The sequence below is a fragment of the Schistocerca gregaria genome, chromosome 2 (assembly GCF_023897955.1).
Source record: "Schistocerca gregaria isolate iqSchGreg1 chromosome 2, iqSchGreg1.2, whole genome shotgun sequence".
In the NCBI taxonomy this organism is placed as follows: Eukaryota; Metazoa; Arthropoda; class Insecta; order Orthoptera; family Acrididae; genus Schistocerca; species Schistocerca gregaria.
This window is the reverse complement of record NC_064921.1, coordinates 1,030,752,841-1,031,247,484: the sequence shown is the minus strand read 5'-3', so window position 1 is coordinate 1,031,247,484 and position 494,644 is coordinate 1,030,752,841. Positions and strand designations below refer to the sequence as shown.

The following is a 494,644-nucleotide window of genomic DNA, read 5'->3' as shown; positions in this document are numbered from 1 at the left end:
AACCACCTGACGGTATGTGACGGAGGGTACCCTGAGTACCACTATCGGTCCTCCCTTCTATTCCAGTCTCCTATTGTTCGTGGAAAGAAGGATTGTCGGTATGCTTCTGTGTGGGCTCTAATCTCTCTGATTTTATCCTCATGGTCTCTTCGCGAGATACACATAGGAGGGAGGAATATACTGCTTGACTCCTCGGTGAAGGTATGTTCTCGAAACTTCAACAAAAGCCCGTACCGAGCTACCGAGCGTCTCTCCTGCAGTCTTCCACCGGAGTTTATCTATCATCTCCGTAACGCTTTCTCGATTACTAAATGATCCTGTAACGAAGCGCGCTGCTCTCCGTTGGATCTTCTCTATCTCTTCTATCAACCCTAACTGGTACGGATCCCACACTGTTGAGCAGTATTCAAGCAGTGGGCAAACAAGCTTACTGTAACCTATTTCCTTTGTTTTCGGATTGCATTTCCTTAGGATTCTTCCTATGAATCTCAGTCTGGCATCTGCTTTACCGACGATCAACTTTATATGATCATTTCATTTTAAATCACTCCTAATGCGTACTCCCAGATAATTTATGGAATTAACTGCTTACAGTTGCTGACCTGCTATTTTGTAGCTAAATGATAAGGGATCCATCTTTCTATGTATTCGCTGCACATTACACTTGTCTACATTGAGATTCAATTGCCATTCCCTGCACCATGCGTCAATTCGCTGCAGATCCTTCTGCATTTCAGTACAATTTTCCATTGTTGCAACCTCTCGATACACCACAGCATCATCTGCAAAAAGCCTCAGTGAACTTCCAATTTCATCCACAAGGTCATTTATGTATATTGTGAATAGCAACGGTCCTATGACACTCCCCTGCGGCACACCTGAAATCACTCTCACTTCGGAAGACTTCTCTCCATTGAGAATGACATGCTGCGTTCTGTTATCTAGGAACTCTTCAGTCCAATCACACAATTGGTCTGATAGTCCATATGCTCTTACTTTGTTCATTAAACGACTGTGGAGAACAGTATCGAACGCCTTGCGGAAGTCAAGAAACACGGCATCTACCTATGAACCCGTGTCTATGGCCCTCTGAGCCTCGTGGACGAATAGCGCGAGCTGGGTTTCACACGACCGCTGATTCCTACAGAGTAGGTTTCTAGTCTCCAGAAAAGTCATTATACTCGAATATAATACGTGTTCCAAAATTCTACAATTAGGCTGGCGACCGTTGTTATTATCATTTGTACACTGTGGATAGGTAAATTATTGTTTGTTACTGTTTAAATATTTACGTAATTCTAACTTTTACTTCCGATAAGCCATCTCCGTTGGTATATCACGGTCTACACAATTAAATTCCTTTCATAGGGTAACACTGCTCTGCTTCTTTAGCCTCCAATTTCTTTAACAAAATTACACTCCTGGACATTGAAATAAGAACACCGTGAATTCATTGTCCCAGGAAGGGGAAACTTTATTGACACATTCCTGGGGTCAGATACATCACATGATCACACTGACAGAACCACAGGCACATAGACACAGGCAACAGAGCATGCACAATGTCGGCACTAGTACAGTGTATATCCACATTTCGCAGCAATGCAGCCTGCTATTCTCCCATGGAGACGATCGTAGAGATGCTGGATGTAGTCCTGTGGAACGGCTTGCCATGCCATTTCCACCTGGCGCCTCAGTTGGACCAGCGTTCGTGCTGGACGTGCAGACCGCGTGAGACGACGCTTCATCCAGTCCCAAACATGCTCAATGGGTGACAGATCCGGAGATCTTGCTGGCCAGGGTAGTTGACTTACACCTTCTAGAGCACGTTGGGTGGCACGGGATACATGCGGACGGGCATTGTCCTGTTGGAACAGCAAGTTCCCTTGCCGGTCTAGGAATGGTAGAACGATGGGTTCGATGACGGTTTGGATGTACCGTGCACTATTCAGTGTCCCCTTGACGATCACCAGAGGTGTACGGCCACTGTAGGAGATCGCTCCCCACACCATGATGCCGGGTGTTGGCCCTGTGTGCCTCGGACGTATGCAGTCCTGATTGTGGCACTCACCTGCACGGCGCCAAACACGCATACGACCATCATTGGCACCAAGGCAGAAGCGACTCTCATCGCCGAAGACGACACTTCTCCTTTCGACCCTCCATTCACGCCTGTCGCGACACCACTGGAGGCGGGCTGCACGATGTTGGGGCGTGAGCGGAAGACGGCCTAACGGAGTGCGGGACCGTAGCCCAGCTTCATGGAGACGGTTGCGAATGGTCCTCGCCGATACCCCAGGAGCAACAGTGTCCCTAATTTGCTGGGAAGTGGCGGTGCGGTCCCCTACGGCACTGCGTAGGATCCCACGATCTTGACGTGCATCCGTGCGTCGCTGCGGTCCGGTCCCAGGTCGACGGGCACGTGCACCTTCCGCCGACCACTGGCGATAACATCGATGTACTGTGGAGACCTCACGCCCCACGTGTTGAGCAATTCGGCTGTACGTCCACACGGCCTCCCGCATGCCCACTATACGCCCTCGCTCAAAGTCCGTCAACTACACATACGGTTCACGTCCACGCTGTCGCGGCATGCTACCAGTGTTAAAGACTGCGATGGAGCTCCGTATGCCACGGAAAACTGGCTGACACTGACGGCGGCGGTGCCCAAATGCTGCGCAGCTAGCGCCATTCGACGGCCAACACCGCGGTTCCTGGTGTGTCCGCTGTGCCGTGCGTGTGATCACTGCTTGTACAGTCCTCTCGCAGTGTCCAGAGCAAGTATGGTGGGTCTGACACACCGGTGTCAATGTGTTCTTTTTTCCATTTCCAGGAGTGTAATTTCATTTATACGAACTGCCTCCAGCTTTGAGGTTATGATATAACAATAGCAGACGGTAGTGTTGTAAGGTTCCCGTTACAATTCTCAGTGTTGTAAATGGAACAATACCACCTGATCATTACTGTGTACCTATCAATGAGTAACTTGGTCACATTATGCCAACAATTTTCTCTAATTTCTAAAGATTATCCTAACTCCAATAATCTCTTAAAGAATTCACACTATAGATTTTGTAAAAGAGAAATCGTTACACACCGAAACATTTCTGCAACAATGTTATTTTGTATTTTGCCTTGAGGTTGAAGCTGTTCCGTCCGTGTTTGCCTGCGAATAAATTTGTTTTTGGAAGGTGTCCGCCTTGAACAAAAAACAGTTTTTTCTTTCCTTCTATCATCCCGACATGTTTCGCTGAAATTTCAGCATCATCAGTAGGCTACTATTTTCTGCCTATTAAACAACAGGAAACATGCTCTTTACTACTTTTTCACAGTTAAATTCGAGTTTTTAAGAAAGTATTACTACCACATATTACTTTTTCGCATTTACTACCACATATTGTGCTTTCCTGTGGTTTTCCGGTTTTTTATGTTTTACGGTACAGTTTTCTTTTCACAGCCTGTCATCTGCAGCCATACAGAACTTAAAGCAGAAAAGCTCTTCACGTCCAGATTTTATAACGGGGAATGTTGTGGTCAGACACAGTAGTAATTAATTCGTTGTGGAAGACGATGTGTGCGTGTGTGTTTGTGTGCATGCAGTAACGTAAGGAATATCAGTCCATCGATACTGTAGCCACCACTAACGACGCAGTTAAATATCCAAAAGACTTTATAAATTGGTTTGCCCCAACCTGCATTACGACACCAGATACACCGTTGTGACAAAAAGTCACGGGATAGCGATACGCACATATGCAGATGGAGGTAGTATCGCGTACATAAGACATAAAAGGGCAGTGCATTGGCGGAGATGTCATTTGTATCAGGTGATTCATGTAAAAAGGTTTCCGACGTGATTATGGCCGCACGACGAGAATTAACTGACTTTGAACGAGGAATGGTGGCAGGGGGTAGGCGCAGGGGTCATTCCATTTCTAAAATCATTATGGAATCCAAAACTCCGAGATCCACATTATCAAGGGTGCGTCGAATGTATCAAATTTCAGGCATTACCTCTAACCACAGGCAGCAGGGTGGCCGACAGCCTTCACTTAACGACGGAGAGCAGAGGCGTTTATGTAGAGTTATCAGTGCTAACAAACAAGCAACACTGCGGAGAAATCAATGTGGAATGTATTACGAACGTATTCGTTAGGACAATGTTGTGAAATTTGGCATGAACGTGGTATGGTAGCAGACGACCGAAGCGAGTGCCTCTCCTAGCAGCAAAGGCTTCGTAACCGTGTGGGCTGTGTTTACATGGAATGGATGGCATCCTCTGTTACAACTGAATCGATCATCGACTGCAAATGGTTATGTTCGGCTACTTGTTCCCAAACAGCGAAGTAATTTCTTATGGATGATAATGCGCGCCATGTTACCTTGTCACAAATGTTCGCGATTGGTTTGAAAATCATTCTGGGCGTTTTGAGATAATGATTTGGCCACCCACATCGGCCGACATGAATCCCTTCAAACATTTTTTGGACATAATGGATAGGTCAGTTAGTGCACAAAATCCTGCACCGACAACATTTTCACGATTATGGACATGTTTAGGGACAGCAGGTCTCAGTATACGTGCTGGGGATTTCCAGCGACTTGTTGAGTCCATACTACGCCGGGCAAAAGGAGGTCCGACGCGATATTTGGAGGTATCCCATGGCTTCTGTCACCTTAATGTAAAACATATGCTTTTGGCTGATACAATACCGGAAGTAGAAGATGTTACTCCATAAACACTTTGGCTTAACGCTGTTAAACTGGAGCTCCTTGTACGCCTGTAGGACATTTGGTTTTTAAATTTTCAGAATCATTTCTACAGATGAAGTGAGTACGTCACCGCTTTCGGTCTGTCTGTCGTCACTGAAACTTTTCGTATGGAAGTTGCTATACAGTCTACTCAGAGGACTTACCTGAGTAATTTACAGCCATCTTTTGACCCGTGAGGAAGAGCGAATCATTGGCACGAGGGTCATGGGAGTATCATACCTAGACGGTTGGCTGTAATGCAGTGACTGCAGAATGAGAGACGACAAGATGGACTCACGACAATACAGTGACAAGAAGAGTAAGCATGGGTCCTTCGAGAAGAAATACGCCACCAGAAGGTCTTGGAGAGAATACGACCGGCTGATGCGAATAGGCGATTGCCAACAGCTGAAATCAGTACAGATGTTTACAGGAAGTCATCAAGCACCGTCAGGAACAGATTGCTGGTAGATGGATTTAGATCTCGAACAGTCATACATCGTTTGCCGTTGACACCGAACAAGAGACAACAGAGACTTGCGTAGAGCAGAGCCAGAATCATCTGGGATACTGTGTGTCATTTTGTGGCGTCCAGCAGTGAGTTAGCTTTCCATTTTGTGGCGGGTGGATGGATCCCAACGTGTTAGCGGACTACCTATTGAAACTTCACAGAAAGCAGCGATTCTCGACACCCTTATTTTTCCGACTCCTAGAATTATGGTGTGGGGAACTGTTGGATACAGCAGCTGGACTTATTTGGTAGTTGTTGAACAGAGGCTGAATGTTCGGCACTTTGTTGCAAGAATGATGATGGTGACGTCGAAATAGTTCACCCTTGAACTACTTCGACACGAAGTACGCCAGAAGAAGCTGAAGAATCACATGATGCTGATGATTTGTGGATGAGACCGCTAAACTGCCTGGTCATCAGCACCTTTGTATGAATAACGTGCTCACGGACGTGGCGAGAGTCTATTAAAAAATAATAATAAACCGGAAAACCAAGTTGCATTCACACAAAAGAAAAGACAGCCCTGACAAGGTAAGCATCAGAAATGTCCTCAATAAAAGTGAGACGAAACACAGCTGAATAACTAGATCAAGTTAATGTTAAAATACCAGTACAGACATGGTTTAAATGGGAGGAATTGGCTGTATCTAAATGGCTACTTAGTAACAATGAGTGACCGAGCCACCCCGTGACACATTAAAATTTCACACCCAATATTTTGGGAAACAATTCCAGACATCACACAAAAATCTTGAAACATTAACCGCACTCGCCTCATTAACAGTTAAAATAGCGGGCAGGTACTTGTGGGAGATCCAGATCCGTCCTCAGGTCGTCATATGAAACACATTCAATTAAAGTATGTCATACTGGTAGCTGTGACCCGCGTCTGTCACGTTCAGGGGGCACCTTGCTACGTAAGGGGAAACCGCACGTCAGTGGACAATGTTCCACTCTGAGCGGTATACGGTCTAATTCTTCAGGTCGTTGTGGTCGGAATGAGGTAAGCGACGGTTGCATCGAAGGTTTTACGGAACGTTGCTCATTATTCCTTTCTTCCAGACACTGAGATTCCACCAACACACGATCTTCTTGCTCACAAACGCGGTGACAGCCTGCAGTGGGACAGAACAACGAGCAGTAGCTAGAAGGAAGGAAACCTCCTTGGCAGCCTCATCAGCGAGATCGTTTCCTCGAGTGCCCTGAAACCCAGCTAAATATTACGGATGATGTTCAGAATGTAAAATCGTCGCGAAGTGGAATACATTGAGAAAATCTAAGTATTTTATTTGCAGCAGTCAGCTACACCTTGCAGTAGATTCTCTACATGGCCGGCGCTGCAACTTAAGACATTTGTCGTGGTTATTTACCAGCTTTCCAGTACCCTCGTCATAGAAGGCAGCCGTCTGTGCTTTCCGGGAATTCTCTACGCTGAACTACAGCTCGTTGTCTGTGCCAAAATTTTCTCTTCATACCCAGCGCTTTATGTGACCAGAGATGAAACTCAGGTGAACCCAATTACGGGCTGTATCGTGGGTGATCAAACACTTCACATCGAAAATGGTGCAGGAGCATCTTCATTGGCCCCGCAGAGTGCAGCCGATAACTGTCATGAAGAAAGATACGCATGACAGTTATATTATGTGTGCTGCATGACATCAGGGGAAATCACTCACTAGGCCCTCATACGTGGCAGCGGACACTATTATTCTAGTAGGCACCTTTACGTGCTCGCTGTGCTCTCAGAAATGAAATGAGCGACGTGATGGTACTCTGCCCAACCTATCTGTGCAAAGCTTCAACGGATTTTCACTGTCTACATCTACATCTACATGACTACTCTGCAATTCACATTTAAGTGCTTGGCAGAGGGTTCATCGAACCACAATCATACTATCTCTCTACTATTCCACTCCCGAACAGCGAGCGGGAAAAACGAACATCTAAACCTTTCTGTTCGAGCTCTGATTTCTCTTATTTTATTTTGATGATCATTCCTACCTATGTAGGTTGGGCTCAACAAAATATTTTCGCATTCGGAAGAGAAAGTTGGTGACTGAAATTTCGTAAAAAGGTCTCGCCGCGACGAAAAACGTCTATGCTGTAATGACTTCCATCCCAACTCGTGTATCATATCTGCCACACTCTCTCCCCTATAACGCGATAATACAAAACGAGCTGCCCTTTTTTGCACCCTTTCGATATCCTCCGTCAATCCCACCTGGTAAGGATCCCACACCGCGCAGCAATATTCTAACAGAGGACGAACGAGTGTAGCGTAAGCTGTCTCTTTAGTGGACTTGTTGCATCTTCTAAGTGTCCTGCCAATGAAACGCAACCTTTGGCTCGCCTTCCCGACAATATTATCTATGTGGTCCTTCCAACTGAAGTTGTTCGTAATTTTGACACCCAGGTACTTAGTTGAATTGACAGCCTTGAGAATTGTAGTATTTATCGAGTAATCGAATTCCAACGGATTTCTTTTGGAACTCATGTGGATCATCTCACACTTTTCGTTATTTAGCGTCAACTGCCACCTGACACACCATACAGCAATCTTTTCTAAATCGCTTTGCAGCTGATACTGGTCTTCGGATGACCTCACTAGACGGTAAATTACAGCATCATCTGCGAACAATCTAAGAGAACTGCTCAGATTGTCACCCAGGTCATTTATATAGATCAGGAACAGTAGAGGTCCCAGGACGCTTCCCTGGCGAACACCTGACATCACTTCAGTTTTACTCGATGATTTGCCGTCTATTACTACGAACTGCGACCTTCCTGACAGGAAATCACGAATCCAGTCGCACAACTGAGACGATACCCCATAGCTCCGCAGCTTGATTAGAAGTCGCTTGTGAGGAACGGTGTCAAAAGCTTTCCGGAAATCTAGAAATACGGAATCAACTTGAGATCCCCTGTCGATAGCGGCCATTACTTCGTGCGAATAAAGAGCAAGCTGCGTTGCACAAGAGCGATGTTTTCTGAAGCCATGCTGATTACGTGTCAATAGATCGTTCCCTTCGAGGTGATTCATAATGTTTGAATACAGTATATGCTCCAAAACCCTACTGCAAACCGACGTCAATGATATAGGTCTGTAGTTAAATGGATTACTCCTACTACCCTTCTTGAACACTGGTGCGACCTGCGCAATTTTCCAATCTGTAGGTACAGATCTATCGGTGAGCGAGCGGTTGTATATGAGTGCTAAGTAGGGAGCTATAGTATCAGCGTAATCTGAAAGGAACCTAATCGGTATACAATCTGGACCTGAAGACTTGCCCGTATCAAGAGATTTGAGTTGCTTCGCAACCCCTAAGGTATCTACTTCTAAGAAACTCATGCTAGCAGATGTTCGTGTTTCAAATTCTGGAATATTCCATTCGTCTTCCCTGGTGAAGGAATTTCGGAAAACTGCGTTCAATAACTCGGCTTTAGCGGCACAGTCGTCGATAACAGTACCATCGGCACTGCGCAGCGAAGGTATTGACTGCGTCTTGCCGCTTGTGTACTTTACATACGACCAGAATTTCTTCGGATTTTCTACCAAATTTCGAGACAATGTTTCCTTGTGGAACCTATTAAAGGCATCTCGCATCGAAGTACGTGCCAAATTTCGCGCGTCTGTAAATTTTAGCCCATCTTCGGGATTTCGCGTTCTTCTGAACTTCGCATGCTTTTTCCGTTGCCTCTGCAACAGCGTTCGGACCTTTTTTGTGTACCACGGGGGATCCGTTCCATCTCTTACCAATTTATGAGGTATGAATCTCTCAATTGCTGTTGCTACTATATCTTTGAATTTGAGCCACATCTCGTCTACATTCGCATAGTCAGTTCGGAAGGAATGGAAATTGTCTTTTAGGAAGGCTTCTAGTGGCACTTTATCCGCTTTTTTAAATAAAATTATTTTGCGTTTGTTTCTGATGGATTTGGAAGAAATGGTATTGAGCCTAGCTACAATGACCTTGTTATCACTAATCCCTGTATCAGTCATGATGCTCTCTACCAGCTCTGGATTTTTTGTGGCCAAGAGGTCAAGTGTGTTTTCGCAACCATTTACAATTCGCGTGGGTTCGTGGACTAACTGCTCGAAATAATTTTCGGAGAATGCATTTAGGACAATCTCGGAAGACGTTTTCTGCCTACCACCGGTTTTGAACAAGTATTTTTGCCAACATACCGAGGGTAGGTTGAAGTCCCCACCAACTATAACCGTATGGGTGGGGTATTTATTTGTTACGAGACTCAAACTTTGTTGTTTTCCATTTCGCAACCGATCGGGTCTTTTCTTCCGAATAGCCCTCGTATTTCCTTTATCTACCTTTGCAACATATGGAGAGCGTCCTTCACTTTTTGCAACATCCAGTCTGCTGGGTACATCTGACTAGCACCGAAAAGGACACTGTGGGAATCTGTGTAGAGAAGGAATTTCCTGCCGTGAAGCTGTCTCATCCGCTCCACTGCCCTCAGTATAGCAAACAATTTCGCGCAATAAACCGAAAAGTCCTCTGGAAGCCTTATCCTGAGAACGGTGTCGGAAAAGCCGACGTCGCAAGGATGACAAACCATGTTGCGCTGCCGTTCGTGACCAGGCTATCAAACGTTTCATACCAGCATGAAATTGCGAGATCACACATTGCAGTTCACACCACAAACACCTTGAGAAAAGTACGCATCCTTTACTGACATGCCCAGTCCTCTCATTCCTCAGTCATAGAGCACTTCAGGGAAGCGATGAGAAGACGCACTAGTTTACCAGCCTCAGACCAGTAATCGTCATGAACTGGCACAGCTTGTGTTTCAGGCATGACAAGAAATTCATCAAGAAGACATTGTGAACAATTTGCTTTCATCCTACAGTGAATACACGAGTGTTTTCGACCCCTTTGAGGTCCCACTGTTATTGACGGACATCAGTTCTAAATCGAGTGAAACTTTAATCGTATACGAGTACTGCCGTTATGTTACGTACGTGTCCACAAAGTGTGATAAATATTGGACTGTTACTTTATGACGGGACACTTTATTTGCTAAAATACAGGGTGACAATTATTGAACTATATGAAATAAAATCGTCATAACTTCTGAATGGTTTGTGTTAGGACATTCAAACTGCATGGTTGGCCGTGAGGTATGATGGGAATTAGTATGCGCACCTATGGTTTACTTTACCGACGAAGCTCCCTTTCATTGGGATGGGTTCGACAATAAGCAAAACTGACGCATTTGATGGACTGACAATTGGCATTTCGCGATCGAGGAGTCTCAGCGGGTGACTGTGTGGTGAGCAGTGTTCAGTCACGGAATAATCGGTGCGATATTCGTCCATGTCACGGTGACTACCGAACGGTACGTGAAGGTTCTGGAAAATGATTTCATCCCCATTGTCCAAAGTGACCCTGATTTCGACAAGATGTGGTTCGTGCAAGACGGAGCTCGACCCTATCGAAGCAGGAGAGTGTTTGATGTCCTGGAGGAGCACTTGGGGACAGCATTCCGGCTCTGCGGTACCTAAAGGCTACTGGCATGGGAATCAATTGGCTGCCATATTCTCCGGATATGAAAACATGCATTCCTTTTTGTGGGGCTATATTAAAGACAAAGTGTACAGCAACAGCCACAAAATCAGTGCTGAGCTGAAAACAGCCATTCAGGAGGTCGTCGACAGCATCGATGTTCCGACCTTCAGCAGGTCATATAGAATTTCGTTATTCGTCTGCGCCACAGCATCGTCAAAGATGGCAGGCATATCGAACATGTCATAAGCTAAATGCTTATATATGTTGAATAAAGTGTGTGCACATCGTATTTTGTAACTAATTTATGTTTTTTCCCCATATAGCTCAATAATCGACACCCTATATACTGGGTGGTTCATTGATCGTGACCGGGCCAAATATCTCATGAAATAAGCGTCAAACGAAAAAACTACAAAGAACGAAACTTGTCTAACTTGAAGGGGCAAACCAGATGGCACTATGGTTGGCCCGCTAGATGGCCCTGCCATAGGTCAAACGGATATCAACTGCGTTTTCTTAAAAAGGAACCCCCATTTTTTATCACATATTCGTGTAGTACATAAGAAATATGAATGTTTTAGTTTGACCACTTCTTTCGCTTTGTGATAGATGGCGCTGTAATAGTCACAAACATATGGCTCACAATTTTAAACGAACAGTTGGTAACAGGTAGGTTTTTGTAATTAAAATACAGAACGTAGGATCGTTTGAATATTTTATTCCGGTTGTTCCAATGTGATACATGTACCTTTGTGAACTTGTGAACTTTGAGAACGTATGCTGTTACAGAGTGATTACCTGTAAATACCACTTTAATGCAATAAATGTTCAAAATGATGTCCGTCAACCTCAATGCATTTGGCAACACGTATAATGACAGTCTTCTCAACAGCGAGCAGTTCACTTCCGTAATGTTCGCACATGCATTGACAATGCGCTGAAGCATGTTGTCAGACGTTGTCGGTGGATCACGACAGCAAATATCCTTCAACTTTCCCCACAGAAAGAAATCCGGGGACGTCAGATCAGATGAACGAGCGGGCCATGGTATGGTGCTTCGACGACCAATCCACCTGTCATGAAATATGCTACTCAATACCGCTTCAACCGCACGCGAGCTATGTGCCGGACATTCATCATGTTGGAAGTACATCGCCATTCTGTCATCCAGTGAAACATCTTGTAGTAACATCGGTAGAACATTACTTAGGAAATCAGCATACTTGCACCATTTAGATTGCCATCGATAAAATGGGGGCCAATTATCCTTCCTTCCATAATCCCGCACCATACATTAACGCGCCAAGGTCGCTGATGTTACACTTGTCGCAGCCATCGTGGTTTTTCTGTTGCCCAATAGTGCATATTATACCGGTTTACGTTACCACTGTTTGTGAATGACGCTTCGTCGCTAAATAGAGCGTGTGCAAAAAATCTGTCATCGTCCCGTAATTTCTCTTGTGCCCAGTGGCAGAACTGTTCACGACGTTCAAAGTCGTCGCCATGCAATTCCGGGTGCATAGAAATATGGTATGGGTGCAATCGATGTTGATGTAGCATTCCCAACACCGACGTTTTTGAGATTCCCGATTCTCGCGCAATTTGTCTGCTACTGATTTGCGGATTAGCCGCGACAGCAGCTAAAACATCTACTTGGGCATTATCATTTGTTGCAGGTCGCGGATGACGTTGCACACGTGGCTCAACACTTCCTGTTTCCTTAAATAACGTAACTTTCCGCCGAACGGTCCGGACACTTGGATGATGTCGTCCAGGATACCGAGCAGCATAGCACACGCCTGTTCGGTATTTTGATCACAATAGCCATAAAAAATGGTTCAAATGGCTCTGAGCACTATGGGACTTAACATCTATGGTCATCAGTCCCCTAGAACTTAGAACTACTTAAACCTAACTAACCTAAGGACAGCACGCAACATCCAGCCATCACGAGGCAGAGAAAATCCCTGACCCCGCCGGGAATCGAACCCGGGAACCCGGGCGTGGGAAGCGAGAACGCTACCGCACGACCACGAGATGCGGGCAATAGCCATAAATAAACACGATATCGACCTTTTCCACAATTGGTAAACGGTCCATTTTAACCCGGGGAATAAAAATGCCGTCCGCACTGGCGGAATGTTACGTGATGCCAGATACTTACACGTTTGTGACAATCCAGCGCCATCTATCACAAAGCGAAAAAAGTGGTCCAACTAAAACATTCATATATCTTTACGTACTGCACGACTATATAATAAAAAATGGGGGTTCCTATTTTAAAAAACGCCGTTGATATGCCTTTGACCTATGGCAGCGCCATCTAGCGGGCCAACCATAGCGCCATCTGGTTTCCCCCTTCAAGATAGACGAGTTTCGTTCTTTGTAGTTTTACGTTTGATGCTTACTTCGTGAGATATTTGGCCCGGTCACGATCAATGGACCACCCTGTATATAAGCAATATAGCGTGACAGCTGTTCTATTACGGCTAGTCACGTGACTTGACAAATAACCCGCCCATCGGTTCCCCAGCTGCCACTCTCTCATGCAGTGCACACCTATTCTGGTCAGCGTGAGATGTGCGGTGTCACCGTGACCGTGGCCCGTTGTAACAGCTCAGTCATCAGCTGCTCCGGGAACTCGGGTGTGAAATAACAGGTTTGTCTCCTCACGTCTCATTCCCACAACGCAGTCGCGCTGTGTGGTAGCGGTAAACACACCTTCTATTTCGATGCTGAGACACTGACACATACTACTGCGTCATGCTGACGATACTCGGTCACAAAATTCAAATTATGTTTTACTTTACACAATCTTACCGTTTCCAAGGAAACGTGAAACTGAGGCCAAAACTGAAACGGAAATACAAGGTCGCTTCAGTCACAGGCGCAAAAAAAAAAAAAAAAAAAAAAAAAAAAGAGGGAGAGAGAGAGAAATTCGATAACAAGGGATCCACTTAAAGAGTGAGATTTCTTAATCCGCCTCGAAGTCACGATCTGCAGGCAAAATATTAGTTACAAACAAACACAGAAAAATGAAACCAACCATACAACACTTGCGCTTTTGACAACGTCCACACTCCAGAACACGGAGTGTAGAATACAGAGCATTTCGTAGATGAGAAAAATTCTAATACTTGGATATCCGAGCAGCAATGAGGACTGAGCCGAACCGGCGCTTTTTTATTATATTCCAGCCATGGTACCCAGTAAGGTCAGGGAGGTAGTAAAAATGCTCCCTCTGGTTTATCGGGATAACATCTGAAGTAGTACCCGATTTCCTTGAAGCAGTCGTGTGCTACGTCTCTTATTATATGGTTATCAATGGGACCTTCAACAGCAAACTTCCCTCTTTCCTTTTATAATGGTAGTATATAGAGCACAGTAATTACCATGACGCTCGAATTTATTAATATGACGTGTACTGAGTATTATAATATTATCTGAGTTGTCAGGCAGTAGGCTATAGTTGTTGTTGTTGTGGTCTTCAGTCCAGAGACTGGTTTGATGCAGATCTCCATTCTACTCTATCCTGTGCAAGCTTCTTCGTCTCCCAGTACCTACTGCAACTTACATCCTTCTGAATCTGAATAGTGTATTCATCTCTTGGTCTCCCTCTACGATTTTTACCCTGCACGCTGCCCTCCAATACTAAATTGGAGATCCCTTGATGCCTCACAATATGTCCTACCAAGCAATCCCTTCTTCTAGTCAAGTTGTGCCACAAATTTCCCTTCTCCCCAATTCTATTCAATACCTCCTCATTACATCTACATCTACTTCTGCATCCATACTCCGCAAGCCACCTGACGGTGTGTGGCGGAGGGTACCTTGTGTACCTCTATCGGTTCTCCCTTCTGTTCCAATCTCGTATTGTTCGTGAAAAGAAAGGTTGTCGGTATGCCTCTGTGTGGGCTCTAATCTCTCTGATTTTATCCTCATGGTCTCTTCGCAAGATATACGTAGGAGGGAGGAATATAGTGCTTGACTCCTCGGTGAAGGTATGTTCTCGAAACTTCAACAAAAGCCCGTACCGAGCTACCGAGCGTCTCTCTTCCAGAGTCTTCCACAGGAGTTTATCTATTATCTCCGTAACGCTTTCGCGATTACTAAATGATCTTGTAACGAAGCGCGCTGCTCTCCGTTGGATCTTCTCTATCTCTTCTATCAACCCTATCTGGTACGGATCCCACTCTGCTGAGCAGTATTCAAGCAGTGGGCGAACAAGCGTACTGTAACCGAGTTCCTTTGTTTTCGGATTGCATTTCCTTAGGATTCTTCCAATGAATCTCAGTCTGGCATCTGCTTTACCGACGATCAACTTTATATGATCATCCCATTTTAAATCACTCCTAATGCGTACTCCCAGATAATTTATGGAATTAACTGCTTTCAGTTGCTGACCTGCTATTTTGTAGCTAAATGATAAGGGATCCATCTTTCTATGTATTCGCAGCACATTACACTTGTCTACATTGAGATTCAATTGCCATTCCCTGCACCATGCATCTATTCGCTGCAGATCCTCTTGCATTTTAGTACAATTTTCCATTGTTACAAACTCTCGATATACTACAGCATCATCCGCAAAAGGCCTAAGTGAACTTCCGATGTTATCCATAAGGTAATTTATGTACATTGTGAATAGCAACGCTCCTACGACACTCCCCTCCGGCACACCTGAAATCACTCTTACTTCGGAAGACTTCTCTCCATTGAGAATGACGTGCTGCGTTCTGTTATCTAGGAACACTTTAATCCAATCACACAGTTGGTCTGATAGTCAATATGCTCGTTCATTAAACGACTGTGGGGAACTGCATCGAACGCCTTGCGGAAGTCAAGAAACACGGCATCTACGTGGGAACCCGTGTCTATGGCTCTCTGAGCCTAATGGACGAATAGCGCGAGCTGGGTGTCACACGATCGTCTTTTTCAAAATCCATGCTGATTCCTACAGAGCAGATTTTTAGTCTCCAGAAAAGTCATTATACTCGAACATAATACGTGTTCCAAAATTTTATATAACGCCCATATAGTACTGGGGACAGAAAGTTGGCTGAAACCACATGTAAACAGTAATGAAATCTTAAACTCAGATTGGAATGTATACCGCAGAGATAGGCTGGACAGTGAAGGGGGAGGCGTGTTTATAGCGATAAGAAGTGCAGTAGTATCGAAGGAAATTGACAGAGATTCGAATTGTGAAATGATTTGGGTGAAGGTCACGGTTAAAGCAGGCTCAGACATGGTAATTGGATGTCTCTATAGGCCCCCGGGCTCAGCAGCTGTTGTGGCTCAGCACCTGAAGAATAATTTGGAAAATATTTCGAGTAGATTTCCCTAGCATGTTATAGTTCTGGGTGGAGATTTTAATTTGCCGGATATAGACTGGGAGACTCAAACGTTCATAACGGGTGGCAGGGACAAAGAATCCAGTGAAATATTTTTAAGTGCTTTATCTGAAAACTACTTTGAGCAGTTAAACAGAGAACCGACTCGTGGCGATAACATATTAGACCTTCTGGTGACAAACAGACCCGAACTATTTGAATCAGTTAATGCAGAACAGGGAATCAGCGATCATGAAGCGGTTACTGCATCGATGATTTCAGCCGTAAATAGAAATATTAAAAAAGGTAGGAAGATTTTTCTGTTTAGCAAAAGTGACAAAAAGCAGATTACAGAGTACCTGACGGCTCAACACAAAAGTTTTGTCTCAAGTACAGATAGTGTTGAGGATCAGTGGACAAAGTTCATAACCATCGTACAACATGCGTTAGATGAGTATGTGCCAAGCAAGATCTTAAGAGATGGGAAAGAGCCATAGTGGTACAAATTTTTGTTAAATTGGAAATACATGTCAGCAATAAGTAAAACACAGTGAAGCGCCAAAGAAACTGATATAGGTAGGCGTATTCAAATACAGACATATGTGAACGGCTCTGTAGGACGCCTGTGTCGGACAAGAGTCTGTCGTAGTTGTTATACCGGTTACTCAACGAATTGCATCGAGCGGATGGACGTGTACAGGCATGGAGACAAGCCGGTGGAAGCCCTGTAATGGTGTGGGGCGTGTGCAGTTGGAGTGATATGGGACCCCTGGTACGTCTAGATACGACTCTGACTGGTGACACGTACGTAAGCGTGCTGTCTGATCACGTGCATCCCTTTCTGTCTATTGTACATTCCGAGGACTTGGGCTTTTCCAGCATGACAAAGCGACACCCCACACGTCCATAATTACTACAGAATGACTCCAGGAACACTCTTCTGAGTTTAAACACTTTCGCTGGCCACCAAACTCCCCAGACATAAACATTATTGAGCATATATGGGATGCCTTGCAACTTGTTCAGAAGAGATCTCCATCCCCTCGTACTCTTACGGATTTATGGGCAGCCGTTCAGGATTCATGGTGTCAGTTCCCTCCAGCACCTCTTCAGACATTAGTCGAGTCTATGGCACGTCGTGTTGCGGCACTTCTGCGTGCTCCCAGGGCCCTACACGATACTCGGCAGGTGTATCAGTTTCTTTGGCGCTTCAGTGTATATAAAAGGGAGGATGAAGCAGGTATGTCAGCTGTCTGTAACAACATGATTATCTAACGGACTGCTGCGTCAAAGCTGCTGCTTTTCCTTGATCCTTACTATGATTTACATGAATGAAGTTCTAAAAGAAAGGCAAAGTAAGTATGGAACAGTCGAAAGGCGATACGCAATTACTTTTTTTTGACGTACTTCGATATTTGCGGTTGAGCAGGTGATCTTAGACACTGTTAACTTTGGTATACAATACACGTGTCAAAACCACGTAAATATAAAAGATGGCACTCAGAGAAAATTTGTGAAACAAAATACATCTATATCCATACTCTGCAAACCACTACGAGGTCCCTGCCAGAGGGTACACCCCGTTGCCAGTAATTATTTCCCTAGTATTTACCAAAAAACGAAAGTCTGCCTATTCACTACTGAGTGTATGTGATCGTGCCATTTCATACCCCTATGAAGCGTTTCACCCAAGTATTTGTATGACTTGACCGGTTCCAACTGTGACTCACTGATCTTACAGTCACAGGCTACAATGTATTTCGTTTTGAAACTGCACCATTGTTCACTCCTGAACATTTAAATTAAGTTGTCAATCTTTGCACTACTTTGCAGTCTTATCATTTTCAGGCAGTATTCGTTACAGATAACTGCATCATCTGCGAAACGAAGGTTACCATTAATATTGTCCATAAAGTCACTAATATTCGACATGTTCAGCAAAGGGCCCGACACGCGTCGCTGAGACACGCTCCAAGTTACTTCTACATCTGTCGATGACCCTCTAGCCAAGATAACGTGCGGCGTCTTCCCTACCAAAACGTCATCAACCCACTCAGTCGATAACCTATATGATTGTACCTTTAATAATAACCGTAGGTGTGATATTGCGTCAAATGCTTATCGGGTATCGATAAATACTGCATCTACTTGAATTCCGCGTTCCCTTGCTTGCGAGAAAAATGTTTTCTGATACCCTGCTCATTAGCATGGAGTTGGTCATTCTTTTCGAGTTATCTCATTACGTTTAAGATCAGAATGTGTTCTAAGATTCTAAAACCATATACATCACGAACTCTGAACGTTGATTTGTAGATCACTGCTGCTACGTTCCTTGTAGACGCGTCTGACCTCTGCTTTCTACCAGCTACTGGGCTTTAGTACAAGGGATCTACGAAAGATTGTCATTCACAAAATTGGTAACTCAGCCGCAGATCGTGTATAGAATCTGTTAGAGAGTCTGTAAGGCCCTGAGGTTTGTCCAGTTTCAAGGATTCCAGCTGTTTCGCAATACCACTTACACAAATATGTATTTCTCTCGTCTTTTCAGTGTTACGAGAATTAAATTGGGGCAATACTCCTGGGTTTCCCTCTGTAAAGGAGCATTTCAAAACAGAGTTAAACATTTCTGTTTTTGCTATGGTACTCTCAATTTTTGCCACCATTTGTCTTTACGTACGACTAGAATTTTTTGGGTTTCGTGAAAGATCTTTCGACAATATTCTATTACGGTAGTCACTGAAGGCTTCACTCATTACTAGTCCCTGTTTCTCTGCTTACAAATCTATCCGGTGCATGCTCAACTATTGTTTTAAGCCTGAATCACAGTTCCTGTGCATGCCCCTGTCCTGAGCGAAAAGTTTCAAGTCCCACACTGAGATCTGACATAGCTGAGTGGTCAGCGTGACAGACTGTCAATCCTAAGGTCCCGGGTTCGATTCCCGGCTGGGTCGGCGATTTTCTCCGCTGAGGGACTGGGTGTTGTGCTGTCCTAATCCTCATTTCATCCCCATCGACATGCAGGTCGCCGAAGTGGCGTCAACTCGAAAGACCTGCACCAGGCGAACAGTCTACGCGACGGGAGGCTCTAGCCACACGACGTTTCATGTGACATTGTAGCTACTTTGTATTTTGCTGAACATGTAGATATATCTGCCTGTCTAATTTGTGAAACGTCCCCTTAGAAAAATTTTTACACGACTGTGCTTAAACTGGCACACAATATTTTTAGCGCAACGCAATCTGACTTTCAAAAATCCCTACAAAAAAATGGCCCTGACTAACATTAACCTATACGTTTCACAAATCGCTTACCTCACAAAAATCTTCGTTACTCGAACTACTGCAATACAGCGAGCGCCACTACTGCCAGCTACATAAAAGATTCAAACTACTGAAGGCACTAACTACTGACAGGCATAGTTAGCCAATGAAAGATTTTGATGGAGAACAAACAATGTATTTACCTTAATAGTCATAATACATATAGCAGTTCATGACATCCAGTCTTACAAATTACAAAACTCCGCCATCTCTCTCCCCACATCCACCACTGCTGGCGGCTCACCTCCAACTGCGCAACGCCATGCGCCGCTAACAGCCAACAGCCCAAAGCTATAATGGCACACAACAATGCAAACCACCCACAGACTGCACACGGCACAGCCAGTGATTTTCATACAGAGCGCTACGTGGCGGCGGAGTTACCAATAAAAAATCCTAAACAGCCTACTTACATTTGCCTTTTGCATTTGGATATTCATTGTTGCTAAGACTATATCAAGATCACTGATACTCGTTTCAGACCCGATGTGATCATCCTCAAAGAGTTTAGGTCTGTTTGTCGCCATTAGATCTAATATCTTTGGATAATGAGTGGGGTTCCGAACTACCTGTGGGGTAGTTTTGAGCAAAGACATTTAGTAATGTATCACGGGATATCTTGTCACTAACAAAACTGTAGTTATCCCAGTTGATCGTTGGATTAACGTGTCTTTCAGTGATTAGAATATGATTAGGGAACTTAAATACCAGCGTACTAAGGTTTTCTATAAGGTTTCCTGTTACATCAAAAGGTGAATCTTGTGGTCGGTAGATAAATCCAATCATAATTTCGTACCTACCGTTGATACTGAATCTTGTCCAAAATATCTTGCATGTAGCTTCAGTTTCTACCTCAGTGGATTTGAGTTTCTTGTCTGCCTCGACAAATTACATTCTCCATTCCCAGTGGTTTATCCTTTCGATATATGCTTCAATGTTTTTACCATCTTTCTGTACCCAGTATCAGGTGAGCTTCACTGTTTCTTTTTATTTGTGTGTGCGCGTGTGTCTTCAAACTCTTGGTGAAAGCTTCAGCAGTTAAATACTAGAATCTTGTCTGTGGATGGTGTTCCTTTGGATCTTCCACTGATAACTTTCGAGTTCTGATAGTAAAGAAGCAGCATAAAGAAACTGAGATAAATGGACTATCATGCGTGTGAGGAATATAAGTATTTATGTGTCTTAATTTCCAAACGAAGTTGTAATAAGAAAGTGGTTTCAGCAAGCATATCTCGGACCAGAGAAGCTACCAATAAAATAAATCCTCTGTTGTGATCAGAAAATGGACTAAGCTGACGAAGAAACAACTGTGTGGGACAGTCGTGCAAAGTATAGTATGTAATGGACAAGAAATATGGAAAATGGCAGAGATAGAGCGGCGAAGACTATTAAACGTTGAAATTGATTGTATGAAGAAAATCTGTCAAATACCGAAAATACAACGGTAGAGTAATGAAGAAAAAAAATATGTGGGTGGCAAAGTAAGTACAGCATTATTCTGCTGAAATGTAGGGTTTCGCAGGGATCAAATGAAGGGTAGAGCCACGGGTCGCAACACATCTGAAAAGTATCGTCCACTGTTCAAAGTGCCGTTAATGCGAACAAGAGGTGACCGAGACGTGTAACCAATGGCACCCCATACCATAACCTTGGGTGATACGCCAGTATGGCGATGACGAATACACGCTACCTATGTGCGTTCACCGCGATGTCGCCAAACACGGATGCGACCGTCATGATGCTGTAAACAGAACCTGGATTCATCCGAAAAAATGACGTTTTGCCATTAGTGCACCTAGGTTCGTCGTTGAGTACACCATCGCAGGCGCTCCTGTCTGTGATGCAGCGTCAAGGGTAGCCGCAGCCATGGTCTCCGAGCTGATAGTCCATGCTGCTGCAAACGTCGTCGAACTGTTCGTGCATATGGTTGTAGCCTTGCGAACGTCATCTCGACTTCCAGTGATACGAGGCCATTTATCCAGCACGGCGTTCCGTATTACCCTCCTGACCCACCGATACCATATTGATGTCGCGATACGTTAAACCGCAATCGCGATAGGCTACAATCCCACCTTTATTAAAGTCGGAAACGTTATGGTATGCATTTCTCTTCCTTACACGAGGCATCACAACAACGTTTCACCAGGCAACGCCGGTCAACTGCTGTTTGTGTATGAGAAATCGGTTGGAAACTTCCCTCACGTCAGCACGTTGTAGGTGTCGCCACCTGCGCCAAACTTGTGAGGATGCTCTGAAAAGCTAATCATTTGCATATCACAGCATCTTCTTCCTGTCGTTTAAATTTCGCGTCTGTAGCACGTCATCTTGGTGGTGTAGCAATTTTAATGGCCAATAGTGTAGAAGGGTAAGAGAGAGAGCGGGGTGGGGGAGGGGGACAGCTGTTCAATCGCGCCCTCGTTTGGTGCTCCCTAGGAGCTCATCAGAATAGCATTTCGCCTCTCCACTGGTAGAGGTGTGAAATAGGTGCTATTTCCTAATGAAAGATAGTAAACTATTTAAAAATTTACAGAAATAAGCTCGCCATATCACCTAGCTCCTCTGTACTAGCACTGTAGTTAGCTAGCGTCAAACGACGGACTATGTTTTCGAAACACTACAGAGGTGTCCAACTAAGTTAACCTAATGGTAATGTTGCAACATCATGAACATTACAAACTAATTCGGTATTTTACCTTAGTGACTTTCAAATCAGTGTGGTAATCGTTATCGCTGTATTTCTCTGTGGTGGTCTTCCGACTTGGCGACAGCAATATGGTGACATACGTCTTATTCATGAATAACAACTACCTCGGTCGCTTTCTTTTTGAAGTAGCTTTCATTGTTATCTTATGAACGTTACATAATTAATTTAGCATTTTAAATTCATCCGATAAAATGTTTTGATTCAGCAATGGCCTAAAATGAATAATGTAAGAAATAAAAAATAAAGTACAAATTAGTATTTCACAAAAATGAAGTACTTCGATTTCGCTCATGAGAAGTCTTTCAATTTGCGCATTCACGGTCCTCGTTTATTGGTGGTGATCTCAACTGATGGTTCGCTCTAGCTGGATGTTCCCTGGAAAGCCGACTCCATGTAGAGGGAGGGATGCCTTGGTCGTTCGGATGCTGCAGCTTTCCACCTTTCCAGGTCCTGGCGGTCTGCGTTGCTGCGTCTTGATGATAAGACCAGACGGTTCGGTGTTGTTATTAAACAGTTTGTTGACCAGTGTTGTTACTGACAATCGTCAAGGGTTTTTTAAAGAATGTGTCTAATGCAACGATTAGGAAGTTTATGAAGATTCCTTTTTACTTTGGTGTACTCCTTATTTTTTATGTTGGTCCGATACGTAAGTTAGATATTGCAATTCTTCGTGCCTCGAAGTTGGAAAATGGTGCGTGCTGTCTGAGTGACCATGGAGGCTAATCTCTTGCATTCAGGGAGTGGCTTAATGTCTGGTGCCGTGATTGTTGTTGAGTTAAAATGGTTCTTAGCGATTCTGTTCATCTTGTTCAGTATTTGTTTATTAACATCTTCAACTTTTATAGTCCTGTCTTCCTCAGTTGCGTGTAATATTACGGTGTATTGATAATTTTTACTTATGGACCGTCTGACAGCAACTGAATTTTATTCAGCGTCTGACAGCAACTGAATTTTATTCAGTTGCTGTCAGATGGTCCATAAGTAAAAATTATCAATACACCGTAATATTACACGCAACTGAGGAAGACAGGACTATAAAAGTTGAAGATGTTAATAAACAAATACTGAACAAGATGAACAGAATCTGACAGCAACTGAATAAAATTCAGTTGCTGTCATATATAAGTAAAAATTATCAATATACCGTAATTTGTTTATTAGTTTTCCAAACGGTTGCGACCTTTCAACACAATATCCTGTCCTCCAGAGTGTTTAATTCATTGCAGGTGCCGCAGGGTTCTGTCCGAATCTGGTGCATGCCTGCCAGCTATTCAGGGGTAAGAAGTGTGTCGAGACATTCTCCGTCACGATGTTCCCAGGGCAGTGCGGAAATTTCTTCTCTGTGGTGTTCTTGAACTGGCTACCTTCGACTGCGTATTAGAATTTATTTTTACCTTCTCTCTGGGGATATGAACAGTGACCGTAATGAACCTTCGATTGCTCAACGAACAGCGCAATGTCATCAACCTATTATACAAATTAATATCAGGTACCAAACCAGCTCCGCGCAGCTGCCCCCGTCGGAGGTTCGAGTCCTCCCTCGGGCATGTGTGTGTGTGTGTGTGTGTGTGTGTGTGTGTGTGTGTGTGTGTGTGTGTGTGTTGGTGCGTGTGTTGTCCTCAGCGTAAGTTAGTTTAAGTTAGATTAAGCATTGTGTAAGCTTAGGGACCGATGATCACAGCAGTTTGGTCCCGTAATACCTTACCACAAATTTCCAATTTTTTTTCCAAAATGGCTCTGAGCACTATGGTACTTAACTTCTAAGGTCATCAGACCCCTAGAACTTATAGCTACTTAAACCTAACTAACCTAAGGACATCACACACATCCATGCCCGAGGCAGGATTCGAACCTGCGATTGTAGCGGTCGCGGGGTACCAGGCTGTAGCACCTACAACCGCTCGGCCACCCCGGCCGGCAGTTTTTTTTTTCTTTTCCAAACCGGCTGTGATGTTTGGAAGAGTAGGACGAATCTACTGACAGGATGAAGCATTGAGCCTCATTGGGAGACATGCTTCAGTAGTTCTACCGTTATGACCGCCGTTCCTCTATGGCAAATATTCTGGTTAGACTCTCAATGCGATAAATAGCTTTGATTCTACAGAAACTTTCAACTGTTATCGCGTTTGTAAACCACTCTTGAGATTCGCTTGGCGTTACTAGGTAATCCTGTGCCTTATCTGTTTTCTCTGTGAATGCGTTTATCGAGGTTTCCCACATTAAACACTGCATAAAACGTGTCATTGATGACGTGATCAGAGTGGCAAAGAGAAATTAAAGGAATAGAAGGACTTGAGATGTAAGAAAAACCACTGATGATAGACTAATTAGCATTTGCAGACAACATTGTAATATTGTTGAAATCTTTTCAAGAGGGGACTAATTACAGCACCCAGCTTCAGAGACAGGTGGCTAAGGCAGCATTACTGATCTCCATCGAAAAGACACATTACGTAACCAAAAAACACCAAGACAGCTCGTCGACGTATACATTGTGGAGAGGAAAAATACAGACGCCAATATTTAGGAAATAAAAATAAGCTAATTGAGATCAAGTCAATGATATGAATTCTACATAGAGGCTCATTGTGTGCATGTGCAATAATAAGAATAATTCTATCAAAGTGAAATTAAAACGTTGTCAGACACTGATACGAACCGAATCCTCATACGCAACAGAAAATTTGAACTTTCTAATAATATTTAGGAGGCTAGAGCTTGTGGAACGAAATATTCTGCGGACCTTGAAGAACAGGAAAAGATTGTACCTAGAACTGTGTATCTGGAAAGGAAGGTTCGAATTCCGACATTGCTTCCTTTCTCAAGTTACAGGAAAAGCTTCGCCAGTCTTCGACAGTTAGCACCACTGCAATCAATAACTGAGTTGATCATAAGTCCTAAATATGGGATCGAAGATAAATGTTATTAGGTGGCCATACACAGATGAGCGTGATCCCTGCAGTTTACAAGAATGTCTTGAGCTGGTGTTGGACGGTATTCAATACGTGTTCGATGATATTTCTACACTGTGACACCCAAGTTACTATCTGGATAATATTACAAAGCTCCTCCGAACACTGGATCACGATTATAGCCTTGAGGTTTTGACAAATGTACAACTTGGAAACGCCTTGCCCGACGGGGAAAGCATCAGCTAGATACGCCTTTTCCTTGCCCAGCTGCAATCCTATCTGTCTCCCAATGTTTACCTCCCACCCGTTACTTCTTTCCCATGGACAAATCGAACATATTTTATACAACATCCCTTCCAGGCACACAGCTTTACTCAAACATCTCGCCTAATACCATCGGGAACACACAGTCGCCGTCATGGTGTCCTCAGAACAGAAACAACTATATATATATTTGATTATATCTAATCAAGGCTGAAGGGCAGAATGGTCACTGCCAGGCCTATCCCACCTGGAACTGTCCTCGACATTCATTAACGTGCATCGGAAATAGCATTGTGTTAATTACAAAGGGCGTTCAAAAAGTTTTGCACAGTCGTCTAAACTTTTTTTTTCAGGAGAAGAATGAAATCTTTTGAGAACACACTTGGAACATTTAGCTGCAGTTGGTGTATAAAAGTATTTTCTTTTATTTACAGGTGAGCCATCATGGACCGTGAAGTAGATGTCAGGTTGCGACAACGGTCGGTGACGGAGTTTCTCTTCAAGACCGGCGATGACTCTGCCACATCGATTCACAGGAAGTTGCTCCCTGTTTATGGGGAGGACACAGTGGATCGCGGCAGTACCCAGCGGTGGTTGCAGAGGTTTAAAGAAGGTGATTTCTATCTACTGGGCAATCCACGATGCAGTAGACCATCGACAGCAGTGAGTGATGTGAATAATGAGACCATTGATCGAATCATCCAAAATGACAGACGTACGACGAGACGACAGCTGGCTGAAATGACTCGTTTGTCATTGGGTAATGTGGTATCACTGGTAGCACGTTGGGTGCCCAGATTATTGACAAGAGAAATGAAAACGATGAGGAAGAATGTGTGCGAGTGTCTTATGAAGACCTTTACTGAAGAGTGGCAACAGTGTTTTGAGGGCGTCATTACCCAGGATGAAACATGGTTGGTTTTGTCAGAACCTGAGAACACAACCCAATCCATGGAGTGGCGTCATCCGGGTTCCCCTTGGAAGAAGAAACCAAGACGAACAGCAGGCCGAAAGGTGATGGCCTCCTTCTTCTGGGATCAGTGTGGTGTCATTTTCATTGACTTTTTGGAACCTGGCTCCACTATTAACTGGGACCGTTACTGTTTGTCACTGGGCAAGCTGCGACGTGCCATCAACATCCACAGACCACAGCTTCAGGGTCAGCTCATCAAACTACACCATGACGATGACAAAGCCCATACAGCCCATATGACGCAGGAGAAAATCAGGAAACCGAGTTGGAGAATTGTTCCTCACCCTCCCTAGAGACAGGACTTGGCTCCATATGATTTTTACCTCTTTGGTCGTCTGAAGGCCCACCTGCGCGGTAAAATATTTGATAGTGAAAAAGATCTTATTTCCTGTGTCAAGTGATGGTGTAAAAGTCAATCCTCATAATTTTACCAATGTGCATTTACATCACGGAAGGAACGTTGGGCCAGATACGTCACAGCTAATGAAGGGTACATTGAGTAGGCTAAATGTTCCAAGAATGTTCACAAAAAAATTCATTCTCCTCCTGCAAAAAATACAAAAAAAAATTGGAGGCGACTGTGCAAAACTTTTTGAAAGCCCTTTGTATTTTCGTGCCGGATAACGCGTATTTCACCTGTTACTCCCAGAACATATTGCAAGTAGGCTTTCTAGGTTTTTTATATTGGTAACGCCACGTAACGCTCTGTATGAAAATCACTGGCTGTGCTGTGTGCAGTCTGTGGCTAGTTTGCATTATTGTCTGCCATTGTAATGTTGGGCAGTTGGAGGTGAGCCGCCAGCAGTCGTGGATGTGGGGAGAGAAATGGCGGAGTTTTGAAATTTGTAAGATTGGATGTCATGAACTCCTATATACAGGGTGGTCCAAAAGTTCGGAAACACCCTGATAAAATCCAAATGGAGTAGGAAACAAGGAAACAGAGTCCCTACACACGAGGAACGGGTTGGGGAAACTTTATAGGATATGCCACCAACATGTCGGCCATCTTGAAAGCCGGCATTGTTTTTCTGGTGAAATACTCCATCTGTTTGATATGTCACTTGACCACATTCCCATTTGAAATTTTGATGTTGAATCCAAGATGGCGGCTTTCAAGATGGCCGACATGTTGGTGGAATAGCCTATAAAGTTTCCCCCTCCCCATTCCTCGTGTGTTGGGACTCTGTTTTCTTGTTTCCTACTCCATTTGGATTTTATCAGGGTGTTTCCTGACTTTTGGACCTCCCTGTACATTATGACTTTTGATGATATTAAGGTAAATACATTGTTTGTTCTCTAATAAAATCTTTCATTTGCTAACTAATCCCTATCAGTAGTTAGTGCCTTCCGTAGTTTGAATCTTTTATTTAGCTGGCAGTAGTGGTGCTCGCTGTATTGTACTAGTTTTACTAACCAAGATTTTTGTGAGGTAAGCGATTTGTGAAACATATAGATTAATGTTAGACAGGGCCATTCTTTTGTAGGGATTTTTGAAAGTCAGACTGCGTTGCGCTAAAAATATTGTGTGTCAGTTTAAGCACAGTCATGTACAATTTTTCTAAGGGTACGTTTCATATGGCGACCCTGCCAGGATACCTCATTGGAATCTTCTGATTTTTTCTTGTAGTTTGTGTAATTAGTGTAGCTTTTGTTTATTGCTAGTGTGTAACTGTAGAGAGAATTCCCTTTGTGGTTGTAGTTTTTCATTGCTGTACAGTAAAACAGTTGTGGCATGCATGTAGATTTTCAGCAAGTATTTCGCAGCTGCGCTTGCAATTAACTAGATATTATTTTCAGTGCTATGTTAATGTGTTCTCTTATTTTTGCTCTTCAAATTGTGCTTTTCTGTGTTATCGTGTGAAATACTGTGACAATTGTGGTGTGTGAAAAACGTGGATATTTTAAGTACAATGATACAAAGGTTTTCCGTGATACATTTCATTCCATTGCTGTACTCTATAACATTTATCCTCAGGGGGAGGGGGGGGGTACACACTTACTTTGTGTACCATGTGTATGGCAAGCACAAGGAGCCCTAGCTAATATGGCATTTGCTTATACAACTTTACACATCAGTACCATATTTCTCTAACACAGAATTGCACAGCTATTTGATCATTTAACTGAGAGAGACAAATATTTATTTTACTACATCAGTGACAGATGTTTAGGTAATTACACAGTTGGATAACTTCACACTTATGAAATTGTATTTTGTCTGTACTTTGTGAAATGTTCATATTTTTTCGGAACCATTGTGATAATATGAGAGCTTTGAATGATGTATTTGGTATGGGATCATGATTTTTAAAGTATGTTTGAGGTAGATGACACTTTTGAAATGAGCAGAGAATTTTTTTTAGGTTTTAAAATATTCAGAAAGCTACAACGATTTTGAGATGTGATTGATCTGTTATGATCTTATTATTACGACGATGATGTGTATTATGCCGTTGAGTTATGTTTATGATCAATCAGATGATGCTATATGAGGAATCTGATTATGACATGTATTTATTATGATGAAATATTGAAGATGTGTTGATGAATATGTATATATGTAATAAGGTAAGGAATAACTTGTAGTGGTTAGGGACTATGATTTGTGGAGAAGGATGTTGGAAACCAAGAATTGTACTTTAAGAATTATGAAATGTGTATACATGCGTGAATGTGTTACAATGCTGTCGAAAATTTTTTGCACACTGTTATATTTATAGGATTTTTTTTGCTCAACCTGTGAAAATATTTTTATATGAGACTGTCACTGTAGCAGAAACTGCTGTCGTAAATATTTCAGTAAGAAAGGTAAGTGACCTTGATGTAATGCGTTTTGGGCGCCATCTGAGAGATAGTCGTCTGACAAAAGAAAGCCATTAGGTGGAGAAAAAAAAGGGAGGCCATTATCCTCGCTATTGACATTTCATTGTCGAAAGCATCGCAAATACGACACCCTCAAACTTGAAAACATTGATTACACTTTGGAGCTCGTAATTTATGATATTTACTAAAATGCCTAATGAAATGATGAGAAACATTTTACATCTATTGTCTTTGCAGTTGAGAGACTGCTCATTTTGTTTAATATCTAGTTTCTAGCTGCACTGCAGCAATGGTTAAAATAAAATTTTATAGATGTACTAATATAAATATTTTATGCCTACAGATCCAGTACATAATAACTTTATAATCTACTTAAAAAAACGAGGGAGCACAATAAGACATTTCCCTTCACAAGAATTGCATACAGAATTTTCTTTTCAAGTACTTGGTAATTTCTTTTGTAGCATACATTGTGGTGCACCACTTTAATTACATAGACATTAAGATGTGAATATACATTTTCCTTATCTGCATTGTTGTCTTTAGTGTAATATTTATTTTGCTTGAGCTTTGTCATGTTTAGATATAAGTTATTGCATTTGCTGAGGCTGTCTGCCAGGCATAGTGTTACTGAATTTGACTCTGTATTACTTTGTTAAGCCAGTTTTACTACGGATCTATTTTTCTTGTTTGCTGCACAGTGCCTTATATTAGTTGTAATATTGCAATTGCTTTGCCAATTTCCATTTTTTTTGTCATTGCTGTTTGTGTTAATTGTTTTGTGCTGCTGCATTGCCTCGCCCCTTAGTTTAGCATCTGAGCTCAGTAGATTTAAGTTAGCTTAAGAGGGGTTAGACTATATAAGAAACTAACTGTGATGAATTGGAAAAAAGATGCATTGAAAAGTCATACGAAAAAGTACAGAAAGAAGGTATAGATAGGACTTTTTGGAAATAATGAAGAACAAAGGGAGATCTCGGAGAAGTAAAGAAAGTTTTGTTTGCAAAATACTGCAGTAAAACAAACCCTTTCCTTTCTTTGTGTTATCCCACTATGTGTTTGTGTACCCTTGGGTATTTGTGTCCTTCCTGTCTTCATGTGTTTATCTGATGAGAGTTATGTTGTAGATTTTTTCTGATAAAATGTTATTTACTTTGTAAAGATGTTTAGACATTATTAATTCTGTTTTGTTTTAATGCTCATGTGTGAAGTTGATGTTTCAAAAGTTATTCTGATCTTTTATGTATGTACTTATGTCATAATTCTTGTAACACTGTTGTATCTGTTTATTTCTATTCTTTTGTAAAGCCTGTTTTACTACAAATGTTATCTGTATTGTTATGTTTTTAATGATGTATTTTGTACCTTTGTTATTGTATTCTTATGTTATAAAATTGTAATTGACACCAGTTCATCAAATTAAGTAGTTTGTAAGTTAGATTTCACTGTACACGTTTCTGTTGGGCATAGTATATGGACAATATGTGAGAAGTAGGGGCTAATATTGTTTGCACGTGTGATAATAATTCAGCAAGAAACTGGTTAACAGCATTGCTGGTTCTAAGGACAATTTAAAAAAAACTTTGTGAGTGCACAAAAGTTGGTTTATGGACTTGCTATATTCTTCGCAAGACTCTTCGATGGTGATTGTGCACCTGCACAGTCGCAACAGATGGCTGCTGGCCGTCTCTACATGGACTACAGTGGGTCTGCGTCTTTGATGGCCCACCAATAACTTTATTTCTACAAGGACTACAGTGGGTCTACACCTTTGATGACTCCCCAATACCATTATTTCTACAAGGACTGCAGTAGGTCTGCTCTGTGATGACCTGCCTACCGATATTCTTCAAAACTTCGACTGACTCTGCTGTGGGTTTGCTTTGTTGTGGACCATTAACTGTCTGCATGTCAAGAGTCAGCACTGTCTTTCTTTTGAAAGGACAACACTACTTCTTCAAGACTGCATGGAAATCCATTACTTTCGCGTGCATTTTCTTTTATTGCTCAGACTTTGAGAAAAACTCTGCAATTTTACTGTGGTGAACGATCAGGACTGTCTTTAAGGAATGTGAGAAATTTTAGCTTTCGACCATCATTGTATCAATAAGTGTGTACATTTCATTTCTTTGTTATTGTAATTATGAAAAAATTTTCAGATCTGTATTGGCCACTGCCCAAAACAATTTGTAAAATTTTTTGTGGTGAACATGGCGCTATGTAAGTAGGCTGTTGAGGTTTTTTATATTGGTAACGCCACGTAACGCTCTGTATGAAAATCACTGACTGTGCTGTGTGCAGTCTGTGGCTAGTTTTCATTGTTGTCTGCCATTGTAGTGTTGGGCAGTTGGAGGTGAACCGCTAGCAGTGGTGGATGTGGGTAGAGAAATGGCGGAGTTTTGAAATTTGTAAGACTGGATGTCATGAACTGCTATATACATTATGACTTTTGAACACTATTGAGGTAAATACATTGTTTGCTCTCTATTAAAATCTTTCAGTTGCTAACTATGCCTATCAGTAGTTAGTACCTTCAGTAGTTAGAATCTTTTATTTAGCTGGCAGTAGTGGTGCTCGCTGTATTGCACTAGTTCGAGTAACCAAGATTTTTGTGAGGTAAGCGATTTGTGAAACGTATAGGTTAATGTTAGTCAGGGCCATTCTGTTGTAGGGATTTTTGAAAGTCAGATTGCGTTGCGCTAAAAATATTATGTGTCAGTTTAAGCACAGTATTGTACAATTTTTCTAAGGGGACGTTTCAATACCGGTACACACATTATTAGATAGAGTTGCAGAAAAGTGTTGGTAATGCAGTACATAAATGTTTGTGAAGTGCAGTTGGTAATATACCGCCCCGATATTTCTGGACGCCTATAACGAAACCGAGATTTCGTGCCAAATGACATAAAGCAACAGATAATAATCCTGTACCGCGTGTTAACACAGCACTTTGCACGATTTCGATCCATCACTGAGGATTCAAATCAGTTTTATGAGCGGGAAACTAGCTTTCTTCCGACATAAACGGTTGTTCTACTCGAATTGCGCTGACAAGAGAAATCATTTTATTTCGAAATACAACGGAGATGCCTTATTTTCTTTAAGCTTCAGCGGTTACACAATCACATCCCTTTCGTATATAAGCGTTATGGCATCTTTTGTTGCCGCATCGTCAAGATCCGGGTTGACAACAAAGACTGGGGCAGAAATCGCTTCCGTGTGGTGCAATCTTCGCGCATGCTACCTGACGATAAGAAAAAATTCAGTATATGTATACATAGGCTGCTAAGCTCGAAAACTGATAACGCTTTCCCAGTATCCGGTGGGTACACAGAGCTTTGTGTACACACAAACAACTGACGTAATTCATCCTTTTACTTCCATTTCTGAAGTGTGTCGGTCACAATACAGAAATTTATAATTGTGAAACTACTTGTCACTCTTCGACGTTGCTGTATCAAGTGTACACTCTTCCGTGTTTCTAATTTTTACGAAAAAACCACTATCTTTTATGTTTTCGAAGAAGGGCAAAACGCAATTTGATATTTTAGATGCAATACGTCACTCCAAAAAATTTCAGGGAGTGCCTTTAATGAAAGAAACTTTTAAGACATAGCAGAAAACAAAATTATGCAAACCTAAAAATACACCACATAAAGAAGAATCGCTGTATTTTACTCTCGTTATGAGCGAAACCAGTTGAACTTCAGATTATACTTTTAAGAGTCACTAAGTAACTCATGTCTTGCTTATTAAACTTTTGGCATTTAGGAAATGGTTTCGGTTTGTTTGATCAGCAAGCTGCATCATCAGTTCCCACACATTCCAAACAGCAAAGACAGTAAAACGCATCACGTTTCATAACCACCCGTGCCGTGTCAACAGTTAAGGTAATGTAAAACGCTGACGCCGGTACACGCTAACACAATGATGCCGCAGGTTCATTTGATAAACAAAACCTGCCTCCGTAGCAGTGGTCGCTAACAAACGCCTGTTCAGTGGCGCACGACTCGGAGTACCCGGTTCGAATCGTGGTGGCGGGATAAATTCTCTCTGCCAGTATTTGGGCAGTAAGGGTAGGAGCTGTGGGGGCAAGATTCCTGAACACCAGAAATTGCGCCAAAGTCCTCGATTAAAGTCCAAATCTTTCCGCAGAGTCACATGAAGTGAGAGGACGTGACGCTTTGATGGTGCTTCGTCTGTCTAATTTGGACGCTAACATCTGCTTTTTGAGAAGACGAGGCTATGTGCTGGCAACTAGTTCCAACCTCTCCTATTCTCGCATCACCATAATATACAAAGACGACACTAGAGTATAAAAATACTCAGCCGCGCGGTTTCAGGCGCCATGTCACGGAATGCGCGGCCTCTCCTGCCGGAAGTTCGAGGCCTCCCTCGGGCATGGGTGTGTTTTGTTTTTAGCATACGTTAGTTTAAGTAGTGTTTAAAGCTAGGGACCGATTACCTCAGCAGTTGGGTCCCTTAGGAAGTGACACACATTTGAACATAAAAATATTCATTGCAGACGAGACACCTACACTTAGGGCATTCGACATGCAAAATACTCAGTGACATCATGTAGAAGACTTGCACCAGCCTCTAATAATGCATGTTCTCATTTGGTAGTCAGAGCTACCAGCAATGAATTTATTTGAATTCCATGGGAATACAGGTTGGAGAACTGGATAGTTGATGAAACACACTTTACTGCTATAAGATTTATCTCGCATATGTCATTTGTAACGCTGGAAATGCATATCCTTCTATTTCCATCTGTTGTACTGTAGACTTTTCCTTATTTTGTAACCTGAAGATACGACGTTTCTGTGTCTTTATATATTGTAATTGTTTTACTATTTGTATATACATGCATTTATGTCGATGTATAATTGGTTTGTTTTGTAAATACTATTTGTATCTTTACGCTGGGTCTTGCCTAGGGAAAACTATGCTATCGAACGAATACATCGGTAGGTCGTGTGGAGAACCAAAGTGTGTAGGATCTCTGGTAGTGTTAACTCTGCCGCGTGGAGAGCGGGCAGAGCAGAGGGAGTCTGGCTGGAGTAGGGCAGTGGAGCAGGTGTGTTGTGTAACGATCCCGCGAGTTGCCGCGCGTTCGGGGTTGGACAGCATGTAATTGCGCTCGACTTGCTATGACAGTTTCTGACACGGTGTCGCGGACGGGAAGCATTAGCTGACGAACATCAAGAGAACGTTTCGCCTGGTGACCGTGTCGAGAAGAAGGCGTGCCAACATCCAGCTTCTGCAACAGCGACGGCCAACAATGAGTGACTGTCGCCACCTCCTCGACCGACGACTTCAAACCTTCAATCAACCAACAACGAAGACTGGAAGCACGTAAAGTTTTAGAACTGTATGGCAGACCTCAGCTTTTAAAATTGTTGCATCACAAAATTACAGCAACTTTCCATGAACCTTTGTTGCTCATTGTCCCAACAGCATTACCAAGCAGGGTCCCTTCCTTTTCTGAAATGAACCCGAGTGTCGTTGAAATGCAGACGCCAGCATTAAAGTAATATCATTCCATTTCACTGCTTTAATTCAGTTAAGGTATTCATAGCTGGCTACAATATTTAGATTATACAAGCACAAATTAAGAGTGCGAGTTTTGTTATCATATTTTAGCTTACCTGTGACAGCAGCTCAGCTTGGTACGTACTAAATTTTGCTATTGTTAATAGTTCAGAATCATTTAATTCAAGTTCAAAGTTAAATCTCTTATTTCTAAATTGCGTAGATTCAAGTAGCTTTTGAAATGATTGTTGAGGTAGCCCAACTAACCTTATTTTACTGAATTTCGTAGTGCTTCAGAAACAAATCTCACTATTAATTTCAGTCACCAAATTAACTTTCAATTTTCCTGTATTATTAATTCTTTTGCCAAATTAAGTCAGAGTGTAGCAAAATTTATTACTTCTGACAATATTTCAGTATTCATACAACACGTGTCAACCTTCTGTTGCCACCCTTTTAGTGCTAATTATATGTGCAATAACCTTTCTTTTTCAGTTATTATAGTAGTTATCCATAGGACTGGCGACCGTAATTTTCCCCAAATCTCAAATATCTAATTAACGCCAATTAAGTGTTAACGTGACGACCGCACATTTACTTTCTTTATTAATTTTACCCTTTTCTCAAAATTAATTTCCACCAATTTCATTTGCATTTTTCCTTTCATTTAGATGTAACCTTTTCCTCCCTCTTTACCGACAGATTAACTTGGGTGACGTGTTCGTAGATTTTCCCGGCGAATGAGATGCTTGAAGGTCTCTGGGGCATGCAGCCGGATTGACTGGTCGTTGTTGAACGAATTTTCGACGGCGTAACGTGCCATCATCATCAGGTTACGCCTGTTGACTGACCAACTGGAGTAACCTGATGATGATGGCACGTCACGCCGTCGAAAATTCGTTCAACAACGACCAGTCAACCCGGCTGCATGCCCCACAGACTTTCAAGCAACTTCGGTGACGATTGCTTTTCCTAAATTTCCATTAGGTACACGTGGTTTAAGTTTTCACTGCCATTAGGTGAGGGGGAGATTACACATTGCAGTCCGTATAGAAGGCGAATCACCTATGAAAGAGCAAGCAAAATACACAAGTGTGCAAAACTTAAAGACATAAGTAATTTTCACATGATGTGTTACTGCCAAGTGACGTAGCTGGATGGAACTTTCATGCAACTGAAGGCGACGCGATTCATGAAGCTCCTTGGATATTACAAAAAACGGGACATCATAATTAATATGGTGCAACGTGCTGCAATGCTGACCACAATGTTGCTAAGACGTTCTTGTTGTAGGGCGTTCATTCCTCCAACAGTGCGGTTGGCATATGATGTAGCGTCATTGGTGCATGTGGACGTACTGCAAAACATCTCCCCAACGCATCCCAACGTGCTCGAGGGTATTTAAGTCGGAGGAGAGGGAGGCCAGTTCATTCACCAAACGTTCTCCCGTTCCTAGAGGTCCGCCGCCTGCACTGTCGCGCTTTGTCATCTAAAAAGTGAAGCCAGAGTCGAATTCATCTCTGAAAAGAAGCACTTGGGATAAGAATACAGCGTCACAATAACACTTATCGGTGAGTGTATCGTGTTCAAAGATTTGGGGGTGAGTACGCCCACGCACCCACACCATAACACCTGAACCACCAAAACGATCATATTCAACAACCTTCCCGCATGCATTACGCGAACACACCTGTCACCATGCGAGGGTACGCCAAACTCAGACTGAATCTACAGTGTGGAGCACGAAATGTGTTACCAATTGTTTCTTTCACAATTTACGACGCACATTAGATATCCCTCTGGGACCTCTACAGCAGTACCACAGAGCTTGGAAAAACAAATGAGTTACGAAATGACGTGTAATCCACGATACTGCCGCTAGGAGCCTAGTAAGCAGCAATGGCTGACAATGGAAGACTGACGACACAGCAACGATCGGCAATTGGGTTACTTCTTCACGAAACGAGAAGTCTTGTTGTGACTCAGAGGCGTTTTCGACAACACTTTAATACAAGATGGGTCCCTTGCCTGCCTGTGGTTCAGAACGCACCCACGCACGTGAAACAATACCGAGAGCAGTACTAAACTCCCGGGCTATACTCGCCACACTTGTCCTCCTTCCAGTTTCCCCATGATTCTTCTCCAGGTGCAGTCATCCAAATGTTCTCTCTGGCCCATATCGTAATGAAAGACACCACCAGAGTACACAGTAACTACTCGGTGACTGAAACATAGTTATTTTCCAATACTTTCATCTGCCTCGTGTTACAAGGTGGGCCTCATTTTGGCGCAGTATTCACCATGACGTCATGTCATGTGGCGTTCAGCTATTCGGGCACGGCTGGGGTCTTCCGGCAACATACTCCCGCACATTCATACAATTCCACTGAATATGTTGTGGTACCTTATCTGGTCGTTACGTTTTGCAGAGCAATATACACTGAAGCCAAAGCAACTGGTAAACTTGCCTTATATCGTTTACGGTCCCCGCGAGCACGCAGAAGTGCCGCAACACGACGTGGCATGGACTCGACTAATGTCTGAATAACTGCTGGAGGGAACTGACACCATGAATCCTGCGGGGCTGTCAATAAATCGGTAAGATTACTAGGAGGTGGAGATCTCTTCTAAACAGCACGGTGCAAGACATCCCAGATATTTTCATTAATGTTCATGTCTGGAAAGTGTGGTGGCCAGCGGAAGTGTTTAAACTCAGAAGAGTGTTCCTGGAGCCACTCTATAGAAATTTCGGACGTGTGATGTGTCGCATTGTCCTGTTGGAATTGCCCAACTCCGTCGGAATAAGCCGAACGTTTCTAGGCGCTACAGTCTGGAGCCGCGCTACCGCTACGGTTCGAATCCTGCCTCGTGCATGGATGTGTGTGATGTCCTTAGGTTAGTTAGGTTTAAGTAGTTCTAAGTTCTAGGGGACTGATGACCTCAGAAGTTAAGTCCCATAGTGCTCAGAGCCATTTGAACCGTCGGTATGAACAATGGACATGAATGTATGCAGGTGATCAGACAGGATACTTACGTACGTATCACCTGTCACAGTCGTGTATAGACGTATCATGGGTCCCATATCATTCCAGCTGCACACGCCCCACATCTTTACAGAGCCTCCACCAGCTCAACCAGTTCCCTACTGACAACCAGGGTCCATGGATTCATCAGGTTGTCTGCATACCCGTACACGTCCATCGGCTCGATACAATTTGAAGCGAGACTCGTCCGACCAGGCAACATGTCTCCAGTTATCAACAGGCTGATATCGGTGTTGTCGGTCCCGGGCGAGGCGTAAAGCTTTGTATCAATGGTACACGAGTGGGCCTCCGTCTCCGAAAGCCCATATCGATGACGTTTCGTTGAGTGGTTCGCACGCTGAATCTTGTTCATTGCCCAATATTGAAACCTGCAACAATTTGCGGAAGAGTTGCACTTCTGCCACGTTGAACGATTTTCTACGGTCGTCGTTAGTCCCGTTCTTGCAAGATCTTTTTCTGGCCGCAGCGATGTCAGAGTTTGATGTTTTACGGCATTCCTGACATTAACCGTACCCTCATGGTCATACGAAAAAATCCCCACTTCATCGCTACTTCGGAGATGCAGTATCCCATCATTTGTCCGCCGCCTGTAACACCTTGTTCAAATTCCCTTAAATCTTGATAGCCTCCGTTTGTAGCAGCAGTATCCGATATAACAACTGCGCCAGACACTTGTCTTATACAGAGTGTTACAAAAAGATACGGCCAAACATTCGGGAAACATTTCTCACACACAAAGAAAGAAAATATGTTATGTTGACATGTGTCTGGAAACGCTTACTTTCCATGTTAGAGCTCATTTTATTACTTCTCTTCAAATGTCATTAATCATGGAATGGGAACACGTATCAACAGAACGTACCAGCGTGACTTCAAAAACTTTGTTACAGGAAATGTTCAAAATGTACTCCGTTAGCGAGGATACATGCATCCACCCTCTGTCGCATGGAATCCCTGATGCGCTGATGCAGCCCTGCAGAATGGGGTATTGTATCGCAGCCGTCCACAATACGAGCACGAAGAGTCTCTACATTTGGTACCGGGGTTGCGGAGATAAGAGCTTTCAAATGCCCCCATAAATTAAAGTCAAGAGGGTTGAGGTCAGGAGAGCGTGGAGGCCATGGAATTGGTCCGCCTCTACCAATCCATCGGTCACCGAATCTGTTGTTGTGAACCGTACGAACACTTCGACTGAAATGTGCAGGAGCTCCATCGTGCATGAACCACATGTTGTGTCGTACTTGTAAAGGCACATGTTCTAGCAGCGCAGGTAGAGTATCCCGTATGAAATCATGATAACGTGCTCCATTGAGCGTCGGTGGAAGAACATGGGGCCCAATCAAGACATCACCAACAATGCCTGCCCAAACGTTCACAGAAAATCTGTGTCGATGACGTGATTGCACAACTGCGTCCGGATTCTCGTCAGCCCACACATGTTGATTGTGAAAATTTACAGTTTTATCACGTCGGAATGAAGCCTCATTCGTAAAGAGAACATTTGCACTGAAATGAGGATTGACACATTGGATGGACCATTCGCAGAAGTGTACCCGTGGAGGCCAATCAGCTGCTGATGGTGCCTGCACACGCTGTACATGGTACGGAAACAACTGGTTCTCCCGTAGCACTCTGCATACAGTGACGTGGTCAACGTTACCTTGTAGAGCAGCAACTTCTCTGACGCTGACATTAGGGTTATCATCAACTGCACGAAGAATTGCCTCGTCCATTGCTGGTGTCCTCGTCGTTCTAGGTCTTCCCCAGTCGCGAGTCATAGGCTGGAATATTCCGTGCTCCCTAAGACGCCGATCAATTGCTTCGAAAGTCTTCCTGTCGGGACACCTTCTTTCTGGAAATCTGTCTCGATACAAACGTACAACGCCACGGCTATTGCCCCGTGCTAATCCATACATCAAATGGACATCTGCCAACTCCGCATTTGTAAACATTGCACTGACTGCAAAACCACGTTCGTGATGAACACTAACCTGTTGATGCTACGTACTGATGTGCTTGATGCTAGTACTGTAGAGCAATGAGTCGCATGTCAACACAAGCACCGAAGTTAACATTACCTTCCTTCAATTGGGCCAACTGGCGGTTAATCGAGGAGTACAGTACATACTGACGAAACTAAAATGAGCTCTAACATGGAAATTAAGCGTTTCCGGACACATGTCCACATAATATCTTTTCTTTATTTGTGTGTGAGAAATGTTTCCTGAAAGTTTGGCCGTAACTTTTTGTAACACCCTGTATAGGTGCTGCCGACCGCAGTGCCGTATTCTGTCTGTTTACATATCTCCGTATTTGAATACACATGCGTATGTCAGTATCTTTGGCGCTTCGGTGTATATCCAGAACAAGACACTGAGGTGCGGTTTCATAAGCCACAGCGGACATTGTGACTGATTTTCTGACATGCGCAACTAATTTTTAACATTTATAGCTGCTGAACTATGCCACTAATTCTGTGTTATTTGAAATGTTTTAAATCTTTTTAAACGTTTTACGTGACAGTCAAAGAGTCTTCCGAGAGGGCTCCAAAGAATAACGCGTATGTAACATAACAGCTCCACAATCCACTGTCCCGCCGTCATGAGAAGAGCCCCCCCTCCCCCCCCCCCCCCCCCGCACCCACACATCTGCCCTAGTGCTGTAAATGTATACAAACACGCCTGTCACATTTATCTTGTACACGAGGTGGAATAGTTCATGGCCGGCTCTCCCAAGGACCTCGTAACACTGAGAAAATGTCTCCGATCTCATCTTAATGTACTTCCTCAAACCTTTCTGTAATATTGTCTTCAAGTTCATTTTCCTTGTACAGCCCTCTCGTATATATTCCTTCCACCTTCCCCTACCTTGCTTAGTGCTGGCTTGTCATCTCAGCTTTTGATATTCATACACAGTTGCTTCTCCTCTTTTCTTCAAAGGTTTATTTATTTTTCCTATGGGCAACATCTGCCTTTCCCCTAGATAGTAATTTTAGCTCTAGCTACAAATGATTACAAACTTTGCACTTTCTGTCCTTTTTTATATACTTATTTTCCCCATTGCGTGCTTCATTCGTTGCAGTTTTCTGTTTTCAGTAGCCGGATTTCTAACCTCGTGTGTTACCCAAATTTTTGTACTGGGCCCTGTTTTTCTGCCAGTTTGGTCCTCTGTCGTCTTCGCTATTTTCTTTCACAAAGCTACCTGTTCCTACTCTATCATTTTACTCCATAATTTTCCCGTCTACGAGGCAAAAGTTATCTAATGCTCCCCTCGAATCTCTCAGATACCTTGGTCCTTCCAATTTATTCAGGTCTCATTTCCTTAATTTTCCACTTTCCTATCTTAAGTTTTAACCTGCAGTTCATAGCGAATAAATTATGACAATATCCTAAATTTTCTCCCGGAAACGTTTTGCAGTTTAAAATCTAGTTTCTAAATCTCTATCTGCAAATTTCCAGTATCTCGAGGTCTTCTCCATGCATACATACATGTAGTAGTGTAATAATTGTCAATTTATTCTGGATCTCTTTAGCATCCATGGTGACAAGACAATTCACTCTTTAGTACGTAATGGAACATGATCTGAGCAATATAACCAAGGTATTAGTATGTGCACATTCCAAGCGCCTTTGCTCTTGTGAGTTCTTGTGAGTGCCTTATCGTGGGTTGGCAGTCAAGCAGTCTGAAAGCTGGTATCTGTGGGAAAGCCAAGAACGTGCAAGTCTGACACAACACAAGGAGCTGTCGTCGGAGGAACCGGTGAAGCTCAACAGCTGCAGCATAGAGATTAAGTATGGGACTGGCTCTGGGGGCAGTCTTACCCTATAGGTGTAGAAGGAAGGGCAACACGCCTGGTCATTTTGAATGTTGAAATAAACGTCCTGGTTCATGTTCGCCGTAACCCGAGCAAGTGAACACAAGTCGTGGTATGAAAACGTCATTAGAATATGACGGAATCTCCCTTGTACCGAACTGCCCCCTCCGTACACTAGACGTTAAACACCTAGCTGGGTCGCCAGAGCTGTCGGCGATTTGCATAATTTGGACAAAGGCAAAACTGTGGTTCGCCTAAACACACTAAACGTCTCATGTAACCTGCTACTCACTTAGTGTATTGTTTGGCCCTCTCAAACGCACAGTTTTGCGTGCCGCTGTTACCAATGGCCTACTGCGAGGTGTACTACTCCAGATGCCAATTTCATGCACTTGCCTTCGCAATAGTCACTCCGAAAGCGCTTGAGATTGATCAGCATTCACGGGAAACAGCAACTCAAGCCGGATTTGAAAGCGACTGTCACTGACAAGACGTCACCTCTGGTCCCATTTGGCGCGGGGCTTTTAAAGGCCACTGCCCTTGCACCATCTTATATGGCTGCAAGTGGTACAGCAAGGTACGCATGATGGACAGTCTGCTTTGGTACACCAACAAATCGGGCAGTTACGAGGGTCGTTCAATAAGTAATGTAACACATCTTTTTCTGAGAGTAGGTTGGTTTTATTCAGGATTCCATGACACAATATTATTTCCTACTCTTTTGGCTACAAAACCCTATTTTTCAACATAATCTCCATTCAGTGCGATGCCCTTACGCCACCTTGCTGAGAGGACATGTATGACACCATGATACCATTTTACTGGTCTACGACGGAGCTAACGTGTAACACCTTTAATAGCCTCCCCATCATCCTCATACCGGTTCCCGCAGAGTGCATCCTTCGTTGCTCTTCATGGTCTGTTATAGTTCAATTCTTTTACCTTAGCGGTTCGCGCATGCCCGCCCAGACGCGGGAGATTGCTGCGTTGACAGTTGCAAACGCACGCGCCAATAGAAGCAGCACCGTAGTACAGTATAATTCGCAAACTTACGTTTAGGGTGGGGGAGGGGGGGGGGGGGGGGGAGCGCGCAGTTTATGAAGTAAAGCCACCACGGCCGCATCAACCGTTTCGCTGCTACAGAGACGTGCTCCCCGCATTCCGTACTGTGCACGATTTTGTCTTCAATGCACTGCTCCCCTGTGCAGACACTTGGTGTTCCGACTGCTTTGACACACTTATCATTCGATTTCACAAAAACTATTTGGCCCCAAAATTTGATTTTTACCCATGTTCTTGCCTGATACCTTCCCCCCATAAATGACTGAATTTTGTATCGATGTTCAACGCAATTATTGTGCAGCATTAAATGTAGTAAACCATTGCACGAAATTTTGAAGAGTTTGCAGAGGTAAAAGTCCATAGCGTATACCTTACATATGGCCGATTTTAGTTGCCACAATGTTGAGAATGAAATGTGGACAAGATACCTAAATTTCATATAAAATTTTCTGTATAACAATGTCTCATTTAATTTAAGTACCAAATAAGTGTCGTATGCAATATTGAGAAATATTCCGTCTTTCACGACTGTAGCAAAAGTTTTATTTATACCAGAATCATTTCGCTTTTTCCTAAAAAGTTCTTATTAAAACAAAGTTGGCAAAGTACACAAAACTGAATTGTGGACGTAATAAAACATAGAAACTAAAATATGTAGTCAGTGAGGCGCAGTGGCAGTGCGCAAACAATTTGTGTTTGTCACAACGGACAGCAAATACTTGCCAAAACTTAGATCAGTCTACGAAAACATTAAATATGATGATGTTGCCAAAGCAGCGAAGCAAAGAATTGCGTCAGACAGTCAAGTAGCTCGACAACGTACGCGCCGAAATTCTGCTCTAAATAATACATTTAATACTGTCGAAAAAGTATATATCTCAATATGAATAGTAAAACAGCGACTGCGGAAGAGAAGATATACAAACAAAACAGATAACATGAATATTGTATGTGTGCCTTTTCATTGTTTTTAATTGCTGTGAAAAGAAATATTGGAGAACAAAATTAGAAAAACCGAAAACTTGTTATGATTATAATGAAGAGACAAAGCACTAGAAATTTCAAAAACTTACATTCAAACGAATAAAATTCATGAAGTAAGACACTTCGATATTGTTTTTAAATAAAGAAAATATTAATCAATGAACAAGGTTTGAACTTAGAACCTATCAGTGGGCAGCGAAACACCTTATCCATGACGCTAACACAGCTCGTCACTCAGTAAAACTCCTGGAGAACTCTAAACTATCACGCAAAATACCGACAAACACTGTTCATATGACTATGAACTGATATGACTATGAATTGCTCACGTTTCGTCGTAGTAGAATAGGAAATAAACAGTTACCGCTGTTCTTTATTGCGAAAAAGTGGTTCTTGAGAATGATACAAACACCTTTCCTTGCTATCGCCTGAATTAGGTTTAATTAATTAATTAATAGACTATGAAGCAATTGGTATAAAGAATCCTTTTTCCAACCTTTCTATAAAAGAAACTCTGCTATCAAGACATTGCTTTTGTTCAGTTACTTTATTTATGACTCAAAGTGTCTAAAACTGAAGACAATCGTCTGTTCTCTGCACTGCAGTCGAGCTCTGGCAACGTCGTTCTCTGTTCATTGGCTGACTGTGTTTTGTGACGTCAAATGGTTCAAATGGCTCTGAGCGCTATGGGACTCAACTGCTGTAGTCATCAGTCCCCTAGAACTTAGAACTACTTAAACCTAACTAACCTAAGGACATCACACACATCCAAGCCCGAGGCAGGATTCGAACCTGCGACTGTAGATTTTGTGACGTCAGATGCGCAGAAAGAACCTAAACTCGGCCGCCGTCGTAAATGACGTGCACTATAGGCGACGAGCAATCCAACGGGCGCACACCTCTGAGCAGCCCAACTGGTGGATGAGTGTGTTAGGACAACCAACAGAGATGCCCGGTTGTGCAGCGAGCTGTTTGACTGTGACCGTCGGTCACCTCGAATGGGAGTGTGTGCACACTCCAACGCTGCAGGGCTCACAGCTGTGTCCGGCTGGCCAACATGGAGGTCAGACAGGTTTGCGCGACCTTGTTGCGACGGTAGCAGACGCCTCGCCCAACGACTCACCTCGCCTTTGTTCAATGGCAGGCCTCCGTAGAAATACTGCAAGCACCTCTGAATATCTGCGATGCTCTGGTTTTCCGTCAAAAGTCAGTGACAGCTCTCTGCTTGGAACGCAGCTCCATTACGGACGCCATTTTGAAAGCTTCTGTAGCAGAGCCACCTATCGGAAATTCATGAAACTATAGAGGTTGAAGCGGGAATATTCCACGATCTTCAACAAAAAATTCCTCATTCTGTAAGCCCAAATTGGCCGAGAAAAAATGTGTTGGATTATTTATTGAACGCCCCTGGTACATTCACAGTGCTTTCACGGCGCGTCCAAACACGGTAACTCCTTTCTGCCGTTCTCTCGCGTCCCCTAATCGACCCATGTTAGTCCGCTGATTTCTTCCAACCTACATGTACATCTGCGTCTACATCTACAGCTATACGCTGCGAATCACTTTGAAGTGCACCGCAGAAAGTGCGTCCCATTGTACCAGTTCTTAGTTTTTTCCCATTCCTTTTCACTTACAAGCGCGGGAAAAATGATTGTTTAAATGCCTCTGTTCGTGCAATAATTCATCTGATCCTGTACTCACGACCGCTGCGGGAGTGACAGGTAGGGAGTTGTAGCATATTCCTTATCATCATTTAAAGCCGGTTCTTAAAACTTCGTTCAACAAATGACTCTGAGCACTATAGGACTTAACTTCTGAGGTCATCAGTCCCCTAGCACTTAGAACTAGTTAAACCTAACTAACCTAAGGACATTCTTTGAAAGTAGTGAATGCAGAGTACATTAGTACAGAACATACAATCAGAACAGAAAAATAAAAAAAGACAATTGCATCTCACGTGTGGAAGTAATAATAATAACAACACACATAACAAAACTAACAGTAGTAATAATAATAAACAAAATTATAAGATTAATAATGAGTCCATAAAGTTCAAAAATCAATGCAAATACGCCTGCCCCCCTCCTCTCTCCCTCCCTCTCTCTCTCTCTCTCTCTCCCTCTCTCTCTCTCTCTCTCTCTCTCTCTCTCTCTCTCACACACACACACATACACACACACACACACACACACACACAGAGAGAGAGAGAGAGAGAGAGAGAGAGAGAGAGAGAGACACGCACGGACTCATAGTGTCATTCATTCAGCAGCAAAGGCTTCACAATAATGGCTGCATACGAAGAAGTATGAAGCAAATTAATTTCGTGCACTAAGCACATTAAATGAATTTGCGCATCCACCCTGTATATTGCAGAATGAAAGCTTGTGTCCGAATCAGAACTGATCGAAGTTTCAAAGGGTCTGAGTTCAACAAGGGGTTTAGCCATTATCCACCCGTGACGGTGAGAATTATAGAAACGTGGAGAACACAAGTGATTGTATGTGGGAGACTGCAGCTTAAGATTATTTTGTTCTTGCAGACTAATCTCTTCCGAAGAATCTCGAACAGCATCGGGTATTTTACGAATCATATGCTTGTATGTTCTGAAGAAATGAAGACAAATGGAGGTTTTGTCTGCTCGAATTATGTAAATTGTGATTTTGCCTTCTGGTAGTTATTTTGTGCGTGCAAGACACGAAGAACACTAACGGTTTGGGGGGGGGGGGGGGGCTCGTAAGAATACAATATTAGCAGAAGTTTCTCTACTCTGATTTGTTCCACTACCGCTTCTTGTGGAAATGTCCTGAACAGTTATTTGGTCATTTTGCCGGAGGAGTGAAAGTGGACGATTAAATTTGGTATTGGGAAAATGTCCTGACATGTATGAATACTGAAAGAACGAGGCTCTTGAAGGACAACTAACAGCTTTGGAGCAAGTTTGCCCGTCTGTGTAAACAATGGAATGACTACGTACGGATGCATTGTCGCGTGAACAGACTGTGCAGCCCCTACAATATCTTTAGAACCTCTAGTTGCAAGACTGTGGACTATGTACGTATGGATCGTCGCGTGAACAGACTGTGTAGCCCCTACAATATCTTTAGAACCTCTACTTGCAAGACTGTGGCCCACAGACATTTAGTTGTTTATTCTACACTCGTCGTTGTTGTAGATATTTGCGTCTGTGTAGGCTGTCATGAGCGCACGAATTGCTTGTTCCCGTTCTCAACCGTTTTCTGGATATCGTTTCTGTTGTATATTTTCACTGTAACACAAGATTTGACTTTACGGCTTAAAATATTGCTTTTGGGCTTCCAGTGCAAGACCCAGCTGTCACTGGCGTCAAATCCTGAGAAACTTAACTGTCTCGCTTTTCTTTTTGCCCACAATTTGAGGTCTACATTGTGAACACATCGACCTTCCTGATGGCGGTATTTGATGATCTCCATCACATGCGTTGTAATACGCTTGTTCCTCTCCTCCACTGAAATTAACTCTCCAATGTCCCACTGACGTTAACACTCATACAACAACACAGTGCAGGACATATAGTGCGAAATCTGATTTTCATTGCAGACAGCGTGCGATGTGCAAATGTCTGGATTGGCTTCGGCTGATTTTTGACGTTAAGCCAATAATTGAGCATTTAGATTTTCCCCTTTCTTGAGTAAAACACTATCCTTTTCTCCTTCTGTAGTATTTCATCATTTCCATCGCTTGAGGACCATTCTGGCGACGACATGGAAGACGTTGACTCTAGTCCATTCACTTGGTTACAAACGAATGATTCCGATCCACCTGGTGTCCTCTCGTAGACACCTAATGTTTCCTCTTTGTGACGTTCGACGCATTCCATTGATCGCCGGCCGTTGTGACCGAGCGCTTCAAAGCGCTTCAGTCCGGAACAGCGCTACTGCTACGGTCGCAGTTTCGAATCCTGCCTCGGGATGTCATTAGGTTTATTTGGTTTATGTAGTTCCAAGTTCTAGAGGACTGATGACCTCAGATGTTAAGTACCACAGTGCTCAGAGCCAGTGGAACCCTTTTTGAACCATTGATCAAGTGTGTCCAGTAGGAACGCTGAACACTGTCTCTTATCTTCCGTTGCTATACGTACACAACTGTCGCTTTGCAACAGTTCGAAGAGAGTGTCAACAACGTTCCACGGATTCATGTCGCACAACAGCAGCACGTGTGCACAAACACAAGACTTTTAGCTACAACACGCACATCTAATGTACGCGGCGCTGCCATCTGCAGTCAGTTACTATTATTACTGCTAATATTATTAATATTATTATTACTATTAACACGTGCGCACATGTGATGATATTGTTCCTTCACAACGAATGATGTCTGTTCTGTCGCACATGTCCGACAGAACATCACACCTATCTATACAAATGTACTTATAGGTTTACTACGTTCAAAGAAACAAGGCGGAAGCAGAGAGCCAAAAGAACATTTCTACAAACTTCTAAAAGCCTTTTTACATGTCAGGAAAACGTTCCCCCTTATAACAGCAGTTTCACACGTAAACAGTTGAAAAAAATTGTCGTCATTGGGACCCTCATTACACCAACCGAACGCTCTACCAACTAACCCACAAAAACTAGGCGAAATTTTCTGTTGTTGTTGCGGTCTTCAGTCCTGAGACTGGTTTGATGCAGATCTCCATGCTACCCTGTCCTGTGCAAGTTTCTTCATCTCCCAGTTCCTACTGCAACCTACATCCTTCTGAATCTGCTTAGTTTATTCATCTCTTGGTCTCCCTCTACGATTTTTTCCCTCCACGCTGCCCTCCAATACTAAATTGGTGATCCCTTGATGCCTCAGAACATCTCCTACAAACCGATCCCTTCTTCTAGACAAGTTTTGCCACAAACTTCTCTTCTCCCTAATCCTATTCAATACCTCCTCATTAGTTATGTGATCTACCCATCTAATCTTCAGCATTCTTCTGTAGCAACACATTTCGAAAACTTCTATTCTCTTCTTGTCCAAACTATTTATCGTCCATGTTTCACTTCCATACATGGCTACACTCCATACAAATACTTTCAGAAACGACTTCCTGACACTTAAATCTATACTCGATGTTAACAAATTTCTTTTCTTCAGAAACGCTTTACTTCCCATTGCCAGTCTGCATTTTATATCCTCTCTACTTCGACCATCATCAGTTATTTTGCTCCCCAAATAGCAAAACTCCTTTACTAGTTTAAGTGTCTCATTTCCTAATCTAATTCCCTCAGCATCATCCGACTTAATTCGACTACATTCCATTATCCTCATTTTGCTTTTGTTGATGTTCATCTTATATCATCCTTTCAAGACACTATCCATTCCGTTCAACTGCTCTTCCAAGTCCTTTGCTGTCTCTGACAGAATTACAATGTCATCGGCGAACCTCAAAGTTTTTATTTCTTCTCCATGGATTTTAATACCTACTCCGAATTTTTCTTTTGTTTCCTTCACTGCTTGCTCAATTTAAGGTTGAATAACATCGTGGATAGGCTACAACCCTACCCTGTCTCACTCCCTTCCCAACCGCTGATTCCCTTTCATGTCCCTCGACTCTTATAACTGCCATCTGGTTTCTGTACAAATTGTAAATAGCCTTTCGGTCCCTGTATTTTACCCCAGCCACCTTCAGAATTTGAAAGAGAGTATTCCAATCAGCATTGTCAAAAGTCTTCTCTAAGTCTACAAATGCTAGAAATGTAGGTTTGCCTTTCCTTAATCTTTCTTCTAAAATAAGTCGTAGGGGCAGTATTGTGTCCGCAGCTCGTGGTCGTGCGGTAGCGTTCTCGCTTCGCACGCCCGGGTTCCCGGGTTCCCGGGTTCGATTCCCGGCGGGTGTGGGATTTTCTCTGTCTCGTGGTGACTGGGTGTTGTGTGATGTCCTTAGGTACGTTAGGTTTAAGTAGTTCTATGTTCAAGGGGACTGATGACCATAGATGTTAAGTCCCATAGTGCTCAGAGCCATTTGAACCAGTATTGCCTCACGTGTTCCGATATTTCTACGGAATCCAAACTGATCTTCCCCGAGGTCGACTTCTACTAGTTTTTCCATTCGTCTGTAAAGAATTCGCGTTAGTATTTTGCAGCCGTGACTTATTAAACTGATAGTTCGATAATTTTCGCATCTGTCATCAGCTGCTTTCTTTGGGATTGGAATTATTATATTCGTCTTGAAGTCTGAGGGTATTTCGCCTGCCTCATACATCTTGCTCAAATTTGCTAACTGATTCGATTTTACTGTGCTGTGGTAGTTCTGGTGTTACTTTTAATTAAAGTTAACGCCCGTTCTGCTGGGCGACAGCGCACAGTACCAAGCAAATCGGAGTTATGGTTGATACTCCACCGACATACAACGTTTGGTGCGAATCTGAGTGTCTGACACCCGGAGGTCTGTGTGTCAGTTCCTTCAACATTTCTGTGACATGCTCCAGAGGATCCAACAAACCTGCGACCGTTCGTGCTGCCCTTCTCTGTATATGTTCAATATTACCTTTTAGTCCTATTAGGCACGGATCCCACGCCCTCGAGCAACATTCAAGGATAGATCGCACGAATAATTTGTACGCAGTCTTCTTTGTAGATTGATTATATTTCCCTAGCATTTTACCGATGAACCGAAGCCTGCAACCCGCTTTACTCACCACTGGGAGTATGTGATCGTGCCATGTGACCTCCCTACTAAGTGCTACACATAGATATATTTATGAGTTCAAAAATGGTTTAAATGGCTCTGAGCACTATGGGACTTAACAGCTGAGGTCATCAGTCCCCTAGAACTTACTACTTAAACGTAACTAACCTAAGGACATCACACACATCCATGCCCGAGGCAGGTTCGAGCCTGCGACTGTGGCGGTAGCGCGGTTGCAGACTGAAGCGCCTAGAACCGCTCGGCCACCTCGGCCGGCATTTATGAGTCTAATCGCAGATATTATGTTCAGAGGATACTACGTTTTTCTGTTTTGTGAAGTGCACAATTTTTACATTTCTGAAAATATAAATCAAACTGAATATCTTTGCAGCACTTTGAAATCTTATTAATAGTTGACTGAATATTTGTGCAGCTTCGTTCAAAGTGTGCTACATCTGCATCATCTCCGAAAACTGTGACGTTACTGTTAGTATTGTCCGCAAGGCCATTAATGTACAACATAAACAACAAGGAACCCAACGCACTTGCTGAGGTACACTCGATTTCACTTCTACACCTGTCGAGGACTCTCCTCCGAGATGACGTGCTGTGTCCCCCCTACCAAGAAATCCTCCATCCAGTCACAATTTTTTCCTGTTACCCCACCCCTTCGTACTTTTGATAATTAGTGTAGGTATGGTACTGAGTCATATGCTATTCGTAAATCGACAACACATAAAATCTGACTGTCTTCATCCATGGTTTTCAGGATATCCTGTGAGAATACAGAGAGTTGGGTTTCACATGATCTATATTTTGGAAATCCATTTTGGTTGGCGTAGAGAAGGTAGTTCCATTCGAGATGCCTCATTATAATGCATTTCTAACTGAATCACTCTTTGATGATACAATCATAGCCGGATTCGGCCTTCAGAGCTCATCTTCAGATGCTACGGATGACATTTGATGAACAAGTGTTCATGTCTTGTGAACCACCGTGTCCGGTCCGCAAGGTGAATATCGTTCTTTTCCAAAATACCTCATTATGTTTGAGCTCAATTTATGTTCTAAGATTCTACAGAAAATGGATGTTAAATATACTGAACGTTGGTTCTTGGATTGATTCTACTACGCTTCCTGTAGACAGTTGTGGCTTGCGATTTCTTCCAATCACTCAGCACGGATTTTTTTGTTCCAAGTTGTTATTGGGCTAGCTCAGCGTAAAATCTTGTGTAGAATCTGATAGGAATTCCTTAAGGGTCTAGGGAGTTGTTTACTTTTTATGATTTCCGTTGTTTCTCGACCTCACTGATACAATATCTACTAGACTCATCTTTCCAGTGGTATGAGAATTAAATTGGGGAAAACTCCTGCGTTTTCATTTATAAACGAATATTTTAAAACACAGATAAAAATTTCCGCTTTTGCTCTGATACTCTGAATTTCAGTTTCTGTATTATCTACACTCCTGGAAATTGAAATAAGAACACCGTGAATTCATTGTCCCAGGAAGGGGAAACTTTATTGAAACATTCCTGGGGTCAGATACATCACATGATCACACTGACAGAACCACAGGCACATAGACACAGGCAACAGAGCATGCACAATGTCGGCACTAGTACAGTGTATATCCACCTTTCGCAGCAATGCAGGCTGCTACTCTCCCATGGAGACGATCGTAGATATGCTGGATGTAGTCCTGTGGAACGGCTTGCCATGCCATTTCCACCTGGCGCCTCAGTTGGACCAGCGTTCGTGCTGGACGTGCAGACCGCGTGAGACGACGCTTCATTCAGTCCCAAACATGCTCAATGGGGGACAGATCCGGAGATCTTGCTGGCCAGGGTAGTTGACTTACACCTTCTAGAGCACGTTGGGTGGCACGGGATACATGCGGACGTGCATTGTCCTGTTGGAACAGCAAGTTCCCTTGCCGGTCTAGGAATGGTAGAACGATGGGTTCGATGACGGTTTGGATGTACCGTGCACTATTCAGTGTCCCCTCGACGATCACCAGAGGTGTACGGCCAGTGTAGGAGATCGCTCCCCACACCATGATGCCGGGTGTTGGCCCTGTGTGCCTCGGTCGTATGCAGTCCTGATTGTGGCGCTCACCTGCACGGCGCCAAACACGCATACGACCATCATTGGCACCAAGGCAGAAGCGACTCTCATCGCTGAAGACGACACGTCTCCATTCGTCCCTCCATTCACGCCTGTCGCGACACCACTGGAGGCGGGCTGCACGATGTTGGGGCGTGAGCGGAAGACGGCCTAACGGTGTGTGGGACCGTAGCCCAGCTTCATGGAGACGGTTGCGAATGGTCCTCGCCGATACCCCAGGAGCAACAGTGTCCCTAATTTGCTGGGAAGTGGCGGTGCGGTCCCCTACGGCACTGCGTAGGATCCTACGGTCTTGGCGTGCATCCGTGCGTCGCTGCGGTCCGGTCCCAGGTCGACGGGCACGTGCACCTTACGCCGACCACTGGCGACAACATCGATGTACTGTGGAGACCTCACGCCCCACGTGTTGAGCAATTCGGCGGTACGTCCACCCGGCCTCCCGCATGCCCACTTTACGCCCTCGCTCAAAGTCCGTCAACTGCACATACGGTTCACGTCCACGCTGTCGCGGCATGCTACCAGTGTTAAAGACTGCGATGGAGCTCCGTATGCCACGGCAAACTGGCTGACACTGACGGCGGCGGTGCACAAATGCTGCGCAGCTAGCGCCATTCGACGGCCAACACCGCGGTTCCTGGTGTGTCCGCTGTGCCGTGCGTGTGATCTTGCTTGTACAGCCCTCTCGCAGTGTCCGGAGCAAGTATGGTGGGTCTGACACACCGATGTCAATGTGTTCTTTTTTCCATTTCCAGGAGTGTATAAGCGACTAGGCACTAACTTTGCTGCCAATAACAGCCTTTGCATTGTTGCATTGAATTCTGTGAAACATCTTTCCACAATTTTCTGCTAAGGTAGTCCATTGAAGGCTTCAGGGATTGCTCTCTTTACTGGCAAAAGTATTTCATTCAGTATCGGTCTATATATATAGCCCTAAGCTTTGTTCTACACTACCTGTTACGCAGTCGTTTATGTTTCTTTAAAAGTTTCCTTACAGAGACTGTATACCATGGAGGATCTCTCCCATCGTGAACTGTTCTGCTGGGACATGTCTGTCAAAGGCATGCTCAACTTTTCTTTTAAACTTGAACCATAATTCCTCCTAAAAGTTCTTCTCCTGAGTTAAGAATTCAAAGTTTCTCGTGAGGTGTGACACTACTGCCTCTTTGTCTGGGTTGCTTAACATATGAATATTTCTGCTCGTTTCAGTTGCCCTTGTTCTTGCTGTTGCTATAATTACCTCGTGGTCACTGACATTAGATTCAGTGTGAACATCCTCTAAGAGGACTGGTGTGTTTCTTTCCAATAGATTTATTATGTTTCTATCATGACTGGGGTACCGTACTATCTGTTCTAGGTAGTTCACTGAGAAGGTATTTAGTAATGTTTGTAAGCAGCCTGTTTAGGTTTTTTTATTGGTAACGCCACGTAGCACTCTGTACGAAAATCACTGGCTGTGCTGTGTGCAGTCTGTGGCTGGTTTGCATTGTTGTTTGCTATTGTAGTGTTGGGCAGCTTGATGTGAACAGCGCGTAGCGTTGCGCAGTTGGAAGTGAGCCGTCAGCAGTGGTGGATGTGGGGAGAAAAATGGCGGAGTTTTGAGAGCGGATGATCTGGACGTGTGTCCATCAGAGACAGTAAATTTGTAAGACTGGATGTCGTGAACTGCTATATATATTATGACTTTTGAACACTATTAAGATAAATACATTCTTTGTTCTCTATCAAAATCTTTCATTCGCTAACTATGCCTATCAGTAGTTAGTGCCTTCAGTAGTTTGAATGTTTTATTTAGCTGGCAGTAGTGACGCTCGCTGTATTGCAGTAGTTCGAGTAACGAAGATTTTTGTGAGGTAAGTGATTTGTGAAACGTATAGGTTAATGTTAATCAGGACCATTTTTGCAGGGATTATTGAGTAAGATTGCGTTGCGCTAAAACTACTGTGTGTCAGTTTAGTGTTGATCAGAATAAGTAAAGAGAGTAATGTCTGTGCACGTTCAGTTTTGTTCAGCTGTTTGAAAATCAAATAATGTAAGAGGTTTATCAGCACAGTAATTCATTAATTTTTCTAAGGGGACGTTTCATGTTCCACAGAATGTCTTGTCACGTCCATGTCTAACAATGCTACAATCATTCCATTTGTTTGTTGCATGACTGAAGTCTCCTCCAATGATTACAGTAAAATATAAATGTCGTGTGACTAGGGCCTCCCGTCGGATAGACCGTTCGGCGGGTGCAAGTCTTTCGATATGACGACACTTCGGCGACTTGCGCGTCGATTGGGATGAAATGAAGTTGATTAGGACAACACCCAGTCCCTGAGCGGAGAAAATCTCCGGCCTAGCGGGGAACCGAACCCGGCCGCTTAGGATTGACTTTCTGTCGCGCTGACCGGTCAGCTACCGGGGGCGGACAATGATTATAGTATGATTAGGGAACTTGCGTACAAGCGACCTGAAGTTTTCACGAAAAGTTCTTGGAGGTGAGCCTTTGATAGAAGGATCCTGTTATAATTTTATGCCCACCCTTCATATCGAGTCTTACCCAAACATCTCACACGCAGCCTTCATTTCTATCTCGGTGGATTTGAGTTTCCTGTTTCCTGCAGCACACACTGTCAAATTCACGACAGAAGATCCAACGAAGAGCAGCGCGTTTCGCCACAAGATCGTACAGAGACGCTCAACGAACTCCAGTGGCAGGTGCTGCAAAGTTTCCACTAAACCCAAACCACCGCCGCTTGCGACTTCAGTGGTGTCAAGCGGAAACTCGCTGGAGGGCAGTGTGGATGTTTGTTGTGTTCTGTGATGTGTCCAGTCTCTGTGCCAGTGATAGCCGTGTGTTGGTTACAATGAAGCCAGTTGAGGGCCTGCAACCAACCTATCTTTCTGCTAGACACACCGGACGTACACCTGGAATTATGGTGTGGGGTGCGATTTCACATGACAGCAGGAACACTCTGGTGGTTATTCCACGCCCCCTGACGTTCATCTGGTAATTCGACTCGTGCTGCCATTCATGGATAGCGTTCCAGGGTGTGTTTCCAACATGATAACGCTCGCCAGAAACCTCTGTTGTAACCCAAGATGCTTAACAGAGTGTCAATATGTTGCCATGGCCTGCTCAATCACCAAATCTGTCTCCAATCCAGAACATATGAGATATCATCGGACAACAACTCCAGCGCCAGCACAAATAGCATAAACAGTCCCTGTAGTGACCGACCAAGCGCAACAGCATGGCACTCCATCACACAACGGCACCTATAGAACACAACGCATGCACGTTTGCATGCTTGCATTCAACGCTGTCGGTTACACCGCTTATTAATGTAGCAGCACTTCACATTTGCAATGGCTTTACTTGCGCTTATATTAACCTGTGATTTTCAGAATTAACCACTTAAATATGTCACCTAAGGAAATGTATTCCCGAAATTTCATTACTCTGGATTAACTACTTTTTTGGTGTTATGATATTTTTTCCGTCGGTGTATATGGATGTTATTATCTGGAATGTGTTATGAACAACAGAAGTATCAAGAATCAAGCCGAACATGTTGTTTTCTCTTACGTGCAAAACAGAAAATCCTGTTTGTGGCAATTCAGGCCAATCTTGCCAACTTTTAATGGATACTCATGTCTATGTTCTTTGTGGAAGTAAACTTACCACGATGTAAAGATACGATTTGCGACAATAAAGTAATGAAACTTATTTTTTCTTTGCAAGATGTGACAAACCTGCAGGCCTGCATGGGCACAATATCTTTGACCTTGGTCTATAAGCTGCTTCTAGTCCAAGTGACACATCGATGCAACTGCTCAGTCGTGAGTTGTGCTGTAATAAGTTAACACGCGTTTGTGTCTCTCGTCACGGAAATGGAACCGTATAATATTGCGCAACGGTATGCCATTTCTTTTTTGCGTTAAACAGGGGGGAAAACGCGACGATAACTTACGGTAAGCATCGGAAGGCGTTTGGAGACGAGGTTATGTCAAGAGGTCAAGTTTTTCGTTGATATAAAATGTTTAGTGAAAGCAAAACGAACGTTGAAGATGAAGACCGCAGTGGACGACCATCAACCTCTCCGATGGATGTCAACTTGGCCAGGGTGCGTGCACTCGTACGATCTGATCGAAGATTATCCGTGAAAATGATTGCAGAAGAACTGAACATCAATCGAGAAATGGTTCGTCTAATAATAACTGAAGATCGTGGTATGAGAAAGATTTGTGCAAAAATGATCCCCAAACATCTCGCACCACAACAGCGAGAAACACGGAAAAATGTGGCAGCCGATCTGTTAGAGCAAACGGAAATCAATGCATAATTGTTGTGTCGTGTTATCACTGGAGATAAATTGTTGTTTTCAGTACGATCCAGAGATAAAACGCCAAAGTTCGCAATGGTGCTCAAAGGGATCACCCAGACCAAAAAAAGCTCGCTTGTCAAAGACAAAAGTGAAATGAATGCTTGTGTGCTTCTTTGATTTCAAGGGAATTGTTCATAAACAGTGGGTGCCTCCTAGACTTACAGTTAACCAATATTACTACATAGAAATTTTAGAAACACTTCGTATAAGAATTCTTTGTGTCCGTTCCAACATTGGTGATAATTGGATTCTGCATCACGATAATGCGCCATCCCGTACTGCTCTGTCAGTACAGCAATTTTTGACCTCAAAACAAATTTCAGTGCTACCACAGCCACCTTATTCACCAGATATCGCTGCGTGCGACTTTTTTTCTATTTCCAAGAGTCAAAACAGCGGTCAAGGGACACCATTTTCAAGCAACACAAAATGTCCAAAAATCTGTTGCGAGGGTCTTGGAGTACATAACAGAAGATGAGTTCCAGAAGTGTTAACATTAATGGCAGAAGCGCTGGAAAAACTGTGTGCAATCAGAAGGTAACTACTTTCAAGGAGGCAACACTAAACTTGACTAAAACGGTAAACAACATTTTTTTCACTATAGTCTCATTACTTTATTGTCGCACCTCGTATTTCCTGATGATCAAAAACATTATGATTCCTGCCCACCGTGAGACTGAAAGCCGCCTGGCGCGAATGAGATACGTTAAGGAAACTATGTAAATGGAGCAGAGACCAATGAGTAATTTCTCTAGCGCCGATGTGGACTGAAAACGGGGGATGCACTAACATAAGAGATCTTAGCAAAAGAGCAGAGTGTTACGGCCCTGCTCCTGGGAACGATCACCTCGAACACTGCGAAGCCAGTAGGGTCTTGGCGCGCTACTCTCATGAGCATCTATGGAGAACGGTTAAAAGGCCATGAAACGACGAGTTAGTGACATTGTGTTGGAAGACCACACCTCGCTACAGAAAGTGGAGGTTGGAGGCTGGCCCCTCGCTGAAGCAGGACACCTGGCGATCTGAGGCAATGCCTGTTCAGTGACAAGTGTTTCAGAGCACATCATTCAACCCAAATTGTTGAACACGGGAGTCCACAACACACGATGCTTAGGTTTTCTCATGATTACCCAACTACATCATCAGGTACGATCGCAGTCGGTATGCCATCATCGAGAGAGGGCTCTGGATCAATGAAAATGTTCGTCCTGGTCGGATGAGTTGTATTTCTTGATAAACCAAGTCGGTGATCGTGTCCGGATATGCCGTTATCTAGGTGAATGGCTGCTCGAAATATACACTGCGTCTCTGAGGTAGGCAGATAGGGATATTATGATGCAGTGGAGGGCATTCACCTGAACTTCAATGGGATCTGTGGTAGTAACCGAAAGAACCATGACTGCTACGGACTACGTGAACATTGCTACGGACCACCTATATCTCATCATGCAAGATTTCTTTTCCGGCGGCGACGGCATATTCCAGCAGGATAACAGTTCGTGTCACAAGGTCAAAACCGTGCTACAATAGGTTGAGGAGCATGATAGTGAATATACGTTATGTCTTTAGCAGGAAATTTGCCTGATCTGAACCCGGTGGAACACATCTGGGACGTTATCGAGCATCAGCTCCGCGCCTGCAAATCACAGGCCTGTTATTTACGAGAACGAGACGACCTGTGCGTAGACAGTCCTGCCAGTGACTTGTAGAAACTATGTGAGGCACAATCACTGAAGTACTGCGTTCTGAAGATGGGCCAACACGCTACTGAACATACGGTCACAATTTTTTGGCTACTGGTGTGTGAGAGCGACGTCAGGAGCAAGACGCTTGTGTAGACCCTACCCCATAGAACCACTAGAGCGTTTCAGTTCCCAGTTCATGATTTGAGAGTATGAAAGGGAGGGTGGGAGGTTGAGGAATCTGGCTAACATATGAAATATAATTGCTGAGGATTTTCTATTGTCAAGTAAAATAAAACATCTACTCAACCGCTCTCGCCTCTTCATAATTCAATTCTAGCATTATTATCTGTTTTCTTGTATTAACAATATGAAAAACTCTGACCTTCATGATGTGTCGTCCATATGAACAGTGATTTACCTCGTTATGAACAGAGCGTGTGAATAAACAAGAGGGCTATTGCGGAAGTAACTATCGATCGGTCGCGAAATGGAAACCACTGTGAAAATCCGATGAAGCTTTGCACAGATGTGTTGCACAGTGTCCCTAGCACGTCCATCTATAGCATCACGCGCTCTTTTCAGTTCTGGGCGCAAAGTGATGCCTCCTAGGGCAACTGTTTCTCCCGCCAAGTATGAGGGTCTAGTGAGAAATTTCGCATGATGCCACGCAGCACACGTAACTATCATGGCTTTCTTCCTTCATGACAATTCTCGTTCGCACTATGCAGGTCTATGAAGACATCCTGCAGCATTTTCGATGAGAAGCGTTTGATCACCCACAGTACAGCCCGTAATTGGCTCCCCATGATTGTCATCTGTGCTCACGTGAACCGCTGGCTACAAAGAGAACATATTGGCGCAGCCAACAAGCTGTAGGACAATGTAAAGTATTGGCGCAAAGCACAGGCGGCTGCCTTCTATGACGAGAGTATTGAAATGCTGTCACAATGCTCCGATAAATGTATAAGTGGAAGCGGCGGCTATGTAGAGAATTTGCTGCAAGGTGTAGCTAACGGTTGCAAATAAAACGTTTTGATTTTCTCAGTGGTTTCCATTTTGCGACCGATCGGGAATTACTTTGCTAATAGCCCTTGTACAACAATAATGTTTCAGCACCATGCCTACGAATACAGACTGTTATTCTGTTATATATAGTTTAATACCAGCACAAAAACATTCCGCTGACATCAGTATACATCAGGACAAAACAAAAGCAAAACTGTCTAATGGTTATGACAAAAAATTTTGTGGAGCTCACAGTGTGTAGGTAATATGACAGTCAGATAGTATATGCGCTTTAAATGGCAGAAGGACATGACCGCTCACATCGTAATGCCACAGAAACTTGCAGTTAAGACTCCTCCGCAGGTGCGGCTTCGCCTTCGGGCTCAGCTGGTGCAGGTTCTTCTGCAGGCGAAGATTCTTCTGCGGCCGGAGGTTCTTCTGTGGCCGGAGGTTCTTCCCCTGCCGGAGGTTCTTCTGCGGCCTCAGGTTCCTCTGCACCTGCTGCTTCTCCCTCTGATGGCGCTACTTCTTCAGACGGTGCACTTTCCTCCGTAGGAGCTGCGTCAGCTGCGGACTCTTCTTCTTCCATTACCACTGACGGATACCCTCCACGAATCAGTTCGTGTAGCATCTCTTGTGCCATTTGCGTACCATAGGTGTCAGTTCCCATCTCCAGCGCAGCCTCCGGCACCTCCTGCGCTAGGGCTGCTGCCACCTGCATACAAACACGCACCACTTAAGCACAATAAGAGAATGAGAAATAGAACAATTTATTTCTATTTATGGTAGTCACGCTAGTAACTCTTCGTCGATCATAGAAAGAAGTAATGAGTACATAATGGATCTTGCTCGATATCCTTAATGAGATATATCATGTTTCAGAAATAAAAAAAAAAAAACGAGGAGCGAAATCGACTTACGAGCAAGTAACTTGCAGTGTACCCCAAGGGGGTATTATAGCACGATTAGTGTCAGAAACATAGGCTACACAGTAAGTTTTAAGAAAAGTTCTGCATCTACATCTACATTTATACTCCGCAAGCAACCCAACGGTGTGTGGCGGAGGGCCCTTTACGTGCCACTGACATTACCTCCTCAAGTATAGGTCGAACGAGTGTTTTGTAAGCCACCTCCTTTGTTGATGGACTACATTTTCTAAGGACTCTCCCAATGAATCTCAACCTGGCACCCGCCTTACCAACTATTAATTTTATATGATCACTCCACTTCAAATCGTTCCGCACGCGTACTCCCAGATATTTTACAGAAGTAATTGCTACCAGTGTTTGTCCCGCTATCATATAATCATACAATAAAGGATCCTTCTTTCGATGTATTCGCAATACATTACATTTGTCCATGTTAAGGGTCAGTTGCCACTCCCTGCACCAAGTGCCTATCCGCTGCAAATCTTCCTGCATTTCGCTACAATTTTCTAATGCTGCAACTTCTCTGTATACTATAGCACCATCCGTGAAAAGCCGCATGGAACTTCCGACACTATCTAGTAGGTCATTTATATATATTGTGAAAAGCAATGGTCTCATAACACTCCCTTGTGGCACGCCAGAGGTTACTTTAACGTCTGTAGACGTCTCTCCATTGAGAACAACATGCTGTGTTCTGTTTGCTAAAAACTCTTCAATCCAGCCACACAACTGGTTTGATATTCCGCAGGCTCTTACTTTGTTTATCAGGCGACAGTGCGGAACTGTATTGAACGCTTTTCGGAAGTCAAGGAAAATGGCATCCACATGGGAGCTTGTATCTAGTATTTTATGGGTATCATGAACAAATAAAGCGAATTAGGTCTCAAACGATCGCTGGTTCCGGAATCCATGTTGATTCCTACAGAGTAGATTCTGGGTTTCCAGAAATGACATGATACGCGAGCATCAAACATGTTCTAAAATTCTACAACAGATCGATTGCAGAGATACAGGTCTATAGTTTTGCGCATCTGCTCGACGACCCTTCTGGAAGAATGGGACTACCTGTGCTCTTTTCCAATCATTTGGAACCTTCCGTTCCTCTGGAGGCTTGCGGTACACGGCTGTTAGAAGGGGGGGGGGGGGGGGGGCAAGTTCTTTCGCGTACTCTGTGTAGAATCGAATTGGTATCCCGTCAGGTCCAGTGGACTTTCCTCTGTTCTGTGTTTTTACAGGAAAAACTTGGAAAAATAGAAAAAAATTCTGCTAAAATATATGCGGAAACAAATACACAGACGGAAAACAGTTGCAACAGCAACATAGACGAACTTGCTACGTGTATTTCGGCGCCTGAAAGATGATGCCTATTCTAATTTCACACGAGTCGCATAGTAGATGCAGATCAAGGGTGCCTTAAACACACGCTGTAACAGTCGCGGTCGTTAGTTACACATGGAGAGTACATCTTAGTCAATAATGCCTTTAAAGCGACAAAGAAGTAACTATCAACACTTCACTGAATCTGAGAGAAGTCGTACAATAGGGCTACGAGAATCTGGGTCTTCCTTCAGCGACAATGCAAAAAGACTGGGCAGGAATGCAGTCACTGTAAATGATTGCTGGCAGCGGTTGGTCACGAGAGTACACTGTCTCGAGAAGACCGGGCTCCGGACCACCACGTAGCACTACCAACAGGGAAGACCATCGTGTTCGGTGGTGTGGCTCTGGCGCATCGTACTGCGTGTGCAGCAGCAATTTGAGCAGCAGTTGAACCACAGTGCCACAACGAACTGTTACAAATAGGATACTCCAAGGACAGGTCCGAGCCATACGCCCTGCGGCGTGCGTTCCACTGACCCCAAACCACCACCATTTGCGACTTCAGTGGTGTCTCATTGGAGGGCAGCGAGGAATTGTCTCGTTGCCAGTGATGGTCATGTCTTGATTACAACGAGGCCACTTGAGGGCGTGCAATCACCCTGTTTTTTTGCTAGACACACCAGACCTAGACTGGAGTTACCGTCTGCGATGCGATTTCGCAAGACACCAGAAGCGCTCTCTTGCTTATCCCATGCACCCTCACTGCAAAATTGAACGTCAGTCTGGTGATTAGACATGTCGTGCTGTCATTCATTAACAGCATTCCAAATGATGTTTTCGAACAGCATAAAGCTCGCTCACGTACCGTTGTTGTGACCCATCATGTTCTGCGGAGTGTCTAAATGTTTCCTTGGCCCGCGGAATCACCAGAACTTTCTCCTGTCCAGCATACATGGAGATCATCGGACGAAAACTCCAACGTCATTCATAACCAGCATTAACGTGTCTCTGTATTGACTCACCAAGTGGAACGGGCATAGGACTCCATCCCACAAACTGACATCCGGCACCTGTACAACAGCGTGTATGTACGTCTGTATGCTTGCATCCAACAGTCTGGCGATTACACCCATATTTGGAACGGTTTATCTCGAGCTTACATTAACCTGTGATCTTGCAATGTTAATCATTAACATACATTACTTAAACAAACGTATTCCCGAAATTTCACCCCTCCACATGAATTTTTTTCTTGGTGATGGGTTCTTTTCCGTCTGTCTATTTGTTGAGAATGTATTGCGTCCTAAGATATGTCTGTTGATAGTCTACTAGCTTCTCAGTGTGTTTTGCCACACAGTCTTACACATCGGTTAGCCCTCTTCCTCAGAGAATCATGAACTGGTGCCATAGGATATGGTCACTTGCGTGGAATTCGCCTGCGTACACTTTGTCGATGGGCGTGGACCAAACCAATGCTTTTAAATGTGCTCATAGCCTGATATTTACATGATTAAGGTCAGCAGAAAGAGGAGTCCATGCTGCTTGGTGTCATCGATCAGTCTACCTTTCATTAGACTTTGTGGCAGGTATTAGTCGCAGATACTGGAGTGATATCACATCGGTTGTCTTTCTGCAAGGAAAGCGATCTCCAATAGCGTGGGTAATTTGACGTGCAAAAATTCGTGATAAACAGTGTCTGTTAATTTGTGTGGTAAAGTTTACGGCTCTATGAGTCTGTAATACACAATTCCTTCACACATATTGATACTATGTGAATGTGTTGCCTTGTTTCTATGATCACTTAAGGATTTTTATCTACCAACACATAGTTGGTGTGGTCACTCATTTTCTTTCTCTGTGTGAATCCCAGTTCAACCGCAAATAAAATGCAAGCTGTGAACTGTAGGATTTCAGAGCTCCGTCTTAGAATCCAATGGCTGACCTGTAATCCGACGTGTCAGTCTCGTGGCCAGATAGATTCTAGAGGCTGCAAGCGATTTGGATGAAGTAACTGGGTGTGCAGAACTGATTACGCAAGATCATGATTAATACCTTCAGCAGCTCAAATTCTTCGCACACGTGTTTCAGGATCATCCACTCACTTCTGCATATCTGGCGTGCGAAATGCTCGAGTTCTACCACAATCTCTTTTTCTTGTTTCGAATAATTCTGTGTCTGCAACTCATTGGAACAACCTGCTGTACGTTTTGATATTTTTTACTATTTTTTTCAAATGTAACGTGGAAATATATCTGCTCGAAGTATAGAGCAACAGAAGGTACTAAAAGATGACCGGTTTCTGTCTCGTCGAATAATATGTGTTAATGTTCGGATAGAAAGAATTAATAATAATAAGCTGCAGAAAAATTCTTTGAGGTACAAGGACCAATTGAAAAATAGTCTAGCTTTTAGCAAAAAGTTAGGTAAATTTTCATTGCAAGAGTTTCACCCGATTGGTTTCTTTGGCGTAGTTATGATGGGAAGAACCGGTACGTTTTTACAATATATTCTAAACCAAGAATATCTGTTCCTGGCAATAAAGTTACTAATTGAGCAAATTTAGGAAAGTTATCTGAAGCAAAAACTACATTGTTCCAAGGTAGCAACCTACTTTATTGTGGAATTGAAGCAGTAGGGTCACAGCTATATAAGCTGAAGCCAAATACATAGATTTTATGTGTGTCACACAAGTTTATATGACACTCTGTAACAAAAAAGCAAACGTCACGTATCTAGTACAGGTACTGTATTGCAGCGTATGTCTGTGTTGGCATTTTTCTTATTCCAGGTGGGATCACCAACGTTACTATGCAGCCGATCTAAAGACAGCCTTCCTCGCATCTGGCGAAAAGCGTGTTCAGAGTGACATTTTATGGTAATAGAACAAACTCTTCAGCTGCCAAGCTAGTTTTAGAGGAACTGTGGTATTATAAAATTTATTGCAAGGACCTGCCACGGCTCTTCAGGGAAAGCTATAGAGAATTTGGTTTCATGCCAATTGGCTGTACGTGACTTTGCATATATTCTGACGTACTTGTTGGTTTGTATAGACCATTGTGGTATTAAAACCTCAACAAAACCAGAAAAGTCCTTCTCGGGCACCCCGAAAGCACCCAATGAATTGGTCTCTCGGGTACAGAGTCTCCTTGTCAGTGTAGACAATTAGGCTGTCATTTGGCATGAGAACAGAAAAGCCTAAATTGGCACCCCAATCTGTAACAACGAACGTGATCTAAATGGCAGTTAGATTCCCATTATCCGCAGTGTTCGGCTGTCATCCGACGGAATGCCGTATAAACAGTGATACCTGGAAAACGTCAGTAAAATCAGCAGGTAACATCAATGTTTTCCACCAATGATACTTAAAATAAAATCTGATCAGTGATCACTTATCGAGACTGCGTTTCAAATGAAGAAGGGCTGAGAAGTGATCTGCATAAAATCTTCGCTGAAGCGTCCGGACAGGCCGTACACATGAAAACTGGAAGAATGCCCACTGTTGTGGAAACCAACGAATGGGTACAGAAGAGGAGGAAGACCTCGTAACACCCGGAAGCGAACTTTTGCAAAGCATCTTCAGTGTGTGGACATGAAGAGGGCAGAAGCTAAAAATCTGGCAGATACATCGGCAGACGAACCGTGTTGCTACCTAGCAGTGGAGGAACTGAGTGAGTAGTGCGGCGTAGAGGATATAGTTCGCATTCATGAGGCGTGTTAGTCGATTATCGCAGTTACTAAATCATACCAAAATTCTGTATATGCCATTTACTGGTTGTAGACGTAGGACCCCATCGTAAAGTTTACGTCGTTCACAACACAGGATATCACTAATCTATCAATCCATTTCATAATGATTGACCCTCCAATTTTCAGCTCCTGTTCTCGTTTCATCGCACAACAAACATCGATGTGTCTTACCTTGCCGGAATCGTGGATATGGTTACTTTTATCTGGTGTACGAATATTAATTTTAGTTGAAAAGGAGACGACATACGAAGTAATATTTAAGAGAAAATGTGTTTTTTTCCGAACGTTTTTTGGCGAGTGGTAAGTTTGAAGAGTCATAGAAACCAGACTATAATTAGAAGAAATATTTCTTTTGTACAGTTTAAAGATACGGCTGATTAGTCGTTTCATCAGTGTAATGTGAAAAGCAAAACGCTGCAATTGAGCTTACCATTGTAGGTACTGCGGCGGAGAAAGTGGGAGTAAACCTTGAACTTTCGTTTGTTACATCGTATGTCATCACTAACGAATACTCCGGGTGTTTTTCAGTGAGGAGTTTGTGAAGCAATTGCGCTTGTAGTTGCAATCCATACGAGTGTGTGAAGGAGCGTAGTTGAGATAACAGCGCGCTGCAGTTGTGGTAATGCGCGAAAGGTGCCTATTCACCGGCGAAGAATGGCATCTTAATATTAGCGTTCCAATACAGTACTCCCGAGTGCAGTTGTTATGGCAAGTAGGGGGCAATAAAATGGGAAATTACACGTGCATGCTCGATATACAAGCAGCTGTCAATAAATAAGCAGTGAAAGGTACTGTACATTTTAACAATATACGAAAAATTGATTATCTCTACTTCCTAAAATTTTGGTCCAAAACGTACCTCTTCACCCATTCAATCTTCCTATTACCATCCTCCTCCTCCTCCCCCCCCCCCCCCAAGCCATAAAAATCAGCACTTATGGTTTTTTAAAACTTACAAGAGAGTATCAACGGTGTTCCCCCACAATGAATGACCGACGCCAAAACAGTTCAAGATCATGTCATCAGTAGGCAAAGTCATGATCACGTTCGGAGTTATTCAAGGTGTCGTGCATTTAGAATTCATGCCTAAAAACGCGACTGACTCTGCGAGGTACTGCGAGGCCCTCGGAAAACTGAAACCACGAGTTCGAGGAATTCGTCCACACGTGGACCACATCTGCTTCGGTCATGACAACGCCAGACCACACACGAGCGCTGCGACATCTTCAACAATGCAACACCTTCGGTTCACTGTCATCAATCATCCTTCTTACTGTCCCGACTTGGCCCCATCTCATTTTCATCCGTTTCCAAAACCTAAAGAACACCTTCGAAGACTTAACTTTGATAGTGATGAAACGATGCAAGCAGAGCTGAGGTTGTGGCTCCGTCAGCAAAGTCAAACATTCTACAGCGAAGGTATTAACAAACTGGTCTCTTGTCGGGAGAAATGTATTCGTCGCCAGGGTGACTATGTTGAGAAATAATTTCACTGATTAGCCAGAATATTAGGATCACATTTAGCACGGACAACAGTGGCGATGTGTCGTGGCATGGAAGCAGTGAGGCCTTAGTAGGCCACACTGGGGGAGGGGAGAGAGTTGGCACCACTTCTGCACACACAAATCACTCAGTTCCCGGAAAATCCGGAGAGGGGGCGATGAGCTCTAACGCCACGTCTAGTCACATCCCAGATGTGTTCGATTGGATTCAGATCTGTCGATTTACGGTCCGGAACATCAATTGGAACTCGGTAGTGTGTTCCTCGAACAACTCCAACACACTCCTGGCCTTCTGAGATGTCGCATTGTCTCGAAATATGCCACTGAAGTCGGGAATCGTGATCATCCCTAAGAGGTGTACGTGGTCCGCAGCCAATGTACGATAATCCTTGGCCGTTATGCTGCCCCTGGATGCCCACACGAATGTTCCCCAGAGCATAATGGAGCCGCCGCCATTTTGTTTCTGTCCCGCAGTAAAGGTGTCAAGGGCTGCTTCACTGGAAGACGGCGAATTCGCGCTCTCCCATCGGTATGATTAAAAAGGTATCGGGATTCATCAGGCCACACAACGCTCTGCCACGGCGCCAACGTCCAGTGCCGACGGCCACGTGCCCATTTCAGTCATAGTTGGCGGTATAGTGGTGTTAATATTGGCACATGCATGGGTCGTCGCCTGCGGAGGCCCATCTTTACGAGTATTCCACGCACTGTGTGTTCATACGCACTTGCACTCTGCCCAGCATTAAAGTCTGATGTTAGTTCCGGCTCAGTTTGCCGCCTGTCCTGTTTTACCACTGTGCCCAGCCTACGACGTCCGACATCTGCAATTATGGGTAGTCGCCCAACTGCAAGGCGTCTGGACGTCGTTTCACCTTGGTTTCGACACATGTTTGAGACACTCACCACAGCGCTCCTCGAACACCCGAGAAGTCGTGCCTCTGGACCATCGCAATCTGCTCTCGGTCGAACTCAGATAAACCGCGCGCCTTCTCCATTCTATACAAGGACAGCACACTCACTGGTGATACATTCGCCGTGTGAGCTTCTGACTTGCAGTCATTCCTCACCAGGTGATGCTACTATTGCCTGGACGAGTTTATGTCGAAAGTTGGTCTGTGGTCATAATGATCTGGATGATCAGTGTATGTGGAGATGAAGAATAAATATGTAATGACGGTGGTTTTATTTAAAAAGCTTTAAGAGCTTTGACTTAAAATAAGGAAGTCTTACTTTTCAGCAAGCGCTCATAGCATTATTTTTCTGTACACATTTTTTGTAATGATTGTCCCCTATTGCTTAGGTCTGATTTACTTCCTATCGTTGCAGTTTGCCCCCATCTTCACTGATGAAAGACAACCAAGATGGTTTTTATTAATAATTAACTTTAATGTCTGTTGTGGTGCTCAAGTAAGAAGACGATTCTTCCAATGATTCGCAGTCTGGAATCTGCCTTTCGTATGTTTAGTTTTATGTCGTCGTTATACTTTAAACCGTCCGCCCCGATAGCTGAGTGGTCAGCGAGGCGGTCTGCCACGCCAAGGGGCCCGGCATCGATTCCCGGGTGGGTCGGAGATTTTCCCCGCTCAGGGACTGGGTGTTGTGTTGTTCTCATTATCATTTCATCATCACCAGTGGAAGGCAGCGGGAAACCACCACTGGAATCACTTCCCCAGCGGCTCACGCGGTGGACCGCTCTCACGAGGCTTCCCCCATGACAAAACCTGCTGTAAGGCAGAACACAAAGGCTCTTACTTTAAACCGCTCCATACGCGTACTCACAGATATTTAGGTCTAATGGCTGTGACTGTTGAACAATCGTGTAGTCGTACTAAAAGGGATGTCTCCGCCTACTTACACTCAGTAGGTTACATTTCCTTATGTTGAGGGTCAACTGACAATCCCTGCACAAGCGTTGTTCCTCTCCAGGCGTTCCTGCATTTCTACAGTTTTCTACTTCTGCGATTTCTCTATGTACATCATCGTCATCATCCACGAACATCTTTATGGGACTTCCGAAGCATTTACTAGGTAATTTATATATACTGTAAATAGTTCCTTGACATTTCCTTGAGGTACATCCAAAGTTACGTTTAGGTCTGTAGAGTTCTCTGCGTTAAGCGTTACTAATGAATTGGCGAATTGTTTCGAAGGGTATGACAATTAAATCACAATAGGTCGAGTGGTTCCCCGTTCTAGGTAATGTCTGGTTTGTTCGTTGTTGCCAGAGACGATTCTTGCGCAAGTCGATTTCGCCCCAGCTAATTTTTAAATGTCCCGAAACACATTCCTACACTATGACAAGCTTTTTCCTTCTCCTAGTTACACTCTCTTCAAACACTCCAACCAGCTGATCGTCGATTACGCTTTCGTCCTTCCTATTATTTTCACGTTAATGCGGTGTTTGCTTTTTATCCGCCATTTGAAACTAAGAACAGCACAAACAGTTATGGAAACGAAAAAACGAAAGATAACCTTTTCCTGGAGTGTTCTCCAGTCGCTTGTACAAACGCGTGCAGACAGCTACGGTACTAGACAGACTACTATCTGGTATTCAGAAGTACAGAGGCAACACAGCACTTCCAGTTGAAAGTAAAAAAGAGGCTTATTACAACCGGTCTAGTAAAGGATTTACTTTAGGGATTGTGGTGTCACCGCCAGGCACCACACTTGCTAAGTGGTAGACTTTAAATCGGCCGCGGTCCTATACGTCGGACCCACGTGTCGCCACTATCAGTGATTGCAGACCGAGCGCCGCCACACGGCAGGTCTAGTACAGAGACTCCCTAGCACTCGCCACAGTTGTACAGCCGACTTTGCTAGCGATGGTTCACTGTCTACATACACTCTCAATTGCAGAGATGACAATTTAGCATAGCCTTCAGCTACGTCAATTGCTACGACCTAGCAAGGCGCCATATTAAGTTACTATTGATATTGATATTGTGAATCATGTACCTTCAAGAGCGATGTTCATCATTAATGGATTAAAGTTAAGTATCAAACTAATTACGTCCGCTTTCTGAATTCTAATTCCTTTTCATGTTCCAGATCTCACGTCAGTATAGTCCTTCCCTCCTCACGCCAGCCTGCGTGAGCTGAAGCGCGTGCATTTCGGCCTTCTCTAGTAACACGGTGTTGTCTCTTCTGCCAACACAATAGAGATAAACAAACCAGAGGTGAAAGTGCTGAAGTATAACTATTGGGAGTGTAGCCAATTGTTAAACATCAGTATTGAGCAAGGCAAAGGTATAAAATAAGTGAAAGAATAGTGCTATCTAGAAACAAGATTACGTAAGATGGCTGAACCACGAGAACCATCTCAATCAGATCGGCTCACAGGCGTAAAACTACCTTTGGTAAAAGAGTGGAACACGTTCCTGATTCTGATCACAGCGCTGTCTGGAGGTGTAACGCAGACTGTGGGAAACCTGGAGGGGAATAAACTGAAAGCTTTTTAAGTATTTTGTGGCGTAGTGATGTTAAAACTGAAAGGACTGATAAGAGAAAGAGGTAATGAAGGATTGAAGAAAATAAAGTGGGAAAAGGGCTGTGGGCAATCCTTAACAGAAAAAAGGGGTTGAATGATGTGAGGTTCGTTAAAGCACGCAAGAATAGTTTTTACTTGTTAGTGGCAGGAAGAACAGAGGGGAAGCGAGCGGAAGTACAAGAGGAGGTAGAAACATAGATAAGTAACACAGAAGTCGCGTGTAAATAATACGCAACTCAGAAAGATATCGAGAACGGTATGATACCAGAGGACTGACATAGGCACCAAAAATTCTTGCTGTCAGTTTCACACCAACGGCAACAGGTAAATTGTAGTAAAAACTTCTCAGATAACCCCACAAGAGGAAATCAACTAAGATAAAATCTGATGAGCGAGCTGCTCACGACCTCCCTCTTTCTATCCGTCACCTAGCACATGTTTGCACCAAGCAAGATGTGCATACTGGGCTGCGGATAAAAGCTAGAACCACGTCCTTGCGCGAAAATACAGTGGGAATTATGTGTTTCGGAGACATAAAGAGTGCTCTGGACCGGACTTTTAAATTTTCTTACCCTACGAAGACATCACTTAACCCATTAAGTGCCATGATCCTCATTTCGGGATGTCTCTTTGTAACGGAAATTTTGCAATTTTAATGATGCTGGTAGCGAATGCTACCATTGACCATCGTTGTCCAGACGTTTGTCGAGCGCTTGCATTAAAGTTTCGTCAGGTGTTCTTAAACGAGTGAGTGGTACTCTTTTATTTCTGTGAAGAAGCTACATTTGTCAGCGTTACAGGAGTTGCGCATTTTCAAAACAGCGTAAGTTATATTATTATGTAAATAACTTTTATATACAGGCATGTTCCGTAAAGTTTTGAGAAGATGTTTATCGATTTCTGAATGACACCTGTCTGACCTTCCGTCCCCATTTGGGGCTCATGACAGTTTCCACGTAAAACTTTATTTTGCTTTTATTTGCTCCTCGGGCAAAGTGTGTCGCGATGAATCACTTTCTATGAGGGAAACTGAAGAAACTGTAAATGACCCGAACTTGCTGGCTTCTTTTGGTGGTGATGGTGACGTGAATGAGAACATTGACATTGTCGAGCTCCCTCCAGATCGTGTGGATGAGATGTCTGACTGTGAAGATATCGACAAAAATATATTTGAAAATACTGTTCCATCTGATGTGCCAGGTTCCTTGGAAATTCGTGCCAATGGAGAAAAGGGAAATGGGAACGTGCAGGCCAACGAAAAAAGAAAGTGAAAGCTATTATCACTTCTAACTGGGTAACAGAAGACGAGACTTACTCTAAAACCAATGCTAATACAGCAGAAATTAAACAGCGAAAATCCAATTTGTTAGCAGCACTAAAAGGAAAATCTGCAGTTGAGTGCTTTGAAGAATTCTTTGTTGAACAGGTATTGAACTTGATTGTCAGTGAAAGTGGTTCAAATGGTTCAAATGGCTCTGAGCACAAGGGGACTTAACTTCTGAGGACATCAGTCCCCTAGAACTTAGAACTACTTAAACCCAACTGACCTAGGGACATCACACACATCCATGCCCGAGGGAGGACTCGAACCTGCGACCGTAGCGGTCGCGTGGTTCCAGACTGTAGCGCCTAGAACCGCTCGGCCACCACGGCCGGCGTCAGTGAAAGTGTCCGATATGCTACACAGAACAATAATCACAGCTATGAGTTATCCAATGGATGCATAAAAAAAGTTCATAGGTATACTACTCTTCAAAGTATGCCATGCTCCTCCACAGGAAAAGTTATACTGGAATGAAGATGAGGACTTTGATATAATCTGTGTACGACAGTGTATGAGTCGCAACAGACATCTAGAAATAAAGCGGCACCTTCATTTCAATGATAACGTACGTCTGAACAGAATCCCACCTAACGAAATGGATAAACGTTTTGTTATTGATTGGCGACTCCATGGAGTGCAGTGTGCACAACGATCATGTACGTTAAATTAAAAGGAAGGTCAGCGTTGACCGTAATATTGATGTTTTATTGATAGCAGGTCCGCGACGTCTTAGGGGTGTAAAAAATTTAAGCTTCTAAATGAATGCGATCAAAAGATCCCGCCATTTATGTCACGTATTTTGATACTCGAAAAGTCACTGATCAAAACCTACGGGACAACTATCTATATACACAGTTAAGTTTGTACGGTGCCCTCAGATCGCGAGTCCTAATCACACATGCCCGGTTTTTTGTGAATGACAATAATTAATAATAGAAAGTCTTTATTTTTATTTAAAGAAAGAAAGAATATTCGTTAAATAAAACTGCAATTTCATAATAAAACTTAAATAAAAACAAAAATATGCTAGCGAGAATGGAACCAGTGGTTTCTTAGTTATTAAATTAATACACTGCACACGCATTTACTGACGGTTTTGTATAAGTGCATGCATTCATTGTATTAAACAGCGCTCGAAACTCTTCTAACGTTTTTAGGCGATTATTTTCGAGCCCTTTTTTCCTTTTTAGAGAATTGTGTCGTACTGCTTTGGGATACTAATGTCTAGGAAGCGACAATGATCGTCAGATTCTTTAACTAAGACGTGTATTCCAAAACTGAGGTCTGTTCGTTCATAAAAAATAAACTCATGAGAAACTGTTTTTGTAGGCAGTCATACATTATTACGTCTAATTTGCATTAATTTCACACTTTCTGCAACGCCGCACCGGTTTCTTTAAACCTTCTGCATAGAAGTCGGCCGCCTCGGAATTGAACCAGTTGGTAACGCCAGTCCTGAGTTCATCGTCGTTGTGAAATCGTTGACCACACAGCCACTGTCAAATACGAGAAGAGGAAGTAGTCGCTTGGTGCAAGGTCGGGACTGTACGGAGAGTGATCAAAGGTTCCCAACGAAAATGTTGAATCTGCTCCTTCGTTTTGGCAGCGTTGTGAGGGCGTACGTTTTGTGGAGGAGGATTACGTAAGACTGCAGCTTTCCTCGGCGTCGATTTTGGATCGCACGTCTCGGTTTGGTTAGCGTTTCCCAGTATAGGTCAACAGTAATTGTTGACGCATGGTCCCTGAAACTAATCAAAAGAACGCGCTTTTCATCCAGAAAAACGGTAGTCATCGTTTTTAGATTCGAGAACGGACACTGCTTGAACTTTTTGTTTGTTTGGGTGTACTTGAATGGCGCTACTGCATTGGCTGTTGTTTCGAATCTGCGTTGGTGTGCTATAGCCACGCCTCGTGTCCGTAACAATGTGGGAAAACAAATCGTCTCCATCTTGCTACTGCGCTGCTAAAACAGTAGTGGAGAGTGGCGGCTCATAGGTATTCGTTCTGGGTGTTCACAAATTTTTAAATTCAGGTATATATGAGAGTAGGAAATTAGTAGCATCTGCTGTATAACTGTTATGCTTATCAACAAATTTATACAGCTTCAGCCGCTGTCAATAAGAATATTAATAATAATAACATGCATAACTTGTCTGAAAAAACGATGAATTGTTTTTGTGGAATTTTGTTTTTTGTACATAATTAAGTGCTGTTTATGGCAAGAACGAAATAATGTTTAAGCTTTCGCTACTCTCTGTTTTGCATTTTTGTGTAAGTAGGAGTTTCTGGGATTTTTTATTTTTTGGGACAAATGTATAAGGTCCCTAATTCATGTATTAGTTAACGAATTAACTTCTGGGTTGAAAATCAGGCATTCTTACGTTGCACCCATACAACAACTTACGCTTGTTACATACTTATTTGTTAAATTTTCGCTCGTAGTCACGCTTATTTGATTTATTCACTTTCTCAGAAAATGGATCTGGTCTGAGAGGCCCCAATTCCTTTGCGGCTAACTTGTCCTGGGTATTTTCTTTTGTGTTGGCGCTTAATACAGGTTCAACAGAGTTCATGCTGACACTGCACGGGAAAGCCGCAGTCCGGACAACTAACTCTAAACACAAACTGCAGTTTGCGGAAATTACTAAATTCAATTAGTACTATCTACCAACAAGGTCAGTCGACTAGAATACAAATGACGCACAGATAGCCATAACGGCCAAAACCACACCGCCTTCGATCCCACATCTAAGGGAATATCAGAGCAATGAGTGAGGCAGTTTTTCGGTTATGCTCGTAGGTACAATGTTGGCCTACTGCACAGATCTGTCTGACTCACCATAAGATCAACAGATGTCGGAAACTAGAATAAATGCTACAGCCTTATGGTACTGAGCGCCTCAAATCGATTACTGTATGCTAAAATCCAAAACTTATTTACTATATCTCATTCGGGATCCCACAAAATAGGTTTTTCTATCAGTATAACTATAACACATACTGATGTCCGATTTAATTTAACTATGTATTTCAGGCTCATACACTAGACGTAATTCACGATGGATTTCAGCGGGTGAAGATCCTTTTGCCAGAAAAAATCTAATCACAACGAGCACTTCACAACTGACGCTGTCTAAATTGTTTCTGTCACTGCGATCTGCTCTCACCAACTGGCGAACGGCTACTGAATCAAATCAACATTACGTTCCTAAAGAGCCGATAGACAGCGCTGTATGCGCGAAACTTTATTGAAGTCCACCATCAGTTAAATATTGGTCACCCGCGCTCAGTTTTAGAACACGCCGCATGTTAAGAAAATCGAAGAGGGCCAGTCATGAGGTCCCCTCGTTAACCGTTTCCCAACCAGGGTTGCTTATCTCATTCCGACACACGCACATTTTCCCACCATCGCCGAGTGCATCGCTCATCACGCAGACAGGCTGCAGTGGAGTCCCTCAGTACCTGTACCAGCGGCGCTCACGGGTGGGATCGGAAGGAGGGCCACTCACCTCCTTCGCCCCCGCCTCCGCCTCGGCCTCCAGCGTCACCGCCTGCAGCACTACCTCCTCCAGAGACGCGTGCACGGCGCCGGCGGCGTCCTCGACAGGCAGCTGCAGGCCCCCCTGGGGGAACTTCATCGGCGACGTCGTGACGGACACCATCCTCGGGCTGGCCAGCGGCGAGCCCACCTTGCCGCGCGCCTTGTACATGCGGCCGTCCGTGCCCTTCACGCCACCCTCCAGCAGCTGGATCGCCTCAGGCCCCCACTGCTCCAGGAAGTGACCCACGCGAGACACGCGCTGCTGGGCCGTCGTCACCGTGTGGCTGCCTCCGCAGTAGCGGTTGCAGATGTGTGGCTGTCTGCAGCAGTAAATTACCCCAATTCCGCAATTCCAGAAACCACACAAAAAACAACACTACTGGCCATTAAACTTACTACACCAAGAAGAAATGCAGATGATAAACGTGTTGGACAAACAATATATACTAGAACTGACATATGATTACATTTTCACCCAATTTCGGTGCATAGATCCTGAGAAATCAGTGCCCAGAACCACCACCCCAGACCGTAATAACGGCATTGATACGCCTGGGCACTGAGTCAAACAGAGTTTGGATGGCGTGTACAGGTACAGCTGCTCATGCAGCTTCAACACGACACCACAGTTCATCAAGAGTAGTGACTGACGTATTCTGACGAGCCAGTTGCTCGGCCACCATTGACCAGACGTTTTCAATTGGTGAGACATCTGGAGAATGTCCTGGCCAGGGCAGCAGTCGAACATTTTCTGTATCCAGAAAGGCCCGTACAGGACCTGCAACATGCGGTCGTGCATTATCCTACTGAAATGTAGGGTTTCACAGGGATCGAATGAAGTTTAGATCCACGGGTCGTAATACATCTCAAATGTAACGTCCACTGTAAAAAGTACCGTCAATGCGAACAAGAGGTGACCGAGACGTGTAAACAATGGAACCCCGTACCATGACGCCAGGTGATACGGCAGTATGGCGATGACGAATACACCCTTCCAATGAGCGTTCACCGCGATGTCGCGAAACACGGATGCGACCATCATGATGCTGTAAACAGAACCTGGATTCATCCGAAAAAATGACATTTTGCCATTCGTGCACCCAGGTTCGTCGTCGAGTATCACACCGTAGGCGCTCTTGTGAGTGATGCGGCGTCAAGGGTAACCGCAGCCTCGGAATCCGAGCTGATCATGCTGCTGCAACCGTCGTCGAACTGTTGGTGCAGGTCGTTGTTGTCATGCAAACGTTCCCATCTGTTGACTCAGGGATCGAAACGTGGCTGCACGATCCGTTACAACCATGCGGATAAGATGCCTGTCACCTCGACTGCTATGATACGAGGCCATTGGGATCCAGCACGGCGTTCCGTATTACCCTCCTGAACCCACCGATTCCATATTCTACTAACAGTCATTGGATGTCGAGCAACGCGAGCAGCAATGTCGTTATAAGATAAACCGCAATCGCGATAGGCTGCAACCCGACGTTTATTGAAGTCGCAAACTTGATGGTACGCATTTCTCCTCCTTACACGAGGCATTACAACAACGTTTCACCAGGCAACGCCGGTCAACTGCTGTTTGTGTATGAGAAATCGGTTGGAAACTTTCCTCATGTCCGCACGTTGTAGGTGTCACCACCGGAGCCAACCTTGTGTGAAAGCTCTGAAAAGCTAATCATTTGCATATCACAGCATCTTCTTCCTGTCGGTTAAATTTAGGGTTTGTAGCACGTCATCTTCGTGGTGTAGCAATTTTAATGGCCAGTAGGGTAGTAACTTGGAAATCCCTCAACAATGCTCTAGCAGAATTTCAGATAGACCACGTAGCAATCTCCATGAAAAATGCTAGGAAATAATGAACGCAAGAACTAGGAAAGGTGGTTCTCAGTCTGATCAATACCTTCTCCAAATCAAACAATAATTTTAGCCATCAGACAAATCAAGAGAATCAACAGACCTTTCAGAACAGATCCAGAGTACATGCAACCAAACAAAAAAAGTAGTAACAGAAGAAATTACGAAAATCAACTGCAAGAACTCGACAGAGCTGTCAGAAAAAATGAGAGCACTGATAAAATTGGGGCAATCACCGAGAAAAAGGAAACATCGATGGTGGAACATAACATGCGACAGAGCCATGGAAGACAGAACACAAGCCTGCAAAACATTTAACAGCCATAGAACACAAGAAAAATGGGAATAATTCAAAAGGATACAGAAAAACACTTCAAAAATAATCCGCAGAGAAAAAAGAGGTTACGCAGCAAATCAGTATCAGCGAGAATGGTGGGCAGATCTCTATCGGAACTGAGGGCTGCTCTGATACCAGTGTGTAAGACAAAAGTCGCCATGCCATGGATGGCTCTCACGCTTTCCAGTACCGTCTCCATTGAGATACGCCGGTCTTGTGGCGTCCGGACTCCATTTCTCTTACGACTGGTGGCCCTTCACAGGGAATAGGTGTGTCACTTCGTTCTTCGCCATCCGCACTACTTGCACGGCATGGAAGTATGTGCACCACCCACCCTTTGTCATACGATGGCGCACTGTTGGCGTACACTTTAAAACATCCCAGCTTCCTCAACCAAATTATAACGTCCCAGGACTTTCTGCACCAAATTATAACATTTCAGCTCCTCAACACCAAATTAAAACGTTGCATTAGGAGGTGTCTGCTTCGTGCAAAAGGTCTTGAGTTCATATTGACGACAACAAGTAATTCTTCATTACAAACGTTTATTTACAAACAGAACTGACAGACTTAACAGACTCAACAACTGACTCTCCGAGCTAACCGCACTGCATATCCGAACTGGCAACTGACAACTCCTAGGTGTACTAATATCCTTCCAAACAATGAGAGTCTTTAACAATGTTTTGTTTACAATACGATAGCAATTCACGACCCAAAACTAAATTAGACATTACAGAATTTTAGTACAGATTAAAGTAAGTAAAAGGATCAGTACATATAAATTCTTACAAGCATAATTTCCAAATAGATTTTATAACATTTTTCTACCAGCTTCTGGATAACCTTCACCAGATTTGTACCGATGTTTCCAGAAATATCTTGACATTTGATTCTGGATATTTCTTGAGTGATTTAGAACAACTATTTATATGTAAAATGATTTAAATCGTGTTTCAAAACGTAAATAAATCTTTTTAGCAATATTTCTTGATACAAATCGTCTTTCGAAATTAGGTTATGAAACAGTTTTCACAAGTTTTCGTATTTTTGCGATCATAATATAGAATTTCTCCATAGAAAGTTCCAGAAGTGTGCATTAAACGTTCATTTATAGACTTTCTCTTTAGCTGGTGAGTTTTTAAAAGTATCCTGTCCATATTATACGAAATAATTTAGCTCAAAACTGATAATTTATACAATTAATCAGAGCTACAGCAAACAGTGAGTCTTTCTTTCACAAAATGAAATATAATTACAAAATTGAATGAAAATAGGTTACTAATACTAATATATATTTACATTAATTCTATTTTTGTTCTTTCTGTGCAAAATGTCCTAATATTGACACAGTACAATATTTAAACATCACCAAAGTTTCCCTTTACATTTTGCATATCTGTATCGACATCCCCTAAAAGTCTACAGTATCGAATACTTCAATATGTCCCAATATGTCCTGTAATGTTACAACTTCCACCGAGTCGAAGAAAAAAATCTTCGACGGCACATCTCTTGGCGAAATTTACAAACAAGAATCCGGTTTAGCCATACAGTATTACTGGGGAATATCCGTACTTACGTGTCAGTGCTTCGCTGAGGTATATTATATGAGAACTTTCAACGACGGACAGACTGTATTGCCGACACGTCAGTTATGTGGCTTGATAGTGGTGAGTTCGATTATACAGAGCGTTATCAACACACCTGTACGTTGCTCGTTTGTTTCTGACTGTTACTGCTTGTAGCAAATTTAACTAGGTATTACACTTTGTATTACTGTACTAGTTTTAAGTGCGACCATATGTGGTTAGGATTTACCGTAACTGTTGCTAATACCGAATGAAACAACATGTTTATCGTTACCACACGCTGTTCATTTATGTCCACAATGCGTTTCGAAGGTTTAGATCTCTATCGTCATGAGGACTGAATGTCTTTCGGGTGTAGCCTGCGACACTATATAGACAAGTGGTGGGCAGTCACCCTCGTCCCTACCGGCCACTAGGGGGCGCTCCAGCTTTCATGGCGGGCGGTAACCGGCAAGGGTTTGAAAAAATTCACCAGGTTTTCAAAAGATTTTGACATAACGTGTTTGGTAAGTAATTATTATTATATGCTTTAACTTGTTGTTAATCTACTGTATAATTTTCATAAAGTAAAGCCACCTCCCTATTGTATAAATCACTACTGCTGTGGAACTGGTGGGCGGTTAGAAAATTCTGCTACTAACACATTTACAGAAGTGGGCAGTAGGTAAAAAAGTTTGACTACCCTCTGGTCTAGAAACTGTCTACTGTACAGCGCCTGAAGAAGGCAAGTAAAAAACGTGTTGAAACGTTGCTGGAGAACAACGCATTGACTCGGCTGTCAACTAGAGAAGATTTTATCAGAACCAAAGATTACTCCAAAGTCTTAACACAACACGTATGTGATATATAAATCCACATAAATTCAGCTGATGATAAAGGTTTAAACATTCGAAATGCTTTCTGGAGGTAAATAAATAGTGCCTACTAACAGCAGACTAATTGTTTTCACTCGACATTGTACTAGCTATTTACTGATTTGTTTTTAGAACTTCAGTTACATAACTGTCAGTAACAGCCACCTCGTTTTGGGATTCATTACAAGGACTGTAGCAACAGACTATTGGCGGTCAAATGTTAGAATGCATGCCGCTGGAAAAAGCATGACAAGTACAATGATTTGCCTGCTGGAAAGCAGACAAACCCAGGAAGATTTTAAGGTTTTTTTTTTAAATTTAAATTGCTAACTTCCGCAAACAAATCACACAATAAAAGTATCGATGAATGACAAGTGAAGTTAAAGAAAGAGTACTGATACAGAAAAAAACAAGCCTCATCTTTCAACTGTGATTTTAAGACATGTCTGTCTAGAAGATACGACTCCTGATGCATTGATACAGTTATTAAAAAAATCTCTTTTCAAGCCCATTTGTTAACCTTTCGACAGGCATAACGTCTTGTAGCTACTTCTTCGATGTTAAGGCTCAAAATATCCCACAAAAAGAAACCATAGCGTTCATAATTTCTGGGCATTGAAATGCAAAAGGTAATAACAGTGATAATTTTAATTGGAAAATCGCCATCCACTTGAATACAAAATTGTAAATTTTTGTATCTTTACTGCTTAACCCTGTAATCCCGAAAGCACACTATACAGCACACCTTGCACAACGATGTCTTTAATTGTACAGCCTTCATTCTTAAGTTAAGTCCTTAATTGTAATCTTTTCAGCAAATCAGGTGCATCGTCTCCAAAAAACACAAAAGGTTCAGTTAGACATGACAGAAGGTACACGAGGTGTTAGCACCTCATACTGTTTGTTTACAGGTGACCGGCTCTGATCTGCCCTCTCCTATGATGCACCGCATTCGTTTCAGTGTTTGCAGCAACGCAGAGGCGAAGACAGACCAATGAAAGTGAAGTAAACAGGTGTTAACGATATCTCAAAAACACGCGACTGCTCCGCACACGTTGGAGAGATCCACAGCAATTTAAAGTCCACTGTTATTTGCCTGTGCGAACTTGCCAGTGCGGCTTGGTGGTTGTGTGGAGAAAAATCATATCATAAATCTAAACGTTCTGGGTTCAATTTTCGGTCAGTCCTACGAATTTTTCCATCACATATTGTTCTTTCATTTCTGTAAATAACATTTATATGTGAAGAATGCGAACTGCAACGTGGTTTGGATTCCAGGTACTAAATGCGTACTCCAACAAAACACTCGATATGATGTCTGGTGAGAACAGCAGAATCTGTGTCTCAAGATGGCATGCGATTCTGTATCGATATTCACTTGATTCCGTCTTCTACCAGCCGTATCTCTTTGGTATCTCGTAACTATGTTGTCTCCGCTATGCTGAGTTTTCTTTTGTGTGTGTTGCGTCTGATTTCATATACAAAAGCAGACAACATGCTCAACTCAACGCTGTCTGCTAGCGAAGTCGCACTAACTTTGAAGCGAGGAAAAGTTGTTACTGCCGTTCGGCCGTCTTTTCGTGTGGCCTCCATCAGCCAGACTTTACAGAATGCTTGAAAGCGCTCTCCAACAACAAGCTGGTACCACCTCCTTTAGGTCCACGCCTAGTACAGCAACGGTGGTGCATACCACTTCTTCAACTTAAGTACAGCTTTATCTATACAACTTGTAAAAAAAAAGCCCTCTGTTAGCTGTTATCCACATGACATTATTAATTATCATATAACAAGTGGCTTACGAGTCAAAATCCTACAACAGTCATAAGTAATCTCTTAACTACCTGACATCTAAAACACTTTTTCTATTGCATATCACACTGGAAACACAAAATTTACTAATCACATCAAATAATCGGCAGGATAAAGCAAGTTTTGTGGTTTAACTGGGTTTTGCTAGTAATCTCACGCCTACATCTACATGAGTGCTCTGCTATTCACAATAAAGTGCCTGGCAGAGGCTTAAGTGAACCACCTTCAAGCTGTCTCTCTACCGTTCCACTCTCGAACGGCGCGCGGGTAAAACGAGCACTTAAATTTTTCTGTGCGTGCACTGATTTCTCTTGTTTTAACGTGATTATCATTTCTCCCTATGTAGGTGGGTACCAACAGAATGTTTTCGCAATCGGAGGAGAAAACTGGTGATTGAAATTTCATGAGAAGAAACCGTCGCAACAAAAAACGCCTTTGTTTTAATGATCGCCACTCCAATTGACGTATCATGTCTGTGACACTATCTCCCCTATTTCGCGATAATACAAAACGAGCTGCCCTTCTTTGTACTTTTTCGATGTCATCCGTCAGTCCCACGTGATGCGGACCCCACACCGCACAGCAATACTCCAGAATAGGGCGGACAAGCGTGGTGTAAGCAGTCTCTTTAGTAGATCTGTTGCACCTTCTAAGTGTTTTACCAATGAAACGCAGTCTTTGGTTTGCTCTACCCACAACATTATCTATGTGATCGTTACAACTTGGGTTATTTGTAACTGTAAACCCTAAGTATTTAGTTGACTTTACGGCCTTCAGATTTGTGTGACTTATCGCGCAATCGAAATTTGGCGCATTTCTTTTAGTACTCAAGTGAATAACTTCACATTTTTCCTTATTCAGGGTCAATTGACACTTTTCGCACCATACAGATATCGCATCTAAATCATTTTGCAATTAGTTTTATCAACTGATGACTTTACAAGGTGGTAAATGACAGCATCATCTGCAAACAATCTAAGAGTGCTACTCAGATTGTCTCTAATGTCGTTGATATAGATAAGGAACAACAGAGGGCCTATAACACTTCCTTGGGGAACTCCAGATATAACTTACGTTTTACTCGATGACTTTCCGTCTATTACTACGAACTTTCTGACAGGAAATCACGAATCCAGTCGCACAACTGAGGCGATATTCCATAGGCAGGCAGTTTGATTAGAAGACGGTTGTGAGGAACTGGGTCGAAAGCCCTGTGGAAATCTAAAAATTTGGAATCAATTTGACATCCCCTGTCGATAGCACTCATTACTTTACGAGTATAAAGAGCTAGTTGTGTTTCACAAGAACGATATATTCTGAATCCGTCCTATGTGTCAATAAATCGTTTTATTTGGGGTACTTGATAATGTTCGAGCACAGTATATGTTCCAAAACCCTACTGCAAATCGAAGTTAATGATATGGGTCTGTAATTCAGCGTATTACTCCTACTTCCCTTTTTGCACGTTGGTGTGACTTGAGCAATTTTCCAGTCTTTAGATACAGATCTTTCTATGAGCGAGCAGTTGTATATAATTGCTAAAGTATCAACATACTCTGAAAGGAACCTGACAGGTATATAATCTAGAACGGAGGCTTTGCCTTTATTAATCGATTTAAGCTGCTTTGCTAAACCGAAAATATCTACTTCTATGTTCCTCGTCTTGGCAGTTGTTCTTGATAGGAATATTTACCTCGTCTTCTTTGGTGAAGGGGTTTCGGAAAATCGTGTTTAATAACTCTGCTTTAGAGGCACTGTCATTAGTGACTTCACCGTTGTTATCGCGCAGTGAAGGTATTGATTGTGTCTTACCACTGATGTGCTTTATGTATGACCAGAATCACAGAGGAGACCTTCCTTATTCTTTTTTTCTTATTTGGGCTGTGAATGCAACATCTAAAACAAGGACACATTATGGTACTACATACGGAACTGACCAGTATTCCTTCACATTCGGCACCCATTTGAGGAAGATAGCAGTAAGTTCAAGAAAAGGAGAACACGCTGTTGAATATAAATGTTACTTCCTACGCTCCAACATTATAAAATTAATTGTTGGTAAGGCGTGTGCCAGGTTGAGATTCATTGGGAGAGTCCTTAGAAAATGTAGTCCATTAATAAAGGAGGTAGCTTACAGAACACTCGTTCGACCTATACTTGAGTGTTCCTCATCAGTGTGAGGTCCGTACCAGGTCGGGTTGACGGAGGAGATAGAGAAGATCCAAACAAGAGCGCCGCGTTTGGTCACAGGGTTATTTGGTAAGCCTGATAGCGTTACGGAAATGTTTAGCGAACTCAAGTGGCACACTCTGCAAGAGAGGCGCTCTGCATCACGGTGTAGCTTGCTGTCCAGGTTTCGAGAGGGTGCATTTCTGGATGAGGTGTCGAATATATTGCTCCCCTCCCGGGGAGATCACGAATGTAATATTAGGGAGATTCGAGAGCGCACGGAGGCTTTCCGGCAGTCGTTCTTCCCGCGAACCATACGCGACTGAACAGGAAAGGGAGGTAATGACAGTGGCACGTAAAGTGCCCTCCGCCACACATCGTTGGGTGGCTTGCAGAGTATAAATGTAAATGTAGATGTAAATGAACATGAATTTGTCTGAGTATGCAGTGACGATTCAAAGCAGTATAATTAGTGCGTGATGTGATGCATTGGTTAGACGGTGACAGTCTTTTGTAAGAGTTCAAAATAGCATCAAGCCATTGAAATTTAAGTTTTCGTTTTTTCCTTTAACCATTTAAAGCAAATTTTTAGGATGATTCCTTTGAAAAGATCAGAATCAATTAACTTCTATATCCTAGCCCTAAACAAGCTTTTGCTAATACACTGGTCATTGACCGGACGTTAAATCCCACTTTTCTTCCTCTTTTACTTCAACAGTATTTAAATACTGGCTGACATTACTTTATTTCACAATAACACCTTTAAATTTCTGTCAGGTTTTCTATCCTGCAAGTTACATACCACTTTGAAAATGCCATATTGCAAATGTCTTCGAGGCGTTTCAGATGGCTGTTCAATTACTGACTCTGAAAAACACTCTCAGCCTAATAAATTAAGTTTTTATAACAGTTATTGAGAGTTCTACAGTGCACCAAATAGTGGAAGTAGAGCTACTGAGAAACTTAAAGGAAGTTTTGTTAGAACTCAAGCACTCCACAATTGTATGTGTAAATATAGTGACAGAATATGATGTCTATGACAATAGATGTTTAAAACAATTATTCATCTACTGTTTTGGAAACATAAAATGGAACTTACATCTCACCAGCCTTGGTTTGTAATTTGCCTTTCATCTTGCGTTCTGCTTCCTGCACCGCTTCTTCGTAATGTATCATGCTTCTGCCTGGAGGTAACCTGGGACCAACATTGAAATAGATATATATTACATATTTATGTTAAGTTTTTAAGGAGAACTGAGAATTTATTACAAGCTTTAGAAAATGTTTCATACGCAGCAAGCAAACAGTTTTACCACAAATTAAATATGAGGGGCGCCCATTTAAGTTTATTCTTACATGGTACCATTAACTTTTATACCGGTCTATATATTAAATTATGTTCAACCTCTCACAAAACATTATGGTGTAAGTCTGATACTACATACTCACTAAAACTTCCCTACTGAAATAGTGAAAAAAGGCTTCACAATATACATGTTTTCCGCCCTGTTGTTTCATTCCATACCATAGAAAAGTAATGATGCAGGATTTGTCTGGAAGTTATGAAAGAACAGTGTCAAGATTTAGTAAACTAAGCGTGAACCAAAGGCTACAGTTGCTTGATTGAAGTGGAGGAAGAGGGGGAGGGAAAGATTACCATTGGGATTGAAACATTTATTTTCCTCGTTTCTCACGTCTTAAATTTAGTCTCTTCCTGCCGCTTTATTGGCGAATCTTGATAGTCCGCTCCCGGTAGCTGAATGGTCAGCGTGACGGATTGTCAATCCTCTGGGCCGGGGTGCGATTTCCAGTTGGGTCGGGGAATTTTCTCCGCCCAGGGACTGGGTGTTATGCTGTTGTCATCTTCATCCTTTCATCCTCATCGACTGCAGGTCGCCGAAGTGGCCTCAAATTGAAAGACCGGCACCCGGCGAAAGGTCTGCCCGGCGGAGGGCCCTAGCCATACCATCAAATAAATAAATACACTCCTGGAAATTGAAATAAGAACACCGTGAATTCATTGTCCCAGGAAGGGGAAACTTTATTGAAACATTCCTGGGGTCAGATACATCACATGATCACACTGACAGAACCACAGGCACATAGACACAGGCAACCGAGCATGCACAATGTCGGCACTAGGACAGGGGTATATCCACCTTTCGCAGCAATGCAGGCTGCTACTCTCCCATGGAGACGATCGTAGATATGCTGGATGTAGTCCTGTGGAACGGCTTGCCATGCCATTTCCACCTGGCGCCTCAGTTGGACCAGCGTTCGTGCTGGACGTGCAGACCGCGTGAGATGACGCTTCATCCAGTCCCAAACATGCTCAATGGGGGACAGATCCGGAGATCTTGCTGGCCAGGGTAGTTGACTTACACCTTCTAGAGCACGTTGGGTGGCACGGGATACATGCGGACGTGCATTGTCCTGTTGGAACAGCAAGTTCCCTTGCCGGTCTAGGAATGGTAGAACGATGGGTTCGATGACGGTTTGGATGTACTGTGCACTATTCAGTGTCCCCTCGACGATCACCAGAGGTGTACGGCCCGTGTAGGAGATCGCTCCCCACACCATGATGCCGGGTGTTGGCCCTGTGTGCCTCGGTCGTATGCAGTCCTGATTGTGGCGCTCACCTGCACGGCGCCAAACACGCATACGACCATCATTGGCACCAAGTCAGAAGCGACTCTCATCGCTGAAGACGACACGTCTCCATTCGTCCCTCCATTCACGCCTGTCGCGACACCACTGGAGGCGGGCTGCACGATGTTGGGGCGTGAGCGGAAGGCGGCCTAACGGTGTGCGGGACCGTAGCCCAGCTTCATGGAGACGGTTGCGAATGGTCCTCGCCGATACCCCAGGAGCAACAGTGTCCCTAATTTGCTGGGAAGTGGCGGTGCGGTCCCCTACGGCACTGCATAGGATCCTACGGTCTTGGCGTGCATCCGTGCGTCGCTGCGGTCCGGTCACAGGTCGACGGGCACGTGCATCTTCCGCCGACCACTGGCGACAACATCGATGTACTGTGGAGACCTCACGCCCCACGTGTTCAGCAATTCGGCGGTATGTCCACCCGGCCTCCCGCATGCCCACTATACGCCCTCGCTCAAAGTCCGTCAACTGCACATACGGTTCACGTCCACGCTGTCGCGGCATGCTACCAGTGTTAAAGACTGCGATGGAGCTCCGTATGCCACGGCAAACTGGCTGACACTGACGGCGGCGGTGCACAAATGCTGCGCAGCTAGCGCCATTCGACGGCCAACACCGCGGTTCCTGGTGTGTCCGCTGTGCCGTGCGTGTGATCATTGCTTGTACAGCCCTCTCGCAGTGTCCGGAGCAAGTATGGTGGGTCTGACACACCGGTGTCAATGTTTTCTTTTTTCCATTTCCAGGAGTGTAATACTAAATTATGATTCTTCATACTATTTTGCTTAGTCAGCGAAGATAAAATTCTGACCATTTACAAGTTTATTAGTTTCGGCAAACAACTACCTATTGAGTCAACATTTGCATCATGTCCAGACATTAAGTGTAATCACGAATAGAGGAAAGTGAGCAACGATAATGTGAGCAGTTACTGTAAGCGATCACCAAGATTTGAAGATAATGAAACGTTACGCAATTAAATTACTTAGTCACAATTGTACTATCATTATGTGTAGATAATAGGTCAGATATAGGTTGCAGTCTCAACACTATTTATGATGTTGTGGTCTTCAGTCCTGAGACTGGTTTGATGCAGCTCTCCATGCTACTCTATCCTGTGCAAGCTTCTTCATCTCCCAGTACCTACTGCAACCTATATCCTTCTGAATCTGCTTAGTGTATTCTTCTCTTGGTCTCCCTCCACGATTTTTACTCTCCACGCTGCCCTCCAATACTAAATTGGTGATCCCTTGATGCCTCAGAACATGTCCTACCAACCGATCCCTTCTTCTAACCAAGTTGTGCCACAAACTCCTCTTCTCCCCAATTCTGTTTAATACCTCCTCATTACTAATACGATCTACCCATCTAATCTTCAGCATTCTGCTGTAGCACCACATTTCGAAAACTTCTATTCTCTTCTTGCCCAAACTAGTTATCGTCCATGTTTCACTTCCATACATGGCTACACTCCATACAAATACTTTCAGAAACGGCTTCCTGACACTTAAATCTATACTCGATGTTAACAAATTTCTCTTCTTCAGAAACGATTTCCTTTCCATTGCCAGTCTACATTTTATATCCTCTCTACTCCGACCATCATCAGTTATACACCATTTATAAGTACCCTGTATCCTTAAGCAAGGATACCTTTCAACTGACTTCAGTCTAAGAAAGGTGCAGCTTTAACATTAGCTACTATAGGAATTTTTTTTCTATTAGTGATTCCACTACTGACCACTACACTGTCACCTATAAGCTTTGCCAGCCTCCCCTTTTGCATACATATTGATGTACAGGCCATGTCTAGTGAAAGCCGATCTACTGATAGACTCAACTGGCACCACGGGAATGTGAGCCACGACCTCCACCATCAGTGCATTCTCCAGCTCCTTGTTAACAAGCCTAACAGCGGCGCTGAGATGACGCCAATCATGAAGCTAAATAGTTGCACTTAGTGCACGTAAGTGCCACCAATTTGAGTAGGTATCTTTGCCAGATCACCACCTATATCGTACGCCCATCCCTATCAAGACTACTCCCTGCTCCACCTACAAACACTACCTGATCCTCTTTCGTAAAGTGCCTGCCTAACTCCCCTGCATTAACATTCACCTGAGCCAATCTTGCACTAGGTTTCACATATGCTGGTGGCCTGGTACTCACTCCCCAATACCTCCTGCAACTGCTGGCCCACACTTCTGCCATGCGAACTACCAAGCAGCAGAACCTTATTCCTTCTGTTAAAATTTATAACTGACAGGCTCCTTAACTGATGAGGAGTGTTGCATCTTTCCTACACCTACAGTTACACGAGGCTCCTCTCTACTCAACTCTGACAGTTGGTTATATCTATTGGTTATACGCAAAGTACAACTGTCTAAATATCTCCTACTCCCAGCTGCCTTCTTACCAACAGCCAGTTCCCATTCCTCAGCGCCCTCCACCCTCCTTAATTTATCTCCTTCCTCCTTTTAGTCTTGTAACTGCACCTGAGGGGCACAGATCTTACGCTCCTGCTCCTCTATCAACTTATTTCTGATACAAATTCTGCATTTCCAGGAGAGAATCTCGCTAGAATGCCCACTGATTTCCCCACTGCATTCCCCCTAATCAAAATACTATGAACAAATCTCACACCGTAACCCACTACTCACAAATCTACGACAAAGCCCACACTTCTCACTATAGGTAAAATTTTAATAATTATCGCAAAAACTAAATGTCTACGTTACGTAAGTGCAATTTACTAAGAAAGCAACAACTTTTATTAATACTTCCAAACAACAACTCATACCAATACGACCAAAACTTCACACGATTTCTTATCTAAAACAAAAAAATCAACTGACCACTGGAAAACTCAATGAAATTAAACACAGTGAAAAATATCGGCTGCACATTTTAAATGTACCACTGGTTTTAGAGCATTATATTTAATTATTGATTTATTATTAGATATTCTTTACATGAACTAGTTAGCAGCCCGCTTATCCACCTGAGAGCAAGGATTGAAAGGAAAACGATACACGTTGAAGCTTGGCGATAACCATTGTGTTAGCAATTGTTACTGCATGTAAGTGGCACAATAAAAAGTGTCTGATGGGCCCGTAGTTCGATTTCGTCACATATCGGATTTGTCCAAAGCATTTCATGTCGACTTCCCCCCCCCCCCTTTTTTTAGCTCCAGTGACCTAGCAATTGTAGTGTCAAAATTGCATCTTGAAGTTAAACATTTCAGTTTCTGTTGGTAGGACCGAGCGCCAATTACGTCAGCATTTCTCCAAACATGCCTCCGCCCTGTAATGGTACTTGAATTACGTAACCATTACGGCAGCTCACCTGAACCCCTCGATACCAGTAATATTCTACTGTGTTTCTGTAGAGTAGTTGACATATTTCTGAGACAACATTCAGATTTGATTTCATTAATGTAGAATGTACTTTGATTCATCGATATGTTTATATTGCAATGATATTATTCTTATGTGTATTCTTTCTTTTGACACTATGATCTTTGACGTACTCGTAACTCTTGATTTCTGGGCGCGTAAGCGTAAGAGAGTCGGATCTTGAGAAGGTCAAGTCTTGGACGTCACGTTGGAAAGACGCATATTGTAGTCAGCTTATAAAATGTGAACTTTAACAGTGAGGAAGATGTTTCCAAGTGTGTTTTGTATTGTGAAGTGATGTTTTGTGTGTTACGCGATATTGCAACGAAAGCAATAAAAAAGAAGTGTAACTTAAGTTCGGAGTGCTGATTATTTTTTACATCGCCATTGTGCTAACTTTCAAAGGTTTAATCTTCAAGAATGGTTTGTGAGACACATCTATAAAACTTTTGAATACAGCAGAATAGAACCTAGGCCTCTTTGCATCCGAGCTTGGAATCATCAACACCTAGATTTTCGACGATTGAGCCATGATTTTAAAACGAGACCACCGTGGGAAACATGAAAAGATGAGTGCCTAGTTTATTCATTATTACAAGAAATGACTTTATTAACTGTGCTCTAATGACACCTGTCATATAATAACTATGTTGTTGCCCAAAAATGCAGTATTTAGCAGTGTGAGCAACACCACAATCATTATTAAATTTTGACCTTTGTTGTGGTAGGGTTGTTAGAGCCCACAGCTAACAACAATCTTGTCATACAGATTTTTGTTAATTTTTTTAACAACTGTTTTTGAAGAATGCCCAAGTGAAGAAATAGCACACAAGTACCGTCTGGGTCTAGTACACAGTACCACCACTAGAGACCGCTGTCGTCAGTTACATGATGTAATACACGATGGCGGTCTGGATTAGGGGAAAATGGCGAGAAAAGGACTCTGCCCGTCTTTATTTTGCAGGCAGTGTCTTCACCATGAGGTCTAGAGTCCAACTGACCTAGTACACAGTAATGCCACCAGAGGGTGCTGTCATCCCTCTTGTGATGTAGTCCAAGATGGTGGTCTGGAGGGGGAAAATAGCGTGAAAATGACTCCGCCTGTGCTGGGCTGCTGGAGAGAGTAAGGAAGGAGTGGACTTTATTTATTTTGGAACAATTTATTTAGGGATGGAGTATATTTATCACACTGATACGGAACACATGCTCTGACATGCTTGGGCTCACGCCACACAGCCCACAGACCTGTAAACTACTCCTCAATAACGCTGTGCAGACACGCAAACAACTCCTAAATTACCGAAATAATTTCAGTACAGACATGCAGTCTCCTCCTAAATAATGCAGTACACAGATGTGCAGACACAAATTCAACCAACGAACTGTCCAAATAGCGCATGGCACAGCCTACAGACCTGCTCGTAGAATAACGCAACAGACACACAATCACCATGCACAAGCACCGTCCAGTGGACCACACAGGAGGCTACCTGCAGCCCTGCGAAGTGACAGAGACATCAGCTGTCAAACCACACAGGTGCCCGTACAGGTCCTGCAAGCATGAGGTGGTGACATCCCTATCGTACTTGGTACCCAAGAAATTTTCTAGTCTATATCTTTGGAATTATGTTGCGCGAGCGATCGGTAGGCTACTGCTGCATGCAGACCATGCAAAAATACATGTGTTCTTGTAATCCCAGAGTCTGGAGGAAGCAAGCAAGCAAGCGAGCAAGTCCGGACCAGAAACAGTAACGCGTTTGTGTCGAGGGGAAAGAGCCCGAATTTGTAGAACAGTTCTGAGAGTGACTTCGATCCACTGAGGGCACTCTGGTCACCTGGTGGGCATGGTTGACCGCTGATCTTGCAGGGGGACACCTAGTGCTGGGAGGAGTATATACAGTGCTCTCTGTCTTCACGGTATATGTACAAATGATGTAAAAGGGGCGATTTTGTATGTTTACTACATCGATATGATACGCGGTGATATATTGCTGGGTTGGAGCTCAGATTCACGTTCTAATATTCAAGCTCCTGTCCTCAGTGGGAGTGCAGTGTAATTGAATAAGAGTCTTTCCATATTTGACGATATGTAGGGGCACTTTGCAGGTATAATTGTCGATGCAATATGCCTATCTGTGTAAAATATCCGCTGAAAGTCTGGGCTGCAGAAAGAAAAAGAAAGTGGATGGTGCTTCCACACCTGTGGCATCAGTAATTCAGGGGGTAAATTCGATAAGAGCCAATCATAATGCTCGATTCATTTACATCCTTTGTGCTGGGATATAGGAGTCTCTACTTAGCGGTGAGAACGTTTGTGTGTGTTGAAAGCAGGAAGGTTAAGACATGATGAACAGAGTGCCACGTTAGGCTGGCAAGGAAGATTGCATTCGATGTTATTCTGCGTTATTTTCGTAAACAGGTTCTGTTAGGGCAAGAATTTCCGTGCATACAAGCCGAGACATCAAGAAAGGGAGTGTTAGCTATTTCTGGGACACTATACAATTTCCGAGAGGTCGACTTGGTTCTTATTTTTTAGATAGTCATGTGACATCAGTATAAGATGTGCTTGAAATGGTTTGTAGCTACACGCGCACACTTCGTGGGGTTGCATCAGTCACGCTGGGCAGTTAACCACAGTTACACACGTCTCTCATATCGCACTTGAAACAATGTGCCCTGTGCTATTCGGTGACATCAGTATCCCCTGGTATCACATCAGCAATGGTAAAACACTTGTGCTGCCCAGAGGTGTCTCACATATGCGACTGGGTTGAGAGCGTTTTTGAGTTCTGTGACGTTAGTATAACAGTCGGAGAACTCTAACTGTATACTCGCAAATAGAAACAACTTTCACCAGATCGCTGTAGGCAGCAGCAGTGTGAGAGCGATGGATCGCACTGGTTTGCGTCTGGTGGTGGCTGACGCTCTGCAACTATGTCTTCCCTCCCGCCCACTCACATCAGCGATGGTGCCTAGGTAAACACATATTTCGAGAGGAATTTCTCAGGTACCAAGTATGACAGGGATGTCGCCGCCTCATGCTTGCGGGACCTGAACAGGCTTCTGGGCGTAGTTTGACAGCTGACGGCTGCATCTCTTTGTGGGGTAGCAGGTAAACTCCTGTACAGTCTACTGGACATGGGGTGGCGGAAGGTGCTTATGCATGTTGATTGTGTGTCTGTTTCATTATCCTGCAAGCAGGTTTGTAAGCTGTGCTATGTGCTATTTGGACAGTTTACAAGTTAATTTCGTGTCTGCACATCTGTGTACTGCATTATTTAGGAGGAGATTGCATGTCTGTACTGAAATTATTTCGGTAATATAGGAGTAATTTGCGTGTCTGCAGAGCATTATTTAGGAGTAGTTTACAGGTCTGTGGGCTGTGTGGCGTGAGCCCAAGCATGTCAGAGCATGTGTTCTGTGTATCAGTGTGATAAATATACTCTGTCCCTAAATAAATTGATCCAAAATAACTAAAGTCCACCCCTTCCTTACTCTCCCCAGCACGAGCGGTCTAAGGCGCTGCAGTCATGGACTGTGCGGCTGATCCCGGCAGAGGTTCCATTCCTCCCTCGGGCATGGGTGTGTGTGTTTGTCCTTAGGATAATTTAGGCTAAGTAGTGTGTAAGCTTACGGACCGATGACCTTAGCAGTTAAGTCCCATAAGATTTCACACATTTGCACACATTTCTCCCCAGCAGCACAGAGCAGGCTGAGTCATTTTCGCACCGTTTTGCCTCTCCAGACCAACAGTTTGGATTACATCACAGGAGGGATAAACAGCACCCTCTGGTGGCAGTACTGAGTATTAGGTCAGTTGGACTCTAGATCTTGTGGTGGGGGGCACTGCCTGCAAAATGAAGACTTATGTCCAGCACAGGCAGAGTCCTTTTCCCGCCATTTTCCCCTAACGCAGACCGCCATCTTGGATTATGTCATGGAACTGATGGCAGCGCTCTCTGGTGGTGGTACTGCGTACTAGACCCAGACCTTGTGGTGAGCACACTGTTTCCCGCCATCTTGGATAATGGTACTTGTATCATCAGCTGACATCATGGCAGCTATCTTGGATTACGTCACGGATGAGAGTGCCCTCGTGGGCCAATTCTAGTGTCCGATACCACCCGTCGTCTTTGACCAATGACATAATTTGTGATGTTATTTTGTTTGTACCGCAGATTGCTGTCAATGAAGTTACTCTGGATTTCCTTGTCACTCGCGTATGTTAAAAATTCTATGTAGATTGTTTTGTTTTCATCTAGTAATTTGTTTTCGGCATCTTTTGTTAATGAAAGTAGTCGTGATTTATGAGTAGTCGTGATTTATAAGGTCTTGATTTCTGACGCTGTTCGTTATGAATCAGTCAGTTGTTTTTACTGCTAAAATTCTGCTTCAGAAAAATGAGTGACGGTATATCAACTACAAAATTTTTGCAATAATTGGGCGTCATTGCTGAATTTTGCAAGTGCAATTCTGGAAATTATATGCTTTTGACGAAGGTTGTGTCATCACGAACTGCCGACGAATTCATGTGGAGGTGCAGAAAAAATAACATATGGAGATCCACACGCAGGGGGACGTGGTTCGAAAGATCGAGGCTGAATTTAGAAATAATTGTCATGCTAACCTACTATCTTTGCTATCAGTATTCTTGCAGTTCTGTCATGCACGAATCAGGGGTTTCGTGTGGCACAGTAGTCGACTGGTTCTCGTTTTGAAGAGAAGTCTGCGGAAAACTTATAAAGTATAGGGGGTCATTGGGGGCGGCGGGGAGGGCGGGGGCAGAGGTTATAGTTGAATTACGGGGGCAGAGGTTATAGTTGAATTACGGGGGCAGAGGTTATAGTTGAATTACGGGGGCAGAGGTTATAGTTGAATTACGGGGGCAGAGGTTATAGTTGAATTACGGGGGCAGAGGTTATAGTTGAATTACGGGGGCAGAGGTTATAGTTGAATTACGGGGGCAGAGGTTATAGTTGAATTACGGGGGCAGAGGTTATAGTTGAATTAAATGAGTCACACTTTGGGAAGAGAAAGTACGAAAGGGGCCACGAGGTTGTTGGGCTTTGGGTTTTTGAAGTAGTACTTTCTGGAGGAGATTGTGCTGATGTTTCATTTAGGGCTGTACCAAATCGGACAAAGGAAGTCTTGACATCTTTTATTGAAGAATATATGGAAGAAGGTTCTGTAGTCATGTCAAATGGGTTTGCTTCGTACAAGGGGTGGGTGAAAGGGGTTATCATCATTTGGTCGTGAATCACAATATTGAGTTTAAAGATTATAAGACAGGGGCATGTCCTAATACTGTCGCTGCGCGGGATTAGCCGAGCGGTCAGAGGCGCTGCAGTCGTGGACTGTGCGGCTAGTCCCGGCGGAGGTTCGAGTCCTGCCTCGGGCATGGGTGTGTGTATTTGTCCTTAGGATAATTTAGGTTAAGTAGTGTGTAAGCTTAGGGACTGATGACCTTAGCTGTTCAGTCCCATAAGATTTCATACACACACACACACACACACACACACACACACACACACATACATACACACACTAATACTATCGGGGGGTATGGGGGGGGGGGCTGTAAAATCTGTTGTCTGGTGGGGATAGACAAGGATTTTTGTGTTGCAAGGCCATTTAGATGAATACTGTTGGAGGAAGAGTATTCCTAAAGGTTATTGTTTATTTCTTGCATTTATGAAAGTAGTCAGCAAAATGTACAAGCCTCGTTTTGTCAGTTAGGTGTTGGTGCGTCTGATACTTTTTTCTTGTTTTACGTTGCGTCTTTTTTTAGGTTACTGCATTGTGTCAGTGCTACTATTTTGGTTTCTCTGGAGGGAGGTTTTTCTGTCGTTTTAATATTTTCTGGTTACAGTGGTGGGCCGAGGGGTATTGCTGTGTCTTTGCCGGAGGGTTTATGTTATTGACTCGTGGTTTCATTTTTTTTTTTTTTTACTATTTTAAAATTTTGCTTCTGATTGAGGGTGGGTGGTAGGGAAGAACTGATTTGGGTGGTACCTCATTCTTGCCTGGCAGTTTGTGTTTTTTATTATAATTTTCATTAGTTATTCTGGATTTTGTTTCTTTCGTTGCAGTTTGACCTTCTAACATTATTATTTCTTGTTATGTCCTTATTTCGTTCTTGTCTGTCTCGATCTTTGACTCATTTGGAAGTTCATATGCGGTAAGTTTCTTTTTATGTACCCACTTTTATGTTTTCCTTTTCGATGTTTCTGCTACATTTCTCTTATTTTTACTGTCACTCCTGGTTATCGATTTTACTATTATTTGGAGCAACTGTAGCTGGTATGGCTTTTGTGTAGTATAGTTATCGGTTGCAAGGTTCGGGTCATTTTTGCGTTTTATTTCTTTGCGAGTGCAGTAATGTGTGTAAAGATTTTCATTTTTTGTAAGTCTAGTCGTATTCTGTAGTTCACTAGCAAGATCGTTTTTAATCACGTTTCTGATATGTTATAAGATTTTTGCGCAACAAACAGTAATAATGGAATCGGTAGCTAGAAATGACCTCCTACATAGGTTGCTTCTAGTTACCGATTCCAACTCTTCGACGGTTCATTATTTGGATCGATTTTGCAGTACATGTGGAAAATATAATATATGCACTCGTAATTGCTCTCGTGTTCTTATTTATTTCAGTCATCTTCAACTAGTTTAAATGAAATTCGCGCATAAATAATATTCACGTTAAGTGTATTATTTTATGGCATGTTACATTCGTTTGTTTAAGAGTATGATCCGTTCAATTCATAGATTGTCCATTACAGCATCTTTGCCTTACGTATGACGTCATTGGTCAAAGTCGACCGGTGGTATCAACACCTTCTGTGTATCAGAAGGTGTTGGTGGTATCGGACACTGGAATTTATCCCTGATTGCAACGTTGCGGTGGGCAGCAGTTGAAAACGTTTACTCATCAGGGCTGCTAACCATAGAACTTTTTTTCCTCGTACATAAACAACTAAAAATCTCCGTACATTTATCACGCATTAGAAATTGTTATATAACCAAACATTAGCCATATTAAATGAGTGTGAATAGAGCAGCCATTTGTTAATTTAAAAATTTTGAAGTAAACAAATAAAATGTTACAGTGGGCCATTCTGGAGACATTACTCGTCTCGGCTGTTTGGGCCGTGGGGATGAGAGGTGGGGGAGGAGGGGAAGGCTATGAGGCGGTGAGATGAGACGTACTGGAATGCGTGAATGCTTAATATCGATTAACAACTATGATATAGTTTTATTTCACTCTAGGAAGTAACAAGGATTCGCAAAATCGCATTATACATTGAGGTTAAATGAGAATGTACATTAATTTAATCATTTCACCACGAGATGTAACAATTAGGTGATAATTTATTAGTTTATAAAATTACATAGGTACATGATATTATATTATTATTTAGACGGTCTTCAAGGCTGTTTAGTTAACTGTGTTGTTAGCTGACTAGAATATATTCCCCTCTCATTGGCGGGAAAAACCTCTTCTTTGCTTTGGCAAATGTTACTGACGTTGAAGCGTTTTTCGTTCCTACCTGCCATTAGGGGTGCGACTTAGGCCACGACACCGCCACAGATACTCAACCGTGGCGCCGTCTAACCTACATTTGCATGCAACTATGAAATTTTTGTGGTATTTTCTAGTCTTAGTTTATGACTCCAAATATATGAGGTACACCCGCAACTTCAGTGACATCTTTCTTATTTATGTTGCTGTATAATTTTTCCCTAGTCATACGGCTATATGTGTCTTTTGTCGGTTCTAAAATTGACGCAATTTCCAGTGCGTGTTTGTCCTTTTACGCTCCATGCACAAACAAGTGTCCCGTTCACACTTTCCACTGTTAGCCGGTCTCTTATGCCTGTTTTTATCAAATTAACCTTACTGAAAACTCTCTCGCCGTCAGCATTTGTATGAAGTACGGACAGTGCAGTTGGAGCAAAAATAGCCAGCTCAGAAATAGCATCAGTTTTCAGTAAAAGATCCCAAAACTTGTCTGGCTCCCTAATTTTATTCAATCCTTCAGGATACCGAGCTTGTGCGTTTGGTAGCCGTCTCCATTGATCGTCTATTATTTGTTTTTTTTTTGCGTGATCATATTGCGCACTTATAAGCGGACCCACTTCCATAAGAGGCTGTTGGGAAACGGCTCCTGAAATTGTGAGAGCTATGATTCTGGTTTGAAAACTTGTAACTTTGAGAAGACAGGGTCGTCCATGTTGTATTGTTATTTATTTCTGTGGTAACAACTTTGTAGAAATTATTGAAACATGAGACGAATTGTTCAATATCTTCAGGCTGTCTGACCACCCTGGATGTTTTAAGAGCTCGTAGACTTTGACGCCAAGATAAGTTCAGTGTTATGTCGCTGACTTTCAAGGTCTAATTTCACCTAAGTTTGTCCTCATGACTGGACCTATTCGAGTTGTAAATAACGCAATAGGATTTCCTGGTAGAGTTCACGTATTTTCTCATGTAGATTGTGAATAACTACTTTCCCGCTTTGAAATTCCAGATTGGGTTTATTAAATAAAAGGAACGACCATTGAAGGAAACAAAACAAAAGTTTGTAGAATGGGTTGTTGAGTTTTTCAGAAATAAATTCTGACCGATTTCGTACTTCGGCTTTGGCTTTAGGTGCACGATTTGTCGTGAAATCGATAAAAAAATGGACGTAAGGCTTCCCACTGCTCTAATATTCTTTCAGCCACTACTGACAATGCCAACAAATGACGGGAAGTTATGAAAATCAAACTGGCGTTTATCACTGTGTTTAAAAAAGTTACAAATGTCACGAGCTAAAAAAAATGTTCAAATGTGTGTGAAATCTTATGGGACTTAACTGCTAGGGTCATCAGTCCCTAAATTATCCTAAGGACAAACACACACACCCATGCCCGAGGGAGGATTCGAACTTCCGCCGGGAACAGCCGCTCAGTCCACGACTACAGCGCCCTAGACCGCTTTTTTTTTTTTTAATCTCATTTTGTTCGCTTTTGTTCGTTGCGTCTGTTCGGGGCGGACGTCGTAAGACATCCCTTTAAGTTCGCTGATGATCAATTAACTTAGTTTTTTTATTAGATAGGTTGCGTAACCCTCTGACCGAACACGCTGAGCTACCGTGCCGGTTGACCACTCGGCTAAACCCACGTGTCACGAGCTAGTTGCTCTACACTTTCAAGTTAATGTTTACATGCTTCGCTGGCACACAAATGGGCTGAGTGACAAACACATTTCACTATTGTGATTCCTCTAAAATCTAGTTTTTACGGAAAAGCTTTCACTCATCATGACGTTACACCCATCTGAGCCAAAGCTTATAACATGTTTCAGTGGGACTCTATGGCTGGTGAATGAATCTATAAGATAGCTGTAGGAATATTATCAGCATCGGATTTTTCCTTGAAAACTTTGTGCAACTCCAGAAATTTGCAAAATAATTTTTGAACTTCTTGATCAAAATAGCGTATCACAACACAAGCAGTTTTGACCGTTGAAATGCCGGTTCTCTTGTCCGTCATCACCGACAATTTATTTTTTGTAGGTTTTGGGCTAATTCTGCTTTATGACCATCTCCAAGAACGTTCTTTACCACTGCTGTTACTTTAGTTCGTTTGAGCTCTATTTCCTTAATTAATTTAGAATCGCTCACAACTTCTTTTAATAATGGCATCAAACGGTCATCAACCGAAAATTCTGTGTTATCCCGTGCAAAAAAGCAACAAGTTTAATTTCTATACGTGCTTTTTCTCTGTTTTGTGAAGTTACACTTTTTTGGAATCCAAGCGATGTTTGCGTTTTTACACTAGAACCAGGTTTGTCATTTATATGTTTTTTGGTAGTGGCGTGAGTTTTCAAATCAGACATTTCAGCTACCATCGGTAGTCCTGGGAAAAATGCACATTTAGCTTAGTTGAATCATTGGTGTTTGGCAAAAGCAGGTACTTAAAACCCAGATCCTTTAACCATTGACGACTAAACTTTTGTGAGCGATGCGGCGAAGATGTTTCCTTTCTTTTTTCCTGTCCAGCCGTTTTTTGTTTGTTTTTTTTTTTTTAAATTTTTCTTGGTGGAGTAAGCGTACACGGACTTCCTGACAATCACTCATAATTAGAGGTAAAAAGGTAGCACAAACAACTGCACTAGACACACAATACTACACGTATGGAACAGTGAAAAGTGGATACTACATACGGCGAGGCGAGCTATCGTCAGTGGCGGAAACACACCTGCGCTGAAATGTAGATGCACTTTGAGCTCAGAGCGCCGTAACGATCGCCTGATTTCGTTAATGAGCTTTGCATATGTGTTCATGTTCAAATGTGTGGCTACTTCATTGTGCAATACCTGCTGAAATAATATCGCAAAACACATTGTTAGGCTGCATATGTTGGCAGCGCAACGTTTTCACTTCGGTAATTATATCTTTCAAATTCTGAACGTGGCAGAGATAAAATACAAGTAGTGAAAGGCTATTTACAATTTGTACAGAAACCAGGTGGCAGTTATAGGAGTCGAGGGACAAGAAAGAGAAGCAGTGGTTGGGAAAGGAGTGAGACAGGGTTGTAGCCTCTCCCCGATGCTATTCAATCTGTATATTGAGCAAGCAGTCAAGAAAACAAAAGAAAAATTCGGAGGAGGTATTAAAATCCATAGAGGAGAAATAAAAACTTTGAGGTTCACCGATGACATTGTAATTCTGTCAGAGACAGCAAAGTACTTAAAAGAGCACTTGAACGGAATGGACAGTGTCTTGAAAGGAGGGTATAAAATGAACATCAACAAAAGCAAAACGAGGATAATGGAATGTAGTCGATTTAAATGGGGTGATGCTGCGCGAATTAAATTAGGAAATCAGACACTTAAAGTAGTAAAGGAGTTTTGCTATTTGGGGAGCAAAATAACTGATGATGGTCGAAGTAGAGAGGATATAAAATGTAGACTGGCAACGGCAAGGAAAGCTTTTCGGAAGAAGAGAAATTTGTTAGCATCGAGTATAGATATAACTGTCAGGAAGCCGTTTCTGAAAGTATTTGTATGGAGTGTAGCCATGTATGGAAGGGAAACATGGACGATAAATAGTTTGGACAAGAAGAGAATAGAAGCTTTCGAAAAGTGGTGCTACAGAAGAATGCTGAAGATTATATGGGTAGATCACATAACTAATGAGGAGGTATTGAATAGAATTGGGGAGAAGAGGAGTTTGTGGCACAACTTGACTAGAAAAAGGGATTGGTTGGTAGGACATGTTCTGAGGCATCAAGGGATCACCAATTTAGTACTGGAGAGCAGCGTGGGGGGTAAAACACGTAGAGGGAGACCAAGAGATGAATACACTACGCAGATTAGGAAGGATGTAGGCTGCAGTAGGTACTGGGAGATGAAGAAGCTTGCACAGGGTAGAGTACCATGGAGAGCTGCAACAGACCAGTCTCAGGACTGAAGACCAAAACAAAAACAACAACAATTGTCGGTAAGCGTCGGAGAAAAGGGCTATCTATTTTTGGCTGAGTAGTACTTTCGCTTTTGTGGTAGTCAGAGATAATAAATACGAAGAACGGAATTTGTTCCTCGCGGTTCCCGGCTAACTAACCACAGAGTAGACTGTTTTTTTCTTTTAAATGATGACATGTTTATGTACACTGAGGGCGGTTCTTTTTTTGTGTCGTCAGTCTACTGACTGGTTTGATGCGGCCCGCCACGAATTCCTTTTCTGTGCCAACCTCTTCATCTCAGAGTAGCACTTGCAACCTACGTCCTCAATTATTTGCTTGACTTATTCCAATCTCTGTCTTCCTCTACAGTTTTTACCCTCTACAGCTCCCTCTAGTACCATTGAAGTCATTCCCTCATGTCTTAGCAGATGTCCTATCATCCTGTCCCTTTTCCTTATCAGTGTTTTCCACATATTCCTTTCCTCTCCGATTCTGCGTAGAACCTCTTCATTCCTTACCTTATCAGTCCACCTAATTTTCAACATTCGTCTATAGCACCACATTTCAAATGCTTCGATTCTCTTCGGTTCCGGTTTTCCCACTGTTCATGTTTCACTACCATACAATGCTCTACTCCAGACGTACATCCTCAGAAATTTCTTCCTCAAATTAAGGCCGGTATTTGATAATAGTAGACTTCTCTTGGCCAGAAATGCCTTTTTTGCCATAGCGAGTCTGCTTTTGATGTCCTCCTTGCTCCGTCCGTCATTGGTTATTTTACTGCCTAGGTAGCAGAATTCCTTAACTTCATTGACTTCGTGACCATCAATCCTGATGTTAAGTTTCTCGCTGTTCTCATTTCTACTACTTCTCATTACCTTCGTCTTTCTCCGATTTACTCTCAAACCATACTGTGTACTCATTAGACTGTTCATTCCGTTCAGCAGATCATTTAATTCTTCTTCACTTTCTCTCAGGATAGCAATGTCATCAGCGAATCGTATCACTGATATCCTTTCACCTTGTATTTGAATTCCACTCCTGTACCTTTCTTTTATTTCCATCATTGCTACCTCGATGTACAGACTGAAGAGTAGGGGCGAAAGGCTACAGCCTTGTCTTACTCCCTTCTTAATACGATCACTTCGTTCTTGATCGTCCACTCTTATTATTCCCTCTTGGTTGTTGTACATATTGTATATGACCCGTCTCTCCCTATAGCTTACCCCTACTTTTTTCAGAATCTTGAACAGCTTGTTGCACCATTTTATATTGTCGAACGCTTTATCCAGGTCGACAAATCCTATGAACGTGTCTTGATTTTTCTGTAGCCTTGCCTCCATTATTAGCCGTAACGTCAGAATTGCCTCTCTCGTGCCTTTACTTTTCCTAAAGCCAAACTGATCGTCAGCTAGCGCATTCTCAATTTTCTTTTCCATTCTTCTGTATATTATTCTTGTAAGCAGCTTCGATGCATGAGCTGTTAAGCTGATTGTGCGATAATTCTCGCACTTGTTAGCTCTTGCCGTCTTCGGAATTGTGTGGATGATGCTTTTCCGAAAGTCAGATGGTATGTCGCCAGGCTCATATATTCTACACACCAACGTGTATATTCTACACACCAACGTCGTTTTGTTGCCACTTCCCCTAATGATTTTAGATATTCTGATGGAATGTTATCTATCCCTTCTGCCTTATTTGACCTTAAGTCCTCCAAAGCTCTTTTAAATTCCGATTCTAATACTGGATCCCATATCTCTTCTAAATCGACTCCTGTTTCTTCCTCTATCACATCAGACAAATCTTCACCCTCATGAGGCTTTCAATGTATTCTTTCCACCTATCTGCTCTCTCCTCTGCATTTAACAGTGAAATCCCCGTTTCACTCTTAATGTTACCACCGTTGCTTTTAATGTCGCCAAAGGTTGTTTTGACTTTCCTGTATGCTGAGTCTGTCCTTCCGACAATCATATCTTTTTCGATGTCTTCACATTTTTCCTGCAGCCATTTCGTCTTAGCTTCCCAGCACTTTCTATTTATTTCATTCCTCAGCGACTTGTATTTCTGTATTCCTGATTTTCCCGGAACATGTTTGTACTTCCTCCTTTCATCAATCACTGAAGTATTTCTTCTATTACCCATGGTTTCTTCGCAGCTACCTTCTTTGTACCTATGTTTCCCTTCCCAACTTCTGTGATGGCCCTGTTTAGGGACGTCCATTCCTCTTCAACTGTGTTGGCTACTGCGCTATTGCTGTATCTATAGCTGTAGAGAACTTCAAACGTATCTCGTCATTCCTTAGAACTTCCGTATCCCACTTCTTTGGGTATTGATTGTTCCTGACTAATGTCTTGAACTTCAGCCTGCTCTTCATCACTACAATATTGTGATCTGAGTCTATATCTGCTCCTGGGTACGCCTTGCAATCCAGTATCTGATTTCGGAATCTCTGACCATGATGTAATCTAATTGAAATATTCCCGTATCTCCCAGCCTTTTCCAAGTATACCTTCTCCTCTTGTGATTCTTGAACAGGGTATTCGCTATTACTAGCTGAAACTTGTTACAGAACTCAATTAGCTTCCTCCTCTTTCATTCCTTGTCCCATGCCCATATTCTCCTGTAATCTTTTCTTCTACTCCTTCCCCTACAACTGCATTCCAGTCGCCCATGACTATTAGATTTTCGTCCCCCTTTACATACTGCATTACCCTTCCAATATCCGCATACACTTTCTCTATCTGTTCATCTTCAGCTTGCGACGTCGGCATGTATACCTGAAGTATGGTTGTCGGTGTTGGTCTGCTGTCGATTCTTATTAGAACAACCTGGTCACTGAACTGTTCACAGTAACAGACCCTCTGCCCTACCTTCCTGTTCATAACGAATCCTACACCTGTTAAACCATTTTCTGCTGCTGTTGATATTACCAAATACTCATCTGACCAGAAATCCTTGTCTTCCTTCCACTTCACTTCACTGACCCCTACTATATCTAGATTGAGCCTTAGCATTTCCCTTTTCAGGTTTTCTAGTTTCCCTACCACATTCAAGCTTCTGACATTCCACGCCCCGACTCGTAGAATATTATCCTTTCGTTGATTATTCAATCTTTTTCTAATGGTAACCTCCCCCTTGGCAGTTCCCTCCCGGAGATCCGAATGGGGGACTATTCCGGAATCTTTTGCCAATGGAGAGATAATCATGACACTTCTTCAACTACAGGCCACATGTCCTGTGGATACACGTTACGTGCCTTTAATGCAATGGTTTCCATTGCCATCGTCATGTCGTTGATCATTGCTGATTCTTCCGCCTTTAGGGGCAATTTCTCACCCCTAGGGCAAGAGAGTGCCCTGAACCTCTATCCGCTCCTCCGCTCTCTTTGACAAGGCCTTTGGCAGAATGAGGCTGACTTCTTATGCCGGAAGTCTTCTGCCGCCAGTGCTGGCTATTTATCAAAATTTAGGCAGTGGCGGGGATCGAATCCGGGACCGAAGACGTTTTGATTATGAATCAAAGACGCTACACCTAGACCACGGGTATCAATACTGAATGGATTTGTTAGTATAAAGTTTGATTTTTATTTTTTCACTTGATGTTCGTCAGTGCCTTCTGCCTGGCGGTATGCTGCAAGGTCTCAGTCAACATCAGCAGCTAAACTCATATGTTTCTGAGGAGGTAACGCTACCGAACTATGCGTCTTACGACCTGACCGACCAATAGGGAGGCTCGGAGGTGGTCAAGTGAGGATGGAACAGTGGCCGCCTGCCGAGAGCGGGCACGGCGTTCGCTCTCAGAAGAGAGAGCTGGCAGCTTACAAACCGTTCAGACGCCCTCCTCACCTCTTCTTGGGCGGCTGCCCATTCAGTCTCGGCGGCTTCTCCAGGCCTGACTTTCTTTATGGCATTAAAACTTCATACAGTTTAAACTATGTTTTGTTCTTCACCTCAACGGGTATCTACTGCTTTCCCCTCCTGGCCAATCCTGACACATTGACATTTATTTAGGGATAGCTTAGACAAGACTTTCAATATACGATTGCAAGTGTTACGTCAACTTTTGTATAACTGAAGGCCACTGAAACGAAAACTGATAATAATGAAAAAAAAATTTATTTCCATTGGACTTTCTTGTGCTCATTGTCACGTACTCTAGTGTGCAAAATTCGAAACTTAGTTAAAATGAATTGCAGAGATAGGCTTTATCAACTTTTATGAATTGAAAATAAATATAAATTGATCAATGTCATTATTACAATAAAACACTTAATTTCTTTAGTAATAGGAAAGTCACAGCCACATTGCGTTTATGTCAGAATTTTATAAATTTAAATTGCGACTAAAAAGTACAAAAATCTACCAACAGAAGCGCTAATTTTAGATAACATTTCGCCAAATGAAAGAGTCTAATGTATTGCCATGGAGAACAGATCTATTCTCGAGTAAGTGATAGATATCCCTGGGGTTGTGAAGCAGCTGAAAGGGTTGAAAATAAATAAATCGCCAGGTCCTGATGGGACTCCAATTCGGTTTTACAGAGAGTACTCTAGTGCATTAGCTTCTTACTTAGCTTGCATTTATCGCGAATCTCTTGCCCAACGTAAAGTCCCGAGCGACTGGAAAAAAGCGCAGGTGACGGCGGTATATAAGAAGGGCAGAAGGACGGATCCTCAAAATTACAGACCAATATCCTTAACATCAGTTTGTTGCAGGATTCTTGAACATATTCTCAGTTCGAATATAATGAATTTCCTTGAGACAGAGAAGCTGCTGTCCATGCATCAGCACGGCTTTAGAAAGCATCGCTCCTGCGAAACGCAGCTCGCCCTTTTTTCACATGATATCTTGCGAATCATGGATGAAGGGTATCAGACGGATGCCATATTCCTTGACTTCCGGAAAGCGTTTGACTCGGTACACCACTGCAGACTCGTAACTAAGGTACTAGCACATGGAATTGGTTCCCAAGTATGTGAATGGCTCGAAGACTTCTTAAGTAATAGAACCCATTGCGTTGTCCTCGATGGTGAGTGTTCATCGGAGGTGAGGGTATCATCTGGAGTGCCCCAGGGAAGTGTGGTAGGTCTGCTGTTGTTTTCTATCTACATAAATGATCTTTTGGATAGGGTGGATAGCAATGTGTGGCTGTTTGCTGATGATGCTGTGGTGTACGGGAAGGTGTCGTCGTTGAGTGACTTTAGGAGCATACAAGATGACTTGGACAGGATTTGTGAATGGTGTAAAGAATGGCAGCTAACTCTAAATATAGATTAATATAAATTAATGCACATGAATAGTAAAAAGAATCCGGTAATGTTTGAATACTCCATTAGTAGTGTAGCGCTTGCCAGTCACATCGATTAACTATTTGGGCGTAACATTGCAGAGCGATATGAAGTGGGACAAGCATGTAATGGCAGTTGTGGGGAAGACAGATAGTCGTCTTCGGTTCACTGGTAGAATTTTGGGAAGATGTGGCTCATCTGTAAAGGAGACCGCTTATAAAACACTAATACGACCTATTCTTGAGTGCTGCTCAAGCGTTTGGGATCCCTATCAGGTCGGATTGAGGGAGGACATAGAACCAATTCAGAGGCTGGCTGCTAGATTTGTTACTGTTAGGTTTGATCATCGCGCGAGTGTTTTGGAAATGCTTCAGGAACTCGAGTGGGATTCTCTGGTGGAAAGGAGGCGTTCTTTTCGTGAATCGTTACTGAGGGAATTTAGAGAACCAGCATTTGAGGCTGACTGCAGTACAATTTTACTGCAGCCAACTTACATTTCGCGGAAAGATTACCAAGAAAAGATAAGAGAGATTAGGGCTCGTACAGAGGCATACAGGCAGTCATTTTTCCCTCGTTCTGTTTGGGAGTGGAACGCGGAGAGAAGATGCTAGTTGTGGTACGAGGTACCCTCGGCCACGCACCGTATGGTGGATTGCGGACTATGTATGTAGATGGTTCAACTGGCTCTGAGCACTGTGGGACTTAACTTCTGAGGTCATCAGCCCTCTAGAACTTAGAAGTACCTAAACCTAACTAACCTAAGGACATCACACACACCCATGCCCGAGGCAGGATTCGAACCTGCGAGCGTAGCGGTCGCGCGGTACCAGACTGTAGCGCCTAGAACCGCTCGGCCACCCTGGCCGGCTATTCTCGTTGAGTATTACATTTCACAGCTTTTGAATTGCTGAGTGACAATCTGTTGCGCATGTGTCATTTCCACGCAAAGGAGAAGTATAACTTATTATACGCATGGGCATGGGCCACTATTCCTTTTTACGTTTTTGTAGTTTCCTGGGATGAGGGGGAAGCGCGGCAAGGAGGAACGACAGGAGAAGCCGACACGTAACAACGGAATGGCTTCTTCGCAGCATTGCCAACGGGCACGCATCCTCGCTTATTGTGGTGAAAGCAGCATGAAAGTAAACACATTTGCTGAAACAACATATCTGTGCAAGTTTATATTAAGTTACGATACTTTTTATAACAATGAATATGAAATATAGAAAAAAGTAAATCATGATGTGTTACAGTTATTCAATGAGTGAGACATGAATTACATTCAAAACCATGTAAAAATAAATTTTAATACTCAGAACGGATATAATCATTAACAAGTCAGTCGCAGGCACTGCATTCTTCTGGACTCTAGATTTCAGTGTCGTCACATCGTATCATCATCATGAACAATATCGCGTCCACTGCACACTGAACTTCTGTTCATTGTAGTCCGGCACACTGCAGATATCATTCGTTGGCAGCAGGGTGTAAAACTACTGAATGTTCCGGGCTCTGCCGACGAGCTCCGAGGAAAACTGAGGGAGCTAAGGAAACTAGGAAAACTTTAAAAGGTGCTTTAAAATGAAAAAAAATCTGCGAACATACCCAATGCATCTACTTTTCATCTAGCACACCCAATGTAGCCAAAGTGTGAAGACCCATTTACGCTGTAAATTGTGGCCCACAATAACAAATCATGTTATAAAATTTCCTTTGTCGGAATCCGGTACATAGCTGTACGAGCCTGACGTCCTCGTGAACTCGTACAGCAGACCACAAATTTCGTGTTTGTACGAGGAACCTCGTACGTTTGGCAACACTGTTACTGTCACGAGGACTACCGACTTGGGCCGATATATTGCTCAGGCGCAGGGAGCCAAGTGAGGCTGCTTTCGAGGAAGCTTGCAGGGTCGTTTATGGTGCCAGCACTGGAGGTGTTAACTCACAGTTAACAAGCTTTAAGGCCACTGACATGTTCACTGGTTGACAACAATCCGTTTACTGGCAATGTTAAAAACGTTTAAAATAACGTCAACGCAATACTGCGCGTTCGCCTTTGCAATCACTGACGAGTGTCTGTCTAAGTCGACATGGCTTACTGAGGTTACGTTTGTGAAATTTTATTTGCATTTTGTTTTTCACATATAAATAAATAAAGAGGTTATGCGTTCAAAAAAAGACTTAGATTTTTTTGGGACACCCTAGTGGCCATTTAAAAAAATGTTGGTTTCTGGGTCGTTACTATAACCCCAATTTCAATATTTGTTTCAGGGCGATGGAACCAAAGCGCTTTGCAAATTGTGCAAATGCACACTACAACACATAAAAAAGATTTTTCTAACCAAGAAGCATTTACAGACCCAAATTTTCTTCAGTTACAATACACAATTATATGGCAAGTAAAATTCTGTATAGCTTTGAAACTAGTCATACATGTGTGGATGGTAAAGCCGAACTTCGTTGGTTGTGAACCGTCTTGGATTTAGAAACAGGAGAAGGTTTTTAACCGAAGAGCGTGGGGTATTTGCAAATTAACTGAGTTTTGTTACTTTCTTAACAGATTTACTTGTCTTGACAATGAAAATGTGTGAGCTTCAATTTCAAAATGAATTTAAGTTGTAATGGCGTTCGCAATAATTTGATTCTACTTAGTTATTATTGGTATGTAGAGCAAGGTTTTTGTCAAAGTGGGGGCCCGATTTCTTAAAGAGGACCTTAAAAAAGCTCATGATTTTCATTTATTATGTAAATATATTTATTTATGTGTTTTTGAAAAATACGGAAGTGCACAATTAAATATTTATTTATGTGGCAAAATGATAAATTCACTCCATTGCCAAATGAATTGTAATTCTAATATAACCTATTGCCTGTTTGCTAATTAAACACAGCCTTTTTTCTAATGTAAGGTTAACTATTGCAGAGCAGAAGAATCGTAACACTGGGTTGAATAACTAATAAAGTCAGACAGGTTCAAATCTCTTTCGACAGCAGTTATCTTTCTCCTACAACAATACTGCTTTTATATCTGAAACCAAGCCAGAATTTCTTCAGTATAACAAAGCATCCCAATTTCTCATTTAGTCTCAGATTATATGAAGTGTCTTTCCTTTAATTAAAATTGTTCAATTTCCTGAAGTGATGAAGTTTCTTAAAATTATTATTTCAACAGTCAACTCGTTTGCATGATGTTTAGTTACAAATATGTTAGGGTTGTGATGGTTAGACTCACTGCACAGATACATACTATTAAATGAGAACAAAATGACAATTCCTGGCTGCCTTCTACTGTAAATGACATTGATCCTCACATACTGCCGAAATATTATGCAAACCAACACTAAAATTAATTACTGTCTGCCCAAGAAATAAATAGGCATTCCTCAAATCAAGGTAAGTGTAGTTACAAAAGTAATGAAGAACTTGTGTTTTATGTCACTGTTTCTACAACGTACAAACATTGCAGTTTCAAAATATTAATAGAACATCTGAAAAATGAAACCTAGTAAACAAAAGAATATGATTAAAAATATTTAATTTAAATAATTTTAAAAGATCAATACAATGTTTAATCCATAGTTCAGCCACAACAATTGTTACACGAATGCCTTTATATCAGTTATCTTTACATGGTAGCTACAGGCAAATCATAAACTGAGTTAAAGAATCTAACTAAAAATATTATTTCTTTACACTATCAATATCATATAAAATTAGAGTACTGACTGAATAGCATATGGCTCAATCAAGTAGACAGATGTTTGTTATTCATGAAAGATAGACTTCTTACACAGTTAATTATTTAAAACTATGTGTGCTGTAAGTGAAATTTGCCATTAATTTTCTTAAATAGCATTAAATTTCTTTACAAATATTTCAAACAATGGAATATCCAGGATGGAATGTAAGAATATTATGAGAAGGAAAAGTTGTTACTCACTATATAGCAGAGATGCTGAGTCGCAGATAGGCACAACAAAAACACTCTCACAATTATAGCTTTCGGCCATTAAGGCCTTCGTCAACAATAGACACACATACAGGTGCACATACACACACACACAAACAAACTTGCAACACACACACACAACTGCAGTTTGCATTCACATGTGTGCGTGTGTGTGTGTGCGTGAGTGCATGTGTGCCTGTCTATTGTTCACAAGGCCTTAATGGCCAAAAGCTGTAATTGTGAGAGTCTTTTTGTTGTGTCTATCTGTGACTCAGCATCTCTGCTATATTGTGAGTACCAAATTTCCTTCTCATAATACTGTATAATCATGGTAAAAGTCTATGTTTCCTTTCTCTTGCCAAGACATTTCAGACATCATCTGCTGTAAAAGGAAGGGGATAGTGTACTGACATTAATGCTACTGAACTCAGGTAAACCCAACAATTTACAGTAATTGGCCTTGGCTAAAGTAGGGATGGGTATTAGGTAGTAATGATATTGATATATTGAATCTATCTATGGCCTTGTTGACTGCTGACAGTTCATATCCTTTTGTTGTCATGTGAGTTAAGATCAAAATATCTTTTAATTTCACTACGTGGCAGCTTGGTCAAGCATAACTTCCTGTAGAGGATTGGGGGAGTGGGCACATTCTTGCCCCCCCCCTCCCCCCACACACACAGGGCCCCCCCTTTGGCTACATCCTTGTGTAGTAGAATAAAAATGTAAAAAATAGACAACTAAATACACCGAAGGACTAAAAATCACAACACCAAAAAATAACTGATGTAGAGAATGAAATTTGTGGAATACATTTGTATAGGTAACGTATTTAAGTGATGAGCATTGCAAGATATGCCACTGCAAATGTGAAATACTGGAACATTAGTAACAGGTGTAACTGTCAGACTGTTGAATGCAAGCATGCAACTGTGCATGTATTGTGATGTACTGGTGCCGGATGTCAGGCTGTGAAGTGGAGTTCCATCCCTGTTGCACTCAGTCAGTCAATCCAAGGATGGTTAATGCTGTTTGTGGATGATGTTGGAGTTGTTGTCTGATGATGGCCATATGTGCTCGATTGGTGACAGATCTGGTGATTGAGCTAGCAAAGGCCACTTGTTGACACTCTGTAGAGCTTGCTGGGTTACAACAAAAGTATGTAAGCGAGCATTATCCTATTGGAAAACACACTCTGGAATTCTGTTCATGAATGGCAGCACAACAGGTTGAATCACTGAACTGACATAAAAATTTACAGTCAGTATGCATGGGATAACTGTGACAGAGCTCAAAACTCCAGGTGTAGGTTCAGTGCATCTAGTACACAGACAGATTGGTTGCAGCCCTCAACCGGCCTTCTTCTAACCAACTTACAGCCATTGCTGGCACTGAGGCAGAACCAGCTTTCATTAGAAAACGCAACAGACCTCCACTCTGCCCTCCAATTATCTCTCACTTGACACCAATGAAGTCACAGATGTCAGTGGTTTTGGAGTCAGTGGAACGCATACTACAGGGTATTTGGCTCTCCCTACTTCACAAAATTAATTTTGTGTTTCTTATGTCATAAAACCAAAACTAATATGCTCAACTTAAACCTGTTTCCATACCTCCTTTGTTGTTTTCGTACCATGTCAAGTTCATATGTAAGATATGGACGAACACTTCTTGAAGGTGGCATAGCCCCCTTAGTTGGAGATGAGGGTGGTTCATTATCTATTTTCATCACTACATCTTTATCGCATGATATGCATTTCACATCCCTGTAGAAAAGATCAAATTTAAATTTCTGTTTCTCAAATGCAACATTATATAATTTTTAAAACACCAAAATAGGAACCACAGGACAGAGAGTTTCATATACAGCTGAAAATAGAACTATTTGTGTTGGTAAGTGTATTAATGATCTGTATTTATTACCTGAGGATTTTCCTCTTGATGCCTGCAGCTTCGATATCTTTTCGAATCGCTGCCAACGCTTGTAGTCTTTCATGAAGGTTCTTCAGTTTTGAATTCACAAAGTCAACAAGAGATGAAATTTCAGTTCTGTCAAGTTTATTCTCTATTTCATGTTGCACATCATTCAAAGCTTCCTCCCACAATTTTTTCTGAAATGTATGTATATAAAATTGAAAATTTTGATAATTGTGATTTTATAAAAATAACAAATTAAAAGTAAATCATTTTTTTCTCATCCTGTGCAGTAAGTGTCCCCTGATGCATGGTTCTGGGTGACTTTCCCAAAATCTTCTCCTTTCCCTAGACCTCTCCAGTCATTTTTCTTCACCCCTCTTCCTTCCCTTTCAACCCTTCTGTCAGAAGAACGAGCCACTGGCTCTGAAAGCTTGCCTAATTACAACCTTCTTGTATGTGTGTGATGCCACTTGGTGAGTAGATTTTTTATCTAAATTATTCTGTCAAAAATTGTTTAAAATAAAATATTTTGGTAAGAAGTGTACAAAATTTTAAGAAATATTGCGGCAAGTCTTTTAGTAACTTCCTTCTTTCCTGTCTTTTGTTTTTTTAATTAACTTGATGTCATCTTCCATTTACTCCCCCTTCTGCACCAGTCATTTCATCTTATAATGCTTACTACAGTCGACATCACTACTGATTTGTGTTACGTATTCTAGTTTCAGTGTTCTCTTAGAGTTCTTACCAATAACTGCTTAGGGACTACTAAATTATCAAAACCAACTAATTGTGGACGCCTTGTACTCGACCCTACTCCACCACCATGCCACTGCTTCTAGTAAAACTACTTTGAAACTTCTTTCCTCTTGTAACTTATTCACTAATGTAATCATGCATTGATTTTTAAAACATATCCATAGAATCACATTTTATACAATTATCTTTTGTTTCAGTTTTATTTACAGGGGATGTGATCCAAGTGTAAAATCTTAGAATCCCAACAATTTCTTATCAACTTGTGAACTTCAGTATTACTTTTTTCCAGGATATCAAATATGTTTTCCCTTGACATTATTGAAAGTTTTCTTCTGGTCAGATATTCCAAGTAAGCCTATTTCTTAATTCTGTTCCATCACCAAGCGTGCGAATAGGGATTCTCTTGATCTTCCTAACTATTCCTAAAACCAAACTAAACATCATACAATAATGGTATATTTTCCTCTCTTTATTTTTTCTTATTCTGGTCAGTATCTTAGACCATGTTTTTTGACTGATTATGTGGCACTTCTAGCATTTATCTGCTTGTATTTTAAACATAAATGATTGTGTTACGGTATGTTTGCTTTTCTCTTCAGTTTTAAATGCTAGATTAAAAATCTTTTAGTCCACATCATTCTATTTATGTTAACAATTCTGTATAGATGTAAATTACTCTTACTATCTCATATTATTACTCACAGATGATAATACTAAAATTTTAGTGTTTAACCATCAAAGCCTTCACAGAGTTTGAAGCACTCACAGAAGAAGTGTAGCTCACTTGATACTAGGCACAAAAAGATGGTTATAACCCAAAATCAACAGTAGCGACATTCTGGAGAAGATTTGAGTGTATACTGGAAGAACAGGCTAATGGAAAATGGAATAGGTGTATTTGTCACAACAGACAACAAACTCAAAATTCACTTCTAAATTCCTTTTCACATTGTTATCATCAGATGAGACTTTAATCATTCAACGATCATTTGGGATGACTACAGTTCTTTGTGGTAGGTGTGACAAGGTATCTTGCAAATCATTACTAAATGGCTTTTCTGCAAACTCCCTGAAGCAGATAGTTCAGAGCTCCACTTATGGTGGAGATATGTAGGATCTATTGACAACAAATGAACCTGACATCTTCGAGGAATTGAAATAGCTGTTCATGAAAATGAGATAGCTGTAGCAACAGTCCTTATAAAGTACATAAGGTCAACTAAAACAAGCAGAAAGTTACATATATTCAGGAAGCTAGACAGAGAAGCAGCAGTGTCATACTTCAGTGAGGAAATTGAAACTTTTATTTCAGGACAGGGGCATGTAGAGGAACTATGGCTCAAGCTTAAAAAGAATAATTTACCATGCACTGGTTAGAACTGTACCTAGTGGAACAGCTCATGATAGGAGACACCCTACATGGTATACAGTCACTGTAAAGAAATTTCTAAGGAAATAAGACTAGTGCATAATACGAGGGCAGTTTGAAAAGTTCTCGGAACGGAATAGAAAAAAAAGTACTTATATCACTGAAGCTTTTTTATTTTTCAATGTAGTCACTTTGTAAATTAATGCACTTCATCCAACGATATTCCAGTGCCAAAATCCCATCTCGAAAATGAGTTTCCTCCAGGCCTGCAAAATAGTTGTCAATCAGGCTATCAATTATTCGTTTGAAGTGAATCTTCATTTTGAAGTGATGGAAGTCTGATGGACCCATATCAGATGAAGAAGGTGGGTGTGGCAACAATTCATACTTTAGTTTGTGTAATTTTGCCCACGGCGATGGAATGCGTTTTTGATCCAGCATTAAGAGTTGCGGCACCCATCAGATATTATTTTCATTTCTAATTCTTCAGTTAAAATATGATATACCCTTTCAGGTGACATCTGGCAAGCATGAGCAATTTCACGCACTTTCAATCGGCAATCTTCCATGACCATTTTGTGCGCTTTTGCAATGATTTCTGCAGTAGTGACACATCTTGGCCGACCACTGCATAGATCATCACCTAAACTCTTCCAACCAAATTTAAATTCATTTGTCCATTTGGCAACAGTTGAGTATGAGGGAGCAGAGCCCCCAGTGTATTCTGTAAATCAGCATGAATGTAATTTGCTTTCATACCCATCTTTATGAAGTACTTAATCACTGCCTGAATCTAGATTTCTTCCATCTTCGCAAATCATTATGCAGGAACAACAATAGAGCCACATCACCGCCACAGCTCTCTTCCAAGAGCACTGATGTGGCATGTGTTTACAGGCAACAGTCCAATGAATATCACCTGAACAACTTGTTGCGCTAGCACTGACCTCTCGTGGTGATTCCAAGAACTTTTCAGGCCACACTTGTAGGTGTAAAACAAAGCATAAGGCTTTAGATGGAGAAATGTTGAATGAAATACAGTTTGCTGTCAAGAGGGCAATCCATGAGGCATTCAGTGACTACTATAGCTGAATTTTGTTGAAAGATATTTCACAAAACCCTAATAAATTCTCGTCATGTTTAAAGATGTTACTGGCACCCAAAGTTAGCGTCCAGGCACTCAAGGAGGAGATTGGGAACTAAAACTGGGCGTAGCAATTTAAAAGTGCAAATGCTGAACTCAGTTTTCAAATGTTTCTTCAAAAAGGAAAATCTAATACCCCAATTTAATTCATGTACCACCACAAAGATAAGTGAAATAAATGTTAGTGTCAGTGGCACTGAGAAACAGCTGAAACCATTAAAAATGAAGAAAGTTCCAAGGCCTCTACATCTACATCTACATTTATACTCCACAAGCCACCCAATGGTGTGTGGCAGAGGGCACTTTACCTGCCACTGTCATTATCTCCCTTTTCTGTTTCAGTCGCGTATGGTTCGCGAGAAGAACGACTGTCTGAAAGCCTCCGTGCGTGCTTGAATCTGTCTAATTTTACATTTGTGATCTCCTCGGGAGGTATATGTAGGGGGAAGCAATATATTTGATACCTCATCCAGAAACAGACCCTCTCGAAAACTGGTGAGCAAGCTACACCGCGATGCAGAGTGCCTCTCTTTCAGAGTCTGCCACTTGAGTTTGCTAAACATCTCCGTAACGTATCACGGTTACCAAATAATCCTGTGATGAAACGCGCCGCTCAAGGAATTCCTATAAGATTTTATACAGAATTTGCAGCTGGGGAAGCCTCTCTTTTAATTATAAGTTACCATTGATCCCTCAAACAAAAAACTGTCCCACAATAGTTGGAAGGAAGCACAGGTAACATCTATCTACAAGAATGGCAACAGAAGTGATCCAGAAAACTACCATCAAATTTACTTGGCATCCAGTTGTTGTAGAATCTTAGACCATATTCTGAGCTCAATTGCAATGAGGTATCTTGAACAGAATGATCTCTTCCATGCTAGCCAGCAAGTATTCTGAAAACATTAACCATCAGAAACCCAGCTCACAATTTTTTCACATGACATCCTGAAAGCTGTGGATCAAGGCACTGAGATAGATGCAGTGTTTCTGGACTTCCTAAAGGCATTTGACTCAGTACCACATATCTATACTCATTATTGAAAGTTCCTTCATAAGGGGTATCAAATGAGATTTGTGATTGGACAGAAGGTTTCTCAGTGGGGAGGACGCAGCATGTTATCTTGGATGGAGAGTCAACAACAGATGTAGAAGTAACTACACATGTTCCAGGCAAGTATGTTGGGAGCCTTACTATCAGCTGTATATTAATGGTCCTGAGGACAATATCCTTAGTAAGGACTGAATTTGAAGATGCTTGAAGGTAGACTCAAAAGTAACCCATGAAAGCATACATACAAAGTTTCTAGAATCAAGAGATTGAGAAGACAAGATTAGACTAATCACAGCATGCAGACATTTAATCAGTCATTCTTCTCATGATCCAAATGTGAATGGAATGGGATAAAGCCCTAATAACTGGTACAATGGGGTGTACCCCCTGCTGCGCACTTCACAGTGATTTGCAGAGATGTAGCTGTAGATTTGGGGACTAATATTTCAAAGGGCCGGTAAGCTCATACTACATCACATCATCATCTATTTATGCTATGTCAGTGAATATATGGCATCTTAACATTTAATACTGCTAGACTCGCTTTGATACATAGCATATGGTAAGTTTGGTTCTAACACCTGACTTGGCCAAGAGACTTTTGAAGAGATGGTCAAATTTTGCTATCTCAGAAGTAGTATAGATGAGGAACAAAGACACTAGAAAGTAGCAAGGTTTAAATGGCTACTAACACAAAAAATATACATCTTGAGACCTGAAAGAAATTCACAAAAATCCTGTGTTATGAGCACAGCTCTCCATGGAGAAGCATTTAAAATTTGTTGTTACAGGAGTCACTTGATACTTAGATTAACTGATTAAGAACGAACAAGTCCTATTGTGAGTCAACAAGCAAAATTGCCTAATAAATAGCATAACGAACCAAAGCTGTAGAATGATTGGGCGACTATTATATGGCATGAGTCATTGCTGGAAAGTGTAGTTGAATCAGGCTCTGGGGGAGAGGTTGGGTTTCTGTGGGTCAAGATCTGCCTCCCCCCTCCCCCCACCTGCACCCCTCCCTTCCACTCCAAGAACATTTTACTGGATATTTTTACATGAATTCCTTTCTAAATTTCCCAGATATTTTCTGAGAATAAAGTAGCATAAACACTAAGAGTCTTGAAAATGCCCAGAAATATTAGACAATTACAAGCTATACACAGGATGGCTATAATTAAAGTGCAACTACTCACTACTCACAGAGGTCCTGTGTGGGCCACAGTTATCATATGGCATTGAAACTTGTTAGATATTTAATGTTTTAATGTGGAACTGATTTACATTGGAAAAACACTAGTTCCAAGTTTGACCACCAGGTGCAAATATGGCATTATTGATGCAAGAAAGAGGTACAGAAATGTTTCCATATCTAATGAACATAGGCACAATCAGTTCCACAATGGCACATTAGAATATCTACCAAGTTTCAGAGCCATATGATAATTACAACCCATACTGGATCTCTGTGAGTAGCTGCACTTTAATTGTAACCACCTGATATTACACAGAGTTCTTTCCAGTGCCTGTTCATGTGTATTACTTTGGGGTCAAATCGGAAGCAAAAAACTTCCCTGTCCATTTGCAGACTGACAATCCCCGCTGCTAACAACAAATGTGACACAGTTTGTGTGTCATCTGACAGAACGGGAAAAACCACAGGAATTTGATTTAGGCAAAACAGAATGTTGAAGGAAAAAATAACAAACTATCCCAAAAATAGATGGCAGCAATTGAAAGTAACAGCATTCACCTAATTTACTTGCTCATTTAGCTATAGTTTGCCGATACATGTTCACAGTCTTAGTACTAAATGAAATACTGATTGTGATGAAAGCACACTTTGATACTCATATCCTGTAATTTATAATGCTGTTAAAATTGTGTGAGTTTGTTGCTATTATAGCTCTTAAATCAATTGCATGTGCATGTAATTTTCAGTTTTTTCCATATGTGCTTTTCAAATTATGTACTGCTCTTAATTTTAATTTCTTGGGAGCTACACAAAAGTGACAAACTAATCACTGAGATAGGAACAAAATGTTGTTGTTATATTAAGACATATAGATATTTTATTGTTAATATTATTAAAATTCTAGGCAACTGTGGTATATTAAATGCAGGGGTGACAGCAAGTTTTACTCAAGGAGGACCGTAACCCACTCCTGGAACTAAACCTTAGTTGAATGAATAGTGGAAGGAAACAATCATAGGGACAAACCTGCAGATGCATACATCATGAAGACCATCCATTATTTGGGATGCTAGTATTATAATGAAATGAAGAGAATCGCCAACAAGTATGAGTAGTAAAAAAACAGCATAAAATGAAACTTAACGTTGACTATCAACACAGACAAAAACAGCACAATTATCCTGTACCAATGCTTTCCTTCAGTGTTAATCACACTTCTGTGACTACTTTTTCATCAGTTGGTCACATTTCTTGGCTCTCCTTATTTCTGTTCCTGATTTGTTAAATTGCTCATGTAGATGTGCCTCAAAGTATTATACTTACTCCCTCATTTATTGACCTGTGGAGTTCAAGCATTCAAACATCTCAAAATTTTTCCATGAATAATTTTATATCTGCCATAACTATTATTTCAGTATGTATACCATTGTATTTGCTATTTTAGGAAGAAATGCATGTTGAATTACTCTTTTCTCTCTTACCTGCTCATTTAGCTTAAAAAGTGCATCTTCAAGTCCACTTGCAAGATCATTACATGCAGCATCAAACTGATCATGTGAAACCTTCCTGTTCACAGCAGCATGATCTGCCTTCTCAGCAAGTGCATCTTCCAGATCTTCTTTGTCTGCTTTCACTGTCTTTAGAAGCTCTATTTGCTCCAGCAATGCCTATAGAAAACTAATCACTTTTAAATATAAACACAGTAATTGAAATCCACCTTAGAAAGTAAATAATTTAGGGGCAAAGGTAAAAACTCTCCAAAAAGTAGAGACATTGGGTCACCAACAGGTACATAAACACGACTGAGAGCAGGAGGAAGTGCTTGGACAGAATGGCTGATTGCTGTCATCATCGTTTCACATCTAATTTTTTCCACATGCACAATAACAAATACGCTATTGCAGCATGAGCTTGTTGCCATAATTTGCTGCTTACTGTGATCATGTTGCAAAGAATTTTGCCACCCTGCCTGTCTCAATACAGAGCCATGACAGTTTATTCGATGACCAATGCTATTACCTTAATCCTGAATGCTTCGGTGGCATAGCAGCAAGAGGTTTGTGTAACACCAGGAGAGTCTGCTCAACAACATGCTTACTCTGATGTATATAAATACTGTCTGTCTTAGTTTAGTTTAGTTACTTATTCATCCAGTAAATCTCTACAGACTGTCAGATGTCATTTGCATCTCACACACACACACACACACACACACACACACACACACACACACACAGGTTACATACAACTTCACCATTTATTTTAATAGTACAATAAATTCATTATATTTGATCTTGCTTTAGCAGCAGTAGTAGTTTTTGCATATTCTTGCTTCATGTCTCTCGTACTTCACATGGTTTAAGAATTCTGCCACTGAATAGAAGCAGTGATCTAATAAGAATGCCCTTAGAGATTTGTGAAACAGAGAAAATGAAGAAATAACTTTAATTTTATGTTGCAGACTATTGTACATTTGTATTGCTACATTTGTACATGAGATTTTATGGGCTATTTTCCTTACTGAATGAACATGAAGTTTGTCTTTTTGCCTGGTATTATGTTCACGTACATTATAGTTTTTATTTATCTCTTCAATATTTTTCCTCACATATCTACAATATTATAGAGTAAAAAGACAGGGGAGAGGGAGGATGGAAGGCTTTTGAAAAAGGGGCCTACATGAGTCAGTCTGTTTTGCATGGTGCATTGCTCTTACAGTCCTTTTTTGAGTCTGGAAGATTACTGACCTAGCAGCTGTGCTACCCCAGAAAATAATTCCATACTGTAGAATACTGTGGAATTGGGCAAAGTATGCAATTCTAACAGTGTGGAAGCTTGCTTCATGTGCAAGTAAGTGTAGGTTGTAGCATGCTTTTTTCAGTGTCGTATTCATTTTTGTTATATGTGTCTGCCATTTAAAATCGTTTTGAAGCCACATGCCTAAAAATTTTGTTTCAATTGAGGGTGTAATTCCACTGTCATTTATTTTCACAGAAGTGTTGCAGGGCTCCCCCTTAAAGTAGAAATTGAGCCCAGTTGTTTTGAAAGTGTTTATTATTTGTGTATAATCAGACTTGGCCATCAAATTGGTTAGTGACTGACTTACCACCTGCTGTTAGTTAGTTTAGTTATATTACTTGTTCCATGGATCATGAACACGATTCTTTCGTAATGATGTGGAAAGTGTCAAAGTACAAAAGATTCATTTATCCCAAATAATCTTTGTTAGTCTTATATACGGTACAATTGTTAATACTTACTGTATTTCTTTAGCCTATGTCTAAAAATTCATCTATGGAGTAGAAGGAGTTGTCATTCAGCAATTCCCTTAACTTACTTTTGAATGCCGATTGGTTGTCTGTCAGACTTTTGATATTGTTTGGCAAGTGACCAAAAATCTTTGTGGCAGTATAATTCACCCCCTTTTGTGCCAATGTCAAATTCAATGAACGGTAGTGAAGGTCACCCTGTCTCCTAGTATTGTAGCTGTGGACTGTGCTATTAATTCTGAAGTGATCTGGGTTACTAACAACAAATTTCATTAGGCTGTATATATATTGTGAAGCTACTGGCAATATCCCTAATTCTTTAAATAATTGTCTACAAGATGATCTTGGATGAGCCCCAGACATTATTCTGATAACACGTTTTTGTGCAATAAATACATTCTTTCTTAGTGATGAATTGCCCCAAAAGATGATTCCGTAAGAAAGCAACGAATGAAAATATGCATGGTAAGCTAACTTACTGATATGCTTGTCTCCAAAATTTGCAATTATGTGGGCTTCTGCCATGAGATCACCATCATTCAACCAACATTCTAACAGGATTGTCAGCCAGGGGCGGCTAGTCACAGCACTGATGGGATGAGGGTTAAACTGAGGTTCTCTCTTCAGCTACCATCAGGCTCCACCATACATTAAAGCAATCTACCAGTCTGCCTTGGCTGCAGCCTAGCCTAGCCAAGCCAAGCCATCTCACCAGCAGCTGGCACAGCATAGCACACCCACCCATGAATGCTAGCCTTGTAAGAGTGCCCCAATGTTAAGCCAAGATAAATAAGGGACTGAACCGTGTGTCAGTTGCCTCTTGAATTTTGCTACTCACCCATTCCCACCAGATAACTGCCACCCCTGCTATTGTTGTAGTAACAACAAGGATGTGAAGCCTACAATAGATGTTTGATATCCACATTGATGTAGTGCAACAATGGCATCAGCATTTCAGCAGTGTGTTCATTAGAATGAGACAAGTAAGTGGTGACTTTAACTATTGGATGGACCTGTATGGTCGTTTATTTCATCCCTTCTTCAAAACGTGGTAATATTTTGCATTTGTTTTTGCTTTTGGTAGTTCAGCACTTGCTCGATCAAGTTCTCAAAAGTGAGCTGATAACATAGAATTACATAGGTAACTATAAAGGTTACAGGAGGACAGAAGGGAACAGTTCCCTCCTAGTATGTCCCTGCCTGTTCTAGATGCTACCACTGCATTGTTTGCTACTCCGTTTTTCAACGAATTATGAGAAAATATTTTGATCCCAAGCTAGTATGTCCCTGCCTGTCCTAGATGCCACCACTACATTATTTGCTACTACTTTTTTGGACAAATCAGGAGAAAAATTTTGATTTCTGTAGATAAATTAACTATTACTGCAAAGTTAGGGAGATGGAGTGATGAACAATTATTGTGTATCACTCAGCTGTGGGATGCCAACTCACACTTTTCTCATGTGACATTCTATAGGCCATCAAGCAAAGCAGTCAGGTAGATGCAGAATCCCTCTATTTCTGAAGAACATTAGACTCAGTACCATAGATACACTTATTATCAGAAGTATGATTGTATAGGGTATCAAGTGAAATCTGAGACTGGATTCAGGATTTATTGGGAGGGAGGCTGTAGCACGTTATCTTGGAGAGAGAGTCATTGACTGTGGTAAAAGTATCTTCAGATGTCTCCAAGGGAAGTGTGTTGCGGTTGGGACCCTTGCTGTTCACACTGTATATTAATGACACTGCAGACAATACTAAGGGTAACAGCAGGCTTTTTGCAGATGATGGAGTTATCTGTGATGAAGTACTGCCTGAAAGAAGCTGCATAAATATTCAGACAGATCTTGATGAGATTTCAAAGTGGTGCAAAAATTGGCAACTTGCTGTAAATGTTCAGAAATGTAAAATTTTGCACTTCACAAAACGAAGTGTAATATCCATGAATCACTGTTGGAATCAACCAACTTATACAAATACCTGCATGTAACACTTTGTTGGAGTATGAAATGGAATGATCACATAGGTTTGATCAAGGGTAAAGCAGGTGGTATCCCTTTGATTGCAATGCACAACACCGGCAGTTGCGCCTCATGTGGTGCATTGTCGTACCACTCGCTGTGTGCTGAATGTTTCTGGCACGCTCGCCACGTGCAATGCTTCCAACATGCTCACTTTCTATTTTGTTCTGGTCTTTGGACTGGCTTTGGAAGAATTGAGGGTATTTATTTACAATATTTACCCTTCATTTTCATGTAGTGATATCCTAATACATTCTCTCAAAACAAGGTTTAACAGCTTTTTATTTCTGAAAGTGTGTGTGATAAGGTTTGAAGCACAGATAAGTGCAAAGAGTTACACTGCATTCCTTACAGCACAACTTAGTTTGTTTCCTAACATCATTTTGAGCACAGACTTTGCATGTCGTGTACTTTTCCCACTGAGCTGGTAAATGTGATGACACGTTTAGTCTTGTTGGGTACTCTTTAAGTTTAGTGCCACCTGCTCTCTTGCGATTGATGTAAAAAATTGCAAACCTTTCTCCAATTACATTGAGATGAAACTTTACTTACTTCATTTTCATCCCATATTTCCGGTTTAAGCAAAAGGCATTGAACATGCCATGAAAATACGTAAGTTCACTAGGCAAACACAAGCAAATAATAGGCCACTGATGTCTTAACCAAGAATATATCTCACAGAAAGGTGCAAAAATACAGTTCGACAGAAATCACAGTAGGGTCACCTGTTGTGTGTAAAGCAAATTATTCATACAGGTGCTGTGAGGATCCACCAAAAGTACTGACAATGACTTATGTGGTTGCGTTCTGCATATTGAAATGCCATCTGTTGCCAGTTTGAGCAAACAATGAGGTGTGGTGAGAGTCCACCAGTGGTGCAGCAAACAAACAGACATCTTATTCAAACAATAGACGAGCGGACGTCTCAGAACTTCTACAGCAGTCGGCAGCACCTGGGGCATGGTAGCACTGAAATGCTGTGGCAATCAGCCACACCCAGGACGTGGCGTGCTCGGACTGCTGTAGCAGTCAGCAGCAGTTGAAGGGTTAGTTTACTGAATATAACAGAAAGATGAAAGAGAAAAATAGTAATCATATTTCCAGTCTCTCTGTTAACTAAAACATTCTGATGATGCTCAGGCAGTTGTTGGACTCCACACCTAGAGAAAGCTGTGAGTTAAGAAATAAGGATATAAATCCAAATTTAAAGTGCATTTTCACCCAAGAAGAAATTTTATGGATGGCTGTTTGATGAGGACTGTGTGACAAAGCAAGCTGAGCTATTTTTACTTCTCCTCTTGTTATACCATCTGCCTAGTTATTTTTTTTTAAATTTTAACTATCATTAACATAGGGGAGTGTAATCTGTATTTTCTTAAAAGAGAAAGGTTGGCCTTCAGTTTTAAAAATTATAACACCAGATCTAATTTTTGTGCTAAGTTTGATGTATGTAATTGATTTATTTGGCTCTATTCAAAAACATGTTAGCAAAACCAGCCCTTAATTAATTCAAAAGTAATTTCCAGTTTCGTCAAAAGTATTGTTTGCATAACTATATATGTTCATTTCATCATTTAAAGAAATAATTTGGCTTAAGCCTCGTATCAGAAGGAACTGTTAAAAAGAACGAATTTTTCACTGTATTCAATTCATTTAATGAGTTGTATTAATTGTAATTTCTGTAAATTTTACTTTGAACAATGTGCAGTGTCAGTACCTATTATTGTGTGGGTATATAAGGGCCCAATTTGTGGTCCTGAGACAGTCAGTCGACAGCAAAGTTTAAGACGAGAAACCTGTGTTGGTTAGATCAATAACAATTCATACGTGAAATAAGTGTAACCCAATTAGGGCATTGTTGGTGTTGTTGTCTTCAGTCCTGAGACTGGTTTGATGCAGCTCTCCATGCCAATCTATCCTGTGCAAGCTCGTTCATCTCCCAGTACCTACTGCAACCTACATCCTTCTGAATCTGCTTAGTGTATTCATCTCTTGGTCTCCTTCTACGATTTTTACCCTCCACACTGCCCTCCAATGCTAAATTTGTGATCCCTTGAAGCCTCAGGACATGTCCTACCAACCGATCCCTTCTTCTAGCAAGTTGTGCCACAAACTTCTCTTCTCCCAAATCCTATTCAATATCTCCTCATTAGTTACGTGAGCTACCCACCTACTCTTCAACATTCTTCTGTAGCACCACATTTCAAAAGCTTCTATTCTCTTCTTGTCCAAACTAGTTATTGTCCATGTTTCACTTCCATACATGGCTACACTCCATACAAATACTTTCAGAAACGACTTCCTGACACTTAAATCTATACTTGATGTTAAAAAATTTCTCTTCTTCAAAAACGCTTTCCTTCCCATTGCCAGTCTACATTGTATATCTTCTCTACTTCGACCATCATCAGTTATTTTGCTCCCCAAATAGCAAAACTCATTTACTACTTTAAGTGTCTCATTTCCTAATCTAATTCCCTCGACATCACCTGACTTAATTCGACTACATTCCATTATCCTCGTTTTGCTTTTGTTGATGTACATCTTCTTTCCTCCTTTCGAGACACTGTCCATTTCGTTCAACTGCTCTTCCAAGCCCTTTGCTGTCTCTGACAGAGTTACGATGTCATTGGCGAACCTCAAGGTTTTTATTTCTTCCCCCTTCAAAGTTAATATTCCTTCTTCATGGATTTTAATACCTACTCCGAATTTTTCTTTTGTTTCCGTCACTGCATGCTCAATATATAGATTGAATAACATCAGGGAGAGGCTACAACCCTGTCTCACTCTCTTCCCAACCACTGCTTCCCTTTTATGTCCCTGCACTCTTATAACTGCCATCTCATTTCTGTACAAATTGTAAATAGCCTTTCGCTCCCTGTATTTTACCATTGCCACCTTCAGAATTTGAAAAAGAGTATTCCAGTCAACATTGTCAAAAGCTTTCTCTATGTCTACAAATGCTAGAAATATAGGTTTCCCTTTCCTTAACCTATTTTTCTAGGGTAAGTTGTAGGGTCAGTATTGCCTCACATGTTCCCACATTTCTACGGAATCCACACTGATCTACCCTGAGGTCTGCTTCAAATAGTTTTTCCATTCGTCTGTAAAGAATTCGCGTTAGTATTTTGCAGCTGTGACTTATTAAACTGATACTTCAGTAATTTTCACATCTGTCAACACCTGCTTTCTTTGGGATTGGAATTATTATATTCTTCTTGAAGTCTGAGGGTATTTCGCCTGCCTCATACATCTTGCTCACCAGATGGTAGAGTTTTGTCAGGACTGGCTCTCCCAAGGCTGTCAGTAGTTCTAATGGAATTTTCTCTACTCCTGGGGCCTTGCTTTGACTTTGGTCTTTCAGTGCTCTGTCAAACTCTTCACGCAGTATCATATCTCCTATTTCATCTTCATTTACATTCTCTTCCAGTTCTATAATATTGTCCTTAAGAACATTGCCCATGTATAGACCCTCTATATGCTCCTTCCATCTTTCTGCTTTCACTTCTTTGCTTAGAACTGGATTTCCATCCAAGCTCTTGATATTCGCACAAGTGGTTCTCTTTTCTTCAAAGGTCTCTTTAATTTTTTTGTAGGCAATATCTATCTTACCCCTAGTGAGATAGGCCTCCACATCCTTACATTTATCCTCTAGCCATCCCTGCTTAGCCATTTTGCACTTCCTGTCACTCTCATTTGTGAGATGTTTGTATTCGTTTTTGCTTGCTTCATTTACTGCATTTTTATATTTTCTCCTTTCATCAATTAAATTCAATATTTCTTCTGTTTCCCAAGGATTACTACTAGCCCTCGTCTTTTTACCTACTTAATCCTCTGCCGCCTTCACTACTTCATCCCTCAGAGCTACCCATTCTTCTTCTACTGCAGTTTCTTCAGTTTTAATCTACAATCATCATTACTGCTGTATTTCTCTCTAGTGTTACCAACATTTATCATATTATCCTTATCTTCAATCTATGTAGTGGGAATTACCAAAGTTCAGTGGCAGGATGCACAAGACTTCTGGACAGGTGACTAAAGGGTTATAACCACAAAATCAAATAGGGGTAATGCAGGAGTAGGTTTAATATTGAATGTGAAAATAGGAATGTAGGTAAGCTACTACAATCAGCATAGTGAACGCATTATTATGGCCAAGATAGATACAAAGCCCATGCCTACCATAGTTTTACAAGTTTATATGCCAACTAGCTCCCCATATGACGAAGAGATTGATGAAATGTATGATGAGATAAAAGAAATTATTCAGATAGTGAAGGGAATTGAAAATTTATTTGCCTTGGGTGACTGGAACTCGGTCATAGGAAAAGGAAGAGAAGGAAATGTAGTAGGTGAATATGGAATGGGATTAAGGAATGAAAGAGGATGCTGCCTGGCAGAATATTGTACAGAGCATAACTAAATCATAGCTAACACTTGGTTCAAGAATCATAAAAGAAGGTTGTATACATGGAAGAATCCTGGAGATACTAAAAGGTATCAGATAGATTATATAATGGTAAGACAGAGATTTAGGAACCAGGTTTTAATGGTTATGAACTGTAGATTAAAACTGAAGAAATTGCAAAACGGTGGGAATTTAAGGAGATGGGACCTGGAGAAACTGACTAAACCAGAGATTGTACAGAGTTTCAGGGAGAGCATAAGGGAACAATTGACAGGAATGGGGCAAAGAAATACAGTAGAAGAAGAATGGGTAGCTTGAGGGATGAAGTAGTGAAGGCAGCAGAGGACCAAGTAAGTAAAAAGACGACGGCTTGTAGAAATCCTTGGGTAACAGAAGAAATATTGAATTTAATTGATATAAAAATGCAGTAAATGAAGCAGGCAAAAAGGAATACAAACATCTCAAAAACGTCGACAGGAAGTGCAAAATGGCTAAGCAGGGATGGCTAGAGGACAAATGTAAGGATGTAGAGGCTTATCTCACAAGGGGTAAGATAGATACAGCCTACAGGAAAATAAAAGATACCTTTGGAGAAAAGAGAGCCACTTGTATGAATATCAAGAGCTCAGATGGAAACACAGTTCTAAGCAAAGGGGGGTAAGTCGAAAGGTGGAAGGAGTATATAGAGGGTCTATACAAGGGGAATGTACTTGAGGACAATATTATGGAAATGGAAGAGGATGTAGATGAAGATGAAATGGGAGATACGATACTGCATGAAGAGTTTGACAGAGCCTTAAAGACCTGAGTCGAAACAAGGTCACAGGTGTAGACAACATTCCATTGGAACTACTGACATCCTTCGGAGAGCCAGTCCTGACAAAACTCTACAATCTGGTGAACAAGATGTATGAGACAGGCGAAATACCCTCAGATGTCAAGAAGAATATAATAATTCCAATCCCAAAGAAAGCAGGTGTTGACAGATGTGAAAATTACCGAAGTATCAGTTTAATAAGTCACAGCTGCAAAATAGTAACACAAATTCTTTACAGACGAATGGAAAAACTGGTAGAAGCCGACCTCGGGGAAAATCAGTGTTGATTCCGTAGAAATGTGGGAACATGTGAGGCAATACTGACCCTATGACTTACCCTAGAAAATAGGTTAAGGAAAGGGAAACCTATATTTCTAGCACTTGTAGACTTCGAGAAAGCTTTTGACAATGTTGACTGGAATACTCTCTTTCAAATTCTAAAGGTGGCAATGGTAAAATACAGGGAGCGAAAGGCTATTTACAATTTGTACAGAAACGAGATGGCAGTTATAAGAGTCGAGGGGCATGAAAGGGAGGCAGTGGTTGGAAAGGGAATGAGACAGGGTTGTAGCCTCTCCCCGATGTCATTCAATCTATATATTGAGCATGCAGTGACGGAAACAAAAGAAAAATTCGGAGTAGGTATTAAAATCCATGAAGAAGGAATATAACTTTGAGGTTCGCTGATGACATTGTAATTTTGTCAGAGACAGCAAAGCACTTGAAAGAGCAGTTGAACAGAATGGATAGTGTCTTGAAAGGAGGATATAAGATGAACATCAACAAAAGAAAAACGAGGATAATGGAATGTAGTCGAATTAAGTTAGGTGATGTTGAGGGAATTAGATTAGGAAATGAGACACTTAAAGTAGTAAAGGAGTTTTGCTATTTGGGGAGCAAAATAACTGATGATGGTCGAAGTAGAGAGGATATAAAATGTAGACTGGCAATGGTAAGGAAAGGATTTCTGAAGAAGAGAAATTTTTTAACGTCGAGTATAGATTTAAGTGTCAGAAAGCCATTTCTAAAAGCTTTTGTATGGAGTGTAGCCATGTATGGAAGTGAAACATGGACGATAACTAGTTTGGACAAGAAGAGAATAGAAGCTTTCGAAAAGTGGTGCTACAGAAGAATGCTGAAGATTAGATGGGTAGATCACATAACTAATGAGGAGGTATTGAACAAGATTGGAGAGAAGAAAAATTTGTGGCACAACTTGACTAGGAGAAGGGATCAGTTGGTGGGGCATATTCTGAGACATCAAGGTATCACCAATTTAGTATTGGAGGGCGGCATGGAGGGTAAAAATCATACAGGGAGACCAAAAGATGAATACACTAAACAGATTCAGAAGGATGTAGGTTGCAGTAGGTACTGGGAGATGAAGAAGCTTGCACAGGATAGAGTTGCATGGAGAGCTGCATCAAACCAGTCTCTGGACTGAAGACCAAAACAACGACAACATCTTTAATCTGGTCATCCAGTGTGAATCTGGGCAAACTTGTCAGTCTTGGCCCTTCTTTGCTACCTCCAAAAAAAGAGTTTTCCCTAAATCTAGGTGGTATTAACTCGTAGCTACCGATTTGTGCTATGCCTAACTCATTGGTTACTTTTATGACTTCATTACTGACATACTTCTTTCTGAGTTGATTCAGATGGAGACCATGAGCAGTTTGGAATCTTGTCCGTAAGTTAGTTATGTTTACAAAACAGACATTTTTAAAGTATTTACAAATTTTCTTCATTTCTTCATTTACTCTTCTCACTTCAACAGTCATACAAGACCAGGATGGAAGATCATGCCAACATGGTATTGAAAAGATGAGGATTTTCGTATTTTGTAGTTCCTGCAGTTTCTTCTTTAATGATAACAAGAAGTCTTTTCCTTCATTTCTTGCTAAGTCATTTGATCCAGCCAGTTCCATAGATTCTGCTGATGAAGAACCTGCTACAACATCTTTGTGGCTGAAATATGGTGGCTTGAATTGTTCTCAACTATATCCCTTAATTTCCTTTCTTGACTTAATTTCCTTTCTTGCATATAAATGTATTTTTACAGGCCTAGGTCTGCAATTGCAGCTTGCTTTCATGGTTTTCAGTTTCATTACTACTATTGACAGTTGAAGTAATATTTTTATTGCACCCATTATTCACTTCACTTCTATTGACAGTTGATGTAATATTGTTGCTACACCTACTACTCACTTCACTTTCATTAACCTTACTTGTGTTGAGTACCTTGACTTGTGAGTCTACTTTAATGTTTTTTCATGTAGCATCAACATGCTCAAGGGCACTAAATCTGTTTTCCAAGGGTGGAAAGTTTGCATAGTCTCTACCGCATTTTGTGACAGGAACAGCCCACCATTGTCTTTCAAGGCAGTCTGCTGGACTACATTGATTGCTTGGTTCTGTGTACAGGAAGCTAACCTCTTTTTGGGAAATTTGTTTAATGGTTTTCGGAACAGGGACAGCAGCATCACACGGAATTTGAAGATCTCCTTGTTGAAGTTCAGAAGCGGTAGTGCTTTCAGGAAGAGTTACTGTAGCATTCGATGATTCAGAATGTCCTGTATGAGCTTCAAGGGCATCATTGAGCACTTCAAATCTGTTTGTTAGTGTGATATTTGCGGCCCTTCTTAGGCCTACACATGTTACACTTCCACGTTTTTGTAAATTTCTCATTTCAATGACCAGTCCACCTTTGTGCATTGAAAGTGAAATTTTGTCTCACATTTTACTCCTGCTATACCACTTTTAGCAGTTTTCCCGAATTTTTTACACCTGGTAACATACTTGCTACTGCTGGTTCTAGTATCATTATCAATTACAAGATCACTGTTTGTTTTATACTCACATTGATTGTTATTGGTATATTTGTATTTCAATGCATGTACCTCTTCTAACAGCATAGCAATAATTTCGACTTTGCAATCGCTCTTCTGTAGTGCTTTGTCTAGGCCATATTCATTACACCTTCTGCAACACCATAGTTTTTGTCTTGGATCTGCTTTTACACACGTGAAATGGTATTCAGTTTTACAGTTTATGCACATTATGCCCTTCAAGGTGCGTGATTTGCAGTAGCAAAGTCTTTGTATTGGCTCTTGCGATTCATAAGACGAGGTACTAGCTCCATGTGTGATTGCAGTTTCGTAGTTTTTGGTCTACCCCATGTCTTTCCTCCAAAACTTTTTAAATAACAAAACACGTGATACACATCTCATCGTGATATACATCAAAGTTTTTACATGTTAAACACTTTTTAACGTTTATGTTGAGTTTATTCTGGTAATTAACACAACCACAATTTACACTTGGTGCCATCTTGTTTCTTTGTCATATCAGTTCAATACCACAAATAAAGAAAAATTTTACATTAGCAGCCACAGAACTGTACTCTATGATAAGGGTCCACAATTTGCAGGTTTAAAGACAGCCTATCCACTTGCCGCATTGGATACACCGGTTCCCGTCAGATCACCAAAGTTAAGCACTGTCGGGCATGGTCGGCACTTGGATGGGTGTCCACCCAGGGCGCCATGCGCTGTTGCCACTTTTCGGGGTGCACTCAGCCTCATGATGCCAATTGAGGAGCTACTCGACCGAATAGTAGCGGCTCTGGTCAAAGAAAGCCATCGTAACGACCGGGAGAGCAGTGCGCTGACCACGCGCCACTCCTATCCACATCCTCTGTGAGGATGAAACGGCGGTCGGATGGTCCCAGTGGGCCACCTGTGGCCTGATGACGGACTGCTTTTTATTCACTGCCCAGTAATGTTGTAACCCTACCCACAATGAAGCATAAATTTCAGCTAAAGAAATTCCTGTTACAAAAGCCATTTACACATTACAAAAAGACCATACTTACATGCCGAATAAGAAGTGCTTCAAAAAATATGTGAATAGTGTTAAGCAAACCATTTTAATTGTAATTTATTCATTTTGTTAATCAATGACATATTCAGAAGACTGTATTATTGTGCTTTGTATCAAGAATTGTAACCTGTTTTTATACATATGCAATGACTCATTCGATGTTGGATAAAGTATTATTATTATTATTATTATTATTATTATTATTATTATTGTTATTATTATTATACTAAATGAGGCATCTACAATGATTGCGGCAATGGGATTCATCAAACCAGGTGCAGGTTTAACTGAAATGGGCAAAACTGCAAACTCGGCAGAAGTCAGTAAGTTATCCACAAATGATTGTGTTGTGCTAATTAAAGGATCAAATGATATCTTTCAAAACAAAACATCAAATGCCTGTCAGGAACTAAAGGCATGTTTGAATCACTTAACTCATACTAATGTTATTGTTCTTGACATCCCACATTGTCTTGATCTATCACAATTGTCATGCATGATTTATGAAATAAGTGCAGCTAATGAGCAATGTGAATCAATTGCTAAATACTTCAGAAATGTTACTATAGTGAATGTAAATAATATTGGCCACTGATTTCACACAACTCATGGACTGCATCTAAATTGCCCAGGAAAATGATTTGTAGTGAATAAAGTGCTGAGTGAAATAGGGAATATGCCTCAAGAGGTAATCATGTGGATAATATTGTGAGACAAACATCAGCAATCTGTTCCTAAGGTTTTTTTAGGCCAAGTGTTAACACTAGCAGTAATCTGAGACATAATATGTTGCCTCACAGTCCGAATTTATGGGGAGAAGCTAAACTATCAAAGAGTAGGAAAGAATTAAGAAATACCAGTAGCAGTAAACTCTGTTGTTCCATTAAAACATCAATGGTCTCATAAGCAAACTAGAGTTTCTAGTAAACCATGCACAAGTAATATGTCTTATAGAACACCATGTGACAAGTGGAACTGAAATGCCTCAAATTGATGAATTGATGAATAGTCATTAGCAGCCAGCTATTGTTGAAATACAAAGTAGAAAGGAGGGACCACAATCTATGTTAAAACAAATGTAAAATATAAATCCATAGACATAAGTACTTGTGTAGATTCTCACTCTGAAGCCTGTGGAGAGTAAATTACTGCAAACAGTAATTCACTTATAATTATGGCAGTTTACAGGGCTCCTGCAGGGAAAATACGTATCTTTCTAAACCATATGGAACAACTTTTGAACCAAAAAATATTCAATACTTAATTATCATGGGTGATTTTAATATTAACGTCTTAACTACAAATGAGAGCAGAAGAGAACTACAGCACCAGATTGAATCATTTAACCTCACTTCACTAGTTAACTTTCCAACTAGAGTAACTAGTACCCGTAAGAGCCTAATTGACAATATATTCCTGGACAGATACAGAAGCAGCAGTCTTATTGGAAATTGAATTCTTGGTGGTCTGTCAGATCATGATGGTCAGCTTACAGTAAATGATATCAAACTGTGTTATGAAACAAAACACTCCTTTAAAACTGTCAGGCCAACCAATAAGGGTATCCTAGAAGTGTTAAACCTTCTCTTACAGCAGATCAACTGGAGCCCTATATTTATGGAGAGGGATATTAATGAAAAAATTAATCAATATACTTATGAGTTTGTGTCATTGTACTTCCAAATATAATACTGAGAAACAACCCTCAGGCCATAAAACGCACTCCTGGATTACTAAAGGGATCAGAATTTCCTGTAGAACAAAAAGAAATTTATATGAATCCCTAAGGCTATCTAATGATCGCATCAGAAAGCAGGACTATAGACTGTACAGTAATATTTTAAAAAGGGTAATAAAAATCCAAAGCTATGTACATAACACCTGAAACTGATAACTCAAATAACAAATTAAAAAAATATATTAAATTATAAAAAAGGAGAGTGGTTAAAAAGTAGAGTACATGAAGGACATAGAATTAATTCACAATGGAAATACTGTAAAAAATACTGAGGAAGTTGGTGCTAATATCTTCAATAAACATTTTTTAACAGCTACTGAAAAATTGGCTGTGAAGGCTCAGTGAGTGATGCAACAGCCCTTCTTCAAGCTAACAATGCCAGAGTTTGCCAGATGCAGATAACCCCCATAACAATTAGTGAGATCAATAAGACAATAGGAGAGATGAAGTCAAAAAACTCTTATAGGGGTTGATGATATTTCAGCTAAGATACTTAAGTACTGTCATGGCTATATAAATGCAGTCTTGTGTCACATTTTTAATGAATTCCTAAAACAAGGTGTTGTTCACTAAGATCAAATTATGCCTGTGTGATACCACTTTTCAAGAAAGGTGAAAAAAATCAATGTAACAAACTGCTGCCCAATATCCCTGCTGGCCGCCCAATATCCCTGCTAACAAGTTTTTCGAAGGTCCTTGAGAAGTGGGTATTCAGAAGAATTGTTAATCACCTTAACAGCCATTACATTCACAGACAATGGCAGTTTTGTTTCCGCCAATGTCTATCAGTTAATGATGCTATTTTTCACTTTCACCGGTCAAATACTCGAGTCAGCCCCAATTGGAATTCTATGTAAGCTATCCAAGAATTTTGACTGTGTCAACCATGTAATTCTGCTAAATAAAACAGACTACTATATGTTAAGTGAAATAGTGGGCATATGGATTAAATCCTACCTTACAGATAGAAAACAACTGGTAATAATTACTGACAGTAATGGAATCCCAGCTTTACCCAAGTGAGGCACAGTCAACACTGTAGTGTCTCAAGGCTCAGTGTTGGGACCCTTACTGTTTCTTCTATTTATAAATGACCTCCCACACTGCACCACGTCAGTCAGGAAGTTCAACCTACTTGCTGACAATACTTCTCTTCTAGTTGATAAAGCAACAAGGAACGACTAGGAAGCATCTGCAAACAATGCATTTGATGACATTCTGAAATTGTTTAACTGTAATGGACTATATAAAAAAAACCTCATTATGTACAGTTTCATATGGCACACAAAAAACCGGGGGATATAAATATAGAATGTAATGGACAACAAATGAAGCATATTGACTCAGCTAAATTCCTGGGTGTGTACAAAGATTGCCAACTAAAAAACTAAATTGATCCAACCATATCTTAGATCTAGAAAAAAGTCTACATTTTACACCATTTGCCTTATACATAACTGCATCAACCAGACATAGGGGTGCCATAACAGCTGATTATTTTGGATATATCCATGCATTTTTGTGTTACAGAATCATCTTTTGGAACAACCAGCCCATGGCAAAAAATGTTTCTATTGCTCAGAAGAGAGTTAAATGCATCATGAATGGTGTGCAACCAAGACACTCATACTGGAATCTGTTTAGGAAACTACAGATATTTGCAATGCTATCTCAGTACATATACTCCTTACATGTTTCATTAATAAAAACCACTCTCTCTTCAAAACCAACAGTGAATATGATAGTCACAACACAAGGTCAAAAGAGGCCTTTCATAGTATCCAGTCGAACCTTACCCTTATACAGAAGGGAGTAAATTATGCAGGCATCAAAATTTGCAATATTGTACCAAGTGTCATCAAAAGCCTTGCTCCTGAAACACCAGAGTTCAAGAGCAAACTAAAGGAATACCTAATAAAAAAAAGTTATTCTATCCAATTAGTGAATTTTTTTGTGCATAGGAGGAAGTTTTTATTATACAACTGAATTATCAATTCAATGTAAGCATAAAAGTAAACTATTTATTGCTGCAGTGTTATATAAAATAAAATAAAATATTCCTTCAATTTCCATGCTGCTTTACCGATATCTATCTCAATGGCATACTCATATTCTCCAACACTTACAATGAATTGTAGGTTATGTCTTCTGCCATTTTGCAATTTTTTTTTTAATTTTATTTTATTTTATTTTTTTTTTAACCCTAACGTCTTTCAGCACTTCTGTGCCATCATCAGAAATGGAAAACTGTAAAAAGTGGACGTATTTTTAGGTTGTATCTGATCTAACAAACCTAAATTATGTTCATTTTTACAATATTCAATAAAGAGAAACCCACTGATGATCTCAGAAAGGTGCTGAAGCATGTCTGAATAAAAAGATAGAACAGTGTATTTGGAAAAAGGCGGAACCAATAAACTATAACTTAGCTACAACTGCAAAAAGAAAGGACAAGAGCTACAGACCCATAAACATGAACTTAACAACGAACATTTGAACCACCTAGAATGAGTTCTAGTCATGCTATAACAAGGTAGTATTGTGACAAATGAAGCAAAGTTGCAACTTTGATGAATGGTGGTATTCTTAGTAGGCCAAACACTCAAGACATCAAGTGTCAAACTGACAGTGGGAAATGTGAAGATGGTGAAAAAGCCTCCACACCCAGATTGCTTGGAATCCTAAACTTCTTATGGCAATGCCTCCCTCATGCAGCTTCACTTGTGAACGCCTTAGGAGGCAAAGATAAAAATGGCAAAAAGAAAGTCATGTGGTTTACGGGGATGACAGAGCATTACATCAGGTGAAGAACTGTCTAACACAAGCCACTACTTTGACACACCCTAAACCTGACGTACAGCTCACCCTCATGACTGACGTAAGCAAACTGCGATGGGGGCTGTGCTTCAGCGGGTGGTGGATTGGGTGCCCCAAATGCTTCAGTCCTTCTTGGGGAAACTACCCCCTCACAGTCAAAGTGGTAATTTTTGACCCAGAGGTCCTATGGGTGTACACAGTGGTCAAGGATCTCTGTGACAATATTGAGGACTGCCAAGAAATCGTGTACATAGATCACAAACCTCTGGCAGATGCAATCAGGAACCTGTCTCAGGATGCCAGTCCACAATCACTTTGACATTGACTGTGCAAAGTGGAACAGTGTTTAGCATAATGGACTTGCATTCGGGAATACGGTTCAGACCCACGCCCGGCCATCCAGATTTAGGTTTTCTGTGTTTTCCCTAAATCGCTCCTGGCAAATGCCAGGACACTTCCTTTGAAAGGGCGTGGCTAATTTCTTTTGTCATTCTTGACATAATCTTAGCTTTTTCTCCATCTCTAATGACCTTGATGTTGACAATACATTATACCCAATATTCCTTCCATCCTTCAATTCTGACATTTAGACCTTATAGCACAGTGTACCACTAATATATGCCATGCCCACGGCACAGACAATATCATTGCTGACTACCTTTTTAAGCATCAGTGCAATTTCTCTCCAATGTGACTATGAACATATGGCAGCCAAACAACTGAACAACCTGAGCATCGACAACCTACTCGACGACTATGACACAAACCTTTGTATCAAATGTTGACATTTTGCAGAACAGGCAATGCTCACTCGTGCCTCATGCGATGTGCCACAAAATACTCGAGAAGCTCCACAATGTAAGTCATCATGGCAGAAAGGCAATGGTACACCTAGTGATGGACAGACTCATATGGGCAAACATCACAATACTGTTGCCTCTGGACTCAAAAGATGTCTTGCGTGCCACTGTAGTAAGACAGACCATCACACCTGGCCTCAGTTTGGTTACTTTCCCACCCAAAAAACTTGGATCTGGTATGTGCACCTCAACATCATTGGATCCCTGTTGGCATCGGATGCTTCCTGCACTGAGGCACTCTCATGGGTGCTACTCAGCATACAAACACACTCTGTGGGCGTCTCTGGCAGAGCTGGTCTATGGTGAACCACTTGTCCTGCCTGTAGTATTCACTCAGCCTACAAATCACAAAATAGGTGGACTTACCTGCACTAGTGCATCATGTTCAAGAACATATTAGGGACATGCACATTCTGCCCCTTTCAACTCATTCAACCCAAAAAGTGTTTATACATAAAGACTCTCATTTATGACTTTGTGATTTTGTGAGGCAATGCCACATGATTAGCTCTACAATGTTCCACAGATATTTGACGTTCTAATGTGAAGAAAACCTGTAACCATCTCACTTACTCAACTTAAATCTAAATGGATGCTCCACGATGACTCAGCTCCAACACATCTAGACACTGAGGCACCAGACACTGAAGCTGACAACCGACATAGAACACCTACATCACCCCCATGCTTGGATTTGATGCTAGCTGGGCAGGACTGTGATGAGCTTCCATCACCACCTCCTCCATCCGTTCCACCATCTGAGTCATGCTATGGCTGCGTCAGACACCTTCTGCAATATCTGGCACAGTACCACATGTTCAGCATCAGCACATCACAACACATCAAGAGAAATGGGCCAGTCATTCCCTGCATAGCACCAGACATGGCACGACCCATCACATGCATCTACTCGTGCACATCCACCAACCACCACATCCCATAGTACTCTGCACTCCCGGCAGACAGCTCTGTGGGGGTATCAACCTCTACACAACACCTGGATGTCTCTGCCTTGAGAGAGTGGAGGATATTTGGAGAGAGAGAGAGAGAGAGAGAGAGAGAGAGAGAGAGAGAGAGAAGTCAGTGCATTCTTGACCACCATCATGTGTAGACCTGTTGTATTGTCACTCTTCCATATAAAGTGTGATATATTAAGCATGTAGCATATCATTGGGAACTGTTCCTACCGCTCTGTGATCATCGTTTCCTATGTATGGTTGACGTTCATCCACACAGTTTTTTCATCATTAAGAATTAGACAATTACCTTTTTCTACTACCAGTACTTTCACTGTTTTGTCAATATTCTTCTGCAATTCTTAATCATTCTTACCTTTCATAAAAAAATCAAGAACAGCATTTGACCCTAACTGAATCCAGATGTATGCCATAGTTAACTTTTTGTTATGCAGGATACGCAGAATAGTACAATCTACCTTCATGACAATCCCTGTTTGCTGTTAGATAAAGATGACTTGAACCACTTTGAACCACTCATAGGAAATACAATGGACACTTTTTTTTTTGTCATCAGTCTACTGACTGGTTTGATGCGGCCTGCCACTAATTCCTTTTCTGTGCTAACCTCTTCATCTCAGAGTAGCACTTGCAACATACGTCCTCAATTATTTACTTGACGTATTCCAATCTCTGTCTTCCTCTACAGTTTTTGCCCTCTACAGCTCCCTCTAGTACCATGGAAGTCATTCCCTCATGTCTTAGCAGATGTCAAATCATCCTGTCCCTTCTTCTTATCTGTGTTTTCCACATATTCCTTACCTCTCTGATTCTGCATAGAACCTCCTCATTCCTTACCTTATCAGTCCACCTAATTTTCAACATTCGTCTATAGCACCACATCTCAAATGCTTCGATTCTCTTCTGTTCCGGTTTTTCCACAGTCCATGTTTCACTACCATACAATGCTCTACTCCAGACGTACATCCTCAGAAATTTCTTCCTCAAATTAAGGCCGGTATTTGATATTAGTAGACTTCTCTTGGCCAGAAATGCCTTTTTGCCATAGCGAGTCTGCTTTTGATGTCCTCCTTGCTCCGTCCGTCATTGGTTATTTTACTGCCTAGGTAGCAGAATTCCTTAACTTCATTGACATCATGACCATCAATCCTGATGTTAAGTTTCTCGCTGTTCTCATTTCTACTACTTCTCATTACCTTCGTCTTTCTCCGATTTACTCTCAAACCATACTGTGTACTCATTAGACTGTTCATTCCATTCAGCAGATCATTTAATTCTTCTTCACTTTCACTCAGGATAGCAATGTCATCAGCGAATCGTATCATTGATATCCTTTCACCTTGTATTTTAATTCCACTCCTGAACCTTTCTTTTATTTCCATCATTGCTTCCTCGATGTACAGATTGAAGAGTAGGGGCGAAAGGCTACAGCCTTGTCTTACTCCCTTCTTAATACGAGCACTTCATTCTTGATCGTCCACTCTTATTATTCCCTCTTGGTTGTTGTACGTATTGTATATGACCCGTCTCTCCCTATAGCTTACCCCTACTTTTTTCAGAATCTTGAACAGCTTGCACCATTTTATATTGTCAAACGCTTTTTCCAGGTCGACAAATACTATGAATGTGTCTTGATTTTTCTTTAGCCTTGCTTCCATTATAAGCCATAACGTCAGAATTGCCTCTCTCGTGCCTTTACTTTTCCTAAAGCCAAACTGATCGTCACCTAGCGCATTCTCAATTTTCTTTTCCATTCTTCTGTATATTATTCATGTAAGCAGCTTCGGTGCATGAGCTGTTAAGCTGATTCTACGATAATTCTCGCACTCGTCAACTCTTGCCGTCTTTGGAATTGTGTGGATGATGCTTTTCCGAAAGTCAGATGGTATGTTGCCAGACTCATATATTCAACACACCAACGTGAATAGTCTTTTTTGATGCCACTTCCCCTAATGATTTTAGAAATTCTGATGGAATGTTATCTATCCCTTCTGCCTTATTTGACCTTAAGTCCTCCAAAGCTCTTTTAAATTCTGATTCTAATACTGGATCCCCTATCTCTTCTAAATCGACTCCTGTTTCTTGTTCTATCACATCAGACAAATCTTCACACTCATAGAGGCTTTCAATGTATTCTTTCCGCCTATCTGCTCTCTCCTATGCATTTAACAGTTGAATACCCGTTGCACTCTTAATGTTACCATCGTTGCTTTTAATGTCACCAAAGGTTGTTTTGACTTTCCTGTATGCTGAGTCTGTCCTTCCGACAATCATATCTTTTTCGATGTCTTCACATTTTTCCTGCAGCCATTTTGCCATAGCTTCCCTGCACTTCCTATTTATTTCATTCCTCAGCGACTTGTATTTCTGTATTTCTGTATTCCTGATTTTCCTGGAACATGTTTGTACTTCCTCCTTTCTTCAATCAACTGAAGTATTTTCTCTGTTACCCATGGTTTCTTCGCCGCTACCTTCCCTTCTTTGTACCTATGTTTTCCTTCCCAACTTCTGTGATGGCCCTTTTTAGAGGCGCCCATTCCTCTTCAACTGTGTTGCCTACTGCACTATTCCTTATTGCTGTATCTATAGCATTAGAGAACTTTAAACGTATCTCGTCATTCCTTAGAACTTCCGTATCCCACTCCTTAGCATATTGCTTCTTCCTGACTAATGTCTTGAACTTCAGCCTACTCTTCATCACTACAATATTGTGATCTGAGTCTATATCTGCTCCTGGGTACGCCTTACAATCCAGTATCTGATTTCAGAATCTCTGACCATGATGTAATTTAATTGAAATCTTCCCTTATCTCCCGGCCTTTTCCAAGTGTACCTCCTCCTCTTGTGATTCTTGAACAGGGTCTTCGCTATTACTAGCTGAAACTTGTTACAGAACTCAATTAGTCTTTCTCCTCTTTCATTCCTTGTCCCAAGCCCATATTCTCCTTTAACCTTTTCTTCTGCTCCTTCCGCTACAACTGTATTCCAGATTTTCGTCCCCCTTCACATACTGCATTACCCTTTCAATATCCTCATACACTTTCTCTATCTGTTCATCTTCAGCTTGCGACGTCGGCATGTATACCTGAAGTATGGTTGTCGGTGTTGGTCTGCTGTCGATTCTGATTAGAACAACCCGGTCACTGAACTGTTCACAGTAACACACCCTCTGCCCTACCTTCCTATTCATAACGAATCCTACACCTGTTATACCATTTTATGCTGCTGTTGATATTACCCGATACTCATCTGACCAGAAATCCTTGTCTTCCTTCCACTTCACTTCACTGACCCCAACTATATCTAGATTGAGCCTTTGCATTTCCCTTTTCAGATTTTCTAGTTTCCCTACCACGTTCAATCTTCTGACATTCCATGCCCCGACTCGTAGAACATTATCCTTTCGTTTATTATTCAATCTTTTTCTAATGGTAACCTCCCCCTTCACAGTCCCCTCCCAGAGATCCGAATGGGGAACTATTCCGGAATCTTTTGCCAATGGAGAGATCATCATGACACTTCTTCAACTACAGGCCACATGTCCTATGGATACACGTTACGTGTCTTTAATGCAGTGGTTTCCACTGCCTTCTGCATCCTCATGTCGTTGATCATTGCTGATTCTTCCGCCTTTAGGGGCAATTTCCCACCCCTAGAACAAGAGAGTGTCCTGAACCTCTATCTGCTCCTCCGCCCTCTTTGACAAGGCCATTGGCAGAATGAGGCTGACTTCTTATGCCGGAAGTCTTCTGCCGCCAATGCTGGCTATTTATCAAAATTTAGGCAGTTGCGGGGATCGAATCCGGGACCGAAGACGTTTTGATTATGAATCAAAGACGCTACCCCTAGACCACGGGTCCACCACACTATAATTATAGAGTTTTAAAGTATTAGATCATGATTTTTAAGGTCAAAAGTTTTTGAAAGGTACAAAACTAATCCACAATTTAGTTCATTGCCTTGTCTAGCTTCGCAAATGAGTTTTAGGAAACTAAAGAGAGCTGTTCCCATTGATTTGCCTTTTTTGAAACCTTTCTGTGCATTTACAAGAACTCTGTTCTTTTTAATTAAGTCTAGTGATCTACCATTCATTATTGTGCATTTGTATATCGTTCTTTTATGTTTCGGAATTTCTACACCTTCCTTTGGACTGTTTTACTTTCTACCACAAGTGGATCATCAAGTATTTCATTTCATTTTATGCTGAATTTATTACTTACTTTATTATGTTTGCTTGCAGCATTATTTATGTTTCATATTGATTTCATTTTGTTGTTCCCTTTTCTGATGTGTGGATCATATTATATTACTTTTTTTGCTGCAGCTATAGCTTCCCTTTTTTTACGTATGGAACTTCACATATGGTTTCAAAGTAGCATTCTGTTTTGCATATTTATATGCAGTTGGTGACCTATTGATTACTTTTTGATTCTGCTTCTTATCCATGCATTTGATTTCTTTGTTAATTTTAATTCTCTTTGGAGGGAATGAAATATCATAACAATATTTGTAATTATGCAAGACAATGTCAAATTTTACATCTACAGAACTTTTGGTTTCCTTTTCCCGGTTTACATTTTTCAACATGAAGATAAAGATCCAAATGGCATCTTAATTAATTAATCTCCTTTCAATATATTTGTCAGTCTTACTTTTCTTATGAGTTTTCAGTTTCATTGCTTGATGACCAGTGAAACCTGTATCCACGGCCTTAGCTTCATAGCCACACTTTTATTTATTAATGAATATTTGGTCAATACTAGTTTCACTTTTGCTGCGGTACCTGGTGGTATTTTCTACACATATATTCATACTACATTTTCTTTGCATATTAAGCAGTTGCTGTCCTTTGTACAGTTATCTCTGAAATTAACGTTAAAGTCCTGAAGCATAACTCTGTATTCTGACTGTTTAGGCAGTTCAAAAGGGTTTTCTAAATTAAAATTGCCAGATGATGACTTATATATACGCACACAACTATAATTTTACTTTCTTTTAGCTCATATAAATGATAGATACTCAAAAAATCTTTTACAATATGGTCAACAATTGTAATCAAAACTTCCCGGCAGATTAAAACTGTGTGCCGGACCGAGACTCGAACCCGGGACCTCTGCCTTTCGTGGGTAAGTGCTCTACCAACTTTTTTTTTATTATCAGATTGACTTGGTATATTTCACGAGAATTCAGACAACCATAGTCAAGTCATCATTTAATATTAGCTGCAAAAAGAAAATCAACAAATTAGGTGAAACACAAATAAAACATTTCTTCTGAAGGGGAAGACCAACCCGTTACCCCACCCGTATGAATTTTGGGTGTATATATATACATGCAAAAGAGAGAGAGAAAAAAAAATTACGAAAAAATACAACAAGGGAGGGGACTCGAGCTCAGGGAAGAAACAGGAATCACAGGGGAACTTAACCAACCCCTTGACGGTTAAACACAAGAAAAAGCATATTCGCAAAAAGCGTTCGGTATTGTGGTAACCGCTGCCATTTCCAATGCGCAGTTGACAAATAATGGTGAAAAACGCGGGGATCTGGGTCATTACCGCCTTCAATGACGTAATGGACATAGTAACCCAAGAGCCAAACAATCGTGTTCGTTTTCGTCTGAGGAAAATAAGAGATGTCCGGATGTAAGAAGATGTCGTCTGGGAATGCGGTTTCAGGCCCTCTAGTAAGAAAAGCTAATTGACGGCGGACCCAGAGCCAATGATCCCGTCCGCAAGCAACTAGCCTGTGAAGTAAGGTGTCAGTTTGATGACATTCCTCACACTGATCAGTCGGACGAAGGCCAATACGAAAAAGACGATCACCAGTAGGTATCAGACGGTAAATGACCTTATACCACGTTGAAACAATCTCCATCGGCAAAATGGGAAGACTAAGATGAGACCAGACAGTTTTCCATGACGTTGACGGGGAAGCAAGTTCAACAGAAGAAGGGAAACATGCTGTACCCCAACGGATTTGTAGCATGTTGGTAGTTATATGCGTCATAGAAAGTATATCAGCACCCAGAATACCGACAAGTACAAAGTATTCACGAATGTGCCGCAATTTAGGATTAATCCGTCCAACATCAACAGGAGGGGTCAGACTGGCCGGCCGGAGGCGGGAAAGTAAACGAGAGGTGACTGAATGCGGAGCCCGCGTACAGGTTAAAACATTGCGGCGGGCAAATAAGATGGACGTCTTCACTTTGATATCTGAAAGACCCAATCCTCCAAGCTTCCGAGGCCTGGCCACAACTTCATACCGGACACGGAAGACATGGCGGCGCCACAGAAATCGACTAGACAGCTGTTTCAGCCTGCGGGCCATCATCGCGGGAAGCGGGAAGACCTGCGCAACGTAGTATATTTTACTGAAGACATAGGTCTCTAAAACCCGTGCCTTGTGAAGGAGGCTAAGGGAACGGCGGTCATGTTCAAGGATCGCCCCGTGAACACGACTCGTAACCTCACGCCAATTTAGTGCCGCCATTTTGATCGGATTACGATCCACTATGATCCCCAAGGTCTTATGGCGATCGACAACCGTCGCCCAAGGAATGACGACATGATCAAAGCCTCTCAACGGCAGGAACGTGCATTTGCGATCATTAATGCGAGCACCAGCAAGACCACAAAATGAATCCAAGGTATCCTTAAGCCGCGGTATATCCTCGGCATGTCGTACTAAAACCATGACGTCATCGGCGTATGCACGGACTGTAAAAATTTCCCCCAATATATTCCAGCCACGTAAGTGCATGGTGAGATGGCGAAGTAAGGGCTCTAAGGATAGAACAAAGAGTGACATGGATAAGGGGCTTCCCTGGGGTAACCCCCGTCTGATCGATATCCGGGGGGTAGGGTGACCGTTCACAATCACCGAGACACTGATACCGGTAAAAAGATTAGTTAAGACTTGTCGAGCATCATTATTAAAGCCAACAGCGGTGAGCACTCTCGATAAAAAATCATGGCTGACGCGATCGAACGCTTTTTGGAAATCAAGAAAAAGCAAAGCCCCTGGGATATTAGCGGCAGCCGCCACCGAGATTACATCGCGACATTCGAGAACTGAAGTCAGTATCGTGCGTCCAGGCACACAGCTTTGGTGGGCGGCAATAATGGTATCGAGCAGCTTAGAGAGACGGATATTAATTGCTCGAGCGACAAGTTTATAATCAAAGTTAAGGAGAGTAATAGGACGGAGGGAATCAATTGCAGGTCGACCTGTGGATTTCGGGAGGAGGACCATTCTGCCTTCCTGAAAAGGAGCAGGAAGTGAGACTCCCCGCATCACTTCATTTACCATTGACGTTAAGGTGTCACCAATGAGCGGCCAAAATTGAACATAGAACTCCTTAGGAATACCATCTAATCCAGGCGACTTGCGGGACTGCGATCCTGCAACAACATCATATATGTCATCCTTCTGAAAGGGACGCAGAAAGGCGTCGTTTAATTGAGGAGTGACGACGCGAGGCAGCAAGGAGGTAAAGTCGTCAAGAGAGGTTTCCGCCGGGACATGAGTATCGTACAGATCAGTAAAATAGGTGTAAACTAAGTCAGAAATGTCACGGTGAGAGGTGAACACGCGGCCGTCAGCGGTTGTGAGGGAGGCAAGGCACCCACGTTTCCGGCGCGACCGTAAACGGACTAGATGGTAGAGTGACGTCAGTTCCTCTTGTAGAAGGGAACGTGGTTGAGACCTCGTCCACAGGCCCTCCATTTGAATGCGTTTGAGCTGCAGCAATTTGGCTTTGATGCGCTGTATATCAGTAACCCGGAGGGGAGCATGCGTAGCACTATCGTACAGTTGACGTAAGACAGAATAGTAAAATTCTTGCGTTCGTCGATCTTCTGCCACCTTCGCAGCCCCAAAACGCATGAGAGCCCTACGGATGTGAGGTTTTGCATACAGTGTCCACCATGCCACGATAGACGGGTACCGGTCCATAGTACGAGAACAACGAGTCCAAATGTCCTCCAGGACGATACCAAGGGAGGTATCTTGCAAATACGCGATATTGAGCATCCAAGGAGGACGAAACAATTTTACCGGTTGTCGCTCGTAATTAAACGTAACGGCTACAGCGCAATGATCAGTAAAACAGGCTGGTATCACATCAACAGCCAGAAGTTGCCCACACAAGGAATCGGAAAGGTAAAAGCGATCGAGGCGACTGCTAGACGTGGGAGTAAAGTAGGTATGTCGCACAAGTGTAGGATAGCGAGAAACCCACACGTCACGCAGGTGCAAGGAGCGCACAACGTCGTCGAGTTCTTTACTGAAATTAAAATTAGGAGACTGATCTACCGGCCGTAGAACACAATTGAAGTCCCCACCTAAAATTATCTTTGTCGGGGATTTACGAAGCAGGTAAATGACTTCTTCTTTATAGAAACTCGAGCGTGCGGTAGTACAACCCGAACCAGAAGGGGCATAAAGAAGGAGTAAACTGAGATCATAAAACGTGCACCCGATCCCCCTTCCACTGTCAAGTACTTCGAAATTCATCAACGGAATGCCTTCTCTATAAAACAAGGCAGTGCCCGTAGAAAGTTCGGATGCGACATTAAAAAACGTCGAGAACCCAGGAATGGGAAACTGGTCGAATAGGACTTCCTGTAAAAAACAACATCTGCCCCAGACTGATAGATAAACTGTCGCAAAGCGGCGAGCCGAAGCTCAGAACATATTCTGTTAATATTCAGAGTAAGAAATGTATATGCTTGCATGGAACTTCAACCTAGAAAGAAAAACAAAGATCGGTAGAGAGCCGTCAGCTGACGGAGCAGCATACAAGTAATCATACCAGAAACAAGCGCTGAACCACAGAGAGAAAAACTACGAAACAGAACCCTCATCTTCCCACTGCTTTTTCTTCGGCCGTGACGCGGCTCTCCGTGGCTGTTTACGGATTCGACTGCGGCTCCGCGGTGCCGACGCTGCAGCGTTCGGCTGCGTAGGAGCATCATGTAGACATTCCGTGTCAGATTGCGAGAGAGAGGCCTCTACATCCCACTCGTCCGCAGACATGGGTTCACGGTGGGACAGTTGGTGAATAACAACGGGATCCACTGGCTCTGGAGAATCAATCAGTTGTTTGATGGGAGGAGGCTGTGACCCAGAGGGGGCGACAGAAATTCCAGAAGGGGGATGCGAAACAGAGTCAATAGGAGAAGTGTCAGAGAGCACCGGAGAAGACACGTGGCAACCAGAAGCAGGTTCCGTCACGGGCGTCTCCGAAGAGGCTGCCGCGGTAGCAGGAACAACGTCAGATAAGGTGTCAGGGAGCTTCTGCAAAGGCGTGATAGCACCTGTGGCTTCCTCATCCACGATTTCCGACTGAGAAAGAGAGTCCTTTACCGGAGGCCCATCGGAAGGGCGAGCCAATAAGGAAGATTCATCAGCCGCATCATCCTGTGTTCGCCGACGCTTGTTGTGAGAAATCAGCGCGGGAACATCGGAATTATGGGCAGCAACATCCCTACTCAAGGACAACGGGGGAAAATCACGGCCGTTGTCGGGCAACGGATCACTGCGTCCCTCAGTAACAGTGAGCGATTCAGTCCGAGATTCTTGCGGGAGAAGATCAGCTAAAGTCAATTTTTTACGCTGTTCGTATGTAGGTTTTAATACCACCACACGCCGCGGACAATTAGTACGGAAATGACCAGTTTCATTACAATAATAACATGTTCCTTCCTGGCCACTGTACGTGATATGGACCCTATAACCACATACCTGTAGGTGAGAAGGAATAGGTTTTTTGACCACCATTTCCACCGACCGAATACCACTATATACCTGTAAGCGGTGCTGAGCAGACCAGCGTTCCTTTCGAATATGGCGTACGTCCCCATAAGGAAGCAAAACGGACTTCAGAAAAGAGTCGTCAACCTCGGGCGGAAGGTTAAATACCCGAACATTCGTATATACCACTTCTGCATTTGCCAAGAGAACCATACTAGTGGAACCATCACGGTGCGTAAAGGGTACCTGAGAACCATGACGAGAAAGTAGCCTATCAACCTGGAGCGGGTCAAGAAACTTAACAAAAAACACATATAATTCGCTGTCGAAATATGCGGTATGCACCTGATCAGTAGTGACCTTAACTGTATCGACTAACCAGTCATGTATCTCCAAAGAACCGGGCTGGACGTGACGCGTGGATTTGTCAAAGGTAAAACTGACTGTACCTGTACGCGGAACTTTCGTGGGAACCATGGTGGACATCACGGCGAGAGACGACGCCGCGACAGGAAGGGCCGCACGAACACCAAACACCAGCCGACAACCAGCGATGCGACGCGCACGGAGACCAACACGGCACTAAACTGACAGGAGGAAAACACGCTGCGCTACGGTAGAGGCGGAACTAAGAGCACGACCTAGTCGCCCGACGCGCGAAGCGAGAAATGAATCAACTGAGCTACCCAAGCACGACTCACGCCCCGTCCTCACAGCTTTAGTTCTGCCAGTACCTCGCCTCCTACCTTCTGTGAAGTTTGGAAGGTAGGAGGTGAGGTACTGGCGGAATTAAAGCTGTGAGAACAGGACATGAGTCGTGCTTGGGTAGCTCAGATGGTAGAGCACATGCCCACGAAAGGCAAAGTTCCCGAGTTCCAGTCTCGGTCCGGCGCACAATTTTAATCTGCCAGGAAGTTTCATATCAGCACACACTCCGCTGTAGAGTGAAAATCTCATTCTAGAAACAATTGTAAACCTTTGAAGGCCAGAGCTGTAAACTAATCCATGGTACTGCCATGGGTATTTGCATAGCACCACCCTATGCCAACTTGTTTATGGGTCATCTGAAGGAATCCTTGCTGTCCAGTTGACACATAAAACCTCTTGTCGGGTTAAGATTTACTGATGACATTTTCATGGTCTGGACTCAAGGCAAGATCAACTTTTGTTCTTTCTTCCATAACCTCAACACCTACTTGCAAAACCACTTCAACTGGTCCTTCTCAGCTCAACAAGTCATGTTCCATGATGTTGATTTCCACTCCTCATGTGACTCCATAAAGGTGACTGCCAATATGAAGCACACCAACCACCAACAGTAACTCCAATTTGACAGCTATCACCCATTCCATATCAAAAAGTCTCTTCCTTACAGCCTTGTCATCCATGGACACTGCATATGCAGTGGAAAGTATGATCTGTCAGAATATATTGATAACCTTATCCTAGAGCCTTTACTGTCTGACAATATCCTGTCCAGCTCATCTATAAACAACGTCTCCCATGCCATCTGCTCCTCTGACACCAGTAATTCTGTTAACCAGTCACCAACCAGCACTCCTATGATCACCCTGGCCTTGAAAAGCTCAACCACATCCTCCACCAGGGCTTCAAATACCTCATGTCACGTGCTGCAATGAGAGATCCTGACATAAGAGGTATCCTGCCCAAAATCCTACCCACATCCCCCAAAGTAGTCTTCTGCCTCCCACCCAATCTACAAAATGTCCCCTATTCCTTTACTACTCCCTGTCCTGCACCTGATGGGTCACTCCCTTGTGATTGGCCCAGGTGCAAGACCTGTCCACTACCTCCTACAGCAGTCCAATCACAGGTGTTTCCTACCCAATTAAAGGCGCAGCCTTGTGTGAAAGCCACCATGACACAAATCAGTTTGCTGCAATTACTGTACAACATTCTGTGTGGGTGTGACAAGCAACCATGTAAATGGAAACCATCTCTCCAACAAATTCTGTTCTCTTGCAATCCCCTGGCCTAAGCCTCCACTGACCTGTTCCCACTGCCTAACCTTGCCTCTTCCCTTCTAACTTCTGTCTATATCATTCCTTCTCCACTCAAATCGAGTACTGCCATCTCCCTCCATTCCTGCTCAACCCCACCACGCAAGCATTCTCCATCTCCCTCTCTCTTTCTCCTTCTCTTCTCCCTCCTTTTCAATGCCTCTCCCTTCTCTCTCCCCTCCCTTTCTCCCTCTTCATATTCACCTTTCTTTACTCCCCCCCCCCCCCCCCCAATCAGTTCCCTGTCACTCTTCCTATGTCTCCTGTTATACCCTCTGCACTTCTCTCATCTTGTGGGGTAATGTACATCAGGCCATGACAGTTTTCAGGAAAGAAAAGGCAATTATAAGAATAATGAAACAAGTGAGCAACAGAAAATCATGCAAACCTTTCTTTAAAGTGCTAAAGACCTTACCCCTTCGCTGGATTTATATACTGGAAGTAGTCATGCATGTCAAAAAAAGTATACTCTGAAGAGAAAATCTTTTTTTCTCAAAGTAAAAGAGTCCACGACTGCAACACCAGGTCAGACAGTGACATAAATGTTAATCATTGTAACACTACACTATGCCAAAAAGGTGTATATCATGCAGTAACAAAATTATACAACCAATTACCAAAAAATATAAAATCTCTTCCTGAAAGTCTGCGACAGCCTATCTTCTGAAAAACTGCTACTATTCAATCTCTCAGTATCTCAAGCAGGAAATAATGTAATCTGTATCTTTAATTGAGTAATAAGTAAAAAATATACAGTTTTTATAACATTGTAATTATAAACTGTGTAGATCCAATTTGTTATAAAAAATTTAAATAATGTATTTTTGATGTTTGAAAAACTAATAGATAAAAAGGTTTTCTGTCCAATAACCTGTGTATGATATATGTACTGAAAAAGAGATTTATATGGACAAATAAATAAATAAAACTTTAATCTTGTTGAGTGGATGTGAAGTAATCTGTCCAAAGACCTGCCTCTTTCCCATTACAACTTCCTTGCATCCTTCCCTACACCCTCCCCACTTTCATCAGCTCAGGCAACTACTTTCATTAACTGAGTATCAATAATTAATCTTGCTGTGGTCACAGGAAGATGCATTTGATTGTTTTTATGGTTGCATGTGTGAATGTGTGTACATAAGAGCTGATGCTTCAAAACTAGTGTGAATGCTATTTTCTGTTGTGTGTTACAGCACTCCATTTGATTTAGTATAGTTTTTTGGAAGCTGTCCTCTGCTTGGTAGTCCACTGTTATCTTTTTTTATGTATAAAATCTTATTTCCTTAGATTTAATAGCCCCCTCTGTATGTTTCCCTGCAAAATCTGCTAATCATATGGAAGTCTGAAATTGTTGTATTTCTTGCAGCCAGTGTTTAGTTATGTGCAAGATAGAAATCACCTTCACTGTATCATTCAGAAGGCTCTTTAGTACATGTAACTTACTGTTCGTGCCCTGTACATTATGATATAATAGAGAGAGAGAATTACTCAGTTCTATATGAGGTGCATCTCTTGCTTCATTAATTCCTTGAAGTGAATAGTTTTCTTTCCATCTCTGGCTTGATCATCACACCTTGGGAGTGCTAGACTTCACCTTTGTTTTACTTTTCTGCAGTGGACTGGGTCATAAATTTCTTCCTTGTGTTTTCTGGAAGCTGTCCTCTGCCTGGTTGTCCACTGTTATCTGCTGTTTTTGTCTTACGTTGTCTTCTCTTGTCTTACGTTGTCTTCTCTGGTACTGATGCTTCCCCAGTGTCCCCCCCCCCCCTCCCCCTTGGGAATATAGTTTCCTGTCCAGGCTCTTTACCAGCTATTTGTACTATGTACTATAGAAGGTATATTTATTGATATCTTGTGGCTTCCAGTATTTTGCCACACTATGACCACTCATTTTCAGTGGCAGTCAGTTCTTCCTGTTGCAAGCAACTAACTGATGGGCTGCAGCATAGCTGAATGATGTAGGTACCCGCATAGTTTTTCCTTTTCTTTCATAACCAGATCAAGTACAGGTCCTGTGTAGTCACTCCTCCTTAAAAACAAATTAACATCGAGTTCGTTTAACTGCTCTGTATAGCACTTTCCACCAAGAACTTGCTTATTTTACATATTCTATCATTACAGTTTGACCTGTCAAATGTGCAGGGCACTGTGCACAGAATCACATTTGTGTTAGTTGTTTTGCTTGCTAACAGGACTTTGGATGTCTCTGAAATCTCTTTCTATCTCATTTTCTCCAGCCAGAATGATCCAATAATAATTTTTATTAAACTTCTTTGCCTTTCCTTCAATATTGCTTACAAAATACAGTTGTGTACTCAGTTTGATAATGGATTATGCAGAATATCAGTTTATGATACATTCAAAGTACTGTACCTTCCTGATACACTGTAACATTTTGTGGAAATATTACTCACAAAACGATGAACTAGTTTCTTCGAAAGAAGATATTCATTAAAGAATGGAGTACAACACAAACTTTCACACGCCACTTATAACATGCTCGGACTCACAGCTGTATACATTTAGAAGCTACTGGAGACATGGAAATGCACTTCATACTTAGCAAGAAGTGTCACTACAATCTACCCAACAGGTGCAAAAAAACTCAGAGATAAATGTAAACTTTTCCTACACTTTCACTCATCCTCCTGTCTGTCATCATCAGTTATTTCTGTGTAGAAAGAACATAATATTTTTGTGTTTTTAACTGCATTCAGAGCCATTACCATAAACTGATTTTTGTCACTAAAAGAAATGCTGGATTCTTGAAGATAAAAGTGTAGAGCATACATTCATAAAAACCATTTCGAAAACATATTTATGATTCATTTGTTCGGTCACGCATAAAGTTTTGTAAATCCCATAATGGACAGCCTTCAGAGACGTGGAATAACTTTAGTTATATATTAACAGGCTGAAACTGTTATTGAAGCTACTTCTCCAAATTTATACTGACAAGCAGCTAAAACTTGTAATAATCTTCTCGCACTATGTAAAAACTTTTAGACTACTCTTTTTTTTAATGGATATATTAATTGAACTGTAGGTTGTGATGTCCGGAATTTAAAAAAAAGGGTTGTATGGTAATTTTTTGTTTTTTTGTTTTGTTGAAAGGAGAGAAAGAAAAAAGGGTGAATAAAGGTGAAGGGAAGTGGTTCTATTTTTACTGGAATGAACTTATTGATGGACATCACAAAAATTTATTTTACCTATATTTTTTTTTACTCATTGAAGAAGACAACACAACACATATAAAAGAAATCATCACACTAATATTATCCACAGAATGATCGTTTCACAAGACACTTTCTAGCTCGACTGACTCTTAAGACTGAACAAGACTCGACTGACTCTACTCTCTCTCTGGACCACAGCCTCTTCACGTCCCTCTGGACCAGAGATTTCAACTGTGATTAGCACGCCGATTATTTAATTAATCGTACAGCCGCTGGGCGCGCTTGGCGCGTCATTTAAATGGGGTTAAACGCACACTGCGAGAGGCGTGGGCTAGCGGTGTCTTACAGGTATCGCCACACGGCCCCCTCTACTGGTGCGTAAGTTTTTCAAACTTCGCGGCAGTACCAGATTTGAGTTGACGAACAAGGTTGTGCAGTGTTTGCACCAGCATTATACAACATTTTCAAACATATGACAAGTACATACATATATAAAGAATTATAGCCTAAAGTACAAAGTTTAAGTAAATATACATAAATTGTTGCACATTACAAAATAGCCACTTTGAAATTGATCAATGGATGATTCATTTTTTTTTTAGAGAGATGCCTGCACCGTTGGCAGTCCTGTTATTAAAACAATAGCTGCTACCCTGTATTCACAGTTCTTATTGTGTCGACCAGTGAGCACTATGCTTTGCCTCAGTTAAGTGTGGTGCGTCGTGCGAAGTACAGTAGAAGTCACAGCACCACAACTTTGTTTACTTTACATTTTGCACATCAGGACAATAGGTAATGAATCTGCTTACGACAAAAAAACACAAAAGGTCATACAATTTGGTTTTAAGTTGTCGATGACAACAAAGTTCATGTCAGTATTGTTGGTGTTTAAGAGTGGCTGGGCGTGCACGAGTGCAGTAATTTTGATAAAGTGGTCCATCCACCACGCACCGCGGCACTGCGTACAGCCTCGCGCTCGGGTCCGCTGTTGAGGTATAATAGGCGGTGACACGTCTGGCGGCGCCACCCCTTAACGACGGACGCGACAGTACTGGTAGCCGCATCCGAAGACCGTACAACGCAGACTTCCAAGCACTTTCCAAGGTAGGGATCACTGTGATACACATCATTGCACTTTATCGTAGAATTTGAGATTAAACTATATCACTTTGTACGGAAAACACTTTTCTATCATATTTTTACTCTTGACTGGTTGATTTCTCTTTATCAACACTATTTGATTTTTTTTTTACACTGTTGAGAAGGGAGGTTCGACGTCCTGTTCCTTCTGAGAACACATTTTCACAGACACTTCACTTTTGAGCAAAATTACACTTTGCATCTTTTCTCCTTTTATATTAGGTGCACATAGTAAGACTGTTTTGTGTGTAGCCTTCACAAGAGGACATTTAAGTTTTGAATAGGCAAGTTCAAAATTACATAGAAAAAAGGGACATGTACATATACATAAAATGATTACCTACTATAGACATGAAATTCAATATACATAATACAAATGAACTTCTTCGTAGCTAAGTTGCTACATAGCCATTGAAATACTTTGCTAGTCGTGACCTGCGAAACTCTCCCAAAATTCATATTTATATAGAGAATACTAGTTGTTTACATCTTCAAAAAATTACAATTATACATGTTTTGCTAGTCGTGTCCTGTGAAACTTTACAAAATTCAGATTTATATTGAGATTGCTAGTTGTTTACATTTACAAAATTTTACAATTAGACATGACATGACATTTATGTACACGAAATTCAGGTTGTGCCATCTATTTCTTGCTGTGCATGAGCACTAACGGAGTACTATCTCCTTCTTTACAGAATATTGAAATCTATGGCATCTGCCATCAAGAATTCTGCAAAACTCGACGGAGACCCTAAGTGCTGCAAATTATGAATGGACAAAATATACAAAAGAATAGTGCAAAAACCTCACTACCCCACTATCCATCGTCCAGCAGTTGGCAAGGAGGTGGGAGTAGGATCAAGATAGAAGGATTGGGTTATATTCATATTTACAAAATCTTCATCAATACAGTAGTGTTTTCACACATGTGTGCAACGAATAGTGTATCTGTTTGCGTAACGTATGCATCATAAACTTTGCCATTGCGCAAGTGTCACTGACTTTAAGCCAATTCATGTTGTATTCAGTTTCATCCTTTAAAGTTGATCCGAATTGCTGTTTAAGCAAAAAGAAATTCAATGATCATTGTCAATCACTTCCTGTAAATCAGTCAAAGATTTTTGCAAGAATCAATGTGAGTACCGTATATGGTTTAATTCACTCGTTGAATCAGTCATGTTTAGGTAAATACGCGCTTAATGACACGGTAGTTTATATTCCTGAAAAAAATTCGGTCAGTAAACGTACTAATAAATGACTATAGGATCCTTCCATAAGAGGTGTACTTTAGTGAGTATCACGTAGTAAAATAAATATATGAATTTCCTGTAGGTAAAGGAAAATGAATGCGCTTTAGTTTCCATAAAGATAAGAAAATCCCTGTGTCCACGAAGACAGCTGCGTCGTACTGCTTCACACACAAATCTTCAAAAACTTATCCACTTTGCTGAAAGAGAAAGAAAAATCTCATACACTAAAGTATGTTTTCTTGTAATCGTGAATTGTACGTCGTACCGGTAGTCGTGTAGTTTTTGTTTCCTGGTCGAGAACATGAGCAGAGAGCGGGAGACTTCGTATCCTATCAATTGTTTTATGAGAGTCGCATTTTCTTAACTCTGGTCCAGACAGAACGACATAAAATTGCATAACTTATATACTATCCCACTTACACAAATACATATGTCCATGTCCTCACAGTATCAAGTAATGAGTGCTAGATTTCACCTAAATTACTTCACAGGATAAAAACATTTTTTTTTAATATAGTGTTAATGTTAGTGAGTTCATAAGTTCGTAACCATTAAACACGACCTTCGTAAATGTAGAATACGAATCTTACGAAGGCAGCCTGCATGCATGGTACTACACAATTAGCCTGTGTAAAGAATGAGATTCTATAACGACAGCAATTTTTATTCGCTACGTAAGCAGATTATTTATTTCGCTGTGGCTGATAAACATTTTTCCTCCACAATGACCTATGTACAAAATTTACGTTTGTTACGATGGAGAGCACACAAACTCTTTATGCCAAGCGTGAGATAATGGTTTTTTTTAAATAGGGCACATACCAAATAAGTTTTTCTTTCTCCTTTTTTATTGCCTACACGGCGAATCATTTCTCATTAACATCTATCAGTATTCATACACACGTATCGTTTTCATTCATACAGCTTCATATAGTTAATATTCACCTTTCTTCTTATAGAACAGCTTCAATATAAATCGCAAATCATCAAATAATACTACGTGGTGGCATCATTGGCTCACACACAATGAAATCCTCATCATCATCATAAAAACTACCTTATAAACTAAAATTCACATTCATTCTTTCACACTCATTTCAGCACAATCATTCACTCATGCTGGCGTATAGTATAGCATTCTGGTGGCTCTCAAATTCATCACAGTTATTAACATAATAAAATCTTTTTTCTTGTACATAGTTTCCTGTTCTAGAAAATGCCTGTTTAAGGAGTAAGTTTGGTCGCTAACTTCGTTGTCCTTGGCTAGTAGTCAAATTAGTCGTAGCATAGTAAATATAACGTAGATTAAATAGTTCTTGGATTGCATGTAATGTTTAACGTAGATTTGCTATAGTTTAATGCGTTATGATTCTTTGCATTGACTAACAATTAACACTAACATTTTAGCTGTAACTAGCACATCCTTCCTCTTTCTCTTACTTTACATACTGCTTTAAGTGGTGGTGGGCGTAAAGTCCTTTAACTTTCTGTGTTGTAGGGTATGCTAATAAATAACATCCAGGGTGAGGAATATCGACGATCCGGTATGGACCTGAGTAAACTAATTGCCATTTCTTAAGCAAACGTTTTAGCCTCGTAGATTTGGGATGGGTTGTGAGCAATACCAAATCATCAATTTCGAACACACGTGTCGGTCTGACCCGTTTATCAAATTTTTTCTTCCGGAGCTCCGCAGTGTGTGCCAGGGTAATGGCAGCTTGCCTTACCTTTTCCTGCAAAGAAATATCGTTCGAAGACAACTTAGGCAGGGGACTTGATCATGAGTTTTTTTCTGGTTCGTCTGATAATAACTCGGCAGGTGAGAATCCGGTTGAACTATGTGGCAAATTGTTCACAATGTACTCGAACGGAGCGAGGTATTCTATCCATTTGGAATGTTTTGTAGATGAATGGATGCGCATAAATTGATTAAATTCTTTAAAAATTCGCTCAACGGGGTTACCCTGTGGGTGAAATCGGGAAGTAAGAACATGTTTAATATCGGAATCTTGCAGAAATGATTTCCACTTTGCACTCGTAAAGTACGATGCATTGTCCGTTAGGACAGCGACAGGTTTTCCGACGCGGGCTAGGTAGTCGGCCGAAAAGCGTCGAATGATAGCCGCAACAGTGACTGTGCGCAAGGCGTACAATTTCACATACTTAGTAAAAAACGTCCAATATAGCCAAAATGTATTTAGCACCACCGCGGGATTGTGGATAGGGTCCGCCAATGTCTACGGAAATCAAATCATGCGGTTGCTTTGGAAGAATGGGATGCAATTCAATTGATGCATGTTTGTTCAAATATTTTGCCTTCTGGCAAATGATACATTTGCGAATGACCTGCAGGACTTTACGTCGCATGTTAGGAAAATAGCAGAAGCGTAGGATCTTGGCGGCACATTTATTAATGCCATAATGTCCCCAGGTTTTGTGGGTGAACAAAATGAAGTCGTCAACATAAGCTTCCGGTAAACATACCAACCAACGCTCTGACACTAGATGGGAACGATGGAACAGTACACCATTGTTGATCTTGTAGTAATTTTGAAGATTAGAATTTGAATTCTGACATAATTTTGTTTTTACTGTAGACCACCTAGGATCGGCATCTTGTAACTGTGCAAAATCCCTGCAGATTCGGTGATAGTAGCGGTTGTAGGATTCGTCATACATTAACATGACCTGAAAGTCGGAAGTTTGCTCATGCAAATCTGAAAGATTTTTCGCATCGTGCGGAAGACGAGAAAGAGCGTCCGCAACAATATTGGTTTCGCCGGAGATGTAAATAATTTCGAAATCGTATTCTTGTAACGACAAACACAACGAGTGAGCCGGGAATGAAGTAATTTGCAAGACAGTAAAAATGATAAAGCTTGGTGGTCTGTATAGATGCGTGTATGTTTTCCCCAGAGAAAATATTGAAATTTTCGCATAGACCAAATAATTGCAAGGGTCTCGCGTTCCGTAACTGAATACGATCTCTCGCATTCAGTTAAGGTGCGACTGGCAAAACTGATAGGTTTTACTATTGTTCGATCATGTTCAACAGACAGTTGAAACAAAAAGGCCCCAAGTCCATAAGATGACGCATCGGTCGATAGGCAGAAGTCTTTTGACATGTCCGGATGACAGAGGAGTGGTGCGTGGATTAATGATTGTTTAATTTTTTCAAAATCGGCTTGACATTCTGTAGTCCATCGCCAAAGGGAATTTTTCTTTAGAAGATTTAGAAGATGTGGGCTGTTAAGAGCTTGCTGTGTCACGAACTTTCTGAAAAATGACGAAAGACCCAAAAATGCTTTAAGTTGTTTTTTGGTTCGGGGTGCAGGAAAGTTGCGAATTGCTTCAGTCTTTTTAGAGTCCGGCCTGATGCCTTCCGGCGTGATGATGTGGCCAAGGAACTTAATCTGTTGTCGGGCGAACCTTGATTTTTCCAAATTGATTGTCACGCCTGCATCGGCGAATTTAATCAAAATTTGTCTTAGAAGATCGACATGTTCTTCCCAGGTGGCAGTCGCCACAACTAAATCATCCACATAGGGAGTGATTTGTGAAAGTAAATCTGGCCCGAGGACGTCGTCAAGCGCCTCGATAAAGATTCCTGCACTTATTCGTAACCCGAATGGCAAAACACGGAATTGGTATGATCGTCCTTCGCACAAAAATGCGGTATATTTACGTGATTCAGGATGTAGAAGAACCTGGTAGTAGGACGATCGTAGGTCGATATTAGTCAGAAATTTGGCGTTGTGAAATTTCAGTAGTTGTTCGTCCAGATTTACAGGGCGACTATTTACCGGTATAATAATTTTGTTGATTTCGCGTGCATCGAGAACAAGACGCACGCTTCCATCGGGTTTCGAAACTGACAACAAAGGGTTGCAATACGGCGAGTGCGAATTTTCTATGATTTTCCAACGTAGCATTCTGTTAATTTCCTGCATAACCGCTGGTTTTTTAGACCACGGTATATTGTAGTGTGTACGACAAAATGTTAGGTGGGGTTTGACATCCATCTTGTACACATACCCACGTATGATACCAGGTTTATCTTGAAAGACTACTGAAAATTGTTGAAGAAGGTGAAACAGATTCTGTTTTTGCAAATCAGTTAGATGGTAGGCTTCGGCACACTTTTCCCACAGAGTTTTACTATCAGCATTGTAAGAAGAATTGCAATTGTTTGTCATAGAAAAATTAGTGATGGGCACAGATCGTACTTTCAAGTGACGTACGTCCCGATAAGAATTGTTGTTATTAATTGTTTTAGATAAAGGTATCAAAATTCTTTGCTTTTCAACCGTCAATTGACAGATACCATTCCCTAAGTCAATCACTGCTCGATACTGATTTAAGAAATCGATGCCGAAAAGACATGGAACTGTTAAATTATCCACAACAAGGAAATGATAACGAACATGCACGTTGGAAACAACAAAAGTTAGAAGAGCTTGTAATTTGACATTTTTTGATTTGTTTCCAGTGGCACCGATGATTCGGCAGTTCTGCACTGGAAACGTCGGAAGTTTAGAACCTTATCTAGATCCAAGTACAGGGAACTAGAAACCACGCTTGCTGATGCTCCAGTGTCGAATAATACTTCTACAATGGATTTCTCTAACGATAAAACAGCAGTTGCCTGAACCGTTACCTTTACTTTGTCGTTATTACTAGACTTATTATTCTCGGCAAGAAGGTCATGTTCCATAGTGTGTCCGTCTTGGAATCTCAAAAAACAATGTGCAAGATTATTTGCGCCCGTGCTCACGTTCTCGACCGGGGGTTGAGCGCTTACGCCGGTCTGCTCATGTTTTCCGTCGCGTTATTAGGCGACGCATTTTGGTCATCACTTACATCAATAATATTTATCCTTTGTTCATGGACATGTTTGGTATTCAGTTTGATTACCACAGTCCTGATTATTAGCATTGTTTGTTGGTACAAAGTGTCGTGCAGTCGGAAACATATAATTGTACTTGTGTGGTGTATAGTTCGGGTTTCCCCACTGCGGGGGTGGATAACTGACTCTACAATTTTGACAATTTGAATTATTCTGCTGATATGGCGAATTTCTCTCAAAATAACCAGGGTTGTATCTTCCATCCTGACGTCTGTTTTGATTGTTGTTGTTTCGGTTACGGTTGTTGTTGCCTCTGGAGTACTGATTGTTGTTGAAACTACCATTGCGTCTGTTGCCATTACTATTACTTTTTCGGTAAAATTGACCATTACCAAAACTGTTGTAATTGTTGGAATTTTGGAATTGGGGATCGCAAGATTGCTGCGAATATTGTGTGAAGTTGGGCTGTTGTGATTTTTGCCCCTGATTTTGAGGAAGCGGGTTTGCATACCACATGTTACCGCTGTTGTTATTTTGATTGAAATTATGGCAATTGTTTTGGCGAGAGTTGGAATTAGCATTATAAATATGTGGAGTGTTCCCTGAATCTCCTCTAAACACAAGGTAACAGGGATGGCTAGAGGACAAATGTAAGGATGTAGAAGCTTATCTCACTAGGGGTAAGATAGATACTGCCTACAGGAAAATCAAAGAGACCTTTGGAGAGAAGAGAACCAAGTGTATGAATATCAAGAGCTCAGATGGCAGCCCAGTTCTAAGCAAAGAAGGGAAGGCAGAAAGGTGGAAGGAGTATATAGAAGGTTTATACAAGGGTGATGTACTTGAGGACAATATTATGGAAATGGAAGAGGATGTAGATGGAGACGAAATGGGAGATACGATACTGCGTGAAGAGTTTGACAGAGCACTGAAAGACCTGAGTCGAAACAAGGCCCCCGGAGTAGACAACATTCCATTAGAACTACTGACGGCCTTGGGACAACCAGTCCTGAGAAAACTCTACCAGCTGGTGAGCAAGATGTATGAGACAGGCGAAATACCCTCAGACTTCAAGAAGAATATAATAATTCCAATCCCAAAGAAAGCAGGTGCTGACAGATGTGAAAATTACCGAACTATCAGTTTAATAAGCCACAGCTGCAAAATACTAACGCGAATTCTTTACAGACGAATGGAAAAACTGGTAGATGCAGACCTCGGGGAGGATCAGTTTGGATTCCGTCGAAATGTTGGAACACGTGAGGCAATACTGACCTTACGACTTATCTTAGAAGAAAGATTAAGAAAAGGCAAACCTACGTTTCTAGCATTTGTAGACTTAGAGAAAGCTTTTGACAATGTTGACTGGAATACTCTTTTTCAAATTCTAAAGGGGGCAGGGGTAAAATACAGGGAGCGAAAGGCTATTTATAATTTGTACAGAAACCAGATGGCAGTCATAAGAGTCGAGGGGCATGAAAGGGAAGCAGTGGTTGGGAAAGGAGTGAGACAGGGTTGTAGCCTCTCCCCGATGTTATTCAATCTGTATATTGAGCAAGCAGTAAAGGAAACAAAAGAAAAATTTGGAGTAGGTATTAAAATTCATGGAGACGAAGTAAAAACTTTGAGGTTCGCCGATGACATTGTAGTTCTGTCAGAGACGGCAAAGGACTTGGAAGAGCAGTTGAACGGAATGGACAGTGTCTTGAAAGGAGGATATAAGATGAACATTAACAAAAGCAAAACGAGGATAATGGAATGTAGTCAAATTAAATCGGGTGATGCTGAGGGAATTAGATTAGGAAATGAGACACTTAAAGTAGTAAAGGAGTTTTGCTATTTAGGAAGTAAAATAACTGATGATGGCCGAAGTAGAGAGGATATAAAATGTAGACTGGCAATGGCAAGGAAAGCGTTTCTGAAGAAGAGAAATTTGTTAACATCGAATATAGATTTATGTATCAGGAAGTCGTTTCTGAAAGTATTTGTTTGGAGTGTAGCCATGTATGGAAGTGAAACATGGACGATAACTAGTTTGGACAAGAAGAGAATAGAAGCTTTCGAAATGTGGTGCTACAGAAGAATACTGAAGATAAGGTGGATAGATCACGTAACTAATGAGGAGGTATTGAATAGGATTGGGGAGAAGAGAAGTTTGTGGCACAACTTGACTAGAAGAAGGGATCGGTTGGTAGGACATGTTTTGAGGCATCAAGGGATCACAAATTTAGCATTGGAGGGCAGCGTGGAGGGTAAAAATCGTAGAGGGAGACCGAGAGATGAGTACACTAAGCAGATTCAGAAGGATGTAGGTTGCAGTAGGTACTGGGAGATGAAGCAGCTTGCACAGGATAGAGTAGCATGGAGAGCTGCATCAAACCAGTCTCAGGACTGAAGACAACAACAACAACAACAACATTTCAGCTCCCCATCTGGATGCTCGCCCCTCAACAGATTACTTACAAAAAAAAATCTTTTCCGCATCTGACCAGTTGTGCGGAAACATTCCGTCAAAAGACCTAATAAAAACAATCGGGTGCACCGCTTGGGTATCATCGGAACTGAACGTTGGAAAATAGGCATGTTTAATCATGTTACCGTCAACAATACCGGCAGGCACTATAGGGCCTGAACTATTGTTCCCTGGTGAAACTTCATGGCACAAGGGTGGTTGAGAATTACTGTTTTGTGCGATCACTGAGAGCGGCTCTGTTTGATGTTTTTCGCTCGCAAGTGATTCGCTGTTAGACTGTGGAACAAACTGCACAGTGAAATTAGGCGGTGAACTCGTTGTGAGTGGGGTTGTAGGCAGAACAGTAACTACGTTAGAATCGGGAGTTAATAACTGAGAAATTTGGTTTTTTAAAGTGTTGGTCTCGGTTTGCACCTGCGACATGGCCTGGTGTAAAATCTCTTTTGTAGCGGTTTCTACCCTTTGCTCAATGAGCTTGTTGCAAATACCACATTCGTGCACTAATTTTTCTGCAATGTTTGCGTTACACTCTAAAGAAAGCGATTCTGTTTTTTCCTCCAAATGGGAAATTTTTTCTTTCATTTCTAATTGTTGTAAGCATACTACGCTAACTTGTTGAGTAATACCTTCGATATCCATCGAAATTTTATTTTGTGAGGTGGTTTCATTTTGCATGAAATTCTGAACTAGATCATTGACCTGAGCCTGAGCGTTCGTGACCTGATCCAACTTGATTTCACATGACTGCATTTCGGAATTTGTCACTGTTTGATATTTAACAAAGGAATTTTCGTGAGTGTTTACACGACATGACAATTCGTTGAAACTTTCGGTCAATTGTGTCGTTTTTGAATTAAGTTCTGAGATTTGGTTAGCCTGTTTTTCCAGAGTAGATGTTACCTCAGAAGACAATTGATCGATTTTGCTGTTTAATTCTTTTGTACTCTGCTCCTGTTTATCAAATCTAGTGTCTAGTTTATCAAACCTTTCATTAAGGATGCTATCCATACTTCGCGTAAGAAGTTGTATTAAAATTCCGTACTGATTCGGATCAATGTTTGGATCATTGTTCCTTTCACTAGAGTTGTGCAAATTAGGATCGGAGTGGGAAATCCCTAGTTGGACACGTCTACTATCGTTTTCCATAGGGTCAGGATTATTGGGTGTGTCACCTGATGAATTACTTTCGTTACTTAGTATTATTTGATGTGATACACCTGCAGTAAATTCCATAGATTCTGGGCTGGAAAAGCCTAGGAAAGGGGATGCTGATGATACAGTAGCATCACCGTTATCAGTTTGCTGTTGCTGTTGTTCCATTTTTGCCAATAATTAACAAACGTGAAATATACAAATAGTACACCCAGAATGGCGATGGCTTGCAAAGTACAAAAGATAAATAAAATTTAAATAGTTAGATGGTAATAACTATTACTTGATAGAATTTCCAAAAATGTCCGAATTATTATTGTGGTTGTAACCGTATTCGCGTAGCTAATCTGAAAGTGGTGACATGACGTAACAAACAGGATTGACTCATAACAATGACTTCTGCATATCTTACTGTTGAATTTCAATGTTACAATAATAGAAATTCCATTGACAAAGGGCTCTTGTTTAGGGAAAGGCATGGGAAATGGGAATAAAAGTTAGCATAGGCGGGAGGCGCACGCTGGACAATGGCATAGCAGAACAAATGCTTTTGCACTACTCACTGCGCTGCGTTGAAGCTTGCAGAAATCTTGTTAATCTTGAAACAACGTTAGCTCTCGTTTTCATATTGGGCATGAAAGAGAAAATTACAGTTTTTTAGGCAATGTACAAGACAATAAATATTACTACACGTATGATTTTACTTTAATTTGCCCTTGTTAAGTTCATTCCAGTAAAATCCGAAGATTGGCGTCCTGTAAACGGTCGGCAGTGTGATGTCCGGAATTAAAAAAAAAAAAAAAAAAAAAAAGAGGGAGGGTGGTAATTTTTTTGTTTTTGTTTTTGTTGAAAGGAAAGAAAGAAAAAAGGGTGAATAAAGGTGAAGGGAAGTGGTTCTATTTTTACTGGAATGAACTTATTGATGGACATCACAAAAATTTATTTTACCTATATTTTTTTTTTACTCATCGAAGAAGACAACACAACACATATAAAAGAAATCATCACACTAATATTATCCACAGAATGATCGTTTCACAAGACACTTTCTAGCTCGACTGACTAGTAGACTGAACAAGACTCGACTGACTCTACTCTCTCTCTGGACCACAGCCTCTTCACGTCCCTCTGGACCAGAGATTTCAACTGTGATTAGCACGCCGATTATTTAATTAATCGTACAGCCGCTGGGCGCGCGCTTGGCGCGTCATTTAAATGGGGTTAAACGCACACCGCGAGAGGCGTGGGCTAGCGGTGTCTTACAGGTATCGCCACAAGGTACAGTGGAAGAAAGAAAAGACTGGCAGATCTCGTTCAAGACTCAGCTGCTGCTTTTCTTATTACTACAACATAGAAATCATTTATGTAACTTCACTGATTTGAGAGAACATCAGCTTTCTATATACTGGAAATGTTGAAACCTGCTTAATATGCATAGGTCTACATGAAAATTATTGCTACTTCAGGTATTATGCTTGTGACTTTCACAGTTCATCCTAAATTCACTCTTACTATTAACTGCAAATACCATTAGGGGGTAAATGTATTAAAATGTGAGTGTAAGAAGCCCCAGTTTCATAAAAAGGCTTTTGCATAACCTTCCATTTTCAGTTTCAAACAATATTTTTACTGCACACTCCTGTATAATACCTACAACAGAGCAAGTAGCTGCATTTGTTTATCTCCTGAAGTGCACACAAAATACAGTTTATTGTGATGAGGACATGGGTGTCCACAGAAATTTATACTGAGCATGAGGAGAGAGAGAATTTTCAAATTAGATTTTTTATAAATATGTCAGTTACTTTGTAGGATGTTATGACTGTAAAACATAAATTTACAGGAATGAAAAATTCTTGAATGGAACAATACACAAAATAAAGGAAAAACCTATAGCTGACTGATGAGTGGTGCACAGAAACAAGCAATAGAAAATGGTATTCACTCAAGATTTTGAGTTCTTGCTGCTTCTCTAGCAAAAGTACACACATTCACACACAAATCACACAAACACTATAACACACATACTCACAGCCACAGAGAGACTGACTTGCTTACTGAGAGCAATAATGGTAGCCTGAGGGGACAAAGATGGGGAGGGGGTAGGGAAGGACACTCAGCAGCTGCATAACAAGACAAATCAGTTCAGAGGGTAGGTTGTATAAGAGATAGAGAAAGGGAGGGATAGGGAGGGGCTGAGGAAGGGGAGGAAAGGAGAGAAAGGTGTATATGAAGGGGGAGACAGGGAGGAAAGAGAAAAAGGGAGAATGGTGGAGACGAAGGAAAGGAAGGGAGAGAGAAGGAGAGAAAATGATTGCATGGGAAGAGCAGTAGGAGATGGAAGTGCACTGTCTGGCAGGGGAAGAAGTGGTCTGGACAGCAGACTGAAGGGAAAAGATGAGGTGAAGCTCTAGGAAACACAGGTTAGCAGAGGATTAGATCAGGAGGAGTGCAAGAGTGCAGGATATGCTGGAGAGACAATTCCCACCTGCATGGTTCAGAGAATCTAGTGCTGGAAGGTAGTATCCAAATGGCTCACCTATTGAAGCAGATGTTGAATTCATTTGTGTTGAGGTGTGCAGCATTTTCAGGAAATCGATGGTCAAGTTTGTGGTTTGCCATGGTTTGGCAGTAGCCACTATGGGAGTAGACGGTTGGTCACTTGTCATTCTCACATAGAATACTGCACAGTAGTCCCAGCATAGCTGATTTTTTTTTTTTTACATTTGAGTTCACTGTTTCACGATGAAGCTGTTCATTAGACTTACTTGTACACTTAAAAATATTACCTGGCATTGTACTTATGAGTTGACTTTTGGAAACAACTGTTTATTACCACACTATTGATATTCAACAATGATATTATTTTATTACTGGGAGGGGATGCCACTGAAATCTTACGTTAATGTGCATTTGTCGTTCTTCACGGTCATCCATAAGCTGTGTTGTTGTGGTGGTCACATTGTCCATCTCAATTTGTAATGTTTGTATCTTGTTGTATAGTTCAGTCAAGCCTGAGAGATCCTGGAAAACAAATTTAAAAATTCTCATAAAAAATTGGAGCTATATGGAAGAGAAACACTGAAAACTACAAACTAATAATAAGTATTGCTCTCTCTCTCTCTCTCTCTCTCTCTCTGTGTGTGTGTGTGTGTGTGTGTGTGTGTGTGTGTGTTCCATGGGAACATGTAACATATGATTCAAACCAATTTAATTTTACATGTTACAGAATACTTCCTAAAAAACTAAAATCGAAAAAAATTTGAATAAATACACAGAAACAAAATATTAGCTGACGTATGTATAAGAGGTAATGCGTAATTCTGAAAGACACAACAGAGGGGAACTTCTGCACAGAACAGAAGGAATTTGTGACAAGGAAACCTCTATCTTGGACTTGAAAACCAGAGGAAAATCTGCCTTTTTCTCAGATCTTCTGGGTGTCTATTGAACAGGAAACTCTGCGACAGTGAAAATCAGTTTAGTGTCAACTGTTCACTGAATCAAAAAATGAGGTTGCTTCAGAGGAGACCAGTACCTTCATATCAAAATAAACTTTAGAACTTGTAGTCTCTGTCACATATTAGTTTGTTTGAACACAACTGGATTTTGACTTTGTAGCCATCACCACACCATAAACTGAGACAACACAGAGAACCTGTGGTTGTAAACTTTATTACTATGTGTACCCTTTTTTCCAATATTTGATGGTGGATGTAAAATGTAATTAAAACTGTCAATTCTGAAATATATTCACTGAATGAATGCTGCAGTGTTTTCTGAATTAGTCTATTGTATTAAACACAAGTTCTACAAGGAAGTGTTTGTTCAGGAATGGCAGAGTTAACATTCTGATCATAAATAAACATTCCAAGATGCATGAACAACACACTGCAAAAAGGTTTGCAAACTAACACCACAGACTATTCTCACAGCACTTTTCTGTGGTAAAAAATATTATTTCTGAATTAACAAAGTTTCTCCAAATAGGATACCAAAGAAGGAACCTAACAGAATAAAAGCATGTGGTGACAGTCGACCACCAGTTACTTCACCAGCGAAGTGCAGAGTAAACGGTCTTTGAAGACTTGAGATTCTTTGTCGTTCCGTCTACTACTTATTTGACTGAGCGATATGCATGTCGTGAATTTCTGGAGTGTTTTTCTTGTTTTTTCTGTAATTATACGAACTTTAATAAAAGTGTCTTATCATAATACATTGGAGTTTTCTGTGTGTGGTCCATTGCTACCCTAAAACCCACACTGGTGACCCCGAGTCACGAAAATACATTGTATTCGCTTGCTGTGTATCACTGGTTTCGCACCAATAGACAATGTTGCAGCCTTCAGTTTTTCCAGCAGCGCAGGATGCCACAACTGCAGAATGAACAACCAACTGTGAAGCGCAACGCTTTGCCCCATGTGCTACTAATACATCAGGGATGTTCATATCTCCCGCGTTTGCCTCACCTGGCCGGACGACTCTAACCTCTGCCAGTATACCACATCAGACGCTGTACACATCATTGCGGACACCTTCTACAGCATTCTACGCTTGACAGAATGATCCTCCAGCACAAGATCCCAGAAACCCCTCACCCAAGTTTCTACCGCACAACATGGACCATGCGGCAGTCCAGTTTCGGGGTCCACACACACGGCCACCCCCTCCTCAGAGTGGTCTGCCATTTAACGTGTCCCCCTTCATGCTGGTTGGAGGGGCACTCGTGCCAACCGTGCTGGGATGTGCCTACCAGTCCTGCCACCCTGCGCACACCTCGGGCAAAGCACCTGCCGTGGTTCCGCCCCGTCACTCGGCACTCAGTCACGATCTTGCACCTCTGCTCAAGATTTCGGCTGCATTGGGAGTTGATCCTTCTGTGCCTGGTGCGCCATGCTCATCGTGTGGCCATACAGATTCCCTGCCAACAAGGACTGCATACCACGTCTCGCCTACACAGCTAACGGACGTTCAATGCAACACATCGCCCATCACTGAGGAACAGTTCACATCAGTGAACACCATGCACAATGCCTGTAAGTTTCGTGCCTTTCCTACAGCCCTGCAAGCACTGGCCCCCCCAGTCATTTTCTGAAGCTGCTGCCATTACAAGCAGACAACCCAGTGACGTGGTTTATCTTGGTGGACAACATGGTACATTGAACGACAGCACTCGTTTTGTGTGTTTAGTGAACCACCTGCAACGACCACCCTCATCTCATCAGTGACTTATTGCTGAACCCACCCAAGAGCAACAAATATGCCTCTGCTCATGCATTACTCATTGAATGCCTCTCTCGTCCACTAGCCGATACGATTCACAACATAATTTACAACGAGATTTTAGGCCACAGAACACCCACACAGCTGTGGCGACACTTGCGTGCGCAGGTCAGTACTGAGATCTTGCCAAACTTTGCACTCTGGGCATTGTGGTTGATGAAGCTGCCGCAAGAAGTACAGTTACATTTGCTTCCACATACCGTAGCATCACTCGAGGATAAACTACGGCTGGCAGACCAGGCATATGCCATTATTCAGTACAGCCACCTCCCTCCACACAGCACAGTGCCCAATACCGCCGAGATTGGTAATCCTGTGATTATACTTCCACCATCTGGCAGTAGAGGCTGGGCACGTACGTATTGCGGACAGCACACGGAACAGCAGCCATCTAGTGGCCAAGACCTGGAACCGCCAGTCGGTCAGCAACAGCCTCCCCCCACCCCAACCGGGCTAGCGCCTGCCCGCCCCGCCTTCCCCTCACCTGACACTTTGGCTGGTGGGACGAGTACAGCTGACTCACACATATGCTGGTTCCACTCCACTTTCAGGGACACCGCTCGCAACTGCTGTATGCTCTGCGCGTCCCCAAATGCCGCACGCGGCCGCCCACAGACATTGCCTTCTGTCAGATCCCCCACCTAACGAGGATGTCTGTACGCCTTGGATTTAGGTTTGCGCCACTATTTTCATGTTGATACATGAGCAAACGTTAGTGTCATACCTCCCACATTTTCTGTAAAGGACATAACACCAACCAAACTGTCCCTTCGAGCAGCAAATAAGTCGCCACTTTGTGTCAATGGTTTGGCCAAGTTACCTATTGAACTCAGACCTGGCAAACAGTTCACTTGGTCCTTCTACATGGCTGACATCGAAGATCCAGTATTAGGCATTGACTTCCTTTTCCACTTCAGACTGTCTCCAGATCTTCAGTCAGCTGCATTACTGCACCATGCCTCCCCGCCCCCCCTCAGCTTCCCGGCGACTTCGACACAGCTCCCATCGAATGTTCTTCACTGGCGGACAGCCTCACAACTTCCATTGCCCAGCTCCAGCCCCACAGTCGACGATCTCCGTGCTCACAACGCCAAACTGAACTGTGCCCCTCATCGAGGCACGATGCCTCATAAAATGCCTGTCAATGCAGCCACCATCCGACACTGGAGACGCACCTCGTGGAACTTTGTCACCATCGATGTAGAGAGCTTCCTCGGCACATCAGGTTAGTGACTCCTGTGTGCTGCCAATTCTCGTTCACGACGGCCCCTGAGCGAGTTCACCAGCCAAGCTGAACGCTATCACGAATGGCACGACACCCAAAATTGTCATGACAGATGGGCCACCAGTTCATCATAAAGCATGCCGACTGCCGACTGCCACCACATAAACTACGCGTTGCTAAAGCCGCAGTGGAGGAACTTCTACGGGCAGGTATTGTTCGCCCATCAGACAATAACTGGTCCTCGTCCATACATTTGGGCCCCAAAAAGGACGGCATAGTGCCCCTCTGTGGCGACTATCATCGCCTCAACGCACAGACAGTATTAGACAATTATCCGGTACCTCACATACAAGACTTTGCGCAAGTACTTAGCGGAGCACGCATCTTCAGTGTCTTGGACCACCACAAGGCATATTTACAGATACCAATGGAACAGAGTGACATACCAAAGACAGCAGTGATCACACCTTTTGGCCTTTACGAGTTTTGTTACATGCTTTATGGTCTCAAAAACGTGGCCCAAACTTGACAGCGTTTTATAGACTCACTTATGTTTAACTGCACATATTGCTATGCATACCTCGACGACATACTAATTTTTTCCCCCTTCGACAAGGAACATGAACTCCACCAGCCCATGATACAGGACTCATTGACACATAACAGAGTCAAGATCAATAATGACAAATCATAACTCCGCTGCACCGCTGTCACTTTTCTGTGGTACACTGTCTCCTCGGAAGTTATATGCCTCTCACAGGAGCGGGTTGACTGCATTCACGATCTACCTCTCCCAGTGCCATTTTTTGGAACTGTCAATTTCTACTGTCGCAACCTGCCAATGGCGGCAGCAATTCAAGCCCCTTTTACTGACGCATTGGCTGAGAAACAAACCTCAGGCAGTTGCTGAGGACAGTGGTCTGACAACATGGTGACAGCTTTTAAAGACCTTAAATCAGTGTTAGCACGTGGTGTCACCCTCACCCGCCCTTTGTCAGATGCCTGCATTTCTATTACAGCGGATGCAAGTGATTTTGGAATTGGTGCAGTCCTACAACAGCATGTCAATGACACGACACAACCACTCAGGTTTTTTTTTCCAAAAACCTATCTACAGCTCAATGTAAATGGTCAGCATTTGACAGAGAATTGCTTGCAGTTTATGAAGCTGTAAAATATTTCTGCACAGACACCGAAGGAAGGAATATCACAATTTTCACAGACCATCGCCCCCTCGCAGAGGCTATCCGTAACCCCCTGCTGACCTTCCCTCACGTAGGTTTCGGCAAATTGGCTTAATTTGCCAATACACAACAGACATCAATTACATTCAAGGTTCAGAAAATGTGGTGGCTGACTACCTATCACACATCACTGCAATTCTGTCCCCCATTAATTTCGACAAATGGCCTATTTCCAGGATAGTGACAATGAATTGCGCAACCTCCAACAGTACCCTGATACTTCCCTTCAGATCGTTTTGTGCAACCAAGTGGGCTCGGCCACTGTGGTGTGATACATCCATGGGTACCGCCTGGCCTATTGTTTCCCCTGTGCTGCGTCGCCAAGTGTTCACTGGCACATCCTGGTGCTAAGGCTACTATGCGCCATCATCACCAACCAGGGAAGACAGTTTGAATCCCTGCTGTTTAACAAACTCTGCGTCCTCTGTGGGGTGGATAGATACTGCACTACAGCTTCCACCCTCAGAGCAATGGACTGGTTGAGTGGTGGCACAGGACTCTGAAAGAGGCACTCATGTGCCACCATGGTGAGTCGTGTGATGCCCTTCCCTGGGTTATGTTAGGAATACGCACGGCTTACAAGGCAGACTTACAAAGCAGGCTTCACTCTCAGAGCTCCTGTATGACAAGACCCTAGTTCTCGCCGCAGAGTTCATCAATGACGAAGCAATCGCCGACCTATCTGACCTCCCCACGCTAGTTGAACGTGTCCGCACACACATAGCCACGATCTGCAAGCCTCCTCCATGACCACATAACCATCCTTCAGTATTCCTGCATTTGGCACTGGAGTCTTGTGAGTTCGTTATGCTATGGGATGACACAGTCAAACCGGCATTACAGCCACCTTACTCTGCCCCGCATCGAGTAGTGGCTTGCACGGACAATACTATGGACATCCTCGTCAGAGGCCGTCAGCAGACAGTTTCACTCCAACGCGTGAAACCAGCCTGGACAATCGAGGAACCTGTACCACACACCCTCGAGTCGAGTGTTCTTCCATCAGGTGATGAGCCCGATCTCACACAGACCACCTACTCCCCTGCGCCCTACCATGATCGTATGTGCACCAAGCCTACACCTGTGGGCAACTCAGTGGTTGCATATGATGATATTCTACCCTCGTTTCACACAGGCACTGCGTGTGACAATCCACAACCTCCGGCTCAACCACAAGACATTACGCCATACCAAGTGTTGGCACCCAGTACCCCCACAGAGTGTTCCAGTGGTTTCTCCTGAACTACATTACTTCCCCCCCCCCCCTACTGCCCCCTACATACACTGTCAAGGAAATTTGCATCTTAATCAACGCCTCTGAGTGCCCAAGTGATGAGCTTTCCTTGCAGCTCCATAAGGGATCCATCTTCGTCCTCCGCATAGGAGACACTTCATGTGGGTCCACACCCGTGTCACATATCACCATCCTGAGCACAGTCCCTATCCCAAATGGGGTGGATACGGCTGCCATAGCTGCAACGTTCAGCACCGACGGGATGTTTAAAATTCAAAACCCCCTCTCCGCCGGTACTGGAAGGACAAAATCTTCTGTGCCAGTCCAGTTCACGCATGCAGTCCGCCACCCACCCCGTCCCCCCCTGCACAGACAGTATGGACTCTTAGCACACGGAGTTATCAACCAGCGAGCATCCCACAACGCCACTACACAGGAAGACACCCATGCCCTTCCCCCAGTGTTCTGCACTCCCTGGGGGTGTGGAGAGGGGGGGGGGGGGTGCTGGAGTGGTGGGGTGGGACTCTGTGGTAACAGTCGTCCACCATCAGTAACTTCACCAGCGAAGTGCTGAGTAAATGGTCTTTGGAGACTCATGATTCTTTGGCGTTCTGTCTACTACTTGACTGAGTGATATGCGTGTTGTGAATTTCTGGAGTGTTTTTCTTGTGTTTTCCGTAATAATACACACCTTAATAAAAATTTCTTTTCGTAATAAGTTGGAGTTTTCTGTGCGTGGTCCTTCGCTATAGCCAAAAAACCCACAAGCACATAAAGTAGACAAGCTTTCATTTGTGTCAGTGGCAAATGAGATAATTTTTACAGTGAAGACAAGCACAGAATTTCATGTTTTCAAGGAATTGATCCACCTATTTACAGTCCTAAGAATGTAAAAAGTTGAACTTCAGTAAATATTTGATTACTGAGTGGTATAAAATTTTACTCTTGTGAAAGTTCAGCTACTGTATGCACAGTGTTTGGTTGCAATTAAGTGACAATATGTACTTTGTTTGCTATCCCTATTGTTAAATCTAGTATCATTGTTGCTAAATCATTTATATGATTCATATGATATGAATGTCTTGCACAGTGGTCATTTGTAAATAGAAAAGAAACTAATAAATAACATTATGTGGCAGAAAACTATATAACATTATGTGGCAGGTCACTGATATTAAAAATTAAGTGCTAAAGTAATTTTAATTTTTTCAGTTTATTATTTTCCACTATTTTGTTAAGTTGATACAGGAATTACAGTCTTTCAAATTTCTAATAAATAAATAAATCAATCAATCAATAAAAAAATAAAAAAATAGCTGAATAACCTACCTGTAATGATGACTCTTGCATTGTTTCATCAGCATTAAACTTTTCCATTAACACTCCCAGCTCTTTCTCCAGATCCCCTATTTGGAGCTGCAAGTTCTCTACTTGAGATGAAAAGTTAAGTTCCATGTTTTGTAACATATTCGCATAGGTTGCCATTCGCTCTTCAATATCTTTCACTCTTGCGCATGGTTGGAAAGCATCTTGATCACGTGCCTCAATCTGTGGAATGTAGAGACACAATAAAATTCACATACAAAATATATACAGAGACAGTTTTTAACTAAAACTTTAAGTCAATGCCTGATTGCTAAAAAAGAACTCCATTTTGAATCTGTGAAGCTTTTCTGGGATTATTTGCAGTTACTGTATCAAAATTAAACTAAAAAAAAATTTAAAAAAATGGAATTATTGGGAAGGAACTATCCATCACGTCAAACTTTCTCAGTTATTCCAAAAATCCATTTAGAATAATTGTAGTGCTAACATCTTATCCCACAGCTTTGCAAGAAGTTTCCTCTGGCTACTCAGTAATATAATTCATGGTGGTATCTGTTTTAACATGATAAGTTTCTTAATACAAACCTTTCATGGTACATTTTTGGGAGATTTGATGTTATTAGTACATTCACATAAGTTAAAATTTTTTATGTGCTTCCATTCTCAGAAAGATGCAACACATCTCTTTATCACTACTCATTCTGACGAAACCTGTATTAGTAAACCTGTATTAGTAAAGAGGGATAATTTACCTTGTACTCTTTCATGAACTTAAATGACTCTATTTATAGCTGGATGTAAGTTAGATATTGTTTTGGCATAAAATTGCTGTTATTATTGAGTTGTGTGTAGTTACTGTGATCCATCATGCAAAAATTTACCTTTAATCTAGTTGCTTTATATTCAATTTTCACTGCAACCACAAATTATTTTCTGTAACGATTAATTACAATGAATGAGTGGGTGATGGGAACAAAAGAGATTGTAGTGGGCTACCTGAATATAATTGTGTCTATTTCTGTACATATTACAGATAATTATAAATTAAATTTGCCTGTGAATAACATACTGGTACACAATGGACTTAATTACATGTTCATCAGGATGACTTTGGTGAAATATGCGCTTTCGGTTTTTATTTGCCCAAGATTTCAAACACTGGATTCTAAGAAGAATGACTATGCAAAAGCAAATTTAAGAGAAATAAAATTACTGTTAGTTTAAATATTGACACACACTAAAAAGAATTTTCACGTTCATAGACAAGAGGTAGGCCTGTACACAGTGTTCCTCCCCTGTGATATGACATTAGGTGGGACATCCAACCACCTATGCATGTGTGAGATCAATAATATGCTAAGACTAAATCGCTCAAGACTTTGCAGAATCAAAATAATTCAAGGAAGAAAACTGTAAACATGAATGTTGAAATTGCAACTGCAATTAGTATACACATAGGATTCAAATTTTGCTGTTTTTAGAAGTACATGCTATGCAATAAACTGTACAATGATTGTAGCTGAACAAGCCAAGAACAGCTCCAAAGGAATTACAACGTGGAAAATACAAAAAATGACAAAGTTTGATGTTAACAGACATGTGGAGGGACTCAAAAAATGAAGGAAGTTTTCCCTACTATGAGATACTACTAGGCTGTTGTATGTTTATCTATCATTTCTTGAATACATGAGAACTTGATGGGAATTCCAGCATAACCAAAGACAAGACTTTATTGAAATTTATGCTGACACAATCCACAAATTTCATTTAATTTTTTTCTGTAATGGGATCAACCATATCATTTTGACCTATTGATAATGAATTGGTCGCATTTGTGTGACAAAGCTAAACATAACCACAAGTGTTGCACTTGACATGTGCTGTTTGTAGTTGCACAGCCTCCTTTTTAGCAACATACTTACAGTTTTGCTCTGAATAAGGACTTGCTCTAGTTTGCTTTTGTTCTACAGTATAACTTTTATTGTGTTAATCGGTTTTTGACTTACAAGGCCATCTTCAGAAATTTACTGAATACTGGTACCAAAGAAGTTACTATGTTAATACTAATGTGAAACATAAATCCCTAGACATAAGTACTTACATCGTAGATTCTCATTTTGAAGCCTGTGGAATGAAAATTACTACAAATAATAAGTCAGTTATAATTTTGGTAGTTTACAGGGCTTCTGCATGGAAAATATGTATCTTTCTAAACCATATGGAACAACTTTTGAGCAAATTATCTTCAAAACACAAGGATTTAATTATCATGGGTGATTTAATATTAACTTATTAACTACAAGTAACAGCAGATGAGAATTGGAGCACGTAATGGAATTGTTTAAACAAGTTTCAGTTGTTAAATTTCCCACTAGAGTACTTAGTACTTATTATTATAAGTCAAATTCTCAAAGGTCTGTCAGACCATGATGGTCAGCAGCTTACAGTAAATGATATCAAACTGTGTGATAAACTGAAACACTCCTTTAAAAGTGCCACACAAGTCAAATATGATAAGTTAGAAATGTTCAACCTTCTCTTATAGCATATTGACTGGACCCCTGTATTTAAGGAGAGGAGTATTAATGAAAAATTTTATCTATTCTCTAATGAGTTTGTGTCATTGTTTGAAGCTATATTTCCAAAAATAATCTTGAGACACAATCCTCAGGTTGCAAAATGGAAACCTTGGATTACTAAAAGGATCAGAATTTCCTGTAGAACAAAAAGAATTGTGTATGAATCCTTAAAACTACCTAATGATCCCATCAAAAATGAGGACTAAAGATGGTACAATATTTTAAAAAGAGTAATAAAAAATACAAAACTATTTACACAACATCTGAAATTGATAGCTCAAATAGCAAATCAAAAACAATCTGGCAAGTTATGAAAATGGAGAATGGAACTATTGTAAAAAATACTGAGGAAGTTGCTAATATCTTCAGTAAACATTTTTTAACAGCTACTGAAAAAATTGGCTGTGAAGGCTCAGTGAGTGATATGATAGCCCCTCTGGAAGCTAACAATACTAGAGTTTGCCAGATACAGATAACCCCCAAACTCTTTGCCTGTACAAATGTCTGCTTGTGTCTGTGTATGTGCAGATGGATATGTGTGTGTGTGCGAGTGTATACCTGTCCTTTTTTCTCCCTAAGGTAAGTGTTTTCTGCTCCCGGGATTGGAATGACTCCTTACCCTCTCCCTTAAAACCCACATCCTTTCGTCTTTCCCTCTTCTTCCCTCTTTCCTGATGAAGCAACCATTGGTTGAATTTTGTGTGTATGTTTGTGTTTGTTTGTGTGTCTATCAACCTGCCAGCGCTTTCAGACAAATCCAATGATGTGGTAAGAGTAAGGTCTTTGAAGCTCAAAAAGGTGGCATGAACATCCATTTACAGAAGGTGTTCGAAGTGATGACCACTGGTATCAATACAGTGCTGCAATATTCTTATCATGGATTGAGTGGTATTCCTAATCACTTCGGCACTTATTGGAGCACATACTCTGACAATTCTCTCTTGTATATCATCCAAAATCCAAATAGTAAATATTCACCGAATATGGTGTATCCTTCTAACCTGCCACTGACACGTAAACACAATTCGACAGTTTTGCAATACAACAATAATAGGTATGGTAAGACTAGTATCATCAAGTCAAGGGAATGTGAATGCTGTATTCCTTCAAAGAAAAAGTCAATATGCTTCTCATTTACAAAGGATGCCAACAAAAGTCAGTGAGAGCTAGAGACTTATATGCTGAAAGATATCCTCAATGTACTCATCCTACATGTCGTACATTTAAATGTGTGTATGATGAATTGAGAACAATTGGATCTTTAATGCATCGGAAACATATCTGACAAAGGAAAGTTACTAATGAGAAAACGGAAATCGATACTCTTGCCACTGTGGTTTGAGATCCTTGTGTTTGTCCTTGTCAAATCGCAAGGGAATCTGGCATGAGCCAGATTAGTGTTGGGATTCTGGAGGACAATCATAGGCCCCTATTTTATTAAAGGAAATTGTGAAGGTAGGAAGAACACCACATTCCTGCAAGAAAGATTAGGTCTGTTATTGGAAGAAATACCTTTAGGAACAGAGAAGAGAATGTGGTATCAGCACGATGGGTGTCCAGCACATTTTTTGCTAATGGCTAGAAATGAGTTGCAGAGACAATTCCCAAATCATTGGATTGGACACAGAGGAGATGTGTCACGGCCGGCTTGTTCACCAGACTGCATTTTTACTTGTGGGGATTCGTAAAAGACATTGTTTATAACAACATTCTAACTACACCTGAAGATATGTGTGGGAGAATTGTCAGAGCATGTGCCTCAATAAGTACTGATGCGATAAGAAATACCACTCAATCCATAATAAGAAGATTGCAGTACTGCATTGATACCAACGGTCATCATTTCAAACACCTTTTGTAAATGGATGTTCATGCCAACTTTGTGACTGTCATTGACCTTCAAAGACCTTGCTGTTATACACCATTGGATACGTCTCAATAGCAGCTATCAGAAAACAAGTACCAAACTATAGCAATATTTAGTGACTCACCCTGTATACCTCTCAGGATTGTCAACCATCAAAAAAGCAAAGAACTACAGCCCATTTATGGTTATGCACACATACAACTACCTAAATCTACATCTACATGGATACTCTGCAAATCACACTTAATTGTCTGGCAGAGGGCTCATCGAACCACCTTTACAATAATTCTCTATTATTCCACTTTCAAACAGTGTGCATAAAAAATGAACACCTATACCTTTCTGTGTGAGTTCTGGCTTCCCTTATTTTATTACGAAGACTGTTTCTCTCTATGTAAGCTGACGTCATCAAAACATTTTTGCATTTGGAGAAGAAAGTTGGTGACTGAAATTTCTTGAGAAGCTTCTATGTTTGGCCAATAAAACACCGTCTCTCATTTGCCTTCCCCACAACATTTTCTACGTGTTCTTTCCAATTTAAATTGTTTGTAATTGTAATTCCTTCATATCAATTTATGGGCTTGTCACACCATTCAGATATCTTTACTAAATAGTTTCACAATTTGTATTGACCTTTTGATGACTTTACTAGACAATAAATAACGGCATCACCTGCAAACAACCTAAGACAGCTGCTCAGATTGTCTTCTAAATAGTTTATATAGATAAGGAACAGCAGAGGGCCTATTACATTACCTCGTGGAATGCCAGAAATCACTTCTGTTTTACTCAATGGCTTTCCATCAATTACTACCAAATGTGACCTCTCTGACAGTAAATCACAAATCCAGTCACATAACTAAGACTTTATTCCACAAGCACTCAATATCACTACAAGCTGCTTGTGTGGTACAGTGTCAAAAGCCTTCTGGAAATCTAGAAATACGGAACCAATTGGAAATCCCTTGTCAATAGCACTCAACACTGTGTAGAGCTAGTTGTGTCTCACAAGAATGTTTTCTAAATCTGTGTTGACTGTCTGTCAATAGACTGTTCTCTTTGAGGTAATTCATGATGTTCAAACACAATATATGTTCCAAAATCCTGCTGCATATCAACGTTAATGATATGGGCCTATAATTTAATGGATTACTCCTACCACCTTTCTTGAATATTGGTGTGGTCTGTGCAATTTTCCAGTCTTTGGGCATGGATCTTTAGTCAAGCGGGTGGTTGTATATGATTGTTAAGTATGGAACTATTGCATCAGGAGCCTGATTGGTATACAAGCTGGACCAGAAGACTTGCTTTTATTAAGTGGTTTAAGTTGTTTCACTACTCCGAGGATATCTACTTATACATTACTTGCGTTTGCATCTGTTCTTGATTTGAATTTTGTAATATTTAGTTCATCTTCTTTGGTGAAGGAATTTTGAAAGGCTGTGCTTAGTAACTCTGCTTTTGCAGCACCGTTGTCAATAGTGTTTCCGATACTACCGCACAGCGAAGACACTGTCTGTGTCTTGCCGCTAGCATACTTTACATATGACAAGAATCTCTTTGGATTCTCTGCCAGGTTTTGACATAAAGCTTCTTTGCAGAGACTATTATAAGCATCTCACATCGGTGTCCACACTAAATTATGAACTTCTGTTAAAGATCACCAGCCTTTGAGATTTTGCATTCGTTTGAATTTGGCATGGTTTTGTTGTTGTTTCTGCAACAGTGTTCTAACTCGTTTTGTGTACAAAGGGGGGATCAGCTCCATCACCTGTTAATTTATTTGGTATAAATCTCTAAATTGCTGTCAATACTATTTCTTTGAATTCAAGTCACATTTCCTCTACACTAATATTGTTAATTTGGAAGGAGTGGAGATTGTCTCTAAGGAAGATGTCAAATGAATTTTTATCTGGTTTTTTTTTCTTTTTTAATGGGTATATTTTTTGTTTATATTTGGAGGATTTGGGGGTCACAGTATTAAATCTCGCTATGACAACCCTGTGTGCACTAATGCCTGTATCTGTTTTGATGCCTGTTATTAGCTCAGAATTACTTATTGCTAAGAGGTCAAGTGTGTTTTTACAACCATTTACTATTCGCATTGGCTCATGTACCAACTGCTCAAAATGAGTTTTAGGGAATGCATTTAGCACAGTTTTGGAGGATGTTTGATGCATACCTCCAGATTTAAACATGTATTTTTGCCAAAATATCGAGGATAAATTAAAGTCGTCACCAATTATAATTGTATGACTTGTGTATATGTTTGAAATTAAACTCAGATTGTATTTAACCTTTCAGTAATTGTACCATCTGAGTAGAGAGGTTGGTAAAAGGATCCAGCTATTATTTTATTCTGGTTGCCAAGAATGACCTCTGCCTGCACTAACTTACAGGAACTAACAGCTTCAGTTTCTTTACAAGATAAACTACTTCTAACAGGAACAAAGACGCCACCACCAAATGTGTTTAGCTTATCCTTTCACAACACCGTTAGGTTCTTCACAAAAGCTTCATCTGAACTTATCTCTGGTTTTAACCAGATTTCAGTACCTATCATTCTAAAGGTGGCAGGGGTAAAATACAGGGAGCGAAAAGCTATTTACAATTTGTACAGAAACCAGATAGCAGTTATAAGAGTCGAGGGACGTGAAAGGGAAGCAGTGGTTGGGAAGGGAGTGAGACAGGGTTGTACCCTCTCCCCGATGTTATTCAATCTGTGTATTGAGCAAGCAGTAAAGGAAATGAAAAAAATTGGAGTAGGTATTAAAATCCATGGAGAAGAAATCAAAACTTTGGGGTTCGCCGATGACATTGTAATTCTGTCAGAGACATCAAAGGACTTGGAAGAGCAGTTGAACGGAATGGACAGTGTCTTAAAAAGGAGGATATAAGATGAACATCAACAAAAGCAAAATGAGGATAATGGAATGTAGTCGGATTAAGCTGGGTGATGCTGAGGGAATTAGATTAGGAAATGAGACACTTAAAGTAGTAAAGGAGTTTTGCTATTTGGGGAGCAAAATAACTGATGATAGCCGAAGTAGACTGGCAATGGGAAGGAAAGCATTTCTGAAGAAGAGAAATTTGTTAACATCGAGTATAGATTTAATTGCCAGGAAGTAGTTTGTGAAAGTATTTGTATGGAGTGTAGCCATGTATGGAAGTGAAACATGGACGATAAATAGTTTGGACAAGAAGAGAATAGAAGCTTTCGAAATGTGGTGTTACAGAAGAATGCTGAAGATTATATGGGTAGATCACATAACTAATGAGGAGGTATTGAATAGAATTGGGGAGAAGAGGAGCTTCTGGCACAACTTGACTAGAAGAAGGGATCAGTTGGTAGGACATGTTCTGAGGCATCAAGGGATCACCAATTTAGTATTGGAGGGCAGCGTGGAGGGTAAAAATTGTAGAGGGAGGCCAAGAGATGAATATACTTTGCAGATTCAGAAGGATGTGGGTTGCAGTAAGTACTGGGAAACGAAGAAGCTTGCACAGGATAGTGTAGCATGGAGAGCTGCATCAAATCAGTCTCAGGACTGAAGACCACAACAACAATAACAATGGTTTGAGCATCAGTGGTTTCTATTAGTGCTTGGAGCTACTACAATTTAAAACTGTTATATTGATGATTCTTCCTATGTTTGACTTGCACCCTTTGAGAGTGAAGCCCTTTTTGTATTTCCCTGAGTCCCTCTAACCTACAAAACTGCTCAGTCCATGCCACACAGCCTCTGCTGCATGTGTAGTCACCTCCTGTGTATAGTGGACACCTGACCTATTCAGCGAAACCCAAACCCCACCCCTATTTGATGCAAGTTCAGGAATCTGCAGCCTACACAGTCACAGAACTGTATGAGCCTCTGATTCAAACCCTCCACTCAGCTCTGTACCAAAGGTCCACAAACGGTCTTGTTGACTATGCTTTCGTCTTGCAAGCAAGTCTGTCAGCCCTTACCACTTCTGTTAGCAGTTTGAAACCAGAGAGAATCTTTTCCAATCCAAAGTGACACACATCATTGGTACCAGTGTGAGCCACCACCTGCAGTTGGCTGCACGCTGTGCTCTTCATGGCATCTGTGAGAATCCTTTTCATGTTTGGAATGACTCCACCCGGTATGCACCTGGAGTGCACATTGGCTTTCTTCCCGTCCTTGGCAGTCACATCCCTAAAGGACCCCATAGCAAGCCCAACATTCGAGCTCCCAACTACCAAGAAGCCCACCCTCTGTGATTGCCTGGATCTTTCAGGTTGAGAGGTTCTCACTAAAATGAGGCAAGCGATTGCATCTGGCTGAGGGTCAGTGTCAGCCACAGACAGAACCTGTTTGTCAGACCAACAGGGGAGGCCTTATGTGCGGCCCCCTGATAAGCCTTTTGCAGCCTGCCATGGCCTGAGGTGATCCCCCACTCAATCACAAGTTAGTGGTCAACTTCAGTGTCAGCAGTAACTGGACTAGTCACCAGTGCAGGCCATTCGGTGGATTCAGACGTGCTGGTTGGTTGTTGGATCTGCATGGCCAGACCACGAAGTGATGCTCATCCACTGCAGCTTCAAATTGTGTAACTAAAGCCATTTCAGCCTGTAGCTGAGGGCAAAGTGTCACCAACTCAGCTCACATCCACACACAGCCATCACAGTCCCTATTCATACTGAAGACCGTCGAAAACTACACTACGCAGACAGACGAGGACAATCAAAACATGCTGTGGAACTCTACTGTAGACATGAAGGAAATTGCAAGGACTGTGTCTAATACATTGGATTACCACACAGAGACTCAAAAACTGAACTAACAGAGTGTACAGATGAGATTAAATAACGTGCTGATTAGGAACTTGAATATTTAACAAAATCAGTTTACTTTCCGATGCAAACAAAACCACAAGAACTGTGTCAATTAAATATTAAATTAACACACAGAAACTCCAGAAACTTAACTAGCAAAGCACACAGATCAAATTCCTGGTTAGTAACTCGTAAAATGTCACAAAATTGGTTACTTCCCTGTGATTGCTTGTTCTTGCCCAGCTGCTGCTAACTGATATACGTTCTGAACATGCCTCGTACTTCTGCCAGTATACACCTAAAGATGCAAGAAGGCTCTGCACAGAAGTATTGTAGCAACAAGTTATTGTCACCTGGAAGTTTGCCTCAAATTTCATGGAACAATCTAATGACTTGCTGTTCTATGTGTTGGCTGTTTATAGGTTTGTGATTAATTATTTTCTTTCTGTGCTAAAGTTACTAAAGGGAAGTGCAGACTCTTCCTTCTAGTATCATATTGGTGAATATGATTATTTACTTTTAAACTGGGATTGGTTATTGACAACAAATTTCATTAGAGAATAAATTGGTATGCAATCAGGCTGTGGTAAATATTCTCACATACTTAAATAGATGCCTGCAAGATGTGCATATGTGAATACCACATATAATTCTAACTTCTTTCTTTTGTGCAATTAACATTTTTTGCGTAAGTAAGAAGTTACCCAGAATATTATCCTACAGCACCATCAGTGAATGACAATGTACTGAATATGTTAACTTATTGAAATATATGAACCAAAAGTTGTAAATTATTCTTAAGACAAAAACAGACAAAGCTAAACATTTTAAAAGGTCTACTATATGATTTTTCTAGTTTACATTTTATCAGTTGGCATACCCAAGAACTTTCTTCTTTGTTTGTTATTTCTCCTTGGTAAACTACATTCATAGCAGATGGGGTATTTCTAACAGTACAAAACTGGATGCATTACAGTTTTTCAAAATCTAAAGCTGAAATTTATGCACACTCAGTTAATAATTTTAATGGAGACACCATTTCTTATTTTCCCTATTCATGCTTCTTTAATAGGGTTTACACAAATTCACATAAAAAGGTATATAATGAACATAGAAGCAGAATGCTGGTTTGCCCTGGTCCAACCCTGTGGAATGTCCATTATAATGAATATATGATGTTGCTGTTTGTATTACTCAGACATCCTAGTGCAACTTTCTACATCTTGTTTCTTAAACAAAAACTAAACAGACATGCACTCAACCTGGTACCCCATAAAAAATTAATTTATCTAGTAGAATATTATGACTAACACAATCAGACACCTTTGATAAGGTACAGTAGATTCCACCTGCTGACAGGTTATAATTAAAAGATTTTACTATGTACTCAGAGATATTATAAACAGTTTCTGCGGTAGAGGAGCCCATTGGAAATTCAAAGTGTAGTTGACTAAGTATCATATTACATGCCACCATAATCTGCCAGGACTGTGCCACTTGTTCAATACCGTACAGTGTAATTTTCAGGTTTAAAGTGCAGTCTGCTAAAGTCCAGTTTTCTCCCAGCTTTCTTTATTTGCGTCAGAGGTAGACTAAAATGAACACATATACAATACGTACAAAGAAAACTATACAGTATTCACCCAGAATTGGGCAACTTTGATAGCATTGGATGCTGCAGACATTAAGTCCTTCACGCTACCGCTGACTGGGCATGAGTTACATTTGAAGAGATGCCGGGTGGTCTGCAATTCACCACATTCACACAGTGTTGTGTTGGCAGTTGGCAGTTCCATTTAACGAGATTGTCCCTCGATCTTGCGACTTCGGTCTGTAGTCTGTTCAAGGACTTCCGGATGACCCACTTCTCCATGTGTCCAGGTGACAGGGATTTTTGTGGCATCATTCAGTTCAACAGGTGTTGGCACCTTCCTTTCCACTTGGTGAGTCACTAGCTGCATCTGATCCTTCTAAGGGCTGTGAAGATGTTAGGAAACTCTTCCTGGACTTCATTCTTGGCTTGGAAAATTGATGTCCAAAGAGTGGATGTGAGGTCAGTGTATTTGATTTATGCCTCTCGATGTTAGCAGTGATCTCTCTTCTGATATCATGTGGAGCAATCCCAGTGAGACACTGAACTGTGTCCATGGGGGTTGGCCTTAGGCAGCCTGTAACAATCCTACAGCTGTCATTTAAGGCTACATCAACCAACTCCATTCCAGAATATCTCCAGTTTCCTGTCAGCTTGTTTATGTTTTCGCAGCTGAACACAGAATATTTTGGTTTCCTCTTGAGGAAAGACAAGATAATTCCTTCCTTCCAGCATCTAAAGGCCATAAATAAATTTTTGTGGCCCACATATTTCATAGAGTTACAGTTCTTTTTAGGTCCTGTGAATTTTTATGAGTGGTTTATCCTATTTTTGTTTGTAATTATCTAACCGCCCAACCAACTGCCTAAGAAAGGACCAAAATTACTGTGCCCCACACCATTACCCTTGTTTGAGATCATCTTAATGTAGTACTGCAAACAGCACAATGCCTAGTCACCTAATTTTCTCATAGAGATCAGAAAATAGACACATTTTGTCCCACAGTTCCATAATGAGATCATCAAGGATGTAGAACATGTTGTAAAACTGTAGTACAAAAAATAGCAATAGTACAAAAAAACTATTTATAACAACAAGGAGAGACGTTAACCACCCTTTCGCAGATTCTAACTAAAATTGCTCACTGTGACTATGGAATAAGTAAAAAAATCTTAAACATATTTTCATTTTATAGGTAATCACAAACTTGTAACAAAACATGAAAATGTACATTTCAGTGTGGTGCATATAATAATTCTTAAGACTGTTGTAGCCATGCATCATCAAACAGAAAATATGCTTGCACTTATTTGTTGTAATCAGATTATTGCAGGTTTTACAAACTCTCACATTATTTGATATTATCAGTAATATATAGTAAAATTAAGTTAACTGAACCACTCTATTAAAGTGAAAGAATATGGAAATTTTAGTCTTCAGAAAATTTAGTATGTTCACAAGCCTTTATCACCTCATCTAAACTTTTGATCACTACAAATATAACTGCTGTGTCATTAACCATTGTTGAGTTAACAAGATTCAAAGCAAATCTTTCGCTGTTCTTTTGTTCTATGCTTAGTCACTGCTGTATCAATTATGTTTCTGATGATGTCATTTAAAAATATGTTTCTAAACATTTCTTTGTATATCTAATTTTCAAACGTTCTTTTAGTTTAGATTATGCTGTTGCAAAATATCTTCATAAATGCATATGGGGTTAAGAGAATCACACATTTTCGGGTTTACATATCAGTGTTTCAGTTAACCCCACTAAAAACTAGCCTTTGACCTACTCTGGTTTGTATTATTACATACCAGTATAAGCAATACTAAGAATAATAATAAAATGTACTGTAAATTACAATGTTCATAATGCCAAGAATAAGAGAGTGAGGCCTCAATCAATGAGGTTATCCAACAGACTTGCTGAAAGGTGCCGTCACTCAACAATGCCATGAAAAAATTTCATTGTAGGAATTAGAAAGAAGTATGGGCATTCCTATATCAATCCATAAATCTACACAGAAGAGGTGCTTGTTCTATGATTTGACAATATCAGTTTCAGTGCATTAAATGAACACTTAAAAAGTGAAAGTAAACAGTTTCTGACTGTATAGCTTCTGCATGCAATATTAATTATGGTTTGACCACAAAACTGCAAAAAGTTTGTGATATGAATTTCATAAGGGGAATCGAAAATCTCGACAAATTAAGTGGGAAAGAGAAGACGTAGTAGGACTGGAATGGTTCAGGGCATTCAGTAAACAAAACAGACTTTCATAATGAAAACCAGAACAGGCAAGAGTATCAAAACATGCCACTAACTTTACAGAGGCAAAAGCTAAATTGTTATTTGGCATTCTGGCTTTCCTTAAAGGAAAATGAAAGCTTGAAGCACAAGATATACACAATCTGGATGAGACAGCACAAACCACTGTGCAGAAAGAACTAAAAGTATTGGCTCAAACTAGCTGCAGATCATTTGGCAAAAGGTACATCTGCTGACAGAGGTTCACAAGTGACAATGGCTACAATAATAAATGCTATGCCCACATTGCTTATGTTTCCAGTGTACTTTAAAGGTAATGTTCTGTGCCATGTCCAACCATGCTTTGGGGGTAGTACTAAAATCTCAGCTTGGATGAACAGTGAATTATTTTTCCAGTTCTGCAGCATTTGATCAAACATGAAAGACCCACAAATGATTCTCAACAATCCTGAAAGACACACAAGTGTAGCAGCAGTAACTTATGCAAAGAACAATGGTATTATTTTGCACACAAGCCAAGAATTACATTCTCTTATTTTGGGATTTTTCCTTCATTCAAGAAATTTCATAATACAGCACACTGTGACCTACGGCAACACAGAAGTATGAATCACAACATATAGTGTTACTAATTTTCAGAATGTTTCCCCTTGCTGTCATCAGCTGAGATATATGCCACAATTTTAGGGCAATAGTGAACCACTGAACACAGATATTTTTGGGACTGATGATTATCAGCCATCTTATTTGACTAAGGTACTTTTGACAATTGAATCTACCCAAATTATTTATTTGCCATCTTATTCCACTGTTGATGTTCCTGGGATGATTGCAGCTGCAGAGCTAAACATGCCTCAGTTTTATGTAGAAGTGAAGTCATGGCAAAAGACATGAACCAGTATCTTCAGAAAACATCTGATTATTCTGAAACCACTATTCCAAGAAGGAAACAAACTAATAAAACTAAATCAATGATTCTGACATACGTTGTTGTTGTTGTTGTTGTTGTTGTTGTGGTCTTCAGTCCTGAGACTGGTTTGATGCAGCTCTCCATGCTACTCTATCCTGTGCAAGCTGCTTCATCTCCCAGTACCTGCTGCAGCCTACATCCTTCTGAATCTGTTTAGTGTATTCATCTTTTGGACTCCCTGTATGATTTTTACCCTCCACGCCGCCCTCCAATACTAAATTGGTGATACCTTGATGTCTCAGAGTATGCCCCACCAACTGATCCCTTCTCCTAGTCAAGTTGTGCCACAAATTTTTCTTCTCTCCAATCTTGTTCAATACCTCCTCATTAGTTATGTGATCTACCCATCTAATCTTCAGCATTCTTCTGTAGCACCACATTTCGAAAGCTTCTATTTTCTTCTTGTCTAAACTATTTATTGTCCATGTTTCACTTCCATACATGGCTACACTCCATACAAATACTTTCAGAAACGACTTCCTACCACTTAAATCAATACTCAATGTTAACAAATTTCTCGTCTTCAGAAACGCTTTCCTTCCCATTGCCAGTCGACATTTTATATCCTCTCTACTTCAACCATCATCAGTTATTTTGCTCCCCAAATAGTAAATCTTCTTTGCTACTTTAAGTGTCTCATTTCCTAATCTAATACCCTCAACATTACCTGACTTAATTCGACTACATTCCATTACCCTTGTTTTGCTTTTGTTGATGTTCATCTTATATCCTCCCTTCAAGACACTATCCATTCCGTTCAACTGTTCTTCCAAGTCCTTTGCTGTCTCTGACAGAATTACAATATCATTGGCGAACCTCATTCCATCGAAAACACTCTTGAAGAAGAAGCTAGATTAGGCATATGATGTAATAGGCATAAAGGAAACTTTTTTTTCAACACTTTATTGACCCAGTGCAGCAAAATTTTTAATATTTCATGAAGCATTTGATAGTCTGTCAAAGTCGCAGTACATGTGTTTGGCTACTAGTTTCCAACTACCAAGTTCATTCTCAAGCCTGGCCTACTGAGGCTGCACTGAAAGTGCCAGACCTTAATAACAAACATTTGCCATTTTGATGGTTGTTATTAAGATCAGACACTTTCACTGCAGCTTAAGAATGAACCAGCTGCTTAGAAACTAGTTGCCAAGCATATGTACTACAACTGTGACAACTTGCTAATAAACATTTCATTTCATGAAATATAGAAAAAGGTTCTATAAATAAAAAGAATAAAGACTTAAAGGGAAAAGTATTTGAATCGCCAAATCTGATGGATTTGTTACCTATGACAACTACCCCCAGCAGTGAATATTTCACCAAACAATAATAGAATCATTATTCTTCAGGAACTTTCAATGCTGTGAAACTCTATGGCAAAGATTCTATGACTTTCAGACATCATGTTGTTAAGGTATTGCAAGTCCTTAAAGCTGGAGCTCAGAAACAGATCTCCTGTGCCTTATCTCTCCAGTCACCTACTACCTTCCAAAGTCCCGCTGTCTGGCGACAGAGGAGCATACCCTTCATGACTCAGTACCAGCCAGAACTGGAGCAACTGAATCACATTCTCTGCCTGGGTTTTGACTACCTCTCATGACCTGAAATGAGGGATGTCCTACCCATTATCCTCCCCACCCCTACCACAGTGGTATTCCACTGCCCTCCAAACCTACACAATATCTTGTCTATTTCTTCACAGCTCCTGCTCCCAACACATTGTCTTGTGACTCATATCCCTGTAGCAGACCTAGATGGAAGACCTTTCCCATTCATCCTCCCACTACCACCTATTGCAGTCCAATCACCTATTCCATCAAAGGAGAGTACCTGTGTAACCAGTCATGTGCTCTAGAAATTAAGCTGCAACCACTGTGCTGTATTCTAAATGGGCATAACAACCAACAAGGTGTCTCAGGGTGTATATGTGGACAAGGAGAAAAAAATCCCGGATTTTTCCTGGCTTTCCCGGTTAAAAATACACTTTCTCCTGGGTGATGATACACTTTTTCTGTGTTAAGTGGCAGGATACTCTTATTCGGCACTGTAAAACTCATCAATCCTTTGAATGTTTATAGTTTTATATACCAGAATAGAATTTCCCGGCACTTTAGAAAACCTGCATGTCACTTTCAGAAGCACTCAAATCGAGTTTGCGATGCGCTTTTGTAAGCCCATCACAGCTAATGTCACATGATCTCGCCAGCTGATGACAGCATAGGATACGTGATGTCTTCAGCAAATAGCAAGATCACTCTTAAGTAGTGCGAACACACACATATGAGAAGTTAATGGTTTCAATTAATATATATAGCATTCACTTATAATATTGGTCTCGAAGATTAATGAGCTGGAAGAGAAGCTAAGCTTCTACATATAATGTTGATCTTTTTTGTGCTTGTTACACTTTAAGATACATCACACAAATGTGCCAGTAAATTTTTTTAATAACGACCTAAATGTCTGATATTCTGGGCTCAAAATTCTTCTAAATGGTGGTCCTCAAAAGAGTTGATTTTTAAATGAGAGTCAAACGCTTTGTGATTTATGAAATTCATCGTACATTCTAGCACAAAGCTCATCTTAAATAAAAGGAAATCTGCTTTGAATGTAACGCTTTTCAAACCACCATTTGTAATATTTTTCCGCGTCCTGTTAGAAATAGGTTCATTTCTTCAGTTGCATGAGAGCGCCAGATAACAAGCGTCACCACGCTTGCGCAGCTATGATGACACAGCAAGTCCATATGTTCGTACGTGTAAAACACTAAAAGATCTTACATTATGTCATAAAAGAAACAAGACACCAGAGGATACTTCAAGAGCGTCGGAATTTCGTGAACCATACTAAAACAGATAATTCTGCTTAAAATGCACATTCGTGTTCTTGCAGTACTGTATTATCTCATGTTTGGTTCTTTATTATGGCGTAATCCCATACATGCACTTGACATGCAGTGATCAGTTGAAACTAGCAACAGTGTGAAATTGAACACTTAGTTTCAAATAAATTGACTGCCTCAACAGAAAATATTAATAAAAGCCAAATCTCTTTAGCAAACCGGCAAAAATAAATTCATGGTTCTGTAAGGCGATTAATGTTTGACTGACAGAAAGGTGGAAATAAAATCTAAAACTAATGACATATTTTAGCCTTCCATAATAATGTGAACGTATTTTAATGTATTGTAATTCATTTGCTAGCTCCCGGCCACAGAAATCCATTTTGTTATCATTTAACATGAGAGCAATAAACAAAGAGAAAACAACAAAATCACTAAACGTACACACAGGTCACGTGGAGATGACCCACCTCCCCACCACACGTCAGACTGCTCTGTGCATCATCCCCAGATTTACTAATTTCCGAACCGCGGCAATATTAAGTAGTGGTGCCCAGCCACACTTCTGTAACCAGAAGCAGGAGAAGGTACTACTCGTACACGACTCAACTGCGCCTGCGCAAGAGCCCGCCCGCAACTGCTCAAATTAATCTAATTTAAACAGTTGTCACGCCAGGCTCATTGGAGGCAATTTGTTGTTACACAAACATTGCATAGTCTTCCTAAAGCCTTTTGCCACACTTTGCTGTTAGCAGACGCTTGTATAAGCACTGTTTTGTTGTTGTATATGACGCATTTCCTTTGAAACTTAAGTTTTTATTTATTTTTTTTTCTATCGTCCAATGTTTGTTGCTGCAGTATTATTCTGTAGTAGCGGGAATCGGTAATATCCTTTGTTAGCGTATTGGTTTTTACCAATCAAAATCACAAAAATTTAACTGAAAACTAAAACAATGAAAACTTCCCAGAATTCCAAACAATTCCTGGGTTTTTCCCGGTTTTCTCCTGAATGAAAAAATTCCCAGGTTTTTCCGGGATCTCCCAGCCACCAACAGAATGTGTCCAAGAAACAGCTGGACCACCCAGTTGATGAGCATGCTTCCTGACACCACATACTTAATTTTAATGACTCCTTCACTGCCTGTGCCTTCTGGATCCTTCCTGACAACACCAGCTTTTCTGAATTGCAACATCTTCTACATTTCCATTACCCTCCAGGCCTCAACCTTCATTAATTATTATCCTTCACCCACCCATCCTCTTCCCTTTCCCACTCAACAGCCTTCCATTCCACAAGCCACAAGCCTTTTCCACTCCCTCAGCCCCCACCTATGCCCTCTTTTTAACTACCTGATTGTACATAGCTGCCCTACCCTCCTCCACCTCATCCCTGTATGCTCCCACAAACAGCACTTTATCAACCCTCAACAGTATATTGCCCTCACTCCCATTCCTTGTCCCAGCGCCTCCTCACCCCCATCAGCCAGGCTGCTTCTCCTGTATGAGAAGTTGCTCACAGTCTGGCCTCTGCAGCCGGAGACAATCATCATGCACGAGTGAGCTGCATTTGTATGAATGTGTTTGTTTACGTTGTGTATTTCAGAGGAAGGTCTTCTGGCTGAAAGCTTATGTGTTAAGCAGTCTTTTTGTTTTGCATCTCTGTGACTCAACACCTCTGCTATATGATGAGTAGCACTCTATCATTTCCATTATTCTGTTCTGCATTTTCCATTGTTTGCATCAACATAAGAGCTCTCTCTGACTGACAGCCACACAGTTTCCTTTTTGTACTGAAAAATATCTTTATTCCAAGCAATCCATGTTTCTTTTCCTTGTAGATTTTGATACAACCTGGGTTACTTTAGGGAGAAAACAGTTTTCAAATAAGATGAGCACTTAAATAATATCAGTGTTAATTTTCTTTCATGTCATGAGAACTATATGTATCTCAGTTCATGTTGTTCAGGAATTTCCTAAAATAATCAAGTTTTGGCTTGTTGATTACCTTATGTAATACAGACTGAGTAGAGTTTGTATTCTGATTGGTAGTAATTTTACATGAGAAATTGTATGTCATAATCTGAGAGGTCATTGACTATTTGTTTTCTAATGTATCACTAATTTTGGTCAGTGAAGCTTTCTATAAAGATATTATCACTGAAAGTTTATTTTAAAATCACCACCAACCCCTATTTCTGTCGTAGGTTTCAGTTACTGAACTCCACAGAGACAGGCACAGGAGTCCAACTAGTTGATTAAACTATCTCAAACACACTACAAGCAAGCAAGCATGCATATAGAAATGATCCAAAGCGAACTAAAGTCAAAATTCTTCACTTACTTCATTAAAGTTGTTAGGTTTGCTGTTGAAAATCATCACAGTCCTTTTCTTATTGCTAAATATGTCAGTGGAGCTTCTAGGTAATTTATGAATAGACAACAATTAAGTACAGGTACTTTGTATACACTTACTATTATAATAGATTAATTATGAAATTCTATGTTTGTCACACATGATTCCATATGCTACACCAATCAAAATTTATGAATGTCTTCATTCTTAAATTTATGACTGTTCCTGATAAATGTAGTAACTCTGGTAATTCTGTAACAGTTAACATATCTAGAAAATTTCTAATGACTGCCACAAATGTTTAACTAACAGGTGTTTGTACTGATGCAGTATACTAGCATTGTAATATTTCATTTCTTTCAACTGAATCTTTGTTTCAGGTCTGGCCTCTCTTAAAACTTTATTTCTTTCTGTCTTTCCTACCCTAAAATGGCGCTGTTCTCAAAACTTAAACTAATGGCATTTTACCATTCAAGGTAATGCCACAACTCCTTACCCCTTACAATTTATGCTATTAGCCCTGCCATTTTAGCCTTCCCTTTCTCATTGAGGTGACACCCATGCCTAATAGTGTCCCTTCTACTGACAGAATCAACAGGAAACACACCAATGTGTCACACCTAGATCGTGCTCTATATTGCACTCAGGATCTCTGTCAATACCACTGCCCAGCCCATTCACTATAGCCACGGTGACTTCCTTGATGAAATCTTTACAAAGTAACCCAAAAACATTTGTCACTTGACCTGGACTAGCACTGGGTTACAAATATTGGCTGACTTGGTACTGTAATCCTAGTTCATCCTCCATCAGTTGGTCTATATCTCTGCTATATGAACTACTTAATAAGAAAACTTTCTTTCTTTTTACACTTTTCTTTAAAATTTCTTTCAGAAAATTTATTGTGGTCTACCAATACCTACATCTGCCTGAGGCTCATCTGTTTCTAACTGAAACAATAGGTCAAACTTATTTTTCACATTCTCCACTGAGATGTCAGAAGAATTTATTCTCTGTTATTACTTCCCACCTCTCTTTATCTTTCTCACTCCTTCTTCTATCTTACTGCATATCCTACAAAATAACTGAATGGTCTCATTTACTCCCCAAATTCCTAAGCCACTGCAGTCACGTCAATGGAAAAAACTGTGGCATCTGGTTACTGACAACTTCCAAAATGACTTTGAAATCATTTCACATAGCCAATCTGTTAGAATACTCCATAGCATGTGTGTCAAATGCATCATTGTCAAATCACAGAATTACTCTCAAGTCGATAAATAAACCCTGCTAATAATTTAGGCAATTAAGAAGTTTCTTTTCTATGTTTATTGGAAAAATTGATCATAGTGATCAGCCATGAACAGCTCTAGTGCTTTTTGATTCGACAGCTTGACTGCTGGCAGGTACATCACAATACTAACAGTCATGGATGCTGTTTATTAGCAAGTATCATCACCCTTTTTTTACAGGGCAAAAAGCCTGTATGCAAATCCCAATACACTCTCATTGTTCTCAGAGTACCTAGATCTAGGACTAGCTCACACAATTGAACATTTACAGCTACGCAAAGAGTTGGCCCCGTCTACTGAAACTTTTCTGGTGACTGCTAAGATTATAGCCCGAGATCAATTTAGCTATGGGGCCTTTTTTACATTATTCTACAGTTTAAAGCAAAGAAGCATAGTATGTATTACAATGTTTTCTTCTGTACTGGATCAGAAAAGTATAATAGTGAGCCCATGCCAATTCATTACAAATTATATCACATTACGATCAATACTGATGTTCACAATTTTAAATGACCTATCAGTTACAATTTACATTATTTGCATCTTTGTCCTATGACATTTTCCTTCTAAGAAGTACACAAAGTTCACAGAATGTATTAGCACATTCATATACATATTTTACCTTTTGTCGTAGTTCCTCTAGTATTTTCATACTATCAGCCAGTGTGTCAAATGGTATGTTTTCTACAAAAAGAAAAGGAAAATAGGAAAATTTATTGAGGAATATAAATATCTTATACTGATAACTTATGAGTTTATGAATATATGAAATTGAATAATTGAGAATAAACACACAATATCTAGAAAACTCAAGAAAAATGTTTACTACACAGACACAAAGAGAAAACGCAGATAGAAATTGAGAACCTATTTACCATTTGCTGTAACAAGAACTATTGAAAATACTTCGAGCACTACTCAAAAAGGAAATATAAAAAAGATCTTGACTTTTTCTTTTTAAATTTAAAAATATATTTCTCTCTGCTAAGTACAACAAATAAGTTGTAGACAGAATATTCTGTTCTACTCTGCATAGGTAGAACACAGTTAATGATAAATTAGACTGGAGGTAACACATAACTGGTGGGAAAAAAGGTGGTTCTAAAAATACAAGACAATAAAGTTCATGAAGCGAACAGATGACCAAAAGAGAGCATAGTAAAGTCATCTTAAGTTTATTCAACAATCCAGGGAGCAATCCAAATCACAAACGTAAATTGGCCAAGATCAAAACTATTCTGTTGAATGTTGCAAAACTAAAGACTTCAGAGACTAGTGAGAGACTGATTAGCAACAGCTGGGCTGCAGTATTTAGCAGTAAACACTCATAAGAGAGCTGTGCCACCTTTTGGGCTTGCTGTGGGTGTCATCTATATCCCAAGTAACTCTGGTGTGTCCTACCTACTGATACTGAGGTTAGGCAAGGAATCCAAATGACCATCAGATACTATTAAGGTTGGCCCATAAGTCTGGGTGTTGTTTTTTTAAGTTAAAATGTTCCATGAAAAATAAAGTACTACAGTAATGCATTTTTTATTCAGTAGAGAATTGTGTGCTAACAGAATAGTATGTATAGTTATTTATGCTGATATAGTTTCTGTTCTTTTCAACTCTTTCGAACTGAGTGTTAAGTTAACAAAAAAAGAGGTTTTTCAATACTTTCTGTTTTTTGGGTTTAATCAAGGTGGCAAAGCCAGAGAAGGTCTTCAAGAGATTTTTGTAGTGCATGGCAAAGAAGCGGTGTGACTTAGGATGGCTCATAAATGGTATAACACATTCATCACTATGTCTGTATGCCATACGTGTTCATGTATCGGTCATGCAGACAGTGCCCCTAACTCACATGGGCACAGCTCCTCCATTCATTGAAATTTGTTCGCCAACATGCTACATGAATGTCGGCTGTAGGGTAACTGTAGCACTTCATATTTTGTCCAACAGATGTGGCAGGAGTCGATTTACAAGTGTGCCTTTACTGAGGATGTAAGAACATCAGACACTAGCTGCCAGAACTGTCATGAAGAACAGAAAGTGCCCACCAACAAACTTCAAAACAAGAAAGCTGCTGAAAAATGAAACTTTGAGGAAGTATCCTATTCTAGTGTTCAAATGGAAAATATTGCCACTCCACAAACCACCAGGTGATCACCAATATCCTATAACAAGAACAAGACAAGTGTAAAGCTTGTCAGTCAGTTTTGCAGCTACTACTCATTTGCAAGTAAAACAATGAAGTGGTGGAAAAAACTTTTCTTTCACAATTTCTAATGTTTACTGTGAATGGTTTTATTTTGTACAAGAATGTCAGCAAACAAAAGATATCTGTAGTGTAATTTATACAAAAAAGTTAGCATGGACTTGGTAGGTGCAGGAGGAGACATTTGATCATCGAAACTGACACCGACCATTAGTCTAGACAGAAATTTTGATCATAATTTTCCAGAAAAGGTACCGCCAACTGCCAACAAAGTAAACACTGTGTGCTACTGTAAAATTTATTCTGATAAAGGAAAGAAAGAGGTTGATAAGTGTACAAGGAAAAAGAAAAGCAGAGGGCGGTGGAAGGACTGCAATTCTGGACCTTGTGTACCACATGTTTTCGAGACTACCATTTAGATGTAAATTATGTATATATTACATGTAATCATTTTTTGCCATAAAATAAGAAATATATGTGCTCTTGTGAAGTAATTTTTCCTTTGTTTCTCCTTGCTGTCTTTCTGAGCAAATGTGTAAAACTTTTGCTGAGGGGAGGGAGGGAGGGGGGGGGGAGTTTTTTTTCTTTCTGTTGTTGGCGGAGTTTGAAATGATGTGGGTGGGTGCCTCAAAGAGGCTTCACTATTGTGAAATTATTTTTTAAATTTGCTAGAAAATCACTACTTCATCCATGCTGACGAAGATAAGAGATAGCAATGTTGAATGATGCAATGACGAGTCTGTTAACTGATTCAAAGATGGCAATTTTGACCTCTGAGACATACATTGCATCAGGTGTCTCATTCAGTTCTATGAGGGATGGCTGAAACAGTGACAGAACTGGCAGATATAAGCGAATGCTCACGCAGAATGCCACCTTCATTGAATGGTAAAGTTTCAAAAGTTGGGCACATGGATTCCACTTGCTTTGACCAACAATAGCAAAAATCAAGAAGCTTCAATATCTGCCTGTTTTATAGCCGATAGTAGAAATTCCTTTACCAAATTGTTACTGGTGATGAAAAGCGGTGCCTGTACATGAATATGAAGCAGAGCAGAGAATGGCTGTGCATAAGGTGGCAAGATCCACCATGAACTGCTTGATCATAGCCGAACAGTGAACATGGAACTTTATTTCCAATAAATGCAATGACTCAACAATACTATCCAGCAAACCGGTTCGGCAACATGGTGATCTTCTGCAATATGATAACACACACCCTCACACCAATAATATGGCCAAGGAAGCATTCAAATGCTTGGCTGGAAAGTGCTGCCACATCCTCCGCATTCTCCCAACGTGTCGTTATCAGATTTGCATCTGTTCAAATCCTTCTTGAATGCACTGCATTGCATTTTCTTCAGTAACGAAGTGGTGTTGAAGACTTGGCTGGACACTTTCTTTGAGTGGAAACAAGATGATTTCTCCCAATGAGGCACTGAACAGCTTGTTGAACACTGGGGAGAAATTGTAAACAATAATAGAGAATACATTGTTTATTTTTGTGGAAACCTTAACATTAAAAGAACACATCAGAACTTATGGACCAAGCCAATAAATAATACTAAGATACACAGAAAATGTACAGAGAAAAGAGAAGGAAGACCCAATGCAAACTCTGGATTAGCAGACACAAAAGCAGCCTGTAAGGTAATTGTACTTTAATAATGGAAAGAGTGAAGACAACAACTCACTTTATAGAAGAATTTTCAATAGGCATATGAATAAGTCTAAAATGTGTGGATAAAAATCCTAGGTCAAGATTACTATAACTGATACTAGTTTCAGCTTGTTTATGAGCAATCTTCAGATCAATAAAAATTATTTCTTAATTCAGTGTGTATCAGCCATGAGGTATTAATGTTCATCTGAAGATGACTAATCAGTCAGCTGAAATTAGTAACCAATAAAGGAGTTTTAGCAATCTTGACCTAGGACTTTTATCCATACATTTTAACATAACAGATTCTGATATCTGATTTGACAGTGTCAAATAACAATGTAAATAAGACTGAAAATGATGCTAAACTTTCATACTCTCCCTGATAACGTCATTCTTTGGATCTAACTAGCGCAGAATAAACAAACACACACATTCATACACACTCACAAACATCTGAACAGCTATTTTGTATCTGCTGACTATATTGTACCAGCACTGCAGCTTCACTACTAAGGTGATGGGTTTTATTGGGCGGAGAGTACAAGGAGAGAAAAAAGGTGGGAAGGGGAATGGAGGACTGGAGGGAAGGGTGGTTGATAGCTATGAACGAGAGGCAGCAAGTACACAGGATGGGAGTCTGGCACTGGCAAGCTTGCTCTGGATCAGGTAGGCAGAGTTTCATGTGGTTACAATAATATGGAGAAGTGCACAGGGATGGGGACACAGAAAGGAGAAGAGAGAGGCTGCATTCAAGGAAGGTTTTAAAGAAGATGAATGTTTAATGCTCCATTGACAATGATGCCGTTAGAGATGGAGCACAAGCTCAAATTGGAGAAGCATGGGTAAGGAAATCAGCCATGCTGTTATCAAAGGAACCATTTTGGAATTTGTTTGGAGTGATTTAGGAAAATAATGGAAATCTAAATCTTAGACTGAATGGGGATTCAACGCTCACCCTCCCAAATGCAAGTACAGTGATAACCATTGACCACCACACTCAATAGGATCATTTGGGTGCCTGAATGTTATATGATTCTGAGGAGGAATAGGGATGTGGAACGTGTATGGTAGGGGTTAACAAATACTGACCAAGGTGATTGCAACATCAAATGAGGTATTATGAGGACAAACTCCACCAATGTAATTCAGAGAAGCTATTTTTTTTTTTTTCTCTTTGCTGGGAGGAGTTGGGAGATGAGGGGGGACTTTAGGATGCAGATGAAATTGAGCATGTTGTCCTCAGCAGTGAGTTCTGCCACTGTGTGATAACTCTTTGTCATAGTTTGGTGGTGGCCATTCATTATTCCGGTGGAGAGCTGGTTGGCAATCAAGTCCGTGAAAGGTTGTGCAAAAATTGTAGCAGAGTGGGTGTATCTGTGGCAACTTTCACAGGTGGTTCTGCCTCCTAGAGCATATATTATGCTCTGACAAGGACTTCGAATAACTTCCAGCAAAACGTGCTGTCTTATACAAGAAGTAGACCCGACCACTAGCTGACTACAGTTACAATATACAGGACTCCAGGTCCAATTTACAAGCACTGCACATGTTGTGAAAGTAGATAGGGCTGCATGAATTACACCACAGTTTGAAGATGTGGAAACAGTCAAACACTCTCCAGGGAAATCAGAATATCATACCACCTACAATCTGTTCAGTGACTTAGAGAGGTGCATTTTGATCCTAGACTAATGTTCTGTCAGTGGGTGCAAAAAGAAAAGCTGTAGGCAGCCCAACATTTGAGAATAATATTTTATTAACAGATGAAGCAGGGTTCACTCATTATGGCATGTTTAATTACAGTTCTCATATTTGGAGACATGGAGGCTCCAACCCACAGATGTCTGAGTCTCCACATCAGTGATGTTTCTCATGGAATGTGTGATCAGGCTTACTAGATAATCATCTCATTGGGCCATACATTTTATAAAAGAAACTCAGTTGGCAGAATAATCTTCAGTTACTGTGACATCATTTTGCAGGATTACTTAAGGATATCCCCTTAGAGCAAGGCTAGAGGATGTGGTACATTCTTGATGGAGCACCTGCACATTTTGCTGCTATCATGAGATGACATCTAATGCACTGATTTGGCCCAAGATAGACTGAGTGAGAAGAACCTGTATTGTAGCCTCAAAGATCACCTGCTCTGAACCCTATGGGTTTCAGTGTTATGTGTAGTGCATGCCACTCTAGTTAACATGGTTGAAGAACTAGTGAATTGACTTGTCAATGCTTGTGAAGAATTTCAAAAGCATCCTGGCATGTTTGAAATGATTTTAAACTCATTGCGGAGATAGATACAAGCCTGTATCCAGGTACAAATATGACACTTTGAACACCTCCTTTAACTATGAGTACAGTCATGTAACTGTTATTGTGACTATTCAAAACATCTGTATTATGACCAAAGTATGTCTAATATATTTTATTAATGTTGTACAGTATTGCTCCCTTTCCCTAAATGGGATAAATTCACACAGAGTGAAGTCAGTGGTGGCTAATAACCATAAAGTCACAATTCTCTCACAAAGAGTTCATTTTTGGACCTATGTTTACTGAGATGCTTCTGCATCTAGTATTGTGTACTTTCAACTGTATACATTTACACTATTAATATTTTAAACCCTGTGATATGACTGACACAGGATGTGCGGGGCAGGTGGATAGGGCAGGTGTTGCACCTGCATCTCTTCCAGAGCTGTGACTCCTGTTCCATGTCAACACATGCCTCTAATCCTCCAACAATCCCACTGTAAAGGAACAATCCCTTCATAACTCAGTATCTCCCCAGACTAGATTTCCTTCATCAAGGCTTTAATTACTTATCACCGTACTCATAAATGAGGAACATCATACCCACAATTCATACAACTCCCAGTGTCTTATTCAATCACTCGCCCAATATAACTGGTTCATCCTTATGTCATGCCTACTCCCAACCTCCGTTCCCCCTGGATCCCTCGCCCCAATAATATCTTTTCTTAACTACACTAGACTCTCACTAATCCGGCCATTCCTGGCACATATGGGTGCCAGATTAGTGAAAGTGCCAGATTACTGAGTGTCTGAAATTTATTTTATTCACTAATTTTATTTTTCATTTATTTTGAAAATATAAGGGATATAGTGTACAGTACTTTATTAAAACAAACTAAAACAAAGGATACAATTTTAAAACATAGATGATATACTTTATTAAATCCAAAAATACATTTATTTTCAAAGAAAACTTAGTCCTTGAGTGATACTGTACATAATTATACAGTCATATCACTCACTATGAAACATGTCCCTAATTTTTAATTGCTGCAATGATGCTATGCGATGGTGGCATGCTTTATCATCAACCACTTTACAAGCATTACATCGGTACTGCATGTATCTGGTTGTTGCGTAATGAACTCCAGGAAGACCTTGGCAGCTTCAGCACCAGTAGTGTGAGAAATCTTCATGCTCTCTCCTCCTGTGTCTTCTTTTTCATCACTTTCATCATTACTTCCTTGCACACTTTTGATTATTTCTTCATCTGTTTATGTTTGGTCCATATCACAGTTTTCTTCCTTCAGCCACAGAGTTACATATGTTCATCATCAATTTCCTCTCCTCTTGGAAGGTTGTGGAACTTGTCAGTGTACAAAGTAATGATAATCCTGAATTGACTGGCTCATCACTGTCACCCACTACTGGATCCAACTCATCATCAATGGATGGCCTCAGTTTTCTCCAGCTCTTCATTATGGTAGCACTCTCCACTTTATCCCATGCTTCAGCTGCATGGAACACAACATCACGTATGTTAATTGCTTTCCATGCCTTCAGCATAGTCTCGATACAGTCATTTTCACTTTCATTCAACAAGGAGACGAGAAGTGAATGTTGATAATAACGTTTAATTGATTCCAAAATTCCCTGGTCATTGGCTGAATCAGGCCTGTCACATTGGGTGGGAGAAAGGATAGTTGTACATGTACACCATCGGACTTTAGAGGAATACCTGCAGGATGACTGGGAGCATTACAATTATAAGGGTAGTTTTAAGTGGAAGCTTTTTCCTCTTTAGCTCTTGTCTCATTGCTGGTACAAATGTTTCAAGGAACCACTGAGAGAATATTTGTCTGCCCATACATGCTTTCTTCTGAGTGCAATACTGCACTGGTAGAATATTTATGTCAGTGTGTTGAAAACAATGTGGATGTTGGGATTCTCCAATCACCATAAGCGGTGGTTTATGACTTGCATTTGCATTGCAACATGCCATTAATGTTATGCAGTTTCTGTTGCTTATAACCACGAGCTTCCTTCTCATTCTTGGCAGCTAATGTTTTTGAACGAAGCATCATTACGAGTCCTGTTTCATCAGCATTATACAAGACATCAGCAGTTAAATCTTCTTCCTCTGTTATCTTCCGTGTCTTGCTCACAAACTCATAAGCATCTCTATTGTTAGCTGAGTGACCTTTCCCAGTTACTGTCAACAGTTGAATGCCATGTCGTTTTTCCAGTTGGTTAGCCAACCTTCGCTTGCTACAAACAAGTTACTACCACCAAGTTGTTTGTCAAATGTAGCTGCTTTTCCTTTATAATTGGGCCACATACTGGAATGCCTTTATTGCATTGTTGTTTTTAACCATCTACAAACAGCTATTTCCGGTACTTCATTCTCTCTCATTCGCATAACCTTCCGTTTTCCCAACTCACTATCCATTTGTGTTGAGTACTATGCAATCCCCAACGAACAATACACATTGAAACTCTTGCCCTCTGAGAACTAGAGCAACATGCACAATGCCACCTCATAAAGCTCTCCACCCTGCTCACTTCCTACTCTTACCTTGGAGTATCTCTGTCCACCACCTCTACAACATCCTTCAAATCTCATCCATGTCCCCTCATAGCTGGCAAACCATGTCTCACAAACCTACTACATTTACCCCGCCCTCCAAAACTCCCTCCCACCACCACATATAATCCAGAACCTAAACAAACCCGAAACACAGTCATAAACATTTCCTCCTGAAGCCTAAGCCCCCCAGAAATACCAGTCCTTTCCAAAAGCCTCACCTTTTGTCCCACTCCCAAATTCAATCATGCAGGACATTTTAAAGACCTACTCTCCTTCTCCCGGTACCTACTGCTGCGCTAGTATTAGTCTTAGTCATAGGAAAGGGGAATTTTGATAAAATTCAGTAAAAAGGCGTGGTTGGGCAATGACGTCTGGGGCTGCTGGTGGTCTGTGGTAATAGTCGGCAGCCAGTAGGCCAGACAGGGTAAATACAGCGTGGAGCTATAGTGGCGTATTGCATGTACGATTTGCTTCGAGTGGTGAAATAGCGAGGCAGGGATCTGCAGCATTGCTTTAAGTTATTGCGACGTATGAGGTGAGGCAGTAGGCCAGAGGCAGGAGTGGCAATGTGTAAGTGGCTGATGTATGGGAATTTACCCCTGACGTAGTTTCTGTCTCTCTCTGACACTACGTCAGAAATGAGAGGAAAAGCAGTACAGATAGTCAGGTACTTTTAGCTTGAGGGGCTGTGCCAGGTCAGTCGAGAGTTGGGATGGACCTGTGCTGATCTATGCTTATAGGGGCCAGTCAGGCAGCAATGTTGTAAATACTCTGTGTAAACCTGTGCTTTATTTCTATGTATTTGTTCGGACTGTATTCTGCCTCCAGAGCCGCAACAAGGGGCGCGACAGAACGACAGCCGCGTACTTGGAAATTTCAAGGTCTGCCTGAAGAAGGGTAGTGCCAGCAGTCTGCAGTGGTTCCAGGATGGGCCACATTTGCTTCCCACCTGGCGTACCAGAGTCCAAGCAAAGGCGTACGCTGCGGGGGACATGGCAGTGCTCCAGTGGCAACAGGGACAGCAGCAGGTGTCGCCATCCGGCAAATATCACTAGCGGCAAGTTGTGGCTTGAACTCCAGGAGGGTGCGGGTTCGAGTCCAGTCTCGTCCTGGGAACAGCAGCAACCAAGGGCCACGAGTGACCAGTACAACCACCTTTGTCCCATTGTCGGACAGAGCAGGCCAAACAGGGCTGAGGGCAGCAGGGACCAGGTTCTGTAACAGTCTCTGGAATCGCAGGCAGCTACACAATGCAAGATGCAATGCCTCAGTGGGCGATGACCAGGCAGAGTGTGGCCGACTCCCAGCTGAGTGACCTTGATGAAGGACCAGCGGCGTCGGCATACCAGGAGTTGCTGAGCTGGTTGGAGTCGCAAAACAGTGCTGCGAGCAGCACGCCGACACTACGCTGTGCCCATTGTAGTACTGTAAATTATGTGAATAAAGGAATATTCTGAATACCACTGTATCACACTGCACTGTCCCCTGATGCTATTGAACTTGCTCGGCCTCCTGATGAATTAAGGCGCAGTGGGTCCTGGCTTCGGCTTGGCCATCTCGAGTCCCAGGTTTGACCATCGACAACCAGCAAACACTGTAGTGGAAACAGTTTTTCGCCAAAAACTCTACCAATCAGACTCAACCAAAGACCAATATTGATGCCTGTCTAACTCTGTTCACACTTCCAGCCAACCGTGATCCATCTCCACTGCTTCCAAATCTCCACATGTTAAGTTTCCAGAATTTCTTAATCTCAAACCTTACCTCACTATCATTCCCCAAGTCCCTCAACATGCAAACTAACCTTACATCCACAGAAAGAGCTTTATGATCCTACCTGCAGACAAAGACTCCACCACTGTTGTTTTGAATCACGAGGTATACCTGGCAAAAGGACTCCACCAGCTGTCAGATACATCCACCTATAAACCTTGCCAGAGTGACCCCATTCCAAAAATGCAGTAGGATCTCCAGTCACTCCTCAAATCCTTAGGCCCATCCCAGAACCTCACCCTAGAGTCCATCTCTCTGCTTACCCCTACCACTCCCCACACTCCTACCTTCCATGAACCCAACCACCTAGGATGCCCCATTGTGGCTAGTTACTGTGCCTCCACTGAGAGAATCATTGTTCTTGTAGACCAACACCTTCAACCTATGACCCAGAACCTATCCTCCTATAAAAGATACCATTTCCTCACTTGACTCTTCACAGTTCCTGTCCCTTTACCACACTGTGACCTGCTCATCACTATTGATGCCACCTCCCTTTACACTAACACCCTCATGTCCATGGCCTCACCAGTACTGAACACTACCTTTCCCAATGCCTGATGGATTCCAAACCAACAACCTTCTTCCTAGTCACAATGACCAACTACATCCTCACTGACAATGACTTCTCCTTTGAAGGCACTATCTACAAACAAATCCAAGGTATGGTTATGGGCATCTGCATGGCACCATCCTATGCCAACCTGTTCATGGGCCATCTAGGGGAATCCTTCCTAAACACTCAGAATCCTAAACCCCTCACCTAGTTCAGATTCACTGATGACATCTTTGCAATCTGGGTTGAGGGTGAGGGCATCCTACCCACTTTATTCCAGAACCTCAGCAACTTTTCATCCATTTGCTTCACCTGGTCCTACTCAACCCAACAAGCCACCTTCCCAGATGTTGACCTCCACCTCAAAGATGGCTACATCAGTACCTCTATCCATATCAAATCTAGTAATCACCAGCAATACCTCCGCTTCGACAGTTGCCACGAGCTCCATACCAAGAAGTCCTTCCATACAGCCTAGTCACCCATGCCCATCACATCTGCAGCGACAAGTGTTCCCTCTCGAAATATACTGAGGGTCTCACTGAAGCCTTCACAGACAGTCATGTATATGTGAGTTGCATTTGCATAAGTGTGTGTGAGTTGCATTTGTATGAATGTGTGTGTGTGTGTGTGTGTGTGTGTGTGTGTGTGTGTGTGTGTGTGTGTGTGTGTGTGCGTGTGAATTATTTTTGACAAAGGCCTTACTGGCTGGAAGCTTTATTTGTGACAGTCTTTTTGTTGTGCCTATCTGTGACTCAGCATCTCTGCTATATGGTGAGTAGCAACTTCCCTTTTCATAATACTGTTTTTCATTCCATCCTGGATTTTCCACTGTTTGAAAATACCCAAAAAATTATTTGCAGCATTATTACTACCACTAGCACAAAAACACTAACATTTTACTTGATTCTAATTGCCAACTGTGTTCATAATTGAAAAAAAAAATGCCTTACAAGCATCTCCTTACATAAAGAAGAAATACTTAGTTAAGCTATTCACCTGTAGCTGTTATGTGTTGACGAAGCTCTTGCATAAGTGCATCCATTTCTGCCTGAACAGTAGTCAACTCTCCTTTCATGACAGATACCGCTTCATCTGTTGATAGTCCCTCATAGTCAACGGCTGTGCCACGTTTCTCACCAGTGGCACGTCTCTCATCTGATCTGGAATCAGATATGTCATCTGATGTGAAGTAGATTAAGTACTGAAATTACACATATGCTTGTTGTTTCAGTGGATATTTATCTTAATAGTTTCTTTTAACCATTCTTGTAAATAATGTATGAGATGGTGGAGAGTCTTATGTTATTTCTCATGATAACAGATATCAGAAGACAATATTTGTTGTTTTACATAATGAAACACTTTGTATCCATTTACAAAAGTTCTGTATTTGTTGAAGCATTTCAATTCTAATATAACGAGGACTGCATTGGTGAAGAAATCCAGGGCATTTGAACTAACATGGTCAGAGTATAACTTAATTTCAGGTGCAGGCTTTCAGAGCTACAAGACGTCAAAAAACTCTGATCTGAACACACATATATTTTAAAAGAGGAATATAACATGCTATACCATTTAACTCTGTGTTAAATTTATTTAACTGTCAATATTAGCTTCAAAAAGCAATTGAAATTAACAGGAAAAAAAAAAACAAGGCTGCTGCAGAGATTTCAGTTATGTCTTGTAGTGAATTCTTACTCAATCATTTTTAATATTATCTGGAAACCGTCACATGATATATGCTAAGCTTTACAAATAAAGGAAAAGAAGCACCATAGATATTTTTGGGAAAGACTGTATATAAACAGCAATATTTTATGGTTGAAGTAAGTCTATTATGTCCAACATTCTCCAAAATATATATACAGATCACCTTGCTGAACTCAAAAAATAAATGCAGTAATTTGAATACAGCTAGAAGAACTTTTTGTGATTACCCTTTTAATCACAGATGACCAGATGGTGGTTACAACCCATGAAGAAGGTATCTTTTATATGGTGAGAAAATTAATACACAGATATGGCAAATGGGGACTAAAATTGAACATCAAAAGGCAGGAAATGCAGTCATTCGATCTTGAAGTATCAGTCATATTTGCTGATGACATCAGAATTTCAATACACACATCAAATAAAGTTTTGCATTACCATGGAGAGAGACAGGAACTGTCAATGATATGCCTTGCTCAGGCTGCCCAAGGGCTACGACTGCAATGGATGACCACTACCTACAGATGATGGCTTGGAGGAACCCTGACAGCAATGCCACTTTGTTAAATAATGCTTTTTGTGCAGCAACAGGACATTGTGTTATGACTCAAACTATGCGCAATATGGCTGCATGATGCACAACTTCACTCCCGACGTCCATGGCGAGGTCCGTCTTTGCAACCATGACACCATGCAGTGGCAGTGCAGTACAGATGGGCCCAACAACATGCCAAATGGACCGCTCAGGATTGGCAACACATTCTCTCAATCAGAGAATCATCAGAGACCTGTTTGGAGGCAACCCAGTCAGGCTGAATGCCTTAGACACACAGTCCAGTGAGTGCAGCAAGATGGAGGTTCTGTGCTGTTTTCGGGTGGCATTTACATGGGGCCAATGTACGCCGCCGGTGGTCATGGAAGGCGCTGCAACAGCTATATGATATGTGAATGCCACCCTCCTACCAATAGTGCAACCATATCAGCAGCATGTTGGCAAGGCATTCATCTTCATGGATGACAATTCACTCCCCTATGGAGCACATCTTGTGAATGACTTGCTTCAGGATAATGACATCGCTCAACTAGAGTGGCCAGCATGTTCTCCAGACATGAACCCTGTTGAACGTGCCTGGGATAGATTGAAAAGGGCTGTTCATGGATAACATGACCCACCAACCACTCTGAGGGATGTATGTCAAATATCCATTGAAGAGAGACCAATAGTGCCTTGATGAACTTGTGGATAGTATGCCACAATGAACACAGGTATGCATCAATGCAAGAGGATGTGCTACTGGGTATTAGAGGTACCAGTGTGTATGGCAGTCTGGACCACCACTTCTGAAGGTATTGCTGTATGGTGGTACAACATGCAATGTGTGGTTTTCATGAGCAATAAAAAGGGCAGAAATGATGTTTATGTTGATCTCTACTCCAATTTTCTGTACAGGTTCCAGAACTCACAGAGCTGAGGTGATGCAAAACTTTTTTTCGTGTATGTAGTAGCTGCTGACAAAGCCTCAATGAAAGTAACAACAGATACTTCGATGTCCCTAGTTACTAGCTGGTTTCAAAAAAATAAGATAATAATAAGTAAAGAAAAAACGGTCTTTATAGATTTCCACTATTACAAGAATTTAATAAAATACTATATCCTGACAACACATTAGTGAAATCAGTCACTTACACTAAAGTTCTAGGGATATGTATTCAAAACAGTTTAAAATTGAATTGTCATGTAAAAGAAGCCAAAGTGCAAGCAGGTAAACAGTCATTCAGGAATATTATGCATACTTCCATTTATTACTCTGGTATGGGCTGATCTTCTGGTGAAACTCTGCCATCAGCATAAAAATCTTTAGGATGCAGAAAAGAGTAGTCAGGGCAATTGGCAAACTAAGAAACTGGGAACACATAGACCACATTTCCTACAGCTGAAAACAATGAGCCTAATAAGCCCTTACATATATGAGTGTATCCTGTTTGCAAACGAGTATCTTTTAAGCAGTACTGGATGCCTATGACAAAATAAGCTTCTCCATAGCCACAACAAAAGAAACATCAGTAGTATCCACATGTCCCAGTATAGAACAGTATTGTATCAAGAAAGTATTTCACAGATAACAGTTAAATTCTCAACAGCCTACCTAGTGATTTAAAACTTCAGTAATGCATTTAAATATAACCTTAAGTCATTTATGATGGAATAGTGTTTTTATTCAGGAAAAGAATTTTAAAATTATAAAAAAAATGCATTGTAAGCTGAATAAGTAATTATGACTAAATTCAAATTGTGTTGTTTTTGTTAGTAGAGTAGAAATAAAAAATTTGATGTTCACCGATTTATGACCATTATTTGTAAACTGAATTTTTCTTGTTTTCTCTCTCTCTCTGTCTTCTTCATTCTCATATTTGACTTGTTCTATATTCATATATTAGTAATTAAGTATGTAATGAATCTAAATGGACCAAATAAGTCTAATGAAATTTAACAATGAGTAATTGTGAAAGTATAAATATCTAGGGAATGTAATTAATGACCTCCCCCCATGAACCATGGACCTTGCCGTTGGTGGGGAGGCTTGTGTGCCTCAGCGATACAGATAGCCGTACCGTAGGTGCAACCACAATGGAGGGGTATCTGTTAAGAGGCCAGACAAACGTGTGGTTCCTATGGTTGCTGTGCTGGTACTGTGAACGGCTGAAAGCAAGGGGAAACTACAGCCGTAATTTTTCCTGAGGGCATGCAGCTTTACTGTATGATTAAATGATGATGACGTCCTCTTGGGTAAAATATTCCGGAGGTAAAATAGTCCCCCATTCGGATCTCCGGGCGGGGACTACTCAAGAGGATGTCGTTATCAGGAGAAAGAAAACTGGCGTTCTGCGGATCGGAGCGTGGAATGTCAGATCCCTTAATCGGGCAGGTAGGTTAGAAAATTTAAAAAGGGAAATGGGTAGGTTAAAGTTAGATATAGTAGGAATTAGTGAAGTCCGGTGGCAGGAGGAACAAGACCTCTGGTCAGGTGACTACAGGGTTATAAATACAAAATCAAATAGGGGTAATGCAGGAGTAGGTTTAATAATGAATAGGAAAATAGGAATGCGGGTAAGCTACTACAAACAGCATAGTGAACGCATTATTGTGGCCAAGATAGATACGAAGCCGACACCTACTACAGTAGTACAAGTTTATATGCCAACTAGCTCTGCAGATGACGAAGAAATTGAAGAAATGTATGATGAAATAAAAGAAATTATTCAGATAGTGAAGGGAGATGAAAATTTAATAGTCATGGGTGACTGGAATTCGAGTGTAGGAAAATGGAGAGAGGTGGATATGGATTGGGGCTAAGAAATGAAAGAGGCAGCCGCCTGGTAGAATTTTGCACAGAGCACAACTTAATCATAGCTAACACTTGGTTTAAGAATCATGAAAGAAGGTTCTATACATGGAAGAACCCTGGAGATACTAAAAGGTATCAGATTATATAATGCTAAGGCAGAGATTTAGGAACCAGGTTTTAAATTGTAAGACATTTCCAGGGGCAGATGTGATCTCTGACCACAATCTATTGGTTATGACCTGTAGACTAAAACTGAAGAAACTGCAAAAAGGTGGGAATTTAAGGAGATGGGACCTGGATAAACTGAAAGAACCAGAGGTTGTACAGAGTTTCAGGGAGAGCATAACGGAACAATTGTTAGGAATGGGGGAAATAAATACAGTAGAAGAAGAATGGGTAGCTTTGAGGGATGAGGTACTGAAGGCAGCAGAGGATCAAGTAGGTAAAAAGACGAGGGCTAGTAGAAATCCTTGGGTAACAGAAGAAATATTGAATTTAATTGATGAAGGAGAAAATATAAAAATGTAGTAAATGAAGCAGGCAAAAAGGAATACAAACGTCTCAAAAATGAGATCAACAGGAAGTGCAAAATGGCTAAGCAGGGATGGCTAGAGGACAAATGTAAGGATGTAGATGGTTATCTCACTAGAGGTAAGATAGATACTGCCTACAGAAAAACTAAAGAGACCTTTGGAGATAAGATAACCACTTGTATGAACATCAAGAGCTCAGATGGAAACCCAGTTCTAAGTAAACAAGGGAAAGCAGAAAGGTGGAAGGAGTATATAGAGGGTCTATACAAGGGCGATGTACTTGAGGACAATATTATGGAAATGGAAGAGGATTTAGATGAAGATGAAATGGGAGATACGATACTGCGTGAAGAGTTTGACAGAGCACTGAAAGACCTGAGTCGAAACTAGGCCCCCGGAGTAGACAACATTCCATTGGAACTACTGACGGCCTTGGGAGAGCCAGTCCTGACAAAACTCTACCATCTGGTGAGCAAGATGTATGAAACAGGCGAAATACCCTCAGATGTCAAGAAGAATGTAATAATTCCAATCCCAAAGAAAGCAGGTGTTGACAGATGTGAAAATGATCGAACTATCAGTTTAATAAGTCATAGCTGCAAAACACTAAAGTGAATTCTTTACAGATGAATGGAAAAACTAGTAGAAGTCAAGCTCGAGGAGGATCAGTTTGGATTCCGTAGAAATGTTGGAACACGTGAGGCAATACTGACACTATGACTTATCTTAGAAGCTAGATTATGGAAGGGCAAACTTACGTTTCTAGCATTTGTAGACTTAGAGAAAGCTTTTGAAAATGTTGACTGGAATACTCTCTTTCTAATTCTAAAGGTGGCAGGGGTAAAATACAGGGAGCGAAAGGCTATTTACAATTTGTACAGAAATGAGATGGCAGTTATAAGAGTCTAGGGACATGAAAGGGATGCAGTGGTTGGGAAGGGAGTGAGACAGGGTTATAGTCTCTCCCCGATGTTATTCAATCTGTATATTGAGCAAGCAGTGAAGGAAACAAAAGAAAACTTTGGAGTAGGTATTAAAATCCATGGAGTAGAAATAAAAAATTTGATGTTCACCGATGACAATGTAATTCTGTCAGAGACAGCAAAGGACTTGCAAGAGCAGTTGAACGGAATGGACAGTGTCTTGAAAGGAGGATATAAGATGAACATCAACAAAAGCAAAACGAGGATAATGGAATGTAGTTGAATTAAGTCGGGTGATTCTGAGGGAATTAGATTAGGAAATGAGACACTTAAAGTAGTAAAGGAGTTTTGCTATTTGGGGAGCAAAATAACTGATGATAGCCGAAGTGAGAGGATATAAAATGTAGATTGGCAATGGCAAGGAAAGCGTTTCTGAAGAAGAGAAATTTGTATGGAGTGTAGCCATGTATGGAAGTGAAACATGGCCGATAAATAGTTTGGACAAGAAGAGAATAGAAGCTTTCGAAATGTGGTGCTACAGAAGAATGCTGAAGATTAGATGGGTAGATCACATAACTAATGAGGAAGTATTGAATAGGATTGGGGAGAAGAGAAGTTTGTGGCACAACTTGACCAGAAGAAGGGATCGGTTGGTAGGACATGTTCTGATGTATCAAGGGATCACCAATTTAGTATTGGAGGGATAGCGTGGAGGGTAAAAATCGTAGAGGGAGACCAAGAGATGAATACACTAAGCAGATTGAGAAGGATGTAGGTTGCAGTAGGTACTGGGAGATGAAGAAGCTTGCACAGGAGAGAGTAGCATGGAAAGCTGCATCAAACCAGTCTCAGGACTGAAGACCACAACAACAACAACATAATTAATGAAGATGGAACATATGAAGATGTCTTGAGAAACACACTGAGCCCAGGAAGGAAAGCAATTCCAAAACTGAACTCCGTTTTATGGTGCACAAAATACAGGTTGAAAACAAAAGTTAATATACAGGGTGATTCAAAAAGAATACCACAACTTTAGGAATTTAAAACTCTGCAATGACAAATGGCAGAGCTAAGCACTATCTGTCGGCGAATTAAGGGAGCTATAAAGTTTCATTTAGGTGTACATTTGTTCGCTTGAGGCGCTGTTGACTAAGCATCAGTGTCAGTTGATGCTAAGATGGCGACCGCTCAACAGAAAGCTTTTTGTGTTATTGAGTACGGCAGAATTGAATTGACGACAGTTGTTCAGTGTGCATTTCGAATTAAGTATGGTGTTAAACCTCCTGATAGGTGGTGTATTAAACGTTGGTATAAACAGTTTACAGAGAATGGGTGTTTGTGCAAAGGGAAAAGTTCTGGACGGCCAAGAACGAGTGATGAAAATGTAACATGCATCCAGCAAGCATTTGTTCGCAGCCCAGGAAAATCAACTCGCGGAGCTAGCAGAGAGCTGCAAATTCCACAATCAACTGTATGGAGAGTCCTACAAAAAAGTTTAGTTATGAAACCTTATCATCTGAAATTGATTCAAGCACTGTCTGCAGCTGATAAGATTAAAAGAATCGATTTCTGTGATTTTATCCTTGCTCAAATGGAAACAGGTGAATCTTTCATTTCAAAGATTGTGTTTAGTGATGAAGCAACTTTCCACACTAATGGGAGAGTCAACTGTCACAATGTCTGTATATGGAGCACTGAGAATCCACGGGAAACAACTCAGTATGAACGTGACTTGCCTAAGGTGAACGTTTTCTGTGCCATTTTAGCCAATAAAATTTTTGGTCCATTTTCTTCGAAGGTGCTACTGTAACTGGACTACAGTATCTGGAGATGTTAGAGAATTGGCTGTTCCCTCAGCTCGAACAAGAAGCACAACAATTCTTATTTCAGCAGGATGGAGCGCCACCACATTGGCACTTATCTGTCCGTAACTACCTGAACGTCAACTACCCGAGGCGATGGATCGGCCGCCAGGCAGCCCGTGACAGATCACTTCATCACTGGCCTCCAAGAAGCCCTGATCTTACCCCCTGTGATTTTTTCTTATGGTGTTTTGGCCACCTCTCCCAGCCACCATTGATGATTTGAAACGAGAAATAACAGCAGCTATCCAAACAGTTACGCCTGATATGCTACAGAGAGTGTGGAACGAGTTGGAGTATCGGGTTGATATTGCTCGAGTGTCTGGAGGGGGCCATATTGAACATCTCTGAACTTGTTTTTGAGTGAAAGAAAAAAAAAACTTTTTAAATACTCTTTGTAATGATGTATAACAGAAGGTTATATTATGTTTCTTTCATTAAATACACATTTTTAAAGTTGTGGTATTCTTTTTGAATCACCCTGTATAAAACACAATTATTGAGCCAATTACCTTTGATGGCTTTCAGTGCTAGATGACTATGGAGAAGAACCTCAAGAAGATCAAATCTGTAGAAATTGACTTTGTAAGATGAGAATCAAGGATCTCCTGTTTGAAACATAGAACAAATGAGGATGTATGGGAAATAACACACAGGAAAGTAACATAATAGATTAAATAAAATATAGACAATTTTTCTAATTTTTGGACACTTAATGAGAATGGGAAAATAAAGAAAACCCAAGAATATATTTGAATGCAGACTGAAAAACAGAAGGCACAGAGGTAGACCACAACTTAAATGGATTCAAGGGATAGAAAGGAGTAGGACCAATAGAAACTTGACCATTGGCCTGTCTACATCATTTTCTATGTACCAAGTGTAATATCTGAAAGATATTTTGTCATGCATTTTGTAATACCATTTCTTAATTGTCATAAATTTTGTAAATATTTATTATAAGAAAATTGTCTTGGTTGTTATGATGAAAGAGATATATACACATGGAATTTTTGACCAATGTGTTGTTATTTTTGTATTTAATAATCTATGGACTATGAGTGGGGTAAAGCAGATTAAGTGCTGTGGAGTAGTTTGCCAACAGAAGAAGTATGTGGCCAAATGTTATCAAGGTTGGGCAAGTGTAGCACATGTCTAAATAACAGTTCCCAAAATTATCTTTTTGTATTTGTGAACCACAAAGAAAAAGTGTTGTTTAAAATTTGTGAAATGATCTCAAGAATATATAAAGAAAGTGAAAACTGAAACATGTTCATTATTTTGATTAGAATTAATACAACAATATCAAAGCCATGAACTCCTGCAAATCCAAATATTTTACCAATATTCTACAGGTAAGTGAGAAAGAAGACCCCCTACAAGTGAACCATGAGAAACAGTGAAAAAGAATTTTACCAGCTGAGTACCAATTATTTTGATCAATCAACATTTCTGAACTTTCCAACGTTTGCTCAGTGTGCTGTTACAAAGGACAAAGTATATGTCCTGAAAATCAGCAGAGACAGAGTTTAAGTAATTAATTTGTCTCAGTAATTAGAGGGGGGGGGAGGAGGGTCAGAAGATGCACTAAATAGATTATTATGGAGGCTGAGATGCAGGATGTAGCAGGAGCCCTAGGACACACATCAATACAATTTACATCAGAGAACACTGACCCCAGCTTTTGGAACTCCTATGTCATCTCTTTAGTAGGGAAAGGGATTCATTGGGGATGGCTTAAAAGCCAGAAAGGACTCAAGGGACATGAGTGCTTGCTACATCACACAAGTTGTTTGGATCCTGCAGTGGAACAGATCAATTGTACAAACTAGTACATAATCTGATCCCATAACTTTAATATAGAATGTGATACATATGTCGTAGGAGTAACTGTATTTATAATTACTGTTAACATTCTGAGATTCATAATTCAATGTTTCGCCAGGAGGCAAATGTAATTATACTAAGGAGGAAGTTCGGGTCGGTTACGCCAAACAATACTCCCCTTTTGCAATAGTTTGTTTATTCACCTCTTTACACAAACAAGGCTTACACAGAACTGCCATGGCAGCACTCTACAAACATAATGTTTAGCTTAGTTCAAAGATGATACTCAGATCGATTCTGGTGTCAACCTCATTGGCGCCACATCTACATCTACATCTACATCTACATCTACATCTACATGACTACCCTGCAATTCACATTTAAGTGCTTGGCAGAGGGTTCATCGAACCACAATCATACTATCTCTCTACTATTCCACTCCCGAACAGCGCGCGGGAAAAATGAACACCTAAACATTTCTGTTCGAACTCTGATTTCTCTTATTTTATTTTGATGATCATTCCTACCTATGTAGGTTGGGCTCAACAAAATATCTTCGCATTCGGAAGAGAAAGTTGGTGACTGAAATTTCGTAAAAAGGTCTCGCTCCCCCCCCCCCCCCCCCCCCCCTCCCACCTGCAGTAAGAAGTACTCTTGAGAGGCTCGGGGGGAGGGGGGTGACTATGGCGTCGGCAGGGGTGATCTGCGGGAGCCAGACCACGGTCAGCTCGACAGCATCGTTGAGGAGCTGTGCCGGTAGATGTCGTGATGGAAGGTTCAGCCACCGAACCTGGAAGTTGTTGAATTGCTGCCGGGTGGCGTACTGGGCATGCTGGTCATGCGGTGACAGGTGGGACAGCAGTTTGCTGGTGGAACGGAGCATCTCCAGAGGGCGTGGCGAACACACAAAGCATGTCCAGGTCGACGTCGGGCGAGAGGGGATCATATTTCACCGGGTGGCAGGGAATGGCAGAGGTAGTGTCATGAGAACCGGATAAAGGGAAACACACGACGAACAGTATGTCATCACGTAGTATTATAGAGATGTCATGGATAATGTCTAGGGGAACAGGCACAAACAGCTCGAGTGAGGGCATGTTCAAGATAGGGGGGTGTGAGAAACCTCAACAGGGTGAGGCAGGCAATGGGGGAGAGGTCAAAGGGACCGGCGAAGGGCCCGGCGGTGAGGGCGTGATCGTAGGTAAGCTCGACGTGGGGAACATGTGGTCACTAGACGGAGTGCATGAGACCGAAGTAGAGGGCGAGGTTGGAGAAGAGCTCGATGATTGGAGCTGGAAGTCACTCGACCGAGTGTGTAAGTCCAACGTGGAGGGAGTTGTCGGAGCGCCGTGAGCCACGACAGCGAGTGGCGTGGTCGTGGCCTGAAGGGGGGTAGAAGCACGCTCGAGATGAGAAGACTCAAGTCTGTTGAGAGAGACTGTAATAGCTGAATCTTTTATCTGGATGTCATTAGTGTTGGCTGAGTGCCAGAGAACTCGGTATGGGTCTTTATATGGAGGTTGGAGGGGAGCACGGACAGTGTCATCTCGGAGAATGATGTACTTGCAATTGTCCAGAGGTTTCAGGACGTGAACCTTAGGGTAGGAATGGCTGGTGGGCAGAGGGATGTGGGGGTTGATGAAGTGGCATCTGAAGTGGTCCACGAAGGAAGGTAAGTCAGACTGAGGGAGAGAAGTGGAAGGGCTCACAAGTTCGCCAGGGAGAACAATGTTCTGGCCATATATGAACTCGGCTATTGTGCCTTTGAGGTCTTCCTTGTAGATCGCACGAATGCCGAGTAGCACAAGGGGAAGGACCTCTGTCCATAGAGAGTCGTGGCATTGAAGAACCACCTAGAAAGTGCAGTGCCATCGCTCAACTAGTCCGTTACTTTGCGGGTGATATGCTGTGGTATGGATGCGGCGGATGCCGCAAATGTTACAAATCTTGTTGAACAGCGCTGACTCAAATTGTCTGCCCTGGTCAATCGATATGGTAGCTGGACATCTGAAGCACTATACCCATGACTTCATGAAAGCTCCAGCAACAGTTTCTGCCGTGATATTGGGGAGGGGGACAGCCTCGACCCAGCGAGTTGTTCGGTCAATAGACGAGAGAACATAACAAAAGCTGTTAGAGGGGGGAAGAGGGCCGGCAATGTCATTATGAATATGCTGGAAACACCCAGGAGAGATCGATAAGGCGCCAAGGGGAGATGAAGTGTGCTTGTGTACTTTGCAGCATTGGCACGTGATGCAGGAGCATGCCCATTGCTGGCAGTCCTTGTTGACATTTCTCCACACAAAGTGCCCAGCTACGTGGTGGGCGGACGCACGAACACAGGTGGGCTAAATTATGCAGTGTGTTGAAGACAGCTCGACGGAGCGTGGTTGGGATGAGGGGGCATAACATACCCGTACTGTCGTCACACCAGATCTCACCAGAAATGCCAGGGAAGGTGGTGCGGATGAAGTGTAGTGAAGAGGTAGACTCAGAAATCAGGTTTAGTGTGTCCTCGTCGGCGGGTTGGAGGTTAGGCAGTTCAGAGAGGTCCAACAGTGAATGAATGGCGTCGACTCGTGAAAGGAAATCAGCAACAATACTGTCAGCAGCCTTTATGTGTCTGACATCGGTAGTGAACTGAGATATGAAGTCCATGTATCTGAAGCGGCGAGGAGGTGGGTCAGCTGGCGGGTTTGTAATGGCCGCAGCCAAGGGTTTGTGGTCTGTTAAAACATAGAAAGGGTGTCCCTCAACGTCAGTCTTAAAATACTTGATCGCTTCATAGACCGTGAGCAACTCCCTGTCAAACGTGGAATATTTCCGTTGTGCATTGGTGAGCTTGTGCAAGAAGAACTGCAGAGGCGAAGTTTGGCTGTCGACTGTCTTGCTAAGGATAGTGCCGACGGCAGTATTGCTCTCATCTGTGGTGATGAAAAGCTGCACATTGGGATGAGGATGCGTGATGGTGCAGGCCTTGGCAATAAGATTTCTGACGACAGTGAAAGACGCAGTCATAGCAGTGATCCAGAAGTGTTGGTGCCTGCCAAGGCATCTGTCAATGGAGCCTGAATCTCTGCAGCCTGAAGTAGATGTCAGCAATAATAATTAACCATCCCCAGAAAGTGCTGGAGCTCTTTGAATGACGAAGGTCTGGGTAGGTTTAGTATTGTTTGTACTTTGTCAGGGGGCAGTGAAATACCTTCGGCAGAGACCCGAAAACCAATAAAAGTGACAGCGGGTTGATGTAGCTGCAATTTGCCCTGGTTGGTCTCGATGCCTGCTGCCGCAAGAGTGTTCATGTCGAATATTGTCCTGGACGGTGGAGCTGAACACAAGAATGTCATCAAGATATGCAAAGCAGAATTTTAGTTCGAATATCACTTTGTTGATGAAGCGTTGCCAAGTCTGGGTTGCCTTTTTCAGACTGAAGGGCATAAATCGAAACTGAAATAACCCGATTGGGATGGTGATTGCTGTCTTCTCGATGTCTTCAGGAGCCATGAGGATCTGGTGGTAGGCCCGTTTGTATTCAATAACAGGGAACGTGGTCACACCAGCAACGGAAGTGGTAAATTCGGCAATGTTGGGTATGGGATAGGTGTCCATAATTGTTCGTGCGTTTAGTCAACGGTAGTCTCCGCACATGTGCCAGGACCTGTCTTTCTTGGGTGTCATATGAATGGGCATAGACCAGCTACTGGCAGAGGGTTCAATGACATCGGAGCTTAGAAGTTCAGAAATCTGCTTTTTAAGGTTGGACAGGCGCTTGGGACAAAGTCGACATGGTTTACTGGAGATTGGGAGTCCTGGCATGAGGCAAAGCTTGTGAACTGGGCCATTGACAGAAATGTTGCCGGCGGCACGGGAGGCAGTTTGTTTACAATGTGTGGCGGGCAGGGGTGGCGAGGCGTGGTCATGGTGTTCAGAGCCACTTGGCGGATCCGATGGGAGACGAGGCAGCAAAGTGTCCCAGGAGTCAATGTGACAAGATGGCTGGCGGACCAAAGCAGTGGCACTGTCGTCAGGTGAGCTCGGTAGAGCTCGTGAAGCGTTACTGAGTCCATTGTCTGAGGGCGTGGCATGTGGCAGAACGGTCATCGGCAAAACGCTTCACGCGAGTGCACCATTTGTGTTGTCAGTAGCGGTCACATGTCAGCGCACGGGAGCTGAAGTTGCATTGTTTGAGGTACTGTCCACAAGGGGTAGGAGCTGTCAGTTCGGGCACATGTGATGCTCGTCGTGCATGCACACTTGTGTCCGGCCGAGTGTCAAACGCTGCCATTTTAGGAGGGTGCGGCCCTGTGGAACTGTCAGTACACGTTATGGCAGTCTTGATAGCACAGTTGCGAGGGGTAGTGGGAGGTACACACACGGAAGCTCGATTGCTGGCATTGCAAGCAGATTCGGCGCACTTACTGACTTTGCTTTGTCCTTGCTGTAGTGTCTGTAATTCCTTTGCTGTATCGGAGAGCTGAAGCTGTGTTTCATGGAGCCGGAGGGAGAGCTCGAAGTTTTCCTTGCGTAGGCGAGTGACGTGTTCAACCTCAACAAGGCACTTATGTGTGGTTTCTTGTAACGTTGTCGACAGAGACAAGCATGTTTGGATGAGATGAACCCAGACCAATGTGTCACGTGGTGGGTTACTCGACGGAGCACAGGGGAAGTGAGTCTTGGACGGATGGTGAAACACATTGTTTCGCATTACGTCCGATGAAAGTTTGTGGTGTCACAAGAAGTCAATGCCTAGTATTGGTTCATCAATATTGCACACTACAAAAGTCCACTTGAGTTTGCAGTTTGCGGAGAGTGAGACGATGTGTGAGGTTGAACCCGAGCATTGTAGTTTAGTGGAATTCACTGCTTGCAGTGAAGTATGGTGAGGGTGGATTTCCAATGACGCTAAGGAAAAGGTATCCTGATGAAATGTCTTTAATGTAAAGTCGTCCACAATTATCCTGCGCAGGAGGTGTCACCCGAACCTACCTGCGATTGGCGTTTGGGAAGTAGCAGGGTGGTCTGCAGTTCCGTGCCGCCACACCAAACCGTGTGTGGAAGTAACAGTGTGGGTAGTGCGGTTGCATTTCCTGTGGAAAGTACGTTGCCAGTGGCAGTGGCCGAAGTTTGGTGGCTGCAACAGGTTCGGTCACAGGTGGGGGTGTGACCAGGGAAGAGCCGTTGATGTCCCAGTTACTTGTTTACTGCTTCCCGAGATGAGCGGAACAATCGGCATGGTACGGCCCCAGCCGTGTCCGGCCACAGGGCAATGAGGCTGAACCTGAGACTTGTCAGGTATGCAGTGTCTGGTGAACTGGAGCAGTGATGCATCATGTAACTTGTCAGCAATCGTCATTCTTTGCTCAACAAGTTCAAGAGGCCTTTGAGCCAGAGCAAAGCGTATGCAAGGAGATAGTTTATCTGACCAGATGGCAAGGAGAGCTGTGTCAGAGAATAGATTGGCGCTGACCAGGACACGTACTCGTCTCCAGAGCTGGGAAGGTTTGTCATTGCCTGGTTGCTCGACTTGGAGCACTTGCCTTATTGCTGCCTCAGTTGAGTGTGCAAGCCGACATAGAACTGTCTCCTTGGCTAGAGTGTACCGGTTAGATGACTCCTGGGCATTGGCCAGGTCAGCAATCAAGTCCTCTTGGTCGTGCAGGTGGGTGATGAGGCACACAAACCTGGTTGACTCGTTGAGTTTGTAATGGTCAAACACTTCATCCACAATTTTGAACCAGGTTGTCGCTTTGTCGGGATGAAACAGCATTGATAAGCGTTATGGAATGTTCTGAAGAACACATTGAGTTGAGTTTGTCAGGAAACTGCCTGAATTGAGCTGTTGTTGCTGTAGTATTCCAGGAGAGTGTGCCTCTAGGGGATGTGGCAATGACGGCTTTTTGGGTGACAGAGTGAAGGTGACACGTTGTGGTTGAGTGCGATCTGTCATGTCGCGGAATACCAATGCAGGTGAGATACCATAATGTGTCAATTGCGGTTTCAGAAGCTCAACACCTTGCGGATATGCTCGAATTGACGTGTCGTGGAAGACCGATGTGGATGACACACTGAGATGTGCCAAGAACGGTAGCGGATGCTCGACTGGAGCCGGCGCATGGGCGACAGGTGAGAAAAGTTCAAAGTTTTAGTCCACGGAATGTTCGACATTTGACCACAGTCAGGGCCACCTGTGTTTCAGGGAGGCTGCAGAGGTGCAGGCTGTCCAGAAGCACAGTGTGGAAAATATGTCAAACGTAGGACAGAATGTGCAAATGTTCACTGTTCGTAGCCACTCCACACAAAACGGTGTGCAGATTAGGTGAATGTCATGGCACAAAACACTGAGGCATAGCAGTGGGATGGAGGTGGAGGTCAGGCACAGATAACAAGTTCTTGTTTGTGTCACAGTCCGAGGTGTCAAAGTAGGAAGGCATGTGATGATGCTGAACCGAGGCGGGCACGGGCATGGTCGGATGCTGAAAAGGTTGACATGTGAACAAAGCAGTTCCGGCCATGTGGCAGGTATCCACATGGTATGGCATGGATTGCGGCGTAGAAAATCGTTGTTCTGGTGGTGGTTGGTTGTCCAACGAAGCATTTGCAGAAATTGGCATTGGTCCCGCACTGCACAGAGATCCGTAAGAGGTAACTGCACAGTTGATGAGGAAGGGCACATGTGGGGGGAACACAGGCATTTGAAAGCCGGAGTCATTCACATTCCTAACCTCACTTATTGTTGCAGGCTCGAAAATGTCCGGTGAAATCGGTGTAATCGTTGAGTGAGAGGCATCGTGTTGCAGTCCTGGCTGGTGTACATCACCCGAATAATGATGCATGTCAATCACAAAATCTGGCGTTAGGCGTGGGGCCGAAGTCATTGTTTGAATGTTATGTTGACGTAATACACACGAAAATAACTGACACGGAGGTCACGGACACAGTAAAACAGATGACATTACAACTCGGGGTCACCACTGAGGAGGAAGTTCGGGTTGGTTACACCAAACAATACTCCCCTTTTGCAATAGTTAGTTTATTCACCTCTTTACACAAGTAAGGCTTACACAGAACTGCCATGGCGGCACTCTATGAAGATAATGTTTAGCTTAGTTCAAAGACGATACTCAGATTGATTCTGGTGTCGACCTCACCAGCGCCACAATACTGAACTATATTACAGAAAAGTGGTTTTTATAAAGTTCTAGAAGGTACTGTAACTACTCAAAATTAGCTTAAAAATACTTAAAAAATTTCTGCAAAACTACTACTCAAAATTAGCTTAAAAATACTTAAAAAATTTCTGCAAAACTACTGATTGTATAAATTTGTTCATATTGTGTCAAAGAGCCAGGGAGAGTGTTAGGAGGAAAAACAGCTGTATAATTACAAGTAGCATTTTTCTATATGGGTTGACTATGAAATGGGGTGGCAGGATATTGGACAGTGTGGTTTATTTGCTCTTTCCCACTGCATGGTAAAAATTGCTGCTAATTTTCAGTCACCCAACAATTATTTTAGGAGTGAGATTGTATTTCCTGCATTCCATGACTTTATTTTGTATTGGATGTTTACCTAGGTAAATATCTAATGAACAGTCTCATTGTTGAAAGTTCACTCAGTATCATCAAGTGGAAACTTTTCATTGTTGTGGCTGGTGGAAAAGTATTAAAACTGCAGTCTTCTGAAGTACTTTAGAACCAGTTCAGCAGCCACATGTAATGGAAGTATCTTGGACATTGTAGCCACAAACAAGATGGACCTTATTGATGGGGTATAGAGTTGACAATTACTGCTTATGATGTCATCATATTGACTATGGTTACAAAAGTTCATAAGTCAGTCAAAAGGCCTAGGAGAGTGTTTCCACTAGATAGAGCAGATAAGCACTTGTTAGCATCTCACTCAGACAATGAACCGCATTCATCTAGTTCCCGAATGATGGTCACAGAGGAATTATGGGCAAAGTTTAAACATACTGTAAATGATACTCTGGACAAGTATGTGCCTAGTAAGTGGATTAAGGACAGGGAAGACACTCCGTGGGTTAAAAACAAAATTCAAAAAATTCCGAGGAAGCAAAGGCTGTTGCACTCTTGGTTCAAAAGAGGACACACAAATGATGACAGGCAAAGGTTAGCCGAGATTCTTGCATTGTGAAAAGATCTATGCATGAAGCATAAAACAGCTGCCACCATCATACCTTGGCTAAAGATCTGGCAGAGAACTCAAAAAAATTCTGGTCCTATGTCAAATCTCTAAGCAATCTAAGGCTTCCAAAAAGTTACTTGTTGACCAGTCTGGTTTGGCAGTAGAAGACAGGAAAACGAAAACCAAGGTTTTAAAATCTACATTTAAGAAATAATTCACATAAAAGAATCATACAAATGTACCATCATTTGACCATTGTACAGAGTCCCATATGGATAACATGATAGTAAGCATCCTTGGCATAAAGAAACAACTGAAATAACTGAAAACAAATAAGTTGCCAGCTTCTGATGGAATCTCAATCCAGTTTTACAAAGATACTGTGTGTCACTGGTCCCTTACTTCGTTTGTGTTTATTGCAAATCTCTCAACCAATGCAAAGTGCCAAATGATTGGAAAAAAGTGCAGGTGACTCCTGTATATAAGAAACATGAAAGAACACACTCACAAAATTACACAAGTATCCTTTACATCAGTTTGCTGCAGAATTGCAGAGCATCTTCTGAGTCTGAATATAATAAATTTCCAAGAGACAAAAAAGCTCATGTCCCTGAATCATCAAGGCTTTCAAAAGCTTTGTTCATGCAAAATCCAGCTTGCTCTTTTCTGACGTGATATAGTGTCAACTATGAACAAAGGGCAACAGGTAGGTTCCAGATTTCTAGATTTCAAAAAGCATTCAACATGTTACACACTGCAGACTGTTAACAAAGGTACATGCATCTGGAATAGGCTCCAGGTAAGTGACTGGCTCAAAGATTTCTTCAATAATGGAACCCAGTATGTTGTCCTTGATGGTGAGTGTTCATTGGAGACAGGGGTAACACCAGAAGTGGCCCAAGTAAGTGTGACAGGACTGTTTTTATTTTCTGTATACATAAATGATCTGGCTGACAGGGTGGGCAGCAATCTGCAGTTGTTTGCTCATGATGCTGTGGTGTACAGGAAGATGAAGATAAGTGACTGTAGGTAGATACAAGATGACCTAGACAAAATTTCTAGTTGGTGTGATGAATTTCGGCTGGTTCTTAATGTAGCAAGACAAGTAGGGAAAACAAAACTGTAATGTTTAAATACAGCATTAGTAGTAGCCTGCTTGACACAATCACATCGTTCAAATATCTGGGTCTAACATTGCAAAGTGATATGAAATGCAACTAGCATGTTGGATTGTGGTAAGGAAGGCAAATGGTTGACTTTCATTTATTGAGAGAATTCTAGGGAAGTGTGATTCATCTGCATGTAGGACAATAGTGCGACCTATTCTAGAGTACTGCTCAAGTGTTTGGGACCTGCACCAGGTTGGATTGAAAGAAGACATCAAAGCAATTCAGAGGTGAGCTGCTAGATCTGTTACCGGTAGGTTCTATCAGCATGCAATTGTTACAGATATGCTTTGAGAGCTCAAGTGGGAATTCCAAGACAGAAGAAGACATTCATTTCAAAGAACTCTACTGGGAAAGTTTAGAGAACTGGCATCTGAAGATGGCTGCAGAATGCTCCTACTGCCCCCCAACATATGTTTCACGTATGGACCACAAATATCAGATATGAGTAATCAGGGCTCATACTGAGGTATATAGACAGTCGTTTTTCCCTCACCCTATCTGCGAGTGGAACAGTGAAGAAAAGGACTAGTTGTGGTAAGAGGTACCTTTCACCATGCACCGTATAGTGGCTTGCAGAGTATGTATGTAGATGTAAATGAGATCAGTAGCATATGGAATTGAGACAACTGCTGTATAAGTTTGTTGAGTTTTTCAAGTAAAGTTATAAAATAATGATGGTTTTGCAAAATTGTGTATTGTGAGGCATTATTCTGGACAATGTCATGAATGTATGATAGCAAGAAAGGTACTGAAGTACAGTGTAATTATGACTCAAAACTTTTAGATACAGCAGTAAATGATATTCAATGTGGCAAATAATTGTATAGAAAAGTGTGTGAATTGTATGGTATACTGAGATTGATACTACAAAACAAAGTGTGGGAAATACATTTTAAAAAGTTGGAAGGACAACCAGTAATAAATGAAGAATAAATAATGAAACAAGGTAACATGAGGCCTGCACATTGGAGATTTCCTTTCACTAAATTGGATACTAGATAGTGAAAAGCTACATCAATAAATCTCACTAAAAAGAGAAGAAATTTTCTGACAATTTACCAGGAGAAGAATGGGTGCATTTATGCCTCAAGAAGGTCTCTGTGTTCACATAAGCAAAACTATTAAAAGCACTCATGTGGAAGGGAACAAAGTGACTGTTAAAATGTATTGCTTCAATACAAAGCCAATGCTATGCTGGAAAATCTCTTGCCTAGCACCACAACTATGATGAAAATTTGGAATGAAAAATGGAATGCACACATTTTGTATCTTTCACAAGAAAATTGTACTGACTTTTTTGTAGATTTTATATCAGACCACCCAACTTGACTTAAAAAAGGCATTTTGTTGTCAGTCAGTCCTTTGTCAAAAGATGAACATGATGATGAAATAGCAATGATAAGACATGCTGCAAAAATGAATAACTATCCACGTGAGTTTATAGGTAACATATATTAGAACATAGTAATAAATACAAAAATAAGCTGGCTCCTGACAACAATATTGTCTCAAACGAAAACACTAAGTTTATTACTTTCCTTACTATGCAAAAATGAGTGTGTGGCAACACTGACATGCCATAACATCTCTGGTGCACAAAAAAGTCCTGGGGCCAAGGCAGCCAGCCATTATGTTCTGTATATGTAATACTTTCGATGTGTAATGATGTATGTCTGAAGTGTGACAATAAATGTGCTCATTGTTTTAACAAGTGGATCAATGGGTTGTTATTTATAACGATAAGGACCCAAAATTCCACATTGGTGACCCCAACAACAGTTTGTGACGCTCTTGCCATGTTCTACGTGACTTCAATAACAATAACAATCGTGTATGAGTGAACCGCCTGTATCGTCATGTGGCCTACGCAACAAGGTGTACCACCGTACGTTTTCTACGGTCAGAATCCGACCATGCCACCCACCTGCACTACGCATGGACTCTATATATCGAACATTTTGAGGCCCTCTGACCTGCGAGAGGATTGCAGTACCACAACACTCACAGACAATGCGTACGTACCGCCTGCCATCTTTCCTCAAGATCGTTCTTTCGAACATACAGGACAAAGTGTGAAAAGAGATCTGGACATTCCACTGCTAACATCTCATGCTCAGGGCTGCGCAACCCCCTCAGAACTTTGTACCAACTCTCGGAGCAGTGCCACTACACGGCTGCTACATCATCCGCACCATGAATCAGTTCCATGCCTGGCTACACAAAGCCTCAATTTTCTGATCGAACTGAACAATGTATAGTGAATGTGACCTCTCCTAGTACCTCACCCACTTTTGCTATACGTCAGACAGCAATAACGACTGATCTGAGGGGTGTTAACAGTTTACAGGCCCCCAGGCCTATCTCCCCCCTCCCTTCCCCCCGCCCCCCGGCAGACGCCATATTGATGGCTCCCACACCTGTGGCTCTTACACACCCAGTGGTCATGGATTCCAAACCAACTAAGTTACGTAAACTGCCAACTTTTGCAAAAATGCAGCCCAACACATGGTTCACGGTAGTCGACTCTATTTTCACCGCCACAGGCATTGACTCAGAAGAATCACGCTTCGTGTGTTTGGTGGGACATTTGCATGACCATTTGGATTTGATTAGCAACATTGTGATCAGCTTGCCACCTTCACTCCAATAAATGGACTCAAAAAGACTCATTTGTGAAAGACTTTCTCATGCTCAGGACGAGATTACTCATCATATCATTCACGAGGAACACATGCACGAGCTCACCCCATCGGGACCATGGCAACGACTCCGTGCCCTCGCACCTGTTCATTTGCTACCCGATACAGCGTTATGGTTGATGTGGCTCATCAAAATGCCAGAAGCATTACAACTACAGCTCCTGCCACTCACCAACAGCACCTTGCATGAGAAGCTTTCAGTCGCAGACTGAGCTTTCAGGATTATTAACACGCAAGCACATAGCATGGAGAGTGGGGGTAGCGATCTCAACAGCACGCCACCCTCCCCTTCCCCCTCCAGGATCCGGGAGAGTGTGCTTCTTCAGCACTCACACTACAACAGTGGTAACATCTGCCCACCATCGCGGGGAACCAGATACAGCTTCCATGACATCCGCCATGACAACCGACACCGCACTGCAGTGCTCCACAACGGACACAGCCAACACCAGGAGCTCTACATCACCCCCACCTAAGGCAGCCTGGCGCCGTGGCCAGGAAATGTTGCAGCCCTTGCACGGCGGGGAAACAAGGCGCCATAGGCACAGCGTCTCGCACACAGGAAAAAAGACGCCTTACAGCAGCAACAGCATCTAACATGGTAAGCACCGACGGTTGACTATCCGCTCTTGATCTCGTCTCAGGAACTAAATTCCTCATTGACAGTGGTGCTGATAAGAGTGTAATACTCCCAGCTCTCGCACCTACCATGTTAACTTCCTAGACCAGACTGTTACACGTGGCTAATGACTCTCATATCAAAGTGTTAGGTACGATGCCATTAATGCTCAAACTGTCAAAAGACTTGAAGTTTTCATGGACTTTTCATGTGGCACAGGTGACTGGTCTCAGGCATTGACTTTCTGTGACACCACAATTTTTCTTTAGACATTCCGCGAAGTACATTATCCCACCAACCTTCGCAAAAGACTATCGCCCTTATGGCCACTGCATCTGTATGACCCATTAGGTCAACAAACATTGACATTTCACTATTGCAGACTGAATGTGCTCTTCTTGTGGCCAAGTTAATTAGTAAAAGTTGCGACGTGCTACTACAATGACAAGAAATCAGTGTAAACAAGCAAACGCAGACCAAGCTCACCTCCCTTGTCGAGCATACTGAACAGACATTACAGAGCACTAAATCCAAACTCACCTGACTTCAAAGTATTCGCTCTTCGCACAAACCGGCGTGCGCTCAAATCATTGACTCAATTCATGAGTGTTCGAAAGCTAACAATGCACCCCGCACACGTAGCATTATATCAGTCATGAGCGGCGCCTGTCACAAACTCAATATGACTGAGGGTCCTCTGGTCAGAAACTGACCACGATGCATGAATCCACACAAACTCAAAGTGGCGAAAGCAAACATCTATTAAAAGCATTGTATGCCCATCCTCCAGTGACTGGGCATCACTGATTCATCTCACACCAACAAATGATGGTTCCTACAGAATCTGTGGCGACTATAGACGTCTCAATGACCACACAATCACAGACAATTATCCAGTACCAAACATGCAGGACTTTCGCTTCTCAGTTGGCAGGCACTAAAATTTTCAGTGTGGTAGACTGTGAGAAAGCATATCACCAGATACCAATGTACGAACAAGATATCCACAAAACGGCCATCACCACACCCTTCGGCCTCTTCAAATTCATATACATGCCTTACCGATTGAAAAACACCACCCAAACCTGGCAGAGGTTCTTAGATACAGTGTTACTACCCTACCTTTCTGCTACGTGTACCTGGATGACATTTTGATCTTTTCTTCCTCTCAGGAGGAACACAAGCTTCGCATCTGGGTGCTGTTTGACACATTATAATCCCACAGTGAGATCGTCAACAAAGACAAATGCAAACTGAGACAGGATTCTGTTGTTTTTCTAGGACATATAGTTTCAGCCGAGAGTATCCGGTCCACACAAGAGAAAATAGATATTATTAAACAGCTGCCAATACCAGAAACATACCAAGAACTCCGCTGGTTCTTAGGAATCATCAATTTTTTCTGCCGCCAAATTCCAAGAGCAGTCGAACTACAGGTCCCCCTCACAGACGCACTGCGCGGGCCACAAACATCAGGAGAAAGGCACGTGTCATGGACAGAGGTCATGCACGCATATTTCAAAAACTCAAAACAGCACCCAGATGGAACACTTTTGCTCACCACAGACACTAGCGAAATAACTATCGGCGCAGCACTTCAACAACACAGAGGAGAGGTGGTGCAACCTCTTAAGTTCTTTTCAAAAAAACTTTCTCCCTCTCAGTGCAAATGGTCCGCTTTTGACAGAGAGTTCTTAGCTGTCTACGAAGCCATTACATATTTCTGCGAAGACGTCGAGGGATGCTCCCTCACGATCTTTACAGACCACAAACCTCTCACCCAAGCACTCAAAAACCCTGCAGCTGACCCACCTCCTAGGAGGTTCCGTTACTTCGACCTCATTTCACAATGCACAACTAATGTACAATACGTTCGAGGATCCGACAGCATAGCCGCTGATTATTTCTCCTGGATCTCGGGCATATCTTCCTGAATCGACTTTGACGCTCTTGCTCGAGTGCAAACAAATGATGACTCCTTGGCAAGGCTTTTATCTGAAAATAATCACTCTCTGCGCCTGGCGTGCAAGACGATCCGCGGCACATGCTCGGAGCTATGGTGTGACACTTCCACTGGCGTGCCACGTCCCCTCGTCCCCTCCTCTTTGCGTCACTCAGTGTTTGACACACTGCACAGTCTCCCCCACCCGAGTATTCGCACAACCATGCACATCATCGCAGAGTGTTTCGTATGGCCTTCGATTCGCAAAGACTGTCGCGACTGGTGTCACACTTGTATTTTGTGCCTGCGGTCCAAAGTCAGATGCCATTCCACGACCCCCTTAGGCGTCTTCCGCTCTCCTTCTGGCAGAGTCTGCCACGTCCATTGTCGGCCCCCTTCCCCAGGTGGATGGTTACCAATACTTGCTTACTTTTATTGACAGAACAACTAAATGGGTCGAGGCAACCCCTCTAGCCAATATTTCGGCCGAAACAGTCGCCAACACTGTCCTCTTCACATGGGTCACATGTTTCGGCTGCCCCGAAACCATTACTACAGACCAAGGCCGTCAATTCAAGGCTGTCCTCTTCACAAAAATGTGAGAGCTCTTCGGCATTGGCTGCATTTGCACGACAGCCTACCACCCCCAATCAAATGGCTTAGTGGAACGATGGCACCGCCGATTAAAGACACCACTAATGTGCCATGAGGAACAGAGGTTACACGCACTCCCGTGGGTACTGCTAGGCCTCCATTCTGCATATAAAGATGACTTGCAGCGCTCGGTGGCTGAACTGCTCTATGGCAAGCTGTTGACCCTACCAGCCGAGTTTGTCGAGCCTTCACTGCTCCAAGATACCATCGAATACCACGTACTAATCAAGAACATATGACAGGCAATACGAGCGCAAAGAGCGCCCACTCCGGAAGCACACACTCCACCTAAAACATTCGTCCACCACGGTTAGACACGTATGTAGCTATGGTGCTTAGAGACGATACAGTGCATGCCGCCCTGCAACCCCCATACACAGGCCCTTACAGGGTGCTTAGGTGCTCGTCGTATACATTCGACATCTGTATCAAATGCAAATGCTCGACAGTTCAATGTCTCCACTCAGGCCTCCGTGGGTCACTGCAGACAACACCACCTCCAGCGACCTGACGCCACTGACCACGAAGGACGACGACCTCCACACTGCTGCCTCCTCAAGGGACAATGCGCCAGCCACGCCCCCTTCCCCAATGCCCAGGAACCCTCACTGGGCAGGTCCGTGGTCCACGCCCTTCACCCCACCCTCTCCTGCTACGCCCATCACACACTTCTCACCTGACATTCAACAACCCACTACCATCTCCATCGATGTCTCACACTTTTCACCGTATGACATCTGTATAACTACCACAGATGATTCTCTCTTAGTCATCCATGCTCCCCCCTGCTCCACCGACAATGACACCTTCCAACTTTCTGTTCTCCACTCCTCACTGATCCCCAATTCGTTAGATCCTTCCCTCATTCAATCTTTCATTGATGCCATGGGGACACTGTATGTGTTGTGCCCCGTGTCTTTGTCTATTCCACCCACCCCCTCTGTCACCTCACGAACTGGTCGCCACATACTCCCACTGGTGTGGCACCGTGATTACATTTTTCCATGCAAAAGGGCTCGAACTCCGCCTCCGCCCCACCCCATTCCCCTCCGGACGAAGCGTCACACCTGCACCCTCCCCCCACAACAGCCAGAGCCTCGTGCTCCGCACTGCAGGGGGGGGGGGGGGCGGCTCTGTAGCAACACTGACATGCCATAACATCTCTGGTGTGCAAAAACTCTTTGGGCCAAGGCAGCCAGCCATTATGTTCTGTCTATGCGATATTTTCAATGTGTAATGATGTATATCTGAAGTGTGACAATAAAATGTGCCCATTGTTTTAACAAGTGGATCAACGGGTTGTTATTTATAATGATAAGGACCCAAAATTTCACAAGTGCAAGGATTGAATCTGTCTTTAGAAAGAATAATTTGAGAGTATATTTTGGAACCACAAATAACTGAGGTTGTATTTTGGAACATATGTAGACACAAAGAATGTATTTCATGCTTCTGGAGTTTATAAAATTGATTGCCCAGACTGTGAGTGCTGTTACATTGGCCAAACAGGAAGGAGGCTGAAAACTAGGTCTGGGGAACACACTGCATTGGAAAGGAAGGATGCCAGGGAAAGACTGAGTGCAGTTCCTCATTTTCTTACAACAAAACATAGGTTGCCACCTTTAATGTCTGATGTGAAGTTGCTGCATAAGGGTGAGAAGTCCAGGTTGAGAAACCTTGTAGAAGAGCTGGAGAACTTTTTTCATTAGGAAAACATTAGCAGCAACCTGATTAATGATCAAGTCATTATGAAAAATACCTATTTTTGAGAGTTATTTGAAAACTGCTTGCTTGGAAGCTATGAAATAGACCCTCACTTCTTGCCAAACCTGTATGAAGTGACACAGTGATCAATATTCTCTACATCCATTACAGATTGGCAAATGGCACCAACAATGTATCTTGGCAATATCTGGTGCCATCTATAAATTATTCAAAAAGTAATATGAGTCACATGCCTTGTCAAGATGATTAAAATATAAAGGAAAAAATATGCAAATAAATTCCAATAGTCACAGAATACATCATGTGGCTCTTAGCTGTTTGTAAATTTTATGAAACTAATTTTACCTATGCTTTTAAAGATCAAAAAAATAATTGGCTCACAAGGAGTGAATCTGGCATTTTTATATCTTCTAATGTTACCAGTTAAAAGTGTCAGTCAGTACAGTAATGTTAATATTTTACTTGTATTTTATTTTATTCCTATGTAATGTTTAAATTTCATTAGAGAACATAATTGCTTTACTATGAAAGTTATGTATTATGTAGTCTATATGGAAGAGGCCACAAAGCCTACCTCCATTACACAGCACTCTTTAATGAACAGTGACAAGAACCTGAACAACAGGTGTAGGTGTACTAGGTCATGTATAACAACTCCCAAATACTGGCATGTAATTTAATGTACAAGTCACGAGCTGTAATTTTTTTACACTAAGCTGTGGCTATGCACTTCTAGTATTTTGGCATTGACAATGGTTAGTTACTAGCCGGAATCTGTAACTGCTCTAATAAAGCTAGAACAGAGACAATGACTGATTGCTGCTCTTTAGAATTTTGAAAGTTAAATAGTTGGGTAGAATGTGCTTCAGAAGATGAACTTAACTTGGATGATCTTCAGCTCACACAAATTAAGTCATAAATGTGTGACCTTTTAATTACTATCAAATCAGACATATAGTTTTCTTCCCACAGGTCAAATTTTAAAACAATGTTAGACATATCATGTTGCCAGTTTTACGCAGAATATACACATTTCTCAGAAATTTTTCATTGTAGCCATGAAGCAGAGTTACTTTCCTCCATCTCTGAAAAAAAAAGATTCAATCCTGATTAGCACCTATTCTAATGAGCATTTTGGGACAGTTTGATTCTGTCCAACAGTTGATAGTTTCTACTAGATCATTTATTTGAGTTTTTCTGCCACTTGCTATCTTGGATATTTCCTGTCAAACAAATCTATACTACAATATTTTTGAGGTATTCTTGTCACATGCAGAAGGCATCACATTGGCACCAAGCTGCAGAGGTGGCATCTTTACATGGTGTCACATGTGGGCAACATCACATCAGCCCCAAGGAGCAGAGACAGCGGCTTCACATCGAGTCACATGAGGCCAATGAAATAAATAGTTCACAAAGTGATTGTGGGTCAGAGGGTGCAAGAGGTGATGTTAGTAGTGACAGCATGCCAGGGAGAAGGAAACAAATAGATTAGGTGTCAGGAAGTGATCTGAATGCATGATTTGAAATACTGAGTAACAAATTAGAAAAGATAGATTTACAGATGGGGAGCATAAGATCTGAGATAGTTGGAGATATAGGTTCAAAAATGGAAGGTAAAATTGGGAGTATAAAAACTGAAATAATGGGAATACAGATTCAAAATTGGACAAAATGGAATTGAAGCTTGATGAGAAGTGGAGTAAATGGAAAGTTTGATCAGCTAGATAATAAATTCACTGAGTTTACAAACAAAGTTGAGAATACAGTTAAAATGATCAATGAATTATTCTGAGAGTTTATGAGGTGGAATGGGGATTGATAGTCAAAGTGGAATCAGTGGAAGATTATCTTGTGAAATGAACTGAGCCACAAGAAAAGAAATGTGTAAATTTTGAAATACAATAAATGCAGAGTTTAAACCAGTGAATGTAGGCATTGCTGATTGTAATGAAATTATAGGTGAAAAGCTGCAAGGGAAAGTTAGCAAAAGAGAGAATCAGATAAAACAATTGAAGAAATCAACAAGTAATGTAGCAGTTGGGCAACAGTATTTAATGATGGAGCATCTCATGGAACAAAGATTGTGTACAAAACCATTCAGAGGAGAGGGTAAATATCGTGCAGTGGACTTCTTGACTGCATATAAAGATAACTTTTTTGCTGGCATGAATGAAAAGGCTAAAATTAAATTTCTAAATAAGCCTTTAGAAGGGGGACTCAGAGAGGGGGTAACTAGCATGCGGAGCAATTTGTTGATTTCAGTGCTTTTGAAATGATGTTCTCAAATAAATACTGAGGGCAAGCAAAACCAGTAAGATTACAAAATTAATTTTTGAATGGAACACAATATAAGAGAGGTAAAGAGAGTTTGAGGGAATTTGGCACTAGAGAATTAAATAAATTAATACATTTGGATAGGCCATTAGCGGTGCTTATACAAATCTCTACATTGAAGGGGAGACTTCCAGAATCACTCCAGTGGGAACTCATCCACAGCCTTACTGAGTCTATAAAAGAGTTTCTGGATTTTATATAAAAAAAGAAATAGGGCTCTGTTTTACAGACCAAACTTTATTGAGGAGAGTGATAAGAAACTGTGACAGATGTAATTACAATAATAATTACAATGGGAATCATAGGAATGCAGGGAGAGATCATAGGAGTGGACATAATAATCACAATAGGAATTGGGGAGACAGACAGCAGGGAGATAATTGGATTTATAATGAAAGAAGGGAGAATTTTGGACAGAGGAGAGAGGGAGTAAGGCAAGGGGCAAGACACGAGAATGCACAAGGTGCTAGGTTTCAGAGCAGACCATCGGAAAACTAATGGGAACCTCACGCAAGGTTCACTAATGGATATATAAAGAACAGAACAGACAAGGGAAGAGAACTGCAGTAGGAAACAAAGAAGAGAAATTGCTATATGAAACATGGGTGCAATAATAGGTAATGAAAATATGTGGGAAGGGTTCAATAACTACAATAATTGGAACAGGACGAACAATATTAATAATAAATTCAATATGAATGAATGGAACATTGATGAATCTAGCTATTATGTTGGGGAACTGTCTGCCAGAAATGAAATGGTTGAACTAAACATAATAAAGGAAACAGAATGGGATTAGCTTCAATGAAGATTAGAGAGAAGAAACGAGAATTTTGAAACACAGGCAGTCGATCTGCCAGAAGCTGAAAGAGGCGTTGATGTGGAAGTGAGGGGCAAAGCAAATAATAATGACATTATTCATATTCAGGCTATGTATATGGACGTGGAGATCACTAATGAGGAAAGTTCTTCAGTTATTAGTGTGTGTGAGCCTGCTCAAAGTGGAGCATGTGCGGTTAGTGACAATATTGATATTGTGTCTGTACTAGTGGGTGCACATGGTGTAGCAGTAGGTAATTATGTATATTATAAAGCTGTGACTGTACCAGTGAGTGCACCTGACAATTTTGCATGTGGTAATGATGAATTAGTGAGTGAAGGTTTATTGCTGTAATGAAAATGTTGTTGAGTATAGTCCTGGGGAAGAGGTTGAGACACATGTTTTTATGGTTCTGAATAAGAATATTAGTAGTGATTGGATGTGAAAAGAGGAAGCTGAGCATGATGTTAATGAGTGACAGGGCACCTTATGGTAAAATCCATTAGATTAGATTAGATTAGATTAGATTAATACTTGTTCCACAGATCATGAATACGACACTTCGTAATGATGTGGAACGTGTCAGGTTAATAAAAGATGTCTGTACAAGAAATTACATTACACAAAATATTGCATGACACTAATGATTAAGTTTTTTTTGTTTTTTTTTTTACTTAGTTTATATCTAAAAATTCAGCCAATGAGTAGAAGGAGTTGTCATCTAGAAATTCTTTTAATTTATTTTTAAATGTTAGTTGGCTATCTGTCAGGATTTTGATGCTGTTTGGTAGGTGCCCAAAGACTTTTGTGGCAGCATAATTTACCCCTTTCTGTGCCAAAGTCAGATTTAACCCTGCATAGTGAAGATCATCCTTTCTCCTGGTGTTATAGGTATGCACACTGCTATTACTTTTGAATTGGGTTGGATTATTATCAACAAATTTCATAAGGGAATATATATACTGTGAGGTTACTGTGAGGATCCCTAGATCCTTAAATAGATGTCTGCAGGATGACCGTGGGTGGGCTCCAGCAATTATTCTGATTACACGTTTTTGTGCAATGAATACTTTTCTACTCAACGATGAATTACCCCAGAATATGATGCCATACGAAAGCAGTGAATGAAAGTAGGCATAGTAAGCTAATTTACTGAGATTCTTATCACCAAAATTTGCAATAACCCTAATAGCATATGTAGCTGAACTCAGACGTTTCAGCAGACCATCAATGTGTTGCTTCCAGTTTAACCTCTCATGAATGGACACACCTAAAAATTTTGAAAATTCTACCTTAGCTACAGACTTCTGTTCAAATTCTATATTTATTACTGGAGTTGTGCCATTTACTGTACGGAACTGTATATACTGTGTTTTATCAAAATTTAAAGAGAGTCCGTTTGCTGAGAACCACTTAATAATTTTGTGAAAAACATCATTTACAATTACATCACTTAGTTCTTGCTTTTCGGATGTTATTACTATACTTGTATCATCAGCAAAAAGAACTAACTTTGCATCTTCATCAATGTGGAATGGTAAGTCATTAATGTATATCAAGAACAGTAAAGGACCTAAGACCAAACCCTGTGGGACCCCGTGCTTGATAGCACCCCAGTTTGAGGAATCAGCTGTTGTTTTAACATTACACGAACCACTTATTTCAACTTTCTGCATTCTTCCAGTTAAGTATGAATTAAACCATTTGTGCACTGCCCCACTCAAACCATAATGATTTAGCTTATCTAAAAGAATTCCATGATTTACACAATCAAAGGCCTTTGAGAGATCACAAAAAATACCAATGGGTGATGTCTGGTTATTCAGAGCATTTAATATTTGATCAGTGAAAGCATATATAGCATTATCTGTTGAAAAGCCTTTCTGAAAACCAAACTGACATTTTGTTAGTACTTTATTTTTACAAATATGGGAGGCTACTCTTGAATACATTACTTTCTCAAAAATGTTTGATAGAGCTGTCAGAAGAGAGATTGGGCGGTAGTTGTTGACATAAAATGTTCATTCCTTAGGAAGGGATAATTTAAAATTTAAAGTGGCAAGGAAATCTGAATAACTGAGAGGTGAACAGGATATAAGGGAAGTGGTTAAGGATTTGTTTAAGAAAGATGCAGATACAGAATATAGAGGTATGTATAAGAGTGTTCATATGAGGGTTGGAACTTAAATAGTGGCAACTATTTATTCACAACCGATACAAAAGAGTTACATATTTGCACCTGTTACTGTCCTTCAAAGTAATCACCGGTGTTGTGTAGAACCTATTGCCACTGATGTGAAAGGTGTAGTATACCATGAATGGAGAGGTCTACTGCCTGTCAAATCTCTGGGACAGTTCTGAAGCAAATACCATGAGATGGTTCATTCATCTTTGGAATCAAATTAAAGTCACAAGAACTCAAATCTGGGGAGTATGGTGGATAGTACAGTACTTCCCAATCACATTGACTGAATGGAACAGCCACAGCTTGTGCTGTATGCATTTGTGCACTGTCGTGCAAAATGATGGGTGGGTTGCACAGAAAGTGTTGCCACTTCTTTCACAAAGCTGGTCACAGGTGATGATGACTTTGATTTGATTCCAAAGATGAAGGAACCACTTCGTGGCAATTCGCTTCAGAACTGTTCCAGAGATTCGACAGGAAGTAGACCTCTCCTTTCACGTCATCAACACAACAGGCTCTGCTAACGGTATACTACGCCTTTCATATTGCTGGCAATGGGTTCTACACAATGCTGGTGACTACTTTGAAGGACAGTAACAGGTGCAAACATGTAACTCTTTTGTATCAGTTGTGAATAAATAGTTGTCATTATTTAAGTTCCAACCCTCGTATAATGGATGACAGAGAGCAGGGAAGACATTGAAGCACATCTCTCAGAAGATACTGAATTAAAGAGGATAATTATTGAAAAAGTTCAACCAATTATTAATGTCAAAGTGGACTATGTAGAAAATATTGCAGTACTAGAATCTGAGTCAAGTGTGTCAGCTGTATCTGAATCACTCTGGCAACAGAAAGAAGCAGAGATTTGGTGGAGTTGACTGTAACTGAAAAAAAAAAAAACCTGCAGTTGGAGGATGTAGAAAAACAGGAAAGATGGGGATTCTATTAGATTTTAAGTCTGAGGATCACTGTTTTGATACAGATTGCTTTCTTGTGCCTGAACATTATCCTTGGGATGAATTTTGTTAGCAAGTGTGGTTGCAATATTATTATAACAGAGTTCTGGAATTTAATGATGTAGGTAGCAGAAAAAGAGTTAAATTTAGATGACTTGTCAGGAAGTTAAGTGATGGCTCACCTAAAAACCAAGAATTTGTGTAGTGGGAAGGCATGTTCTCTAGAACAAACAAATAATAAAAAAGAGATTGAACATTTGTCAAAGGGTCAAAGGTCACAGGTCAAGGTACTGTTGAGTATAAATATGTGTTCTCAGATAAGCATGGGGAAGTAGTTGATTTTAAATCTCATTTAAAGGTAATGCCCCATGAAGTATTAAGGTTAAGCCTTTCACTATTGCTGTGGTGGACAAAGAAGTGGTAAGGACCAGAATAAAGAAAATGATACAGTGAAACATTATTGAGTTGGACAGGAATGAGTACAGTAACCCAACTATATTAGTCAAAAAGAAAGATGGTTCTGTGAGGATTGTGTTAGGTGTGAGGAGATTAAACAAAATAACTTTAAAAGAGAATGACCAAACAGAAATCATGAATGAACTCCTGCAAAATTTTAACAATATGCGGCTCGTGTCTAGTGTAGATTTAACTTCTGGTTCCTGACAAATGAGGTTAGCTGAAGACAGACATTGGGAAGAATATTGCTTTCTTCTCTGAAGGGAGAAGTTTTCTGTTTAATGTCTCCATTTGGATTTTGTATATTAGTGGCTCTGTTATCAGGGCACTGAATCATGTCCTTGGATATGATTTGTTGAGAAAACTTATTGTGTATGTTGATGATATACTGATAACCAGCAGCTCGTGGCAAAATCATCATCAAATATTGTAGGAGGTGTTCAAAACTATACATAAAAAATGGATGACTCTCGAGTTGAATAAATGTGAATTTCACAGGCAGAATGGTCATTTGGAGGTCATCTGCAACTTCTGAAATCACCTAACAAAGAGAAGGTAAAGGCTATTGCTGAGAGCAAGAGACCAACAAATAGGAAGCAACTGAAGTCATTTATTGAACTATATAATGTACATGCTGCGAGTTAGTGCTAAATATAACGCCCTCACAGCTAACAGTAGAAGCTGACACAATTTTAATCAATTGTACAACATGATACGCCTTTTGTTTGCCCTTTTGACATTTTGTAACATTCATAATGCATATTTTCCCAACGTGAATTTATCAGTTTATTTTGATGTTTGGGGAAGCACAATTTTTATGTAATGTTTATTTATCTTCCTTTACTATGAAAGACTATTCAGAAGAAAATGATTATTGAAATGCAATTAAAGGCAGTTAGTTGTGTTGTTGTTGTTGTTGTTATTGTTGTTGTTGTATTCAGTTCAGAGACTGGTTTGATGCAGCTCTCCATGCTAGTCTATTCTATACAAGACTCTTCATCTTTGAATAACTACTGCAACCTACATGCTTCAGAATCTGCTTAGTGTATTCATCTCTTGGTCTCCCTCTACGATTTTTACAATCCATGTTTTCCTCCAATAATAAAATGGTGATCCCATGATGCCTCAGAACATTTTATACCAACTGATCCCTTTCTCTAATCAAGTTGTGCCACAATATTCCTCTTCTCCCCAATTCTATTCAGTATCTCCTCATTAGTTATATGACCTACCCATCTAATCTTTAGCATTCTTCTGTAACACCACATTTCTAAAGCTTCTGTTCTCTTCTTGTCTAAACTTGTTACCATCCATGTTTCACTTCTGTACATGGCTATACTCCATTCTAATATTTTCAGAAAAGACATCCTTATAATTAAACCCATACTCTATGTTAACAACTTTCTCTTCTTCAGAAACACCTTCATTGCCATGGCCAGTCTACATTTTATATCCTCCCTACTTCGACAGTCATCACCTATTTCACTTCCCAAATAGAAAAACTCATTTATTACTTTAAGTGTCTCATTTCCTAATCTAATTCCTTCAACATCACCTGATTTAATTCAACTACATTCCATTATCCTCATTTTGCTTTTGTTGATGTTCATCTTATATCCTCCTTTCAAGACACTGTCCATTTCATTCAGCTGCTCCTACAGAACCTTTGCTGCCTCTGACAGAATTACAATGTCATCAGCAAACCTCAAAGTTTTTATTTCTTCTCCATGGATTTTAATCCTATTCCAAATTTTTCTTCTGTTTCCTTTTTTGCTTGCTCAATACACAGATTGAACAACCTGTATAATTCTATTCTCAACGACTGCTTCCCTTTCATGCTCCTCGACTCTTATAACAGCCATCTGTTTTCTGTACAAATTCGAAATAGCCTAAATGCCCTACAATTAATCTTGATAAGTTATAGGTCTGGAAGCTAACAACGGTATTGTATCTGAAATTTGTTTCACCAGTTAATTAATAATATGTCAATTACAGGTATGGCAGGGTTCCCTTAGACCTTCAACATATCCTCCCATCCTGACATCCTCTTAAAATTGACAAACCCAACCTCTTACAACCCCCTCGCTCCATTTCTGACACTGGTGGAATCTGATTATTTACCCAATTACTATATATTTTTAATTTCATTTTTTCTTCTTTCCAATAATTTTCCTTTTTTCTTTTCAACTTTCCTCCAATTTTCTTATTCATCCCACCTTTTTATTTCTCTTTTTAATACACCCTTACTGCACACACAATCGTCACATTTTATTTCATTTAATTATGGCAGTTTCCACTGTTAATTGAAAACAGATATCTGGTATAAAGTTGTGAAACAATTACTAACAAAGAGATAGAGGGGCTGGCCAGTACTTACCTCAGCTCAGTACAGCCGATAGAAACACAAAAAACAACCGAAAATTGAAGTTCCTAGCTTTCGGAGTAAATGTTCCTTCATCAGGGAGGAGAGAGGGGAAAGAAAGGGAAGAAGGGAAAGTGGATTTAGTTACTCACAACCCAGGTTATGAAGCAACAGGGAAAGGAAAACAGGGAGGGTAGCTATGAGACTTGAGGGATGCCAATAAATTCCACACTATTTCTTACCATCTCTCAGAATATTTGATTGGTTGGGTGCTGTCATTGAACCCTTAAGTCAGTGCTAATGTGTCATGCTACTTTCTGGTCTGATGTCCTCCCTGGGTTCTGCTCAGAAATCGCATGGCACTTAAGGAAGACTGATAGGCTTACCTAGCTGGCACACTTTATGGCAAAGTCCTGATCTTTCTTCCTGACTTCATCAACAAATCTGAGTCTCTGCCCCCCTCTGAGCTCTCAACTTCAGTTGCGCATGTCAACACTCACATTGCTCACATCCACAACCCACTCTCTTGCACCCACACTGCACAACATGCCTGTATTCTTAAAAGCTTAGAGCACTGTGACTATGAAATGCTCTGTGATGACACTGAGTGGTCCACTCTCCAACAGTCTTACTTGGGCACCCACAAAGTGCTCTGTTACTCTGCCCACACTTTCAACATCCTCTTACATGGTAAGTCACAAACCATCTCCATCAGCAGACTCAAGTTAGCGCCCCCTCCCCCCCCCCCCCCCCCCCCCCGCCCCCACTGATACCTTAGTATCTCCTCTGGCTGATGAGTTAGCTCCTCCCCTCTCCTTGCTGTCAATTTCTCCCAGTGCTGATCTGTGTGTTCTGAGTGATTCGGGTAGTGCACAATGTTCCTCCCTCTGACACCACCTCCATGAATGCTCATTTTGAGCTTTCAGCGTTGCATACTCCCTCCTGTGTTGTACATCGACATTTCTTCTCTTTTGGTCGATGACTTCCCCTTGCTGTTATGTGATGACATGCTCTTCATGCTTCACTCACCTCCTCACATGCTCAACAACTCAAAGCATCATGTCACACTACTGTGTACCTTCAATATTCTTTCTCATGTGGAAGAAGACAGCATCACTTCCCCAATTGATGCCCTTGGCCACTTTATCATCCTAATGCCTCTTGCCACCCACATAGCTGCCACAACGTGGGAGCAACTGATTCCCATCTCCCACACCAGCCACCCTCTCCCCCTCCGGCATGCCATGAAGACTATGTCATGTTGACTCAATGCTGCCCGTGCCTTCCCACACTTTAAGAAATGGTCCAGTCCCCCTTACAGGCTTGACACAGTGCCACATATAAATAAATAACATATATAAATTACAAAACATTAAAATATTACATTATTATGGTTTGCTTATTAACAGAAAAGGTATACATTACTAAAGTAAACATGATTCAGTTTAACTAAGGCAAATATATCTTTAAATTGGTATAATCGTTGACGCTATTTTATGTGGCATAAGTTCTTATTGCACTGAAACACTGGAACAAACATCCACCACTGAGATATATGTATTTCTGTAAGAGTGTGACGATTTCTTAATGTTTTTTTCAGTGCAGATGCACTAATATCATCTGAACTACCACACAAATCAGTAATTTGAAAGTAGGGACTTAATGGAACACTGCATTGCAACACGTGATAAGATGAGAATTTCGGTTGCACAGGAAGTGAGTCCAGATGACTGATTTGATTAAGACAACCATTCTAGAGAAATGGAGCATCCAGGTTCAAGCCCTGGTCCAGTACAAATTTTCAATCATTGCACTGCCAGAATGCCCCTTGCAGCTGGAAGTTGCAAGTTCCCACCCATCCTTTCTCTTCCGTTTCCCATCCTCTATTTAATATTAAAACAGTGTAATAGGTATGTTGTGAAGAGAAGTTAGAGTCAAGAACTAGGAGAGGGAGGGACAGTATGGTATGGGAAGAGAGCACAGCCTGTGCAGGTGAAGATATTAGCATGTTAGTGCAAATTCATATGACACAAATGGCTCGGAGACCTCAAAGGGCAGATTGAACCACGTATTTGGTAAGGTTTTTCCTATCCTTTATGCCTACAGGCATTTTTCTTCTTGAAGTTTGAGAACTGTGCGAGCAAGTGTATCTGTAAGTATAGATGACTGTATGGTGTGTGTGTGTGTGTGTGTGTGTGTGTGTGTGTGTGAAGGGAGAGAGTGACACACTGTGTCAGCATACAACCTACTCCTCTGGAAGAATGCCAATAGACCTATCGAGATTAATGTCGCCCTCCGATGGACGGGTCACCATCAGCAGTGTCACATGCCCCTACTTCACGATACATGTGGAGAGGTTTGGAATTAAATCTGGGACATATGCAGAAAGACTGGTGATCAGGTACTTTACATCAACACCCATCCTGGCCCTACACTGTAGAATCAAAAGAAAATTGGCAACAGTACGTTGCATTGTCAGTCACCAACGCAAGTACTGGCCATGCTCGACTGTGCTTGATTTAGGTAACTGACAGTGACCAATATATCTACTTTGGCACAACCATCAACTATTAGCTTGTATATGTATGCTCTGAAGAGGCTGCACTTCTTGTTTATGTATCCATCTACAGCTCAGTGTCTCCACTAGACTCTTTGTGACTACAGTTAATATTGGAATCTCATCACTTCTTGACACTAAAGTCTTTCCATAACATATTGTAGTCAAGGTCTTTAATTCGACAAATTTTACCATTATGCTCTTAATCCTATGACTATGTTTACTTTGAAATTCAGTGCTAATGTTTTGCTGTTGGCTATTTGCATATTGATCAGTTGTCAAGAACATACCCAGAATCTCACTATGAGGGCAGAAGGTGGGGGGAAAGCCTCCGTTGCTTGTCAGCTGTGTACTTTTTTCAGCTTTGTGGTTATGATTTAAGGCCTATTTTCTTAGTTTGCAATATTCTGTAGTGAACTTTCTGTATTACTGTATCTCTTTTCATCTACTACTTATAAAACACATAGAAAATATTTTTATTCTTTCAACAGTTCACTGCATTTCCAGGAACCATTCTAGAAACTACTTCAAAATGGTTGTCTTTCACCAGATTTACATTAATTTATTGTTTCTTCTTATGTTGAATGATGTAACTGCGTTTCATTTTTGTTGGTCTTTTAGATTTCAGGATCATTTCACCTTCTCTTCATAACTTCTGTTAAATTCTCTTCTCATCCACTGCTTATAAAATGCACCTTCTCTTCATAACTTCTGTTAAATTCTCTTCTCATCCACTGCTTATAAAATGCACCTTCTCTTCATAACTTCTGTTAAATTCTCTTCTCATCCACTGCTTATAAAATGCATAAAAAATATGTTTATTCTTTCAACTTCATAATTCAGATGCATTTATTTTTAAGTGCACAATTATAGTTTTCCTCCTGTGTCTGAGGACAAAATTCTCTTCCTCGCCAAATCTCAAAAAATTAATGGTATGAAACAAGTTGACATACATACCCTTAAAAAAAATGGAACTGAGGAGGGGGGCAAATGCTACAGATTGGTTCTGATTGCCACATCATTGTAATGTCTTCATTTCTGACATGTTACAGTGATGAGACTCTATATGCATGACAGAGTGAGTTTACTTCCAGGCCTTCTGAAATATTCTTGGTTTTATTTATAATGTGCAACATTTGACTCATATGTTGTAATTGGTTCACTAAAAACCCTGTCATCTCTCTACATTTTTGCTCTTCCATCCTTTGAATGACCATAACAGAGACTTCTAATTCCCATCTTCCAATGTTTCACTCATGTTGTAATTGGTTCAATCAACATACTTACTTATCTATACTTAGAAACTAATGTGCTTTTACTTTTAGTAACTGGAAACTGCATGTGTGCTAAAATGTCTCACCAGCAATTTGAAATCAAGTACTTTTAAATTCTGATTACAATGTCTGATCTTCAAAAACTTTTTTTGCCCTACTTTTAAACATGAACATAATTCTGAAAATTGCTTTTCATGTATGTGATATTAACTAAACTAAACTGCATCTGACTATCAGTAAATGAATGAATAATAATTATCCATAATACTCAACATGTCTTTCTTATGGAACAATTATGTACGGTCGCTAACTGTTGCTTAATGAAAACCATGCCCTGTTAGAAAAATGCATTTGCTGAATTAGATTAAATTTTGATAAACAAAAACTACTTTTATTATTTTCTCAAAGGCTCACTTAGACCCTATAACAGATAACTTGGCAACAGATAACTCCAATCTGCTCTGTCTACATTGCAAAAGTGGTGAGCTGAAATAAATAAATGCATGGCAGTTTGCATTAGCAAAGTCAACTTTTTTGTCCTTTTTTGAAAAATGATAATCATTCTTCACCGAATGGTCAAAGGCATGATAGTGCTACTATTTACCAAATAAATATATTTTTTAATTCAGCAGTGATGGTATGCTTTCTGTGTGGCACCTATGCCATTCAAGCTTCTCACTTCACCATGATACAACACTTTCTCTCAGTGACTAGTTGACAACTGCTTTTGACTCCTTCACTTGCCTAAGTTCTACTTAATAATACTACAACTTCTGGTGGTAAAAAGAATATGTCATTCATATGTTCAGTCATGCAAAGATTGTACTAGTAGCAAACATTCACACTTTTACAACTACTTCTCCTAATATAGATACATATACTTTGTCTTCTTCCATAACTTGAATGACTGTAACAGAGAACTGAGACTTTTCTTACTGCTCTACGCACCAATGCAATGCTTTGCCATAAGTCACTTTTCCATTTTACATTATCCAAAAAAGAGGGGTCGGGGGGGGGGGGGGGGGGGGAGACAGAGATAGAGAGAGAGAGAGAGAGAGAGAGAGAGAGAGAGAGAGAGAGAGAATGTTATATTTTAACATGCATACTACAAATGAAATATCTACATTGTAATTTATCTGAATAGTAAAAGTGTGAAGTTAATTATTCAATACATACTTAAATACTTGAGGTACTGAGTGGTCTACATACACATAAACAAGACTGAAAATGTTGCAAAGCTTTTGGAGAATGTACTTTGCAGAACTAATACAAAAAAACCTGCATACACATTGTTACATTGTCACAACACATGATCAGCAGGAAACAATACTGTCTTCAAGGTAACCTTCCCCTAATTTTATTCCCATTTGTGAACAATGTCTCATCTAGTTTCTTAATATTTTCTAAACTTAGATCTTGAAGAGCAGGGAAGAGATGCAATATTCCTGTTACGATTTACCAATTGGGGGGGGGAGATCAGAAGTATTAATCAATGTTTCAGCTTATCTTTGCTTACTACATGTATCATATAGATTGTTCTGACATATGTCTTACTTTAAAGCTAGGATGCAATATCTAACAGCATATGAAGGGGCACTATACTATACACCTTTCTGAGATCAATAAAGACCAAGTGAATATTAAGGTTTCCGCCCATAAGCTTCTATTGCAAACATTTTAGTATTAGAATATTTCGTAGTCACATTCTTTGTGCTTGTGTCTTCCACAACAAAAGTATACATTAGTTTCATGCAGTGTTCATGCTCCACTCTGTGTACCGAACTATAGTCTCAGGACACATTTAGCTTTCTATGTGGTGACTTTTTAAGGTTTCCACAATTGTCCAGCTCAGAATAAGCATAGTTTGCTCTTGCCAAAAATTAATTCTATAAGTAATAATTAAGGGAGAAATTCATAAGGAGAATAATTTTTTTCTCACCTTTTCAAGTCAGTACTCTCAAAGTTCTACCTTAACTATCCTAATCCATTAAGAAGCAAGCCATAGTATATTTGCTTGAAATTGCAGTCTCCACATTACTGAATGACAGTACTCATTTCAGATGAATTTTAGTCATCTGCAATGTATCTTACACTTAAACTGTATATGTACAAGATGCAATCAAAAAGTAATGGGAAATTTTTCATATTGCAGGCTTCATGGATCTGAGTTCCAATTTCTTTTTAAATCTTGTTGGTACACATGTTCCTGATGAAAGTTTGTATTTTCAGCTATTTTGAGTATTTAGTTTATAGTTTACAGTCAAAAAGACATGTGTTTTCAATAACACTGTAAATGTTTACTTCTGAAAAAAAGGGATCAAAGAATTTGCATTAAATTTTGCTTGAAAATGGAGCAAATTGCAGTACCACATTTGAAATGTTGACTGCGTCTTTTGGCAAATCAACTGAAAGACAAGTGGTATAAACATTTCAAAGTGGGTTGAGAAGACACTGAAGATAATGAGTGCCCTGGATGCCCAAGTATATCAATTGCTGATGGCAATGTGGAAGAAGTAAGGAAAATGGTTCTGGAAAATCACCGAATCACCATCAGAGAGGTTAGTGATGATGTTTACACATCCTTTGGCTCATGTCAAGCAATTTTTTGGGATATTTTGGGCATGAAACATGTAGCAGGAAAGTTGTTCCAAAATTGTTGAATTTCAACCACAAATGACATAATTTAAATATCACTCAGGAATTGCTGAATGAAGTCAACAATTATCCAGAACTTCTAAATAAGGTTGAGCAAGTGATGAAACACGGTTACGAAACCAATGACCAATTGTCCCAAAGGGAGCTGCATTAAGAGAGAAGACTGAAGAAATTTGGCCAAGTTCAATTACATGTGAAGATTCTTCTCACTATTTTTTCTTCAATTACAATAGGATGGTGCATTATGAGTTCCTGTCTCATGGTTGTGTGGTCAATAAGGAGCGCTACCTGGAAGTTTTGTGTATGAAGAAATCCAAAGAAAATGATCAGAATTGTGATACATTTTTTTCCCAAAACACAAAACTGTTATGTTACCTGAGCCACTGTTTTCACTCAGCACGGCCCCCTGTGACTTCTTTCTTTTCCCAAGGCTGAAGAGAACTATGAAAGGCTGTCATTTTGCCACCATTTATGAGATAAAAACAGAATCATTGAAGGAGCTGAACACCATAACAAAAAGTAGGTTCCAAAAGCACTTCCAAGATTGGAAAACATGCTGGCACAAATGTATTGTAACTGAGGGGGATTATTCTGACAGGGAAAATGTTGATGCTAGTTAATAATAAATATTCTTTAAGAAAAACAAAAATTTCTTTTACTTTTTGATCACACCTCATATGTTGTACAAACATGCTCTAAAAACTAATGGATTTTATCATTTAATATAGTGTGATGCATTTCTCTTGTATGATAAATGGTAACTAAAAAGTGTGGTTTCACGGTGTCTTACCGAGAAGCACGGATACGCAAATCTGAACTATTCATACGATGTTCCACTTCCCAAAGTCTCTTTTCAATATGAATCAGTCGTTCTCTAAGTTCACCTTCATCTTTTATCTCCAATGGATTTGTAACAGCGCTTCCACTTCGGGATCCCTCTGATTCTACTTCTCCAAAAATAGTTGAAAGGCCAATCTGCTTTGCTATATCTTGTAACACAGAAGTGAGCTGAAAAATAAATTGAATATTGTTAAGAAATTAAAGGTAATGGCTTACTGAAATGCACAACAATACTTGTAGAACATCTACAGCTACATTCATACTCAGAAAATCCGTTCCACTTACAAATGGAGTGTGGAAAGAAAGACTGCTTCAATGCTTCCTGTGTGCATCATAATTACCGGTAGTCTAATTTTGTCCTTTTTGTGTCTACAGGAGCAATACATAGGGGGATATGGTACATTCATGGATTCCTTACATAATTCAGATTCTCAAAATTTTGTAAATAGGCTCTTGTGGAATAGTGGATATCTATCTTCAACTATCTGCCATTTCAAGCTTACCACATCACAGAATTCTTAGTAATGACAGTATCGTAACGGATAGTGTGCCATGTTCTGCCTGACTGTCATAGTCTACTATGTGTTTGCCCATAAGTTTAATTTCTTGTATTTGCTAGATATGGAATCACATTTATGATGCAATACTTGGCACTCACTGCAGCCTTCAGTTCTTTAAGGCTGCTGTGAGCTATAAGAATTATTCCACTTTGTCCTTTTGTTTTGCTACATAATTTTATTGTGTTAATGTATCCCCATTAACTGTTATGCAATTGTGTCCCGTTTCAACAAAGGAATGAAAAAAATCCTTGAACTGTTCACTTTTCTTTTCCACTAACACTTTTATGTACTAGTGCACCATAGGGCTATGTGTGCATGGTTAGTGAGTTAAGTATTTCCCACATTGGTAACCTTCAACTGAACCACACCTACCATCCAACTAATGCAATTTGCACTACCATGGCATGAGCATCGCAAGGTCACATTGTGTATTTATCCTCCAACCCCCACCCACTCCTCTCCCCCTGCTTGCCTCTACTACTGAGGAGAGCAGTGCACCATGATACAGACAGATCCGACTACAGTGCCACCAGCAGGTCCTGCCGACACTGATAATCAAACCTCCCCCCCCCCCCCCCCCAGGCCCCCCGGATTCATAGGCACAGATGGATGAATTCCAAGGATTCCTAATCCACTTCATACAGCTTGTAGAATATGCAACTGCACAGGCACACACACACATCTCTCCCTCCACCTATTCGTGCTGCCATGCACTTGCCACCATTCAATTCACACGACCCACACATGTGGCTGGCTTCTATAGAGGTGATATTCCCAGTCTCACCCATTAGAAATGATGCAATGTAGTTTGCACTTTCTGTGACTCAACTCAGACTATTGGTCATTTTGGAGGGATGTGACATCATTGCAGACCTGCCACAATCTGGAATCTTCAATGCTCTATGTGCCCATCTTACCGAGTGAATCACCATATCAGAATTGCAGTGCAAGCACACACTGTTCTCATCGGAGGAGTACACTGACATGTGGCCCTCGCAGCTCCTCCAGCAGCTCCACATGCTGGCTGAGCCAGCAGTGGTTTCTAACACACTGCTAATAGCAACTTGCTGTTAGCTGTGCATGAGTTTCAGAGTGCAGGATTTTCGAAACGCTGAACCCACGCACCATCATTGCCATAATGCAATGCCACGACAACCGTGTACATGACCACATACTTGCACAACCTACTCCACCCTATGCTCTGCCAGCCCTAGACCTTCTCAGAAACAGTGTAGCTAATAGTCAAGATAACTAGTGGGATGGGTAAGCTCACTGCTGCCTTGGAGCACATGCATCCACCCTGAACCACACATTGCTTACCTCTACCCAGTGGCGCTTATGACCACCAGCATGCATAAACATGCAGACCCCCTCCCCTGCCCCCTCCCAACCAGTTAATTATGGCCACGGCATACATTGGACCAGCGAATATCACTGATACCATGAAAATTTCAAGAGCTGCAGCAAACTGTCATGTGTGTGGACCCCAAACATTGACAGAAACTGGCAGCACTGTGCCTGGCTGCTTTGTAATTTTGCAGAACCTATTTGTATGTGATCACGGTAACCTTCACTCCTCACCATCCTACCTGCTTGACAAAGGTTCAGAACTCTCCACCTATCCACAGTGTTGACTACCCTGTAGTGGCCTCTGTCCATCTTCCTCCATATCCATCACTGCATCAAATGGCTCAGCCATCTAAACTGCTGCTACCACACCCAATACTTCTACCTAGGACTCAGTAGAGATTTCCTGTGGACCTATATGTGGCTGGCATTATGGACACCATCCATGTCAACAACTGTGTTTCTCATTGTGGCCTCCTCCTTGACCAGGCAACCTCCATATTGTCAACACCACCTCCCAGTGTCCCACACCATGTCAGTCCCTCCCCATCACCTCTTGTTCTATCAAACTGCTCTCCTACTACGGCCCTTTTGTTGACGTCCTTGCCATATTCTCCCTTCTCAAACACTGCTTCAGTGCTGCCCATGAGGTTCAGCACAACACCTGGTCATGATACCTGGGCCAGTGGTTTTCTGCTGGCCCCACCCCCTTCCACCCAATAAATTGAGAACTGCTCAGGCCAAGATTGAGGTTAATGATCACCACAGAAGAGCTCTACTCTGTCAAGACCATGTGAGCCTCCAACCTACATCTTGTGCCAATGAAAGATGGCACACGGTGCCTGGTCAGATTTCCAGGTAGTTAACTCCAGAAGGGTGCCCAAGTGTAACGCCATTCCACTTTTGCACAGTTATAGTGATTACTTGTGTGGCACAACCATTTTCAGCAAAGTGACTATGTAAAAGCAAAGATTCCAAGACTTACCAAGCGGGAAAGGGCCGGTAGATAGGCACAATGAATAAAACACACAAACACACACACAGAATTTTGAGCTTTCGCAACTGCCGGCTGCTTCATCAGGAAAGAGGGAAGGAAAAGGAAAGATGAAAGGATGTGGGTTTTAAGGGAAAGGGAAAGGAGTCATTCCAATCCCGGGAGTGGAAAGACTTACCTTAGGGGGAAAGGATAGGTATATACTCGCGCACACACACACACACACACACACACACACACACACACATATCCATCCATACATACACAGACACAAGCAGACATATTTAAAGGCAAAGAGTAAGGGCAGAGATGTAAGTCGAGGCGGAAGTGTGGAGGCAAAGATGTTGTTGAAAGACAGGTGAGGTATGAGTGACGGTAACTTTAGTGGAAATTGAGGCCTGGTGGATAACGAGAAGAGAGGATATATTGAAGGGCAAGTTCCCATCTCCGGAGTTCGGATAGGTTGGTGTTGGTAGGAAGTATCCAGATAACTCGGATGGTGTAACACTGTGCCAAGATGTGCTGGCCATGCACCAAGGCATGTTTAGCCACAGGGTGATCCTCATTACCAACAAACACTGTCTGCCTGTGTCCATTCATGTGAATGGACAGTTTGTTGCTGGTCATTTCCCACATAGAAAGCGTCACAGTGTAGGCAGGTCAGTTGGTAAATCACATGGGTGCTTTCACACGTGGCTCTGCCTTTGATCGTGTACACCTTTCGGGTTACAGGACTGGAGTAGGTGGTGGTGGGAGGGTGCATAGGACAGGTTTTACACCGGGGGCGGTTGCAAGGGTAGGAGCCAGAGGGTAGGGAAGGTGGTTTGGGGATTTCATAGGGATGAACCAAGAGGTTACAAAGGTTAGGTGGACAGCGGAAAGACACTCTTGGTGGAGTGGGGAGGATTTCATGAAGGATGGATCTCATTTCGGGGCAGGATTTAGGAAGTTGTATCCCTGCTGGAGAGCCACATTCAGAGTCTGATCCAGTCCTGGGAAGTATCCTGTCACAAGTGGGGCACTTTTGGGGTTCTTCTGTGAGAGGTTCTGGGTTTGAGGGGATGAGGAAGTGGCTCTGGTTATCTGCTTCTGTACGAGGTCGGGAGGGTAGTTGCGGGATGCGAAAGCTGTTTTCAGGTTGTTGGTGTAATGGTCCAGGGATTCAGGACTGGAGCACATTCTTTTGCCACGAAGGCCTAGGCTGTAGGGAAGGGACTGTTTGATATGGAATGGGTGGCAGCTGTCATAATGGAGGTACTTGATCGTCGGGAGTATGTGGCTGAGGGACTGCGTCAGACGACTTTACATACAAAGTTTGCCAAGGTAATCCCATTCCTGATGTCCAGGCGAAGCTTCAAGGAATCCTCAGAACCTTAGGCCCCCTACAAAACCTTTCACCTTACTCCATCAAACTCCTGACCCCACCAACACCTCGCACTCCTACCTTCTACCTACTTCCTAAAATTCACAAACCCAAACATCCTGGCTGCCCCATTGTAGCTGGTTACCAAGCCCCCACAGAAGGTATCTCTGCCTACGTAGATCAACACCTTCAACCCATTACATGCAGTCTCCCATCCTTCATCAAAGACACCAACCACTTTCTTGAACACCTGGAATCCGTACCCTTTCTGTTACCCCCGGAAACCATCCTAGTAACCATTGATGCCACTTCCCTATACACAAATATCCCGCACGTGCAGGGCCTTGCTGCAATGGAGCACTTCCTTTCACGCCGATCACCTGCCACCCTACCTAAAACCTCTTTCCTCGTCACCTTAGCCAGCTTCATCCTGACCCACAACTTCTTCATGGCCAGACATACCAACAATTAAAGGGAACAGCCATGGGCACCAGGATGGCCCCCTCGTATGCCAACCTATTTATGGGTCGCTTAGAGGAAGCCTTCTTGGTTACCCAAGACTGCCAACCCAAAGTTTGGTACAGATTTATTGATGACATCTTCATGATCTGGACTCACAGTGAAGAACAACTCCAGAATATCCTCTCCAACCTCAACTCCTTTGGTTCCATCAGATTCACCTGGTCCTACTCCAAATCCCATGCCACTTTCCTTGACGTTGACCACCATCTGTCCAATGGCCAGCTTCACACATCTGTCCACATCAAACCCACCAACAAGCAACAGTACCTCCATTATGACAGCTGCCACCCATTCCATATCAAACGGTCCCTTCCCTACAACCTGCTCCAGTCCTGAATCCCTGGACCATTACACCAACAACCTGAAAACAGCTTTCGCATCCCGCAACTACCCTCCCGACCTCGTACAGAAGTAGATAACCAGAGCCACTTCCTCATCCCCTCAAACCCAGAACCTCTCACAGAAGAACCCCAAAAGTGCCCCACTTGTGACAGGATACTTCCCGGGACTGGATCAGACTCTGAATGTGGCTCTCCAGCAGGGATACAACTTCCTAAATCCTGCCCCGAAATGAGATCCATCCTTCATGAAATCCTCCCCACTCCACCAAGAATGTCTTTCTGCCGTCCACCTAACCTTCGTAACCTCTTGGTTCATCCCTATGAAATCCCCAAACCACCTTCCCTACACTCTGGCTCCTACCCTTGCAACCGCCCCTGGTGTAAAACCTGTCCTATGCACCCTCCCACCACCACCTACTCCAGTCCTGTAACCTGGAAGGTGTACACAATCAAAGGCAGAGCCACGTGTGAAAGCACCCACGTGATTTACCAACTGACCTGCCTACACTGTGACGCTTTCTATGTGGGAAATGACCAGCAACAAACTGTCCATTCACATGAATGGACACAGGCAAACAGTGTTTGTTGGTAATGAGGATCACCCTGTGCCTAAACGTGCCTTGGTGCACAGCCAGCACATCTTGGCACAGTGTTACACCATCCGAGTTATCTGGATACTTCCTACCAACACCAACCTATCCGAACTCCGGAGATGGGAACTTGCCCTTCAATATATCCTCTCTTCTCGTTATCCACCAGGCCTCAATCTCCACTAAAGTTACCGCCACTCATACCTCACCTGTCTTTCAACAACATCTTTGCCTCCACACTTCCGCCTCGACTTACATCTCTGCCCTTACTCTTTGCCTTTAAATATGTCTGCTTGTGTCTGTGTATGTATGGATGGATATGTGTGTGTGTGTGTGTGTGTGTGTGTGTGTGTGTGTGTGCGCGCGAGTATATACCTATCCTTTCCCCCTAAGGTAAGTCTTTCCACTCCCGGGATTGGAATGACTCCTTTCCCTTTCCCTTAAAACCCACATCCTTTCATCTTTCCTTTTCCTTCCCTCTTTCCTGATGAAGCAGCCGGCAGTTGCGAAAGCTCGAAATTCTGTGTGTGTGTTTGTGTGTTTTATTCATTGTGCCTATCTACCGGCCCTTTCCCGCTTGGTAAGTCTTGAAATCTTTGTTTTTAATATATTTTTCCCATGTGGAATTTCTTTCTATTTTATTTACATCATTACTATGTAAAAGCATTCACGCAGGTACAAATTGCCCCTGAGGATGTAGAGATGATGACCACCATTACAATATTACACTATCTGGCTTCTTCGAGAGTGCCTTCATGCCATTTGGCCTCCAAAATGCTGTTCAGACATGGCAATGTATCCTATGCAATGTACTATGCAAGTTTTCGCCTACTGATTTATTCATGCTGTCTAGCAGAGCTCTGCCACTGTCTCCACAGAGTGAGTGGAACTAAAGGCAATCTGCTCTGCCTCCAGGAGCCTAGTGTTGTTGTCAACCTGGAGAAGTGCATTTTGGTGTTGCAGAGATCGACTTCCTGGGGCACAGTATACTGTCCGCAGGCTCCGCTGCCTTGAAGAGAAGGTCCAGACTGTGCCCAAGTTTGCATGCCCTGTTACAAATAAGGAACTCCACAGGTTCCTGGGGATGGTGAATCTTTACAGACACCACCTAAAGAATGCCACAAGCGTGCAAGCACCACTCATGGTTGCGCTTCATGGCAATCACACAAAAGGCAACAGGACTGTTCCCTGGACAACAGAAATGTCAAGCAATTTTCAATGAACAAAGCATGTCATCTTGCAAGTTGCCCTCCTAGTGCATTCCAACCTGATTGCTCTGCTTGCAATTATCACCAATGCGAGCCAGTCTGCCATGGGCACAGCCCTGCAACAATGAACTGAAGGGAATTGGCAGCCCCCCACCTTTCCTTCAGCAAAGCTTATGGAGCCACAGCAGTGTGGGGCTGTGTATGATCATGAGCTAATTACTGTGTATGAGGCAGTTAGGTATTTCTGCCCTCAGTGGAGAGACCCCAATTCATGATTTTTACTGGCCATTGCCCCTTGACTACAGGTTTCTGCCACAATAAGGGCACGTACATCTCGCCCGGTGAATTCTGACAGAAGGAGTACATTGTGCAGTGCACCATTAATGTTCGACAAATGGCTAGAATGGACAACATAGTGATTGCCTTAGCCAATCTTGTGCCCTTACAGCTCCAATTGACTACATGGCCCTAGCCACTGTAATGGATCTGGGAGATGTGTTATTTTCTACCGGAATTATCGATACCAAATTGTAAATGTTTTCTTATATTTCTTCTCAGAAGTTTTTTTATTGTAATTTGCCTTATTTTTTGTTAATTTACTTCTATTTCTGACTACACAAATAATGATGACACATGTATAACTCCTAGCCTAAGTGAAATTTTTTACAGATACTAATGACACACACACATTTCTTATGAATCTATGGCTGAATAGTGAAACTATTTCTTTTGGCAAGAACTTCAGATAGATGCTTATTCATGTTTGTGAAACTATATGTCCTGAGTGGTGGAAAAAGATGAGATTTGTTATTTTTGAAAAGCTGAAGGATAAATACTTCAATAGTATACAATGTGATTTGGATTAAAATTCTTGGCTATTTGAGATAATAGAGAGTACTAATAACAATTTTGTACCTTGTGCAAATTTTATAACTGTGGCAAATAATACATGTAATGATATACCATATGATTCTGATAAGTATAGGTTTGGGGAAATTGAAAGTGATTTATTACATGAGGATACAGGTTCTGAGAAAAGTGAGCAATTTTGCAGTCCTTATATAAAAGTTCAAATTGGGTCATGGATTGGTAAATGTTTAATTGATACAGGAAGTGAGATCTCAGGAATATCTGAAAGGTTAAGCAAGAAATTGAAAGTGGGGAAAGATTATGTTGAAATGCCAGTTATTGGGGTAAAGATAAAAGGTGCTACTGGGAAGAGCAGTAAATTAGTAAAAAGCCAGGCTTTAGTGACATTTTTAATTGAAGGCAAGTTGTTCACACATGGATGTTTTGTAATTCAGGAATTTAATGAAGATTTTCTTTTGGGTATGGATTGGATAGTAAAAGTAAATACAACATTTGATTGGGTTGGAAGAAAACTTTTGATAGAAACTAGTGAAAGGGAATACGTTCAGACAAATTTTGTAAATACACTTGGTGATCAGAGAAATGGAAATTTTGACAGTATCAATTTATTAAAAGAAAATAGATTGGAGAATATTGAAATTCATAGATTTGATGCTGATGATGTTGAATTTGGGAATTTAGTAAATTTAAAAATTTCAGAAACACAAAATTTATCTGGGAAGCAAAAACAACAGTTAGAAAATCTGCTGTGGGAATACAGTGATGTTTTCAGTGACATACCTGGGAGGGTAAAGGGCTATCAGTGTGAGCTTCAGGTGAAACTTCATGAACCATTTTTCATAAAACCATACAGTATTGCAATATCAAAAAGACCTGCTGTTGAGAAAGAACTGAAAAAGATGGAAGGATTTAATATAATAGAAAGGAGTATCAGTGCATATAATAACCCTCTAGTAGTAGTTTCGAAAAAAGATGGTGGAGTAAGATTGGTTTTGGACTCTAGACACTTAAATAAAATTTTGTTCAGACAGACAGACCATCCTGAAAATATTGATGTGTTACTCTATAAATTTACAGATATAAAATATATGTCAAGTTTGGATCTAACTTTGGGTTTTCATCAGGTACCACTTTCGGTTAATTCTAGAAAATATACTGCTTTCTTGTACAATGGTAAGAGTTACCAGTATTTAAAGGCCTTTAAATATGTCTGCTTGTGTCTGTATATGTATGGAAGGATATGTGTGTGTGTGTGTGTGTGTGTGTGTGTGTGTGTGTGTGTGTGTGTGTGTGTGTGTGTGTGTGTGTGTGTGCGCGCGCGCGCGAGTATATACCTATCCTTTTTTCCCCCTAACGTAAGTCTTTCCGCTCCCGGGATTGGAATGACTCCTTAACCTCTCCCTTAAAACCCACATCATTTCATCTTTCCTTCTCCTTCCCTCTTTCCTGACGAAGCAACTGCCGGTTGCGAAAGCTCGAAATTTTGTGTGTGTGTGTTTGTGTGTTTTTTTATTGTGCCTGTCTACCGGCACTTTCCTACTTGGTAAGTCTTGGAATCCATGTTTAAGTCAGTTACTTAAGAAAAATACTGTCTGGGTTTGGGATAAAAGTTGTCAGGAAGAGTTTGATAAAATTAAGTAAGAGTTGAGGAAGCAACACTTATTACACAGACCTGATTTTAATTTACCATTTTGTTTGAATGCTGATAGCAGTAATTATGGGCTTAGAGCAGAGTTATTTCAAGAAAGAGTAGAGAATGGAGTTAAGATACATTGTACCATAGCATTTGCAAGCAGAATGTTGCTTAAGCATGAGAAAAATTATACAGTCACAGAGAAGGAACTTTTGGAAATTCACTGGGCTTTTACAAAATTTAGAATTTACATTTTGGACATAAAACCATAGTATTTTCGGATCACAAAGCTTTGAGTTATTTACAAGAGTGCAAATTATACCACAGTAGATTCACCAGATGGGCAATATTTCTGCAACAGTTTGACTTTGAAATCAAGCACATAAAAGGTTCTGAGAATGTAGTAGCTGATTCACTTACAAGGTTACCAGTTGGGGGAGAAAAGGAGATTTTTGAAAAAAAGGAGGAAAAGCAATTTAAAGTTAGATACCTGAAAGTGGTGGAAAATGAGAAAACAATTAGAGCTATGTGTAACAAAATTAAGAAAAATCAAAATTTAGATCAAAATTGGAAATTAATCAAAGAATGTTTATTCAAGAAGGGGTATGAGAAACTTGATAAATTTTACAAATTACAAAGGGGATTTTATTTCGGAGAACAGGTGTAGATTCTGATGATTGGAAACTGTGTTGGCCAGAGGCAGATGCTGAAAAGCTGATCATTTACATACATCAAAATGTTGGTCATTGTGGGATACAGAAGTGCATTCAAAAGATACAAGAAAACATTTATTTTTACAATATTGGAAAGAAGGTAAGAAAAGAATTGGCAACCTGTGACAAATGTCAGAGAGTTAAAGTGAGCAATCAAAGATGTGGTGGAGAGATGCAAAACATTATTCTGGAAAAACCTTTAGATCTTATTGCTGTGGACTTATATAGAATGTTACCAAAGAGTAAAGGTGGTCACTGTTACTTATTTTTTATGGTAGATGTATTTTCAAAATTAATTAAACTACATCCAGTGAAAAAAGCTACTAGCCATGAAATTATAATAAAAATTGAAAGAGATTATTTCACACAGGTGGGTAAATCAAAAGCTATATTATCAGATAATGGTTCACAATTCATCTCTAAAATTTGGAAAAAGTTTATTGAAAGATCAAAATTGAAGCATATACTTATATCTGTTTATTCTCCATCCACCAATCCTGCTCAACGATATATGAGGGAAATTGGGAGACTTGTAGAACCTATTGTAGCCATAAACATCCAACCTGATTTGAGCACATTCGAAATTTTGAAGATATTATGAATAGCCTACAACATAGTTCCACAGGATTTTCACTGTATGAGAGAATGTTTAATATCAGATCTTATATCAGAACTTATTGAATTTCCTAAATGTACACCTTTAACCATGAAAGAGAGAGAAGATATTGTCAGGGAAACTATGAGGAAACAAGGAGAAAAGAGGAATAAAAGACATAACAGTAGGGTAAAATTAACCACTTTCATTATTGTGGATCTTGTTCTGGTCAAGTCTCATGAAAAATAAAAAATGTTAACTTCAGAAATTAAAAAATTCTTTGATATCTATATTGGGCCTTTTGAAGTCATAGAAAATCCACACCCTAATGCTTATCGTTTGGAGTACCCTAAGTCAAAGAAATTATTTGGTCTCAGGAATGTTATCTCTTTGAAACTATATAAACAGAAATCATAATTTCAAAATTTAAATAACCTATTATCATCTAAAACAAAAGTCCTCCACTGGAATATTCTTGTTAGAACAAAACTACCTGTACAACCAAGTATGTACATTTGCATGTATAAATTAATAATTTGAAGTCACATGTTAATTTAAACTGATGAAAAAACACTGTTGTAACAAAGAATGAGAGAAAGATTTACTTTTACTTTTTTAACAAAAAAAGACTCCATACTGAGCATTTCTGAATTTTTCTAATTTTTGGAAGGTAAGTCTTCCCTGTGGGTGAAGGCATGCATGTGAGGACATGAATGCAAAGGTATAAGTTTCAAAACAAATTTTAGATAAAGCCTCATGATATATGAGCAATTTATAGTTCTTTATACTGATGTGGTGGGGAGCGAAAGTACTCTTCACAAGAATGTGACTTGTAGTAATATTGTAGTAGAGAGGCAAGTGTACATAAATAATTGTAAAAAAAATAGATAATACTGATGCCTCCCCCCATGAACCATGGACCTTGCCGTTGGTGGGGAGGCTTGCGTGCTTCAGCGATACAGATGGCCGTACCGTAGGTGCAACCACAACGGAGGGGTATCTGTTGAGAGGCCAGACAAACGTGTGGTTCCTGAAGAGGGGCAGCAGCCTTTTCAGTAGTTGCAGGGGCAACAGTCTGGATGATTGACTGATCTGGCCTTGCAACATTAACCAAAACGGCCTTGCTGTGCTGGTACTGCTAACGGCTGAAAGCAAGGGGAAACTACAGCCGTAATTTTTCCCGAGGACATGCAGCTTTACTGTATGATTAAATGATGATGGCATCCTCTTGGGTAAAATATCCCGGAGGTAAAATAGTCCCCCATTCGGATCTCCGGGCGGGGACTACTCAGGAGGATGTCGTTATCAGGAGAAAGAAAACTGGCGTTCTACGGATCGGAGCGTGGAATGTCAGATCCCTTAATCGGGCAGGTAGGTTAGAAAATTTAAAAAGGGAAATGGATAGGTTAAAGTTAGATATAGTGGGAATTAGTGAAGTTCGGTGGCAGGAGGAACAAGACTTCTGGTCAGGTGACTACAGGGTTATAAACACAAAATCAAATAGGGGTAATGCAGGAGTAGGTTTAATAATGAATAGGAAAATAGGAATGAGGGTAAGCTACTACAAACAGCATAGTGAACGCATTATTGTGGCCAAGATAGATACGAAGCCCACACCTACTACAGTAGTACAAGTTTATATGCCAACTAGCTCTGCAGATGATGAAGAAATTGAAGAAATGTACGATGAAATAAAAGAAATTATTCAGGTTGTGAAGGGAGACGAAAATTTAATAGTAATGGGTGACTGGAATTCGAGTGTAGGAAAAGGGAGAGAAGGGAACATAGTAGGTGAATATGGATTGGGGCTAAGAAATGAAAGAGGAAGCCGCCTAGTAGAATTTTGCACAGAGCACAACTTAATCATAGCTAACACTTGGTTTAAGAATCATGAAAGAAGGTTGTATACGTGGAAGAACCCTGGAGAAACTAAAAGGTATCAGATAGATTATATAATGGTGAGACAGAGATTTAGGAACCAGGTTTTAAGTTGTAAGACATTTCCAGGGGCTGATGTGGACTCTGACCACAATCTATTGGTTATGACCTGTAGATTAAAACTGAAGAAACTGCAAAAATGTGGGAAATTAAGGAGATGGGACCTGGATAAACTGAAAGAACCAGAGGTTGTACAGAGTTTCAGGGAGAGCATAAGGGAACAATTGACAGGAATAGGGGAAAGAAATACAGTAGAAGAAGAATGGGTAGCTCTGAGGGATGTAGTAGTGAAGGCAGCAGAGGATAAAGTAGGTACAAAGACGAGGGCTGCTAGAAATCCTTGGGTAACAGAAGAAATATTGAAATTAATTGATGAAAGGAGAAAATATAAAAATGCAGTAAACGAAGCAGGCAAAAAGGAATACAAACGTCTCAAAAATGAGATCGACAGGAAGTGCAAAATGGCTAAACAGGGATGGCTAGAGGACAAATGTAAGGATGTAGAAGCTTATCTCACTAGGGGTAAGATAGATACTGCCTACAGGAAAATTAAAGAGACCTTTGGAGAGAAGAGAACCACGTGTATGAATATCAAGAGCTCAGATGGCAGACCAGTTCTAAGCAAAGAAGGGAAGGCAGAAAGGTGGAAGGAGTATATAGAAGGTTTATACAAGGGTGATGTACTTGAGGACAATATTATGGAAATGGAAGAGGATGTAGATGAAGACAAAATGGGAGATACGATACTGTGTGAAGAGTTTGACAGAGCACTGAAAGACCTGAGTCGAAACAAGGCCCCCGGAGTAGACAACATTCCATTAGAACTACTGACGGCCTTGGGACAACCAGTCCTGACAAAACTCTACCAGCTGGTGAGCAAGATGTATGAGACAGGCGAAATACCCTCAGACTTCAAGAAGAATATAATAATTCCAATCCCAAAGAAAGCAGGTGCTGACAGATGTGAAAATTACCGAACTATCAGTTTAATAAGCCACGGCTGCAAAATACTAACGCGAATTCTTTACAGACGAATGGAAAAACTGGTAGATGCAGACCTCGGGGAGGATCAGTTTGGATTCCGTAGAAATACTGCAACACATGAGGCAATACTGACCTTACGACTTATCTTAGAAGAAAGATTAAGAAAAGGCAAACCTACGTTTCTAGCATTTGTAGACTTAGAGAAAGCTTTTGACAATGTTGACTGGAATACACTCTTTCAAATTCTAAAGGTGGCAGGGGTAAAATACAGGGAGCGAAAGGCTATTTATAATTTGTACAGAAACCAGATGGCAGTCATAAGAGTCGAGGGGCATGAAAGGGAAGCAGTGGTTGGGAAAGGAGTGAGACAGGGTTGTAGCCTCTCCCCGATGTTATTCAATCTGTATATTGAGCAAGCAGTAAAGGAAACAAAAGAAAAATTTGGAGTAGGTATTAAAATTCATGGAGACGAAGTAAAAACTTTGAGGTTCGCCGATGACATTGTAATTCTGTCAGAGACGGCAAAGGATTTGGAAGAGCAGTTGAACGGAATGGACAGTGTCTTGAAAGGAGGATATAAGATGAACATTAACAAAAGCAAAACGAGGATAATGGAATGTAGTCAAATTAAATCGGGTGATGCTGAGGGAATTAGATTAGGAAATGAGACACTTAAAGTAGTAAAGGAGTTTTGTTATTTAGGAAGTAAAATAACTGATGATGGTCGAAGTAGAGAGGATATAAAATGTAGACTGTCAATGGCAAGGAAAGCGTTTCTGAAGAAGAGAAATTTGTTAACATCGAATATAGATTTATGTATCAGGAAGTCGTTTCTGAAAGTATTTGTTTGGAGTGTAGCCATGTATGGAAGTGAAACATGGACGATAACTAGTTCGGACAAGAAGAGAATAGAAGCTTTCGAAATGTGGTGCTACAGAAGAATACTGAAGATAAGGTGGATAGATCACGTAACTAATGAGGAGGTATTGAATAGGATTGGGGAGAAGAGAAGTTTGTGGCACAACTTGACTAGAAGAAGGGATCGGTTGGTAGGACATGTTTTGAGGCATCAAGGGATCACAAATTTAGCATTGGAGGGCAGCGTGGAGGGTAAAAATCGTAGAGGGAGACCGAGAGATGAGTACACTAAGCAGATTCAGAAGGATGTAGGTTGCAGTAGGTACTGGGAGATGAAGCAGCTTGCACAGGATAGAGTATCATGGAGAGCTGCATCAAAACAGTCTCAGGACTGAAGACAACAACAACAACAATACTGATGTATCTTTAGGTGTACTAAAAGAAGAAAATCATAAGGAAAAAATCCATGAGTAAAAAAATATAACAATTTAAAAAAGAAAAAAGCATAAGCAGAAAAAATACAAAAAAGCCATGAGTAAAAAAAATCATAAACAAAAATCAGAATTAAAAATAAAATATGTAAAAGGTAAATGTATACGTAAAAAACACTACACTATATACGTCCAGTATCATTTTTATTGTACAATATGTAAGGAAACTGAAATTAACATTAATAAGGAAAAAAATTTAATTATGAGAACCAGTTGGTACAGTGTGACCAAAGAAGTGGTTGTAGATATCTTATTCTAGCAAATGAGTTTTATCTTACTATTATTTTCAGTTTGTATGCTGTATTTTAGAATATTTCTCATGTATGTTTTATGCCATGTATATTTGTCATGTTAATTTCTTTACCTGAATTTTTTTGTGTACGAGATTGATGGGGAAGGATGATTGCAACAACAGCCAGTAATAAGTCCACAGATTCAAAGAGTCCAAATTTGGAAGAGGTTATCAGACTGCATTATTAATGTACTAATTGTGTAATACAGATCCATTACTGAATGTGGTCGGGATTTTGCTGTTCATAACAACAAAAGCTCTGGGGAGCAGTTGTAATGGATCTGGGAGATGTGTTATTTTCTACCAGAATTATCGATACCAAATTGTAAATGTGTTCTTATATTTTTTGTCAGAAATTTTTTTAATTGTAATTTGCCTTATTTTTTGTTAATTTATTTATATTTCTGAGAGTGAAAGCATATTGATTACTATTAGTAAATGTGACGAAGAATATCAAAGAGACTGATTACAAGTGGAAGCTTGTGTGTTGTGTAAAATGTCTTTGGCACTGGAGACGTCTTTGATTGTAGTCAGTCGACAGTTGGCAGTCGGCAGTGAACTCGTGGTATGTGTTGACGGTTGAAAAATGTGCAGGTTGCCGTTATAATAATTTGGAAGTTAATAAAAAAAAATGAATTATGTTACTATTTTTTCTATATAAGCTTTAAGAAGAAACCACATTTGAAGAAATGGTATTTGAAGCACCAAAAAAAGAGGCAAACACATTGAACCAGGACATTTCTGCAGCCAACAAAACTGCATAGTGGAATCATACTTCCACTAGACAAATGAAGCCAAGACAAATATTGCCTTGTAAACATTTTATGGAAAAAGTACTGTCACGAAATATGCCAAATTTAAGTAAATAAAAATAGTGACCATATTTCAACTGTGGTCTTCAGCCGGGATAGCATATTTCACCACCAACCAGGTTGCTGACACTGAGCTCCTACAGCTATGAAATGATACCAGGCACCCATAAATCCATCTACTGCAATGTCTGTGCCAATATCAACCACCCAGGTCCTTTCCAAAGCTCACCTGCTCATACCTTTCTCCTTCAAGCACTCACATTGCCTGTCCCAGCACGGCATCCGTGTGCCTACTGTGTTTGCTCATGAATGTTTTGTTTTCCCCAATATCCAATGTAACTGCATCAGCTGGGCCTGAAACCAGTGTCCCATCCCAGCATTTTAAAGTATACAGGCAAGTGCCCCTGTCACGTCCTTGTCCTGTTGGACCACCACTTCTCCCACAGATGTCATCAAACGGCCACCAGTATCTGCTTACTACCATCAATAGGTAGCACCCATGGTCTAGGGGTAGCATCTCTCCATTAGTTATCGACTCACTGCTGCTTAAATTTTGAATAAAAATCATCAGAAATGGCAGTAATGACTTCCTGCATAGGAAGTCTCACTCACTCTGCCAATGAATTCGTCAAAGAGGGCGGAGGAGCAGACAGAGGCTCATGGCACTCTCTTACCCTCGGGGTGGGTAACTACTCCTGAAGGTTGAATAATCAGCAGTAATCACTGGCATGAGGGTGCAGGAGGCAGTGGAAACCACAGTATTAGGGACACATAATGTGTACCCACAGGACATGTTATTTGTAATTAAAAAGTGTCATGATGGTCTCTTCACAGGCAAAAGATTCTGGAGTAGTCCCCCATTCAGAATGCTGGGAAGGGACTGCCAAGGGGGAGGTGACCATGAAAAAAGGACTAAATACTGAAATAAAGGATAGCATTCTGTGAATCAGGGTATGGAATGCCAGAAGATTGAACATGGTAGGAAAGCTATAAAATCTGAAAAGGGAAAGATCAAATAAGGCAGAAGGGATGGATAACACCCCATCAGAATTTCTAAAATCAGTGGGAGGTATGACAACAAGATGACTATTCAGTTTGGTGTGTAGAATGTATGGGACTGGCATATACCATTTGACTTTTGGAAAAAAACATCATCCACACAATTCTGAAGACTTCAAGAGCTGAGAAGTTCAAGAATTACTGCACAATCAGCTTAATGGCTTATGCATCCAAGCTCCTAACAAGAATAATATTCAGAAGAATGAAAAATATAATTTAGGATGTGTTAGCTGATGATTAGTTTGGCTTCAGGAAAGTTAAAGATACCAGAGTCAGTCCTGACATTGATAATGGAAGGAAAACTAAAGAAAAATCTAGACATGTTCATAGGATTTGTCAGCCTGAAAAAAGGGTTCAACAGTGTCAAATGGTGCATGATGTTCGAAATTCTGGGAAAAATAGGGGTAAGCTACAGGGAGATGGGTCATATACAATATCTACAAAAGCCAAAAGGGAATAATAAGAATGAAATGCTCAGATTAAAAAAGGTTTAAGAGAGGGATGTAGTCTGTTGCCCTTACTGTTTGATCTGTACATCAAAGAAGCAATGATGGAAGTAAAAGAAAGGTTCAAGAGTGGAATTTAAATTCAAGGTGTCAGGAACAGAATCTGTTGAATAGAATGAACTGTCTAATGTGTATAGAATACGTTTTGAGAGTAAATCAAAGAAAGATGAAAGTAATGAGAAGTAGCAGAAACAAGAACAGCAAGAAACTTAACATTAGGATTGGTGATCATGAATTAATATTAAATTAAGGAATTCTGCAACCAAGGCAGTAAAATAATCCACAATGGATGGAGCAAGAAGGACATAAAAAGCAGAAGAGCACTGGCAAGAATGGCATCTTGGCCAAAAGAAGTCTACTAGTATCAAACACTCGCCCTAATTTGAAGAAGAAATTTCTAAGAATGTAGGTTTGGAGCACAGCATTGTATGGTAATGAAACATGGACAATGGGAAAACCAGAGAAGAAGAGACTTGAGGCATTTGAGATGTGGTGATGCAGAGGAATGTTGAAAATTAGGTGGACTGATAAGGTAAATAGTGAGGAGATTCTCCAGAGAATCGGCAAGGAAAGGAATATATGGAAAACACTGACAAGAAGAAGGGACAGGATGGCAGGACATCTATTAAAGCATCGCGGAATAACTCCCATGGTACTAGAGGAGCTGTAGAAAGTAAAAATTGTAGAGGAAGACAGAGATTGGAATACACGCAGTAAATAATTGAGGGCATAGGTTGCAGATGCTGCTCTGAGATGAAAGGGATGGCACAGGAGAGGAATTCATGGGATTACACATCAAGCCAGTCAGAAGAATGGTGCCTCAAAAAAAAAAAAAAAAAAAAAAAAAAAAAAAAAAAAAAAAAGATTGATCTATAGCAAAAATATAAATAGTCGATAAAATACTTGTTATTTTATTTTTAAAAATCCGCTTTGTGTTTTTTAGGGATAATACTGTGTGCATAAAAAAGAATCATCCAATTAAAAAAATCATAGCTATTATGTTATTTGAGATATGCGCGTGAACACTGTACTGTTGGAAAGAGCAAACTCTCAAGTTTTACGTGGTTTCTGCTAGGTTTTCTGCAGTTTCATGGGAAAAGTGTAGGGTCCATTTTTCTTTGCCGAGAACACTATTACTGGAATCACATAGCTTGGTAGAGAACTTTCTTTTCCCACAGTTGGAGATTGTTTCGAACGACTTCATTTACCAACAGGATGGTGTGTAGAAAGTATGATACTGGCGATTTACCATTATTTGCCTTGCGAAAAAACAATTCCGAAGATTGCAAGAGCTGAAAAGTGTGAGAATTATAGTAAAATCACCTTAACAGTTCACGTATCCATGTTCCTAAGAAGAAGAATTTTGAGGAGAATGGAAAATAAATTTGAGGATGTGTTAGATTACGATCGGTTTGGCTTTAGGAAAGGCAAAGACACAAGAGAGGCAGTCCTGACGTCGATGATGGAAAGAAGACAAAAGAAAAATCTAGACATGTTCATAGGATTTGTCAACCTGGAAAAAGTGTTTGACAGTGTCATATGGTGCAAGACATTCAAAGTTCTAAGAAAAATAGGGGTAAGCTACAGGGAGCTGGGTAATATACAATTCCTACAAGAGCCAAGAGGGAACAATAAGAGTGTAACACAAGAAAGAAGTGCTCGGATTAAAAAGGATGTAAGAGAGGGATGTAGCCTTTGCCCCTACTGTTCAATCTATACATCTAAGGAGCAATGACAGCAATATAAGATTCGCTAGTGACATTGCTGTTCTCAGTAAAAGTGAAGAAGAATTACTGAATCTATTGAATGGAATGAACTGTCTCATGAGTACAGAATATGGACTGAGAATAAACAAAGAGAGATGAAAATAATGAGAAGTAGCAGAAATGAGAAACTTTACATTAGGACTTGTGATCATGAAGTAGATGAAATTAAGGAATTCTGTTACCTGGGCAGCAAGATAATCCGTCACGGGTGGAGCAAGGAAGACATATGAAACTAAATAGTACTGGCAGAAAGGGCATCCTAGCCTACTAGTATAGAACATAGGCCCTGTTTTATGAAATAAATTTCTATGAATGTACATTTCGAGTTCAGTATTTATGTGGACTGTGGGAAAACTGGAAAAGAAGAGAATTGAAGCATTTGAGATGTGGTGCTACAGATGAATGTTGAAAATTAGGTGGACTGCTAAGATAAGGGATGAGGAGGTTCTCTGGACAGTCAGCAAGGAAAGGAATATATAAAAGACACTGACAAGAAGAAGGAACAGGACTTCTGTTAATGTATCACAGAATAACTTCCATGATAGTAGAGGGTAAAAATTGTAGAGGAAGACGGAGATTGGAAAACATCCAATAAATAATTGAGGACATAGGTTGCAAGCACTGCTCTGAGATGGAGAGGTTGGCACAGGAGAGGAATTTGTGGTGGGCTCTATCAAACCAGTCAGGAGAATGATGAATAAAAAAAAAGTCATTGATATGTTCACCCGGTGGCTGGAATCAGTGCCTCTACCTAACATAACCATGGATACAGTGAAAATGCCTTTATAGACATGTGGGTCTTGCATTTGGGTTATCGCCACCACATTATCACTGACTGCAGGTGGCAGTTCACATCTTGTTTATTTATGACTCTTGCAGCAACTTGTATTGCTCAGGCACTTAATGACAAACTACCATCCTGTCACTAGTGGCATGGTGGAGCGATTACACAGTTCTCTAAAAACTGCCATCATATGCCACTTTGCAACTTGGTCTAACACTCTGCCTCTAGTCTTCTTTGGTTTGAGGGTGCTCCACAAGGCAGATTTGGGCACATCCTCCACTGATTTCATATACAGACAACTGCTCACCCTTTCAAGTGATCTCATTGAGCCACACCCCTTGCCACTCACGACCTACATCCCAGCCTTCACACAGTAGCTCCATGACTCAATGGCCCAGCTCCACCCAGTGACTCCCAGGCAAGACATCAAACACCAGCCCTTCATGTTCCATTGTTTCAGGACATGAATGCATGCGATGCTCTAGGTGGACAACTCCCAGCTGCTGCTCTGCCCACATTACTCAGACTCCCATCTCATCCCCTCATGTGGCTTGAGGACATTCTCCTTGTGGCACCACCACCGAGGTCTCAATCAATTGCATGAAGCCAGCATGCACACTCAACATTCCAAGCCTGTGCAAACTGCGACCATAGAGATCAAGGTGGCACCAAGCAGTGGTGATGCTGCCTTGCCCAGTGCTGCTGATCCAAGTGGTGGCCGGTGGGATCCCAGGGCAGAGGCTGCCTTACTGTTTGCCCCGCCAACCAAATTGAAAGAGCTGCCAAAGACATCAAACAGCCCACCACCACTACTGGACCTTTCCCTGACTGCCACACCCAAGTCACCTGGCACCAAGGGGCCATTCACCACCGCCACAGCATCAGTCATGCCTCCTAATTAATGTGTGATCCAACTTACCAGCATGGGGTGCACACAGTGGATGCCCACGGTATCAACACAGGACGGCATGTAGTATACCATCCACACAATGCACACTGTGTGCCACCCACCATGTGTCACCTAACCTATCACTGGCACATTACTGCCTCTCTTGTCAAACACTGCCCCCATGCCAAACCATGTCCTACCACACCAATAAACTGGTTGAAGGGCTACCTCCCACCTTGATTGGTGGTGCACTGTTGTGTCACCCATGTACTTGGGGATACCGGCACAGTAGCTCAGTGTGTTATTTACCCTATTAAATTAAAAAAAAAAATACCGGAGTGAATGGATCAGCAAAGAACCTGAATGTGTGTCATCAGACGTTCACCGTGAACAAATTCAACAAACAATATAGAACAAAAGGAGAAGAAACATAAGAAAAAAGGGAGGCAATGCAATTCCCATGGTAGATGCATGTAAGTACATGATGAAAGGCCCCCAGGGTGCCATAAAATTAAGATTTATTAAAAAACAAAATTTGAAATACTGAGTAACCAGAGGGTTGGCAAAGCCATTAATTATGAATTCGCAGTAAGGTGCAGACAAACAAAAACATTTTTCATTATGTAGAAGGATGATGAGGATGTGCGATTTTAGAGATGAAGTATTGTGATCTCGATGAATTATGTGTGTGAGCGAATAATATAATTTCAAAGAACCGTATCAAGAATTTTATTTGTTGAAGTAAGTGAAGAGGAAAATTACAGGAAGAGGATTTTTGTGATTACGACAAGTGCCGGTGTCCCCAGAGTCTTCCTCCGCCTGCAGCTTCAACAAAAATAAAAGGAAGTCCAATGCCCAAGAAAATACAAATAAGAACTGAACATTATAACAATGCAATCATATACAATTATAATTTATTAAAAAAATCCCTTTTTTTTTATTACAACTGTCGACTTGTCTGCCATGACTTCTGGGCACTGGTCATGATTAATGTTTGTTAACTATTGTTACAGTAAGAAATTTCTATGACTTTGTTATAAATTATAAAAACTAATTGCCTGTATTTTCTGTTTGCATGAATCACAATGGGGAGCTAGCAAAAACGCAAAAGTTTGGGAGAAAAATTTTGAAAGGAATAAGAATTGGACGCAAGTTATTGTAAAAGTTTTTCCGCAGTAAGCTGTTTTATTCAGCGAGGCAAAGGTAGGATGGCCACGCAAGTTGCTTACATGGTTACACTTGGTAGCGCCTCTTTTGATGTAGATAGAAACCTTTTCCTCATTGCTTCCTTCCTTGGATTTTATTGGTGAAAAATTTACAGAAATTTTGCAGTGTGATACACATTGTCAGTAAACCTAAAGATTTGTGACACATAGTTTGATCATCATAATAACATAAAACAGGCTTTGACATTACATCAATTACATTTATCAAGTATAATAATTAGTGTATGAAAATGTTATCATTGTTGTGAAATTTCCATTTTTTGAAAATTCATATAACATGGCCAAAAAATATATGCCCATTGTTAGTAGCGATAGCAAAAACACAACGAGCCAAGTTGGCACAGAATTGCATGCAGAAGGTTTAAGTAGATCAGAGATGAGTGTCGCAGGAGTGACAAATGATAGTGATGCTCCACAACAGAATAACCTTGACAACACAATGTTTACAATTGATGAGACGACAATGTCATGCATCTCCCTGAGTGACATACCACTCATGCATGAAACTTGGGAAGTACAGCAGACAGCAACCACAGTAGTACAACTGAAGCACTACTATAGCGGCTACTATCTAACATAAAGGTGAAATTTGATTATAGCAGACACAATATAAACACAAAATTCAGTAATTTGACACAAGATATAAACATGGTAAAACAGCAGTAAAACATTGTTACACAAGATATGAACACGGAAAAACAACAACAAAAAAAACACTGTTGCACAAAATCTAAATCAATAAAGCAAGAACAAAAACAAGTGTTCAAGGATTTACAAGATACGGTCTCACAGAAATTCAATGACTCAGCCAAAAATTTTCGCATTGAAATCAACAAAAAATCGAATGATATGAAGACACAGGTAAATCATGAAGTACTTTCTGAAGTTAACAGTAACATTATGGAGGTAAAACAGAAGGTAGATTCTTTTAATGAGCATTGCAATCTAGTAGAACAACAGATAAAGAAAATCATACATGCAAACACAAACATTGAAGCCACACAAAACCAGTTGTTTTCGACAGTAGAAAAGGTAACCATTGTCATTAACAAGCTAAATAAAGCCTATGAAGGTGTACCTCTAACTGCAGAAGAGCTTACTTTAAGGGTAGCAACATTAGAAATTGACTTAGCATGTGCAAAGAAGCAGAGAGAGAAGAGTAATGAAAAATCTAAGTGATATCATTAATCAAGCTGAAGCAGATATGTTAAATAAGGGTAACACCACTGCAGAGAAGTTAGTAACCGATTGTAAGTTATTCACAGATGTAGTAGAATAGGCCATTCAGAATAAAGAAAATGAAATCATGAACAAAGTAAGCATTAATCTACAAGCTGTGGAAAATAGGATAAGCAATCTTTTAGAAGAAAATATTAACAGATCTCGAAATATGCATGCAAATAATACACAGACTACAGTGAACAAACCATAACCTGCTGGTATCTATTCACGAATTGTCATGAGTCACGCAGCAGGTACCAGTAACAGTTGCAGATTGCAAAATGTAGACATACCCACAATTCCAATACCTGAGCAATTAACAGCTGGAATTATAGGTAACTACAATAACAACATAAATATGATTGAAAATGCCATGAGTCTAGCAACTATTTTTGCAGATGAAGGTTTTCTGAGACATTGACAATTTCCTACATTTACTACCACTGGAAAAAGAATGCATCCTGTAGTATTTATTAGTGCTTTTTGTCATGTATTCCCATGCAACTGGATGGAAGCACAGAAAATCATATATGCTGTGGGATATATGCAAGGCAATGTGCTCTTATGAGCAACTGAAGTGGCTGAACGTCGCAGCACTTATACCCAATTCGAACGAGCTTACCTCAATAAATACTGGTCTGAGGCAGTGCAAGAAAGACTCAGATATGAGGTTTTCAACCCTGCACCATGCAATGGCAAATATGGTAGTCTACATGGGTCCTTTTAAAAATACCTGAACAAGACACACTACTGGATGAATCGCCAATATCACAGATACACATGTTAAAAATTTTGAAAAGCCGTTTACCATTGCACACTAGAGAAAAATTAGCCACAACACCTGAGCACGACACTGAATATCTTCCGTCAGTGCTCGATTCTATCAACTTAATCTATGAGGAAAGAAGGGTACCCGATAGAGCAACAAAAAATCAGGCACAACAACAACATAATTATGTAAATCAGTCAGTCAAGGTTGGTACACACAACAGCAAAGTGACATACACAAAGGTAATGAGTATGGTAACGGGAATGGCATGACACTGGAAAAGGAAGAGAAGTGGTGGCGGTGGTGGCTAGTGTTTAACGTCCAGTCGACAACGAGGTCATTAGAGACGGAGCACAAGCTCGGGTCAGGGAAGGATTGGGAAGGAAATCGGCCGTGCCCTTTTAACGGAACCATCCCAGCATTTGCCTGAAATGATTTAGTGAAATCACGGAAAACCTAAATCAGGATGGCCGGAGACGGAATTGAACAGTCGTCCTCCCGAATGCAAGTCCAGTGTGCTAAAAACTGCGCCACCTCGCTCGGTCAAAGGGAGAGAAGGAAACATAGTAGGAGAATATGGATTGGGGGAAAGAAATGAAAGAGGAAGCCGTCTGGTAGAATTTTGCACAGAGCATAACTTAATCATAGCAAACACTTGGTTCAAGAATCATAAAAGAAGGTTGTACACATGGAAGAATCCTGGAGATAGTAGAAGGTTTCAGATAGATTACATAATGGTAAGACAGAGATTTAGAAACCAGGTATTAAATTGTAAGATATTTCCAGGAGCAGATGTGGACTCTGACCACAAACTATTGGTTATGAGCTGTAGATTAAAACTGAAGAAACTGCATAAAGGTGGGAATTTAAGGGGATGGGATCTGGACAAACTGTTTAAACTAAAGGTTGTACAGAGTTTCAGGGAGAGCATAAGGGAACAATTGTCACAAATGGGGGAAAGAAATACAGTAGAAGAAGAATGGGTAGCTCTGAGGGATGAAGTAGTGAAGGCAGCAGAGGATCAAGTAGGTAAAAACACAAGGGCTAGTAGAAATCCTTGGGTAACCAAAGAACTATTGAATTTAATTGATGAAAGGAGAAAATATAAAAATGCAGTAAATGAAGCAGGCAAAAAGGAATACAAAAATGAGATCGACAGGAAGTGCAAATTGGCTAAGCAGGAATGGTTAGAGGACAAATGTAAGGATGTAGAGGCTTATCTCACTAGAGGTAAGATAGATACTGCCTACAGGAAAATTAAAGAGACCTTTGGAGAAAAGAGAAACACTTGTATGAATATCAAGAGCTCAGATGGAAACTCAGTTCTAAGCAAAGAAGGGAAAGCAGAAAGGTGGAAGGAGTAAATAGAGGGACTACAAGGGAGACATACTTGAGGACAATATTCTGGAAATGGAAGAGAATGTAGATGAAGACGAAATGGGAGATACAATACTGTGTGAAGAGTTTGACAGAGCACTGAAAGACCTGAGTTGAAAGAAGGCCCCAGGAGTAGACAACATTCCATTAGAACTACTGACAGCCTTGGGAGAGCCAGTCCTGACAAAACTCTACCATCTGGTGAGTAATATGTATGAGACAAGCAAAATACCCTCAGACTTTACGAAGAATATAATAATTCCAACCCCAAAGAAAGCAGATGTTGACAGATGAGAAAATTTCCAAACAATCAGTTTAATAAGCCACAGCTAAAAAAATACTAACGCGAATTCTTTACAGATGAATGGAAAAACTAGTAGAAGCCAACCTTGGGGAAGATCAGTTTGGATTCTGTAGAAATATTGGAACACGTGAGGCAATACTGACCTTACGACTTATCTTAGAAGAAAGATTAAGGAAAGGCAAACCTACATTTCTAGCATTTGTAGACCTAAAGAAAGCTTTTGACAATGTTGACTGGAATACTCTCTTTCAAATTCTAAAGTGTCAGGGTTAAAATACAGGGAGCGAAAGGCTATTAACAATTTGTACAGAAACCAGATGTCAGTTATAAGAGTCGAGGGACATGAAAGGGAAGCAGCAGTTTGGAAGGGAGTGAGACAGGTTTGTAGCCTCTCCCCAATGCTATTCAATCTGTATATTGAGCAAGCACTAAAGGAAACAAAAGAAAAATTTGGAGTAGGTATTAAAATCCATGGAGAAGAAATAAAAACTTTGTGGTTCGCTGATGACATTGTAATTCTGTCAGAGACAGCAAAGGACTTGGAAGAGCAGTTGAACGGAATGGATAGTGTCTTGAAAGGAGGATATAAGATGAACATCAACAAAAGCAAAACGAGGATAATGCAATGTAGTCAAATTAAGTCGGGTGATGCTGAGGGAATTAGATCAGGAAATTAGACACTTAAAGTAGAAAAAACGTTTGCTATTTGGGGAGCAAAAGTAGAGAAGTAGAGAAGATATAAAATGTAGACTGGCAATCGCAAAAAAAGCGTTTCTGAAGAAGAGAAATTTGTTAACATTGAGTATAGATTTAAGTGACAGGAAGTCGTTTCTGAAAGTATTTGTATGGAGTGTAGCCATGCATGGAAGTGAAACATGGACGACAAATAGTTTGTACAAGAAGAGTACAGAAGCTTTCGAAATGTGGTGCTACAGAAGAATGCTGAAGATTAGATGGGTAGATCACATAACTAATGAGGAGGTATTGAATAGAATTGGGGAGAAGAGGAGTTTGTGGCACAACTTGACACGAAGAAGGGACCTGTTGGTAGGACATGTTCTGAGGCACCAAGGGATCACAAATTTAGCATTGGAGGGCAGTGTGGAGGGTAAAAATCATAGAGTGAGACCAAGAGATGACTACACTAAGCAGATTCAGAAGGATGTAGGTTGCAGTAAGTACTGGGAGATGAAGAAGCTTGCACAGGTTAGAGTAGCATGGAGAGCTGCATCAAACCAGTCTCAGGACTGAAGACCACAACAAACAAACAACAACGGGAATGGAAAAAAACAAACAATTTAAAAGGAAATTTCCAAAACAACAGGGGTAATTTCAGTGCATGAGCAAATTACAATTCACCAACGCAAGGCCCTATGCCGAACATGAACAGATACAGGCAGCCACAGAAATGGCCGATGCGTGGCAATAATGCTATGCCTTATGATGTACCACAGCCAACTTTTGGGCAGCAATATGACCGCACAGCAGCTAATGACACAAAATGGTGAAGTACACACACAGTACAACTCACTGAAATTCCTCCAGGTAATGAACTAAGTCACACAGGGCCATCGGAAATCATCAACCGGTTGTAGTTAAGCCCCAGGCTATTGACCTCTCAGGGAGTGTGGCAAGGTAGAACTACAAACAATGTTTCATAAGATTTGACAAGCAAGGTGACATCAAGGATGATTTGTTTCAGCATGAGTTAGATATAGTAGATAAAGTGAAGGAAGAACAAGTAAAGTGAAAATATTTAACATTGACATACAGTTAATTTTAGATACAGGTTCAACTACCAACCTAATGTAAAATGCAAGATCCCAACATTTACTGTACAAAATTGCAAGGTGCAAACTGCTACAGGCAGTGAGATTAAATTGGTTAAGCACCAAGCACTTATTTCAATACAAATTGAACATTTTACAGTGAAGTACAACTTTCTTATAATTGACAAACTTATAGTCTTATTGGCCTGGATACGTTTAGAAGGTACAAAACACAGATTGAAACAAATACTAACAAAGAGATAGCGGGGCTGGCCAGTATTTACCTCAGCTCAGTACAGCCGATAGATACACAAAACAGAACAGAAAATTTACGTTCCTAGCTTTCGGAACTTTGTTCCTTCATCAGGGTGGAGAGAGAGGAAAAAAGGGGAAGAAAGGAAAGTGGATTTAGTTACTCACAACCCAGATTATGAAGCAACAGGGAAAGGTAAACAGGGAGGGCAGCAAGGATAGGCATGGTTGTCAGGGGGAAGCCAAAGACATTCTGCTGTAAGTACTGTGCCAGCTTCAAACCAAAGAGGATGCATACAGAAGTAAAGAGTTATATAGTATAAAGGTAAACACAACTATGTAGGATGAAAAGATGCGTGAATGGCTAAAGATGAAAGGGAAAGAGGAGAAGACTGAAAAGTAAATGGGAGTGAGGTTGTTTAACGTAGGTTCAGTCCAGGGGGATGGCGGGATGAAAGGATGTGCTGGAGTGCAAGTTCCCATCTCCGCAGTTGCGAGGGACTGGTGTTGGGTGGGAGAAGCCAAATGGCATGTACATTGTAGCAGGTTCCTAGGTCCCTAGAATTATGCTGGAGGGCATGCTCTGCTACTGGGTATTGGACATCTCCTAGGCTGACCGTTCGTCTGTGCCCGTTCATGCACTTAGCCAGTTGGGTTGTCGTCATACTGATGTAAAAGGCTGTACAGCTTGGGCATGTCAGCTGATAAATGACAGGTGTTGTTTCACATGTGGCCCTGCCTTGAATTGTGTATGTTTTACCAGTAGCGGCGCTCGAGTAGGTGGTTGTGGGGGTATGCATGGGGCAGATTTTGCAGCAGGGCCGGTTAAAGGGGTAGGTACCGCTGGGTAGAGGAGGTGGTCTGGGAATATTGTAGGGTTTGACAAGGATGTTACTCTGGTTAGGGGGGGCATCGAAAGGCAACACTGTGTGGTGTGGGGAGAATATTGCCTTTCATCATCCCCCTAACCACAGTAACATCTTTGTCAATCCCTACAATATTCCGAGACCACCATCTCTACCCAGTGGCTCCTACCCCTGTAACCAACCCCACTGCAGAACCTGCTCCGTGCATCCCCCCACAACCATCTACTCCAGCCCCGCTACTGGTAAAACATACACAATTCAAGGCAGGGCCACATGTGAAACAACACATGTCATTTATCAGCTGACATGCCTGCACTGCACAGCCTTTTACATTGGTATGACGACAACTAAACTGGCTGAGCGCATAAATGGCCACAGACGAACTGTCAGCCTAGAAGATGTCCAATACCCAGTAGCAGAGCATGCCCTCCAGCATAATTCTAGGTACCTAGGAACCTGCTACAATGTACATGCCATTTGGCTTTTCCCACCCAACACCAGTCCCTCGGAACAGTGGTGATGGGAACTTGCACTCCAACACATCCTTTCATCCCGCAATCCCCCTATACTGAACCTATGTTAACCAACCTCACTCCCATTTACTCTTCAGTCTTCTCCTTTTTCCCTCTCCTCTTTAGCCATTCACGCATCTTTTCATCCTACATAGTTGTGTTTACCTTTATACTACATAACTCTTTACTTCTGTATGCATCCTCTTTGGTTTGAAGCTGGCACAGTACTTACAGCAGAAAATCTTTGGCTTCCCCCTGACAACCATGCCTCCATCCTTGCTACCCTCCCTGTTTACCTTTCCCTGTTGCTTCATAACCTGGGTTGTGAGTAACTGAATCCACTTTCCCTTCTTCCCCTTTTTTCCTCTTTCTCCTCCCTAATGAAGGAAAAAAGTTCCGAAAGCTAGGAACGTAAATTTTCTGTTCTGTTTTGTGTATCTATCGGCTGTACTGAGCTCAGGTAAGTACTGGCCAGCCCCTCTACTCTTTGTTAGTATTTGTTTCACATCTTTATATGAGATTTTCCATTAATCATTTAAAACACAGATTGACATAGGTAAATGCCACTTTCATGTGAAGAGTCAGACCTTTTCTATTGATTTAGTCAAACTACCTAATGAAAGCAAGAAAAACAAACCAGGATTAAATAATGTAGTACAATATTCCTTTCCAGCTGTGTATTTCACAAACAAATTTGATACTGAATAAGAAGCGAACACTGAAGTTAGTTACGAAATGGTAGAGCAGAAACTAAGTAAATCACAAGTACTAAATGATATCCAATCACAAGAACTTTCTAACTTATTTAAAGTATGCCAATATTTTCAGTAAGGAGCCAGCAATAATCGAAGACTATGAATATAAATTTGAAGTCTATCCACAATAAACATTTTGTGTAATGTCATATCCTATTCCATGGGCAAAACAAGAGGCAGTAAGGGAAGAGATCAATCATATGATTAAATGGGGAATTATATGATCTTCATTTTCTCCTTATTGTAGTCCAACATTACCAGTAAGCAAACCAGATGGCTGTGTAAGGTTAGTTCTCGATGCTTGAAGTACCAATAAGATTATAATACCAATACACTTAAGGCCAGACAATTTTAATGAACAGCGTCTAAAGTTTTATAATACAAAATATTTCAGTGTACTCAATCTCAAAATGTCCTGCTGGCAAATAAAACTCCACAAAGAAAGTCGAAAACATACGGCATTTGTTTGTGGAGGTAGAAGTTACGAATTCTGTGATCCACCTTTCGGACTGAACATTAGCGCAGGAGTGTTTATATGTGCACTGGACAAGGTTTTAGGACCAGAACTGCTTAGCGAAGTCACTGTCTACATAGATGACTTGCTAATAGCCACACCTTCTCGGTTAGAACATATCAGGCTCACTGAACAGGTGTTTCAACGATTTGCAGATTACGGAGGTGGTGGTGGTGGTTAGTGTTTAACGTCTCGTCGACAACGAGGTCATTAGAGACGGAGCGCAAGCTCGGGATAGGGAAGGATTGGGAAGGAAATCGGCCGTGCCATTTCAAAGGAACCATCCCGGCATTTGCCTGAAACGATTTAGGGAAATCACGGAAAACCTAAATCAGAATGGCTGGAGACGGGATTGAACCGTCGTCCTCCCGAATGCAAGTCCAGTGTGCTAACCACTGCGCCACCTTGCTCGGTGCAGATTACGGAGTCACAGGCAATTTAAAAAAAAAAAAAAAAAAAAGTCTAGTTTTGGTAAGGAGCAAGACAAATTTTTAGGATATGTTGTGTCAGAACACAGTATACTACCTGATCTAAAAAACCTTGATGCCATACACAATTGTCCAGCTCTAGGAAATAAAAAACAACTAAAAGCCTTTTTAGGTCTAGCTTCGTTTTTTTCATAAATTTGTACCACAACAACTGATGAACAGTGCTGCATTGTTCACCTTCTTATGAAAAAATAGGCTTTGGTTATGGAATGAGAAGTGTCAAGAGGACTTTAATAACATTAAGCAGGCATTAGTCAATGCAAACACTCTCAGCCACCCTGACATGTCAAAGGATTTTTGTCCATGCACAGACGCCTCATCTCAAGGGCTGGGGGCATGCTTATTCCAGATGCTAGAGGAAGAAGGTAAGGAAGTACCCAAGGTCATCAGTTTTGCTAGTCACACATTATCAGAGCAGAAAGATCTTACTCTGTGTCAGAATTGGAAAGTTTAGCGGTAATATTGACATTTAAAAGGTTTGAATATTTTTTGTGGGGCAAGAATACAAAAGTTTACTGTGACCACCAGTCACTGTCATTTCTTTTAACATATAAACTATTGCACCTTAGATTAGTTAGGTGGTGTCTATATTTACAAGAATGATTTATATTGTTGCAGGAGAAGCTCAGTAGCACAGTCACCGTGGCATATTAGTTATGATACTATATTGTTGAATAGAGGGTCGTGAGTTCAAAACTCACCTGCACTGTGAAATTTTAATTTATGTATTCGGTTGGAGTACATTCTAGAAGTATCCACAAATGTCAAGAATCATTGTCCTGTAATGTTCTGTAACTGTATATAGGCAGTATGTGTTCTGGCTGGAGGCAGTTCTCTCCGTGCTCTTGTATGTGCAAGTGCTGAATAAACCTTCATTAAGTGAAGTTAGTGTTCATCATTTAACTAATTACACCTTCTTCTAAATGACATTATTCTCATGGAGGCACCATGTATTGGAACTTGTGATAGCACACATTATCAATGACACAGTGGCTCCCATCAGTCCAAGAAAGAGCCGCCGTTTACGTGGCGAGAAATGCAAGTTTGGGCCATATTCAACAGATCACAATCTATCAGAGACAGAAGAAGAAGAAGACATCACAATGACAGCAACTGTGTGCCACCACATGAGACACCCTTCTGGTTTCCCTGGTGATGATGGCCAAAATCCAAACGAATGGCTGAAGGTATATGATCATATAGCCAAATTTAATAAATGCGATGACACCGTGTGTTTGGCTAACGTATTTTTCTACATGGAGGGCAATGCCAAGCAATGGTATGAGAACAACGAGGAGAATTTCACAAGCTGGGAAGTATTCCAGGTGGAACTGCGCACATATTTCGGTGACACACAACGACAGAAGTGCAAGGCTGAAGATAAATTAAAGTGCAGGGCACAGCGTCCAGGAGAAACTACAACATCCTACATTCAAGACGTCTTGGAGCTGTGTAAAATAGTTGATCATAGAATGAAGGAGGAAGATAAGGTTGTGCATCTCATGAAGGGTGTTGCTGAGGATATGTTTCAATCCCTACTCCTGAAGCAGGTTTTGACAGCAGACAACTTCATATAATGGTGCCAGTATATCGAGACAATGCATCAAAAAAGAATTACATGCAAGAATTTTGAATGGCATCCAAACATTGTATTGATGTCTGTGATGGAGGAAGGAACTGATTTCACAAGTGTTCTTTGCCAGATAGTGAGAGAGGAAGTTCAGAAGGCACTTGGATTGCACGGAGAGAAAAAAACTGAGATTCTTCAAGAGGTCGTATGGGAGGAAGTGGAACAGACATTGAACCCAATCTCTCGTCCTTCATTTCCTTTTAAAATGGTGAAAAAGCCGAGACACAGGTGAAGTTACATTGCTACAATGGCGCATAAGGAACCTGTTTGGCCACCAAGAAAGACTGACATCTGGAGAACCCAGGATAACCAACCAGTATGTTCCCACTGTGGACGACTGGGAGATGCGGTGCACTACTGTCGATAAAGGTGGTGGATATTTGATGAAGTCTGTGCCAGAAGACAGCAGACTGATCTTAGCCAATGCCACCTCCGGCACGATGAAGATGAACAAGAAGATGTGGGTGCAGGACAACGTATGTCACCATCGCCGCAAGGTAGCCACTGGAGAGGACTCTCCCCAACACACTGATCAAGGTCTCCATCAAGGTTTAGAAGCTCCAGTCAATCACCTAGTTGCCCCAACCTGGAAAACTAAAGGGTGCAAGCTTCCTTGGAGGTGAGGCCGCCGAAGAGAAAAACCCTCTGCCGTCGATCACTACAAAAATGGTAGTAAACTATGTTGATATTCTCATGAGTGGCCAACCAGCCCTAGCTCTTGTGGAGCATCATATTCAGTTATTTCAGAGAAGTAGCGTCACCAGTTGCAGAAAACTATATTCATCGACAACAAAACATCTCTGCTGAAGGTGGCTAATGGGAAGTATGTAAAACCTACAGGAAGATGTGTCATTTGTGTGGGTATAAGTGGCCATACACAGCCCTTAGAATTCATCATCTTACAAGAGCATAGTCATGACATCATTCTCAGATGGGACTTTTTGAAAGCTTCTCAGGCAATTATTGATTGTGGTCGCTTGAGGATTATGCTAGACAAGATGAGATATTGTGCACAGGAAGATGCGCAATCCGAGTGTGTGGAGACTATGTGTGCTGGATGAAGTGATCATTCCTGCAGCCAGCACTAGAAAGGTAATTGTCATATGTCATGCCATACATCATCCCATGGATCTCGTAGTGGAATGCAAGAGAAGCATACCACTAAAGAATAACTTGGTCATCCTAGCATCTGTCATCTCGTTTAAGAATGGATTAGGTGAATTGTGGATAGTTAACTGTCGCCGAGAACCACAGATCCTTCCAAGACGCATTTGCTTAGCAAATGATGAGCCATTAATTGCAGAACAGCTGAGCATCATAGAAACTTCCGATGTCAAGTCTGTGTTCGAAATTGGGGCTACCACTATAAGACAAGATCTTCTAGCTCGACTATCACCAGATCTCACTAAGGAACACAGAAGAAGCTACTTGCCATTCTTCAAGAGTTCTCTGAATGCTTCTATCCACAGGTGAAGAACAAATTAGATGAACTGACAGTGAAGCACAGGATTAGCAATGGAAACCATCAACCAATAAGCCAGAGAGCATACAGAGTGTCAGCAACAGAAAATCGAATAATTCGTGGCGAGGTAGAGAAAATGATGAAGAATGACGTCATTCAGCCTTCGCAGATCCCATGGTCATCATCAGTGGCTCTTGTCAGGAAGAAGGATGGCAGTTGGCACTTTTGTGTTGATTACAGGAAGCTTAATAAGATAACTAGAAAGGTCGTTTACCCCCTTCCACAATTGGCAATACACTAAATCGTCTGAAGGAGGCTAACTTTTTCTCAACCATGGACATATACTCGGGATACTGGCAAATCGAAGTAGATGAGGCTGATCGTGAGAAAACTGCATTCATCACCCCTGAGGGCCTGTATGAGTTTAAGGTAAATCCATTTGGTTTGTGTAATACACCAGCAACGGATTACGGATAATCTTCTAAGTCACCTGAAGTGGACGATGAGTCTGTTATTTAGATGACTATATAGTGTTCTCAGAGACATCTGATGAACACGTAAAAAGACTGAGGACCATTCTTAAGTGTCTCCAACAAGGCAGACTGAAACTTAATCCAAGAAAGTGTCTCTTTGGAGCAAAAGAAATCAAAACACTTGGAAACCTCGTGTCAAACGAAGAGGTGCGGCCAGACCCAGAAAAGGTGAGATCTATAACAGAATTCTCTGTTCCTAAAAGTATTAGAGATGTGAGGAACTTCCTCAGATTATGTTCTTATTACTGTCATTTTATCAGACTTTTGTATCAAAGCCAGGCCTCTCCAAGAGTTGTTAAAAGCTGATGCTAAATTTATCTGGGGTGGTGCTCAACAAGATTCTTTTGATGTGCTGTGAAAAGCTCAGATGACTGAGCCTGTACTTGGTCTGTATGATGACAGAGCACTTACAGAACTACACCCAGATGCCAGTGGGTATGGGATCAGTGTTGTTCTGGTGTAGATTTTGGATGAAAAAGGGAAGGTTATAGCCTATGCTTCTAGGACCTTACAAAAGCCGAGAGGAACTACTCACCTACAGAACGAGAAAGTCTTCCTGTGATCTGGGCAATGTGCAAATTTTGACAGTATCTCTATGGAAGAGCATTCACAGTTGTTACAGACCATCATTCACTTTGTTGGTTGACAGGTCTTAAGGATCTAACAGGACGGCTCACCAAGTGGGCACTATATCTTGAAGGGTATGACATTTCCATAGTTTACAAAAGTGCAAGAAAACACCAAGATACCAACTGTCTCTCAAGGAACCCTGAGCAAGACCATCAAGACTTTTATGAAGACAGTGACTGTGCTGCTGCACTCCAGGATCTCTCTGCTGAGCAGAAGAAGGCCACCACGATATCTCAAATTATGCTTCTCTTAAATCAGTCAGAGGATGTGAAAGGACAATTTAAGGTAGTTAATGGATTACTTTGCAAGACAAATTTTGACTGTTTGGAAAGAGGTGGCTACCAGTGATTCCTAAACACATGTGCTTAGGTGTTCTACAGAAATTTCATGACACACCTGAGGCTGGACATTTAGGATTTACTAAGACATATGTTAGGATCGGCAAGAGGAGAAAGGCAGTTCCACAGAAACCACCTGGCTGATTCATACCAATTCCACCAACCGAAATGCCTTCCCAGTGTGTTGGGATTGACCTCCTCAGACGATTTCCAACGACTGCTAGTGGCAATAGATGGATTATTGTTTGCACTTATTATCTGACACACTATGCCATTACAAAGACCATGTAAACAGACAAAGCATTCGAGGTAGAAAAATTCATTGTGGAAGACATTGTATTAAAACACAGTGCCCCAAGGTCATTAATTACGGATCGAGGGAAAGTTTTTCAATCGAATCTTGTGACAAAGATATACCATGAGTGCAACATTACTCACCACATAATGACTGCCTACCATCCGAAAACTAACGGGCTTACTGAATGTCTGTATAAGACCTTGGCCGACATGCTATCAGTGTTTGTCAATGTTGAGAAGAGCAACTGGGATGAGGTTGTGAGGTTACAAGGGATACTGTAGTAGTATAATAGTATAACTAATTTGCTGGATATGGTAATGTTTACTGTGGAAGAACAGTTGGGGTGTAGCAAGCATAAGTCAATATATTTATGGAGTCACCTTCTTGATAAAGAGAGGAGGCAGCATATAACAGTTTCACATTGAATTACTTAGTTACAAAACTGCCTATGTCTCAGTGGATAACTTGGTACATATTTTAATAATGAAAGGTGTGCTTGTCTCGCTAATCATAGTATCACATGGCCATTAGTTTGTTTTGTGGATGTGATTTAGTAAAATAAAACCCTTTTTATGCTAAACTGTTGTTGGTGTAAATCATTTGTGACTGATCGTGATTTAAACAAATACTTGAATTCACACACTTCTGTACTTAGGCTGGCTATTTACTCAATATAGGGCGCGAATACAACTGTGCACAACCAAACCCCTTTTGCAGACAAGTCATGATTAAAGGTTGTGTACAAGCCCGAGTGATGTTGCAATTGGGGGCTCGTCCGGGATAGGACTGTTCTGTTTCATATTATTTTGTGATCGAGTGTTCCAGTGAGATTTTAGGCCTATGTATAGTCAGTGTGGGGGCTCAGAGCTACAGGCAGTGCAATAGTAGCAGCAGTTGCTGTGTACCATAATTGATGTGCATAAGTGGACTACGGAAAAGACTATAGTACAGACAGTCCCTGAATGTGTGCTTAATGTCGGAGCCGCTGCGTGTCTCATAAGATTTGAGAACTGCCATGTTTTCGTGTTAATGCCACCACAAGACCATGCTCAATAGTAGTGGGAAGTTGCTAAAGACACCGCTGCCCACCTGTGTTTAATATTTTCATCGCAGTGCCATGGAATTGACATGCTACACTGCTGTTCGTTTCTGTGTCGCTGTTTTCACGTGACGTATCAAGACAGTAGTAGCGGGTCCCTGTTAACTACACCACTGCCCGCCTGTGTTGCTGTTTTCATTGCGGTGCCACAGCATTCACGTGATACACCACTGTCCGAGCGTCGCTGCTTGTTTCCTGTGTCGCTGGCTTCATGTGTTGTGGCCCAACCATCTCTATCGTGACACAAACAACCACATCTTTGTCACCCTCATGTGTCATGGTCAAAGCACGCTGCCGTGTCCCAGCCGCCTCCATCTCGACGCAGCCGTCACATCATCGTTGTAGCATCACCATAGCATCTCCTTACCACAGTCGGCGATTACTGACGTCGCATCTGGAGTATATCGTGCAGCAGCATCAAGCTAGCAAGATAAGTGACACCAGCAGTTGCATAATTTTATTAGTGTTTCAAATCGTCAGCCATGGGCAAGGAAACTGAAAAGGCGCAAAGCGAATGTGAGTCAGAAGTAGGGTGTGATATTAGTAATCGTGGGATACAGGAAGAAATCAGTTGAATGCCAGGAAGTAATCTTTCTGAATTTTTTGATAAATTCAATAAAAAACTAGAAAATATGGATTCCAAGATAGGGAGCATCGAGTAAAAATAAAGAGTATGAAATCTGAGTTAGTTGAGGAGTTGGAATCCAAGCCTAGCAATAAATTTGAAAGTAGTATGAACACAAAATTTCAGGAATGAAATAAAAACTGTATCTGACAAAGTTGATCAATTACAGGCCAAATTTCTAGATACTGAGAGTAGACTTGACAGTAATGTTAAATTGGTAGAGGGAGTTAGTGACAAGGTTAAGGAAGTAAAAAACGGGCTAGCTGACAAAATTGAAGCTGTGCAGAGTGATCTGGTGAGGCAAGTTCAGGTACAGGAACAAGGGTCTCGTTTATATGGAAAGCAAACAGATGCATAGTTCAAGTTAATTAAAACTGATATATATGAGTGCAACAAATGGATTAGAGATAACAATAAAAAAAAATTGGAAGGGGAGGTGAATAATTTAAAAGAAACCATAAACAGTGTAGCTGCTGGACAAGGAAGTGTATTGTTAGGGTCACCTATGGGCCAAGGATTCCCTACTAAACCCCTTAGTGGAGAGGGCAGATAACATGCAATGGATTTCATGGTTGCCTGCAAAGACTGTTTTATACCTGATATGACTGAGTGTGTTAAAATAAAATATAAAAAAAGACACTTAGAAGGAAGAGCTCAAACCAGGGCTAATAAACATGCTGAGCAATTTGTAGATTTTAAGACATTTGAGACAATGTTTTTGAATAAGTTCTGGGGACAAGCAAAGCAGTTGAGGCTACAAAATGATTTTTTGATCAGGTCAGAATACAAATTTGGGAAGGAAAGCATGAGGGAGTTTTGTGTGAAAGAATTAAACAAATTGATTCATTTGGACTGGCCGTTAGGTGTGTTGACTGAGATTTCAACTTCGAAGAGAAGGCTGCCTCAGTTTTTACACCGGGAGCTGATTCATAGTCCAAATGATTCTATGCAAGAATTTCTCAATTTCATTGAAAATATGGATAGAGCTCTCTGTATGCCCTTGTATGTTGCACAGGAGGAGAGAAATAAGGATAAGGGAAACTATAATAGCTTTAAAGGAATCTGTGGTAATCGATTGAGGGATGACAGAAATGGTCACAGTAATCATGATAGAAATTGGAGGAATAGACAGCCTGGAGGGAATATGAATTTTGTAGAAAGGAGGGATAGCCTTGAGCAGAGAAGGAGTAATGATGAACAGGGGGAAAGACATGAGGGACCACCAGATGCTAATTTCGAGAAAAAACAGTTGGAAAACTAACGGAAGCCTCACTCAAGGTCCGCAGGGGGGCTGGGGACAATGCAGGAAAAAGGACCAATAAAACAAAGAATCAGTATCACAGAGACATGTAGAAATGGGTATGTCACATGGGTGCTATTATAGAAAGTGAAAGGTTTTTTTTGGGGGGGGGGGGGGGGGGGGCATACAATAAATACAGAAATTCGCAAAGAAGTGAGCAAGATGGGCAATGGAATAAAAGCAGATTTTATAATCAATCCAATTTACACATCAAGGAAATGTTTGATAGATATGAAAGGGAGCAGCCAATAAATGTTGAAGATAATGTAGGTGTATGCTCAGAAAAATCCGTTAAAACAATGGAAGAAAATACAGTATTGGTTGTGGGTGCAAACAACAAAAATATAAATAGAAATGAAGACAGTTGCAAGGAGGTAGTAGACATGAGTCTCAGTGCATTATTTAATGATGAGAGAATTCATGCAACAAATGAGGGTAAGCTGATTCAAAGTAGAGTGAGTGATACTTCTGATGTTTCTAGCAATGGTGTTGCACATGATGAAATATCGGTTGAAGTTAAGAATGTGCCAATAAATGTTCATGAAATTTTATGTGGTGACGAAATGGTTAATGAAGCTGGATTAAATGGTCAGATAGAGGATGGTGATATTGTTTGTTGCCCTGACCAGAAAATTGAAAGTCATGTTTTCTGGAATGATGAATATTTGGTTCTGAATGGGGGTTTTAATTGTAACTGGTTGGGAAAGGAGGAGGCTGAGTAGAATGTTAATGACTGGATATCTTATGCTAAGGTTCATAAAGCTTTGCTACTAGATGAGTGGGATAATTTAAAATTCAAAGTAGCCAGAAGATTGGAGGAATTGGGATGAGGACAGTGTACTGTGGATGCATTTTATGACTTATTTGCAGGAGATACAGAAAAAGAATATAGTGGAAAAGGTCAGAAAGAAACTTCCACATGGGAAAAATATATTAAAAACAAAGATTCCAAGACTTACCAAGCGGGAAAGCGCCGGCAGACAGGCACATGAACAAAACACACAAACACACACACAGAATTACGAGCTTTCGCAACTGGCAGTTGCTTCGTCAGGAAGGAAGGAAGCTCGTAATTCTGTGTGTGTGTTTGTGTGTTTTGTTCATGTGCCTGTCTGCCGGCGCTTTCCCGCTTGGTAAGTCTTGGAATCTTTGTTATATATATATATATATATATATATATATATATATATATATATATATATATATATATATATATATATATATATATATATATAATAGAAAGAAACTTCCACATGGGAAAAATATATTAAAAACAAAGATTCCAAGACTTACCAAGCGGGAAAGCGCCGGCAGACAGGCACATGAACAAAACACACAAACACACACACAGAATTACGAGCTTTCGCAACTGGCAGTTGCTTCGTCAGGAAAGAGGGAAGGAGAGGGAAAAATGAAAGGATGTGGGTTTTAAGGGAGAGGGTAAGGAGTCATTCCAATCCCGGGAGCGGAAAGACTTCCCTTAGGGGAAAAAAAGGACAGGTGTACACTCGCACACACACACACACACATATCCATCCGCACATACACAGACACAAGTTGGCAGGTGTGTTTCTACATCTCAAAGATGATGTCTATTCAAATTTCACACCAGTTGCTCAGGAGTGGCACAAGTAAACCACTATGAGGATGCAAATCAGCTTTGCTTTAAATGCTCACTGTAACAGTCATGAGTATTGTTTACCTTTGAGACTGTATGTGGTGAGTTGACTGATAGTGAAGAATGCCTTTACGGCAACAAAGATGCCATCGTCAACACCTCATTGAGTTCGAATGAGGCTGCATAATGGAGCTACGAGAAGTTGGACATTCCTTTCGCAATACTGTAGAAAGAGTCAGCAGGAATGTACCAGTGCACATGATTACTGGCAGTGGTGGTCATGAGAGTGTACAGTCACAAGAAGACAGGACTCCCTCTACCAAGAGGGACAACCATTGTGTTCAGCTTGGAGCTCTGACCATCATACTGCATCTGTAGCAGCTGCCTGGAAAGCAGTTGGCACCACTGTGACACAATGAACTGCTATATATTGGTTATTTCAAGGACAGCTCAGAGCCAAATGCCCTGTAGCATATAGTCTACTGACCCCAAACTGTGGCTATTTGCCACTTGAATTGTGTCATGTGAGAGCTCATTTGAGGGCAAGGTGGAGGTTTGTTGTTTTTTCTGATAAAAACTGGTTCTGCCTTGGTCCCACTGTTGGCTGTGTGTTGTTTAGGAGACCATTTGAGGGCCTGCAACCAACCCACCTGTGTGATAGACACACTGGTCCTACACCTGGAGTTATAGACCAGGGTGCGATTTCGTATGACAGCAGGAGCACTCTCGTGGTTATCCCGTGCACCCTGACTGCAAATTTGTATGTGAATCTAGTGAGTTGACCTGTTGTGCTGCCATGCATGAACATCAGTCCAAAGGGTGTTTTCCAACCAGATAATTCTTGCCACCTACTAATGTTTTAACCCAGCATGACCCACAGGATGTTGACATTTTTCCTTGGCACCGTGTCTGTCTCCAGTTGAGTGCATATGGGATGTCCTTGGATGACAACTCCAGTTGTCCTCCACAAACAGTATTAACCATCCCTGTACTGTCTGACCAAGTGCAGCAGGTAAGGAAGTCCATTCCACAAACTAAGATTTGACACCAGCGCAACACAATCTATGCACGTTTGCATGCTTGTGTTCAACATTCTAGCAGTTACAGAAATTGTTACCAGCATTTCACATTTGCACTAGCTTATCTCACACTTACATTAACCTTGATCTTGCAATGTTAACGCTTAAATATGTCACCTAGACAAACGTATTCCCAAAATTTCATTCCTCTACATTAATTATTTTTGGTGTTCTGATTTTTTTCTGTCGGCGTGTAATTGCATGAATAAAAAAAATATCTACTCACCAAATGACAGCAGGAGAAAACACATGTAAAAGTTAAGGAAATGTGCAAGCTTCTGGAGCTGAAGGCTCCTTCCTCTGGTAGAAACATTGAAGGGAAGAGAAGATAGATGAAGGGAAAGGACTGACAAGGTTTAGAAAATGGGGACTGTTACTGTGCCCAGTGCCCTTGAGCAGGGGAGACTTACCAAACAGGATGAGAAGGAAAGGTGGTTACTGGGGACTGCAACGGATGTAATTTGAATACCCGAAACCTTAAAGGCAGGGATTACAGGAAAAACATCATGAAAGAGTTAATAACAACAGAAAGCCAAGTGCAGTGTGTGTACTAGACAGTAGTGGCAGTAGCAGGGGAGGGAGCAGGGGGGCAGGCATTCAATAGACAGATCAGAAAATAAAGGATATAGAAAACTATTATAAGGGAGTGCAGAAAAGGCACAGTTATCGAAAAGAAATGCTGAGAGCAAAGAAATTAATGTAAATTGAAGCCAGATGGATACCAAGATGCAAGCACATGTTGTAATCCCAGTTCGCACCAGCAGAGTACTGAGAATCCGATGTCAGGAGACAGAATTCAGATGGCATGTGTGATGAAACAGGCATAGCATAAGCCTTAGCATGGGTGATAATAGTAGTGGGAGCCACAGGTGCAGAAGGAGCATAAGTTCTGACCATGATATTGTGGTGATTGAAAGGGGGAGAGAGGGAGAGTGGAAGTTATTCTAGTTGTGGTAGGCAAAATAATACATTCAAGACCAGGATAATAATATGTGACAAGAGATGTACTCTTAAATTGTTTTTTGAAGGGATCAGCAGTACCATTATTGGATTGATGGTCTGGAAAACTGCTTTTGAACTAGTCTGATAAGGTAATTATGTCTGGTGAAGGCTGAGGTGAGAATGGTGTTGTATTGCTGTAAAGAGTCTGCATCTGCTCGAATATATTTGCCTTGAATGCCACAGCTGTATGGGAGGGAATGTTTGACATGGAAGGGATGGGAACTATGAAAAATGTAAATGCTATTGTTCATTTGGGGGTTTAATGTGCACTGAAGTGTGTAGCTGAACCTCAGCAAGAATGAGGTCAACACCAAGGAAAACAGGCATGGGATTCCGCCATACACCATTGGGTGGCTTGCGGAGTATGAATGTAAATGTAAATGCAGTACCACGAAAAACTTACTTCAGATATGTATTTAAAGATTGGCCTCGCCATGAGTCCAGTTGCTGAAGATATCATCAGTGTATCTACACCTAGGCAGGGGCTGAATTCTACAAGCAAACCACTAAAATGTTGACATAGGGATGAGCCATCCTGGTCCCCATGGCCATGCCACTTATCTGTTTGTGTGTCTGCATCAATGGTGGGAATGGCACAGACTTCATACGCTATAGGTAATGGTTGATGTCTACAATGTAGGAGGGAGTCACTGTACTTTAGGATGTTAGTGTTGATCAGCATAGGCAGATACACGTTCAGTGGATGCTTTCAAGAGAGCAACTATATGATAGCCACTGTGATTCGGTTTTTCGATCTTAAGAAGAAGGTAAAAGGTGGAAGTGTGTATTTTGGGTGGGGTAAGAAGTTCTGTGAATTGAGGAAATAGTCCTTGTGAGAGGCTTTGATTTTAAGGAGAGGCTGTAGTTAGGTTTGTGGGTTTGTGTCATAGGGGTAGGGTCCTAATGGCAGATGCCAATCCCTCAGCCCCACCACCCCCTCATTCCCTACCCTATGGCTCCTACCCCTTCTGTCAACACTTGCTCTATACTACTTGCTACTACCAACTATACCAGCCCTGTAACTAGCAAAACATACTATTAAAGGAAGACCCAACTGTGAAATGATACAGGTCTTGTATCTAACTAATTAATGGAAAATCTCATATAAAGATGTGAAACAATTACTACAAAGAGATAGAGGGGCTGGCCAGTACTTACCTCAGCTCAGTACAGCCGATAGAGACACAAAAAACAACCGAAAATTTAAGCTCCTAGCTTTCGGAATGAATGTTCCTTCATCAGGGAGGAGAGAGGGGAAAGAAAGGGAAGAAGGGAAAGTGGATTTAGTTACTCACAACCCAGGTTATGAAGCAACAGGGAAAGGAAAACAGGGAAGGTAGCAAGGATGGAGGCATGGTTGTCAGAGGGAAGCCAAAGATCTTTGGCTTCCCTCTGACAACCATGCCTCCATCCTTGCTACCTTCCCTGTTTTCCTTTCCCTGTTGCTTCATAACCTGGGTTGTGAGTAACTAAATCCACTTTCCCTTCTTCCCTTTCTTTCCCCTCTCTCCTCCCTGATGAAGGAACATTTATTCCGAAAGCTAGGAGCTTAAATTTTCGGTTGTTTTTTGTGTCTCTATCGGCTGTACTGAGCTGAGGTAAGTACTGGCCAGCCCCTCTATCTCTTTGTAGTAATTGTTACAGGTCTTGTATCCACAGTTATGTAAACACTATTCCACCTTCTGCATTCATATGACTACCACCAAGAACCACCAAGTTATCTATTAGGATGAATGGGCCCCCGGCCGGAGTGGCCGAGTGGTTCTAGGCACTAGTCTGGAACCGCTACGGTCGCAGGTTCGAATCCTGCCTCGGGCATGGATGTGTGTGATATCCTTAGGTTAGTTAGGTTTAAGTAGTTCTAAGTTCTAGGGCACTAATGACCTCAGCAGTTAAGTCCCATAGTGCTCAGAGCCATTTGAACCATTTGATGAATGGGCAAAAATAGAAGATGTATACTGACAACAAATAATATTCTGTTTGCAAAGCATGCTGTATAACATGATAGTCATGACCTTGGTGCATGATTAACCACATGTGTCATCTGGATGCTCCCTCTTGACAGCAGTTTCTCAGAATCTGATAGGTGGGAACTGGAATTACAGCATGTGCTTGCTTCTCACTATCCCCCTGGCCTAAGTTTACATAAATTTCATTGGTCTCAGCGTTTCTTTTCAGTGACTATTCCTTCTCATCACTCCCTTTTAGTTTTTTATGTCTCTTATTTTCTGATCTGTGTATTACTGTTCCTCTCCCCCCCCCCCCCCCCCTCCCTCACCATTTATAGGAACCTAGTGTCCCACTCTTATAAACTCTTGCAAAATGTTTTTCAGTAGTCTTTATCTTGCTTATCTTCCACCTTTAAACTGTCAGGTTTTCAAATCTCATCTGGTGCAGTTCTCAACAATCAGTCTTTCCTTCTCATACTGTTCCTGTCCAATAAGTTTCCTGACTCAAGACTCTTGGTGACTTTTCCATAACCCTCACATTTCCTAATCCTTGCAGTTCTTTTTGTACATTCCCTTCAACCCACCTACTACTGGAAGGAGCCACTGGCTCCAAAAGTTTCATGTTTCCATAACTTCTATATGCATTACTCCTGCAACACCTTGGTAAGTACTTTTTGTTATCTATTCTATTATACTACATTTTCAAAAATTACTTATTTAGCTTTCTTTGTGTGTTTTTATAGTTTAATTCATAAGTTACTAGTGCTAGGATGAAGAGGGTGTGTGTAAGCTGTGTATGGGTGCAGGAGGAGCTAGCTGCAATTATGAACCACTGAAGACACTTTTGGCTGTGATAAGCCATTGGGGACTGCTGTAGCAGGGTCTAGTGGCAGAACAAAAGACACTCAGCATAACATGCTACATCACTTGGGCAAGTATCTCAATTGTTTGGCATCGGCACAGAAAGTGCCTGTCAGGTAGCTCTTCCCATCACATGCTTCTTTCCGGAAAAAATCCCAAGGCAGTGCAAAAACAGAGAGAGAGAGAGATTCCACCCCACCACTTCGGTTTGCCTTATTCACAGTCAATTCATATTGATGCTGTTGACAAGCCTCACCTCTCTTGCCAAACACTGCCCCTGTGCCCCTCCCCCCCCACCCCCCCCCACACCAGCAAACTGAGGTGCAGTTCCACCCCTGCCTCAGCTGGCAGCGTGGTGTCATGTCATCCACGTGCCAGGCTCACCGTGGTACAACACAATTCCCACCATATATATTGTCACATTTGGGGCATATGCCAGTCCTGCATGGCATTTCATAAGCATGACTGGCAGAAATAGTGAAGACTGCTGGCCTCAATCACAGGGTTACAAGCAGAGATCACAATCTGCATCATCATAACCAGAGCTGATTGGGCCCACTGGTTTGGAGCCCAGTGGAAAGATTCAAAGGGCTTCGTCCTTCTGTGATGGTCTTGGCTGAAGATATCTTGACTTGTATTATAGGATGGAGAATTGTAGGTCTCCCACTGATATGTCAGTGGTGCACTACACAAAGGAAGTAGATTCTCAGCAGCGTACTCGTGGAGCACACATAAGTTTTTTTAGGCCAGGCGGTAGTATGAGATCCAGTGATGAATGCTCACCAGGAAATATATAGAGAGCAAAATCAAACCATGTACAAAGTAAAGACACTTTGATTGCCGAAATTGTAACAGTAAATTGTGTAATAAAATTCACATTAAAGAGAAACTTTGGAAGATCCATACACAGTCTGAGAAGACTGAAAGGCTGAATCCAATTATGTAATCAGAGTCCCGATAGCAAATTCAAGTGAACCAACCATATCAGAATGAGAGTGAATGCTCTCAGATTACTGCAGCTCAGTTGCCAGTCAGTCTCTTGAGTTCGTGTGTCCATTGGTTGCATGTACCAGTTGTGATGCAATTTTGTGATTGCTGCTTCACTGTGACACTGTCTGGTAGCTGGAACTGTGTCACCTGGCACCAGTGCAGGCGAAATGAGTCACAACAATGTGAGCTGACACATTTGTCCCATTATAGTAACAGATGGGACACTATGCATGTCCCAGGAAGCAACATCCATGTCCTCATGAGCACTACCAACAGGTGCCCTCAGTGTGGCCAAAACCTCCAAGGCAGCTGTCACGGAAGAGTAGGGCTGAAAGTAGCCCTGGTGGTGGTGGCTGCATCACAGGTGCCAGCTGCGGTGGTTCCTGATGCTGGACCTGGGTCCATGAGGATGTCCAGGGCCTTGGAGGAGGGAGCCAGAACTGCTTGGAACAGTGCCTGCTGACCATCCAGTGCCACCATTTGCCACTGAAGTTTGTCCGTACATGGTCTGGATGCTCATGCAAAGGGCTGGAAAAATATCAGAAGTGGGTGAAACCAGTGCACATGGCAACCAAAAGTATGAGCCCAGACATCTACTTTCATGCATACCATCATGACGGAGGCACCTGAGGTAGACACAGGTTAGGCAGCATGACGTTCTGCACCATGCACAGATGGTGCTCATGCAGCAGTTGCACTGGGCTCTTTTCCCCAATCAGGATGGATATGTACTTTATTGAGATAACTTGTGAGCATTTCTTCTGCTGGGGTGTCCTCTGTGAACTTCTTCGTCTGTGTCTTGAAAGTCCATATGAGGCATTCTGCCTCCCCATTTGACTGAGTGTGGAAATGGTGTGCCTTGATGCAGTGGGTACCACATTGTACACAAAAATCTTCTAGAATCTGTTAAATAAACTGTGGGCTATTGCCCCTTACCAACGTGCATGGAACACCTTCAATATAGAAGATCTGGGTAAGGGCCTGCACTATTGAGTCCATAATTGAGGGATGGCGGTTTATGATGTATGGTAGCTGGGAGAGACATCTATGACAACAAACGAATAAGCATTCAAAAAGGAACCCACATCTAGATGGACATATTCCCGTGGCAGTGAAGTCTCTGGTCACAATTAGTAACATTGCCGAGGGTTGCCTGCTGACATGCACACTTAGCATAAGCAGCGATTAAAATATTCAATCTCATGGACTGGGTTCCGAGCCAATAGCCGTGGTGCCAGGCCAGCATCTTTGTTCTTTATGGCCCACAGTGACCATGGTGCAGGAGACAATGGACGTCCCACCTGTGGGACACAGCGTGTTCCATGGACTACAAAATGATACTGTTAGTGAGAGCCAATCTATATCATAACACAAATAAATATTGATGGGGTCCAATGCTCCAGCCACCTCTGTTGAATGTAATGCCACACCTGATGTAGAACAGTATCTAATATATTAAAAACAAAGATTCCAAGACTTACCAAGCGGGAAAGCACCGGCAGACAGGCACATGAACAAAACACACAAACACACACACAGAATTACGAGCTTTCGCAACTGGCAGTTGCTTCGTCAGGAAAGAGGGAAGGAGAGGGAAAAATGAAAGGATGTGGGTTTTAAGGGAGAGGGTAAGGAGTCATTCCAATCCCGGGAGCGGAAAGACTTCCCTTAGGGGAAAAAAAGGACAGGTGTACACTCGCACACACACACACACACATATCCATCCGCACATAGTGTAATTCTGTGTGTGTGTTTGTGTGTTTTGTTCATGTGCCTGTCTGCCGGCGCTTTCCCGCTTGGTAAGTCTTGGAATCTTTGTTTTTAATATATTTTTCCCATGTGGAAGTTTCTTTCTGTTTTATTTACATCGTCATTAATTAGAACAGTATCTAATTTTGATTGCATGGGTGATGTAGGACCCTGTACCAGGGAACCTGTCCATTGTCTGTTGAGCTCCATTGCCGAGGTAAAAACAAAGGACTTCATTTTGGTCAAAGCAGGGGTTGGGACCCATAGGCAGGCAAGAGAGTGCTTCAGCTTTACAGTGCTGAGCCAATGGGTGTAAATACATCTTCTAGTGATAACAACTGAGGAACAGCAACACAACTGAAGTCTATGTGCTATCTTGTCTGACAAATGTGTTGCGGAGCTAAAGAGGGAGAGTAAAAGTTTGTGAACCATAATGAGGTGAAACTTGAGATCACTTAAAAGCTCATGAAACTTAATTGCATAAATGATAGTGATGGCCCCCTTCTTGATTTGAGAGTAGTTTTTCTGTGCCACATTGAGCATCTTTGAGTCAAAGGTAATCAGCTGTTTAGTACCGCTGGTACTGCACTGGGGCAGTTCATCCCCCAAGCCATACTAAGATGCATCTGTAGCCACAACAACCTGTTGATGCAGTTGATATGTGGTGATGCAAATCAAGATAGTCTTCCAAATTCTAGACCACTGCTTCACAAACTGATGTCTGTACTAACAACACACTTTGTTTGAGCGGCTGATTTAAAGGATAAGCCACGACAGCTGCCCTTGGGATGAATTTTTGGTAATACACAACTTCTCCTAAAGGTGCTTGGAGCTTGTTCATGATTACCTGACATGGGAGGGCCTCAATAGCTGCAATATTGCTGTTTGTTGGATACCCCTATGGGGAAATGGTGTGCTCCAGGTATTAAATAGAGGGTTGAAAAAAATGCAGCTTATCTAGATTGCACCTGAGGCCTGTGTCCTCCAGGATCTGAAACAGAAGTCAAAAGTTGTAGAGATAGAGCTCACTGCTGGGACCTGTGATGATAATGACACTGGGGTAGTTGGCACAACAAGGAAAAACTGTGCGAGGTGCTCCAAGAAAAGTTGAGAAATGGCCGGAGCACTTGTGATCCTAAAAATGAGCCGATTATACCTACAGAGACCATATAGTGTGTCAACTACAAGGAACTGTCAAGACTCTTTGACCAGTGGCAGTTGTAAATATGGTGCTGACAAATCCAGCTTAGAAAAATACTGTCCCCCTCTTCCCTGCCAATTCTTTTATGAGTTCCTCTGGGCAGAGGATGAGGTATGTGTTAACCAGAGTCTGTGTCTACTGTCACTTTGAAATTGCCTCAAGGAGATTGCCTGACAGTTTCTTGATTGCTACTGATGGTGTACCCCATCAGCTAGATGACATACACTCAATGAGATCTAAAGCAATCAACCAATCAAATTCTTCCTTGACCTGATCACAAAGCATCGGCAGCCTGGCCCAGAAAATTAAGTTTGCACTCTGGGTGTATGTGTATTATGCTTCGTGAAACCTGCAACCTCACCTAACCCAGTTGGAAAAAGAACTGTAAATTCCTTGCACAGTTCATCCAACACCTGATATGGCACAAGGCTGAATCAGTAACAGTGAATCAAAGGCTGTAAAAGTATTCAGGCCAAAGAAATTTTCTCTAATAGGTCTGTCCACCACAAGGAAGGTCAACAGGTGCACCACTTCCTCATATGCTGTCTCTGCCATAAACTGTCCAAGAACAGTGATTTGTTGTCTGTTATATCCGACAAGATGACATTAATGACCATGGCTTGAGAGTGTGGAGCCAAAGCCGGGGCTAATTAAGTCTGACACACTGTCACAACATATCCTTTTTTCATACAGTGGTGACAAGAAGCCCAATAGAGCTTCTGTAAAGTTTGGAAGGTAGGAGACGAGGTACTGGCAGAAGTAAAGCTGCGAGGACGGGGCGTAAGTCAAGCTTGGGTATCTCAGTTGGTAGAACACTTGCCCGCAAAAGGCAAAGGTCCTGAGTTCGAGTCTTGGTCCAGCACACAGTTTTAATCTGCCAGGAAGTTTCAAGAAGCCCAATGCTGAGGGCAGGCCAGCCAGTCAGGTGGAACAAAATAAATGGGGTAGGAAGGCAGGAGCTTGCAGAACTTGTCTGCCGCAGAGGTGTTTGTATGGAGCATGAGGCTGGGCATGCTGTATCATGACAACTTCCACCTTCAAAGATGTGGTGGAATCTGAGGACCAACTACTGTCTAAGTAGACAGTGGCCACATTGGCCCAGAAATCCAACTGATGACCCAATGCCCAAGAAACTTCAAATGATTGTGTAATAGGAAGGATTTTTTCTAAGGTGGGATATTCAAATTGCAGTGCCCATTGGTGAACCTATTTATTGGCAGCCAACTGGATGACAGTACTGGTGTCTGAAACCATAAATTCAGCATGAGACCCCTCAGACTCGACAGTAATTAAATGACACTTTTGACTTAACACTTGCAATTCTGCAGCCCATGTCCTGATATGTTTGATAGGGTTGCTTCCTGCACTGATAAAACTCTACCCTTGCAGAAATTACATGAGTATGCTGGTAATAGTATGATATTAATAGGTGACACATTTTGTCAAATGAAAGGGATGCAGGATCCTTAAGAGAGGCTAACTACCCTAACCAGGGGTACATTTGGTGAGAAATCCACAACAAAAACAGGGCTTTAATGGAATTGACATCCATTAGCATGAACGTGGTGAAGTGTTGTCAGGGTGCCAGGTAAGCTGGCAAATGTCAAGGTTATGCTAACAAGTCAGTCAACATGCTGTCTAACTTGGTCATGTGCTCCTGCTACAGCATTGTGAAACATTTCTTGCTGTCTAGTTGTCGCTGCAGTAAGTTCTAAGCCACTATCTTCAGTGCATCACCTGTCACCTGCACTTAGCAAAACTAAAAATATGAGATATAAAATTCATTGTGATTGCCATAGTTACCTTGGTCTATTTTTAATGTAGAATTAATTGAATACTGCACATGAAACCTCAAATGGTTTATGTTTATTTATAGCTCCAGCTGTTTTATTTATTAAAAACACAAAGTTGAAAATTGGCAAAGCTTAACCCAATCTGGATTGATGTTGGTAGGTGGTTCACTAATTTTCAGTGCGTACACTGTGTGGCAAGTAATGCTATCCTAGCTAGGTGCATCATTTCTTTGCTTTCTGGTTCACTCATTCCTTCTAATTCCCAGTCACTACTTATAAGAAAATGTTGCAGTCATCCTCTCCAATACATTGATCTAACTCCAAAATATAACAGTCTATTCCCTTGCTTTTATATATACACTATGTGGTCAAAAGTATCCAGACACCTGGCTGAAAATGACTTACAAGTTTGTGGCGCCCTCCATCGGTAATGTTGGAATTCAGTATGGTATTGGTCCAACCTTAGCCTTGATGACAGCTTCCACTCTCACAGGCATACATTCAATCAGGTGCTGGAAGATTTCTTGAGAAATAGCGGCCCATTCTTCATGAAGTGCTGCACTGAGGAGAAGTATCAATGTCAGACGGTGAGGCCTGGTGCGAAGCCGTCATTCCAAAACATCCCAAAGGTCTTCTATAGGATTCAGGTCAGGAATCTGAGCAGGCCAGTCCATTATAGGGAAGTTATTGTCATGTAACAACTCTGCTACAGACGATGCATTATGAACAGGTGCTCGTCCATGTTGAAAGATGCAATCTCCTCTCTGAATTGCTCTTCAATAATGAGAAGGAAGAAGGTGCTTAAAACAACAATGTGGGCCTTTGCTGTAACAGTACCATGCAAAGCAACAAGGGATGCAAGCCCCCTCCATGAAAAACATGACCACACCATAACACCAGTGCCTCCAAATTTTACTGTTGGCACTACACAAGCTGGCAGATGACGTTCACCGGGCATTCGCCATACCGACACTTTGCCATCTAATCGCCACATTGTGTACCGTGATTTGTCACTCCACACAACGTTTTTCCACTATTCAATTGTCCAATGTTCATGCTCCTTACACCAAGTGAGGCATCTTTTGGCATTTACTGGCATGATGTGTAGGTTATGAGCAGCCACGTTACTATTAAATCCACGTTTTCTCACCTCCCACATAACAGTCATAGTATTTGCAGTAGATACTGATGATGCTTGGAATTCCTGTGTGATGGTCTGGATAGATATCTGCCTATTACACATTACAACCCTCTTCAACTGTCAGCAGTTACTGTCAGTCAACAGACGACATGGCCTGTATGCTTTTGGGCTGTACATGTCCCTTCACATTTTCACTTCCCTGTCACATTGGAAACAGTGGAACTAGGGATGTTTAGGAGTGTGGAACTCTTGTGTCCAGACATATGACACAAGTGAGATCCAATCACCTGACCACATTCGAAGTCCGTGAGTTCCACAGAGCTCCCCATTCTGCTCTCTCACAATGTCTAATGACTACTGAGGTTGCTGATATGGAGTACCTGGCAGTAGAAGTGTACCACCACTCTATGTACCTGTGACTGCCTCAGTCTCCCAAGTGCCTGTGTGCATTGCTTTAATTCAGCTGTCATCCCATAATGCTGTTGTTGCTGGAGGCCACCTTGGCTGTCAGCAAAGAGGAGGAAGATTAGAGAGAGAATAGAAATAGCCAAGTAACCTGTTAAAAATGGACAGAGAAGACTGTTACTGACTTCTGGTGTCTTGGCTGCCACTAATAACAGTATTACGGGACAACAGCTCATGTGAAGCAATATGCACAAATGTGCAGGTTATTAGCGTGCTTCAGCCAGCATTGGACAGCAGGAAAACAATGCCACATCACAACTGCCACCTGGTTTTCCATTTGCCGATTTCCACCAATCACAAGCAATAATGTAAACACTAATCAAAACATCAGGTTTCCATCAATGAAAATAAATAATAAAAACACCAATAAAAATCCTCTAACATTCCTCCGCTTCATCCTTAACAGCCTGTCAGATTTAGATAACAGCCATGTCTACAGGTATATAGGAAACAAAGTTTTCTCTTTTAGCAGTAAACAAAAATACCCTGAAGAAGGTCACTTAAACAGTGACCGAAACGTCAGTAGTTTTACATATTGACAATGCAGTCACAAAACAAGAAATTTTTTTTTTACTTTATTATATTTGTCAAGTAACACATTTCCCTGTCACATTTCATGCTTATAAAGTAAACTATTGGGGAGCTACAAACTGACTGCTTTGATTTTTTCCTTTTTTTACAAAAATATGGACAACTAAGTTTTTACGGGGTTGTATATTACATATGTTCACAAAATATCATGCATCTACAATGCATGAAATTCTTTGAGTGGTGTTGTAATGAAGCAGGGTTTAGGTTAATTAGACAATATGAATTTTACAATACCATTTTCACTTGTGGAGGGTTTGGTGCCTTCTCAGTCTTTCAAAATTTTATACTTAATTTTTATCAAATTTCATGATTCTTTGGCGCATTATTGGGCTTTACATTTTCCTTGTTGGTTTACAAGCTGCAAGAATATTTTTGTGAGTTACGATTTGTAAACTGAAATCTCTGAAAGATAGTCATCCTATGATTTCACTTTAAAAATAGACAGAAACATAATTCTGAAGGTAATTAGTGTCTTTAAGCGACATTATTTGCTGTAATTGAAGTCAATAAAGTAATAATAAATACCATATGCACATAAAAAATCTCCAAACATTATTTAAGTTTGAATCAGACTGTAATTTATTATTAACTAGGTAAATAGCAAACTTTGTAATACATAATGGAGATAACTGCACTAAAAACAATTTTGTTCTGTAAAGAAACACACTACTCAATACACCAGTAGTAACAGAGAAACTTTTTCATGTGTCATATTCTCGAAACATATATTCTTTTTTTTATTTCTGGTTATTTCACATACATTTTATAACTGTTTTGGTTCTTAGAGTTTTCTATTCACAAATTAAATTTAGATATAGATTTAGATATAGTGGGAATTAGTGAAGTTCGGTGGCAGGAGGAACAAGACTTTTGGTCAGGCGAATACAGGGTTATAAAAACAAACTCAAGTAGGGGTAATGCAGGAGTAGGTTTAATAATGAATAAAAAAAATAGGAATGTGGGTAAGCTACTACAAACAGCATAGTGAACACATTATTGTGGCCAAGATAGACACGAAGCCCACACCTACTACAGTAATACAAGTTTATATGCCAACTAGCACTGCAGATGACGAAGAAATTGAAGAAATGTATGATGAAATAAAAGAAATTATTCAGATAGTGAAGGGAGACGATAATTTAATAGTCATGGGTGACTGGAATTCGGTAGTAGGAAAAGGAAGAGAAGGAAACGTAGTAGGTGAGTGTGGATTGGGGGTAAGAAATGAAAGAGGAAGCCGCCTGGTAGAATTTTGCACAGACTACAACTTAATCATAGGTAACACTTGGTTCAAGAATCATTAAAGAAGGTTGTATATGTGGAAGAAGCCTGGAGATACTAAAATGTATCAGATAGATTATATAATGGTAAGACAGAGATTTAGAAACCAGGTATTAAATTGTAAGACATTTCCAGGGGCAGATGTGGACTCTGACCCCAATCTACTGGTTGTGACCTGTAGATTAAAACTGAAGAAACTGCAAAAAGGTGGGACCTGGATAAGCTGACTAAACCAGAGGTTGTACAGAGTTTCAGGGAGAGCATAAGGGAACAATTGACAGGAATGGGGGAAAGAAATACAGTAGAAGAAGAATGGGTATCTTTGAGGGATGAAGTAGTGAAGGCAGCAGAGGATCAAGTAGGTAAAAACACAAGGGCTAGTAGAAATCCTTGGGTAACAGAAGAATTATTGAATTTAATTGATGAAAGGAGAAAATATAAAAATGCAGTAAATGAAGCAGGCAAACAGGAAGACAAAAATGAAATCGACAGGAAGTGCAAAATGGCTAAACAGGGATGGCTAGAGGACAGATGTAAGGAAGTAGAGGCTTATCTCACTAGGGGTAAGATAGATACTGCCTACAGAAAAATTAAAGAGACCTTTGGAGAAAAGAGAACCACTTGTATGAATATCAAGAGCTCAGATGGAAACACAGTTCTAAGCAAAGAAGGGAAAGCAGAAAGGTGGAAGGAATATATAGAGGGTCTACATAAGGACGATGTACTTGAGGAAAATATTATGGAAATGGAAGAGGATGTAGATGAAGATGAAATGGGATATATGATACTGTGTGAAGAGTTTGACAGAGCACTGAAAGACCTGAATCGAAAAAAGGCCCCGGGAGTAGATAACATTCCATTAGAACTACTGACAACCTTGGGATAGCCAGTCCTGACAAAACTCTACCAATTGGTGGGCAAGATGTATGAGACATCAAGAAGAAAATAATAATTTCAATCCCAAAGAAATCAAGTGTTGACAGATGTGAAAATTACTGAACTATCAGTATAAATAAGTCACGGCTGCAAAATACTAACATGAATTCTTTACAGACGAATGGGAAAACTAGTAGAAGCTGACCTCGGGGAAGATCAGTTTGGATTCTGTAGAAATATTGGAACACGTGAGACAATACTGACCCTACGACTTATCTTGGAAGCTAGATTAAGGAAAGGCAAACCTACATTTCTAGCATTTGTAGACCTAAAGAAAGCTTTTGACAATGTTGACTGGAATACTCTCTTTCAAATTCTAAAGTGTCAGGGTTAAAATACAGGGAGCGAAAGGCTATTAACAATTTGTACAGAATCCAGATGTCAGTTATAAGAGTCGAGGGACATGAAAGGGAAGCAGCAGTTGGGAAGGGAGTGAGACAGGTTTGTAGCCTCTCCCCGATGCTATTCAATCTGTATATTGAGCAAGCACTAAAGGAAACAAAAGAAAAATTTGGAGTAGGTATTAAAATCCATGGAGAAGAAATAAAAACTTTGTGGTTCGCTGATGACATTGTAATTCTGTCAGAGACAGCAAAGGACTTGGAAGTGCAGTTGAACGGAATGGATAGTGTCTTGAAAGGAGGATATAAGATGAACATCAAAAAAAGCAAAACGAGGATAATGCAATGTAGTCAAATTAAGTCGGGTGATGCTGAGGGAATTAGATTAGGAAATTAGACACTTAAAGTAGTAAAGGACTTTTGCTTTTTGGGGAGCAAAAGTAGAGAAGTAGAGAAGATATAAAATGTAGACTGGCAATGGCAAAAAAAGCGTTTCTGAAGAAGAGAAATTTGTTAACATTGAGTATAGATTTAAGTGTCAGGAAGTCGTTTCTGAAAGTATTTGTATGGAGTGTAGCCATGTATGGAAGTGCAACATGGACGACAAATAGTTTGTACAAGAAGAGTACAGAAGCTTTTGAAATGTGGTGCTACAGAAGAATGCTGAAGATTAGATGGGTAGATCACATAACTAATGAGGAGGTATTGAATAGAATTGGGGAAAGAGGAACTTGTGGCACAACTTGACTAGAAGAAGGGATTGGTTGGTAGGACATGTTCTGAGGCGCCAAGGGATCACCAATTTAGCATTGGAGGCCAGCGTGGGGGGTAAAAATCGTAGAGGGAGACCAAGAGATGAATACACCAAGCAGTTTCAGAAGGATGTAGGTTGCAGTAAGTACTGGGAGATGAAGAAGCTTGCACAGTATACAGTAGCATGGAGAGCTGCATCAAACCAGTCTCAGGACTGAAGACCACAACAACAACAAACAACATGAGGCTCATGAAATGCATACAACTGAATTTACCTTGGTACAAGTGTATCTGCTTTATTTCAAACCTGTCATGGTGTGAATTTGAAACATTTTTAATGGAAAAATGTAAAAATTATATTTGTAAATATGACATTTTATTGTGACATTACATCGTTATTCAAATTAATGTGAAATTGTGCAACCAGCCATTAATGAGTCATGAAGCAAATAAATTGAAAGGTAAATTCATAGCAACATGTTGTGCCCTTCTGCTACGAAGACCAATACTACCACATAGCAAAATCAGCAACTATTCAACATAAGTGAAATATACTGTTCAAATAATAATTCTTTCAAACCATATGTCTTACCTGTGTATATCAGGTGCACTAAATTAGCATGCAAATATGTAGAAGCGTGCTTAGGGAATCACACAAACTTTTCAACTTTCATGTGTCAATAGAAGATTATTCATCATATTTATGATTAATTGGAAAGAGGGTAGTTAGAATAATGTGACAGTAACACATTGACACATTTTCTACTGTGGGAATTGATACAAACAGAATGTTGTCATCTCTGAATATTGTCACCTTGATATGGAATTTAATGTTGATTTACTGTTTTCTAGACAAAAAAGCACCACACCTAGTGACATGATTATTCACATTTTATAGATGTACAGCAACAAAACACAGATTATCACTTATTCAGGAGTGTGTACTAACCCCTAGAAGATCAGTTAGCATGCCCACTAACCCATACATTCTGAGTTCATCAAATAAATGATGCATTCTTGGAAAAGTATCCTGCTATTGGACTGTGACAAATGGAGTTATTTGCATTTATAGAGGTATTTAGTACTTATGTATGGTTAATTTTTGTCCACACTCACAGTTACTCACAAACGATACTAAGAAGCTAAACTCAAATTTTAGGCATCCCAAAACATTTAAAAAGAGCTTGTCTTTTGTTATGATAAACAGAATATGGAATGACAAACCAGCCATTACACTAATGCCTTTCATCATCAACACAAGAATTAGACATTTCCAATACTTCCATATTAAGTTGATGCCTGTGATACATATTTTATTAATTATTTTAATTATTAGTATCTGTTGAAATGCTGTAGGTACTCCAGTGATTCGCCCTCTTCTTACTTACGTTTTTCAAAACTTTTATATTCCTATTGCCAAACATTTGGGTTATTATCTCATTCTTTTAGTAAAGGGTTAACACCTAACCTAGCTCAAACAAAAATTGTTTCAGTTGTTCCCATATATTTATAAATGAAATTCTCTGTTGTTACTCTACACGCAGATTCTATATTGTGTGGTAGCTGAATAATCTCTTACCCTCTCAATACCCTCCTCAACAGCATCCAACCTCTTTGTGAGATTTAGGAACTGCCACATATCCTTTACTGGTGTAGAGTCACTTGATACACGTGAACGTCTGATGAGGTCTTCATTGGTGGGAAGTGCATCCAGTTTTTTAAGTTCTGCTTGAATCTTGGAGACCTAAAATTTTTGTGATGTTCTATTATAATATAATCTTAATAGCAAACTTTCATTTTTTTTCTATGACTGTAATTCTATTGTTTTTTCACATAAATAATCATCAAAAGGAGAAACAAAAAATTAATGTTTAGTAAAAGCAAATTATTTTATCCTTATTCCATTTTCTTACTATAAAAGTTAATGTCAATTCTAAATTAAGTGCATCAACACAAATTAGCAAATGTCAAGCATACCTAAATAAGATCTCCTACACTATATTTGTATTAAACTACTGTACAGCAGTTTTGTAATTAAATCAAAAAATTAACTCCTAATCATCAGAATCCATGGTCACATTTGTATTAAATTCAAGATTTTTCTGACCATGTTTGAAATTATTCTACAGTATGTGGTGTTTGTAGCTTGCAGTCTCATGTGGAAAATCAAATTTTAAAAGGGAATAGGTATTAGTAACTTATTTATAGTCTCATTTTTCCAATACAAATTAATAAAATCTTAGCAGTGGTAACTACTTCACAGCGTCTAGGGAGTACTCAGCTTGAATTTCACCCATTTTATCTGAAATGTGAAATGTGTTTTATTCATCTCATAATGTACAAAACTTCAGAACATGTCTGATGTACAGGAGACATGTCAAGGTTATAATTTGCTTATTTAAAATTTTGTCACACTTACAATAATACTTTGTGGAGTGATTACTTACTTGCAGTTTGTCAAACTCACAGTATTTACATCTACTATAACCATCATAAATTTTTATTCCATTTTAGGGATCCAGCTCAAAGTATCACTTTGTCCTTCATAAAATCTTCCACAGAGTAGTAGCATTGTCCAATTAGAAAATCATGTAACTTTCTTTTTAAAATATTTGTCTTCATATTCATTATGTCACACCATTTTATTGTGTTGTGAATTTTCATGACTATATACTGAGGAATATGAGCACAGATTTTAAGCGATGAAAGGTTAACATATAGTTCACTTTATGTCTTGTGTTATATGAGTGTTCAAAATTATTATTTTTTAATAGATCAGTTCTGCTGCTTAGGAAAAGAACCACCTCAAAGATGTACAAAGAGGGGACAGTAAATACTTTTAGGCCTTTAAATAATGGTCGACATGATGCCCTCAGCTGTAAAGAGCATATGTTATGAATGATTCTTTTTTGCAACTTTAAAATTCGAATAACTGATTCAAAGTAACTATAAAATGCTATTTTCCTGTGGCCATGTCAGTGGCAATGGCTAAAATTTCCATTGCATATGCAAGGCTGTTTAATTTATTTGCTAGATGTTCTATTTGGGAATCTTACTTGAAGTTCTTTCCAAGTTAATTCCCAGGAACCTGACTGGGTCAAGTTCTTCCATTTTTTATTGATGTTAGTGACACAGATATCTTCAGTTTTTGAATGTTTGGTTTTAAAACTCATCATGTGGGTTTTTGAGTTTTTAGCCTTAAGCCGTTTTGACTGAACCATGTTTCCAGGTTACTTAAAGTATTCGTGACACTCTGTGGTACATTGTCAGAATTTTCATTTTCAGTTAGAGCAGAAGTATTATCTGCAAACAAAGTTGAATGAGTTTTTATACTGAGAGGTAAGTCATTTACATAGAACAGGAATAAAACGGGTCTGATTGAGCCTTACGGAACACCATGTGACACAGTTTTTCACTTTGAAAAGTGATCTGCTCCATTTGATGTGACTACTACACTGTGTTTCCTCTCCAAGGGATATGATTCAAACCATTTCAAAGCAACATCCATTATTCCATACCTGTTGAGTTTGAAAAGCATCAGGGCATGGCTTACAGAGTCAAATGCTTTTGTAAGATCACAATATATTCCTGTGACCTGCGGGGAACTTCCCAGGCATCCTAAAACATTGCACTTCATCCACTCGTCCTCTCGGCTGAGCGGTCATTTATACGAGAACAACATTTTGTCGCGGCTTGTTTTCCTAGTCGAGACAGGCTGTGACGTGTTCATCATTCCTACATCGTTGGCTCATCCCATTTTTTCACCGATGAAGTCACTTCTAAGCATTGTCAATCAATCAACATTATAAATTGTCAGCTGTGCTAAAATTATGGTGCATCTGTCTCCTTCTCTACGTTTCCTGTGGACTTTTTACATCACTAACTTTGACGAACCAATTCTCAGTATGAATTTCTTGTCCAATTACAAACTCTCTCCAGACATAGTCTAAGGTTCAGTGTTTCACCACCCCTCTGACACCCAGATACCATGCTCATGCACTTATGCTCGTAGTTCTGTTTCCATTGCAACATGTGATTTGGTTCGCGAGTGCTCCACCCTCGTGGACAAAATTGTGACGTGCGTCACTAATCTACTGTCAGAGTATGATGCAGTGGCGCAACTCCATCGGTAAAACGATGAGTTGAAGCAATGCATTGCTCACACTTTTGACGAGCTCACCGCAGCTCAAACCTTGCTGCTGCAACTGCAATCCACAGTTCCTTCACCTGATCGACCTTCATCAACAGACACCAGCACAAACACTCATCAGGGTAGTTCAAAAACATTCATTGCATGTGACGATTTGCGTTCAGTGATCTCTGCACCCACCACAGGCCTCTACGTGCAGTGCCATGTGTTTCAAACAGTGCTTCTAATGACAAATTGTGCATGTGATGCGAACACGCTCACCACACAGGCAGCCACCCCATGTGCTGGTAAATATTCCCCCTCTCTCATGCACCAACCACGTGATTTGGTAGCCACCGCCATTCCCCGTGTGATGCCAACACGTCTCTCACCTGTGCTGGTTACTCAAGGGAAAGCTAACAACAGACAGTCGCTGCACCCTCCGATCCGATCCATGCTGTAAGCACAGCCAACCTCTCCAAATAAGGGCACGCCGCACTCATGTAATAGGCATGTGAGTTTTGTGCTGTCTTTTCCCACTGGCACTAACAGCTACAACACATCGCGATCCATTCGTCCCAAAACTTCATGTCAGGACGTTGCTCAGCCTGGTGTGCAGTTCTCAGTCTCTTCCATCACTGACAGAATGACACACAGTACTGAACATAAACAATTTCACCCATATGTCATCAGGTGCCACAATCTTCAGTGTGATTGATTGTAAACGTGCCTATCACCAGATTCCCATAGTGCCGGAAGACATTCCAAAGACTGCTATCATCACGCAGCTCAGTTTGTTCCAATACAACTCCATGCCATTTGGCTTCAAGAATGCAGCACTAATGTGGCAACGTTTCATTGACTCAATCTTATGACAGTTGAAGTTCTGCTTTGCATAACTGGATGACACCCTCATATTCAGTAAGTTGATTGAGGACCATGAAGATCATTTATCCCTGGTCCTCCAGACCTTGAATTCCAATGGTGTCGAGGTCAACAAAGATAAAGTACAATTGCGCCGGTCTTCTGTGACATTTTTGGGTTACACCATCTTGGCAGACGGAATAAAGCCTCCCAAATCCTGCATGCAGGCTATCACGTCATTGCCACCCCCGGCTATGTACAAAGAACTCTGAGGTTTTCTGGGTACCATAAATTACTACCGCCGACATCTACCTTCTGCCACCGCTGTGCAGGCCCCTCTGACGGAATTGCTGTCCAGCTGTCCAGCTGAACCTGTGCTACAGGCCATTGTACTCACTCACCCTGATCCGTCTGCTGAGTTGTTCATCACTACGGTCACCAGTGACATGGCTGTCAGAGCAGTATTACAGTGACATCATGGCCGGGGCAGTATTACAGAAAGGCAAAGACAACATACTTTCACCCCTTCATTTCTTTTCTAAAAAACTGTCTATAGCACAGAAGAAATATTCCGCTTTTGATAAGGAACTTCTGGTGATCTATGAAGCCGTCACACACTTTCATCATGACATCAGTGTTTCCACCACTTCAACCTGGTCTCTGAATTTACTACAGACGTATGCTACATCAAAGACATGGGTAACATTCCCACTGATTTCTTTTTGTGGATCAATACTGTCTCACACATTGTTGATTTATCCAACCTTGCCGCTCTCCAGGCCTCTGATGAGGAATCTAAAGCTCTCCTCACGGATCCTCAGACATCTTTTGTGTTTATCAAAGCCAAGTTCCCCGGCATTTCGGATGAAGTATGGTGCGACTCTTCTGCCAGCACTCTGTGCTCGTTGCTCCCTCCTACGTTGCACTGACAAGACTTCGACACCTTGCATAACCTCGCTCACCCTGGCATCCGTAAAACCTCATGCCTCATTATCTGGTGTTTTGTTCAGAAAAATGTTAAGCAGGACTGTCAAACATGGGCATGCAGCTACATTTCCTGCCAACGTAACAACATTGGATGCCTCATCTCTCCCCCCCCTTGGCAAGTTTGACATTCCGCAAGGAAGTTTTTGTCATGTACATAATGATCTTATCAGCACTCTGCCACCATCAGAGGGCCACGGATATATCCTCTCCACAACTGACTGCATGTCTCATTGGGTCGAAACTGTTTCTTTACCCAACATCACAGCAGAAACTATGGCCAAAGGATTCATCTCATCATAGATCGCTAGGTTTGGTTGCCCGTCAACCATCACCACCAACCTGGGTCGACAGTTCGAGTCTGCACTTTTCATGATTCTACGTAACCTTTGCGGTATTAAAAAAATTATACAACAGCCTACCAGCCGCAAAGCAATGGGTCGGTGGAACGATGACATCGCACCCTCAAAACAGCACTCAGGTGCGATGACTGCCTCTGGTCTGAGGCTCTTCCTTGGGTGTTACTTGGTCTCTGTTCGACCTTTAAACCTGACTTACAGTCAACCATCACTGAATTCGTTTTTGGTGAGAATCGAGTTTTACCTGGGGAACTTATCCTGCCCCAAGCACCCAAGGATTTCCCCACCTCGCCAGGCTTTATTAATAGAATGCACACCCACTTTAGACATGCACACCCGCCTGTCAGTCATTCTCCACTGGACACTTACATGCCAACCACACTCAACACATGCTCCCATGTTATGCTCAGTGACAATTCCATTAGACAACCCCTGCAACCCCCATACCTCGGCCCGTTCAAAGTGCTGCAGAGGGGAGAGACGATGTTTGACATTAGGGTTAAAGATCATCCACCACGCTACACAGGCTCAAGCCTGCTTTTGTAGACTCAGACACCCCTCTGCTGTACCAGTCTGACCATCCGGACGAATTTTCCATTGCCAAGCCCAATAATGAGTTAGCTAATCCCATGGTAGGGTCTTCTCCTTCTGATGATTCATCACCACAGTTTGCGGGTTTCCCAAGAATGTCGTCATCAACCCCATGCACAGGTTTTGATGACGTTTCATCTACTGGAGAGACTTGCTCCCCGACTTTCAACTTGTGCTGCAATGTATCACCTAACTGTTTCAATGACATGTCAATTGTCGCTTTCGACGTCTGTGTGCTCTTACACCTTAACAGACACTGCAGAGTCGACACTCAGCAAGGAACTAGATGTCAAGATAGTGCATAGCTTGTCCCTCCACCAAGAGTGCAATCCATCAAGAGTTTGTGCATTCATCTCCTCGGATGGCTCAGTCTACATTAGGGGCAGGCACGTTTGCACACCACACCCCTCCCCACACCTCTACTACCGGGCCAGCCGACGCATTTCCGCCACCACTGGCTGTCCAGCCCGTCACCATGCCTTCGCACGCCGCCCTTACTGAGATGGAGCTTGCAGTCATGCACCTATCACCTCGCACTACTCACTCAGACACCGATGCCCACACGACCTCCTCTCAGGCCTCACAGGCCATACTCCATACTGCAGGGGGGGCTGTGTGGAGTCAATAGGTCACATCGATCACATAAAGCACGATATTTGAACTCTAACTGCTCTTACGAGCCACCATCTTAATGTTCCAGTCAGTTTTTGTATCTTGTACAGTGTACACGTGTATCTTTCTTTGTACTGAAATATATGTATGTATAGACATTTATGGGAACACATTCTGGAATATGTTAGCTGTGGTTACTCAAAATTGGCGGAATAAAGTAGGAAATATAATTTTGACAGAAATATATTTTTTGTTCCTTCTGTAATAAATTATGTTAGTTAAACTATAGAATCCATTCAGTGTGTTCAACCTCTACATGACAACTTGAGAAATCAAAGTAATGCTGTGATAGCAGTAAAGTTGGAAAAAACCTGCAAAAACAGTGTGGATGTAGCATTTGATGAAATTGAAAGTGATCTTTTACATGAAGTGTCTAATAACAGAGATGTTCATTCAGATTTTGGATGCCCTTACATTAAGATTAAGACTGATCAGTGGGAAGGGAGCTGTTTTATTGATACAGGTAGCCCGATTTGTAGTATATCTGAACAATTTAGAGACAAGATCCAGTATAGTAAGAATTTTGTGGAAATGTCCATCGCACGTGTAAAGACAAGAGGAGCTACTGGTAAGCAAAGTAAGTATGTAAAAAGCCAGTTATAGTTAATGTTTAATATAGAAGACCTATGAACATGCATGCTCAATGATCACAGTCTAGAAGAAAATATTCACTACGTTTGTAGATTTCTACATAATTGTGTTTTGTTTGTCATGAATGTAGTATGTAATATCAAGTAAATTCTACAGTTGTATCTTATTCATTGACTGAGTGTAAGTCTATTTGCAGATTCATACTATATAATTTTGTTTTCTTTCTCAGGAATGGAGTATGTAAGATGTGATTTTTAGAGTTTTGTCTTATCTATTGACTGAGTTAAAATCTATGATACACTATATAATTATGTTCTGTAATAGATTTGTGCTTTAGAATTTCATACATATATGCATTGAGACTAAATGAGTACATCCTTTTGTAATTCTGAAATGGGACAATGTTCATAATTTGCATTGTAAAAATTAGGAATAGTATCTTAGTATAGCTGTGTGTTTCACCTTGTTAGTTCATTTTTTTTATTATTGCATTTAATTCCGTTTGTTAATGTCTCGTATGTGAATGCTTTAATTTCAGCTGACGTAAAGCCCATACAATTGATTTTGGAAAATGAATAGGGAGAGCATATCTTGTGTGATGGGAAGAAGGTATTGAACAGCATGTTTAGTGCGCAAAACAATGTTTCGGGATTCAATATGAGTCCTAGACAGGAAGTTACTTATTTGTTGGAGTGTGTGATGAGAACTCTAAGCAGGAAACTGAAAGATGTGGGTGGATCCACTCCCCACACTGCTGTATGGCTGTACCCTGTGGACCAGTCGACTTACAAGAGATCGTAGGTGCTGGCTAATGTACTCAAGCATATGTCAACTACATCAGTGTTGTGACTGAGATTTTAAAATTGTTAGCAAAGACTGCTAAGGACAGTGTTATTTCACATAAATGTATGCTTTTTCAAGTAGGGGGAATGACTTTCCAATACATCATGTAACTTTAAATCAGTATGCACTTTTTTATCAATTGTAAATGAATTGTCTAAGCTTCTACATATGCAGGTTAGTTTGTATGGACAGTTAGCAAGTAACGTGGAAGACATTTACTAGTATAGGCAATATAACAAGATGTATACATGTCTGCTTTCATACACCGATTTTGGTCCTCATGCTACCCGATTATGTCATCATTCAAAGCTAACTATGACTCTGCTAACCTGTATTTATCCTGAGTATTACAACACTGTATTTGATTGGAACTTGTGGGCAGTCTCATACTTAACTCTATTTTGGGTACCCCTGGTCATCATCATGACTGTGTGTGTGTGTGTGTGTGTGTGTGTGTGTGTGTGTGTGTGCTCAAGGAGTGATTAAGGCTAAATGCTTCGTATAATTACTCTTTGCATATAATTGAATTTATTGATAAGATTATAAGCTTTATTCATTTTGTAGTGTTGAAATATATTTTCTGGTTTGGATTTATGGGTCGGTCACCACATAGTAAACTTTGGTCCTAATATTTTTTTTTTTCATTTTGTCCTCTCATGAATCAACGTATCCTTAAATGCTCTGGTTTATGTAGCTGATTGATTTTGTATTATATTCCTACTCATGATGAGTATATTCTTCTGGTCTGTACCCGTCATGAGTTTTTCTATTCGGCTCACTCATCGTACACTTAGGCTTTGAAAATTTTCTCTTCTCTTTTGAAGATTTTGAAGGCTTGATTTTATGGATGTAAATTTTCAATTTGTAATTCTAGTAATTTACCTTGTCTCTATTTCTATATTTTAATGGTGTAAAGCTATAGTTTTGACTTTGTATTATTTGTCTTGTGACAGTATGTTCCACAGATCTGAAAATCTGAGTACCATATCTGGATATATGTATAGATTATGACTTGTATAGCATAAATATGTAAATAAAATAGAAAGAAACTTCCACATGGGAAAAATATATTAAAACAAAGAACTCTTTGCCTTTAAATATGTCTGCTTGTGTCTGTATATATATGGATGGATGTGTGTGTGTGTGTGTGTGTGTGTGTGTGTGTTTGTGTGTGTGTGTGTGTGCGAGTATATACCTGTCCTTTTTTCTCCCTAAGGTAAGTCTTTCTGCTCCCGGGATTGGAATGGCCCCTTACCCTCTCCCTTAAAACCCACATCCTTTCATCTTTCCTTCTCCTTCCCTCTTTCCTGACGAAGCAACTGCCGGTTGCGAAAGCTCGTAATTTTGTGTGTGTGTTTGTGTGTCATTTTATTGTGCCTGTCTACCGGCACTTTCCCCTTGGTAAGTCTTGGAATCTTAATATAAGATATTTTTCTTATGTTTTCTGTAACATATTATGTATCAGATACTTCTATATGTCTGTATTCCATCCTTTGGCATCATTTTGTATACCGATTGTCAAATCTTATAGTCTGTCACAAAATATTGTGAACACACTGTTTCCAAATTTTGTGAAGGGGATATTGTAAAGGGACACCATCCTCTAACATTACCTTTCTTTAATACAAATAACAGATACCAAAAATATTTTTGAACCTTGTATAGGTTAAAATTATCTCAGCTGTTTCACGAAAAAAATTTCATATGCATTATATTTCAGGCTTAAATGTACAAAACTAAATTATCTTATTACAATTGATATGTACTAAGTCTGTATGTCAGCTAAAATTACTCTTTGTTTAGAAATATTTAAAATTATGTAATATCTGGCACACTTAAAATTCCTATTATTAATTATGCAATTTGATGCTAATTATTAAATTTATTTCTGTATTCATTTACAAAATAATGATATGACTTAATGAAGATTCTTCTTTTGTCAAGAAAGTTTGTGAACTCTTTTGTTTTGTAAACACTTTGGAATATTGTTAGGAGCACAGAATAAGTGAGGGTAGTAGTGAGCATGTCTCTGATGGAATTGGGCATGTTTTTATGTTCGGCAATAACAATGTAAATTTCTGTTTTAAAGTGGAGATTATAAAGACAGTGTGACATAGAAAAATGGGATAAAATAAAAAAAGTTATAGAAACAGAAATTACACAGCAGACTTATTTAACAGTTACCAAGTCATCTGGAACGCACAAAGTCAAAAATTACAGCCTGAAGACTCTACCCCTATATGTGACGAACTCCAACCAACAATGATAAAACAAAGATAAATAAAAAAGTTTATTGGATATTCTTACTCCTCTCAAAGCTTATTAAAAGAAATCAATTATTATTAAGAGACTGAAAATCTACTGTGATGTGTAAGATTACAGGTGAACTAATGTGTTACTGACTTGCTTAATTTGTAAAGCTTGTTCTCTTGAGTATATCATCAAATTTTTCTGAATCTTTTGTTTGTATTTACATAAACATTCACATCTACAAATTTTCACTTAATTCGGACAATTCCTTTATGGCGAATCTCTCTCTCTCTCTCCTTTTTCTTTTTTTGACCAGAATTCATCATGCAAAGCAGAAAGTGAAATTGAAAACAGATCTCTAGGATAATGTAGTACGTCCTCTTAGCAGACACAAGACACTGTCAGAAGTTAGCAGTATTTACAACACAGCTTGGCCTTTTAAAACTGTCACTTGCCTAAGAGAAGGATACTAGAATGCATATGGGAAGTGGGGTTCTGTAGTTCCCAAGGTACATCATGTTAAATAAAAGTAGATCTCATTAGGAAATGAATAATTAGGTACAATAACGAAATTATAAGGGTAAGAGAAACAATAGCATTATAATGGGAAACATGTAAGATATCACATGTTTGGCAGAAAATATCTGAAATAAGAAGTTCAGTAAGTAAGTGACAATTATTGCTGCAGCCACACCAATGTGAATGTAGACAGTAATTTACCACTCCCTTTATTTCTGTACTAAGTATTAAAGTTTTTTATATATTTATGTTCCCATCTTTCACTAATCTTTCAGCAAAGACCTCTCAGGCATCAAGAAATCATCATTTGTCACTTGTAACTTTTTTATATAGTTGGTCACCCAAATTGTTCCATTTTGGCAGCCAACAAAAACATACTTCTTGTCTGCATGAATACCATTCATAATGTTATTATTTCCATTTCTCACACAGGTGTAACAGGTAATAGGAGACTGTAAATAAATATATATTACCTTCCTCTCAAGTCTCTCGAAACTCCCCTTTCTAATAATGACACCTTGTTCACTAGTTCTTGCAGCTGTTGAAGGTCTTGGAGCTTTGTGGGATGCTGTTTTTGAGGGTCTAGGCCCTTGTTCCTCTGTTTCTGGAGATTCTTCAGCCCCAAATGATTCCACTAATACCACTGTCTGAAGTTCAGTTTCTGAATGTTGCTCATCAACTTACATGTAACAACAAAAACAATGCTTGATGAGGTATTAGAAATAAATTTTCAACACATAATTCTAATTTTAATGTTTCATGGAGTTTGACTATTGAAAATAATTAATTGTGTGGTATTGGGTATTCAGATGGGTAGTTGACTGCGTTTTTTAGTTCATTGTCTGAATGTAGCAAAAACATGACTCCTCACAAATTACACAATGTGTTTTTGTTCCACTTTTCATAGCCAAATGAAGAGTGGGAAGTGGATAAATGAGGTATCAAATTGACCAGCATGATGTCCAGTTTTCCAGAAAAAGGTTTAAATGGTAGAAAGAAATCAGGTTGGTTAAGAAGGACTTCATTAGTGATTTGAGGGAAAATTGAAAAATTTCATGAATAGCTACTGCTATCTATGTAAATGAGGTGTCGAACAGTTCATTCCTTCAAGACCTAAACATTTTGCTCACCAATAGTGGCACCGATATGATATTCAATAGTCAAACCAGCTCCTTTTGAACTGAGTACCAAATTCGGGACTTTTGAGAATAGAAGACATTAGGAAAACAGTCTTGTAATTGCCTCTAATAATTGTACATACTGTTGGCATTCTGAAGATGACTATTGTTACTACTGTAGTCATAAGTGTTTCACATCTGAAAGCTGGCAACAGTGCCGGTAGCTGCTTTCTGAACAAAGCTTGAAAATAAATATAAGATTAAAGAAACATTCAAATATTTTGTGAAATCATTTTTCTAAGCTAAAACAGATCAGAGAAGCATTTGACATGTCTTTTAATGATGCTCAAAATCATGAAAAACAAATGGGAGCTGTTTGAGAATTTTTTCAGCCTTAGAATGTTAAAGAATGCTATAAAGAATGCTAGGGTAAATATTTCTGTTGGACTACATAGACCATGCAGTCTGCTCTTGTGTTGCCTTGACATATTTCTGTCATTTATGCACAGACATGTACAAAAGTTCCAACAATGTTTCAGTTTCAAGAATGTTTCAATAGAGAATCCTTCAAATATCATAAAAGGGAAGGTGTGTGGTGTAAGAAGTATTGTCCTCTTACAAGTGCTGTCATTATCATTGTTCCTGCTCAATCACTTTTCCAATAAAATGAAGTACATAATTTTGAGCATAATCCAGATGCATGCATATTTTTCTTTAATTTATTTTATTTATATTTATAGATGATGATTTGACAAAACAGTTGACTTTTCTTTCCCTGCAATATATGTAGACGATCACACAAGTTGTCTTCTTTATGTCTGTGAGCAATTTTTGATGCACCATCTCTGCCTGGGTTCAATCAAATTACGAAGTATTATTGATGTCACTATGACAAATTCGGCTTCCATCATTTTACGAGCTCATTGAGGCTTGTTATATATTAGAGTGTGGCGTTGATAGTTCGTATCGACCACAAAACTTAATACCCGTGAATTCTAAGTGTTTTGTTGAGCCTCAATCTTAACTTTACTTTAGTCAGTTCTTTGTTCTTCATTCTGTATGGACACAGTGTCATGAGTAAATATATACGAGCTACGACATGTATGGGAATTAAGTTTTCTATATCCCGATTACCAATCCCATTCCCAAAGCAGTGCCCCACAGTTTGTTCATGTTTCGCGTCTTCCGCACCGGAGTTTATGCAACAGGTTATATGCACTATGCAATGACCACGCCAAACAATGCCTTGTTCAAAGATGTAGACGCACAACTCCACTCACCAAGTTTCGTCGTTTCTTCACCAATGGTGTATTCATCATTTATGCACAGTCATTCGCGTTCTCAACCGATGTCGCGTGCTAACCTCATTAATTTGCAATGGTCAACAACTATACCATTAGAGTGAACAATGGACTCAGGCTTCATGTCACCAAATTATGCCCATCCAACAGTGAAATGTGAACTGAACAATATTTCGAATTGTCTCTCTTCAAATCAACTGTTTCAACAACAAAATGATCTCCATTCGAACACGTGTTTAGCCACCCACAAACATACTACATCAGTTACTGCTGGGCCATGTGTAATGCTGCCATTACTACAAACCACACCAGATCCGTTTCACGCATGTGATGTTCCAGTTGTGTCCAATTTACATGCACAATTCAGTGTTTCTCATAGCATGGACCCCTTACCTCGCCTCAGTAGCCCGCCACATGCACTACAGGCATGTTGTGCATCAGATAGTTTCCATGTGGGTGGCTTTCTCAACCCCCCCCCCCCCCCCTGCCCCTTCCTTGAAGGGACACCATTTCTGGTTGCTCAACCGGCTGCAGCTCCCACAGCACCGCCTGTGTTTGCTGCGCTGGTCTCTCACCCTGTTCTGGAAGTGGGTCGTTTCCATCCAACACTCATCACTCACAGTCCAGTTTCTGGACCTCCCTCATGTGCTGTTCATCCGCCCGTTTCCACGGTACCGTCCGTGTCTGCTGCGCCATGTTTTCGTGACACGCAGTCAACTATGCCAGCTGCCGCTAGTACGGATTCACCTGCCTGGTTTAAATCCGGGCCTACCACGCCGGCCTCTGACTTAACCTCAGTTCAGCTGCTACCCCAGGAGAAACCAAAGCTGCTGTCGACACCTCATCCCGGCCACCTGTCGAAGCTACTGCCCTTATATGAGGACAACCTGGAATTGTGGTTCGTGCTCATTGAGCATATGTTCGAGTTACATCATGTGTCTGACGACAACTCAAAGTTTCTCTGCCTCGTCACACACCTCCTCGACCACTCGGATTTGATTTGTGACCTGCTCCTTTCACCACCGCCTGCACCAAAATATGAGTTTGCAAAGAAGACTATAACTGCACGACTTGCCTGCGTACCACAAGAGTTAATAATCTAGATTCTCTATGGGGAGCACCTGGGGGAACGCACCCCCTCACAACTCTGGCACCGCCTTCGATTGCTTGTGAATGAGCATACCGTGCCTGACAGTACGCTATGGACTGTGTGGTCTGCCAAACTACCTACCGATCTACAGATCCATCTGTTACCACACTCGTTCAAGTCCGTCTGCTCCCACCCATGCATCGCTGACAAGCTGTATCCATTGCTGTGGCAACATCAGCAGGCTAATTCCATACTGTTCATTGGCACAGCCGCCTCCGCATACCGACCCTTGGCCAGCAGAGGCAGGGCTCACGCCACCATCACCTTGTCGGTTTCTCTTGGCAGCATCGGCTCACTCTCTACACTGTCCGAGCACTCCAGGATTGCCCACGCACGTTACATACCAGTCTATTTACCAGAACAAATCAACGAGGACAAGCCACCCCCACTGTCGCAGTCTCCACCTCCTCCTCACCCTTTCTGCTGGTACCACAAAGTGTTCGGCAATGACGTCAAGAAGTGCAGATTGCCATGCCAACACCCAAATGCCGACCACGGGAACTAAGAGACACTGAGTCCTGAGGGGAACCTAACAGGCTTCATCTTACATGACACTCTGTTCAGTCGACCGCCCGGCGGAGTGGTCATCTCTATGTGACTGACATTGCATCAGGTCTAGCTTTTCTGGTCGACACTGGTGCTGACATGTCGATCATACCTACTTTGATGGCTCCACCTGCTTCTTCACAGATGAAGTACCTTCTACAAGCTGTCAACGCAACGCGATGCCAGCACTGCTCTCGCTCTCACTGGTTGTCCAGTGCAAGGTTAACAACAGACCGTCGCCGCCCATTACCCATCACTCGGTGCTGTGCGTGCACACACCCCCTCCACGCAAGCACAAGCCCGCCCCCACGAGGCATGTGACTTTCATGCTACCTTTCCCCACTTGCACTAATGGCTATGCCTTGTTGTGCCCTACTCGTCCAAATACTCGGCGCCAGGATGTTAACCAATCTTATGCGCGGTTCAAAGTTTCTTCCACCAATGATGAAATGACACACAAGATAGTTACCACAGCCAGCCCTACTATTAGGCATAAGGTCCGACACCTCAAGTTGAGTGCAGCCCTGTGGCAGATTAATGAACTTTTGGTGGTAGGTGTTCTGCAACCTTCAGACAGCAACCTTCACCAATCCACCTTGTCCCCAAACACAATGTATCATTTCGAATGTGCGGGGATTACAGAAGCTTAAATGCTTGTACCATCATGGACAATTACCCAATGCTGAACATCAATGACTTCACTCATACTTTATCGGGCGCCACAATTTTCAGTGTTATTGACTGTATACGCACCTACCAACAGATTTCTGTGGCGCCGGAAGACATTCCTAAGGCAGCTATTATCACACCGCTCGGTTTATTTCAATACCACTTCATTCTGTTAGGCCTAAAAAACATGGCGCAAATGTGGCAATGTTTCATTGACTCTACCTTGCGACAGTTCAAGTTTTGCTTTGCTTATCTGGACAACATTCTCATTTTCAGCAGCTCAGTGGAAGAACATGAAAATCATCTGTCTACAGTCCTCCACACCTTGAACTCCAATGGTGTTGAGGTCAAGAAATACAAGTTTCAGTTGTGCCAGGTGTCAGTCTCCTTCCTATGTTACACTGTTTCCACTGACGGAATACAGACTCCCAAATTTCAGGTGCAGGCTATCACGTCTCTGCCGCCCCTGGCTTCTTAGAAAGAGCTACGCCCATTTCCTTGGCACCATCAATTACTATCATCACCACCTGCCTTCCGCTGCCACTGTTCAGGCACCCCTGACAGACATGCTATCAAGCAAACAAACTTCCAGTATCAAACCCGTCTCTTGGACTGCTCCGATGATAGAGGTCTTCAAGGCTCTGAAGACTTCTTAGCTCACACTGTGACACTCGTCCGTTCTGACCCCTCGGTCGAGTTATTCATCACTACAGACGCCAGCGACATTGTGGTGGGGGCAGTGTTGTAACAACGGAAGGGTGACACAGTTTCTCCCCTTCATTTCTTCTCCAAGAAACTATGTACGGCTCAGAGAAAATATTCTGCATTCGTAAGAGAGCTCCTTGTTGTTTACAAGGCAATCAAACATTTCTGCCCCGACATCGAGGGACGTTCGTTTTTCGTCCTCACCGATCACAAACCATTGGCAGAAGCATTCTGCAACCCACCTGAATACCCACCCCCTCCAACGGACGTCTGTTAAATCAAGGATGCAGATAACATTGCCGTGGATTTCTTCTCGCGGATCGGTGCTGTTTCTTGCATCATTGATCTTTCCGATCTGGTCTCCCTCCAAGCTTCTGACGAAGATTCTCAGGCTCTCCTACGAGACTCACAAACATCACTCGTTTTCACAAAGGCTAAATTTCCTGGCATTTCCAATGAGGTGTGGTGTGATTCTCTGACCGGCACCATACGCCCTTTTCTCCCACCCTAGCTGTGCCAACAGGTTTTTGACGCCCTGGGCGTTCAAGACACCACACGTCTCGTTCAGAATATTTTGTTTGGAAAAATATGAAACGGGACTGTCAAGCCTGGCCACAAAGCTAGATCGCTTGCCAGCACAGCAAGATCAGCTGCCACACCTCCCCACGTCTGGGCTGGTTTCCCAACCTCGCCCCGTTTCACCCCGTGCAGCTTTCGTGCCCTCACCTCCAACGTTGGGTTGAAAACAAATAAATTGCCAGGTCCTCATGGGATTCCAATTCGGTTTTACAGAGAGTACTCTATTGCATTAGCTCCTCACTTAGCTTGCATTTATTGTGAATCTCTTGCCCAAAGTAAAGTCCCGAGCGACTGGAAAAAAGCGCAGGTGACGCCTGTACATAAGAAGGGTGGAAGCATGCATCCTCAAAATTACAGACCAATATCCTTAAAATCGGTTTCTTGCAGAATTCTCGAACATATTCTCAGTTTGAATATAATGAATATCCTGGAGACAGAGAAGTTGCTGTCCATGCATCAGCATGGCTCTAGAAAGCATCACTCCTGTGAAATGCAACTCACCCTTTTTTCACATGATATCTTGCAAACTATGGATGAAGGGTATCAGATGGATGCCATATTCCTTGAGTTCCATAAATCATTTGACTCGGAGCACCACTGCAGACTCCTGACTAAGGTATGATCATATGGGATTGGTTCCCAAGTATGTGAGTGGCTCAAAAATGTGTTAAGTAATAGAACCCAGTACGTTGTCCTCAATGGAGAGTGTTCATCGGAGGTGAGGGTATCATCTGGAGTGCCCCAGGGAAGTGTGGTAGGTCCGCTGTTGTTCTCTATCTACATAAATGATCTTTTGGATAAGGTGGATGGTAATGTGCAGCTGTTTGATGATAATGCTGTGGTGTACGGGAAGGTGTCGTTGTTGAGTGACTGTAGGAGGATACAAGATGACTTGGACAGGATTTGTGATTGGTGTAAAGAATGGCAGCTAACTCTAAATATAGATAAATGTAAATTAATGCAGGTGAATAGGAAAAAGAATCTGATAATGTTTGAATACGTCATTAGTAGTGTAGCACTTGACACAGTCAAGTCGAATAAATATTTGTGCGTAACATTGCAGAGCGATATCAAGTGGGACAAGCATGAAAAGGCAGTTGTGGGGAAGGTGGATAGTCGTCTTCGGTTCATTGGTAGAATTTAGGGCAGATGTGGTTCATCTGTAAAGGAGACCACTTATAAAACACTAATACGACCTATTCTTGAGAACTGCTCGAGTGTTTGGGATCCCTATCAGGTCGGATTGAGGGAGGGCATAGAAGCAATTCAGAGGCTGCTAGATTTGTTACTGGTAGGTTTGATCATCACATGAGTGTTACGTAAATGCTTCAGGAACTCGGGTGGGAGACTCTAGAAGAAAGGAGGCGTTCTACAGAGGAAATTTAGAGAACCAGCATTTGAGGCTGACTGCAGTACAATTTTACTGCCACCAACTTACATTTCATGGAAAGACCTTAAAGATAAGACAAGATAGATTAGGGCTCATACAGAGGCATATAGGCAGTCATTTTTACCTCATTCTGTTTGGGAGTGGAACAGGGAGAGATGATGCTAGTTGTGGTATGAGGTACCCTCTGCCACGCACCATATGGTGGATTGCGGAGTATGTCTGTAGATGTAGATGTAGACATCAATGCCCACACTCCCTTATCCTTGGACATCTGTAGTACCCCATACTGCAGTGATGGGGAGGGGGGGGGGGAGAGGGGGGTTGATATACAACATTCTGTAAGTACACGGTGTCAAACGTAAATATATACGAGCTACGACATGTATAGGAATTACATTTTCTGTATCCTGATTACCGATCTCATTTCCATAAAAGAACTGATGAGGTATTAGGCAGAGGTGTCATGTCTTATTATTATGGAGAAGAGTAAATATAGCTTAAGAGCAAACTTAAAATTGTTCTCAACAGAACTTGAAAAAAAGGCTTTTAATTTTCTATGTGGGATTCATATGAAGACGTGAGATTAGAGTATGTTCTTATCAAACTGCTTTTTTGCAGGATTTTTAGTGTTGGCAGAATGTGACTTAGATAATAAATATAAATAAACTTTATAATCTGGTAAAAGTGAATAGATCATGAGTGATTTGCCTTTGGATAACATGAGAGCAGGCTGTGTGTTGCACAACACTGAAGACCGTACATGAGTTAAGGTCGGTATTACAAAATGGTTCTAATGGCTGTGAGCACTAGAACTTAGAACTACTTAAACCTAACTAACCTAAGGACATCACACACATTCATGTCCGATGCAGGATTCGAACCTGCGACCGTAGCGGTCGCGCAGTTCCCGACTAAAGCGCCTAGGCCAGTATTTCACTGTCAAATTTCTCTGTCAAAGATTTGATCAAAGATGTGATCAAATATTCGTCAAACATATTTGACAAAGATCTTTGAGATGTGCTTATAAGAGATATTATACTGCGTGCACATGTGGAAGAGAAGTGGGGGGAAAAAAGGAAACATACCTGGGTGAAGCTGTGGGTTTTATGATGACATGATAAAAGCATTCAACAAAATTTGTTTTGTGAGCTTATAGTGGAGGATGTCAAGTCATACATCAATTACTTATGAATGGATGAGGATAAATTTCTGTATGTGCTCAGTGAAGTGTATCCTCATAACACAAAGCACAATACTCACTTAAGAACTCCTATATCTGCAGAAGAGAGGCTCACTGTAACACTCCGATTCCTCGTTACAGGAGAGAGTTAGGTTAGTTTAGGTTAGGTTAGGTCAGGTCTCCAATCTTGTAAATCTATTTTTACATTCAGGGTGCCTCATCAGCTTCATACATCTCTATTAATTTTGTAGTTGTCAGTACACACCAATTGTATTTACGGGCAATGTTTATAAAAACACTACAGATGACAGAATGCTGCAGCAATGCTAGTGCTCCATGTGGTAACATGTGACTTTGCAGTGAACAGAAGACAAGTGAATTCTTTGATCAAATCTACAGTGAGGCCCTAGATTTGATCAAATATTTGAGGACATTTGACAAAGTTCTCTATTACACCATCAAATTTCTTTGACAAAGATATTGGACAAAGAAATTTGATAGTGTTTTACCAGCCTAAGGCACTGCAAAACATTCAAAAAGAAGGAGTTAAGGAACACATTCTTGAAATAGTGATGTGAAAACAATAGTATACAGAGAAACTTCCTAATTGGAAGATGTAAAGGTAAGGGTTTCAAGCAGTGCATAAAATTTCGAATTAAGATGGGGTGAACCCATTTTTATGTAGATATGGGAGCACCAACAGTTCTCCTTCAAAAGGCTAGGAAGTCACACTCTAGTTTGCCACACAACTTTCAAAATCTCTAATCCAAGCCTTCCACTTGTCTCAGAACCATATGGCCATGATCAGTTCTGGGGACAATGCTGCAGATGGTCTGTTTTATTGAAATAGTGCGAGGAAGGCTAGTCTTCTTAACCCTCTCTGCCAGTTGCTTCAATGACCCAAGTATGATCTCAGAGCCTATTTTCTCAATGGCTGCTACAAAAGGCTCTTGGACACATTGAATGATGCCTCTAGGCATATGTACTGGGTACACAAGGTGATCCTTCCTGTCTCTTCCTGTCATTTCCCTAAGGGGTACCATTATTCAATGTAGGTTTGAACTGCTGATGATTCAGTAGTCGGTACTCTTTTGTCTTTTGTGCCTGCCTCCAACTGACATTAGAGGAGACAGTATCCACAGGAGCAGGTAGTACTTGAAGTACCTATGGTATCCCCCAATACTTCTGTTAACAACAGCTTCCAAATACTCAACAGCAGTGATAATTATTTTCAACCACTTATGAACAGTAGCCGCTCCATGAAACATGGACCTTGCCGTTGGTAAGGAGGCTTGTGTGCCTCAGCAATAGAGATGGCTGTACCGTAGGTGCAACCACAACGGAGGGGGATCTGTTGAGAGACCAGACAAACATGTGGTTCCTGAAGAGGGGCAGCAGCCTTTTCAGTAGTTGCACGGGCAACAGTCTGGATGATTGACTGTTCTGACCTTGTAACACTAACCAAAATGGCCTTGCCGTGCTGGTACTGCGAAAGGCTGAAAACAAGGGGAAACTACAGCCATAATTTTTCCCGAGGGCATGCAGCTTTACTGTATGGTTAAATGATGACGGCGTCCTCTTGGGTAAAATATTCCGGAGGTAAAATAGTCCCCCATTTGGATCTCTGGGCAGGGACTACTCAAGAGGATGTCGTTATCAGGAGAAAGAAAACTGGTGTTCTACGGATTGGAGCGTGGCATGTCAGATCCCTTAATCATGCAGGTAGGTTAGAAAATTTAAAGGGAAATGGTTAGGATAAAGTTAGATATAGTGGGAATTAGTGAAGTTCGGTGGCAGGAGGAACAAGACTTTTGGTCATGTGAATACAGGGTTATAAATACAAAATCAAATAGGGGTAATGCAGGAGTAGGTTTAATAATGAATAAAAAAATAGGAGTGTGGGTAAGCTACTACAAACAGCATAGTGAACGTATTATTGTGGCCAAGCTAGACATGAAGCCCATGCCTGCTACAGTAGTACAAGTTTATATGCCAACAAGCTCTGCAGATGATGAAGAAATTGATGAAATGTATGATGAGATAAAAGAAATTATTTAGGTAATGAAGGGAGATGAAAATTTAATAGTCATGGGTGACTGGAATTCGGTAGTAGGAAAAGGGAGAGAAGGAAACATAGTAGGTGAATACGGATTGGGGATAAGAAATGAAAGAGGAAGCCATCTGGTAGAATTTTGCACAGATCATAACTTAATCATAGCTAACACTTGGTTCAAAAATCATGAAAGAAAGTTGTATACATGGAAGAATCCTGGAGATACTAGAAGGTATCAGATAGGTTATATAATGGTAAGACAGAGTTCTAGGAAACAGGTTTTAAACTGTGAGACAGTTCCAGGGGCAGATGTGGGCTCTGACCACAATCTATTGGTTATGAACTGTAGATTAAAACTGAAAAAACTGCAAAAAGGTGGGAATTTAAGGAGATGGGACCTGGATAAATTGAAAGAACCAGAGGTTGTACAGAGTTTCAGGGAGAGCATAAGGGAGCAATTGACAGGAATGGGGGAAAGAAATACAGTAGAAGAAGAATGGGTAGCTCTGAGAGATGAAGTAGTGAAGGCAGCAGAGGATTAAGTAGGTAAAAAGACTATGGCTAGTAGAAATCCTTGGATAACAGAATAAATATTGAATTTAATTGATGAAAGGAGAAAATGTAAAAATGCAGTAAATGAAGCAGACAAAAAGGAATACAAACGTCTCAAAAATGAGATCGACAGGAAGTGCAAAATGGCTAAGCAGTAATGGCTAGAGGACAAATGTAAGGATGTACAGGCTGATCTCACAAGGGGTAAGATAGATACTGCCTACAGGAAAATTAAAGAGACCTTTGGAGGAAAGAGAACTACTTGTATGAATATCAGGATCTCAGATGGAAACCAGTTCTAGCAAAGAAGGGAAAGCAGAAAGGTGGAAGGAGTAAATAGAGGGACTATACAAGGGCGATGTACTTTAGGACTATATTATGGAAATGGAAGAGGATGTAGATGAAGATGAAATGGGAGATACGATACTGTGTGAAGAGTTTGACACAGCACTGAAAGACCTGAGTCGAAACAAGGCCCCAGAAGTAGACAACATTCCATTAGAACTACTGACAGCCTTGGGAGAGCCAGTCCTGACAACACTCTACCATCTGTTGAGCAAGATGGATGAGACAGTCGAAATACCCTCAGATTTCATGAACATAATAATTCGAATCCCAGAGAAAGCAGGTGTTGACAGAAGTGAAAATTACCGAACTATCAGTTTAATAAGTCACAGCTGCAAAATACTAACGCGAATTCTTTACAGATGAGTGGAAAAACTGGTATAAGTCGACCTCGGTGAAGATCAGTTTGGATTCCGTAGAAATGTTGGAACACTTGAGGCAATACTTATCTTAGAAGAAAGATTAAGAAAAGGCAAACCTATGTTTCTAGCATTTGTCGACTTAGAGAAAGCTTTTGACAATGTTGACTGGAATACTCTCTTTCAAATTCTAAAGGTGGCAGGGGTAAAAGACAGGGAGCGAAAGGCTATTTACAATTTGTACAGAAACCAGATGGCTTTTATAACAGTCTAAGGGCATGAAAGGAAAGCAGTGGTTGGGAAGGGAGTGAGACAGGGTTGTAGCCTCTTCCCGATGTTATTCAATCTGTATATTGAGCAAGCAGTGAAGGAAACAAAAGAAAAATTTGGAGTAGGTATTAAAATCCATGGAGAAGAAATAAAAACTTTGAGGTTCGCCAATGACATTGTAATTCTGTCAGAGACGGCAAAGGACTTGCAAGAGCAATTGAACGGAATGGACAGTGTCTTGAAAGGAGGATATAAGATGAACATCAACAAAAGCAAAACAAGGATAATGGAATGTAGTCGAATTAAGTCAGGTGATGCTGAGGGAATTAGATTAGGAAATGAGACACTTAAAGTAGTAAAGGAGTTTTTCTATTTGGGGAGCAAAATAACTGATGATGGTGGAAGTAGAGAGGATATAAAAAGTAGACTGGCAATGGCAAGGAAACCGTTTCTGAAGAAGAGAAATTTGTTAACATCGAGTGCAGATTTAAGTGTCAGGAAGTAGTTTCTGAAAGTATTTGTATGGAGTGTAGCCATGTATGAAAACGATAAATAGTTTGGACAAGAAGAGAATAGAAGCTTTCTAAATGTGGTGCTACAGAAGAATGCTGAAGATTAGATGGGTAGATCACATAACTAACGAGGAGGTATTGAACAGAATTGAGGAGAAGAGGAGTTTGTGGCACAACTTGACAAGAAGAAGGGACCAGTTGGTAAGACATGTCCTGAGGCATCAAGGGATCACAAATTTAGCATTGGAGGGCAGCGTGGAGGGTAAAAATCAGAGAGGAAGACCAAGAGATGAATACACGAAGCAGATTCAGAAGGATGTAGGTTGCAGTAAGTACTGGGAGATGAAGAAGCTTGCACAGGATAGAGTAGCATGGAGAGCTGCATCAAACCATTCTCAGGACTGAAGACCATAACAACAACAATATCATGAACAGTAGCTAACTCATCCTGTTACTGAGATAGTGTTTGCACGGAGGTTACATTGTACCCAGTTTAATGACTTTTTTCGAGGACAGTAAATGACATAACTTGTACATAACACTAGTGTTTTGAGTTTTGCTACACTAAAGAAAAGTTCCCTTTAAGAACTGAAATGATTAACATCCATCCAAGTGATTTCTGTTATGACCAGAGAAAAACCTGAAGATAAATTCACTGATTCCCTGCCGGAACTTGGGACTTTGATTCTCTGTTGAAAGGTGAAACTAAATGTAACACTATGATATTTATAGTAGCAGTCTACCCAGTTCATCCTTGCCTGAGGGTCACTGCTGGACAATGGTGGTGGTGGGGATCTTTATGCTGAAGGCGTATGAGGGTTCTGGCCTACACTTACCATCATGCCATTCAGCAACTGAAATTAGGTGTCACACATTGCGGAAATATGACTGATCCAGTATGAATAACCTCACCAATGATGACAGTTGCGAAAGGTAAATAGCACTTATATCAGGAAGGAAGTTTATTATGGACTTGCTGTGTTTTTCAGGGGTCTAATTTAAGACGTGGAGGACAGCCTGTCAGCTGCAATTACATGTACTGGATGCAACCAGCAGCAGATTTTGGTTCATATGAGCACCAATGATACCTGTTGTCTGCATTCATTGGTGATCCTTCGTTCCTTTCACAGGTGGTCCTTTGTTCCTTTCAATAACTGGCTGAAATGGTGAAAACTGCTGATTGCTGGGCTTAAAGCACTGACTGAGTATATCCCCTGGTTTGACATTGGATGGAAGGCTGAAATGAAAGACGCTTTCACTTTTGTGACATCTCAATGCAAAATTCGTGACGTGCAGAGTGAAATGGAGAACTGTATACTATTCCTTAATAACTCAGGCATCCACTAAGCTCTAGAACCAGTTACTCAGCTAACAGAGTATCTGAGGCAAGCACAGGAATATTTTGTAAGTTTGAGAAACCACTTTGTATACAGAATTTGTTTATAAGTGTACTACAATATCAGTCCTTGACAATAAGACTTCTGCTCACCTTATAGAGGAGATGTTGAGTTGGAAATAGGCACAACAAAAAGGCTGCTAAACGTGTGAACTTCTGGCCAGAAGGCCTTCCTCTAAAGTTGACAACACACACACATTCATGCAAGCACACACACACACACACACACACACACACACACACACACACACACACACACACACACACACATGACCATGCCTTGGTGGCCAGAGATAGTGGTCATATGTGTGTGCTAGTGTGAATGTGTGTGTGTTGTCTACTTTAGAAGGAGGCCTCTTACCCAAAGGTCAGTTGTTTATCAGTCTCTTTGTTGTGCCTGTCTGTGACTCAACATCTTATCTATATGGTAAGTAGCAATCTATCCTTTTTATAATACTGTCATTATTCCATCCTGAATTTTCCATTCTATAGTATGGGACCTTGTATGATTTACCTGCACTTGTTATGAAAGGGAATAAGAATCATCGCAGGTCATAAAAAGAAACTTTAAATTTAATGTTGGTTAACTGTTGAAGCATTCAAAGTAAGGCCCTAGAGTTTCTACAGCTCATTAATGGTAACAACACACATATTATGCTAGGAACCAAAATTTGGTTGAAACCAGCAGCAAATGGAAATGAAATGTTAAACTCAAAATGGAATACTTACTGAAAGTAAAAGTTGAATGAAATCATGAGTGTATGAGCAATTATGTGGAAAGCATGTGATTTCTAAAACAAGTTCTTATCTACTGAGCTGTTAAAAAATCCTATGAAGTTTTAGTCCTACATAAAACCAGTCAATGGAACATAATCAGATGTCCAAATGCTCACTGATACAGGGATATAGAAACAGAAGATGATAAAATGGTGGCTAAACAATTAAAGTCTGTCTTCGGAAATTGCTTAACCCAAATATGACAGTAGATTTTTTTTGTGTTTGACTGTTGGACATATTTCATGACAGGTGTAGAAATAAGTGAATAAGAAACTTAAAAGCATCTCAAATTACTCAATGCAGGAAAATCTTCTGGATCTGATGAGATAAGACATTATACTCTGTACTGAAGACAGACAGAAACTGGTCCCTATTCTAGCATCAGTTTATTACAATGTGACACTACCATTTGGTTATGTTCATACTGCATTTCTATTTAAAAAATGATGTCCAAGCCAGCTACTTCTTTTTTCAATTCTCTGGCTATACCAAGCATAAAATATCACAAAAACTGTGATCATATTATGGTGACAACAATATTTTGGCATTTGACCTTCTATTTGTTATGGTATTGTACCAGTTTAAATAACTTAACACTTCCACACTCACAATAATTACTGATGAGAGAAACATACATCTCCACAATCAACTTGTGCTCTCAATTTCCTGCTACTGCCAGCTAACATAAAGTTATCACCTACATGAAAAACATTCTGTCCCTGGCCACAGATTGGCTCAATCCTCTTCACTTTGGCTTTCTGCAGGATGCACAACCACTCCAGCCTTTGCATGTAGCTATAGCTTATAACATTGATTCACAACAAAGTAAAACTTGAAATATTCATCTGTCTACAAGTTAACTTAGGCACTAATGGTGATACTGAAAGATGAATCTCAGGTTTGTAGAAAAAGTTGAGCACCACTTGGTATCAAGATGCAGTAAACGTTACGGTACCTGTTAAGTTTAGTATATGTTTACTCAAAATATATACCCAAATGATCATCTGTGTTTCAGCAGGACTTTAAATAGCATTGTTATTTAAGCAAAAAGAAAGTAAGGCAGTTGATGATACAGTATTACTATGGTCCTTTTGCTGTCTTTGCCATTCATAGTTCAGGATTGCTTTTGTATCCATTTACTTTTCAACATCTTCTTGTTATTGTGTTAATTAAGTAGACACCAACAGACTCCCTCCCCACTCAGTAACTGCTCCCAGCTAACCTTTTAAAAAAAACATTCCTAAATGAGTAGGATATATGAGATTAATAATGGCACTGAGGAATAACTCCTTAATTAAAAATTCCATGCTTTTTGTGCAAGGCTATTTATATTTAGCAACCATTGCATGATACTGAAATTTAATTATGTACCTTCATGTGAAGGCTATGAGTAGTTAAAAATACCTTCCTACAATGTTTATGACTTTACTTGGGCAGTATTTAAAGATGGTAATGGAAGAACTTGTGAAGCACCAATCTTTTTTTTTTTTTGTTTTGTAGTCTCCGTCACCTCCTGAATAGCACTTGTGTCTGTTCTCTTGAGAAGCGGAAATTCCTACTCACTACTTAATGGCGTTTTCTCAAGAAAACTGTACAAATTGTCACAGTTCAGACTGCAAGTTTACACATATTTTATTAGTCTCAAAGTTATATTGTTTGGATGCTAGCTAGTTTTCCTCCTCCATGAAATTATTACCGTTTACTGTCAGATCAGCACTCACAAACAACTGAAAGTAATGTGGCAGAATTACAAAGTTATAAACATACAGATTAATGAAGCACAGTGCATTACTCTGTGACAATACTAACCAGTCACTAAACCAAGTACTTAATTATGGCACAAGACACTGTCCATATTTACATAAAAGTCACAGTTCACATATTGTATTGTCTTGTAGTAATCTTTCTAAGTAAAGTATACTACAGTAGTGCACTTAGTTCACTCATTAAAGTCACAGCACTAAATAATAACTTACCCATGTGACAATGACAGCTCAAAACTTCTACGAACCACAACACAGTTCAGTCAAAATATTTATTAACTTTACAGAATTCACTTGTAAATTTTTAGTTAATGATTTTCTGCAAGTGCAGGTATATGCATTTCTGTGAACAAACTGTGTGTATCTACAATGTGACCAAATATCAAAAGCATAGGTGTTTCATAGATCAACCAGGACTAAGTGCAGTCTGCTGACTATGAGTGAAATTTGCCTATTTAAAGCCTACTATATGAACAAATTGTTATTTTGGGAGTTATTCATTTAAAAATAGTTAGGTAAGATATTGCTATTTAGGATGGACTATATGTACTGCCAGTTTTTTGGTTCACTAAAAATGTGGTAATCCAGGAATTTAGAAAAGCTTATGGAACAATTTTATGCCTCTGCATTGGGCATAACTTACTTATGAGTACAGGCACCATTTTGAAAATTATGTTACATAATGGTAAATTATTCAAAATCTTAATTACCAGCTTAACTAATTAATGAGGGGTATCATCTGATTTTTAAAAAATAACAAAAGTAGAGTGTCTAAGTTGAGAATCTGACAATCCTAAAAGGCAAAACTAGCAATAGAAATTATGAAAGCATGCAACTTCCAATGTTAATTACCTCCTAAGTTAATTAGTTTCATATAAAATAAAATGTTGTTGGTGTGGTCTTCAGCTCAAAGACAGGTTTGATACAACTCTCCACACTTACTGTACTCATTTCTTGGTCTCCCTCCGCAATTTTTAACCACCCACACTTCCCTCAGGTACTAAATTAACAGTTCCTTGTGTCTCAGTATGTGTCCTATCAACTGAACTCTTCTTTTAGTCAAGTTATGCCACTAACTTCTTTTCTCTCATTCAGTCTTTCCTCATTGGTAATGTGATCTACTCATCTAATCATCAGCATCCTTCTGTAGCACCCTATTTCTCTTCTTGTCAAAGCTGTTTCTTGTCATGTTTCACTTCCATACAAGGCTACCTTCAGAAAAGACTTCCTAACACTTATATTTCTACTGGATGTTAACACATTTCTCTTCTTCAGAAACATATTTCTTGCCATTGACAGGCTACATTTTATTTACTCTCTACTTTGGCCTTCGTCAGTTACGTTACTGCCTGAATACCATGATTTATCTACTACTTTTAGTGACTCATTTCCTTATCTAATTCCTTCAGAGTTGCCTGATTTAATTCGACTACATACCTTTACCCTGGTTTTTCTTTTGCCAATGTTCATCTTATATCCTCATTTAACACACCATCCATTCCACTGAGTTGCTCAGCCCTTTGTCATCTCAAACAGAATTAAAGTGAAACCAATAAACCTCAAAGTTTTTATTTCTTCTCCCTAAGCTTTAGTTTCCATTCCAAATTTGTTCTTGCTTTCCTTCACTGCTTGCTCATTGTACAGACTGAATACCATCAGGTCAGGCTACAATCCTGTTTTACTCCATTCTCAACCACTGCTTTCCTTTCATGCCTTTTGACCCCTGTAACTGCCGTTTGGCTTCTGTACATCATGTATACAACTTTTTGCTCCCTGCTTTTTACCCCTAATACCTCACGAATTTCAAAGAGTGAATTTCAGTCAGCATTAGCAGAATCTTCCTTTAAATCTGTAAATGCTATTAGTGTAGATTTGCCTTTCTTTATCTTATATTTTTAGGTAAGTCGTAGAGTCAGTACTACCTCATGTGTTGCTGTATTTCTCTGCAATCCATACTGATCTACCCCAAGGTGAGCTTCTAGCAGTTTTTCCACTTTTCTGTAAATAATTCATGTTAGTATTTTGCAACAGTGACTTATTAAACTGACTGCCAGTTTTCAACCAAGATGGCCACCGAGTGAGATCACAGGTGTTTTCTTCGTCCACTAAAAGAACTTATTTAAGAGGAAATAGTGTCAAATTTAAATTTTCTTCGTTGTGTATACTTGCAAAGAACTTATTTAAGAGGAAATAGTGTCAAATTTAAATTTTCTTCGTTGTGTATACTTGCTGTAGTGTCCGTTCTTGTCACAAAATTTAATATTAGTGTCCCAATAACGCTTGTTCTTAAAAAAACTTATCCTTTAACAGAAGACCCGATAACCACGACAAAACCTGAAATTTTGATGGACATAAACACAAAAAATTCTATTCACATTTTCTTGATAGTGCAAAATTCATTTAAAAAGACAGCTACTAGTTTCACCAGCGTCTATTATCGCAATAAAATTGTAATTAAACGTTTCTAAATCATATTTAACTTACACATTTCGTACTATTTACTAGTAAGATAAACATGATCAAGGCCTGAATTTTCTGAGTTATAAACATTTAAAAACCTGACCAAACACACCTGATAACATAAATTCTCTAAAGGCAAATTAATTACAATCTATCATTATATTTCTAAATCAGTACAAGAACAACAACCACCGCACATGAGAACTTTGTATCGTTTTTTGTTTACACAGCCAATCTCTCATCCTTGACAAATTTAAAACATCCTTTAAACGTAATTATTCTTTTGAAACTGGCCATAAGTGAGAAATGTCGGAGCTGTTATAGAGTAGTGAGTAGAGGGATTCATTGCCAATCTCGTACAAAATGTCCTTCACATCAGGGACATTTCCAGAGCAGCTAAAACAGGCAAGAGTTGTACCTTTGCTTAAGAAAGGTAATGCAGAAGACATAGAAAATTACCGGCCCATTTCCCTGCTGTCAGCATTCTCAAAAATAATAGAAGCAATTATGAAAGACAGATTAATGAATTATCTGAATAAATACAATCTTTTAAGCAAATCACAGTTTGGTTTTCGAAGTGGCAAAAATACGGAGTCAGCCATAGTAGAATTCACAAAAGTTGTACTTAATGCTCTTGATAAAGATGAGTGTGTCACAGGCATATTTTTGGATCTTTCTAAGGCTTTTGATACAGTCGACCACAAGATTCTATTAAATAAATTAGAAGCATTAGGAATAAGAGGGGTAGCTAATGACTGGTTTCGATCATACCTAACAGATAGGGTACAAAGAGTAGAGATAACACATACTTCAAATAGATCTAAACATTTAGTAAAATACTTATCAGAACCAAAACATATTAATATAGGGGTTCCACAAGGTAGCATATTAGGACCAATACTATTCCTGATATACATCAATGACTTTCCCAGTAGTGTTACTCATGGTGAGAAAATTCTCTTCTCTGATGACAGCAATATTATAGTCACTGAGAGAACAAGAGAACTCCTTACCGAGAAAGCAAATGAAACTCTCAAGGAAGTTTACGATTGGTCAATAAGCAACAAATTGACATTAAACATAAAGAAAACTAATGCCATGAACTTCAGTTTGAAGAGGAAAAATGACAATGTTAAACTAAATGTAGATGGCACCTCTATAGACTGTGTAACAAATGCAAAATTTCTAGGAATGAATATTGACTCTCAGCTGAAGTGGTGCGAACACACAAAGGTACTTGCAAACAGAATGTCATCAGCATGTTATGCCCTTAGAATTCTATCATCTGTGTGTAACATGCAGTGTCTTTTAGTTACATATTATTCATATGTACACTCAATTCTTAGCTATGGCATTCTTTTTTGGGGAACAAATCCACAAAATATGAACACAATTTTCAAACTCCAGAAAAGAGCCATAAGAATAATAACCAGAAATAGTAGTCGAGCTCATTGTAAAGATCTGTTCAAAACACTGGGAATTTTAACTGCTCCATGTGAACACATTTACCAGTCAGTTGTACACATCAAAAGTAACATTGGCAATTACTGCACAAACAGCTCTGTCCATGACCATGCAACAAGAGATAGACTCAACTTACATTTACCAAGAAAAAATAAACATAAAACTCAAAACAGCATTTTCTACCAAGGAATAAAACTGTACAATAAATTACCAAAAGAGATTAAAGAAATTTCAAAAATACACTTATTTAAGAAGGCAGCTAAAAAGTACCTGTTATGCAATACATTTTATACATTGAAGGATTACTTAGATAAAGCAGAGTAGGGGTTTGATAAAAAAATGTTATACAAACAAATAATAATAATAATGATGATTATAAAACATCCAATATTCCACATAACACCTTCACTTTATTATTTTTCTTCTTTTTTCCTTTCTAGAGACACTCTCCCCTCAAGCTATGCATAGCACAATACTAACACCTCTTCCTCTTTCTGAGCTCAACATCTCACTCATTATGAAGGGATGCTGACTCAGTTTTTCAGGATAGCAAATGGGAACTTGCAGTACAGAAAATGGCCCAAGGATCACCTGTGTGTGTGTGTGTGTGTGTGTGTGTGTGTGTGTGTGTGTGTGTGTGTGTGTGTGTATGTAGTGAGTGAAGTGTTATGAAACAATGTGTGTATAGTGTGTGCAGTGACTGATAGTGAAATATGAGTGAATAGTGTGGCATTACATTATTTAATGAGTTATTTGTAAATAAATTATTGTATACCAGGAGTAAAATCTAATGATTGTCTCTAACTAGAAGTCTGTAAATATATGTGTATACAAATTAGCTTATTGTAAATTGATCTAAGCTTGTAAATACTTTGACATGTCCTATATCCTTGTAAAAAGAGATCTACGGATGAATAAAACTACTACTACTACTACTACTACTACTACTACTACTACTACTACTTTCACTGGGGGGATGCAGTGGGGAGGATTTTGGCAGAACAGAAGAGGCTCTCTCCTGGAACTACAGAGTATGCAGTACAAAACATTTTGATTGGGAAACAAGAAAGGAAAATCTGTGCCCTTCAGACACAGTTGGAGGAAGCAAGCAAGGAAGGAAATCATAAGGATCAAGGGAGATAGGGGTGAGCATTCAGTCTGGAGCATAGTCCCCTTATAAAATTCCTCCATGATCCCTTATTCAGAGCTAACATTGGTGCCTCTTCTGATGTTAAGCCTATTACATCAAAATCGTTCTTAACCGAATCCAGGTACCTTCTCCTTGGTCTACCCTGACTACTCCTAGCCTCTACCGTTGAACCCATGAGTCTCTTGGGTAACCTTGCTTCTCCCATGTGTGTAACATGACCCCACCATCTAAGCCTGTTCATCCTGACTGCTACATCTATAGAGTTCATTCCCAGTTTTTCTTTGATTTCCCCATTGTGGACACCCTCCTGCCATTGTTAGCACCTAGTAGTACTTGCAATCATCCTAGCTACTATCATATATTTAACCTCAACCTTATTGATAAGGTAACCTGAATCCACCCAGCTTTCGCTCCCATACAACAAAGCTGGTCGAAAGACTGAATGGTGCACCAAAAACTTAGTCTTGATACTGACTTCCTTCTTGCAGAAGAGAGTAGATCATAGCTGAGTGCTCACTGCATTAGCTTTGCTACACCTCTCTTCCAGTTCTTTCACTATGTTGCCATCCTGTGAGAATATGCATCCTAAGTACTTGAAACCGTCCACTTGTTCTAACTTTGTTCCTCCTATTTGGCACTCAATCCGTTTATATTTCTTTCCCACTGACATTACTTTCGTTTTGGAGATGCTAATCTTCATACCATAGTCCTTACATTTCTGATCTAACTCTGAAATATTACTTTGTAAACTTTCAATCGAATCTGCCATCACAACTAAGTCATCCGCATAAGCGAGACTGCTTATTTTGTGTTTACATATCTTAATCTCACCCAGCCAGTCTATTGTTTTCAACATATTCTCCATAAGTAATATGAACAACAGTGGAGGCAGGCTGCAGCCTTGTCTTACCCCTGAAACTACTCTGAACCATTAACTCAATTTACTGTCAACTCTAACTGCTGCCTGACTATCTATGTAAAGACCTTTAATTGCTTGCAAAAGTTTGCCTCCTATTCCATAATCTCATAGAACAGACAATAACTTCCTCCTAGGAACCTGGTCATATGCCTTTTCTAGATTTATAAAGCATAGATGCAATTCCCTGTTCCACTCGTAACACTTCTCCATTATTTGCCGTAAGCTAAAGATCTGGTCCTGACAACATCTAAGAGGCCTAAACCCACACTGATTTTCATCCAATTTATCCTCAACTAATACTCGCCACTTTCCTTTCAACAATACCTGATAAGTTTTTACCCCCAATGCTGATTAAAAAGTGTAATGTAACGGACTACTGAAGAGTGCAATACCACCCTTATAGTCGCATCTGCTCTTGCAGGGTCAGTGCTCCAATTTCATTTCTATGATTTTTTTATTTAATATTATTGTATGTGGTATTTAATTTTGCCCAAATCTTTTTTATTATATTATTCTATAATGTGAACTTTATTTGTTTATTTCTGGAGAATATGTTGGCACCAGTGTGAGCCAAAGACATTCGTGTGTGAAAGGTAGAGAGTCGGACATTGTCAAGGTGACTGTTGGAGTGAGTTAGTTGGACGGTTGTGGGGAGAGCGTTTTTTTTGTGAGGTGGACTGTTGATAGGAGTACGGAAGGAAGTCTGTCGTCTTATATAGAGAGTATCTATAAATAGTATGTGATATGATGATGGAAATTATTGTGAAAAAGTTAAATTAATAAAAATGAAGACTCAATAGTAAAAAACAAAAAGCGAGTACCAATTTTTATTAGCGCACAAAGACCCGGACCTAATATTAACAATGTTAGATGAATGGAACGCACCATGGCGATAATCAAGAGAATGAGACGAAATTCTGCATCTAAAGGTAAGGAATTTTAATTAGTTTTAGTATTCTGTGATGTATCATTCTTTTGTCTAAATATTAAGCTTAACATCGTCTGTTGTAGATGCAGACCAACCAAGCTGGTGGGGTGTCATCAATTGATCACCATAATCTCAGGGTTTGAAATAGCATTTAAATGAATTGAAAGTTTGTCGCTTGATATTTGATTTTCACCCCGGACGAAAGAGGGTACATTACAATTGGGGGCTCTTGTCCGGGATCCATTGCATTATTGGACTGATACTCATTTTATGTTAACAGGTATGGACTAATAATGTATTAGAAAGAAGAGGAGAACGATCTAAATGAAAGGAAATATAATCTACTGACAAATGGAAGTAACAACCCAACAAGAATAAGAAAAGTAACTAATAACGAACGTGGGACCACGCGGAAAAACGAGATAAGTACACCTATTAAGTTATTTGTATTGTTGACATTTTGGGCGTTTTGTCGGAGCAAGAGTTTCTTAATTCGATTAAAAATGTCCGTGACAGACGAGTTGGAACAAAATCAGCAGGGGGATAAAAAGTCTATCGAAAGTGTTCAAGCAAGTGCTAGTACAGAAATGGCAGGTAAAAAATCGGAAGGAAAGGTTGAAGAATTAGATATGTCCACTATGTTGCAATTACTGTTAACACAGAATGCTGAACAATTCGATACTTTGAACAAACAGTTGAGTTGTTTGAATAAGCAATGTTCTGAACAATTTAGTTTCTTGAATAATGTAATTACAGAAAACGCGAAAAGTATAGAAAAGAAAGTGTCTGATTTAGAAGAGAAACTTTTAAAAGAAAATAGCCAATTGGCTAAGGAATTCTTTAATGAATGTTCAACTATCAGATCGGAAATGAAAGAGACGAAAACCAGTTTGGAGGAACGAACAGATGAAATTGAAGATAGGGTAGACAATGTGGAAGATAAACCCAATAAAGTCGAATTAACAATAAAACGGGAAGTGGAAGAAACCGCGAAGTATTTTTAATCATTTTCGAGTGAGAGAAAAATTAAAGATAGGGAAATGATTACCAGAATTGACTTACATATGAAAAATGTCGATGACAAATTGTCATTGTTCAAAAACAAGGTAACAGAAAAAGTGAAAATTATTTAACATAATGTAGATTCTTGTAACAATGTAATTAAAGACAATGAGCATGAGGTAGCTCGACTACAGAAACAATTAAATGAAATTCGGGATGATTTAGCTATGAAATTGGTAGTGACTTCATTTAACGGATTTTGGCCAGGTACAAACATGCGTAATTTTCCAGGAGATGGAAAATTACACCCAGTTGATTTCTTCTTCTTCTTCTTTCATTTCACCCTCTTTGGGGTACGCTGGATCAATCATTTCTTTGTGCGTTGTTCTTTTTTTAGGGCCCAGTATTTCTTCATTCTTTCTGATCTTCTTCTCCTTTCTTCTTCCGAGATGAAGGGTTTGGACTTTTGTGTTGATTTGTCTTGGAACCTTATGTTTTCATCTTTAGTAATTAATTTAGCAGTTCGATCAATAAGTGAATTTTCTGAAATCTTTAATTCCACTAGGTCTTTCTCAGTTTCTTTAAACCAGTTGGGCTTCATTTTTCGGTTATGGAAGAAGTCAAAAATTTGTTTAGTTAATCTGTTGGAATTCATTCTGAGAAGATGACCATAAAAATTTATTCTCCTTTTTCACATAGAATCTGAAAGTTTTTCAATTTTCGTGTAGAGAGTTTCATTTTTTATGTATATAATCTTATTGTCTTGAAATTTTGGCCCAATGATTTTTCTTAAAATTTTTCTTTCCTTTACCTCAATTTTCTCCATTTGGCCTTTGAAATTCATGTTAAGTGTTTCTGCTGCATACAGTGCTTCTGGCTTAATCACTGTCTTGTAATGTGTCATTTTGGACCCCCACGAAAGGGATTTTTTGTTGTATGTATTTTTTGTTAGTTGGAAGGCCAATTCAAGTTTATTTTTTCTGGATTCCATTGCTTTGCTTTCCCCAGCATTCCAACTAATCCATTCTCGGAGATATTTGAATTCTTTTACTATTTCAATCTTCTGTTCTTGAACGTTGAGGTATTTACATGAGTGTTTGATATTTGTCAATATCTTAGTTTTTTCAGAGGAGATGTGAAGACCAATTTTAGCTGCTTGTTTCTTTAGTTCAAGGATTTGCTCCCGTGCTTCTTCCATTGTTCCAGCAAACAGGGCCATATTATCTGCAAAAGCAATGCAATTTACTTTAAGGTTTTTCTTTTTGCAACCCAGTCTTATACCACTCTTAATATTTGTGTTCCATTCTCTGACTACTTTCTCAAGTGCACAATTGAACAGCAACAGTGAGAGCCCATCACCCTGTCGCCCAGTTGATTTCATTATGAACTGTCGTGACAATTTTTCGTTCGAAATGAGTGACACTGTAAAGATCAAAATTGTTAAAAAATTCTTAGATGGAGAAGCATTGCCGTGAGCTAATCTAACCGCCAGTTCTGATTTAACCTATAGTCAATTCGAAAAAAGTTTTTTGAACAAATTTTTCTCAGCGTCTGTTCAGGCCAAAATCAAAAGCGATTTTCTTAATGGGGCTAATTATAAAAAATGTGATGGTACAATGAGGGAATTTTGCCAGAAACAGCTAAGAAAGTTGGCGCATTTAAACAGACCTTTTGATGAACTAATGCAAATAGACGCTCTAAAAAGGAGGTTACCAAATAGTGTTCAGTGGGACTTGGCATATGGGCCAGATCATTCAGTTGAACAATTTTCGAATTACGTGGAGAAATTGGGTCGTGCATTAGAAAGAAGCAAAAGATTTAATGGGCATCATTATGAACAAAATCATGGAGGGTGGAACCAAAATTCTAATAATGGGAATAATGGTAGGCGAAATAATCATAATGGGAATAATCAGCAGGATCATCAAGGTGATTTTCAGGGAGATTTCAATAGAGGAGAGAATAGCAACTGGAGTCAACATGAGAATAAGGGAGGTAATTATTATGGTGGGAACAGAAATAGGCAATGGGAAAATCCAGATAGAAGACAAGATGGGAATGGGCAAGGCCAGTTAAACTAAGAGCCGTCCCAATGAGGGCCTGTCAGTTTGGGACGAACAGATATAATGCTAGAAATCAGGCTAAGTGGAATCAGAATAGGTATAGGCAAAATGATTACAGAAAAATACATAGTAATAACATGACAAGAGCATCGGAAATTGATAAGAGACCATTTGATAAACAGTTTTGGCAGCAAGTCAGTGAGAAGGCTATGAGCACAGATAATTCTAGACACATTAGTAATGAAGATTCAGAGGTTAGTGGGGAGATAATGAATAATTTGTTTAGGCAGGAAGAAAGTGATGTGAGGGGGGATGTAGGTGGGTGTTCCTATGTTAATAATAGTTATGATACCTTCGGAATAAATGCATTAATGTATTCTGATGAAATTGCAGTAAATCGAGATCTGAGTGATGTAAAAACTTCTGTGGGTGAGAATGTCAATCAAGTACTGAATAATAAGGTTGTAGAATTAGAAGAAGTAGAGTGTGATGTTGATGTGAGAAGTCGTGCTGAAGTAGCTAAGGTTAGGGAATTTGAGTCAAATGGTGAGATGTTAAATGATGCTGAGGAAGAGGCAGTTGATGATAGCGATGATATGGAATATAGAAGTGAGATAAGAGTATTTGTTGTGATTAAGAATGATGCAGATGTAGTTATGAAAGAGGAGGGTAATAGTGTTAGAGAAAATAATCATTCAGTACAAGAGGATCAGGCTGCAGTCACGTGGGTTAATACATCACCAGTAATCGAGGGGATAGACAGGGATGACATTAATATTGCGAATGGAAAGAAGGTAATTATTAACTTAGGAAACCAGGGACAAGGAGTTCATTTGTAGATTGTGGGACAGCCTTAGATTGTGGGACAGCCTTAATGAGGCTAATAAACATAATATGTTTTGGATACAATTGTTATCCATCTGCGAGAAGGTATATCCTATTTGGTGGGAAAAAGCAAAAACAGGTATAAAATGTAAAGAATTACCTATGATTACTGATAATAATAATGTGTCTAATTATGTTTGTGTTGAGAATCCTAGTTGGCTTCTGCACAATGTGCAGCCTGAAAATAGTTTACCTTATGTCAAACAAAATGAAGATCTGAATTTTAAAAGTGTAGAAGATGACTTGATGCATGAAGATGTTGGTGAGCAGTAGAGTGAAATTGTAGGAAGCCCATACATGCAAATTTGTATTAATGATTGGACAGGTTATTGTTTGATTGATACTGGAAGCCCGATATCAGGAATCAGTGAAAAATTGAGGGATAGGATAAATAAAAACCATGAATTTGCAGAATTACCAGTAGTTGGGGTTAAAATTAGGGGAGCAACAGGAAGATTCAGTAAAACAGTAAAATGTCAAATTCTTTTGTCTTTCAAAGTTGGAGATGTGGTCTTTGACCAGGTTGTCTTGTCATTCCGGACCTGAATGAGGACATAATTCTAGGTATGGATTGGATAGTAAAAGTGGATATGGGATTTAATTGGAAAAACAAAACTGTCAAATTTAGGGAACCAACAGATAAAAATAAGTTGTATACAAAGAGCTTCATTGAGAAGAATAGTAATAGTCATAATCAGATCAGGGGGATGGATTATTTAGATGATGGGAGATGCACTGATCCTTTTGAAAAACAGACTTCTATTGATGACAAAGATTATCAAAGCATAGTAGAAAATAAGATTGCTGAAGCAGAGAGTTTAACTAGGGAACAACAATCTGATCTCATGGAACTTTTATGGGAATATTCTGACGTATTTAGTGACAGACCAGGCAGAGTGAAAGGGTATGAATGTAAACTTGTACTCAAACCGCATGATCCATTTTGCATTAAACCTTATGGGATTCCATTTAGCAGGAGGAAAGTTGAAGAAAGGGAGTTGGAAAAGATGCAGACTTGGGGGGGGGGGGGGTTATTCAGAGGTGTAATAGCGAATATAATAATCCTATCATAGCCATTGCCAAGAAGGATAATAGTGTAAGACTTGTCCTAGATTCTAGGTTCCTCAATAAATTATTATGTAGGGAAACTGATCATCCTGAAAACATTGATGAATTACTACACAAGTTTGAACATGTAAAGTTTATGTCTAGCCTCGATCTGACCTCTGGATTTCATCAAATACCATTAGCAAGGGAATCTCAGAAATACACAGCATTCTTATATAATGGAAAATGTTATACCTTTAGTGTAGTACCATTTGGGCTGAATGTATATGTTGCAGAGTTTATCAGAGCCTTAGATTATGTGTTGGGGAAGGAATTGTTACATAAATTAACTATATATGCAGATGATATTTTGGTATCCAGTAAAAGTTGGGAAGAACACATAGGGTTACTTACAGAAATTTTTGAGGACTTTAGAAAAGGAGGAATGTCACTGAAGTTATTGAAATGTAAATTTGCAGTGAAACAATTAAAATTTTTGGGGCACATTATATCTGACAATGGAATTATGCCAGATGATGAGAAAATTGAAGCAATTGCAAAGTTTCCACCACCTAGGAATAAGAAACAGCTAAAGTCATTTCTCCGACTGTGTGGATTCTATAGGAAGTATTGTGCTACTCAGGCTCTTAATGCACCTTGTTTAGGGAATTTGCTTAAAAAGAATACTATATGGGATTGGAATAAAGATTGTTAGATTGCTTTTGAAGAGATTAAACACCAATTGGTAAATAGTAAAATCTTATGTAGGCCAGATTTTGGGTTGCCTTTTTGTATTATGACTGACAGTAATAACTATGGTTTAGGGGCACACCTTTTCCAAGTGAGAAGTCAGAATGGGGTGGAAGAACATAGATCTATTGCTTTTGCTAGCAAGACATTGCAGAAACACGAGAGGCAGTACACCATTACAGAAAAGGAACTATTAGCCGTTCATTGGGCTTTCTCCAAATTTAAGAATTATTTATTGGGTCACGAGGTGATAGTCTTTTCAGATCATAAAGCACTATCCTACTTACAAGAATGTAAATTATACCATAGTAGAATCACGAGATGGGCACTTTTCCTTCAGCAGTTTAACTACACTATCAAATACACTTCTGGAAATGGAAAAAAGAACACATTGACACCGGTGTGTCAGACCCACCATACTTGCTCCGGACACTGCGAGAGGGCTGTACAAGCAATGATCACATGCACGGCACAGCGGACACACCAGGACCCGCGGTGTTGGCCGTCGAATGGCGCTAGCTGCGCAGCATTTGTGCACCGCCGCCATCAGTGTCAGCCAGTTTGCCGTGGCATACGGAGCTCCATCGCAGTCTTTAACACTGGTAGCATGCTGCGACAGCGTGGACGTGAACCGTATGTGCAGTTGACGGACTTTGAGCGAGGGCGTATAGTGGGCATGCGGGAGGCCGGATGGACATACTGCCGAATTGCTCAACACGTGGGGCATGAGGTCTCCACAGTACATCGATGTTGTCGCCAGTGGTCGGCGGAAGGTGCACGTGCCCGTCGACCTGGGACCGGACCGCAGCGACACACGGATGCACGCCAAGACCGTAGGATCCTACGCAGAGCCGTAGGGGACCGCACCGCCACTTCCCAGCAAATTAGGGACACTGTTGCTCCTGGGGTATCGGCGAGGACCATTCGCAACCGTCTCCATGAAGCTGGGCTACGGTCCCGCACACCGTTAGGCCATCTTCCGCTCACGCCCCAACATCGTGCAGCACGCCTCCAGTGGTGTCGCGACAGGGGTGAATGGAGGGACGAATGGAGACGTGTCATCTTCAGCGATGAGAGTCGCTTCTGCCTTGGTGCCAATGATGGTCGTATCGTGTTTGGCGCCATGCAGGTGAGCGCCACAATCAGGACTGCTTACGGTCGAGGCACACAGGGCCAACACCCGGCATCATGGTGTGGGGAGCGATCTCCTACACTGGCCGTACACCTCTGGTGATTGTCGAGGGGACACTGAATAGTGCACGGTACATCCAAACCGTCATCGAACCCATCGTTCTACCATTCCTAGACCGGCAAGGGAACTTGCTGTTCCAACAGGACAATGCACGTCCGTATGTATCCCGTGCCACCCAACGTGCTCTAGAAGATGTAAGTCAACTACCCTGGCCAGCAAGATCTCCGGATCTGTCCCCCACTGAGCATGTTTGGGACTGGATGAAGCGTCGTCTCACGTGGTCTGCACGTCCAGCACGAACGCTGGTCCAACTGAGGCGCAAGGTGGAAATGGCATGGCAAGCCGTTCCACAGGACTACATCCAGCATCTCTACGATCGTCTCCATGGGAGAATAGCAGCCTGCATTGCTGCGAAAGGTGGATATACACTGTACTAGTGCCGACATTGTGCATGCTCTGTTGCCTCTGTCTATGTGCCTGTGGTTCTGTCAGTGTGATCATGTGATGTATCTGACCCCAGGAATGTGTCAATAAAGTTTCCCCTTCCTGGGACAATGAATTCACGGTGTTCTTATTTCAATTTCCAGGAGTGTATATTAAAGGTGATGAAAATTGCATAGCAGATGCTCTTTCGAGGCATCCTTTGGGAGAATCTATTGGTGACAATGGTGATGAAGGAGGGAATGAATTTAAAATTATGTATTTAAAAGGGATGAATGAGGAGAAAGATGTCGTGAAAATCTGCAGTGACATTAGACGGTTTCAGAATCATGATGAAGAGTGGAAACTGGTGAAAAGTTATATTGGAGAGAAGGGAAAAGAAAAAGTAGGGCAGTATTACAAAGTTCATAGTGGAATATTATTTCAGAGGATGAAGGAAGATAGTGAGGTATGGAAGTTATGTTGGCCATATGAATTTGTCAAATTACTTGTAAAATATACCCATTAAAGTTATGGTCATTGTGGGGCAGCAAAATGTATACAAAAGATTCAAGAAAACATTAACTTTTACAATATGGCGAGGACTGTGAGGAAAATCTTGTCCACTTGTGACTTGTGTCAGAGAGTCAAGGCAACCAATCAAACGAGTAGAGGTCAGATGCAAAATATACTTCCAAAACAGCAGCTTGATGTTATAGCAATTGACTTGTATGGGCAACTGCCAACCACTAGAGGACGGTTTATGTATGTTTTTGTAGTGGTGGACTTATTTTCCAAATTTATTATGTTGTACCCATTGAGGAATGCTACTAGCAAAAACATTATTTCATGTTTTACCCGTGACTATTTTAAATGTGTAGGTGTACCCAAGGCAATTCTTAGTGACAACGGATCACAGTTTACATCCAAAAGTTGGGAAACATTTATATATAGAGAGGAGATCAACCACATACTTATTTCAGCTTATCACCCATCCAGCAACCCAGCCGAAAGATACATGCGTGAAATTGGGAGATTATTTAGGACTTACTGTCATACTGACCACAACACTTGGATACATTACATTAGCAAACTTGAAGATGTGATGAATAGCTTACAGCACAGTTCAACAGGATTCTCTCCACATGAGATACTTTATGATAAAAAGCCACCAAATCTTATTAGTGAATTGATTGAGTTTCCAGCATGTAACAGCTTGTCAAAAGAAGAAAGAGAGGAGATTGTAAGGAACAATATGAAAAAGCAAGGGGAAATTAGGAAAAGTAGACATGATAAGAGGGGGAAAATGTGCGAGTTTAATGTGGGAGATTTAGTCCTAGTGAAAACAGTAGAAAAGTCAAAATCATTGTGTAGGGAACTTAAGAAATTCTTTGATATTTATATAGGACCATTTGTGATATCTGAGAACCCACATCCAAATGCCTATAGGTTGATCTATCTTGAATCTAGAAAACTTTTTGGTCTACGTAACATCTCGAAGTTGAAGCATTATAAAAGTCCAAGCTAAGTTTACAGTGTCACAATTTTGAAAACTTGGGACTCTGTCTTGATCTGTATCTTTGCTGTTTAATCTTGCATTTTGCTTTGTATATATTTATGGTTATTACAATGAATATCTTATGCTCTTGCCTTGCACAATGAGTGCAAAACTTAAATGTTTCTTTATACTCATGTGATTTGAAAATATAGATTTTTAATCTTAGTATCATTGTGTTAGTGTAAGTTGATGAGGCCATACTTCATCTGTTTGAATATGGCTATGTTGTGCTCAAAAGAGCTTATTCATTTAGACATTATGCTTAATATCTTTGTTATTGATATTTATTATACACAGTGTAAACTGTTTGTAACATTTTGCTACTGAAGATCCTTTATGAACCAGACTTTATGAGTAAAAACTGACCAACACACTCTTATGCTAAGTATTTGTGTAGGGGAGAGAAGTTTTCATGTTTCTATTCTTGTTTATGCTTATGGAGTTTTAACTTTTGTATTATCATTTTTATTGCATAACTTTGTCTTGTCCAATAACTATGGACTTTTAATGCAGTATTGGGCCATGTTGCTTCAAGACAGATCACTAGTCTTATCTTGTTTGAAAACATGTGCACTGTGCACATAAGTAGATACCTGGACAGGCATTTAGTCTTGAACCAGTGAAACAATTAGCATTTGTGTGAGAAACTTACCTGAACTATAGTTTTAGAACACTTATATATGCTATACATTGTTTTTCTTGTTGAGGCATAACTCACAAAATAATAATTTGTACCATTGCCTGTTGTGAGGCTTATCTACTATTACCTCAAGTATATATGGATTTAATAGGATACCATACCCTTTAGAAATGTACATTTTGATTTACTGATACCTAACATAAAAACACAATGATAGGACTGGAGAGAAATAACAGTAGATGAGATTTTTCAGTAGTAAACTTTTATTCGTGAATCCTTTTTAGGTAATATTTAAATTTCTTTATGCCTTGTGTTATTACTTAGTCAAAATTCCGGAGGTGTGACGTTTGTTCTATACCACTGAGGCATCTCGTTCGAAACTTACCTTGCCACTGACAATGTTGTGTCTGTAATACACAAACACTTAGGTAATTCTGTCAAGATTTGATTCTGAGATCTATGAAAAGCAGTCTATATATGATAAAACTGTACACTCTAAATGACATTAGAAATCTGGAATTAATCACTTACTGAAGATATACATTGAAACTGCAGATATCAAAATGCTGACTATTTCACTTACTTATGCACAAAGCTATGAAACTTTGGTTTTGTTGTGTGGTCAGCTCAGTAGGGGTTAATGAAATGGGGAGTAGACGTCATGTCTTATGACATAGGCAACTACACCAACCACAAATTTACACTTGTGAAGTGACTTATATGCTACGATATGGATATGTGACTGCGAGAAGTTATGACCAGAGTAACCTGTCTTTACTACAAACTATGTGAGTTGAAGTATGAGGATGAAAAACTGCAATTAATCTTGAGTGAAACAGCATTCATACTCTAATAGTGATGGTGATCCTGTTTTGCCACAGTTGTGTATACTATGTGGTTCTCATGGAGACACCCAGACACCGTGCGCGCCTTGGTACTGGTTGGACTTCTGCATACTGTTTAGTCTTGTGTCCTGTGCATATGGCCAAGATTGATTGAAGGCTGAGTATTGGTGGCAGAAGGTGGATGATTCTGCAATATAATTAGCTAATCTACATGTTTTATGTGACAAAGGAACTGGGTATGGAGAGAGGACTACACACTGTAATAGATGTACACTTTACATGATTACACATTGCCTATGCCATGAGTAGAGGGAATTTTCATATATATGTATTTATATTTTCTTTGAATTTTAGGATTAGAAGTGTGTTTGCTATTTTATCATCTTATATTGAAAAACTGACCTGACCAAGCAATTGCTAGCTTCTGTTCTGATCAGTTGAGAAAACAACAACACTTTTATGCGGATGGAGCTCTGTATCTTCGCAGATTTATGTTTTACTGACTAACTCTGAAAGAAATTGATCTTGTATAGACACAGAATATGAGATAAGGGTAGGTTGGATGAGTGTCAGCATGGAGTGGATTAGGATTAGAGGATAAAGTACATGCAGGAACTGACAAACACAAAACTTTGTGTAGTATTTACATGTATTCACTTTATTACTATTTAATTTATATTTGTGAGAAAAGTATTTTCCCACTACATTTGATGGGGTTTACAGATTCCCTTTGCAATGCCACCTCTGAATTTGTACATTTGAATTATTTTATACATATGTACAAGTGAAGCACGATACCACTGATGACGGCTGGGTTAACATGATCCCATTGCACTGCCATTTCTAAACTCTCACTTCTTAGCTATTTTACATTACATTATGGAAAACTTATTGATATGAGGATGCTGAGATGCTTATTTAACTGAGATTGTTCAAATGATACTCTTTACATAAAAAAAAATATTAGCCACATATTTCTCAGTAGATGTCTGAACTAAAATGAAAATAACCTTTTTAGCTGATGTTAAAACCAAGTCGATATAAGACCACATTTATCTCTTTTATGTCTTACTTTTAGTGTCTAATATATTTGTACAATCATTATATAAATATGAAAGTGAACTCTGGTAATCAAACCCAGTGTGGTAGGGAAGAGGCATCCTGGGTGAGATACCAATGTATTTATATGTGACGACTAATTAAGTGTTGTATGATTTCAGAAAAATTGTCATGATATAATTTGACAGATGAGGCTATTAAGGGGCCAAATTCAAGAGGAGAAGACCAGCAGAAAGAGACGAGAAGACAACTATTGAAGATTACATTAATTAAAAAATAAAAAAAACAGTGGTTCGTTGCTTTGCGTATCTGTCGAGATCTCTTGCAAAATACTTTTGCATGAAATCTCGAGGGGTGTGTGTAACGTAACGGACTACTGAAGAGTGCAATACCACCCTTATAGTCGCATCTGCCCTTGCAGGGTCAGTGATCCAATTTCATTTCTATGATTTTTTTTAAATTTAATATTATTGTATGTAGTATTTAATTTTGCCCAAATCTTTTTTATTATATTATTCTATAATGTGAACTTTATTTGTTTATTTCTGGAGAATATGTTGGCACCAGTGTGAGCCAAAGACATTCGTGTGTGAAAGGTAGAGAGTCGGATATTGTTAAGGTGACTGTTGGAGTGAGTTAGTTGCACGGTTGTGGGGTTAGCGTGTTTTTTGTGAGGTGGACTGTTGATAGGAGTATGGAAGGAAGTCTGTCGTCTTATATAGAGAGTATCTATAAATAGTATGTGATATGATGATGGAAATTATTGTGAAAAAGTTAAATTAATAAAAATGAAGAATCAATAGTAAAAAACAAAAAGTGAGTACCAGTTTTCATTAGCACACAAAGACCCGGACCTAATATTAACAATGTTAGATGGATGGAACGCACCATGGTGAGAATCAAGACAATGAGACCAAATTCTGCATCTAAAGGTAAGGTATTTTAATTAGTTTTAGTATTCTGTGGTGTATCATTCTTTTGTCTAAATATTAAGCTTAACATCGTCTGTTGTAGATACAGACCACCCAAGCTGGCGGGGTGTCGTCAATTGATTATCATAATCTCAGGGTTTGAAATAACATTTAAATGAATTGAAAGTTTGTCGCTTGATATTTGATTTTCACCCCGGATGAAAGAGGGTACATTACAAGAGATACCTCTGTAGTCGTTACAATCTTTTCTGTTTTCATTTTTAAAGATTGGTGTGATTACTGCTTTCATCCAGTCTGATGGAACCTGTCCTGACTCCCAAGCCACTTCAAGACCTGACATTCCTCTGTATTTGATGAGTTCCGACTTAATTTCATCCACCGCAGCCGCTTTATTGCTCTGCAATCTATTGACCATTTTCTCCACTTCCTTAAATGTGATCCTATTTCCATCATCATTCCTATCCCATTGTTCATCAAAATCTGAAACATTACTGGTTGTGTTCTCACCTACATTGAGCAACTCTTCAAAATATTCCCTCCATCTGCCCAAGGCATCAACAGGATTCACCAGCAGTTTCCCTGACCTGTCCAAAATACTTGTCATTTCCTTCTTACCTCCTTTTCGAAGACTTCTAATTACACTCCAGAATGGTTTTCCAGCAGCTTGACCCATAGTCTCCAACCTGTTTCCAAATTCTTCCCAAGATTTCTTCTTGGATGCTGCAATTATCTGTTTGGCTCTGTTTCTTTCTTCAACATAAATTTCTCTGTCTACCTGAGTTCTAGTATGTAGCCATTTCTGATACGCCTTCTTTTTCCTTTTACGGGCTGCCTTGACTGTGTCATTCCACCAAGCTGTTTGCTTCATCCTACCTTTACACACTACTGTTCCAAGACATTCTTCAGCCACTTCTAGTACAGTGTCCCTGTACCTTGTCCATTCCTTTTCCAATGACTGTAAATGACTACATTCAACTAACTGGTACCTTTCTGAGATCACTGTTGTGTACTTGCACCTGATTTCCTTATCCTGCAGTTTCTCCACCCTTATCCTCCTACATATGGACCTGATCTGCACTTTCGGCCTGACAATACCAATTTCACTGAAGATTAAATAGAGATCAGTGTCATCAAAGAATCACTTCAATACACATGTGTCCCTCACAGACTTCCTTAACTTCCTGATCTGTTACTATATAGTCAATGACAGATCTGGTTCCCCTGCCTTCCCAAGTATACCAGTGAATGTTCTTACATTTAAAAAATGAGTTTAGGATTACTAAGCCCATACTGGCACAGAAATCCAAGAGTTGTTGGCCTCCATATCCTCTCCAAATTTACCCATAACCTTTTCATACCCTTCTGTTCAATTTCCAATTCTGGCATTAAAATCACCCATGAGCAGAACACTGTCCTTGCCCTTTACTCTAACAACTACATTACTGAGTGTGTCATAAAAACTATCCATCTTATCTTGATCTGTCCCTTCACAAAGCGAATATACTGACACAATAATAATTTTCTTGCTAGAAACTGTCAAATCTATCCACATCAGTCATTGGTTTACATACCGTATTGCAACTACGCTGGGTTCCATTTCTTTCCTGATGTAAAGCCCTACACCCCATTGTGACATTCCTGCTCTGACTCCTGACAGGTAGACCTTGTATTCTCCCACTTCCTCTGCTTTCTCACCCCTTACCCGAATGTCATTAAGCTGCAGCCTCTGCCAGCTCTACCTTCTTCTCAGAGTAGCCCCATTGATATTAATAGCTCCCCATGTCGTTACCATTCATTTGCTGAGTCGGATCTTAGGAGTCCCTGGTTTGTCAATTAGAGGTGGGACTCAGTCACCTCCAAAGGTCCAAGGTATTTTGCTCTGATTGTTGCCAGCATCATATTTAAAGTACCAGGGAAGCAGGTTTCTAGCCTTACTTGCCCCTGGTCCCATTGAGTTTTACTCCTAATGGTTGAGGGACTAACCAGTGGATTTGGTAGTCTTTGCTGTCTAAGCACAAAGGTGACCATGACTCACAATATGTCCGAAATGCCCAGCCTTATTCCAAAGTAACTTGTATCCCGACTGTCAGGACCACTTACTTGGCCACTCATACATTGCCCATGGTTCATGAACTAGGACATGACAACAGGAACCCACACCATAAACCACAGTTTTATCATCAACACCAAAAACAGGTATCTGCTACTGCCAAGTTAAGTGAAGAAGAGCCTCAGGTAGAACGAGGAGCAATAAATGTGCAGCAACTTCAACTAAGTCCAAGAAGCCTAGGAATGTACAAAGTATTAGGAAGAAGAAGGTGCTGCTGCTAGGTAGCAGCCATGTGCGAGGTGTAGGCCCTCAGTTACAGGAAATTTTAGGGGCAGCGTACCAGGCCCCCAGTATCTTCAAGCCAAATGCAGGGCAAAGTCATTTTATAGAGGACCTAGGGTCTTTATGTAAGGACTTTACAAAAGAGGACCTTGTACTGATAGTGGATGGGGTGGCAAACAGTTTAGACAAGGATGGGTCATACGACATAGGTGATGACCTGAACAAGATAGCTTACCGGACTCATGGCACCAACGTACACTTTGTTGAACTGTGCTGGCACCACACCTTGATGTAGCTGTGAGTTGAATCACTGTGGGGTTAGGGATGGCTCCGAGGACAGCCAACTTTTCTTATGTTTCTCTGGTGCCCGTCAGGACTATCACATACGGGGTTTCACTAGGCATGGCCTACACCAAAACAGGACTGGGAAGGGAAGATTGGTACAGCTGATTTATGAAAGTATAGGGGGTGGATCTCAGACCACACATGGTCAAATACCTGTTGTCATAGGTAGGAAAAGTAGGTCTACTTACAAGAAATCCAGACAACAGGTTCCCCTGCCTAAAGAGTACCTCCAGGACTTTAAAACATGCTGAAGCAATCACTCACAAGACAGATTTTAACACCTCAAATATCACATATAGCAGATGTCACAAAGAAAAACAAACCACTGGAAAGAGTAACATGGTGCATTTCACAGACTTAACAATCATCCATCAAAACATGCAATCAATAAAAAATAAAATACACTCCTGGAAATGGAAAAAAAGAACACATTGACACCGGTGTGTCAGACCCACCATACTTGCTCCGGACACTGCGAGAGGGCTGTACAAGCAATGATCGCACGCACGGCACAGCGGACACACCAGGAACCGCGGTGTTGGCCGTCGAATGGCGCTAGCTGCGCAGCATTTGTGCACCGCCGCCATCAGTGTCAGCCAGTTTGCCGTGGCATACGGAGCTCCATCGCAGTCTTTAACACTGGTAGCATGCCGCGACAGTGTGGACATGAACCGTATGTGCAGTTGACAGACTTTGAGCGAGGGCGTATAGTGGGCATGCAGCCGAATTGCTCAACACGTGGGCCGTGAGGTCTCCACAGTACATCGATGTTGTCGCCAGTGGTCGGCGGATGGTGCACGTGCCCGTCAACCTGGGACCGGACCGCAGCGACACACGGATGCACGCCAAGACTGTAGGATCCTACGCAGTGCCGTGGGGGACCGCACCGCCACTTCCCAGCAAATTAGGGACACTGTTGCTCCTGGGGTATCGGCGAGGACCATTCGCAACCATCTCCATGAAGCTGGGCTACGGTCCCGCACAGCGTTAGGCCGTCTTCCGCTCACCCCCCAACATCGTGCAGCCCGCCTCCAGTGGTGTCGCGACAGGGGTGAATGGAGGGACGAATGGAGACGTGTCGTCTTCAGCGATGAGAGTCGCTTCTGCCTTGGTGCCAATGATGGTCGTATGCGTGTTTGGCGCCGTGCAGGTGAGCGCCACAATCAGGACTGCTTACGGCCGAGGCACACAGGGCCAACACCCGGCATCATGGTGTGGGGAGCGATCTCCTACACTGGCCGTACACCTCTGGTGATCGTCGAGGGGACACTGAATAGTGCACGGTACATCCAAACCGTCATCGAACCCATTGTTCTACCATTCCTAGACCGGCAAGGGAACTTGCTGTTCCAACAGAACAATGCACGTCCGCATGTATCCCGTGCCACCCAACGTGCTCTAGAATGTGTAAGTCAACTACCCTGACCAGCAAGATCTCTGGATCTGTCCCCCATTGAGCATGTTTGGGACTGGATGAAGCGTCGTCTCACGCGGTCTGCACGTCCAGCACGAACGCTGGTCCAACTGAGGCGCCAGGTGGAAATGGCATGGCAAGCCATTCCACAGGACTACATCCAGCATCTCTACGATCGTCTCCATGGGAGAATAGCAGCCTGCATTGCTGCGAAAGGTGGATATACACTGTGCATGCTCTGTTGCCTGTGTCTATGTGCCTGTGGTTCTGGCAGTGTGATCATATGATGTATCTGACCCCAGGAATGTGTCAATAAAGTTTCCCCTTCCTGGGACAATGAATTCACAGTGTTCTTATTTCAATTTCCAGGAGTGTACAACTATTAGAAGTTTAGCTCAAATCTTTGAACTGTACAGTAGGTTGTATTACTGAGCACTGGTGTAGAGACACAGAAATCCAACATGTAGTATTATCATTGTATGAAAAGGCAAACTCTTACTGCAGAACTACTTCAAGGGGTGGAGGATCATGCATTTATACCAGAAAAGGAATGCAGTTCAAATCGAGGCATGACCTTAGTACAGTAAGTGAAGACAAACATTTTGAAATATCAGCTATTTAATTAACAGGGCTTGATATCACCAAGAAATTAATCATTTGTGTGTGTATAGATCTCCCAGTGGTAGTGCAGACACTTTTTCAATAAGTTAACAGAAGTTTTAGATAAAGTCTCAAGTACAAAGGTCAACATAATTCTGTGTGGGGACATTAACATCAACACTACTAGCATAAATGAATCCAGCAGCACCTTCATAAACATCCTTCAAAGTTTTGGCATATCCCTATTGGCCAATAGTGCAACAAGGGTTACTACGACGACTGCATCAGTAATTGACCATGTGGCCACAAATATGGACAGGGGAAAAATGTGATGTAGCTGTAAAAGATCTCGGACTATCAGATCATCTCTGTCAAATAAGTAAAATCAGGCATTGAATCATTCCCTAACTATTTGCCTACAAACAACATCCATCAGAAAAAAAAAAAAAAAAAAAAAATAATTTTCAAAAGAACTTGATAAACGAAGCTGGGATGAAATGCATAAGGAAACCAATGTGAATATGAAATTCTCTAAATTCTCCACATTGTTTAACCATACTTTCCAAAAGTATGCATTTCTGTATCAACATCTCAAAAAAACAGAGCGATAACAGCAGGTAATAAGAAGTCCTCCCAAACACTTAAACACATCAGTTCCATGAAAAAGATTCACAATGATCCAGAATTCTTAAATTTCTATCATAGATACAAAAAGATCTATAGGAATAAAAGCAAAGCAGCCTGAGATGTTACAAAAAGGAAACAGGGAGAGGCAAACAATCTCAGAATTACACATTGCTAAGGGAGAAGGATAAGGTAATAAATGATCCACAACACTTAGCAACCTATGTACGTAAGAATTTTCCAAGTATTTCAGAGAAGTTAAAAGCAAAAATTCCCCCAAACAAATATAACACATGTAAATAATGTTCCACTAAATACATTGATGTTACTTCCAACCACAGAGAATGAAGTCAATAAAACTGTTCAAAAACTAAAAAATAAAAAGTCAGTAGGCTTAATGAAGTACCAGTGTGTGTACTGAAACAATGCATAGGGATTATAGAAGGCCCCTTAACAAATATAATAAATGAATCATTCACATCAGGGACATTTACAGAACAGTTCAAATAGGCAAAAGTTGTACCTTTGCTTAAGAAAGGTAATGCAGAAGACATAGAAAATTACCAAACCATTTCCCTGCTGTCAGCATTCTCAAAAATAATAGAACAAATTATGAAAGACAGATTAATTAATTACATGAATAAATATAATCTTTTAAGCGAATCACAGTTTGGTTTCTGAAGTGGCAAAATTATGGAGTCAGCCATAGTAGAATTCACAAAAGTTGTACTTGATGCTCTTCATAAAGATGAGTGTGTCACAGGCATATTTTTGGATCTATCTAAGGCCTTTGATACAGTTGGCCCCAAGATTCTATTAAATAAATTAGAAGCATTAAGAATAAGTGGGCTAGCTAATGACTGGTTACGATCATACCTAACAGATAGGGGACCAGGAGTAGAGATAACACATACTTCAAATAGATCTAAACATTTAGTAAAACACTTATCAGAAACAAAATACATTAATATAGGGGTTCCACAAGATAGCATATTAGGCCTAATACTGTTCCTGATATACATAAATGACTTTCCCAGTAGTGTTACTCATGGTGAAAACATTCTCTTCGCTGATGACAGCAATATTACAGTCACTTAGAAAACAAGAGAACTCCTTGCTGAGAAGGCAAATGAAACTCTCAGGGAAGTTTATGATTGGTCAATAAGGAATAAAGTGACATTGAACATAAAGAAAACTAATGCCATTAATTTTAGTTTGAAGAGGAAAAATTGCAGTGTTAAATCAAATGTAGTTGGCACCTCTACAGACTGTGTAACAAATGCTAAATTTCTAGGAATGAATATTGATTCTCAGTTGAAGTAGTATGAACACACAAAGGTACTTGTAAACAGACTGTCTTCAGCATGTTATGCCCTTAGAATCCTATCATCAGTGTGTAACATCCAGTGTCGTTCAGTTACATATTATTCATATCTACACTCAATTCTTAGCTATGGCATTCTTTTTTGGGGGAACAAATGCACAAAATATGAACACAATTTCCAGACTCCAGATAAGGTCCATAAGAATAATAACCAGAAATACTAGGGATGCTCATTGTAAAGATCTATTCAAAACACTGGAGATTTTAACTGCTCCATGTGAATACATTTACAGTTGTACACATCAAAAATAACATAGGTAATTACTGCACAAACACCTCTGTCCATGACCATGCAACAAGAGATAGACTCAACTTACATTTACCAAGAAAAAATAAACACAAAACTCAAAACAGCATTTTCTACCAAGGAATAAAACTGTACAATAAATTACCAAACGAGATTAAAGAAATTGCAAAAATACACTTATTTAAAAAGGCAGCTAAAAAGTACCTGTTATGCAATACATTTTATACAATGAATGATTACTTAGCTAAAACAGAGTAGGGGTTTGATAAAAACTGTTGTACAAACAAATAATAATAATAATAATAATAATAATAATAATAATAATAATAATAATAATGATTGTGAAATATCCAACATTCCACGTAAAACCTTCACTTTATGTTTTTTTCCTTCTTTTCTTCCTTTCTAGGAATACTTACCGCCAAGCTATGCATAGCAGAATACTAACACCTCTCCCTCTTTCTGAGCTCAACATCTCACTCACTATGGAGGGATGCTGACTCAGTTCTTCAGGATAGCAAATGGGAAGTTGTACAGAAAATGGCCCAGAGATTACCAGTGCGTGTGTGTTAGTGAGATATTTGTGAACAATGTGACATTACATTATTTAATAAGTTATTTGTAAAAAAAGTATTGTATACCAGGAGTAAATCTAATGATTGTCTCTAAATAGAAGTCTGTAAATATATGTGTATACAAATTAGCTTATTTTAAATTGATCTAAATTTGTAAATACTTTGACATGTCATATATCCTTGTAAAAAGAGATCTACGGATGAATAAAGCTGCTGCTGCTGCTGCTACTACTACTACTACTACTACTACTACTAGTAGTAGTAGTAGTAGTAGTTCAGTAGTATTTATATCTTTCAGGATCTGCTTTCTTTGGAAATATTACACTCTTCTTCAAGTTTGGGGATATTTTGTATGTTTTATATGTCCTGCATATAAGGTGGATTGTCATGATTCAAACTCCCAAGTGTATCTGTAGTTCAGACAGAATGTCACTTAGTCCAAGGGCCTTGTTTCGACTTAGATATTTCAGTGTTCTGTCACATTCTTCTTGCAGAGTCCTATCTCCTAACCCATTTCCATCGACACTTTGTTCCCATAGTATAGTATTGTGATTCAAGTCCATTTCCATTGCATAGCTCCTCTATATATTCCTTCCACCTTTCAGCTTTCCTTCTTTGCTTAATACTGGTTTTCCATCTGCACTGTTGACATTCACAAAGCTATTTCTCTTCCCTCCAAAGGCCTCTTTAATTTTCTTACAGGTGGTATCTTCTTTCCCATTGTTATATATGCTTCTATATCCTTACATTTCTCCTCTACCCATTCCTGCTTTGCCATTTTGCACTTCTTATCACCTTTCAGTCGTTTGTTTTTATATTTTTCTCCTTTGGTCAATTGAATTCAATGTCCCTTGTATTTTCTAAGTATTTCTACTAGACCTTGTCTTTTTACCTATTTGGTCCTCCATTGCCTTCATTATTTCACCCTCTCAAAGCTACCCATTTGTCTTCTACTGTATTTCTTTACCTATTTCCGTCAACTGTTACCTAATGCATGCTCTGAAACTCTTAACAATATCTGACTCTTTCAACTTGTCCAGCTCTCGGCTCCTTAATTTCCTATCTTTTTGCAATTTTAATCTGCAGCTTGTAACCAATAAATTGTGGTCAGAGTCCACATCCACCCCTGGAAATGTCTTAAAGTTTAAAACCTGATTCCAAAATCTCTGTGTTGCCCTTTCAGTGTCTCAAATGGTTCAAATGGCTCTGAGCACTATGGGACTCAACATCTGAGGTCATCTGTCCCCTAGAACTTAAAACTACTTAAACCTAACTAACGTAAGGACATCACACATATCCATGCCCAAGGCAGGATTCGAACCTGCGACCATAGCAGTCACGCGGTTCCGGACTGAAGTGCCTAGAACTGCATGGTCACCGCAGGCAGCTCCAGTGTCTCCCATCTGTTTAATATTCTTAACCCAACTGTTAGCAATGATTCAATTACACTCTGTACAAAATTCTAACACACAGCTTCCTCTGTCATTCCTTTCCCTCAGTCCAATCCACCTACTATTTTTCATTATCTTCCTTTTCCTACTGTTGAATTTGAACTCACCATAACAATTAAATTTTCACCTCCCTTAACAATCTGAGTGATTTATTTGTATTTTATCTCACCACACATTCCTTCAATCTCTCTATCATCCATGGAGCTATTGGCATTCAAACCTGTACTACTGTGGTGTGTGTTGGCTTCATCTCTATCTTGGCTGCATTTTAGTGCTGTTCGCAGTAGCTTACCCACATCTCTAGTTTCTTATTGTGTATTCAACTGCAGAGCTAGATGAGATACCAACCTGTACTACTGTGGTGGTTGTTGGCTTCGTGTCCATCTTAACTTTGACAATGCATGCACTATGCTGTTCATAGTATCTTACCCACATTCCTATTTTCTTACTCCTTATTAGACCTACTCTCGCATTATCCCTACATGAATTTGTATTTATAATCCTGTACTAACATAACCTTAAGTCATGTTCATCCTCCCACAGAATGTCACTAATCCTGACTATATCTAACCTCAACCTACCCTACCTGCCTATTCTATCTTATCTGCCCAATTAAGGGATCTATCATTCAAGGTATGTACATGTCCGTCCAGGTCTATTTTCCCAGAAAGTGTTGGTATTTAATTCTGTTTTCACTGCACCAGGGCTTGCTACAGCATGGAGTCGGGTGTTTATACACAAGTGGCCTGACCCAGCTCGGGGAAATGAGCATGGGGAGAGTTGTTTGGCAACCGTTTCATGCTTTAAGTATTACCATATTTTCTCCTTGTGTGTGAACTGGTTATCTGTCAGCTATCTCATTTGGAGCAAGCTTTCCGAATGTTGGGACCTTGTTCTTCATAATTTGCCTTTCTTTGTTATAGAGACTTGTGGGTCAAGGTGCTGCGGAAGACCAGTTTTGGACGTGAGTATGATGGTATACTAACTAGGTCATCATATTTTTGTTGAACATGCACTCACACTGCCCATTGTTCTACCATTAGCAGAATGCTCATTCATTATATCCACCACTTTGTGTGGCTGAGCCATGCGGGGTAGCGGAGCAGTCTCAGGCGTCTTGTCACAGTTCGCGTGGCTCCCCCTGTAGAAGGTTTGAGTCCTCTCTCGAGCATGGGTGTGTGTGTTGTCCTTAGCATAAGTTAGTTTAAATTACATTAAGTAATATGTAAGCTTAGAGACTGATGACCTAAGCAGTTTGGTCCCATAGGATCTTACCACAAATTTCCAAATTTGGTGTGGCTGATAGTGCAGTGAACTGTAAGTTGTGTGTTCGTGTTGTAATAAGATGTTGCAGCCTAAGGATCCTCAGGACATGAAAAATATGTTTATTGTAACTTGCATTTACTATAAATTAGTTGTTCAGTACGGAGACTGTCACTAACTGATTTATCATCACTGTTTAAAAAGAAAAAAAAATGTTATTTCAGTTTGTTAAGATTTAGTAGGCTAGTGCCCTTGGTCTGATCATCTGTTTAGAAAAAAAAACAGGCTAAAGTTACCTGTCAGATTGCTTCGACTAGTGGTGAATGTCTACATGCACTACTATCTTAATTAGATGTTACTCTTTAAAAATTGCCCTTTGTATTGTTTAATTATCATGAGCTAGTGGTCTTCATAGAGACTTAAGGTTACTTGCTTTTTTAAAAAAAGTTATTTTCAATTGTTACTCTAAGGGGGCCATCAGCTTTAGCATGAGCAGCTGTTTAAATATTTTGATAGTGCCTGAAGCTTTCTTTTAGTGGCACCAAATCTAGTTGATGTTTCTTATTAAACTTACCTAATTAACTGCAGTGTACATGGTCCATGAATTTGTTAATTAAAATTTTCTGCTTTAAAAACTGTCTTCTGAATTTGTTAATTCATGTGAGCAAGCACTCTTCACTGACTTTCAATTGATAACTTTAGTGGGCCAGTACTCTTAGATCGAGTACCCATCTGTATTTTTCTAGCACAATGTGTTTGCTGCCTGTTTGGTCTGATTAGTTGTGGTTACTATTTCCACCATTTCATTGATTAATGGTTGATGTTTAAAAACTGTCTATTGGCTGCTAAATTATGTCTGAGGTAGTGTTCAATGTTATGTACAAGTGCAAAACTAGTTGCGCCACCGTAGATGTCGTTTGCTAAGTACTCTTGCCTTTCTAAAGAGATGTCGTTCCGAGAATGTTGTTCCAAATTTTGCTAAGGTTATGCATCACATCGCCTCATAAACCGTGACTGTGGCTATAATCTTAGCAAGGCCTGGGAACCAGCGATTGGGTTAATCAAGAGTAAATTGAGCAAATGCATAGTTGTGACGACCATGGCGGACAGAGCCATCACACCGACGTCATCTCAGACGCCGTCACAATCTGTTCCACCGCGCTACCGTGGCGCGGAGTGCAGACGGTGGAGGGAGCGCGCCGCGGGCGGAGGGTATTTAAATCGGCCGCCGCCGCGACTGAACCCAGTTCCCCCTGAGCAGCCATAGCGTACGGATCTCCGTGCCGGCGCGTTCACAGGAGCTCAGTCCGTCAGTTCACCTGATGATGGCGACATGTTTGATCGCTGAAATATTGTGCCCGTTGGACACTATAGACCGGCAGTACACCCGTGGATATTTTGATTATCAAATACGCCGGGAGAAACTCAAGAATCACAAGTTGTAAGGATGTTTGAGAACCTCTGCATAATAAGTTATTGTCTTTTATTGTGAAGGTAATGTTCAGTTTTCGATCTATGTAGAGCAAAATGAGTATTTCGTATGCCACACCTTTTAGGCAAAGATGTGATTAAACAAAAGAAGAGGGGTAAAACTGCCAAAAAGTGGAGTGCTCTTGGAGTGCTCTTAAATATTTAAATAATCTGACAATTGTCTACAAAATAATATAAGGTATTTAGTTTTACATATTTTAATATTGTAAGATTGTAAATGCATGATGGCCATGTTAGAAATAATATATTTGATTGATGTAGTGTCACACGACTGGACATAGGACAGAGGATAGGGGACAAAGGTTGGGGTCTTTTGATGGTGGTCCGTTGGTGCAGTAAGGTTGGTGCAGCTAAGAGCCGCTGACATAGTATCACGTGGCCATTAGTTTGTTTTTTGGATGTGATTTAGTAAAATAAAAACATTTTCATTCTAAACTGTTGTCAGTGTAAATCATTTGTGAATGATCATAATTTAGACAAATACTTGAATTCATTCACTGCTGTACTTAGGCTGGCTATTTACTCAATATAGGGCATGAATGCAACTGTGCACAACCAAACCCCTTTTGTAGATGAGTCATGATAAAAGGTTGTGTACAAGACCGAGTGAAGTTGCAAGCTGTATGCCCTTGGGAAAAAGAACCACTATAGTCTTTTCCCCCTTGCATTCAGTTATTTGCAGTTCCAGAATAGCAGGGCTGTGTTAGTTGATGTTACAAGACCAGATCAATCAATCAAGTAAACTGTTGTCCCTGCAAAACTGAAAAGGCTGTTGCCCTTCTTCAGGAACTACATGTTTGTCTGGCCTCCAAACAGACACCACTCAATTGTGATAGAATCTACAGTGAGACTATCAATGATGTTGAGGGATGAAAGCCACTTCATCATAGCAAGGTCAACTGCCCCCAGCAGCTGAGTGGTCAGCACGACAGAATGTCAATCCTACAGGCCAGGATTCGATTCCCGGCTGGGTCAGAGATTTTCTCCACTCAGGAACTGGGTGTTGTGTGGTCCTAATCATCTTCATTTCATCCCCATCAATGTGCAAGTTGCCAAAGTGGCGTTAAATCGAAAGACTTGCACCAGGCGAACGATCTACCTGACAAGGTCCATGATTTGTAGGGCTGGTAAAATATATTACTGTAAATTTGAACTCCCATTCTTTATAATAAATGGTGATACTTATTTTACAAATAGATATTAGCTCACATGATGTTGGCAAAATCATATGAGAGTAAGAAATTCAACTCTCAACATTTTTGTGATTAACATGCTGTAATTGATTACTAATCATACTGCTGGACTCAGTGCAATTAAATTAAATAAATGAGTAATGGGTTTAGGGGTAACATAGTCTAATACACAATTTCAAGTGTTTAGGTACATGTCGCATACATACAAAATACATAACTGTGTAACAATTACTATAACAAGTAGCATAACTACTGGGAAGAAAAGTTATTAGTCATCAATGGTGCAAATCACAACAGATGGAATAGTTCCAAAACGCTATTTCACAGCCTCCTCTCTGCAGTGTAGCAAACATCAACCGTCTTTATCACCAAGATTGACTCTCATATAACTATTGAAGCCCCAGGTGTGAGCAGCTAGAATAAATGAGAGTTTATGTTGGAGTCTTGAAGAAGACAGTGGAGAAGCTGATGTCTGTGTGTGCTCTCACCCGCTGCTGTACTCAGTTTCCCCCAAATGCTCACACAGATTCAATGCCCCACTGATGGTCTCCACAGCCTTCAGCAGCATCAGTTCCCCTTTGCTGCCCCCTGAAAAACTTTCTCATTGTTGGATTTTCATATAACACTTTTCCTTTCATTACATATCTAGCAACATTCACATTCTTACAAAATCTCTAGTAGTTTTATACTTTAACAAAAAGAAATCAAAACAGTGTTTCTCTGTAGATAACTACCAGTAGTGTAAAGGTTTACTACAATAACAAAATACTCACACTGAAGATTTGCCCTGTAGAGCCGCCACCATCGGCTTTTCTTGTTGGTTTAAGTGAAGCTCACCCCACTATTTCTACAGATGTTTCATGAAAGACTCAAATCAAAGGAGAACAGCACTGGGTTAGGATCGAAGAAAAGCCATCAGACAAAAAACAAATCTCCCATGCCTTATCTTTCCAGTCTCCCACCACCTCCCAGAGCCCCACCGTCCAGCCACAGAGTAGCATTCTCCTCATAACTCAGTACCACACAGGACTGGAGCAACTGAATTACATTCTCCGCCAGGGATTTGAATACCTCTCGTCATGCCCTGAAATGAGAATTTCTCTTCCCACCCCTCCCACAGTGGCGTTCTGCCATCCACTAAACCTACACAATATCCATCCTTACACAACCCCTGCTCCCATTGCCTTACCTCATGCCTCATACCTCTGTAATAGACCTAGATGCAAGACCTGTCCCATGCATCCTCCCACTACCACCTACTACAGTCTGGTCACAAACATCACCTATCCCATCAAAGCCAACACTACATGTGAAACCATTCATGTGATCTACAAGCTAAGCTGTAACCACTGTGCTGCATTCTATGTGGGCATGACAACCAACAAGCTATCTGTCCACATGAATGGCCACTGACAAACTGACCAAGAAACAAGTGCACCACCCTGTTGCTCAACACGCTGCATATCCTTCATTTCAATTACTGCTTCACAGACTGTGCCATATGGATCCTTCCCACCAACACCAGCTTTTCTGAAATGCGCAGATGGGAACTTTGCCTGCAATACATCCTACATTCCCATAATCCTCCTGGCCTCAACCTTCATTAGTTGCTGTTCTCTCCCATCCAGCCCCTTCCCTGCTCCCATTTCGACACTTTGCAGCCGTCATTCCATCAACACACCCAGTCTTTTTATTTCTCTCCTTTTCCACCCCTCCCCCCCTTCCCACCCCTCCCCTGCCCACTGGCTAACCTGCAACACTTCACTGTCCTTCACCCTCACCATACTATACCTCCCCTTCCCCATCACAGCCTCCTCATTACCCCCACCCAGCCACCACTCTCATCATGCATTGGTGCTGCTGCTCGCAATGTGGTTTCAGTTTCCTGAGACTGCAGTCATGTGTGTGAGTTGCATTTGTGTGTGTGTGTGTGTGTGTGTGTGTGTGTGTGTGTGTATTGAAGAAGGCCTTAATGGATGAAAGCTATAATTGTGATAGTCTTTTTGTTGTGCCTATCGATGACTCAGCATCTCCTCTATATGGTGAGTAGCAACTTCCCTTCTTATAATATAGTGTTCATAGATTTATCTTAAAAAATACTTTAGTAGTTCTTCAGTAATGATTTAGTTTCAAAATAGCTTTCCACCCACCATTTCACCCCCATAGTTATTAAAATTTCCAATAACTCTGAAACACATGTTTCTTTTTTGGAGGTATGTACCATCTGTGCAACTAAATGAAGGCAGTTTGATTGTTGCCATATGCGCTTTGCTTCATTCATTTGGGGAGCATCATCAGTGGCAATTTCCAGCACTGTTAACACATGTGTGTTTTCCTGGAGATGTGTTTGTTTTTCTTCACACTCCAGCTGGCCGATTTCTGGCATTGTTTCATACACACTTGTCACATCACATGTTTCACTTTCACTTCCACTTGGTGATCAACATATGTTGAATACCAAATGGAAGTGAAAGTGAAAAATGCAATGTGAAAAGATGCAGCTGGATGGGTTCATCCTGTCACCCTTTCGTCTCCATACTATCGCTCAGTCACTTTCATCAAACAGTTCACCCAACTCTATATTTCTTCCTTCTGATGTCCCTTCACTCTGCAGTAGTAGATACATGCTAGGCAGTGTAAAGCAGTGTTGATGAAACCACTACCTAATACCTACCACACAGAGGCTGTGTAACTCAAGTTGCAGATCAGTTCCTCTAAGTTCATATTCAAAAAAATCCGGGCGTTCGGAGGATGAAGTTTAATTACAGTAACCATTTAAAAATTCTATTGAAACGGCTTTTTATTCTTAATAAAGTACATGATATGGCTACCAAGTCCATATTTAATAAGGCAAAGGCTCAATCATTCCAAGTTCAGTCTATACAACATATTTTCAAACGAAAAAGCAGCCAGAAATTCTGCAAGTCTGACCCGATTAAATTTGCTATCTAACAGTCACTGACCCACCACTATTAGTGAGTAGAACATTCAGTCATTTCAGAGGTCTTCTATGTCAGAAGTGCCCGCCAAAGTATTTCATGCCATGCGGAATTGTCTCTACGACCAAAAGATCACACGCTTATAATACTTCAACTAACTAATTCAGAGACATCACACTTTCCTCAAAACGTTCATAACTTAAACTACTTTAGTCATGATACATTCTATCTGAAATGATCTCTCTAGTTCTTCATTTTACATACTATTTTCACTGAGTCATCTAGCATGGTGTTACTCGGAAGTAGTTAGCGAGCGACTATCTCTATGCTCCTCTACTCTTTGCCTATCTAACTACCTGCACGAGGGAACTGCTTAGTTCTGATTGGCTACTGATCTGAACGACCAATCAGAGTGATCCTTCCAGATCATTCTTGCTGCAAAACTTGCCTTAGCCAACCACTAATCACATACTCATTTACGTAATTACAATTTCAATTCCTAATATATTTTTTAATAAAATAGAACAAAGTGCACAAATTAATATAGAAATATTTTCTGCTTCAGTCTTTTGTCCTGGATGCTCTCTTACAAAAGCAAGCAAACATCGACATACGTCATCAGCCTCATGGTTGCAACACAATATTCTCATGGTTCAATTTTATAATGTTTTACATAAAATGACATTAAGTTTTAATGTATGTCCCACATACAGTCTCTCGTGCATTCCCATTTATTCACACAAAAACATTAAGCAAATAATAATTTTGAATGATTTTTATACTACATAATGTAGAGTAATTAAAGTTTTGAAAAGAAAATTCCAATTACGTGATTTTATATACTGTGAGCTTTGTTATGACTTTAGATAATAATAAAAGACATTGAGTAATTGTTCCTAGCTGAGTTTTGAAACATAAGTGTTAGTTTTAGGACATTAAGTAATTTTCTCAATCTCTGTAACTATAATAGATAAAAATCTGAAATTTTAATAGGATCCCTTCCTTAATAACAAAAGATTGCGCACCAAGTTTGAACAAAATTGGATGATAATTACTACGGTTTATTTAGATTCGCAGGGTGTATGAATTTGTGTACCAACTGAATGTTACTTGAGACCATTCTCATGGCTGGTAACTTCAGCTGCGCTGTGAGTCAGAACGAAGAAAAAAATGTATCCATCCTGAAGCCACTATGCTACATGGCAGTGTGCCTTATTGCATTGAATGTTATTTCATAATAACTTACTATGTTACATAGTATGTATGAAACAGCACCAGAAATTGGCCAGCTGGAGTGTGAAGAACAGCAAATACACCTCCAGGAGCATACACATGTGTTAACAGCGCTGTAAATTGCCACTGATGATGTTTCCCAAATAAATGAAGTGAAACGCACATGGCAACAAACAAACTGACTTCATTTAGTTGCACAGATGGTACACACCTCCATGACTTTAAAGAAACTAAGGTAAAGACGGAAAACATAAAAATGACATGTTTCTTTATTTCTGACTGAGGATCACAAACCAGCTTTCATAGGTCTAGCTTTAAAATTGCCATAATAGTGATATATTTTCAATAAAACATTTCATCCCCTATTTCACCTTATTAGGGGCAGAATTTTGAAAAATCCCTTCTAAACAATGCCTACTGTATAAGATGAACACATACTGCAAATTTCAAAGTTTCTGTCCTTAGTGGTTTGTGCTGGGCAACTATGAATCAGAGAGTGCATGAGCGAATTAGTCAGTTGGGACATTGCTTTTTGTATATAGAAATGAAGTGAAAGTGTGCAAGCTGAGATCTGTAGTTATTGGGCATGTGATGGACAGTAAAGCACTGATAAATGCAGGGAAACAACATCCACTACCATCATGCAAAACAGTTCCATGAGACAAAATTGGGCAAAGAAATGAAAATCCCTTAGAAAGTCAGCCCCTAATAATGGTATGCTGACACCAGTGATGAAAAATATCCAAGAAGCCTTCTCTGCTAACCCAAAGTGCCTAAATGTTTATTGTAGATAAGTTGATATAGTTGCTATTCCACTGTTCTGGCGAAAAACTGAATGATGCTGACTTCACTGCATCACATTTGTTCATGGCTGGGGAACAATATAACATCACTGATAAGTTTTGCATGCTCTTTGAGGTGGCACAGTAAACTGATGGACTTTTAACTGTCATCAGAAATGCCGTGATTATGCAAAATGCACTTGGTGACAGCAAACAACATGTTTGTTGTCCATGGTGGAAGGGTGGTAGCTTGTGGGATGAATTGAGTTGCATCGGGTTGCCACGAAATTTCTGAGGTCCAAGTAGCACTGTATTTGGTTGGAAAGTGGTGACAGATGAGCAATCGTGTGGAGGCCACAGCTTGTCTGTAAAATCTGGGAATATGTCCATGCACAGCCCAACTGGATTGGCTGCATATTATGATGCACCATCTGGTTGTAAGAAACTTGTGCAATAATGTTCTATCTTAACGTGAGGTATGTAAAGTGTTAGTTATACAAGCAATGCATGCTGACAATGTAGGACTTTTCCATGTTGGTTTTACACATGCTTCATAATGACAAGTAGTTGAAATTAACTAATCGCATGATTAAATAAAAATCATGTTACAGCTACTACAGACCATGTTTACGTTTATGATTCAAGCATGTTCACCAACATAGTATATGATGTAGAGGTGCGACAAGATTGAAGATAATCAGTCCCTGTGTCTAGGGTTAAGTTGTTGATAAGCATCTTGTTTGGTTGTGACAGGGTGGCATCCATATCCAAAGTTACACAGAAGGTACGTAATTGGTACATATTGAACATAATTGCTGATACCACCAGCAATGCACAAGAGAATGACACTTTCACATTTAACCAAAGGCAAGAGTTGTTGCTGTCATTGTAAAGCAATGAACTCAACACTGAATAGCTCACTGTCTTGTAATTGCTAGTATTTAGTTGTAGGGTTGCATGGTGGCTTCAATGTTGTTGTAAGCAAGATGAGTCAACTAACCTACAATAGCTGTAGCTGGTAGCGTCACTAGATTCAGAGTAAGTAATAACATCCAAAAACCAAGAACTAAGTGATGTAATGGTAAATGATGTTTTTCACATAATTATTAAGTGGTTCTCAGCAAACGGACTCTCTTTAAATTTTGATAAAACACAGTATATACAGTTCCGTACAGTAAATGGCACAACTCCAGTAATAAATATAGACTTTGAACAGAAGTCTGTAGCTAAGGTAGAATTTTCATAATTTTTAGGTGTGTCCATTGATGAGAGGTTAAACTGGAAGCAACACACTGATGGTCTGCTGAAACGTCTGAGTTCGGCTACATATGCTATTAGGGTTATTGCAAATTTTGGTGATAAGAATCTCAGTAAATTAGTTTACTATGCCTACTTTCATTCACTGCTTTCGTATGGTATCATATTCTGGGGTAATTCAGAGTCACCAGTGTAGTGTAGGCACACATAGTGATACTCCAGATGGAATGAAGTAGATCATAAATACCAAATATCTACATTGTATTAACTGATGGAGGCTCATACAAAACACATGTTGACAGAACACCAGGCTACAGCCGAGTGAGTCAGAGATTTGCCGTAGCACTTGACTGTTGCAAAATCGCCACAGTCTTAATTTACAAATGGGGACACGAATCCATATTGTAAGTGATGTTACAAAGTATTATACAGAGCTTGTACTGTTAAAGGTTCCACATTGCTTTACTTGAAAAGAGGAATCAATTACTTTTTGCTGTTCAGGCAGAACATATCACTGTTGCCAATGCAAGCCAGAATCAGGAGGGGAAACAGGAGGGGAAAATTGCTGCCCTTCAGGCTGAGTTAGATGAGGCTAGACGAGAACTGTGTAGGTTAAGGGAGGAGAAGGGTAAACAGCGTTGGGAAGAGGCAACAGGCATAAGGAACAGGCCAAGAAATTCTTCTGACAGCTTTGCTATTAATGTACAAAATAGGTTTGATGTGTTGCCTCAGTCGGAAACTGATGAGCCTCTCACAGAAGTAGATGTAGACAGGGCTCAACAAGCTTTCAGCATCAAATTGAATAAGAAGGTAGGGAAGTGTGCAAAGAGAAAGAAAGTCTTGTTGCTAGGTAGTTCGCATGCTAGGGGTGTGGGCCAACTTCTGCAGGATGAATTAGGGTTGGATTACCAGGTCACAAGTTTTTTCAAACCTAGTGCTGAACTTGGGCAGGTTACAGAGGATTTAGGTTCACTATGTAAAGGTTTTACTAAGGAAGACACCGTGGTTATTGTGGGTGGGCCGGGCAACAGTATTGACAGAGATCCGGGGTACAGCATAAAGTGTGACCTGGCAAAGATTGCATCGGCATCGAATCATACCAGCGTTGGGTTTGTGTCGGTTCTGGAGCGCCACGACCGACCTCATTTGACCTCTTCTGTCAGGAGAGTTAATTTGGAGTTGGAACGGCTACTTGGATCTGGTGCAGGGTCACACATTTGTGTGGTTCCTGTTGATTCACTCTGTAGGTGGGACTATACTAGACATGGCCTACACCTTAACAGGAAAGGGAAGGGTAAACTGGCTGGGCTGATAGCAGGAAATTTAAAGGGGGGAGGAACTACATCTCATGGTGGAAACTCTTTTTTAGTGTAAGATCAGTGTCCAGTGGGAAACTCAGCCAGGCAAGTACTAAAGATGTTAAAAAAGTTCAAGATATTCACAAAAGTGAAAAATAATGTTAGTATATTTCATCAAAATATTGGGGGATTGAAGAATAAAATTGATGAGCTTCTGCTTTGTTTAGAAGATATAGAAACTGAGAATGTAACAGATGTACTATGCCTGTCTGAGCATCACATTGTCACTGATATGCAAAAGGTTAGCATCAATGGGTACAAATTAGCTGCACATGTAAGTAGAGATAATATGATGAGAGGAGGAGTTGCCATATATGTCAAAAGCTTCCACAGCACAAAACATTTAGAAACTAAAAAATTTTGTGTAGAGCAACATATGGAAGCATGTGCCACTGAACTAAAACTAAATGATGGCACTTTCATAATTGTAACAGTGTATAGGTCCCCCTCAGGGAATTTCCAGCTATTTCTAGAAAACTTGGATGCTTTGTTGTGCTATCTGTCAGACAGGGGGAAGCAAATTATCATTTGTGGGGATTTCAATGTTGATTCCCTGAAAGAGTGTGATAGGAAGAATGACCTTGTAATATTACTCAGTTCTTTCAATTTGAGCTCCGTCATTGATTTTCCTACTCGGAAAACAAAAAACAGCAGGACATTGATAGATAACTTTTTTATAGACCAAGATAAGTTTAAGGACATTAATGCTTATCCTGTTGAGAATGGTCTTTCAGATCATAGTGCACAGCTGGTTACAGTACATGGCATAGCTCCATGCAGTATATAAAATCAGAATTTCAAAGCAGTGCGTTCAATTAACAATATAAATAAAATAGAAAGAAACTTCCACATGGGAAAAATATATTAAAAACAAAGATTCCAAGACTTACCAAGCGGGAAAGCGCCGGCAGACAGGCACATGAACAAAACACACAAACACACACACAGAATTACGAGCTTTCGCAACTGGCAGTTGCTTCGTCAGGAAAGAGGGAAGGAGAGGGAAAAATGAAAGGATGTGGGTTTTAAGGCAGAGGGTAAGGAGTCATTCCAATCCCGGGAGCGGAAAGACTTCCCTTAGGGGAAAAAAAGGACAGGTGTACACTCGCACACACACACACACACACACACACATATCCATCCGCACATACACAGACACAAGCTTGTGTCTGTGTATGTGCGGATGGATATGTGTGTGTGTGTGTGTGTGTGCGAGTGTACACCTGTCCTTTTTTTCCCCTAAGGGAAGTCTTTCCGCTCCCGGGATTGGAATGACTCCTTACCCTCTGCCTTAAAACCCACATCCTTTCATTTTTCCCTCTCCTTCCCTCTTTCCTGACGAAGCAACTGCCAGTTGCGAAAGCTCGTAATTCTGTGTGTGTGTTTGTGTGTTTTGTTCATGTGCCTGTCTGCCGGCGCTTTCCCGCTTGGCAATTAACAATATAAATACTGCAAACTTTAGGGAAAGACTAAAGGAGCTAGACTGGGATGAAGTGTATATGGAACCCAATGCAAACTTGAAATATAACTTATTTCACGATACATTTTAAAGGGTATTTGAAAATTGTTTTCCCAAGAAAACAGTGAAACATAATTCCAAGAAAACATATTAAAAACCTTGGCTAACTACAAGAATAAGAATATCTTGCAACCATAAAAGAGAACTGTATCTAACAGCAAGAGGGAGTACTGACCCTGAAATTGTTCAATATTATAAAAACTATTGTGCGGTACTAAGAAATGTTATTAAAAAGTCCAAAAGCATGTGTATCACGTCTGAGATCAGTAACTCTGATAATAAAATTAAAGCAATTTGGAATATTATTGAAAGGGAAACAGGGCAACCAAGAGCCCAGGAAGACTTTAGTGCCATAAAACTAAGTGACAAGTGTACTAACAAACAATCTGAAATTGGAAATATTTACAATAAACATTTTTTAAATGTTGTGGAGAAAGTAGGATCTAGATCTTCACTAGAAGAGGCAAGGCTTCTAATAGAAGAGGCCATACCTATGCAGTTTGAAACAACTGTATTTCTACGAACCTCTCCCTCTGAAATCAGTAAAATAATAAACTCACTGAAAATTAAAAGCTCTTACGGAATTGATGGCATTTCCAGCAAGATACTTAAAGCTTGTTCCCCACAGATAAGTAGGATTCTCAGCCACGCATGTAATACCTCTTTGGAGCAGGGTGTTTTCCCCGATAGGCTGAAATATGCCATTGTAAAACCATTGCATAAAAAGGGGGATACATCAGATGTCAACAACTATCACCCAATCTCTCTTCTGACAACTCTATCAAAAATTTTTGAGAAAGGAATTTATTCAAGAGTAGCCTCCCATATATGTAAAAATAAAGTACTAACAAAATGTCAGTTTGGTTTTTAGAAAGGCTTTTCAACAGATAATGCTATATATGCTTTCACTGATCAAATATTAAATGCTCTGAATAACCGGACATCACCCATTGGTATTTTTTGTGATCTCTCAAAGGCCTTTGACTGTGTAAATCATGGAATTCTTTTAGATAAGCTAAATCATTATGGTTTGAGGGGGGCAGTGCACAAATGGTTTAATTCATACTTAACTGGAAGAATGCAGAAAGTTGAAATAAGTGGTTCATGTAATGTTAATACAACAGCTGATTCCTCAAACTGGGGGGCTATCAAGCATGGGGTCCCACAGGGTTTGGTCTTCGGTCCTTTACTGTTCTTGATATACATTAATGACTTACCATTCCATATTGATGAGGATGCAAAGTTAGTTCTTTTTGCTGATGATACAAGTATAGTAATAATATCCAAAAACCAAGAACTAAGTGATGTTGTGGGGCGGCGAAGAAGTCGTCGAATGAGTTGTTTGAATGTTCATTTCACGTAACAGACTATTGCCGATGCAACATATGTGGGATGGCGAAGAAGTCGTTGTTTAATGTTGAATGAAAGTTGAACATTGCCACCTTAAATCACGCGAGCCTGGCAACTAATTTGGTGGCCAGTCAGAAAGCGAAGGGAAACTTACTGACCTTAGTTCGCAGTCTGCACGGCCACATTCCTGTACAGCCCAGCTAAACGAAAAATATCCATAGTTCTTCACGGGATTAGGGCTGCTTCAATAAAATTTAAAGTTCCAAACAAGATTTTATTATCTTAAAGGCTCACACAAATTACTCGAAACTTCTGAAAATGCTAAAGACATTAAATATTGTTAATACAGCCAATCGTTTAATAGTTCAGAGGCGACTTCTACAGCAAGTTCCTCCCGAATAGTTCATTACTCTAACTAACGGTGCTCTATTAATAGTTCGCAATAATGTTAAAAAAAAAAGATTAATGCTCGCCTTAAAAGTGGAGTTAGTCACCACTTGCCACGCGGAATTATACTTCACACGGACGGCACAATAACAGTTTGTTACCGAAGTCTAAACGATCCAGGACGGTGTACAGTCCTCGCGATTTTCAATGTCCGTTTACATTGCTAAGTACGCGCATGACACAGCCCGCTATGACGTCACCCGAGGCGAGGCGCGATCGGACGTTAAGCTCGCGTGGACTAGGCATTGGTCTAATGCAGAGTGAGCTTCTACTGCCTCTGCCGCTCTTTTTATATAGCTCCGGCGCGTACCGCCAAGAGAGCATCTGTTCTTTCCGTTCCTATGCAGATGCCTGCAGCCTCCAAATGATCGCTATCTCAGGCACATAATCTTAAATATCACATTTAATAATAGCTTTACAAACTTCTCAATTTTTGTATACATACATCTGAGCAGTACAGAAGCACGTAGAAAATCTCAGCCCGCTAAAATTAAAACTTTACTCTCTAGAATTTTTACAATGGAACTAACGGTAGATTGTTACCTCTGAACCATAGCTTTATCAAGACTTGTATCAGCTGTTAATTATGCTACAAGACTAAAACTTGGTGTAGCTTTGTTAATTGTCCTATCTGATCATTGGTCTTAAAGAATTTGTTTTATCATTAAAATTTAAAGTACTTAATCTATAATGCTTATGTACATTTTACTCACAAAAGTAGTTTTTACTAAATTACTAAAAAAAACTAGACGAGGTAACTGATTGTGGTATTTCCATTATTATTATTAGGGTGAACTGAAGCATCCTACCAATTTTCAATATTGTAGCTCTATTATTTCGCGCCTCTGATTTTTCCGAAAAACGCGGATTCTGGAGTCAATTTTAGTTTTATGGTTTTGGAAACCAGCACCACTCATTAATGACTTCTTACTGCACCTTCTCACCAAATTTTGGCTTCCTAGCGTCATTATTTAGCGCCTCCTATTTTTCTTTCAAAACGTGAATTTTACGTAAACTACTAATTTTATAACATTAAGATTTGTTACCTGAAACATTATTACATAGAACTATACTTTAACAAAGTTTTACACACAAATCTTAATTTTTACTTTTATGTTAAATGTGGTGCAATACTATATGCAGGCGCGTTACGATGACGTGACGCTACTAGCAGTGAACTAGGGTAAGTCCCGTGCACTCGCTCGCCTCTGTATCTTATACATGATACAGCGCTTGCTTTGCTTCAATGTAATGGTAAATGATGTTTTTCACAAAATTATTAAGTGGTTCTCAGCAAACGGACTCTCTTTAAATTTTGATAAAACACAGTATATACAGTTCCGTACAGCAAATGGCACAACTCCAGTAATAAATATAGACTTTGAACAGAAGTCTGTAGCTAAAGTAGAATTTTCATAATTTTTAGGTGTGTCCATTGATGAGAGGCTAAATTGGAAGCAACACATTGATGGTCTGCTGAAACGTCTGAGTTCAGCTACATATGCTATTAGGGTTATTGCAAATTTTGGTGATAAGAATCTCAGTAAATTAGCTTACTATGCCTACTTTCATTCACTGCTTTTGTATGGCATCATATTCTGGGGTAATTCATCGTTGAGTAGAAAAGTATTCATTGCTCAAAAACGTGTAATCAGAATAATTGCAGGAGCCCACCCACGGTCATCTCGCAGACATCTATTTAAGGATCTAGGGATCCTCACAGTATATATATTCACTTATGAAATTTGTTGTTAATAATTCAGCCCAGTTCAAAAGTAATAGCAGTGTGCATAGCTATAACACCAGGAGAAAGGATGATCTTCACTATGCAGGGTTAAATCTGACTTTGGCACAGAAGGGGGTAAATTATGCTGCCACAAAAGTCTTTTGTCACCTACCAAACAGCATCAAAAGCCTGACAGATAGTCAACCAACATTTAAAAATAAATTAAAAGAATTTCTAGATGACAACTCCTTCTACTCATTGGCTGAATTTTTAGATATAAATCAAGGGAGGGAAAAAAACTTAATTAAGCATTAGTGTCATGCAATATTTTGTGTAATGTAATATCTTGTACAGACATCTTTCATTAACCTGACACGTTCCACATCATTACGAAGTGTCTTATTCATGATCTATGGAACAAGTATTAATCTAATCTAATCTAATCTCTAATCTAATCTATTGTTAACAGTATTTCTCTTTTCATTAGCATTAAATTCACAATTGTGAGAGATTATCACTTCTCAAAATTTGCAAAGCTAAAATTCAGCTGTACTGAAGTAGCTGGGGATAGCTGAATTATATGTGCAGTACAATGCTGGATTGCTAACAATATGTCCCCAAACTAGACTTCTTATCAAAAATAGTATACAAACATGTAATGGCAATAATGAACCAGATTGATATTATCTTTGGAAGCAAGTACCTTGTGTCTCTTCTTTTGCCCCAGAAATATCTTCTTTTGATGTAGTTTCTTCTTTTACCTTGGGAATACCTTCTTTTGACTTCTTGAAAGAAACAACAGGTAACTGGTACTCCTGAAGCCTTACAGATGGTCTGGGAGATGACTGTTTAACTAACGTCTGAAACAAATTATTTATATAATTAATGTATACGAGACTTCAATGAAATGATCAAATAAATACAGAAAACTTAAAACTACAATGTAATACCCTTCTCTAGAATATTACTGTTAAGAAAAATAAGGCAATATGTCTTTTTTCTTAATAATACTATTCAAGTAAGCAGTTCAGTGTTCAGGTAGGAACAGAGAAATCCTCTATGTGTGCAAGATCTGAGCATTCACAGAGGGTGGGATTACTGATAGTTGGGAGCTCCAATGTTAGGCACGTAATGAGGCCCCTCAGAGATATGCCTGCTAAGGAGGGGAAGGAATTCCAAGTGCACTCTGTGTGCATACTAGAAGTGGTCATTCCAAGTGAGGAACAGGTGCTTTCAGATGCCACGACAAGCAGAGGGTGCAGCAAGCTGTAGGTGGTGGCTCATATTGGTATTAACTATGTGTGTCACTTTGGGTCAGAATGGATTCTCTCTGGTTTCAGGCAGCTACCTGAAGTAGTAGGGACTGCCAGTCTTGCTTGCAAAGATGAAGGTAAATGGAGGGTCTGAATCAGAGATTTGGATGGTTCTGCGATGGCTTAGGTTGCAGACTACTTGACTTGCGCCATTTGATAGCTGTTTTCTAGGTTCCGCTAAATAGGGCAGGAGTCCACAAAGAACTGGGCTATTTTTTGAGGTTAGAGAGTCTCAGACTAGTGCAGAAAGGGCTTCAGTTTCAAAGGGCACAGAACAAACACAGGAAGAGGGTAGACATAGGAACAATCAATATTGTAGTTGTAAACTGTTGTAGCTGTGCTGGAAAAGAATCAGAGCTCTGAGCACTAAAAGAAAACACTGAATCTCACATTGTTATAAGTATGGAAAGCTGGGTAAAGCCAGAAAGTTCAGCCAAAATTTTTACACAGGACCTAACTGTTTTCAGAAATAATAGATTAAATACAGTTGGTGGTGGAGGGTTTATTGCTGTCAGAAGTACTTTACCTGTTATTGAAATTGAAGTCGATAGCTCTCATGATCAGTTTGGGTAGAGGTTATAGCTGACAACTGGAATAAATTAATAACTTGTTCCTTTTACCGACATCCCGGACTCAGATGATACGTTGCTGACAGTTCGAAGAAAACTTAAGTGTCATTCCAAATAGATACCTAACTTATACAATTTTAGTTGGTCAATTCAACCTACCCTCAATATGGTGGTGAAAATACATGTTTAAAGTCGCTGGTAGGCATAAAACATTGTCCAAAATTGTTCTGAATACCATCTTAGAAAATAATTTTGAATGAAAAGTTCAAGCACCCACTCAAAAAGTAAATGATTTTGAAAACATATTTGACCTCTTAGCAACAAATAATCCTAATGAAATAGGGGGCATCATGACAGATACAGGGATTAGTGACCACAAGATTGTTTTACCTACACTGAATAGTGTAACATTCATACCCACCAAAAATAAACACAAAATACATCTATTTAAAAAAAGCTGATAAAAAAATTCCCTTCCTAAGAGACAGCCTCCACTCTTTCCAGTCTGACTATGTGGTGTATATGTCCACATGTGGTTTAAGTACACAAACCAGGTCAGAACACTATTGCAGAAGCAACGACAAAAGCGTACCAAATCCCCAAGATTGGTGGAGTTTTACAGAAGCTCAAAATTTAGCATGAACTTCAGTGTGAGATGCATCTGATAGTTTCTATAGTGGAACTCTGTCACGAAATCTGGCAGAAAACCCAAAGATATTCTGGTAGTAAGTACAAACATCAGCAGCAAGACGCAATCAATACCTTCACTGCATGATAACAATGGTTATGTTATTGATGACAGTGCAAATAAAGCAGAGTTTTTAAATATGGTTTTCCAAAATTCCTTCACAAAAGAAGATGAAGTAAATATTCCAGAGTTTGAATCAAGAACAACTGCCAACATGAGTAACTTAGTGATATGAGGGCATTTCAAAAAGTAAAGATACAATGGCTCCCAGTCCTTAAATAGAACAATTATTTAGAAAACAACAGTTACATATTATTAATTGGATAATTGGTTGTTTTTTGACATAATCACCCCTGTTATCCAAACATTTGTTAAGTCGGTGCACAAGCTTTTGTATCCCACAGTCATAGAAGGTTGCCGCCTGTTGTTGGAACCACATTTCAACTTCATCTTTGATCTCTTCATCGTTGTGGAATGATTTTCCACCAATATGTGACTTCAGGTAATGGAAGACATGGGAGTCGGTGGGCGGAAGATCTGGGCTGTATGGCAGATGGTCGAATACATTCCATTTGAAGTGTTTGAGTACTGCTTTGGTTACGAGCACTGTGTGAGGCTGAGCATTGTCATGAAGCAAGCGGACTCCACTTGTCAGTATTCCCCTGTGTTTGTTTTGAATTGCTGTTCGAAGACGTTTCAAAGTCTGGCAATATGCAGCATCATTAATTGTCATTCCAGGAGGCATAAATTCCAACAGAAGAATGCCTTGTCTGTCCCAAAAAACAGAAGCCATGATTTTCTTTGCTGAAATTGACATTCTGCATTTCTTGGCTTTTGGTGAATTCGAAAGGCACCATTACATTGATTGTTGCTTGGATTCAGGTGTATGGTGATAAACCCACGCCTCATCACAATGTTATCAAGGAACTCATCACCTGCTTCAGCATAGCATGTGAGGAAGTCAATTGCAATGCCCACCCTTTTCTTTTTGTGTTCTTCTGTTAACAGTTTTGGAACCCAGCGCACAAACAATTTCATGTACCTTAACTTGACAGTCACAACGTCATAAAGAGTTGTGTTTGACACGTCCGGTATGATCTGATGCAATTCTTTCAATGTGAGACGTATATTTGCACGAATTGCTTCCTCCGTTCTCTGAAGAAGGGCATCAAAGATCACAGATGGCCAACCTGTTCTTTGTTCATCATGAACATCGGCCCTACCTTCAGAGAAATGACAACACCATTTGATTACATTTTGTCGATTCATAATGTTCCCATAAACAGAAACAATTTCTTTGTGAATATCCACTGGTCGCTGACCTTTTGCATGAAGAAAACTTATGACAGAGCGCACATCAAAATCTGGAGGGATTCTGAATCAGTGCAGCCATTTTAAACACAACCTACTCCAACCAGAAGCAATGTTCAACTGCCAAACGACCACGAGGAGAAAGCTAACGGTTCAAGTTTAACACCAGTGTTGCCAACTTGCTCACCACAACTCTTCTGTTCCTCTGGTGTACAGTGTATCTTTACTTTCCGAAATACTCTCCTAGATATTCTCAATGTAGCAAAGCAGCTTAAAGCACTTCAGAAGGGTAAGGCTTCTGGCTCAGATTCTATACCATCAGGTTTCTTTCAGAGTATGCTGATACAATGACCCTGTACTTAGCAGTCATATGCATTCACTTGCTTCTAACAAGTTCAATTCCTAAAGACTAGAAAGTAGCACAGCTCACATCAATACCAAAGGAAGGAAAGAAGAGTAATCCACTGAATTACAGATTCATATCTCTAATGCTGATTTGCATCAAAGTTCTGGAACATATATTGTTCTCAAACGTTATGGATCGTCTCAAAGAAAATGATTTATTGACAAATAACCAACATGGATTGAGAAAATATCATTCTTGTGAAACACAACTAGCTCTTTATTCTCACGAAGTAATGAGTGCTATCAACAGGGGACGTCAACTTGATTCCATATTTTTAGATTTCCAGAAGGCTTTGGGCACCATTCCTCAAAAGTGACTTCTAATCAAATTGGGTGCCTATGGAGTATCATCTGAATAGTGCAAATGGAACCATGATTTTCTCTTAGAACTGTTACAGTTCATAGTAACTGACAGAGAGTCATTGAGTAAAACAGAAGTAATATCTGGCATTCCCTAAGGAAATGCTGTAGGCACTCTGTTGTTCTTGATCTACATAAACAATTTAGGAGACAGTCTCAGCAGCCCACTTAGATTATTTACAGATGATGCTGAAACATTTACCATCATGTAAAATCATCAGATGATCAAAACAAATTTCAAAATGATTTGGACAAGATATCTGTATGGCAACTGATGCAGAATCATGAAACATGTGAACAAATCCACATCAGCGCTAAAAATAATCTTCTAAATTTTGTCACATGATAAACCACATAAATCTAAAGGCTATAAACTCAATTAAATACTTATGGGTTATAGTTATGAGTACTTAAAGTGAATGATCACATAGGTAATGTTGTTGGGAAACCAAGCCATGATTGGGATTTGTTGGCAGAATTCTTAGAAAATGTATCAGATCCACTGAAGAGGCTGCTTACACTATGCTTGGTCACGCTCTTCTGGAGTATTATTGTGCAGTGTGGTATCCACATCAGGTAAGATTGGCGGAAGATGTCAAAAATTTCAGAGAAGAGCAGCTCATTTTGTATTTTCATGAAATAAGGGAAAGATTACCATGGATATGATACATGAATTTGGGTGGCAGTCAATAAAAAAAGGGAGTTTTTCAAAGCAGCAGAACCTCCTCATGAATTTTCAATTGCCAACTTTCTCCTCAGGGTTTGATAATATTTTGTTGGTGCCCACTTACATGGGGAGAAATAATCATCATAATAAAATACGAGAGATCAGAATTTGCTCTGAAAGATTTAAGTTGTTGTTTTTTGAGCTCTTTTCAGGTTCAGAATGGTAAAGAAGTAGCTTAAAGATGGTTTGATGAACCCTCTGCCAGGCACTTAATTGTGAACTGCAAAGTAATCATGTATGTGCAGATGTAGAAAAGCTTGCCAGATTGTTGCAGGATAGGTTATTCTATGGCTGCCAGGAAAAAAAATTTGATATGCATCATTTCTGAATTAATTAGCACTGAAGTTGCCAATCAGGCCACTGTATGTGCAGATTCAAGTGGTTCACCATATACAATTACTATCAGTTATACTCACAGCATACATGATAACATGTGAGACTGCTCTCGCTCGGCTTAGGGAAAGCAAACAAAGAGCCTGTTTGGTGCCACTGTCTCTGGCATTCCCCTGGAATTTGCATGTGCAGTGGTTTAATTGGCTAACTTCAATGCTAATTAACTCAGAAATGGTGTACCATATCGAGTATTTTTCTTACGAAGTACTTGTCAGCACAACCTATCTTGCAACACCCTTACAAGCTTTTCACATAGATAAAAAAAATCTACTCACCAAGTGGCGGCAGAACACACACATAAAAGAGTGTTGTGATTGGCAAGCTTTCGGAGCCAGTGGCTACTTCTTCAGGCAGAAGGGTTGAAGGGGAAGGAAGAAGGGTGAAGTCTTGTGGTCTGTCTAGGAAAAGGAGTTGATTTTGGGGAAGTCAGCCAGAATCACACATCAGGGGAGACTTACTATACAGGATGAGAAGGAAAGACCTGAAAGCTACTGCAATTTTCTTAATCATTACGCGTCTGTGTGACAGCTATCCATCAGTTACTATTAAGTGATTATATTTCCTTATTTTTGTTTCTTCTTCCTTTCCCAGGATTTACATTAACATAATACATAGAGCAATGTATTTGTGGTAATGTACTTTAATGCTGCTAATTCATCACTGTAATACAGTAATAGATATCTACCTATAGATGTTTTATCCAGAAAAAAAGTCTCACAATTTTCATATAAATTATGTACCTGGACCTGACACTGGCAAAACCAGGCTTTCCTGTCACAACAAAACAAAAACTATATGGGATATAGTGAAGACAGAGACAGGTGGGGCCAAGAATGAAGAGGAACAGATAGCTCTAAAAATGACGGAGACATTGGTAACAAGTGCAGGTGGTGTTGCAAACTACAAGTACTTTGTGTCTGTTATTGCCAGCTTTGGGTTATCAGGTTCAGTAAACAGTTCAATGATATATCTCAGAGCAGTCTCTATAAATAACTTCAGTAAAATGGAAATGACAGTCACTTCTCCCAAAGAAGTTGCATCCATCTTGAAATCCCCAAAAATATTTGAAAAGATTCAAATACCTTCTTAAGCATCTGACTGTAGGTAATATATTGTTCAAGTCACAGTTTGGGTTCATAAAAAGAGTTTTAATATGTAGAAGACTATTTACATGTACAGTGAGAATGTACTTAATTCATTAGATAACAAAGTAGAGGCAACTGGCATTTTCTGTGACTTGTCACAGGCGTTTGATTATGGGAATCACAACATCCTCTTAAGTAAATTAGAAAGTTATGGCATCATGACAGTACTGTAAAATGGTCAAGTCTTGCCTAACTAAAAGGAAACAAAGGATTCACTGCAAAATACCTGTGGAGTAAGCAGTCATCTTCATCTTATTGGACTCTCATCTGTTACATACAGGGTGTTTCAAAAATGACCGGTATATTTGAAACGGCAATAAAAACTAAACGAGCAGCCATAGAAATACACCGTTTGTTGCAATATGCTTGGGACAACAGTACATTTTCAGGCAGACAAACTTTCGAAATTACAGTAGTTACAATTTTCAACAACAGATGGTGCTGCAAGGGATGTGAAAGATATAGAAGACAACGCAGTCTGTGGGTGCGCCATTCTGTACGTCGTCCTTCTGCTGTAGGCGTGTGCTGTTCTCAACGTGCAATTGTGCTGTGGACAACATGGTTTATTCCTTAGAACAGAGGATTTTTCTGGTGTTGGAATTCCACCGCCTAGAACACAGTGTTGTTGCAACAAGACGAAGTTTTCAACGGAGGTTTAATGTAACCAAAGGACCGAAAAGTGATACAATAAAGGATCTGTTTGAAAAATTTCAACGGACTGGGAACGTGACGGATGAATGTGCTGGAAAGGTAGGGCGACCGCGTACGGCAACCACAGAGGGCAATGCACAGCTAGTGCAGCAGGTGATCCAACAGCGGCCTCGGGTTTCCGTTCGCCGTGTTGCAGCTGCGGTCCAAATGACGCCAATGTCCATGTATCATCTCATGCGCCAGAGTTTACACCTCTATCCATACAAAATTCAAACGCGGCAACCCCTCAGCGCTGCTACCATTGCTGCATGAGAGACATTCGCTAACGATATAGTGCACAGGATTGATGTCGGCGATATGCATGTGGGCAGCATTTGGTTTACTGACGAAGCTTATTTTTACCTGGATGGCTTCGTCAATAAACAGAACTGGCGCATATGGGGAACCGAAAAGCCCCATGTTGCAGTCCCATCGTCCCTGCATCCTCAAAAAGTACTGGTGTGGGCAGCCATTCCTTCCAAAGGAATCATTGGCCCATTTTTCAGATCGGAAACGATTACTGCGTCACGCTATCTCGACATTCTTCGTGAATTTGTGGTGGTACAAACTGCCTTAGACGACACTGCGAACACCTCATGGTTTATGCAAGATGGTGCCCGGCCACATCGCACGGACAACGTCTTTAATTTCCTGAATGAATATTTCGATGATCGTGTGATTGCTTTGGGACATACAGGAGGTGGCGTGGATTGGCCTCCCTATTCGCCAGACATGAACCCCTGTGACTTCTTTCTGTGGGAACGCTTGAAAGACTCAGGTGTACCGCCAGAATCCAGAAACAATTGAACAGCTGAAGCAGTACGTCTCATCTGCATGTGAAGCCATTCCGCCAGACACGTTGTCAAAGGTTTCGGGTAATTTCATTCAGAGACTACGCCATATTATTGCTACGCATGGTGGATATGTGGAAAATATCGTACTATAGAGTTTCCCAGACTGCAGCGCCATCTGTTGTTGACAATTGTAACTACTGTAATTTCGAAAGTTTGTCTGCCTGAAAATGTATTGTTGTCCCAAGCATATTGCAACAAACGGTGTATTTCTATAGCTGCTCGTTTAGTTTGTATTGCCGTTTCAAATATATCAGTCATTTTTGAAACACCCTGTAGGTAGATGCTATGTTTGCTTTGTTTGTTGATGATGTAACATTGCTATAAATAGCAAGTCAAATACACATTTAGAAATGGCTGCTAATAAAATTTTCACTGACATAAATTAATGGTTTGAAACTGATTCACAGTCATTAAACTTTGAAAAGACCCACTACATGCAGTTCAGAACCTGTAAGCTACTTCCGTCCAGCATGTGCATAACATATGAAGACTTGCAGATAGAAGAGGTCGACAGTGTTAAATTTCTGGGACTACAACTCAATAATAAATTCAATTGGGAAGGGCACACCAAAGAATTGCTGCAGTTCCAAAACAAGTTTGTATTTGTTATATGAATGATGTCAGATGTAAGAGAAACAAATATATAAAAAAAACTTGCATATTTTGCTTACTTTCATTCTATTATGTCATATGGGATAATATTTGTGGTTACTTGTCAAACCAAGAAAAAATTTTTAGAGTGCAAAAGCACATAATGAGACTCATTTGTGGTGTCAGTTCAAGAACATCATGTAGAAAACTATTCAAGGAACTGGTATTCTAACCACTGCTTCTCAGTCTATTTATTCCTTAAAGAAATTTTTTGCAAATAATATGTCTCTATTTCCAACCAATAGCTCAATACATAGTATCAGCACTAAGAACAAGAACAGCCTACATGAAGACCTAGAGTCACTTACCTTGGTCCAAAAATGGGTTCAATATTCAGGAACACACATTTTCAATAAATTGATACCAACTATTAAATTCACATAAAACACAGTTTAAGCAGAGTTTGAAAGACTTTTGGGTGGGCAACTCCATATACTCTATGAATGCATATCTTAATAGGGACTGCTGGACCAACTTAGGTGAAGATGTATATTAGATTTCAGTTTTAACAGCATTTGGTCATAACAGCCAAGATTAGGTGCTTTGTGTATGATAAATTTATTAAAAGTGGGTAACTATTTTCATTCTGACAGTGTATTAGTTCTGTAAATATTAGTAGTTCCAGCTTACTGTAATGTATTCACATATTTTTACAATCTTCTGACAAATAATCAGGAAAGTGAGTATTATATTCATTTTTTTTTTTTTTTTTTTTTTTTTTTTTTTTTTTTTTAAACGTCATATGAAGGTAGTATCTGGTCCTGAAAAAACGGATACCACTGATCACATTGCACCTTCTGTAGAAAGAAATGATAATTAAATTGACACCCTAGCTGCAAACAGGCATTGATATACATCATTGGGGACATGTTGAAAATGTGTGCCCCGACCGGGACTCGAACCCAAGACCTGCTTACATGGCAGACGCTCTACCCATCTGAGCCACCGTGGTCACAGAGGATAGTGCGCCTGAAGGCACTTATCCCTTACATGCTCCCCGTGAGACACACATTCCCAACATGTCCACACCACTACATTTGTAGTGTGCCTAATAGATGTTTGTCCAGAACACTCATTACTCATGGCAGATTAATCTAACAAGTGCTGTACGAGTTGGGACATAGTGTGTGCATTCGTACAAGAAGGTCAATGGCTGGGTAGCCATATTTTAACTATATATGAAGGTAGTATCTGTTCCCAAAATGACAGATACCACTGATGACGATGCAGCTACTCTAGAATGAAATGATAATTAATCAACACCCTAGCTGCAAACAGGCGTTGATATACACCATTGTGGACATGTTGAAAATGTGTGCCCCAACTGGAACTCAAACCCGGGATCTCCTGCGGACATGGCAAATGCTCTATCCATCTGAGCCACTGAGGGTACAGAGGATACCTCGCCTGCAGGGACTTATCCCTTGCACACTCTCCGTGAGACCCACATTCCAAATGTGTCCACATCACTACATTTGTAGTGCCCCAAATAGATGTTTGCCATTACTCATGGCAGATTAATCTACCAAGTCCAATACAAGTTGGGGCATAGTGTGTGCATTTGACCAAGAAGGTCAATGGCCATATAGCCATATTTTAACTATATATGACAGTAGGGATAAGTCCCTGCAGGCACATTATCCTCTGTGCCCTCAGTGGCTCAAACGGATATAGCGTCTGTCATGTAAGCAGGATATCCTGGGTTCAAGTCCCAGTTGGGGCACACATTTTCAACATGTCCCCAATGATTTATGTAACTCCTATCTGCAGTTAGGGTGTCGATTTAATTATCATTTCATTCTAGAGAAGCTGCACAGTCATCAACGATATCTGTTCTTTCGGGAACAGATACTATCATCCTATATAGTTAAAATATAGCTACCTGGCCATTGACATTCTCGTGCAAATGCACACACTATGCCCCAACTCATACAGGACTTGGTAGATTAATGTGCCGTGAGTAATGAGTGTGATGGGCAAACATCTATTAGGTGCACTACAAATGTAGTGGTGTGGACATGTTGGGAATGTGCCGTGAGTAATGAGTGTGATGGGCAAACATCTATTAGGTGCACTACAAATGTAGTGGTGTGGACATGTTGGGAATGTGGGTCTCATGGGGAGCATCCAAGGGATAAGTCCCTGCAGGTGCACTATCGTCTGTGCCCTCGGTGGCTCAGATGAACAGAGCATCTGCCATGTAAGCAGGTCCTGGGTTTGAGTCCGGGTTTGGGCACACATTTACAACATGTCTCCAATGATGTATATCAATGCCTGTTTGCAGCTAGGGTGTCGATTTAATTATCATTTCATTTTATGTTATACTTACAAGCTCGATTCCACTATCATGTAGGAGCAAACTGGTTCCCCAATCATGTAGGAGCTAACTGACCCCTATCCCTCTAAAAAATGAAACATAATGGAATGTTGTCAAAAAGAAGCTACCACCCAAGATGGCAACTAACTCTCTGCACGAATCTACCACTCTTAGGAAAGCACATAGGTCTTTGGATTCTAGGAAGCCCACACCCAAATGCTTAAGCAAGCCAGAGACACTTGCAAATTCTGTGTGTAGAAAACAGAAACAGAAATATTACTTCAGTACAATGAACGTCAACTCATTATTCAAAGTTGGTAAACACAAAATATGATGGATGACCACAACATAATCCTGACATTGAAAGAAATGGTATCAGGGTGAAGATGCAATGTACATTGAGAGGTGTAGGATGTATAAAGGAAAGTGAGAAACGAAAATAGACAAGAACATATCACTATTTGGGACAGCTTTCACTGTTAGTAAGAATCAGTCTTTCACTTTTCACTGCAGTAACAAAGGCTGCCTCCTGAGCAATGTATGTGCACATAATAATGGTGGCAACAGCCATAACCCAGAGAAAGTTGAACAATTTTGGAACTTTTTAGAGGAAAATATGGAGAAAATACTGATGAAGATCATTAATATTTCACTGTTTGACTGCTTTGCTGGAAATAAAAGCACAATATAGAAAATAATGTACCAAGATTTGACTCTTTAAACAAAATGACTGTTTTGATGCAAATTTTTCTATGAGGATTTTGATGCCTTCATAGTCTTTTGAAAATATGCAATATTTGGTTTGATACACTGTAGTACTTTTAAGTTTCCTTATCTGTCTGAAGTTAACAAGAACATTTTCTAGGGTTGTAATTCAAAAACATCCTGAGAATTTGATGTCATGAGCAGAGAAAGCTAAATAGGAACTTAATTTTGGAAAAATATAGTTTTGAAAAAATATTGTAGTAGTATATCATTTATGTCAGTGGGAAATTTCCTATAGAAGTACTCATTTCATAGTTGGCACTTAATGTCCTTTGCAAGCAGTTTGTAATTTAGTTGTTTTGTACATATGCCTTTGGTTATGAAGAAAATCAAAAATGGGCAAGATGGGAGTCAAGTTTCTTACACCAGACTCACAAGGAACCCCTAGACTGCAAGGTCAGAAGTTCAGCTTTAAGTAAGGCTCATTTGCAAGCAGATGAATATTAGCTGTAATGATTCACCATGTGCATAAAGTAGGGTGAAGGACGATTATTGTTTGTGAGATGCAGAGATTAACCCTCTATGGCATGTATTTTCACAAAATGGACATCATCAACAATCAAGAAATAGATAGAAGCTGAAGCAATGAATTGAAATTTGTGTCACAGCCAGGACTTGAACCCAGGTCTCCTGTTTATTGGGCAGATGTGCTAATCACTACCTCACCACAACTTCGAGGCTGTCACAGCTGCATGAACTACCAAAATCCAATGCCCTCCCTAACACAAATTTCAGTTCACAATTTCAGCTCTTTTCCCCTCCTTTTCCTTTTTTGTTAGGGAAGGCATTGGATTAGGGCACTTCATGCAGGTATGGTAGCTGTAATGTTATGGTGTTGTAGTGGTTAGTGCGCCTACATAGTAAACATGAGACCTCAGTGTAAGTCCCAACAACGCCACACATTTTAATTCAGCTGGGACATGTATGTCTCCAAGAAAATGTAACACCCATGTATGTCTCCAAGAAAATGTAACACCATCAGATTCAAGAAATGTTCAAAACAAATCTTTAGTTATGTAATTTGAAGGTGGATGGGACAGGAAGGAAAGGAAAGGGAAGGAACTATTGACATAAAGGAAGGAACTATTGACATCAGCTGCATCAGGACTTTTTGTGGAATGAGCAGCGACAAGTGGAAATGTTTGTTAGATGGGAATTCAAACCCAAGATCTTCTGCTGACAAGGCAGTTGCATTAACCATGCCCAGACACAGTGTTTATCACAATTACAGGGGCTCTCTCTGCACATCTGATTGCTGACCCTTATTCCCACCTAGTGTCATCTAGCTGCAGCCATGTCCATGTCCTCCAAAATGCTACTTTGCAATTCCCCCAGGAGATCGAATGTACTTTTGCACCCACACTGAAGGTGGTGGATACATTGCCCTGTGAGGTGAATCAATTATATGAATGCATTTAAACAAACCATTAGCTTGCACCATGAACACTGAACAGAAAATGCCATTCCAATGTGATCAAAAACACTCACACCATCAAGATTGAAGGTGAACTTCTTGAGAATTACAAACCATGCAGGACATTCAGCAAAGTATCCACTGTTAAAGAATGCACATGGAATCATATTGTGTAACAGGGTAATGAGAACACAAGGGTAATGAGAACTGATGGCAGGTGATGGCATGCAACCAAATGTGAAACAGTGTGTTGCAGACTTTATAGTGAAGCTGGCTATTCTTTAAGTTATTACTCAGATTGTGCAATATGTTTTATAGGCACAGAAAATACAAACATACAGAGGTTGACAGTCAATACAATTTTTCTGAGTTTGTGACTGCATTGTCAATATATAAAACTACTGACAGTTTGGTCTGCAAATGACTTTCTTCGGGGTGTTTTTTTTTACTGCTGAATGATAAAACTTTGCTTATTATATACCTGCAGATGTGGCTGTTATCTAAATCTGATAGGCTGTTAAGGATGAAGGGGACGTATGTTAGAAGTTTCTATTATTTATTTTCATTGCTGGAAACCCAACGTTTTGATTTGTGTTCTCACTACTGTTTGTGATTGGTGGAAATCGGCGAATGGAAAACCAGGTGGTAATTGTGATGTCATGCTGTTTTCCTGCTATCTAGTGTCGGCTGTGTACCTGTGTATTGCTTCACATGCACTGTCATCCAGTAATGCTGTTACTGCTGGCAGCCAAAACGTCAGAAGTCAGTACCCATCTCCTCTGTTCATGTTGGCAGGTCACTTGGCTATTTCTATTGCCTCTCTAATCTTCCTCCTGAAGGTAAGAGGCTGTTTCACCAGTACACGAGCTTCACCAAAATCAATCTGTTTGCCGGACTCATCCTGGTGTTCTGCACCGCTGACTTGGTGTGTTGTCTTGGTCGGATATATCTTTTGTATTCAGATATCTGTGTGCTTATGGGTCACCTCGTCTCACGTACATACACTAATCCACATTCCCATCTGTTTTCGTAAACTCCAGTAGCATGTAGTTTGTCAATTGCACCTTTTATTGTGTGAAGAACATCTTTATTTCTGTTGCTGTTCCGAAAATTGGCTTGACGCCTGCTCGACAAAGAATTTTGCCCACCTGGTAAGTGACACATTGAACATATGGTAATAGGGTGATATTTTGTGCTTCCTTCTGCTCTCCTCTATTGCCTTCATTCTTTGTCACCATAGTTTTATCTTTAGTTTCACCCAATAACAACTGGCAGCAAAAATTGACTTGAGATATTTTAGTTCACTCTTAACATGTTCCTTATCACTGATTCTATGAAACCTCTTGGTTAAAGTGTGCAGGGCAGATTTCTTCAGGTTAGATGATGATGAGAGGAGGTATATAGGCACCTGTCAGTACTGGTTGGGCTTCCATATATTCTATGGACCAGTTTACTGATCAAAATGTCTGGTTTCCACCAATGAAAAGAAATAATAAAAACACCAAAAAGAAACATCCCTCCCCTTCATCCTTAACAGCCTACCAGAGTTAGATAATAGCCACATCTGCAGGTATATAAGAAACAAAGTTTTCTCATTCAGCAGTAAACAAAAACACCCTGACGAAGGTGTTTTATATATTGACAATGTGATCACAAACCCAGAAAAATTTTACTGACTGTGACAATGGTCATGGAAGCCTAAGTTTATATTTATTCAGAGATTGAATTTCTCCAGTGGTTACAGTTGGTAAAAACTGCAATGTCACACACTTTTCAGAAGGGATAGCTTGCCTCAAGGGAATATGATTTTTTTACGCTGACCAGGAATCAAGCCAAAGCAAGTTATTTTGTCCAGGTACAGGTCAAATGCAGTGCTCATACCATAGTTGTAGTTCTCTTATGCCCATTTTTCTACTGTTGTTTGCTGTAATATAAATATTCCCTACTGATCTTACAATATCATTAACACGAAAGAGGATCATAGGGGGCACAGCACCTCCAACTTCTTGCAACGCAGTAAATAACTTTACATCCAACTTACCATTCAGATTAACAGTAGGCATACTTGTATGAACCATGAACCATGGACCTTGCCGTAGGTGGGGTGTCTTGCATGCCTCAGCGATACAGATAGCCATACCGTAGGTGCAACCACAACGGAGGGGTATCTGTTGAGAGGCCAGACAAACGTGTGGTTCCTGAAGAGGGGCAGCAGCCTTTTCAGTAGTTGCAGGGGCAACAGTCTGGATGATTGACTGATCTGGCCTAGTAACAATAACCAAAACGGCCTTGCTGTGCTGGTACTGCAAACAGCTGAAAGCAAGGGGAAACTACGGCCGTAATTTTTCGCGAGGGCATGCAGCTTTACTGTATGATTAAATGATGATGGCGTCCTCTTGGGTAAAATATTCCAGAGGTAAAATAGTCCCCCATTCGGATCTCCGAGCGGGGACTACTCAAGAGGATGTCGTTAACAGGAGAAAGAAAACTGGAGTTCTACAGATCGGAGCGTGGAATGTCAGTTCCATTAATCGGGCAGGTAGGTTAGAAAATTTAAAAACGGAAATGGATAGGTTAAAGTTAGATATAGTGGGAATTAGTGAAGTTCGGTGGCAGAAGGAACAAGACTTCTGGTCAGGTGACTAAAGGATTATAAACACAAAATTAAATAGGGGTAATGCAGGAGTAGGTTTAATAATGAATAGGAAAAAGGAATGCGGGTAAGCTACTACAAAACAACATAGTGAATGCATTATTGTGGCCAAGATAGATACGAAGCCCACACCTACTACAGTAGTACAAGTTTATATGCCAACTAGCTCTGCAGATGACGAAGAAATTGAAGAAATGTGTGATCAAATAAAAGAAATTATTCAGATAGTGAAGGGTGATGAAAATTTAATAGTCATGGGTGACTGGAATTCAGTAGTAGGAAAAGGGAGAGAAGGAAACGTAGTAGGTGAATATGGACTGGAGCAAAGAAATGAAAGAGGAAGCTAACACTTTGTTCAAGAATCATAAAAGAAGACTGTATACATGGATGAAGCCTGGAGATACTGACATGTTTCAGGTAGATTATATAATGGTAAGTCAGAGATTTAGGAACCAGGTTTTAAATTGTAAGACATTTCCAGGGGCAGATGTGGACTCTGACCACAAACTATTGGTTATGACCTGTAGATTACAACTGAAGAAACTGCAAAAAGGTGGGAATTTAAGGAGATGGGACCTGGATAAACTAAAAGAACCAGAGGTTGTACATAGCTTCAGGGAGAGTATAAGGGAGCAATTGACAGGAATGGGGGAAAGAAATACAGTAGAAAAAGTATAGGTAGCTTTGAGGGATGAAGTAGTGAAGGCAGCAGAGGACCAAGTAGGTAAAAAGACGAGGGCTAGTAGAAATCCTTGGGTAACAGAAGAAATATTGAATTTGATTGACGAAAGGAGAAAATATAAGAATGCAGTAAATGAAGCAGGCAAAAAGGAATACAAACATCTCAAAAATGAGATCAACAGGAAGTGCAAAATGGCTAAGCAGGGATGGCTAGAGGACAAATGTAAGGATGTAGAGGATTATCTCACTAGGAGTAAGATAGATACTGCCAACAGGAAAATTAAAGAGACCTTTGGAGATAAGAGAACCACTTGTATGAACAGCAAGAGCTCAAATGGAAACCCAGTTCTAAGCAAAGAAGGGAAAGCAGAAAGGTGGAAGGAGTATACAGAGGGTCTATACAAGAGCGATGTACTTGAGGACAATATTATGGAAATGGAAGAGGATGTAGATGAAGATGAAATGGGAGATACAATACTGCGTGAAGAGTTTGACAGAGCACTGAAAGACCTGAGTCGAAACAAGGCCCCCGGAGTAGACAACATTCCATTGGAACTACTGACGGCCTTGGGAGAGCCAGTCCTGACAAAACTCTACCATCTGGTGAGCAAGATGTATGAGACAGGTGACATACCCTCAGACTTCAAGAAGAATATAATAATTCCAATCCCAAAGAAAGCAGGTGTTGACAGATGTGAAAATTACCGAACTATCAGTTTAATAAGTCACAGCTGCAAAATACTAACGTGAATTCTTTACAGACGAACGGAAAAACTAGTAGAAGCTGACCTCGGGGAAGATCAGTTTGGATTCCGTAGAAATGTTGGAACACATGAGGCAATACTGACCCTACGACTTATGTTAGAAGCTAGATTAAGGAAGGGCAAACCTACGTTTCTAGCATTTGTAGACTTAGAGAAAGCTTTTGACAATATTGACTGGAATACTCTCCTTCAAATTCTGAAGGTGGCAGGGGTAAAATACAGGGAACAAAAAGCTATTTACAATTTGTACAGAAACCAAAGCTTTTGACAATGTTGACTGGAATACTCTCTTTCTAATTCTGAAGGTGGCGGGGGTAAAATACAGGGAGCGAAAGCCTATTTACATTTTGTACAGAAACCAGATGGCAGTTATAAGAGTCGAGGGATAGGAAAGGGAAGCATTGGGTTGGGAATGGAGTGAGACAGACTTGTAGTCTCTCCCCATTGTTATTCAATCTGTATATTGAGCAAGCAGTGAAGGAAACAAAAGACAAATTTGGAGTAGGTATTAAAATCCATGGGGAAGAAGTAAAAACTTTGAGGTTTGCTGATGACATCGTAATTCTGTCAGAGACAGCAAAGGACTTGGAAGAGCAGTTGAACGGAATGAACAGTGTTTTTAAAGGAGGGTATAAGATGAACATCAACAAAAGCAAAACGAGGATAATGGAATGTAGTCAAATTAAGTCGGGTGATGCTGAGGGAATTAGATTAGGAAATGAGACACTTAAAGTAGTAAAGGAGTTTTTCTATTTGGGGAGCAAAATAACTGATGATGGTCAAAGTAGAGAGGATATAAAATGTAGACTGGCAATGGCAAGAGAAATTTGTTAACATCAAGTATAGATTTAAGTGTCAGGAAGTCATTTCTGAAAGTATTTGTATGGAGTGTAGCCATGTATGGAAGTGAAACATGGACGACAAATAGTTTGGACAAGAAGAAAATAGAAGTTTTTGAAATGTGGTGCTACAGAAGAATGCTGAAGATTAGATGGGTAGATCACATAACTAATGAGGAATTATTGAATACGATTGGGGAGAAGATAAGTTTGTGGCACAACTTGACCAGAAGAAGGGATCGGTTGGTAGGACATGTTCTGAGGCATCAAGGGATCTCCAATTTAGTATTGGAGGGCAGCGTGGAGGGTAAAAATCATAGAGGCCGACCATGAGATGACTACACTAAGCAGATTCAGAAGGATGTAGGTTGCAGTAGGTACTGGGAGATGAAGAAGCTTGCACAGAATAGTGTAGCATGGAGAGCTGCATCAAACCAGCCTCAGGACTGAAGACCACAACAACAACAACAACAACAACTTGTATATGAAAGCATTGAGGCAATGATGTTAGTTGATCTTGATACAACTCCTTTGCTACCTCTTTCAGGGTTCCTTTCAGATGCATTTCCTCTTCTGACCCCGATTGCCCACAGCTGAAAACAAATTCCTTACTGATGATAGGAACAGTTTGTTTATCTCATCTACACATTTTTGGGCATATTTCACAGTTCGCTGTGCATCAAAAGGTTGAAGCTTTGTTTGAAATTTCATTATCTTACATCTACCAATTCTGTAGCACTGTTTGAAGTTATGTAACCATCCACTGCTTCCCTTGAAACCACTGTAACCTACGTTGCATGCAATTTGATGTGTGTAATATATTAGGTATCTATCACTCAAATCCTGTAAATGCTATAGTGCATCCCTGCAACATGCAAACACCAGTTTTTGTAACAATTGTGCCTTGTCCTCACTTGAATATCCATGGTTTTTCTTATGAAATGCATGGTCAAAGAGCTGCAGATTTATTCAAAATCTGTTCCTAATAGTTTTTTTTTACTATGCTGCATATGATCTTCCATCTATATAATTATATTTAGTACCTGCTTCTTGGACAAAAACTGTCCTTTATTAAATTTCACTTGAGATGGGGTTTGTGGCTTCCTGTCTGATAAGCATTCATCTTGCAGAAATGCTAATATTTCATCCAACACTTCTTTCTCTATGAAATTACTTGGGTTCCTTTATCATGAAATGTCAACTTTAGCAACTGTTTTTGTAGATAATGTCACATTTAGTTTGTTTATAGTTGCCATTACTCTGTTTTGTAAGAACACCATCAACGCTGTTGTGAGTTATTTATCGACAAAACGTTCAACTACACTCCATAGCCTCGTGCTGTGCTCATGATTGGGTACCTCCAGTTCCGCTCCCTGTTGCCAATACTGTGGTTGATGGTACACGATATGTGGGGTGTTGAAAGACATCAACATAATTGGCCTTTCACAACCTCGCCCTCAAGGGGTTCCTTGTCACACAGTTGTTGCATTCTGCCATGTTGTGCAGTAAAAGCAGTTCCAATGATTTTGTTCATCTACATCTACATCCATACTCTGCAAGCCACCTGACGGTGTGTGGTGGAGGGTACCCTGAGTACGTGGAAAGAAGGATTGTCGGTATGCTTCTGTGTGGGCTCTAATCTCTCTGATTTTATCCTCATGGTCTCTTCGCGAGACATACGTAGAAGGGAGCAATATACTGTTTGACCCTTCGGTGAAGGTATGTTCTCGAAACTTTAACAAAATCCCGTACCGAGCTACTGAGCATCTCTCCTGCAGAGTCTTCCACTGGAGTTTATCTATCATCTGCGTAATGCTTTCACGATTACTAAATGATCCTGTAATGAAGCACGCTGCTCTCCATTGGATCTTCTCTATCTCTTCTATCAACCCTATCTGGTACGGATCCCACACTGTTGAGCAGTATTCAAGAAGTGGGTGAACAAGCGTACTGTAACCTACTTCCTTTGTTTTCAGATTGCATTTCCTTAGGATTCTTCCAATGAATCTCAGTCTGGCATCTGCTTTACCGACGATCATCTGAAAAATGCTTATTTATTGACGCAATTCTCTAATAATATATTTGACTGCCCTTAAAAATATGATGGACTGAAGTTCAGTTCTGTTTGTGATGCAGTGTGAAGCCTTGTAATTGTGACATTTTATTTTGACAAGGAAACATACTTCCATGTTTATGTGAAAATATACAGCGTGTCATGAATGTACAACTCATACATACTTTTAAGGAAATAAATCAAGGGATGTATAAATGTCTACATACCACATTCATTTCTAGAATATCAGCTGTGCATACACTGTAGACAAATGAGAGTACATATTAATTTCCTCTGTACCATGTTTCACACCCATGCATGTTAGTTACACTAAAATACTGATCAGCCAAATGAGTGCTCGGGAATCCATCATTTCATAAATTGACAATGTATATTCATGTATTATCAGAGAGAGAGAAGTTACAATATTGCTGGCTACATCCAAGGATCTTTGGAGGGGAAAAAAAAAAAAAAAAAAAAAAAGAAGGCAGAAATTACATACAACGTCTATGTTAACCCTTAACTTACGAGGTGTGGCCTCTCAGACCGCGCAAAAATTTTCGAACTTGCTCTCTGCAAAAATTTTCGATCTTGCTCTCCAAGGCCAGTTGTGGTGGGATGCTTCTATACTCCCCCTACCCTACTTAAATTGCCAAGCCTATGATGTTTCATTGTTGGTTGCATGATTGTCTTCTGTTTTTATTGTTGACGTGTGTTATTGACAGGTGTTGGAGTCTCCTAGACCGTGCCTCACGAACTACATACCTGTTTTCTTCAGCACGGTACTGTATAGCTCAAAGTGTGTTTCCCGAGTTTGATGAAATTGGTCAGTCTATGGAGGAAGGTGTCAGTGATGCAGATCATGAAATAAATGAAAAAGATGACAATTTTACATCAGCCAGTGATCACAGTGCTGCTCTTGAACAAGAGAATCATTCATAGGAAGAACTTCAGGAAAGCTGTGATGGTTATCCGCCTGTTTCTTCAATGAAATACTTAATCTTCTTCCTGTAGGTTAAATTTATCGTCTGTAGCACGTAATCTTCGTGGTATATCAATTTTAATGGCCAGTAGTATAGTTAACTCCACCGCACGGAGGCTCGATTTCACCACTACAAACACTCAGTGTTGCTCAGAGGAAAATCTCCCCAACAGCAAAACACCGATACGAACGACACAAAATGAAAGGGCGTGGCTTGGGTACTTAAGTGTCTGTTAAAATCGAATGTATTCTTTCTGAGTGGTGATAAAAATGTAGTTTCCAGCAATGAATGTCAATTTGACAGACTTTGTTTTTGTACCTATCAGGTGGAATTTTTATGAGCAAATTTAAACCCTATAATTGAGTTTTATTTGGAAATTTATTTGCAACAGAGATTGTATAATTTTTCAGATTGTAAAATTCAATACTCTAATAGTCTATTTATGTGTTCTATTTTAAAGAACCACACAAAATTATGAGATTTTGTGTGATTAATAGTAAGATACTGCAGGCTTTGTTTAGTGCAGTAAAATAAACTAGAAGCATTTAAACAACACTTAATTGTAAAAATAAATGTTATATTGACTAAATTAAAAATTTCAAGTTATTTTGCCTTAAATCTTGGTTTAAACATAGGTGTCCCAGAGATCCCACCTCATGGTATACAGAAAAGCCACCTCACGAGTTAAGGGTTAAAGGCAGCATCAGAAAAGTTAGTTTCAAAAATGAGAAAAACTGTAATAACAAAAGAATTAGATGATAGTGGGGTTGCAGGAGATGTGCTAGTTCAATCTGTAGGTGGTTGAGAAGAAATAAGGAATCCATACATGGCAGGTATGTTGAGGACACTTTCCATTTAAATGAACAGTTTGAGTTAAAACCTAAAAGAAAATAGTACACAGCTGGAATGAAGATTAGAACTAAAGTGAGATAAAACTAATAAACAACTTCAAAACAATATGAGCTGTTTCAGGTTTTCTGAGCCGAAAACAGTGATTAGTTTCAGGATTTCAAAATAGAAAATAGTAACCAGTCTCAAGATTTCAAAATGGAAATTCATCATCAGTTAAAAAATAGTGAGAAACTTTGTAAAACTGAAAGATAGCTTGAAGTTAATAGTGAGAAAATTTCAGAACTGAAAATGTGTACAGAAACTGAATTTAGTAACACAACAGATAAGAAAAGTAAAAGTGACAACATCAAAGGTAGTTTTGTTGTTGAAGGAGAAAATTCAATTGAGGAAATCAGCAATATCCTAATTACACAAGATGAGGTTTCAAACAGTAATGAGTCATTAATAACATATAGTAACACCTTTGACATGATTTTACTTACTAGAGAATTAGTCAGTGCCCAGAAGAATGAAGTGCTGAATGAAAATTGTAAAGCAGTGGCTAAATGTGAAAAACTTAGCAAGCAAATTTTGAAGAAGTTTCTGAAGACAGTGGTGGAAAGATTATAATGTTTATTTTCTGTTATGTTAAACTTGTGCCAATCTTAACTGACTTTGGAACATTCAATTTTTATAATGATTTGAAAATGGTAGACATTTCAGTAAGGAAAAGGGTAAGCAAAGATGCACTTATGTACCAGTACACATTTTGAATACTTCAAGGCAGTTTATTAAGTGGCACCCATTTTGAGTGTCAGTGGTGTACACTGCCTGAAATTTGTGTATCAGAAAACTAAAACAAACTTATGTAAGTGGAAAAATGAGTGTTGGTGAAATGGTAGGACTGGTTCAAACACATTTTTCCAAACAATTGAATTTTCTTTTACCCCTCCCCTTCCCTCAAACATTTTCAGATGTGTAAGTTTTCAGTATTAATTGCAGTACACACTTCAAACAAACCTTGCACTTGGGCACTCCTCTCAGCTTGGCACACCAAGCTGCCATTACTAATTGTGATCTGTCCTGTATGTGGTACTCTGGAGCCTCTCTCAGCTAGGTACCTTACGTGGTGGTTTGTGTCACCTATGCCTTAAAATGGCCCTGTGAAGTGCATGTACTATGAAATTGCGATAATGATAAAAAAATATTAATATTCGAGTCCAAAGATGGTCATAAATTCTCTTCGTAATTTGTGCACACCAGACACGGCATTGAGCACATGCAGCACTATTACTGAAAGTTACATTCTTCATTGGTGGGTGTTTTCTCCAACTTATCTCTCCATATTTAGTTGTTTTCTCTCATCATCAACCTGTCTTCTCTCCATTAAATAGGAAACATTTTTGTTAGATCATAAGCATGGTTAGAGCTAAAGTGTAATCACATAGTATTGGAAGAAATCATCTACATTTTATGTCTTTGTAAGAAAGGAATGTGTTCCTTATTATTTATGTATGAAAATATTGCTGAATGAAGTAAGAATTTCTGTGTATTTCTTTATCTTTAGTGTGTGTGAAGCCAAGGAAGTTCATATGATGGAACATTTAAAAAAAGTTGACATGTTCCTCATCCACGAGGATCTCCTCAGCATGGATCTACGGAACGAAAAACTAATCTAATGTAACATTGATTGTATCTGGAAATTACTAAGCTATATTCATTAAATATTAGCAATGTTAAGGGACATGCATCATTTATTGTTGAAATGTAACTAGCTTTAAAGAAATATTTTACTTTTTTGAGACTATTTTGGGTCTTTTCTGAATTATTTACATGAAAAGTGGACGTCTTGAATTTTAAATCTTTTTGACTACATAGTGCAAAGATACATTAATTTTGATGTGCATAGGAAACTACTGTAAATTTTTTAAAAAATATGGATTTTTGCTGAGTTATTTGCTGAATTATGGGAATTCAGACTTTTTAAAACTTTACTATAATATTGTGGGTGTAGTCATCTGTTGAATATGGTTATTGCATTCAACTGAGGCATTTATGAGAAATCTTGTTAAGAATGGAGAGCTTAGAATTGTATTTTCTAAATTGTGTCAGCTCTGTTTATTATGCCTATGACAGATTGGGATGAATCTTCTCATTAGTGGAAAGGATTTTGTTATGAAGCCACATGACTGAGAAGATTTTGAGAATATATATATTGCAAACTTTAAGGAAAGCCTACAGCAGCCAGACTGGGATGAAGTGTGTAAGGAACCCGATGCAAACTTGAAATATAACTTATTTCACAATACATTTTTAAGGGTATTTGAAAATTGTTTTCCCAAGAAAATAATTAAACATAATTCGAAGAAAACATATAAAAAAATCTTGGCTTACTAAAGGAATAAGAATATCTTGCAACTGTAAAAGAGAACTGTATTAACAGCAAGAGGGAGTACTGACCCCGAAATTGTTCAATATTATAAAAACTGTTGTGCGGTACTAATAAAAGTTATTAAAAAGTCCAAAAGCATGTGTATCATGTCTGAGATCAGTAACTCTGATAATAAAATTAAAGCAATTTGGAATGTTATTGAAAGGGAAACAGGGAAACCAGGAGCACAGGAAGACTTTAGTGCCATAAAACTGAATGACAAGTGTACTAACAAACAATAAAAAATTGAAAATATTTTCAATAATCATTTTTTAAATGTTGTGGAGAAAATAGGATCTAGATCTTCACTGGAAGAGGCAAGGCTACTAATAGAAGAGGCCATACCTGTGCAGTTTGAAACAACTGTAATTCCACCAACCTCTCCCTCTGAAATCAGTAAAATAATAAACTCACTGAAAAGTAAAAGCTCTTATGGAATTGATGACATTTCCAGCAAGGTACTTAAAGCTTGTTCCCCACAGATAAGTAGGATTCTCAGCCACATATATAATAGCTCTTTGGAGCAGGGTGTTTTCCCCGATAGACTGAAATATGCCATTATAAAACCATTGCATAAAAAGGGGGATACATCGGATGTCAACTACTGCCACCCAATCTCTCTTCTGACAGCTCTATCAAAATTTTACAGAAAGTAATGTATTCAAGAGTAGCCTCCCATATTTGTAAAAATAAAGTACTAACAAAATGTCAGTTTGGTTTTCAGGAAGGCTTTACAACAGAAAATGCTATATACGCTTTCACTGATCAAATATTAAATGCTCTGAATAACCAGACATCACCCATTGGTACTTTTTGTAATCTCTCAAAGGCCTTTGATTGTGTAAATCATGGAATTCTTTTAGATAAGCTAAATCATTATGGTTTGAGTGGGGCAGTGCACAAATGGTTTAATTCATAATTAACTGAAAGAACGCAGAAAGTTGAAATAAGTGGTTCAAGTAATGTTAAAACAACAGTTGATTCCTCAAACTGGGGGGCTATCAAGAATGGGGTCCCACAGGGTTCGGTCTTAGGTCCTTTACTGTTCTTGATATACATTAATGGCTTACCATTCCACATTGATGAAGTGCAAAGTTAGTTCTTTTTGCTGATGATACAAGTATAGTAATAACATCCAAAAACCAAGAACTAAGTGATGTAATAGTAAATGATGTTTTTCACAAAATTATTAAGTTTTTCTCAGCAAACGGATTCCCCCTAAGGGAAGTCTTTCCACTCCCGGGATTGGAATGACTCCTTACCCCCTCCCTTAAAACCCACATCCTTTTGTCTTTCCCTTTCCTTCCCTCTTTCCTGAATAAGCAACCATCGGTTGTGAAAGCTAGTAATTCTGTGTGTGTTAGTGTGTTTTGTTCATTGTGCCTGTCTGCCGGCGCATTCCCGCTTGGTAAGTCTTGGAATCTTTGTTTTTAATATACAGTATATACAGTTCCGTACAGTAAATGGCACAACTCCAGTAATAAATATAGACTTTGAATAGACGTCTGTAGCTAAGGTAGAATTCTCAAAATTTTTCGGTATGTCCATTTATGAGAGGTTAAACTGGAAGCAACACACTGATGGTCTGCTGAAACGTCTGAGTTCAGCTACGTATGCTATTAGGGTTATTGCAAATTTTGGTGATAAGAATCTCAGTAAATTAGCTTACTATGCCTACTTTCATTCACTTCTTTCGTATGGCATCATATTCTGGGGTAATTCATTGTTGAGTAGTAAAGTATTCATTGCTCAAAAACGTGTAACCAGAATAATTGATGGAGCCCACGCACGGTCATCCTGCAGACATCTATTTAAGGATCTAGGGATCCTCACAGTAACCTCACAGTATATATATTCACTTATGAAATTTGTTGTTAATAATCCAGCCCAGTTCAAAAGTAATAGCCGTGTGCATAGCTATAACACCAGGAGAAAGGATGATCTTCATTATGCAGGGTTAAATCTGACTTTGGCACAGAAAGGGGTAAATTATGCTGCTACAAAAGTCAATGGGCGCCTACCAAACAGAATCAAAAGCCTGACAGATAGCCAACTAACATTTAAAAATAAATTAAAAGAATTTCTAGATGACAACTCCTTCTGCTCATTGGCTGAATTTTTAGATATAAATTAACGGGAAAAACTTAAACATTAGTGTCATGCAATATTTGTGTAATGTAATATCTTGTACAGACATCTTTTATTAACCTGACATGTTCCACATCATTACGAAGTGTCGTATTCATGATCTATGGAACAAGTATTAATCTAATCTAATCCAATCTGAGAACTATGTGTCATGAACGTTTATCACATAAATTTGAAGAAAAGGTAAAATGGCAATAGGAAGCAACTTTTTTGAAGATGTAGTGTAGGTCATACATTAGTTATGAATACTACAGTCAGAGCAGTTATGTAACTGAAATATAATGTTCAAGTTTATGAATTACTTTGGAAATTATGTTAAAGCATTTTGTGGATTTTGTCAATATTTGTCAGGAGATTAGAAGTAAGAGATGTATTTGAGGTAATGAAGAAGTTATAGTGATGATTTTGAGGAGGATGATGATGATAATGATGATGATGTGAAACTGATGGTGTGTTGGGGATTTCTCATGCTCTGAACTGTACTGTTTTGCATTCATTGTATCAATATAGTATGTGTTTGGAACAAAAAGTAAGTTCATTTTGGGCTATCTATTGTGGTATTTTTGTCGGTCAATGCTATGGTGACTTTGTGAAGTGGCAGCTGTGGGTGTGATGGTTATGAAGCAGGGAGATTTGAGTTAAGAGCTCTGTAATGATACCATGTAGGTGGGATAGTGAAATCAACTTGGATAACTGCTAGATATGTTGAATAAAGTAGTATTGATCTGATTATGGAAAACTATGGCAGTATGATGATAAATAATCACTTGCACTCCTGTCACTTACTGGAATACTATAATTCGTACAATATACACACTATGCGTATATCACAGGCAGGGCAGCAATATTATTGAGGGGGGGGGGGGTTGAGCCAGTGGTTCTATGTTCTCTCTCCCCCCCCCAATGATGCGTTGTCTTGCTGGTGATGGCAATGTCCTCGGCTGCCGTAAAGGGTGCCAGCCCATGACATCAGTGGCAGTGTAAATGGGGTGGTACTAGTGTCCATTGAGTTATTGGTGGCAGGTGATGCATAGTCCGGTGTTGGTGAGGCTGTCAGTCCACCAGTGGCAATGTCCAGTGTGGCTGTCGTCATTATGAAATGCTCCAAGACTGACACGAGCAGGTAGTCATCCGAAAGAGGGGATTTCAGACCTGCTGTGTTGATCATAGATGCACGGAATGCTGTAATGGCCTCAAGACCTTGCTGTATCCTGACTGTCTATTGTTGAATTTGGATATGACCCCAAGTAGTGAGTCCTGCAATGTAACGCAAATGTCTTCTAGAAGGTAGTCTCACAGGCCTAGGCCAACTGTAAATTGGTTTGAGAGACCTGGAGCTGGGGCCAGTGGAGGGAAAACACCGGGTGTGTCTGCTAAAGTCCACACTAGTTTTAGCCAGTTCAGTGATGCTGTTGTTCTTTCTCCAGCTTGCAAGATATTAAAAGAGTTTGGCCCTCATTTCAACATCTTGTACAGGCTACTGTATGCATGGTGGAGGGTGAGTTTGACAGCAACAGTTGTGAGCAAGACATGTGTATACAATTGGAGGTCCTTGTGCACAAAGATGGTTGGTTTGGCGTGGGATGCGGACATGGTGGATGTGGGTCCCAGCACGTTTTACTAGGTCTGGCGGGTTGATGTCCATGGGGTCAGTGGTTTGTGGTATAAACTCTACTGGGAGGGTGATACGTTCCCCATGGAGCACCTCTGCCAGCAAGGTGTCCAGATCTTCTTTGTAAGCAGCTCATATGTCCAGCTGCACCCATGGGCATATGAGTGATGTCTTAAGGGTGCAGTGCCACCATTCCAAAAGTCCGTTGGATTGAGGATGGTAGCCCATGGAATGTGCGGCACCCACAGAGGTGGCAGAGCTTGGAGAACAGAGCCGACTCAAACTGCCAGCCTTGGTCAGTTGTCAAGGATTCTGTGCAGCAGCAGCATGTAATCCATAGTGTGATGAAAGCTCAGGCAACGGTGTCGGCTGAGATATCAGTCAAAGGTGAGGCCTCCACCTATTGTGTTGTCCTGTCTATAGCTGACAAGATGTACTTATATCCATTTGAGTCTGGGAGTGGCCCCACCAGGTCTATGTGGACATGTTGGAAACAGCCCTTTGGGATGGAGTATTTCCCAAAAGGCGTTTGGGTGTTATGTCCTGTGTTAGCCCATTGGCATTGGATGCAGGCTCTCGTCCACACAGCACAGTCCAGTTTAATGTTAATCCAAATGAAAGGTTACGTTATGAGTTTCAGTGTCGGGCATACTCCGAGGTGAGACAAGAAGGTCGAAATCTGCCTTCTTGAAGTTCTGTGGGATGACTGGTCATTGCCTACCATGGGATACGTTGCATCAAACTAGTTTGCTTGTGGCTGCAATGGTGCAATGTTTGAGCTGGAGGCCCGTTGTGTGTGCAGATGGCAAGTTTTGAAGTTCAGTGTCCATAGCTTGTGGCTCCACTAGTTAGTCGAAGTCAGGGTATGCCAGTGTGGTGGCAAGTTGTAAGAGGTTGTCATCTACCAAGTTTTCTGCGCCCCATACATAGTGGACATCCATAGTAAATTGTTAAATCAAGTCCAGGTGGCAGAATCATCCAGGGGAGGTATCAGCTGGCAGGTTTTTAGTAGCATCAGCCAGAGGCTGGTGGTCTGTGTAGATAGTAAGCAGCCAGCCGTTGATTTCATCCCTGAAGTACTGAACTGTGCCGTATATCACCAAAAACTCATGATTGAAGGTTGACCACATTTTCTAGGAGTTGGTAAGTTTCTGTGAGAAAAATCATAGGGGTTGGGTTGCACCAGGGACTACCTGTTGTAGCACCACCCCAATAACCCGGTCGCTGGCATCGGCCATTATAACCATATGAGCATCCGGTGGTGGGAATGGTGGAAGTGCCAGAGTGGTGGTCTGAACAAGCTTGGTTTTGATGTCCTCGAAAGCTGCTTGCATATCAGAAGTCCAAGTGAGCTTATGTTCATCCAATGTGTTCTTGCTGCAGAGTGACTCTGTGAGCGGTAGAAGTGTTTCTGCAGCATGGAGGAGGTGTTGTTGGTGAAAATTAATTACTCCTAAGAAATGACACAACTCTTGATAGTCTGTTGGGGGTGGTAGGTTATGGATTTGGTCTATCTTTCCCGGGGTGGGGCTGAAGCCCAAAGCATCAACGAGGGGGCCTATGACTGTAACACATTTTTGACGGAGTTGGCATTTTTCCTTGTTGCCCACAACACCATGCTCTGCTAGTTTGTAAAATATCACTTTGAGATATTTCTCATGATTTTGAGCTGTTTGTGAGAAGATAATTACATCATCCAAGTAACAATAGCAAAAGGACATAGTAACAAACAAGTTGTCAATAAACTGTTGTCAGATCTGGGCTGCTTTCTTTAGTCTGAAGGGCATAAAGAGGAATTCAAATAGACCAAATGGTTTAATTATTGCCTCTTTGGGATGTTCTCCATGGCCTCTGGGATATGCAAATAAGCTCTTTTGCAGACACTAATGCTAAAGATGATTGCCCCAGCAAGTTCCTGGGAGAAGTCCTGAATATTGGGCACGGGGTAACAGTAAATGATGGTGCGCGCATTCAAATGTCTATAGTCTCCACACAGGCATCACATTTTATCTTTCTTCATTCTCACAGTAACCGTTGAGCATCACACACTGTCTGATGGCCTCATGATGCCTTCGCATAACAGTTCCTCGATCACGGCCTTGGCCGCCTTTGGTTTGTGACAGGCGAGACGGTGGGATAGGTGTCAGACTGCTGGACCAGGGGTAGTATTAATTTTGTTTAAAGTACCATCACGTATGATGTTAAACTTTTTATGGGGCTGATGTGGCGTAGCACATGATGCACATGATCTGCTCACAGAGACAATATCACTGTTTACACTCGACCTGAGCAATATCACTGTTTTACTGCGGCCCACTCGCACGAGCATTGTCATCAGAAGTAAGAGGCACTGGACTGACCTGTAGTTTTGAAGAGCCTGATGGCATCTCTGGAAGGTGGCTCTCATTGTTGTTGGTGCGATAACAGTTGTTGCTTTGTGATGTGCAGCTGTGCCATGAGCTCACAGCAGTGGTCACGGAGTTGGTTGTTAGCTGCTCATGAGCTGACATTGGTGTAGCAGAGGTTGGTGTACTCAGTAGTCACAGTTTTAAGCTCCTTGAACAATGCCTGGGACTTAAGCATGAGGTCCAGTATTGTTTCAGAGGTAGGAGGAGCAGGCAGCGGAGTCTCATCCATCGATAGTTGGTCACTGTTTACTCCACTGATTGGTGTGCGGCCAGTGTGATGTAGTACTAAGACCCTACCCAGGTCCAGCAGAAGATAATAATGCCTCAAAACATCTGCGTCTAACACTGGGTCTAAGGTGCCGGCCACGAAAAATGTCCACAGGTGAGGGGTGCGGTTGTCCAGTTGCACTATGATAGTGACTGTGCCTATCACAGGAATCACTGAACAGTTCATGGCACATAGTTGTACAGCAGATGGTGTACATTTTCCAGATGCCAGCTAAGGTGGCAGTGTGCTAATGTTGGTGCCCGTGTCGACTAGCTAGTGTGATCTAAGATGGTTGTCATAGAGAAAGAGGTGCATGCCTTTAGAATGCTGACACGGGATATGATGAGTGTTGTCATGTTTCGTAGCGAGGCAGCTTGAAGCAGGGGAGTGACCTGATGCACCTGTGTCAGGCCAAGGTACTAGTTTGGGTAGCTGCAGGGTGGATGACAGCAGCGAGCATTGGCACTGAACCAGCAGGAGTGATGCAGCCAAGCAGGCACAGCGTCCTGGCTGGGTGAGTTGTTGTGATGGTTAGGCATGGGTCAATGGCCAGGTATGAATGTGACAGGTGGTTATTTAAATTCCACTACAAATGTGGCACCTGGGTCTGTCATGGTATCTGATTGCTGGTGCCTTGCTGCAGCGGAGTATTACGAGGCTGCTGCAGACATGGCATTGAAGGGCTCGTTGTAGGTTGGAGCAGTTTGGCGACTGTCAGTTGGCCGGATGCTATACAGTGAGTGCTGCATGGTGGTCTCTATGCGTGCAGCCTGTGTGCAGGTTGCCTGGACTGGCTGTAGATGCAGCTGGTGTTGACGTCAGTGCCGGAACCGATGTGAATGTTTATCAAGATGTGATGTTGCGCAAGGGCTAGCATCCAGTAGGCAAGGTATAACTGGGTTTGTTCTTGTGTATTAGCATGGCTGTCTGTATATTTTCTGGTAGCTTGAGAATCCATAGTGATGAGAGAGCCTGATCTCGCAAAAGGTTTCTGTTGATTTGGAGGTGTAACAGGTGCCAGAGTGTTGAAGGGGTATTGTGGGCCAGCGACGTCTCAGTGATGGCTAGGTGGAGTTGTTGTTCAGTAAACACAACAGGCACTGTAGTATGAGTGTCTTTGTTGTCTTGTACCTGTCAGTGGTTGGTGTGTGCAACAGGAGGTCACTGATAAGATCGGTATTGGTGTGGAGGTGGTTTAAAAGCACCAGAAACTTGTTATGGTCATCTATGATCCCGGCCGACTGCATCATGCACTCACAGAGTGCAAACAATACTTGTGGAGAATCAACTTGTAGCAATGGCAGATGTAACTTGATGTATGGCCAGTGATAATCCGGCTGGTGATGAGGGATCAGGAGCAGTATGAGGTTGTTGTAATTGTGCGACGTACATTGAGCGGGTTTGTGAACATCATCTGGTGGTGCTGATAGAGGCGACAGCTGGTGTCATGGCATGGTAGTCATGGTAGGTGTGTCGGTAATGTGGGTGTCATGAGTGATTATCATAGGATGTGAAACAATGGGAACATTGTTGACGATTCGAGAACCACAGTTACACTGGTTATATTGTCTGGGAAGTGGCAAGAACACCAAACAGATGCACAAATAAATTGTCTGTAGTGATGACAGGTGATGAACCACCATTGTGGAATGTATTCTTCATGGCATGAATTCTGTATCCCATGCTGATCGGCAGTGTGCTGGTGTGGGTATAACTTGCTATTTTGTGGTGCAGCTGAAAAGAAAATAATAGGGTTGGCACTGTAGGTTGGTGGAAAGTGGGCATGGTAATTATGATAATGATAATTATGATAAATAATCACTCCCACTTCCATCACTTACTATGAATGCTTTTATTCTCACAGTGTATACACTATGCGTGTAGTGTGGAGAGTGTACTATGCATAACTCATGTGGCAAAGATACAGCTGTTCTTGCTGCAGTAGGGCAGTGATGTTATTGGGGGCTAGAGCCAGTGGTTCTATGTCTCCACAAGTGCCACCAGAAAACAAAATGTCCAACACATTTACTGCATAATTAAAGTAAAATTAACAATAAATGGAAATAGAACCAAAAAACTAGAACATTCATAAAAAAAGGTATTGGAAGGAAGGGGTGTGTAGCTATTAGAAATCTTGCTGTTTAACTGAAATGGAGATAGCATGCTTTTGTGAAACTTGGCTGTTGGTTAACATATTTTGAAGCAATCTCTGGAAAATAGCTGTGGAATTATATTTGAGAATTTATGTACAGATTAATGAAGATAGGATGATTCTTTATGATTTCCTAAGATGCTATGTGAAATGTGCCTCTAGACTGCAAAGTTCAATGGGAGGCACCTACTCAATTTTTAAAAAAATGAGCAAACATGATTTTGAACTGAGAGTGGAAATACTCCTCTATCAACAAAAATAATCAATTTTTGAAAATATAATGTAATTGGATACATAAAAAATTTACACACCAAGCAGCAGCAGGAGAAAACACATATAACATTATATAACATCACTGAAACTTTCAAGCTTTCAGAGCCAATGGCTCCTTTTTCTGGTAAAAAGGTTGAAGGGAAAGGAAGAGGGGTGAATGGAAAGGATTAGTGGGATTTAGAAATGGGGAGAATTCAGAAAAGTGACCCAGAACCCCGGCACAACAGATTTAATGGACAGGATGAGAAGGAAAGACTGGTTGTTGGGAACTGCAAGAGATGATAGTTGGAAACCTGAGAACTTAAAACTGGAAGATAGAGTAATTCCCAATACAGAGATTACTGACAAAACTTCACGTATGAGGTAATAAGAGCAGAAAGTCAAGGCAGAAATGTAAGTGCATTGCATGTGGAAGAGCTGGGGCTGGAGAAAAATAGACAGGTCAGAAAATAAAAAATACAGAAAACCAAAATGGAATGAAGGAAGGAGTACTTATTGACAAAGAATGCTGAAACCAAATGCATTAACATAGATTACGGTCAGGTAGGTGAGCAGAACCAAGAGCACTGAGAAAGTCAAATTTTTGAAAACCATTCAATTTTAATCTGCACTTTTGTGACATATGATAAAAGTGGTGTGCTCCTTTGTGAGAATTTATTACCACCTTTGAAGAATGCAAGAATTAACTGAATTTTGTTAGTACTAATTTTTGCCATATATGCTCAGTAGTGCTTCTGAAGAAAGCAAATACTTTTGTGCCATTTTGGGATAAATTACTTCTGTTAAGATAAGATGAGATATTACTTGATGTGCTGCAAAATCTTTGGCAACAAGTTTCAAGCTCTCACTTTAAAAGCATATTTGTACAACTTGTATGATTTAATATTTGTATATCATTCAATTTTTTTTAACCTGCATGATAAATAGTTAACTTTGACATTTTCCAAATCATGGGGAGCAGAAAACTTTCTGTAAATTGTATCTAATTGGACTAATTATTCATCATATTTGTCACTTTTCTTTATTGTAGAGGATAGAGATACTTTGTGATTTTTTTTCTATTAGACTTAATAAGCTGTTTTTAAAAGTGTTCATGTTATGCTGTGAATCAGGCAGAATAAATTTTCTAACTTTTATCTTTTGTAGCTGTTTTACTATAAATTTATCAAGGCTATTTGACAGTTTATTTAATGCAGATGTAAAAATAAGATTGATCTTAAATTCTTGAATTACTAAGTAGCCACATTGCATAACAATATTTTCAGTAAATTAGAATTGTGATTATTTAATGAAATGTCCTTATGAATATGTATTATTTTGCTATACATTTGTTAGAATATGCTTGAACATCCTCTGATTTGCTATAAATTTTTCGCACAGGTATAAATATGTACAGTTAATTACTTGTCCATTTTTCTTTAGATGTAAGTCATTCTTGAGATTTTTCTTGTCTATGTCATACACGATCTTGATGACAATTTACAAATAATTTGAAAAGTATTTTATCTTTGAATCTATTGCAATCACTGACATATAGTGTTTATTATTACAATTTCATAATTTTCTCTAAAAGTTTTTAGTAATTCAGCTCTTGTAATTATTTATTCAAGTTTTTCCTAATACAAGGCTGTTTTATGATTTCCTTTTTCATGAAAGGTATTTTGGATAAATTGTGTAAACTTTTGTTAAATAAAAAGCATATGCATTCTGCTGTTTTCGAATGTTTCATTTGAGGATAATTCTTTTTGCCATTTCTTACATATTTTTAGATCTTTGTCTTTTGTATCTTGACCACCCATACAGCACTAACAAATGGTTGTGTACAGTTAATGACTTTGTAATTTGCTTTCACTTTTAATGCCACACTCATTCCATTGAAAATATTTCAAAAATCGGGTTTAAATTAATAAGTTTGTATTGCTCCATAATATTATTGCTAGATGTTTTTATGTATTTATGAACACAGTTTTCACTCCATTTAATATTAGTGGACAGCTTGATTTGAACAAATCTGATCTCTATTTTTTTTCTTTGCATAAAATTCTTAATATCGCAAAATTTGAGATGACTTTTACAGTGAAAAAAAATCTATTTTTTTCAGGTTTATGTGAAAATGTGCTACTGATCATGAACACAGCAAGAAAGAAAGAAATTCAAGGATGTATAAATGTCTACATATTGTGTACATTTCTAAACTATTGGCCCGGCATACCCTGTGGTGATGCTCTTATTTGAATGTTAAGACCACGACAAAAGTGTGGAATATCTTATGTTTTTCTTACTGATTAGATCTTTGGTGTATTCTGTTTGTTTTTTCACAATTTTCTTCTTGCTTTATGACATAAGGTGTATCCTGTGTTGTGTGTCACTTGTTTTATTCTGAGAAATTAATAACGTGTAATTAATACTATTCGCACGTACAAAGAAAGAAAGACTCACAGAAATACATCTCTACAATGTTTAATTAAGATTCACAGCTATATGCAACAAATTTGGAAACTCATAGCAATGCACAGCCCCAGTGTGACAAAACACAAAAAAGTAACATAAAGTTTATTGTCCTTGCTGACAGTCATGGTCATGGGATTGCTACACCGATCAGTGACAGAATAGCTGAAAAAGCAATAGCATTTGTTAAGCCTGATGCTCCCATGTCTAAAATAGGAAATCTCGTCCATCTGCCTGAAGTCGACAAATTAACTCATAATGATTTTATCGTGTTGTTTGGAGAAGCAAGTGACATATTTAAAAATGACACTCCAAAAGCTACTGATGAATTAAAGAAGAGTTAGGACACTTGACTCACACAAATGTCCTGTTAATGACTATTCCATATCAATATGACCTACCACCGTGCTCATGTGTAAACAGAGAGACAGAGAGATAAGTGCTGCAAATGTGTTACTGTCACAGTGTTACGCACAAAATATGAAAACATACAAGCCACTGATCTGAGTGGTATAGGACATAGATTCCATACTAGACATGGACTACACCCAAATGGGCTACAAAAGCAGCTTGTTGTGGAAAAAATAAACATATGTGTTGACAAGAAATCGGAGATAAGACATACAGCATCAAAGAAAACAGATACATCACCACATATTCTCTGTTCGCCAAAACAGCAGTCATCTCCCTGTTATGCAGAAGTGGTGCACAGCACATTGGAAGAAAAGAAGCAGACTCCATCAATGAAAAAGAAGACTCCAGACTCCCTTACAGATAGTTTTTTAGGGCAGATCCTTACCAAGCAAGAATGAGGTCAGTGATAAAAAAAAATGCCCTTAGGAATCTCAACTGTAAAAGTAAATCCTGGTACTGGTAATCAAATAAATTACAGAAACAAACATCTTTCTGTTTGCCATCAAAATATTCACTCAATAACAAACAAAGTTTTAGATGTACAGATCTTACTAAATACAGAACTTAACCTTAGTAATGTTCTGTGCATCTACATCTACATCTACATCCATACTCCGCAAGCCACCTGACGGTGTGTGGCGGAGGGTACCCTGAGTACCTCTATCGGTTCTCCCTTCTATTCCAGTCTCATATTGTTCGTGGAAAGAAGGATTGTTGGTATGCTTCTGTGTGTGCTCTAATCTCTCTGATTTTATCCTCATGGTCTCTTCGCGAGATATACGTAGAAGGGAGCAATATACTGTTTGACCCTTCGGTGAAGGTATGTTCTCGAAACTTTAACAAAAGCCCATACCGAGCTACTGAGCGTCTCTCCTGCAGAGTCTTCCACTGGAGTTTATCTATCATCTCTGTAACGCAATTGCGATTACTAAATGATCCTGTAACGAAGCACGCTGCTCTCCGTTGGATCTTCTCTATCTCTTCTATCAACCCTATCTGGTGCGGATCCCACACTGTTGAGCAGTATTCAAGCAGTGGGCGAACAAGCATACTGTAACCTACTTCCTTTGTTTTTGGATTGCATTTGCTTAGGATTCTTCCAATGAATCTCAGTCTGGCATCTGCTTTACCAACGATCAACTTTATATGATCATTCCATTTTAAATCACTCCTAATGCGTACTCCCAGAGAATTTTTGGAATTAACTGCTTCCAGTTGCTGACCTGCTATTTTGTAGCTAAATGATAAGGGATGAATTTTTGGAATTAACTGCTTCCAGTTGCTGACCTGCTATTTTGTAGCTAAATGATAAGGAATCTATCTTTCTATGTATTCGCAGCACATTACACTTGTCTACAATGAGATTCAATTCACATTCCATGCACCATGCGTCAATTCGCTGCAGATCCTCCTGCATTTCAGTACAATTTTCCCTTGTTGCAACCTCTTGATACACCACAGCATCATCTGCAAAAAGCCTTAGTGAACTTCCGATGTCATCCACCAGTTCATTTATGTATATTGTGAATAGCAAAGGTCCTATGACACTCCCCTGCAGCACACCTATAATCACCCTTACTTCGGAAGACTTCTCTCCATTGAGAATGACATCCTGCATTCTATTATCTAGGAACTCCTCAATCCAATCACACAATTGGTCTGATAGTACTTATGCTCTTACTTTGTTCATTAAACGACTGTGGGGAACTGTGTCAAACACATTGAGGAAGTCAAGAAACACGGCATCTACCTGTGAACCCATGTCTATGGCCCTCTGAGTCTCGTGGACGAATAGCGTGAGCTGGGTTTCACACGACCGTCTTTTTCGAAACCCATGCTGATTCCTACAGAGTAGATTTCTAGTCTCCAGAAAAGACATTATACTTGAACATAATACGTGTTCCAAAATTCTACAACTGATCGACGTTAGAGATATAGGTCTATAGTTCTGCACATCTGTTCGACGTCCCTTCTTGAAAACGGGGATGACCTGTGCCCTTTTCCAATCCTTTGGAACGCTTCACTCTTCTAGAGACCTATGGTACACCGCTGCAAGAAGGGGGGCAAGTTCCTTCACGTACTCTGTGTAAAATCCAACTGGTATCCCATCAGGACCAGCGGCCTTTCCTCTTTTGTGTGATTTTAATTGTTTGTCTATCCCTCTGTCGTCTATTTTGATATCTACCATTTTGTCATCTATGCGACAATCTAGAGAAGGAACTACAGTGCAGTCTTCCTCTGTGAAACAGCTTTGGAAAAAGACATTTAGTATTTCGGCCTTTAGTCTGTCATCCTCTGTTTCAGTACCATTTTGGTCACAGAGTGTCTGGACATTTTGTTTTGATCCACTGGAACACTGGCTAAATAATGACCAAATTGGCTCTTTTCCTATATCAGGATTTTTCTGAAGGCACTAGGGAAAACAGCAGATCAGTGACCTGCATTGATAATATTATTACTAACTACAAATTTGACAGTGGAAATAATTACAAATACTGCCTAGACTTGGGTATTTCAGATCACTCAGCTCTGTTTATTGAGCTCCAAAAGGAAAAAAAACCTAAAGCCTCCTGAAGTGTGTATAAAAAGGGATCTCAGTAAAAGTAAAATGGATTTATTCCGCAGTAAATTAAGTATAATAAGCTGGCCTATAGACTACAATAGTTCAAGCTCGGTAAACTATGACAAATTCTTAAACTGTTTCTTAGAGGTATTTAATGAATCATTTCCTCGTAGATATAAGGAAAAGAAAGTTAATGGTAAACTCAAATGGATTACAACAGGAATAAAAACCTCTAGTGCCAGAAAGAGAGAGCTCCACAATCAGTTAAAATCAAACAGAAATCCAGATTTTGTTATTTATGTCAAACAGTATAAAGCTGTATTTAGGAAAGTTGTAGTGGCAGCTAAAAAATTGCCAAATAATAAATTCATATGAGAACACAGAAATAAGACAAAAGCAGTGTGGTCAGTTGAAGACTGAACTAGGAGCCAAAGTAAAAATTCATGAGTTTTTGAAAATTAGACATGAAAATGAAATTATAGTAAACCCTGTTCAGATGTCATGTTGTTTCAATGAAGTCTTCCTAAATGTAGTAAGATTGGATGTGGATATGACATTCTATCAGGGCATCACAAATTTGGAAAACAGCCAGAACACATCTTTTAAACAATTTGAAAAAAATCTCCCAAAGGGATGTGGAAAAGGAAACATTGTCTCTAAAAACAAAACCTTACATGGGTGGGATGAAATAACATCTGTAATCAAGTATGTGTACGATATTATTTCCCAACCACTGTCAACTATTATAAATCAATCTTTTGATCAGGGATGCTTTCCAGAGATATTGAAATATGGTGAGATCAAACATCTATTCGAGAAAGGATCGACCGAAGATATGGGGAATTACTGCCCTGTCTCTCTCTTGCCGGTCTTCTCTAAAGTGTTTGAAAAGATTGCAGCAAAACAAATTAATAACTTTCTTACTGTAAATGATATAATTTTTAAAAACCAGTTTGGATTCCAAAGGGTAAAAGCACTGTGAATGCTATAAATGAGTTTATCCAAAAAAATATGCTCCATGTTAAATAAAGGTAAAAAGGTCACAGGTTTATTCCGTGATCTGACTAAAGCTTTTGATTCAGTGAACCATGCATTACTCCTCCACAAATTATAGATGTATGGAATCAGAGACACTGCTTTAAAATGGTTTAGCTCTTACCTGTCAGGCAGGAAACAAAGAGTAATTTTAACTTCAAATGGAATCAATTATTCATCACACTGGAAAACAGTTCCCCAAGGAGTCCCAAAAGGTTCGATATTGGGTCCCTATCTGTTTCTTTTTTACGTAAATGACCTACCAGTTGCTATTGATACTCATTGAGTCTTATTTGCTGATGATACATCAGTTCTAATTGAAAATGAGGTATCTGAAAATATTTCAGAAAAAGCCAAAAATACTTTAGAAACACTTGAATCTTGGTTCTATCAAAATGGACTAAAACCAAATGTAACTAAAACCAAAATGATGCAATTTGAAGCTAAATCAGTAGAAAGGAGTGAAAAAAAGATAACTTGCAATGATCAGAATGTCACAGAAGCAAACCATGTGAAGTTCTTATGCCTAAATCTTGACAAAAATTTAAATTGGAAGGTACACATAGAGTACTCAGCAAATAAACTGAATAACTTAGCATTTGCAATGTGTATTTTGTCAGGTGCCACAAACATGGATACCAGAAAGATAGTTTATCACTGCTACTTTGAGTCAGTTATTTGTTATGGCATAATCTTCTGGAGAAATTCAGCAAATGTCACTAGGCTCCTAGTATTACAAAAGAAAGTAATTAGAAACATGTGTGTTGCAAAAAAATGGGAATCCTGTCGACCACTGTTAAAAAATTTAAAAATACTATCTATCCCCTCACTTTACATATATGAGATGGTGGTGTTCCTATATAGAAATCAACATACACTAGACACTTTCCGTTTTGACCACAACTACAGCTCTCGCCACAGAGATAACTTCAAACTACCAACACATCGTTTAAAACTTTATGCCCAAACGCCAGAGTATATGGGGTTAAAAATTTTCAATAAAATATAAGGCAGTAATATATTTAAAATGGAGATGGGTTCACTGAAAAGATTGCTTTTTCCTCTTCTGGTGGAAAAGTGTTAATATTCTCTCAATGAATTCATTGAGGACACCTTCACAATCTGAACACAGGGATTGTATTACATTTATTATTTTATGTACATGTAACTTAGAAATGTAAAATATAATGTAAACTTTTGTATTTCTCTTAAAAAAGTGAAAAAAGTTTCTTTTGTAAACCTTGCCATGTCTCCTATACATCAAATCAAATGATTTGAAAATTGTATGTAATGAGAGAATAAACCACACATCACATAACACATATCACACCAGCAAATTATTTGTGTAGAAACAGCTATAAAAATTGAGGTACCGCAATTTTCATCAAGCATGGGTTGAAATGTAAATCAATCAGTAAGTACAGAGAGAGACTTTGAGCTGACACTCATTGAAGTCAGCCAGGCAAATACATTTGTAGCATGTATTTATCACTCCCCAAATGGAAATTTTGACTCATATCTAAATAAGCTTGAATATGTACTAAACAGGCTTCATCTAGACAAAAAATCAATAGTGCTTTGAGGAGGCTTCAACATTGATTTTCTTGGAACCAGTAAAAGAAAAGAACTATTGCTCAACCTCAAGGATACCTTCAACTTAAAACAGACTATAACAATCCCAACAAGAATAACAAAAACTACTGGTACTGCTTGCCTCAGATATTTGTGAATATAAGTTGTACTGCAAAATGTATAAGAAGAAGCATTAGTGATCACGGAGCTCAAGTTGTCACCATCCAAAGCCACTTACTGCCCAACCAGAACTATAACAGCAAGACAGTCTAATATATAAAATATAGAAACATTCAACTCCCTGTTATCAGGAGAAAGGTGGGAAGAAGTTTTGCAAATAGATGACACCAGCAAAAAAGTGTGAGAAATTCTCTAGCATCTTCATTGATTACTTTGAAATTGCATTCCATTTCAAAACAATAAATAAGAGGCACAACAAAAAAGCAAAGCTATGGATAACAACAGGGATCAAAATATCAAGTGCGAGGAAAAAAGAATTACTCAGATACAGGAAAAACGATAACATATCTTCTCTTCTTAACAGTTACATACAGGAATAAATTCAAATCTACAGAAGAGTGATACGACAGGCAAAAAAGAGGCCAATGATAAGTACATAACAAAATCAGCAAATAAAAACCAAGCCGTATGGAAAGTCATAAAGATGGAAGCAAACAAAGTGTCCCATAAAATGGAAAATATCTCTCTTACCCATGAGAACAAGAGTATAGCTGATGCCTAACACACTGCAAATCTTTTTAAATGGTACTCTGCAGGGATCACAAATAATTTAATAGACAGTGACAAAACAGAAACTAGAAAGAAACAGAAAAACAATGTGCACTCATGTTCCTTTTCAATCTACATTGATGGAACAACCCCAGATGAAATCATCAGTGCTGCATCAGCTCGTAAGAAAATGTCATCAGGGATTGATGGTATTCTTGATTACATCATAAAGCAATGAATGAAAAATATTTCACTTCCTCTTGCAGATACAGTAAATTCATCTTTTCTGACAGGCACATTTCCAGACAGTTTAAAATTTGCTTAAGTGGTCTATATCCATAAGAAAGGAGACAAAACAAATATAGAACATTTGAGACCAGTTTCATTATTATCAGGCTTCAGTAAAATCATAGAAAAAGTAATGTATAATAGGCTAATGAAATTCTTACAGAGAAACAAAATTCTCACTGAGTCTCTGCATGGATTTAGGAAAAATAAATCAACAACCAGTGCAATCTATGATTTTATAGAAAATGCCCTGCAAGGAATAGATTTAAATAAAACCTTTGACATACTGGACCACAACATACTGTTTGAGAAGCTCCAAGTATATGGCATTAGAGGGACTGCACTAAAATGGTTCACTTCGTACTTCACGAACAGGAAACAAAAAATACAAATAAAACATGAACTAAAGGAAAACACCAGGACATGCTTCTCAGATACAGAAGTTCTAAATAAAGGAGTCCCTCAGGGATCCATTCTTGAGCCAATTCTCTTTCTCCTGTATATAAATTATCTCGACCTGAACATGAGTCACAAACAAACACTTTTTTTGCAGATAACACAAACATCCTAGTTACAGGAAATACCCCATAAGTCAGCTTCAAACAGCTGTTAATAAGACTACAGAACAGCTAAATAGATGGTTTGAGGGGAATAAACTTATGATAAAAACAAAAAAAACAATAACAACATTCCTAAACTGCTGTTTAAAAGGTGATGCATGATGCATCAGTGTGACAATACAAACAGACCCAATATCAAAGGAATGTGCTTGGCAGTAGAAGCACCTCACAGAAGGTATGGGAGCACAATATTTACCAGACCCGAGATGCTGCTCTGTTCCACGAGTAAGACAACCACCAACAACATTGAAGTGATAGCGATAGTGAGTGGATCATTTATAATATGCTCAGTATATAAACCCCCCGGCTAGAACTTACACACTTCAATGCCAGAAAGCTTCAACAACCAAAGGACACACTTCGTTGTGGGCGACTTTAACAGCCACAGCACCACCTGGGGCTACGACGTGACAGACGCCAATGGTCAGCTGCTAGAACAATGGGCTGAGGCAAATAACCTCTCACTTTTCCACGAACCCAAGCTCCCCAGCACCTTCGACAGCAAAATTTGGAAGCAAGGTTACAATCCTGATATTTGCTTCATCAGCCGGAACATCTATGACACCTGCTGCAAAAGAGTATATGATGCAATCCCAAAGACACAACATCGACCTATTGGAATCCAAGTCTACTCAACAATCAAAACAACCAAAATACCTTCCCGTCGGAGATTCAACTTTAAAAAAGCTAGGTGGTCAGAATATTCCCAAGAGCTGGATGAGGTCTGACCCCAACACCAAATAATTATCTTATCTTTGTTGAGACTTTGCGAAAGGTATCTAGATGCTATATTCCTGGGGGCTGCAGACAACACTATATCCCAGGGCTCTCAAATGCCTCAAAGGACATCCTGGACAAGTATCAAGTATTGTTCGCGGGAGACCCATTCAGCGACGAAACCATCACCTGCGGCACAACTTTAATGTCAGCCCTCAGCGAGGCATACGAGAAGAAGTGGATAGCAACCCTAGAAAGAATGGATATGTCCCACAGTAGCAAAATAGCCTGGAACCTGATTAAAAAACTGGATGGTGACCCAAGGCTAAGCAAGGCCCGGCCAACGTAACTCCAAACCAGGTGGCCAACCAACTCCTTCTAAATGGCAAGTTCAACTCTAAACGTCAGAAAACTAAAATCACATGCCTACCGCCAATGGAAAACACCAACTTCCAGAAACCATTTAGCATGAGAGAGTTGAACAATGGCATAAATACCATGAAGAATGGGAAAGCCGCTGGGTTTGATGATATTTGCGTGGAACAGATTAAGAACTTCCGCCTTGGCGCCAGGGACTGGACACTTGGACTTTTTAATGTGTGCTATGAAACCTTTCAAATCCCGAAACTGTGGAGGAAGTCAAAAGTGGTGGCTCTCCTTAAACCCGGGAAGGACCCAGAGTCTCCGAAGAGCTATCAACCCATAACCTTTCTCTGCCACCTGGTGAAGCTCTATGAAAGATTGATCCTCAACAGAATAGAAAAGATTGTTGACTCGAAGCTAATTCCACACCAAGCAGGTTTTAGACCTGGAAAGTCCTGTACTAGTCAAATTCTGGCATTGACGGAACATATCGAGGATGGATTTGAGAATAAACTAATCACTGGGCTGGCACTAGTTGACATAAGTTCCGCCTATGATACAGCAGATCATCGAACACTACTGCATAAAATCTACAAGACCCTGAAAGACTACCGCCTAGTCAAGATAATCGAATTCTGTCTCCAAAATAGACAATTCTTCGTAATGCTTGAGGGGAAAAAGAGTCGATGTCGGAATCAGAAAAATGGGCTCGCCCAAGGGAGCGTGTTGGTGCCAATCCTATTCAACATATATACAAATGACCAACCAACTCCAGACGACCTGGCAAAAACAGTTCAAGGCAACAGGTTTGAAGCCATCGAGGAGAAACTAGAAAGCGCCCTTTCTATAATGTCAACCTACTACAAAAAGAATTCTCTAAAACCCAATCCCTCCAAAACTCAAGTGAGTGCATTCCATCTGAACTCAAGGCAGGCATAGTACAGGCTCTGTGTTACCTGGGATGGGACATTACTAGAACACAAAAATCTTCACAGGGCTGCAGGTTTCACAAACCCTGACTCATGTAGGAAATCCCATGAACATACCGAGAAGCTAAAACAAACCTTTGATGCCCGTCACTCAATATTTCGCCTAGAGTGTGGCCCCAGCAGACTCAAATCCAGATGCCGTTTCCTACGTTGCGCCTTAGATGAGCCCCCCATCTACTATCCACTAAGAGAGGACCCAGCAAGGAGGGTTTCTGGTGATTGGAAAACCTGGAGAATGCTTAACTGCATCAGAACTGGGGTGGCTCCTGTGAAATCTAATCTGATCAAATGGGGTTTGTTGGATGAAAATGACAACAAATGCGACTGCGGCACTTGACAGGACATGGAACATCTCCTACAATGCCCTGCCTGCCCACACAGATGCACCCTCGATGATCTATGGCTGGTTAAAGAAGAAGCACTGGTCATTGCCCAATATTGGGCAAACAAATTGTAGTTTCCAGACACGAAAAAGTAAAAGTAAGTGTGACAATAAACTCTAACAAAATTTCATCTTCTCCGGAAACAAAGTTCTTAGGCTTATGGCTTCAAAATTTTTCAAATGGCACACTCATATAAACAAAATTAATGGAACACTAAAGAAAATATGTTACAGTCTGTGTTTACTCTCTGTCAAAGCAAGTTATAGCATTGTCCAAACTGCCTAGTTTGCCCAATTCCACAGCATCCTACAGTATGGAATTATTTTTGGGGTAATGCACCACCTAGTTTAGTCATCTTCTTAACTCAAAAAAGAACTGTAAGAGCAATGCAACATGCTCAACAAACAGATTCTTGCTACCCCCCCCCCCCTTTCAAAACTCATCAATTCTTCATCTTCCCTGTCTGTATATATTAGAATTTAAAAGATGCAAATGAGAATTTCAATATTCATGAACATCATACAAGACAAAAGTAAAAGTTTCACATCCAGTCAATAAGGACATCAGCCTATAAAACCTCCACAGTAAACAGTGCTATACATATTTACAATAGTCTTCCGCATAAAGTAAAAAACATATCATCTTTCTTACTCTTTGTAAAATCCTAAGGGCATTCTTATTGGATCATTGCTTCTATTCAGTAGCAGAATTTCTAGATCATTTAAGATACAAAAGACTTGAAACAAGACAGTGTAGCTACTGGAAGAGCCTTTGTGGATATGTAGATAAAGCTAAAATTCATGTATCTGCTGAAATAATTACTATACATATATATTAAAAACAAAGATTCTGTGACTTACCAAACGGGAAAGCACTGGTAGATAGACACAATTAAAAAAAACACACACAAAATTTCTAGCTTTCGCAACACACAGTTGCTTCATCAGGAAAGAGGGAAGTGCAAATAAGCACATCTTAAGAACAACGTGCTTCGTCAAGGGCATAAACCAACAGATCAAATGCTAAAAGGTTTGACAAGTGAAGTTATGGATGAAAAATTGCCTTACGTACTGATCATCTCTGGCCACTAGTTCTCACATCTGAAGTGACAGAGGAACACTGAAACAAGTGCAAGTTAACAGCTTGCCTTTCCCAGTGGGAAGTGTTGTTTCACAGCAGAATAGCAATTAAGTACAGGAATAAAATTTTGTTGGGACCAGCTGCGATGAGGGTAAGTGGAGCATGCCTGTTGAGTATGCAACAATGGCATAATTGTGTCAACACTCAGAAGAACCACAGTACAAACAAGCTCACTACCTCAGACTTTGTGAATGAGAACATCAGGAACACCTGATGCAGCATTTATGTGACAGTGTGGAGCAGATAAAAATCTTCAGTAATGGAGCTACATATAGTAACTTCGTCTAGGATGCCACAAGAATGCCTCTCAGGCTGAAAACTTTGCATAACAGGAAGCTCTAAGGCTCTGAAATTAAACATTATGCTAGCCAAGAGCACTGGCAGGCTCAGAGAATGGGAGCACTTTCAGTCTTCAATACAGGAGTATCAGATCATCAACTATTATGAAACCCTTGGCTTCCTTCCACTCATTCTCAGAGTCTGGCCACTCCATCTGAATTACTGATACCAACAGAATGCCAGCTCTAGTAGTTGTAGGATGATTTGGTGAATAAGGTGAAATGTAAACAGCCAGCTCCAGCTTGGAGTCTACTGCTCAGAACTAGTAACCATTCAGTTGTGAAGGGAACTTCAACCCTGCAAGCAGCAGTCATTCTGAAGATGAGGGCTTCGCCAATCTTCCGTCAATGAGGAATGGGAACACCTCTTGGGCCATCCTCTGTGTCACTGTTATGTCTCCTACATACATGCCAGCTTGACAACCGACAACAGGGACACGCACATGTTTGGGGATGAGCCAGGGTGCAGCTTCCCTCAGCAATAGTTCTGAGGCTCCAACAGACCCCACAGTCATTCCAGGCTGCAGTTGCCTGCTGGCCACCATACCCTTCTACAGCTGGACCATGTCACTGATCTCAGACAATGCAAGGATCGCGCCAGCAAATTCCTCACAGGGTGCTGATGTGTTACCTGACACCTCTGTGCAATGCAAACATAGCCTGGCCTCCACTAGGCTGCACTGGGAAGAAGAGAGACTGATTGTAAAACTCTTGTAAATAAATAACTGTTAATTAAATTATGTCTTGTTAGCAACCTGTGCACCACTGGACCACACCTCCGTTTGTTATCCTACACTTGTATAGGAGGTCATATGTGGCAGGCTCCTACAAATCGGTTGTGAGAGGCTGTGATTTCTGATGTCCTAAAAATAAGGCATCACGTGTGCTGACTTCAGCTGGTGGCATCATTAAGGAGCCATGACTGCAAATTAGCAGCCTTCAACATCTGTCCATATGCAGTTCAGTGGGTAACTAGTTCCTGTTGGCCTTTTTTTTCTTTTTTCTTTAGTTTTGGGGCACTATTGAGTCAGAAGGATCAGCATATGAACTTGAAAGTGACATTTTTAGACTACATGAACCTGAAGACCAGTAATGGTTCTGAGGTAACTAGAGATGAGTACTTATGGATGACTAGGTGCCAGTGATGTAATTTATCAGGGCACAAATCACCATGTCGTAAGGAAATACCAGTAATGTGTGGAACATGTAGAAGTCTGACCATGAAGCAATGATCCCCACTGAGCCATGATATGCAAGAAAGATAAATACAACTGATTTTGCTTATTGATATTGTGTCAGTATTCTAAGTTTCCATTTGTTCTGTAGTATAGTTCAAAATGGAAGATACACAACAACTAGAAATGTGTGCAGCAACTTTTTAAATGGGGATATTTAAGTTTTGAAGGGTCAGGTAGCCACATTATTCAAGTGTAGGAGTAATTTCACTACATAAAGGAAAACACTTGTGTGGATTTTATACTGTGAATGACCACTTTTATTGTGCCACACAAACACAATAGATACATATGTTAAAGCGGGAAACGAACAATAATTGTTGCCTCCAAAGAATTGGTGAATTGTGGATGGAGTGCCTGACACTTTCATGCATTGTGAGGAGTTCCCTGTCATATGCACTCCAATGCGTTTGACTCATCTGTAGTTTCTGTGAGAAAGAACTTAGTGGCTGCCAATGGCCCTTCACTCTCTGGTGCAGTGCTGCGCCGATTACAACTTGGCCTGCGCCCACTACTAGGGCTAGCTGAGCTCCTGGTGCTGGGTGTGCAAGCCCCTCTGCGTTGTAAAGGCTGTTTTGCAGTGCTTTGCAAGCAGACTCCATCTTGGGTGTACCATGGGAGTGGGCGCTTGCCAATTTTGTTGTGTCCGGCCAAGGCATTGTTCAGTGGCGTCTGGATTTCTGCTGTTCCGGGGAGGTGGCGCCGATAGAAATTTATCATCCCTAGGAACCATCAGACACTGTGGTAGGTTTGAGGCCGTGGAAGGGTGCGCAACAACTCCAGCTTCTCTGGCAGTGGGAAAATGCCCTGAGCTGACACTTTATAACCCAGGAAGGTTACCACGGGTTCCCCAAACACGCACTTGTCCTTGTTAAGTGTTATTCCATGAGCACTAAGCCTGCCTTGCACCTCGCTTACGTGTTTTTGATGGTCAGAAACATTCCCTGAAAACACCAGAATATCATCTAAATAGCCGAAACAATATGGCAGCCCTCTTAGCATGCTGTCTAGAAACCGTTGCCATGTTTGGGCAGCATTTTTCAGCCCGAATGACATCACCAAAAATTCAAACAGTTTGAATGGGCTTGTCATGGCAGTTTTTGGTATGTCCTGCTCTGCCATTGGGATCTGATTACAAGCCTTGCGGCAATCCAAAACACTGAATATGGTTGCCCCGGCCAGTGAATGGGTGAAATCCTGTAAATATGGCACAGGGTATCTGTCTGGAACAGTTCAGGCATTCAAAGTTCAAAAATCACCGCAGGGGCGCCATGACCCATTCTTTTTACGGGTGAGGTGCAGAGGAGAGGACCATGGACTGTTGGATGGCTGTATAGTTACTTCCTGTAGCATCTCATTGAAAATGGCCTTGGTTTCCCACAAGCGATCAGGTGCAAGCCTGCGAACATGTGAGGAGACTGGTGGGCCTGGAGTTGTACGGATGTGGTGCACCGTCTCATGCTTTGCCCTGCTCTTTCTTGTTCCATGTTGTGGATTGGGTGTCGCCTTTGCAGTCGAAACAGCAGGAGCCTTTTGTTGTGTTGTCAACTGTTTTGATGTCATTTGAGCCATCTGCAGGTCAGATTCCTTCATCGCTATGGTGTCCTCCCAGGTGGGTGCACTGAGGTTATCTACCCTTTGGCATGCATGAGAGGCTGGGCATCCTTGTATTCCTGGAATAACCCATCCATTGGCAGAATGGACGAGTTGTGACTTGAGTAAATCCACAGACAATGCATGTTTTGCCAGGAAATCAGCACCTAGTATAGGTTGGTCGATATTGGCCATAACGAAGGTCCAGTTGCATTTTTCTGGTAGTCCAATGTCCACTGCCAGTGTTTTCTGTCCATATGTGTGGATGACTGAATCATTGACTGCTTTCAAAGTGGTCTCTTCAGTGCGTTTGTCTGCAGGGAAGAAATTTACAGGCAGAGTGCTGACATCTAAGCCAGTGTCAACCAAGAACATCCATCCTGTAGAGCGATCAGGAACGAAAAGTCTTTGTGAAGCTGCGTACCTTACAGCTGTGGGAGAAGTCGATCCGCATAACGTAGGCTCGTGCTGAAATGGGCGTGTTCTCCTTCCATGCATCTGTGAGTTTATGCACAGTTGCTTGTTGTCACAGTCAGCTGAGCCTAAAGCAGGCCATGGGACATGTTTGGGTGCAAGCACAGTGCCTTACACTTCATTGCTTGTGCACCTAAACGCTGGTGGAACCGGTGCCGTTGTTTGCGTAACACGGCGGGCGTGTTGGCTAGCGACGACGCGTGTGTGTGTCAGCCGCCGCAATGTCGCGTGGCTCTAGCCACTGCAGCTGGGCGGTCAGCTGATTGAGGGCAGTGCAGAGAGATTGGAAATCTTCAGTTGTGTGCGGTCATGGCAGCACAAGCTGGAGGCGCCACGTCAATCGGCTATGGCCGTGCTTGACTGGTGTCGTCGGCAAAGGTGGTTGCGGCGGCAGCCACTGTAGCACACGAGTCAAGCAGAGAGTGCGCTCTATCGGCCACTTGCAGCAACTCACTTAATGGCCAGCCCTCGTAAGCAATTAAGGTTAAGCACACCTATGGAAGTAACTGTTGTTGCCATATGTGCACAAGTAATGTGTCTGAGAACACGGACGGGTCCACCATAGCACCTAAATGCTGGTAAAAGTCTGAAGGTGACCTGTCACCGCATTTCTTGTGGCACAAGAGCTGTGTTATCTGCTGGTCCACAGGTTTTGTACAATGCGAAATTAAAGCCGTCTTGAGAGTGGCATAGGCTTGTTGTGGTGGAGGTTGCATAATTATATCCGATACCACTGACGACGCACGTTGGTCCAGGTTGCATTTCACTAGCATGAACTGTTCAAAATCGTTGACTATTTGTTGCTTCATAAAAATGTTCTCCATAATAGCAAACCAAATTTCCGGACATTCGGGAACGAAAGGTGGGGGCCGAATTTGTAACCGCGACGTGGGTGGGCCACGATAACCAGCGACCGGAAAGTGTGAAACTCGTGGGAGCGGTACCGACATGGGCGATGAAAACGTGAGCACATTTGGTTTGATATCGGCATGTCCTGCGGACTGGTTGTGCGAGGCAATATCCTGTGGTGGCGGCACGGGACCCACCGGCACACGCGGTGCGGTTGGAAATGGTAACGTCATGGACGAAATCGGTTTGAGATGTAGGCGTTCATGGCACTGTGAACTGAGGGTTTTGCTGCATCATGTTGAGCTCCTTCTTGATATTCTGGATGATGCTGTTGATGTCGCAGAAGAGGTTCTGTGCAGACAACATGTCAATACGAGACATCGCGGAAAATATCTAAAGAAACTTGTCTACTGTCACACCGCTTAGTTACGGAGTCACCACTTATGTAGGAGTTAATTTCACTACATAAAGGAAAACACTTGGGTGGATTTTATACTGTGAATGACCACTTTTATTGTACCGCACAAACACAATAGATACATATGTTAAAGCAGGAAACAAACACTAATTGTTGCCTCCAAAGAACCTCGCTCGCAAAGACAATCTTTCAGTGTCCTGTCGACTATTGACTTGTCACTCCAACACAAGGATAAAGCAGAATGAAGTAAGGTTAGTGAAGGGATGAGGAGGGAACTACAAGCTTTACATGTTGTGATTGGGTTGACCTAATTGCAGGGAGGGGATACCAAGACAGGAGTGAAAGTTCCTGTCCCACCCACTGGTCTTATGGTGGATAGTCTCATCATGCAGTTCTCTGGGAAAACATCTGAGGATGTAATGTGCCTTACTAGATGATGCGAGGAAAGCAACTCAATTAGGGAATTGATCTGAAGTGACATATCTGTCTGCTTAATTTATGGTTTATTCCTCGATGCTAAAATGTATGTCACATATCTTGAAACCCTTAGTAGAACATAGATGTTTGAACAGGTGGCTGAAGTGCTTAACCAACAATAGATTGTGTTGGCTAAATTTCTCAGGGAAAAGCTCGTGGAATTAACCCAAAAGCACAATGAACCAGTAGGGGCATCATCTGATAAGAGTTCATAAAGTAAACTCATTGACGTATAGTTTGATGTACACTGCAGTGGCAGAGGGAATCCTCTAGTGGGAAGCAGAGGTTTTTTATGAACAAAATTAGGATTTCTTTAAAACACCTAGATTTAACACATGTAAGCATGAAAGTCAAAACACATCAGAGTACTAAAATTTACCTTGTGATATTCCTGCTTGCTTCTCAACCTCACTTGAAGAAGCAATTTCACCAACCACAGTGCTTTGAATATGGTGATACTGGGCTTAGTGCACAATACACCAAAAATATAAAGCAGGATAAGCAGAATAAAAAGAAGTATTTGTTATATCAAATGAGAGTGCTTTCACTGCCAAATGTCTTCCCAATAAAATGGTACACTGCAAGGATGTGTGCAGAGCCAGATTGTTGGACATGTGCAGAGATGGATTGTTGATTGACTGGTACAGTTAACAATGAGGAACATAAATTCTTGTTGACATGGATGCACGTGTGTCAGTTGTTGGTCTGGACATATTAGGTGGGAAGAGATTTCAGTCTGTAAGGTATTGGTTAGGTTGTGGTTATAGTGGAGTACTGCAGCATGGTCATAGCACTGTTGGGTGATAAGCACAGCAGCTCTGGCAAAACAAACCACTACTGCTCAATGTTCATGATTGTAGTGGTGCTGCAAGCAGATTGGCATTGAGCAGAGCGGCATTGAGCAGAGTGGCACAGGGTGGTGATAAGCAATCAAACATGTTTGTTTTTGAGAGCAGCAACCAGAGTGCCCTAGTGAGTCTGGCTGCATTTGGGCAATGCCAGGAGCATTCAGCTGTTGTTGCTGGTACCAGAGAGAATAGTGTTGCTGGTGGTTGTGTTTCTTTTGTTGTACTGTTGAGAAGCCTTGATAGTAGCTGTTTTTACTCAGCATACTTTATGGAACCAGCAAAACAAGCAACATCACAACTGATTCATTTTAGACGAGTTATCTGATGTGGTGGCAGCAGTACTACAAACTACAAGTACAGAATACATTTCCTTCATCTCTTATTCCTTTTATTGTCTTAAAGTGATAGGTGATAATAAAGCTGAAGTAGCATAGCATTTTATAAGAATATCTGAAATGGTAAGTGTCTCGTAGTTATTCTAATTTATGTAACATGCACGTCATTGTGCAGGTGTCACACACAGAGTCACAGGTGGTGGTGGTGGTTAGTGTTTAATGTCCCGTCGACAACGAGGTCATTAGAGACGGAGCGCAAGCTCTGGTTAGGGAAGGATTGGGAAGGAAATTGGCCATGCCCTTTCAAAGGAACCATCCTGGCATTTGCCTTAAACGATTTAGGGAAATCACGGAAAACATAAATCAGGATGGCTGGAGAAGGGATTGAACCGTCGTCCTTCCGAATGCGAGTCCAGTGTGCTAACCACTGCGTCACCTCGCTCGGTCACAAAGTCACAGCCATTTCACACCAGATAGTTTAGAAGTAAACTCCTTAGTCATCTTCAACTAGCAATGTCACTATGTTACAATATTGTGAAAAGGAATGTTGCTACTCACCATATAGTGGAGATGCTGAATTTCAAATGGGCACAACTAAAAGACCTTCACAATATAAGCTTTCAGCCAACAAGACCTTTGTCTCTGGCTGCAGCTGCTGGTTGCTAATGCCAGAGGCTGCAGTCATGTGTGTGAGTTGCATCTGCTTGTGTGTGTGTGTGTGTGTGTGTGTGTGTGTGTGTGTGTGTGTAACTTTCCTTTTCATAATATTGTTACATTCCATCCTAGATTTTTCATTAAGCTGTTAGTCAGTCAGCATTTTGTGTCTGTCAGTCTGTGTCCAGAAGTAAATATTTAAGTTTTACTTGTGTTGCTACTTACTTATGTTCACTAGACTAATAACAGCCTTTGTAGCTTACTGACCTGGGACACAAAACTGAAGCTATTCATGACAAACAAGCTGATAATACAAAGTGCTTATGAACAATAGACATGAAAAAGTGGAAGCTAATGTCAATTGTGTCATGTACATCATTTTATAATGATTCAAAGTTACTAATAATCATGTAAAAAAGGTGAAGTGAATAAAAAAAATGAGGCTCAAAAGATATATGCAACAAGACAGTAAGTTAAAAGTTGTGGCCATCTCTGAATGCCTGAATGATCTTTCATTTTCAAAATAATTTATTTCAAAACCTGAGTTTGTTGAACATAAGAAAGATCAGTTTCATGTGATTCTTAAAGGCACTGAAAATAACTTTAAAGCCATAAAAAGTTTGACAGTGGAAAATGTCAATTTCAATTGATTGCTATAAGAGAAAGACAATGGTTGTGATACCCTGCTTAAGAGTGAAACTTTCTTGAAACCTGAAACAGTAAAATGCAGAGACTGTGGATATTCCTTGGGAGTGTAATGAAGTAACAGAATCAATTCTATCTCAAAACTTTCGAAATGACTCTCATATTAATTACATTAATTGTATAATGTAATACCTCGAGACGGTCAGCATCATGTCCCTTAAATTCAACTTGTGTTTCATAGAGGTTTGTTTGTTGTACTATAACATGCAACACAGAATGTAAAATGTTGAAATTAACAGCACCAATCTGAAACACAAAGAATGAAATTATTAGTTCTTGCCATGTCTCTTCACCATCACAAATGAAAAGTATATTGTTATTTAACTGACATCTTAAAAAATACCTACCAAAAGTAGGCTACATCAATTAATGTAGGTTAATTCTTACAGAGAAGAAAACAGCAACCAGTCACTATTAATACTGCTATTTATTTAGGTAAATAGCGTCATTACCGGTTTCGAACTGGCAAGTTCATCATCAGACGGCTGTTCACATGATTTTCAAGACACACTTTACATTATCATCTGTTTTTTATTTTTATTGTTATTATTCCACTGTGGCGAAGTATTTTTCAACAGCAATAATACACCAAAAATACTTTGCCACAGTGGAATAATGGAAATCGAAAACGGACGATAATGTAAAGTGTGTCTTGAAAATCATGTGAACAGCCATCTGATGATGAATTTGCCAGTTCGAAACCAGTACTGCGCTATTTACCTAAATAAATAGCAATATTAATAGTGGCTGGTTGGTGTTTTCTTCTCTGTAAGAATTAACCTACATTAATTGTACACAGCCACGGTCTCACCATATCAGTTTTAGACAAAATAGCATTAGGCTACATCATTTTTTACTTGAAAAGAGCTCTGCTAAGTAGACAGTATGTTTATAACTTTCATTGACCAAGAGACAAGAAGAATTTTTCAAGTAGCAAGAGGAACTAATTCCTGAAGGAATAAGTGATGATAAAAAATAAATACATTGTACTTAGAAACTGAAAGAAATGTAAATCTCCACATCACATCAATGGTAGAAAAAGAAATTACGGGTACATGAATAAAGTTTCATAATTAAAAAAGTGGTTTAGGTGATAATCAAACATGAATATGTTGCACAGTACATTACAATTAAGTGAGCAATGTTTTAAAATCACTGGCTGATACACAAGCATACTGAGATCTGTTCTCTGTTCATTAAAAATATATAACATCAAAACAATTTAAAGTCTGCTTGATTCATTTATCATAAAGCTATAACAGTAGTGCAATTAAACTTATCAAAGGTTAGCTCAAGAGTAAGAGCTGAAAATCTCAAAACAAAGGAGACTGACAATTTACTGTGTTTCATAGCAGTATAAGTACTTTTGTGAAAAAGTTTGAGATAGAAATACTTTCATCATTATTATCATCATGAGAAGCAGCAGCAGTAGTAAGTTCATGTTTGAAATTCATGTTGTCTTTTCCAGTCAACTTACTTATGATACTTAAACAACTCATAAAGACATCTGATGAATTTACCACAACAGCACAGCTTCTTCATTCACATAAATGTTAGTAATACTCTGTTATAACTAGAGAAATTAAAATTCGTTACACATATATCAAATTATTTAATACCAATCATGCTCAAAGGAAAACCTTAGGAGGAAAGAGTAGTAGATGTATGAACATGAAGAGACCGGATGGTGAAGAGACTGGATGGCAAGACAGTACTAACTGTCAAAAATATGTTTTATCTGGTATTCACTACTTAAGGAGTTCTGTATTCATTCAGACATTCTCCCCCTCATAAAAGGACCTTCTCAGTCCTATTAATCCTCTCAAAACTACTGACCTTACACTGCAGCATTTTTCCTGTGCTCTCAGAATGTTTCTGAACTCATTGGTTCCTGAACTCATGGGGTTGTCTGAACACTTTTTTCCACAGTCTTCAGAACAGATGTCTATACTAAAGCTAGCAGACTGGTACCTTCTGTTGAGCCTCTAGCCTGATCTCATGATTCTATGCAAATGTACATTTCCCTTATTAGCTAAACCTGACTGAAAAGGATGATTTATTGCTGCCATTTGACTATCAGATTAAGACAAACCTTTTATTTCTTGAGAAGCATTCCAAACATATCTCAGCCAGCATCAGTTTGTGACTGAATAAATTTCTGGATCTGTTTTACTAAGGAGTCATACATATACACTGCACAGGGGCCCTGGGGAGCACTGAGGGAACCAAAGCTACAATAGATTTAGATTCCAAATCTGCTCAGTACAAACAGCTCTGTAGTAGAAATCAAGCATTGGTCTAAAAGGTGATATCTAAAAACATCTTCACTGACAACAAAGATGCATTGTATCACGGTCATCCATAGAGCCATTGATATATATGAAGGTTCTTTCCCCAAAATGCATAGGAATCTCCAGAAATGCTGAATGAATGGTGGAATCCAGAGTATTATTTTTTGGAAGTGAAGTAACACCAACATGGGATTGGAATCAAGGGGGGTGGAGGGGTATTCAGTCTTTGGAACTGTAGCAGGTAATGCAAGATGCACCTTTTGTAGTAGTATTAAAGCATACACTGGGAGGCAACAAGGAAGTAGAGCAGTGGCGATTCACAGATATACATTCTGGGTGTTCACAAATTTTAAAATTCAGACAAATATGAGAGTGCAAAATTTATAGTATCTGTTGTATAACAGTCATGCTCATCAAAATATTTATACAACTTCATTCACTGTCAATGGTAATAATAATAATAATAATAATAATAATAATAATAATAATAATAATAATAATAATATGCATAATAAAAGGAAGAATTGTTTGGGGGGAATTTTGTTGTTTTGTAGATAATTAAGTACAGTTTATGGCAAGAATGAAATAATGTTAAAGCTTTCGCTGCTCTCTGTTTTACATTTTTGTGTAAGTGGGAGTTTACACACTTTTTTTATCCCTAATTCATGTATTAGTTAATGAATTAACTTCTGGGCTGAAAATCAGGCATTATTACATTGTACCCAAATAATGACTATTCTTATTATACACTTCTTTGTTTAATGTTCACTTGTAGTCACACTCATTTGATTTCATTACTTTCTCAGACACTGAATCTGGTCTGGAATGCCTCAGATCCTTGCAACTAACTGTTCCTAGTAATTTTCTTTACTGTTAGCATTTAATTCAGGTTCAACAGAATTCATGTTGACACTCTACAGGAAAGCCAATTCCTGCACAGAAGACAACCAACTCTCACAAACTGCCATTTGTGGAAATGATTAAATTCAAGTAGTACTATCTACCAACAAGGTCACCTGACTAGAATACAAATGAGGCACTGAGAGGCATAAGGACCAAAAGCACAACATCTTTCAACCCCCCCCCCCCCCCTATTTAAAGTAAAGACCAGTGAGACAGCTTTTTGTGCCTGTTCAAATATTTGTACAGTGTGGGCCTATGGTAAAGATAAAGCTTAAGATCAACAGATGTCAGAAGCACGAATAAATGCTACAGTCTCACAAACAACGATGATGTGCTTTAAGGTACCTTAAATTGATTACTCTATGATAAAATACATTTCTCTCAGTGTAACTATATCATACAATGATGTCTGATCTAATTTTAGTCTACAATGTGTGCATTTACATATCTTACATATCTGTGGAGTTTGCTACCACCTAGCAGGATTTAGGGTGAACATAAATAGAAGTCTGCTGCAGTGTGCCACCACCTGGTGACACTGACGTAAATGAGTAGCTGATTGGTATGGGTTAGCAGTGCATGCCATGAACCATGAACATGGATGATCAAATCCATAAGTATTTTACCCATAAGGCAATTACGTCATGCCAGTTGTGCATGTGTAGAAGCTCCTTTAAATGGGCACAAGTGAAGGTATGCTCATGACCTTGATGCCAAGTTTCACTGAGTCTAGTGGAGTAGCACAGAACGGTAGATTTAGTACCATGTATTTCAGATTACCGCACCTACATTACACTTAGCAGTATTCAAAGAAAAATAAACACTAAATCTGTAATGTGTCAAAAGTTATAGTGTTCATGTGCTCTTGTGCTCTTATACAGCAGCCGCTACTGAAGCTGAGTATGCCTCATATTGGGGGTCAAGGGAGTTACCAAAAAAGGAACCATAAAATGGGTGTAAGGACAAACAGAACAGTTCAAAATGGTTCAAATGGCTCTGAGCACTATGGGACTTAACATCTGAGGTCATCAGTCCCCCAGAACTTAGAACTACTTAAACCTAACTAGCCTAAGGACATCACACACATCCATGCCTGAGGCAGGATTTGAACCTGCGACTGTTGCGGTCGTGCGGTTCCAGACTGAAGTGCCTAGAACCACTCAGCCACAGCAGCCGGCCACAAACAGAACAGTAAGGAAGGAACACATTACACTGGAATGATAGTAATAATTCAGCAGCTTCAGCATGAAGGCACCAGTACTAAAACAGACTCAACACTGTGAATTGTGTTGGATGGAAGATGAATGGTCATACGGATGACTACACATATCATTCACGGTCCAGCTTCAACAGTCTGTGCAATGATATAAATGAAGAAGGGCAGTTTGGTCCTCTCCTTGTGAGATAAATACATATGGGCTGATTCTTCTAGGAATCTGTGCTCTCACAACTTCACAGTAAACAACATTATTATGAAGACCTCTCTTGCAATGTCTGCCACTGGAACTGGTTGAGCATCTCTGAGATACTTTTGTGATTGCTAAATAAATCTGTAGATAAATGCACTCTTCTTCTTTGGAACTGGTATGAATCCCAGACAGATGAGCAATATTCAGGCATATGTCAAACAATGATTCTGAAGCTATCTCCATTGTTGGTGAACTACACTTCTCGTGGATTCTTCCAATAAATCTCACTCTGGCATCTGCCCCACCTTTGATTAGTTTCATGTGGTTGTTCCACTTTAAATCACTCTGTGCAACTTTCCCTCAATATTTTACAGGCATGAATGCTTCCAGCACTTGCTCTGCAATTGTGTAATAACAATATAATGGATCTTTCTGTCTACTAATGCAAAATATGTTAACCAAACTTATGTTGAAGATCAGATTCTAATCTCTACAACAATTGCCAATATTCTGCAGCTTTTTCTGAATTTCACTGCAGTTTTCTAGCATTGTGACTTAATGTGTAATAGGATCATCCACAGAAAGTCTCTTTAAACTTCCTACATTATCCACTTGATCATTTATTTATATTGTGAAAAGAAATGGCACTATAACAGGCCCTTGGGGTACACCAAAGTTACTTTTAAATCTGAATATTTCTCTCCAATGAGGATGACATGCTGTATTCTGTTTGCTAGAAACTCTTTAGTCCAATGGCATAGCTGGTATGATAATCCATACGCTTATATTTTGAACTGTATCAAAGCCTTCCAGAAGTCAAGAAACATGGTATCAATCTGGACAGCAGTATTGATGCTTTCAGGTTGTTGTTAATGGATTTCACACAATCATCATTTTTGGAACCCATGTTGATCCATACAGAGGAGATTTTCTGCCTCCAGAAATGTCATAATATGCAAGCATAAAACATGCTCCACAATCCTACAATAGACCAGCATCAGAGTTATAGTCCTATAGATTTGTGCCTCTGTTCAAAAATGCAAATAACTGCACTTTCTTCCAATAAACAGGAGCACTTCACTTATTCCATGACCTATGACACAATGCTGCTAGAAGACAATCAAATTTTTTCACTTACGCAGTCTAGAATCACAGCAGTTTTCAATCAGATCCAGTGGCCTTTCTTCTGTTGAATGATTTCAGTTGCTTATCTATCCTGTGGTCACTTATTTTTATATCTGTCATTTTGATGTTCATGCAATGATTTAAAGGACATACCACAGTGCAATCTTCCTCAGAGAAACGGTTTTGGAAAAGGAGATCCAGTATTTTGGCCTTTTCTCTGTCATCATCCATTTCAGTGCCATTATTGTCACAGAATGTCTGGACAAATGGCTTCAATCCTGATTTAACATAAGACCAAAACATCTTAGGACATTTTGTTAAGTCATTGGACAAAATTTTGCTTTTAAAATCATTGAATAGTTCATGCACAGCCTGGTTTTTGCCTCATTCAATTTTCATATGTCCATCAGGTTTTGGCTACCTTTAAATCTGCAGTGAAGCTCTCTTTGCTTTGGTATCAGCTTGCAATATGACATCCAAAGGATGGTGAGTGTTTTCCCTTTGCTCAGCATATGCCTGTCCAAAACATGTTATACAATACTCTTGAAACCTGTCATTGGCACTCAACATTTTCAGCGCTGGAGATGAAATTTTCATGTTGACCACTCAGATAATTTAAAACCTGTTTTTTATCTCTCCTGTTAAGCAGAAACACTTTCCTATCTTGCTTTATATTCCTGTTTACTTCCATATGTATCAGTGCTGTAAAACCTTTATGATCACTGATTCCCTGATCTATGCTGAGTTGGAAATTTTGTGCTTTTTGGCAAGCAGGAAATCTAAGATGCTACCTTCATGAGCCTGTTCTCTGATAAGCTACCCATGATAATTTTGGGTAATATATTTACTACAATTTCACATGAATCCCTGTCCCTACTGTCTCTCTTACTAGCTTGACTCTTCCAGTCCACAGCTGGGAATTTGAGATCTCCACCAAATAGTGTAACATGACCGGAAAATTTACATGAAATTTTTTTAAAGTTTTAACTCAAATGTTACCCCGCTACTGTTCCTGTGGCAGTACGTTTATAAAAGCATACAAGGACCATGTTTGAGCCACCTTTAACATTTATCTTTACTCAACTTATTTTGCATTTAGAATCTGTACTGATCTCACTAGATATTGTATTTTTTCCTGCTATAAACATACCTTCACCACTGGTCTTACACCTACCTTTGTGATATGTGTTTCAATCAGAATTTAGAATTTGAGTACTATAAACACTTTGTTTCAGCCAAATATCTGTCCCTAGTACTAAGTGGGTATTGTTATTGTTTATAAGTGATACACATTCTGGGACCTTTCCATAGATGCTAATGCAGCTACCTAATACAGTATTAACATTTTCTTTCTTTGCTGTGTGACAATGAATGCTACTCTCTTCAGGTAATGGGGATAGTATTCTTCTCTGTTCGAAATCAGAACATATCCTGTCAAGCATGTGGAGGGATTCCTCTATCGCCAAAAAAGAAAAGAAAAAAAAAGCAATGCTTGCCACATGTATTTCGATACATTAGTAGCTGCTTCCTGCATATAGTGCAAACCTGATCCTTTAAGAGCAAGTGGGGTTTCCCCAATTGATAGTGGAGTTTGAGAAATCTGCATCCAGTATCATCACAGAATCATCTGAGCCTCTGGTTTAAGCTTCCCACTCAGCTCAAAACTAGAGGACTGCAATTGGTTCTGGAAATGATGCTACAAAATGCTATCTCCACTTATATGCCACAAATAAAGCTAGCTATTTTCACCAAAGCTGCCAGCCACCTGCAGAAATCAAGGACAGCCTCTGAACCCAGATGGCAGGCACCATATATTCCAACACGGACCACAATTTGCAATTGGGTGGACTCAGTTTGCTCACTCACTGCTGACAAAGACTCCTCCACATCACCGACAATCTTAAATATATTGACATTGAAGGTCTGTTGATATTAGTACCAGTTACAGTTCACGAATGATATGTATACAAATTTATAAATTACCTTCCAATTTCTTTCAATTATTATTTACAATCAATTTTTTTAATTATTCAAACAGCAATTATTAATCAGGTTCTATTAGTTTGCACGCCTACTCATATGACACTATCCAATCCAAAGTACCCTCCACCACACACCACTAGGTGGCTTGCAGAGTATGATGTAGATGTAGATTTCTGTGTTTTCACTTGTTTTTTCTATAAGTGGTAGTGGGCAGATGTATGACTAGCTCCATCATACCAGTATTGTTAAAAAATGTGTAATCCAACAGTATATTAAAAGATGTTATAAAAGTTTCATCATATATACATTTACATCAATCACACCCATCTGTTCATCATTTTATCCGTGCCAAGAATACTGCATCAAGAGGTTCGAAGCAGACAAGAGAAATTTGCATGTGTAGTGGAGGGGCGATCCTGCACTGGTATTGTTATAATCAGCACTACACACAATGGTACTAATGTGAAGCACTGCATAACACAAAAATCTGAAAATTGATCTTAAAGATATTGACACTGAAGGTCTGCTGATATTAGTAACAGTTAAAGTTCATCCACGATATGTATACAAATTTATAAATTACCTTCCAATTTCTTTCAATTATTCTTTCCAATCTTTTTTTTTAATTATTCAAACAGCAATTATAAATCAGTTTCTACTAGTTTTTCCTCCCATAAAGTGACACTATTCAAGCTGAGGATTTTGAATGTAGTAGCAGTTGAAGTTCTGATGCTGTGAACATTCTACTGAGGGATAGCAACAGTTAAGAATCAGAAATGATGACTGCATTAGCTGCAATTACTTTGGCAGCTTCAGGAAACCTGGTTTCATATGTTTTGGCCTACAGCATTTAGAAATAGGAGAATCTTGGACCATTATTTCTTCACAGGTAGGGTTTCCTTCCCTGGGTCAGTCATGTATCCCTAAGGTAGAGGGTCAGTTGATGATTCATGCTGCTGAAGTACAGGTTGGTTGAGTGATGATTTTCCACAGAATTGTCATTGAGGACAATCTCAAAGCTGGTTAATAAGAAGAAAGTTAGAAAGTTTCTTTATTTTTCTTCTTTGCTCGTTTTTATTTGTTGGATGAGGACCCATAATTTTGCAGATCAGAGATAAACAAGAAATCTTCTTGGAAGTAGTTCCTCTTAAATTTCTAGTCTTCTGTTTGAGTCACAAGAGACTTCCCATGTGTGGATGAGAATTTGATAGATTCCAAGACTTACCAAGCGGGAAAGCGCCGGCAGACAGGCACATGAACAAAACACACAAACACACACACAGAATTACGAGCTTTCGCAACTGGCAGTTGCTTCGTGAGGAAGGAAGGAAGGAGAGGGAAAAATGAAAGGATGTGGGTTTTAAGGGAGAGGGTAAGGAGTCATTCCAATCCCGGGAGCGGAAAGACTTCCCTTAGGGGAAAAAAAAGGACAGGTGTACACTCGCACACACACACACACACACACGTGTGTGTGTGTGCGAGTGTACACCTGTGCGTGTGTGTGCGAGTGTACACCTGTCCTTTTTTTCCCCTAAGGGAAGTCTTTCCGCTCCCGGGATTGGAATGACTCCTTACCCTCTCCCTTAAAACCCACATCCTTTCATTTTTCCCTCTCCTTCCTTCCTTCCTCACGAAGCAACTGCCAGTTGCGAAAGCTCGTAATTCTGTGTGTGTGTTTGTGTGTTTTGTTCATGTGCCTGTCTGCCGGCGCTTTCCCGCTTGGTAAGTCTTGGAATCTTTGTTTTTAATATATTTTTCCCATGTGGAAGTTTCTTTCTGTTTTATTTACATCATGAGAATTTGATAGTAAATTCTGCATGTACAATAGTGGTAGATAAGGAAGCTACTTTAGTACTTGGGAAGCTTATACTTGTGGCACAGAATTGGAAGTCACAGGTATGTGCCAATATCCTTTTTATGTTGTGCTTCATCCACAGTTGTGGTGTAACAGCCAGTTGATGGTATAGAAGACTTCCAGATGTCAGATATTTTCCAAGCTAAAGTAGAGGAACCCTTTCTTCAGCTAGATCTGCTGTGTAGCCCATTCGTTAAGGTACACAGGGCACTGCAGAACAAAGCTGCATGGCCTCCTGAGCAGCATGTGCTATCTTCCTCATGTGCACCTCTGTTCACATATTTGGCTGCATTTTTACAGGACATGCAAGTGTAACTGAAATGTGACACTAGTAGGAATGTACCAAGTTTGATCTATGAGTTCGACACTGATGATGTTACAAATAGCCTTGCTCTGTCATCAGGGCTCCATTTAACTGAATGTAAAAAATAGGGTACAGGCAGGCACCAATTCATTGCCTATACTCTCCATAACTTGATGAACTGCTCTTACATCCTGATCAGAAAGATAAACTTGAATTTCTCCCTCAGGCAGACTGTCAATCAGCTGGACAGTAACAGATCCATGCAAATAATTCAGTGTGCAATGAGCCTGCAAATTAATAGGGTATTCAGGGACGAGTACAGACCTCAATGGGTTTTTGTTTGAAATGAAACTACAGTCAGTCCTTGCTGACTGAGGAACAGAGTTACACTAATGAAACTCTGACCCACTACTAACATGGTGAGGTGCAGCCTGTGGTCATCATAGCCGTAGTGAAGAACATTCCATCTACAAATATTCCAAGGGTCTCACTAAGACTTTCATCAACCAAAATTACCCTCCCAGAAACAGACCTCCCATGATTAGTCTCTCCAGTCAGCTACCACCCCCTAAATACCAACTGTCCAGCATCAAATGAGCACTCCACCTGTGACTCACTACCAACCAGGACTGGAACAAATGAATTGTATTCTCTGTCAGGGATTTGATTACCTCTCATCTTGCCTTGAAATGAGAAATATCCTCCCCACTCCTGCCACAGTAATAGTTCATTGCCCACTGGACCTATACAACATCCTTGTCCATCCATACTCCAGCATTCCTCCTAACACTTTGCCTCATGGCCCATATACCTGGAATAGACCTAGATGCAAGACCTGTCCCATACATCCTCCCATTACTACCTACTCCATTCCTGTTACAGGCTTATCCTATCCCATCAAAGGCAGAGATACCTGATAAGCAGCCATGCAGTCTACAAACTAAGCTGCAACTAGTGCACCATGGTCTACATTGGTATGACAACTAACAAACTGTCTGTCCACATGAATGGCCACTGCCAAATTGTAGCCAAGAGACAGCTGAACATTCTGTACAACATTATGTGCGGTCTGGATTCTTCCTGCCAACAACAGCTTTTCTGAACTGAACAGGTGGGAACATTCACATAGGGGTCACATGTCTTCGCACAGCCCTCTCTGCTCTGTTGTTCCTGACTGAAGTGGTGGCATTTGACTTTACACCATAACAATCCTGTCATTGGTTATTCAATATTTTTCTTATGATCACCTCCCCCTTGGCAGTCCCCTCCCAGAGATCTGAATGTGAGACTAGTCTGGAATCCTTTGCCAATGGAGAGATCATCATGACTTTTCCAGTTATAGGTGGTATGTCCTGTGGGTACACATTAAGTATCTTTAATGCAGAGGTTTCCATTTCTTCTGCATCCTCATGCCATTTATCATTGCTGATTATTCTGCCCTTAGGAGCAGTTTTCCACCCTAAGGGCAAGGGAGTGCCCTGAACTTCTGTCTACTTGTCTGCCCGCTATGACAAGGCCGTTCCTATTCGAAATCTAAGTAGTGCAGGAGTTCAGATCCTGGACCAAAGATAGTCTGATTACAAAAGAAAGACAGTACTCTTAGACTACGCGCTACATGGATGAGCTAGGTAGGGCATTATACACTCCTGGAAATGGAAAAAAGAACACATTGACACCGGTGTGTCAGACCCACCATACTTGCTCCGGACACTGCGAGAGGGCTGTACAAGCAATGATCACACGCACGGCACAGCGGACACACCAGGAACGCGGTGTTGGCCGTCGAATGGCGCTAGCTGCGCAGCATTTGTGCACTGCCGCTGTCAGTGTCAGCCAGTTTGCCGTGGCATATGGAGCTCCATCGCAGTCTTTAACACTGGTAGCATGCCGCGACAGCGTGGACGTGAACCGTATGTGCAGTTGACGGACTTTGAGCGAGGGCGTATAGTGGGCATGCAGGGGGCCGGGTGGACGTACTGCCGAATTGCTCAACACGTGGGGCGTGAGGTCTCCAGAGAACATCGATGTTGTCGCCAGTGGTCGGCGGAAGGTGCACGTCCCCGTCGACCTGGGACCGGACCACAGCGACGCACGGATTCACGCCAAGACCGTAGGATCCTACGCAGTGCCGTAGGGGACCGCACCGCCACTTCCCAGCAAATTAGGGACACTGTTGCTCCTGGGGTATCGGCGAGGACCATTCGCAACCGTCTCCATGAAGCTGGGCTACGGTCCCGCACACCGTTATGCCGTCTTCCGCTCACCCCCCAACATCGTGCAGCCCGCCTCCAGTGGTGTCGCGACAGGCGTGAATGGAGGGACGAATGGAGACGTGTCGTCTTCAGCGATGAGAGTCGCTTCTGCCTTGGTGCCAATGATGGTCGTATGCGTGTTTGGCGCCATGCAGATGAGCGCCACAATCAGGACTGCATACGACCGAGGCACACAGGGCCAACACCCGGCATCATGGTGTGGGGAGCGATCTCCTACACTGGCCGTACACCTCTGGTGATCGTCGAGGAGACACTGAATAGTGCACGGTACATCCAAACCGTCATCGAACCCATCGTTCTACCATTCCTAGACCGGCAAGGGAACTTGCTATTCCAACAGGACAATGCACGTCCGCATGTATCCCGTGCCACCCAACGTGCTCTAGAAGGTGTAAGTCAACTACCCTGGCCAGCAAGATCTCCGGATCTGTCCCCCATTGAGCATGTTTGGGACTGGATGAAGCGTCGTCTCACGCGGTCTGCACGTCCAGCACGAACGCTGGTCCAACTGAGGCGCCAGTTGGAAATGGCATGGCAAGCCGTTCCACAGGACTACATCCAGCATCTCTACGATCGTCTCCATGGGAGAATAGCAGCCTGCATTACTGCGAAAGGTGGATATACACTGTGCATGCTCTGTTGCCTGTGTCTATGTGCCTGTGGTTCTGTCAGTGTGATCATGTGATGTATCTGACCCCAGGAATGTGTCAATAAAGTTTCCCCTTCCTGGGACAATGAATTCACGGTGTTCTTATTTCAATTTCCAGGAGTGTATGTCAATAAAGATACTGGTAAATTTATCCCAGTATTCTTTGACTTCCTTGTTATACACTACAGATGTGGTGTCCACAGGTGGTTTTGGCATGGGCGACAGCTGTCAAAGGGAGGTATTGTTGGTAGTTGGTGCACTTCCTCATTTCTGACCTGGCCTCACCTTCCTTTCCTAAGTCCATCCCCAGTGATTGCAACATCATCACACCTATGAGATACAGCGCTGTACCTAACCTGAAAACCAATCCAGACCTTACCATTGATAGTGACCAGGCCAAATATCTCACGAAATAAGCATCAAGCGAAAAAATTACAAAGAACGAAACTCGTCTAGCTTGAAGGAGGAAACCAGATGGCGCTATGGTTGGCCTGCTAGATGATGCTGCCACAGGTCAAACGGATATCAACTGCATTTTTTAAAAATAGGAACCCCCCCTTTTTATTACATATCCGTGTAGTACGTAAAGAAATATGAATGTTTTAGTTGGACCACTTTTTTCACTTTGTGATAGATGGCACTCTAATAGCAACAAACATATTAGTATGTGGTATCATGTAACATTCCACCAGTGCGGAAGGTATTTGCATTATGATACATTACCATGTTAAAATGGACCGTTTACCAATTGCGGAAAAAGTCAATATTATGTTGATGTATGGCTATTGCGATCAAAATACCCAACGGGCTTGTGCTATATATGCTGCTCGGTATCCTGGACGACATCATCCAAGTGTCCGGATTGTTCACCGCATAGTTACGTTATTTAAGGAAACAGGAAATGTTCAGTCACATGTGAAATGTCAACCATGACCTGCAACAAATGATGATGCCCAATTAGGTGTTTTAGCAGCTGTCACGGCTAATCTGCACATCAGTAGCAGACAAATTGCACAAGAATCGGGACTCTCAAAAGCGTCGGTGTTGAGAATGCTACATCAACATCGATGACTTCGAACGTCATGTACAGTTCTGCCACTGGGCACAGGAGAAATTATGGGATGATGACAGATTTTTTGCACACGTTCTATTTAGCGACAAAGCGTCATTCACCAAATGGCAAATCAGCATAATATACACTATTGGGCAACAGAAAATCCATGATGGCTGCAACAAGTGGAACATCAGAGACCTTGGCGGGTTAATGTATGGTGCGGCATTATGAGAGGAAGGATAATTAGCCCCCATTTTCTCAATGGCAATGTGAATGGTGCAATGTATGCTGATTTCCTACGTAATGTTCTACCGATGTTACTACAAGATGTTTCACTGCATGACAGAATGGCAATGTACTTCCAACATGACGGATGTCTGGCACATAGCTCACGTGCGGTTGAAGCGGTATTGAATAGCATATTTCATGACAGGTGGATTGGTTGTCGAAGCATGGTCCGCACATTCACCGGATCTGACATCCCCGGATTTCTTTCTATGGGGAAAGTTGAAAGATATTTGCTATTGTCATCCACCGACAATGCCTGACAACATGCGTCAGCTCATTGTCAATGCATCTGCGAACATTACAGAAGGCAAACTACTTGCTGTTGAGAGGAATGTCGTTACACATACTGCCAAATGCATTGAGGTTGATGGACATAATTTTGAGCTTGTATTGCATTAATGTGGTTTTACAGGTAATCACACTGTAACAGCATGCGTTCTCAGAAATGATAAGTTCACAAAGGTACATCTATCACATTGGAACAACTGAAACAAAATGTAGCCAACATGCCTACATTCTGTATTTTAATTTTAAAAAACCTACCTTTTACCAACTGTTTGACTAAAATTGTGAGTCATATGTTTGCGACTATTACAGCACCATCTACCACAAAGCGAAAAAAGTGGTCCAACTAAAACATTCATATTTCTTTACATACTACACGAATATGTGATAAAAAATGGGGGTTTCTATTTTAAAAAATGCAGCTGATATCCATTTGACCTATGCCTGCGCCATCTAGCGGGCCAACCATAGCGCCATCTTGTTTCCCCCTTCAAGCTGGACAAGTTTCGTTCTTTGTAGTTTTTTAGTTTCACGCTTATTTTGTGAGATATTTGGCCCGGTTCATGATCAATGGACCATCCTGTATACAACCACTTGCTCACAGAAAGATCTGTACTTAAAGACTGGAAAATTGCTCAAGTCACACCAATACCCAAAAAGGGAAGTAGGATCAATCTGTTGAATTGCAGACCCATACTAAGGTCACAGTTCATAGTAATAGATAGAAAGTCATCGAGTAAAACAGAAATAATATCTGGCATTCCACAAGGCAGGGTTATAGGTCCACTATTGTTTCTGATCTTTATTAACAACATAGGAGACAATCTGAGTATCTGCCTTAGATTGTTTGCAGAGGATGCTGTCATTTACTGTCTTGAAAAGTCATCAGATGATCAAAACAATTTAGATAAGAAATGTGTATGGTGCGAAAAGTGGCAATTGACCCTGAATAAAGAAAAGTGTGAAGCTATTCACATGAGTACTCAAAGAAATCTGTTAAATTTCGATAACACGATAAGTCACACAAATCTGAAGGCTGTAAATTCAACTAAATACTTAGGGATTACAATTACAGATACTCTAAATTGGAACAATCACATAGATAATGTTGTGGGTAGAGCCAACCAAAGATGGCAATTCACTGGCAGAAGGTGTAACAGGTCTACTAAAGAGACGGCTTACACCACACGTGTCCTCCCTATTCTGGAGTATTACTGTGCGGTGTGGGATTCGTATTAGTTGTGACTGACATATGACATCGAAAAAGTACAAAGAAGGACAGCTCATTTTGTATTATCGCAAAGTAGGGGAGATAGTGCCACAGACATGTGAATTGCAGTGTAAATCATTGCAACAAAGGCATTTTTTGTTGTGACGGGATCCTCTCGCGGAATTTCAATCACCAGTTTTCTCTTCTGATTCCAAAAACATTCTGTTGGCATCCACCTACATAAGAAGAAATGATCATCATAATAAAATAAGAGAAATCATGGCTCGCACAGAAAAATTTAAGTGGTCGTTTCCCCGCGCACTCTTCGAGAGGGGAACGGTAGAGAGACAGCTTGAAGGTGGTTCATTGAACCCCCTGCCAGGCAGTTTATTGTGAATAGCAGAGCAATTACATAGATGTAGACCATTATCCCATCCCAGAAGTCCAACAGGACCTCAAGCAGCTCCTCAGTGCCTTAGGTCCACCCCAAAATCTGACCCCTAAATCCATTGCTCTCCTCCACATCCTACCTTTTACCTACTCTACAAACCCAAACTAACATATCTTCCCATTGATCATTCCATTGTGACTGGGTACAGCTCTCCCACAGAATTAAATTCTCCCTTTGTATGCTAACACCTCCAAAAAATTGTCCTTAACCTCCCATACTACAGTCAAGAGAGTGATAACTTTCTTCACTGCCTTTCCATAGTTCCTGCCCATTACCTACACTTCTACCAGCATACTGTGCACATTATGTCCTTGTAAATCAGTATTGCACATGCCATGGACTTGTGGCCTAGGAACACTGTATCCGCAAATGTCCTCCTAATTACAAGACCACCACATCTTTCCTAATCCTCCTCCCCAACCACACCCTGATGCACAATAACTTCACTTTCAAAGACTAAATCCACAAACAAATTTGTGGCACTACCATGAGTACTCACATCATACCATCCTTTGACAACTTATTTATGGATCATCTGGAGGAATCCTTTCAATCCAGTCAGCACTTAAAACTAGATGATTTACTGAAGACATTTTGATGATATGGACTCATGGCATGCACAACCTTTGCTCTTTCCTGCATAACCTTTACATCTGTTCCCAAATCTGCTTCACCTGGTCCTTCATAAATGTAAGTCTCCAGCTCTTTGATGGCTGCATAAATGAGTTTCTTCAAAGCAAGCACACCAATCACCCGCAGTACTTCCACTTGGACAACTGTCACCTGTTGCATGTCATGTTCAGTGTTGTCTTCAAAGGTTTCATTGGTGCTTCTAGTAAATAAGATCCTAGTGTCATTTGCATATTGATATTTTTTTCTGTTTCCAGATATAGTTTTCTGTTTCCACTGTTGATATATGCATCATTTACGTATATGGAGACATGATTAGAACCAGTAAGAAACCTAAGGGGACTCTGTGTTTGAAGTATAATTAAATCCAGTTATGCACTGCTTCACTAATACCCTAGTTCTGAATCTAACTAATTTATCATGACTGATAGTATCAAAGGCTTTTGATGAGTCCAGAAGAATGCTCAAGGTATGTTCCTACCTATCTAGATCCTGCAGAATTTCATATAGAAAATAAGATCAGTGTTTCAGTTGAGCAACTTTTTTTCTAAAACCATGTTGTGATTCTATCAGTATTTTACATTTATTTAAGAAATTTGTCATTCTTTTCTCAAAAAGTTTTCCAAGAAATTTTGAAAGTACGAACAGTAGAGAAACAGGTCTACAGTTATGCATCTCTTCTTGGCTTCCTTTTTTGTGAAGTGGTTTCATTTTAGCAATTTTTAAGCATGTTGAGAATTTGCCATTTGAGAAAGACAAGTTTACGAGATAATTCAGTGGTTCAGAGTAGAGATCAGAAATGGAGTGAGCATGAACCCTATGTTGAGGATTGTTTACATTAGAAGTCAAGACCCCACTGATATGTCAGTGGTGTACTGGCTTCATTACAGATGTAGTTCCACAAGTATGATGAGTCTTAGAATGGTGGAAGTGCATTCACTTCCTATTCACCGACTCATTCCCTCTTACTCCAGCATACAAGAGTTTAAAAGTGTGACATAGCACGGAAATTGAGTGAACAATCTTGCTGTTATAGTGTAGCAGTTACAGGACAAAAATGACCAACTTTCAGGATCAGATGGCTTCTAACGAAGCTGTGTTTGGTAAATCTGTAGAAGTTTTAAGACAAAAATTAATTGATGCAGTGTACATAATTGTAAATTGCTCCATAAGATGAAAGGTGATACCTGGAAAAAAGTTTGATGCTATTAGCCACCCTTCAGATGGAAAACATACAATGTCCATCCAATGCAAAAGATAATAAATTTAGAGCAGAACTGAATTTTTTTATATCGAAATGTATATAAATACATACATACATACAGACAGACACATATACAAACAGCATATACAACAGACTCTCGACTATGTGGCCTCATGTGGCAAAAGGTCAAGCCAGATACCAAATAGCTGGATAGACATGAGTTCTATAAATTCTCACTTCCAGCCCCAGTCATACCATTCAAAACACCCATTTTCATACCAAAACCCAGTTTTATTAAACCTTGAGTGGTTGTGTCGTTTTTCATACCATGATTGTGTGTGCAGCACGCTTTGTACACATGTAAAGAATAGTTGTCCTAATATTGCCAAGGTAAACATGTATGAACAAAATTACAGATTAATCTTAGTTTAATTAAACAAAGACAAAATAAACTGATATTATATGAGCTAAATCATCATTTGCCATCCATTCTGTGACATCCTCTGGATCAACAGCTTCCTAGCTCAGTACACTTTTAGGCACTGAAATGATATCATCATTTTCATCTTTGACTTTATTTCATACATGGATTCAAAATTAAAATGTCCACCTTCATGGTCTAAAAACTTTTGAAGAGCTTACAAGTGATGTGTTTGGAATCTCTTCCCAAACTTTGAAAACATGTAAAATGTTTTTAATGTTTAGAAGTGTACAACAAGTTGTGTGTGATGTTTAACGTGTGAGACTCTGCACAAAAGTCAACAAAATGAAGCAGACTCTCACACAACAACATCACCACATTGAAATGGCATAACAAACACAAATGGTAGCAGATGAGTTATTTATAAACAAACCTATTGTATTCACAGTGACAGGCTTTCAGAACCATTTATAATAGATCAAATCAGAGTTTTCAGTTAAATGGCCAGTGAAGTCTCTGAGCTTACAGAAAAGATGAGTTCAGAGATGATGTCATAGGACCTATTGGTGATTTTCAAGTGAGTATATGGACCAAATTTCTGTTCTGTAATTCAGAAATTATGTCTGCATGTTTTTTTACATTAAAATCAGGTATTTTATTTACTGTAGGTGAGTTTTATTTTTTTATTTTAGTAGCTTGAACAGCAATGAACTCCTTTCATATTGGAGAACATCATTCCCACTTGGGCTTCAATGCATTGTTATGAAGAGATTGGTTTGACAGAATCAGCAAAATTATTCTTCTAGCATGAATTCTGAACCAGTTAAGATTATATGTGAGTAGTTTTTGTGGTGGTACAAATGAACTACTCTAGCAATATAGTTCACAATTTCCTGCAGATCATTTTCATCATATGGCAATGTACAGTGTGTCTAAGAAGTCCCCATACCCCAGGTCAAAACAGGTTATTGAATATTGGAGATTAGATCAGATTTACTTTCATTTCAATTGATCAACAGTGAGGAGGTCCTCCAGGATGTAGAAAAGGAACACTATATGAAAGGATCATTTTACAACATTCATTTATTAAGATTGCATTAATTCACTGAATTTAAAATAAAAAAAATGCTCTTTTATTTATGAGGTATTAAACATATAATAGAATTACTACACACACACACACACACACACACACACACACACAAATCAGTTTGTTCTACTGAGAAATTCATCAATGGAGTAGAAGGAGTTGGCCACCAATAAATCCTTTAGTCTTCTCTTAAATTGGATTTCATTGGTTGTTCTTTGTATAAAAACTATGACTGCAGCAGGTCTGTACAGTCACCATGATGCATTACATATAAATCTGTGCAACTCTAGGTCCTCCTTGCTATATTATGGAGCATCTCATCTCAGTAGTTATGCTTTGAAAGGCTTCCTCAGCACTTTTGTGCAATTCTTGATTTGTCTTGTACTGATGCTGAGCCACATGGGACTCAATTATTCCCCCTAAAGAGTTGTGTGGTGTGGTAAGTCCTGGCTTCATGGAGGCCATTTCAATGAGGCTGAAGGTATTGCAGAACTATGTCCAATCCACTGGCCTTGGATTTTTTTATCCATGAATTCAGTCACTGGAATAGCAAAGTATACTGAAGCTCTGTCCTGTTGTAACCACACATGATCCATGATTCCCTTGTCTTTGAGGTGCGGGATTAACCACATCTGCAGCATGTCCAAACAAGAATTTCCGTTCCCACCCTATCAAAAAACATGATCTGAACAGGCATCATGATGATATCGTGGCCCATATTGTAATAAAAATCAGGTTCCATTCATCTAACAAGGATTTCTCTCAGATCATAAAGCCATATTCCTCCTATCTGTACTGCAATATATTTCATCAGAAAATAACACTGGTGAATGAAACATGATATTTGGGAATTGCGCCTACAATCACAGCACACTGCAATTCAGAGAACAATGTTGTTGTCAGATAATTCACTGACAAACATTGGGCTACATCCTTTCATTTTCAAATCTTTTTCAATGGAGTCTTGCATTGTGGGCTATAGAATAGAATAGAATAGAATAGAATATTTTTTATTCGCCTTTCAGTATTTTTCATACAATTGGCTTCGTCAAAGTTTACAATGGAGTACAGTTAGGTCAATAAACACTTATATACACAGAATTATTTAGCTTATTTAAGAATTGAAAACGCTTATCACTTATCAAAAGCTTATATTATAATGAGTATTTCCTAGGAATTCTTCAATTGTATAGAATTCACTGCATTTTAACCAATTTTGCAATACACTCTTGAATTTATTAAATGGGGCTGTACGAGCTGAGTATGGTAACTTATTGAAAAATTTTATGCCCAAATGTTTATAGTTATTATGTACAGCAGCTAGCCTCGAGAAAGGAAAATCCAACAAGTGACTATTTCTAGTATTGTGTGTATGTACATCACATCTCATGCTAAATTTGTCCAGATTTTCTTTAGCATACATTAAACAGTTATATATGTACATGCTAGGTACTGTCATTACATTGAGATATTTAAAGTGGTTTCTGCAGGAATCTCTGGGTGCTAATCCTAGTATACATCTGATGGCCTTCTTTTGCCATCTGAAAATACATTTAGCCCCCGAGGAATTACCCCAGAGCAAAATTCCATACTCCAGATGGGAATGGAAGAAAGCAAAATATGACTGGAGTAACAGCTGTTTGCTCACACTGTTTCTCAATTTGTACAGTAAAAAAAGTACACGGGCTAGTTTGCTGCACAGGTGATTGGTGTGTTCTTCCCAGGAGAGTTTTTGGTCTATGTGCAATCCAAGTAGTTTCACTGCTTTATTTTTACTTTTTGTAGCTTTTAGGTTAAAAATTATTTCTCCTGTTGTTGTATTGTTTATGCACAGTTGATTGGCCTGACACCAGTGACTAGTCATTTGCATTATTTCTCTGTTGTTATCCAGCATAGATTGTAAATTGTCACCTGAGGTTATTAGTGTTATATCGTCAGCGTACAGTATATTCTTACATGGAATATAATTTGAGAAATCGTTAATATAGACAATGAACAGGAAAGGCCCAAGAACCGAGCCTTGGGGTATTCCTCTTTTTATAGGGAGTATTGCTGATCTCTGTTTATTTGCATATACAAGCTGTAACCTATTGCTTAAATAAGATTTGAATAAGGTGAGTGGTATATCTTCAACACCATAGTATTCTAATTTTTTAATGATTATGTCATGAGACACTGAATCAAATGCTTTGCTTAAATCAATAAGTGTTCCAGATATATGCAGCCTCTTTTCATATGCTTCATATACGTTGTTCACCAAAGCTTCAATTGCTTTTACAGTTGATAGGTGAGACCTGAATCCGAATTGCTGTTCATTTAGTAGTTTGTTGCTTTCAAAATAGCTTTATAGCTGCATATGCATACAATTTTCTATTATTTTGGATATGATTGGTACTATTGATATGGGTCTGTAGTTGTTTGGGAGGTTTTTATCACCTTTTTTATACATAGGTAGTGTAACTGTGAGCTTAAGACATTCTGGAAAAATTCCTTCATCTAGTACTCTGTTTGACAGTGAGAGAAGTGGCATTTTGATTTCCTTTGCTATACGCTTTATAATGAAATTACTGAGTCCATAATAGTCTTCTGTTTTGGAATTGCTTAGTTTGTTTATCGATTTGCAAATGTCATTTAGGGTGATAGGGGTCCAAGTAAATTTCTCACTAGTCTGTTTTGTATGAATGAGTAGTGTTTCTGCATCTGTGGTAGAATTATTGAGTGGAGTGGTAGTGGCACTATTTACAAAATAATCATTGAGTGTATCGCAGTCTATAGGGATGTTGTTTTCTTTATTGATGTTATTAATTTCCTGTTTTATGACTTTCCAAGCTGCTTTACATTTATTTTTGGAATTCAAAATATATTCATCATTTGCGTTTTGTTAGGTTTTGGAGTGTACCACTTGTTAGTAGGCCACTGCTTATGTGTATTATTAGGATGTTGTCTTTTTGTTACAGTGGGGCACGTCTTTTCTACAATGTGCTTAATTTCTTAGGAAAACAGTAAAGCATTTGTCAGTTGTTTTATTATTATTAATTTTATGAGACCAATCAATTTCCTGTAATTCATTAATCATGTTATTTACATTGGATTCTCCTAGAAGTCTATATGTTACTTGTCTTTCTTTAGGGTTGAATTTTGTATTTTCTATTCGAAGCCATAGTCCTGCATGATCTGATATTCCTAATTCTATTACATCACATTCAAGAGTATCTTTATCTACATTACCAATTATGTTATCAAGACATGCATACTGTCTGGTGGGCTTTTCATTAAGACAATAATAGTTCAGTGATTTCAGAGAATTAACCATATAGATAACATTTTTCTTCTTTGCCCTTATATCTATGTTAATATCCCCTACAATTATAATTTTATGTTGTTTATATTTGGACAACTGCAAAATTAGAGTGTTAATTTTTTCTATAAATATTATTTCATCAGATCTTGGAGTTCGATACACTGACACAATTACAATTTTTTGTGTGTGCATTACCATAACAGCTACTTCAAATATGCCTTCAAGGCACATTTTGCTAAGGTCTACTACTGAATAATCTAAATCTAGTTTGCTTTTAACATAGATTGACACTCCACCATGTGAAATGCTTCTTCTGCAATAGCTAGTAACTAGCAAATATCCTGGAGGAACACACAAGCCTATTTCAGACTCTTTCATCCAGTGTTCATTGATACACAATATACTGCAGTTAATTTTATCAAGCCAGTACTGCAGTTCATTGATTTTACCACGAAGTGATTGTACATTTATATGTAAAAGGAGAACATTGTTATCTGCACAGAAAGGTATTTTGATGTCACAAGGTCTTGTATGTTCATTTATTTTCACCGATTGATCTAAAACAACACAGTTATCTGAATTAATTACTTTTCTGCATTTTTCCCTCATCGTGGTTTCTACCCTTCCTTCCCCTGTAACGCTGTATTGCCTAAAAAAGGAGGTCCATAAGTGTCCATAGAAATAGTGTCTTTTAAAACTAGACAGTTGCGTTCGTGAATTTCGTTTATAATTTTGCTTATCTTGTGACAGAGTAATTTTTTACCCTGGTAAATCAGATGCTCACCGTGTTCAGTGTGCAGATTTTTCGCCAGTATGTTAATATCTACTACATTGCATTTTGCGTAAGTAGAGCATAATTGTTTTATTCTAGCATTGGTTTTACGAATTTCTTTATTCACACACGCATTATACACGAGGTCGTGTCTATGAGGTATTGTCACAACAACAGTGTTTTTCATCATATTTACATTTAAAAAATCCCTCAAACCTGTTATGCACTTTCCGGCTTCATTATGAGCTATAGTATTTGAAGCTCAACTCCTCTTTTGGAAATGGTATCAAGTCAAGAGGAGTACACAAACTTCTCAGATGTGCTGTACAAGCTCCATTACTACTGTAATAGGACATGGAGCAATGAAATCATTTATTTACGATCTATTTACTAAGTATTTAATGTGTGATAGGTCACACACTGTTTCTGTATCCCTACTGCCCACACCAGCCAAGATCTCTACACTCCGCAGTGGCCGTGTGTGTGTGTGGGGGGGGGGGGGGCGGAGGGGGGGAGTTTTCTTCCTTTGTGGCCGTGCGTGTGTGGGGGGGGGGGGAGTGGGGGGGGGGGTTCTTCCTTTATCTAATGGATGACCTTGTCCAGTAGCTGAATAATATTGAATAGTATATTTTTAATGGACCTGTCAGCCCCTCAATGCCTCTTCTATATAGTGAGTAGCAATCTATCTAAATTCATATTATCATATCATTTGCATATTAGATTGCAGATGTTAAATCCAATCTTCATTACTTATATTGCAGAATGAGTAACGTGGCTTCACACACACTTCTCCCATGAGACAAGCAACAAACTAGGTACTACAATTACCTTGTGACTACTGATTAGTATTAAAGCTGATGATAAATAAAATGGGTGTGTCACAAGTACTCATACATTTTTATCAGTTACATTGACACTACAATATGACACGCATGGAGCAAAATTCAATTTGTATTACCTCAGGAGTCCCCAGTGCAAAATCAATAAGGGCTGGTAATGGAACAAGTGTATCTGATGGCATTTTTGTTGATAAACTTTTCTGTACAGCTTGAAGAAATGTATATCAAAGTTTTCATGTCTGTAAAGAGTGAAAAATATTAGAAGCATTTAAAATTGCAATTAAGTAATAATTAAGATCTTCCATTATTTCTCTCTAAAATCTAATCATACTGCAGAAGATTGTGTAAACTCTTAAGGCCAAGAAGAAAATGCAATCAACTTAAATCAAAATAAATAACTTGAATAAGAACATTAAAACGAATAAGGAATACCTTATTACAAATGAATGAACATAGTTTTGCTTTTTATTTTGCTAAAAGGCTGAAGTCTCGGTCATCAATGAGAGTCATGTACTACACTAGTTTTCTAATAGTAGTTGAAAAAAGACCTACAAACTATTTTAAATGTGTGGCTGGTATTGCTGTATTCATTATAAATAAAACTGAGATCAAAACAGATCTGTATTATTCCAAACCAAAACGACTTTTCAAGGCATAATTACCTTCAGCTACTGCTGCTAAAGAGTAATTCATTTCATCAAAAACATCTTTGAGCGTTTTTTGTCTTTAAATTTAATACATTTGCTCCAGTGTTGCAACCCCCCCCCCCTCCACACACACACACACACACACACACACACACACACACACACACACACACACACACAACACACATACACAACACACATACACACAGTGACTGGTTGCTCTCTCTCTCTCTCTCTCTCTTTCTTTGTCTCGTTGTGTGTGTGTTTTGTTTACTTCAGATAAATATGAAGATGGTATTCATTCTTTTGGACACGTCCAAAAGAACAGATACCATTGGTGATCTTGCAGCTCTCAAAGAAAGAAATTACACTGAAATCCATACCTTTAGCAGCTTACAGGCACTGATAAATATCAATGGGGACAGTTGAAAATGTGTGCCCCAACCAGGACTCAAACACAGGATCTCCTGCTTGCATGCCAAACACTCTACCTGTCTGGTCCACCAAGGACACAGATGATAGTGCGACTGCAGGAACTTATCTGGTATGCTCTCCATGAGAGCCACATTTCCAACTTACTGTCCACACTACATTTGCTGTGTCCCTGCCCACTATACTCATTACTCACAGCAGTCAATCTGCCAATTCCTGTAAGAGTTTGGGCAATGTGAATGCATCCACACTGAAGAGCATTGGCCAGTAAGCCTTATCTATATGAAGATGGTACCTGTTCTTTCAGACATGTCCAAACGGTAGACTGACTGCCGCAAAATATAGTGTGTGGACAGTAAGTTGGAAATGTGGGTCTCATGGTGAGCATACCAGAGATACATCCCTGCAGTCGCACTAATCCCTGCAGTGGCTCAAATGGATAGGTCATCTGCCGTGTAAACAGAAGATCCCGGGTTCGAGCCCCGGTCGGGACTTACATTTTCAACTGTCCCCACTGATATTTATCTATGCCTGTAAGCAGCTAAATGTCTGGATTCCAGTGTAATTTCATACTTCAGATGAAGGTCTTTTTGCCACAAGCTTATTTATTTAGCGGCTTTTTGCTTTGTCTGTCTGGGTCTCAACATCCCCACTATATGGTTTGTAGCAATCTTTTTTTCATAATATTGTCATTATTCCATATCTGATTTTGCATAGTTTAATATTCAACTTCTTCTACTTGTTCCTGAATACTTCTTAACACCTCCTCCACATGGTGATGGGTCACTTCCACTCATTTCGTTGTTGTGATCCATTATAGTGTTTAGTGCAATTCAGACTGTTCACCATAAGATCTTGGTATAGAAGGAAATATAGTTATTAGGATAGAGGAGGGCAGAGAAAACAAGAGTGAATGCTACCTACTTTTGAAATAATGAGTGCCAAAGAACATTTCTAAGACTGTGCTGTCCCATCTAAATTGGTATAGAAAAAGACCAATGTAGGGGTCCTAATGTTGTCAGCAGTATTTTTAGAGAATATTATGTTGAAGTCATGGGAAAACTCAAAAAGAAAACAATATCTCACAAAAATCAAGAAATTTAAATAACGTATCCAATGTATATAATATATTTTTCTGCCACCAACAAGTGAATCGGAGGTAGCACATATAATACACATCCCAAATCCCAAAAAAAAAAGAACATATTGATGGAATACAAACATGTGTAATATAGTACTGCACTCATTGGCTAATGAGACAGCTGTGAGAAATGTATTATAGGGTGTATATGTGGACAAGTGAAAACAATTCCCGGATATCCCACTTAAAAATACACTTTCTCCCAGATTAAAACAGACTTTTTCCATGTTATTAAGTGATAGTATATTTTCCCTTGGAACTGTAAAACTTATCAATCCTTTGAATGGTTATGTTTTTATACACGGGCATCGAATTTCCTTGCACTTTATAGTATATTTTCCCTTGGAACTGTAAAACTTATCAATCCTTTGAATGGTTATGTTTTTATACACGGGCATCGAATTTCCTTGCACTTTAGAAAATGAAACTCAGGGAAGAAAATGCCTTTTGGAAAGATTTTTGATGTGCAGCACCATGTCCACTGCATATTTTCTTATTACGAAACTATAAATTTGAATTCCACCAAACACTGCTTCTTACTTTCCGAAACATTGAAATCGAGATTGCAATGCACTTTTGTAAGCCAGTCATAGCTCATGTCACGTGATCCCGCCAGCCGATGATAGTGGATATTCAGAACACAGGACACGTTTTGCAGTCAGTCAGCTAATAGCAACATCACTGTTAAGTAGCATGCATACACAAACAGGAACAGTTAATGTTTTAAATTAATATATAGAGTTTTGTTACAAGAAAATCAAAGCTTTCACATATAGTATTGGTCTCTAAGGTTAATAAGCTGACAGAGAAGCTAAGCTTTCACATATAATGTTGATATTTTTTGCGCATGTTACACTTTAAGATATATCACACAAATGTGCCAGTAAAATTTTTAGCCAAGTCCAGTGACTTGTCCTCAAAGTTTTCCACAACTAAATTGGCTACCGCAGATGAGAGAGAGCTTCCCGTAGCACTAGATCAATTTGCTCATAGTAATGACATGAATGTCTGATCTTCTGGGCTCAAAATACTTCTAAATGGCTCATCATCAAAAACTCTGTGATTTAAGAAATTCATCATACATTCTCACACATAGTTCAACATGCATAAAAGGAAATTTACTTTGAAAGTAACGCTTTTCAAACCACCATACGCAATATCTTCCCATGACCAGTTAGAAATAGGTTCGTTTCAGCAGTAGTCAGAGAGTGCCAGATAACAGGAGCCACCGCACTTTGGCTGCTCCTATGACACAGGAAGCCCGAATGTTCATACGCGTAAAACATTAAAAGATCTTACATTACGTGATAAAGGAAAAATACATCAGAGGATACTCCAAGAGCATCGGAATTTTGTGAACCATTCTAAAATGGCACATTGAAAGTGCATCTTAAAGAGCACATTCGTATGTCCAGATTCCCAATGAAGTAGGCCTCAACCTGAAGTAAATTTTCTGGTGGAAGAGGGAACAGTGCTGTTTGGTGGAGCATGCAGGGCCTAGAGGTAGCAGACAAGCTACCTGGTAAAGGGTCATGAGGCTGTGAGGGTGGGAAAGATGGGAAAAAAGGGGGTGGAAAGGAGAGTAACAGAGAAAAGGAAAAGATTCATGGGCACTTTGGCAGAGAGCTGTGCACAATGAGGGTGAAGGGACATGAGTAGGGAGGAGGTGATAGGATGGAAGGCGCAAAAACTGTTGGGTGGAGGGTGTCATGTCAATAGGTTACCGCAGGTTAAGGCCATGATGATTTCAGAAGTTTAGAATGTGTTGTAAGGGTAACTCCCACCTGCTCAGGTCAGAAAAGCTGGAAGTGAAAGGGAGGATCCAGACGCCCCTGGTTGTGAAGCTGCCACTGAAATCAAGTACGCGATGTTCAGCTGCATGTTGTGTTACAGGGTGATCCACTTGGCTCTTGGCAACAGTTTGGCAGTGGCCATTCATCCTTGTGGATAGATGGTTGGTAGTCATCCCAACATATAAAGCTGAGTAATGATCACAGCAGAGCTGGTAAACGACATGATTGCTTCATCAGGTGGCCCGGTCTCTGATGGGGCAGAATAAGCATGTGACAGGACTGGAATAGAAACTGGTGGGTGGGTGGATTGGGCGTGTCTTGCACCTGGATCTTCCAGGCAAAAGATTGGGGATGGGAGGGGCATAGGCATGGACTAGGCTGTTGGTGAGGTAGAATAAATGATGGAACACCACTTTAGGAAGAGTGGGAAGGATTGTGAGTGGGATGCCCCTCATATTAAACCACGGTGATAAATAATCAAAGTACTAACTACGTAAAAATGCAGCTACTGTTGAAGATGGTTGGTGAGATTAATTTGGATGTAGGTCTGGATGGAGCCCTCATAGGGGAGGAGATTGGAACACTAGGTTGAGGAGGACCAAGTTAAGGGGGTGGAAGAGAAGGTATTGAGTTTTTGAAGGTATAAGGATAGGGTGTCTTGGCCATAAATTCAGATCATCAAGATATCATCAATGAATCTGGAACAAATCAGAGTTTGGGGCTTTGGGAGGCTAGGAAGATTTCCCCTAGAAAGCCCATAAATAGGTTGCCATAGGAGGGTGCTACATTGGTGCCCATGGCTGTACCACATATTTGCAGTGTTCCTAATTGCCAGCCCCCCATGGCACCCAGATGTAGCATAGCCAATATTTTCAACTTGCCACATCCCTGAAAAATCCCTGGCAGTACTACACTAAATTCAGAGCCAAAACAATCCCAGAACACTTTCCAATAAAATCCTCCACCCCACAGAAAATTCAGTTCTATCCAAAGGGCTCATCTTCAGCCATTGCCCAAATTCAGCCATGTAGGTTGTGGGGCGGCGAAGAAGTTGTCGAATGAGTTGTTTGAATGTTCATTTCACGTAACAGACTATTGCCGATGCAACATATGTGGGACGGCGAAGAAGTCGTTGTTTAATGTTGAATGAAAGTTGAACATTGCCACCTTAAATCACGCGAGCCTGGCAACTAATTTGGTGGCCAGTCAGAAAGCGAAGGGAAACTTACTGACCTTAGTTCCCAGTCTGCACGGCCACATTCCTGTACAGCCCAGCTAAACGAAAAATATCCATAGTTCTTCACGGGATTAGGGCTGCTTCAATAAAATTTAAAGTTCCAAACAAGATTTTATTATCTTAAAGGCTCACACAAATTACTCGAAACTTCTGAAAATGCTAAAGACATTAAATATTGTTAATTCAGCCAATCGTTTAATAGTTCAGAGGCGACTTCTACAGCAAGTTCCTCCCGAATAGTTCATTACTCTAACTAACGGTGCTCTATTAATAGTTCGCAATAATGTTAAAAAAAAAAATTAATTAATGCTCGCCTTAAAAGTGGAGTTAGTCACCACTTGCCACGCGGAATTATACTTCACACGGACGGCACAATAACAGTTTGTTACCGAAGTCTAAACGATCCAGGACGGTGTACAGTCCTCGCGATTTTCAATGTCCGTTTACATTGCTAAGTACGCGCATGTCACAGCCCGCTATGACGTCACCCGAGGCGAGGCGCGATCGGACGTTAAGCTCGCGTGGACTAGGCGTTGGTCTAATGCGGAGTGAGCTTACTACTGCCTCTGCCGCTCTTTTTATATAGCTCCGGCGCGTACCGCCAAGAGAGCATCTGTTCTTTCCGTTCCTAGGCAGATGCCTGCAGCCTCCAAATGATCGCTATCTCAGGCACATAATCTTAAATATCACATTTAATAATAGCTTTACAAACTTCTCAATTTTTGTATACATACATCTGAGCAGTACAGAAGCACGTAGAAAATCTCAGCCCGCTAAAATTAAAACTTTACTCTCTAGAATTTTTACAATGGAACTAACGGTAGATTGTTACCTCTGAACCATAGCTTTATCAAGACTTGTATCAGCTGTTAATTATGCTACAAGACTAAAACTTGGTGTAGCTTTGTTAATTGTCCTATCTGATCATTGGTCTTAAAGAATTTGTTTTATCATTAAAATTTAAAGTACTTAATCTATAATGCTTATGTACATTTTACTCACAAAAGTAGTTTTTACTAAATTACTAAAAAACTAGAAGAGGTAACTGATTGTGGTATTTCCATTATTATTATTAGGGTGAACTGAAGCATCCTACCAATTTTCAATATTGTAGCTCTATTATTTCGCGCCTCTGATTTTTCCGAAAAACGCGGATTCTGGAGTCAATTTTAGTTTTATGGTTTTGGAAACCAGCACCACTCATTAATGACTTCTTACTGCACCTTCTCACCAAATTTTGGCTTCCTAGCGTCATTATTTAGCGCCTCCTATTTTTCTTTCAAAACGTGAATTTTACGTAAACTACTAATTTTATAACATTAAGATTTGTTACCTGAAACATTATTACATAGAACTATACTTTAACAAAGTTTTACACACAAATCTTCATTTTTACTTTTATGTTAAATGTGGTGCAATACTATATGCAGGCGCGTTACGATGACGTGACGCTACTAGCAGTGAACTAGGGTAAGTCCCGTGCACTCGCTCGCCTCTGTATCTTATACATGATACAGCGCTTGCTTTGCTTCATCACCCCCTTTTTAATTTTCGTGAAAATCTATTTTTGAACAAAATTAAATTTCTAAAAGAACAAACAAGCGATGGATTACTTTAGTATACCTCTTTCAACTTAAGTTGCTTCTTCTTAGGAAATTCCTTATTACTACATACACAAAATAACCATACTCATATACACATAGAAAACCTAGTACAGAAGACATTCACAAATTATTTACATACATTTACATGGAAATATAAATTTTTCAATGGTTACAAAATAGTTATTTTTTTTTTTCTTTAAAATCAGTCTCTTCCTGAAAAAGAAAATACACACGACTTTTATCACTGCAACGCACTCACATTTTTCTTTTACTATAATACTCGGCACTGTGGTGGGTGTCCTATTGTAACACTCATTTAATTTCACTGATTGACAAAATTGTGGGAGGAAATTGTATTCACTGTGGTTTGCGTCTCTACTTCCAATCTCCCTACCGCTTGTTGTCAGTCATTCATGCAGCCTGCATGTCCCTGAGAAACAGACAATACAGTCTAAGTTTCTGTTTTCAACTTATATCTAAGGTAGGACAAAGTACATTTTATAGTTTATATTCTGGCACTATTTTACTAATTGTGAAGTTGTCAGAAAGACATTTAGCACTAAGTCGTATCTGATACAATAGCTCCTACTTTCTTCTTTCATAAATAATCTTTTAGGTTCCTAAATAGTGAAAATTCTTTTAGCAAATTAATATATTAAGATCTTGCTTCAACTTAGAAAATTGAGTAACCTTTTAGTTTTAATGTACTCTGGCTTAATTATCGTATGGATTAGTTCATCAAAGAAGTCATTTGCTGACCAGCACTTTGCTTTATTGTATGAATTACTAAAGAAATTAGTTATTTTCAGTATACCGATTCCAAATTTCTGCATTTTCCAATATTTGTGTGTTTCTGTTGTCTGTTTAACTATTTATTTGCCTCAAGCAAGATTTAGCGTTTTTCACCATTTCACGAGACGTGAGGGAATTATTCTTTAATCCTACATCATTTACTTCAATTTACTTACTTCACTTCTTCACCTTATTCATTTTCTCCCTTTTCTTCCAGATTCAAAATACTTCATTTCTCCACTTCTTTCTCCCTTTTCCTTTTGTCAGCCTATTGACGTCCTGTTTCTATATATTTGGTGCGATCCTCACACCACTTCCACACATCTCCATTTATTTAATTCTAAAACGCCATTGCTTGCCTCTATGAGCATTACCTTCTTACGCTGTTTTCCTTCAGACAACCTTATTTCTAGCAACATACTACCTTCTGCATAATCTCATGGATTATTCATATTCATACCGTACTTCGTATACTGCAAAGTGTCTCTCTTAGTTGTAGTTTCTAACCCTTTACAATTACATGAAATATTTTAATTTATTTATTTTAGCCATGTTTGCCTCTTATTGGTACTCAGACTTTTGTTTTGCCATTCACTAGGTAGATCCTTACTAAGGATACTTAAAACCTAATAGCATATATACAACATGAAGACATATGTGATTCTTACCTGTTATGATAGACCAGAAGAAGGGAATGAAACTTGAAAAGGAAATAAAGTTTCACCCAGCTGGGACTGCACGGTACACCAAACCGTGTATCCGCCAAAGAGTGGCAGACTCCCTACAGTAATTAATTACTGTTAATTTTAAATTCCTTTAGATTGATATTCACATGGCATTCATAATCTTTAACTTCACCAGGTGCGTTTGAGAATACATTACTATGCTTAGTTAACACACTCTTTAACTCTGATCTTTGTTCGTCAGCAATTTGCTTTGTTGATTGTACCTTTTCCTCTATTTCCTTTAGGATGTGTCTCTCTTCAACCTTAGCACTTTCCTCATTCTCACTGAAAACCAAATTTTCCTGCAAGTATCCTTTATTCTTTATTACTCTAATAGGCAGTTCCCAAGTTTCATTACTACCGCCTATATGATTTCCTATAAAAGACTCTCTTATCACTTTAGAGTCAGGTAAACTTAAAATTAAGTTGTTCTGATCAAAATTGATCTTTCCCTGGTACTTTGATAAGAAATCAGTACCAATCAACATATCAACACTTAAGCCTAGCACAATCAAACAAGGATGATCTATTACTACGTCATTTATACCAATGGGTATCAAAGCTTCGTGTTTAACTGGTCTAGAGACTTTTCCAGTAGCACCTATAATCTTTAAGCCACTTACTTTCATAACTGTTAACTTCTCTTTATTGGGTATGGTGTCAAAAAATGTTTGTGATAAAGCACTTGCTTCACTGCCACTGTCAAGCAGACAACGCACAGTGACTCCTGATATGTTTACTTTGATAACAGGGTGAGTTATTTTACATTGAACAGGTTGCTCACACACCTCGTCTAATAAATCTCGTTCTATGTTCTTCCAGCTAAAGTAATTCTGATCAGTTGCAATTACATTTACATCCTGGGGCTCATCATGCTCTATAATCTTAGCTGCTTTCTCTAATCTGTCCACTAACTTTAAATCGAAGCATCTGACGACTTTTTCTACTTTTGTTTGCTGCACATCAGCCAAACTATCCTCTACCTCTGAGCAACTGCGTCCCTGCGCAATATTGCTGTTCATAAGAATGTCGTCACCTTCAACCATTTGTGGCACGTTTACACAGCTACTAGATTCTTTCACCTCGTTACTATTTCTACCCCCTTCATTCATCATTTCCTCCTCTCTAAAGTTTTGCAGTACTGATTCTACTTCTGCTACTTCTACTTCAGCTTTTAGATTGCCATTTTCATCGAAGATGTAAGCTTTTACTTCATCATTATTCCCATCAGACTCAAACCCATTATCTATTTCTTCCCCATTATCTACCTTGAGTTCCTGTTCTTCCTTGACCCATTTTTCTAGTGTATCCAAAATACTATCCACTATTTTGTGAGAGTGGCTTAACACATCACTGGTATTATCTGTATTTATTTCGTCATCCATGTTGTCTGTCTGTGTATGTTGGCTGATTGTCTGTGTTTCCGTTACTGGCTGTGTTACTGTTACCGCCTGGTGAGCGCCAGTTTCCTCATAGACGGGATTTAGTTTCCCACACGCGGCCTGTTGTGTTCATCTGTGACACCACTAGATATAGTAGCATCATGACTCCCTTCTTGTCTTAATGGCATAGTATTTACTTCTCCACTTTCGTCATAGTAGTTGTTACGAAAGCGTGGTGAGTATCTACCCCCTCTTCCTCTGCCACGGCTTTGGTTTCGATATTTTGTTTTGGTGTGCCTAACTTCCATATTTCTAACGTTCACGTTTCCATTATTTTGTACGTGATTGTTAGAAGATTTGTTATTCTGCTGCACCTGCTCCTCAGCAGCAGCTACTCTTTCCACTCTTTCCAGATATTCAATAAATTTGTCTATATTATCTCTAGGGGCGGAAATGATCCTCTTCTGCCAGTACCACGGCAGCTTACCTTCTAAACCCATAATGATCATATCTGGCTTCATCTTTTCTGTCAAATGTGACAGTCTTGAAACCCACTTCCTAGCGAAATCCTTTACTGATTCACGCCCTGGGAAAAACTTCTTACCACTCCAGAATTCCCTTAACACATCATTTTGTTTGTTATGTGACCAGTATTCGTTGAGAAATGCAGACTTAAATTCAGATAAAGTTTTGCATTTGATCATTACATCCGCTGACCATCGCAAAGCATCACCTGACAAATGACTTCTTATAAATGAAATTTTTTCTCTTTCTGACCAAGTGTTGGGGAGAACATCCTCAAAGTCATTCCAAAATTCAAGAGGGTGAATGTACTTATCAGGATCAAAGCGCAAAAACTGTCGACACCCTATAAAAGCGGCGTCAACTGAAGTCACATGCTGTACAGTAGAATGATTAGAATTAACAGAGGTTACTCTATTTTCTAGGTTAGCAATGTTAGTATTTAATTCCTCTACTTGTGACTCTACTGCTTCTATCCTGGCAGAACATCTTTGTTCCACTGCACCACGAATTTCGGTACAGGTTTCTTTTACTTTCTCAATGTTTTTCTGACAAGTATCTACTTTAATTTGTACCTCTTTAACTTTGTCAGAGCAAAGTTTGGACTCGTTGCTCAATCTTTCGGACAACCTCACTTCCAAAAGTTCATCTGCCTCTTGATAATTTTTTTGAATTTGATCTATTTCACATTTGAAAGTACTATGCATTCTAGTTAACTGTTGCCCTACTTTTACTTGAATGTCATGATGAATAGCATCTATCTTATAATTCGAACTATTCCATTTTGATTGCAGTTCTTCTTTTAGTTCTTTATTACTATTTTCAATTTTAGCCTCAATTTTATTTTGGTTTGATTCGAGTTTGGCAAACAGTATTTGCATCCAATCCGGAGCTTCTACCTTGATACTTTGTATCTCTTGACTTGACTGAGCTGGAGATATATTGAGCTCAGTTTCACTACCTGACAAAGTTAGCAACTCTACTGGCTCCCTTTTGACTTCTATTTCACTTATTGATTGCATCCCTGCACTCTCATTTAAATTAAAGTCATAATTTACTGGTGACAAATTACGTTCTAGTTCAATATTTGAGGGATTAATGGAACCATCCTCATTAAACTCAATTCCTGATCCTGAGGATTCTTGGTCAGAGACCGGTTCCCTTCTGAAATGTACACTACTTTCCATATCTTTTAGTTTGTTAGCAGCAGTTAATAAATATTTTAAAAGTCTTTGACTTAACTTAAATGCTCGATTTCGACGAATGATGTCGTCGCGGTGTACCAGCAATCGTGATGCGACGCGTCGCGACGCATTGAAGGCAGCAGCAGCAGCTGTAGCGTCGAGTACCGCCACAGGAATCGCCTACTGCAATAGCTCCAGGGGGGGGGCAGCAAGGCACCGTTGACCGCTCGGCGCAGCCGGCAGCTGTCTCGCAGATCAGCGCAGCTCCGCGATGACGCACCGTCTTCCTTTAGTCTCAGCGCCGTCGGCAGCCGCGATCCAGCATCGTCGCCTTCCTCACCATCGTCACTAACCAACGTACAGCGGTAGACACTTATTGTTTATACACTACACCCGCCTTTACTGGTAACACTGTTCCCACACTAGTTCAATTCAGTGTCCTGTTATTGCCTACCGAGTTCGTTAATTTATACCAATCGCTTTCACACATCGAGCACTTTTATTTGCTTTTAATTCAGTTTTCCCGGCCGATAAGCACCATATGTGGGGCGGCGAAGAAGTTGTCGAATGAGTTGTTTGAATGTTCATTTCACGTAACAGACTATTGCCGATGCAACATATGTGGGACGGCGAAGAAGTCGTTGTTTAATGTTGAATGAAAGTTGAACATTGCCACCTTAAATCACGCGAGCCTGGCAACTAATTTGGTGGCCAGTCAGAAAGCGAAGGGAAACTTACTGACCTTAGTTCCCAGTCTGCACGGCCACATTCCTGTACAGCCCAGCTAAACGAAAAATATCCATAGTTCTTCACGGGATTAGGGCTGCTTCAATAAAATTTAAAGTTCCAAACAAGATTTTATTATCTTAAAGGCTCACACAAATTACTCGAAACTTCTGAAAATGCTAAAGACATTAAATATTGTTAATTCAGCCAATCGTTTAATAGTTCAGAGGCGACTTCTACAGCAAGTTCCTCCCGAATAGTTCATTACTCTAACTAACGGTGCTCTATTAATAGTTCGCAATAATGTTAAAAAAAAAATTAATTAATGCTCGCCTTAAAAGTGGAGTTAGTCACCACTTGCCACGCGGAATTATACTTCACACGGACGGCACAATAACAGTTTGTTACCGAAGTCTAAACGATCCAGGACGGTGTACAGTCCTCGCGATTTTCAATGTCCGTTTACATTGCTAAGTACGCGCATGTCACAGCCCGCTATGACGTCACCCGAGGCGAGGCGCGATCGGACGTTAAGCTCGCGTGGACTAGGCGTTGGTCTAATGCGGAGTGAGCTTACTACTGCCTCTGCCGCTCTTTTTATATAGCTCCGGCGCGTACCGCCAAGAGAGCATCTGTTCTTTCCGTTCCTAGGCAGATGCCTGCAGCCTCCAAATGATCGCTATCTCAGGCACATAATCTTAAATATCACATTTAATAATAGCTTTACAAACTTCTCAATTTTTGTATACATACATCTGAGCAGTACAGAAGCACGTAGAAAATCTCAGCCCGCTAAAATTAAAACTTTACTCTCTAGAATTTTTACAATGGAACTAACGGTAGATTGTTACCTCTGAACCATAGCTTTATCAAGACTTGTATCAGCTGTTAATTATGCTACAAGACTAAAACTTGGTGTAGCTTTGTTAATTGTCCTATCTGATCATTGGTCTTAAAGAATTTGTTTTATCATTAAAATTTAAAGTACTTAATCTATAATGCTTATGTACATTTTACTCACAAAAGTAGTTTTTACTAAATTACTAAAAAACTAGAAGAGGTAACTGATTGTGGTATTTCCATTATTATTATTAGGGTGAACTGAAGCATCCTACCAATTTTCAATATTGTAGCTCTATTATTTCGCGCCTCTGATTTTTCCGAAAAACGCGGATTCTGGAGTCAATTTTAGTTTTATGGTTTTGGAAACCAGCACCACTCATTAATGACTTCTTACTGCACCTTCTCACCAAATTTTGGCTTCCTAGCGTCATTATTTAGCGCCTCCTATTTTTCTTTCAAAACGTGAATTTTACGTAAACTACTAATTTTATAACATTAAGATTTGTTACCTGAAACATTATTACATAGAACTATACTTTAACAAAGTTTTACACACAAATCTTCATTTTTACTTTTATGTTAAATGTGGTGCAATACTATATGCAGGCGCGTTACGATGATGTGACGCTACTAGCAGTGAACTAGGGTAAGTCCCGTGCACTCGCTCGCCTCTGTATCTTATACATGATACAGCGCTTGCTTTGCTTCAAGGTCTTGTCAAAGCTCTACTCTCCTTTTCGCAGTTCCTGCAATGGAAACACTTCTTTGAAGCCAATCCTTCCAACTAAAGCCAACCTAACTGCAATGTTGAACCTTGCCTCTCCCAGTTCATACCACCATCTAACTGTTATTCTACATCCTCCCTTCCACACCACCCCCTGGCTACCTTTCAGGAATTCTTTACTCCTACTTGACTCTACCATACCTCCTCAGGTTCCTTCCTAAGAACACCAACCTTTGAGCAGAAGAGAGGACAGCCATACACAGCCTCAAAACAAATCCTGACCTGTTGTTGTGGTCTTCAGTCCAGAGACTAGTTTGATGCAACTCTCCATGCTACTCTATCCTGTGCAAGTGTCTTCATCTCCCAGTACTTACTGCAACCTACATCCTTCTGAATCTACTTGGTGTATTCATCTCTTGGTCTCCCTCTACAATTTCTACCCTCCACGCTGCCCTCCAATGCTAAATTTGTGATCCCTTGATGACATATCCTACCAACCGGTCCCTTCTTCTTGTCAAGTTGTGCCACAAACTCCTCTTCTCCCCTATTCTATTCAATGCTTCCTCATTAGTTATGTGATTTACCCATCTAATCTTCAGCATTCTTCTGTACACCACATTTCGAAAGCTTCTACTCTCTTCTTGTCCAAACTATTTATCGTCCATGTTTCACTTCCACACTTTCAGAAATGACTTCCTGTCACTTAAATCTACACTCGATGTTAACAAATTTCTCTTCTTCAGAAACGCTTTCCTTGCCATTGCCAGTCTATATTTTATGTCCTCTCTACTTCAACCATCATCAATTATTTTGCTCCCCAAATAGCAAAACTCCTTTACTACTTTAATTGTCTCATTTTCTAATCTAATTCCCGCAGCATCACCCGATTTAATTCGACTACATTCCATTATCCTTGTTTTGCTTCTGTTGATGTTCCTCTTATATCCTCCTTTCAACACACTGTCCATTCCGTTCAACTGCTCTTCCAAGTTATTTGCTGTCTCTGACAGAATTACAATGTCATCGGCAAACCTCAAAGTTTTTATTTCTTCTCCATGGATTTTAATACCTACTGCGAATCCTGACCTAATGAACCCATTTTCAGACAAAGGTCCCACCACTGTCATAATGAACTGCAGTGACTACCAGGTGGAATGCGCCTAACAATTGTCTAACCCCCTACACCTATCAAATGTGCCAGAAGTCTGACATAATTTCTAGTCCCTGCGTATAGCTTTAAGCACTTCCCAGAACCTTTCCAAAGGAGCCATTTCCCTCCTCGGCCCTATTACAACCCACACATACATCTTCAAAATGCTCCCCAAAGTCTACAAACCCAACAATCCTGGACACCCCATTGGAGCTGGTTACTGTGCTCCCACTGAAAGAATTTTGGCCATTATTAACCAACGCCTCCAGTCTATTGCCCAAAATATAGCCTTCCACATGAAAGATACCAACCACTTTTTTCGCTGACTCACCACTAGCCCCCCCCCCCCCCTACCCAATGGATCCCTACTCATCTCCACTTCTTCCCTGTACACCAACATCCCTCATGCTCATGGTCTTGCCGCTGTTGAGCACTACCTCTCCCAACATCCTTCTGCTTTCAAACCCAGCACCTCATTCCTCATACACATCACTAACTTTGTCCTGACACGTAACTCTCCTTCGAAGGAGAGATACACAAACAAATCCTGCTCGGCACCTCCTATGCCAACCTGTTTATGGGCCATATAGAGAACACCTACCTAGCCCCCCATACCCCAAAAAGCTCTGACCTACTTCAAGATCATTGATGATTTCCTCATGATCTGGACTCTGGGCTGAGACATTCTATTCTCATACCTTCACAACCTCAACACCTTTTCTCCAATACACTCCACTTGGTCCTTCTCAACCCAGACCTGCACATTCCTGGACATTGACCTCATCCTCTTTGAGGACTCCACCTCTGTCCCCATTATACATTAAAACCACCAGCAGTACCTACATTTTTGACAGTTGCTATCCCTTCCACGCCAAAAAGAAAGAAAAAATCCTTCCATACAGCCTAAAGACCTGAGGAGTGTGTATCTGCAGTGACAGCAGCTCCCTTGGCCAGCATTACTGATGGTCTCACAAAGGCCATCACAGACAGACAGTACCTGAGACCTAGTGCACAATCAATTTCCCATGCCATCACCCCATACACCTCAAAACCTCCCCTCACCTACTCAGAACCAGATACAAAGGAGAATCCCCCTCGTCACCATACCATCCTGGACTGGTACACTCAACCATATCCTTCACCAGGAATTTGATTATTTATCATCATGATTTGATAAAAGGGGCATACTACTCAATATAGTGCCCACTCTTCCTCTAGTTGTGTTCTACTTCCAACTAAACCTCCATAAGATCCTTGTCCATCCCTATGGCACTCCCAATCTCAACCCTCTGCCACAGAGATCACATCATTGTGGAAGATCCCGGTCTAAGACATGCCCAGTCCAACCACTCAACAGTTCCTATTCCAGTCCTGTCACAGGCTTATTCTATGCCATCAGAGGACAGGCCACCTGAGAAAGCAGCCATGTTGTGTACGGGCTCTGCTGCAATCAATCATTGCTCAGTTTTCTATGTTGGTATGACTACCACTGTCTATCCACTAGGATGAATAGCCACTGCCAAACTGTGGCCGAGGGCCAAGTGGACCACACTGACACACAATGCAGCTCAAAGGAACACGCTTGATTTCAGTGGCTCTATGCCTTATCTTAGAAAATAGATTAAGGAAAGCCAAACTTATGTTTCTAGCATTTGTAGACTTACAGAAAGCTTTTGACAATGTTGACTGGAATACTCTCTTTCAAATTCTGAAGGTGGCAGGGAGTGAAAGGCTATTTACAATTTGTACAGAAACCAGATGGCAGTCATAAGGGTCAAGGGGCATGAAAGGGAAGCAGTGGTTGGGAATGGAGAGACAGGATTGTAGCCTATCCCCGATGTTATTCAATCTGTATATTGAGCAAGCAGTAAAGGAAACAAAAGAAAAATTCAAACTAGGAATTAAAACCCATGGAGAAGAAATAAAAATTTTGGGGGTCGCTGATGACATTGTAATTCTGTCAGAGACAGAAAAGGACCTGCAAGAGCAGTTGAATGGAATGGACAGTGTCTTGAAAGGAGGATATAAGATGAACATCAACAAAAGCAAAACAAGGATAATGGAATGTAGTCAAATTAAATCGGGTGATGTTGCAGGAATTAGATTAGAAAATGAGACACTTAAAGTAGTAAAGAAGTTTTACTATCTCGGGAGAAAAATAAATGATGATGGTCAAAGTAGAAGGATATAAAATGTAGACTGGCAATGGCAAGGAAAGCGTTTCTGGAGAAGAGAAATTTCTTGACATTGAGTATAGATTTAAGTGTCAGGAAGTTGTTTCTGAAAGTATTTGTATGGAGTGTAGCCATGTATGGAAGGGAAACGTGGACGATAAATAGTTTAGACAAGAAGATAATAGAAGCTTTCGAAATGTGGTGCTACAGAAGAGTGTCGAAGATTAGATGGGTAGATCACATAACTAATGAGGAGGTATTGAATAGAATTGGGGAGAAGAGAAATTTGTGGCACAACTTGACTAGAAGAAAGGATCGATTGGTAGGACATATTCTGAGGTATCAAGGGTCACCAATTTAGCATTGGAGGACAGCTTGGAGCGTAAAAATCGTAGATGAAGACCAAGGGATGAATACACTAAACAGATTCAGACAGATGTAGGTTGCAGTAAGTACTGGGAGATGAAGAAGCTTGCACAGGGTAGAGTAGCATGGAGAGCTGCATCAAACCAGTCTCTGGACTGAAGACAACAACAACTCCAGTTTGGCTGGAATATGAACTGCATGAACTGCAAGAAAAAATTCGGCAGTTAAAAGCAGAATGAAGCTAGCATAACATTCCGAAAGACTTGGCAAATGATAGTTCATGCAGTACATGCACAACTACAATAAAGAATTTTTCATTACTGCCATCAGAACCAGTGTTTAGTGGGAAGCCTGAAGATGATGTGAAGGTGTTTTTTTCGTAAACTTGAAGGTGCCGCCCTGTTAGGATCCTGGACTGATGCCAATAAGCTGTTGGTTCCCAAATTAAGATTTCAGGGAGCAGCACAAGATTTCATTATCACGGAGCCTGCTTGTGTGAAAACAGAAGATTACAATGAGTTTAGAGTGATTGTTGTTCAGAGACTTAAACCGATAAACAAATTCAGATTTTACAGAGAGCAGCTTCACAGTTTGCTAATGTGACGAGACAAATCCATTGAGCAGTTTGCTAAGAGAATTTGGAGCATCAACACTCAAATGTACAAATGAGTAGAAGATGAAAATGAAAATCTCATTCAGTTATTCGAAGCTGACCAGAGAGCCTTGGACACATAAATTCATGGTTTGCATGGAGAGGAAGTAAGCAAAGCTGTTCGATTGGCATCATGTAAAATGTTTCAGGAAGCAGTAGAATCAGCTGTTGGTTTCGTTGAAACACTAAGATGAGCGAATGAGATACAGAAACAGGAACGCAGAGTTTTCAACACAACAGTACAACGCTACAGATGCAATAAGATGGGTCACAAGTGTAAGGATTGTAAAGAGAGTGAATCTGCTATCATTGCAGGATTCAGGGTCATGTTTTGAGAGATTGTCGCAACAAGAAGAAAGGTAATGCAAACAACAGACAATCTGCCAGATCTTTAAACGAGTACGGGGACGTATGCGCCACCACTCCATCCGCCCCTTGCCAAAGACAGTGATTCCTGTTAGTTCCAGCAAAAATCAGACAGAAATGACTTCGTGATAGGTGCTCTATATCGTGGGAGAAAAATCAAACCACTTATTGACACAGGAGCACAGACCTCATTAATGTGATGTGGCATTATAAACGGGATAAATTGAAACTGCCACTATTAAAAGTGCGAGGGTTAAACGGAGGAAACCCATGTAACTATGGAGATGTTGATGTAGATTAATTCTTGGCCAAGGCCAAGATGAAGGTGAAAATAAAGATAAAGATAAATACACAGCAGGGGTGCAAGTGGTTTCAAATAACTAAACGCGTTTGATGGTGTACTTGGATTTGATTTCTTGTCTGCTAATGAAGCACAGATATTTGCCGCAGTAAGAAAGAGCAGACTAGGCCGTAGGAATTACAACCTAGGAAATCATTCTTCAGATCGTACTCAAAGGAGTAGCAATACTGACATCGTGGGAATTGACCACCCAAACAATGCAGCAGTCCAAACCGTCTGAGTCCATGTTCAAATTGATCAGCCTCGGCAATTTCCCAAGGGAGCAGGAAAGACAATCTATGTTGGAGTTAAATCACCCCGAAGCAAGGAAGGAACTTTGTTATTAATTGAGTGATCCGAGAAAAGTGAGTTACTGGATACAGTACATTGTTATGTTGCTAGAAGTGAAGGTGTCGTTACAATGGTGAGACAGAATGTCGCAAAAGTCCCGGTTACAATAACGAATATGAGCAATGAGGATGTTGTTTTGCCACGAGGAACAAAAGTTGCATAAGTGTTGAGCATAAGTAATAGTGACGTAATACAGATTCCAGATGAGGTAACAAACGCTGCACTTATAAACACAGATTTTCGTAACAGTACCGCAAAATTATGAGGAGATGAAGTTAATAATGAACTGACGCGCAAGACTTGGAAGAAGATAAAACATTTGACAGCTGATGAACACAAGATTTTAGAGCCTGTTTTGTTGGAGTATGCAGATTTACCCTTCACTCATTTAGTTCAGTACCGTATTCATACAGGGAACGCAGCCCCAATTACACAGAAACCTTGCCAAATACCATTTAGTCAAAGAGAATTGGTAGAAGACATGGTTAAAGAACAATTAGAAGCCGGAATTTTAAAACCAAGAGATCCTTTAGACCCACCGTGGTATTCGCCTGTTGTAATTGTAAATAAGAAATCAATTTCTGGAGAACCAAAGTTCCGTTTTTGTGTTGATTAGCGATCTTTGAATGCTGTGACGACACCCGACATTTACCCCTTACCAAATTTAGTGGAAATATTGGATTACTTGGGCAAATGTCCAATTTTTCAGTATGTGATTTAACAAGTAGTTATCACCAGTTAACAGTGCATCCAGATGATCAAGCAAAAACTTCATTTGTAACAGCAACAAGAGTATACAATTATCTTCGTATGCCGTTTGGACTTCGTAACGCTCCATCTACATTTCAATGCCTGACGGATTCAGTTTTATGAGGGCTTACCCCAACACAAGCACTTGTTTACCTTGATGATGTAATAATTTTTGGTGAAAACATGAAGCAGCATACTGAGAGACTACAAGCTGTTTTTGAGCATATAACAAGAACAAAACTGTCTTTATCAATAGATAAACGTCATTTTGTACAAAGTAAAGTTAACTATCTTGGTCATGTTATAACCAGTGAAAGTGTTCAACCTGATCCAAAATTAATTGAAGATGTAAAGAATTTTCCTGAACCACAGAATTTGAAAGAAGTATAATCATTCTTTGGATTGTCAAATTTCTACAGACGATTTACTGCCAGTTATGTGAATATAGCATGTTTAATGACACAGCTACTGAAGAAAGGAGCCATATTTAATTGGTCAACAGAATGCAAAAAGGCAATGGAAGAACTTCAAACTGCTCTATCCACAGCCCCAGTGTTTGCCTATCCAGATTTCAGTAAACCTTTTATTTTTTTCAACAGATGCATCCAATTTTGCCATAGCTGCAATCTTGTCTCAAGAAGCTGATGGTCATGAACATCAAATCTCATTTGCTTCCAGAAAATCAAGTGAAGCAGAACGTAATTATACTACTGCTGAGAAGGACATTTGTGCTTTGGTTTTTGGTATAACACATAACAGATGTTTCTTAACGGGAAGAAAATTTACAGTTATTACAGACCATGCCACACTTAAATGGTTATTGAGCTTAAAGTATCCAAGTTCCAGATTAACAAGATGGGCATTGAGACTGAGTGAGTACCAATTTAAGATTATTCACCAACCTGGTAAACAACATGGGAATGCTGATGAAATGAGTCAAAAAGTCAATGTTTGTGTTACAATAAGTCTAGAAGAAGAGTTAAAGGCAGCTCAAGAAGAAGATCCACTATGCAAATTATGGAAAAATGATTGTTTTGTCGAAATAGATGGATTATTGTACAAAATCACTAGGAAAAGGAAACTGCCTAGTCATATCAGAAAGCATGAAAGAGCAAATCATGAGAGAACAACACGATTCTTTATTATCAGAACAATGCAGCAAAAAAGCAACAAACATTAAAATAGCTCAAATATTTAGGTGGTCGAGTCGCAAAGCTGACGTTTTCGAGTTTGTTTCACAATGTGATTCCTGTAACAGACGGAATAATGTAGGAAAAAGGAGAGCACCATTGCAAGAACTGCCAGAGTCAAGTGAACCATTTGAACGAGTAGGACTAGATGTCGTAGGACCATTGCCTAAAACTAAATATGGCAACAAATAATTATTGACAATGTTAGATCATTTCTCTACATACCTTCTCATGTTACCAATACCTGATCAGAGAGCTGAGACTATAGGTAACGTTTTTGTAAAAGAATGGATTCTTAAGTTTGGATCACCAAGTATGATTAGTGATCAAGGAACGAATTTTATGAGTGTATTACTTAAACAGACCTGTAAGCTCATGCAAACAACTCAGTTAAGAACTACACCAGCACACCCTGAAGGAAATGTAAGAGTCGAGCGAGTCCACAGGAATATTATTAAAATGGTTAGCCATTATGTGAGCAGCAAACGCGACAATTGGGGTATCTGTTTACCATACTTGGTAAGTTGTTCCAATGTCAAAATGCACAGCTCAAGTGGCCTAAGTCCATATGAGATCGTCTACAGAAGAAAAATGTATCCACCCTTGTACTTTGCACGATCAACTGCCAGAATCAGCAATAAACACATAACGGATCTAGCACACAAGCTAAAGGAAGCAAGGAGGGAAGTGAAATAGCGAAATCATCAATCCTTTATCCAGCAAGCACGACAACACGACCGCCAAGCAGCAGTGCCACAGTATCAAGTTGGAGATCTTGTGTATCTGAGCAACATGGTGTTAAAGAAGAGTCAAGTCAAGAAGTTTAAGAAGTTTCGGAAAGGGCCACATCCAATCTTGGAGGTGTTGTCACCAGTCACTCTTAAGCCCCAATTGCGCTTTCATTTGATTGTCATCCATGTTAGCCATGCAAAGCCATTTCTGGATAGACTTCCTGTAATATCCCAAGAGGACAAAGATCGACCGAGAGGCCGACCTGCTGTTCTCAAACCCAGGAAGCGAGAATCGCATGGTCGCAGACCAGACTTCGAGGCCTTGGCATCGCCACGTTCTGAGCGATCCTGTTCCAGGCAGCCCAACAATTTGCGTAAACGTGTGTAGTGTGTGAGAATACAATGCATGAGGTTATTTCAGCCATGTGCTAATGTGAATGTGTTGTGAAAATTTAGTATTGAAGCTATTGCACGAGTGCACAGCAAAACTATACATTTTATTCCACAGGTTACCACAATAAATTCATTTATTCTATGTTCATTGTTAACTCTTGTATTTTGAACTAATTAACCATGTTCATTTTTATTCTAATGTTTCCTATGATAGCGTACTCTACTAATGCTGTAGTGATAATATCACAGAGTACAGGAGGTTTGTTTGAACCACTATCAGACATGGTAGTCTCAACAAGTAATGCAAAACTTGTCCTCAAGTACAATCTGAGTGAAATCCAGCAACAGTTCAATTCTGTAAAGAAGCAAATTGATCTAGTGCAGAACAGATTCAACTAACCTCTCTAATGAAATTATCATATTAAAGAATATGCAAAGAACCATTACTAACCACACAGTTTTCATTGAACATATTGTAAAGCAATTTATCTCACATTTCCATGTAATTCGTAATGAAACGAATGCAAATATCCAAGAACTATTCCAAGGATTAAATGCTGTGGGTGCACACTTAGATTTAAGATCTCCTTTGTTAAGTAATACTGATAGTTTATCAAATGCTAGAATTGATGCCCGTAACTTAAGAACAGCCTTATAAAGTAGTTCAAATTATTGTCTGAGCAGTGTACTACTACATCCAGAACACTTTTTATAGATCCTACTATCAATTGAGCAGAAGCTACATGCAACCTATACTGTGATTTACCCTGTTAACTCTTACAATTTATACAGTTACCATAAGTTAACCACCACAAACTCTTTAATGATTAAAGATGAATTAACTGTTATTGTTTCTCTACCCATTGCTAGATCAAAGCATAATTTTGAAGTGTATAAGATTTATACTTACGCTGTGAAATGGAGGCAGGCAGGTATTCATGTAAAGTATGTGCTGAATGATTACCTACTGATCAGCAAGGGTCCAAGATATTTTGTGTTCCTAAATGAAAATTATTTGCATATGTGTGAATATAGTCATAAGTTAATTTGCCCTGAATCGGCAGTATTCTTAGACAGTAGAGTGTACAGCTGTGAGAAAGAATTGTTTATGAATAGGGACAAGAAAAAATCAGTTTTATTTTATGGCAAGCTTTTTCTATTATCAGTTATCTATTTTTGTCATATTTAACCATTTTTCAATGCTATGTTGAAAATGGAACTATTCCTAAGAGAGGATGGGCCAACCATGAGGAAAGTGTAGATAAAAATTACTTAAACAAAATTTTTTGACACAAACACTTATTTAAAAACAAACACCAAAGGTAAAAATGAAAACAGCAGTATGATGCAGATATTTTATTGACGACATGTTTCCCGCTTCTTCATATTGTTCTTGAGTCATGGAGACCACAGAAGCCGGTCTCCGCAACTCAAGAATGATCTAAAGATCCGCTAGCAGTGTGAAATGTGTCATCAATTAACTACCTGCAACAGAGACTATTATTTAAATTTTTAACATTTGTATACTGTTGCTGCGGTTGCCCACAATGGTGTGGAGTGTTACATGTATTTTAAATACTGGGAAAAAAATGATTTATCAATGATGTATACAGAAGATTAAAAGATACACAGAACTTCCTTTTTTTTCAGGTCCGCAATCAGTTTAAGACACTCGATAATTTTTCTCATCAACTTAAATATGTATGTTAAATGCTTAAAATTTCTTATGGAATAGCAATAATGAAACTTAGAAGTAAATCTTTTAATGTAAATAAAATAAATAAAATGTCTTGGCTGCATCCCCAAGAGATTTTTCTGTATGACTATCACCAAGAAAGCTTTAAGTTATTTTTTTTGGTATTCCTAAGTAACAAAATATTTACAAACATTTACAAAAGGTATTTAACTTGGGTTAAAAATAAGGCAAAATTTAATTTTCTTAATTTTTTTTAATGTTCACTCAGATGTTGCTTGGAAACAAAGTTTATTATATGTTTCAGTGCACGTTTTGAGTTTTAAATTCCATTCTACATCAGTAATACAGTATTTTAATAGAAAAATACTTTCTTGTAACGTAGTATATATATATATATATATATATATATATATATTGTTGTTGTCTTCAGCCCTGAGACTGGTTTGATGCAGCTCTCCATGCTACTCTATCCTGTGCAAGCTGCTTCATCTCCCAGTACCTACTGCAACCTACATCCTTCTGAATCTGCTTAGTGTACTCATCTCTTGGTCTCCCTCTACGATTTTTACCCTCCACGCTGCCCTCCAATGCTAAATTTGTGATCCCTTGATGCCTCAAAACATGTCCTACCAACCGATCCCTTCTTCTAGTCAAGTTGTGCCACAAACTTCTCTTCTCCCCAATCCTATTCAATACCTCCTCATTAGTTACGTGATCTATCCACCTTATCTTCAGTATTCTTCTGTAGCACCACATTTCGAAAGCTTCTATTCTCTTCTTGTCCAAACTAGTTATCGTCCATGTTTCACTTCCATACATGGCTACACTCCAAACAAATACTTTCAGAAACGACTTCCTGATACATAAATCTATATTCGATGTTAACAAATTTCTCTTCTTCAGAAACGCTTTCCTTGCCATTGCCAGTCTACATTTTATATCCTCTCTACTTCGACCATCATCAGTTATTTTACTTCCTAAATAGCAAAACTCCTTTACTACTTTAAGTGTCTCATTTCCTAATCTAATTCCCTCAGCATCACCCGATTTAATTTGACTACATTCCATTATCCTCGTTTTGCTTTTGTTAATGTTCATCTTATATCCTCCTTTCAAGACACTGTCCATTCCGTTCAACTGCTCTTCCTAGTCCTTTGCCGTCTCTGACAGAATTACAATGTCTTCGGCGAACCTCAAAGTTTTTACTTCGTCTCCATGAATTTTAATACCTACTCCAAATTTTTCTTTTGTTTCCTTTACTGCTTGCTCAATATACAGATTGAATAACATCGGGGAGAGGCTACAACCCTGTCTCACTCCTTTCCCAACCACTGCTTCCCTTTCATGCCCCTCGACTCTTATGACTGCCATCTGGTTTCTGTACAAATTATAAATAGCCTTTCGCTCCCTGTATTTTACCGCTGCCACCTTTAGAATTTGAAAAAGAGTATTCCAGTCAACATTGTCAAAAGCTTTCTCTAAGTCTACAAAATATATATATATATACAACTGGTAGTAAGACTCATTTATGTAGTGCATTTTCAACTGTTTTTACCAAAATCTGGATAAAGGGGGTGAAAACAGACCATTTGATTATCTTACGTTACTATTAACAATGAAATGTAAATGTGTAATATCCGAACGCGGGAACTGCATTAGGTTCGAAACGATTGAAAAACGCGCCACAAACAAAACACGAGTCAAGTGAAGTGTATCCCCCCCCCCCCTCTACCTCAGACAGCTGCGCGCATCCGCGAATCTGTCAAAAAAAAATTTCCGGGTAGATGCTGGCTGCCTCCTCTCACTGTTCATGCACCAGCCACACTCCAAGTAGCCAGAAGCAGGAGTAGGCGCTGCTTATACGCGATTTCAGTTCAGCGCATGCGCGGCAAGCTGCCTGATAACTGCATAAACGAACCATATTTAAATGAAATTTGAAAACAATTATATTGATATTACTTAAAATTTTCGTAAGTTAATAAGTGCAGAAAAATACGCACTCATTCGCAAGGGTTGGAAGCGGGCATACGCAAAATAGTTGCCCTGCAAATGAATGGTCTCTGTAAACTTGACTAATGGCTTCAAAACAGTCATGTACAATATTAACTTGGTTTGCGTACTATCACGGAGTACACCTTTTTCTTTGTTTGGATGGTTTGAGAAACGGTTCTAACACGTGAAATCGATCATCAATTAAACAAAAGTAACTGAATTTTCCAACTTTGGCTGTTTTCTACATCAAACTGATTAACTCAAGTTGCTGTACTGTTATTAATCCAGCGTGCTGGAAACCCAAAAGGATGAATTTTATAGCTGCTCGTTTCCGTCGTAGGAATTAACGCTGTGCTGTAGGATACCTGCCGCACCAACCATTCGGAACTCATCACATATTGGGAAGTAAACACCGAAATATTTATTTCATTCTTCGACCTGTAATCAGACGGAAATGCATCATTTATTGCAGAACATACTTGTATTACACTTTCGGATTTTTTCCTTTACATTTACAGTGCAAAGTGGTAGAGTTGTAAGCTCAATGACTGATAACGGTGTTAGCAGTGTTCGCGCTCACCCTCCTTCCAAATACTCGAATTACATTCATAACAAAAGACCCAGAGGTGTCGACAATGTTACGATTGAAAAAAAATATATATTCGCATGCAGTGGAACCACGAAACTATCCGTTACGTCATGGCTTACTCATTCGGCTACTGTCTTGTCTCAATGATCACATTTCTTCAAGCCTTATATCGTTGCTGCGTTATTAACCGCATTTAATAAGCATTGATGAAATGTTTGTGATAGATTATCATTGCACCATTTCATTGAAACGGCACAATGCAAAAGAAATAAATAATCGAAATTCACACAGAGGTCGTTCGTACGCGCTCGCAAAAGTCGATAGTCGAAAGGCCCTAGTTACGTCACGACTGCAAAAAGTAGTGCGACAGTTGAACATTAAAACGTTGTTAGATTTACGATACTTCTTACGAGGACACAGAGAAATTTTCTTGAAAAACTCCAATTTCGCGTTACCTACTTAAAAACAGCTGAATTCGCATGATTTCCTTAAAAACCACAAAATTCGCGTTATCGTTTAAACGAATTTTTCCTGTCCCTGTTTATGAATCATCCCCTAAGAGATGATTGCCCTAGAATTTTAATGCATCTTCATCATCCATTTCTTAAGCGATGTTCTGAAGGTATAATTTTCTCATTTAACTCCACCCTTGATGTCATATTTACATATAAAAACTATGATACACCTGAGCTACCCTTTACACTAAAATTCAATAATAGTGGACTAATCTTGAATGCCACACATTGTGATTTATCATGTGAACTATTTGAGAGGGCTAGTGTATTGCCAACTACTTTTCCTGCAACTGAACATTTGCCATCATTAAGAATGTTATCTGTTTATTACAATGATTCATACATATTAACATATGGAAAGAATTCCTTATCAAGTTTTTCTGAAGACAATGATTTAATTAAGGACATCCATGAAAATTTGGTTTCTTCCAATAATGAGTTAAACTTCATTGAAGTAGCAAACGGAATTAAGTCCTCCGACTCAACCAGTAATGTTAACGCGTACTTGATTGTCAGTAATGTGTTTTTATTGCTTTTATTAATTTGTCTTTTAACAACAGCATTTGTCATGTATGAAATTGCCATCCTGAAGGCACGCTTCTCTGTACCAAACGTTACTGTGTCTGAAAATGAAATACATGTTTCAATGCCTTCTGATGCCACGAATGGTGAAATAGATTCAAAACACCCAGGAGGTCGTTTTGACCCACCTATGGTTGCTCTTTTTGTCTGGGGAGAGTGATGTAAGGACCTACGGGTTGCACACAACCATACAGTACATATCACGCGCTTGCCAGCCAACGTATCTGAAATGCTGACTATTTGCTTGGTCAGTACACATGTGTCCAGCTGCACTGCGATTCAGGCAGTAAGCCACTGGCTGCCATACATAGCGTGCTGTATTAACTAGTGTGGCCTCAGGTGCGAATATGTCTCTTTTTCTTAGCTCACCAGGGAATGTTTTGATACGACCGTAATTAGGATGTCAGACACAGTGATGATGGGTGCACGTAGCGTGTGTGTTTTATAATCAGCCTTTGTTAATAAAACTGTTTTAACTTACTTCTCGTGTTTGTGTATTGCCGTACCTCAAGGACCCACCGCTTACAAATCCTGACAAATATTTTGTCTAATTATCGTCTGGGGCAACAACACAAACAACCCCTCTTATACAGGGTGTTACAAAAAGGTACGGCCAAACTTTCAGGAAACATTCCTCACACACAAATAAAGAAAAGATGTTATGTGGACATGTGTCCGGAAACGCTTAGAGCTCATTTTAGTTTCATCCACCTACGCTCAATGGAGCACGTTATCCTGATTTCATACGGGATACTCTACCTGTGCTGCTAGAACATGTGCCTTTAGAAGTACGACACAACATGTGGTTCATGCGCGATGGAGCTCCTGCACATTTCAGTCAAAATGTTCGTACGCTTCTCAACAACAGATGGATTGGTAGAGGCGGACCAATTCCATGGTCTCCTGACCTCAGCCCTCTTGACTTTCATTTATGGGGGCATTTGAAAGCTCTTGTCCACGCAACCACGTTACCAAATGTAAAGACCCTTAATGCTCGTATCGTGGACGGCTGTGATACAATACGCCATTCTCCAGGGCTGCATCAGCGCATCAGGGATTCCATGCGACGGAGGGTGGATGAATGTATCCTCGCTAACGGAGGACATTTTGAACATTTCCTGTAACAAAGTGTTTGAAGTCACGCTGGTACGTTCTGTTGCTGTGCGTTTCCATTCCATGATTAAAGTGATTTGAAGAGAAGTAATAAAATGAGCTCTAACATGGAAAGTAAGTGTTTCCAGACACCTGTCCACATAACATATTTTCTTTCTTTGTGTGTGAGGAATGTTTCCTGAAAGTTTGGCCATACCTTTTTGTAACACCCTGTATAACAATCTTTCCATAGTTCCTTTTGAAAGCAACATTAAGAGAGTGGTAGAAATTCCATTTTACGCAGGCAAGAGTGAAGGTGATAAAGATTATTATGAAATTATCAATAGCAAGACTGATAATCATCACTATATACTTCACACTTACAGAATACATTTTGTGTATAATTGCTAACATATTCAATTTTGTTTCCAGTTGCATATGAGTCTATGATTACTTTATCATTTACTAGGCCTGTTTTTTGCTTTTACTTCAACCGATACAGGTACTTAAAGTACCCTCTGCCACACACCGTCAGGTGGCTTGCGGAGTATGGATGTAGATGTAGATTATTTTATGTAAATTTACTCTCATAGAAAATTTCAGAAAAACTGGCATGACATCAGCCCTGACTTGATTTTCTAATTTATTTACTCTAGAAGTGGCAGATAAATAATTTTCATTACTAAATTAAGATTCAATTTAAATGTCAACTTGCAAACAAAAATAACATTTATATTTTTAATTTAATTACCACTACTTGATGGATGAAATTTTATATAGAACAATGTACTCAACTACAATTTAAAGTATATTGTAGAAATTCTTTCATTACTTGAACTTAAGTTTAATCATGTTTAAGAACTATTTTGCTGTAAAAAAAGCTGATTTATGGTATGAGATAAATATAAGCCCGTGACAGAATCCGCCACATAACAGGTTTGGCAGTATTTTTCCAGACACTGTATTGCTCAGCATCAGTTGTAACTATTTTTCAGTTGAAGATTTTATTAGCAATCTGCAAAAGTTTGTATGGAGTTACATTGCTGAAATTATTGAGGGAAGAGCCAACCAGATGGGTATTCAAACTGGTATTTAGAATCTGTGATACTCGAGACATACTGTCAGACTTTCAGAAAAATATCATCGACATAGTTCACAAATACAGCAAGATCGCAAATATGTAAGAACAATTGCACAATCAGCTTAACACCTGTTACTAGAACATCCAAGTTGCTGGCAAGAGTAACACACAGAAGAATGGAAAAGAATATTGAGGATTGGTTAGGTGGCAATCAGTTTTGCTTTTGGAAAGGTAAAGGCTGCAGAGAGGTAATTTCACTTGGAAGCACTTACACATGCTTTTTACAGTCATGATCACCATGCAAATTCTATATTTTTGGAGCCCTGAAAAGAAAAAAAAGAGATTTGCATTCTTGAAAAAAGGCATTTGTTGCCATTGACTTGCTTTGAACGAAGAGGTGCATGATTCCATAGGCAACCACAAACATTTTTCCATGAAGGCAGTCACTGTCTTATTTCTCAGTGGGATAATTATATTAAAAGTTATGTTGATTACTTAATTTGATACACTTGCATTGGAGTCAGTCGATATCAGACCTGATGATTGTGGAATGGCCCTTTTTTCACCACAGCAAAAAGTACTTAGATATCCAATTTATTTGTGTGTCAATTTGCAGAAAACCCATTAATATTTTTGTTTTGTTAAAACATTTAGTATCTTGCGAATTATTTAAGACCAAAACTAGGCTTGAGGTAGGTTGGAGAAATGTGATACACTCGTTTTCCAATGCCCCTGTAATTTTTCCAGAAACTGGAAAGTGATGTGCATTAATATTTTTTGTAATTTTGTTAGCTAAGTGCCCCTCTTAACTTTCCAAAAAAAAAAAAAAAAAAAGAAGAAGAAAAAGAAATCAAAAGCTTCATAAAGACCTGAGCTATAAGTATTTCCGTATGTAAGGACCACTTTGCATGGAGAGTCTTTTGCACTCAAATTATCAGAACATCACTACAGAAAACTGAATATAAAAAGAAGTTTCAGTGGAAGCCAACAAAAATATGCTGATGTTCTTATAAGTATAAGCGAATGTACAAAGTTTCATAAAAACCTGAGATAACGGGTGACATGCAATGACCCGGTCCTTAAATGTTTTAATTTAGATTCTAGGTTGTCACAAACTGAAATTGTCGATGATCCGTATATTAAAGTGCTCTACAATTCTGCATGGTCGTAACTGTGCTAATATATAAAGGTCTGTGTATGTTGGCTGTCTATAAATAGAGTGGCTCAGGTCACTGGTTTCTGTTTCTATCATAAACCTGATACTTAGTTACACGAAATTCTAAAGACCAAAAACTGATGTAGTGCATCCATTATGTGAGGACAGATTAATAATGTGTCATTCATATATTGAGAAAAATATGTTGGCCATAGGAAAATGGAGTTTAAAGCATGTTCATCAAAATCTTTCATGAGAAAGTTGTCAGTGGGTGGAGATCTCATAATTGTGCCGTAATTCATTTAGTAGTATTTACCATTGTACAGAAAATAACTGATTGTTAAAATGTTTGATAATGCCAAGAGAAAAATATCTGACTGGAAGGTACAACATGGCTATTCTTCACACTTTAATAAATTAAGGTGCCAAGTGTAGGTTCAGCTTAGTCATTTGGGGTTAATTGTGTGCCCTTAGTTATAGCAAAGAATGCTTTAATCAATACAGATGAAATGGTACAGAGGCTAACTGTAGTCACCATTATCTTATTAGGATGTTTCACCAGACTGTAAGTAGAAGTCTGAATAGCACTGATGAATGCTATGCCACCTTAACGTATTTTAGGGACATTATATAATCTGGATTGTATTATGATCATGACATATGGAGATTTTTGCACAAATGTGATACAGCTTGAACACCACTAAAATTTTATCTAGCAAACTCATATTCAGTATTTCCAAAATGCAATCAAGTGATACAGATAATTTCTTTCTGCAGCAACAAAATGCCCCTGGCATAAGTAATATATTTTTATGTTTCTGAATAGGCTGTAAACAGTATGTGGGATACTATGTGGCAACCAAACTAGCATGAGAAAAGTTGTGTTTTATAAGTAAGATAGCTAACTTCATTTCTTCTTTTGTAAAGAACTACTTACAGAATTTAATGCTAAAATTCGTAACTTTTTCAACTCTTCATCTTTCATTACAAAGTAGCATTTCAGAAACCCAGTGGTCACTGCCATAAATATTTCTGTATTCTTTTGTTTTTGTTCTCTTTATTCTGTGTAATCTGAGAACTGTGAAAAGGGAAACCATTAAAAAACTAGTATTCAATGAAAATCTTTTTTGTTGTATTGTTATATTTTAATATATTGACTATTTATATGTGACTAATAGTACTGAAAAATGATTTTTTGCAGGATGTGTCTTCCTCTCACAGCAAAAAAGGTAAGCTGCTAAAAACAAATAATTTAAAGGCAAGGCTCTGAATTAATGTGAAACCTTCAGAAGAAATGTAATATTTTAATATAACACAAACTTTTTATAGTGTTGGTTGATTTATGATGAGGTCTACATTACATTATCATTAAATATCATCTCAAATAATATTATAGTATCTTACATACATTCTTGAAAAATTAACAGAATTACAGCGCACATATATGCACCAGTTATACAGAAATAGTGGATTGTTTTGTATTTTGAGCAATATTATTTACATTGCTTTGGACATGAAATAGGTCACAACAAAATGGAATGAGGCCAGTTTATATGAAAGGGAATTACAATTAAGACATTAGAACAAAGTACAATACAGCATTTTATGATGAAGATTACATAAATAATACAAAGCATTAGCAACACAACAGCATTACTATCAAGTAATGGATTATTGAAATGTGTGAAAATAAATTGCACTTATGATTACTGCCTCGTTATTGAAGAAAAATGCGAGCACAGCCATTTTAAACTTTTGATTAGATATATTTAATTAATAGAATAATGACAGTTTCCATATACTGACATGTTTGAGACACCCATATGCTAAATTAGGCCCTATACAAATTTAATAGTGCATCATACCCATAAGCTCAGTCATACATAAAAATTTATACAAGTTTGAAACTTCCTGATAGATTGCAACTGCGTTCTGGACAGAGACTAAAACCTGGGTCCTTGCCTTTTGCTTTAAAAGTATGCCAAGAGTTTATATTTTTTAGGTGTATCTTAAATAGTACTACTACATTAATAACATTTAAATGCCTGTTGGAGATGAAGTGAAAATACTTCTCCAAAAATTATTAATTCCTTGAAGCCTACATTTCTTTATATCTCTATGTAGGCAGCTTTTTGTGATCATGGAAATTACTATTCGTTTTGCTGTGAAAATTGTTTCTGGCACTAAAGAGGTGTAATGTAGCTTCTGGTATTATTACATAAAATAAGGGAAAGGCAATTGCTCACCTGCAGCAGACCAATGCATGGAGCACAGAAATGCATAACAGGAAACAGCACTCACAATAGCTTTCAAGCTCTAACTCCTTTTCTAACAAAAGTATACCCATCACACACTCACAACCATACAGATACCCAAATGCACACTCCCATGGCCATCACAAAACTAATTATTGATAAGAATAAGAATCTTTATTAGGCATTCAGTATTTTCTTATACAATGGGCTTCGTCAATAAGTTCAATTACAGTATAAAGATGGTTATATTCTAATAACAATGTATATGTAAATCATATGAATGTTAGTGTAGTACAATAGCACACATTTGGAATTTTATATATTGTTAATTTTACAATAAAAAAGTAAACATTATACAGATTTATATTACGCAGGGAGTATTCATGTTGACGACACTATGTCATTATCATATACATGTTGATAACACTATGTCATTATCCTAAGCTATTGATACAAATTTAGGTCCTGCTACAGGTAGAGGTACCTTTCTCTATGTTAAAACAGCAAATCTGCCATATTACAATCTTTATATTCATCAACTGAGTAAAATGCTTTACCTTTGAGCCACTGACCCAATGTTGTCTTAAATTTACTTTTAGATACTGTTTGTACAATTTTAGGGAGCATATTAAACAGTTCAAGGCCTTCATGTTTATAACTATTATGTATCTTGGACAGTCTAGAGTATGGCAGATCAATTGTGTGGTTTCGTCTTGTATTGTGGGTTGGACAGGTGACCTAAGGAGATATTGAGCTATGTTTTCTTTTATGTGTAGTAAGCAATAATAGATGTACAAACAAGGAACTGTCATGATGTTAAGTTTTTTGAAATGTTCCCTGCATGTATCCTTTGGAGATAAACCCACTATACATCAAAGAGCTTTTTTTTTTTTGCCATCTGAAAATCGATATTTAATTGGGAGAATTTTCCCAGAGCAGAATACCATATGAAAGATGGGGTGGATATAAGCAAAATATGAATGCAGCAGTAAGTTTTGGCTGATATTACTCCTATTCTTATAAAGTAGGAACATAGCATGTGCAAGTTTAGAACAGATGAACGTGATATGTTTATCCCAGCTAAGTTTCTGGTCAATCATCATTCCTAGCAGTTTAACGGACTTATTTTCTTTGTTTGATACCTTCAAATTAAAGAATATTTCCTCAGTTTTTGTTTCATTTATGAATAGGGAGTTTGCACTAAACCAGTGAACTGATTTTTCCAATATTATATTATTTTTTTCTCGTACAGATTCAAGAGTCTGTCCTGAATTGATAAAAGTTGTATTTTCCACATAGAGGACTGTTTTACAGGGTGATTACTGTGGCATATCATTAACATACACTACAAACAGGAAGGGCCCAAGTATGGAGCCCTGTGGCACACCTCTTTTTATTGTTTGTGGGTTTGACAGCTGCCCATTTACACTAACAAATTGTACTCTGTTGCTTAAGTAGGATTCTAATAATTTCAGAGTGTCCTTTTCCATGCCATAGTGTCTTAATTTCATGATCAAAGTACTATGTGATACAGTGTCAAATGCTTTACTCAGATCTAGGAGAGTAGCACAGGAGATTAATTTATTTTCAAAGCCATCATATATATCGCTAACAATATTTTCAACCGCTTTAACTGTGGATAGTTTAGACCTGAATCCATACTGTGAGTTACTTAACAAGTTATTCCTCTCAAAATAGTGATTCATTTGTTGGTGAACACAGTGTTCGATTATTTTAGATATTATTGGGATTAATGAGATAGGGTGATAGTTACTTGGATTTGATTTATCTCCTTTCTTAAATATGGGAATAGTTACTGCTATTTTCAAACAGTTGGGGAAAATCCGTTGCTGTAATATATGATTATTGAGAGTGGTTAGAGAGGGCAGAAGATCACTGGATATCTTCTTTATGACAAAGTTTGACAGACCATACAAGTCCTCTGCTCTG

At 40.5% G+C, this 494,644-nt stretch overlaps 1 protein-coding gene across 1 annotated transcript; it reads right to left on the bottom strand.

The window, feature by feature from the left end:
- Positions 1–59,531: 59,531 nt before the first annotated feature.
- Positions 59,532–491,566, bottom strand: LOC126335550 (uncharacterized). The gene is made up of 17 exons (XM_049998951.1): positions 491,377–491,566; positions 459,641–459,760; positions 435,317–435,430; positions 381,003–381,159; positions 319,264–319,469; positions 308,568–308,732; positions 250,106–250,323; positions 207,549–207,712; positions 196,137–196,198; positions 174,957–175,175; positions 167,543–167,665; positions 119,515–119,700; positions 112,522–112,709; positions 112,212–112,364; positions 84,964–85,059; positions 75,218–75,569; positions 59,532–60,114 (listed from the first exon to the last, which is right to left on the bottom strand). The coding sequence occupies exons 2-17, from the start codon at positions 459,701–459,703 to the stop codon at positions 59,746–59,748; spliced, it is 2,835 nt and encodes a 944-aa protein (XP_049854908.1). The 5' UTR covers positions 459,704–459,760; positions 491,377–491,566; the 3' UTR covers positions 59,532–59,745.
- Positions 491,567–494,644: the final 3,078 nt, after the last annotated feature.

What these genes read in the sequence shown, in the direction of transcription:
- LOC126335550 (XM_049998951.1), bottom strand. Translation starts at nt 459,703, where the DNA reads ATGCCATCAGATACACTTGTTCCATTACCAGCCCTTATTGATTTTGCA. An exon ending in TCGAGAGACTTGAGAGGAAG is followed by an intron (nt 308,733 to 319,263) that starts GTAATATATATT and finishes CAAAAATTTTAG; the next exon opens with GTCTCCAAGATTCAAGCAGA. An exon ending in ATCAAGAGGAAAATCCTCAG is followed by an intron (nt 112,365 to 112,521) that starts GTAATAAATACA and finishes TCTTTTCTACAG; the next exon opens with GGATGTGAAATGCATATCAT.